General features: G+C 38.4%; 16 protein-coding genes and 1 long non-coding RNA gene across 90 annotated transcripts; 8 read left to right on the plus strand and 9 right to left on the minus strand.

Annotated features, from left to right (window-relative positions):
* The first annotated feature begins 9,520 nt into the window (after window positions 1–9,520).
* NFKB1 (nuclear factor kappa B subunit 1) lies at window positions 9,521–63,475 on the plus strand. Of its 2 annotated transcripts, none has more exons than XM_015862092.2 (24): window positions 9,521–9,869; window positions 20,561–20,613; window positions 21,650–21,734; window positions 28,457–28,497; window positions 30,808–30,906; window positions 38,666–38,814; window positions 39,980–40,143; window positions 40,885–41,043; window positions 42,624–42,728; window positions 44,501–44,592; window positions 45,160–45,298; window positions 47,687–47,809; window positions 48,668–48,757; window positions 49,652–49,846; window positions 52,128–52,269; window positions 54,260–54,374; window positions 56,387–56,588; window positions 57,583–57,752; window positions 58,582–58,684; window positions 59,549–59,670; window positions 60,500–60,569; window positions 60,896–61,068; window positions 61,201–61,378; window positions 62,594–63,475. In XM_015862092.2, exons 2-24 carry the CDS (start codon window positions 20,569–20,571, stop codon window positions 62,779–62,781), a joined length of 2,949 nt encoding a protein of 982 aa, XP_015717578.1. In that variant the 5' UTR covers window positions 9,521–9,869; window positions 20,561–20,568; the 3' UTR covers window positions 62,782–63,475. The 2 variants fall into 2 exon arrangements, with proteins under 2 accessions (XP_015717578.1, XP_015717579.1); XM_015862093.2 differs by having other exon boundaries at window positions 28,460–28,497.
* On the minus strand, window positions 62,961–113,339 carry MANBA (mannosidase beta). Of its 5 annotated transcripts, XR_001555116.2 has the most exons (21): window positions 112,966–113,217; window positions 106,461–106,555; window positions 105,864–105,969; window positions 104,010–104,180; window positions 100,337–100,460; window positions 97,768–97,943; window positions 94,737–94,847; window positions 89,220–89,371; window positions 88,868–88,985; window positions 85,957–86,043; window positions 84,728–84,895; window positions 82,105–82,323; window positions 80,298–80,462; window positions 78,781–78,925; window positions 73,413–73,555; window positions 72,123–72,380; window positions 69,058–69,916; window positions 68,365–68,511; window positions 64,953–67,495; window positions 63,848–63,939; window positions 62,961–63,272 (listed from the first exon to the last, which is right to left on the minus strand). XR_001555116.2 is itself a non-coding variant. In XM_015862094.2 (17 exons), exons 1-17 carry the CDS (start codon window positions 113,143–113,145, stop codon window positions 69,692–69,694), a joined length of 2,643 nt encoding a protein of 880 aa, XP_015717580.1. In that variant the 5' UTR covers window positions 113,146–113,339; the 3' UTR covers window positions 69,504–69,691. The 5 variants fall into 5 exon arrangements, 2 of the variants coding, with proteins under 2 accessions (XP_015717580.1, XP_015717582.1); XR_004307055.1 differs by having other exon boundaries at window positions 62,961–63,939; window positions 69,628–69,916; XR_004307056.1 differs by lacking the exon at window positions 68,365–68,511 and having other exon boundaries at window positions 62,961–63,939; window positions 69,628–69,916.
* A 10,449-nt stretch (window positions 113,340–123,788) lies between these two features.
* Window positions 123,789–145,441, minus strand: UBE2D3 (ubiquitin conjugating enzyme E2 D3). Its single transcript, XM_015862118.2, is given in 9 exon segments — window positions 123,789–125,288; window positions 126,894–126,987; window positions 128,341–128,446; window positions 129,231–129,308; window positions 131,546–131,577; window positions 131,665–131,728; window positions 144,947–145,110; window positions 145,113–145,219; window positions 145,221–145,441. Coding segments are annotated over 9 exon segments (897 nt in total). The 5' UTR covers window positions 145,427–145,441; the 3' UTR covers window positions 123,789–125,242.
* Window positions 145,442–156,284: 10,843 nt separating this feature from the next.
* CISD2 (CDGSH iron sulfur domain 2) lies at window positions 156,285–161,387 on the plus strand. The gene is made up of 3 exons (XM_015862114.2): window positions 156,285–156,462; window positions 160,367–160,578; window positions 161,026–161,387. Exons 1-3 carry the CDS (start codon window positions 156,360–156,362, stop codon window positions 161,113–161,115), a joined length of 405 nt encoding a protein of 134 aa, XP_015717600.1. The 5' UTR covers window positions 156,285–156,359; the 3' UTR covers window positions 161,116–161,387.
* Window positions 160,820–182,379, minus strand: SLC9B2 (solute carrier family 9 member B2). 4 transcript variants are annotated; one of them, XR_001555127.2, is made up of 15 exons: window positions 181,475–182,379; window positions 179,938–180,031; window positions 178,279–178,462; window positions 177,083–177,253; window positions 174,895–175,037; window positions 173,126–173,253; window positions 172,104–172,279; window positions 171,475–171,581; window positions 170,275–170,424; window positions 168,007–168,115; window positions 167,674–167,810; window positions 165,663–166,700; window positions 165,511–165,570; window positions 164,158–164,307; window positions 160,820–163,303 (listed from the first exon to the last, which is right to left on the minus strand). XR_001555127.2 is itself a non-coding variant. In XM_015862111.2 (12 exons), exons 2-12 carry the CDS (start codon window positions 180,019–180,021, stop codon window positions 166,461–166,463), a joined length of 1,629 nt encoding a protein of 542 aa, XP_015717597.1. In that variant the 5' UTR covers window positions 180,022–180,031; window positions 181,475–182,379; the 3' UTR covers window positions 163,964–166,460. The 4 variants fall into 4 exon arrangements, 1 of the variants encoding a protein (XP_015717597.1); XR_001555125.2 differs by having other exon boundaries at window positions 165,511–166,700; XR_001555128.2 differs by lacking the exons at window positions 165,511–165,570; window positions 165,663–166,700.
* Window positions 182,380–182,763: 384 nt separating this feature from the next.
* Window positions 182,764–192,998, minus strand: BDH2 (3-hydroxybutyrate dehydrogenase 2). Of its 2 annotated transcripts, none has more exons than XM_015862112.2 (10): window positions 192,876–192,998; window positions 191,012–191,117; window positions 190,546–190,624; window positions 188,264–188,360; window positions 187,633–187,741; window positions 187,390–187,450; window positions 186,276–186,389; window positions 186,028–186,086; window positions 184,876–184,968; window positions 182,764–183,939 (listed from the first exon to the last, which is right to left on the minus strand). In XM_015862112.2, the coding sequence occupies exons 2-10, from the start codon at window positions 191,081–191,083 to the stop codon at window positions 183,886–183,888; spliced, it is 738 nt and encodes a 245-aa protein (XP_015717598.1). In that variant the 5' UTR covers window positions 191,084–191,117; window positions 192,876–192,998; the 3' UTR covers window positions 182,764–183,885. The 2 variants fall into 2 exon arrangements, with proteins under 2 accessions (XP_015717598.1, XP_015717599.1); XM_015862113.2 differs by having other exon boundaries at window positions 191,012–191,092; window positions 192,876–192,979.
* Window positions 192,999–195,361: 2,363 nt separating this feature from the next.
* Window positions 195,362–232,554, minus strand: CENPE (centromere protein E). 2 transcript variants are annotated; one of them, XM_015862022.2, is made up of 44 exons: window positions 232,350–232,554; window positions 232,089–232,180; window positions 231,046–231,135; window positions 230,847–230,965; window positions 229,267–229,386; window positions 228,245–228,326; window positions 228,036–228,103; window positions 227,889–227,960; window positions 226,918–226,969; window positions 226,035–226,122; window positions 225,718–225,844; window positions 225,086–225,205; window positions 223,717–223,875; window positions 223,146–223,290; window positions 221,968–222,065; window positions 221,040–221,096; window positions 220,790–220,957; window positions 219,056–219,130; window positions 218,694–218,816; window positions 218,194–218,328; window positions 217,457–217,634; window positions 216,903–217,057; window positions 215,555–215,869; window positions 214,473–214,784; window positions 213,205–213,363; window positions 212,148–212,348; window positions 210,902–211,183; window positions 210,635–210,790; window positions 209,607–209,828; window positions 208,725–208,883; window positions 208,312–208,533; window positions 207,205–207,342; window positions 206,195–206,395; window positions 205,966–206,112; window positions 205,131–205,343; window positions 204,139–204,345; window positions 203,448–203,657; window positions 201,193–201,414; window positions 200,372–200,575; window positions 199,740–199,852; window positions 198,739–198,836; window positions 197,682–197,847; window positions 196,926–197,185; window positions 195,362–196,048 (listed from the first exon to the last, which is right to left on the minus strand). In XM_015862022.2, the coding sequence occupies exons 1-44, from the start codon at window positions 232,403–232,405 to the stop codon at window positions 195,951–195,953; spliced, it is 6,684 nt and encodes a 2,227-aa protein (XP_015717508.1). In that variant the 5' UTR covers window positions 232,406–232,554; the 3' UTR covers window positions 195,362–195,950. The 2 variants fall into 2 exon arrangements, with proteins under 2 accessions (XP_015717508.1, XP_015717507.1); XM_015862021.2 differs by having other exon boundaries at window positions 197,682–197,850; window positions 232,350–232,553.
* A 155-nt stretch (window positions 232,555–232,709) lies between these two features.
* On the minus strand, window positions 232,710–239,117 carry LOC107313639 (radial spoke head protein 6 homolog A-like). 3 transcript variants are annotated; one of them, XM_015862072.2, is made up of 7 exons: window positions 238,943–239,117; window positions 238,453–238,784; window positions 237,760–237,988; window positions 235,976–236,725; window positions 235,084–235,228; window positions 234,176–234,293; window positions 232,710–233,044 (listed from the first exon to the last, which is right to left on the minus strand). In XM_015862072.2, the coding sequence occupies exons 2-7, from the start codon at window positions 238,686–238,688 to the stop codon at window positions 232,801–232,803; spliced, it is 1,722 nt and encodes a 573-aa protein (XP_015717558.1). In that variant the 5' UTR covers window positions 238,689–238,784; window positions 238,943–239,117; the 3' UTR covers window positions 232,710–232,800. The 3 variants fall into 3 exon arrangements, with proteins under 3 accessions (XP_015717558.1, XP_032300378.1, XP_015717559.1); XM_032444487.1 differs by having other exon boundaries at window positions 238,453–238,802; XM_015862073.1 differs by lacking the exon at window positions 238,943–239,117 and having other exon boundaries at window positions 238,453–238,936.
* Window positions 239,118–239,179: 62 nt separating this feature from the next.
* On the plus strand, window positions 239,180–250,008 carry C4H4orf47 (chromosome 4 C4orf47 homolog). 7 transcript variants are annotated; one of them, XM_015862078.2, is made up of 9 exons: window positions 239,185–239,283; window positions 240,379–240,510; window positions 242,370–242,548; window positions 243,595–243,814; window positions 244,168–244,305; window positions 244,392–244,467; window positions 245,487–245,666; window positions 248,351–248,523; window positions 249,662–250,008. In XM_015862078.2, exons 3-9 carry the CDS (start codon window positions 242,452–242,454, stop codon window positions 249,708–249,710), a joined length of 933 nt encoding a protein of 310 aa, XP_015717564.1. In that variant the 5' UTR covers window positions 239,185–239,283; window positions 240,379–240,510; window positions 242,370–242,451; the 3' UTR covers window positions 249,711–250,008. The 7 variants fall into 7 exon arrangements, with proteins under 7 accessions (XP_015717567.1, XP_015717564.1, XP_015717565.1 ...); XM_015862081.2 differs by lacking the exon at window positions 240,379–240,510 and having other exon boundaries at window positions 239,180–239,318; XM_015862079.2 differs by lacking the exon at window positions 240,379–240,510 and having other exon boundaries at window positions 239,187–239,283.
* A 934-nt stretch (window positions 250,009–250,942) lies between these two features.
* On the minus strand, window positions 250,943–257,649 carry CCDC110 (coiled-coil domain containing 110). Its single transcript, XM_015862070.2, has 7 exons — window positions 257,459–257,649; window positions 257,162–257,214; window positions 256,064–256,129; window positions 255,465–255,587; window positions 254,485–254,763; window positions 252,762–253,989; window positions 250,943–251,182 (listed from the first exon to the last, which is right to left on the minus strand). The coding sequence occupies exons 1-7, from the start codon at window positions 257,523–257,525 to the stop codon at window positions 251,043–251,045; spliced, it is 1,956 nt and encodes a 651-aa protein (XP_015717556.1). The 5' UTR covers window positions 257,526–257,649; the 3' UTR covers window positions 250,943–251,042.
* A 70-nt stretch (window positions 257,650–257,719) lies between these two features.
* LOC107313643 lies at window positions 257,720–323,155 on the plus strand. Of its 4 annotated transcripts, XR_004307082.1 has the most exons (5): window positions 257,720–257,810; window positions 275,556–275,745; window positions 306,160–309,516; window positions 318,491–318,732; window positions 319,475–323,155. It is a non-coding gene; the product is annotated as an uncharacterized LOC107313643 (long non-coding RNA). The 4 variants fall into 4 exon arrangements; XR_004307085.1 differs by lacking the exon at window positions 275,556–275,745 and having other exon boundaries at window positions 257,727–257,810; XR_004307084.1 differs by lacking the exons at window positions 257,720–257,810; window positions 275,556–275,745 and adding an exon at window positions 294,790–294,874.
* Window positions 263,780–285,093, minus strand: PDLIM3 (PDZ and LIM domain 3). 3 transcript variants are annotated; one of them, XM_015862074.2, is made up of 8 exons: window positions 284,853–285,093; window positions 280,486–280,637; window positions 278,754–278,838; window positions 273,080–273,147; window positions 269,492–269,755; window positions 267,220–267,347; window positions 266,001–266,112; window positions 263,780–265,651 (listed from the first exon to the last, which is right to left on the minus strand). In XM_015862074.2, exons 1-8 carry the CDS (start codon window positions 284,943–284,945, stop codon window positions 265,462–265,464), a joined length of 1,092 nt encoding a protein of 363 aa, XP_015717560.1. In that variant the 5' UTR covers window positions 284,946–285,093; the 3' UTR covers window positions 263,780–265,461. The 3 variants fall into 3 exon arrangements, with proteins under 3 accessions (XP_015717560.1, XP_015717562.1, XP_015717561.1); XM_015862076.2 differs by lacking the exon at window positions 269,492–269,755 and having other exon boundaries at window positions 284,853–285,091; XM_015862075.2 differs by lacking the exons at window positions 269,492–269,755; window positions 273,080–273,147 and adding an exon at window positions 273,552–273,739 and having other exon boundaries at window positions 284,853–285,091.
* On the minus strand, window positions 298,088–433,560 carry SORBS2 (sorbin and SH3 domain containing 2). Of its 50 annotated transcripts, none has more exons than XM_032444452.1 (31): window positions 433,327–433,558; window positions 410,667–410,790; window positions 393,899–393,967; window positions 378,942–379,105; window positions 369,983–370,101; window positions 368,724–368,773; window positions 362,548–362,640; window positions 360,322–360,348; window positions 359,250–359,371; window positions 357,646–358,263; window positions 349,853–350,326; window positions 346,857–347,001; window positions 344,733–344,908; window positions 341,339–341,405; window positions 340,450–340,494; window positions 339,046–339,232; window positions 337,092–337,206; window positions 331,502–331,585; window positions 330,513–330,569; window positions 327,053–327,105; window positions 326,477–326,664; window positions 322,825–324,399; window positions 320,740–320,828; window positions 318,952–318,998; window positions 317,525–317,639; window positions 317,301–317,429; window positions 315,495–315,698; window positions 311,257–312,048; window positions 303,518–303,567; window positions 300,909–301,015; window positions 298,088–300,144 (listed from the first exon to the last, which is right to left on the minus strand). In XM_032444452.1, exons 6-31 carry the CDS (start codon window positions 368,731–368,733, stop codon window positions 300,083–300,085), a joined length of 5,631 nt encoding a protein of 1,876 aa, XP_032300343.1. In that variant the 5' UTR covers window positions 368,734–368,773; window positions 369,983–370,101; window positions 378,942–379,105; window positions 393,899–393,967; window positions 410,667–410,790; window positions 433,327–433,558; the 3' UTR covers window positions 298,088–300,082. The 50 variants fall into 50 exon arrangements, with proteins under 50 accessions (XP_032300343.1, XP_032300346.1, XP_032300344.1 ...); XM_032444455.1 differs by lacking the exon at window positions 369,983–370,101 and adding an exon at window positions 401,779–401,905; XM_032444453.1 differs by lacking the exon at window positions 378,942–379,105.
* Window positions 433,561–490,972: 57,412 nt separating this feature from the next.
* Window positions 490,973–499,408, plus strand: TLR3 (toll like receptor 3). The gene is made up of 5 exons (XM_015862120.1): window positions 490,973–491,135; window positions 493,914–494,362; window positions 495,170–495,361; window positions 496,648–498,476; window positions 499,137–499,408. The coding sequence occupies exons 1-5, from the start codon at window positions 490,988–490,990 to the stop codon at window positions 499,363–499,365; spliced, it is 2,847 nt and encodes a 948-aa protein (XP_015717606.1). The 5' UTR covers window positions 490,973–490,987; the 3' UTR covers window positions 499,366–499,408.
* A 3,167-nt stretch (window positions 499,409–502,575) lies between these two features.
* On the plus strand, window positions 502,576–528,126 carry FAM149A (family with sequence similarity 149 member A). 2 transcript variants are annotated; one of them, XM_015862121.2, is made up of 14 exons: window positions 502,576–502,922; window positions 515,785–515,895; window positions 516,814–516,946; window positions 518,323–518,465; window positions 519,972–520,097; window positions 520,231–520,407; window positions 521,995–522,185; window positions 522,892–523,046; window positions 524,075–524,181; window positions 524,416–524,643; window positions 524,965–525,085; window positions 525,708–525,845; window positions 526,262–526,340; window positions 526,836–528,126. In XM_015862121.2, exons 1-14 carry the CDS (start codon window positions 502,645–502,647, stop codon window positions 526,907–526,909), a joined length of 2,061 nt encoding a protein of 686 aa, XP_015717607.1. In that variant the 5' UTR covers window positions 502,576–502,644; the 3' UTR covers window positions 526,910–528,126. The 2 variants fall into 2 exon arrangements, with proteins under 2 accessions (XP_015717607.1, XP_015717608.1); XM_015862122.2 differs by lacking the exon at window positions 502,576–502,922 and adding an exon at window positions 512,961–513,117.
* A 3,909-nt stretch (window positions 528,127–532,035) lies between these two features.
* On the plus strand, window positions 532,036–543,834 carry LOC107313678 (cytochrome P450 4V2). Its single transcript, XM_015862135.2, has 11 exons — window positions 532,036–532,389; window positions 535,035–535,147; window positions 536,434–536,519; window positions 538,151–538,341; window positions 538,585–538,654; window positions 538,993–539,119; window positions 540,035–540,229; window positions 541,262–541,364; window positions 541,725–541,859; window positions 542,065–542,244; window positions 542,930–543,834. The coding sequence occupies exons 1-11, from the start codon at window positions 532,173–532,175 to the stop codon at window positions 543,103–543,105; spliced, it is 1,593 nt and encodes a 530-aa protein (XP_015717621.1). The 5' UTR covers window positions 532,036–532,172; the 3' UTR covers window positions 543,106–543,834.
* A 3,880-nt stretch (window positions 543,835–547,714) lies between these two features.
* On the plus strand, window positions 547,715–564,037 carry LOC107313680 (coagulation factor XI-like). Its single transcript, XM_015862137.1, has 15 exons — window positions 547,715–547,863; window positions 548,623–548,681; window positions 549,914–550,076; window positions 550,685–550,791; window positions 551,899–552,058; window positions 552,611–552,720; window positions 555,685–555,844; window positions 556,723–556,832; window positions 556,921–557,080; window positions 557,164–557,279; window positions 557,638–557,812; window positions 558,705–558,880; window positions 559,179–559,274; window positions 561,581–561,720; window positions 563,251–564,037. Exons 1-15 carry the CDS (start codon window positions 547,856–547,858, stop codon window positions 563,404–563,406), a joined length of 1,896 nt encoding a protein of 631 aa, XP_015717623.1. The 5' UTR covers window positions 547,715–547,855; the 3' UTR covers window positions 563,407–564,037.
* Window positions 564,038–576,716: the final 12,679 nt, after the last annotated feature.

The raw sequence follows: 576,716 nt of genomic DNA on the forward strand, positions 1-576,716 counted from the left end.
TACAGCCAGACTGTAGGTGGCAGTAGTTCGACAGTTATTTGCTGTCGTGGTTTGTGAAATCAGTTTGTGGGAGGACAGAATCAAAAGGATTCAGAAGGAAGCCTTCTCTCTCTGGCTGTCAAAATACTGAGATGCTGACTGTTCTCTTTTCTTAAGGTGTTTCTGTTGTTTTTTTGTTTGTTTGTTTTTGTGGATTTTTAAATTATTGTTTTTTACTTTTTATTTTTATTTATTTACTTTTTCTCCATTATATATATTATATACTATATACTATATATATTATATATATTATATATTATATATTATATATATTATATTATATATTATGTATTATATATTAATTATATATTATATATATTATATCATGTTCTGTGCCTAAGAAAGTATTTCTCTTTGGAAATGCTGCAATATTTATTATTCACAGGGGAAGAAGATGTACTATAATGTTTTCAGAACATAATTTACAGTTACATGGGCCTATTTTGATATCTAGAAGCAATACTGTAACATTTTCTTCAGAAGCATATTGTTCTGCATGCTGTATTAAGAACACTTCAGAAAATTGTGTATGAAGGTTCTACAAATTGATTTTCTACATCACAGCCTACATTTGTCTGCAGAATCTCCCTGTGTCACTGTTAGCATTCCACCACAGTCAGTCCCTCTCTACCATTTCTCAAAGGCTTGCCCAGATTGCTGAGGAGTACCTGCCTTCATACCATGCAGATAATTGATAAGTCTTTTTCAGATTATCAAAACCTTTTATCCATTTAATCTGACAGGCAGATCGTCTATAACAGTCTGCAGCTGAACTCCTGCCATTAACATTGTTCTACTAACCTTCCACGTTGGGTCTTTCCTTGGATGCCACCTTGCAGAATTCACCATCAATGCTACAGTTCTATTACTTCCTGTGAGTCCCATAAAGGCGTGACTTAAAAACACAGACCGACTCTTTTAGAAAAAAAGGCTCATGGTTAAATTATCTAATTTAATTAGAGAGTTCTAATTCCCGCAGGAACTTCAATATATTCCTTCCCACACAATCACAAAGTACACGAGTTCTTTGGAAAAAGAAATCTTTTCCAAAACATATCTCATCAGTCAACACTTCTATTCAGAACAAAAACATTCACAGATTAAGAAAGACAGGAAAAAATAATACAGCACAGCATCTTCCTTGGAAATGATATGCTATGATAGTTCGAGAGAACAAAATTTTCTGCTCCTGTTGAGGCTCCTCAGGCTGTCACATGATTTCTTAATTAGCCCCTTAGCAGGGGATGGGATCTTCATCAGGTGACTCTAGTGCCAATATGTCTTTGCTGGTATCTCCAAACTCACAACTTCTTCTCTGTGGTAATCTACTCTTTAGAAATCTCTTCAATTAACGGTCATTTCCTTAGTTCTCTGACCTTTTGTGCTGCAGCTCTTTGGTACTTGGTTCTGTTGTGGAAACCCTTCAAGTTGTGGCAAGTTGTACCATCCCCAATTGTCTGTGTGGGATAGTATTTAATGCGATGGATTACGCGGAAATCCACTGGGGCTTTTTTTGTTTGTTCTGTGTCAAGCTTCTCTCCTTTCTTGCCTAGCCAAGACAGACACTGACAAATATTGATGCCATTTACTCAGAATTTCCTCTGTGTTTTTTTTTTCCCTCTGGTCCTCATTAAACAAGTTGAGATTGATGAAGGAAGTCTGACACACTGCCTAGGTTTTTTTAAGATGCATTTTAGCAAATCTGGAGATTCCAGAGCTGCTGTTCATAGCTTGGGAGAAGTACTTGACTAACAAATGTCTGACACGTGGGCATTACTAAATCTGGAAATGTTGGAAATGGTTCAAAGTGTCATATGCTTTCTAAACCAGAAGTTAAAAACAGAATACATCAGTTTTCTCTGGATTTTGAGACAGGACTAATTTTTGAGGGATCTCTAGTAGGCCTGTCTTTTCTGTATGAACCACTGCCTTACACATTTTATTTCTGTCACATCTGCTCATTAACACATATGTTTCCATACAAGCCAAAATGGAAAAGATTTAGCAATCAAAACCAATGGGAGTTTTTCTTTGTAAAAATGACCAACAAGAATTTGGCAAAGTAATCTATTGATTGCATGTGCTCTAAGCAGAGCCCAGAGGAGGCTCTAACAACAGCCTTGGCACCAAAGCACATGCAGGAGTTAAAAGGAGTCAGAACTGAGTTGTTGGGTTTTTTTTCCACGAGATACGGCTTTGAAATATGCATTGAAGAAGGGTACTTTGCATAGCTATTAAGGCAACTTAATAACAAACATAACAAATCTAAATAGCTGGTATTTTGTTTTGTTGTTTTTGTTTGGAGTTTTTTGGATGGGTTTTTTTTTTTTTTTTGGTAATTTTTTGTTTTGTTTTGTCTTTTTTGCTGAGGGTCGAGATGACAGAAGAGAAAGATTCGTGGTTGGCTTTGGCCATTGGGTAAAGAACTGTAACAGATTTGGGCATGAACTTCAGGTTATCAGGCCTCTCTGCTGAAATCTCTGACCTACTCTGTGACAGACATGGATCACAGTTGGACTTAGGAACACTGCTGCAATCTGCAGATAGTCACTAAGCTGCTGATAGTTTGAGATGACAATGTCCAAATTTGTGTTACAACTTGATCATTCCATGACTTGACAGTATTTTATCACAAATAAGGAATTATGTGCATACTTTGGAAGAGGAATGGTGGGAGAAGAAAAAACTACCAATAACTTCAGAAACATTTGTCCACTAAAAAAAAAGCTGAGGATAAGAATTCTTCAATTTCAGTAACATCGAGAACTAATTAGTGTCTTAGATGTGATAGTGATTGATGGCTTCAGGTAACATTGGATTAAAGTTAATAGAGGTGGAGTTTTTTTATGTAGGTCACAGCAAGAAAAGACATCAGGGTTTTATGGCGCAGTAATCCAACTTCCAGACCTACCTTCCTGCTCAGTACTTGTGTTTCAATTTGTACAGTTCATGAGCAGAGCATCTTCTAGAGAGGGAATCACTAGTTCTAGTTTCGGAACATTATTTCAATCAAGAACTGTATGAACAGTACTTTGCTACTGATGACACTACTTCCTCACATAAAATATTGATAAAGTAGATGAATCATATGTATTTTGATCAAATCTGGCCTTTTCCAGTTTCAGGTTTATTCAATATTCTTTCAAGGTTTTAAAGCCATGCTCCTAAAAGACGTGGCTCAATTAAACAACTGGTAGTTCAAGAGAATGACGTGCTGACATTCAGTTTTAATGCTTCATTGCATTGGTGTTTTATGCCACCAGGAAAAATAAAATAAATCACACTACTGCATGACAGTGGAGAATCAAACCAAGAGTAAGCGTTTTGCTATCTCAGTCAGCAAAACCACAATTTGGAGACATGTTTACTTGACATCTTGCTTGTTTGTTTGTGAAATGGGTAAGCATTTAAGGATTACATGCAGTGCTGAATGGGAATCAATCACTTTTACTTTTCCCACTTTTTTCAGGCCCTGACATAAATGGGTTTGTTCTGGAAAGTTACACTGGAAACCTATAGAGAAAAACAAAGATTCTTAGACTTTTTCCTCTCACCACAAGTTTGTTTTTTTAAATGTACTCAGCCCCATTCATAATATTAGTATTATGAGTCTATTGATGAGTACTTCTTATTGATAGGCAATCATTTTCAGCTCATAACTTAACCAAAACTCCTTTGTTTTTATGGAAGTTACCACTGCAGTGGTACACTATATCAGTGTATTAATATTTCTAGTTGTGCAGGTCCTATAGCATTGTCTAGTGGCAGATGAATCTTTCCTAGTGGCAGAGCCACTTCCATCAAACATTGTCATGGGATGGGGAGAGACACGGGGAGCTCCAGGGCCATATGGTCTGCCCAAGTGTGATGCACACAGATAGATCATAAGTTATAACATGGCCACATGCATTTATCTAGTGATAAGAACTGTGAGGAAAAAAGTGAGATTTTTCATGCTACAAATTCCTCCTAACATTCATATTTTTTATCATTTCCCTGGACTTTTGTTTGGTCTCTTTAGAATACAAACTGCATCTGTGTCACATGAAGAACAACTTTCTAACTTGGCTAGACCACCATCAGAACTCCAGTACGACCAACCCAGAAGCATTCATGATGTCACCATGACTCCCACTTTGCCTTCTTGCAGAACAATACAGTGCTTGTAAAACAAAGTCTGTTTGAAGAAAATACTTGAGCAGTCTCACAAATGCTGCTCAGCTTTACAGTCACATGAATACAATGTTAGGATGATTTCCAATTCTGCAGAAAAGGCAGAATTCCTTTCTGAGCTACCAACCATACACCATACACAACCCAGGCAGGTCAACAAATTTGACACCGATCTCAATCAAGCAGCAGAGTTTTTACTCTGCTACCTAAGGAGTGTCTTTGGACACAGCTGACTGTTGGCAGCACTATGCTAAAAGTTGGGCAGAGTTGCTGTAAGTAGACCCAAGGGCTTAAACAGTAGTCTCATAATTTTTAAATGGATGACTGGGTAAATAGCAACATTTGAAGACAATGAAAATCCACTTCCCTACCCTCAGGTCCGAAAACTCACGTGCACATACAGGTGAAGTCAGCAGCACAGGGACCCTGAGCCTGCTCAAGTACACACTCCTAATGTGTCAGAGCACTACACAGGGTTACTTAGTCTTTCAAGTAGGGCAGGCTATAAAAGCATGACAGCATCCAAGCCAGTGTGCTTGGAAACAGTAACACAATTACAGGGTCATACCAGTGCTGGCTTTGGTGCCAGGCTGTTTATTTATAGCTTAGAATCCACATTCTTAAACAGTGAAAGAGAAGAATAAAGAACTCCACTGGTACAGTTTCTGTTGTTGCAGCTTTAACTATAGAATACTTTCCTCAAAAATGATACTAGGCTGCACAGCTTCAGAAGAAAGGTTATAAGTAAGAGGTTTTATGGAATCAAATCCATGCGTTAACCTTCCTTTCCCACTGCCCTTCAAGTCTTTTTATTAGGAGGCCTGATCATCATACTAGTGACTTGTCTTAGTGCGAGTTTTCCATGTGGAGGAACTCATTTCCACACCTTTATTTCATATGTATTTCCATATCACATACAGAGTTGTCAGACTGCCTCCCTGCTGCCATTTGTCACACAGTAACAAAAAGCGATGGAATATTGGTGGGAAGGTTCAGCCTCTATTGTCGTACCATAAACATACATCCCTGATGCTGCAGGCCAACGTTATCATATAGGAGGAATTGCTTTCAGAACAGCCCTCACATATAAATGGTGAAAGCTTTATAGCAGAGGAAATGTATTCCCTGAATATTTCTATGAAGCTCAGATGTCTGGAATACCTTTCCCCAACTTGGGCATTAAAGAGAACAAAATAGAAGTAATAAAGAGTCAAATTAGCTGAATTCTGCATCCTCTAGGGAGCTCACATCAACCCTATTCAGTACACCTGACCCAAAAAGATCTCATGAACTGAGATCAACATATATTTACTAAAAGTTTAACAAAAAGCAACGAAGTAGTGAATGAAGTTCTTGCTTGCATTAGTTAGTTGTGTGAGACATTGCTGGGTCCCTTAAATCTGCAGCCATGTAATGGGAAGAACTCATGTTTCTTGGGAAATTGGTTGGACCCCTCAACTGTGTTCTGATGGGTGTAAACATAAAGATTAGAAGTGTAAATGATTCAGATATGCAAAAGACTATGAAGTGAAACCAAACCCACTCATGCAGGAAGTACTGAGCATAGTGCAAAATGAATCATAACATGGCAAGAGTAGGTGGAAAGAGAGAGGACTGGGTGCAGTGGGTTGGTAAGAATATGCTGTCACAGAAATCAAATGGGAAAAGAAAACTACAAACAAAACAAGAACAAAACCATCCCTCTGCCTTCAACAGCTGGCCAAGGTACTAGATAGCCAAGCGACAAAAGAGCAGACTAATCACAGTCTGCACTGTGCAAGGCCACACATTCTATAAGCGATGTATGCTCTCTCTGTTTGATTCTTCCTAGGTCTTTACGTAAGTGACATCCTATACCATATTACAGCTATAAGGTTAAAGATTGGGCAGGTGTACACTAATCCTATTCAAGCTTTCATGATTTTTCACTGTACCTTTTTGGTTTTATTTATTTTTACACTTTTTCTGCTTTACCAGTAGCTCTCTCCAGAAGTCTCCATTTGTCCACAAATCACACTTGTCATCTGCCATGCCTAAAGCCACGTGGTAACAGAATAAAGTCCACCAAATCTTCCCCTTCCGTATTCTCAATAGCTTCCCACTATTTAAATCTTTTGCTACAACTCTAACACTTTCACCACTTTCACCTACTTCATACTGGAACTTCAGCTATAGATCTGAAACACTTAAATGCCAACATGAGATCTTACATCTGATTCTGAGTTCCACATGAAAAGTGAAAAGCCTGTTTGGGATGCAGCCCATGTACTAGAAGGGGACACCGCGCCATTTTGAGTTTTACAGGCTATCGCTATATTCAACTATATGCTGATTAAATGCACTTTAAATTGAGGTCAAATCACCATCCAGCAGATCAAGACATCACAGTTAACATAAAATATTTCTCATAGATACCATGATGTGCAGATTCAATAATGTCATTGAACTCCAGAAACTGCTGTTGCCTTTCCATGCGTACTTTGTCTATTTAAGTATTCTGTACTATTTCTATTGCCTACTTCATTACAGCTCAATATATATTTTGCCTTAAAAGAATAAACATTATGTAAATGGACGTGACTTTTTAATATACACTCTCCTTTTTTTGCTCCTGGGGGATTCAAACTACAGGTGATAATGGCGGATCCAACAGTGAACGTTAACCAAACCCTGATAACTCTCTCTGAGGATTGGAGCACCTGCTAAACAATCGTTGGATACCATCCAAGGCAAATCTGCTTCAGAGCTGGAACTTCTGGGTCAAAAATAAATAATAGATTAACCAGGAAGGGATTTGGATATCATAGCCCAGCAGACCAATAAAGGCAACTGGAAGTTTTAAAAGGAAGCATCTCTCAAGAGCTATTTTAGATTTCCCCTCATTTCTTCCTGTTTAAGTATCACAGATACTGAAAGAGGGAACAAAAAGATCCTGCCTCAGTTCCAGTAAATACTTCAGACAGAGAAAACAAAGCAGGAAACTTGGATTTTATTTTATTTTATTATTTTTTCTAATTTGGGTATATCCAATTAAGTGAAAAGAAATAATATCAAAGGCCTCTGCTTGTCCTTAAATACATCCATTTTCAGATATCACTGTAGGAAAAAAAAAACCAAAACACTAAAAATCTCATTTCTCAGAGATGAAGCCTTGTTCCTCGGTGATATTAATTACACAATTGATAAAAAAAACAAAAACCATCAAAGCCAAAGACTTCTAACCTCAGAAGTTGTGCTCACAGAGCAAACACAGCAACGCAAAAACAGAGGGCAACTCCTCAATTATTTACACATTTTTAAAATACGTCATAAAACTTCAATATACTCAGTCTTCATGCTAAGATAGTCCACTAAGGCAATTGTAAAACAAGAATGCCTTACCTCTTGATTTACCTCTACCACTACTAGAGAATCTACTACAACTCTAACTATTTCCTCCCCCTTCAGGCTCAGCTTTAAACACACTTCATCTGTGAACTGACTGTGATTGTGAACTCTCCAGGTGCAGAAGCATCCTGATGGTAGCAGTGCAGCCCCATGTTCTCCAGGAAAGAGGTGGCATTGTTAATGATTACAGAGTGCTCACACCTGAGTCTTGAATAGCTTCCTTGGTGGAAATGGGATTAGAGAAGTAATTGCTTATTTGGATTTTCAGGCGCTGTAGAGGAATCGCATACTTTTGAGCAGTGAACTTACAGTCTGATGCTACTGCGGGTTCCTAATGAGTTAATGTTCCCATTACAGTATTGAGTTAGGAGAATGACAATTATATTCTAAATATCGTTTAAAAAGCATTTTTCTTTAAAAACCTAGATGGTTGGGGAAGCTGCTTAGGATTTCACCAGGAAAGCTGAGTGTGAATATTTGATTATGTATCCTTTTAAAACAAATCCACTGGTATGTCTCCTTAAGTTTTGGAACTTCTTTGTCTTGTCTGGTTTCCTGGTACTTGTTCCTGCAGGTCTTGCTATGTGAGCATGCCTGTGACTAGCTGTGACATGGCATCTATTCTTTCAAATTAATCTTATTTTAAAACACTTCTCTTATTTAAAATCTATCTAGACTTCCTTCTTTCAGGGCTTTAGTACCTAGTTCTCTTCTCATTTGCTTCTGTGGAACAGATTAATACCAGGTCTTGGAAGTACAGGAATTACCCCTAAGGAAAAACATTTTATTCAGAATTGCTGAGTAGTGAAAACTTGGATTAAGAAGACAACGGGTGAACGCACCTTTAGATTTGCATCACAGAGTGGCAATCCAAATAAAGGAAATGACTGTTGTCTTGTACGCTCTTATGAGTAACCTGTATGAGATTTCAGTTCCTATATTGAGATAGAGAAAATCTTGTGCATTTCTAAGCACCTTTTGGAGCATAATTACCAATTGCAAATAAGCACATCTTAGTTCTAAGCCAGAGTTTGTAGACAAACTGTTTGTAGACAGACTGGGAGTGTTCAGCAGCAGAATCTCCCTTTATGGTGTGACTGAGTTGTATATACAGGTACATAACTACTTTCTGGTATTTCACACACACACACCCCTTTTTTTCCCCCTCCTTACCTAATCAACAGGTTTCTTATGATTTGACCGCATTTCTTCTTTTTTGTTCAGGACAGGAGTCTCTTGCTTCAACACAAGAAGCAAAAATCACATCATTCCATTCACACTGCTGTTGGTTTGAGTTTTTAACCTTTCTCAACATTTATGATTTTTCAGCTCTGAGTTAAACAAGTGAGGTGCCATCTTAGGTGGCTCTGGCACCATGAAATCGTGTCCCCTGCAGGTATACCAATGAGTTTCTGGCTGATGTAACTCAGATGAGCCACACTGGCTGTGCTCGGAGGTGCCCCTCACCCTCAGCAAACGGGCTTAAGGCTCAGCAGTAATTCAAGAAACACGATATGTGGCTCACGCTGCCTTTCTTCAGCTGTGGTGAGTGACTTGGTTACCGCTCTGCAGCACTGGCCTTCAGCACTGAGAAATCAGGTTGGTGCCGAGAGTTGTAGCTATTTTTCAGCAGTTAACTGGCCTGGACATCTACTCTGCCAGAGGCAGAACCCAGAGGATGCTGCACAGCCTACGCTCCCTGCTCGGTGCTGCTTTCAGGTGGCAGACAATGAGTAAACCTCCTTTTACGAATGGCAAGGTACTACGTCAGCAGGCTTACGTTCCTCCGCGCGTATTTCCCCCTTTGGGGCTTTCTTAGTGTCCGTCGGAGCGCTCCGACACCCGCCGCCCCGCACCTGCCCCGCGCAGCGCTGAGGCCGCGGGCCCGCGGCACGATCCGCCCCCCAGCGGCCGCTCGCTGCCTCCCCTTCCCGCCCCGCCCCGGCTGTCCCGCGCGGCCGTCACAGCGTCAGCGGGAATTTCCAGTCAGGAAGTGCGGCGGGCCGGGGGCAGGGGCGGAGCGGAGCGGAGGGAAGGGAAGGCAGGCGGCGGCCGCGCGGGCCGGGGTGCCGCTCGGCTGCCCTCGCCAGCGGGCCGGCGGCGGGGCCGCAGGAGGGAAGAACGGGGGAAAGTCCGCGCGGAGCCGGGGCTCGGGCGGCGTCACGCCGCTGATATGGCGCGGCGCTGAGGGGTGCGCGGCCGGGACACGGAGGCGACCACGGCGACGACGACGGCGCGGCTGCCCCAGCCCCAGCCCCGCGCTGAGCCAGGTGAGCCCGCCGCTCTGCTCCTGCCCAGCCGTCCCGCGGCGCCCCTTTGCCCCCGCTGGCCGCGCTCCCCGCGTCGGGCCGGGGCCGGGAGCTGGACGGGAACTCTCGGGCCGGGCCCTGGAGTTGCGGGGAGCGGCTGCCGGAGCCGTTCGGGCGGCCGAGGGGGAAAGCGGACCCCGGCGGCGGGCCGGGCCGGGCCGGGGCGCTCCCCGCTTCCTGGTGTCGAGTGTGCGCCAAGGGCGGCCGCCGCCCCGCCGGCATTTCTGTTCTCGTTGTTTATATTTCTAGTGCGGGTTTGAAAGGTCGCGCTGCGAGCGTGCGCCTCGCGGCTGTTCGGCGAGTTTCCCGGCGCGGTGCGGGAGGCTCGTGGCTGTTTGTGACGGTGCGCGGCTGAGAAGGCTGCGGAGCCGAGGAGGAGCCCCACGCGGCGCTGCGTGGCGGTGCCGGCCGTGGGGACGCGCAGCCCTGGGGCTGTCGGTGCGAGGGGCCGCTCCCTGCCCGGCTGCGGCACGTCTGGGCGCGCTGTGTGCCCAGCGGCGGAGGGGTCCGGAGCGTCGTACGGTGTGGAAAGGACGGCGACAGGACGCTTTGGAAGGGAGCGGGAGTGTTCGTCTGCTCCTCGGCACCGATATTGGGACCCGCTGATGCTCTGCGCTCCCATGGTAACTTGGGGTAGAGCAGCGCTGGTGGCTGGTTTTGCTCTCACCCAAACGAGCGCTGTTTGTGACCCGTAGCTCAGGTGAGCTGATGTTATGTGGCCATTATCGTAATGCGGCGCACGGCGGTAATTTCATTCAAATCAGTGCATTAGCGGTGCCTGTAAGCGCTTTCTGAACGAGGCTGGGAGGCAGAGACTTTGGTACTGTGCTTCACCTTCCTGCTTAAAAACGTTCTGAGTCTTTGCTAAAGGGTAGTGCTTTATAAAGTAGTACAGACTCGAAACAACTGCTTTAAAGCACCTACAGTCTTTGCCACGTGTAGTTCCCTTCTTCAGATGTCCTCTTCTAATTTATTCTTTTAACTCACAGTACTTAGTGGAACTTCCCCTCACTCGGTGCTTTGCCTTTCGAGGCTGGATGTGCCGTGCAGTGCCACCACTGTTGGGCTGACAGAACAGGTTGCAAATACGACTCTTAGTTCCTATTTACATCTAGAGTTTGTGCTGCGAAGTATTGGCTTTTGCAATAATGTTTTGGTTAAAGCAGCTTTGTTATTTCCTGGCTGTCTGTTCTAGGAAAGCATTAACCAAGATGTCATTTGGAGACGTCATCCTGTCTGCAGTGTTTTGTAACCTGCAGAAATGACTGCAGTTTAATTGAGAAAATGAAAGAGGGAGAAAGCAGCCTGTAACTATCCGGAGGTTCTCTGTTCTGTAAACTTTTGTGGCTCGATAATTTGACCAACGTGATCCCCTCAAGTGTTACTGTCAGGGTTGACTGTAGTGTTTTCAGGAGATTGCAGCAGAGATTTCGAAGAAGCTTAGTGCTGCAAAACATGAAAGACCTGTTAAAATGATTTAATCAGGAATATTAAGGAGGAGGACACTGCCTTCTTTCTGTTCTTTGCCCCCATCTTCCCTCTTTTTTTATTCCAATGGAGAAATATTGATTGACAGCAGTCACCACGAAATGAAATTGTCTTGTGAGTAATGAAAATAATTTGAAGAGAGTTAAGGGTTTAAAAATGAGAATGGCTTTGTTTCATTTCATGTCATGGTGTGTATTGTGTGTCGTTTAAAAATTGCGATGTAGTGAACTTCATTCTCATGGACACTTAGCTCAGTCAGTGTCTTTGTGATGGCTTTGAAAAGTTTGCTGATGAAGAAAATGTGCTGGGAGAGGAAAAAGGCGTCTTTGGACAGGGTAGGAGTGTGAAAGGTGGAGCAGTGCTTCGTTGAGATGCACATTGTAACATTTTCTGCTTCATTCATTGCAAAGCAGCAGTATTTGGGCACTTGCACATAAATAAAGCTGACTCAAACTTGTTTATTAATAGATATATTTTTTAATTTTCATGACAATTTCCTTCTCTTTGTCATTCCCTTTCCCCCAAACCTTCCTATCCCTTCCTTGATGAATATGTGCGGGGCCCAAAGCCAAGAGCAGTTTGGAATTCATTTTATCATGCTTCTCATCACACATGGCTCTGGAAGGACAGGAACCAAGTTGGAAGGCCCAGAAGTCTTTACCATCAAGGATCCCCTGTGCTGCCCCGAAAGCTCAAGATTCCCTTAGTAGTTATGTGTGTGCATAGTGAATGTCTTGAAGCTGCAAACATATGGTGAAAAGCAGTATTATCATTTTTACTAACGTAGAATGAGACTTAAGGTGCAGCTGTTAGTCAGAAAGTCCTGCAGTCTTGTTTAAGATACTCTGTTCAATTATTCTGTGTTTACATCGATCATGTGAGAACTCACCCACTGAAATCTTCCAGCTTTGAGTGCTGTAAATGTGTGCCAGCTTTTTCGTAAGACAAACACATCTGAATTCAGAAAATTGTTACTATTTCCTTAAGTAAACAGAAGTCTAAAGTCAGTTTAATTTTTATTTATTTCCTAACGTATTGATTGCTTCTTGTTGGGTCTCAGACACGTAATAACAGATAAGAGAAAGTTTCAGGCTAAATGATGGAAAAGAAACTCTGGTCTTGGTCACTTTCAGCTGACACAGGGTTTTTAGAAATGGAAGCTGTAATTTGATGTCCAGTAAATGAACTGTGAACTTTGCATGAAGCTCTGCATCAGTAATGTCATAATTACAGTCATCATTAATTGTGCCCTTAGGTCAGCTAGACCCAGTGTTTGCATCCAGTTTTGAGCATAGGAAGAATTCGGTGAATTCTGCTGGCAGACTGGGCAATAAGGTTTCACAGAATCACAGAATGACTCGGGTTGGAAGGGACCTCAAGGATCATGTAGTTCCAACCCCCCTGCCTGGCAGGGCCACCAAACATACACATTTACTAGATCAGGTTGCCCAGGGCCACGTCCAACCTGGTCTTGAACACCTCCAAGGACGGGGCATCCACAACCTCCCTGGGCAGCCTGTTCAGGGCCTAACCACTCTCATAGTGAAGAAGAGAAGGTTTGAAGAGATGTTCCAGATGGTTCTGGAGATGGAAGCCTTTGCTGGGGATTTTGATGGAGCTGGCAGACAGTGTGTGAAGAGGAAGTTGCTGTTGCTACTGTGTGCATTTCTTTTTTTCCCCTTTCAGCTCTGGTGTTCTTAAAAGCAGTGTCACAGTTATGTTTTTCTTCATTTAAAACACAAAACTAGCTAAGCTAGAATTCAGTCCATAGAGCAGACTGCACTTGTATCAGACATCAAAAGCTAAGTAGGTCTGAGCTGTGTGTGTTTGTGTTGTTTTGTTTTGAAACTGTGCATACTTGTGGATGGATTGTAACACACATGAAATCATCAAAGCGAGTGGTTTTTGTTTTAAGTTGCATTCGTTTAGTCTAAATGCTCTTTGTTACGTTAGAGTCTACTGGAGAAAAATTAATTCTGAAGGAGTTTTATTATTTCTTTGTAAAACACGGAGAGGAAAATAAAAGCCGTAGTAACCACTGTGCAGCTGTAGCTTTAAGCTGTGGGATGAGGAAGATTGGGACAGCTCTGTGTTAGGGCTCTTGGCATAACTGCATTGATGCTGTTCTCAGTTCGACCTGCGTTGTTCTGCCGACCATGTCACTTCTTTAGCCAGCCATTTCTGCCAAGGTGTATTTTCAGAGGCTGTTGATAATCCAAGGGATACCGAGGATTCATTGGCTCTCTGCTGTACTTGCAGTGGTCACTGCCCTTGCTGCTCTCTGAGCCCACCTTTGCAGCTGTGCTCTTTAAATGTAGGCAGTCCTTCAGTAGTTTAGAACCTGTGTGAAAGCAGCTGCTGCTATGGCAAGTCTTACATGAACTGGACCTCTGAGTTTCTTTGTTGTTTAGCTTCTCAGCAGCACTGTTCTTTCTCTCCTCAAAAAAGGAAAAGGTTTGTTCTTTAGTGCTGATGATTCATTTCACTTAAGGCTTCTGAAGTCTGTGCTCTTTGAGTTAGTGTTTGACTTTGAACAATTTTATACGAACTAGGGCTATCCCTAAAGAACATTCAGTGATTCTTCTTAATCTTCAGCAAAAAGTAACAGCATTTTAACACAATTTTTAGGTTGTTTCAAGTAAAGTTACCACCTTGTGGCTAAAATACAGTGCAGTTGCTGGAGTTGTTTTGCTGTGTTAAACCTCAGTATTTTTACATACACTTAGCATTAAGTGTATGTGATAAGCACACTGATACATTTGAATACCATTTATTACTTTGATTTAAATTGCTTTGAATGTGTTTTAATAAAAACATTTTAATTTTATTCTACTGTTGTCCAGGAAAAACAGTTTGTGATTAGGGCATTTCATTTCCTCTTGTCGTGTTGGTTTGCTGCTTTGACATCAGGTAAAGGATTAAAACAGGCAAAGAACTTGGTCGTAACGATACTTAGTAACTGGACTACATGAACAGCTGTTTTATTATCTGCCAAATAAGTTTCCTTATGCTGTAATTTTTCCTTTTAACGTGATGATTATGTGGGTTAATAATTCTGACTCCATTTCCTCCAGGTAATTCTACACTAAAAATTTCAGATTCAAAGCATCGCCCTCTTCTGAAATCTTTAATCTTTTTGATCACTTTCATTTCCCAAGTGGTTTGTAGTTTTAATGCTGTTGCCCAATGGTACATCTTTAAAATTGTAAAATATTTTCTATGTCAGCATTTTTTTTTAATTAAAAAAAAAAAAATAAACAGCACCAACTCCCTGCCCCATCCAACAGGAAATAATAAGCAAACCCTGTTAATAACAAGAGGAGGTGATTTGTGTTGGTGTGCTAGAAAAACAAACAGACAAGTTGTGTCATCCTGGGTTATGTAGCGTTACTGCAGCTTCAGAAGCCTCCACACAACTCTTTTCTTACTGCTGAGTGCTTCTACTGAAAACTTTTTTTATAGGTAATCATGCTGTGTGTTACCTTAAGGAAATAGAAGCACAGTTTACTCACAGTTTTACTGCAGAAGTTGAACATTGAGGTTTAGATTGAGAGTACGGTTTACTTGTCGACTTAAGCAAGCTAGCAATCGCTTTCATGCTTTTTAACATACTTTTCTGTTTGTGTTTGATGTCTGTATCATAATGTGAGTAAAAATGTACATGACATTCTCAATTTTTTTTGTTTCTGTTTACTTTGTATGTTTCAGAATGCTAAAGCTGTTAATCAGCTCCTATTTTGAATAACCCCAGGGACTGCTTTCTGTAGCACATTTTTAATCTCTTTGGAAAGCCTTTATGTATGTCTATAGCTCACATTTATTCTGGTTTTCCTCATTGGGCCTCAGGACAATATTAATCTAAATGATAAATATTTTGTCCACTCTAAACCTTTGTTCAGGGACTTCAGAAACAGTGTTACTTATTAAAATGATTGCAAACAAAATGAATAATTGAGAGCAATGGAAATAAAATAACCATTGGTAAAACCTTTTCTGTGTTAAGATTTTGCTTTCCTAGTACTTGGGAGGGAGGTATCTCCTTTCTTTTCTCTCCCTTTCCCTGCTCCCTCCTGCTCTTCCCCTGGAACAGTTTCTGCAGCAGCTCCATTTATGCACAGGTTTGGATGCTGGTAGTTAGCAGCTGTTGGAGCCTAGTTGTATAGACCTGCTTTAAGCAGGTTTGGACAATGTGTTCCAAATGCCAGCAAATGCTTGGAGCCCTGCCTGTACAGTAGTCCATGTTATATTGCTTTTAACAAAAATTGGGTTCATTTTTATTAAGAAAAACATCTTTTATTAAGCTCTAAAAAAGTGGTTAGATGGGCTTAAAAGAAACAAAGCTTGTCCATTTAGTATCTATTTAACTGTTGTAGGTTCATGACTCAATTTGCATCTTGAAGCTTCAGAAGATATAAACCTGCTGTTCTATGAAGAGGTAGATAACAGCAGTTCTCTAACTTCCTTCCCCTTCCCCCCATGCTTTTCTAAGAATATATTTTGCCCCGAATGCTTTTGCCTTTGAGCTGTGCAAATTGTATTATGGGGAAAAAAGCTGGGTTTCATTTCTGGAATTGCTGGTCTAAAAGAGTTTTCCATATACGGATTGTTAGAAAAATGAGCAAGGATGAATAGTTGCTCCTAAAAGAGGTAAATAGAGAAGTAAACAATACAAGGTGAAACACTGTAAGGACTGAACAGTAAAACAGTTATTGTTTCTAACTCAGTGTATCATGGCTGCTAGAGAATTTCAGAGATGCCTCTAGTAAAGATTTCTCTGCAGAGTCTGCTGTGTTGCATAGCTCAAATGCAGGGCCCATAGGGTTAGATGTATATACAAAATAAAATACAGAATGAGTCTTTGTCTCTGTTTCATCCTTAATCCTATTTTTAATAAGCAAAATAGGCCGGCTTAGGAGCATAACCACAGCAAATTGCCATTGTGTCTGATTGAAGAAACTTATTTTTAACAGTTAAATTACAATGATAGACAAATTAAAGAGAAGACCCTGGCAGACAAAAAAATGCAGGAAGACGTGTGCTTTCAGTATGTCAGGTCACTTGTAGTGTAGTAGTTGTGTTTCTCTTGTCTTGAGGCCACCTTTGCTTTTTGAATCCCAGCCCTAAAAGGTTAGAAGGGGTGTTTTTCAAAATGAAAACTTTAAACTGTCAGGCTAACTCCACTTCAAGATTGTAATGATCTTTGAGTAATAAAGATCATCACCCACTGACATACATGCCTCCATTTTGCCTTTACAGGATGTCTTTATTTCTATCCCGTTAAGCTGATCTGTGCTATAAACAAACCATTTTCCAAAAAATATTAACCTATCTGGAGCTCAGTCTTTACAGTGAACTCATAAAAAGTAATGGATGTGTTTTAGGAAGGTGAGTTGATGCTTTATATTTTAAAACAGCAGCAGGCAGACACCCTATCATTTCTATTCATTTTCAGAGGACATAATGGAAGTTATGTCACAATAACTTTAAGAGATTTAAGAAATTTAAGGGATGAGTGGCTATTGAGTCTCTGCTGTGCGTCACTCTCATTTATGATGAGGAAAGTCTTTGTGGGATGGGGAAGTTGGTAAAACACTCGATCACTTGTCACTGCAGACCAATAAAACAAAAAACCAGAACAGCAAATCCTCAACATATTCACAGATGAGAAGTAGAGACATGCTCACTATGACTCTTTGAAGGTCTGGGAGAGGAAGCGTATACAGTGTTTTTTATCTGGTCCTGTGTGAGAAGTTATCATCATCTGTTAGTTTACCAGTGCACTTCAAATCTTAACTATTCAGATTTGGGGGATTGAAGCTCACGTTTCTTTTGGGGCTTAGGGGGATGTTGCAACTGCATAGATTGCTCTGAAAGTAATGCCTCCTGTTTATTTCCATGGAAACTACAACAGATACAAAGAGCACAATAACGTTAGTTGATATAGCAAATTCTTAGCTACAAATAACTATTTTTCATCATCATTATTACCATTATCTATTCATTTTTGCAGCAATGAACAAGAGCCTTCATGCTGTGCTCATAAAATCTGTGCCAGCCCAGGTGACCCACTGTCACCACTGCTGAACCACTCTACCTATCAAGTCCCTGTACTCACATCCACTGTTTCATCTCCATATCCTTGCAACCAGCGTCGAGTGTCATTGGGTGCAATTTTTTCTGCATAGTGGAATTTATTTCCACTTTGCTTCATACTGCCGTCTTGTGGAACTGCCCCTCTGTTGCCATCTGTTTCATGATAGTGAAATGCAATGGAATCTTGGTGGGAAGGTTCAGCCTCTGCTGCCATATCACCAACACCTGCCTCTGACATCCCAGGGCAACATAGTGACATAGGAGGCATTACTTTTGGAGCAGACCTCTTATTTAGGGTAGTATGCAAATGATTTTGTTTCCTGTTTGCAGGAATAAGAAGCCATTCTAATCTGTTAGTACTGGTACTATTCAGGTTTTTACCTGAGCCAGTGTTAGGAGAACAAAGATGGATGGAGTCTGAAGGCTTGATTTATGTATTTTTTTAATAGCATGCATCTGCTGTGTGAGGAGTATTCTTAAATAACTGGGTGTTAGTGTCAGGATTAAAGTTTGGTTTCTAGTAGTTCCATTGGGTTATGATTGTCTCTGCAGCTGTCTTCCTGAATGATAATCTTCCTAAATAAATATATGGAGCTTTTATATAAACACAATAAATGAATTCTGCTCTCTTCCATCAGTGGTTGCTTGTACCAGGTGTTATTCGGGTATTAATGAGGAGGAGACAGGCAAACTATCTGCTATTATATTCTGTTGGTTGGTAAGGCTGGTGCAATTCAGTCAGGTTCCATATATGTGTATGAATCCATGAGGGTAAACAAAGCTACTCGTGGTAGGTGCTCATCTTTTTATGCATGCTGGGAAAGTGCATAGAGATTCATGCAGTGTGGAAGAAGGGCATTTAAAAGATAAACAACTAAGTGTTAGGATCTGTCTTTAATGGTAGAGTCTCATTTTGTGCATACGTTTGTGGGTTATTCTCTGTCATGTAATTAATGTTTCCTGGATTTGCCATGGTCTTCTTAGAAGAAGAGGAAGCTTTGAGATTTGATAACAAGAAAAAAATGCCAAGCAAAAATGCTATTCTGGAGGCTGTACTCCTGGAACAGTTTTGTCCTTTGTTTGCCTTTGAACAAGGACAAAGCTTATAATAAAACACAGAGTGTTCTCAGCCATTTAGAGGGTTCATTTTAAATTGCTGGGTTAATTTTTGTCCAGGCCCTGAAAGGGCACTCGAGTGTCAATTTGTATACACAAAGCCGAATGTTTGTACATCTAAGTCATCCTGTATTTATAATAAACTGGCTTAGCACTCACACTACAGAGAATGTCTTTAACCTTTCCCCCAAGCACTGCAGCTTAAGTAAGAGGTACCTGTGCTGTTGGTGCTTGAAAGGTTGTTCTTAGTGTCTGGTTGCAAACATTTTAATACAGACCTGCAGTGTCTGAGCAGTGTGTAGGTAGTAACTTTGCTTCTGAATGGATTGTTCATCATTAGTGACTTCTCTTTTGCTCTGGGGATGTTGTTGTTCCTTGGATCTGCCAAAAAAAAACCCCAAACAAAACAAAAACCCAACCAGAAATAGCAGTTCTGGTAAGGTGGATTTGAAGTATTGATGCTAGTAGGCATTTATTTCTGAGTTAACTTTGGTCCCAGAGGTTGTTCAGTTAATAGTTTTCAGAAGTACTGCTTCTCTAATATTTTTCAACTACAAAATCACTGGTTTGCAAACCATTTCCCACAGAGTTCTGCTGGAGTGAGAGCGATGCAGTCAAAGAAAGCAGAGTATGGCAAAGGTGGTGGAAAATTGTGTTAAGTTTATCCTGATGGGCTTACGGATAAAGGTGTGAGATGTTCTGTTTGAAAAGGTTGTGGAAAAGTCTGCAGTTAGCAAACCGGACAGTTGGGATTGATTGTAGTTCCTCAGAATCTTTGTTACCGTTATTTGGGGATTTTAGGTCTTTCTAAACATAACTTTGCTTATGTGACGCACAAAATAGGAACTAATTAAATATGAGAGATGACACGGATGGCTGTGTGTTGTCACTGGAGCTCGTTAATGATCTGAGTCTGTCACAGTGAAACATGCAAAAATTCCAGCCATCTATTGGATATTTGCCTGATTTTTTCAGAGTGCATATAATGACTCAGATTTTCTTTACTTGTATACTAGTTCACTTCAAAACGTGATTCATGTTCACTGTGGTGGAAAACGAGTACCAGCAACACGTTCGTAACTATTTTTAGTTATTACCCGTATTCAGAATGTCTGTGTGTATGCAGACATGAGTCTTGAAATTGTCACTATTGTTATTTTCAGGTGTCCCCTTGGAGAGCCTCTTTTATTTAGCAGCCTCAACACAAATGGAATTGTAATTCTTTCAGTAATGTCTACATGAGAAGAAATAGCAGCTGCATTTTTAAAGCAGACCTAGAAAGTTCCAGGTTCCACTACTGGCTTGCCATTCCATGTCCTGGAAAGATAAGGCAGGCTAAACCAGCTTTGACATCAAGACCTCTGCAGAGGGTTATGTTTTTTGTGTAGCCAGAATTGTCACTGTCAGCACCATTGGTGTCTGGATGTCAAACATTTGTGGACCTTGGGAAATAAAGGTGCTTCAAAGGAGTCGATGTTTCACTCTTTTGTTTATTTTATTTAGAGAGAAAACATGGAATGTTCCTTCTTGGAGATTCTTATCTTTCATTTAGTAGTCCTTCACGAGAAAGATGTTAGGATTCATTCATTAACGATCTTGAAGACTTTAATTGTATAAAAATGCAGAGTGCTTCCTTTGCTGTACTATGATAATGATTTTGCTTACTCAAGCAGAATAGTCAGGCTAAAGACAGGTACAAATTAAGTCCTAATTTTAATGAATTTGTGATAAATTTTGACTTCAGGACTTTGACTGGAGTCTTGAGGTGCTTGGGAGCAAGCAATGGAAGATCCTAGCTGTAACTGATCCTGTCCTTAGCCCATGCAGTGCAAATACTGGGGAATTTGGGGAGTGTTTTAGAAGTTATTAATGTGCTGTAAGTAAATTAAGCTTTTTAGCTTTCAGTATTAATCTGTATTTCAAAAAAAAAAAAAAGTTCTTATTCTTTATTTCAGGACTTAAAATGGCAGGAGAGGATCCATATATCATGGGAGTGTCAGATCCCCAAGTGAGTGGCTTTGTGTATTTTCACTCTTTTCTTTACTAGGTATTTGTGTTGGTTACCTCTTATACTGTCCTGCCATTTCCTAGCCTTAAGAACATGGAAATGTAAAAGCAATACAGCTATTTTCTAAGCCAGTCTTTACATGACCAGTAAAGTACCTTACCACTGGTGGAATGGCTAAAGTATAAAGGAGGAACAGTATAAAGTATAAAGGCCTGTTTGAAGAAACAGTTGATAACCATCTCGTTTTTATGGCCTGTTTGCCTGTGATATTTGCTCTGAAGTTCCTCCTGTGGCAGGCATTAGACTTGACCTGAAAATAATGCCACCTATGCACTGAAGCATTGTATCATTTCAGTTGAAATTTGTCTTGATATTGATGACTAGAATGTTCTTTAACTCACAGATCAGTAGATCTTGGCTTTTCCACAGCTCTTCCACATCTCATCATTTCATGCTTCATTTTAACTGTGAGAATAATGCTTGAGTGAAAGGTTGGAGTGAAGAACAGGCCATTTCTACTCACCTTCATTTCCACTTTAGAAGATTTATACTTGACAATAATTACAGTGGGTTAAGACATGTCGATATTCAAAACAAAAACTGTAATTTCACCTAGGCATTATGTTTCCTTGCTTTAGAATTTGTAGATTTATTTGAATAAGGAATGTAGTCTGGTGGGGTTTAATTGCAGAATTCGAAATTAAAACTTAAGTGGATCTCAGCGGGTCTTTGAGCAAGTCATGTAGGGTCAGATATCCAGAATTTGGCATCTCGTCTCTTTTGAGCAAACAACTGACAACTGTTAGTCTGTAAACAAAATGCAGGCTTAGGAACTGTGCTGAGCTCAGTGCAGACATGTCACACTGGTAAAAGTTTCACTGCTATCAGCTTTGCTGGCATTGCTGTTAACAGCAAAAATAAACCAAGATATAAAATGTCAACCTATTGAAATCTGAACGTAGAGAAATTTGTTTCTAAAAGTTGCTTTAGGAAACTGTATGTGTAGTAATGAAGAATGTGCTCTCTTTCAATGTAGATGTTTGCAATGGACCAGCTCATGGGAATGAATACAATATTTAATAATACAGGTTACATCACCTCAGACTTACCACTACGAACAGGTAGGAACTGTTGCTGTTTGATTGTATTATTTTCATGCTGTTTCTCCTGGCTTCTTTTGTTTGTTGTTGTAATTTATTTTTGTTTCTCTGTATGTGTGAAGTTCTTTTCAGAGGCTGCTTTGTTTACATTATTCTTAAGATGTACATTGGTTTGACTTCATATTACGCTTTCAAGCATCACGTACCTTTATGAAAGTTTCATCTAATTTTCATTTGACTTGTACAGAAACAAAACTTTCAGTCAGTTAATTGCTTTGACCAAAGAGCTTTGAGTGACCTGTTTTTATAATTATTATTCTAAATTTGCATAATTGGTGACCTCTAATGTTTGTATTGCCAGTTTGCGGGGTACAGCATGTATGTTTTTTTCTCCTTCATCTTAAATAGTTATAATAATTCTTAAGGTGCTTGTTTTTCACTAACAAAATGTAGAGTATATGCAACTTCCTGTATCATTCAATTGTGTTTTTCCTTCTTGGTGACTTCTGTGTTTCCTGTAATGAAGCAGTTTGGTATTAAAAGTACCTGATGACTTCCTGAATTTTTACACTGCTTTGAAATCTCAGTGTCAGATTTTGCAACCAAATACTGAAAATAAACGAACAGTGTACTACAAAAGTCTAACAAGTGTTTCTTGCAGAATAGTTCCAGTTCAGCCAGTATCAGCTGCTTGGTCAATCTTGGTCTAGTTTTGGTATTGGATTTCTTTATAATTTTTAATTTAGAAAATAGCATTTCTCCAGCTTAATTTATTAAAATAGCTGATTTAAAAGGAGGAGGAGAATAAAAATCTGTTTAACCGTATGAGGTTTCTCTTGATTTGCTATCTTTAATATAGTTGCTAATGTCTTTTAACATAGCAACTTTGTCTTCTTAATTTGGTTTGATCAACTCTGTTGTATAAATACACAGGTAGCATCCTCTGATTGCTTTATTTTGTTGAAAAGGCAAACACATATTGTATGTTGTGTTTTATGTATATTTGAGAAACTTGATAGCAGTGAAGGTATAAAGGATAAAATGAAATAAGCAACTGGCCCTTTATTTTGTAGTTAAAATTCTACCTTAACATAATAATAAATGCAGAATTAAAAATAGACACTTACTCTTTCAGTGCTTTTTATGATTCAAACCATAGCTCAGTTTTCTTGACCGAGTAGTGGTGAGGTGGGATCAAGAAAAACACATGAAACAGATAATTTGTTTCAAGATAAATTGCACTGATGAGTAAAGCTCTTGACAAATGTGGATAAACGTCCAACAAATGAATGTTGCCATCATTTATTTGCTGTGCATTTTCAATAAGGCAGATAAAATTGTACAGTAAGATTCATTAGTGTAAGATTAATGGGCCTTCGCTGCTCTCCCAGAGGTTTTATGAGACAATTGACCTTATTGGAATTTTGATTTCCCTGTAATGGTATCCAATCTAAACCTTACCTCTTTGAGCTTAAAACCATTGCCCCTTGTCCTATCACAATCTACTTGAGTTAAAAGGAAGTGTCCTTTTTATAATCCCCTTTTAAGGTTATCACAAACATGAATTTCAGACTAGATTATTACTTAAGTGCCATCTAATCATGCATTTGTAAGTGAACAATGTCAGATATTATGTTGGCAGGCAGGTATTATGTATATATGGATTGCCATGTCATGCCAGTGTAGGTTAATCAACAAATAGCCGGGGAATCTGGGGACTTTCTGATGATGAATGTTCTGTCATCTATGTACAATAATAGAAAAATCTTTGAGATGTGAGGCAAGGATTTTCTCCATGCAGTTGTCAGTGTTCAGATCTTTCTACCCACTTTTTTCTCTGTCTCACATCAGTTTTAAATAAAAATTGTGGTTAGTGCTTGGTAATTTTGGCTCTAAAGCTGTAGTAGCTGGTTACATGGGTCAAGTTCTACATTTACAGTTAAATCTAGAAGGAGAAGTAGTTTGTGTGTGCCTTCTGTGAAAACAGTTATATTTACAACACCACCTGTAACAGTGCAAGCTGCAGGACTGAGCTGTATGTTTTAAAATACCTTCAACAGCAGGAGCAGCATGGCATGAAGTCAGCAGGTTCTTCTATCCTGGTGATTTTGGCTGACATACTTTTCTGTTTTTTAGTAGCTGGTATAATGTTGTGTTTTGGGTTTAGGTTGAAAATTTGCTGATAGTGCATCAATATTTTAGTTGTTGCTGAGCAGTGCTTACAGAGGTAAGGACTCTTTGGTTTCTCATGCTGCCCTGCCAGTGAGGAGGTTGGGGATACCCAGGGAGCTGGAAGGGAACAGAGCCAGGACGGCTGCCCCCAGCTAGATGTAAGGCCCCGTGCTGAAAAATAAAACTGAATGGCATTGGGTGGGCAGCCGCTGCTTGTGGACTGCCTGGGCATGGGTCAGCCAGTGGTGAGTTAATTGCATTGTGCTTTACTTGGGATTTTTATTCTTGATTTAGTTTTTGCCTTTTTTTTCCCCCCCCTTTCTTATTCAACTGACCTTATCTCAACCCATGAGGTTTTTTTTTGTTTTGTTTTGTTTTCTAATGCTCTCTCTCTTGTCACAAAGTTGGATTGAGCAATCATCTGTGTGGTGCTTAGCTGCCTGCTGGGTTAAGCCACAACATGAGGCATCCATAGCTTCTCTAGGTAGCCTATTGCAGTGCCTCACCACCCTCGTAGTGAAGGATTCCTTCCTAATATTTAATCTGAATCTAGTCTTTTTTACTTTAAAACTGTTAAACTCCCCAACGGAATTTCTCTCCTCATCTTTCCTGTAGTTCTCTAAGTTCTGGAAGGCTGCTAGAAGGTTTCCCTTCTATTCTCCAAGCTGAACAACCCCAACTCTCTCAGCCTATCTCCATAGGAGAGGTACTCCAGCCCATCTGCTCATCCCGGTGGCCCTCCTCTGGACTCAGTCCAGCTTGATCCAGAGTTTGAGCTTGTAGCAGCAATTTACCACTTCCAGAATTGACTCAGGAGCATTGGTATTAGGCTTAATAGCCAAGACCATGAGGCTGTGAATGGTTTCATCCATATCCACAGAGTTAAACAGCACAGTTACAGGGCATGCAGAGATATCATACCAGCATTGCAAGCCCACTGTTATTTGGATTGGCTTTGACGGGAAGAATGTAGCTAAGATGGGTGCTCCTTTGCAAAGCGCGTGTGCAGGATGAGGCCTGTCAAGAGGAAGAAGGAAGAAGTAGTGGGAGTATCAAGATGCAGGAGGGCCTCTGACTCAGAAGAAGAATGAAGAAATTTAGCAATTGAAGGAGATGTGGGGAAGTGCAACTGTGAGTCAGGCTGGAGGGGAGGTAGTGGGATGTAGGTTGGCCTGTGGCGAGTGAGGGGAGAAGACAGAAAAGGAAGCACTGAAGTATCAGAATGTGGCAGTGCACCAAACCCTCTCCTGGTTAGCGGAATGTGTGATGTCCATGGTCCTCCTGGTTGTGCAGCAGTGCCAGGCAAGTCATGAGGAGACTCTTGGCAATGCTTGGCAGCTGTGGGAGTTATTCCTATGTGGAGATGATCTCCATTACTTCATCCTGCTTCAGCCTTCCTGTGTTTAGTAACATTCCTTTTCCTGGCTGTGTGATGCCTAAAAAGGAGTTGGTTGTTATAAAAGAACTTGAAGAACACAACTTTAATTGGGCTGTTTCCAGCCTAGAACAAAGGTGCAAATGTTTGTCACAAATCTTATAGTTATTCATTCTGTTTGCAAGGTGTACACCTTCAGCTTTCATTTGTTTAGACCAGACATGCCTACTTAATAGAAATGAACTATTAGAAACATTCCTTTGCAAAACACTTTTGTATTTTTCTCTTCCTTAGGAAAGATTTGAGAGAAAGAGAGGAAGAGATGGAGGAGAGACCACATAACAAATGTTAGGCTGTCTGTCTAATGTGCTTCTGGAAAGTGTCTAGGGAATATTGGCTGTATGAGATGTGTTGCAAAGAATAATTCTTTTCATAGTTGATATATTAGCTATACTTGAAAGTTACCTTGAATATTGCTATTTTTATTTTTAAATAGAATTTTTGTTATAATTAAATGCCTTAGTATGCCTTCTCTGTCCACTTGCTCAGGTGTGCTCCATATGCTATACCAGAGTATTAACTTAGTGATAGGAAAAGAGGGAATATTTATTCATACAACTCAAAAACTAAAATGAGATCTTGCAAACCTTTGCTATACATGAATTGATATATGTTTGATTAATCTGTCTGCTGTCACTTATTAATGTCAGCAGATATAATTTGCTTTTAGACATTTACACTGCAACCTATTGTGTTCCTAGTATTGATATTTAATTTTATTTTTCTTGTGTTTGTGTGATTTTTATAAGTTTTTGTGTTTGGTTTTTTTCTGTCCCAAGAGGACACGAGTGCTGCTGTCCTAAACTTTTCATTCTCCTGCATGCAAGGTGAAACTATGCCAGTAGTACAAAGAATTCCCCTTAAGCTTTCCATTAGGCCAGTATTAGTGTAAATCCCCCTAGTAGGTGTATGAACTCCCTCGTGCTGACCTCTTGAACCTGGATCTGCTGTTTTCTAGTGGACTTATGTAACCACTCAGCTTTTGTATAAAAGACAACTATGTTTTTCTGGCTTAATGGTTGAGAGAGAGCAGTGGGATTTTGTGCAGGTTCCAACCCCAAGTATATGCTTTGAAAGTGAATTCGTAAGGGGAAAACAGTCGAAGAACTGCTTGGCAGGTCGTGACCTGGGTAGAGGCTTGGTTGAGAAATGAGTTACATTGTATTTAATGTGAATTATTTCTGCCAGTGCTCAGAAGATGCAAGGCCTCTGGATTGCTAAAGTATTACATGAAGTATAACATTTTAGATGCCTAAATAATGGGGAGGGTTGCAGGTCTATTCACAGATAAAAGTGCCAGTTAAATGTAAGTGCAGTATCGTACTTAAACCTAACTTTATTCAACTTGACTCCATGTTACACGCAAAAAAACAAAGCGAAAAATCACACTAAAACTAAATATTAATTAAAATTTCTAAAGTCTAAAATATTTTTTCATGCTTTCCAGTGTAAAATGATGTATATTTGTTCTGGAGGCACATGCTTTATATGACTTCTAAGATTTTGGCTGTAGCACTGTTTACTTTTTCACAGGAAGAGTGTTGGACTTGGGAAATAAATAACCTTTATATGTGAAATTGTTGTGACTGGCATTTGCAATGTAACTTTGATATGAAATAAATTCATTTGCTGGCTTTGACAGCAAAATAAAAATTATACCTATTAGCTTACTTAACAGATTTTTTCATTTAGAGAGAAAACTGTTCAGTTAAGAACATATCTTCAAACATGAAGGTGTGTTTTATTAAGGAAAAGCTGTAGCGAGGAACAAAGAAGGACACATGAAGTTGTGCTGCAAAACTATAAATAAGCATATTCTCCGCCATTTTTAGTTGTCAGTGAACGTGAGGCCTATTGTTAGATGGGAGCCAATACAGGTACATAGTTCTGTGCTTAAGCCAAGCGTTACCTGGTTGTATGGTACTTGCAGATGATGCAGATGTTCAGAGGCTGATCATACCTTCTTCTGGATGTTGACAAGGTGTGATATGCCCTATGTGTGCTTGCAGGCCCTGCCATGTAACTGCGTATTGTCTGTTCTGAATGTTCCATGTGTACCAGTGAACTTGCTGGATTCTTCAATATTAGTAACTTTAATGGGGTATAAGCAATGAATGATGCATAAATGTAACAGGACTATAGCTGGTGGTAAATTATGCGGGTGTTCACAGCAAGTGAAGTTGTTGTTTGGAGTCTGCTTTGATAACAACTGAATTCTTAGCATTGAAATCCTCTTCTTTGTTGGTAAAGAAACAGAAAAGAAATTCTGCCTTTGAGGTGATTCATTCTCAACTCTGGTAGATGTTTATGCTGGTGAATTTTGAATGAGGCTTATGGTTTTAAATTAGCGAGCATTTAGGGAATGATGCAAGGCTTAAGCTTGGTAAAGCTAATAGGTCTTGTCTGAAAAACAAGCAGAATTTATTAACTTAACTCCATGTATTGACAACATGGACAAATATGGATTTCATTATAGTCTGTATTTGTACTCAAACATGGTGTGTTCCATGTTTTAGAGATGCAGCAGAACAATATATTTTAAAAGTATATCTGAAATTATTAAAAGAATGAAAGTTGTTTAGGCTCCTCAGTTCCATTTTCTAAAGCAGATCTGACTGTTGAGACATGTTGAGACAGCTTGAATTCCTCCAATATTCCCACACCTCAGAGCTTCCCATTAGCTGTCTGAAAACTTTCAGGAGCACTTAGGCACTAGGAAGCCCTGGGGCCAAGGCTTGGTGAATACAGTCTTTAGAGCCCAAAGGGTTTAAACGCAACATTTAACCTTCACTTGGGAAGGCCAGCGTACTCATCAGTGGTAAGGAGAGAATCCTTTTCTTACTCACTTCTGAGTGTCTTAACTGGCTGATCTGAGTTGCCCCTTCATGCCCTTTGAGGTAAAATTAAGCTTTTGTAAATTACTAATTCCCTTCTTACTCCACTGATCTTAGTAAAGATTAGCAGTGGTTGACTTTCAGCTGATTAAATTATTCATTAAAATTTTATTTATGTTCTGAAGATGCCTAGCTGCTTTCAAAAATGTCAAGACATTGGAAGATATCGGTTTTTTCCCTGTAACTCGTGTTTCATAGCAATAGAAATATAATGTTGTGCTAACACTTTTCTCTTATGTTAGCAGATGGACCGTATCTTCAAATCATTGAACAGCCAAAACAGGTAACATTTGGAAAATCTTTGCAATACGTACGTCACTGTGTTCAGCTATAAATAAAACTGTGACTTAAGATGAGAAAAGAAGTGTTGAAGAGGTTAAAGTTAATAACAAATATTGCACTTAACCATAAGCATTTTTTCCTCTTGCTTTCGTAGTCGAATTGTTTCCTGTTTTGTTTCTTCTTCATCTCTGTGTCTCTTTGGAAATGTCTAAGAGAAGGAAAAAAAAACAAACTGAGGGTTTAAAAAAATATCTTGTTAGATATAAGCTTTTCATCTGAGAAACAACTCTTCAGTGCCCCAGTATTTGGAAATACAAATTAATAGGCATGGCAGATTTTTAGAATTTGTTTTGTGTTTCTTGAAAGGTGTGAAACAAAAGGAAAAAAGCAAAAATTCTGTCCCCAGAAGTTACAGGAAATTTTGACTTGTGTTTTGCCATCATGAAGAAGTGTTGTTGTCCTTGGAGATTCCTGTTGTCACAGTTGGCTGTTCTGAGTAATTCAAGAAAAATGAAGATTAATTATTGAAAGTAACTGTTTTTGTGACTTGGAAGCAGACTCTCACTTAAGCTGCCCTTGTGGTGTCAATTTCATTGCAATGTACTGGTTAGTTTTCCTGCAACAGAAGTTCAAAGTTGCATAAAATCCTAGACTGAGGCTGTTAAGTAGACAAGGGAGTCTAGAAGCCATTCTGCTCTGTGCTTGGTCTTCTGCAAAAGCATGTCAGGCTCCAGTCTTTTTTTCTAGGAGACTGCAGAGGATGTTTGTTTCAGGGTCACACTGAGTCCTTTTTTTACTTCAGCCTCCCTTATTGGGAATGGGGGGCAGTGTACTGTGAACTCTTGGAAGAATATGCTGCTTCCTCCTTGTTGTTTTAGTTCATTCTCAATCAGGTCGTTTCTTTGTATGGCAGAACCTGTAGTGTGCAGTGTCTGAAAGGAAGCCACTCTTTCCATACAAGACATTTCTGCAAGCAGCTCTGTAGTGGAGTACCCACGAAGCAAGCTGAGCATAGGTTTATATGGTATAATAAGAGTGATCCATAGACAGAGCACTTTGCTTGTGATCATTTTGGGAATAAGAGACAGCGGGGAAGTATAGGATTGTATGTGTGATAACACAGCTGGCACTGGAAGGATGATAGACTGGGGAAGGCCAGTCAGATGTCTGCTAGACCTTTAGGCCCTAAGGCATGGCAAATGAAGAGAGCCTGAGTCATTCCACACGTCATGACTCCGGAAACTTTTGCCTGCTGGATACCTGGAGCTCAGGCTCATAGTTGAGCACTTCACTTTGTTGCTCAATACTCTGTGGGAAAGCAAATATGTTATTTAGGTTTGATTACATTGTCCAGTCGGAATCTAAACAAAAGACAGATCTTTCCATTTGCTTGAGAGGCTTGTTCATAAACTGAAAAGGCTTCAGTGAGATAGATGCTAGAGATTACAGAGTAATTTTTTGAGCCAGTTCGCTGTCAGCTAGTAGAGACATCAACTTCAGGGATGCCTTCTATTAGGCAGAGGCTAAAGATCTTTCATGAAGAAAGCAACACTTAATGGATGGCCTTGAATCCATCAGGGGGGCTGTGTATAATGGGCTGTGTCAGAATTTGCAGGACTGGAGAGTAGGTCTGAAAGTTCAGGGGTGGGAGGGGGCAGATAAAATAGCATAGTTAAGTAGAGTTAAGCATTACCAGGTACTTTTGCTTAAAATTTGCATTTTCTGTACCATATGGAGGACTTAGTAAAGCAAAGGGAATATTAGTTCCATCAAAATGGAATACATGTACTGCTGTGAGTGATTGCTAGTGGGTCATACAAAGTGCTCTGAAACATTTGTGAGGCCTCTGGACTTCACTCTGGTCAGAGATATGACTTCCACATGCTCTTCCCACAAGGAGAAAGGATTTCAGTTTCATCCACATTCTTTTCCCTGTGGTTGTTTGCAACCCTCTCTACTTAACATCTGTTGTGACAGAAATAGCATCTGTTGCTGTATTCTCTTGTCATTTATTTATTATCTTGTTTTGAGAGTATAAATAGATCTCTGCTTCAGAATGTCTTCACTTACTGAAAGGAGAATTTCTGCCCGTTGCTAATGTGTAAGAGTAGGAATAGATCACTTTACCTGGAGCTGGCTCAGTGGTGCTTTGTCAACAGTATTCAGTCGGTATTTCAGGGATGATCAGTTGTAACTTTACCGTTTGCGGGCTGTTTGGGCAAGTTTTGTGTGTGTGTGCGCAAGCGCACACGTGCTGTCTTTTTTCAGTTTCATTTTCAAACACTTTACAAGTTTCTTTTTATTTCCACAGAGGGGTTTTCGATTCCGATATGTATGCGAAGGGCCTTCACATGGTGGACTTCCTGGTGCTTCCAGTGAAAAGAACAAAAAGTCATACCCCCAAGTGAAGGTAAGGACCTAAAACGTTAATAATTTGTTAACTCACTGTAAGCATATATAGGACCCTACTGCAATTCAGCATACAGTATTATGAAATTACTCACTTTATATGAAATTGACTGCAGTTCATTTCCCACTTTAAAAGTGTAATTGGTTTAAAAAGAAAATAGTTTTCAGATTCATGGAGTTATTTTGGCATCGTATTTATCTATTAGCTGCTGAGCAGTAATCCTTCCTGCGCCTGCCACCTCACTGCACTGCCCCTGCTCTTGCCACTGGAGTTCTTCCCTAAGGTGTGGTTTTAGTATAATGCTGCTCTGAGCTGGTCAGTTACTCTGCTGTCAGTGTAATGCATAGCTTGAGTCCGCTCAGTTATTCCAATCCAGTCTGAAATGCTGTTTACCTGCCTTTCTTTGCTTGTCTGTTCACGTTACTCCTTACTCAATGGCTCTGGGATATTAAGTCCTTAGGTTCTTTAGGATTTAATCCAGATAACTTTAAAATCAACAAAAAACATGCCATTTTAACAAGAGTAGTATTAAATTTAGGAGTTCTGAACCTTTTTTTTTTTTTCAAGAAAAGATTGAGTATGTTAATTAAAGAAACATTCAGAGCTAGCACAATATGAGGACTATAACAGTGATGGTTAACCGGTCTAGGATTAGAATCATAGAATCACCAAGGTTGGAAAAGACCCACAGGATCACCCAGTCCAACCATCACCAATAGTTCTCACTAAACCATGTCCCTCAGCACAATGTCCAGATGTTCCTTGAACACCTCCAGGGTGTTCACCACCTCAGGGTTGGTGACTCCACCACCTCCCTGGGCAGCCCATAGGGGGTGAACTTTTGTTGCCTAAGGTTCTTGCAGAGTATTCTTTCTGCGTAGACATGAGGAAAAGAGAAACTGTGTTTTCTTTCTTTTTTTTTTTTTAAGTTAATGAAAGCCTCAGTCTTGTTACTTTACATCTTTGATGAGCTTTTGCAATAGAGATTGTATCATGAGGAGCAGGATTAAAAGTTTTTAATTCTGGTGTTGTCTTCTTTACAAGAAGAGAAGGGAATGGAAAGGGTGGCAAGCAGTCAGCCTCTGTACCAGGCCTTGCTGTGTGCTGCTTGTCAGCTTTCCCTTGTACATGTGTGTAGTTCTTCTGCAGTTCTTGAGAAAGGCTAGAGTTTGGAACAGCTGCATCTCCAGAATGAATCAGTACATGCATGACTCAATGGAAAATAATCAGCATTGGTTGAGATAGCCTAGGGTGTTTTAGTCTGGCAAATTGAGAGGAGGGTGAGAAATTTAGCCTTGCAAAACTGTTAGGAAAAATTACTAGCCCAGGCAAAGGTTCTACTTGCATTTTCCTTTTCCTATGGTATGGTGATAGCGATGATGAACCAGTGAGTACAATTTACTGGTACGTTCATATGTAAATTATGTGCCTCAATGATGCCAGGTCTTTGGATTCCAATTCCATCTACATTGATAATTAATAAAAATATCAAGTGTTGTTGATAATAATTGTTGTGCTATTGTGTTTCCTAAAGGTCTGATGGGACTTACAGTAGCATGACAAGCGTACACACAATGAGAAGTTCTGTAGGGAATGGAATTTTTCCATGGAAAAACTAGAAAGCAAAATGTTCTTTGGCTTTCCATCAAACCTCCTGTTTTCATTGATCATCAGATTTTAATTTCATCTAAAGCTCTCCCAACACACGTGTCCCGTCCCCTCCCTCCCTCTCGTCCTTCTGTGTGCATCTGGGTTTTTTCTACTACAAATCCCCACATGGCAACACCTGCTGGGAGAGGCTGGCAAAGGAACATAACAAGTAGATTCCTCAAGGCCATTACTTGTTAGTGCTTGTTCTTGATTCAAGTGGTGCCAGCAAATACAGAAGCATTTCACACCTTTTCCTGTAAGTCTTTCTGGTGTTTTGTCAAAGGGTGCTCACCTTGTCGTAAATGAGGTGAGCACACTTGAAGGTTACTGCATTTTCTTTAATTTTTTACAGTTACACCAAGACTTTCATGATAAAACTTCCATTTGCTGATCACAGTCATGTGAAGGGATGGTGCTGTGGTTTGGCTTTAATGGAAAAAAGACTGATATTTGTGATGGATCTTTAAACCTTGGCTATGAGGAGACCTGTACAGCTCACACCAGGATCTTTCTTCTGCTTGGCCAACTCTGCACAAAAAGCTGATGTAATTTACCAGTAGGCACCATGGAGTGCTCTTAGAGTAGACATTTTCAGTGCATGAAAAAGCATTGTAGTTTCCCTGCACCCTTTTCATAGGATTATGCATATATATATGCATATATATAGACCTGCAGAAAACACAATTATCTGAAATGACCTCTTGAATAATGTGGCCTACTGAATCTCAATCAGTTGTTTTCTTGCACGTACCCCCTAACTTGTAGCAGAGCTGGAACATATGAAGATGTGTCTTCCATTTAAAGGCTAAAGCGCTGAAGACTGCCATGTCTCTAAGCAAGATATTTTGGTAGTTAATTACAGGTTTAACCACGCCCTGTCGAGCTTATTAGAAGATGGTATATGTCAGGAGTTAGTATAGCAGTTCTGCTTTGCATTTGAGACAAAACTGCACCACCTGGAAACTTGGAATTGACTTTAAATTCTCGTTTTTGCAGCATGTATAGCCTGGTTAGCAGTAGTATTTTTACTGTAGTGCCGAGGACAAAATTCATTTAACTTTATGGAACTGTATTCCTTTGTTTACAGCTGTCTTTGCTATCAGTAAACCTACTAGTATGTACAAAAACTGTTACATACTTATAAGATTACATGAGTTTTATATATCCTTACAGGGAAGCTGTAGATATTGAACAAACTATAATGAAAACCTGTCTCTTGAGATATTTAAGACCTGTCTGGGTGTCTACCTGTGTGATCTACTGTAGAGAACGCTCTTTAGCCGGTGGGTTGGACTTAAAAACTCTAAGGGTCCCTTCCAACCCCAACAGTTGTGTGACTCTGTGAAGCTTTAATGATAAGCTATCTAAAATTATTCGTTTAATTTCATTTTTGTCCGCTTAATGGAAGCAGTGCAACAGTGGGAAACTGTAACATCTAGAACAGCTGAAATTATGGCTCTTGAGCTCTTTGCTCATCATTAGCTTGTTCAAGCAAAGAACAATTGGGAGTTCTATATAGTTGTTCTATATCCAAATAACAACAGATACGCTCCCTTTAAAATCTTCTGAAGAGTTTAGGGGAAAAAAAAACCACCACCACCAAAAGAGCAAAACTGGGTAGTTTTGATATCACCAGCTCACTGAACTATCTTACATTCTTATTCATATTTGGAAAACTGCCTGAAAACTTCCATAGAAGATTTCCACTTGCCTTTTTTACATGTTAATGTGTCCTGATCTTGCATACTGATGTTGGCGTATTCAAGCTTGACAATGAAGTGCTTGATACAGTTTTGGGTGTGAAAAGAATTTACTGAAAACAGCGGTGTGACGGAAATGTCCTGAGTTTTCATTTCCCTTGGGGCAAATCTACATGGGTGGCTGCACAACATTTCAGGTTGTCTATTCTGTGAGCTGGATGTAAATGAGTTTCAGCCTAGAGGCTGCAGTAACCACATTGCTCAGAGATGTGCCCAAGCTAATGAGTACCGTCTCTGTACCCGTGAGTTTGGTTGTAGTGCAGTTCAGCTTGAGGATCAAAGCTGAGTCCCATTTAGGCAGCCCTGAACTCAGGCACCCAAATAGGAGCACTGCCCATACAGACGTGTCCTCAGGCTATCCTAAATTATACTTCAATTTGGAGATAAGCGTTCTCATTGAAATCAGGGGGATTTCAGCACCTAATTCAAGTTCAGGAGGAACGTTTGCAGAAAATGAGGCAAGTAGTTTGGTTGTTGAACTTTCTTGTTAAAGAAAGCTTTCTCCACCCCATAGGAATTTAGTTGTAGAGTGTTAGTTTGCTGATTACAGGTTAAAGATTAATTCATTCAAGAGCAGAATTAAGAGATAATCACTAGTGGAGAACAAACAGATTTTTTTCTTATAAATCTGTAACGTCCATTGAAAAGCTGTACTGAAGCAATTCAGCCAAAGGTTAATTCAGTGAGAGATGTGTTTTTTGCTGCTATAGTTGGCTACGATGAGTCTGGAGTGCTGAGTCCATTTACTTGGGCTTCTAAAGCAATGCATCCAAGTCTGTGACTTCATGTTTGGAGAGGATCAGAAGATTTAAAACTCCCATTGCTTCTAGTTACTGTACATTGCTTTATTCTTAGGCCTCTAAGGAAGTACTGACAGTTCCTACCAAGTTTGATGTGTCGTATCTTAAACTGGCAACCAGAAAACATTCGTATTTGGCATTTATAAAGAATGAGTGATGCCTCATCTGTGGGACTTTTATGTGTGTGCTTATGACAGCACTGCTGGTCATACTCAAAAGGTCAGACAAGATTGGGGATGTAGCTTCTGTAACAAAACAATTAGAAAGAGAAATGCTTATTTTTATCATTACTGGCCTTCTATGTTTGACATGGTCTTTTTCCATCATTTGCTTTCTTTAGTTAAGTAGTTGGTTTCACTTCTTGCTTCTGTGAGCAACTGGAAAAAACATCTTTCAAGTAGAAAAATGTTTTTTATGAAGTTTTTGTAAAGTTTTAGGAAGTATTAAAAAAAAAAATTGGGCCTGGATCTCAAGAAAATGTGAAATAACTGAAAAAAAAAATCAGCTTTTGTTTTGAAATTGAGTAAACTTCAAGTTCACAGGGTCCTTTTAATCTCTCAGGCAAATCTCCCAAACAGGAACAGCCAATAAATGTGAGCCTGCAGCATTTTGACTTTATCAGATTAGATCAATTGAATGCTGCTTCAGTGCGGGACGTAATCAAGTGTTACAGCTGTGCTCCTTCCTGGGAACTCCTGATTTTCTTTTTTCTCCCCTATCTTCAATGTGTTGTTCAGTGGCTACTTTTCTGTAGGTCACAGCTCTGCTTTGGAGCAGCGCAGCACCCAAATACTCGTATTGCAGATAGTTTTTTCTGTTGACACCATAGTCTTTGGATCCCTGTACAGATACCCAGCACTGCAATATGCCGTCTACCTTCTAGCACCTCTGACTGCCTTTTCTACATGAAGTAAAAGGTGGCAGTTATTTATGTATATTAGTACCAGAATAAATTTGAGGTTATTCAGCAATTGCGATAGTGTCGATAATTCAAGGATACCCCAAAATGGTTTCAGACTTGTTTTAGGTTACATAAGGATGGTTAACCACTGGGGCTGTTTTTCTGGCTACAGATTAGTTGGATGTCACAAAATCGCTTAGAAAGGTCCATCTTTAGAGCAAACATGTAGGAAACATCCTATAGCCTTAGCAGCATAGGATGTCAGCCTCGAAAATAGTCTTTTCTTGCCAAATGATCTGTACAATGTATTACATTTTAAGAAACATATATATATATATATGGATGGATTTTTTATTCACTAAGAGAGACTACAAAGCTGAGCTGAGTAACAGGGGAAGATTGCAATCTGGTTACCGCTGCAGTTATGTGTTCTGCTTTCAGAGGCTGGAAAGTCCTTGACGTGCACCAGTCCTACCTACAGTTTCACTGTGGTTTCTACAGCTGATGAAGGGTTGTCTTGAACTTTTCTGATGTGACACAAGAACATGCATGTTAGTCATAGTGAATGTAACGCTGTAGATGTGCTGGGAACTTCCTAGCAGGGAAAGCCTTTCTTAGTGAGGGATGACAAGAAAATAGTTTTAAAAGCTTAGTTGTAGTACAACATATAATGATTTTCTTCTCAGTTCATTTTATGAATGTTACACAGAGATTCCTTCTACCATCCTGCTGAGAATGGTAGAAAAGACAAAGCAGTGATTATTCTGTATTGTTTCAGTCCGGGAGTGATGACGGTGTGGGAACCGACGGAAGCACGAGTACCCCCATGTTTCATGTTTTAGAAAGTGCCACTTGTAACATGTAAAACGCCGAAGTTTTATAGTTATCTCTCAGGCAGTGAGTAGTGAGAAGACTTTTGCACACCTGTTTCTTCTGGAACAGCTTTTTCATACTCTGGGGCTTTTTATTGTTAGCAGCAAATTGGAAGACACTGAAGACACATGTTATATATATGCAGAGTGTTTCAGCTGTGATGAAATGGATTCAGGAGAGGGGTTAAATGGAGTGAAGGAGGGCAGCAGAACTTACAATGTGGTGAAGTCCTGGCAATCCCCGGTTATCAGCGTTTTATCAACAATATAACCTTAAGTGTTCAGTTCATCACTGATTCATCACTTTAATGTTCATCGTGATCCTTTAATACCTTGGTTGATTAGATCTATAAGCTGCTGTAATACAAAGGACTTTCCCTCAGGCAAATCAGAAGAAACCTTAGAGGAGGAGGGAAAAAAACAACATTGATAAGAGGGTTAATTAAGTGAATTGGAAGGGAAGGGAATGTTCGCTTTTTTTTTTTTTTCCTTAAATCAAGATAATTTTATATTTGTTATAATTTGAAAATGATGCATAAAGATAACTGAGTTAAGTGTATTATTTGCTAGGAGAGAAAATAACATTTTAAATGATGTGTAAAGCAAATAGCTGGTGTTACTAAATGGTACTTTGTTGGTCATTATGTTTGTATTACATACATACATTATGTATGTTTTTGGTTGTGTTTTTTAAGCATTACTTGACATCACAATTTTAAAAGCTATTGAGAACGTGTGGTCATCGGAAACTCTGATGGGTGGGAAGCTTTGTTGTCCTCCAGAATGCCTGCAGAGGCACCCAGATCATCCTAAATGCAGGCCTGCAAAACCCTCGATGGGGTTTTAGTGTGTATCCTCACCTACACTTGCAGGCAGTATTTACTGGGCAGGTTTGTGTGTTGATGTAACACTGTGATCTGACAGAATACCTGTGAGTGCAGAATTCTTTCACTTCAGAATCTCTACCTGAGTGATCACTGTAATGAGACCAAAATGTTTGAAATCACAGAATCACAGAATGACCCGGGTTGGAAGGGACCTCAAGGATCATGTAGTTCCAACCCCCCTGCCTGGCAGGGCCACCAAACATACACCTTTACTAGATCAGGTTGCCCAGGGCCCCATCCAACCTGGTCTTGAACACCTCCAAGGACGGGGCATCCACAACCTCCTTGGTCAGCCTGTTCTAGGGCCTAACCACTCTCCTAGTGAAGAACTTCCCCCTAACATCCAACCTAAATCTTCCCTCTTTTAACTTAAAACCATTTCCCCGTGTCCTGCTATTGTCAGCCCTTTGAAAGAGATCATAATCTTTACCATTATTTGAAAACATCTTTGAGTTGGGAAAATAAATAATAAATAAAATAAAAAAGCAGGTATTTTGTTAAAAATATGCATTTTTAATGGGGTTCTTAAGGTGTAGCAATGCCTAATGTGAATTTAACATACTAAGTTAAGTGTATAGAGAGCAACGTGGTACAACTGGCCAGAATCTAAAGCTAATGACAGTGACATGGGAAACAGAAGGTTGCTTTTCATAACGTTAGCTTTATTTCTTGACTTCTTTGTCACAATTTCTGCCATTCGTGTATCAATTTTAATTACAAATGAATTGTTGACTTTTTTTTAGTGATGACCTGGTACAGTTAGTTTGTTTTATGAGAAAATACACATTTCTTCTAAGGAAGCTTGATTGTACTCAGCTGACAGAAAATATCCCACTGGAATTATTGTTTGTTGCATTTTTTAAGGCATCGGTTTTACATTTGTTTGCAGATTTGCAACTATGTCGGACCTGCCAAAGTGATCGTCCAGTTAGTTACTAATGGGAAATACGTCCATTTACACGCCCACAGCTTGGTGGGTAAATTTTGTGAAGATGGAGTGTGCACAGTCAATGCAGGACCGAAAGACATGGTCGTTGGGTGAGTCCGTCAGATGCAGTTGTAAAGCTGAGCTAAGAGGGAGAGAGTCAATTTTGTCGCAGTTTTGATCAATATTTTACCTTCGCTGAAATCTGCCAATAGGAATACAGTGAAGGGAAATGCTTTAAGAAAGTGAGGATAGTAAATCTGAGATTAAGGTAAGACAGGTATAAACATGAAAATACTAAACGAGTCAAACTTTTTAAGTTTAAAGCAATAAGATTATACTGAAATTGTAGTTGGTCTGTTCATGTTTAATTTAAAGGAGTAATTGTTTATATCAGTAAATGGAACTCAGGCTCCTGTCTACGTTTTCAGTCTTAGATCAGGTTTCATGCTGGCTGTGAGTTTTAGTTCTGTGATCTCAAGAATGTCTTTGTTGGTAAAGAAGTAGTTTAAAAAGCTGAGAAGGTTGGGAAAGAGATTCTTTTAAACTGTAACTTTTGATGTCCAAGCCCAGCGTACTGACTTTACCAAGCACAGCAATTTAAATAACTTTATTTGAAATGTTCCTTTTCATCTTGAAAAGTTTGGCTCATTTCCTAACCTGTGTTGTTTTTCATCAGATGTTTAGAAACAGCTTTCCTATCCTCAATTGACCCAAATGAAAATTGAGTTATTGTCTTGATTTCATATTTCCAGTTGTAATTGATTTTCGAATGTGCCAGGGGACTTTTACGAGAGCACACCTTGTATTACAGATATTGTCATTCAGAGAGATGCCCCAGGTGTCTTGTTGAATGTCCAGAACCGAACTTCAGCCATTTTCTTTGAAAAACATGCTCTGCTTTTAGCTGTTTAGCTTGTTCTCCAAATCAATCTGATCTGGACAAACCTTTTCTGATCGATCACTTTCACAGTAGCTGTAGAATTACGTATTAAATGGCAGTGCAAACAAAGTGTGACAACTAAATTCTCAGATGTTTTACAAGTTGTTTCCACACTGTAAGCCTGAAAACTTAAAGGTTACTTCTTAAGCCATGGGAAAATCCAGTGCACCCATATGATCACTGCCATATGGTGGTATGCATTTGATTTGCTTTTTAAGCTTGGCTGAAATTGTCACGCTGGAGTTCACTGGAACTGCTTCCTCTGATAAGGGAATGAGTGCCTGCTGCAGGCTTGGCCTAAGGCATCACTAAAATAATGAACCAACATTCGGCAGGTTTGCAAACCTTGGAATACTTCACGTCACGAAGAAGAAAGTGTTTGAAACTCTGGAAACACGCATGATCGATGCTTGCAAAAAAGGATACAACCCAGGACTCTTGGTGCATCCTGAACTCGGCTATCTGCAGGCAGAAGGATGTGGAGACAGGCAGCTAACTGGTATGTGGAAACGATGATCTGATTTTAATAGGTTTTTAGGAGGAATTAAAAAATCAAAAATAAAAATGATTTAGTTTCTAAAAATGCAGATTTTTATCCAGGAAAAGGCCCTGGGTCTGAATAAGGCTTATAGGTCTGCTGTTAGAGGTTGCACGTTACTGCTGTGTTTTAGAGAGTAAGAAAGTCTTTGCTGCCCATGTGTGAATGAGAATGGAGCAACTTCTTCCAGTAGCTGCCTGTACCCACCTCTGCACTTCTATTTTACTGTTCTTATCCTATTTAGTGAAGCGATAAATAGTTGTTTTGTGTTACTGCTGTGAGACATGATATCTGTAAGTAACTGTGTGGACCTTGTTTGGGAATACCTGTTTCATTCAGCATCCCCCTTGAACCTCAGGTCTGTATTGCTCTCAGGAGCTGTATCGAGGGACTGGCCTGTTCTTTATCACTGGTGCTAGACATTCAGATGTCCTTAGAGGCAGCCTTTATGAACAAAGAGCAGAAAGGAGTCACTTTGTGTCTCTTAATTGTGTACCTTACCTTAAATAACACATAGCTCACAAACTGCAAATTGAATGGAGTACATTGTGAATAGCTCCTCCTCTATGAATAGAAAGATAGAAACTGATGGATACTAAGTGAAAACAAAGTTGCTGATGGTGCCTACTGATAATAATGGTTGGAAAATGCTCATTCTCCCCAACTTCTGCTGATTCATCTGTGCTAATTTATTGGTTCCAGAACGAGAGAGAGAAATTATTCGCCAGGCAGCGGTACAGCAGACAAAAGAAATGGATCTCAGCGTGGTGCGTCTTATGTTTACAGCCTTTCTTCCTGACAGTAATGGTGGTTTCACACGGAGGCTTGATCCTGTTATATCGGATGCAATATATGACAGCAGTAAGTATATCTGAGATTAATTACTGTTTCAATACAGGGCACATCTCCAGCATTACCAGAAGTTTACAGCCATTTACTCTGGACCTGTTAGTATTTTTATACTTGTATCATGTCTCTCTATTTGTGGCTGTTCTAAGCGAACATTTTCACTTTGTGATTGTGCTTTTGGATTATACTTAGTGGTTTTACCTGAAACCTTTTTGCTGCTCGAGATTTCTTCCTTGTAGCTGTGTGTCGTCATGTTCCTGATAATTATACTGTAATGAGTCAGAAAAAAGTACCTTTTTTTTCTTGGTGCAAAAGTCAGATGTACGTCATCACTTTCTAAGGACAAAGTTTAAATGAGAAGGTGTTAAATGTAGCTGTTCTAATGCTACTGTTACAAGTCAGTTGCTTGCTGTCAATTGGAAAATGTAGTGCCCATGTCTACTATTACAGCATGCATGTCCCTTATTTTCTGAATGAGAAAAATGGTCTTTCATCTGCAAGCTGAAGTGGTTTAACTGATAGTGGTTAAGGAATTTAAGTTAAGGAATTTTAGGAATTTAAGGAATATTGATCTTTGTCAATAACTATTACAGGTTCCGTTTGTTTTTTAAAGTGTGTAATGATAAAGAGTATTGCTAAAGCAAAGAGGAAGAGAAGGGCAAAGAAACAACAGAGGCAGAATAATGAAAGATGGAGGGTGACTTTACATGATCTGATAGTGCTGAGACATGGTGGAATGGTTTTGAACTGAAAGCGGGATCTCTGTTGGTTGCAAGGAGAAAATTCTTTACTCAGAGTGTGGTGAGGCACTTGTAATAGTTACAAGTTGGCCAGCGAACTGGTGGATGCCTCATCCCTGGAGGTTTTCAAGGCCAGGTTGGTTGGGGCACTGGGCAACTTGGTGTAGTGGGTGAATTCATGTTGGTTGATTCCAAAATATTTTTATAGGGGCTGTTGTTTTTTCCTTATGTCCTTTGTTGCACCATTCAAGTTCCTTCCATAGAGTAGACACAGCTTGTAGCACAATTGTCTGTGACAGTTGCTTTTAATTATCAGCTGATAGTTGTATCTCAAGGACCAATAGTTAATCCAGCAATGCCTCTGCTAAATCTTTAGAGGTGAGCTTTTTGATGACAGTCTGACGTGTTGGTCCAAAACTGAGGTTGCTTTCAAGTCAGCTAGAGAGCAGACTAAGCTTTGCATGTTACATTAAACTAATGATGTAAAGGTAACCGCTTTCAGCAGTGCCCTGTCACCAAGAAAATGGGAAAGAAAAAATGTTCTCTTATAATGCACTCCTCCTATAAAGTTAGTGTTAATGCAGGATGCAGTTCACCACTCTGTTATTTTAATGAAGTAATTTGCTGGAATGGCCAGAGCCTCATTTTATAGTTCGCAGGTTATTCAAAGCCTGGAGGATACAAGATTACACCCTTAAGTGAAAAACTATTGATTCATTCTTTTTAAGAACACAAACTCATGTAGGCTGCACTGGGACCTTGTCTTTCCATTGCATTTGTGTATTTCTATTTTCTTGTCATCTAAAATGGTTATGAAAGCAATTGTTTTTTAAAACATTTTCCTTTTAATAGAAGCACCCAATGCCTCCAACTTGAAAATTGTAAGAATGGACAGAACAGCAGGGTGTGTAACAGGAGGGGAAGAGATTTACCTTCTCTGCGACAAGGTTCAGAAAGGTGAGTGTCCTGAGTATTGTAAGGCACACCAGGATGTTCGACTGGAATACACATGAAGCCAGCTTTGTTGTCTTGCTGTTCTCCTGCTCTGATAAGCGCAGCAGGATTTATACATGCTCTATATTTCAAGAAACAAGGCCAGCAGGAAATAGTTCTGCAAACTAAATTGAACTTGTGCTGCCTCCTCAGAGACCAACTTTGTCCTTCTCAGATTTCTGCCCTTGCCTGTGCTCTGTTTTTCATGGGTAATGGGTTCTGGGTGATCTTTGACTCCATTAACAGCTGCTCTGAATTATTCTGAAGTTTCTGATTTATTATTAAGTTTCTGACTGTAAAGGGTAAGTATGTATCTTCTGTGTCAACCAGCAGTGGGAACTGAGTGTATTCAGTGCTGCTGCTAATAACTTCATTTTTACGTATATGCTAACAGTAGAGATCACTTGGCTTCAACTGATTCTCTCTGCTCATGGTATGAATGTGTTAGGATAGGACTCTGGAGTATGGATTTGGTTGTTCTGTTTTTGGGTGAGAAAATAATGGTTTGTAGCATTGGGTTGATCTAAAAAGGAAAAAAAAAAACAAACAGGAGTGGGGAAAATCCTTTGTATATTTCAGCTGCAGATAATACCTGGGACTCCCTGGTGTAGACTGGATGACAGAGGAGTATCTAGTTCTCACCTGTCTGGAATGAGTCTCTGCCCTTGTTGTTAAAAGGCTGCCCTTTGCCACCTCTTTTCCTTGCCATGTTCTTCTACCACTTGCACAGGAAACAGGGAGTGCTCTGGGGGCTTTGAAGAAACTGTTTTTCCTCAGTAACATGTGTACCCTCTGCTTTCAGGGGGACCTACATGAAATTAACTCGTGTGCACAGAATAAATAAATAAAAGTTTGACTCAGTGGAAGCCCCAAGCTGGGGATTCCCCTCAGCCTGAGTGGGGTTTCCCCTGACCTCATGGCTCTCAGAAACTTCCTCTCTGGAGGAACTTGAGCATGCAGGACAGCAGGAGTGGAAGTGGTGGTTCACCATCTTGAGACTAGCAGCTGGTGGGTCAGAGCAAGCAGTCCTCCATCGCCCTAAGAGAAAACAGACTTTTCTGTAATTCCTTCTCATCAGAAGTGCTGGGGGAGGAATATGCTACTGTGGTATTTCCCAGCCTCTCCTGGAATGTATATAAGTAAATAAACAAAAAGAGAAGGCTGGAAAGGTTGTTCAGAGGAGCAGAAGCTGCGTTTGTGGTGTGGCTGTGCTGCATCTGGGGGCTGAGGGATCACTGCGACGTGCTGCTCACTCCAACTGCTGCCATCTCACTGAGCTCTAAGTGGCTCCCTGCCAGCAGCCAGCGGAACTTCAACTGTGGCACTTCAGGTTTTGCAACAGTTTTTTTGAACTGAAACTGCTGGAGGAGAGAGGGTGGTTCTACATTCACACTTCACATTCTCCCGTCCCTACTCACTTGTTCCAAATAAAGCTCCTCTGCAATGTGTTCTTGCTCTGGAATAGGAGGAGGTAGTGAACCAAACTCTCTTTTTACTGTGCAGTGAACAGCAGCTTCAATGAAGCTATTAGAATCAGGCTGATCTAAAATTGATGTAAGAAATGGCTTATCTGTGATGTTTTCTTAACATGTAATACATGAATCATCATTATCCTTATGTACAGTTATCACTCAGCTAAAAAGTAACCATGATAGTTTATTTCAGATAATAAAAATTAACCAAAGGTTAAATAAATGCACAAACACCCTAAAGTTATTATTTCTTTGACTGTACAGATGATATTCAGATCCGTTTCTATGAAGAGGATGAGAATGGCGGTATGTGGGAGGGCTTTGGAGACTTTTCTCCTACGGATGTACATAGACAAGTAAGTAATGGAGCATTTGCCATTGGTTAATGGTTTTCTGATCTCAGGAAAATAGGGTTATATTACAGCTAGAAAATTGGGTGAAAACCTCCATACTCCATACTAACCTCTTCAGTCACTGTTATTTGTTGGTAATTTCCTGATAATATCACAATCCTAACCATTCCTTTAAGACCTATGTTAAGAATACAGCATCAGGGAATCAGGAGAGAGATCCCTTGCTTTAAAGATACACCATAAATTTGGATAGGATATATACGGAACTCTCTAGGCTTCCTGTGCAGGCACCGAGAAAGCCCCAGAGCAGATGCTTATTGACAGAGAGAGAACTAATGCAATAGTAACATATGTGGCATGGTGATGTGTGGCTGTTTTGCCTTTCACAGAAGGCTTTAGGACTCTTAACTCAAAAGTACAGCTGAAAGTTAAAGTTGAAGTCTATTGTTGTAGCAGCCTTTTGCTCCCTGGTAAAGAAGCAGCTCCTACAAAAATACCACAGGTATAAATACAGAGTTACTAAAAAGCATGGTCTGTGACAGATGTGCTCTATCGTTGCTTCCTTCACAGTTTGCTATTGTGTTCAAAACACCCAAGTATCGAGATGTCAATATCACAAAGCCAGCATCTGTATTTGTGCAGCTACGTCGGAAATCTGATCTAGAAACGAGTGAACCAAAGCCTTTTCTCTACTATCCAGAAATCAAAGGTAATTTATTAAACCCACTTTATATGCCAGAAACTGCAGGGTCCCTAGGAGTACTTGTAATAAGATGGGGCAGGTCAAGGACTTTTTGTAGTTGTTATTGTTAGAAAACAGGATGTTTGCCTTCTTGTTTTGTGCAGAGCTGACATGAAAACTGGTGGGTCCGTAATAGGTTTGTTGTTGCTTTGTTTGGTGGGTTGATAAGCAGTAGATGTGTTCTCCTACTGAGGTATCCTGTATGCACACGTGCCTCTGCATGCAGTAGGTGGCAGCCTCTTCCACTGAGTTTCTGCAGAATCAGGAGGACATTTTACAGTCAGCACGTTCAAATAAAACTTGAACTGACGACTGGCACCTGGTGAAAAAAGGACTTCTTCTGCAGTTCTCCCTCATCATTACACCTATAGCAATTTCACTGATGGTTTTCAATTTTCTTTCCAACTGCTCATACTAGTTAAATAAGGCAAAGCTCTTGGTGTGAGAGTAGGTGAAGTACTGCTTCAACCTCTTATGGTGAAGTGTTAGTTAAGTGGCTGAAATAGAATAGTTGGCATCAGACCCACTTTCCTGAGCTGTCAGTGAACAGTGAAGTTAGTGCTAGTGAAGTCTAACTAGCAAGGCTGTGCCATTTAAAGCCATCTGTGTCCCACGTGAGTTTGATGTGAATGTCAGCAACAATCGTATTTTAAATACTAACGTTAAAGACGATGATGTACCTTGGGCTCCAAGTTGGAACCAGTGTTTTCTTGCACCGAGGCAGCGGTCTTTTTGCTGAACAGTTAACCTGCTGCCTTCAGTTCATGCTGTGAAGCCCTAATCTTGCAAGTATGCAGCGCCTAACATGGAGCTGGGGTGAAATAAATAACCTAAAACATGAGTGCGTCAGTGCTAATGGACTAAGGACAACTGAGGAGACAGAGGGGAGGGAGGTTATGGTACGAGTGAATCTGTTTTACACTTACCATAATAAAAGAACAGAAAACATTCTTTCAGAAACTTGCAGAGTTGCTGGAGGATTTTGTGTCAGAGATGGTTAAAGAATCTCTTACCCAAGTCTTACAGAAAGTAAAGTATACAACTACAGAGCAGAACTGCCAGATGTGAAGCAAACTTCTTTGAGACTCTCAAAGGAGTGGAGTTTAATTCAACATTGTGTGCGTTTTTGAATGCCCCACATAACCTAACCATAAAATTACCTTTTAGGGACTGTATTATTCCCTCTTACAAGTGTTGATGTGAGCTTAGACATGTATGTGGACTGTTTGTTTGTTTTTCTGACTAGATTGCTATCTGGCATTTTCTCTCTTCATCGGTGTGAGTGTGCCTGGGACATGCATACATACATACTTCTAGGTCATGTATGCATGGAAATAATGCATTTTGCTTTCCAGTATCCTATTCCATGCATTCAGCTGTCCAGTTTGATGCACTGACTGATGTGACTGTGCATGGAATTCCGTTTTGTCCTACATCTGCAGAAAGCTACTTGCTCATTCACTGAAGATTGTATCATTTGTTCTTTTCTCAACATTGTTTTATTGGATTGCAACCTTTGTAATGTTTGTATTGTTCTTCTGGCAGTTCTTCTTGTCATGATTCTTTACTTTCCCCAGTCCCTGGGATATTTCTTCTGAAAAGTCCTTTACAGTGAGGGTGGTGAAGCACTGGAACAGGTTGCCCAGTGATGTGGTGGAAGCCCTGCCCTGAAGACATTCAAGGCTGGGCTGGACCAGGCTCTGAGCAACGTGATCTAGCTGTGGATGTCCCTGTTCATTGCAGGGGAGCTGGACTACATGACCTTTAAGGGTCCTTTCCAACTTGAAGGATTTTATGATTCTAAATCTTTGTGTTTTGCTGTCCTGGGCAGGATATGGATATTTTTTATGTAGCTGATAAAATGCTTAGTCTTTCTGTCAGCTGCTCTTCCATGTGGTCTGACAATATTATGTCCCACCTGAAAATAAGCTCCTTATTCCACTGTCCTTCCTGTTAATTTAAACAAATGGTTTCAAGCAGTGTTGTTTTCAACATGTCTCACCATTCTTACCCCTTGACAGAAGTTTAAGGGGCTCTGCTGATGCTCTGTGCTGTAGGGGATCAGTGTGCCTTGTGATTTTGCTGACGCTTTGAGGAGGGTCTTTTTCCAAAGTAGATTCGCTTAGAAGAGAAATCTGTGCTTATATTCCTCCAAAGGAGGATATTCTTGAACAAGCATTTAGTTCAAGGCACTTATTCTGATTTATGACTCAGATTAAGCGTTGAAGAATGTTACATGAGCTGCTTTTGAAGGGAGCTCTGAGCCTCTTTCAGCCTTTCTGCTTCTTTTTCTGGGTGTGGACTCCAGTAGGGGTGACTCCTTATTCTGTCTGTCCCTTCTCACCTGACATGCAGATAAAGAAGAAGTGCAGAGGAAGAGGCAGAAGCTCATGCCAAACTTCTCCGATGGTTACGGTGGAGGCAGCGGCGCAGGAGGCGGTGGCATGTTTGGAGGAGGAGGTGGCGGTGCTGGCTCTGGTAAGACAGCAGCTCTGGGGAAAGAGAGAATGGGGTTCTGCTCTCAGTGCCTGTTTGACAACTGTTCTCATGATGAAATGAGGAATTCCACTCATTCCACCCTGTCCTTGTACTGCTGTTCTTCATTTCAGTCAAGCTGCTCCTTGTTTTCTAAGTATCTCATCAGCTCCATTTCAGTTCTGCTTGGTTATGCTGCTCCTGGTGACTTTTTTCTTCTTCTTTGAAGCTTTAAGTCACAGAAAACACCTTTCTAGCTGGAGTCTGAGTTAAAATTAAACAAGTTCATGGTTATTACTAGAACCATGGGTGGAGTTTAGCTAATTAACCCTGGTAACATGAAGAATTATTAAAATGATTGAGATATTAATTACTAAATTGCATGCTGTGCTCTGTCTGTTGAACTCAGAGCATATCTGAGATGCAGGATCATAAGAGCAGTGCTTCGATTTCTTGCAGCACAGCATTAATGATGTAGATAAGCAAATGTCATCTGAGCCGCAGTACCTTTGTAGCCCTTCTTTAAAGGAGGGGGAGAAGCAGCAGTTGTCAAATTGTTACGTGCACTGCTGCCAGCACATCGACAATGCAACAACTGAACACAAATCTGTGGTAACCACAATGACTTGAATCATAACGCAGCATACTTGTGATGTTACATGTGTATGTGTGTCCTGGCCTGCAGTTGGACTCAGTGGTCCTTATCGGGTCCCTTCAACTCAAAGTACTCTATGATTCTGTGAAATGCAAAGTATGTAGGAAATAACATTTCAGTTCTTTAGTCTTGGTGTTCTTCAAGATGTTGTTTTCATTGCTTTGGGATATAATTCTATTAATTCTTCATCTTCTTCCTACCTGCAGGGTTCAGTTATCCTTCCTATGGTTACCCTGCTTTTGGAGGAATGCATTTCCACCCTGGCACAACGAAGTCCAATGCCGGAATGAAACATGGTAACCCTGAAGATGTAATTCTTTCAGCAGTTGAATTGAGTTTGCCTGTCTTTTTCTTCTACAGTATGAGCAGATGTTATGCAGGTTGAACTAAATGTGCTGTGGGGAATGAGCTTTTCCCCTAGAACCAGTCCCTTTCCTAGAACCTCCAGTGACTGAGAGGTTCACGTATGTTACACTGCTCTGCTTCTTTTCAGTAATGTCAAAGTCCACCTTACGTATGTGTGTGTCTTCTTTTTAATCACTAACTTCTGTGAAGCAATCAGCGGTTTACCTCTGTGTGCTTTATACATTCACTCTATGTTTTGAGCAACAGCCCTTTTGCTGCTGCAAGAGATGGCCCAAGACTTGACCAGAGAAAAAGCATCTTCTTTTGTTGCTGCAGTCTGGTACTACACTGTAGTAAAAAAAAAAGTAACGTTACAGTGTATGGAAAGATTGGAGCAATGATAAGGACAGTCCCGTCTTCCTAAAACAGAGAAATAATTTCAGTGAATATTCTGTAGTTATTTCCAAAGTCTCAGGGATGAATTTGCTGTCAGGGAAAACAAATGTGATTAATTCCAGTAGATTGGCAGTACTTCAGACTTGGATCGATGTTCTTTTGAAGGGTTGTGTGTCTGTTTTAGATATGTGAAAGGTTATCTTTAAAACAAAGACTGATGAAAACAGAACAGAAAATAATCACTGCAGTGAGTTATGTTGCTCCGTCTGTCCCTGTGAGTTGGTATCCGTAGTATTGTGGTTTATGAGTGTTTAAAGATAACCTCGATGTCTAAGGAAATTTTTATCTTGAGTTCTTTTAGGGTTTAGCTTTTACTTGTTGAGCTTTGTTGCTTGAACAATAGAAAAGTGGGAGTATTGAACACTAATGGTATTTATTTCTGTTTGAAGAGCTGTCAAGTAGCACAGTTGAAAAACATGAAGAGAGCTCTGATAAACAAAGTGACAAATGGGACACAAAGCATGATGTGAAAGTGGAAACTATGGAGAAGAATGAGTGCAGAACCTCTGGTCATAATGAGGAGAAAGAGGATACTTCTTTGTGCTGTAAAGATGAAGGAAACAAAGCAAAGTGTGGTTGCCAGGGTAAGTGAACAATAGGCAGATGATATTTGTGGTAGAGGGCAAAGCTGGTGTTAAGTCTTGCAAACTCCATGAATGTCTGCTCCCTGTTTTGAAATCATGATAATTTTTCTTTGAGGAGGGAAGAGCAGTTCAGCTCTCTAGAATCTGAGATCCTTCCTTGTACATAGGCTGGTAGATCATCCTACACCTTCATACTGCCACTGGGTATTCCCCGGTCCATCAAGGAGGTGAGATAGCTGAGCTATAATAAACCTGTATGACATTGACTGAAAGCAGTGACCACACGCAGAATGCAATTCAACGTACACAGTTCAGTGCCTTTTCATTTTTGGTAGGCTTTAATGAATAAGGAAGGTCTGTGTGATCGTTGTGCTGGCCTTCCCTGCAGTTCTGCTTTAAAATTGTATGCAAAGTAGCCTTAAAGGTTTGAGTATAAAATGTAAACCTATCCTCTGTTTCCATACAGCAAATACATAGGAAAATGACGTGTTTTGGGTAACAAAGCCTTTTATGCAACCAACCAGTGAACAAAAAGGGGAGGAAGACAGGAATAGTCAGTAGGAGTGGTTCAGCAGTAGGGTTATAAAGTCCACAAAACAAATCACCCTTTCTCAGGCAGCAACATTTTCTTTGCCTGGGAGACTACAGCATGTAGTGCTATAGTTGGTGTAGCTGTGGGTTTTTTAACATGAATAATTACTGTTTTAAAGGATTTGAGTAACCGTGCTTCTCATCACATTAAAAAGTCAGCAATTGGGGTAGAGGGATGTGGTGTTTTTTTCTGCGTGCTTGAAACCAGAGAGGCCCAGCATTTTATGTTGGATGTATATCCTGAATACAGCATCTATTGAATCCTATTACTTAGTGTTAAGGAGTAAATAACAAGTAAAAATGTATCAGCCTATGCATACAGTCTGGGAGCCACAGTGATCTCGAAGATGTAAAAATAAACTTCATGGGTAGCTGGGTTAGCCTTTGGCATATAGAAATTCTGTGTTCATGTCAGTAGGGGTACACATCTAGGTAAGACTGAAACGTTAGTCTTGTGTAGCTGGAAATCCCGATGTGTTCCCTCCCTATGTGAGCCCTATGTAAATGATATCGTCTATTTCACCCGTTTGCTGTTAGCGATTCCTAACCTTGCTTTCATAGAAACTTGAGTTTGCTCAGAATATAGGCTGGTTTCAGATGATACCACTTCTCAGAATAAGGACTGTGGTTTCAAAGTTTATCTGTTTCATTCTCACTAGTCTCTGCCAATACAGAACCACAAAGTACTGGCAGAGCAGCCAGTGGCATCCCTCAGTTACGAGTGCCCCTGTACAGTAGGACAGAGTGCCTCATTCAGGCTGGGGGGATGACACAAAGCTCTGCATTTATGCCGTATTTTCTCTGTGAGTTTCTGTACAACATTTGATAGAATCATAGAACCACAGAATGGCCTGGGTTGAAAAGGACCACAATGACCATCCAGTTTCAAGGCCCCTGCTGTGTGCAGGGCCACCAACCATCAGACCAGGCTGCCCAGAGCCATATCCAGCCTGGCCTTTAATGCCTGCAGGGATGGGGCATCCACAACCTCCTTGGACAACCTGTTCTAGTGCATCAGCACCCTCTGGGTGAAAAACTTCCTCCTAATCTCTAAAATAAACCTCCCCTGTCTCAGTTTAAACCATTCCCCCTTGTTCTATCACTATCCACCCTTGTAAACAGCTGTTCCCCCTCCTGTTTATATGCTCCCTTCAAGTATTGGAAGGCCACAATGAGGTCTCCCCAGAGCCTTCTCTAAGCTAAACAAGCCCAGTTCCCTCAGCCTTTCTTTCCCATAGGTCTCTTAGGCTTCTTGTGCCTCAGTTTGCTCCAGTTGAAATCAGTCAGAGCTATGTGGGATGTTCTTGTAAGTGCTTTATGGACAAGAGTCTTTGCCTGTCACTTGTATCTGAGCAGTTCCAAGTTTCTGCTCCTTTTGTTCTCTGCACACAAATGCACGTTAATGGAATTATCAGTGCCACTCAAACCACAGGTAGCTTCCAGAGCTGGGCTGTTCTCAGGATTCCTGCTGCCCGAGTGCTCAGCGTGTGCCCCATTTCCTTCCAAGAGACTCATTCCCTCTGTCCTTTCCTCTCAGGTGTAATTAACAACCCATCTCAGCCAATCGGTAAATAATGAATGTGTGGTGATTTGCACTTCGTATTTCTGTGGCAGCACAAACCTGTGCCAAAAGAAGGTGCTGCCACAGGGAAGACAACCAAGCTAATGAAGACAAACATTTGTGTTGCAGATGGTCTGTTCCTGGAGAAGGCAATGCAGCTTGCCAAGCGTCACTGCAACGCTCTCTTTGATTATGCTATAACTGGAGATGTGAGGATGCTGCTCGCTGTTCAGCGCCATCTCACTGCTGTCCAGGATGACAATGGAGACAAGTAAGTCAGTGCTGGCAAGGACTTAGCGACAGGAGAGTTCAGTCTTTGGCAGCAGAGTGTGTCAGCATTCCATCTGCTGTGGGCGCTGATCAGGGACTGCAGCACCGCTAATCAAATGAGCATCGTTCTCCTTCGTGCTGTCTGGGAGATCAGTGCTGAGCATGGATTGCTGCGTTTGTGCCATGGGACACAGCTGATGGAGATGACCAGCTTTGTGCTGCAGAGTGTGCCCTGCTTTTTGTTCTGTGCAAGTCCTTCATTCTTCATAGGGAATTTTAAGTTCTGGATGCACTGGGCGAAGTAGAAATAATAGCTAAGAGTCCTTGTTGCTTTTCTCCTACTGATACCAAAGGGTGCTGTGCAGATTGCGTGGGACTCAGACTGAAATACAGTGAGACACAGATTATTAGTGGTTATTTAAAACCAAGCTTGGTGGAAGTGATTCTGAGCACATGCAGGGATGATCTCTCTTGAATAAACAAGTGATATTATCCCATTGTCACTTTTTAGCTGGCGGGTTGTGGACAGACCCTGTGCAATCATTCTTGTTTCCTTATTTGCAGTCTTTTGTGCAGTAGAAGCCATGTAAAACTTAAGGTCTCTAAACAGATGGAAAATCACAAGAGACTGAAGCAGGCCTCAGAGTGCTGATGCACTAAGTACTCAGAATCACTGAGAACTGATTCCTTGGCTCTCCAGCTGGCAATCTGATGAAGCTTTGAGGTTAAATGGTGTATGGATGAGGTAGGGGCTAGCAGTAAAATCTGCTGGCACTTTGGACAATACAGCTTCTAAGTGTATTTGTTGGTTTTGTTTGTTTTTAATGCAAAAAATTCCCCAGAAGATGATGAGAGTATTAATCTGTGTCCCAGTAAGAGTGACCTGCATTTAACCGTCACTGTGGTGTTCCCCAGATTTGGACTTGAAGGACATTTCAACAAAGTCAGAGTAGTTTAATCACTATGACAGTTATTTTTCCTGGATCAAGAAGTACCTGCAAGTGTGTGAGTCTCGAGTTTGTGTTGCTTTTCTCCTGGGAAGGAGTTAGACTGTGAGCGTGCAGTGCATACAAATCGCTCTGCAGCTATGGAGCAAACCAAAGTTCTGGCAGCCATCTGCCAGCTGTGTCACAGGAGCTGTTTAAGAGAAAACCAAAATTCCAAGATTTATGAATCAGTTCCCTGTAACTTTCATTGTAATCCTTACAAACATATGACAAAGACTGCGCGTTTTTTGCTGAAGCTGTTAAAAAACATTATTGACAACAGTTTTGCGCATCTTTCATGGGGACAGTCTGCAGGGAATGAAAATACCTTTGTAGAGATCCTGTGTGTTGTGTGAAGGCTTTGATACCTATGTTAATGTTAATCTGTGATCAGAGTATTCTTACAGCAGTGCTGGCTGTTACTGCATTCAGAGTACTGATCTCATGGAGTCAGAGAGTATTAAAACACAGAGTCGCTCATGTCCCTCAGCACGTTTTTCCTTTAGCAAGTGAGACACCTTTGGTCACTGTTGCAGATCCTGGGTCAGTTGGTCACTGGTCTTGAGCCCTGAGTCATTTTGCTTGAAAACTGAAACAAGAAAAACCTACAGCCTGGGGAGAGGGGAACCTCCGAGGGAAAATCTGCCTGGGTAGCAGATGAGGCCGTGGAAATTCTGGAGGAAGGCTTTGACAGGAAGAGATGCCAGTGTGCTGAGTAATTCCAAACAGGAAAAGAAACAGTGAAGGATCTGGGTATTTTGAACAGGTTCTGAGACATTTCTTTGTGATACAAAGCTTTTATTTGTTGGACTAGTAGCAAGGTCATAGTTAGGACCAGCAGAAACCATCCTGCATCTCCTTCTGTGACTGAAGGGTTACACACAGCTCACTTCTCACTCGATTTGAGGTGTCGGCCATGACTTCTAATAGTCAAATGTACAGCCCCATCTTTGTATCATACCTTTGAGAATACAGTGACAATGCTGATCTGTTATTTTGTTTCAGCGTCCTGCATTTGTCAATTATCCACCTTCATAGAGAACTGGTTAAAAACCTCTTGGAAGTGATGCCAGATATGAATTATAACAACATTATCAACATGAGAAACGACCTTTATCAGGTATGATGTTGTGGTGGTGTAACTGATGGGGATCATTCAGCCAGCAAACACTGTACTCCTTACTGTCCTATTGTCCTTCTATTCATCAGAATGAGCCCAGATCAGATAGTGAGGCAAACAGGTTTAGAACTGCACAGACAGAAGAACGCGGTGACATGCTGTAAGGAGGTGGAAGAACAAGGGTGTGCTTTTTCCTCTGTTAATTCCTAACTGCCTTGGTGTTAAGAGAAATGTCTCCATTTGTTTATCATAGAACAGCCCCAAATCCTACTGAATTCTTCAGTTTGTATTTTCATTATGTGGCTCCTCTATTATTAAACCAGAGATGTGGCGACTTTGGGATCTTTCAAACTTTGTAATGCAGGACAACTCAGGGTCATGATTGAGTTGCTGAAGAAGCTTGTAGCAGCTGTGTCTTTCTGTAGCCTAGAAGGTCCTTGTGCCCGCTGTATGAGCACCAAGGTTTCTCTTTTGTTTCTTGGCTCACAGTGTAACATTTAAAGCACACAAAAAAGCACGTCTTTTACCCAGCAGGGAAGTAACTGTCAGCAGCCCAGCACAATTATCTCCTTATCTGTAACACAGACTGAGCTTCTTCTGCTGCAACTTAGATGGGCTTTAAAAAGAGCTGTGAAAACTTGCCAGTACAAGGAGCTCTTTTCAGCCATGCGCACCATTCCGTTGTCCTAAAGGCACCCAGCTGGATGGCACACAGAGCACTTGTGAGATTGGTGCCATTTCTTTCTGTTCAGCACCAAGCTGTAAACGGTAAAGCCAAGGCTTCATTCTGTGCAGATAATCTCAGAGGCTTTATTGCGACTTCTTTCTTCTCTTTCATGTTTCGTTTTTGTGTTCGCATAAAGGAAGTTCGAAATGTGGAAGGTGATGAAAGCAAGAAGATTCTGAATTGAATTTCTGTGCCCTCTGTTTAACAGAAACAGGAAGTAAAACTGTGCCCCATACAAGAAATAAATCTCAAACTACCAGACTTCTCCAGCTGTTCTACCTTCCACTTTAACCTTAAGCCAGTGATGGGAGGAAATGCAGGTTGAGTCTAAGGTTTTCTTCTGCACAGATACTCTGAAAGATGAATCATGCTTTGTTGTATAAATTCAAGTAATTAATTGCAAATACATTGGCGTTTCCACTGACAAACACAAGCTTATTGTATAGAGCTGAAATTAGTTCCTTTTTTACAGTCATCTGTAAATATAAAAATAATGATATGGAGATAGAATCTTCTGTGTTTTTCAGATTGTTTTATTGTGAGGAATAGGATTTCCCAAAGCACTGCAGTGCCTCACTGTTCAGTGTATACTTTGTGATTGGTGAAGCTTCTTACTGACGAGGATGCAGAATACAGTTAACCTTTGGAAAAGCCTGAAATCTCAGCCTGAGAGCCTCAGTGCTGCGGGTGTCTGTGCAGAGATGGGAACCAGGCAAACAGTATCAGCTCGATGACGTTGTGCACTCTGAGCTTTGACAAACAGAACTGCGAGTTTTTTCTGCTTTTTGTATGTAGCTGTTTTGAAGGATAAGGAGATCCTAAACCTGTGGCTGGGAACTTTTAGGAGCAAAATTAGAGTATGGTTCAGTTGCGGAGGCGGAGCTGAACAGGCTCTATAAAGTGTGTGCGCTCCTTCTGTGGCAGGAGCTTGGCAGGGGGCAGCTGTAAACAGGGTTATTACTGCCTCTGGGAGTACAGGGATTCTCATTTCCCAAGTCCCTTGCATGACAAACAGCCAGGTTAGTCCCCCAGTGCACAGAGCAGGCAATGTCTGCCTTCCTCCTCAGGTCTGACTGCTGACACCAGTGAGGTGGCTTTTATTTCCACTAAGTAGAAACCCTATCTGTATTATACAGCAGAAGAAAATGTACAGAAGTTTTTCACCTGCGCCAGCATTAAAAGTGGAGCAGCACCCCACAGGAGGTGCTTTTATTGGCTCAGCCGATTTCTGTAAAGGCGTGTAGTTGCCGCTCATCTTCTCATGGCTCACTTCTGTCCCTTGCAGACCCCCTTGCACCTGGCAGTAATCACAAAGCAGGCAGAGGTGGTAGAAGACTTGCTGAAGGCTGGAGCAAATGTCAACCTTTTGGATCGCCACGGTAACTCTGTCTTACATTTAGCTGCTGCTGAAGGAGATGACAAGATTCTGGGTCTGCTCCTCAAGCATAAGAAGGCATCTTCAATGATCGACCTTTCCAATGGTGAAGGTATGGAACAATAGTGCCTGTACTTCACATTTACTTACTGCCTAGACAAGCACCGCACCATTTCTGACAGCCCAGCCTTTCTACATAGATACAGACTTTGGAAGTCGCATCTTTCCATGGTTTGCGCATTATATCCTTGGCTTTTACACACCTGCAGTCAGCTAAGAGAACAAAGACGCGCAGGCTTTGTGGTTAGACAGAACACAGAGGTTGACAATGTCCGTATTGCAGTGTGAATTGGAACTTTTTCTTCTTCAATATCACAGAATTTCAAGAGCTACGTTCCTCTTGAGCTGCCCTACAGAACCACTGTTAAAGAAATTCCACCTGAAAATATTTCCTCCTCTCTAGTGAATGAAATCCCCTCAAAAGGCATTTCTGGACCTGTGTCAAGTATCACCTCTGGAACTTTGGGACCACAGAGTCTTAAAGCTTATAAAATACCCATGGAGACCCAACTCTCCCACTATTTAATGGCACGGGTCATTTGAATATAGTACTCTTGCACTAGGTGTAGATAGTAAAATACCTGACCTAAAAATGTCATTATGTGAATTAAAAACCTGTGTTAAGTTCCTCAGAGAGGGTCTATTCTTCTTCTTATTTATAAATAGAAAGCTTTATGATTCTCTTTTTGAGCCGCTGCAGTTAATGTTGAGGTGCCAGGGCTGTCTGACCTTAACGAGCATTAGTCACTCTCCAGGATGTTTCAACAACATTCTAAGGTGAGCTCTTCCTTCTTCCCTTCTGTTCCAGCCCTGCTATTAGCTGATTGTTTTTTTTATGCATGGTTTCTAGTCCCCATCAGTAACACAAATAATTCCAACTTTGTGCACAAAGAACATTTTAATTAACACCATTTTTGGTGCTTAGACAGGCAAAGGTGCTCAGATAAATACAGTAACACTCAGTCATTTTGTAGCTGCTTAAGAAGTCATCACTGTGACATTTCTGTGTTGTTCAAGTGTTAATGTACACAAATGGTTCTGTGCAGGTCTCAGTGCAATTCACATGGTGGTGATCGCCAATAGCTTGTCCTGTCTGAAACTGCTGCTTGCTGCTGGAGTTAACGTCAATGCTCAGGAACAAAAATCTGGACGAACTGCATTGCATTTAGCTGTTGAACAGGAGAACATCCCCTTGGCAGGCTGCCTTTTGCTCGAGGTGAGGGCAGAAGTTCTTTTCCCCTGGTCTTCCCAGAAACATATTTTCAAGGCTTTTTCAATATGTCAGCCTTCAGTGGAACCGAAGTCATGTTTCTCTTTATAGACTCGATTACTTTAACCAGCATAATGGCGAAGTTATCGCTAATGTTATTTATTTGCTATTAGTCATTCAGCACCGCTGATGAACCTTTTGTAAGCTGAGAAATATAGTTGGTGACCCTGACCTGACTGCCTGCGCCGTGCTTAATTTGCACTGAGTAACCCCAGCAGCCAATGAAACGACTCCCGAACAAGTTGCTGATCGGGTGCGGTGGAATGTGTGTGCAGATGTGCAGAGAGATAGCTGTGTGTATCTGTAAATATTTGTCTCATCTCTCACACCTTGATCTCAGCACACTTAATTGGGCACACCCACAGCTACCTGCAGTAGCTCCCCTGGGTATGGAGTACAGCTGTGCTACCGGCCCGTCTGCTCTGCTGAAGGGCAGCAGGAAGGCAGCTCTCAGTGCACGGCAAATGCTGCGGGTAATCTGATAATAGAACTATTATCTGATTAGTATTATGGGATGCAAAGTGGCTTTTGAGCTGTATCTACCTGGTTCACTCAGCTGCCTCCTGCTGTGGCACTGCAGAGCACAACCACTGTCTGTTACTGGTGCCAACAGTTGTAGTCACTTTCCGATTCATTCTTTTCAGACAATTGGAATTCTTGTGCAAACAGGCACGGAATGGTGCTGCTTGCAGAGCAGTGAGGTTCATGCAGACACAAGTCTCTATGCAACAGTACTGTATAGATAATAGCATTTTTCTTCTCTTTCAATACTTAGGGTGATGCAGATGTGGACAGCACTACATACGACGGCACAACGCCTCTTCACATAGCAGCTGGAAGGGGCTTTACGAAGCTGGCAGCAGTTCTCAAAGCAGCAGGTATTGGGTCAAGTGTTTGTTGCAGGGTTCTCTTTAACTGTGCCAGTTCAGGTGAAGGCGTTGCACACAGTCAGTGAACTTCATAATGAGCAAAAGATACCAGATGTTAAAAGCATAAAGGTTTGTTTCTCCTCTGGGAAGTCCTAGTTTCAGAGGCTCTGCTACTCTTTAGCACCATCTAATGGCTACAAAAAGCAAAGCAAAACTGTGTTAGTAAAAATACTTCCAAGCAATCTTGGAGGTTTGGGGTACTTGCAGATAGTTTTTAATATGAAGCAGACAAAAGACCCAGTTTTATAGTTGGGATAAGGCTGGACTGCTTTACAGGCATAGAAACTGGGACCACTTCTCTGCAGTTTTGAATCATGACAGTAAATTTGGTTTTGATTGTGCATTTCAATGCTTTTTTCAGTTGTGTTTCATCCCTTAATACCTGGATTTTCTCCATTGAGACAGAAATCCAAGCCTCCCCCTGCTCTGGCTGTGTGTTTGGTCTTTTAATAGCACTCCTGCTTTCTGACACTACAAAAGGGAAGCCCTGCACCAGTGCTTCGTCACATACATGCTGTGTGAGCCAAGAATGGAACTGGAAGTCAGTTTATATCATCAGATGCTTTCTTTGGGCCTAACCACACGGCTTGTCTTTTCTTCCCCATCTGTATAATGGATGATACATGGGGATGTTGTGACATTTCACTTCAGTTTATTTAGGAAAAAAACACCATTTTCGGAGTTAAAATATGTATTCTCAGTCTTGAATTGTAAACCTTCTAACGTAGCTGTTTAAACCGTGCTTTTCAACAACGTGATGTAAAACAGCTTAAAAGCCTTTCCTTAGAAATGCCTTGCACGCTTGTTCTCCAGGTGCAGATCCTCACATTGAGAACTTTGAGCCGCTCTTTGATGTTGAAGAAGATGTGAAAGATGATGATGATGAAGGGATTGTACCTGGAACAACACCACTGGACATGGCAGCCAACTGGGAGGTACGTGGGCTGCTGTCTTTTAGTACTGACAATTCGTTTAATTTCATCCAGTTATTTAAATGGTGACAAATTTCTACAGCACCCAAACTGGCATCACAAACAAACTTACTGAGCCACAAGAAACAGTGAAGTAGTATTGGAAAAAAGCTCCTCAGAGTAGCTGACTTCTGTTGAGCAGGATTGAACAGGCATTTCTTCTAAGTAGTTGCATTGGGGTTGTCAATATGGAAGAGGACAGCAGACAGAGCAGCATGTGCCTGAAGGTGCTTGTTCAGGGTCTACAAGGTCAGGGTGAGACACTGTAATAAGTTTCTCTGCTGCATGGTCTTTAGAACTGCAGACTGGATGATATGTAGTGAAAGTAGACTTTTGTGTCTTACCCAAACATTGGTTAGATTACATGGTTCGAGCTTCAGTATCCAAGTACACACAGCTGGCATGATGTGAGCATGTAAGGAGCTGGCATCTCTGATCAAATGGAGCTCGGCTGGGGAGTGCTACTGAAAAGGTGAAAATCTAGCCCAGGCTTTGCTTGAAATTACTGGCTGTAGACAGCTGCTAACTCCCCACTTAACTTCTGCTACAGCCCCTCGCTTATTGCACAGGCTGCTTCTGTGTCCTGGCAGTAACTGCCAGATGACAGAGCTTAAGGGAGATGAACTGAGGTTTATCCCTCATGGTATGCACAGGTTTTCTGTAATTTTTTTTTTTTTTTAAATGCCCATTTAGAGATTTAGTGCTGTACAACAAACAATACCACCAAAACTTGTCAAAATAATGGACAAATAACCAGGTTTTGCGAAATACTAAATTGAATATATTCTCTTAGGTGTATGACATATTAAATGGCAAACCCTACATAGCAGCAGCAGCAGTTTCGGAGGACTTACTGACACAAGGTAAAGTCTGTAAAGATGAGCTGGCAACATCCCCTTGGGAACAAACAGCAGAGCACCAAAGTATGTTTGCAGAAGAACGTGACTGCAGCAGCTTGTGAGGGAGGTGGGGAGGGAGAAGGGGCACTCACTACCACTGCGGTCTTAGAATGAGTCTGTTCAGAAGCATGGCACGAGGGCCCAAGTTTGTACATTTCCAATATTACAGCAATATATTAGTAAGTACCAGAGATGCTAAAATAGATACTTTTAAATTTGTCTGTGCTTCTGCTTAGAAATGAACTGGTGTGTGATTGAGTAAATAACAGATGTATTTTTCTGTTCCCCAGGCCCTCTGAGGGAGCTGAATGAAAGCTCCAAGCAGCAGCTTTACAAGCTATTGGAAACACCTGATCCAAGCAAGAACTGGGCTACTCTAGCAGAAAAGCTGGGGCTTGGCATTCTTAATAATGCCTTCGGATTGAGCCCTTCACCCTCAAAAACTCTGCTAGATAACTATAAGGTAATGTGGCTGTAACAAGTTATTAAGAACATGCAGCTGTGCAGTGAATGCTGTCCTGCCCAGTGATACAGCACAGCCCTTTGGTTTTAGCGAGCCAGGATGAAGCTGAGCATCTGCTGTCTTCTCTCTTAGATTTCTGGAGGTACAGTTCAGGAGCTGATTGCTGCTTTGAGACAGATGGATCACACAGAGGCTATTGAAGTAATTCAGAAAGCACTATCCAGCTCTCAGAGGCAGTCTCACCAGGAGGACAATGCAATAGAAGCTTTTCCTTCATCATCGCTTGCCAATTTTGCGAAGGGAGAGACAGGTAAAACTAACAACACAAGCATCAAGCACCTTTAAAACATTTTTTAGTTCTCCTTCCTCACTTTGGACTGCTAATAGCAGATAGATATAGCAGATATAGATAGCAGAGTTCCTCAGACGTTGTGTCTGAGCTGCTTACCTACCACGTAGGGCTTTCTCAGTTGACATTTACTAGGTGCAGAAGAGGAAAAATAGATGATTTTAAACTGTAGCCCTGAACTACAGCACTGAGTACTGGCTCCTTTATCCTTAAGTTGGCATCTGACATTTGCCGACATAAACTCCTTAGATGTTTTAAGAATCAAAAGATAAACTAAGGAATTTATTCACAGTTTTATACACGTTCCCATTGTATTTTCACTTGCCCTTTCCTTCCACCCAGTCTATACAAACACAGATGGTTGGGGTTCATAAACTTCTCATAAAGAATCAACCGTAGCAACTCCATGCTGGTCTAACTGTGCCGGCTTACACCTCTCAGTACATTGTTCAGTCATGTAACAAATATTTGCACCTTTCAGAAGTGGGTGTACATGGCATCTCTTCAGGCTGTTCTTAAAGGGGAAGGGAGTTCCTGCTGCTTTGCACCAGAAACGTTATTTTTTGAAAACAGCTGTTCAGAACAATAGCACTGGGCTCTGTAATGCGCCGGCTGCTGTTCTATTCACTTCAACTCTGATCCAGTTCTCTTGCAACCAAATCAGGTGCTTATTTCGTGAAGCTTACACAGATGACAGCTTTGTATTTCAGTCTCACTTTAGTAAATGGATGAAAATTGCTCAAGACAAATGCCTCAAATCAGCAAGTGAAATAACTATGATTCTATGATAACAGGAGACTTTTAGGAGCCTGATCCTGGAGCTGCACACTTGTGCAGTCCATGCATCTGAGATGCAGAGCACTTTTTTGCTACCACACTGGGGCAGAGTCCTGACTCCAATGCAGTGACAGAGTTAACGTCAGCAGCACCAGGCTTCACATCTTGCCCAAACACTGCCTGCAGTTGATCTCTGCCAGCAGTGCATCAGCTCAGGTGCTCTGCTCAACTGCAAACATTCATCCTGTGCTGACAGCACAGCCTCTGCCAATAGCAGTACCTAGAGCTGCAGTTATTTTCTCATACAAGAGTTGTCACCTATTGGTTTGCGTTCTTCTGGCCTTTCAGGACATCGCTGAAGTAAAACAAACTAATTGATTTCCCTTCTCTCTCTCTCAGGTGAACTTTATAATCACAAATTCCAAGACACTGAAAGCACATGTGACAGTGGTGTAGAGACCTCCTTCCGCAAACTGAGCTTTACTTACTCAGACTCTCTGAACAGCAAATCATCCGTAACACTTAGCAAAATGACCCTGGGCTATGGCCAGGAAAGCTCGGTGCAAGGCAATTATATACCCGACTAGGAACTTCACTTAGCAATATATGCAGTTACAGGAACAACCCTGACATTTAGAATTACGTTGGTGTTGTCACAGCTGGAGGGAAGTAACTTCACAACCAGAAACGCACTGGAGGAACCACACACAAACCTGAACCAGCAGCGACTCCTCACCCTTGCTTCTTTCCTCAAGTACTGCTCATATATAAGCCATGTCTGAGAACCAGGGCTCCACCGCCACGTTAACACAAAGGACTGACTGGATGCTGATGGACTGACGGAGCTCACCTGGTTTGTGAGGATTTTCTTTTAGAGATGAAAGTCGCTCCTTATTAGTGCGTAATATGGGCTCACTTAATTCGAAGAGGTAAAGCACACAGCAATCAAAGAAGGATGGCTTCTGGCTGTTCCCGTCACAAGTTTTGCAGCACAGTTGGGAAAAGCTCCTAAGATCATTGGCAAAGAGAAACAGTGACTTTGATGGCAACAGTGACAACTCTGGAAGACAAAAGAACCCTTAAAAAAAAAAAAGAGAGAATCTTGTATATTTCCAATAATGTATTTAAACATATCTTTGGTGCCTCTTATTAAATAATCAAGGTTTGCATTTCCTACTTGTAAATAGTTTTTTATATCAGTTCCTTTAAAAAAAAAACCAAAACAAATGTGTGCTTTTTAAAAGCTTATTTTTATTTTACTTTTATAATAAAAACTCAAAATGAAATCTCGTCTATGGCCGCTGTAATTTTTACATAACTTCCACATGCAGAAGATTAAGGACTGAGTTGTGACCATTTCCAACTACTAAAATAAATGAAGGGTTGTAAGACCCTTGTCCTTAGGCTGAAGTTCCCTGTACATAGCGAGACCACGAGCTGCAGCTGGGAATCTGTGCTGTGGAATTAAAGCCTCCAATTCATTGTCCTTGATAGTTCTCATAGTTCTGGCAGCACAGAGACATCAAAACTATTCTGCACGTCAGCAAAACTAATGAATGGTCCTTACTTGGGTTGCGTGAAACAACTCTATAGCCGTGTTTTTGTAAATCTTATCAGATTCAATGATAAAAACGCAAAGTGCTGTTATGTCACCCATAGCCAGCTTTCTTGGCACAGAGGTGGGAGCTTTTGACACACTGATGATTCCTGGCTCACCTCAGTCTTCAGTAATGCAGATATTGTTCCTGAGAAAGGATATAATGTAAATAAAATAATATAAGATGCTTCCATTCATTACAGCAAACACTGCTCTAAAGTCACAATGAGTGAATAATCTTTTGAAGTTACTTCACATCTAGCTGAATTAATTCCAGAGTAACGGGACACAGAACAGTAACAGTACAGTGCTTTCTTTCAACTGCCACATGCGCAGCCTATGAATGCAGCAGTGTGTGGGTTTTTGCTTGATGAGTGTAGTTGTCCAGTGCTCCTCCTGCATTGCTGCAACTATTTGTTAAAGCAGAAACAGGCAAAGGTTCTGGTATTCTGTCCCTACCGGAGCCACTGAGTCACACCTCCCTTCTGGCACAGAACTTTCTGCACAGCCTGGAGGGGATGACAGACTTTTATCAAGGTTTCTGCAGCCCTGCAGGTTACCAAGGCAGGCTGCCTCTTGATGAGCACCTTTAGGATTCCTCCTGGCCCTCAGCTGCTTTTAAACGACCAGAAGACACTTGTGTCTGTATTTTCAAGCACTTCATGGCCAAATGCTGCCTAACAGCCAATCATCAGATTAACAACCGTGCAGCAGCACAGGAGAGAGCTCTGAGGCCCCTTATAGTCAAGTGTCTTAAGTGGAAGGCTGGCATCTTTTCTTGCAGTTTCTTTGCAACAACAGAAACTTCAGACCTTGTTTTCTTTTTTAGTTTAGCAATAAAAAAATACTGATGTCTTACAAACTCCAACAGGAGAGTTACATTTCTAGGGTCAGGTCACAACTTCTCCCACCTGCATTAACCCTCAGCATCTTAAGCATGTGTTATAGGCACAGCCCACAGTTTGGCAGAAGTCTGGGGTAGGAGAACCCAGCAGCTGGCAGTGCAGCACTACAGGTGTCAGTCTGCCTGATGGAAGGGGCATTTGTTTCTTCTTTTATAGTTCTAAACCGGCAGAGTGAATTTAGTGGAGAGCTCCATGTTTATCTTGGCTCAGTTCAAAGGAAATGCTCAAGCACACAGCTTTGCTCTTCCTGCTTTACCTTTATTCTTATCAGCAGGAGGTCATGGTCTGCAGGGCACGCAGCCTTGTTCTTCTGGCACCTGGAAGGAGGCAGGCAGCACACTGAAGGGGCAGTGCCCAAGCACTGCTGCCTCCATGCAGGCAGGAGGAAGAAGCAAGCACAGAGGAAGCGTGGTCTGCAAGAGAAAAGTGTAAGCAGCACGTGCAAGTCTCAACAGAAACATGTAGAATAGCTGTATTCTTCTTAACAGGTAACCACTAATAGAGATTTATACATCCCATTAGCTCACCTTATACACAGATTTATTCTTATGTCACCTTATGCAAGAAAGGAGTGCTATTCCTGTTCCCCAGGTGTGACAGGTCAAACAAATGAGAGAACCCAGAAGTTCAGTGCTTGAGAGCTCCTGTGCATAACTGGGTTATGGGGAAACTGTGTCCCACCCAGCACTGAGAAGACCACACCAACACAGGGTAGTAACAAGGACTAATCATTGCTCGTGTTTTCCTTCAGTACGGTTACAGGCTTGTAGCACAAGGGATTGTCCCTATTCTACCCCATGTCACCCCTGGAGAAACAAAAATCCAGACCCTGTTATTAACTAAAGTTCTGAAACACTAAGTGTGTGTTTGTTCTAAACGTGTACAGGAACAGCCAAAACAGCATTTCTGGAGTTACTTTTAACTTTCCCCCAACGGGACCTTTAGGAAAACTGCTCCAGCAATCTGCCGAGCTCCTATTTACTCCAAGCACTACTGCATTACTGTGCAGGAAGCCTAGAGTGCATTGCTGTTAGCAAATAGAACAGTAAGGCTGGAGGAAGGGCCAAACCGCATATACTAACAACTTTAAGCATCCCCTCTGAGCTGCTAGTCACATGTCCTGTGCCTTTGGCAGAGATTCATCTAGAAATACCTACAAAGGTATTTAATTAAACACTTTCCCCCAGAATAAAGACAGGTGCAACCTTTAGACACTTTAGACACTGAATTATAAATCACAGCAAGAACCTAAATCTGAAATGCAGCTGATCTGCACCTGCAGTAATCGGGATCTGCTGCATTATTTTGCTACTGTACCACAGCAACAGATACCAGAAATAGGGAAGAGAGCAAAAATACAATGTGACAACAGAACACTACAGATCTTCTCTATGTTTGACATTAAAAAGACTCTTTAGAAAGTTCAACTGACCTTGTCTGCCACGGCTGTGAATTTCCAGTGACTTTTTTGTACCAGCCTATAGTGATGTATGAAATGCCTGCTCTCCCTTTCTTGGGCTGGTGAAGTGCTGTTTTCCTACGCTTAAGGAAAAAAACAATCCTCTCCCTTGATGTGACAAGGAACAGTGGTGACTGTTCATTAGTTCAAGGCACAAAGGGCCAATGCTCACTTACAGCTTCCAGCTCTTCTAGGACGCACAATTCTCTTAAAGCAGAACAGTCCTGCAGTGACTGCTGCAAGTTTCATCCAAACTTTTGCTGGATTCAAAAGATTCCTACAGCTACAAGCAAAAGACAGCACAAGTTAATTCCAGGAGATGCTTTTCTGTATCCAGCGTTATGAAGTAACGTGATGCCCTGCTCAGAGCAAGGCTGCAGTATGTGCACTATCCAAAGCCCATAGAACTCTTAAATGACTCAGTGGCTCATAAGCTACAAGCCCTGTATCTTTCTGAGACCAAGAAACTCACCTACCTGTTTCCTTACAACTGATGGTGCTGTAAGTCACTGAAGCTACTCTGCTACACATTTCCAAAGACAGAAATAGAAGTGCAGAAGAAAGATGTGCCTCTTAAGCAGACAAATTGTTCAGACCCTGAGCTATGCAAGCAACAGGTAACACAGGCTGACAAACCCACATATTTAGAGAGCAATTATAGGTACACACCTCTTGAAAACCAGGGATGTAAAACCCAGAAGTTTCCAGAAATGGCCAGTAGTAAACATAAGAGAGGGGAAAAAAAAAGAAGATAAAAGCCTTCCTCGAGTGGCAGAAAGCATCAACAATGAGGCGTCTTCTGCAACTCCCTCACTATCAGACAGACCATCTCTGCGGCTCCTCAGGGCAAAGTTGGTGTCAGAGACCAGTTTTAGTTTTAGGGCATTGCCTTAGTTGACACCATAGAGCTTTCTACCGAAAGCTGCTCTCCAGTTCTGTTCTGGTCATGGCTTCTGCTGAAGGGAACTCTGACAGCTGCTTTTGTCATTGGCGGAGAACAGCCCAGCAGGAGCCTGGCAGGGAAGCAGTCTCCATCCATTAGAAAAAAACATGAGCATGAGCAAACCCAGCAATCCCTGAAAGTACTGCAAGGCTACATGCTGAAAGAAAAGATAGAAGACAGGGCCACCAGTAATTAAATGACACTGCAGACATGCACCATGACACTCACCAATTGCTTCCTGATCCAACCACTGCCAGTCCCCAACCCATCAGATACACCTGGCAATACAAGTGCAGCTGAGCCTCTGCAGCAGCACTCAGATGACTAGGGATGGTGTGTAGATAGGATGGATACTCCAAACATCTCTTCACTGTTGTGCTCTTGTCCTTGCCCTGATCTGAGACAGAAGCAGAACAATGTAAGTAAGTATATCACAGCAAAAGCACCAAGGGATAATAGTCAACCAAGGTAGATGTTACAGTCACTGCTGCAGTGGGGAGCGAGGAAAACAGCACCTATAAATACAAATCTGCTGAAACACACTTAAACCAAAAGAACATACTAAGGATATTAAGACCATAATGGAAGGGAACCTCCTCCATTAAATTCTGCTTTGAGACGAAGTACTTGGGTTAAGCAATTATAAATATTCTGTGGCAGCACACAGTGCTCAGTAACAGCTTTCCAGTGAGAAAGAATGGACACAGAATTAGGGCACTTCTGACCTTCAGAAATCTGGTAACTGCAAAACACAACAGCAATAAAAACCACATTTATAAGAAGAATAAAAACCACATTTATACACTTTTCTGTATAACACTGCAGATGGGCACTGGTTGCACTGCCATTCCCATTATCGATGAACCACATCATAGCTTTTACGATGTTGCCTGAAATTCATGGCAGGCCAAACAAGTCCACAGCTGTCCAAGTTCATTGTTTATAGCTTCTAGAAATCCAAAAGCTCTCTTCTATGACTCTGAAATGTCATTTATATTCCAAGATGCACTTAGAACAAATATCATTGGTCTTAAGATAGTCCTCTCAATATTCTTTGAAGTAATTCTGTCTGTTTTATTTATTGAATGCTATTAAGTGCCATTTTGAAATTCTAGCAAGATGCTCCTGGAAGAGACATTTCTATATCCAAGCAAGATGGGAAGGTATCGATACCAACCTCTTCTTTTCCTAATATGCTGCAGTGGTATTTAATAATAATATTCATCCCATGCTTTCTGCACAGCGGTTACATTTTTCCACCCTTACCTTATATAGGGCTCTATTGCTGTTAAAATTCCATGATGCTCAGACAAGTCCTCTGAGAGGAGAGAAGGCCCAGAGTGGTGCACAGGCTGCTCACAAGGAGTGCCAGGAGGTAGCAGCAATGCACAGGTGAGAACATCAGTCTTTGCACTATGCATTTAGCAGAGAAAAAAGAGGAAATTCAAACTCTGTGGTCCTCTCAATAACCATTTATTTTCCCTGCTGCTTTCTTTCTCTTTGCACCTTTGACAACTTTTCTCTCATTCCTTTTCTCACAGCCAGGCACATCTCGTACCATGGTACACTAAGCAGGAACCCACATGAGCAAACAAAGTTTGTGACTGCAGCTGTCTGGGAATCATATAATTAAAGTTGGAATAGATTTCTAAGATCCAACCATCAACCCCTGACCACCATGTCCACTAAACCACGTCCCTGTGCACCACATCTACGTGCTTCGTGAACACCTCCAGGCCTCCTGTTGCCACTGCAATGAGGAGCACACAGAGGGACTATATGAGGCAGTGGTACGTAGAGACCAGCAACCGTGTGTGATGGTGTGTTTCCTCCTTTCTTTCTTTCTCCCAACTTCCTTCCTCAGCCTGGCCTCACAAATAAGGCCCTGCACAAGCAACCAGATTAATGACCACAAATCTGTCTAAAACTAGGGGGGCTGAAAGAATTTACAGTAAATACCTGGTTCAACAGCCAAGTGCCAGTTGAGAATACACCTAAAAATAAAATATGACTCGAGTCAATCATCTTACCCCATAAATAGTGAGCAGATGGAAAGCCCCTTGACCTCTCCTGAGTGACAATACTCTGTACAGCAAGATTTGCCCTCAAGGACTCCTCACAAGGTTGCACCATGAGGGTGGCATGCTTGAAGCAAGGAAGCTTCCAGAGAACACCACCATCCTTCACTTGGTGCTGGCCAGCTGCTTTCTTGTGCTCCTGCTCCTTTACAGTAAGATGCCAGAGCCCCCTGGAGTGGCTGGAGCTGACAACTGCTTCATCTATGCTCACATTGCAGCCAGCCACAGCTTGTATTACCATGGCATTGAGATGGCCAGTGAGAAGAGAAGAAAACTAAGCCCTCCCATTTTGTGTGGGTTGTAATTCTCCAATCACCTGAGAAAGCCTTACTTTCAATGCATCAGACATATTAAAAGCAAGCTGTGTTGTTGGTATCTTTTACATTGAACCAGCAGTTAAAATTCACACATCACAGAACAAAACATTCAGTCATCTCATCTCGCAGGTCACCTCAACTACAGTCAAATTCTTCTGAGATTTTCCTCTCCCTGTCTTGTCATCTGGAACAAAATCATCAGGCAACGTCCATCAAAGAAGTCAAGGTGAACGACTTTTCTAGTTCTTCAACACTGGTAGGCTCCCAAGGATAAAAAATAACCACTTTCTTCTTTTCCATCATGAGGAAACCGTTATCACTAAACCTGCCCTTTATGCTCCCTACATCCAGAGTAACAAATGGAGCAATTGCAGTAGTCTGCAAATCAAATATATAGACATCATCTTGTTGGGATACAGTGGCCTGGAAGAAAAAAAAAGAAAGAAAAATGAAAAACATACTTACTAAGAACAGCCAGTTACACTCAAACTGTGAAGAAGTTGTGATTAAAACAGACTGAAAAAACGCATTTGATTAAAGTTATTTTCCTGTTCTACTAATGAAATGCATTCTGGAACTAAAAGGTCAAATACATAACAACCATGCAAAAACTGCAAATGCCGATTATAGCTTTTCTTCAGAATAACACAGACTGTGACAAATGCTAAGGAGTGTTTTCAATTTACTATCTTCTTTTGAAAATTACCAAATAAACAGTAATATGATCGATACTCAGAACCCGTATCCTAATCTTACTGTGATGATTTTCTGTGGAGTTCCCCCTTTTCCTACGTACTTTGCATATAACCACAAATTTATGCTCTAAAGTAGCTGGTTTTTCTGATTACATCAGTATTAGAAACACATAGATGCAAAAGATGGTAAAGCAACACAAAAGGTCACCTCTTCTATAGGAATAGGGCAGTGAAGCCCTTATGCTACATTGCAAAGGCAGCTATGTTGTGAAATATCAGAACAAGGCCTAATATGAAGTTCTATCAGTAGTTAATCTCTTAGGCTTAAAAGCACAACCAGGATGTATTTTCATGGAGCGGTCTCCACTCCCTGTCAAGAAACGTTGTGCTACATCGCTTTTAAATACCAAGATGTAGAGAGCAAACAATGCAAAAAATACATCCTGCTTAAAAGAAAACAACTCAATTTTTGAGAAAAAGTACATGTGGTTTGTATTTTGTGCCTACGGAAGAAACAGTAAACAACACTATGAAGGGTAGCACTTGGATTAGCAATATATTTGAAAGTCCAGTTGGATTATTAGTAACTATGTATAGAAGCACCACCTTATGAAACAGAAATACTTTTTAAATCACAGCTGCATATGTTCTTAAAATAACTACTCCGCATTTATCCGTGCTAGCTATCCCGACTGGCTGCTCCTGCAGAGACAACACAACCATGGGAAAAAGGCATGAAATTTCCCCAGCAGTGCTCCAGTTGCAGAGCTTTTATTATTGGTGATGTCATCCTCAAAACAAACAAAAAAAAAAAAAACAAAAAACAAAGAAACAAACAAACCCCAAACCAACAGAAAACCCAGCATGACTCAAACTGCAGATAGTGCCACCAGCTGAAAAAAATAAATAAATAACAGGCTGGTTTCTTTCCTTTGTATACTCAGAATGCAGGCCCTGCTGCCATCAAAGAGATAAGAGGGGAAAACCTATCCTATTTTCTCTTTGTAAAGCAATTATGCTGGTCTAGATTTAAAGAGATTAAAGACCTCTATTCTCCCCTTGTTTAGTTTAGCACTAAAGAGAAAGGCTGCAGCCTGGAAGCCACATGTGAGAACACACGGGTCCCCTTTCAGCCACTCTGCTGACTAAGAATTTTGCAGTACGATTTACATACTAAAAAGTGAAGCTTATCCAAATGTGTGTGTGTGCAAGAGTACGTACACACAGAGAGAGCAAGCCTGCATATACTTTCATAGAAGTAAGTTTGCAAGGAACAGGAGAAATGCAGGGAAAAGCAGTAAATGGAGTAAGCAAACATCATGGAAAATTTCAATGCTTTTTTGTCTGTTCAGAAGACTGCCACACCTTACAGATATTATGAAACAACCACTGTTAGGCAAATCTTATCCCCATGTCAGGAGGGCAGGGATTTGCAGAACAAGGAAATGAGTATGCAATATTGCATATTAGCAATGTTACACTGACGTAAAAAAGCTCGAGCACTGCAAGAAGAAATACTGTTGACACTAATGTACTCCACACTCAACCTTGACCTAGTACCAACCTACATTGATGTTTTCAAGCCAAAAAACACTTTGCCACAATGCTATGTGCTGTCTGGAGACAAGAAGAATGAAGGGAGCAATGCTACAGCAGTAATGTGAAAGACAGACAAAACAAATGAAATGGGGACTTCATTATTTAAAAAACAAAACAAAAAGAACCAACAACAAACACACACACAGAGAAACAGTGTTACTCAGATACAGATAGTGGTGACAGAAAAAAAACACGTGATTTTAACTCCTCTGCATAGAAGCTAAATTACTGCAGCTAAGGAGACAGAGCACTGAGTGGAAGCAGAAACTAAAAGAGGTAAACAACTCAAAATACTTGGATCAGCAAAACCAAAACAGGAATTTAACATGGCTTACACTAAGTTGTGTCTTTTCCAATCCTACAGCGTCCTTCAGGGATGAAAGGAAATGATGATTTATTGGACTCTGGATTCCATCTTCTCCCACAAGGTAAAAAGAAACAACACAGCTTTTCCTGGTACAATTTCTGCATCTTTCCAGCAAGGCATTTATGGGCTCCTTGTAGATGGAAAAAGCACTTTGTGCTTTAACAGTCACACCATCTTTGGCAAGTGTGCATACTGGCTCCAGAGAACTCCAGGAATTCACAATGACCTGTTCAAACACCACAAAGCTTAGCACAAGAAAAGTTACATCTGCAAAAACAACCCATCATCCTAGATTTCCTGGTACTCATTGGAAGAGATATTCTTCTGACAGTATCAGATGATTTCCACCTCTAATAGGAAGAAACTCTACAAGAAAAGATTTAAACAATCAATATTGAATAATAATACCATTACATAACCTAACAGACATGTATGTTGCAGTCAGTCTGTCTGGATCTGTTACTCTTCTCACCTTAAAAGTTTGTTATGTTGGTGTTTTAAACCTCTAGGCTCCCTGAGAGGAAAAGGTTGCTAGTTTCTGTCAGGGGTGTGCTGGAAAATGGAGTTATTAAGTGACTAATTTGTTGGCTTCTTTCTTTCATTCAAGTTCCTCTACCTGATTTGAAAAGGCAAATAAATGGATTTCCTAAAGTTGCTCAGAGTTATCTGACATAACTCATCTTCGGCTCTAACTGAGCTCTGGCCACACAAATGTTCTCCCAGCAAACAGCATCCCTATAGTCTTCCCATGTTGCCCGATCTTGGTTCCAGCAGCCATACACCTTCTATTTCTAGAACTTTTCTAAGTTATAGAAGATCCTTGTTCAGCCAAGCCAGGCTTCTGCCCCACCTGCTTGATGTCAAGCAGTTTGGAATTGCCTGTTCCTGTGCTCACAGAAGGTGATACTTAAAAAGTGACCAGCACTGACGGAGTCCAATGGCTTCAAAAGTCATCTCCCAGGATACTATTAGGCAGCCTGAAATCAGTTCTCCCCATATCCAGGGTGGAGGTTTTAGAAGTAGTTCTCCTAAAGCCAAAGATTTTAAATTCAGTTACTTCACACTCACTATTAATTCATGGCCACCAATTGCCACTTCAACTATGAGACCTTCTTTGTTCACAAGTAAATTGCATCCTGTTGAGTAAGGGAATGGACTTATAGAAGTTCATCTATATGAAGGTGCGTTCGTTCCTGTATTCAGTAGCTGACATTCTCTAGCAAGAGACATTGAGAGTAAGTGAAGGGGTGTCACTTACCTTTAAAGTCAGCTTGTGGTCTGTGTGAAAGTCTGAGACACCATAGATGTGCAACACACCGTTATCTTCATAGGCCACAGGCAGCAGTGGGGCAAAGAAGTTTTGGGCAAAATAATGGAGCAGTTTCCACTTTCCACCATACTCTGGGAAAGGGTTAATAGGGAGAAAGATTCAGAAAAAAAACAACTTCACCCTGGCACACAATACCTTCTTTTGCTATCTGGTGCTGCTGTAGCAGCATAACGTCCCCTCCAGTTTTCACCCTATCAGGTAAAGAGGACAACAAAAGTTAATCTGGTTTCCTTCCAGGCATGGCTCTCCTCTGGAATGAATTTGATGCTCTTTAAACATTTTTCCTGAGCTTTTCCAAAAAGTCAAAATTTTTTAAAAAAGTTTTAGTCCTACCATTGATTCTCTGTCATTCAATTAAGGAAAGCTCAAACACGAGAGACCTTAACAGAACTGACATAGCATAGTACATGTTAAGCAAGTAGCTACACCTTCTGTGTTGTTGAGAATACATGCAAAGACACAGGCATTAGTGGCATTGCCACCAACACCCAACATAGTAAGGAGACAGACACAGCAGTCTGCCTAATCTCCCTCTCCCCTTTCTCTCAGTTCTCCTTTCAGTTCTTCCTTAGAAGGCCAGAAGCAATGAAGCCCAAGAACTCAAACTAAGGACAGCTCCAAGTTTGGCAAAATGAATTTGACAAGGTCTAGAAATAAAGCTCAGTGTATGGGATTTACTGAAGACATGCTGGAGATAAGTCAGTTTGCTTCACCTGTTTAGAGGAAAACTATAACTCATTACTTCTAATATTTTGACAGTCTGTCATTAACAGAGAAAAAATGATAAACTCTGTCTCCTCTCCAAAGAGAGTAACTTTGCCAGATGAAACACTGCCACACAAACATTTTGAAACATTTCTTTCTCTGTTTATTTTCTACCTTGCATCTTCTGTCAGCATTCTCATTCTCTTTGCTCAACTGTTTTTGAAATAGCACTAAAAACAGCAAGTCAGATGCATTTTTTCATTCAAAAAAAAACTTAGAAATCTTTTTTTTTTTTTCCTGGTTGTTTTATATGGTAGATTTGAAGCTCAGGGATGCTGAAAAATTATTCCCAGTAACACCCCAGTGTTTTTTGCTTGTGAACACCTCATAATTAAGAACTTCATATCCAGAGCAATGTAGGTCCAGAAAGGGTGTGTCTGGTGTGTCTGTGGCTTTCATAGGCAGACCTGAACATGTTCAGCCTGCACTCCACACACACATGAATGAGCTCCTTGGAGAACAAAGTGCATTAGCTCCAGCTCAGTACCCTGCATATCACCTTGTTTTAAACAAGCTCACAATCAGCTTAGATGGGTGAACAGACAAGAAAACTTGAATCTGCCTGGAAAAGTCATATAAAATTGTTATAAGATCAGACTGTTGCCAACAAAACAACAATGGCATTCATGTTAATTGTATTCAGGCAAACTGAAGAGACAAAGCCTGAAAAATTATATTAGGAGAGGCTGTACAGTTTCTTCAAAACAGGCAGTTTACTGCACCGATGAACATAGTGAGCATATTGATGCCACTCAGCACATGAACAAAGCCATGTTGTTTCACTCCCAGAACAGCTCCTGGTAGAAAGCATTGCTGGTCTGAAGTGCAATTCCTCCAAATCAAATTATTTCTGTGGGCCATAAAGCATGGACAGATTAGAGGTTTGGTCTGGGAATGGCTTACCTAAAACACACCAAAATAGGCCAGTATCTTATTTGAAAAATAATAGCAGCCACCCTTGTATGAAAAACGAACAATGTACCCTAGCCCAGGCTCTGGGAGGGTCTGAAATCTTGGAAGCCTTCAGGACTGCCACAAGACTTTAAGGAATTTCAAATGTTGTGCAACAGATGCTTTTCTCTGTAGGCCTCAGACAGAGCCCTCCATGAGCACAGACAATATGCCCAAAATGGGCTGAGGTTTCCAGTGCCAGCTGACTTGAGCTTTTTCCTTCAGTTTAATTTACATGATGAAAATCTAGACTTCTGCTGTCTTAAGTACAACAACAAACAACGTAATTGAAGTAAAGCAGTTTCTGTAAGTTAGCATATTATAAATTCCTATTTATCCTCTATTGGGCCTGACCCTCCATTTCCCCTGTGCCTTCATTCCTGACTGATTTTCTTTATGCAACCACACTACAAAAGCTACTGAAAGGAAAAACAGGTTTTCTACCTAGTCAGTAAATACAGAGATCCTCAGATAACTGGTACTGTGGAGAAAACAATACAGAGTAAACTTGGCATTATGCCTTTGCAGGGAGAAAACAACCAAGCAAACAAGAAAAAATAAAAAGAAATCTACAATCAGCAAACAGCAGCAAATAAGCCAAACACTTAAAAAAATTTACCGTATCAAAACTCATTCTAGGGCTCAACTACTATAGCTATTGTTTTAATGTGTTTGCAAACCTGAGATTAGCTTTTTAAGGTTGATATATGCTTTCCCAAAAAAGCCTACAGCCACTTGATGAACAAAGCTACACTGCTGGAGCATGTTCACACAGAAAGAGACTTTCAAAGGTAACTTTTCCAGCAGTAGAATCTTGGTAATACTATCGTCAAAGTAACTTCACACAGTACAGAAACTCACTGATAGAAAAGTGCATTTTTCAGCTCATCACAGAGTCACATTTATTGATTTAAAAATTAGGCAAGCTGCATATGAAATACTCCTCCTGCTCCAAAAATAAATGGCAGAAATCTGGACATCAAATAGCTATCCTGAGATATTTCTGGGTCTAAACCTTCCTGTTACAGGTATGCCTAACAAAGGCAACAACCCAAAGTTAGCTAAATCAGCCCTGGAGTGGCTTTCCTTCTCCTTCTCCCCCAACAATTAAATGGGTTCTAGAAGAAAACCAAGTTTCCCATTTTTTTTCCAGATAATAACACAGGTCTGCACTTTTTGTCAAACTGAACTCCAGTAAAGGAAACCAAAATTAGGTTTGCAAAGAGATGTCACCAACCTTTCTGGCTGTTCCCAGAAATTTTTTACACTCATTGCAGGACTGAGAACAAGGTGCAAACAAACAAAACCCAGCTGTAGTATAACCTCTTAAATTCTGAACAGTTGACAGAAATACTGCACTGTTTGCATTTTATTCCTACTAAACATTAAGAAGGTGATGTGAAAGGCGATATCTGCTCCCCGTTTCATGAGGAAACATTTCCGCTTGGTACAGGAAATTATACAACCACTTCCATGGGACTCTGTGAAGTAGCAGATTTAAATAAGAGGAATTCGGTGACACCACTGTGCCAAGATGCAGAAACATGTTTTTGAAGTGCAAATAAAACTAATTTATCTGAAGTTTTGCATAATTTCAGCTATTAGCATTTCAAAAAATCCCTCTACTACACTGCTTAATTAAATGAATATTAAACCTTTCCTCATTCCACTGAGGAAACAGAACAAAACAAAGGGACAGCTGCTTCTCTGCTAAGCTTCTTTTCTGTAAGCTAACTTCAACAACACATGAATAATTCAAGTATTTGATGTATTTTCTACAATGACATCAGCTCCTACTTGAGAATACATATTTATGGTCTTCACAATCACTTCATCTATCAAAACACCTCTGTCTTTACAAAAATACATTTTTTCAAGCATCTTTCTTTATTCTGAGCCACTGAAAGTCTAATTAGTCATTGCTAGAGTCACAAAAATGAGCATTATGATATTCTTTCCTCATATAAGTCCAGAAAGAAGACTTCTATAGTCGGACCCCTGTAAATAAAATAGTTTTCTTCTTCTACTGCTTTGTTTTTCACTGTTGGTGGCTGTTCCGTACTAGATGAATATATAAAAAGTGAGAGGTACAAACAACTCCCAGAGGACTAAAAGTAAGACAGGGGAGGTGGGGTAAGCCAAGTTTCTGAAACAAGGCCAAATGGCATTATTTTTTTTTTCTAAGGACAGATCAAGAACATCACATTACCTCCTGGCTTTTTCTAGTCCATTCATATTTCACCACACACAAAATTCTTAAGGAAATATTTTCAGAAACAGAGTATTTGACAAATAACTAAGACTAGAATAAAAAATAAAATAAAATTGAAGTCCTGTTTTACTGTCATTGAACAGCATCTCCATTTCAAAATAATTTCCAGACAAAACATTCAGAATATGAAACACAGCCACTTCTCTCCTACCACACATTCCTTCCCTATTTCTTACTGCCTAATTGAGTTACCTTTTCATATGCCTCCTTACTCCACTCCTATGTTCTAAAAAGAATATGTATATCATATCATGTGTAGTCCAGCTAAATAGCATATTAACTGAATGATTAAGTCGCAAAGTGTGATTCAACTCACCTGACATTAAGTTAGAAACCAAACCACAACTAGTGGTTTGGGTCTTTTCCTACGAAGAACTTCCACAGAGCTATGCGCTGGGTGAGAGATGTCATATGAAGTACTATGAAAAGCAAAATAATTCATTCCACTTATGGGACAGCGGAGGACACAATAACCATCTCTTCCAACTGACTACAGAAGAAATCTAGATGCCTAACTGCTAGATAGTATGTCCAGTCTTTCTAAGGACAGGATCATGGTTCCATAGGTTTTTGACAATGCACTAGTGCCTACTGAAGGGACCTGTTCTCATTGTTTTACCACAGGAGGAAGGGAGAATAAAATCACCAAATTACAACTGTACAAAGCATAATTTTATATATAGGTGTTCCTTCTTACTCTTCCCTATTCTGCTCAGTCTATTCTCACACAAGGTGAGTGGGTGCACCTTTGTACAGCTGAGTCAACCAGAATAATCAGGGATTTCCAGGCCCTTCTGGAAACAGAACTTCTCATAAATTTCCAAGAGGAAAAAAAAAACCAACAAAAACAAAAAAACTCATACATTTGTTTGGAAAGTGAGGTTGTACCCCTAGTGTTAACTATCACTGTTTCCTAGTAGACAGCTTTATCAGTCTTCAATGATTTCCTTATTTCTTTAGGAGAAGTGTGAAAAGCATGTTTTAAGAATTAGGAGTTGCATATGATTTTAAATTCTCTAAACCAAACCTTTCCAGAACATGGCTATAAGTTGGTGGCTACTAAATCTGAACGTCCGCAGCAAAACTTCCATAATAAAGAATTGCTTCTTTCCTTATCCTCTCTGGTAGACTTGCAGGATGATTCTATAAAATACTCTTCTAGAAAGCACTTCTAAAGGATGGACGGAAACAAAGTGTGCAAAGTCAGCCAAGAGAGACCGCAGAACCTTACTTCTTATTCTGATATTTCCTTGGTTGAGGAAATCAAGGACTGGTTCGTATGTTTTATCAGATTGTTGCAAAACTTACCCAAGGAAGACCATGAAGGGGCCTGCCAGATGTCATTGAGTTGCCAATACAGAGCTCCCATTGTGTGCCCTTCTCCCTTGATTATTTCACTTCGACTAGAACGATAAAATTCAGTTTCTGTCTTTACGCATTGAGCCTGCATCACCTTGTGTCAAATACATTAAAAAAAAGTTATTCTATTGTACTTTACTTTCAAAATATGTATAACACAGACTTCACAGCAAGAGCACATACCTTCAGACACAAATACCCTTTATACATTCAACACTGTGCACCCAAAGAGCAATCTTTTCTCACCTGCATTCACATTTTTCCCAACTTTTCCATCTGATCTTTAAAGAACACTTTCCATAACCATGCATTAGCCAGGTTCTCAATAGAAGTTAAATAACCAGTTATTTTCATCACAAAGAGTATTAGCTAGGATGGGGATTTATTAAAGAAGTCACAAAATGAAGGAAAAAGTTACCTTTGAGCTGTCCTAAAGAATAAAGATTATCCTTCTAGTTAACTATGAGAGCCAGCTTTATTCTCATCGTTGTTTTTTGCAATTCTGGTGTTCTAAAATTGCTTAACTTGTTCATAAAGCCTCTATAGACTTCACCCTGCAGAAACTCATATGGCTTTCTGAGTCAGGACCTCACTGTGAAAGTTTTACCCCTGCTTTCACTTTCACAGCATCATCTATCCTTGTTCTCTTGTCATCGGTGCTTAAAGTTCACCAGCTGTTTCGGTTTTATATAAAACTTGCTGACAGCAGCTCTCAAACATCAAAAACTTTGTCAAATCTGGTTATTCCCATCAAGAGCATTTCTGAAATTCTTGGAACACAACAAAAAAGTAACAGCACCTCAGACTTGCTTAATATTATCATCTATAAGTCACATAGAAATTGCAAGGAAAAAAAGCAAGTGTGAGGCAAAAACTACTTCAGAGGAAAAGCAAAACACAACCTATTAATTTGAACAACAACAAAATAATAAAAATAGTTCAGACCACAACAAAATAAAAGCTACTGATGATCTCACAGACAACTACAGCCTCTACAAATAATTTTGTTTCAAAAGCTAATGTATTCCTTATGGCAAAAATAGAAGCAATATGCCTCCATGGGCCACATGAAAAGCAAAATGTACTTTATCTAAAACAGGGACTAGCACAGCAGTCCCAGGAAGTCTACCATGTAAGACCAGTATGTCTGCATCCCAGCCAGCACTGTAAGTGTGCAATGCAGGGGACAGAGATCAAGATAGCACACACAGCTAACTTTCTCCTGACTAAGCCAGCTTCTGCAAAATTCTCCAAGTATACCAGTTCTTCTTTGTTGAAACTGCATTCTCTACAGCAATTGATAGACAAGCCTGTTCCAATTCATACAGGACTCTCCAGTACTCCAGTACAGAAATTGTTTCTGTATGATTGAACATTAACTAACAGATTAGGTCCAGTTTCAACTACTAATAGTAACTATTTGAATGAATACGAACAGCTACTCATACTGAAGATATCACTGTTACCTGAGTGAGGTAAATCATATCTTTGAACTTTTTTATGGGATCTGTAGTCTGGGGAAGCTTGAAATGATACCCAATCTGTTGAAGCATCTGATCATTGCCATTTTCATGGTGCTGTCGATGGAGAGAGAAATTGCTTGTGTATGACCAGTCCTCCCTGGAGGAAACCTGTTAAAAACATAAGTTAAATGTCTGAATGATGATTGACAGGTTATTCAGGAAAAGGTATTTATGACAGTCCTCTGGCACCACTCAAAACCATTAAAGTAGGCAACATATTTTTACAGCACCTCATGCAGTCAAGCAAGATGTTTTAGTCAGTACCTCTGTTTGCTTGTACTCTTTGTACGAACACCTGAAAATAGAAAGTGCTTTTGAACCTGCTCAAAAGGCTCAGTAGCATTACAGTTATTTGTCCTATGACTGAGTGTGACCACATGACCTCAACGGTTAATTTGGGCTCACGGTAAATGAGAAACACTTTATGGAGATGAAAGAACATACTCTAGTCAAATAGACATAGGCATAAAGATGTGCATTTTGTATGTTCGAAAGTAAGAAGCCATATTCCTTCCAGGCTAATAAATATCAAAAGCTAACAGGGCTATAAATTCTAGTAACATACATTCAAAACCTGCTACAATAATCTGCCTCTGGAAACAAATTAACATGAAACAGTTGTTTGTTCTTTTTTTCGACTTAGGACAACAATACATTATAGCTCACACAGCTACTTCTGTTAAGCTTTCATCATAATTACAATCTCTGTAACGTTTTATTTAAATTTGTTCTACTGTAGGTCAGATTGAAAATTTTTCCTTTTTGTTAATTTGGATGATGATACTGATTATGTCTCAGATAATATACTTAACCCAGCAAACTGAAAGGAACATTTTGGACTCCTTTCAGATGCATGCATATCAACATGATATTCATCTCTGAACAAATGGACAGACAAACAGGATGATGCATCTCTTCTTGAACTAGAAAAATCAACCAGTACATAGTATCTTGACTTGATAGGAGACCAAAATCAAACCTTCTCCAGTATTTTTTTTCTTTATGCATTGAATATAAGCAAACAAATAGGTAAAAGCAATTAGAACTAATAAATGTTAGAATTCAGCACAAATCAGCACTGGTTGTGGGTTTTGTATTCCTAAATAAACCTCCGACACAGCCACAGAAACACACTAGGTAATCGTTACTGAGCTAAACATTAAAAAGAACTAATATTAAAATTAGAAGTCACTTAACATTCTCCCATCAATCAAGCACAGCCACCTGATGTTTCACTATAACGTGTGATAATATTGCTTATCTTTTATAGATCACATGCAAGGGAAGAAGGTCCTGTAAGACAAGTCCACTTGGAATTAAGCTAGCAGCCAGGGTTGGGCAGCAACCTAACATTTAAATCTATACAAGATTCTTGAGCTGTTTAAATGGAGGAAAGTACCAGTTAATGGTTTCAAATAGAAAATAATTTTTACAACTCAGTTAATTAGAAAAATATTCAAGACCATTCCCGAGTGTTTCTATTATGGCAGTCCTAATAAACATCCCTAATTGCACTAAACTTGGTTTCTCTTGCAACAAGAAAGCCAATTTTTCAACCACTGAGGAAGGATACAGTCCAGTTTCCTCCCCTCCCTCCACAACACTACACACTTCCATCCCACCTGTCACATACCACACCTCACACTATCCTAGCTTCAGTCTCGATGCTCTGGTTTGTTTTTGAAAGAGATTCACTACCCTCACTAAATGAGAGCAGAGAGAACAATAAGGTTCAGAAGATCAGCCTTACCTTTTCCAGCGTACTGAAAGATGGCCAGGATTGAAATCCATATTCTGAAGCAAAACGAGTTCTAGGATACATTAACCAGTTCCAGCAGTCACTGCTGTAGTCATAAAAGTGAGTGTCACCATAATGTGTGTCATAAGGATTCTTAGAGAGCCAGCCCTCTTTAATGGACTCCAAACCATTGGTAGGACTGGATACAACAAAAGGACGACTTCTATCTTCCTGTGATTAGGAAAAAAAACAAAAAACCACAAAACATCAGCACTACTCCTCATAAAATGATTGGCTTTGATATATGAATATCTGGAATGTATTTTGAAAAGGAAGACGGCAAAGAAGAACATGCTTTTTTCCAAATTTCTGAGTCACCATTTAGGAAACAGTCCTCTTTGCGACAGTCATCATGTTTACTAGCTTAATTAGCTTCTTATTCCTTTTCCTGGAAGACAGTTAGGCATGATATTGCTTGCTCTGCTGTTCTAAGGGATTCTTTTCCTCACATCAAGAGATTTGCTATCTTCATATACTTCTAAATACTTAATGAAAGCTATTTAAAAGTGTGTCTCATGAAAAATAAACCTAAAGTACATTAATATTTGAGTACTGTGACCTCTTTATGTAAAATCATTGCTTTTCTCATGCTTTTGGAGCAATACCATGATGATTTTTTCCACTTTGTTATTAAGAAATAAACTAAATTTAGCCTCAACAAAACCAAGGTATTCTGCTACCAATGACTGCACAGTAGCATTGCAGGTTAGTCGCTGTGGCTGACTCAGCACATCAAAGTAGATGAGACTATACCAGGGGTTACACTTAAGACTGTTCAGAGCAGCATTTATTTATAATCTCGGCAGATTTAGTGCACAACATCTTTTATCAGTACTCTACAAAGTACTGAAGGAATTGTTCTGCAGGTATAATTTGTCACTCTACTTGTAAGACAGAGGGCTGAATTACCACAGTCACAAGTTACAGCAATTGTCTCCAATACAGACACTTTGATATGTGTTTCGTTTTAAGAAAGAATAGATCCATCCCTCTCCAATATTTTGGACATGAGTAATTAACAATCAACTGAAGTACAATTTGTTACGGGATACCCTAAATTCCCCAACGGCTTTAGCTCATACTTAGAAGTCTTTCAAGTGATAGAGTCCTGTTCTGTCAGCAGTTGCAGATTTCCTCAGCTGGTTTATATTACCATAGAATTGTTTGAGTTGGAAGGAACTCTTTAAGATCATCTAGTCCAGCTCCTCTGCAATGAACAGGTTCATTGCTCAGAACCTGGTCCAGCCTGGCCTTGAATATCTCCAGGGACAGGGTTTCTGCCACATCTCTGCGTAACCTGTTTCAGTGCCTCACCACCTTTACTTTTTCCTTTCATCCAACCTAAACCTTTAAGTTAGAAACCATTTTTTCTTGTCCTGTCACTACAGGTCCTGCTCAAGAGTCTGTCGCCTTCTTTCTTGTAGCTCCCCTCTAAATACCAAAAGGCCATGACCAGGTCTCCCTGGAGACTTTTCCAGGCTGATCAGCCCCAGCTCTTGTAGATCATTTTCATAGTGGAGGCGTATTGTACAGAATCTGAAATCATTTAACTAGTACAGTTCCTTCTGACACTCAAAATATTTAATCTATGGGTTCAAAATAAAGGAGTGCCCTGGCTTGACAGAAATAACACACAAGTAAACTGTAACAAAAAACATTACCAAGCCAGAATACCTCACTTTGTGGTACACACTCTGGCCATCCAAGCCATGCAGCCAATGATAGAAGCACCACAGCACTGCTGCACTGACCCCTAAGCTCAAAAAAAATAAGAAATACAGACACCCATATTTCTGCTTAACATGTTGATTGTAAGACACCATTAACATTTAGAATATGTAACATCTCAAGAACAGATCCTTTTTTGCAAGTTCTTTCACTCCTATGCCCCATTTTCACTATTTCCCTTTTTCTCCACCTTTCAAGTAGAAAGATACTATGAATCAGAGTACAACTACTTTGACAACGTCAGTGGCCTCTAGTAACAAGCAATAACATCACTGTCACGTACATACTGATTGCCTAGCTTAGTGCAAGGAAAAATTTAGATCAAGAAGCCTCATAACATCAAATATACTTCATCCTGGAAACAAAAGAGGTTAGACTAGTATTATTCTACCTTGAAGTCAGTAACATCATGCTGGAAAGGAAATTGATCATCTTGGTTAATTAATGGGCAAGTTGATTTTTCTCCACTGCAAGTGAAGGCATTTGTGGAGTGCACTGAATGACAAAGAAAAAGGAGGCAGGACTGTCTACATTTTCAGGTCATCCTTACATATCACAGGGCATTAAAGACAAAAGCAATTTCTTGGCTCGTTTTGAGGAAGCATTGAGTTTAAAGAGTAACTTACACAAGCTTGGAAAGTGCAGTTCCTCACCAGCTTGCTAATTTTCATTTTCAAATATTATTTAAAAAACAAGAACAAAAACAGAAACAAACAAACAAACAAAAAAAAAAAACACCAAAAAAAAGACCACAGAAATCCCAAGTTGCTCAAATTGCAAACATTAAAACATCTCGCCAAGCCATATCACCCCACTTTTTTTTTTTTTTTTTTTTTAAATCACTTACAGCAAGAACTATTTCTCTGATGTTCTTCACATAAAGCATCACATAATCTTTGATATAGACTTCTCTGTCAGCATGTGGTATGGAGAACCAGTTGCTTGCAATTGCTGCTTCATTTTCATTGTTACCACTCCACAGGACAACTGATGGATGGGATTTTAACCGCCTTATCTGAAAGAGAATTCATTTTCAGAAGTCAAACAAAATTATTTATCTTAAAAATAACAGTATTAGTAATCTATTTGTTACTATTTTAATTACAAGTTCACATGCATATTACATATGCTGTGTCTACAAGTCCCATGTTTTTATCCAGTCTGTCCACTTTTCCGCCAGCTCCAGATCAGGCCCAAACTTCTATATACTTAATATCCTGGCACACATCTACTATACACACACATAGCTCTATCCCCATCCATTCAGCCACATACAAAGGGTAAATTCTGTACTATGACAAGTCAATATCACTAGAGCTCACTCTAAACATCCTCGAGAGCAGTTTGGACATGAGGAAGGCCAATACCTCTGCCTCGCTACTATAAGCAAGTTAAAGAGCATGGTTACATTTCATGTCTGCTACTTAAACGTACACTAACAAATACTTTCAAATAATTTCTGGGAAGATACATAGGTCCCTCTGAAAGTAATGCCTCCTGTTTACTTTCACTGAAAATAAAACAGATATAAAGAACTCATACCATTTAATAGAGCAAATTCTCAGCCGCAAAACACTTTTTCAACAGAACCACTACCAGTTGCTATGCATTTTCCCTAGTAATGAATAAGAACTTGTGTGCTGCATTTGTAAAAACCTGCAAGGCCACCTGGAACATGACTTGTCTTTCACACTGCTGTCACCACTGCTGAAACACACCACCCACCACCTCACTGTACTCTCATCCACTGCTTGGCCTCCATAAATATTCAACAAGAATCAGTCAACGTTACCAAGTATAATTTTTTCTACATGGAGGAATTCAATGACACACCTTTGCTTTATACACACTTCCGTGTCAGGTGCCATACTGCCCCTCTGCTGCCATCTGTTACTCAGCAACAATGAGTAACAGAGTATGGGCAGGAAGGCTGCATCTCTACTACCATTCCACTAACATCCACTTCTGATGACATGGGCCAATATAATAAGAAGGCATTACCTTTGGAGCAGCCCTCATAAATTGTTCTCTCAGTCAATACTAGACTATGAGAAACAGATCACATGGACAAAATACCTGATGAGAAACTTCTGCTCTCACTGATTCCAGGTAATCCTGGTCTGTTGGATACAGTGCACAAGCAAACATAAAATCCTGCCAAATCTATGAGAAATAGGAAAAAAAAATACAAAAATAAAAAAAGTTAGTAAATGATTTTCCATGTTTGAAAAACAGACGCTTACTGGGATGCACAATACTTTACCAAGACAGAAGTTATTTATCTCAAAGAGAATTAAACTGAAACATTGTATCTGTTGTTCTTGGAAAGCATCACCAAAACAATCACAACTCCATCATACTCAAATGTGGTTTTCTTCAATATAATGAGTAATAAAACATTCACCCTTAGAAAGTAGATCCTGACAGCCTTCACTGATAAGTACAGTATTTCTCAATAAGATGGATTTCAATAGGTTTCAGTGGAATAATTAGAATCCATGCACTGTTCAGCTATGAATATGAGGGAGTTTCCAGCTGAACAGAGCAATTTTAAACTCAGTGCTTTGCATGTGTAACACCAAATCCCCATCCCTTATGAAAAGAAGAAAGTAATTCTTCTGATGCAGTATCAAGTACATTTAACAGGTCTTCAAGTACATTTCTTAACAAAATGCTTCCACAGACTGATCTTAAAAAGTGCAAATTATGCTCAGTGAGGCAGAAACAAAAGATCTAGTTTAAGAGCATGGTGATCTTTCCCTTTAAAGATCAAGCAGATATCACTAAAGAATGAAATCCTTCATTTGTAACTTAGAGAAGAATTACAAAAAAAAATTGAAAGGAAGAAACGCAGTGAGATGGGTAGGATTTCTTGTTCTACCTGTCCTGTATTTTTTTTTTTAAGTGCCATAAATTAGACTCCTGATAATCTATCTCAAATGGAAAGCTCGAAGGAGCATCTTAGTACAGTGAGTCCTTTCCAACAGGCTATACTTTTCTGAACACCATTCTACATAAATAATGGGGAGAACCAGCTCAACTTCTCACTAAATTGTTTTCCTTGCAATGACATATTTTCACATTACTTTTCCCTTATTTTCCACAAAAAAATATGTGTGTGATAGATCTATAAATAACTGTTCCAGTCTAACACTCTAAGAAAAAGCAAGGCTATTGCTGAAGAACTACTTGGAATATTTCAGTGATTGTGGAGCCAAAGTTCTCTGTACCAAATTTACTCCCTCTTGCTGTTTCCTTCAGTGAGCTATCACTGTTTCTCCTTAAACACAGTTTGACTCTAATGCTCTTTTAAGCCTCTGCAAGACCAATAGAAGGAATAAAACTAAAGCTCCCCAGCATCACCCTGCACCAGAACAAGGGTCTGATTTTCTGTACCTATTTTCTGTTCTCAGTGCTAAATAAGATCTACAGCTTGCATTGAGCATTACCCAGGCACAAATCTATATGGCCTACTTAGATTTTTAGCATCAAAAAGGAAAGAACTGCAAGTGCTCAGATGCCTTGAAAATCAGGACATGCATTCAGAAATCTAAAATAGTTTTTTTTTTTTCTTTTTTTGCCAATCACATAAAGCAGAAGGCAGTAAGGTATCAGTTCTCTGCTCTTTTATGCTGCAAAGACCAAACACACTTCTTGGGATTTTAATACCTGATACAACTCAGTCTTCACTCATCTAGTCCCTATTTCGTCAAAGCTTATTAACACGTGTCTCCAAACTCATATAATCAAAAGATACTCATCTAAAATTATCAGTGTTTACAGCAGGTGTTCCCTTACAGCTATATTTATACTCAATTATACTTTGTTCAAAAGGGCCCCCTGGATAAAGTCTACCATTCAGGCCAAATGAAACTTAAAAAAGAAAATGGAATAAAAGAAGAAAAAAAAAAAAAGAAAGAAAGAAAGAAAACACACAAAAAAAAACCCAAAAACAAATCTTCATTCATTTCCCCAGCAGGGAAAAACATGACAACTTTCTTTGATGTTTTGATTTTGAATACTCAGAAGTAATAAGCACAGAAGTCAAACAGATTAGGCCTTACATCCTCACAATGATCAGACTCCAAGGCCTCTGCTCTCAATCCTAGTGCATATATTTTTCAGCAGAGCTATTCTCACATGAGTTAGTCCCTAATCACAGCTACAGGGGCTCACAGCACAGCAGTGGCAGAAAAACTACTACTTGACTTTGTGAATAACCCCCCTGTCATGCAGTACTTGTTTCACAACTATTTGACCAACTGTTGCAAGTCCCTGTTGATGCCCACTCCAGAACTATAACCCACAGTAGTTTTTATACAGTGCGTATCAACACAGCATAAATATCTACTTTCCACATTAAGTATCACTAACACTAGCTTCTCAGATGCTCATTTCTTCCTCCCATTCCTTTCCAAGAGAACAGAAAATGCAGAACAGGAAGAAGTTGGAGAGCCGGGGTCTGAATAGAAGACAGAGAGTTCAAGGCACAAACCTCTAGCTCAGATTCTGGGGAACATAAGAGCAGAAAAAAATAGACAGCAAGGAGAAAAGGAAGACCAAAGTGAGACTCTGGGCAGAGAAGGGTGGAGTGAAAAATGAAGACCTCAGATTTGTAGCCTTAATTGGAAGAGAAAATACAAGCCAATGTAATCACTCCAAAATATCACTTCCAGTTTCAACAGACAGCCCCAGTAATGAGCAACAATTAAAGTTAAAAAGATATATATTTACAAAAATATATTATATATATATATATATATATATATATATATATATATATATATATATATGTAAGTTGCATATATCCATATATACGCATAGAAGGTTGAGACAACTTCTCATATTGGTACTCCACCATGTATCCTTTGGAAAGATGGTTAGAACTTATGTATTAAATTCTCTTATTTGGCTCATTTACAGTAGACTTTTATTTATAAGTTCTTGTTTCCAAGTACACAGTCTGTATTATTATTATTTTTTTTACCATTATTCCCAGTTCATCGCAAATATCGTAGAAATCATCCTGCTCATATATTCCTCCTCCCCAGATCCTAAGTGCATTCATGTTAGCATCTGCTGCAGACTTCAAGAGTTGCCATAATCTGTCAAATGCAATAAGAAGATGTACACAACTTCCACTGATATTTCTAAGGTTAAGTTGCAAAAAGTCTCAAACATTCATCTCTAGAAAGCAACATAGTAATTCAGATAGAATCCAGTATATATAGAATCCAGACTCCTTGAAAGGAGTCTACCAACACCAGTGCCAATATTTGATGGTGAAACATGAGGTAAAGGTGATCCTTTCTCCTAAGAAAATATCAAATGTGGCTTACGTGTCATAGGTCACTCTATCCTGGAAAGAATCTGCTGGAATCCAGTTCGAGCCCTTCATGAAAATGGGTTGGCCGTTGATTCTGAAGTAAAAACTCAGACCTGGAGACCCAGGAATAGGCTCCTGAACAAGTTCAACTGTCCGAAAATAGGCCTGTGAAGACATAAAACATAGGTATAAAGCAGACAAAAACTAAAATAAATCAAAACTATAAGGCAAATGATTCAACTGAACATTAACTGAAAAGTTACCAAGAAGTCAGAAGACCCATCCTCATCTCTTATGGTACTTTTCAAGCAGAAATCAAAAGTGTTTTAAAAAAATGTTTTTGAAGTGTTTGCACATGTATGCATAAGACAGATGCATGTTTGCCTGATGCAAAATTCAGTTAAAATTCTATTTAGGAATCACTGAGGGGAATGCAGTGACTGCATTAGATTAGACACACTAATCTGAAATTCTCTCTTTATGGGAGAAGATTGCAGAAGCTCTGCTGCATGTCCCTAAACATTTAGCTTCAGGTTCATCCAGTAAAAGCAAAACCATATTCTGTTGTTGCCTTGAAATGATATCTCCTAAAAGATACACATTCAAATAAAAATGCTGGTTTGTTAGTGAAGATCTCTCTGGCCTTAAGAGCTGTATTTGAACAGTATGCTCACTAATCAGGTTTCACAGAGATCAATTCAGCAAAACAGTCACCAATTCTGTGTCAAGTATTGAAGTCCATTCCAGATACAAGCACATATTCAAGCAGATGTCAAACTACCTTCCACAGCTGCTCTTCCAGCCTAGTATCTGGTATCATGCACTGCAAACAAGGGGGGGGGGGGGGGGGGGGGAGAAAAAATCCCCCCCTAACTGCAGGTAGAAGAAAACTTCCCAACAAACCATTCTGGGTGTTTGATGGGACTTCATTTCAGTTAAAGTGACAGTGCTGTTCTGGAGAGGTATCTCAATCACCACAACACACAGATAATACCATGAAGCAGTACCAGGTGGAGCACAGTAACATCTTGTACTGAACCCTTATTTTGCAGAAGTGTCTTCCCCACCAATTGCACTTGGGTCCTGCACAGCTAGAAATGTTACAGAACACACTTCTTTCAGAAAGACTTTCTACTGCTTTTTCCCCTCACTACCTTCTTCCACTTTAACTTATCTGGATCAGAAAGAAACTTCTTTTTCCTTCTGGAACCTGTTGCTCATTATCACTGGGAGAAAGTTGGGAAACTGAATAAAGTGAATGAAAACAAACAGAAAATTTCAGCCAACGCACACTAAGCAAAAGTTTTTGAACCAGAGGGCAGGAAAGAGTTTTTGTCTGGGCTACCTCTAAGCTAGCAACCACTTCTTCCTCAAACGACTATTTACAAGCTGACCTTTTGAAAACATATAGCAGAGTACAAACTGTTCTCTCTCTGCTTTAAGATACAGTTGGGACTGTATCTGTCTGTCAACCTTGGCTAAATTTAACCTAATTAAGAGTAACTGATATATCTATCTTTAAAATGCAATGTAATGCTTTATTTCACACACCAAACATTTCCATATTCAACTGGGATATAATTAATCCCACTGTTTGACTGTGATTATCAAATTTTCAACTTACCATTGATTGTGAAGAGAGACAGAGAAAATTATTTCCAGTGGCAGAAAAGACAAGTAAAAAAAAAAAAAAAAAAAGAAAAAAAAAACCATGCTTTTTTTCCTTCCTCCTTAATGCTTGTTAGTCAACTGAACAATGATTAATTAAATCCCTGGGCAGATGCAATGCAAACTATGTGCATTAGTGGGCACCACAGATCATTCACCTCAAACTCAATCCCTCTGAACTGTAACAATGAACAAAACATACAAATTAAGGGAGGAAAAAATAAAACAGAACGTACCTCAGTTCCTATAGCATTGTACAGTGTTGCCCTAGGGGTGACAGTAGTTAAAAGCAAAAGGACCTCAGCAGTGAGACTACTGTAAAGGATCAACACTGAAGGAATTCCCAGTGACAGAAAAAAAACTTAGAAAAATAATACAACTGAGAAGACGCTTCTGATTCTGAGGCCAATATTTCTGTGCTCACAGAAATGCTCAGGCAGTGTCCAACGTCTTTCTACTGCAATTTTGTTGTACATTAGGCCAGATGAAAATAGACCAGTGGGATGAACTTTGCTTTAGGACAGGAATCTTGCACCCATTCATACAACTTTGCATAGATATTCTATGATGAGAAGTTGAGTTTAAAAAGAAATAGTAATCATACAATTCTCACCATCTAACTGCTGAAGGCTACAAAAAATGAAAAAAAAAAATCAACCCACAACCCACATCATGAGTACTACACTAACTAAAGAGTTCTGACCTTCCTTTAGTGAACTAAATTACTTTGAGAAAAACTCGTTAGTCTCCAGTGCAATTCTTTTTTTGTGGCATAAAATGGAGTAAGATTTATAGACGTGTATTTGGGAGGTCCTCTTAATGGTTGTCATCAGGCAGGTTGGGGCTGTCTCAGAGTGCAGTTGTAGTGGAGTATTTATATTCCTAACAGAAGTAATGTGATGCTGCTTTATTTGTCCTCAAGTGGAACTCATGCAACCGGCCAAATCAGAGGCGACTTGTGAGACTCAAACACCCACTCAGGACCTCCCACACAGCATGAGCACAGAGAAAAGCTCCTCAGCCCCATCTCACATTTCCGAGATCCCAGGGTTTGATGACTTTGTGCTCCCAAACCATTGCTCTCCAGAGAACCATCTGGTAACACAGCACCTATTTCCATTCCTACTGCAGCTTTCTTCTGCCAAGCAAAGTAAAAGAAAGGCAGAGGGGAACTGCCAGGATCTGGCATTCTTGATTATAAATCTCCATGGCTCTGACCATGGCAACTTTGCAATGTACATGACACAACATATCTTGCTCTCCAAGGACCAATATTTCTCCCAGACTTGGAGCACGGAGAAGGGGCTTTCTAGCCAGCAAGAAACAAATACTCAACAATTAAGAAGCAGATATGTGTATCTTTGAGTCATATACAAAGGCTCTGTACCCAATGGCTGTGGAAACCGTTCGGCATTCTTTGATTTAGCACTAAAAAAAGCAACATGGACAAAGATGTCCAGAGCTGAAATAAGATCACAGAATGCCCTAGTGATCTAACTAACTAGCATGCAGCATGAAACGTGTGTGTCAGATGGAGAAGTTTTGGAAGTCATGTTAAAAGGCCTGGGGGAGAACAGGGTGTAGAGGAAAGGAAGGACCAGTGGTTGGAGGAGAAGATCCAAATACTAGAATAGTATTGTGAAAAAATAAAATGTATTGTTGAAGAAATAAGCATACAGAAAGATGGGGAAACTGATTCCAAAATCAAATAAATGCCTCAAAAGACGGTGAAAGAGATACTAAGTCACTTTTCTTCTTGCCGTGCCTACATCAGGGAATTTATCAATAGCAAATGAAACTCGACCTCTCAAGAAAATCCATGTCATTCTAGGGTAATTTCTGCCTATGACTTTGCTTTATATTATCCTGAGAAACAAGCTCCAACACAGAGTATTTAAACAGAAAACCAAAACCTAAACAGAAACCCACCTCATCCTGGATGTTGGCTCTATTCTATTTTGTTTTTTTTCTGCTCTCAATGGCAGCATATGGATACTTCCTCAAGTCAAAGAGGCTCCCAGCAGAACGGGCTAGAGCTCCAAAGCTCTCTGCAAGCACAAACTGGGAGGCTACCCAGAGGATTTCCCAAAGGATTAGCTAATGATTTGGAGACTACTCTAGTATGTATTAAAAAAAAAACAGAGAGGAACCCCTGCTAAAGACAGCTGGATCTGACATAAGATTCAAAGGTATGGAGATACTCTGAACTCATGCAGAGACATAGTGTTTGAAAAATGTTTCACATCTATTAGTTGCTTTTGTGTTTGTTAATATATATATATATATATATATATATATATATATACACACATACACACACACACACACACAGCTCACCAGAACACACCACTGGGTTCACAGCAAAATCCTTGTGGGAACTCTCAGAAATGCTTGTTGCTGAGCTACCCAGAGTTCTTAGTAAGCCATACAAGCATTGCTATTCAGTTCTGCTGACACGAGGGCAAATTGTGCTGCATATGGAGCCTTCATCCACGTGTACAGCTGAGGGCAGGGACGTGTCAAAATCCAAGACAGAGACTCAGAGAATGCATGAAGGACAACAACACTTTGCACTATGAATCTATAAAGTCTTCATACGTGGTTAATTTATAACATCAGCAATGTGGTGCATTTGCTCTTTTCTGACTTTCCTTTTGAGGGGAAAAAAAATTAAAAAAAAAGGCTTCCAAGTGTCTTCTGTAGACCATGAAACCCCTGTGACTGTATGCCACAGGGCTCTATGAAATATCCTGATGGAATTACCCAAACTGAAACAATTAATTTCCCTGTGAGGAAACATGTACAGCTTTTACACAGTAATAATGCGTTTGTTTTTAAATACAGGCTTTTAGACCTATTTCCTACTTATTTTCCCAAGCACAATATACACTGTGGTTATTTAGTATGGTTTTTCTCAATTTTTTTTCAAGATTTATCACCAATAATAGCAAAGAACTATTCCTAGGACTTCACAATCAAACTTGCTACTAGCCCTATAAAGACTGCAACTCCAGAAGCTCCTGCTTTTCATAAGGTTTCCTATGTGAACAAACATTACAGCAAATAACAGTTCTGGATGCCTGGTGACCAGATTCGATTTTAGTGAAGCAATATACCTCAGAATCACCTCATGCATGTGCTTATGTGCTGTTTCCACATTTTTGTTTTTCTAAAGGATAGTGGGAAATTACCTCTTTTGGGCTTATTAGTAACGACAATCAGATAATTATACAGCCAGTACATTGCAGAAACCCTTAAGCAAATATCTTACATCTGAATATTACTTTTGTGGTCAGCTTTAAGATGTTACCTCTTCTAGAACCTGAAGCACTTCTATCACATTCTAACAAATGAAAGTATGTTAGCATTTTAAGAACACACTAATCCCACAATAAAGATAATAATAAGCAAGAAAAAATCCTGTAATAAATAAACCTTCCCCAACATTTTGTTTATAGAAATGTAAATAGACTTTTTAGCACACGATACAAAAACATCACAACTGATCAAATTTAAAAGGTAGAATAGGAAAATATCACAGAATCGTAGGGGTTGGAAGGGACCTCCAGAGGTCATCAAGTCCAACCCCCGTGCCAAAGCAGGTTAAATATCTTTTCCTTTCTGGTTTTTCCAACTAGCTGTGAGCCATCTTCCAGTCTTGAATAAAAGACATTTATGAAGGCTAAAGCTACCACAAAACAGGCAAACGTACATTGTAACATTAAAAGACTCTTGTTTCTCATCAGTGCTTTCATACACATACTATAATCCAGCAAAACACCTCAGAGTTTTTGATACATTATATGTAGAACAGACGTTCTAACAGTGTAATGTCAGTTATAAAGCAAACTGAAGGTCTCACCTTTGAAATTTTCTCAATCTGGTATCCTCCTTCCATGATGAAAGTCGTTGTCACATTGTATCCAATTTGTTTTCCGTGTCCATTTGGCCACCAAGCTTCTACTGTAGAGTTCTTGAACGTGCAAGAGAAAAAAACCAGAATATGAATATCAGCTATGAATAAAGACATAACATGCACCTGAGGGCTCAGCTGCCTTTATGAGACCAGATGAGTATATGTGCCTCAGCTGAGCCAAGGTAAGTGGGATTCCTCCAGCTGGAGCACAGAAGTAAAAAGTCTTCAAAGTGTGATCTCTTTCATTTGTGTCTCAGCTACTACTTCACTTTGAGTCCACAGCTGGCCATCAGCATGTATATGCATGCATGTTTGTGTCTAGACAGGGAGTTAGGCTGATAGAACATTCCTCCAAAATTCAGATCTCTAGTCTCAGGAGCAGACACTGCTCATTAGCCTCTGTCATACCCCTCATCAGACTGACACCTAATAGTTTACCTATCATACACATAATCAGATTTACAGAGGTGACGTTTTTCAGTTGTGACCTTGATAGCGCGTGGGCAGGCTGTTTCAAGTGAGGGGTTTCATTCACTCATTTCACTGCTTTCTGCTTTTTTTTCTGTGCTTCCTAATAATTTCAATAGTACTCCAAGATTTTCACGAACAGAAAAGAACTGCCTTTAAGATTTAATTTTCTCATTTTTCTAGCCACAGAGAGTAATATTTACATAAATATTTTCCTACACTTACATGCCTTTTCATTTCAGTAGCCTACTTCTGCTGCTCAGTCCTATTGCCAATATTTGCCAGCAAATGTTTCCACAACACGAAAATTGTGGCAAGAAAGCAATAACGCAAGCAATCAAACAATGCAGGGATCAGCACTGAACAGAGCCATGAAAGGAGTGCCTCAATCTTTCCATACAAAAGGAGACCAGAGAGCAGCCCAACAATATGTTTTGCTGTAGCAACACTTGGACGTAGTAATTAATGTATTTAGAAATATTTGAGCTTCCCTGGTCTGGAGTTATCATAACTGCGTGTGCTGAAGAACTAATCTCTGAACGGCATGGATACAGATGGCAGCACAAAATCATTGTGTGCCCCAACAGTAAGGGAGCATTTGCAGCTGGAGTGTTTCATTGGCCACTAATGATGTCATCCCCACATTCACCATTAGCTGATAAGCAAAATGCTGTCATGCTAGCAACACAGCACTTTGTGTGCTGATTTCTGGATAAGCATCTCAGCTTATATGTACCGCTCAAGCATCTACTGACTTTGCAACATAATCTGCAATAAACTCTCAACTAGAAATGAATTTCTGGTGAGCTCTCACTATTCAACATGCACCTCACAAGGCTGTTGTATAGAGCAAGTGCTCCTTTATGCTCGTCAATATGTTAGAACACACTGCAGGGTTTCTTGCAAAATCAGCTGCTATGAGTTCATACAGCAAAGCCCTCTGTGTACCAAGAATAATAACACACTGTTGCCTCTGCTCTGAAGGAAGTACTTCCTCACGAGCTCACAGTTACACCCCACTAACAGATTTCTTCTGAAGTTGGGGGTGGGGTGATTAAATAAATCATTTTTGAAGCTTCACATTGTTGTACCTGCTCAATGCAAACCCTGGAAAGGTTAAGGAGAGACTAATGACTGCTTAAAATTAATCTATGTACTTGAAATTAGTCACACAACTTGCCTTTCTGATGACAAAAGTAACAAAAAGCATATGTTTACTGTTTCTGCTTTCACGTCAAAATAAAGAAAAGCACGTTATCAGGCAAATTGCTGAACACGCATACTGAAGCACAAATGTCCTGCTCATCCTTAACATGCTTTTTCTCCACTGAAACAACTGACAAATAACTTAGGAACATGCACAAAACATATTCCAGCTGGGGAAACAAATGCAGTTACACAGCAAAAGAGAAAAATGTTGGTAAAGGCCAGTATAACACCCAAAGGTTATCACAGACATTAGGATGTTACTAACTGCCAGGGCCATCTGAAGCCCCATCCTGCTTGCCCACAAACTTGGCTGTGCCCTATGGCAGCAAAGCAGACAACAGCTCTCACTTGTCTCCAAGGGACAGCACAGTCAAAGGCAGGTGGTACTGTGCCTGTCAGGCTCCCAACCTGCCTGCTGCCCTGAGCCTGCCACAGTCAGCTTGACCAGGCCCCCCTGCTGTCCAAGCAGGAAGCCAAGATCAACTTCATACTTCTTTTTACCATGCCAGGCTCATTGCCTACTTCGAAACACCTATTTTTCAGCAGGAACAGGTAACACTGATTTTCTTCACCAGCGTTCAAGCCTAGACATCTCTTCTTATTTACATCCACTGACAAAACTTGGTGCAGTTTCTAAAAACCACAAGAACTCAAGAAAGGAAATAATGCTGGTGATCTAAGCCTGCCACTAGATTGTTTCCCAGCGCTCTCTGAAGGTGAACCCATTCTTTCATCTTCTGTCTCTGGGGTGTATAACAAACAGATGAGTTCTCTCCTCATTAGAGCTTACTTTAACCTCCAAAATTCCTCCTAGGCCTTGCCTACCCAGAGGACTAAAAGCCAATATAAGGAATTACTACACAAAACTTTCACCAACACTACTGTCAGTCAAGTTCTTCACATGGTTCTCTTGCTTTTATTTAAATGAAAGGCTATTTACTGAGAGGTTTGAGGAATTTTTCCTCCCTTTCCTTTGTGTTATATTCCAGTCCCAATGAACCAGATAAACAATGGCATGAAAGACAAGATACCTACAGCCAGAAGAGTGAAATATGGTATACACCATCTCTTTTGACATTGTGCTACACAGATTTGAAAAAAGAAAAGAAACAAAACCAACAACAACTTTTAGCTAGGGAAAGAACTTTTTCATATCCTGCAGGGGCTACAGAACTTGTCAAAGTCAGGAGCAAAGAAAGAAGAGGGAGAAACCGACATGGAAGCAGAAAGACCCATTGAAAACCAAGTGAAGCAGTACAGTTTGCATTGGGCTAGAGCTCCCATGCACACAGCTCCTTACCTTGCTGATGTTTACAAGCAGCACAATACTGCCTTCACCAGGTTGCAGCTTCACACTGTATGTCTGCTGTGTTTGCAGCTTGGGAATGTTCACAGTTGCAAGACCTGCAATTGGCTTGGTGTCGGCTACATTAAAGATGGACTCAATTTCAAGACTCCACTGCTGAGCTCTCCTCTCTTAGTAAAGGCAAAGAAGAAATGGGAATACAGGAATTGAGTTTATGTACCTATTAGTTAACATGATCTCTCATCAAAGAAACAATTTAAATAGCTTGGATTAAATTTAACAATTTCAGGCTGTGTTTGAACCAGACCTATGAGGTTAATCTTACTTAGTGCATTTGATATCAGATTAGATTTTCTGACTTTGAATAGAACTACGTAATGTGATTTATATTTCATAACGCATTTCATCCCAAAGCTATCCAGGGCTTTTTCAGAATTTTGTACAGAAGTCAGAGAATATTACACCAACCACTTTATCATTGGGAAAATGTTTATTTTTTCTACCAACTCCCACAGACATTATATTTTCTTTTAGTCAGCATTCATATGAGCATGGTACTCTTTGGGAAAGACTGTAATCACAAGGGAGTACAATCACTTTTGTCTGTGAAACAAAACCAGTATTAACAGAAAATGAGCCCAATTCATCCCAGAGTCACTAAACAAAACAAATGGAGTTATGCTGAGAACAAATTGGGCCCATTGTGTCTAGACTTGACAGGTTCTATCATTACACCCCTTCTGCTCTTAAAGTATGGTGGAGGAAATAAATCAATGACTTGCCCAAGACCTCTCCCCACTGCTACCTGAGGGAGCCATCTCCATTACAGAACAACTTATCAAACAAGGCAAGCCAGGGTCAAGGTTACTCAAGTCTAATGTTTGAATCTCTTGCTTATCTCAGCAATTATATTATCTATGTACAGCTACATCCTGGCTACTCCTATGTTCAAACATAACAGATGAATGTCTATAAAGCAGAAATCAAGGAAAACTAAAACTGAGACACATTTTGTATACATATGCTGCTCATCACCTACTTACTCTTTTCACATATGTATTCTATCTCTCCTTCCAGGAAAACAAGAGAGCTCCCTCCAAAACCAAACAATTACATTCAGCCTTTCTGTGACTTTCACTTCATTTTTTAGAACTATGAGCAGTAAATGGGTTTACATTGCACTCAGCATTACGCAGGGAAGATGAGTTTTCAGAAATGTTGAAGGATTTAAAAGATAAACCCAAACAATCAGAAGGGTCAGTAGCTATAGAGCATTTGCCCTTCCATCCAAGAGAATAAAGAAATTCCAGCCTACCCATTTACTGCCTGAAATTCGGAATCTAGGCACAGAAATAAAGAACAATGAATCTTAATCTTTTACAGACTCAGTGGTCAAAAGGCAAGGACACCAGATCTGTTGAGCAATGTAAGCACATAGCCAGTTTAAATTCAAGTTGTTCATTTATTCTTTATTTTTCAAATGTTATTATGTATGAATACTAACACGCTGTGGCTCTCGTTCCAAATTACTCCCTGTTGAATGAAAGAGGTTTGCTCTCCCTATGCTATTCAGAGATTAACACTGCCTACCAGAAGGTGGAGTTGTGGGAATGTGGGAGGGACCAGGAAAGATTTTTACTGTAACTAAGTTCTAGAGAGCACAGAGTCTGTGCTGGGGCTTTCCATGGAAATTCCAGTCACGTTAATTCTAAGATCTGCAGCTATTTCAGGAAGCTTTACAAGCATTCAGGGAGTGACGTCTTCCTCTTTTATTCCTACACAAAAACCCTGTTCCCAAGGGCTGAAATTCAACCCAGTGCAGAGGACTCATGAAATAGCATTTACTCCACTGAAGACCGGGCTCAACAGGCAGTGAAAACTTGCAGGTGGTCTACAATGGGCTACGTTACCTTTTACAGAAAGTTTTGACAGAAAATTAACTACTTTGTTCAGCTGCAACAATCTTCAAGACAAAGGAGCATGTCCAGGGAAGAAACTGGTTGGGCAAGTTAGATAGCAGGAATGCAGAAGGCTGTCCTCTCAAATTGCAGCCTTAACAAATTACCAAGGCATAACAACGCTGCTCTTCTGTCTCAAGCTTCACATTGTGTCCTGAAAATTCAGTGTTCCTGAAACTCTGCTTGCTTTGCATTTGCCTTCCCAAAACTGAACTAAATTCCCATAACAGCTTTGTCTTCGTTTAAAATGGAGGCGTGACAGAAGTGAGACTCATATACTGGGAGTCCCAGTAAAAATACATGCCAACAAAAAAGAACTTTTCTGAAACAGGTGAACAGGGGCTAACCTCAGTTAGTTACACTATATAGTATTTCTCAAGTCATTCTGTGATCTTCAAGCATAAAAAGACTCTGAATTCTAACATTTTAACCACTATTGTTTATACTAAGTACTGGTTCAAGACCTAAGAGTGTGTGCTGTGGTAAGCACTACGAAGTGACAAACCATAGAACCTTTTTCTAAATGGACAGTTACTTTAGTTTAACAATAAAATGGTTTGTATTCCAGAGGTGAAAAAATAATATAAGGTAGTAATGTGACTTACCAAAGAAAGGAGTTAAAGAAAAGTAAATCAAGTGATAATGGTTATAGGCCTCAATCCTCACATCTTTCCAGATTCCTTGAGTGGGAAAAGAAGGGCCCCAGTCCCAACTAAACGAACACTGCTCCTGGGATACAAAATGATTACATTATAATTGCCTATTTTTCACACAGAAACCAATGCAGAAACAGAAATAAAAGGTATTTGCTATCTAGAAATAAAATTCTATCATGAAGTGAAAGAATTTTTCCAATTTCCTTCAATTCAGAATAACCTACAGTATCTTTCCTCTGACTCCCTGAACAGAAGTCTGTTGCTACTACCCATATTATATAAAAATGCCACCTGGTATTAAATTTCCACATATATTAAAATTTAGTATTTGTAAAAGAGTAAATCACTTATCCAAACATCTATAAATAAAATAAAATGTTAAGATAGAAAAAAAGGAAGCCATGAAGTTACTCTCAGTTCTACTCTGAATTACCTTCGTTTGTAAGGTCAGTATTTAATTTCATAACTAAACTAAAAGACAAATTAAACAGAAAATGAATCACTACCAAGAGAATCTCAGGAAAAGAATGATTAAACATTATGAGCATATCTAAAATATTTTAACCTCTAACTTTTCATGCTAACACCATAGATTAGTACAAGGCAAGAGATGTGCATGTCTGATGTAATTGTGCAGTTCAGTTCTGTTCACTGTTTCCCCCCTTTTTATGGTTCTTTCATACAAAAACAAAGGGAACAAAAATATGGTTGAGGAATACCTTAGTTTTGATTCTAAGAGAATAACCATCTAAACTATAGAATGCTTGTCAGGCACAGAAGTGCTGCTTTCCATTTAGCTGTTTTCAAATGCAGTGAGATCTCTACTTATCAGACCCCTTAAAGACACCTATTCTGCTGTCCTCCAAGCTTCACACAACCCCAGCCCTCAAAGCAAATACAATAGATCTCCTGAAAGTCTTGTAGAGTGACCCATAGTTCTAAATTTAGAGACTAATAACTTACAGCCAAGGCATGCTAATTTTGGCAAACCACATTGCACAAGTCTGGCCTATCCCCTGCATCGCTGCAATCAGTCTGCCTGCCTATCAAGTTGCAAAACAGCCTTCCAGGAAGCAAGCACTGCACCAGTTTCAAGTGTGAAAACAGGGACAATGCATTCTTAGAAAACAAATCAGATTGAAAGCAATTTTCCCTTTATAAAAGATAAGCAAATGAATTGCTGATGAACGATCAGGTTTCACTAATAATAATGCAGAGGCTATCAGAAATAATGTCCTAAGAATAATATGCTCACATCATAAAGCACGTTTACTAGAGAAAGACTTGTGTTTCACCACAAACTGCTGTTAAGATTTAGGTACATTTACTGCACTTAATGCTGAACTTCGATCGTGCATTCAGCTCTTTATTACTACAAGATGATAAGCAACCAGTTTCATTTAGCTATGTTCTAGTGTGTTTACTTTTAAATGTGACATCATTACTGTTTTTATCACATACTTGGAACTAAAAATGTTTCTGGAAATGTCTGGAGCATCTTCCAGGTACAGTCAAGCATCTCCTCTGAGAAAACAAATGCAGGTACTTTCGTACAAATTTTGAAGTATAGTTCAGTAAAGTACAAAATCATTCCTGGCCATTTTTGTTCTATAAATAAGACTACAGCTGCTCAAGTGCCTTCTTCCTTTCAAGCTCCTCCCTGAATTGATTTCTAAGAAACACAGCACAGACAGCATGGATCAACTTTCTAAGTGAATCAACTTTCTAAAATGCAATCAAAATAAAAGCAGCAACAAGTAGTGATACAGACAACATCTTAATACTGATGTATGTTCCAAAGAAAACATGAAATTCACCTTTCTATTACTAAATGTAAAGCAAATTACACCCATGTTTAGATTAACAGGATTCCCTTGCTTTTTGAGAGGCTTCTAAGAGAGAACTGTTAAAAAAGTTTAAAATTCCTTAAAAAGGAAGGCATTTAAGAGGAGACAAATATGCAATAAATAAATAAAAGCAATTCCAAAGGGCTCCTCCAAAAGTAATGCCTCTTATGTTATGACATTTGCCCTTGATGTCAGGAGGGGATGTTGGTGGTATGGTAGTAGTGGTTGAACCTTTCCATTGATATTCTGTTACATTTTGTTGCTGTCTGACAGATGGCAGCTGAGGGGTAGTCTGACAACATGGCATTTGACATGGAGGTGCATATGAAGCAAAAATATGCAACTGAATTCCTCCACGACAAAAAAAAATGGTACCCACTGACATTCACGAGGAGATGCCAAGGAAGCTGGGGGTGTTTAGTCTGGGGAAAAGGAGGCTGAGGCCCTCTTCCAGTACCTGAAAGGTGCTTACAGTGAGAGTGGGGCAAGTCTCTTCTCACTGGTGACAAGTGACAGGATGAGGGGAAATGGCCTCAAGTTGTGGCAGGGCAAGTTTAGGTTGGATATTAGGAAACACTTCTTTACAGAAAGGGTAGTTAAACACTGGAATAGGCTCCCCAGGGAGGTGGTTGAATCGCAATCCCTGGATGTGTTTAAGGGCCATTTGGATGTAGTGCTCAGGGATATGACTTAACAGAGGGTTTTTAGAGTTAGGGTACTATGGTTAGGCTACAGTTGGACTTGATGATCTTTAAGGTCTTTTCCAACCTGGGTAATTCTATGATTCTATGATTCACTGATATTTACTGAACATTTATGGAGACCAACCAGTGGATGTGAGCATAGTGAGGCAGTGGATAATGCCTTTCAGTAAAGTGAAGTGAAAGACAAGCTACGGTCTAGATGGTCATGCAGATTCTTATGGGCATGGCATGCAGGCTTTTGATCATCGCTGGCAAAAATGCATAGCTTATGGTGGTTGAAAAAGAGTATTTGTAGCTGAGAGTTTGCTCTATTGAATAGCTATTTTTGCGCTCTTTGTATTTGTTGTAGTTTCCACTGAAATAAATAGGTGGCATTATTTTTGGAGTGACCTATTTAAGTTCACCTAGCCACCATCTCTCCCTGGCTTCTGCAAAGCTGTCACAAATAAATGAGATGCTACACAAATTATAGTTTACTCAGGGAATAGCAATGAAGTCAGAGTTTCTGAGTTTCATTCTTTGTATATTATTGTTAGTTTCACTGAATACCTACCTAAAAGTCACACGGTAATAAGATGCAGACAGGTCCTCTGTTAGATAATACTTATCAGGACAGAGCTGCCCAGTGTAAATAGTACAGAACATGAGCAAACAGCAAACACTCATAAAGCTGCTTGGCTGCAATTTTTACAGCCTTGGCCATATAAACTGCTGTTTGTAACAGGGAATAGTGTCAGTATACCTTGCTAAACCCACCCAGTGGATCGAAATGTAACGATTGTACATTTTTCAGTGCTACTCACTCTCTCAGCAGCCAGCTTCCTTTCTGACTCCTTGATTAAAAAAAAGCCTTTTAAAAATTGTTACCAAATAGGTGTTGTTAGCCTGGCCTTCATACATCTCCTGTATTACCTACATGCTTGGTTACAGGTTTCTTGGGGATGCAGCAGAAAGGAATCACAATGAGAAATACATCCTACTAATAAAATGACATTGAAAGATTGTAAAAACAGCACATAGCTCATTCCTCTCCTTATGCCTGAAGCCAAAGACAGACAGTTCTTTACCTACCTTTCTGATGAAATTAGCATGGCACTCGCCTTTCTGCACAGGTGGAGGGCACGCTGGGGGGACGCTGTATGCTTTGTGACATCTGCTCTGCTCTGCAGCGTATGAAATGGCTGACATGAAATGGACTTGAATAAAATTGACCTCCTTGATCATGCTGGTAATATCAAAGCTCTAGGTTAAGAGAACAAAGCAAAATCATTATAGTGCTGACATTATTTATGAGACTCATAATCACTGTCACAATGTGGTTTTAATACTATACATTTATTATTCAAAACCATTTGAACTACAGCTTCAACAGGCTTTAGTTTTGATGAAAAGAAAGGTTATTCTTTATTGAAAAAACAAAATGTATAGTAGAATTCTAGATATATCTTTCTGGACAAGCCACTTTGCCCATGCTGAGTCCTCACTACAGGCTGCAGCAGTATGGTTGCATACTGAACTGCTTGAAGAATCTTTCCCCTCCTGCCTCACTCAGAACTCATCTACATTTTTTCAGAAAGGCACTTCGTTCCAAATCAGAAAGCTGCTCTATACAGGATTCCCTTCTCACACTGTGCTGCCAGATACTTTATCACAAACCAGAGAGATGATTTTTGCATGAATGCTGCAAACATCTATTACATACCGCCTTCCCTCCCATCCATAAAACTTACAGACACTCATCCCACGTTAGCACCTCACAATGAATCTGGGAGCTGGATAGAAGGGCAAACATTCAGTTTCATACTTGTTCTGTGCACTCAAGACAATATGCTTCTAACAACTAACCCTCATTTCTTCTAAATATTGTTTGTGTCAAACCAAATCCTAGTTGTTTCTTCCTTCACTTGTGAACAGCCCAGCTAGCATTGCTCACTTCACTTACATAGCATACAGCACTATACCCACACAGAGCCTTCACAGAGACCTTCCTGCAGACACAGTTATCATGTGCAACAAGGTGAACAAAGCAGAAATCTGGGTCACAGCCATCCTAGACTCAATCTGATACAGTTAATTCTGGCTATTACACTGAAGGCCTTTTCATGAACTGTAACAATCTGATACAGAATGAAGTTGCAGAAATAAGAGCAAACTAATATCATATCCCAATTCTACAGAGCCTGTTACTGGTAGTTCTTTAAATACTCTCCAAATATTACACGATTTCTTCAGAATCCTATGAAAACTCTCATTTCACAGATGGCAACACCAAGTCACAGAAAAGCTGAGTGATTTGTCCCAGGTCACACAGACTCAGGTGGCAGAATCTAGCTCTCATGTCTCAGTTCAGTACCCGCAATAAAACCTGCCAGAATGGTAAATGCAGACATATGAAGACACCAGATTTCCATTTTAAGTAAATGACTCCACTAACAATTATTTATCTATCTATCTATTTTTTTATTTAATTAATTCCTTCAAGAGAAAGACTCTATATAATGGAAAGTAATGGAAACACAAGTTTCGTACCACGTGTATTTTTATTTCAGTATTCAAACGTGATCCATTCTAATAGCAATTAGTAAGCAGATTTACAGCTAATAAAACAGATTTAAGCTTAATTTTCTCAGAGCTGTAACAGAATCCAAGAAACAAGATTTGCATTATTAGCTACACTGATCCTCTTGTGTGGCTCCACTTGTTTTGAACAAGACATAGTTGCCTCTAGATCTGATCATGCTGCTACTGCAAAGGCAAGCACGCTTCTCTTTCCAAGTTATCTGATTATATGTGTTGCCCTCAGGTCAACACTATATGGCTCCAAGCACCTATTTTCATGCATACTTAAAAGCATTGAAGGTGTTTCAGCGCACAACGACCATAAATGAAAAATGAGGCCCTTTCAGAACTAAACACATTACTTACGTATCTGTTGAACATGTTGTTTGTTCTCCCAAGAGTGACATTGTTGAGCAGGATGTGGGCTACTGTATCTACTCCCTCAAAAACCAAATTCACTTTCTGCCATTTTCTACAGAAGTCAACATACACATAGAACACTGTTAGAATGCCTACAGTTAACAACAGTCAGAAAAAAAGATAATGTAAAAATGTAAGTTATTATTAGCAACAGCTTTACCGACAACATCCAAAAATGTTTGACTTAGTGTGGCTACATTATATCTGTAAATAATCAAACAAAGATGACAGCTGAAGTGGCTTGGAAGTCTGCAACCCTGCAAGTTCACATAGACATGAAATACCAGATGGGCCAGCTTCCAATTAGCGTAAGAATTATTCTTCCACAATTGGCAGCTCATAAGTAATTTTTAACAATGAAGATAAAAATGGAAAAAAACAATCCCTGCAGCGTCCTTTTGCAACAGCCTTGTAGCTGTACATATTTCATAATTTGTTTCATTAGATACAAAAGTATTAAGCAGATTTTGAGCAGATGGATTAACCAGCAATTCTGCAGGAAAGATGTCACAAAACTATTTTAGGCACATCCTTATTGCATACCTGACATCAAAAGGAGTTTTGAATGTCCTGCTGTAAGTCCAGTTATCCAGTGAGATCCACCTGTACATCACATCATTAAATCTATTGTATGGATCCTAGAAACAGATCAACAAAAAGAAAAGTACAAGATTTATTTAGTGAAAGCTTTACTACATGAAATGCATCATACCATCTATTAGAAGAGTACCTCTTAGGCAGTCTGCAAATGCAAAATCCACCTATTTTACCAAGTCAGCTTGTGACTTAATGAGAGGAAAAGACACGTAGTTATCCCTATGATAACATAAAAAAAAAAATAAGACTAATAGGATTTTAAGGTAGTAAGGAAACAGCACCTTAGGCATCTAGAGACAGCTGTGAACAAATCTCTACAGTTTAAAATAATAGTGAATACTATTGCTGTTTTGTGTCAACGACCAGTCTGAAGTCTAAATTAAATTGTTCTGTTAGAAAGGAGGGAGAAAAGGAATAAATAAATAAATAGGGGGAAAAAAAGAAAAAAAAGAAAAAGAAAAAGAAAAAAAACACACATACAGGAAAAACAGAGTTGGGTTTGATGTATAAAATTCAATTGCTACTTTTTCTTTTTAGAATAATGCTGCATATATACCATAGGTGTACTTTACCCTTCAGTCACACTCAGTAGGAATAAAGGCACAGCTGGTGTAAGCTATGTGCTTGCCCTCTTTGGCTTCATGCTGCGTTATTACCTTGTGGTGGGTCACAGCGTTCCTCACCTAAGCTGAAGGAATCAATTACACAGAGCTGACAACCCACACCTCGCACCTCATACAGAGCAGCAGAAAGGCAATGTGTTACATCCACGTCAGGCTGCTCTCAGCACAGGTATCTACGTCACTGACAGCTCAGCTCAATCCTCTTCTGCAGCCACACAACCCAACTGCTTTTCCAAAACAGCCACCAACCTCCTCTGGATTCCATGATTGAAACCCAGCTATGAAAAGAGAACCTTCTGCATTTTAATCCTTCTGATAAATGTTGCTGTATATCCCACATACATTTTGTATTTTATAGGGTCGTGCTCTGTAATTCAGACACAAACCTATTTAAATAATGGAGAAAACTTAGGCATGTATGTGACTCTCCTCAGCAGCATAATCTCTTCTCCAGTCCCACAGCAATACAAACATCACTCCTTGAGCCCATACAGAGGAAAAGTGGTAGCTTTGCCTCCCTGCTGTGTCCCATCAACCAAATTTCTTACCACAAAGGGAAAAGGAGTCACAAAGGGAAGGTATTGTCACCTCAATAAAACTTCGACCTTTGTTCAGATAATACCTTGTATTCTCCAAAACCTACGTCATGATGAGCTTAGCAGAGTAAATAAGAATTTTAAGATATCCATACCATCATTTTGATATGTAAAATGTTTAGCAAATACATCTCGGGCTTTAATATTGGCTGCATGTTACAATGCAAAGTTCAGACTAATAAAAGAAACTCTGGTAAGGTTACTACATTCAGAGAACTAAAGGCAAGCTGCAAATGTAACAGACTATAAAAATAAATGTGCTGTCCTTAAAAAAACTGATTTTTAACATTTGTCTTGCTTTAACATTATATATACTTTATCTTGCGCTAAGTTTTGGAAAATGCAGGAGTTAAATTTCAATCACTGCCATTTGTATATGTGAAATATTTAACAAAAGACCCGAAGGACCTGACATCTGGAGAACAAAACTGTCTAACAGCTGAGAGAAACGTAGGGATGTTTCAATGGTGGCAGAAAAGACATCATCAGGTGGGCTCCTAGAGGAGTGTACAAACAGAGCTGATTGTTCAAATCCACTCCGAGTTCTACAGGTTCTTTTCTGGAAGGAGATTCTGTATCAGTCTGAAGTCTTCAGACTTCATGTGTTGACTGCCAAAATGAATGTCATACAAGTTTACCTAAAACTTACTGATACTGCTGCTTCAAATCTAGAAAAACAGCCAACATATCACACAGAAAAGCCACTTAATGCTAATACTAGCATTAGTCATTTTATAGTAAAACAAATGTTGCTTGTAGATTCAGCCATGTGGTGGTGTTCAAGTAGTGTTTTCCAGGCAATTCTAAAGCTTCAGAGAAAATGCATGACCACAACAAAGCCCTGTAAGAAAGTAAAATGAATTCTCCATTGACTCATGAGATTACTGACAGTTTTATTACTAAATGCAACAGGTTTCAAGTGCTGCAAGATGTATCTACAGAAGTCAGACTGTTGGGATTTATGTGAAATCCAACATTCAGTCAGCTCACAACAAAATTAAAGGTTTCTTTAAAAAAATGATTTAAAAAAACAACACAAATGTAAGACTTACTGGAAGAACCTGAAGGATGCTACAAAACAGACAGCACACGAATGTAACGTACGTCACATTCATTCATTAGCTCGACATGTTTTTGGAAGCACGCCATAATGGGGTGGAGTCAACTACAGCTATTTCTAGCACCATTGTAACGTGACAGCCTTTCATTTTCCTGCTCCCTGCAATTTTGGGGAAAAATCTGACCTACCCAAGCTCCCTGCCTGTTGCTCTCTGCTCCAAGTTTCAGTGCTGTAAGCAAGAAGCAAATGGCCTGCCAGGATGAAGCCCTGCTAAAAGGAGGCTGAGGGGAGACCTTATTGCTCTCTTCCAGTATCTGAAAGGTGCTTACAGTGAGAGCGGGGCAGGTCTCTTCTCACTGCTGACAGGTGACAAGATGAGGGGAAATGGACTCAAGTTGCGGCAAGGTAAGTTTAGGTTGGACGTTAGGAAACACTTCTTTACAGAAAGGGTAGTTAAGCACTGGAACAGGCTCCCCAGGGAGGTGGTTGAGTCATGGTCCCTGGATGTGTTTAGGAGCAGTTTGGATGTGGTGCTCAGAGATATGATTTAGCAGAGGGTTGTTAGAGTTAGGGTACTATGGTTAGGCTGTGGTTGGACTTGATGATCTTCGAGGTCTTTTCCAACCTGAGTGGTTCTATGATTCTGTGATTCTAAAGAGCATTAAACGGAAGCCTTCTCCAGTTTAGGTAGTGGGACATTAAAGGGATCAGCGGTACAAAACTGCCAAGCGTTTTGTGTCAGCTCCACCCTGCAATGATTTTAAGAGGATAGTTGAAAGCTACACTCATAGGAACTAAGCACCTCTCTTGTTTAGCAGGAGGTGGATAAGACATGAACACACGTTAAGTGAGGCTCAGAGCCCAAGCAAGCAGTGTCAGGCATGTAGTGGCCCCACAGACTCCAGGCTGCAGGGCCCTGTGCAGCCAGGGATTGAGGGGAGCACGGCAAAACACCTGAAAGCCATATCCATCAGCTGCATCCAGGCAGATCAGCTTGTAAGAAAGGGAAATGTAATAAAGAGAACAAAGCCCAGATTCTTCTCCTTTTGCCTGCTTTTGTTATCTAATTTGAAACCAACTTGCATGCTCCTCTGCTGACATTTTAGAATGTACGTCATTGAGAAAATCCAGCCGAAGTCACAGATTATCAAAATGAAACCTTCAAGAAATGCTTCACTATTTACTGTTTAATGTGTTGCTGTTGCCAACTTCAAAGTGAAACTGTTACAACGTTTACCTCTATCTGTGCACTCTTCCACATCTCAAGCTATAGAGATTGCGGCAAGCCCAGATCCACTTCTATACACTTTGAAGTGAAGAATGAAGAGATGAACGGATCAGATTCCTGGAATGTGGGTTTTGGAAACTCATTCAAAAGTGATCCATTTTCAATGCTTGCTCCACAAAAGCAGTTAACTAAATGTCATCTTGTGGTCATGGTGTTTTAGAGCTGAACACTGAGCCAAATATTGTGGCAGAGTACATCTGGAAGACTAATATTAGGATAATTAAAAAGATGCTAATACTCATTGCTTTATATTCACTGAATGCTCTGCTGTATTTAAAAGGCTGCTATAACTTTTATCTACTCCAACTTTATAACTGTCCAAAAGAAAACAGCTATTGAAACTTGACTGTCCTTTAATACTCACCCTAAGCTCCACCAAGGCTTTTGGATGCTTTCACATATGTTCACAAAGTCAACAGAACACAGATGTTTCAACAGAAAATGATCTATTTATATTAATGAACTACTTCATTAATGGTCGCCATTTAATTTGCAATGACTTTATTCAAGAGACTGTTACCCTTGTTTGTGTGCCTTTGTCCCATCCATGTTTTTTAAATGTTACACATAAACTGTAATAGTGCCTACTGATTTGTAATGAAATCTAATTATAAACCTAACAGCCAAACAAATATCCTGATGCCATCTCCTCTCCTTAGAGCTTTCACTGCAGTTAATTCAGCACTTGGAGTGTGCTGCTTGAATACAGGAGAAACAATACTTTAGTAGGAACGCAGGAGCATCTTCCCCATGAGCACGTTTCTAAGATGTATATTTGGTGCATTCAGGAAGATGGGTTCATCCGATGTATATTTTATAAGTCAAAGAGTAACAGCATTTCTAGAGGGAATTCTAAGAGGATCCAGAGAGAAAAGTAACAAGCCTTCAGTGTCAGAGAATTTCTACTATTCTAACATATACCCTGCATGGCAGATTAAAGTACATGAAAGCAGCTAGAGCAGGACTGCAAAAAACGCTTTGTATGAACCGCACAGCGACAAATAAGTTGCTTGCAGCCTATTCTTGTCATCTAAGCCACATTTGTAGGCTTAGAATTCAGCAGCTTATTCTTGCTGCTCCCCTTCCCCTCATTTTGGGGGTACTCACTCAGTTATGTTGCTGAACAGACCCTCTCAAGACTCACTGAATTCAGATTTCCAGCGTGAGTGCTAACCCATGAAAAATTCACAAGGATGAAGATGCAAGGACACGGAGCTATTTGCCATTTGCAAATCACACAGGAAAACAGCAAAAAGGTTTCGCTGGGTCCCTGAACATATGGGTCTTGCTATCCGGAGCAACTCAATTCCCACCAGCTCTGCTCTGTTTGCTGGTGCAGCTTTTCAGACTGATCTTCACTTTGATTACACACTGGTGAGCTATGTGGGCCCATTCCTCTCCTGGGCAGAATGCGCTTATTCTACTTGCCACAGCTTCCACAGTGGGTTCCCCAGCCAGGCATATCAGCACGTGCCCTAGGCAAGTTCATACTTGTACGTGCATAAACATGTTGTGAGTAGCAACAAGCAACAGTCACTGATTTAATGAGCCTGGTGCCCAGCCACCTATTAGCGAGACACATCCCACAGCTGACTGGGCCAGCAGGCTGACTAAGCTCATATCTGCATGCAGGCCTGGGATTCCACACAGGCACATGAAAGTTTGTGATCACAAACTCATTTCCAAATGCCATACTGCTGCTTAAAACAGCCAACATTACCAGTCAGCTCACAGCAATGCAGCTGAATTAGCAAACACATTTTCTAACTTTGTAAGAGTACTTAATGAGTAAGTAGATAAATGCCAGTCTTTCATTACAGCAGTAACTTGAGAGTTCAACTCAGTGCGTTGGTCACAGTTTCTCCTGAACGATTACTCATACTTATCAACACAGTGTCTCACAGCACAGCAAAACAGCTGAGACATTCAGTCTATTATAGGAACTTTGTATGGGAGAAGCTGGTACAACCCTCGTTGCCGATCCTATTGCTGTTCCTAGTACGTTTTCTAGCATAGCCAAATATTTCTCAGTTTTACAGATCTTGTTAACCTCACAATGTTCTGTCTCTTCAGTTTCACTCACATTCTACGTATTTCCTTTTAATAAGGCATCATAAGAGTGACCCAGCCTTGCTCAGTGCCACGTTCCTTGTGCTGAGTCACAAGCAAGTGATGCTGTAATCAGTATAAACTTTGCCTCCAATCTACGTCTGCAGTTTTGATCACTTGTCCCAGGAAACAGTCACTATGTTTTTGTACATCTGACAACTGAAAGAAGCAGTAAGAAGCAGATAAAGCCAAGCTTTGAGAAGTGTGATGGCAGGAATTTGGTGTTTCAGTGAGATCAACTTAGTCATGGTTTGGAATATGCTTTCCTAAGGCAGCATGGGAGCAAGCAATCTCAGCTGTTTTGATGTACTCTGCATGTGTTAAAAGAGACGTTTAAAGGACGGTAATGTCTGAGATCCCTGAACTTCTTGCATCAGCAAGCCCAATTTCAGCAGGGCAGGCTGAGGATTCCTTACTTCGTTTCCAAGTAACACGGCCATGAGCCATGACCTACACCCTGTGATGCTCACGTACCTACCCGGTGTCTGCAGCTGGGTTCCGTGTCAAACCTATTGAACCTCATGCACGTAAGGCACGAGTTTCCTTATGTGCATCCCATGTCCCGTTTCAAACTGCTCTGTGGCGGTGACCCTGTGGCTCTGTGCGCTGCACACACCGAGGCCTTGGCCACTAGGGGAGCACTGCTGTACAAGCAGGACCTGCAGCACCATATGCAGCTCCGAGGTTGGGTGGTGGGCGCCGTGTTCCACCACGGCCGGCACCCGCGCGGCGGGGCCACACCCCGCCGCCCTCTGCCCGCCGCCCGCGGCCGTACCTGGATGAGGCCCCGGCGGTGCAGGGCGGTATGCACGCAGCCCGGCACCTCCCCTCGGAGCGACAGCGAGCCGTTCCCGTTGCCCAGCCGCCAGACACCCCGCAGGCTGTGCACCTCGGGGCCGCCCGCGGCCACCCCCCCCGCCGCTACCAGCAGTAAGAGCACGGCGGCGCGGCCCATGGCCTCTGCGGGAGGCAAGAGCGCAACGCAACGCGCCGCCCGCCCCACGGCCCACGAGCGCTGAGGCGGCGCTGCGGGACGACAACGAACGTTGGGGGCGGGCGGGGCGGCCGCGCGCCTCCTGTACCCGACCGTTAATGGCGGCTCGGGGCCAACATGGCGGAGACAGCGAGGCGGGTGCGGGGCAGAGCGGCTTTAATCCCTCTTTGGGCTATGAAATGACAGAGGGATATAACATCAGAACGGACGCCGCCCTCCTAAAAGGGTACTCTGCTTCCACATAAAGCTTAGCACAGCTGCTGCAAGTTTCGATTGTAAGAGCTGGTTGTGGAGCAGAAGTGAGAAGTCCAAAGAAGCAACTCCAGTATCCTCTGCTAAACCTCGTGCAGGACTTTCTGCAGTACTTCACGAGCCGAGTCCCTTCGGTCACAGCTTAAAACAGGAATTAAAGGATGAGCAGAAGGAACTGAAAGCACACACTGCCACGGCTGCTTTCTGGGAACCAGCTCTGCTGCAGGGGGGCCTGATCAGCTTTTAATTAAGCCCCACAAACTTACTTACGTGAGTAAGCCCAACATAGGACACACACTCTGATTTGAAAAGTTTTTACTCAACTTATCAGCCTCTTCAGAATCAGGCAGGAAGGCAATTTGCCGTCTAACACTCAAGTGAGAACGTGAAATATGGTTAAAAACAGAAAACCACACAAATTGCTGTAAAGCAGCAATGCTACCACTAGCACCACATCTCACTGTTACTATATCATTTTTTCCTCTTTAAAACAGAAGTCACTGCACATCCAAATAAAGCAAAATTATACATGGAGGTGCCTACGTGTGATTCTGCATAGAAATGCAACCAACCATTCCAAGAAACCTCAACTAACTGCAGGCATTTTCTTCCTATTCTGTTTTCCCACTTCCGTCCTCGTGTTTCCTTAATGCCTATAATCATAGACTGTAAAATTAGAGGAATAAACACGTAAAGCATTTTGGGATGCTAAAAGGTTAATCATTTCAACAACATACATACGTAGACCAAGTCGAATAAGACTGTAGTATGGCTGACACATGAGAGCAGGCTGCTGCTTCTGGCACGTAGCAGAGACTAAGAGTGATTGCAGACAAGAATAGGAATAACCAGAGTTTTGTTGGCTTGTTCATTTGGTTTATCTTCTGGCTTTCACACAAGTCTTTAGGAGGTTTAGAAGAACATCTTTCTGTGTCAACAGCCCTTCATTTCAAGAGAAAAACATCAGCCCTCCCATACATCTATGTATATGACAAAATCACAGGTGATTTTTTTCGGAGCAGAAGGGCACAGTTCTAAGAAATACTGGTCTGAAAAACAGCCGATGCTTGTTTTTTCACTCTGAAAAACTCTGCTGCCACCCTCAAAAAGGAATGGTTGGGGCTGCTCTATTTGACAACAGAGTCTGTGCAGGAATCTAAACATGAAAGTGGTTACCGTGGTGGTGCTGCTTAAGAGACCACCCAGGATATTACTTCTCAAGAAGCAGATTTACAAAGAATTAAGTTTAAATGCTACCAAAGTGCAACTGTAAGATGGCTTTTTTTTTCCTCTTTTTTTTTTTTTTTTTTTTTAAATGAGCTTTTTCCAGTAAGTCATGTGGTAGCTTCTCAGTAAGAAGGAAACTGTGTTTCAAGATGTTTACTGTACTTCCGTGTTTTCTTAGCCTTTTATTTTTCTCAAGACTCACTGAAGCAACTCACAAAAAAAATAATCCTAAAAACAATGCTGTAATCAAGCGTTCTGAGAACACGTTGTTTCCTTGTTCAAGGCTTATAATTAAGTTAAATCACGTCTCATTTTCATCTCAGTTTTAGGGTGTTTTTTTTTTCTTTGCTGTTGTTTCTTTGAGGGTGTTTTTAAACAAATAACATTTTTGCTGTTTAATGATATCACAGTCTGAAAGGTTGTGTTAAATGTTTAAGACATAGTAAAGTCTTGCGAGTGGTTTTCTTTCATTGTGTACAATATTCCAGCTTTCTGAAAGAAATTTAGAAGGTTACTACAGTTCTTACTCTTGAAGGCTGCAAGCAGATATTCTTTTATCAACTAAAATGAAATGCTAAGAGCAAAAGCCTATCTTTGACAGTATTAGAATAAACTCAGAGCAGTTCAATTGAAGCTGCCCAAATTCTGTTGCATTAACTCCACGGTCTTTTGTTTCCAATTGCTATGCAGTCTCTATCATCATGACAGGCTGTGGATGCTTTCTCTTTCGAATTCAAGTTCAGACAAAGGTTTCAAGCAGGTTCTCACAGATTTGGCTGCAGTACTTCAAGATATTACTGCCCCCACCTGTCCACCTTGTATCATTCTTCCACTACAGGTTGCCACAAAGCAATACAGGCCTTGTGTTCACACCAAACCATGCTGGAGCTCGCTGGCTTTAGATAACTATACACCACCACAGACAATTTGTCAAAGCAGCAAAACAACTGAAGGGTTGTCTACTTTGGGGAGTTCTGCATTGATGCAGCAACATTGATACAGACGTGTTGGTTAAATACTGGTGTAAAACAGGACTGGTGTTAAGATCACTGCATATCCTTCCCAATAGTACAGCACATGTATGAAAGCTTTAACCTCTGTGTATTTTCTGTTCCCTGACAGCCTCTACAAACACAGAACTGTTATGCAAAACAGTTACTTTCCAGGCTGGCATAAAAGCAATACAGAGCAGGGAGCTTTCCAGCTATGAGTTTACAAAGGATGGACAGAAATAACAGATTTCAGGCATTATTCTTTGTTTATATTGAATCTATCAAAAAAGGGAAGCTAAAAATAAAATGAGGAAATAAATTAGCGTTGTTTTTGGATGAGGATACCATCAATACATTGTACTGAGAACATTGTACTGGGTTATTACCAGCAAAATACAAAATGAGGATCTAAGTTGGCAGGCCTGAAGTTTCTTTTATAATTATTTTTAAGTCTGTAGGTCACTGCAAGGGTATTTTGTCAGCAGACAAAATTGCTCAGCCCTAATAATCATGTGCAAACCAAGGTAAGTATGTGGAAACTACTGCTCTAGGCAAATGTAGTATAGAGGGAAAAAAAATAGGCAATAGGAATTTCAAAACTGCATATGCAGAAAGACAGCTGGTACCTTGACTATGCCCTTAAACCCAGCCAGGTATGCTAGTGTAGAAAGGCTGTATTTGTACCTCAGCGTAACATTTTGTTTTGAGATGGGCTCAAATCACAGGACTCTGGTTACAAAGTGCAAACCATCCATGGTATAGACACAAAAGGCGTAGGGATCTCTAAGGCCAACACGATCAGATTCCTCAAGACAGGTTCTTTAGAAGATGCAGTTTTCAAAGCTATTATTCTCTTTGGTTTACAAACACCTTTGAAACAATGAGTCTATTTATAAGATTACATAACACTGACCACTGTCATTTACCCTTTGTCTCACAAGCAGACAGATACTGTCTGAAGTCTACATGGCACTGTCTGAGCTACTGTTAACTAGAACTTAAAACATAGCTAGAATCAAAACTGATTCTCTGGCATTTACAGGAATACAGTAGTATGTATGAGGGCAGTAGTACAAAACAACTTGCTTCACCTTTCTCAAAGGTCTGAAACTAGACAGCTGTAACCACAACATATGATTTGTCTACGAACACCCAAAATTAAATCCCTCAGAATGTGACTATCAGAGGTAATAAACCATTTCCTGGATGACAGAAGATTGACAGGCTTCTGTTTTACTAAGGCAGTGTGCTTCACTTGGCACTGTGTCAGCTGAACGCAGGACATACCAAACATGCTACACTAAGTACAAAACGCATCTCTATCCTACAGTTTTAATGAATGTTTTCCTTGCAGGTGAACAGTGTGAGAAAGTCAACAAAAAATTATAGCTGATAAACTACACGAGTAAACTTCAATGGATTTAATGTTGTAGAAGCACCTGGGAACAGTATTTCTTTTCTAGTTCAGTCACTTAAGACAAATCACTGGGACAGGTCAGGACTCCTGTTTCTCAGTGCTTAACTAGAAATAATGTACCTGCCATGGGCCTCACTAGGACACCACTCCTCCCACCCATTTCCACAAGCTTCCAGGAACAGACAAAATAATAAACACTTGGTACTTGTCACCTGAAATTACAATTATTTTAACACCTACAAGAAATGCTAAATTCTTAACCAATGGAGTCCACGCGGACCTAACTCAAGTTCCATTTAACACAAAGACAGGAACAAAGAGCCTGACTATACATAAAAAAACCTTCTCTTGTCTAAATGATCCCAGTGCAAGATGTTGAAGTAAAGAAACTGCATCCTCATGCAGCTCAGGATGCTACTACCTACCACATCACTCACTACACTGGCACAAATGTTTCAGGCATGTGATACAGAAACTGACTCATGCATGTTAATCAAGTGGACATATTTTACTACGGACTGTTATTTCAAAGTGTCTTAGTACATAAACAGCCCTAAAAATAGAACGTTATGCATGTTCACCTACAGAGAACTACTGTGCATTTGTTTTGATTCTTATGGTAACAAAAAGGAAGCAAGACTTAGAACTGTCTTTGACTATGAATTTCTTGTTTTGGTACTAGTTACAAGTTCAGGCTATTTTGATACTTGTACTGAAAGTAGAGGGGCAGGCAGTAATCCTAAGGCTGTAAACACAATAAAGAGGAACATCAGAAGAACCTTAATCTCAGTCCCTTTTGAAAGGACCCTCACCTCTTCTGGAAGCAGAGTTAAGATAGTATTCACACACACCTTGTTCCAGCCACCTTCCCAGCCTTGTGGAACCAAGTATCCGCTGCTCAAATTATTGCCTATGTCTCTGATAACTGCTACAAGAGCCACAGCTGCATGGTAAAGTTGTTTTCTGAACACTAAGACTATAGGTAAGTGCAGAGGTAACTGTAGCTAGTGGGAACTGGCATGATCTACTGAAATAAGAAAAGCTACACTGTAACTTCAATATAACCTCCGAATGTAAACACTCAGTGTGCGTTTTGAGGTCTTACTGTACAGAAGTGCCATTATATCCTGAAGATAGTTTCAAGTTTCATTACTGAGTTAGAGGGACCAGACACCTCAGGTTTTGGCACTTTTTAACATACTAGCAAAATAAGCAGCATTTAGCTTCCTTCTGCCATAACCCACTTTGACATCTCACAGTGGGCAAACTAACAGACAAGGAGAACCCACTGCATTGCTGAAAAGAGTCACTGATTGTTTTGTAAACATCCTGGTAGCAATCTGAACTTGGAGATTTTTCAAGACCTCTTCTGTTTGTTTTGTTGTGTTCCCTTAATACCAGAGATGCTGAACCACTGTTTATCCTTCCAGCTTCCTGGCAATGATCCATAATCTTGTAACCACAAACTATAATTGCTGCTATTTCCTCCTAGCAGAACTCCTCAAGAATAGCTTATCAGTTAGCTGCAGCTGGCTCACAAGGTACAGCTGGCTGCCCTCTCCACTGTCCACACCCTCGAGTATTCATGATGTATGTGTCAGCATATGCTACGTGATAACTTCTCTTCAAACATTCCGTGACACTGACATCTTCCCTCTTACACTTTGCCCCAGCACATCTGCTCTTCAGATACAGAACATTAATACAGTTTCTACACCTTTACTTATCTAAGAGCTCAGAAAGCTTAACACATTTTCATTACTTTTGAAAACATTCCTCCCAACCAGAACCACTGCAGCAAGCTTAATAATTCCAGAAGATTGCTAGTAATATTCTAACCATTACCCTGTATCCTTTCTTCATGTTTTTGCACCTCACAAAGCATAATGTGCTCCAGCAACTGCCTAAAATCCTTGTTCAGAAGCTGGAAGCACTTAGAGACCACAGATGTTGCCTAACTTAACTATATGGCAGAGACTTCCCCATTGGAAGAAATTACTTCAGGAAAATTTATCAAAGAAACTCAATTTCCTTGATACAATTTGGTATCCAGAAGTTTGAAAGCACCCAGTCAATGGCTTTCCAGAAGCATGTCTTCTCATCAGCTTTTTCTTCTGAAATCCTGTGTATTCTTCTATGTCAGCTGTGACAGTGTCTCATTTAATATTACATGGAGAAACACGTCAGGGTTACTTGTATTACATCAAAGCACAACCTTTTCTCACATAATCTACAACTAATCCAAACAGAACACACTTCTCCATTTATAACCAAAAAGGTGAGAAAATTAAAAATCCACATCCTTAGCACTGAAATGGTAATTCTGAGTTTAAGAGGTACCAGGAAGTAGGAGTGGAGAAAAACTGAGCTAAGTAACAGGCATCTACCTCCCACCTAACTCAAGTGCTTGCAATGGGGTAACCTTACCTTGAAGTGTAGCTTTCAGTGAATTTAGAATGGCTTCTCAGGAAACATAAATCACTACACAAACAAGACCTAGGGATATCTTCTTGAAATACAACTCAAACTGCAAAAAACACATTAATGAGAGCAGTTAATACAACTAGCAATAGAAAGCGGTCAGACTCAATTGACTCAAGTTCTACCCTTTATACCGGCGAAGTCCTGTATCTGCATTTGTCCCATAGCAGCTCGCTGCTGAGCTTAGAGCTCACTCTCAAGCAAACTATCAGCCCAAAAATGAAACTATTTTTATGCTAAAAAAACTGAAGGCAAAGGAGGCTTATGCTAGTAAAAATTGTATGTATTTAAGTAGACATACTGGTTTATGCGTGTTACACTTTGCAGATAAACCATGGAGAACTTTGTTCTTCTTTTTATAACACTGGCACCTACCAATGCAAAACTTTACTTTTGTGAGTGTATGGAAACCCCCTATTTATGCAAAGCTAAGCACCTACAACTGTACAAAAGTAACTGTATACTGAAGAATTTATAACACTCAAAGTGAATGCAATATTTACTACTATGCTGAAATATACCATAAACATAACGCAAAAGAATCATCTACAAAGCCACACTCACCCTCTACCTTTCAGGGGGGCTACGTTTATTTCTACTGTGCACAATAAGAAACTTGCAGAATCACACAATGGCTTAATATATAAAAATACATGCAACACAGGTAGTCTGATTCTATAAGCTTACGTGTTAAAGTTTTCTATTCAGACTGCAGTACAACTGAACCAATAAAGACTTCTCTAAATGTCCTGTATTTCACTCGACATCTTGTTTTCTACTGAACCGGTTAATGCATTTGTATATGGTTTGTCCTCTGGCCTTTAAAACCAAACAACAATCTCTTAAGCAGTGAGCACTTTGTGTTCTAAAAGATGTCTCTTGATATGAAATCCTTATGGGCTACAAAGGAGAAAAATAGAACGGCAAGGAACAGAGGTACAAAAAGCTGAACAAAATTTGTACCTGAAAATTCTCAAGGCACACGTCATTAGACCAGACAGATGCTGAAGAGAAGCAAGACTTCAAGACATCAAGATTTTAATAACATTCAGTTCCAAATACTCAATTCTCCAGCCAGAACTCTCCCATTCTATATCAGTACCACGCTCTGGAAGCTTCCCTGATGTCCACTAAGGTTGTCAATGGAGACCTTCTGCAACACCTAACAGAGATACTTTCCTCAATGCTCTTTTAAGTAGAAATACCAAGAGACCTGACAAAGAGATCTGAACCCCTTATTCCAATTAAAGCAGCCCAATCTTTGTAATAGAGGAAAGAACGGTTATACTTATCAGACTTTTACATTTCTAAGCTATCTATAAATCAGTTAATCTTACTGCATTCATTATCAGAGGAGGATTAACAACATAGCAGAGATTCTGTAGATGTTATTTCAGCAAAAGAGCATCCTTCCCCAGAGAAATGTCAGCTTTGTACTAAACACCAAAGCTATGACACATCTTTACCACTTACCTTCACAAGTCAGTCAGTGAGGAAGGAGTTAATAAATTCATGCCATGTGCAGTACACATGGCTGCATCTTACAGTTCCTCGTTTAGATGGCAAGATCTGGGGTGCCTTCAAAGACACTTGCATATGAAAAACTCCGTACACACCTGCAAAAGCTCTATTATCTACACCCTGAGTTAATTCTTCATAAAGTCAAGTTTGAGGTTATACTCAACAGGCTAACCTGGATGCTTAAAATTACAACTGATGAGCTATCCTACTGCAGGTTACTTCCATTTGACTTTGCACTAGAGATTATTTGACAATACATTTGCACTTCACAATGACACAGGCAGCACATCTTCACCTTTCATACCTTCCCTGTACATTTGTAGTTTTGTTTCCTGCTTTACCCTGCTTTCAATGCATTGCTCCCGCACTGTTCCCACGATGTAAGCCCTACGCTTTATAAACACCTTAAAAAGTAGTTGGAATTAGGGCTAAACATGCAATTGCCTATCAAGGTCAAAATACAACATCTCATCAATTGATGCTATTTTTACATTGAAGGCACTATGGTAAAATAGCATCCATTCAACAACACAAAGAATTGCAGCAAACAGCAAGTGGGCTTTCTTTTCTTTTTTCTCCAATTTTTTGGGGAAATGGAGGGGGCACGGGGGTTATATTTAGGGGGTTTAAGAGTGGCCCATATTCCAATGAAATAACCTTTGTACCTTAAGAAACTTTTATTGATCATGGATTACTTCCCTCCTTCCCCTGTTCCTATGCCAATTTGTTTCACACAACTCACTAAAGCAAATAGTTGTCTTAGTGTAGTCTTCATACATTAGCACTACAAAGCTTTCCCTCCTCCCCCTTTTTTTAATCTATAAACACAGCAAGTGATCTTCAACTGAATTCCAACCTCTACCACATCTTAAGTGCTATTAAAGACTTGCTGATAGTAATTCAGAATAAACTTTCAGTCCACAACTGATGAGTCTATTGGATCTGCTTCAGATTACGATGCAGATAAGAAATATTCTTATAATAGTGAAGTATCTGAACTAATTTTTAAAGAACAATTGGTAGAGGTTGCAGAAAAGACTAAAAAATTATTTAGCACATTTCTGGCTGCAAACGTTTAAATCATCAAGTCCTTTTAATTCATTTAACTCATTTTTGCCTAAGCAGTCATCAAATCGAACAGGACTGGTACAGTTCACACATTGACATTAACTAGACTTTTAATCAATTGCCAGACTGCAGTTCTATCCCTCCACAGTAACCAGATTGTATTCTTGTGGTCTGCTTAAAAACACTTGTTTCAGAAATACTTTGCTTATAACATCTTTGTTTTCTACAAACACTGTCAAAGCCATTTACACAACGAGACTTTGTTCAATTCAGTACTTTTAGGATGGAGTTGACTAGTGAGCTGAAGTTATTATCATACTTGTCACCCTGAACTAAGTCTTTTAAATAGAGCTGGGCAGGACAACTCAACTTCAGGGCTTTCAAAAACCCTCAGTTTTCACAAATCCAAATAGTTTTTGTTCCTCCATATGTTTCACTACAGCTGCAACCTTCTAGACTTGTGGTAGATAGACTTATTGAGGTAATCACAAATTAACTTCTTTTGTTTTGGCAGAAGTTCTTGAATTCTTTCATTTCCTTCTGAGCTCATGCTAGACAGTTTCTTTCCTCAGCATCCCCTGCCTTTAAGACCGAGCCCATTAAACCTTCAGGGGAAGCTGGCACACCACCCAAGACTGCTTTGAGGACAGAACACTTACTATTTCCTGTCTCGTAAATACAGCAGCATAATCTCTGGCACACATGTGTAACACCTGCAACATCTACAATTCACCAATCACTCTTTCATCAGAATACATGCTTTCCACTTACTGAAAAGATCACGAAGTACCTACCATCAGGAAGTACATGAGAAATACATAGCAGTCCAGGCAAGATTTCCATCTTCCATGCAACATTTTACTATCTTCTTTCCTGACCCCCCTCATCCACACCTCAAGTTTTACAAAGTTTGGTGCCTTACATCTCACATCTTTCTAGTTGATCACAATGGCTACGGCTCCATGACAAAGTAATAAGCATTATATTAACACAATTACCACAAAGGTAAGAGCGACATATTTGCCAGTTTACAGATACATGCTTTTACCTCGATTGCAATGCTATTTGGCAGCTGCATTTCAAGTATATTCAATTCCAGAGAAATGGCACAAAAGTAAAAACCCTTTGGTTAGCAAGGCAAAAAAACTACACAAACTGCAGCTTCACAAACAAACCTGTATACGTCATTTCAGTGATGCATGCACTGTTAAAGACAGCCCGGCTTTCTTAATTTCAAGCCAACTATTTCTTTAAAGTTCACTTTCATATTTTAAAACCGGAACAAATCATGTCCAAACTACATATTCAATTTTTTTTTATATATATAAAAATTAAGGTTTAACATTTATTTTACATCTAGCTTTCCACATCCATGTGGGGACAAGGAATCAGAATGTACATAACTATAAGCTGTGCAGAAGTGGTGCCGTGCGAAGTCACAGATGCACAATAAACTGATAATACAAGACTAGAGAAAATGAAGCCATGGATGTTAAAAATGGAGAGAGACAAAAACAAACAAAAATCAAACAAGGAAATATATGAAGGAAGAAGGCAGGAAACAGGAGAGCCAGATGCTTAATAATGCCCTTGTTGCTGCAAAGATTAACTAATGGCACAAGACAATGCTTCTTGTAGAACAAAAATCCAATAGCAATGAGTCTTTATTCACGTTTAGTCACCTGACATGAGGAAAGTGTCTGTTGCATTAAAATAGTCATTAATGTAAAATGGCAGCATGGCTGAACAAGTCCTTTTCAATGGTAACGAACATCCCACATAGTAAATTCACTTCAACACAGCCTCATGACAATTCCCACATCAAAACAGTACTTTATTTTATATTTTTGCCTCATGATTACTCCCATATTAAGATCTTTCAGCTGTCAAGCGTACAAGGTGAAGAAAAAGGTTCTCAGTCAGCAAACACAGGTGCATCAGGAAGCATCTCCACAATACACCACTTCAGATCTGCTGGGTCCCAAGTCCATCCTTGAACGCTGGAATCCCAGCACCACGTGTAGCACGCTACTAAGGCTACACTACTATGTTAGCTTATTAATTCTGCATACATCAGGCCGAACAATGTGTCAACCTGCAAAAGACTGAGCATTATAACTGAAAATGGCAAAAGATTCACTCTATTGAACTTCACATCATTATTTGATGTTAAACAATGAGGCAAATCCCAACAGTATATACAAAAACCAGCTTTGCTTTTACAAAAGATTTTGTTTCCCATATTGATTAATCCAGGCAGCTAACTCATTGGTTTATGCAACTTTATTGAAGAAAATAAATCAATTACTAGTAGAGCTATTAGTTGATCACTCATCCATTTACAACTTGCATCATTTATTCAGTGCTATATTAAACAGTGTTTTGGAAGACAGATTAACTAATAGCTCCAAGCCTCCTAACAAAATTTAAATGAATTACAAAAATGTTCTTAGACCCTATTTTGGAATACAAGGGATGTTTGACTTCCAATTTCCATTCTCTGTAAAACAAGAACTGGTCATTCCTTTATTGACATGCATAAGATACATCACATTTTCTGTTCTGCTGATGCTATAGATTCAGTACCAATTCTCCAGACGTATCAGTTATGAGCAAATGTATATAATAAAACCTCAGTTCTCTAACACTAGAAGGTTTGTAACAAGATGGATGTTGCTACAGCAATGTTACTTCTTTGATGGGAGAAAATTGAACATCCATCTCCTCTCACCCCTTTCAGGTGGTATCTTCAGTATCTGTTAGAGCAATGAGGAATGTATTTTTTTTTAATCTCATAACCAAGTTAGAATGAAGACATTGGCCACATAATACACATGCTCCATTAAAAAAAAAATAAATCTGAATCTTGGGCAATTGTTCTTGTGTAACTACTTTACAGATTCTAAAAGCAGTTATTGTCCAAAGCTGGAAGAACTAAAGTCTTCTCAGATGAGCATGTGCATGAATGGAAGGAGGTAAACAAAAAAATAAAAAAGATGAGGTCTGATAGGGGAGCAGCCGGATAAGAAAATCAAAAAAGGAACAGTAATTTAAAGTTTATTCCAGCTATAATGCAGGTTATTCTGACTTTAAGGTAGCATCACATGGCATACTTCTGAGTCCATTCCCGAGATATTCTGTTGTACCTGCAAAGAACAACAAGAACTGAGTTACTGCCAGCATGGAAATAACAATCCCCTAAACTGTTAATTATTAAGTATTACTTTCACCCCATCTCCCGATTCTCTTCACGTAAAGGAAAGTCCCTGTTTTTAATAACATAAAGGGAAAAAACTCAAATCCCTGCTAGACTAACCAGGATGTTGTTTACGTTTATATGAAACGGTTCAAACTTAAGTCAAGCATATTTGCTGGAGGTCTGCTGTGAATAACTGCTCAAGGAAGGTGTGAACAACTACTCTGGTGAGAGCAATATAGACCACTTGGAGGAGGAGGGGCAAAGGGAACATTCTGTTTAAATATTGTTCTTAGATAAAGATTACAGGGGATCACATGCCATAAGTAAAGATTACTTGGTTAATAATATCATCTCGTTTAGAATCTGTCAAATTTCTTGTTTAACAGTAAAATAGTAAATTTTCTTCATACTTTGTACTTTCTTTCCACATTAATATATTGCTTAAATAATTTTTAAAAAGGATATTATCTTCAATTAATACTTCCTCCACAGGAACTGAGCTGACAATTAGTTTATACGTAACTCCATGCTTGTCAGTAAGAAGTTAATTTTGAACTATACAAGCAGAACATAATCCCCATACATTTTCCTAGTCTGCAATATACAAAAGACAGACACTGGTGAAAAACAGAAGTTGAAATTTGGATTGCCCAAATTTTTTGCATACCTATGCATGAGGACTGATTACATTGTATTGCTTCCAGGGCATCACTTTTAATGAAATTCTGGCAAAATCTGGGTAAATACTTGACAGAACAAGTTGACAAGCTGGCTCAAACTCAGTAATAATTTCATACTTTTTTGTTGTTGTTGCCATGCAAGAGCAGTATCTGTGAGAAATAGTGACTGGCCAATACATTTCACACTAACCACAGATCAAGCTGTTAAATATTCAAGTTCAGAAACTGATCCATTCATTATCTGTTAGTTAATCCAGTGCCTTAAAGCATGCAGCACTCAAGTGCTGACAAGTTTCCATTTTGTTAAATGCACCATAATGTGCAGATATTCTTACCCTACAGCATAGCGTATTTCTCTGTCCACTCTCTTGCTAACCTATTGTACCTAATTGGACAAGTATATTTAGCATTAATATATTTATATAAAACAAACAAAGGCTACTTTATGTCATTCTATCTGTGGAAAGTTAAAAAAACATGTAAGAGATAAAAACAATCATTTCAACACAGATAGGAAAAACTTACGAAGCTTTTTTCAAGGGGAAATTTTCAAATTAAAGACCAAGTTGCTACTAAAAAGAGCACCAAAACAACAAAGCTGTCTTTTCCTCCATCTGCGTATCTGTCCTACTTACGCATAGTAAGTCAATAAATGGGGCAACATGTACTTTCAAATACTGCCATACTTGTGAGAAAAAGATCCCTTAACTTCAAAGATACTAAGCCCCACTGTTTAAATTACTATCAAGAATAGACACACAGCTCTCTCCACTTCAGATTTCCCACTAAAAGTCTCGCTCAGTACAACTGCTGTTTGAAAAAGCACTCTTCAAGTTTGTTAGAATACTACTCTTATGCAACTCTTTACTTACTTGTCTCTGTCTGTTTTATAGATACGTGCAATCTCTGGCACTAGAGGGTCATCTGGATTTGGATCACATAACAGTGAACAAATGGATAAGAGAACTGTAAAAAAATACAGACATCAATTGCAAAATATGAGCAATCATCTTCAAGTATAGTTCTTGCATTAGCACAACATCAGGATGCTAGAGAACCCAAATAACTTTTCCCTTGACATATGGCCAAAGTAAATTTGCAACCCACTTTAAATAAATAAATACACACAAGATATGAATCACTTAAAAGTCCATAATTTTGGGGGGCTTTTTTTGTTTTGTTTTCTTTTTCACCAATTCCCCTAACTTTCAGTTAGCATGCATAAGAACAGCACTTTTTTATTCCCTGCACTGTGATAAAAGGCAGCAGTCAATTTAAAGCATGTTATTATGTATTCTGATGACAAGAATTCTCCATGTTTTAATTACTAAAACTAAGTCTCATTCACTTACTTCTGATCAGGTTGACTTTTTTCTCTGTACTAAGACAATATACTCCGTTCTGCACCAATAAAGCTACATGGTGGTTGTAAAGAAGAGTAACACTGATGTAGTCTGCATCCCCTACTCTCACAGCAATTTTGAAAGAAAAACAATAGTGACAACATTAAAAAGTAGGATACCCACATCCAGATCACAAAGCTACACCTTGCACAGACAGGAATTACGAGTTCTACAAACAAAGGAGCACTTTGATGGATCTTTTGAAGCTACAAGTACCAGTATCTTTGAAGCAAAAAAGAATCTGATCATCACAGAAACATTTGAGCATCCAATATTATTTAGTACATTAAAATGGGAAAAAAAAAATAGACAAAGCTTTTACTGCAGCATAACATCAACGTATCCTGAAGTGTAACCACAAAGTTTAGTTCATGAAGTTCATGCAATGCCAGTGCACAGCAGCTGAAAGCAGCACTTATGAACAACCACTTTTGTTAACTGCAGAGATGCAAACACATAGCACAGCATGCAATCCTAGACAGACTCACAAAAAAAACCCAACAAAAACCAAACTATGAAGACTTTATTACTAAAAATGAAAGCCATCTTTAAATTGATATGCAGTACATATTTCTACATGGAGAGTGGGAAACAAGCACTGCCTCCACTTTAGGACAACCACAGTCTTTTTTCAATCCAAATGCCAGTAGTTTACAATGGGGCTAAGCTAGTACATGTTCTGCTAAGAACAGTGCAGCAAGTAAGCAGCCAGATAAGGCTTTCAAATGGCGAGAAGAAGGTATTTGAAAAAACAAACCTTCATTTACAAATACTTTAAGACATAGTTATCAAATTGGCAGAGACATAGAATGGATTTAAAGGAAAACTCAGGAGATGGGCAGGAACTCTAGAGAATTAAAGCTAGAAGCACAGTATCCAACACCAAACAGAAACATCTCTCCCTCACAAAAGTTACCTTTAGAAATAGTTAAAGCAGGAGACCACTGTGATCTTAGAATATCAAGACAAATGCTGCCATTACTGTTAATATTTGGATGATAGATTCTTGTTGTAAATGCAACCTGTAACAAAAAGAAAAGATACAAAGAGTTTGTTTTGATTTATGACATCATCTTCTGTTCTCAGTCAAGCTGTCAGCTCCACTTCCTGCTAAAAAAAACAATTAAGCAGTTAAGCCCTATCAGAGATTCACAGAAAGTACCCTCAATATCCAACTATCATTCTACTTCAGAGACAGGGCAGGTGGTAGGCCGTGCTTTAATCACAGCTGACTGCATGATGATGAGGATGCTCAACCGAAATGTCTGAACCATAGCAACAGTGCCACCACAAAGCTAAAGAATTCCAAATGTAGTGGTTGCTTCCAGCATGCACTTCCATGCTGTAAGAAAACTGGTAGACAAGCATTTTGGTAGTTTTATCAGATATTACTACTTTATAACTACTGCCAAATTCTAAGAGATACAATCATCGACTTCAAGCACTCACCAAGAGTCATGTTTTTATGGAATAACCCAAACAGCTTTACTGTAAGACTTGACAGCACCCCCAGCAAGAATTCTGTTGTAACACAAACCTAGTAAGTTTTCTGAACAATCGAGAAAAACAAAAATAAAACCAAACACTAACCTGCAACATTTAGAATTCATGAATTTTCTCCTAAAAATGCATGCCAACACACCTATTTTGTATTTTATAGAGAGGGACCTGGGCATTTAAGATACTGTAAGAGTGCAGAAAAAAAGCACATCCTTGACAACATCAGAACACAGTTGTTGGCATTTTCTAGCCTCTAGTTGGTTCCTTAAAGACAGCTAACACCACAAATGCAAAAGCAACACTTACCTTAGGTGGTTTGAAAGGGTAGTCTGTAGGAAAGTGAATTGTCAAGAAGAATACACCACCCTGATATGGACTGTCATTCTGCCAAAGTAAACAAATAATTCTCCTATTATCATCCTTAGGACAAATTCCAAGATGATGTTGTTTTAAATACATAAAGAAACTTGTTTCAATGGCTGAACTGTCTATTACATGAATTTTAACTATGCCTGTTGCACTGAATTACTACTTCCTTAGGTATGTGATATTAACAGACATTTTTCTTTCCAGACTGACCTCTCTAAGCTGATGCTTCAAAGAAAACTTCTCTGCCAATTCACTCAGAACAATCTGGCAAAAGCACCTCAGTCTCCCTGAAATGGCCCAATTGAAGGGTAAGAGAGTGAGTGAAAGGACTGTCTAACAAGTTCAAAAGCCAATAGTGTATGGAGTGTATCTGTTATAACCACCCAATTTTACTACAGCCAAGGACCTCCCATAAGTTCTACCTTTAATTTAGGTGTTGCTTAGCACTGCAAAAAGCTAACAATACAGAGCTAACTTCTTGTTCCAGGGGGTGTGAGAACAGGGGGAAGTCAAAACAAAACACGTTGAGATTAAAGAGAATTCTTCCTCTTTTACAGAAACAAAGTCCAGCACTATCAGGTATAGGAGTATTGCACATTAGCCCTGTAACAAGGCAATGACCATAGGAATAATTAATTCAGGTCTTAACTATTAAAATATCAATTTTTTTTGAAAAAGCATATAAAAAGCAGAGGATAAATGGAGCAACTAAATATTGATTGCGTAAGTTACTAGTTACAAGAATATGTTGCAATAATTTTTTCTTTGAAACTACAACTGAACTTCCTAAGCGAAGACAATAATTTTGCTGTTTAAAGTGAAAACTACAACAAAATCCAGGAACATGGCTATCAAAAATGAACATGGGACACAGAGCACACTTCTGAATTCCCCATTAACTGAATCTTTACATTCACTGTAAGAACATTTCATATCAGTGTAAGAAGACACTACGTCTTTCTTAGCTACATAGCAGCAAATGAAATCCTTCAACACAACACAAGGGACTAAAACCCGAAAACAAACAGATTGCATCTGTTACACAATACCCTACCAAAAACCCAGCAATAGATGCAACCTCTTGCATATGGTCAAGGGTACCATACGAGGACTGAAGAAACAACCCTTTAACTTCACATTTTAGCAAGTGTGTGAGCAAACTGCTCCCAGAGTATATTAAAAATTAAGTTGACGAACTAATAAAGCACTCTCACATCTCATTAAGAAAATCACAGCCTGTGTAATACCCTACAACAGAGAAGGAATGCCCGATGTTTGGTACTACCCTTGAAGGCACTAAGCAGCACCAGAGCTAACCCCACACTGTCAGGCCAATTTTGAAGCAAGAATGCAGATCTTTTTGATAGACAGCATAGAAACCATGTAGGGAAAGAAAGGAGCTGTACACTGTTAAGCTAGAAGCTAAAAATAATGCCATTTTAAAATTCAACTGATGTTTATTACCTTATAACCATGCAGACACCAGGTACATATAATCAAACTCAGTACAGCACAGAACATGTCTTGTATTTCAAATGATTTTCTTTTTGAGGCGCTTCGTTACAATCAATGAAGACCAGGGACTCAGGAATGAAGCCATTTTTCCAATGAAGCCAACCTCTGACATGCAAACTTTTAGTAGGGATCTAAGTAAAGCATGCCTGTAGCTATACAGAATTAGGGCAATTCAACATCATTGATACTTAATTCCTACTCTGAGCCTCACCAGAAGAATAACTCTGGGGCTCCGGACCTACTGGCATCTGATATTGGTTTCAAGTTATAAAAAGTTTTCTAAATATAGCTAATTAGCCCTGAGAACTGCAGATGTCAAGTGCTTCTGTGTTATGCTGCTAGTCAGGACAAGTATTTGCCTTCTTAAACAAGGAAATACGAATACTCAGGTTTCAGCTGTCTACTGTACATTTAACACACAGGATTCTCAGTCATAACTCAAAGTGTAGAAACAGTTAAATGCGAACAAATTTTCCAGAAAGAAGGTGATATCAGCTTACATACTTCTAGAATTTATTTCAGCCCCAGTACGAGTCTCAGTACAAATATCCCAGCAGCAAAACTGTGTTCAGACTGTTTTGTTGTTCTTTCATTTCCTGTTACTATAAGGAATACCTCTAGAGCTATTGCCTGATAATGGGAGTTAGAAAAAAACAACAAAACAACAACAAAAAACAGGTTCTTCCTGAATAGGAACTACTGGTTTAATATTACATCACAAGAATTAGAATACTTACAGGTCCCATAATTGTGGCTTGCCAATGAAACACTACAAAAGAAAAACTCCGCATTATTATCTAGGCATGGTATGCTTTGTGTTAGTAGAGCAAAACTAAAAAAACCTAAGATTACTTACTGTCATCTCCAACGGGACCTGCTGAACACTGTGCTGGAGGGTCGCGAGCTAAGTCACTAAGTTCCTTAGGAAGAAACAAAAAAACAAAGATCTGTTCAGAGAAGGAACTCTAATGAATTCAACAGCCATTTGCAATTCATGTCCAAAAAAACACCTCTAAAAGTTTCTCCATGTATGAATACAAGATAATGTGAAGCAACAACTATTAAATCAACAGATCAGTATCAGAAGCGTCTTTGTAAAAGACAACTGGCTAAACTGAACACAAAGGTCAACAATTAAGATAAAGGCAACGATACTTGGAAAATACTGTTTATTCCTCTTAAGACACTACTACTGGAAAAGGGGAAAAGAGAACAGACATCACTGAGCCTGAAGCGGGCTAAGTCTGACCAGTTTCTGATCATGATTTTCAAGGATTAAGTCTCAGCCAGAGAAGCCCTAAGCTGGAAATGAGAAAGCTATGGTTAGTTTTCACGACACAGAAAGCACTGTGTCTATAACACTCAATACTAACATTCAGAACAACCAGAAACTCAGTTACCTTTTTCCCCACTGCCTCCAGCAGGAATATATTTTCCATAAGATAAAGCAGACAAGTAGACTGAAGATGCGGACAAATATCAGAACCAGGCAAAGCATCTGCACTTTTTATTTTAAACTTTACACTTTTGACTATCGTGCCTTCAAAATTCTGAATAACTAAGATGCAGAAACCAGATCCCCCTCCTCTTTTGTTTCATAGGGAACAAAAACAGAAACTCAGAATGGAGGACTCCTTGTTTAATGTCAAGATCACGGTGACGAATCTCAGAAACTCTGGATTCATTTGAACACTCTGTAGATTACTTACTTGACTGGATGGTGTGTTTTCTAACAGAATGTTGGCTTTCAGTTAGAGAACATAGCAAATACCTTCCCTCCTTCCTGCTGGTATTTGAAGCTAAAAATGGCTTCAAGAACTTACCTAAAAGTGCACTTGTCAAGGCATTTGGAGTCACAAGAATGGGGAAAACCTTCAGCCCTTCTCCTAGATATTAGCAGTCGCACCCAAGTTATTTACTACAGGCCCACACAAGCCATTAATACAAGAACTTTCCATTACATTCTCAGACTTCTAAGGAACCCAGGCAGACCTATTATGTTGGAAACAGGCACATTTGGACCAGACAGCAACCAGCTCTGCCTGGGAAAATTCTGATGTCTATCTTTTAGATTTGACAAATTCTACACCAGATGAAAATTTAGTAAATGTAAGCCAAAACAAAATGAGAAGAAAAGTACGTTCCTTCCAATGTGAATGTCTTGTACTCACAAACACAGGGAGAGAGAAAAAACACTACTCCAGCATGTAGAAACCCACAGGTTCTAACAACACCAGAGACCATCATCCCCCCTCCTTACACATGTTGATTCTCATCACACTCATTCAGAGTGGACAACAGCTCTCTCTGGAGCACAGAGAACCCCTCCACAGCGCACTCTTCTATCATACAGCACTCCCCTGTTATTGCTGGGGGGTCCCTGGGACATACTTATTCCTGCCATGAAATCTCTGCCCAGGCCCACGTGTTGTTCCACAGACCTGCTAGACTACATTTAGATAATCTACATTAAGACAAAGAAGAAATGTAAAATCTGTCATATTGAAAGCTTTTTTAAATTTATTTTTTATTTTCAGGTTTCCCTTCAGCATACACTTAGCAAATAAAGGAAGTCCTGTTGAGCAGGCTGGCTTCTCATCCAAATGCCTTTCCAATTAAACAATGATCAGTTGATTGTTTATGATATCCGGGAAAAAAATTCCTCTGGCTGTTTTGTCCCTTAAAATAAACTGTAGCAAAGGAAGATGCAGAAAGACTATTATATTTTAAAGTACTTATGCGGTTATTACTGCATTATTTGATTGAATCTGGGAAGAAGATCCTATTTCTGGAAAACTATTACTGGAACTAAGAACTATGAAATGGCTCTTCACAAAGTTTATAGAAATTATGAAGACAAAAAGGGCAAGAAAAGACCAGCCTGCAACTGGAATGCCAGAGGTATGAACAATAACCTAGAGAGCTCTTCCAAAAGTACTACTATCTCCAGAGAAACAAGAAAACAGCACCAGGTTAAACTGCAGCTGACAAACACATTTAAAGACAGTAGAGAAATTTGAGTATATCAATAATTCTAGTAGGAAAAGTAAGTAAAGGGCTGCAAATGTAAGAAAAGTATTTAAGAAGTCAGTGAAAATTTCATGAAAGAAAAAAAAAACATTTGAGTAATTTTAAGAATAATTTACAAACTGAAACACCTGAGTTTGCACGCTCCAGTAGTCCAAGACTCAAAATACCGGTCCATAGAGAGTTTGCCCTTTTATCTATGGAACAGGCAAGCAGTGATTTTCATAAACTAAAGGTCTCAAGTTTTGTCTGTCCCAAAACACTGAAGTACAAAAGAACGTAACTGTGCTAAACAAAGCAATTCAAAGAAGAGATAAGGGTAGGAACATGATACATTACTCAGTATTTCCACCACAGAACAAGTGGATTTACTGACTAAAGTCAGAAATACACGAGAGGTAATACTCATTCTTGTATTCTCTTCATGATCCCTTAGGTACCTCAGTCATAAGAACAAAACTGGGAAGGGAGCTGTGTGTCTCAGCAGTGTAAGTGCTGGGGAAGAACTGAGGCAGACACAAGCAACAGCAGCCAGTTCTTCCTGCTCCCAGAAACGCTGTGCTGCTATTTACCCTGTTGGTAGTGTGTGACGCCTCATAGCTACACAAAAGGAGGGAGAGCTTGTTCTAAAAACAGGGCACAAAGTTCTCTCCATAACCTTCAGAGGCGCCTGTTTCTGAAAGCTACAGCTCTACTGAATGCAAGGGGCGAACTGGAAGAACTAGAAACTGGGCAGGCACAGACATACAGCTGTGACACAGTGCATTTGTTCAGGAAAGGGAGGAGCCTCCTCTCAAGCAACACAGCGGCAGACCCAACACTGACCTTCCTCCTTAGCTCAGCCGCCGATACCAGCCATTCCACAATAGGCATATACTTTGTCTGACAGTATTTCTTAAAGCAGAACTAAGATTGGTAACTGCCAGGGGCTGACAGAAGCTCCAAGTTGTTCCCCAGCTTTCACCCATTTCTCACTAATAAGGTACGACCACATCAAGTTTCACTCTATAAAGTGGTGTTTAATATTTAAGAATATAAAATGCTAAAAATGTTCCCCAGTGCTGCTCTAAGCATAAGGGCTTTATGATGTTCACATTCCTTCTGCTACACTGCCTATCTACAGCTTTGCAGCTTTCTGCTTGCACCCAGTTTCAGTGGCTCTTCCCTTTGTTAAGGTACACACCAAGTTACACCTCCAACTGTTTTAAAAATACCCGAAGCAGAACCCACACTTTCCTGGAGCCAGCTGCTCTATTTTTCATTTTCCAGGTGGCTTAGGAAAAAATAGGTATTTTCCCATGAAGCCAATTCCCAAGGCTCTACGTGGAAACATTTGCACAGAGGCTGGTTCAGGGGTGCACTGCACACCCACTTGGAAAGGATGAGTCTTGAATTACAGCCATGACTAGGAGTCTCTGGCTCTGCCGCAGGTTTCCGGTGTAGCTCCAGCGTATCACCACTGCTGCCCCAGTTTCCAAATATAAGTTGCGATAGCTCCTGCTCCTCCCCAGGGAAGATTAGTCACACAGCATTTTGCAGGTTTAAGCACTATTTAAGGAGTGAGCACCCATGCCAGAGAATGGCGGTAGCATGTACAGGATGACATACAGGTACAGTTTTGCACCAGTTTTGGAAAAGTGGTGGAAAAGTGTAAGTATAACAACAGACAGCCCCGCTTCCACACCACATGGCACGGTTTACTGCCAGCTTCACATTAAGGCTGTAGTAAACACAGTTTTATTGGAAAATTCCCACACACCTTTCTCTATATAAGATCAGTCACATTAGCCAAAAAAATAAACCAAGTACTTAAAGCAATAACTAGCTGCTTGTTTTGCATAAAAATATGGCATACACTTCTACTGGAGATCTAAAACCCTGTCACGTGACTGAATGCAGGACTAAGATCCCAGGTGATACTGTAAGTGACAGGAAGGCCGCTTTTCAAAAACAAATTGTCAGAAAAGCTCTGCCGAAGCCTCACACAATTCCTCTCCACCAGCTGCTTACAAGAAGATGACAGCAGTCATTTTAAGTGGTGAAGGAAATTCAAGGAATGTTCAAAGAATGGCCCAGGATGCCTCACCCAAATACACAAGCAAGACCGTGAAAGTAAATACTGACGGCAACAAGCTGCTCTTCTCACAATAGTGTCCAAGCCTCAGCAAATCCAGTAGCAAATGATGGCTTGCTGCATAGGAAACTGCCTTCCCACATGCAACCAAGCTGAGCAGTCAGTGCCAGCTCCTTTGCTTCCCGCTTCTCAGAACTCACTCTCCTTGTGGCTCCACTGCTGCATTTTTCTAGTTTAAGATGGAAACAGCCAAAGCTTTATTTTCAACGATGGTAGCAACTGACTTAAATACAGAGTGGCAAAACACCAGTCATCTTTACAGACATAAACACACACTTAAATTTAATGCTGGTCTGCAACACAATTACTTGCTGAAATCATAAACTAAAAGCTTTCTGGACTTGTCAAGTAAGAACAAGGATGATTTGCTTTAGGTTTTCAGATGTTAGCTTGTATTGGAGAGGGAAGGAAAGGTAACAATCAGTTACACATGAAGTTTAAAAAAACACACAGCAAACCAAGAAGCAAACAGAAACACCACTTACAGCCAATGAAAAGGCAGCACTTACTAATCGGGGTGTTTGTCTGATACAGTCTGTGTCATGAACAGTTCAAACACTAAGCATCCAAAAATTCATCACTTCATTAGTCTTTAGTCATTAACTCACTGCTGAAAACAGCTTAAAAAAGAAAGGATTGGAAGCAGCTATAAACAGAGGGGAAGAACATTTAAGCCTGTTTGAAGATTAAGAAGAGTCAGCCAGCAAAGAACTGCTGCTTTATCCCACACACCTGCATTCACAGTATTTCTTTTAGCATGAAAATTAACTTTTCTTGGAAGCAGAAAATAACAGTTTGAAAAAATGTGGATTTTTAAGGCGAACAGGAACATACTGGTACAATACACATGACAAGCGTAACCAGCAGAAAATCGTTAGTTTTAAACAAGCTGGCCTTCTGTCTAGCGCTTAAAACTAAGAAAAAGATATGTACAGTGATAACTCATAATAAAGATGCAGGCTGAAATGTACAGAGAACAGCAAGGGCCAAAGAGCAGAGTACTTCTTAAGAAATGCAAGGCACCACAACCAGGAACATAGCATTGATAACCCCCACCATCACTTTGCATGTTCTAATTTTCGGGCCTATCCTTTCAGTAGTCTTTAAAACTGAGGCTTTCAGCTTACCCACTGCATGCTGATCGCACAATATCTGGCAACAATATCATAACAGTGTATTAAAAAATAGACACTGAAATACCCAATTTTTAAACCTAGGAATCAAAGTAGGAAATGCCAGATTGCTGTGTAAGTTTAATAAAGTCACTTTGTGCGCTTGGCCTATGATACCAACTACTCCATCGTCTACAAGCTATCCTTTTCAAGAACCTCCCTTCCACTACCCCAGACCCGGGTGAATGAGGCTATTGTCCACAGCTCTTCTCACCCACTCACAAGTTTGGAAGGTGTACAATGCAGGTAATGGTTGCAGCAAATCTCACTGTGACTGCAGCTGAAGTGGCGCTATTCAACTCCAAACTTTCCCAGAGTTCACTCTGCAAACTGGCAGATGAGACAGGATAAAAAGGTCACTCACTAAAAAGGTGTTCAGAACAAACTTCAAAAAGGAGGCAGCAACTCACCTACAGCTGGACTTTGGACTTGAAAGTACAGGTGTTGTTTTTTTGACTCCAAAGTAACCAAAATCCTCACAGCTATCTTACCAAAGATGAAGAAAATCTGACCTCTTTACGCACTTGAATTCTAATATGTAACATAAGAGCTACCATTCTCTGAACATAACAGCACTACTAAAACACAAGCTTCCAGCACAGGACACAGTGCACACTGACTAAAATGTTCTGAAGGAGAAGTGCAAAGCACCTGTTAACTATCTTCATTCACTGACAACTGGGTGTTTTACCTCTGCCTCTCCCAAGCTCTCTGTACCAGAGCCCTGGAACTTGTCATGCAGTTTATTCACAGATTTCTCCTCTGAGAACCATACCTACCATCTGTTCTGTGACCCAGCACTACAGGGCAGCACTCCCAGACAAAGGTCAGCAGTGAAAGCCAGCCACAAGGGGAAAAGCGTGCTATACCCAGCTAACTGAAACTGGATGACTGGGGAAGGAAGGGGCACATTCAGTTCAGCAGATAAACTCAAAACGATGCTCTTGGAAAAAGCTTAGATTCAAAGTGTGGCACTGTGGTTGGATCACCACTGCTCAGGACTGAGATTTTGGCATGGCAACAGACAATTTCACAAGATAGGAGCTGGATGCTGGGCTTTGAGGTGCGGGCCTCCCGCCATCTTGTTGCCCAGCATTCGAAGCCCCCACCAGAAGCAGCAGGTATCTGGGATCCAGTGGTACGCCAGAATTCAGCAGGCTTCATCAAATAACAACCTTAGGAATGGCAGTGAATGGGGAAGGTTTTGACAGAAATAACAAGAGGCCTTAATTGTCTGCATAACCTCTAAGTCTCCTCTTCATTAAAATGCAAGAATTCTCCTTGTTCTCAAAAAGGCATGGAAAAGAGGACTGCAGAAAGTCATCAAATTAATACTGTGATGAACAATGCCGTATCTGTAATGACGTGGAATGTGGTTGATCTGTTGTTTAGATGTAGTCTGGAAGACCATTCTAACATTTAAATATTTAAACTAAATGAAAATCAACTCTCCTTTAACAAAGTTCATTTGACTTTGACTGTTCCTCGTTTTGCATTAGTTCCCAGATGCACACAAAAGCAAATGACAGATACATTCCATTACAGGGATATTTCATGAACATGACAGCATGTCATCACGGAGGTAATTCTTTCACTATCTGATTTACAGCTGCACAATTCTGCTACCATCTTACGCTGCTGTGTACAACCACAGTGGGTCTCTATTCAGAGCAGCAAGTGGCAGAGGCAGAACTATGAGGACTGTCCAGGCAATTAAGTACATCTACTCATAGCGAGCCAATGATGTAAACACATTCCTAGGTAATTTCTGAGGTAAACTTCAGATGCCCTGACACTTGTCTCAGCTACCTGGAGAACACGGGTGTCCAGAAGGGTCTTTACAAGACAGAAACAAAAAACAAACAAACAAGTGTATTTATGAAGAGATTGCAGCTGTCACCCTGAGCTGCTGCAACAGAATTCAGGAGGTTCTCCTATGCTGTTCAGTGAAAGAACACAGCAAGCCCAAGACTAAGAGGTGAAAAAAGCTTGCAGTCATCTGACTTACAGTACTGGCTGGCATTATTGCTTGGATAAGCAAGCAAAAGCTGGGAAGTATTACCTTAGAGCAGACTGTTTACCAGGAACCTGAAGCTGCTGCTGGCATAGGACAAAGTGCTGAGCACCTGGCCAGCCCAGCTGCAGGGCCCAGAGGAAGCTCCCCATAAAAGCAGCTGAGCACAGCACACAGCACAGCCTTCATGCCCCTTCCACCCAGCTGACCTACAGTGTGCCAGTACCCACCCCCAGTTCTGCTGCAGCTCTGGTGTCCAGATGCTCGGGAAAGGATTAAATTTCTGTTTCATCACTCTTCCAATGGGTCAGAGCACTTGAAAAGCAGACTGAAATCCCCCCCTTGCTTAAAACTATAACAAAAAAATAGCCAACTGCATTGGAAAAAACTGGAGGAAACCTTGAAGAAGTCTAATGTACCATGTCTCTCAAAGGGATGAAGGTCAGAACCAAGGTTTCCTTTACACAGAATTTTAATATGAAAGCTTACAATTGATGAGAAGGCTCTCAGTAATGCTTAAAACAGTACAACTAATAAAAAACATCTCCTTTCCCTTCAGCTTTTCAGCTGGAATCCTGCAATGCTCCGTGTGGCTCACTTTCCAGTAACAAACTTTGTCCTGAAGTGTTTCACACAGGGCTGAGAAAGACATGGATGCCGACTTCAACTTGTGAACATAATTTCAAGTAGCTTTTTGAATGGCTTGCTCAGCACAACCTGCCACATCTCACGTCACGAAACAGCAGCTCGTGAAAAACCCACAGAAGATTTTCTGGGAAAAATAAACCAACAGAAAATAAAACCCACCGCCAATAATTCCCATTTAGAGCTTGAGGTATTAAATGGAGGCTCAAGAAGTTCACAAACTATCCGACTCATGACATTTAATATAGCTGAATACTCTCTACTTCTGTCAAGTTGGCTTTTACAGCAACTATATTTAAGAACACACTGCTGTCCACAAACATATGCACATTATCACAGCAGCTCTCTTCTTACTGCAGCTAGTTTAGTTTTTTCTACATATTACACAGGGAAATGACTACGTCACCTCTATCACAGGACAAAATGCACACCCATAACTCAGATGTTTCAATGTAAGGTGCAGCACGTTAGGCTGAACCATCAACAAAAATCAGCTTATGCTGAGATAGAACTAACAGCGGAGTGCACACCACATGCTCCCATCTGCCAGCTCTGACGCACAGGGACTACAGCAAAACACAGGGCAGCCAGTTAAAGTAGTGAAACCTTAACACTGGCAACAGAAAGATTTATCTGAGATGGCGCATCAAGACACTAATCTGAACCGCACACAGGCTCTGCCCTTTTCACTCCCCTTTAGCAGCTGTCATCATGGCTTTGCAGGGTGTAGAACCTCCGTCCCCTCCTTCCCTCCTCAGCTCAGCACAGCCCAGCCCAGCCGGGCACAGGGGCTGCTAAGGTGCTCAGGGCAGGAGGGGAAGATAGATGCCTTGGGCAGGAGGCAAGTCACTGCTGTACATTCTGCAGCTGCTGCTACAGCTGTTTGCAGCCTTCCCTTCCCCTCCCCCACCGCTGGTTACCCACTCTTGTAACAGAGCAAAGAAGGGCACTGATGCTGCGGCTCTGCTCACTGACTGCAGGCAGCTGAAGGGAGCTCATGTCACAAAATTCTACAGCAGCTCTCCTGCGGAAGAGATATTCGCATAGGGAATAATATCAAAAGCACTGGCTTGCTTTCAAAAAACAAATCTTTAAAAGCTGGAATGATCATAAAGAAAACACTGGCCAGACAACCTTTTACCCAGCGCATTATCCCACCCAAACCCTTCAGCACAGCAGAGTCAGTTTGTAAGGTACGGTACCTATCTAATGGCATATTGATCTCCAAAGTTCTGTAAATTACTTAAGTGCGATTACAGCCCCTTTCTCCGCCCATCCCAACACACAGATTTAAAGATCTGTGCTGACTGGGAATCCATTTCACAAGCACAATGCCCAGTTAGTGGGGAGAAATCTTTACATCCCTGCAGCTTAAACAGCCTAGTTAAGGAATCCTTAATTTTCCACTCTCATCACGAATGACCAGCTCCTGAAGTAGGACCTTCGCAGTAAGCACTGGACTTGAACACAGGTATCAAACCTACCCACTTCAGGAGTATTATTTGCATTTCAGGATTCATTTTGTAACACAAATGTAATTTCTGACTATCTAATCCTAAACAGAATTTAACCGATGGCAGCTTTCAGCTGATGCTTAATCATTTTAATCTGGTTTAAAACAATCAAGCAAACAAAAAACCAAAGTTGTTCCACACTAGTTCTTCCCAAACGCTACACATTAGAACCTCGTGATTTGAAAACTCCCAATCCAAGATGACCTTTCCAACCACAGAGTGGTGAAGCCACATGGCGTTATCTGCTTGAGACAGAACTTGGCCTACCCATGCATACCCAAAAACAGCTACAGTGAAATAAGTGTCAAAAGGTAATGCAACACATTCAATGCATTCACAAAGCATTTCACCATGTTTCACTGGCTAGTTAACCTTAATTTTCTGAGCTCTAACCATATAAACTTAGACTTATTTCTAGATACGAATTCAAAGCATAAGATAAATCAAGTTATTAAACAACTTTGAATGAGGCAAACTAAGCCTAAAACTACCTCCCAAAATAAAGTAATGCACCTTTAAATCAGAGAAAACCTCACTCCCAAGAGCTTTACTAGTTGAGCTCTTACATTTTTGTCCCTAGTTAAAACCAAAGTGGTTACAAAGAAACACACTAAGTAGGTTTTATAACCTTTTACCTGGATCACCTGTACAAAAGCTACAGCTTTGGTTAAAGTGACACCGATTTGTCATGCTCCCTTCATCCCTGCACGCTGCATTCCATCCCTTAAAAATGTTACTGTCTCCAGGGCTAACAGCATCCCTTACTCTGAGCATTCAGAGGAGGGGGGAGAAATAAAGCTGCAATTAAATACACCTCTAGGAACAGAGCCGGAGGCTGTAACCTTGAGGAAAATCATTTTTCAGCCTCCAGTCTGCTACTGCCAGTGGAAGCCGCCTATCTGTGCTTGAGCACAGATAAATGGTTTTGCCACCTTCAGCCTTCAGCTTCCAGGATGCCAACTCCTCAAGTTTTTCCAATAAATGGCCCCCAGCACAAAGATGATGGCTTGTAGTGTGTAACCAAATGGACACAGAACACAGCTGGCACACGCTTTGTCATGGATTTCACAGAAAGGGCATTTCATATGTACAACTTCCACCTCCTGTGTTTGCTGTATTTAGGCCTTCTACACCATGAATGTTTGCAATGCTGAAAGAATGGATATGTACCAATATGTACCTCCACAACTTTTACCTGTTTTATATATTCCCAACTTCACACTCCAGTGTAATGAAAGTTTCTCTGCTCCAGAGATGTAACACATCAGGGCCAAAGTGTCAATGCTGCAGCAATGATGGGCTGCACGTTTATAAATCAAATGAGTATGAATCAAGCTTCATTTGTTCAATTTATTTCATTGCCATTATGCTTATTTAAAGGAAAAAAAGAAATTCATTCTCATGAAAGGAAGCCGTTAAAATTAAGATCCAGTTTCCCATTATTCCACAGCAAAAGCACTTGAGCGGTATAATAAGACAGCTGCCATTCTTCTGTAAAACACACCGTGTCAATAAAGCAGAGCTCTGCCAGTTGAATGCAGGCCACGCTCAGGGCAGATGGCAAAGACTCGAGAATGAGATTGAGCATAACGTCATCTTCCTGGGACCGGCTGTGTACCTGGCGATTCCTGCTGGGAGAGCTCTAACAGCACGTTCCAGAAGCAGGGACCCAACACAGCAATTCTTGGGTGCTTCCGTGTCTGAGCCAGAAAGCTCAGAGTCTGTGAGTTACATGAGAAGGAGGGGGTGGCTGTATTGTGAACGCGTAGCATGCTTCAGGTTGCATTCACATGCTCCAACACAATCTGAGAGTCTGATTTATGAAGTGCAATAAAGGATTTTACCTAAGTCCATAAAGATGGAATCAAAGAGCCTGAAAGTACCTTCCCAAGTGAGTCTGGGACGTCACCTGCTGCAATGACAAGTTCTTGCCCTGACAGGTAATGCCACGAGTCAGACCCAATCAGCCATGTGTGATTACAATGTTCTGAGGTCCTGGTCTCTCTTTAGCCTGTTCTGACTTGGTGCCAGCTGCCTACTATAAGGAAGCACAGTTTCAAGGTCTGATCTGTGACCTTACGGGGAATCCCAGATTACCAGTAACAGAGTGCCATTCCCTGGCTTTACAGGGTGGTAATATTAAAATCTAAATTCAAAACAGCTTCATTACAAAATTATTTCTCCTATTTTTTGGATGCCAGCCTCAATCCCAGTAAATGTTCTTATTAAAAACCCAGCTTTGAAAGATAGCAGCTTGCAAGCAATGCTTTCGGTCTGCTACACAGCACCATTTTGATGTTCCGCATCGGGAAAAACAAAATTGAAACCGTAAACCCCACGTGAATTTGGAAGCCTATCCTGTAGCACCCTGTGATGAAATGGACTAAAAATAACACCTTCAAAACAAACTGCCAGCCCACACCAAAAGCCCTGTACCAACCCTCTGACCCTACACCCCAGCACAAGGGGAAGCACAACCAGCGAGGGCCTGGGAAGCACACGCAGCAGGCCCAGAGCACACAGCCAGGGAGGGCTTCCTCATTGACAAGTTATGCTGAAGAGTTTTAAGGTTTCGAGCACCACGTTATGATGCCGAGGGAGGCAAACGGCTCCTCTAGGTAACCATCACCCCTTCCCTTTAGCAGAAAACTCTTACCTGCAGCGCGCGAGTGTTTCATAAGCACGAGCTGATGACAAAGCACCCAGGGAGGCTCCTGGCTGTGCACAACTCGGGTGATATCACCGCTAATACGGGCAACAACTTCTGACAGCAGATTCTAAAGAAGCTGTTTTGAAATCCTCTGGGGAGCGCGTCAACTCGCAGACATCCATGAAAGTAAAACTAACCGGGAGCCGCCGTACAATGCCCGGGGGCATCCTCCCACCAAAGAGCCGCGCTCCAGCCCGCTGTAACAGCCCGGCTGCAGGCGGCACACCCCGCGGAACGGGCCGCAGCCATGCTGCCATCTTGGCGACAACGGCACACACGGCGCTGCCGGCTCCGGCGAGGAGAGCCGGGCGGCGGCCCGGGAGCAGAGCCTGCCCCGCCAGCCGCCCGCGAGCTCGGAGCCGGCGGGCTCCTTCCTTCGCTGGAAACGGCTCACGCCATCATCACCGCGGCATTTTTTCCGACTTAGCTGTGAACTTGCTCCACCCGGTCCCGATTGTGCAAGGCGCGGGCTCGGCGCGGCGCTTCCGCCGCCGGTGGGGCCGAACCCGGCTCCGGGCAGCGCGCAGTGCGCGCACCGCGGGATCCCGGAAAGGGCCCGGACCCGCCGAGCCGCCGCCATCTTACAATGCGGGAAAGGCGCCGCACGCCGCGGGGAGGCCGGGAGGACCCGCTCCGACATAGAGGGGGGGGGGGGGCAGGGCCCGGAGCGGCCGTGGGGCTCCATCCGCCGCGGGCGGGGGCTCGGCGAGGTCTGAGCGCGAGCGGCGGGGCCGCCTCCCGCCGGCGGGCTGCGGCGGAGCTCCGGGCCCGGCGGGGCGAGGGGAGCGCGGCCGGGTGCCGTCGGCGGGCGGCGTGGCGCAGCGCGGCGCCTCCATGATGAAACGACAAAAAACAACGCGAAAATAAAGAGGCCGAACCCGAAAGGACGGCGAGGAGCGAGGGGAGGCCGCGGGCCGCTCACCTTGTTGATGCGTTTCAGCGCCATTGTGTGCGAGTGCCGCCGCCGCCGGGGCCGTCTGTGCGCCGCGGTGACTCCGCGCTCCGCTCGCGCTGCGGGGGGGCCGGGAGGAGGGCGCGAGGAGGAGGAGGAGGAGGAGAAGGAAGGCGGGCAGGGGGAGGGGGAACCGCGCCGCTCCTTCCTGCGGAAGCCGCCGGGGGGGGCGCCCGAGCGGAGCGGAGCGCGGCGGGCAACGGAGCGATGCGGGCGGCGGGACGAGCGGCTGGGAACGAGTCACGTCACCGCCGGGAGGAGCGGCTGAAGGAACGGGGAGCCGCGGGGCAACGCCCGACAAAGAGCGGAGCGGAGCAGGCCGCTACGGCACCGCGTTGTACCGCCAGCCGGGAACGAACGGGGGAGGAGCGGGCGGAGCGTGCCGAGCACAGCCACACAGCCACACCTCCGGCTGCCAACGGGGGGGGCGGGAGCCAAGGCAGCGGGCATGGCGGCTCCGCCCCCACAGCGGAGTGCGGGGTGATGGGGGTGTCTCGCGAGAGGTGGGAGAGAGCTTTGCGGACGGAGACTGGGAGGGGACAGGAGGGCCGGGCGGTGGCTGTGCCGTGCTGTGCTGTGTCCTGCTCCACAGCACGGCAATGCTCCGCTCTGCGCTGCGCCGCCCCCCCCCCGTACTGCCTGCTGACCGCCGCCCTGCGCGGCGCAGCTCTACGCGCACAAAATGGCCGCGGCTGGGCGTACAGCGCCGCTATGACGCGGCGGTATCCTTCCGCGGGGGAGCACTAAGCGCCGCCTCAGAACGGTGTCCTTGCGCTGCTGCAGAAATAAGCGCTGCCCCTCCTGTACAGAAACATGAAATAAGGCGGACCTGTCCCGGGCTCGTGGTGCTTGTTCAGCCTGGAGAAGGTTGCGGGGTGACCTTATTGCAGCCTTTCAATACCTGAAGGGAACCTACACCCAGGAGGGGAGTAAACTCTTCGAAAGGGCTGACAATGGCAGGACACGGGGAAATGGTTTTAAGTTAAAAGAGGGAAGATTTAGGTTGGATGTTAGGGGGAAGTTCTTCACTAGGAGAGTGGTTAGGCCCTGGAACAGGCTGCCCAGGGAGGTTGTGGATGCCCCGTCCTTGGAGGTGTTCAAGACCAGGTTGGACGGGGCCCTGGGCAACCTGATCTAGTAAATGTGTATGTTTGGTGGCCCTGCCAGGCAGGGGGGTTGGAACTACATGATCCTTGAGGTCCCTTCCAACCCGGGTCATTCTGTGATTCTGTGTGCTGCGAGCGGCACCGCAGGGCCCTGCAGGGGAAGGAGGGTCCCGTGGAGGAGCCGCGGCCCTGGAACAAAGGGCCGGGTTGAGGGACGATGACCCGACAACGAATTGGTTATAATGGCCTGATAACGCTGCTGTCGGTTATTTGCTGCCTTGTGTGTTAGTTACGACTAGCCCGGAGGAGGCGGCACGTTATAAAGCTCCTTCACTTTCTGCACATTTCATGGTACTATCTTAATCCTTATGAAATGCAGCCCCGAACTGTTCTATTAATGTTCTTACCACCGTAATCAGGAATAGCGCTGTGAAACACAGTTCTTTACCCGGTGTAGGTTATACAGTGCTGGGATGCTCATCCAAGCACCAGTACAGCTGTATTTCTGACACAGACGCTGTCTCTGCCATTTAAATTGTTTACAGTTTCTTTATTCTTTCTCATTCGCTTCAGGTATTCAGTAACATTTCAGCACTATGTTTCTAACTATTATTTGAGGCTAACGACCTCCAACGTGACTCCATATATAATAAAGACATTTGATTTGTGATCGGTGCCTTGCTGTCTAAAAAAGGAATAAAGAACTGCACAGGCATCCTACTGAAAGTGTGTACTTTGCCCTTCTCATTTAATACAACATTAATTTGGTAAATCAAGTTGTGTTTGCATGGATCTCAGCAGTTATGTGTTAAAATCCACCAGTGTTTTGTACCGTCCTTCTTTACAGTCACTACTGTAAGTGCTCAGAAGCAGATCTGCATATATTGCTTTAGAATACCTCTTTAGATGCATATTTTATCACGCTCAGTGATGTCAGTTACAAATATATCAATTTAAATATTTACCTTTAAATACAACTGAGAAAATGAACTACAAATAATGACTGTTAAGGTGTGAAAAAGAGTCCTATGGCCATTTCTGCAAGTCACAGCACACAGTCCTGCTGGGAGAACATTACACTTCTCACCTTCACCTCCTGTTTTTCAAACTTTAAGGTGAGGATCATGTCGTTTCCCCTCAGCTTTGGAAATGAATAAAATAAGTAGAATTTTTACTTAAGTAGGAATACTTATGTAAACTAAGGCCTTGCAACCTTACTGTATTTATGTGCCATATATAATGAGTTTCTCATTCAGTACTGTACTGTAATGCTACTTGCAGAGATGCCTCACATTAGTAATGTAAAATACAAGAGGCACAGATGATGGATGCTGAATATGAATGGGTGTGGCAACTTAGTGTGGGACTACCCGGCCTATTTGGGTTTGTTTCATTTTAATGTGATTTTTGAAGCTGATCCTCAGAAGTGGTTGAGTAGCGCCATGTCTGCCATGTCTGATGCTTATACACTGGTGAAGCCGAGTTAAATGTTCAGAGGTTTATTATGCAAAATCGGCCAGTAGGTGCGGTAGGTAATGAGCAGTTTGCAGAAAATACCCACAATATGGAAGCTGACTTGAATTTGATTGCTTTTTTAGCACAGCATTGCAGGGTCCTGTGCAGCCACGTGGACAACAACCTCTGAAGGCAGTTTTGCTTTCAGCTGCTTTGTGATGGTCCAGCAGTGCAAGCACGAATGGAGGTTGCCTTGATACAGCACTTCTCTCAGGACAGAGAGGACTCGAGGGAAAAGCATTCCAGTCTTTGTTTATAGCTCAGTGTATCTTACTTGCACATCAATGTCAGATTTTTCACTTCTACTGTAAAATGACCTGTCGTTTTTACAGTTCCAGCATACTTTTCTACCTGTCTTAGAAACAGGAGGAGCTGCCAAGCCCCCCCCACACACACACCAAGCAGCATTCCACTTCCAGCCCTTCATTATATGCAAGAGGAAAAGGGTCTTCTTTTTCAGGAAACAAAAAATGCTTCAACAAAAGCAAAACACCCTTCATATTAGTCCATACGGTAGGTCATTATTAGTTCCTGTTTTGAGGAAGCAAAACACAACAGCTTCTATTGCTGAAAAACAAAACAATGAGAAGACGAAAAACAACAACAGCTCTCCCTGCTTGCTGGTATTACCAGGCCTCAATTTTCTCTTCAGCATCCCGTCCAACTTGTTTTTCCCCTAATTATCATAAACTACGCTTGCAGACAAATCTCTTTTTAGTCTGAGCAAAACTCACCTTATTGAGGTCCTGTGATTCAGTGGAGACCATGAGGAATAAGATCACAGGGGGAAAAAAAGTTGATAAAATAAGATAGCTTGATTGCTTATTTTTAATGCAACAAGTAAAAAAAAAAAAAAAAAAAAAACCAAAAAAACCCGAGCCTGCCAACTCAAATGCCTGGTAGTGGGGAAATAGCAGCTTTGGGATATCAGTGGGTTCCATCTAACCTGTGTGTTAAGTACCAAAGACCAGCAGCTCTTCCTGTATAGCTGGGGGCTTCTCCTCTTCACAGAAGATGGCAAGGTCATAGCTACTGCCTTCATGTGCTCAGCTCTCTGGCTACCTCTGTGCCCACCACTTCTCTTTACATTGGGAAGAAGACATAGCAAAACCCTTTCATATCTGGAATCCAGCCCAAGGCCAATGCGTTAGGCAGCGGTTACCTTTCTAAGGAATATAGAAAGCTATTTTGTACGCCAGCTTAGTAACTTCATCAGCCATTCTTTCTCAACAGCTTCTCTGATATCCTCACTGAAACTATTTCCAAACCATTGCACTATTCTGTTGTATAGCAGTGCTTTTTATCTCACTGCTATGCGGTGGGGAAAAACATTATTTTAAGCTTTTGCTGCTATTTGCAAGGAGTTGTAAGTTCTAACCATTAAGTCCACACAGTCTCAGTGAAAAACTCGAGTGCTTTGTTGAATAACGGTGTGCTAAAGTTTCATGACTTGCATCTTTTGGCCTTTAGGATTTTGCTTAACACTTCATTGCTTAGAACTTCCTTAGTCTTGCAGTGACAATATAGTCTGAAGATTTTCCTGTTCCTTGAAATCCTTGGGAAAAAACAAGAGCTAATTTACAAGAAGAAAGTTTTGGCAACATAAAGTTCATGATGTTACTTGCGGAGAACTAAGCAGTGGTATGTCTTAAAACTGCTGAAGAATATTTATCACTATTCATACACAGTATCAAAGGACTGTCTGTAGCCCTGCCAAAATATGGCTATTTTTGATCACTTTGAGGTGATTGCTAGTCAGATTCAAACCACCTTAACTCAGTTGCTCCTCTGATGCTTCTTTTAGGATGCAAACATACATAGCAAACCACAGTCCTTAAGGAGTGCTTGAATTTGTCAAATGGTTTGAACAATTTACCTAATATGAAGTAAATGTTCAGTAAGATGTACAGGATTAATGTTTATTATTCAGAGAGGCTAGGTGACATATTTAATGACTCCTTAGTATAGGTAAGGCTGGTCAGACTTCAGAACGTGCTGGGTTGGCTGATTTGAAGTGCAGGCTTCAGTTCATCTGGCTTGCTGCATTCTAAGTTCAAATGTCATTGTTTGATTAGGTACAGGAAATTATTTAACCTGTGCTAATCAGGACATTGATAGTGCGCTTTACACTGAAGCATAAATAATTACACCTTCCTCTTAGCCAAGACAGGGTGCTTTCCAGAGACCACCAGCAGTTCCAGAAGTCCAGGGGTTGGGATCCTGCTTGAGCCCACCCATCAAACTTCAGCAGACTACCTGCCTTAGCCATCCACTCTGCTTTAAAGGCAGTCCTTCTGATCAATGCTTTGTGTATTTCTAGCTAAACAGATGTTATGCTTCAGACAAGGTAGCAGATTGACTTTATATTTTCAGATAGAGACTTTTTTTCTTTATTTCATACAAAATAGGGCTATGTTTCCCTGGCAAAATTACATAACTTGGTACGTTGCAGAGCTTTAATTGTTTGATGCCCTATTGACAAAACGTGTAATAGTGATTTAAATAAACAAGAAACTCCACAGAAGTACTTCAGTGGTTTTTATTCTGTCTTTGAACTGACAGGAGTATGCGCTGCATATTCAGACAATGGATTTAACCAGCCAAGTATTGTGCTGCTGTGACTTACTTCCCCTCCTCCCCCCCCCCTTTTTTTGTCCTTTTGAGCAATCTCATTTTTAAAGATCTGGCTGATCTTCTCAGTTTCTGGTATGTCCCAATTAAAGCATCCAAGAGCTTGCTTAGACCTCAAATATCCAGGTAATTACAGGCAACCTCGGCTCTTGGAAGGAAGGAATATTATTCTAGTTTGCTGTCATTTTGTCATTTGGGAAATATTGCTGGTGACTGTAAATCACCAGTACTGAAATTAGCCAGCTGTTACACTATTCATCATCATGGTTACAGGGATGGATCACAGCAGTATTTCTGAGTGAGTGGGCTGTGACACACACAGTAGCCATGAAGCACAGTCGGATGATGGCACCTCAGTGAAAATTTTGCATAATATAAAGCAAAGGGAACCTGGCTTCCCCGCTCCTGAGAACTTCTTTTTCAAGGTCAAGCATGCTCTTCAGCCTCTCAGGAAATACAACATGATTTGTCACTTTTACAGCCAATAAATGTCAGTTCCTTTTTATGAAGACAATGAGGGTTGCAATTCCTTTTTTTTTCTCTCCACATCCAGTAATGGTTCATCTGATTAAAAAAAAAACCCTGTGAAAAATACTGGTTTAAATATTTGGTAGCGGAATCTAGAGATGCCCATTTGTCCAGCCATACTAATTTAAATGGGAGATAATCTGTTGGTCCTTCCTGAATGTTCGGAAGCCCTGTTACATCATTTTACAATCTCTGCTCAGTTCCCATATTAGAAAAACAAACACTGCTCTAATTAGGCAGAGAGGCTTTTGGAGACTAAATGATAAGTTCCTCCTTACATCCTTTAGGATATTTGACAGTAACAAATCAGACAGGCAATATGAAGGACAATGCATAGATGTATGGGGAGCGCTCTCCTAGCATGCTGATCAAGATGAAAGCCTCTTAATTACTGTGGATTTCTTTTTCATTCTCCATTTAACTTCTACCTTTTATATTCATTAGGCCTGCATTTCCCGTGAAATAGCTAAACCTTGTAAGCTTTGAGGTGGCATGGCTATCGCCTGCTTTTTGTGGCAGCTGCTTTCACTGCTGATTAGAAGAGAATGTAAACTGGTTTTTAAAAAATGCATGTACTTTACCAGCTTCATAGCTCCCTGTACTGGGGTCAAGTGCAGGACTCATAGAGAATTCCAACAGTATGATAAAGGGTAAGTGAGGAAGTCATTTAAAATCTTCAAGGCAGTAGCCAGCTACATAGATGTGGAGGTGCACTGAGCCACAGCTGACCTGCAGGAGCTTAGCTGGAGCTAGCCCTGAAGAAGGGAGGCAGACTGAGGAATCTCCAGCTGCAGGTACACAGCAGCCTGAGGAGGAATGATAAGCTGCTGTTTTACTGTGGTGTCAGTGACACAGGAAGAAGTCAGAGCGGAGCGCAGTCGTGCTGCAGAGAGCATGTACTCTGTCCTCAGCAGGGGAGAACCCAGTAGTTTTCCTGTGCTATAATTAGTCACTGCCAATGAATGCACGTTGCGTCACAGGAATTAGTCTGTGCCACGCTCACCTTTGCCTTCCAAAATGAAGGAAACATCCATCAGTGTCAGCTATTACACCAAGGGAGTAAAGTACTCAGGGAGCAAATACACTCTTAGCTGTCCAGTCAGCTGTCTAACAGTCCTCACTGATAGCAAAGAACAACACAGTTTACAAGAGAACAGCGCCACCAAGAACGAATTGATGCACAGTGCTTCTTTGCCCTCAGATTCCAATGATAAGACAGTAAGTTGTGTTTTGTGATAGCAGCGTTACTTCACATCTGCTCGTTGAGCAGCCTGAGCTTCACAGATTACGCCAGCTTTGTCCTCCATAGGTCCTTCAGTGCACAGGAGGATGCGTCTGTTTCTCATCACTGCAGCTTCCTCCCAGGGGACAGTCTGGGGATTTTGTAGCCTGGTTTATTGCAACAAGGAAGGCAGAACCTGCCACAGATTGGTGAGGTATCTGGTCTGGTGGGAGCATATTAGTGAATCCTAAGGACTCTTGTTCTGATTTGGATAAAATTTGTGAATTAGCAGCTCTCTGGAAGCCGACAAAGTACCAAACCTGCAGAAGTGCTGGAGGTGCTGGAGCAGCTCCAAAGAAGAGCAACAAGGCTTGTGAAGGGCCTGGAGAATATGAGGAGAGGCTGAGGGAAATGGGGCTGTTTAGTCTGGCATAAAGGAGGCTGAGGGGAGACCTCATTGCCCTCCCTCAACATCTGAAAGGTGCTTCCAGTGAGAGCGGGGTTGGTCTCTTCTCACTGGTGCCAGGATGAGGGGAAATGGCCTCAAATTGCACCAGGGCAAGTTTAGGTTGGATACCAGGAAAACTTCTTTACCAAAAGGATTGTTAAGCACTGGAATAGGCTCCCCATATCCTTGGATATGTTTAAAAACCATTTGGACGTGGTGTTCAGGGACATGATTTAGCGGAGGGTTGTTAGTTAGGGTAGTATGGTTAGGTCATGGTTGGACTTGATGATCTTTAAGGTCTTTTCCAAACAGAGCGATTCTAAGATTCAATGATTCTATGAAGAACCAGAGATCAGTCTGAATCATGTGAGCAGTTACGTGTCCAATCAACTAAATAACGAGGGTGGAAAGACTGGATCCAAGCTGAGAACTCACTGCAAAATTATATTTACTGTGCACTTTCTTGTGCATCATCAGTGCTACTTGATTGATGCTCCCTACAACAGCATCACATTGTGCAGCATCTGAAAGCATGTGCATTTGAAAGCAGCTGCTTTCAAAACAGAATCATTACACTGTAAAATTCTCAGACATTAAATAGATGATAAAATTATTTAGCAATAATTTCACAATGTGGTAGTTATGCTATCATAAAATTACCCTGCCGATTTCTTGCTAAATGTGATTTCTTTTCCTAACCCATTTTCTCTCAAACTCAGTGCACACCACACACTAGTGGGTATTTGCAATAAATGCCACTTATTGCAGCCACTTTTAGTGCCAGTTCTGAGCGTCAAGTGAAAGTGTGACATTGTCGGCTTTCTTCTAACAGCAATGAAGCTCTGGATGTAAAAATAAGGAAGGAAAACCTGAATGAAAACATTGCCTGGTTGCAATTACAACTTGCTTGCAATGTTCATCAACATGAAGTGCAAAAGTAATCTTCTATAGGTGCTCTTACAGATAATGAGGTTTTTTAAGTTTCCTTACTTTTCGAGACTCGATTATGTAACATTTTGGTGTCGATAATGCTGTATATTGATGGAGACCACATGAAATGAATCAGTTCCTAGGGCCCTCCTGGACTGTGCTGATATTGCTACTTTGCAGGAAGCAGAAGAGTAAGAGATCTTCACATTCATCAGGAACAGCAACCAGACAAACCCCACTGTGAAATAATTCAAACACAAAGGGAGGGTTCTAGCTTCCTCTTAGAGGAGGATTTGCATGACACCCAACTCGATGGTGACAGAATACCTTTAGTTGACAACATAGTTCTGCCTGCTGCACAGGTTATTCTGGGCATTCGGTATTGATAATGGCAATGCCAATTCCAAGAAAAATAAAACATATTACATATCATCTATAAATGTTCTTTTCATTTGCAAATCCTAATGTGTTCTAGGCAGAGCAGTATTAATTCATTTTACACCCATGTTCAGTAGATTGACCCAACTTTTGGATGCTGAAGGTAACTGTTACTTCTGCTGTGAGCTGAACCAACGCAGCTTTTAGTAACATTATACTTAGTAGAATAAACTCTACCAAACGTAATTCACATTCCGATCATTGTAAGTTGAAAGAGGGAAGATTTAGGTTGGATGTTAAGGGGAAGTTCTTCACTAGGAGAGTGGTTAGGTCCTGGAACAGGCTGCCCAGGGAGGTTGTGGATGCCCCGTCCTTGGAGGTGTTCAAGGCCAGGTTGGACAGGGCCCTGGGCAACCTGATCTAGTAAATGTGTATGTTTGGCAGCCCTGCCAGGCAGGGGGGTTGGAACTACATGATCCTTGAGGTCCCTTCCAACCCGGGTCAAAGAAAAGAAAGAAATCATTAACTTTTCTACTATTCTCATCAAAGCACGCCCAGCAGCAAGATAATTGGGCTGGTTCTCTTCTGAGCTGCATTTTGGGAGTTCCTTGTGAAAGACCTGAGCTGGCATTAATGATGTAGATCTCTCCATGTGAGCTTCATGCTGCTTCCTATCTGCAATGTACGAACTGGCTGAAAAATGCTGGTGGGGAGGATTCCTAGTGCTGAAAGCAATAATCAGATTCCAGTACTGGTGACTGGTCAAGTATCCATGCTGGGCTTTTTGTGCTGCTATTTTTATTACAGCTGCTCCTTTATGTCCTATCCAATAATGGAGTTTCAGAGGCCAACTTCAGTACAAAATGTATAGGAAGAGGCAATCTCTGCTTTTAGAAGTTCACAAAGCATAGCTACACGTGCAAGTGAGATCTTCCAGATACTCAGCAGCACTGAGACCTGAGGCATAAAGAAAGGTGGACTTGCCAATGTGAGTTGAAAAAGATATTGTAACATCCTAAAGAAGTTGTGGAGCACCAGTGTCCCTGTAGGGAATTCTGTGTCTGTAGCAGAAAGAAGATGTATGATGTCACACCTGCCTGGTGAACTCATGTTAACTCATCTCAAGTTCTCACCCTGTCATGTGGTCCCTGAAGATGGGCAACTGTGTAAAACATTGCTCTTTTCTGCAGGACAGGGCAAACCTCAGCTTCCATTTTCCAGTCTAAGCAAAGAAAGAAGGCTATGGCCAAGCTGGAGAGTGAACACAGACCTCCTGAGCCACAGTTCAAACTGCATGTCCAAAGGTCATATTTTGCTTCCCCTTTACATAGTAGTCTCATTCAGCCTTCACTTTCTTAGTTAATTTCTTAATTCTTCTCTTAAAATCTTAATTTCTTAATTCTTTTGTCATTTGTAATCTTCGCAGAATAATCATTTTGCTCTTTCTAATGAAAGATTATCTGATTATCTTGTCTAACAGCAAGCATCTGCCTACCTAAGAAGGAATCATCTTAGGGTATCAGTCATTACAAGGCCAAATGTAGGTGAGGCAGGGAACGGAGATACTCTGAGATCAGAGACTATTCTTGCTAGCTAGAGAAGGTGATTCATCAGGAAATGTTTGCGTAGGCTCACAGATAAGAAAGACATTTAGGTCAGAAACACAAACAATTTGGATTTGTTTGTCTTAAACTTGATTTCCAGGCGAATGGGCCTCTCTTTGTAACATTGTAACATTGTAACATTGTAACATTGTAGTGAGCTGGGGGTTGGCCTCTTCTGTCGGTGACAGAACTAGAGGGAATGGTTTTAAGCTGTGGAGGGGGAGATTCAGGCTGGACATTAGGAAGTATTTCTTCTCGGAAAGGGTGGTCAGGCATTGGAATGCACTGCCCAGGGAGGTGGTGGAGTCACCGACCATGGGAGTGTTCAAGAAACGTTTGGATGTTGTGTTGATGAATATGATTTAGCTGGGAAGTATTGGTAACGGTTGGACTAGATGATCTTCTAGGTCTTTTCCAACCTTGATAATTCTGTGATTCTGTGATTAGCACCCTCAGCACTCACACTGTACCACCTCAGAGGGGTTATGGTACCATATGAGAAACACTCACCGTACGATGAAAAGTTTTTAGTCTTTTACTTCGTTATTCCAGGAGCGTCGACGTGACACGCAGCCGTAATGAAGCAGGGTAACAGCCACATACAACCCACACATCACAAGGCAGACATTATTAATGCCGAATTCCTTCTCCTTCCTATCACAGTCTCACAGTCTCATGCGGGTTGGAAGGGACCTTAGAGATCATCGAGTCCAACCCCCGGGATTCGAGCCCCTGTGTATCAGAGCGGCACTTCTACCCCTTGCCCCACAGGGGATTCACGTACCTGAGGTCTCGCCCCGTTCCCCTCAGCCCCGTCTCCCTGAGGCAGCTCAGCCGCTCCCGCCGCCCCCGTCACAACGGCCGCAGCGCCCCCCAGCGGCGGTCCCGGCCCCAGCGGTCGGGGCGGGCCGTGCAGGCGCCGTGCCCCCCTTGGCGCATGCGCGGGGCGGGCTGAGGAAGCGGGCGGAGCTGCGGGCGGTCGCGCCTCTTCTCGTCCCGCTCGTTGCCGGCGGTGTCCGCCATGGTGCTGGAGAGCCTGGCGCGCATCGTCAAGGTCCAGCTGCCCGCCTACCTCAAGCGCCTGCCTTTACCCGAGAGCGTCGGCGGCTTCCTCCGACTCACAGGTAGGCGGAGGCCCGGCCCCTGCCCGCCGTCCTCCCTGTGCCGCGGCCGGGGGCCGTTCCGAGGGGTGGGAGCTGCGGCCGGGCCGGGGCTGCCGCTGCCCTGCGGGGTGCGGGGATGGTCCGCGGACATTGCGCTGCCGTTACGTGGTTACAGAGGGAAAGGTGCCCGGCAGGGGTTGGGATGCGCTGTGGGGTGATGGGAGCAGCCAGAGGAGGCTGAACTGTCCGCACAACATGGCATGCGGGCCCCAAACCTGCTTCTCCCTTTGCTTAAAAGGGTAAAGATAGCGTCTGCACGCATCTAACAAGCGCAACTGGAGAGAGCCCCTGCTGGGAGCCTGTTAGGGAGCGTGGAGTGGTAATGCAGGCAGAGCCTCTGGTTAAGGGGTTGGTTTGGTGATAAGGAGCGAGGGGAGTGCTCCAGCCAAATGTGGGAATAGAAAAGATCCACCAAGTGTGTGGAATCGACCCCACGTGTTCTTCCTGCAGCGCTGAGCTGTGTGACTTCAGCAGTGCTGCAAAATGGTTTCACTGAAAACCAGGTTTGTGTACTTGTTGGAGCATGTTCGTGCTACTTGGAAATGTGAAAATTGTGCTGCCTTCCTCAGGACAAGGAAACCTGCTCCTAATGAACTGCTGCTCCATCTGCGCGGCTGCTCTCTCATTTGGAAATGAGACCAGAACCCAAACTGGAATCAGCACGGTGCTTTGGTTCTTCTTAGTGCTTTTATTGATTCATTCTATAAACCTCTGTTAGCTTTCAGGCTGATGCAGCTTTGGTTCCTGTAATGCATCAGTATTGGAAACAACTGACAAGAAAGTGCAGGGATGAACCTCTCCTGTAGAGTATTACTGTTAGCACAGTGACTACAAGCTTCGAGACACCTGTTGTGTGTCATGAGCTCACCAGACTACAGTGGAAAACTGCTTGCTCAGAGAGGGGGAGACTTAATATCCTGTGCAAAACTTCTGAAGGTAAAAGCAGTGAGGGAGAAGGGAAAGAATCTGTGTGACCTTGGGCTTGAAAGCGGATATCTGAATTATCACGCTGCTGCATAGATGCCTCTGACAGTTTCTTGTCGTAGCTGCTTTGCCTTTCCCTTCTCAAGTTCTGAGAAGTGAATTGAGTTGTCTCATGCTGGCCTTGCCTTTTATCCTGGTATGTTTCATGAGACTGGAATACTCAGTAACTGCAGAATAACATGTGCTAGCAGTGAGAAAAGAGAAGGTTAAGGTCTGTGAGAACCTGTGTGCTAGTCTCCTTTCCATGATGCAGCCCTGAGAGGGGTGTCTCAGACTTGGTGTACATCTTGAGTTCCAGTTTGCAGGAGGCAAAGGGACAAGGCCAGTCTCTTTTCAGCAGTGTGTGGCGACAGGACAAGGGGAAACAGCCATAACCTGAAGCATAGCAAGTTCTGCACAAATGTGCATAAGAACTTCTTCACAGTAAGGGTGATGGAGCACTGGAACAGGCTGCCCAGTGTGGTTGTGGGGTCTCCTCTGGAGATGCTCAGGACCTGCCTGTGTGCCCACCTGTGCAACCTGGTCAAGGGATCCTGCTTTGCAGGGGGGTTGGACTACCTGATCTCTAGATTATGAGTATCCACATAAGTCACTGACTAGTGAGGACAAAGCTCTGTATCAGTTCTTACAAATGCTAAATAATAACTGTGATAAGTAATACCCTCATACTTCCTATTCCCACTTGTTTCTAGTTTCCTTTCTAAAACACTACAGCTGTCATCTTCCTCTTTCACTTGGATGAACCCAAGTGGTTAAGAGTCTCCCACAGAAGTGACGAGTGGCCTAGTGAGCTGTCCTGTTAGTAGCCTGAAACTCCCTGAGATGGATTGTGTGTCTGGTTGTTAACATTTACTTAGTCTCAAAGGCCTAACACAGCACACAGATGTTTTTGAGATGCTAAGTCTCTTCAGATACTGGCACTTCAGTGAACCAGCAGATCACAAATGGGGGTTGTGTTTGGTTAGGTACGGTACAGGGTGAGAGCCTGGCCAGCTGTCTTTGCAGATTTCTTTTCTCAAAACAGTCTGTGAGAAGTTTGCCTTAATGACTCCTGTCGTTATTCTGTGCTTTCAGACAGTGGGCAGGGAAAGAACTAAATAAGCAGCAGTTGGTGGGACTGTGCTGTCTGTCTCAGTCCAGAACTGAATGTTTTTCTCTATTCAGGTGATTTTGATTTTCTTTTTTTAATGAGCTTATTCACCATTTTGTTCCAGGAGGGTGGAACTGCTTAAATTTTTGTCTTTTATTTACAGTAATGACAGAAAAACAGGTTCTGCTGTTCAGGAAGAGCGGTAATTTATATAGCATTGAGATACTTCTATATGTTTCTAGTTAGGTTTTTTTTTGTTTGTTTGTTTTGATTTTTTAAGGGACCAGTGATGAATCTTCATCAGTGACACAGATGACTGAAAGTTTTTACGGTGCCATGATCATTTATACAGCTGTGGTGTGTTCTCAGATAAGAGCCAGTAAGCATGGATTTCACTTGAAAGCCTGTAGGGAGCCCAAAGAGCACAGAACTGTTCCCACAAAGTATTTTCATTACATGGTGAACTTCCAGAACATTCAAACTGTTAAGAGAGAGCCACTGTGTTATAACTGGAAAGGTGCTAGCATAAGTGTTTGCTGTTCTAATGTTATTCCTAATATGATTTGAGAGCTCACAGTCTACCCAGCACCTTCAGCTTTGTTCTATTGCATTTCCTTTCTTGTGCGCCTTAATCTTGAAAAACAAAATGTAGAACAAATTTTCTGTTACTACTGATTCTAAATTGTTTAAAAGAGGATCTTGATTACAGTGTCTTCTCTTACAGAGTGCTCATGCAGCTGTTTGTGCTCCAGCTCATTTGAGTTCTTTGTTTTCTGAACATTTGTTTCCTAATGTAAAATATTTTAACATCCTTACAAGTTTCTGAAGAGTGAAAAAAAATAGAAGGATGTTCTCTCTAATGTTGCACGCATACGTATTGTCACAGCTTGCTTTGTTGGAAAAGCTTATCCACCTTTAAAATAGATCTTCTGGCAGGTGCTGATGTTTTCTTTCCAAGTTCAGTAAATCTTTTTCAAACTTGTATGTCTAGATTTCTAATGGCGGAGCAAGGCTGCCATGTCTGCAGGGGATACTTGAATCTCTTATGTGTCTTTAGAAGTTCCTCAGCATGGTAACAAGCATTCTCTGTGGCTTGACTTACCTAAAGGTACTTAGCCCATCTCTGGACTTTTTCTTTCTGTATGTGCATTGTATGAACTGGTGCAGACCCCTGAGCAAACAGAGCTCTGAAAAATAAAGCACCAAAAAACTGGTGAAGGCTTGTTAGTGCTTATTTCATAGTCTGTATCATATCTGCCACATTTCTAAACAAAACTTGGAACAAATCAAGCAAGGGAAACTTCTAAGAAGGTAAAAATCTGACATAAGCAATATGAATCATAAAACATATGGGTAGCTCTTCATATATAGAATGTAAGATAGTGGCATTGATTTTTTTAGTAGCTTCACATGGGTAGCCATGCCCAGACTGCCAGTCTGTGCTGGTTGTGCCTTCAGGTGAGCAGAACTGCAGACATTTTGGAGTTCCTTATTTCGATGCATCTTTTACTTGTTTTGAATTTATTTTCTACCCCTGAGCTATTCTGTAGAGCATTAAAACTGAACTTGAGATGAGATTCCGTGTGTCCAGTTTGTACCTCAGCTATGATAAAACCCAGATTTTTACCTGGAGCTGCTTTTGTTTTCTGATTTACCTGTGGAGTCTCACCTGCCTACAGCCCTGCTGACTCTGCAGTCCTGTTCTCTGCCTGAAGTCTAAACCAGAGAATAGCTGATGCTGCACTGGACTGAAGTAGTGCCAAGAGCCAGTCTAAATGCACTTGTCTTTAGTTTCAGAATGGCTGCGGTTATTGCCTTTCCTGGGTGTGCTGGCCTTGCTTGGGTACCTTGCTGTTCGTCCGTTCCTTCCCAAGAAGAAACAGCAAAAAGACAGCTTGATTAACCTCAAGATCCAGAAGGAAAATCCAAAAGTAGTGAATGAAATCAACATCGAAGATCTGTGTCTCACTAAAGCTTACTGCAGGTGTTGGCGTTCTAAGACGGTAAGACAGATTGTTGCTCCTTCAGGATGAGAGGCTGGAATGTGCAGTGTTTTATCAGTTCTGTGGGGGTGGATGGCAGCAAGTTGGCCTGTTGCTTGGGGTGGGATAGGCTTCTGGCTTGAGAACTGCACAGTTCTTTCTTTTCTCTACTGTAAATTTATCTATGTGCAGAGAGAAACTGTTGAGTCTTGTAAGATAACACAGTATGGTTTTCCTAGAGATATTTAGAATTCTTTTCATATTAGGAATTGGGGGGGGGGGGGAGGCTTCTTTTTTCTTTTAGGCTAGTAATGTCACAGGTCTGATGGGGAAGGGAGTTTGTTGGAATGGGGCATAGTGGGAGGAGCTATCAGCTTTGATAATTATTCTCAGCAAAGGAAGAACTGAAAATCACTGTGGAATTGCTGTACAGAGGTGTACTAATCTCTCACATTTGTTTTCTTCTAGTTCCCTGTCTGCGATGGCTCTCATAACAAGCACAATGAATTAACGGGAGATAACGTAGGACCACTAATACTCAAGAAGAAAGAAGTATAGCAAATACTTAATCCACTTGATCATGATGGATGAGTCTTTTATATCATGGTAGTTGCAAGGAGCAGCGTTTTATTATTCTATGATTGGTATGATTTAGTCCAATGATTGCTGTAGATTTTTATTTTTTGGATAAACTCCATTTAGACAGTGCTAGATCTGTCACTGTTTTGATACTTTATAAGAATTATTATGACTGCTTTGTAAAACTGTAAAGTAACTATTTCTGTAAATAAGTCATTTATTTCAACAATAAAATGACTTCCTACAGTGAAGCCCTTTTTGTGAGCATGCAGTAACAGAAATGTCACTATTTCTAGGTAAGCAGGTCAACAAGGAATGTTGGCCATTTATTCTGGGCCCCCGTTCATCATTCATGTGTGTGTAAGGAAACAAATTTGCTTTTGAAAGTTCACTTGCACTGCAGATGTTATTTCTTTTAGCAGGGACATTCATAAGAGGGGTTGGCTAAATGACACAACCTAAAAAGTGAAGTAGAACTGTGTTCTTGGCTTGTTACTGACTCAGAATGATTATGAGGGCAAGTCAGAACTTTGCTGTGGTACGGCTTAACTTCAGGTATAGGTAAGTAATTGCTACTTATTCAGCTGTTAGACTCCACATTAATTCCTCTAAAGTGCTTTATTCTTTAATGAAAGACTGTTTGTTTAAAAGTAGAACTTTAGATCCATGCCCCAATTTTAGACAATTGTCTGAAGGGAAGATGTTGACTATTCTTTAACAAGCATTTCATTTGAGCTGTTCTTAAGGAGGGGGAAGCCCCAGAGCAGCACACTGTTTTCCACAATTTATCATCCCAGTGCTGAAACAGAAAGTGAGTCAGGAAGCAGTTCTCACATAATGGATGTCAAAGCAGCAGTGGAACTAATAGACAGTACCTGTTTTTAACAGGTGTGGTTGTAGGTGCTTAAAGCTCTTAACACAACAAACAGTGGCAGATTAGGATGTGACTGTGGGTTAAATTACTGCTTTTACAAAGTGTACTGAAAGCACAGTACAGTCTATCTTTATTTAAATGTTTCATGGGAACCCTATCCTAATGAATGAAAGCAGCCTGTAAACACTATTGTATTAGGATCTAACACTTACAAAGAAAGAACAGTAATGCAAATGTCTTGTACTGTGCTCTGTTTTCACTCTTAGATGCAATACACTGAATGTTAAGTTTAATTCTGGGGTTCCATGGAAAAAGTGCTAGGTGAAATAAAACCAAATTCATGGCCCATTACAGTAGTCAATTATTATATACAAATCTTTATGTACTTCCAGCTTCTATCAGGACATTCTCACATTCAAATAATTTCATTTCTTTCTGTGTACATCAATCATCTTTTCTCTTGTTCCACTTTGACAAATGCTGTTAAGGTAAGTGGTACAGCAGAAGTGATTTTTCTCCCACAAATCTCCTTTAAAAAGAATGGCAATGTAATGTTTAGCTTCTTGACTCCACCTTTTACACAATCTGACTATGTAATTATTTCCCCCCCTGCTTTCTGTTTGATGAAACTACTGCTAAACTGCCTGCAATTGTGGCTACAAAAACGCATGGTTTTTGGTTTGGTTTTGCTTATGTCTCAATGGAATTGGAATGTATCTAAAGTATAGTGTGGGAACAATAGGGCTCACAGTTCCTTTTAGAAGGGACATCTCAGTAATTTCTACAGGACTGTAAGCAAGATAGATGTCTGTCTTCTTTTTACTATTTCCTTGCATTTCAAAGCAAATCTGTGAAGGGAAAACTGCCTCACGTGGGCTCAGTTAAAGTCAAGGTGAATCCCCATCTTCGTGGTGGTTTTGGAGCAGCAAAGAGCCCTAACAAGGGGATTGTGCATTATTGTAAGGTAGTTTTCATACTCTTGGCATTAAAAAATCCCTTCATTTTCTTCAAGTGCTGCTTGCAGAAGTACAGCTGCAAAACTGAAGTAAGCAAAAGCTTAACACCGGCTGTAGTGTTTTGGATGTAGAAATTTCAAACAAAGAACTGTTCTGCTTTTCTTATCAAAGTAAGTGTTCGGTTTCACCTACCTGCCAGGTAGAAATAGCTGTGTAATGGATTCACGTCACATCAGTCTGAGAAGGGCAGCAAAATGCATCCCAAATTGAAGGAGGATACTGGAGCCTCTATCATCCTCTCTGATTTCAGGAGTCCACGGAAGCCAGGTGTCTGTACCTGCACTCACCAAGTAAACAAAACTTTCTTGGACTGTTAAGTTCACAGCACTGAATAGGATCGGCTTACTCTACTAGAGCAATAGTAATGACCTTTCTTTTCATTCTGGATTTGAACCATCATTGTAATGAACTACAAATAAGCCTGCAAAACAGATATATTTAGAGAAAGTTGTCTGACTTCTTGTGTCAACTATTAGCCAAAGCAAATGTGACTGAAGCACCATCTGGCACAAAGTTTTTGTATTTATATTATCATTTCCCATTTTGTAGCCATGCTACAGCCCGAGCGTGTCACAATTAATTCTAGACATCATCTAAATTCTCTAGAACGTTCAATTTGGCTGCAAAAGGAAGAGAATACAGTGATTATATTATTATTTCATCCCTGGCTCATGCTACTCCCTGCTTCCAGATGGCCCCTTTCTGTCTTTTCCTGTATGCTGCCTGCTCTAACTGCCCGCTGTGTGCCACCAGGACCGTGCTGTGCTGTCAGACTGTTCTGCTGCTGAAGCTCTTCTGAACCTCTGAACTGCACATGCATGCAGTGCCCAGTACTTTGCACTTGTACTTATGTCTGCATGCCAGTGGGACTCCCCCAGTTACAGTTTACTGCATGTTGCACACTAATTTTAGTTCCTCCAAAAGAAAGAGAGACTGGTGTGGCATAAAGATTTTATGGACTTGAATTTATGCATTATTCATGAATGATTTCATGGCATTCAAAGGGAGGTGGCCTTAGTTGTCATGACTTCACCTGTGCAAACTCTTTCAATTAACTGCTATTTAAAAGCAGCTGAAATTGTCAGTACTTATTTAAAATGTCTCAACCCCGATATAACATATGAGCGGTACCTCAATAAGCCATGCCCAGTAGGCAGCAGGGACACAGAAGTCCAACAGTAACCATTTCTGCAGCACTGGAACTGTTCACCAGTCTGTACGGTTTGAGAGCACCTTCTTCTCTTGTCAGGGAACAAGCACTGACTGAAGACTGTGTGTTCCCTGAAAGCAGAGAGAACAGCAGCGTGTATGGTCAGGAAGCCTGGAGAAAATGAAATACTAGTTGTGCTTGACAGCTGTTAGGGGAAAACTTACCCAAGAATTTCCTGGTGTTTATCACTGTGCTGGAACTGCAGGCCACAAACCTTAAATATTTTTAGGAACTTTGCTTTTTGGCTAGAACTAGTCATATGAAAAGGCACGCGTACTGATTACTATGCATATACAGAGACATAACACACGCACTCCAAATAATACAGGTACATGCAGTCTTCCTTTAAAGGTATTTTCATGTTGTGTAATAAAATACAGGAGCTAAAATAGCATTGTATAATGCTTACAGAAACCAACATATCTGGACATATCAAATGCATTCTGAGTAGTACTCTGTAAAACAATCTCAATGAACTGTGCTGTAGAACTCTGCGGGCAGCCACTGTCCTCCTAGATCTCAGGTCTGTGTATCTAAAAATAACTAAATGAAACTCAGTTTCTGAAGGATGCTGCACTGATTCCATGATTCAGAGAGCAGGGATGACCTACTTACACCCAAAATGTAACAGAGCAAGAAAGATTAAACAGCATCCATAACAGGCAATGATAACCCATAACTGGTACCAAAGCTAAAGGCAAGAGCAGGGTTTTCTTCAACAAAGGTTTGTTCCCAGCTTTTGGAAAGTCAAGGAGAAAGGTAACAAGTTATATGAGAAAATCAAATATGTACTGTATTGTACTGACTGTGCAGAAGGCACCAATATTACAACAAAGAAAAAAAAACACACAAAAAAAACGTTTGAACTTATTGCTCCTGCAGTAAAATACTTTGCAAGAGATTCCAGGTGAGTGTTGCCAGTCATTACTGTGACCCACAGGCACACACAACTTGTGCTTCTGGAAGGACCCACACAAGAGGTGGGTCCATGCTCACATCATGCGGCTCCTTTCCCTCTGTAACATGCCTCTCACTGATGCTTTCCCCCAGCTCTTCATTTAAATTCTATTTCTCTATTGATCAGAGTAAAAACACCTCACCAACTCTTAAGAGGTCTCTGATCTCCAAAACAAGCGCAGCCATTTACCTCTTGGAAAAATCAGCATTAACTTGACAGGTTTTAGCAAACACCTGTTTTATTTTGCTACAGATGTGTGAAAGACCAGACCATAGCATTTTCATAGACATGAGTATAAACTTAGAACAAGAGATACCTGTTGACCCATAAATCCTGATTTGAGGTCTGTCACTACTGTCAGGTTTCCCAAAAGGAGCTGAGGAAGAAAGGAACAACTGGTTGCTACCTTGGCATTGCCACACCAGCAAGTCCCATCAGAGGGGAGCTCCCCTGTCCTAGAGCACACACCCCCAGCAGCTGACAAGCTGGCTTTCCCTTGCTTGACATTGAGTTGCATGAAGGCCAAAGTACACATGCCAAGAAGCAGCCATCCCAATCCTATATAACGTTCTCTCAGTCCTTACAGGCTCCTTCATCCTTTTTTCAAACCTGGTCCTTTTTATTGGGTACTCCTTTGTTACCACAGCCCAGATGGGTCCATCTCTTTCAGCACGTAAGTACTGCTTGCTGCTTCTTGCCATGACCAGAGCTGACAGTCCCTTGAAGGTACAAAGTATGTGTGAGATCTGAAAGAACAGCAGTGGAAAAAGGCAGGTTTTCAAAGCCGAGTGAGGAAGGGAACCATCAGACTGTGGCAGGATTTGTTTGCTGTACGCCAATAGTCCTAATTCAGTAGTTGCATTCTTTGAGCTGTTGAACTTGTCATTTTACAGCCCAGTTTTAACCATCAAGAAGCATCACATCAGTCTCCATTTTCTTCTGTAAGTCCACCTCATCACCCACTGGATGCCTGAACAATTCTGATCCTCTCCCTGGCCTCACACCCACGTGCTCTTAGTAACTGATGACTGCTAACTTCAGAGTGACTCACTGCCCAGTCAGCCTATTTGCTGCATGTTTACCTAGTTCATCTCTTAAGGCACCATCAACACATAAAAATATTTTGTAAAACTCCACCGGATCTGCTTTTAAAATAGCAGTATATCCAATACTAGTTTTGGCTTTGTCCAGAAAGATTACAGACACAAAATGTTTACTTAACAGAAGTTTAAGGGCTGAAGGACCACATTCCTGTATGTGCCTGTCTTACGAAGGCTCACAGTCCTCTGGCTCTTCTCCAGCCTCAGCTCCTTCCTCATTTTCCTCGTGTTTTGTCTGAGCCTTCTGCAAAAGTCTGGGCCCTGCCAAGCCAATAACCAAGGCTCCAATGGGAGCAGTGATCAAGATAGCCAAGAAAGCTACTGTTAGTACATCCATTCCATACTTTTCCAGCTGCTGGTTCTGATGACTTCTTGCTGTATCCAAGGCAAGGGAACCTATTGCAGCCTATAGGAAAGAAAGGATCACTGAAACGGGGGAAGTAATCTTTCTTAGTGAAACAGGAAAAAAAAAAAGGGACTAATCATCAGTCTATGCTTAACATAAGTTCAAGATTTGTAATATATTAAATTCCTTAGTTTCTAGGCAGTACATAAAAAGTAAGGGTTCTATCAGCCCTATATGAATGATTTCCACTTGGCTAGGCTGAATTTCCTAGGCTACTGAGTTAATCTCAGTAGCTCCTTTCTGCAAGGAGCATGGCTTAGCTGACACATTATCCATTTCTGCAGAACGTGTAATTAATGCAATAGGCCAGCACCCTGCACACTGAAGCTGTTAAAATCCCATACCTTGAGACTGTGTCCTGACAGCAGTCGATGAATGGTAGCTTCACAAAGGTTAGTTGCAATACTCCTTGCCTGTGCCGATTATTAACTTCTGCGTGCAAATAATCACGCTTTTGAGGCCAAGTCCAAGTGATGTAACAATCACTGAGCAAGAATGCAACCAGCCTGAGGCTTCTCTAGCAATAAGCCCATCAGGTCAGCCATTATTAAAACAACCATGAAACAAAAACCCATCCTGAGCCTCAAGTGCAACTGTGCTGGTGAACACTTTATTTGGTATTAGAAACACTTTTCAACTTTGAGAGTCCTCAAAATCTGTATGTAAAGGCACAATAATCTGCTGTAACTGATAAACAACTATTCTGTGGCAAAGCACTTACACGTACATTCACCATTATTATTGAGAGTACGACCCAGGATGCAAGCAAAGAACCCTCACATGGCAGGTCCCCTGTGCCCTTTTCAAGCAGACTTAAGGCAGGGCAATTCAGAATATGAACTGCCCACATACTGCACTCTGCTGGTAACAGGGACCCAGCCTCTCTCCCTGTTCAAGGCTGTGCTATGGAAGAAGAGCTTTGCTAAAGACTATTCATCTAGCTTGGAATGAAAACGATGATGGGCTGTTTTACCTGGACAGTGGCTTTGGGAATCCACGCCAATGAGACAAATACTTTCTCCTTGAAATTAAAGCCAGCAAAACACACCATCAGGAAGGTTGCAATGATTCGCACAACTAGGGCAATACCTAGTGTAGCAACACAGAGCCCTGCAATAAAGACAAACATTTCTCACTATTTTTGTGCATAGGTGCCTGAGGGGAACAAGTCTTCTAAAATCACAGCTTTACAGTCATTTCAGTACGTTGTTCATTTGTCAGCCATATACGGCTCTACTTCAGGTTTCTTTCTGGAGATTCTTTGGAAGCTAGAAATAAAATTGGATAACTAAGTGACAAATCTTACCAACAGTTTCAGGCCTGAGAGATGTAACAGATACTTCTGCTCCAATCAAACCAAAAAGAAAAGGCTGAAAGATATTCCAAGCAACAGCAACAATTTTTTCTACTTCCCTCTGCAATAGTAACAATTAAAGAAAAATAAAATCCATCAATTCACATGCACACAAAACAACCCAGACACATTTAATTAATCAAAGGACAACATGGGAACTTATCATAAATATGTTCCACAATTGTTTTTCAGACTCCTCGTATAGGTGAACTTTGATCTGAAACTAAAGCAATCTGTAGCCTAGAGAAGGAAAATAAGGCATGGTTGATTATCACTGTTTAGGAAGACATCATTTCAAAGGTTTTGCAATGAAACTGCTTAGCTTTTGGGAGCCGCATGTTCAGGCTTCTTCCTCCATTTGTACTTGAGCAGAATCAGACCCTGAAAGGTTCCAATATTGTCTACTCACACCACACTCAGGTAGAAACCTCTGCATGAGCAGGAGTGAAGTCAGACTGAGTAAGCCTGAAATCCCTTACTAATAAAAAAACCAAAATGCTGAATGTCTCTTTGTGATTACTCATATGATTGCAAAGCTATCTTCTCTCCTTGTGCTTGAACTTTACACCTAGTACTTTTCCTAAAACAACCTGCTGCCAAAGTAAACAGGAATCTTCCAATTAGTTGAAGAGGGACATGGAGCATCTCTAACAGTGCTTTTTAAATGTGTCCTGCAATAGCAGCTGAATGTGCAGGCTGCAGTGAGTGAGGATGTGTGGCCCAGATGTGTCCCGTCCCTCGCGTTCTCTCTGGGACTGACTATTCAACATGGTAGCATCTCTGGCTCTTCCATCAATGGAACAGTGGAGATAACTGCAATACAAAACCTTATGTAACCTCAGAGAGAATGAAGGGGAAACACAAAGACCTGTAAACTCACTTCTTTATTTGCTTCACTTCTCCCTGCTAACCTACTCCGCTTTTCTTGAAGAAAAAAAAAAAAAAGCAATTCTTTTCATAGATATTAGCATTATTTCAGCCTGCTTACTGCCCATTTAACTACTTCATCAACATGTACAGTGTTCCCTGTTCTCTGCTGATGCTATTTGTTCACCTCCACCAGAGACAGCTTCAGTGGCCTTTGTGAGGCTCAGCAGGAAAATCTTGGTAAAACAGAGCATTCAATAAGCAGATCTCTCTGGCTGCCTCTGATAAAAAGAGCTAAGGCATTTGAAATCATCATCAAGCAGCCTCACCTACTGATCAAAAGAATTTAAACTAAGTAGTTACAGACCGCATATGCTTTTGTAAGGACTCTCCTTCAGAAGTGGCTTAAAAGCCTTCAACAGTGAGTTTTATGAGCTGTAAAGTTCTTAACTACTTCAAGTCTCAAGCTTCCCTTCCTTTAAAACTGGACAACAATGTAGTATTTTAAATAGAAATCATGGTTTCTTATTTGTTATTTTAAGAAATCTTGAGATCCTACTGAGGTCAGGTTCTAGATGGGGATAATAATATATCTGTTCCCCTTTCCTTTCTCTTCTCCCCTTCTCCTACTGCACATTGCAAGGCTACAGCTATGGAAAGATAAATCACCCTCAAACATTAAGTGCAGATGGTATCAAAAGGGGCAGTGAGACATACCCAGATACAGAAAATCAGCAGTGCAAAAATATAAGAATAGAAGAACAGACTTCATAGCTAAAAGAAAGTGGCTTAGAGACAACCTTCTGTATGGTTTCGGCATGGCTTTATATCACCACTTAGCGTTGGCACCCTGCTCTCTAGTTATGCAGAATATACTTGCTAGGGTTTGGGAAAGACAATAAAATGGTAGATTACTGCTTTCCATTTCACTCCCTAAAACCACAGGGAATGAAAGCTCAGAACATTGAGGCACAACTATATTTGGACATCTATTATTAAAACTTATCTTTAAAAGACTGTGTAAGGTTACAGAGACTCACAGAGCTGGGACAAACCTTTAGATTCCTCATCAAGTGTCATGACAATTAACTGTCCTCAACAGGGCTTAAAAGGTATTGCACTGATGTCTGAGAGAAGCTTGTGAGCACCTTACTGTCAGTATAACCTCATACTGGTAACCTTCAGTTAAGATGACTAAAGATGAAGGAAAGTGGCTCCCAAAAGTTCTACATTTATATTTGTAATCTGTACTTTCCATGAATCTACATAAACGGCCACTGCCTCTCCTGATGGTAATCCAAACTTCTGCTAAACATTCAAAGGAGTTTTGGTACAGTGTGTGTAAACATTCACCTTTTCATCAGACCATCCCACGCCAGCAATAAAAGCTAAGACTAATGTGCAGAGCCCTCCTGATCCAGGGAAGCCGAAGTAGACGCTGCCAAAAACAGCAAACATGGACAGCCCAAGTACAAAATACGATCTCTTCCATGGAAGAGATGCCTGCAAACAAGCAAAGAAACAAACAAACAAGTGACATTATTTTTGGAAATGGAGGAGAATGTTTACATCTACAGATCTGAAGGTAACAGAGGGTACCATTGTGGAGGGATCTTTTGTTTGAGACTTGAACTACACAGTTGAGTTAAAACTATAATTCTGAAACTTCAACATTAGTTTTCCTCTGCCCATCCAAAATCTCACTGCCGAAACGTTTCTTGCATTACAAGGAACATGATGCTCTATTCTATCCTTCCTGCTTCTACTCTGTGATAACGGGACCTGTACTGTGAAGCCCTAGAGCTTATCCAAGGAGGTGTTAAATCATTACCACTAAGTGTTTTTAAGGACAAATCCAGTTTCACAGCAGTTCTATCCCTTTAATCGTTCCCCATGCCTTGTTATCATGTGATTTCTGTGCCACACTGTTCATGTTATTTAGTAAGAAAATTTGGTGCCACTGATGGCAATAGCTGTTGTCTAAATTAATTTCAGTATACAGAATATATCTGTTTTCTTCTACAGTTTTGTTTGTGTAGTTACTCTTGATAGTAAATTCATATACAACTTTATATAAGCTTAATTACTAGTGAAAGCAACATCCTAATTAGTGTTGATAATATGACCAAGCTCGTGATCTGCAAATCTCTAATATGTTTCTAGTAGGCTTAAGATTAAAAACGAGTAGAGATAAATACATTGTGCATCAATTTAATTGATTATTATTCTACTGCTTGAAATAGGCATCAGATCCTTGTTCCTCTCCATGCGAGCATTTCCAACACCCTCCAGGGTGCAGGACTGTGAACTGGGTTCCTGGCTCTCCCTCAGGAAAGACTGTGTGATAGTACACTGTTATTATGCAGTACACAAGCAATCATCTTTAAAATCCTTCCTTGCTTTGTAGGCTTAGCAATCTAGAAGCTGTTAGAGCTGTATACTGCTTTCTCACAAAAGGTGCCATAGGAAGTTTGAAAATGAATAATACAAAAACAGCTTTCATAAGCAAAGAGTATCTTATATAACACAAATTTTTTGTTGTTTTTCTTTTACCTGATCGTGGCTTGGGAAATACCGAACAAACATCCCCAGAATCCCACCAGCTGCTATGCCAACAGCAACCTCCAGCACTCCTTGGAGCACATTGTACAGAGTGGAACCTACTCGGTCAAAAGAGAAGTGTGTTCAGTTAACCCTAAAGCAGAAGGTTACGGTTTGCTCACAAACCATGCTGTACACCTATCAGAATGATTCCAGTACGGTGTCCGCTCTAAATTACACAGGAGAAGGGGATAGGAGAGAACCTACGAGCCTGAAAGAACTGGATACTGCAATTTTCTCTCGTTGCTTATGCCAAGTAAGTGTGCCAAAGTAGCCAGAGAAAACACCACTGCTAAAGCACTGTCAGACCCAGGGATATTTGAGACCACTTATTCTGGGCACGTGGGCAGTCACGGGAAAAATAAAACTGTTCTCTGAAAGCTGTGACCCACACCTCAGAGTAGATGAAGTTACACCAACACTTTTGATCATGGGTAATTTCTCTATCCATACTCAACTCCATATATAAAGTTCAAGAGGAGCTGTCATTGAGGTACAAACCAGTCAATCATAACAAGGCATATTCCTCAAAATATCACAGTTTGTGCTGGTTGTCACCACCTACAGATTAACTATCATACCAGAAGAGAAAGCCATCCCAAGGCAAGTGTTGAAGCCTGTAATAGCCAGAATGTCGTCAATGCTTCCAGCTGCCATCAGCAAAGTTGGGACACCTTTCTCTACACCATATCCCCCAGCTTGTAAGATCAGCATGGAGGGAACCACAACAGCAGGAGATACTGCACCTAGAACAAAACTGAAAACATAGGGTTTCAGCCTCTCTTAAAAAGCAAGTACTAAATGAAAAAGCTTCAAAACAATATGATCGCTCTTCTTCTAAATTTTAAGGACACAGACCTTCACATAAAATATCGTCCTTATCTCTCCTTGCTAATTACAAGCAGGGATATTCCCATGCAGATTCACAATTACCTCATACTTCCTGTTTGCCTCAATAATATTCAATATCAAGGACTCCATGGACTAAGACGTGACTCTACACCGCAGGCCAGTTCTCCCTGATGTGCCTTGATTATCTGCTTTAGGAACCTGGTCTAGATGCTCACGACTTGTGAGTTCCTTCTCAAAATTCAGCATGTGGCAGGAGAGAAGCTCATTTATCTCCTTCCTAGTATACAGCGTGGACTGAATCCACCAGTTTAGACAGAACCCAGATGGAAACAGTTTCCTCTTCAAGGATATTACTCCACAGTGTAACAAACCATGTCCTTATCTTCAACTTGAGGCAGGAAGACTGCTCTATATCAATTTATCAAAGGCAAAATTCTGCATTCCAGCACAAACCAGTGGTATCATTTTCTGTCCCCAAAAGCCTCCTGCCTTGTGGATAAAGACCCAGGGATTGCACCATCTTTCTTCCTTCTGTAAGTGCCCAGATCACAACCAGAGAAGAGTAATGATGCAAGTACTTCTCTATGTCTGGAAATGTGACCTTTAAATTAGCCACAGAGCCAGACAAGAAGCAAAGTAAGCAAACAACCACAGGGGCTAAGAACAGCTTCCTAACTGACAAAACTAAGGTGCATTTGGATCATCTAGCTGTTGCAAACAAAGTCATATAGGAGAAAAGACAGCACATTACCCTAATATAAATCCCCACTGCCATGGCAAACGCATGAGCAAAACGGCAAAAACAGCAGCTGTGCATGTTTCTGAGAGGCATGGTCCAAAAGAAAGCCGTAAGCAGACTGCTTTGAGCTTCTTAAGAGCCTACAACATAAAAGCAAATTCAGTCATCAATATCTGTACCTCTGGCTTCACAGAGAGCAATAACTTTTACAACCTGACATCATTTATTAAAATAATTCCCCCTAAGTTGCAGTACAGGATATGACAGTTTTACATGGCTTATGCCAGAAATAGGCCCAAGCAGAAGTGGATTTGGATATAAAATTGCATGTGTGGCAGCGAAACCCAACGAATCTGTGTTTAATGAGGTTCCCACACACTGGAGGAAGGAGGGGCAGAGGGGCTCTCTTTGGCTTCTTGTGCAGAGCAAACGGCTCTGGAGTGGCTGGAGCCACTACAGTTCGTTTGGAAAGTGCACTCTTACCACAGCTATCTCACCCACAGTTGCCTGAGGTAATTTTCACTGTCCGCAGAAGTTTTTTGCTACCATCCCACAAGCTGCATGAGCAACTCAGAAGTGATTTCAAAGTCTCAACAAATCAGGAGAATTTGTAAAGCTACATAGAACTGGAGAAAGAAGCCATGCATTACTTTGAGCTGTCTCTCACTTGATACCCGGAGTAGATTAAACTCTACCTCGCACTGCAACTTCTATCCAGAAAATTCACTAAAAGAGAGTATTTGCTTGTAAAAGCAGCTTTCAGTGGTTCATCACAAACACGACTCTGCTAGGACTAGTACCTCATTTTGATATGGATAAAACAGCAAGTTGCAATTTTTAACAAGCGCGGTTTATCCCAGCATAGTTAGGGCTGAGAATCACTTAGAGAAACTGGCATCTGTCTTCACAGCTTCAGCAACACAAGGAACAGTTGTAAGCACATCAAAGCATTGCTACATATGGAGTCCAAATGACAGTTTGGATTGCCACATGGGAGACAAATGAGACAAAGATGAAGTTCCTTTGGCCAAAAAAGGATGTGGAATAGAAAGAAAACTGTGCACAACGCACAGGCTGTGCTAATACAAGCACCAATATCTTCATAAAAAGGACAAACAGGAAAAATCAGTTTTTCAAGAATCACAAAACCCATTTTCCTACTTATCTGAAAATTAGAAAATCTCATTTTCATCTTGGGTAAAAAAATCAGATTTGTTGACCTGAGCTGGCTAAATTTTATACAAGGTTTAAACAGTTGCTTAGACAGGAGTCAGTATGATACAGCGTTATTTCAGACAGCTGGTTTTGATCAAGCAAACATTAGAGTAATTACTTCAGGGAATATGAAGTTTCACGGTGAGTTGAAGAAAACTATTCTGTTCACAGAAGCATTTTGGGCTTCATAGTGATGTGAAGTGCTGCCTCTGTAGTGCAGCCAGAATCACACATTAACACATTTACATAAAACCTAAAATGATTAAAAAAAAGAAAATAAGAAAATAAAATTGCAAAAAAAGATGAAGAGTATTTTTGTTTGCTTGTATGATTTGTGCCAGCATAAACAGCACTCTCCTTCTGGGATAGGGATTCCCCTCCTTACTTGTTTTAGTATGCCACAGTAAACTGACAGGGATTTTGCTATGTAGTATAAACTTTTCCTAATAGACTACATGTCCTCATGCATCCCGCTCGCAAAATTCAGTAAATTTCTTTAAGATAAGGAGGATCTTTTAGCAGAATTGATGTTATACTTTGCCTTAGAGCAGTAGCTGGTGCCATACCTTTGGGTCCAGACCAAGTCCTGCCCGGGTCAGGATAATTGAAAGAGCAATATTCCTCAGTGCTGCAGACCAGCGTGGATTTATCTGGATGATGTCACTAACAAATGGGGTATTTCGGATGAGAAAACCAGCAAGTAGCATCCCTTAAATGAAAGCAAACAAACTGCAGTCAAACGATGTATTTGACTGTGGTAAAAGTTTACCCTGAATTTTAAAAACCGACACAATAAGATGTATGTCTAAGAGACAACAAAACAGTTCCTGATCTGTATCATTAGCCTTGTTTTAAAGATGGGAATGTGAGAAGATGTTCAAAGCAATGGAAGAGGTCTACAACACACCAGGTCACTGATGAGCACCGATGATGCTGAAACACAACTCAAGCAAGAGATGACAGAATTCTCCTTCATTCACCATGTGCAGGTCATGCTTACCATGAACAAAACCATCTCTGGACCTTTAAGGATAAATTCCTTGCTAACTTTTCTTTTTTTCTTTTTTTTTTTTTAAACACGGAAAAGAAGAGTGTAAGCTAACATGTATTCCTCTCATAAGCTGGAAATTGTTTAAAACAAAATCCTGTCTGAAATGCAGGTATCACAGGAACCATAATGCTGAGTTCACTGGAACATCTAATCTAGATCAGCCAGTCATGGCCGAACTTGGAGATCTTAGAATGCACAGGCAATTCAACTTCTGTGCAAAGGAGAAAACAGGAGAAAGCAACAGAAACCTGCTCTTATCCTCTATGTGAGCTACTTCTAAGATCCAACCTTTTGCAAATATTAACAAAGCAGCTTAATTGAAGACTTCCTGCAAAGCTGTCAGAACTGGATCTCTGGAAAGATATGGAGAAGTATGGAAACGGTAAATATAGTTCTGCAAAGACTCGCTGTAGGCCCCTGTGATTCAAATACACTTTTTTTTTTGTGGTGTAGTTTCATATTAACCATGTCAATAAACCAGAAACCAAAAAAGATGAAAAGCAACTATACTGCAGTTGCTCACAGCTTGCTGTGTTTGCCTGTAAGCCTTGGCTGCAGAGTTGGTTCATCCTGTAACACACTGAACTTTTGGATGCTGTTCTTCCCACCCTTTCCCGGAAAAAAAAAAAAGGAAAAAAAAGAAAAGAAGGGGCATAATTAGTCTGCAGCACCTCGTGACATTTCTAACAGGCCAGCATAATGATCATGTGCCTCTTTGCACGTCTTTTTTTGTGCATGACATCCACTGACTGAATCAGCCCAGATGTAGAAGACAACTTAACTGAGAAAAAAATGCACCATCTTAAAAGATACCCTCATCATTCTGCTCCACGTTGCCTGCAGAACCTCCTTGCAAAGTGTACCTAAAATATAATATGTGACCGTTTTTGTAGCTGTGTCCTTAGAGCCACAGAATCACAAGGTTGGAAAGGACCTACAAGATCATCTAGTCCAACTGTCCACTACCACAAGCCACTCAACCATATCTCGTACCTCCTCATCCAGATGCCTCTTGAACTCTGCCAGGGATGGCAGTTGAGGTCCCTTCCAACTCAAGCCATTATATGATTCTACTAATTTATTTTTTTTTAAGGTGCTTACTTAGTAAGGACCCTGCTTATAAAGCCTGTGTTACCGTGGGCAGCCATGCTATATGCAGAACTTCCCTTCCTCTTGTTTGAATCTGTTCTCAGCTGTGGAACTAAGCAGTACATGAACATGCACCGAACAGTGCTGCAAACAAAGCCACCTGACCCTTCTGTCAGAGCACCCACTGTGAGCCACCTCAGTAAGCAGGTTACTTATCACTTCAAGGCACCGCAGGAGGCATTTGCAGCTTGTTCTGCCATGAAGTTTTAATCTGTATCAACAGCTCTACTCATGTACAGACTCAGCATAACAAAGGCACCACCTTTTTCAGCTTTGTTGGCATCACAGTACATCACAATATCATACTGATGATAGCCAAAAGGAACTAAGGGGAAGAGGAGCCTTAGTTACATATAGGTTAGTTTCACCTGCGCTATTCTGGGGGAGTTTTCTACCTTCTCCACAAGGACTGCAAACAAAGCACATGAAAAAGTGACAGATTTGGGCATCATGAAGTGGGCACATTCCTAATCCAAACACACCTAACCTGCAGGTATCCCCTACTGTTAAAACACCACAACCACGCAGGAAGAAAAGAAGGAAGGGCATCTTACCCAGAAGAGCAGGGAGGGGCGGCAGTGTTCCTATTTTAATCAGTCCAAAAATTTTACCTCCAATGACAGCAAAAAAATAAAGACATAAAATTCCAAACAGGTTTCCACCTGGGAGACATTCAGGCCCAGTGATGGACCAAACCACAGCCCATATCAGGACCACAGCTGCAACTGGAACAAGACAAGAAATATTAATATTTAATTATTTCTTATCAATAGTGAACTGATTTCAGTATTAAGTCACATTTCCTAAAGACACTAAGACACTTTAGAGAATGGTAAGAGGAAAATCATTAGGGACCAAAAAAGACCGAGTAAACCTTAGAGCACTGTGGAAAGCATTTAACAGGTCCCAGACTTAACGCAAAGATTTTCACCAACACTCACTGTGCATTTGTGCTGTCTTCCTTCAGCTAAGTAAAACCTGCAGCAGAACCTGCTGTTGTACAGCCTGGTATGTCTTTGAGCTAATGACTGCAGTTTTGTTCTTGCTTCTAAAGGAATTAATGTATCAGTTTTTTGGCTAGATACGTTTGTGTAATGCATTGTCATCCCTGAGAAACAAAAATCTGAAGGTCATGTCTCTGGGCAGCCTAAGGCAGTATCAATTAAGATGGTAAACAAAGAGGGATAATACAGAGGGAAAGGTCCTGTAAAGTATTGCAAAAATATTATATGAAAATATTATAAAATAGGTGAAAACAGTATACTCTTCCCAGTTTCCCAAATCTGTTCCTACTGTAACACAGCAAGAACAGGCACAAATAGACATAAAGGCAGAACTTGTTGGATAAATTCTTGCAATCATATTAAAATATATTGCACTTTCAGAGAGAATAGAGGCTGTGGAAGCAAAGCCACAAAAATATCTTCTGTTTGGGAAAGCCTGAAATAACCAGTTAGCTGGGCATTCTGTTCTGGGTGCTTAAAGTGCAGGGCAAATATTAAACAGAATGAGTCAGTTTGCCTTGGATTTATGATTCTTGGCTTTGCAAACCTAGGATATCAAGTACAGAAGAAGGTATTTCTGCAAAGTCTCACTTTTGTTGCCTTAATTCACCAGAAAGCCATCTAGTTTATGGAAAATGCAGTCTCTATAACCATCCCAAAATATTCACATCAAAACCATGAGAATTAGGAAGTCTTCCTTCTACTGAGTTTAACTAAACATTTTGCATTGTCCTTTTCTTACTTACCATTTGTTACTATTTGAGACAGTAAACCCTGAGGAGGACAAGCAAATATTTGCCTCCGTGTTCCTGCAGGTGTTGAAGACTCTGATATCGGCTCTGGAGGCTGCTGAGCTGAGTGATTCAAGAGAGCAGTTTCTTCTGTTTGTATATTCCCATCAGTACCTTTGGCATCTACTGTCGACCCCTCCTAAATGAAAACAATGAAACTGTCTCAGAAGCGGCTCTGTATGCATTTGCAGAGGCATGCAACATATCTGCAATCAGTTCTGATATGCTGGATGCACCCTGCCTACTGACGGACAACATTAACTATACAATCACTGTCTACAGGAGAGATCAGAGCTCTGTATTGGATTTGGCATTTTCAGTTACCTGTCTGTTTTCATATGGCAGAAAGATGTGCATATGAAAGGCTATAGGTCATTCACTTATTTATTTGCTTTTAAATCCACGTCTGACAAAGCTCCTGTGCCTGTGTGCACAGCACTTGTTCAGCAGTGTCAGGGTATTTGATGAAAAAACATCGTTAATGAACTGCATCCAGTTTGTCTTGTGTATGCACCAAACATTTATCAAAGTTTTGCACAGTTGGATAGGTTTCTGCTTCCACACTGGATTCTACAATAAGGTTAACAATTAGCATCACCCAAGTGAGGCAGTATCTTTAATATAACTTGTAATTAACTTCTGTTACAAAGCCTTGAACCAACATAATGAAACCCACTTGTGATTACACAAAAATGAAAGACACAACACAGACGGCAGTGCAAACATTACTCACGCGATCCATAGCTGGAAGGCTCAAGCTGGTAAGTCAAGGTAGAGAAGAAGAAATGCTACCCTGGCAGATTCTTCCTTGAATAAATGTTTCTCGAGGCACAGAGTTTGTTAAAGCTGCTCTTTTATATTGATTCATCTACACACCCATATTCATAACCAATACGCTTTTTGACCATTTTTGGATATGCATCTTATTTCATTTGAGGGTCCTTATTTCTGAGGAATTAATCATCTTCCTTTATAATTATTCATCTTTGTGCCAGCCTGTTCTCACAGTGTGGACATGGAATTCTCGCCCATGCTGTGGTTTGGCCCTCATCCAGCAGCAGTTCCACATTTCCCATTATTTTTCTGTCTTATATTTATATGTGTATATATATCCCTTACTCATAGTCACAGTTGGAACATGAAATCCTGTGAGCATTCAAGCATGGGATTACTTGGTTTCCTATCCTGTGATTACCAGCTTCCCATATATATATAGATAGATACCACAAAATACTTACCTTTGCAGTCAGTATCATATGCTTAACTTTAGACTAAGAACAATTTTATTGTAGCATTTGCCGCAAATCTTTTTTAAAGCTTTGAAAGTCAACATCACAAGCATGCATGTGGAATTTAAAACTGTGCCTTAAAAATACTTATTAGATGAAAAAAGGGTAGAGGTGCATGAATTACTTCCAGCAAGCAGTCTGACAGGCACAATGCGAAAGCAGAGAAGTATTTAATTCAACATTTAATACAACAAACACTCGCAGAGGAAATATCTCTCTGCATTCTGTTCAGCATTCTGACTGACACAGCAAGAGAAGGGAAAAAGGAGGATTCTTCTACATAAAGTTTGACTTCTACATAAAATTTGAAGTGCTAATTAATTACCTCACTTTTCTCACGCATGGGAATCATGCCATTTCTCTCACATACTGATGGTTCAGAATCTTCATTCGCTGGAACTTCCTTCATTGTGGCAAAGCTAATTGAACACAACAGAGGTAGAAAAGTTAGAGAAACAGGTGATGGCACTTTCCAGAGGCAACACTTTCCTGCAATATTATATTAATATTAATGTGAATAAGGCCTCAGAGCCCTATCTGGAATTTAACATCCTTCACATGCCCGTGCATGCTATATATCAGACAAAACACAGCAACTAAGAGTTGCATGCACGTTACAAAAGACGAGAGTTGCTTGCATTCTTTGTCACAGTAACTCCAGCAGCCACACTTCAGCGCTAACAGTATTTTTCTTAAGTCCATTTCTCAGGCCCCATAAGCCACTCAAGTTGTGCCAAAACGTTTGAGCCAAAAAATTCCCTTCTTGTTGAATTGCTGGAAGCAAGTCAGAGCCCTGATTCTCACAATTATCAAGCCTTCAGTTTATAATATCTTTAAGATCTGTTAAAGATTGATGCCTTGAACAAAGGCAGGGGCTGTTAGAACACCTGGTTGATTTTGTTTGAGCTGTTCTGGAATGAAACTGGCTTGAGACACAGCTAAGGCATATGGAAAGAATATAGGACAGTTTCAACATGTTCAGGTATAATGGTTCGTTATCTCTCCCCACAGTATTTGTACATCACTCTAATTCTGAAAGATGCATGTGTTGGATGGGTAAAGGATAAGAGACATTGTTCCCATCCACATGTGCATAGGAGATTATCCCAATTCCTGGGGTCAGATATCTGTTGACCTGAAGTAAACCACTATGTATGAAGAAGGGAAGCCCACCTCACAACTTCAGGGCCAGCACGCACTGCTTACAGCAGGGTAAAGGAAAGGAAAGACTGAGCAAGGAGATCTGCTTAGCAGGGATTTCCCAAGGTAGGAATTAATGTCTTGGGCAGCGTGAGCTTGCCCTTGTTTGTCGTGTGACAGACCTTCGGCCTTGGTTTTTGTTTTGTATTATGAATTTCCTCCAGACAGCTGCCTTTGCAAACTCAATCGGGTGGACTGAAGGAAGGTGGAGCAGCATTCACACTCCGTTGTGAAGGCCCACACTGTGGAAACCAGCCAATATCGTGCTTCCCTCTGAAATATAGTTCCCTCAGCATGCAAGAAGAAAGGCTTTTTATTACAGCTGCTATTAGATCCTCTCACCTTGCTTGTTTCGAATAGGAAAGCATTAGAAATAGAGGGAAAGCAGCGCTCCGAAGGTGACTGACGGGCGGCATGTGCTGGCCGCTATTTTTAGCTGTATCGCCCTGGTGACTGTCAGCACTATTCTGTGCACGCACCGCACTGAAGGCAACGCAAACGAAGCGCCGCCAGAGCCGCTAACGGCCAGCGTTAAAGCGCAGCCACAGCCGCTACCAGCCGTCACACAGAAAGCGGCAGCCCGCCCTGATGCAACCTCCCTCCCCGCCTCCCACACCCGCTTCCTCCCCCGTGGTGCTGCAGCCGGGACAGCGGGGATTTACCTGTGGAACAGCAGGAATCAGAGCGAGCCCATGTGCCCGCACAGCCCCTCCAACACGCCGAGACGGCGATGTGCTCAACCACGCCCGGCACAGCAGCAGCCCGGTGCCGGCTCTGGCTCCTCCTCCGCTGCCGTAACCACACGATCCGTCCTGTATCCACAGCCGCACCACGAAATCCTCTCGCTGCAACCGGGCTCCCGAAAGGCCCCACGGGTGCCATCTTCTCCCCCCAGCGCCGGGACCTCCCAGAGAGAAATCCTGACATTCCTCCTTATCAGGCCAATAAGGCTGCTTGAAAACACTGGAGATGCTGAGGTACATTTCAGACTTGTGGCTGCTAGCACAGCCATACAGCACACAAGAGACAGCAGTCTGTGTCTTTGTTGGTGTTGTTACAGTTGTTCTCGTTTATGACCACCAGCTTCACTGAACAATTCCTATATCTGTGCTTTCAGTGCAGTGTAGAAAGTGGATGGTATCTCCTTTTCTTGCAGGAGAGTTTTGTCTAAACATTTTTCAGTGTATTACAGTCACCAGTGAGCTTAGAAATATTAAATATTAAAGTTGTACATGCAGCAGGTAAATTATAATGATGAATTTGAGACAATTTTCATTTTCAAAATAGCACGAGTTTCCTGTGTTGCTATGGTGTGGAGATCCCCTTCCCAAGGTAAGCCCTCTATCCCAGCTACAGAAGGAGGACTTTGGCCTTCCCCTTCACCTCTGCAAACAGTGAAACAGGATCCTGTTGGCCTGAACTTTCAGTATTTGACTTTACATCAGTGAGTATTGGTGGAGCTGTTTTGGATAACTTTGGATAATTTTTGCTCCAACTTCACCCTGCTTGGCTGCTGAGGTCACTTGAATCAAATGCCAGAGAACATAACATAACTCAAAATCCTACAAACAAATTACACAGGAATGGAACGTTCCCACCACAATTAAAGGTAAGAGCTAAGTCCATAACCAGGCTCCACAATACTTCTCGTTTAAAATCTGTAAGCAAACACACAGAGATTGTACAAACAAGAAGCCTCTCTCAAAGCAGGTATATTATTTTCCTTTGAAATAACATTAATAGAAATTATTTCTTACCAAATACTGAAGAACTCCAATCATTTAAAAATGTGTCACAGTTACAGAAACATACCACTTATTAATGGCCAGTAATACTCAGTAGCATTCATCTCTTGATTCTTCCCCTATATATGCGTGTTTTCATACATATTTTTCATAGATATGAAAAAAAGAAATGCCATATAGCTTCACTCACAAACTAAAAGCCACACTTATGCGAATTCAGCCCATGTAATTCATGTCCATTTTAACACTGTGTTAGCATAACAAATAGTTCTGTAATTCAGATTATGCATTGCCTTAGGGGTCACAAGTTTTTTTTTCTCCTCTTCACAGTATGACTCTTTACCATGGCACGTTTCTGATTCATAAGTCAAAGCTTCAGTGTATTAAAATGATAAAAATATCAATACAAACTCTTATACAAACAGTCATTTTGAGAGAAAAGTGGTTTTTGGCAGGAACTGTACTTGTGTCTGAGAGTGAACCCATGGAATATCTAAGCACAGAACCTAAACTGTAGAACTGATAATATTTGTCCTGTATTGGTACATTCACTAGTAAATCAATTGTGCTGCTTTTTGGGCTATGATTTACTGTTGTTCAAAATTCCAACAGTCCAACTTGTCCAGTATATGGGAAAATGGATATTGTAGGTGCGGAAAACAGCTGTGCACATACAGTGACTCCTTACTGTATGTGCAGGAATTTCTTCTGCACACACTCTGTATATCCACAGTGTCTCTGACAAGTTTGCAGCTTCTGCTCTGGATGTCAGTCTCAGGACAGATTCTTTTCAACAGTTCAACACAAACTTTTTCTACAGTCAGTACTGTTTTCAAAAACCATTTTGCTAATGATAGAAGTGAGCAGAAATGAAAGTCTGGAAAGCAGGATAGATTTTCAGGTATAATTTGCAACATCTAGTGGGTTATCTTAAAGTAAATGTCTATCATGAGTAACAAAATCATTTCAACCTTCATATATACCAGTTCTGCTTTCTTCTGTTCTTTAAAACAAACATTAAATTTGAGAAGATATTGGCTGCTTTAAAAGTAGTCTGTTTTCTCTGGATGGTCTGTTAATGCTGGTAGGAACTGTGAATGTTTAAATTCTAAATATTTTCTAGGCTGAGAATAATGATGGTGTTTAATTCCTTTCATTTAGATTTGCTTAAAACATGACTGAGTATAGAATAAGATCACATAACCATAAAAAGGTACCAAATTTGTTCTAGGTTACATCCTATAGGTGATTGAAAACTCTTAACTGAGAAACATGATCCTCACTTTTGGCCTTTCATTGTATGAATTTCCATCTGAAGGTAGAGTTGATCACAGGCTCCATCCTCCATCAATGACCACTTCATTGCCGGTCATGTAGGCAGACTGAAATTACATAGAATATAGTGTTTTTATTTTTAAATGCCATTTTTTTGACTAAAAGACACCCTGAATGTGCTAATTCACATAAGCTAGTCTTCACAGATGTCACCTGCAGGAATAATGTTCTACACTATTATGTTATTAACACCATTCAGCTGAGAAAAATATGACTTAGGTCAACCAACAAGGAGACCTAAATGAAAATTTAAATTATTTAGAATAATGAGGTAAAGAACTGAGCTGGAGACATTCTTTGCTGTATCCATTGTGAAGCATATTGCAAAACTGGAATCCTGTTTACACAAGTTTGAAAACAACATGACCAGACTGGAAAATCAGTAGCTTCACAGAAACACTGTTTGAGAACACTAGAAAGAAGATAAAAAGATTATGATAGATGGAAACATCAAGACTGAAGTAATTGCATTAAATTATTCTGTTATGCTCAGCAGGACTGCTGGGCAAGATCACTGGAACCCAGTTCAGTATTAGATCCACTGTAAATGTATAATATCTGAAATAAGCTGGATACATGTCCATTAGTATTAATGGTATTTGCAGTGAACATTTAGAGTTTGGTCTATGAAAACCTCAATGGTTCTGTTGCTTTCCTTAAGCCAAAATGGTAGGCTTAACCTTAGCATTAGACCTTTTAGCTCAGATCTCTCTCTCATGGGTCTATGCAGGTACTTTCTTTTGCTTACTGCAAGCAGGTAATGATGGTACTAGTTCTACTTCCTTAGAAAAATACTTTGCTGCAGTGCAAACAACTTGCAAGAGCAGACAAGCCCATTTCTTCTATGATTCAGAATGATCTGAGGTCAGTCAGTTTTCTCAAGCTCATAGAGAATACAAGCCCTCCCAGAACAAGTTCTCTCTATTGAGAAGAAGCAAAATAAATCGGGATTGTGACAGGAAATGTTTCTGTTCCATACTTACTTCCTCAGAGGCCAAGTACACAAAGAGATGGGCCACTTCTTCAGCAGTAGCCATCCTGCCAATCCTCTGTCTGGCTAGGAAATCTTTCAGTGCCTAGATATATAAAAGCATTTGGTATATTGAAAATATAAAATAATTATTTTAACCCAGTTAGCATGTGATGCATACAAAGCAATACTGGGAGCAAGCCATATGTTATAATTTTTAGCTAGTATACACTAGGAAAAGAAGTGAGAACGGTCGCTGTTGTGCAGATTTCATGTTGAAAATCATTCACCAGGTCCTAAATTTCTGATTGCAGAGTAGAGGCACTGAAGCCCTTCCTCTTTGGCGGGTGATATTCCTAGGCCCTTCAAATGAGTCCTCACAGTTACTGAGTTAGTACGATTAACAATCCCAATTAATTTTTAAACACATAGGCCACAATGCCCTTTCTGTTGTTTTGCACTGCTCTGTATTTACTAAGCAATGGTGTCCTCCCAAGGCATTTTAAGCCTCCCATTCTCAGCAGAAACTCACCAAACTACCAAAGACAATACTACTGGTTGATTTAGCAATAAGGATCAGTATATTCATTTAAGGACTGATACATTAGTTTAGTAAAAGGAATCAGTCAATGCTAGTTCTGTAACTTCCCATTTCATCTTTGCTTGGTGTGTGAACAGCACTGGAGGCATAATAGGCTACTTCTATCTTTGCACCCACCAGGTGCAAGGGCTTATTCCTCAGATTTTTCTCATATTGTTTTGGATTAGAGCGCACTAAGTTAGAAAGGTGCTCATTATGGACTAACAAGAAATGTAAGTTTGGCAAATTGGGGAAAAACTGCTAAGTTCAGCCAAAAGTCTCTGTGATGGAGCTGATGATGGAAAAACTGGGAGAAAGTAAGTGGTCAAAGTCCATGGGAGGCTGTTACTGTGTATGCCTAAAAGGACACTAGCATATATTAATGAGTTCTTGGGAAAAAAAGAATAGGTATGGAAATGTATTGCGTATGTATGTCTTGACTGTTTGAACATAGAACTTGAACTCTGAGCGTGCACTTGTTTTGTCAAGTCTCCTGGTATACATTGTGAAGAATAAAGGAATGCCGCTTTCTAACACCATATTTGAGTTCAAGAGTTTTCTTCCCAAAGTTCGGATAACACTCACCTGGTCCGGGTTAGGCTGGGCTTTGATTCTTTCCCTTAAAGATGGTGTGTCAACAGTTCCTAAACAAAAATTTTAACTTCAAATTTAAAGCTCAACTTCACCAGCAATCATGTCCTTTCTCCCCCCTCACCCCTTTATTTCTTGTAACAATAGTTGCTGCTTGCGAATGTATTTTTTGTTAATAATGTCAAACTATATTAGGCTATTATCATCCACTTGTATTAACAAAATACTCTAAGAATACTTACCAGGACATACACAGTTGCATCTGATCCCTTGTTCAATGAAATCAGCAGCCACAGACTTTGTTAGACCAATGACTGCTGCCTTGGAGGTACTGTATACGCATCTGTTCACAACTCCTAACAGAAGGTCAGTATGAAGGCAGCACAGAAACAAAACAAAGTCAGAAAAGAACAGAGGGATATTTATTCAATATGCAACTGCTTCTGGACTCCAGTGTTTCCTTTAGCTTTCCCTTACGGAGAAGCTGTGCTAACTAGAATACTAACTGCTACTCAGGCATACACCAGAATAAAGCACAGGATTCTTCAGTAACAGGAATTTGGGCAGTAGTCCAGAAAAAGTAACACTGCAAGCATACAAAGGTTCATCAAGAGCAGCGTCTCCTCTTTTAGCCACCATTAGTTTTACTTGGTAGGTGTGATTGTAGTGCTTATTGGTTCATTGTTTCTCTGAAGAACATACACAGCAAGATATCACTGAACAGAACTCTTTCGCAGTTATTACATACTGATAAAAAACACGCTGCAAAACTTGCACAGCAGATTCAAAAGCTCATAGGGCAGGATGTGACTGTTTGTGAAACGGTCTGTGCCCATGTGTCAACAGAGTTATCTTTTTCCTCCCTGCACCCCTCCCACATTTGCCAGTGTCCTCTAAATTAAAAGCTTTTTTTCTTAAGTTTTTATATATCGCTGCAAATTCTTATTACTGTTCTTAAGAAGACCAAAGAGTTTATTTTCCTAGTACCATTGTGCACTTGCAGTATCACTTCACTGCCCTCACATGTGAATAGGAGGTCAGATTTGCTCACTTTAGCTGCCCTACAGAGTACTACATACTGGGAAAAAAAACAAGCATGAAGGTCTGTATTGTAGATCATTAGAAAGCAAAAACCAAAGCAAATACCTAGGCAACCCAAATAGAAGCAACTTGCATTGAACGGAGATAACAAACATCAGGTCCAACAGTGTAGCAAACCTTCCTTTATCAGGAGGCCTCTGTTGTTATAAACCCTTGTTTTGATTGCAAAACCTCATCTACAACAAATGAACCAGTATCTAATTATCTAATTTAAGACTGTGATTTATATATGAGTCAATCTAGAAAGCTACTCACCTTTAATGCTGGATGCCACAGAAGACATATTTATAATATTTCCAGATTTCTGTTTAATCATCTGCAAAAAAAAATAAATCAGAGGCATCCAGTAATGGTCACAGCTACCTCTTCTGGCCTTTGTATTTACAGAAGAAGTTGCAAAGCTGTATGTTGATCTCAAATTGCAGTCCGTGACAAGCAGCAGTGACTTAAAACTGTCGTATTTAAATGCAGTGCAGCAGAAAAGCAACAAAGCCTTACCTTAGGAAGGAATGTCTTGATCATTAGATACATGCTGCGAACGTTGAGGTTCATAGCAAAGTTCCAGTCTCGTTCCTCACAATCCAGAATGGTCCCATGATGAACAAACCTGGAATAAGTGTATGATTACTGTGTAAGATCTACATTTCTATGGCATTTTATGCACATTCTGCCACTAGCATTTTGTAGTATCCTTCCAGTCCTAAAAATCAGGGACAAGAGCCCTTTGGAAGGAAGCAACAGTGTTTTTCACCTGATGATTATCAAGGACTCAATACAGACTCAATGTACAATGAAACATTTGCTAATATGGAAATTAAAACATAGATACATGCTTAAAAAAAGTGTTGTTCATCCACTGAATTTGCTCACTGTTGCAGGAGGAAGGCTAAATCCAACAGTGCAGGGCATTCACAGTGTAGGGAAAACAAGTTCCAGAGCCATTGTATCTTGGTTTGGGTAACATGGCTGTACACAAAAAGTTCAGTTTTGATGAAAATGTATGAAAACGTATATTAAAGATATCAAATGCATTACAACAACAACAAAAAATGGATTTAGGTAAAAGAAAGTAGTTCTAAAGGTTAGAAAAAGCTGAAAAATGAAGTGGAATGAAATAGAAGATGGTTACCCTGCAATATTACAGAGGACATCTATCCTTTCAATCTCCTTTGCCAGCTCTTCTATTTGATCCCTTTTGGTGACATCCAGAACCCGTATTTGAATGCCTAGAAAAACATGGGTTTAGTTTAACTGGTTTTGGCTAAGAATCAGCACTTATTTTTCTCAAGTGCTGAGGACACTGTACCTCCCATTCAAGTCAGCAGCCTGCCAGGAACAGATCCCTCTCAGTGGTAAGCCAACACATGGAGACTCACTGACAGCTACACTTAATTTGTGCAATACTTAAAACAGCAATGGACAGCAGGGCATGGTATTCAGCATTTCAGAAAGGAATTAAAACTACATCAACTGACTTAACAGCCATGTAGTATCACACAGACAAATAAGCTAATGTAATTTGCTGTAAAAATCACTTCCTCTTATAGCTCCGAATTCCATTCCACTATATTCTCAAGCTACCAATTGCTTTTCACTAAAAACTTTGGCTTATCTCAGCCTCTCAAATACACAAGCTTCTCATCCAGCAGAACTCAGAGTGGGTATGAAAAGAGGAATACTGCAGTACAGTGCTGCAGTGGGTACAGTCAGGCTCCCAGGGCACTACAACTTGCTGCCGATCCCGCTATTGCCACAGCATGGCCATGGCATGCCCTGCATCTAGGACTAACATCTAGTGCAGAACACTTGTGTTCCAAAAGATTTTTAAAAACAAATGGAAAAGTCCAACAACCACAATTTATTCATGTGCAGGCAATGGCAACGTACAGTGTAGACTACTATAAGTCTACAGTTATGTATTGTGAGGATATAAAACGGAGACAGTTTTCAGAAGTCCACAGAACGGTGAATGGCAAAATAAAGAATTTGGGAAGTCTGACTGAATGCAAAGGGTGGTGTGGAGTTCATTTTTTTATGTGCTTCTTATGGATTATTAGTTTAAAAACATGATGTCAGTCATGCTGGAACAGAGCCCTACAGATGTTATGGAATTTCCAGCTGAGTGGCCCTGAGTGGCCTGCTCCAATCAGACTTGCTTTGTGTAAGAAGTAGGTCTTGATAGCCTCTGGGGGTCTCATCCAGCCTACACCTGTGTCTTTTGAAGCAAACTGACAAGTCCATAAACATGCTTGACTTGCCCTGCTTAAATGGGACAGACATTTCTGAAGAGATTTGTCTATGATGATGTAATTAGTAAGACTGCAGGCTAGTGATTAACATAAGCAGTAGAATTACCTCTTCTACACACGATTCAAAGTCCATAAAGTGCCAAGTCTTGAAGAAGGAGTTTAACTAATCACATGTCAAATGGATGGAAATGGCTGCCAGTATACCGAAAATCACTTATTTTCTTCTGAGTGCACTAGCAGAGGAAAAGCAAAGTGCAGCTCAAACCATAACACTTTTCTAAATATGCTGAGAATTAACCTGCAGAGTCCCAGATTTGTTGAAGAATTACAGGCCTGCCTGCAGTGAACTCCAGTCAGAGGAGGCCAACAGTCACACTAAAAGCTGTACCAGAGAAGTATTTTTGTTTATTTTGCTGTCACACTGCAATAGGAATTCATGAAGCTGTTGACACCCAGTGATCACTGTTCTCCATCACCTTAAGTCAGAGCACTTCCAGTTGTGACATACAATTTTCTTACCTTTTTTCTGTCAAGAAAGTATAACTTTTTAATAGTGTCCCACATTTGTGTGTCTCTTGTAATTAAAAACCATAGCTGTTGAAAATTTTTGAGGTGGGTGTTTGTGATATGAGCTGGAAAGCAACTTTCAAGCCTGTGCATTTGTACAATTAAAATAAGCTCACTGATTGGTGTAATTAGTTTCTAAACATGTGCCAATTCTTATTAGACAGTTATCTTTTACATGCTCTCCTTGCTGAGTATGGACCAGGGAAATGCAAGGCACTAAATCTATTTGTATAGCTGGATATTAGTTCTTATAATCAGGGAAAAGCATTCTCTGTTTTTTCACATGATGGTTTTGACAGTAACTCCAGTAATCTTAAAAATAAATGAACAAATAAATAGAAGTAACAAAGCATTCTGGGAAGAGGAAATATCTGCTCCTTTGACACAAGAAACACACAGTTATTCCACACTCCTAGAATATTCTGTCTGAAACACTGATATTGAAGCATTTTACGTGTAATCTCGGCCATTTTACACCACAGACTAAAGTAATGACGATATCTAAATGATTACTCTCCATGTTTTCCATGCTTTTCTGTCCAGCCTACAACAATATTTGCAGTATTTGAACTAATACCTACAGTAGACGGTTTACCTGGATACTTCTCCAGTTCTTGCAGCTTAGTCTTATTGATATCTGTAGCAATGACTTTGGCTCCTTCTTTTGCAAAAGCCTGAAGAATACAATAAGAGACATAGCTCATATTTAGATATTATGCAGGTACTGAGATAACCCTGCTAGTTTCTCTGTCTACTGCAGAAGAAAGAAGTGGCAGGGGCTGAGCTTGTCAAAAGCGATTGTCAACAAGCAAATAAATAAATAGTTTGAATTTTATTTTAACAGTAAATAAAAGGATTTCTCTCTCTTTCATAAATTTAAACAGCAGTAAGCATACATAATACAGTACACTGACTATATTGTTCCCTGAATTTTCCAGTAAGTAGTTCTGGCTCCATCTATAGTTTATTAATTTAAGAACTTGTTTGGTGCAGACGTTGTTGTGCATGGTAACATCAAACATCTAGCTTAGGTACAAGACAACCAATTTTATCTAACTCACGATAGCAGTGGCTTTTCCAATCCCTTGTGCTGCAGCAGACAGAAGTATGACTTTCCCATCCAGCCGCCCCATGCTTCTGGCTTGCACAAACAGAAAATGTGACGGCCTAATAAAAAGTGAGTCAACATCACCCCATGGGAATCAGGTGCAAACGCATTCCATAAACCAAAACACAATTCAAAGCATCTATACTATCAAGTCATAAAGCACTCTTTTGGGCTGCTGAGTCAGCCAAGGTCCTGAGGGGGCACTGCCTCGATCTTGCATTTATATGGACCAAAATGCATTTGAGATCAAAAGCCAAACTCTATTTTTATCAGAAACGAACTTCATTTAAACAGGAAAAGGAAGAATAAATAAATGATGAGACAGAAGTAAAATAGCTTGTAATCTGGCATCTCCATTGTACATTTATTCTTAGAACGCAGGTTTCTTCTATTTCAAACTACGTATTCAACTTACTATGGCAACACAATTTGCACAGTACCCTCTAGGGCTCTGTGAAATGCATTATTTTCCATCATGTCTGAGACTGGCATTTGTCTGCTCTGAATTTTCTTGAGAATCTCTCAGTGTAGATGATTCTCTGCCCCACAAGATAAGAGAATGAAGAGAAATGAAAATGCCCCCTCACTTTTACCACATCGTTTGACCTGAGAGAACTACTGAACATGCTTGGGGCAAAAGGTGGGAAAGACTTTTTTTTAAACTATTTTTGAGTGCTGTATGATGCAAATAAGTGTCTAGGAGGTTTCACCTTACTCAAGCAGTGGCGGCCAAAAGGCAAAGTGCTGTCCTCTGCCTAGATAGATGCTTTCAAAGGAGTTGTTATGGCTGAAGAAATATAGAATGTAAAGGTGTAAACAAACAAGCAAATGGCCAACCTGACTCCCATGGATTCCAAAGAAAAAGTCTTTAGTAGGTTTTCTTTCTTATTAAAGACTAAATTACTGAATACATATATATATTTTTGTAAAAGCCACCTAAAAAGTAAGGTCATTGTATTTCAGAGTGTTTGTTAACTGAGTTCGCAATAAGCAAACGTTTTTGAGCTTTAAAATCCATACAGCAAAATTTCTCTAAATAGCTATGAGTGTAGGAATGTGTCCTCAAAGCCTTAAGTTTTTTAAATATGAGTCCAACATGCCAAATGCTTCACTGAGTTGTGTACAAACACTGTTATTTCCCCTACGCTAGCAGCCAACAATATCACCTGGAGACAGTCAAATCTTTTCTGTGACGTGTCAGTCCAGTTTAGGGTTTTATGTCAGATCACTCATTCAATTATGACTAGAAATCTTGCTTTCTCAGAAGCTTTGCCTCCCTCTCCCCCACTCAAAATTGGAGCAAATATGGTATATTTCTCCAGAGGTTACTGACTCAACACAGTGGACTTCTTTCTAAACAATTTGACTAAAAAGTTCTTTCTACTATAGTACAAAAACATTATCCCACATGACTCAAGATCAAATTGACTTACAGACTGTGTTTGAAGACACTGAAACACCTCACTTTAGGGTTAAACTGAGTAAAATGAGACCATGCGCATTGCTACGTAGCACTAACTCTGCAATGTATCACTTTTAGCAGAAGTCCTAAGTATCTCATAAGTTTGCTCAAAGCACTCAGTCAAGGCTGAGGAAATTCATTCTTTGCTGTTACACGCACATTTTCAGTACAACCCCCTACCCCTCAGAAAAACAACCAACAACGATCAGCTGAAGTACTTCCTCAAATCACACTGCCATTTTAGATGCAAAATGCTCTATAAACATGTTTTTGATCTGACAGTGAGTTTCCACAAACATTTCACATACAAATGCTACGAAGCATTTATAAAATAAAGATTAAAATAGTCACTCACCAGAAGTTCTCAGCCAGCTCGGTGCACACAATAAATGACCTTTGTAAAAAAGGAAGTCATATGATTTTTTTGCTGTGTTTGCTGGGAGTTGAAGTCCAACTGCTAAGTTTCTCTGTATGAGGGTTAATTTTCTGTTGAAACACGAAGATGCTGCCATCTAGTGAAACTCAAGGCTTTAAGTATAATTTTCTCCTGCACAGCACAGGGACAAAAAAGGATCATAAACTTCAGCTATTCATTTTTTCTTAAAGAATGCAAGAGATCAACAAAATATTCACCAAAAACAACAATGACAACAACAAAACTCACAAGCATGGTTTTCGCAAGCAGTTCTTCTTTAACATTATCTGTCATCAAATTTAAACTAGGACAATTCCTTGCCTGATAAATTTAGCTTAAAAAAACCACAAACATAACAACAACAGAAAACACCAAAGTATTTGTTCTCAAATCTCTATGTAGTCATCAGCTCTGTACCTGGGAACACCATGGAACAGATTCTTCTGGAAAAAAAACTTAAACTTGCAGCCTGGACCTCTGCAAGGACTTTGACGTGGTCCCATACCACATCCTTATCTCTAATTTAGAGATATTTTTTGAAGGGTGGACTATTTGAATAAGGAATTGTTTGGGTGAGTGCAGCCAGAGAGCTGTTGTCAATGGCTCTACATCCAGGTGGAGGCTGGTCACAGGTGGTATCCCTTAGGGGGTCCATCTTGGGACTGGTTCTCTTTAACATCTTTATCAATGACACAGATGATGGAATCAAGTGCAACCTTTGCAAGTTTGCTGGTGACAGCAAGCTTTTTGATGTGGTTGATATAACAGAAGGAAGGGTTGCCATTCAAAAGGACCATGACAAACTCAAAAGGTGGGCCAATATAAAGTTGATGAGGTTCAATAAAACCAAGAACAAGAATTGCACTTGGATCAGGGCAATCCCAGATACATGTACAGACTGGGAAAAGAACTCATTGAGAGCAGCCCTGCAGAGAAGGACTCAGAGATGCTGGTAGATGGAAGACTTAACATGAGCCAGCAACATGCACCTGAATCCCAGAAGGCTTGAGCTGCATCAGAAGGGTGGCTAGCGGGAGAAGGTAGGTGACTGATTATTCCTTGCTATGCTGCCTCCGTGAGGCCCCATTTAGAGTAATGTGTTCAGGTCTAGGACCCTGAACTCAGAAATATGTAGCTTTTGGAGCAGCAACATAGGAGGGCCCCTAGAGTAACCAGGGGGCTGGAGAACCTCTCCTGTGAAGATGAACTGAAGGAGCTGGGCTTTTTCAGTTTGGAGAAGGCTGAAGGAAGATCCTATTGTAGCCTTCCAATATTTGAAGGGAGATCGTAAACAGGGAAATCAACTTTTTACACTTGTAGATAGCAACAGGTCAAGGTGAAATAGTTTTAAACTAAAGGAAGGAAGATTTACATTAAGCAAAAAACTTTTATTTGACATCTAGAGGGCAGTGCCCAGAAAGACTGTAGATGCCCTTTCCCTGGAGGTATTCAAAGCCAGAGCAGATGGAGCCCTAGGGAGCCTGATAAGAGTGCTTAATCTAGGGTTAGCAACCCTGCCTGGAGGAGGGGGGGGTGGAAGTAAATGTTCTTTGAGGGTCCTTCCAAACCAAGCCCTTCTATGATTTATTATATGTTACTTAAAGCAGTTAATATCATCAGACTGAAAAATGCTAGGACAAGTTTAGTTATAATTAGCTACCCTAAAGGATTTTGAACACTACTTGAACATTATCCGGTTACGTTTCTTAAAGTAAAGTAGGACACACGCACATCAGCAAATGCAGAAACGTCTTTCTAGAGAACTATAATAGATTTTCTAAGGCTTTGTAACTCATCTGCCCCATTAAAAAAACACTTAATCATTAAGTTTTTCAAAAGCATTTCTCCTCCTCTCCCACCCTTTTGTCTACCGAACTGAGACAGACCTGGTACAGTGAATTCCTGTTTTTCAGCTCAAGCACAAAAAAAAAATCTCCAAATCTTTTAGTATTCGAGCAAGCAATTAATAATATATCTTGAAACAGTAAAAGACAGACACAACAAACCCCCACAACAACGAAAGAAAAAATAAAACAGAAACAAAACAAAAAAGAAACGTAAGGATAGAAGTGCTCTGATTACTAGGAAAGACTGTCCTTAGACAATGAATATTGCAATCAGCATCCTCAGATCATAGCATTGTGTCTCCACAAAACTGAAGTGTTGGATACTTAACACATCTAAAGTTCTTCAAAACAAACCTTTTCATACAGAACATTAAAATAGGTTTCAAAATTCAGATGAGAAGGATAGTAAAACATAGCCCATATTACTACCCCTATTGTCCAGTTTTATTTTCAGCTCATAAGACAACAGGATAGTGCCAATTAGAGCGATTGCTTACTGCTTGAAAATAATAAATAAAAATCCAGAACCCAACTTCAAGCAGGAAATAAAGTATATTCAGAGATGATGAGAAAAACAAGTTATTTTTGCACCATAGTTTATTGATCTGCAGAAATATTTTCAAGAATTTAAGAGAAACCCTACAAGCAGACAACTAATAAATTTAGTTGCACTATCCAAATAAAGAGGTTAAAATTGCAGTGGAAATGTGGTCTTAGGGAAAAAAAAAACAAAACCAAAACCAACTCATAGTATAAAAACCATCTGTCAATAAACAGAATTAACTAATGAGTAGATACAAAGCACCCAGAAGAGGGCTGTTACAGGAATGCCACAGAAGTTTAAGATCAAGAAGTTTCACAGTAGATCAGTCTGTGACCCATTCTTGTGTCCGTTTCTCTTCAGTACATTAGTTTTACTTTGCAACACAAAACAAAAGCAACCAAGGGAGAACGTCATCAACAGGTTGCAGGTAACATGTCTACTTTTCCATTTTTGTTCTTGTATTAAAGCTTTTCCGCTTCTGGAAAGTAGTAGTTCCAACACAAGGGACTGGCATGCCACCAGAGCTCTTCTCACAATAGATGGCTTTCAGCCTGGAGCAACCATTTTCCGTGTCGCTAGTTTCTGTCTGTAGCCACTGTAATGACAGCTTACAACAGAACACCTCTATTGGGTATTACAATCAGGGGCTTTATCTTTCTCTGAAGTTTCAAACCACTTCTTAAGATGGCCTTCCGTGGTCTCTATTCCTGCAGGTTGTGTATCTATACAGAAAATAAGAAGATTAAAGTGACATTTTCCCAATTAGACAAGCAGTAGGAACACAGTGATTTATTCTTGACTAGTTTTAAATGTCAGCTAGCAAAGCTTGCCTCTGAGAAGCATGGTACTGTGAAGAAGGATATACTATTACCAGGATGGACTTCACAAGAAATAGCAATGAGTCATTCTTTCTGGAAATCTGTCAGTCTAATTAAAGTCTTCAGCACGCCTGCTGAGGCCTCACAAAGACTTTCAGAAGCAGGTTGATGAGGGCAGTGGTACTAATGTGTTAAGATCACTAGACTTCCCAGAAATCACCAGTGCAGCAGTAAGAAATATCAGAAAATATCAAAACAGCTATTACAGCAGCTAGAGACTGCCATGATGGCGAATTCAAAATCCAAGATCAAAAAATCGATAATCTCAATAAATAAATATTAGAAAGAAGTCAACCAGCAGTTAACTCTGAATAGAGATAGCGCAGTCTGTGAAAATCAGTTTTGTCAGAAGTGTATGCTTAACTGTTGTAAAGTTAAAAAGCAAAAGATTCTACAGCATCATTTGAGGTGATATTCTGCCTCTTCACTTTATAAAGTGATTGGTCATCAGCACTTTCACTGAAGCAAAAGAAATACTAAGTTTGCCTAATCTTCGGGAGGTCTGTGTACCAAGTATTTAGGTTCTGTAGAGCGTGGATAATCTTGGCACCTGTTGGCCAGCCCTTTAACGATCTGCTGAATAGGCATTCAAGAAAACTGCTTCTATATGCGTTTCAGGTCTGATCAGGGAAAGTACAGGACATCTACTCACACTTAAAGACCACCCCATATATTTTGTCTCCCCTAAATAACTTTAATAGGACACCACCATGTTACATACCTATTAGTGTACCTAAGTTGGAATTATCAAAGAAGTTTGTTGGACACATCAGTGGCAGAGGCTTTGGTGTGTACTGAGTCGCAGTTTCCTGAGATACAGATTGCTTGGCGGGTGAAGCTGGCTCCTTAAGGGAACTTGACACTGTCTTCCTTGGAGACCTTGGTACTGCCTCTTGAGTAGAATCTCTTGAGAATCGTTCTCTCAGTTTTAGTGCTCTTTCTTTCCATTTTCTGAGTTCCTCTTTCAGTTGATGCTCATTACTGAATAGAAAAAAAAAAAAATTATAGCATTTAATTAAGAAAAACCTTCAGAAGTTCTTTGAAGGAGAAAGAGAAACAATCCTGACAAGACAGTTCCTACATCTTCAGATGACATATCACAGACAGGGCAATAAAGCCTCCTACCAAATCCAAATGTCCACATCAGTTCTGAAGGTACAATGTTTTGTGAGTTTTTTTTTTTCTTTCCTTTTTAAGCAAAGATCCCTTCCAACAATTTTACCATTTACGTTTTCAACTAAGTTCATCTTCCAGTTACTGATAAACGTTTAGAACAAATTCTTATGGAAGAAACTAATTTAAAGCTCAAAAGCCATAAAAAGGTACACAGACACAAATACATCACTAGCTTTTCATAAACGTTTAGACTTGCTACATTCTTCTGCATCTTAAGATGAGCAGTTACTCAGTTCTACAGGTTTCCTAGAAAGAAATTGTGATAATTACTTGACACGATGCTTACCATTCTTGTGCTTACCTTAGTAGAATATCATTTTGTTTCTTCAGGTGCAAGTTTTCTTTTTGCAGCTTAACTTGTTCAGATTTTAAAACAAGTATTTGTGTGCTCTGCACAATACCACTGCCACCACCACAAGTAATGGGCATGGACATTTGGGATTGCTGAGGAGCTTCTTTTTCACACACTACTGGAAAAAAAATTATACAAATATACGTATGATCATTACAGTGCTTAAAAATCACATCAATAAATATTCTAGCTATGCCTATACAAGATTCCTTCCTGTAGTCTTACACATAAAACCTCAGTAGCTAGATGCCCCATCCCTGGAGACATTTTGAAGATCAGGCTGGACAGAGCTCTGAGCAACCTTGCCTATCTATTGATGCCCCTGTTCGAGGCAGGGGAGTTGTGCCATCTGACCTCTAAAGGTCCATTCCAATTCATACAATTCTATATTTCTAGTTCTAATCATAGAATTAGAAACATAAGTCACTACAGCTGCTTATGCCATTATGATTGCTAGTACAACTGGAGGAATATACAAAAAAAGAATACAAGACCTGCTGTAATTCTAATACATTCCACATTCAGTTAACGTATTCTAACCTTCCATCTCTTCCAAAGCACCTAAACCTACTTTTATTCTTTTGAGGTAAAAGGCCTGCACCCAATCTGGAATTTAAACTACATAACATTATATGGGAACTGCTGAGCCATGGCCTGAACCACTGGTTGATCCCCTGAAGAAAGCATTGAGCCAGCCTTGGGAGCACAGGTGTGTGTGACCAGAAGGGGTGAAGCCTGGCTCCACCTCTCCTAGACCCCATTTAAGGGCTGACTACCACTAAGGAAGGATCTCTTTCTGGAGATCCCTCCTTTTGGAGTTTTCTACTGCAAGCCTAGGACACGGGTGAGCATTTCATTTATTTTTGATTGTCTCTTTCCACCACAATAATCTTTATAAAGCCTTTAAAATACTACGCTTCCTGCTAACTGTACATTTGTTAATTGTATAAATGTTAAAAGTGAATGCTTAATATGAAACAGTCCCTTATTTAGGTCTTGAATTTACCAGTAACATCTTGCTCCTGTTGCGCTCTTCTAAGTTCTTCTTTTAGCTTTCTTAACTGTTCTTCTTGGTGTTCTGCAAGAGCTTTATAATTCGCAAGTCTGTGTTGGTAGGGAGGCAGAGGGGATGGAAAAAAAGAGTTTTAAGCTTAGTAATCTAAGTTGCAGGAGACCTATTTGATTTTCAGTTGCGCTAACAAACAAAAATGCACAGAAAGTTTAAAATCAATATATATATAATATAGTCCAATATATATATATTGGACTAACTCTACATCTGGTTGTTAGCTAGGTTTTAGTTAAAGTGCAGGAAAACAGAAGTTTGAACTCAATTCTCTGTCCAGTGAGCTGTAGAGTGTTCTCAGCTGCTGTTTCTCCATCACATCAGAAAAGTTATTTATGGCTGAACATAGGTTGTTTGAGACACGAAGAAATATTGAGAGCACTGGTTTTCTTCAGCTTAAAGAAGGCAGAGAAGGGAAGGCTCTGGACCTCATTTCAGCCTTCTAGTACTTAAAGGAAACTTATTAAACAGGAGAGGGAGTGACTTTTTACACAGTCTGTTGTGATAGGACTAGGGGGAATGGCTTTCAACTAAAACAGAGGAAATCTAGGTTAGAATTCAGGAAGAAATTCTTTAGAGAGTAGTGAAATGCTGAAACAGGTTGCTCAAAGAAGTTGTTGATGCCCCATCCATCCAAAGCCAGCTTGGATAGAGCCCTTGGGAGCCTGATCTGGTGAGTGACAACCCCGCATGCTGCAGGGGGTTGGAACTAGATTATCTTAAAGTCCTCTTCCAATCTAAACCAACGATGGTATGATTTTGGTGGGTGTATAGGGAAGGAGTCTGATAACCAGCTTGAAATATATATGACTTTTACTTTCTTTGGAATACAGAAAGAATAAAAACCTAAGATATGTGAAGCTGAATGTTTACTACTTATTTGTCAGGTCAGGGTTGGGAATAGGTAGTTAAGAACTATGAAAAGGTAAATTTGAACTTACTTCATATCGAAAGAGTTTGATTGCTTCATTCTTTCCATATCACATTTTACTAGTTGTGTTTTGAGCTGATCAATTTCTTCTTTGTATAACTCAGCACCTTTATCTAATTTTGCCTAAAAACAGAATATCTAGTATGAGTGAAGGAATCTTACAGAGTAATGAAGCTGGGGACTGCTTTGTTTACTTGTGTGCCACACCTTGCAGGACAAAGTTGGAAGCACAGTTATTCTAGGATAAGAATGTCCACGTTATCAACTAACACCATAGTAGTTGCTGTTGTAGCTTTGTTATAATGCACACACTCAAACTTTTAGTAAGCATTGCGACCTGAGTGAAAATATATTATGGGAATTTTGAACTAGCATGTAAATATATTGCATGAGGGGAAAAAACCTTATACTTGTTTAAAAATTTGAAGCTTAAGAACATTTCAGAAGTACATAGGTAGTAAGTTTAGCTTCTAGTAACATAACATGTTTTATCTTCAAAAGATGCATTGGTTGCAAATGAAGCTGCATAGTAAACAGGAAAATAGAGTGTTCTGATATCAAGAGTATCACGCAGAATAAATTGTCTTTAAAGCACCCTCTCTTCATGTTAGAGAAAAAATGAGAAAAGAATTTGGCTTATACCTGAAGAATCTGATTCTCTGTTAGGGAAGTTCTGAGGCACTTTTCTGTCTCATTCAGTTTCGCTTGCAGCTGGGTAAGCTCACTTGAAGCTGTTGTTGTCCTTATCTGTGCTTGTAACTTGTTTATCTTGTCATCTTTCTCTCTGAGATTTTGTCCTGCTTCATTTACTGAATTTTCCAACTTTTGGAGTTTTACTTCCATTGCCTATTGAGATAAGCAGTTAAGAGTAGTTACAGCACAACTTATGAGTATGATCACATGCTGTTATATTGTTAAGACAAGACCCCATACTCCCTGAGAAAATAAAAAAGAAAAAAATATAACAGAACAACAAAGAAGGAAGAGTCCCTATACATTCCATAACACTGTTCACCTGCTATGTGTCATCTGATGGCATTCTGGAACACTCAAGTCTAAAAAAGATTGTTTGAGTGTGAGTAACTGAAATGTTAAGTATGACAGGGGGAAAGAGACTTCAGTTCTCATGAATAAAGACAGAATTCTTCTGCAGCTTCCAGTTGTAAGGAATACTATATATCTAACAAAGCTTCAAGAACACCACGTTATTAGAATCTATACTTCAGAAAAATTTGGGTGCATTCTGTGTACATCTGTAAACTGGCATTTATTTGGATATAGAAAACAGACAAAATAAATCACATTACAGGCAAGAATTCTAACTTTCTTTCACTTTAGGAATGAAAATAAGTATACAAAAACAAAGTGTGTTCTGGGGCAGTGTGGCAGAGATTTACAGTCACCAAACTTTCCAGTTTATGGTACTCCCACCTAGAAAATAAGCACTGAGTACGTTTTTGCACCTTTATATCTTGTTTTGCAGCCTTCAGTTCAGTGTGAAGTTTGCAATTTTCTTCTTCTAACAGAAGATGAGCAGAGCCACCAGGGCCCAGCTGTTCTTTCAGAGTCTTCAGATCCCGAAGCAACTCCTCAGATTTCTCTTTTTGCTGTTTACATTCAACATCAGCATTCTTACAGTATGTCAAAGTTCGGTCATCCAACTCTGAAGAAAGTTGAAAGAGTATCTGAAAAATAATACAGACAAAATTTTTTGAACAAGCTAGAAGTAAAAAAGTAGGAAGTTTGCTGGTGTTAATTGTACATTCTTGATTCAGTGTCCCTTTTGAAATTTGCAGGTACTTGCTACCAGAAATGAAATTACTGGCACTCAGAAGTGCTTGGTAGGGCTGGAGCACTCCCATGGATCTGGAAGAGTTGGAGAAGTTTAGCCTCAAAGGAATGCTCTGGGGAGACTTTATCATGTCTGTTCAGTACTTAAAGGGGAGATTTAGATTTACAAAAGAGATTTAGCAAGATTCCAAGGCTAAGAGCTTTACATTAAAAGAGGGTAGATTTATATTGGATAGAAGGAATGGACTCCTTTACACTGAGCATAGTGAGACAGTTCAGCAGTTGCTTCACCAACTCCTAAGCAGCAGGGTCTTTGAGCAACTTGATCTAATTAAAGACATCTCCGCCCAGGGCCAGGAGGTTAGACTTGATGATTTTTTAAGATCTCTCATCATGAGTTGTGTTCCCTACCCAAACCATTATGTTGCTATGGAGAAGAACACAATTATTTGGATACATTTTTGCTGGAATCCATTCACTGACAACTATTCAAGAGAAAACATGCCCAGTGGACTATTCTAGAAACCAATGTTTAACACACCAGGTAAAGATGAACTTCATACTTATCAGGTGATAAGTGTATCAGTTTTTAAGTGACAGTTTTGGTCCACAGAGTGTGTCTATCAAGGAATTCTTCCTATCAGCATTGGAAAACCCTGGAGAACTAAAGGCTGACAATTCTACAAAAGATATTTAAGTCTTTTTTCAGTAAGCTAAACTTAGTGGGACAGAACTGAGTCACAGCACGTACAGAAGGAGGGTGATGGTTCATACTCCAGACCAATACCAGTAGAACAAATATCAGTACCTCAGGAACAAATGTTTGCTGGAAGTTATGAAGACCGTTCCTAAGAACTAATCATAAGGTAGAGGATACCTTCCCGTAACCTGTTTTCTAAGAGCTGTTTGATGTTCTTATCCAGAGATAAATTCTCATTAAATTTAGTTTAAAAACATTTCATACTGCAGAACGTAACTTTTTTTTTTCCACATTGTGTGGAATGGGTAATTCTAAATTATGGAGGTATAAAAGGTACAAGAATATCAATTACAATCAAGTTTTATAGAAAACACTTTAGCCTTGTTAAAGGTTGTTGGAAAAGAACAGGAAATCCTGTGAGTATTAAGCCTTGAGAATGTAAATTCATCAGGCTTCCAAGTTCTGCAAGGAACAGTTAAACACAACTATAAACCTTGTTTCCAAGATTCAGGCTGTTAAAAAGCAAACTGTCATGGTTTCCTACAGGTATTCCATGTCATAACATCATGCAAAACCAACAAGAGCTGGGACAGCTGCCATGAAGCTGCAGTTCCTGTTGCTGGGTAGGAAGTGCATAACTGCAATTCCCAGCAACCCCAGTCATTACCATGTGTTTTCCGGGAGGAAGAGAGGTGACATAACCATGGCTCTACTTCCTTCTGTAACACCACCCACAGCACAGTTAGAAAGATAGCTCTCTCCTGTTTATTTGATTGGTTACCCTTCATTCTTTTAATATTATCTCATATTTCTTTACCATTTACTATAAATTAATTTCTCTTATGTCAATCTAGCTGTACTCCCTTCCTTTTGTACTCTCATCCTCCTGCAGGGTTGGGGGAGGGAGGCTCCCTGAACCAGAGACAAGATGACACTAACCCATGACACAAACATCCCAGAAAACCCACCTCATACACACACAATTATCTCCTGGGAACTCTTTTTAAGCACAAGTTTCCAACTTAATTGGATAAGGAAAAAAGTCCTAAAAATCTTCTGATTTTTCTTAAAAATGTTTTACAGTTTATTTAACTGTAAAACATAAGTGCTGATAGTAATTAATAAAATAACTTCAAAAGTAGTTTTTTTGTTTGTTTTCAACTAGATTACAGAGGTATTTACACAGTACACACAATAAACACATTTAAGAATTAAGTTTTTATTTACCTTTCCTTTTGGGGTCCAGAAATTAACGACTTGTAAAAGCCTTTCATTATCCTTCTTTAACTCTTCTTTAAGTTCTTCTGTATCACAGTGGTGTACTGAACAATTTTCCCAGAATTGTGAGGTTTCCTTTCTATTACTTGCTTCTTGCTGCAACTCTGCCTCTATGCTGAGAAGTTCACTCTCCATTTCTGATATATCTTTGAGGATGTTCTTCTCAGAGAAGGGATCAAGTTAAAATATTATTTTGTTAGGTACATGTATGTATTTTTGCCCCCTTAACTATCTATATGTAGAGGAAATACATTTTAGCATCTAACTATTCCCCATTTGTTAGGCTAAAAGGAATTTTGCTATCCCCTACTGGAAAAAAATAGACAATCCATGCTCCTGGTTGCAGGTGGGAGGATGAAGGTGGGAAATTCATCTAATTGCTAACAGAAATCATCTTAGTATCACATAGAAATGTATTCTACAGGACAAATTAGTAAATAATAGTCCCACAATTTTTCAACTTAATTTTTAGCCACTTTATCAAACAGAATTCACTTTATATAAGTAGTAGCCTTAAAAAAGAATTGTTTTCCCCTCCCCAAGTATAGTTTAAATAGCTAAAACAATGCCCATTAGACTAGTACAACCATGTTATATCATGTCTTGAAATACTCAAGTCTTTGAAAATTTAAAACCATACCTGTGTGTTCAAATGCAAAGTCTGCCACACTTCTACATTTAACTCTTGAGAGGATATTTCGTTCTGATTTAAATGAAACTTTTTCAGACACTGAATTTGAACTTGTAGCTGATGTTGATTTCTCTTTTCCTCATATAGTTCCATTACATACTTATTAACAGTAGCATGATAATCCTTCTTCTTTGAGCAAATACGAGTGAACAAAAACTGTTGAACAACAATTAAAAAAAAGAAAATGAACATTAGATAGCTTATGTGAAAATAGGATATCAGGTTCTTTAAAAGTACTAATTAAACCTTTCTTGTTAAATGTTTTAGGTAACGGTATGTATAAAGGTAACTGATACTTTTATTACCAGAACTTTCATTCTACCATCATTTTGCCTCCATGCCTTCCACCTCCCTCCCTTACATGGTAAATAAGTAAATAGGAAAAACAAAAAACAAAAAACCACACACAGAAAAAAAAACAACAAAAACACAAAAACTATAGTGTGTACTATATTTCTGTTCATTATGACAGTAATTCTTTCCTAAATTCTTTTAATTTTTTCCTAATATTTGGAATATGTTTCTCTATAGAGCTATGGATTGAGGGAAGTCTGACCACAGAAATCATTAAACCTTCTGGTAATTTTACAAAACAAAAGTAAATCTCCAAGGCCTCTTGCATATCTTTCCTCTCTAAGGAAATATGTACCCAGATGACTATAATTTGATTTGATTTATAAAGCGCAGAACACTACCCATCAATGTAAATGGATTAATACTGATGAAATACTACAGTATTTTTATATTATTATATATTATTACAGTAAAAAAAAAAAATAGCAGTTCATTTATCTAAATATTCCAGTTTTTCAGATATGTAAGGGGTCTATTTTCTCTAAGACAAGCATTCATGAAATATCAAAGCTAGATCATACAGAATCCTAGCTGTTAATAGTGAGACTATATATATTCATATATATATTCAGCATTTTAGTTGGCACCTTCAGTTTGTTCAATAAACTCTGGAGATGACTGTTAATGCTCTCATTTTCCATTCGCAGTCGATTGACTTCTTTACTCTGTTCCGATGAAAGCTGAGTCAGTATTCCAGCTATCACTGCTTTCTGACTATCCAGTTCAGCTTTTAGATTGAGAGACATTGTAGAGAAACAGTCATACCTCTTCCTTATATCTGGGAATATTTCAAGAAGCTCCTAAATATAAATTAAGCAAATTAAGTCACAGTAAGGAATGAGTCTTTAGGTGAGCATCAGATTACAGGTTAACCCCCGCAGCATACATAAGGTTTTACAAAGGTAGAAAAGTAACACAAGACCTGAAGTCTGTCCTATTGTCATAGGTGAAGATTAAAACAGTAAGCTGGTCCTGAAATACAATTTGTTGTCTGTTTGTGAGCTTGCCACCAGACTGCTTTCTGAATGGGGCTGATCTCTTTGATCCTTGTGTGAAAAGAAAGATCACGAAGTTGCTCTTAGTGCTTTGCCTTTTGTTTTCCTTTGTGAAACAGCCATACCTGCTTTCTTTCCAAGGAAAGCTTTGGCCATAAATTTAAAGCAGTTAGTAGGCCATGAAATGCCAATATGCTTCAAGGAATTATTAGTTAACTAAAGCTCACAAATCACATACAGAAGCTAGATTACACTTTAAGGAAAATATAAGGTAGCCTAAATTTACAAGCCAGTACCATTTTCAATTTTTAATTAAAAAAAACCTAAATAAAGACTTGCCAATTCTTTATAAATCATACACAGAAGTACACCTGAACAAAAGTTATTAAAGTTTGACACGTATCCTTTAAAAAATACAGAAACTCACCTTAATTTTCATGCTTTTTGCCACCAAACTCTCATCATCCACCTTCTCTGCATTATCCAGTAAGTTCACTTGAACAGACGTATCATTCAGGTCTCTCTGCTTCAGTTTGTTCAGAGCACATTCCAGTTTTCCATTTGTTTCAGTACACTACAATAAATGCATGCATAATTAAGTACCATTCAAGAAGATAAGTTATTACTAACGTAGGTATGCAGCTTGCAACACCAACCATCTCAGAACGTTTTTGCAGTTCCATCTTGAGTTGGTTGCGCTCAGAACTGATCTCCTGGAGAAGTTTGTGTAGCTCATCTTTTTCTTGATTAATTGATGAGATTTGTTCTTTAAGTTGGAAAGAATGATTATCTCTTTCAGCCAATAACAGGTCTTTTTCACTTGATATCCTATTTAGTGTCTCAGTTAACTGTTGAATCTGTAATATTGGAGAAAAAAAAGTTAAAAAAAATGAGCTGGTCTTAGTCTACGGACTCCACTATTAAAGACTAAAATGAGTTGGCTGTATTCAACACAAGATAATTTCCAGTAACTCTAAAATTCACATTAAAAGCACATAAAGAATAAAAACGATTTCAATGTTCTAATTTCTCAGAAGATTAAGAATGGCATTACATCCACTTTACAAAAAAAACAGAAATGGAATATTAACAGAAGATAAATGCAATCAGATTGTTCATCTATCTGCTCTATCCACTTGAATACTAACCCTAACTGTTTACCTAAAGCAATCCTTACTTACACTGTTAGATTTACAGACAAAATAAGAGTTTGACAGATGAAAAGCAAAGTAAAACTTGCAAAAGAGATTAAGTTGGGAAGATCTAAGCAGCAACACTTGCTGAATACCAGATACAGTTTGAAACTGTGCAAAGCACCAAAGATTCCAAACTCACTTGGGATCATACTGTCTACACAATGATTTTTAAAGCCCGAATGAATACATAAGCAACATATTAAAGCTGGACATGGATTTATGCAATATGTACACTGTAGTGGAGCAGCCAGCTCAGCTGAGATGAGCTGAACGTGCTGATTCTAAATTTCACTTAAATCATTACAGAATCCTTTGTTCATGTCATGTTTGTGCTTGTTATAGAACACAGGCTGATGTGCTGGCAGTTTAAAATTAAATAGGATTTGTCTTGAACAGTAATTTAGCTCAGTGATTAAAACATCAGAAAACATCACTATGGAATAACTAGATAAAAACTAAAGACTCCCCACCTTATTTGTTAGGCTGTCCTGCAAAATCTCCGACTTCCTCTGAACCTTTAACAGATGTTCTTCCTGTTCTTCAGCTTTCATTTTCTCATTGCTGAGGAGTTCTTGATGACATTTCAACTCCTTTTCAGTTTCAAGAATCTGAGTTAAAATTAGACCAACAAATATTTTAAAAGTTATGAGACATTATATGAATCTACTTCTAACACACCAGACTTTTCTGTTTCATAAGAGTCAGATGCCTAGGAAAAATCACAAATTGCTTCCGTCTGAGAATAGAAAGTTACATATTTTGTATTTGAAAAGTTTATTCTAAATAAAGGCTGCCAATTAGAATATTCACAAGTAATTAGCATTTAGTGTAAAGAATTGCACAAAATATGCTATGAAACATTGAATATACTTTCTACAATTCTTGTTTCAAAGAAGAGGAACACAAAGCAGAGATGTGAACCTCATTCATATTATTTTAACAACTGTTAGAAATAATGGAACTAGAAATAATGACTTCACGAGACAATTTTAACAGTGTGACAATTATCAAGTAATTTTAAATTATTTTTTATTATTATGGGAGTAGTATTCCTTACACTGAATCTCTAAATTTCAAGTTTCATAGCAGTATGACTCAAAAAATACCTAAATTCAAATGAATCAGTGGTACCATAGATTTGAATCATCTACAAGTTACCGAATCTGAATAAGGATCGCAGCTCAGCACTGAACCAAACTACCACCTTCACTGTTGTGAAGATAATTCCTTATCCAGAAGCAAAATAAAAGTATCTGAATTTGTCACTTTCAGTGATAACTTCAGAACTTGACAACAAGATATACTATAACATTCAAAAAATACCACTGAAGTCTTTCGGTAATTCAACATATGCATGTGCTCCCTCTTTTCTAAATGAAGTAGCCTCAGATAAGATTTTTGAAAGATCTTGTATATATCTTAAAATACAATTCCACAAGACAGAAATTAATGCTCACCAGTATTTTTCAATTTGGATATATAATATCCATAAGAAATTTTTCCAAAACAGTTTCATGAAAAAGCCAATCTGCTTTTCAACATTTGTAATTCTTATACTTAAATCAAAGACAAAGCACCTTATTAATACTCTCTTGTAAGTTAACTTCCAGTTTGTTCTTCTCTGCTTGAATACATTCCAGCATTTCTTGGAACTGATCTCTCTCCTGTGCTAAAAAATCACATTGTTTCCCCAGCTCTTGAAGTTTACTGTTTTCATTCTCTGTCTTTTCTTTTAGTTCTTCCAGAATCTGTTGCCTTTCTTTAGTTACCAAATTTAAGTCCTCGTTCAACTTGTCGATCTACAAAGATTCAAAATTACAAAATCAAATATAGTTTAGAAACAGGAATTTTTGCCAATAACTATTACCATGAGATCATCTATCAAAGCAGTAAAATGGCACAAGTTACTATAAGTACCTTTTCCCTCTCATCAGCCCTTGAGGAGACATTCTCTAAACTAGTTTTAAGAGGAGTTTATTATTGTACTTGCCTTTTCTTTCAGTTTGTTTATTTCCTCAGTTAACTTTTCTTCAGTGCTTTGTAGTTTCTCTTCTCCTTCCGCTAGCATATTTTTCTGAATATCAGCTTGCTCTTTCTGATGCTTTAGTTCTTCCTGCAGACTCTCCATTTCTGTCAGAACTTCTACCAACTGCAGAACGAAGTGTTACAGAGCTGAATAGCCAGTATGACTTTCTTAAACACTGCTTATACAGAGTTAAGAATGGTAAGACAAGGCATTTGAATTTCTAGGAGAGAACTATTTGAAACTGCAAATTCTTTTCAGAAATAATTATTTGCCACACTTCCATTTAATTTCAGAACATAGCAGCTTAATTGTTCTTAAATGCCACTCAGGCCAAGTTTGTCTGAAGTGAACCATCAAAATAAACATATCTTATAGGAAAATGATTGGGATATTGAATAAGCACTATCCTGCTTTCAAAACAAAGCATCAAGGCAGAGAAATGCAATAGCAAATCAATTTCATTTCTGGATTTAGCTTTCTATTTCTCAGCTCATTCTTCATTGAAATAGTAGAAAATGGTAAACTCTTAAGCTTGGATTACTTCTAATGTTCAGTGCTAAATGCAAAGCTACTGTAGGTCGGAAATGTAACAGGAACTTGTGGAACATTTATCCAGCAGGTGGACAACTGTGGTTAATCCAGAGTGGGACCACAACAGCTGCAAAGGAAAATTAACAGAGAAATTCCCAAATCCAGATTGGACTAGTAGACTCAATTTTTACTTTACTTCTGCTGAGAACAAATGAAGAAAGGGAGGGACATTGAACAGCTGATAGTTCCAGGACTGAAGCAATTGAATGATATAAAGTGACTTTAAAACAATTATTGAAGAGATTTGATACATACTTTCTCTTTGCTTTCCTTGCAATCAGCCTTCAACTGGTCTTTTTCTGTTTTAGAGACCTCTAGCATTTGCTGTAGCTCATCTTTCTCCACATTAAGTAAAGCTATTTTCTCAAGCTGCTGAGAAATGTCCTCCTTCATTATTCTTTCTGTTTGTTCTTTTTCTGCCAGTAGTTTGCCATACTCAGAAGAGACATGAGTCAGGTTTTCAGTTACTTCAGTGAGCTGAAAGAACAAGTAGCTTATTAAGATTGCTGATATTTCTATGCATGCTTGGAAAAAAAACCAGTAACTTTAATTTATGTTGCTTTTTTTGTCTCGGTAATTAGGTTGATGTAGGAAAAGTGTCACTGGATTGCATTTCAAAAGCACCACCTACACATGTGGGTTGTTACAAGAAATATCCATCAGTTTACTAACGATGCAAACAAGTGACATCACAATTTTACTTATGTGTTAATTATATTTCAGTGTTTCTATCCCATTAGAAAGTATGTGTAAAAACCTACAGTTCACAGTTATTCCAGAAAAACATCTCCACAGCAGATCTGTATCCACAGCAAATAATGCTTGATAGAATCAAGCCTATTTTTTTTCTTAAAGCACCAGTAGCTTCATACATAAAAATAAGAAGGAAAAATAAAATTATAATGAGCACAGCAAGCAAAAGAATGGGCTAAATGCCCTTTACTTGTTTAGATATCTTCAGAGTTACATAGCTGAAAGATAGCATGTTAACTATAATAACTTAAAGAAGTGTAAGACTTGGAAAATAAACTGGGGTAAAGTAGCAACATTGGCGTTTAATACTTGATCCTTCAGCACCAATACACATTTTGTTATAAAGGCTGTAGCTTACACGTCAAGTTGCAATTTGGTTACCTTTCCACTGCCTCTATTGTTATGGCTTTCTTTTACGAAGTAGTTAAAAAAGGGGAAAAGCCTTAAGTCTGTTAATACATTTATTGAACCTTTAAAAATTGTAGTTTGTAGATGATAGAACTTATTTACTTCACAAAACTAAATCTGACCTTCTTCTCCAGTTCGGTTGCTTCCTTCAGTGCCTCTTGCGCTTTCAAGAGTTGACTTTCTTTCTCTGAAATACTTTCTTTCAGTTCCACAATGGTCTCTTGATGTTGTCTGATGGAGTTTTGAGCACATCTCAGTTCTTCCTGCACCTCTGAATTCTTTGGGCACAAAACAGTTCAAATAAATTAAAGCTTGAATATCATTTCCAAAAATTATGACAGAAGTTTACTAAAGACTTTGCCTTAAAGGAATGGAACAGTTTTTCTTACCATGCTAATTGCTTCCTGTAGAGTGTTTCTCAAATGGTCTCTCTCATTTTGGAGATTCTCCAGTTGCATTTTGAAATCATCATCTCTTTCTGTCATAGAGCTCATTTCTTGACAGTCATTCAATTTTGCAATAAGATCTGTCTGTTCCACTTCTTCAGATTCCCTGTTAAATTCACTTGCCTTTCTTTCCTCCATTTCATGCAGTTTCTTTTTTGTCTGGCTCAGCTCCTCTCTTAGATGAAGTAATTCCTGCTCAACAGATTTTTCTCCAATCACTGATTCCTATTTTACACAGGAATAGAAGTCAACAGGTTTAGGGAAGCAGTCATAAGAAACAAGCTGTTTTATGTAAAATAAACAGAATCTATATTTTAAAGGAATTTGTATATGGAAATAAATAGGATTTGACTGAATTCAGTATTTCAAATTTCTTGAGAAAATACATATATAAGTAAAATTTGAAAAGATGTCTTCTGAAACAGGTTGCCAGAAGCAGAACTTCGCGGCTGCGGTTTAAGCCTGAGGAAAAACAAATATGCTACATAGGTCTTGTCCATATATCTACTCTTAACGTTAGGTGAGATGATGAGGCTCTGGGCAGCCTGGTCTTGGTATCAGATCTGGAGGTTGGTGGCTCTGCCTATGGCAGGGGGGTTGGAATTTGATGATGCTTAGGGTCCCTTCCAACCTAAGCCATTCTATGATAAGATGTCAAGACATTATCTCTTCCAAGTCTGTCCACCTCCCCATAAATATTACTTTACACATATGCTTTATAAATTTATATTTTCCAAGTGCATCTATGCATAAAACCACACACATACTATCATCATGCTCAGTTAAGGAAAATGTTGGATGTAAAGGCCATTAACACACCTTGCCTAGAAAAAAAAGCCAAAAAGGTTTCTGTGCTTTGAAAAAGCCATCACCTTTGCTTCCAGAAAAGCAGTTCTTAGGTTCAAATACTTAATTACAGTACCTCATCTCTGTACAGATCAACTCATAACACCCCCATCCTGTGTCAAGATAAAATTCTATTTAGAGGAAACGTTTGTCATAGCCTGCTATTAGTTGCCCAGATACAACTGATAGTATTGGTTGAATTGCCTTTAAGGTAAACAATACAGCTGGTGGTGTCTGATGGCCTGCAGTAGCATCCTTCTGTGGTTTATTTAGGAAGCTATTATCACTCAAATTAAAGATTAAATATGCAAGCTTTGTATTACAAACTTAGTATAATACTTACCAGAGTTCCTTCTCCATGCTCTTCTTTTTTTAGATGTAAACTGTCCAGCTTTTCCTGTAATGAATTCTTCTCTTGTGTAAGGGAAAATATTTCTTCCTTCAGCACCTGAAGCTGGTCACTTTCTCCATGGCTTTTATTTTCTGCAGCAAGCCAGTCTCTTTCTGATGTGATGCTTTTAATTTCTTCTGTCATCTGTGATAACTACAAAGTATGCAAAGATAGTATCTCCAACAACTGAAAATGAAAACTAAAACGCAAAAACTTTCATTTATTCTGCTCTAGTATTTTTAAACAAATATTTAACAAATTCTAACAAATCTGGGGAAAAATCCAACAGTCATTGGCCTTTCTGTCACCTGTTTTAAATGCTAATATTTTAGTAGCTTTTTTCCTCTAATACTGGCTATGTTTTATTTAGAAAATATCTGATAGGACAAAGCCAAATAAGAAACACTTCTCCATCTAATTCTATGCTTTAGCTTTTTTAAGAACCAGCAAATACTAAGTTAACATTGATTGATGTATTGGCTCTTGTAGTGTTTATTGTGGTGTTTATTCTGGTGTCATCTATTACAGATTGGCCTGCCAAAGAAACTGTTACTGAAGCTACTGCATGGGGTCAGTACACTTAGCACTCTTTTTGTCATTTGTACACAAGCTTGAAAAACATATTATCAGCTTCCTGCTACATGTAATAAACTCAGTTTCATTTACAGCCTCCTGCTAGACTTATCATTGAGAGCAAAGCTTGCAAACCATAAGCTTTGTTACCATACTTATCTCTATTTGCCATCTAACTTCACCAGTCAATTTGGTAGCTATAGGACACATTAGTTAGGAAAAATTTTATAGTACATTATCAGTTGTTGATATCTGTAGAAATTCAAGCTATAAACACCATTTTTAATTTTTTTTTTTTAAACTATTTTCTACTGAAGGTCTAGAAAATTGAAGGGCAAGCAGAAGAGACTGTAATCAGACAGACAAGATTTGCTTTCACAGTATTGGGAAAAACACTAGAAACATTTTAGTTTTGAATGATTACAAAACATCTTACCTGTATTTTAAGTTCATTAATAGTTTTCTCGTGTGTCTCCTCAACACTCAGAATCTGAGTCTCTTTTTCAGAAATAATTTTCTCCAGCTTCTTAACAGTTTCCTGGGATTTCTGGAGAGAACTCTGTGCATTTCTCAGTTCTTCATGTGCTAAAATGTTCTTTAGAGTAAAGAAAATCCATAAGACAGCAATGCTATTATTATTATTATTATTTTTTGCCACATTGGTAGGTACTCCTCAAAACACAAACAAAAAAACCCAACACCCAAAAGACCAAAAAAATACCAAAGAAAATTCACTCCCCTTGTCCCCCATATATTTCAATATACAAGACTTGCTCTGAAAGTAATGCCTCCTATTTTATTATGTTGACCTGCCCCAGAAGTGGAAGTTGGTGGAGTGGTAATAGAGGCAGAACCTTCCCACCTATAAGCCATTACATTTTGTTACTGTGTGATATATGGCAACAGAAGAATAGTTTGACAAATTGGTGTCAGATATGGAAGTGCATATGAAACAAAAAAAAAACCAAACCAACCAGACAGACATTAGGCCCAGGAGTAGATAAGATAAGCAGATTATCAGTACCTTAGCACCACCAAGTCCCCATCCCAGCACTGTTCTTCTTACAGCAGTACATCAGGTTCACCTGATATTGTTGTCACCTACGGTTGCCTAGGGGACTACTATAGGTCACAGAACCTGGCCACAGTCTCCACTATGCTCAACACTCTGTACTATTTAATGGCATACTAATTGCACTCTGCTCTCATATCCCTGTAAACAATCTGTACCTTCATTTCCCACTGAGTAATGTTATACTTTAATTCTCATGTCACCTGTAGCAATTATTCCACATGCACTTACCTAGGTCCAGAAGCTGAACCTGCCAGAAAACTTCACTGTCCCTTGCTTAACATTTATGGAGACTAAACAGTGGATGTGAGCACAGTTAGGTGGTGGGTAGTACATTTTAGCAGACACAACAGTAGATCACCTCCACCGGTGCAGATTTTTACAAGTGTGACATGAAGCCTCTAGTTCATTGCTGGCAAAAATAGCTAATAGTGGTGATTACATGGAAAAACAGAGTTTTGTAGTTGAAAATTTGCTCTATCAAATAGTGTTGCTGTGCTCTTTGTATCTGTTGAGGTTTCCATTAAATAAATAGGAGGTATTACTTTCAGAGCAACCTACATAGTTCAAGTTCTTTTATAGTCTTTCTACTTAATATATACAGTCCATTTGAATAAAGCCAGAATCCCTACCATTGAAACAGTGTCCTTTATGTCTTCTTTGAGCTGGTCTGTCTCAGCTTGGAGAGATTCCTCTTTTTGTTTCAGTTGATCTCTTTCCTGAGTGAGAGTTTTTATTTCTTCCCTGCATCCACTAAGCTGCTGAAGAACTGCCTGGATCTCTGAATCCTTAGTCTCCAATCTTGCTTCCATAACCTTTTCTTGCTCTTTTAATTGTTCCATTTCATTTAGCTTGTGGTGAGCCTGAGCAAGCTCTTCTTTTATTTGAAGATGATGTTTGTGCTCTGCTGTCTTTTCTTCCAATTCTTTCATTTTATTAGAGAGCTTTAATTTATAAAGGAAAAGGAATAAACACTTTCACGCTCATATAAAACACTATTATACATAATCTCAAAGTTTCCTTTGCTTAGACAAGCTAGACAATCCTTTCACTCTTCATAAGAGTAGGAATTTCATCATTTCACTAACTCTGCATTTATATTCTTGTCTACATTAATTATTTGTCTCCAGAACCTTCTTAGCAGGAAGTCTTGCTAAAACACAAACACACATGAAGCAGTAGCCTATCAAATCCATAGCTGAATATGGCAGCCACATAATTGCCAAAAGGCCTGTCAGAAATGCATGAAGGTTAATTTTCCTTCTCCTTCTATATGACTGTTTTTTCCCCTTTTTATTTGCCAAGTAATGCAGTGATTCTATGTGGTCTGAAAGATATCCCATTTCATCTCTTTTAAATAAAGTCCTCTACTGATCAGAAAGCTTTGTTCCTATGAACTCAGAAAGAATAGGCAATAGCTACCTATTTAAAATATATCTGCATAATAAAGAGTATAAGAATAAGAAGAATTTAAAATGTACAGGAGAATGCATATCCTTGAGTAGCTTGTTTATTTGCCTATGAAGAAAGAGGCCATTGAGGTGCATAAGCCTGTGCATCTCAAATCTATCCATCTGGCACAGAACAATAGATATCCACTACAACTAGAATTCCTTTTACAGCACTATACCTTCAAAACCACTACTTTATATTTTAAAAAGAAGTCATTTGGAGAATTCTTAGCATATGTCAAAAAGAGGAATATGACACCAACCTCTAATTTCACATGATCCAAAGCTGTTTTAGAATCTTCTGCATCTTTAGACAAACGTTCTATTTGGAACTTCATTTGTTCACAGTTTTCTGACACAGCAAGGTACTTTTGTTCTAGTTCTTCATGGAGCTGTTTAAGAGCTACATATTCCTGATTAGAGTTTACATATTTAAGCTGTGCATCTGTTAGCTCTTTTTTTGATTTTTCTATTTCCTCAGTCACAGAGTTAAGTTTAACTTCATTATCAGCTGCTGCAGAGAGCAGTTTTTCTCTTTCCATTTTTAGTAAGTTTAACTCCTCATTTTTTTCAAGAATCTGATGGAAAAAAAAATTAACAACATTTAAAAATCAGTATTTGTTATAGCTGTATAGTAAAAGACATACTCATGCAGGCTTAAGAAACTAATAAAAGCAAACAGAGTGCAGTACATCGCTAGACTGCCACACTTAATCCCAGTAAAACAAAACCTAAACAATACTTTGGAGAGAATGGGGGAAGATGAATCCTACTGAATTCAAAATCCATTAAAACTCTTCCCTTCTAACACTTAAGATGTTTTTTAATTATTTCCTTTCACTGTTTTGAGGTAGGACTGAACTAACATCGCAAGCTATGGCTTTTAAACTGATTAAGTACTTTGACGTATTGACACTGCTTGCAATACAGATTTTATACAGTTAACATCTACTTAATATATTTTTTTAGAAGTAGGCCAATGGAAGGTTTTGGAACATTCTGCAAAATATTCACAATTGGGTTTGTACAAAATTACTTGTCCTAGACCATAAGTGCATAAAATCCTCTTGTATCTGCTACCGAGTATAACAAATTTGCGAAGTCTTAGGAAGAATCTGTTGGAAAAAAAGTATACTAAACTGTGCCCTACCAAGAAGCAAGAAAGTCTGTGTGCAAATTCTGGAAAGTTTAAATTAAACCTTTTACTCCCCAGCCAATGTTTCTACTCAGAAGTGTTAATATTTACTCTTTACTCATCCAGACAAAAATTCGGTTTCAGGATGGGTGAAATGGTGCAGTGAATAAGAACAAAACACATGTAGCTATCAAATGATGACCATGGTAAATATGCAGGCTTTGTACTAGAAATACTTCAGTTAGTTTTAGTGGACTATAACGGAGCATTCAACTCTTGATTTATTCTCGAGCGTAAATATCAAATACCTGAGAAACAACAGCATAAAGAACTTTGTAAAATCTTGTTATTTGATTCAAGACAACTTTTTTACTGAGAACTATCAGATAGACCTCCATTTATGTGTTATTAGTCAAGCACAATATAAAAATACACGAACAAAAGACAAGCTCCAGCATAGTTAGACTTTTGTTTACCTCTCTCTGCTGTATCTCAACAGTATTTGGTAGAGCCTGAAGTTCCGATAGCTCATTTACTTTTTTCTGTAGGAGTACATTCTCCTCCAATGCTTTTTCTAGTTCTGCTTTTAAGTCAGATGCCTTTTTTTCCAGGTCCAGAAGAGAAACCAAGTCTAGACAATCAGCAAGTTTAAATTAATAAGAGTGTGAGAGAAGAAAAACAGGTTTTAATTTAAGCAGTTTTATATCATGCTCTGGATGTCAAGTCTCCAAAGACTACTTTGTAATTTGTCAGCAATCAAAATGGAACTACTGTTTTGAATTTGGTCATAACTTAGACTTGCACTCAGTTTATTTCCACTTTCTCCCTGATATCCTTCATTGACTTGACTGCCTTTGGTGACATACAAAGCATTATGGAAACTAGTTTTACAAATCAGTGTCAAAGATTCCTGAAAAACACTTCAGTGAGAAAAGAGCAAAAACTTTCCCTACATCCCCCACCTCAAATGGAGAAAAGGAAGAAAGAGAAGGGGAAGGGAGAAAAATCACCAACTTAAACAGAATAGTACCTTTTGGAACTTTACCCTCCATCAGTGAATGTAGCCTCGTGTTTTCTTGAAATACAGACTGCAACTCTTTCTGCAAGTCAGCTTGCATTTTTTTGTAGCTGGCCTTTCCTGCTTCTATTTGTCTTTGATAAAGTTCCACATCGTTTTGCATTTGTTTATGATTATTTAAGAGTTCATTCTTCAGGAAAACAAAACAACATGCTGTTCATACACAAAATACAAGTCTACTTGCTTAACAGTTAATAATTAAATCTGATACATTTCCTGTTGTTGATCTGAACAATTTTGGCCTGGTCTAATACAAATTGCCACCGTTAAACAACTTATTTTAGAGTAATGTAATAAAATGTATCTTACATTCAAAGTCAGAACTATAGCCATTTTCCCTATTTCATCTTCCCTCCTTCAAAACTTAGAAGTCCCATCCCAGTTTTCTGACTTGAGAACTTACTAATATGTTCCCTATTAAAATCAGACTTGGAGTCTTCTGTCCTAGGAACTCTTCAAAGGCTGGTCATTTACTCTCTTCTCTCATGTCAGACAAAACTCCAGCATAACAAGTCTGATTTATTTTTATCTTCTCCTTGAAGATCTGTTTTCCACAAGTTCTGTACTGAAAACATTACTTCGAGTGTCAAGTCACTTGTCTTACAGATATACTTCTTCCCTAGTCTGGGAGCAAACATTGCCCAAACAGTATTTTGTACTACTACAAAAGCAGTTTAAAAAGTAATTACCATCCTCTCCCTCAATTCCAAATTTTCTGTTCTGAGAAAAGCAGATTCCTTCTTGGCATCCAAGGCTACGGTTTCACTGTCTAAGAGGGATTTATTCAGCTGTTGAATTTCCTCAATTAGTTTATCAGAATCTCCCTGAAAGAGGCAAAAACTCAAAAAAATAAGACGACCATAATAAAGCAAATGTGATTGTTCGAATTTGGTTAAAATGTAGAAGTGACTCAGAAAGCGGTACATTACTCCGTCTAAAATGAACAGTAGCACAACACTGAGAGCTGGGATAAAGTACAGAATTTCCCACAGCTTTACTTTAGAGCACCGCTATAAATTAAGCTTCTTGCAGAACTAATACTGAAGTAATTGGCATTTCAAGCTTCATAAAGTAATTAAAATCTGTTGTCCATCAGATTTTCGTCATATCAAGGCTATGCTTCAGTTTAACTCACTTTTAGAAAATCAAAACTTAACCTAAGCAACCCCAGCAGAAAACTCATGTTTACCACTGAAAGTGATGTGTCCTTTTTTTCCACTTCCACTTTCTGTAGTTCTTCCACGCGATTTTGTAACACCTTTATTTTGTTCTCTTCCTCTTTTAGTTGTTCCAGTTTGGACTTTATTTCTGCCTAAAAGTTACATGAAAAGAAGAAAGTGAGAAAAAAAAATGATCTCAGTGTGTTTTCCTGATAGGAATCTGTAAGAGTTCTTCTTACATAATAAGCATTATTAAGATTAGACATATCTTCCTCATAACTGGTAAGATTAACCGGAGCCCAGTCAAGTCTGGGTCATCCATACCAGACAGAAAAACCAAACCATATTCCGTACCAATCTTACTGCCTGCAAGTTTATGTAACAGGCTCACCTCAAGTTCTTCATTGTAAGCTTCAGCTTTTGAAACCAGGTTCTTTAGGTTGGTAATTTCATGCATTAGTTGCATCTGTGGAGCAAATTGAAGCAGAATTGCAAAGGATGTTAGAAAGCACCCACACCAACAGTTTTAGTTGCCATCACTGTGCAAATAAGCAAGCTCTGTATCTTATTCTCTTTTCTATTAGTAAGCAAATCACAGTTGCAACATTCTTTCAAATTAATAAATGAAAAGCTCTATTTCAACTTCACAGTAGTTAGAAATTATTCAAGTCCAATTTAATCTGCAACAGCTCAAGAAGTGAGAACAATGTGATCAAAGCAGTTCATGCAGAAATCATACAGATATGGAACTTCCAACTCTTGTCATGTTAAGCAGTCTTTTTTGGACAATGCAGATATTAATGATAATTTAATCACTGACATGAAAGAGGTATCCAAATTGAGTTTAAGTAAGCAAGCCATGAATGCATTCAAGTTGCATCCTGTGAAATGAAGCACAAGTGGAAGACTAGATATAAAAGTGCTTTTAAAGTGGAAGAGCTCTTCCCTTCGTCTTTGTTAGAAAAGCTTTACAATTAGTACTCTTCTGTGAGTAATTCTGTGTTGTTACAAGTACAGTAAGAAGAAAATCTAATCTGTAGTTTTCAGGTCAGAGGATAGCTGTAGAAGATACAGTACTATGCTATCTTCCAGGTGTAACTTAATATCATTATTCAGTATTGAGTTTACCTCTATGTGCCTCGACTGACTGAAACTGGTTATTTCAGTTAAGTATGTTTAGTCAAGTGCGAAGTACGTGACCAGTCAATTTTGCTGTAATTACTCTGCTGTACAAGTATTGACATTTTCTATTTTACATATTACGTTTTATGGATTGTCTTCACACACTGGTCTGCAGATGTGATTTGCTCAAAAAAGTAGTTCTTGCAATAGAAGCTAGTTTAGAACATTGTTTTTCCTCATTAGATACACAAAAGTTTTTCAGGGGACAAATATAACAAAAATCTGTTAAAACACTGGTTTCAGAGTAGACCTGATAAGGAAGCTAGCACAAATGGTCTATTAAAATTGCCCTCTCAATGTAACCTTAAATACAAGCTAAATCGTAATAGATTATGCATCTGTTTTAAGACACTAAATCTCTGCAGGGAGTGCCAGAATTAATAGGTGATCTCATTAAATTGTAATCTAAAACAAGTGTGAAAGGATGCAGCTTCAGCTTCAACCTTAGCCTTATGGTAAGCCTAATGTGTACAAGCAGTCTTCAGCCAATGCAGTTCCTTCTAGAGAAGGTATTGGAAAAGAAATGGAATAAAGTACATCTGTGTGTCATTATCTCAAGTGTCTTTTTTTCTTCTGTACCTTATTTCACCATCTCGCCCTTGGGCATCTAGAACATTAGACCTTAGCATGTATCTATGCATCAAAAAAATCTTGTTGATTTCTACAAGAGCCTTTTCATACAGATACTAGATATATACACTCAAAAATAGTATGGACGCATACAGACATACATTTAACCATATCTCAGCATGCAACTCTAAAAATTTAAGTCTGATTTTTACGCTCTCAATCCACTTTAAACCCTAGGCTCATTCTTTCTGTTGCTCAGTGCTGCTTATATCACCAATTGTTTTGAAGCAACATCCAAGTAGCATTCTGTAGACTAAACTCTAAAAAACATTTGAGTACAGAGAATACAAATCTATACTTCAGTGCACCTTACCTCATGATCTCTTTGTGCTTGTTTTTCCAGTGCTTCAAATTCATCCACTTCTACCTTTTCCTTCAGTTTCTCCTTCATTTCATTTATTTCTGATTTCAACTGTTCATTTTCTAATACTAACTTATTGAAGTTATCTTGCAAAACATTGATCTCATTTACAGCAATATCCTGAAGAAAGAAACATGACAAGCTTTAGAAAAGGCTATTGGAATTTCCATCTTATTTCAAGGCGAATACAAGACAGGCTTACCTTTTCTATGGCTAAAACTTCACAGAGTTGCACAGATTCTTCAAAGTCTCTCTGAGTCTAGAAAAAGAATTGCTTTCAGTTAACTGATCGACAAGATCAAGCAAATTTATTATAATCCTTTTTGCTTTTCGCTGCCAGCCCTATTTAAATATCCAAGCTTACTGGCTCATTCACTACTAAAAAATACCACAGCTTCACAGAGCTGACCAAGATACTTCCTTACTAACAAGGTATAATTACTAAAGACATATAACAGAATATAGATGCTCTACAGATGAGTAAGGCTGTCTTACTGAGAACCACACAATGTATATACACTGCGTTAAGTGCTGTAGTTTAAACTAGTAGTCAGCTATAAGCACAATGAAGTTGTTCACTCACTTTCCCCTCCCAGTGGGATAGAGGAGAGAATCAAACAAAAACAACAAAGTGGAACTTGTGAGCTGAGATAAAGATTATTTACTGAGACATAAAAGGAAGAAAAAAGAAGAACAGTAATAATAATAGTGATAGTAATACATTCACTAAATAAGCAATGTGGAAGCAACTGATAACCACCCAGCAACTGATATCCAGCCAATAAGCAGTGGGAAGTCAATAAGCCCACTCAACTCCCATGCTTTTAAAGTTTCTTCACATGATATCAAATGGTTTGGAATATCTCATTGGCTGACTGTAGGTCAGCCTTCCTGGTTCTGCCTCTTCCAAGCTCACCACATCTCTTAGCCCCCCTTGTAGTAGGACAGCACAAGAAGATATGTCTTTGGCTCTTTGCAGCCACTGTTCAACAACTAAAACATTCCTGTGTTATCAACACTGTTTTTCTCCCAAAGCCAAAACACAGCATCACTCCAGACACTATGAAGAAACAACTTTGTCCAAGCTGAAACCATGACAGTAAGACAAACTGAAGACGTTATGATGTTACCCAATTCATGTTAGGTCCGTCAATCCATTCTGTTTCTTGAATTTGATCAGTACCATTAAAATATTGGCTGTCACGTTCAGAACCCTCCACTAACATAGCTGAAAAGGAAGATGCATCAATAAATAATGAACAGAAGTAAGTTTTTAATTGGGAATCAAGAATTTTATCAAAGGTCTCATCACATTGGAAACAATGATTCAGCGACAAAGATGTAAAATGCAGTAGGACTTCTAAGTCTCGTGATTTTCTTTTATGAAAGTGAACAGCACTTCAGTTCAGTTTCTGTGCTTACACTGAGCAGCCTATCACAGGTTAATGAAGATTTAAAAAATCCAGAATATATACCTATATATAGATTAGGAAAAGTGTTTAAGGGTCAAGAAAAAGTCAAAGCAACAGTATTCTGCAATATTTGAAGACAAGATATATTTTTCCCATAAGAAAAATTTGAAGCAACTTGACAGATGAATGGGTAATAAGACTGTACAGAGATGCAATTCAGCATCAATACTGCCAAGTTATTTTCTTATCTTCATTCCAGTTCTCTTTATTCCATGGTCTAGGTCCTCTAGTAAGTCCTCCAACTAAAGTTTGATATTTGAGTAATGATTTTTCCGTGTCTGCTAACGTGTTGAGTTTTACTCCTTATCTTCCTCCCCAGCTCCTATTTTTTTCCAGGAAAACATTAGCATTTTTTAAAATTTCCGTACAAGCCAAGTGCATTTGCTTACCAAAACAAACAAGAGAACCTCCCTTACGCTCTTAGAGGTGACCTTCTTACTTTCTTTGAGAAGCTAACCAACGCCTGTGAAGTTACCTGACATATCCTACATATTATTTCACCTAGGATGGCAAGACTCAAGCTTCCAAAGCTTCCATTTTTAAAAATCAAACACTTTTATTTCCATCACAGTAGCTATCTGTATTATTGCAGCTGAACCCACTCCACTTCCAGGCAGTATTCTTTGTTCACAGACAAACGTAATTCCCTTTGAAAGCAAAGTTAATGTTTTTTGGGTTCACAGAACAGCTTGAATAGCATAGTGGTAACTAAATGTATTATTAGCAAGTGAAATGGATTTTTAATTTAGATTTACAAAATAAAGATTGTTCTTCATATTTAGGTCTCCATTTCAGTGCTGCTTTACAGAATTTTCTGCACAAGAAAGGATACTTACAATCCTCCGCCTCTGGTAGCGATGACAGAGATATTTTCATTTTTTTTGTTGTGGTTAACATTGTTTTTTCAAAATTTTCAAAATAGTCCGCATTTTCCTGGTTTATTTTACCAGGAGCCCATGTAACTCTCCTTTTTCTCTTGGCCTTTAGAGGGGAGAAAAACAAAACAAATCTAGAATTTACAGAAAGTAAAATTGAAGCACCAACTGGAGAATGGATGTTGCGTTAGTCTGGTGTTCCAACAGTCCTGTATCCTAACCAGCTGCTTATTTTGTTTTGCAGTTTCTTTAAAACTGAACTACAGTCTAACAGTTTGAAAGCAAAGCTCTTTGCTGTCTGTTCTCTGCAAAGCAGCATTGAATACTCAGAAGTTATTTAAAAATTTACTCCTTCAAAACGCTTGAGAAAATTGCCTTGACTATCATTTACACTTATAATCACATTAAAACCAATGGCTAAGGACTGCTTAACTCAAGTTTTTTTCATTTTTGCTATAATCCTGTGCATTTGTATCAGTTTTTGACAAGTATTTCAGAGTGAACAAAAAAGGTTTAGGAAATCTGCTCTTACTTTAGCATTCTGTTTTGACGAGAATGAGGCAGAAGTCACCAGCATCTCAGTTAAGTTTCGTATTCTGTCCTCCTGCATTTTTTGAAGTGAATTCTTCTCTTCCAACAGGTGGGCCAGCTGATCTTTTTCCATTGCATGAATCTGAGTCTTCATAGACACCTTCCATAAAATCATTAATAAATCATAATGATATTAAGCGTATCACACGAAACAGTACTTTATAAAGAACTACCAGGCTTGAGAAGTAACAGCGTGTACATACACTCCTTTAAGTCTAAAAGAGTTATCTCTAATCTTTGACAAAAACTAACAACAGTCTACAGTTTCCCAGGAAATGTAATATTTAAGAGGTTAAAATCACAAAACAAATCAACTACAGACTTTTCTAGAGTCTTAAAAATTCTCTAGTAAAAAAAAAATTATCTCAAACATAACAGTTTTAGGATGACCTTTCCACAGTGGTAGAAGCCCAAAACTCACCCAGAGCTACAACTGTTAAATAACATGCTTCTCTAATGTATGTTATCTCTTAAAACTTTAGGTATTGATAATTCATTCTGTAGTAAAGAGACTGTGTTACAGTAACTAGCTTTTTGGCAACTTAGCCATAAGCTTGTGATATGTACATATTTGGTAATATTCATGTGATTTTCCAACATTTCTATATTTAATGTAAGTACTTTCCTGACTACTTATTATCTCAAAATATAACAAGCAAATCCTTAGGTGACAGTTTTTACTGCAAACTAATTTTTTAGGGAAAAACACTGACTTTTCTTTTTTTTTTTTTCCTGACTTCCCTCAGTCCCAAAAAATAAAGCATCTTCAGATGAGTTATGTAATCTAAACAGTATGTGCCAAAATGTGATTTTTTTTCTCCATGCTCTATATTTTATCATCTTATCTCTTACAACACTTGCAAGATTCTAATCAACAAGTACTATTTTTTTGGACAAAGTTGAACTTGAGAGACTACACTGTTTGGTGGGATGCACCCACCTGCTGCTGCTGCTGCCAGCTCTCTCCCCTTCCAAAACAGATGCTCAGCCTATATGCGATATAGATGTTGCCAGTGATCTTACACAGTTGCAGCTTATTGCAGCTTTGGCTGAACATCAGTTTTGAGGGGAGAAACAACACTTCATTTGGGAATTTTAATTGTAATACATTGGGTTCTGATTCTACCCAGAGGTACATACACATACATTTTACAGATACTATATGCTACAAACTCTGTATACACTACACTTTATATATACACACTGTAAAAAGAAACACAAGTGTGTATATATACACACACACATATTTACATAATAAATGCATAATTTACATAATAAATTAATAAATAATTTATATAATAAATTCTTACTTCCTCCAGTTGCTTCTTCAAATCTAGAATTTCTTTGCGATATCTCTTCAGCAAGGCATCATCGTCAAGCACTTCGTTGACTTTTGGAGTGTTCTTCATTCTTTTAGCTGTGTTGGCAAACTGGAAGAGCAACCATATTCTCTCACTTACAATAGTTAAATAAATCAAAAGTGCAGTTATCTCATTTTTCCCCAACAGAGTTAAAAGAGTAGTTGACTGATGAAAAAAACACATTTAAACAAAATTACACCTAACCATTTTTAATTACTATAAAGCTCATCACTAGGTTGTTACTCTCCCTTCTTGTAGAAGCTGCCTAAAATGTTATTAGAGACTTGTAGTTCTGCTTGCAAAAGGAAAATAAGAAAAAAAAGGATTTATCTACTGCCACTGAGGCAGGAGAGAAAGCTTTGTTTCAGCTGCTTAAAAGGCTTCAAGCTAGCCAACCTAGCATAACAAAGTGAATGGGAAGAAACACAGAGTATGAACTGGATGTACTTCATGTCCAAAGTGAACAGAGGGCATTTAGAAGATTCAAGCAACTGAATGCCCCCACCCACTACATTTTTCCCCCACGCCATCATTATTAATTCTAGTCAGGATAATGCTTAAAAACAGGCAAGAACTTTTACCTGGAGGGTGCTGAGTGTCTCATCAAAAGAAACAGGAGTTATTGTGCAAATGATAACCGTCTTTGCATTTCCTCCTAGGGAGTTCTGCAAAATTCGAGTCAGCTTGCAGTCTCTGTAATTTATGAAACTAGTGGGAAATGAGAAGAAAGAAAAGGAAAAAATGTATTACTGCATGGAAAAGCAAATACATTTTCTAAAGGTGACAGATCATTTGAAAGAGTAATCAATACAAAATATAATCTTAATAAATTAAAGTGCTTTATGTATGATTTATTAATGACTGATCTCAAAACAGGTATGTCAACAGAACAGCTTACCCAGATGGGTCATCACAGAGTTTTTTGATAACTTGACCCAGAATGAACAAGCTCCGGTTTATATTGCAGCCCTCCTTCAGTCGGACACCTATGTATTACACAGTGTTATAGTTGAAAAACAACAACACATTTTCAGTAAGTTTTTTCTGCAGCATTATTCTCAGAGGGACTGTCCCAGAGTTAAATGACAAGTACCACACTGTTACCAGCATTAAATCCTCTAGGACTGTCTAGATTAATCAAATTAGTCATCTATGAGAAATTAGCACTAATAATCTTTAATTTGTGGGCAGTCAGGGCCATAGAAATATGAACTGTTTGCAAAGTTCCTATCATATCTAGACATAATCAAATTTTGATAATATTGGCATATACAAAAAGATCTAGTAGAATCTAAGTATAACAAACCAGGTTTTGATACAGCTTCCTGGTTAGTTATTCTTTATTAAGAGATAATTTTAACTTATGTTATTCTCATAATACTTTTTTTTTTTCCCATTAAAAAAAGTTACAGGCATTTTTGTGCTTCATGCTGTCATTTAAATTAAGCTTGATTGTTAACAGAGCCACTTAGTTTACTCTACAGCTCTAAATTTAACAGTCCCTATAAAATTCTAAGGATTTCTTTACTGCAAACTATAAATCTTCATGCTTTTAGTTCAATATGGCACTTCTGCTGGATCTGCTACTGTAGAAAAGCCATATTAGTACTGAATTGTTCACCCTGTATAGTATTTCCAATATTTCCCTGGGCAGATCCTGCCTGCCAAGTAGAATAGATACTATGTATAAATAATATCACATCATTTCCTTTCCACCATGGGCTCTAATTAGATGTTAAATAACAGAAATGATCATCAGAAGAACATCATCTAACACTCACCCTCAGATCCTGTTTGACTTGCTCTTTCACTACCTGCCAGATCTACCAAATTCTGCAAATTAAATGTATCACAGGTTAGTTCTCAGTGCAATTTATTTTAAAGATTGTCCTACTTCTATGAAATTCTTAGCACAGACTTAAACTAAAATTATTCTTCAGAAAAAACAAACACGCTCTGCTCTTATTATTGGAAATAACCTGAAGCCCCATAAAACATCAGCCACCACTTTCAATGCATTAAGGATATGAAACGAGATCATATGAATTCTATTAATGCTATGAACGAATGGTATTTCAACCTTGCAGTGCAGCTTCCCCTACCCTCAGTAAAAGGCAAAGATCATTTCTCAGTACAGAAGTACTAACTACAAATTCAAGCCTTAAGAAGCTGAATCAGCTGTCTCTTTCCTTGACTGCCATTCTGAGGATAGTAAAAACAGAAATTAGAGGTCAGATGAAAAAACTTCACTCTGAATATGGTTCAAAATTGACTGCAACTTCACAGCATCCCATAAAGACTCCTCTGAGCAAGGAGCCATTGCTTTTAGTAGCTGCTGTTTCAGAACTGTAAAGTCCTATACAAACTTCACCAAGCAGTAGTAGAACAAAAAGGCCAAAAAAAGTCTCCTCCCACCCTGTTTATAGAGGTTATTACATAATCACAAGGAACAGCAATACAGGAGATGGAGTGTTGGAAGTGTAGGGTTCACTAGCAATGAATAGATGGGAAAAAAGTGGGCAATAGCTCAGATTCTGCACATCAGAATTGCCTTTGGTGGGAAGATTACCCTCTGGATAACACCCAAGGAATCTCCCTCTATACAGATGATGAGAAACATGACACATATGTAAGAAATGTTTGATTGAAATCAACAAGACATGCTAATAATGTCATTATAAAATAACATTCTTCTTACATACAATCTGCAACGGTAAGCTCTCTACTTAAATACCAGTTAATAACATCTTACCAAATGGGACACCATCACTGCTCCATCGCAGTTTGCATTTGCAGGGTCACTCCGTTCTCTGCTTTCAATTATCTAGAAAAAGGAAACAGTAAGTTACTGTCATTTAAAAGAATAAAAAACCCAGCAATCTCATAGTGAAATTCTTACCATTCTGAAGATGGTATGAGAACGGCTGCTACGTTCATTCATTTTTGTTTCTCCATAGTGGCGATTTTCTGTCAAAAAAGCAATATTGAAATATTTCTGTTTATATTCCAAAACTCTGATTTATGATTAAGATTTTGAAGAGACATCCATGATTCTATACAATTTAACACTGCTCCAGAACATCAGCTGGCACTGGCTAAACAACTTACTTTCTCCTTTTCTGATCCACTCCATAACTTGCTCTGGAGAAACAACCACTTCTTCAATCAGGTCTTCAACATATGTATTTCTCTTAAAATAAACAAGCAATGATAACAACAACAAAATAGTAATAAATATTTTACCAAACTCTAAAACACATGAACACACGAAGTTAACATAACTACGACTTATTATTGCACAACTAAAAGTTAACTGGTTTCTGTGAATGCAGATAATAAAAATTTAGACTTACATCAGAACTATCACTTGAAAAGGGGGAAGAAAAAATAATAATGATAAAAAAAGATCTAGAAAGTGTCTTAAAAATAAAACTAGTAAGGGAAATTCCCTCAGAAAAGGTACAGAAAAATATTACCTTAATGTTACAAGGTCATAATCATACAGTTAATAAAACTGAACTCTCCCCAGGCTCCAATAACATTGGTCAATTTAGGTAATCAAAATAAATAAATGAATAAATATCCAGTTTGTTTGCTACAAAGCTTAGCATTGAGAAAGAAAGGATGGCATTGCAATTTATTTTTCCCTATGGTCTATCTCACTAAATAGTTCTATGATTTTACCCAGTGATTACAAGTAGAAGAAAAGAATATCAATTTTGTTGATTACATAACAATGCTATTAAAGCAATTCTGTGTATGTTTTTGAAGAATTCTATAACACTCTGCCAGGGGATCAATATCATTTCTGTGGTTTCATTAATGGGACAATTCTCAAGTATTCACTATTTTTATTAAATAAAAATATATTTTCTTGGAAAGCTTAAAGATAAAAGTGTACATTTATAAACATGTATTCAGCTAAGCCAGCAACAACAAGCCCAGCTTCACTGTTGTTATTCTATTACATCAACTGTCCTTCTGCTCACTTTGAAGATAATTACACAGTTTGATAAGGAAACATTTTTTTTACTAGATGCCTCTGAAAGCTTTTTCCCCCCCCATCAATACCAAGTAAATACTAGTGCTATTCTACATAACAATCCTTACATTACATAACATCAACTTACATTAAAATCCTCACGAATTCCTAGAGGCTTTTTTTTCCTTATGTTGCAAAGCAAATCTGTGATGGTTTCATTGTAGATTTCCATGTAAGAAACTCTTAATAAAAATTCTCTATCTGGAATCTAATGAACATTGGAAGAAAAAAATAAAAATAAAATAAATCAGCCTATGGAATGAACAGCTTTTAATGCAGGTATTCTGAACTCAAAGTTATATATTTGGATATCATTTCACAAATTTCTTTTCACTGTCTCCCTTCCACACAAGCATCTACAAATACAGACCAACTTATTTCTATTCAATCTCTTCCAAGCTGCATTAATAATGTATCATCTTCAGCAAGCTAAAAAAATCAAGTATTTACACAGCTCTACAGAAGCGTAGCAAGAGATCTCTCTCACTTGGCTGTCCTTTCCATATTAAATCCACTCCTGTTTATGCTTTCATCTCTCTGTATACCTTGACTTAACTTTCTTTTTTACTGCTGCTGCTTCTTTCTCTACCTCCACAGTAAAGAACACTGGGATGAAGGCTGCACAGTGGATTGCAGCACCATGGAAAGTTTTCTTGGCTTAGAGTCTGTTTTGTAGATCCTAAAATACTCTGCACCCCTTGGAACATTTGAAATATCACAACTGATATCAATAACCTTCAGCCCTCAAGGCAGAAGTATTCTGTAAATTATATTCTAATTTATACCTTCTCCTTATACCTAATTACATTGCAGGATTTAGGCTCTTGAATTGCTGCATTTGTTGCACAGGATTCTTCCCAGCAAAGAAAGGACGACATAATATACATTCATTAATCTGAAAATATGCGGTATAATATATCAGTCCAGCTGGGTTTCACGCATGTCTGTACAGATAACTACAGCAGAGCTGGACAAAAGCCAGATATATCAAAGCCACTGCTTTTTCTCAGACAGACCAACAGAGCTCAATGTTTGAATTTGAGGGTTCGGGCCATCTCTAGTGGGCTCAGATTATCGAGAAAACTTAAGCAACAGTTTCATAATATGAAGTCAGTTTCTTGCATGCTGTTTCTCACATTCTCTTATCAGTCTGCTGTTCCATTCCCCGGCACAGAGGGCTTCAGCACTGTATGTTTATATGGCACAGTCCTAGGGAATCTCTTCTAGTATGGTTCCAGCCCATGTTATACCAAAATTCATAGACTTTAGGAACTGTTAGAATTGGCCAATCTGCCTATGATTCTTTTGAACACCTGAAATAAGTAAACTCTTTTTCATATTCCCATACTTCAAACAAATAAAAAGTCTCTCATATTGCTGACTTTTGGAGCAAGTTTTAAAATAGCAGAATAAATAATGAAGTTCCAAATAACCTTGTCTATGCTGGTAATTCAAGTTTCATGAGAACTGTTTTGTTATTGACTTGATTCCAACTATGTTATTTTTTAATTAATCACATCTCTGCAAGCTTAGCAAAGTAACTGCAACACAGAGCCCAAATACAGTTTGTTTCCTTTGCAAGTTCCTTAATACTAAAACTCATTTCTCTATAATATTCAGATATATCGTTAGCCCTTTCAGTTACTTCAGTTTCATAGAGACACCCACCTCGCAAATAATTTTGAAGACGTGTTGAACTGCCTTAGGAATAATGCCCAGGGAATCGTCGTTTCCCATCATTGTGTACGTCTTCCCTGAGGCAGTTTGTCCATAGGCAAAGATTGTCCCTAGGAAGATGGTTACATTTTGTTGATTATTTAGAAGTTACATTATACAAACAGGAGTTAAGTACAGTTTTAATACTTACCATTGTAACCTTGAATGGCTGATTGTATAATTGGCACAGCTACGGCTTCATATACTTGCTGAGTGTTGTCACAAGAGTGAAAGACGCGATCTTAATTAAAAAAAAGAGAAAGAAAATAAAGCATGTTAGTGCATTGCACTGTGAGTCAAAAACAAGATGTCATCTTACTTGGGAATGCTGACTTCAAATCCAGTGTCACAAATATCACAGCTTTTCATAGGTAACTCAGACATCAAATGTAATTGTTATACTTCTATGACAGACTTTTAAAGAAGAAAAAAATATGAAGCTCAGAACCAAGATCCATCAGGAATTTGGCTTTAAAGGCACCATTCCTGGACCAGCTTACAACAAAGTCCTGTGTGCCTCAGTGGAACACTTTCATATCTGTGAGGCTGGGAGTTGGGGGAGAACTACAGTGCTGCAAAAGCTGAGGTGACTGCTGTTAGCATACTTTCCAGTCAGATTAATGAGGGTCTGTGCAAGCAATGAAGTTAACTGACATAGGCTAGTTTAGCAATAGGGATCAGTACATTATTTAGCAAAAGAAATCAATGTGTACTAGTTCTAAAGCTTTCCATTTCAGCTTTGCTTGGTTGTTTCCCTTAATGATTCTGCTTCATGAGAAGCCCTGGAGACATAATAGACTACTTTTATCTTCCTGCTCACAAGGTGCAAGGACTTTTCCCTCATATTTCTCATATGTTGTTTTGGGTTATAGTATACTAAGAGAGTTGCTCATTACGACATACAAGCAGTGGAAATTTACCAAATTGGGGAAAAACAACAAGAGGGCAGCAAAAAGTCACCACGATGAAGATGGAAAAATGAGGAGGAAGTAATTGGTCTAAGACCACCATAGGCCCCTACCATGCACACCCAGAAGGACATTAGCATATATTAATGAGTTCTTGGAAAAGAATACATAGGTATACCAGTGTTACAGAGTGTTCTGAGATAGAGTGTTCCTGATTTGTCAAGTCGCCAGGTACACACCGTGAGGATAAGGGAATGCTGGGTGCCAGTCGCTTTCTCATTCTTACCATAGTTGAAGACTTTTGTACCATTCACTTCCGAAACAGTATTGCCCTCACTCTTCCAGTAAAGCGATGCTTTGTCTTCTAGAGCGCTTTCCCTAAAGAGAAGGACTCCCCGTTAACCACACAATTACACTTCGGCTTTGCCCACTCGCTGTGGCCCCCATTCCCATCACGGCCCGCCAGCCCGGCCCACCCCCGAGGCCGCGCACAGCGCTGACACCAGCCCTCCTCCCTCAGACCCGCTCCCCCCGGACAAGCTCTCACCTGGCGATGAGCGGCCGTACTCGCACGCAGACCGTCACGGCCCCCTCGTCCGCCATCCCCACGGTCGCAGTGCAAGAGGCCGTTCTCGTGGGTACGCGCCGCTCGGACGGAGACCCGCAGCCCCCCGCGCTGCGCCCCGCACACTGAGGAGGCAGCGCCACAACCGCTGCCCGGATTTGAACTGCTCCCGGGGCCGCTTCCTATTGGCCCGTGCTGCGCAGGCGCATTGGCTGAGCGGCCACTAGGCAACAACTGGGGGGGGAAGGAAGGGAAGGAAGAGAAGGAAGAGAAGGAAGGGAAGGAAGAGAGAGCGAGGGGCGTTGAGGAGCCAGCAGAGATCAGAAAAGAAAGCACATGCCATTCACGTTCAACAGCAAGTGCCTTACAGTTGCTTTATTAAATGAATAAACTAATGTTTAAACTTTTAAAACATTTTTCTTTTCTCTGTATTTTAATCATCATCCCCTTCCTCCTCCTCAGCTTCCTCCTCCTCTTCCTCCTCTTCTTCCATGCCTTCTCGATCTTTTTCTTCCTGCGCAGCCTTGAAAGCCTGCTCCTCTTCCACTGTGGGGTCTGTGGCCTCCTTGATCTCTGGCCCATCAGGGTACTCGGGCTGCACAGGCGGAGGCAGTGCAGGTGTGAGGTTTCCCAGGCTGTATTTGTGCCCCCAGCCAAAGTAGATATTGCCGAATTTCCTGAGAAAGATAAGTGAAAGATCACACCATCACTCCAGAGCAGAATATCAGTGGGGATAACTCACTCCCAGGGTTCCTTATTGTGCTGTGCACGTAATTGCTGTGGTGCAGGTTCCCTAGAAGAGGTATGGCCTTACAAAAAGCCATATCGGTAATGTGACTGATGGTGAATTCACTGATCCAGCTCTGTTAGAGCAGGTCCAGAGGAAAGCCATGAAAGTGATGAGAGGGCTGGAACACATCTGCAAAGAAGGGCTGAGGGTGCTGAGATGGTTCATCCTGGAGAAGGCTCCAGGGAGACCTTACTGTGGCCTTTCAATACACAAAGGGGGCTTATAAGAAAGATGGATAGGGACTTTTGACAAGGGCATCTAACAATACAATCAGGAATAATAGTTTTTAACTGAGAGGGTAGATTTAGATTTTATATAAATAAGAAATTCTTCACTATGAGGGCAGTAAGGCTGCCCAGGGGGGCTGTGGCTGCTCTATTGCCTGGAGGTGTTCATAGGCAGGCTGGATAGATGGGGCTTTGGGCACCTGGTCTAGCAGGAGGTGTCCCTGCCCATTGCAGGTTGGTTGGAAATAAGTGATCTTTAGAGGCCCCTTCCAACCCAAATCATTATGTGATTCAACAGCCTTCCACTTAAAAATCTCCCAGTGCTAAAACAATGCATGCTATACTCTGTCACCTCTATTTTGCATTGTGACTTCAACTTCACTTTAGTAACATAGATCCATTTCTGACACCAGCTCCAGTGCCAATTTAAAAGCTCCCACTCTTAGTTAACTGTGCTGTATATAGTGGAAACCAATGAAACTAAGAACCACAGATTTAAGATTTCATTTTTGTAAAAACCACTGCAGTCTCAGGAACACAGGTTTTAAATTGAGGACTGCAGCCAAATCTCAACTGGACAATTTACACTCATTAGCTTTATGCTAGCATTTCCAGTGATTCTTCATTTTTGCTCTTGAACACACACTGTTGCTGTTAAACTTTCTTTCCCAGTCTCAGAATTAGTTACAGTTCAGTCGGTAAATTAAAGATAAACCAGATTTGACTTCAACAGATATGCATGAATTCAGTGTGTAGAATTTGTGTTGTAACTATGTCGACTCAGTACTCACGTGCCACATGCAAAAGCATATGCTCCAGGCCATCGGTTCGACCGAAGGATTGCAATAGCATATTGAGGGGTCAGCTTTGCAGAAACTGAAGCTGTCCAAGCAGGGACGTTTTGAATTCCTGGAGACAGTCAAATACACACTCTATGAATAAATTGGCTTAAGAGCCACTACATTTAAGACTGAGCGACAAGGCTGTCACAGAATTCAAGCAATGATTATATTAAGATGTGCATTAGACAATCTAAGTCTCTAGCAATATAGACACTGTATTCAGACAGGTTGTTTGCAGGGAGAGTTATCAGACAGATGGTGGCAGCCACATTCAGAAAATACCATGCTCCTGAAATGCAGTGCTACTCACTGCTATTTCTTTCATCAATAATTGTTTAATGCTGATGGATAAACTGAATATGTATTTCACCCTGATAAAAAAAAATGGAGATATAATTTATATTATCCTATGCTATAATCTAGTATTCAGGTTTGCATAGTGCTGTGATTTGCTGCAGTTAATGTGCTACAGAATATAAATTCTCACTAATATATCTGTATATGGGTACACATTTATTTACATGTGCACACACTATTTTGTCTATAAAGATGATGGAAAGATAGCTGAATATATTTCATATGTAAACTGTCCTGAACTTGGAGTAGCCTGACACATCTGAGGAATTTTTTCCTCTTTATTCTCAGCAAGACTGTTAGCTAGAAAACCCAGAGATTACAGTTCTAATGTCAGTAGTTTTAACATCAGTACTGGTAACCATTTTGTATTTGATTCATTTTGTAAAAGAACAATGGCAAACTACATCATTCCACGAAGCACCAGAGGCCTATCGCTTCAAATGGTTACTGCCTAAATTTCCAGGGACTTGCTATCAAAAACTTTGTACTCTGAAGAATACCTTCATCTTCAGAGACTGGAGTAAGAAGAGGAGGTCCTATTTCTTGCTGTAGCTCTTCTGGCTCCTCCTTCTCCTCCTCCTCCTCCTCTTCAGCTTCTTCTTCTTCCTCTGATTTTTGTAAAGGGTTAAACCAAACACAGCGACCCTATCAACGACAAGGAAGAATCACAAATACATGCAACAATCAGTGAAAGAATGTAAGCCAGCTTAAATAATTGGTTCAGACACACGCACACGCAAGAGTAGGGAGATAAGAAAGAATATACACGTTCCACAACTGGGATATCATAGGCAGGCTGTTGTCTCTTTACCCATTATTCATTCCTTACCCCTGCTTACTGTTTCAGAATAATCTCATGCATCTGTCATGAGCTTTCTGTTATTTTGGTGTATTTGATTCTTTTAACAATCCATGCTGATGGCAGATGCTGGACTTCAGCAAAAAGACAAAAATCCTATTCTTACTGAGATTGTACCTTAAAGCACTCATTTGTTTCAATATTCATTTTGCAAGGGGATAATAACTTGTTGCTGGCCTTATTGATTACAGCCATGCAGATATTATCCATCTCTTCCTTGTCAGGCACAGAGCGTGAAGATGCACAGAAGATGCACAAAACATCCTTTCCCTCTACGCCTGAGCTCAAGTCCAAAAAGGCTCCTGAAACATGTGTGCAAATTCATACCCATCTCCATCCTTGTGCAGACCTGTATGCTGTTTTTCAGTTCAACCCTTAAAAACACAGAAGGCACAAGAAATGCCACTATGTGACATGAGCTTTTATACCAAATTGACCTTATGTTAAGAGTGAACAGCAGCTCAAGAAGACAAGAAGCTTGTACTACAGAGAAAAAGGTATGCAAGGTCAGTGTTACCTTTGCAAGCTCATACCTGTTTCAAAATACTCGGTACATGGTGTACCCATGTAGACAGAGACTCCACCATTTCAAGTGCAGGAAGAGGTTCAAAATCAGGGTTTTCTTCAAAGTCTCCTCCTCCCCCTTCCTCATCTTCATCTCCTTCTTCCTCTGCAAACCGGTAATATCCAAGGGGACTGACGTGGGTTCCTGCTGAGATTCGAGCTATCTGTGCACGCAGGTAATTGGCTTCATTTCCAGGGAATGGAGGGAAGCTTACAATAGGAGCATCGAGCCTTCCAGTGAAAAACTTCTTGATTTTCCTGGCACAGACAATCTGTGCTGGTGTCACTGGAGGCAACTTCACCCAGGGATCACCTGGCTCATTACAAACAAAGTAAATGTATTTATTAGTCCCAGTTCCATTTTCTTCTTTTGGAATGACAGGTGGGGGCTTATAGGTGGACTTTGGTGGTTCATTTTTTTCTTTTTCCTCATCTTCATCTTCAACCTCATCCGTTTCTTTATCTCCTTCATCAATAACATCTTCCTCTTCTTTTTCCTCCTCTTCCTCTTCCCCCTCACGGTACTGAACTTCAGCTATAATATAATTCTTCTCCCGTCCCAGAATTCTGCCCCAGAAGCGACAGGTCTGGATTGGCTGAACAGTAACGAGTTTTTTAAGGGCAAGAAATATGAGATATGTTTCGTCTCTGCTCAAGCCAATTCCACCCTGTTCAAAATAGAAGGCGGTTTCCATCATGTTAGGTAGAGGATTCTCTCCCTAGTAAACAAAATCATGAGTTAGAGCTGAAGAATAATAAAAGTATCTATTTGAAAGACTGAACAAGATATCCACTGAAAGTTATACTTCACTCTCTCAAAGTACTTTGCAGGAATTCATTTATTACATCTTTCACTATTGTTTAGAAAAATTAAAAATGCCGCAATAAGGATAAAGAAGAAAACAGATAAACTCCAGCTTTTAGAATTCAAGATCTCAAATCTCAAACTCACTATTAACTATTGCAAAATAAGGAAAGTCAGAATTCTCATAAAGGATCTTCAAAAGACTTCACTGCTTTTGCATGTTTACTATAAGAGGCCAGAAACAAAACTGTGTTTACTTGAGTTTGTGAAAGAGGAATTTGGGAAAAACATAAAATGTATTTTATACATTTAGATACCAGGTCAACACTATTTATCTGAAATTCACACGATTCTATGTAATAACCTGTCATAAAGCTCCCTGAATTATTTAAGAGGGAATTTCTTAAGGCTAGTATGAAATATTGTCCCCTGCTCTTACTGGGATCAGTAATGCTCCGGCTGGCTTGTGGGATGCAGAACTAGGCCAATAATGAGGATTTCATTAAGAATTTACATTCAGTTTATCATCAGTCTTTCATTTCACAGGAGTAGGTGGATAAAGATTCTAAATTATACCCAGCAGGGTAGGGAATTTAGAAGAAGTAGTGCTGACTTCACATGGAATTTGTCTCACTTTTGCTTTATTTATTTATTTATTAAAGGTCAAAGGAAAATAGACAAAAGTATGAAAAATTCAAAATTCCTTTCTGGAACATTACACTTCCCTCCATTTTTTCTTTTACCACTGCATATCATATATCGTTGCTGTAAAATGAGTAATAGGCTATGGAAAAGATGCAAAACCATATACTCAATTGTTAGGATGTGTATTCTGTGTCATGAGAGGCAATACTGTGAGAGAGACCATAACATCCCCCCCTTTTCCTTTCCTGCCATCCATCTCTCCAGTATATTTGGTGGCTATATGTTTTGCTAATGATAACTCACTGTCTCTTCTTCTTGTTCTTCATCTCCTGCATCTGATTTGAGGAACAGGTTTTTGCGCAGTTCTGCAGGTTCAAACGATGGAAGAATCTCAGGTTCATCTCGAAGAGTATCCATTTTTTTCTGAAACTGATCTGCCTTCACATCCTTGCTAATGTTCTCAAATATATCTACTGGATTTGTGGGCCGTTCATCCAGGATTTTTATTAGCACATTAACAAGATGATCGTATCTGTCATATAAGTAGAAACGTAATTAATGTACTATATAAAAGACTTGGAATTTTTTATATTAAAAGTAGAAAATCACTCGGGGCTTAAGAGAAATAAGAATAGTTAGAAGAAAAGAGGACATGGAGGACTGCAGGAAATCAGACCTGAAACTAGCCTGTTTGTAACGTCCAGTCTTCCATTTTTTGTTTATCTCACACTTTACTCAGGAGTTACAGGAGAATTTAAACCTAATTAACTTCCCTTTGTTCTCTATAATTCCCCTTGTGAATTTTGTTTCTGAAAGATGGTGGACACACAAGTATAACGTAGTGATAAGATACTTCATTTGTAATGTATTCTCCCGTTCTATAACCTCTGCTACCCCTTGCCTTCTTAACATATCCCTTTGCCCTCTCATCAACACTTCTTTCATTTCCACTCCCACTTCTTTCCCCTTTCAATTTTGTTCCTTTTTCAGACTTACAAGTTCAGGCCAGATGTTACACTGCTCTGCAGCATATAGGCTTTTGCATTCTGAAATGCCAGCATTCGGTGTTCAGGATCTGGTGTTTGATCATCTGTCTGATCTAGTCCATAGCCTGGTTCATGTGGTAAATAAGGTCCATGCTCCCGTTCATAGTCTTGGTAGTGATCACGTCCTTCGTATCCCTGATAGGCATCTCTTGGTTCCTGACCTCCTGCTGGGTATGACTGATACATGCTTACTTCTTCTGCCTGATGAGAGTCTTGTCCTGGTGTGTATATCTGACAGAAGTTTATTTCTGGCACACGTTACTTGTAAGAGGCTTCTGTTCCCTGGGAGCGACAGAAATACTGAATTGGGGTCAGTGAATGATGTGCTTGTACCAGTGCATGAGCCTGGCCAGCAATCCCAGGGCAGGGCTCCTAGTAAGGTGCCTGTGACTGACCGCCACGCCTTCCCAGCCCTCCAGCTGATCAGACCTAGGCCATACCTCCCGGTTCTAACTGCGGAGGCCGGTAAGTCTCTCCTCCGGGTTCAAAGCCCTCAGAAGGCAGCCGCCCAGGCCCCCCGGTGTATCCAGGGGCTCTGCTCGGGCTCCCCGGCAGGCTCGGTCACGGCCAGACTCCTCAGCAGCCGCTCAGCGCCGCTCGCCACCGAGGTGAAGCGGCAGCCGTTGCCAGGGCAGCCGTTGCCGGAAGGGGTGGGCCGGCTGTTCGCCTCCGCTCCCGGCAGGGGGGACGTTTGTCCCCGCCGCCCGGCTGCATGGAGCGGCGGTCCTGAGGGAGAGCTGATGAAACCGCCCAGAGAAAAGCAGATAAAGCAAGAACGAAGGTGTACGACGCATCGTATCCCAATGAGTCCAGAAAGTAAAACAATGTCCTTAAAAATACTAATTGTACCGGGTGTCAACATACAGAGGTTTTGCTGTTGACCTGGTCTTTACAAGGAACGAGCCCATGCTCTTTGCGTTGCAGGTGCACCTGCAGAGCTTGCCCAACAGCTGCAGAGGGTGCTAAAGCACCACGAATTACTCGTGCGTTACTTGCCATGTCCTGATCCCCTTAATTCTTATCTGCAGGAAAAGCCTGATCTGTTGTTTAGCGTTACAGCTGGAAAGATTATCGTGGTGGAGTGGAAAAAGAGACACACAGAGAAGGAACGTATAAGAAGTTGTAGGCTCATGAGGAATAACTCCATGAAGGAGGGATCTCCAGAAAAAGATCCTTCCCCAGTAGCAGTCAGCCCTTAAATGGGGTCTAAGAGAAGTGAAGCCAAGCTCCAACCCTTTTGGTCACAGAGCTGAATTGCCTTCATCTGTGCTCCCATAGCTGACTCAGTCTTTTCCTCAGGTGCTCAATCAGTGGTTCAAGCCATACTCAAACAGCTCCCATATACTTTGTAATTCACTTTTATGATCTGTATAAAATTGGCTGTATATATGTGATGTTCTGTGAAGCACCTGCCCATGAGAGGACTTCATCTTTTCAATCTTCTCTAGCAAAGGAAAGAGAATACTAGGGCTACCTGCACTGTTTCATTAATGTTACTCTTTGCTTTTGTGTTGCTATCAGTTATAAAGTACACTGCAGAATCAGGGCACCTCACTTCATCCACCTGCTGTTTTATCATCCTCTCACTGATGTGGAAAAGCAGCAACTGAATGCATGTACCATTACTGCAGAATCTCACTCTGATGAACACAATTGATAGCACGTGTTAATTAGCTGAAATGTAAATTAAGTACCTATGAATATTCTCAGTTTTCTAAAGATAGACACTAATGGTTTGTATTCCATCTGCTGTGGTCAGGTATCAGTGGTCTCTCCTGTGCTACAAATTGAAGCCATTTTTTTCAATAAAGTTTTTGTTGTTTTATTTATTATTAATCTGAAATCCTGTTGGTTGCTTTGTTGCACTTCTATGCAGTTTCATTGTTGAGTTATGAAGCTGCTCACACTGGCAAGGGAACTGGAATGAAATTTCCTGCTTCACACAGGAATCCTGTGCTCTGTTAATTTCTAAGCACACTACAGATAAGCAGCACCTGTAACTACTGAGGTGGGTCCTATGTAGTGGGTAAGGCAGGTTTAACTGAGCTCCACTCCATACAAAGGACCCAGTGCTGCTGCTTTCAGTGCAGCTTGTTCCTATGAGCTGCTGCTGGGGGAGGTGTTGGGCCATCCTGAGCAAGCTGGTAAATTGATTTTCAGGTTGCAAATCATGTTCAAGGCTGAAGTGCCCCTGAAGATGTGTAGATGAAGTCTGGCTTTTTGTTTACCTTGTGTTCATGAATTAAATACCACATTCCATTTCTAGTAGAGATCTGTTCTTTAAAATATTAAACGAGCTACAATTGAGCTACAGACACTCTCCTTCAACTAGAAGTCCTTCTGTACTGCTCCCTGTGACAAGTGGCTCAATGGCCATAGCCTAATGTAGGCCTTCTTACATGAATACCACTTTGTTTTAAAATTGTGGGACTAAGGGAGCTTCTCAATGCTGTCTTGTCCGGTCCCTTGTTATGAAGTGCAACTGCAGTAGCAAATCCCAGCTAAATTCAGTAAAGTAGGCCTCCTGGTGCATTATTATCGGCATTAACACGACTTTGTTATTAGAAAGGAGGAGGGGGCAGCGGTCGCGGTGGGCGGAGGCAGACGGAAGGCTGCCCGCCGCTCCCAGGCAACCGCTACCAACAGAGGCTGGGCGGACAGCGCTGACAGCTCGGAGCAGCTCGTTGCGCCGAGGCGCTGGTTGCAGCGAGTAGGTGCCGCTCGGTACCCAGAGGACCCGGCGGTACGGGGGTGCTCACCGCTGCAGTGCGGGGTGTGCTTTGGGCTGGGCTTGCTTAGTGTAGCACCTTGAGCTTTGCGTAGCGTTGAGGTTCGCGTGGTGGCGGTATCGAGCCTTTCCGCTGGTCCTCCGGCTGATGATCTGCGTCTTATTCTGCTGTGTTTCACTTTGGGAACCACCCTCCTGCACATCCTGCTCTCTGTTTGGGTCCTTACGTTCCTTCTTGACCAGGTGTTTCCCTTCTGTCAGTCTTCAGTGAGGGTGACAATGAGGAAAAAGAACATTCACTGATTTGCACTGAAATCAAGAAGAAATTGGAAACAACAACCAGGTGTTGGGCTGCTGTTAGAGGGTGTATAGTGACAATAATGAAAAGATGATAGTGGCAATTATCTAAAAGGTTACTTACAGGAAAAACTCACCCATATGGAAGCCTTCGGTCTGCTAGGAACCACTAAGGCAATCTCCACCAAGGAGCAGTCTCCAAGAGATGCTGCCTTAGTGGTGGTCAGCCCTTAAATGAGGTCTAGAGGAGATGGAGTCAAGCTCCACCCCTTCCAGGAGCACAGCTAAATTACTCTCACCTGTGCTCCTACAGCTGACCCAACACTTGCCTCAGCTGATTAATCAGAGGTTCAGGCTGTGATTACCAATTTCCCATACAGAGGGCTTCCAAAATTTCACTCCTGTATTTTATCCCTGACTTGTCCATGCAGTTACCTTCTATACCATTCATTGAAAGTGGCTGAAATTCACTGCTGGAGGTAGCCGTAAACTGAGGAAGGAGGCTGCTGGCATCTTTATTGCTAGCTGTTAATGCTACCCAAATCTCTAATCCCAGAACTTGAAGATAACTGTTAGAAAATGTTGTCCCAACCCACATAAATTCAGTGAGTTGCACCAGTTCTACTAAAAATGCCTTTTTTCCTCCCTCCATCCATGATATGAATTTGTTTTAGAAATAAAGTAAAATGGTGTCCAAATTCCACAGTCCATTTGTCCCCTAAGCACCAAAACTGTTAATCATGTTGTAGATGAGTTTCCTCAGATTACATTAATGCCAGTATTTTTAATCAAAACGTCTTGAATTTTACCTAAATAAACTTTGTTCATTTCTTTGTTTATAGGGGTCGGCTGTTTACAGAGTTACAGTAAAACATATAAATAGAGATACTTCTACCTTTTAGAGCAGTGCACTGACACCCAACCATGCCTGCAGAAGGAAAAACTGATATGGAGAGGATTGGCCTCTTCAGTGAAATGAGCTATGTTAGCATTGGAGATAACTATGTACCACGGTACATGCGTAAGTATATTTAACTTAAATCACCAGGTAAAAATAGGGACTTTTTTAGTATCCACCTTTTTTTTGGAATCATTATTTTCTGTTATTTCTTTTTATCAGAGACGACTGTTTTTTCATACATGTCCTTTGCTTAGATATGAAGGCTTGGTATGATGGTGCATATATCAAAGAAACAAAAAGCTCAATAAAATAGGTATGCATAATAGATTCATTACAAAATTAATGTATAACTTTCTTTTTAATATAGTTTACCTGTAAGTTGTGAGTATTTTCCTGTGCTTGCGTAAAACAGTAGTGTTATTTATGTCCTTATTTTTGGAAAAACATCCTCCTTTTCTGTTCCTACTGGGGAATCTCACACACGGGAGTGAGACCAGAATAGAAAAAAGAAAAACACCAAAAGAACCCTGAACACTAAACTACAACAATGTAATTCTCAGAAAGAGAAAGCCTGCTGAAAGAACACATAAGTAAACTGCTGTAGTCAGTAAGATGGCAAAGCTGACTCTCAGTAGTTACTTGGAAGTAAAAAATGCAAACGAATTCTCTCAGTACGAGTGTGTTTGCTGTGATGTCCTGTCAGTGGCAAGTGTGTCTGCCAGAGCCCTGACTGAGTCACTAGCTCATTGCTTCCACCACAATAAGCTGCTGGGCACTCAAAACCCAGCGGGGGACATTGAAGCTGGTTGACCTGGTCTGTAATTGGAGGGTGAAACAGATGCTCCCCTGGTGCATTACTTGTAGTATATAAATAGGCATCAGCACTAGCTCTGAATTGTAGTCTGGATTAACCATCACTCTCTATTGCCTCTAAAGCAAATGTAGGGATTGGAAAATGAAAACTCTGTGCTGTGAACACCTTCTCATAGTATTGTCTTTTACACAAAATGTCTATTGTATATATAAATCATATAGTATACATGTTTGATATACAAGTGAAATGCTCTGCAGGACATTCTTTGTCCCACCCAGACATTTGGATCCAAAACTTAGTTTTTATAATGCAGTCTAAAAGAGGCACTGAATCCTTTTTTATTTTTTTAAAGGCCCTTTTAATGAAGCTGCAGGCAAGAACAAACAGATGCTATCTGAGGGGAGCAAAACAAAGTCAGGTCTTCAGGATGGTTATTTTGAGCCTGAGTTTAAGAGGATCTTCAGTGGTGAAGCCTACTTAGACCCCGTTCAACTAAGGAGACGTTATAGATTGGCAGAATCAAAGAAAAATCTGGGCAAAGCTTTCATTCCCAGTAATGGAGATAAACTGCCGTAAGTGTTGTGTTTGGCCCGTTTCTCTGTGTATATGTTCGTGAATCAGTCTGTACTAATATTACTTCATCTTGCTGGTGCAAAATTGAAACAACCTCTGTTAAGCCTATTTATAATAAGATTCCTCAGGCCTTCATCTCCAATTCCACCTTGTTTCTTTTGTGTCCGTAACACTGTATACAGAATTCCCATAATTGTAGTTTCATGTACAATGGATCTGGTATGGATTGATTTTTACATCTTGAGATGATACTCATTTGGATTTTCTACATACTAACATTTTAGCACAGTAAATATGGAAAGCCTGAAATATTTATGAAGATCCAACTGATGTATTAATTTGCTCTTTTTAGATGTGGACTAGGCAGTTATTATGGAACCATAGGAGGTCCAATTAAATACTTCAGTGCACAACTGAAAGCCAGAGAAAGATACATTCCTCCTGGAAAGAATTTTTATACTAATCCAGGAAAAAAAGGAACTGGATATGGGTAACTTCACAACATTACTTCTTGCAGTCTTTTACTAAATGCTTTTTGAGTTTTGAGCATCTAACTATTTCATTCTCTTTTTGCAGTTATCCAAATCTTACCATAGGTGAACAATATGTCCATGAAGCAGATGGTTATGAAGTAGAAAAAATACTTGCAAAGGTAAAAAGAAGATAAAATCTTTATTATGTATTATTCACGATTATTTATTAGAATTTACATGAATGTTTTGTTCACTATGGTGTTTCCTTCAGCTCAGAAGCACAATATTCATTTATAAGATGGAGGGAGGAAGTCAAATTAATCACTATATTGCAAAATCAAAGATTTGTTTATATTATTTCATTATTTTTTTAAGACAACCAAAAGTATCCCATACAAATTCAAGCAATCAAGACTTTATTTTTTTTAATGTGGAGCACTTAAGCAACAATTGCAATAATTACCAAACAACATGAATAGCCAGAACAATAATAATTATTCTGTGTTGTTGCCAGAAATGATTATCCAAAAAAAAAAAACCCAACAAAATATAAAAAAAATATATCATTTTTTCATATAAGCTCATAAATCAAGGAAAGCCCCAATCTTTCCTTGCACCAAATTTCTGAATTTAGTTTTCTATTGTATTTTTATTATATGTAGTGAGAAATTACTAAATTGGTCTATGGTAGGAATAAGATTAGAAAACTCAGAGTCAAACCTGTATTATTTTAAAACAAAATCTAGGAAGAATAGTGAACATCTCCCATGGTACAAAGAGCCAGTTCATAGAGAAATTCAACATAGTAAAGTACACAGCATATGGGAAATGAAAGTGTTCTGAACCATGAGTTTGTACACTGCTGGGATGCATGCCAGCAGAATTTTCAAGTATGAAGGTACACATGTATGCCCATTGTATACAGGCATACAATATAGTTAGACACATCTTAAATGCACAGTGCTTCTCCTGACATTTTCCTACCATACTTCTGTAGCAATTGTTGTGCTTTCTGGTCAGTGTCTCTGTATGTTCCATTATACTTGGTGGCTATTTGAATACCTTGATCAAACAAACAAAGAAGACAGAAGGAACATGTTTTCAAGAATAAATTTAAATCTTTTCAATCTTTTGGTTAGGAGAATGAAATAAAATTGAAAAGCTCAAGATTTTTCCTTTGAATTTATTTGTTTTACAGAAAGCACTAGAGGAACACAGGCGTTTGCTTAAAGGAGGACCTTTCCTGACTAATATATACCCCCTGGAGTATTTTGACATAAATCCCTATTTTAATGACAAACCTTTGCCACCAGTGAAGAGACCACCTCTGGAGAAGAAAATTGCTGTACCTTTCATACCAAGTTCTCCTGCTAAAAAGGTTAGTTTATCTTAAAGCTACTGGAAACAATGGATAAAAAATATGCAGATGTTTTGGGTTAAAACTTTGCTTATAGTACATAAGGTAGAAACCAATGTTTCTTATCGTTAAAAGTAGAAAAGTTATTGTGCAATTTACTTTGTTTGAGCCGGTGCTCCCTGATAAACAGTTTCAAGTAACCTGAAAAGTCTTTAAAATCTGCGTAGTGCTTTTAACATACAGTTAGTTGGCTGGATAGGCCGTGAAAAATGCACAAATTAGAGTGAATGTTTTACAATAAGTGACGATAAGAAAGGATTACAGGAGCAAAACAAAATATTGTTTTATTTTGAACTCTGTCAGTCTCTTATAGCATTTTTGAATCTGTATAGATATCTAAAACAAAATGCTTAGTGGTGTCATGGGAACAGAGAGCTGGAAGGAGCAGAAAATGTCAGGTTAGATCTCTGTCTCACTCCTATTTATAGGAGTGAGAAGAGGTTCTTTGCTATGTGTATACCTGGTATGAGATTAAGAAACAGTGGTTCAAATATTGGTCCAACCAATTTATTACAAGTCTCAATCATGGAGATGGGGGAGGATGACCGATTTAGGGTGACGGGGAAGAAAATGCAGGCAATAGAAAAGATAGAAAGAGGCAAGAATTGCATAAAGAGGGGATAGTCACAACCAGGATCCAGCAATGGTCCTATTGCAAGATATTCTGAGGCAAAAGCATGGGGAGGATGGAGGGGGGAGAGCAGCAGCAGCTGCCGGCCTTGGGCAGCAAGCGGGTAGCAGGAATAAGCTGCAGGGTAAGTCCAGGAGCAGGCAGCAGGATTCAGGTAGCACGCCCAGGAGAGTCTATCGGAGAGTAGGACTTCCATAGTGAGGGATCTGATGGCAAACCATGACACACCTTCTTCAACATGCAGGTCTCAGGTCGTGAAGAATCTTTTGTCAGAAACTTTTCTTGTTCTTCTTCAGCAACCAGGTATCATGTTGTGAGCAATCTGATGCCAGAAACCTCTCTTGTTCATATTGTGAGGAATCTGATGTTTGAACACCTAACTTCATGGTTGCTGATCCCTCTTTTATCTTCCCTTTTTCCTGCCTACCTTACATGCCTGGGTCCACCCTCTGAGACAGCCCTCTTCCTCAAGATAAGCCCACACAAAAGACTGCTTCCCAGCCATTAAGCTGCAGCTTCTCTCTCTCTCCTTGCCCCTGGCCTAGTCCATCTGTATCCCTCAAATGATTTCTGAACCCTTGACCAGGACTCACTTGGACTTCTTCATCTGCGTCCTTTAGCAAGCTTTGAGTCAATGGTGTAACAGAATAATCGCTTACAGGCGCCCATTCAGCTAAAGGCTGTAGGAGTTATCTTGGGAGTTAGCAGACACAACTCTGGAGTCAGCTTTAGAGTTTTCTAATTCTTCAGTATTTAGGAAAAAAGGAGGAGGTGGATGGGAATAAATACATGGGGAAGCACTCAGGGAACCTAGGAAATGAAGCTTGGTGTTAATGTCAAGGAACACAGTTCACTTTTTTCAGTTGCTTTATGTTACTTCTTAAAATCTAAATGGACATTTTTGCATTCCATAAAGCATTCCTTTTTAATATATATATTTTTTCTGAGATTAAATGGTAAGTTTATGCCATTTGCCTTAGGCTAAATCTCAATTTTAGATTGAAACACTCTTAAAATATTGATGCATAAATCTCTCTCTCAGATGACTCCAAATCTGTAGTACAGTAATACCCCTTAAATTGTCACTTTCCCTCATTTTGGTGTTCCACTGTCAGCCACTTAATATGATATTCTGCTATTTTTATGACTATTCTGCCCTTCACCATTCATTTATTTGACCAATACTAACTCATCTGAGGAATAAGATGATATCAGTGAAAATGTAATTGCTCAGAAGAGGACTGCAACAATACTTACGCATGAAGAATTATGCTAGGTGTTCAGCCTCACAGATGAAGCAGCTGAGATCCTTTAGAATGGCAATGTGTTTTGAGAAGTCAGCTGCTGAAAAGCTAGCACATCTCACTGATGATGCTGGTGACCCTGTTTCTGGCTTTCAATGCTGTACATGCTGCCATTAGATATATAAATGTAGTACTTCTTCTTTGCTGTACAAATCCTTATTGGAAAATTTGCTTTATTGCTTATTGAATTGCTTACTGTTGCATTTTAAGGAACGCAGCCTCAACAGACTGTGGAGATTAGCTGTTGAAAAGACTGCAAAGAATTAATATGGTTTCTGCATGCTTTCTGCATTGCCATTGTTATAGTTCTGGTGGACTTACTGTTACAGGAAAAGCCTGTGTTGTATTCCTACACCTGCACTGGATATGGAGGTTTACTAGTGAACTGATAGTGACATAGGAATTTGCTTTCTTTTTTTAACCACATCATAAGTCACTTCAGTGAGTTATGGTTTTACTTTTTCTATCATATTTTAAAATCCTTCATTCAAACTTGCATAGAATATTTTAAACCATCTAATTAATCACTAAAATTTTCCTTAAGGTTTCCAATGTAAGTTTAACTAACATCGCTTTGTTTTGTTTTTAATAGAATATAATGCAGTCTGCTATTCAGTATTTGCTTTTGCATGAAAAATATCTTAATAAAATCCAGTTATTCTGTAGATTGGCACTTTAAAAGGTTATTTTTATTTTTTTTTTTTTTTCAGCCAGGAGGCATGAAAGGAGGCACATTTGATCCTTATCCAAGCCATTCTGCAGAACCTTATGTAGCCAAAAAAAAAACAGTTATCTTACCCAGTACAGAACAAAAGATTTTTCAACCTCCTCCCGGACCAAAAAGCAGACCTGTTACAAGTATAATAACTCAAAATGTCTTAAGGTAAGCCACTTTAACTTCATATTTCATGTGTCTACCAACCTTCCTTAGCATAGCTGCTTACTTTTTAAATTAACAATTGAAGGAATTGTTAACAAAAGGATAAGAAATACATAAGGAAGCTTGCTGTCAAAATTTATTCCTATGCTTCTGTAAATTTGGGTGAAGCTTTTCAAAGTTATTTTAAAATAACTTTCTGTTTGGCCTTATTGTAGTTCAAGCAGGTGACTTGAGTAGGAATTGTTTGAAGTTTCAGAGTGCTCCTACGAGGCCAAACTAGAAGCTACTTATTACTCCACGTTGATTTAATTGATTGAATTGAAAGTAACTTTGAACAAAGAAACTTTGTTTTTGTACATCAGAAAGCCTGCTAACTACCAGCACTGGTGTAAGAAAGTACAGCTTCCCATGTACCTACTGGTGTTTTTAAACTACTGAAGTGGATAAAGAATAGCATCCTGGTCTGGGTAGTCTACATATCACAGTACTGTTTGTAGTATTGTTTCATCAGATGAGTAAAAAAACTGTGTTCCCCAAAGAAATGCTTTTTGGGAAAAAAAATTAATTGCATATGAAGTAAGTTTTAAAATTGAAAAGGAATGGCTGACTGTGAAGTATCACCATGTGCTCACAGAAATGGTTATGATGGACTCATTACAATATCTGTAAAGAGAAAATTCCACAGACAGAAATTCAAACCACTTCAAATTGTCTGCTACCATTTCTCTCCTAACAACTTTAAAGGATGTATTAATTTTTGCTTCATTACTCCTAGGGTTAGTGGAATGAGAACTGTGAACAGCATTTATTAGAAGTATGAATGTTATAGCTCATAGAATTTAGGAAGTATGGTGAGATACTTTTCAAATTGTCAGCTTTCCCACTGATTACAATTTTTATGTACTTTTCAGTAGGAATCCTATCTTCTGGTATTTTGATTCTAATCCTAAATTGGATTAGTGAACGCAAATTCTCGCTCTCACACAGAGTTCTGTATAAATCAATTAGATGCCTCATGAATTAAAGGCATTAAATTACAGAAATGGGCGTAACAGTTTTTCATTTTTACAAAAACTATCCAATTCTGAAGAGTGATATTCTAAAACAAAATCTAATAACTTTCTCATCATTTACATTTCAGATCATTAAATACAAAGAACTACAAGACTGCATGTGCTACATCTTTTTAGGTAAAAATGGTGAAATGAAGGGAATGCTTTTAAGACTTTTAACAACATGGATGATAATCAGCATTCAGAGCAAATAAAAACATGAAAAGTGGAATTCCAGTACATAAGGCAATCCAGTTTGTTTAATTATTGAGAATGCAATATCTGTTGGTTGTTTTTTACTTTGTTTTACACATACACACACACACACATACACACACATATATACATGCATACATACTTGGTTGTAAAGCTACAGTAAGTAATAAAATGTATTCAGTAAGTCCAAGGGTGAATAAATTTTCATCTTATTGCTTCACTTGAGTCTTGAAATGTACTTTCACGGAACATACTTCCTATTGAGTAATTTAGGTTCAAATTCACAAAGCACTGCAGTGGAAAAATGCACATCTTTTGAAGACTACCAGTGTATATATTGGCCAAATAAGTCTGCTCATGGTGAAACTAAGGTATCCAGTTCCCTTTAGTAGTATTACAATGTATAGTTTATTTCAGCAGTACTTTGTGTAAGAACTGTCTTAAAGACTTTCAATTATGACAACATTCTCAAGATGACCACTGTCAGCTGGTTATAAAGGCAGTTGTCTCTATTTACCATCATCTGTTTAACACTCATCCTCCGTTTCCTGAAAACTCTAACTGCTGCTACGTTCTCCCAGAGTAGCTCTGTTACCCTTTGTGCAAATGCAAGCATCTTAACAAATGTAACCTTTCAAAATAGCTTCTTCTAGGATGGAACTACGATCCTAACTTTTATAAGGTATTTTTATTTTTTTTTTTTGTTTTTTTTTGTTTTTTTTTTTTTACATCTGGTCCAATAAACTTGTTCATGTAAATACCCCTCAGCATTTATATTTCTATATTATTTATTGAAGATGTGTGCATGTTTGTTCTTTAAAGATCATTACTGCTGTTCTCAAGGTAAGCTTTTTTGTTGTTTTTTTCCCTTATTAATAAATTCTAGCCTAAATCTCACATTTCCTAACATCAAAGAAAATAAAAATAAACAGTTGTTGGCCAGGTCTTCCAGACTTTATTAAGGCATAAAACCTCATGCTTTTAGATCAAGAGGATACAACAGTATTTTAAAATACTTATTTGTACAATAATTTTGATGTTTTCTCTGTCCAAAGACCTGTAATAGAATTCCTTTTTTTTTTTTTTCTTTTTTTTCTTTTTTTTTTTTTTTTTTAAACACACTGCTGTATTAGATAATAGTATTGGTGCTGGCTTTAGGTGTCTTTGTGCAGGTTATCGGGACAATATGCCGTGTTGTTCACTTACGAACTCTGCAGATCCAGCCTTCCTAGATAGATTGGACTACACAGTACATCATTCTAACTGCTGTTCTGATGTAGTACAGCTGATTAAGACTGCTCTGAAGTTTTCATTTTCCTTTCCTTGCTTTTCCTTCCACCTCTTCAGTTCTTCCTGTTGTATTTTCTTCCGTATTTTAGTTATCTTTTCATTCCCTAACAAAACGGTGAAATGAGATTAAAATTCACGGCACTTTACTAAAACAAAACAAAAACAGCAAAACAACAACAAAAAAACCCCAATACAAAACAAAAATAACCCACAACAACCTGGCTTGTTTAAGAATTTTTTAGTGAATGTAGACTAACTTTATGACGTTGTTGCTTCCCTTGATAAGTTTCCATTAGAAACTGTGTGCTCTGAGAAAGCTGATGCCCATTTCAGGGTAAGGCCTCAGCATACTGTATAATACAACTAATAAAAGTGTCCCCTGGCTTCTTGTTAGAGCATTTTAACATGATGATGGAGTTTAGAACTTTCTTAAATTTCAAACAGGGAGGACATCAGACATTCTGTTATTTTCATATACTGAATGTTGTGTTGAGGGACATGGTTTAGTGGGAGCTATTAGTAATAGGTGAATGGTTGGACTGGATGATCTTTTAGGTCTTTTCCAACCTTGGTGATTCTGTGATTCTATAGCAACTTCCCTTAAACAATATATATAGCCAGTCACATTTATAATAGATTCTGAGCACAATTTAATACTTAAAATCGCACACAACTTTCTGTGTCAAATGCAATTAGATGTCTGACCATCCATCTACTCAGCAGCCCAATTATTTCCCATTGTTGTTAATCAGTCTGAGTGTGCAGTGCAAAGTTATAGTATGTAAGTTTTGCCTATCTCCAGTAAAAACCAAAAAACAGCAAAATATTTTGTACTTTAAAATGTTTTTAAAGAAAAGCCATTAAGAGGTAGACTAAGATCTTTAACGTTCCTTTTAGTTGTTCTAACGCTGTATCTGTACTGGCACAAAAATACACTCTACATTTAGAGTGCAGTATTAAAACCAGACAAATAACTTTCTTTGTTACAATCTGTCTTCATGAATTATTGAAGAAATAGGATGAAACAGATTAGTTTTATGTAGTAACAGTCTCTGAAAGTATTGTGCCTTTTACTGGCTAAGGACCAGCAGCTGTATTAGGACGAAAGAGAAGATAAATAATTACCTCTAAGTCTGTTCTGGAAACACCAATAACTACTTGCATGGCTTTACTTTAACAGATTCATTTATTGAGTAGTGCACTGACTAATTAGCAGAGGTTAATTCTTGTGCTTTTTATAACTCTGACTGTGTTTTCAGAACACATTTACACTGAAGCTGTTGAAATACGTGTTTCAATTAATAAGCTTTCTAAGACAGAGAAATAAAAGTAGCTTGTATTAACTAAACATAGATCAGAATTAGAAGTCATCTAGAGCATTCTTAAAAGTGGGTTAAATTTTATTTAGGACTTCTTGTAAAATAATAATGTGAAATGTGGCATGTACTAAACTGCTAAGATTCCCTTCTGAGTCTGAAATCTCCTGTCAGCTGTAATAGTTTCACTGCATTTCTATATACTACTTATGTTGTGAAAGGATTTGTTTTTGTTAATCTGTAAAACACAGTGAGGTATCGATAAGAGCAGATATTTTGAGTACATTACAAAAAATACTGCAAAGACTGTCAATGATTTAACAAACAAAACAAAAGATAGTAAGCTACTCTGAATTGAAATTCATACCTTGTGAAAGGCAATCCAAAGGAATTTCTTTACAAGTTCTAGTGGAATGTTCAGAATAACAGTTATTTTGCATGGTTCCAGAACTGGAATCAGGATTCTTCTGTGCCCATGCTAAAGCTGTAGCTTTGCCTCGGAGATAAACATAATCCTTATGCAAACGGTGGAATTCAAGCTGTGCTACATCTCTCTCATGTTCAATAGTCCGCAGTTGATTTTCTAATAGTAAGCATTCTTTAGACAGTTTTCTAATGTCATTTTCACATTTGGAAGCATATTCTCTATATTCATTCAGTTTGTTCTTAAGTAGCTGATTTTCCTCTGTGATGTCTGCTATTACTGTTGATAACCTCTTGCATTCTGTGTTTGCAGTGGTCAAGTTATATTTTAAAAGATCAATATCTGCTTTTGCATTTCTGGGTTCAGTCATGAGTTTCTTTTCCATATACAATTTATTTGACTGGACTTTCTCAATGTCCTTCAGCAGCATCTGTTTAGTATTATAGCATTCCTGCAGAGTCATTTCAAGGTTAAGTTTTTTCTCTGCAAGTGTTTGCATTAATTGAGGATGAGTCTCCAGTTCAGATTTTGTTGCAATTCTTTTTTCTTTCATTTGTTCTATTATACTCTGCTTTCCTTCAAGCTCTTGCTTTAGGGAGCTCTTTTCTTCTGTAAGCTGGCCAAGTTTTTTATTTGTTTCTTGTGAATTGGAGCATTTGTGTTTAAAGGACTCCAGCATTGCATTCAACCTCCCTTTTTCACAAATACCAGCAGTCATCTTTCCTTCTAATTTCTTGTTCCTAATTTGAAAATCATGTAGTGCCTGTATTGTGTCCTTGTTTCCATTGTGGTGTCGATTCTTTTTCTCATCAAGGTTTATTTTCTGGTTCTGGAGTTCTTTACATTTTCTTAACAGGCTCTTTACTTCTTTAATACATTCCTCATTGCCTTCTGGTGATTTAACTAACTGAATATGCGTTCTCCTCTGTTCTTTAGCGAAGTCCTTCATTTTCACATCATATTCTGATATTTTTTCTTTCAAAGACTGTACAGTCTCAGCAAGAGGTTTTACGTTGTTCATGAAAGGTAGATTTTCAGTCTGAAGATAGCGTACTCTTTTTTGCCAACACTCAGAATTTTTCAGAGTCTTATGCAATGCTTCAGTTTCTCCATCATATTCAGGGGCTGCTTGGTTTTCACTGAACTTCTGATCTCCTAACCTCAGCAGCATCTGGTTAAAAACAGACAGTTGTTCTTTTTCTAGTTGCTGTTTGTGATCAAGCATTAGTAGCTTATTTTTCACTGTTTTGGAAAATGAATTTACATGGTATCTGTTACTGCTTTTAAATTCTTCAAGTACATTTTTGCTTTCAGATTCTGCTTTTTCATTGTGTGCTGTTGTAGGAGGGGCCCATACACTGCCATACTCAGAATCTCTATAAAATTCTTTATCAAAATGTAAGCAATTTTCATTAAGTGGAACCTATGCAATATGTGATTCATCCAAAGAGGTCACAATTTCTGCAATGTCTCTTAGGTTACTTAATTTTTCTTAGTATAAAAAGGCAGTTTTTTCTGTATTTTGGGCTAACAAATCTGAATTAGTACTGGTTGACTTCCAAAACACTTGTTTCAGCAACTTGGTAGGATAATGATCATCTATTTTACAAATTTCTTTCCTGTATTCAGGTAAATGCATAGGAAGTTTAGATTTACTAAAAATTACCTTCTCCTGGGCAGCATCCAACCTTTCTCTCTGTGAATCAGCGCCGGATACCAAATGTCCACATGCAAACTCATTGTTTATTTTAATTATCCTTTTGTTTCCAATTAGATGTTCTGAATTTTCAACCTTTTCAGTTTTCAGTGAAATCCTATGTGAAATTTGCATATCACTAACCACATTTGTACCACCGCAGTGTACTTCCACATTGTCTTCAGAACACGATTGTTGGTCACAGTGAACTTCTCTTTTAGAAGATGACAGTTCAGGATATTCCATAAGCTACCTCACAAAATTAAAAACAAATGTAAAAAATAAATAAATAAAAACCACACTGTAAGAATTATGAAATGTTGCAGTAATGGAAGTATAAATCTGAGCTGTTAAAAAAGCCACTTCTCAATCAAGACTTGGACAAATTTTGTCTCTGCCAATGCCATTTAGCCATTAAAATGTTAACAATGTTAACCAGCCTCATTTAATTCAGTATTGGGGTTTGAAGCAAGCACAACATATTGAGTGTCTTAAATTGATTATATTTCAAGCAAAGGAGAGATGACCTCAGGAGATTATAGTTTGTCTTTGGTTTTTAGCCAGCATGAATAAGGGCAAACTGGATTTACACTAAATGCAGAAAAAGTAGGTTTTATTCCCTTTCTTAATTTCTGTCACCTCCCTGGCTAGTGAGACAGGACACTGTCTCACTATATGCTTTGTATTGCATTCCATATCCAGTGAAAATAATCCAAATGAATTTGGGGGAGAGATCAAATTACTATTTTGTCTGTGCAAAAAATAAATGGAAATGGTATACATATCGATGGCTTTTCAGGAAGACACTTGTTATTTTTTATACCCAGAATACCCATTGGGTTATTAAAAAATAAAAATAAAAAAATAAATAAAAAAAAAGGATCAAAAAAGAAAATGATTAAAGCCAAAATCCATCTAAAATCCAACGTAGCTACAAATTGTTAACATACCAGAGATGCATTATTTGCTGTAAAAGTGATGTGTGCAGTCATCATAATCTTGGCCGAACTATGTACTGGGGTTTTCATTTCAAGGATGTTTTTATTTAGTATGTTACTGATTTCAGACTGTACCTGAAAAAGATTATTTATAGAAAACTTACATGTATTTCACTTTCCATAATACACTGTTAATCTGGATGTTATGCCCTGCAAAGGACAGACTGAATGGAAATGCAATGTAGGAACAGAGAACTGTGTATAACCAGCAAAGCATCACACTAAACGTCCTTTCTGCATCAGGTCTTTAGCTTTTACATAATTAATCAGGCAAAATGATGGCAGAAAATGCTCCTCAAAGGGTGGCCTATCATTTTGTGAGAAATGGCAGTTTGCAGCACTGCAGCAGGTTCTGATGACTAACGACCAACATCATGTGGAATTGAAACTACTTTGAAAACAACAATTTCCTTGAGGTTATAGTAGTGCAAATTAGATCTAGTATTTCAACTGTTTTAATGTATATTTAACATACATAATAACCTAAAAGACTTATGTAAAAAATGCAGGGGTTGGCATTTCCACTTAAGAGTATTTGTGTTGTTTTTTACCATATTAGCTTTCTCCAGAGTCTGTTTCTGAAATGCCTGAAATGATTCCAGCTGTTGTTGAAGAATCTAAAATGTAGAAACAAAATATCAGAAAACTGATATTCATTTTTTTTAATGAAACAAGATATTTTTGGTGTAACTTATGTTTATTTACTAACATCATTTTCATCCAGACTCTCTTACCACTCAATAGTCATTTAGAAACTTATTTGCAGTACTAGAAGGATTTCAGTATTGTTCTTCATGGATAATTGCTCAGGACACTGAAGGCTCTGTCACATCTGGTGTTACTTTTGTCCATAGCTTTTACCATGAGGCCAAAAATGCTTATGTTTGAATTTTACTCCAATACTCCAATTCCAAAGGTCATCCTTTTGGTTTAAGTTGAGGTGTGCTGGTTGGACAACATAAGAAAGTTGGACTGTCTCTGGGAACTAGTAAAGGGAAACCCTAGTATATTCCGCATTAGAGCTTAGCTAAGATTAGTGCTGTTAATGATTTGAAAGTGCTTTACAATAAATACCCAGGCGATGGTTGGCAATACTGTATAGAGATATTATGTATAGGTGGATGTAAAGTAAATATTAGGTATAGAGTACTGCAAATCCTATTCCTAAGTTATTAAGATATCTTGTATTAAAAGTAGAACTAACATACTTTGCTAATTAGTATCCAAGTGTAAATTGTAGTTTGAAAGTAAGCTGTTCATGTCAAAATAGCAAATTTCTCACTGAAAAATATCAGGACAGCCTGAGTTTTAAATATACTGAAACAATCATTCACTTATGTTCATGAACATCTCAACCAGACTCACACACAAAGGAGACTAGCTATATATTAAATAACCCAGCGAGCATGAGGAATTAACACTTCTGCACAGCAGCTCCTGTGAATGTGAAGTAAGGCCCCTTAGCTCAGTAGCTCCTACTGCTCTGGCTTTCAGCCTGGGATGAGCCAGCCTGCCCACAGTGGTTTGGCCATGCCAACATGTGCATGCACGTGCTTAACTAGATGTGCCATGCAGAACTCCTGCAGGCTGAGGCTGTCTTTATGCCCCACCACCCTACTCCTGTCTGCAGACGGAATCACTCAGCTTACTTCCAGCGCTCTTTGCAGGTGAATCAGATCTTCTGCTTCTATTGTGTGATTACCTGCCAACACAAATGACATTTCTACAGTTAGTGCCTGAAGTTGTCAGGCAGAGCTGTTTCATGTCTAATTGGACATCAACAGGAGGAAATGGAGAAAGCTCAAGCGTTGTGGAGGCTGAGGAAGGATCTAACTTGGTGATCTGAGCCCCGGGACAGGTCAGGATAATACAGTCAAGTGTCTGGAGAGCTCCAGCTGAAAAGTTCCCCTTTGAAAGTGTCGAAGCGCCCGTGTAAGAGCACGTACCCCCAGGGGGCTGCATCCCTGCCCCGTGGGACGGCCGGCCCGCCCCGCTCCGCGGCCAGCCCTGCATGGCAGCGCTCGGTGGTGGCCGCGCAGGTTTCCCTCTCGGGGGAGGCTACGCCGGCCCGCACCATCCACCGCAAGAGGAGGAGGGCTGGGGCTGCTGCCGGTCCCCTCGAGGCGCTGAGGCGGTGCGGGTGTGTGGCTGTACGTCACCGCGAGTGTGACGACACTGCTCCCAGCTGTTCGGTCCCACCGCGGTAACCAGGCTGCAGTCGGGCTCCTCTGTGCGGGAGCAGCAGCAGCTACATCTCCCCAGCTACATCTCCCCAGCCGCGGTCGGCCACTGTCGCAGGTGAGCCCTTTCCTCAGGTGCTTGGCCTCCTTGCCCAGTGTACTGGTATAGAAAATGTTCACCGTGCATCACCTGTACTCATCTGAGCAGTCGAGGAAGGACAAGGTGCACGAAGCATGCAAGGTTGGGCACAAGTTGTTAGGCATGGTTGCTCATAAAGCACCTGTAAGGCCGTGTATGCAGGGAAACCTTGGTTTGCGAAAGCACCTGCAGGCAGATGTAGTTGATATTCGTTCAGAAAAAAGTACCACCTGAAGTAATTTTGTTTCTTAAACGTTTCATTGGAACTTTGGCTGTCAGTCCTTAAGCATGGCATGGCTGTACTATTCAGGGATTTCAGGCTCTCTAAATAATTTTGATATATTTGTGCAGAAGTACAAAATTGATGAACCTGTTCTATGCTTGTTGAAGCTCAGCTAAAAGAGTTTAATGGCTGGAATTTGTCCAGTATTGCATAATATCAGGTTATTCTGTTTAGAAATAAACAACACTGCATAGTTCATTTAATAGAAACAAATATCTGGATATTGAACCATGAAAACTCCTTGCTGTATTCAGCAAGAACAGTGGAAAATAACAGAATGAACACTGTTCTTTTTGGTTTTCCTACACAGCATACAAGAAGATTTTTCAGTGCAGAAAGAGGTTTAAGGAAATTAAACACTGTGAAATCACTAAAACCAGACGTGGGCCATTAAGGAAGAAATGGTTTAGCTTAAGTTTGTCTGTTCTGTGTTTGCTCTCAGTGGAGAGGTGAGAAGCTGTCCATCCTTCTGTCATGAGGTCTATAGTATTATAGAAACCTGTTTTTTAAGATAAACATTCCCCTACACTGCAAGCTCTAACCACCGCCAAAAGATCTTCATAAGAAACATGGAGAAGAAAGAAAGCAAAAAACAGAGCAAAATGGGAACAGCAGGTACCAATGCAGTGAATCAGGAACACAGAATAAGTGAATGAAATTCAGGAAGCACTGAAAAATAAAAGGAGAAAAGGATCAGTCAGGATGCTGAGAAATGAGATTTGCTTAACAGCATGCAGTTACTGGGGTAAATGCAAGCCAATTAATTATGAGGCTGCTTTACTGAATTTGAGGAGTGATGGGATCTTTGAGGAATAAAAACCCCACAGACTTTCAAAAAATAACTTGTATGCAACATTTAAAGTACAAATAAGTGTATGAAATAGTTGAGTTACCTTGAAAGAACTAAGAGAATTCATAATTCAGCATAAAATTTTAATGGTGATTAGAGAGTTTAAAAAAACAAAAACAAAGTTCTGGTAGAAGAAGCCTCGAGTTGGCTTTAAAGAGGATATTTTGGGATTTTCCAGGCTTCAGAAGTGAATTACAATTTGGGGAAAGAAAACAGAAAAAAATCAACTGAAATATATGCAGGGGTAAAGCTAAGTAAAAATTGTAAGGGGGAAATGATGCAATTCAAACAGTTGCATTGTAGAGAAGGGCTAGGAATGCAGTTACTGGAAGTAGATAAATAAATGCAGTACCCTGTCAGTATGTGCAAAAGCAAAAAAAACTCCAATGAAACAGAACCCCAAAACTTCAGAAAGCCAGCAGAAAGGAACAACACAAGCCTATGAGGAAATGCAGCACTTCATGCTGTATTTCAAATGTAGCTTCATAATGCCAGTGTTTTTCTGAAGCTTAAAACACAGAGACTCCTCCAAGAGCTTGTCAGACCCAGACTTCTGTAGATCTCCAATGCAGGAGCAGGGGAGAAATATCTCAGCTGAGCTTTAGTTGAGTTGTCCCAGTCTTCGTATGCACATGTTGCAGAGTGCTACAGAAGATGTTTCTGGCATTGGATTCTGAATTAGGCTTAGTGGTTGCCTTTACATGTGTGGTATGCTTGTGTAGCTCATTAGTTTATCCCCCACTGCTTGCCCTAAGAGCTGGGGGGCTGCTGACCCTTTTAATCTGGGAGTTGCTATAGCAGGTGAATGTGATACCTGATGTCACATGGAAGGGTTTGATTTAAAAAATGTGTTGTATGAAAAAAGTGTATAGCATTGTGATTGTCTGACATTGATTACTCCCTCCTTAAGGAAAGCTTTTGTGGGAAGTCAGTAACATTCACTTACTGTTTTCATGAAACAAACAAAAAACAGAAAGAGAGTTAGAAACAGACTGCTGTCCTCCTAACTTGCAGTATCATATACCAGACTGTCTTAAGACTGTATGACTCAGGTCTTTACAGGCCCAGGAATCTTAGGAAAATCTAGTTTAAACGTGAACAGCTGGTTTCATTTGTCTATCCCCCTAAGTATAGCAGAAATGTTAAATCAGATACAGGGGCAGCTGTTACCTCTTGATTATTGTGAGACTGCGAGTAGATAGCTTGCATGAACCTTTGAACAGGTGCAACCTGATTGTGTTTATTAAAGCATTATAGCAGTAGCAAAGTATGTGAAGCATTAAGATCTGATGAGGTGATCATAGAGATAGAATGTATTAAATACTTAGAGATATCAGTTTGGCTCTCTAACTTGGCCTTTGAACTAGGTGAATAGGAGAACATCCTCATTTTGTCTTACCGTATTATGTTTTGTATTGTGGTGATAATGTGAATTAGAGCCCTTTCAGCATTTAGGATAAAGACTGTTTTGGAAAATTGAATTGCTATGAAAATTTTTCTGGCAAACAGCATTGAGATCCCATGCAGCACTGCTGTATGAGTGCCTCAGAGGTTTTGCGTTTTTTCTTTACATGCCACAGAAGAATTAAGATTGATTTCACTGCTTGTTATCTGTCCAGATGCTAAAACACATTTTACTCAATCCTTACTTTTATTTAGAGGTGGGTAATAGCTGATACTACTTTACAGCAATAGTCTTCAAAAGCCACGTTTGCATTCAGGTGTGACTTTAAACGAACAACTTTTTTGTTGTGGGGTTATTAAGACTCCACTCTGCAGAAGGGAACTTATCTCACTAGCTTTTGTGGATCTGAAATGAAAGGCAGCACCTGTATCTCAGTAATCATTTCTGAAATGTTATTCTTTTATTGACTGTGAAAGATGAGAGCAGCTCTTCATTCAGAAAGGGCAGTTACTAATAGGTAGTGAATAGGAAGTAAATGGGAAAGACAATTAACAGAGCTCTGTGGTACATGTATGCTTGGAGAAGAATCTCATAAATCGTAACGAGAATGGAAGAGGCTGGATAAATTATGAGTCAGAGAAGAAATATGTGAATGTTCTTAGAATTATAATCCTGCCTTGGGATCAAAAAAAGCTTGTGATTGTGCTGTCATTAATTAGTGTACACTCCCATAGAAGTGTGAACAACTAGTCTTGTGAGCAGCGCAGGATCCTCACTTGGTCTCACATTTTTTACAATTCATTTGAATTTAGGGAAGGGAGAAATTTTTATGACCTACCCAGCAGCTGGATCAGTTAATAAAAGGTTTTGTTTCCGTCTTGATGTATAACTAATTTTTACACATTTTACCTGCATATTTTTATTTTATACTGAATCATTGCTTGTGCATTTTTTTCTCTCGCTTTTTAATTCTTACAGGTTTATCATGTTACTTATCCTTCACAGTATCTTTTCCATACTGTATGTGGCTGGTCTGCTTAGTGTGGATTTTTAGCTGTGGGGTAGCTATTGTTATTCTCTGCACAGTGCCTGTGGTAGCTGGATCATCTTTGTATCTGAGTGTCCTTGCATTATGCGCTTCTCTTGTAAATAATAAAAGGAAAGAATCTCACTGTAAAAGAATCATACATCATCTCATACATTCTTCTTAGATAGAGTTTTGAATTGGCTCACTCAAAGAGGTGTAAGATGTAGAGCATTGAACAGCAGTGCTTTCATTAAAAGTGAGTATATTTCTGAAGCTGGAGGTATTGCAGTGAAAATGAAATGGAGTGAATTTGCAAGAATGAAACATCAGAAAGTCATGTAGTTCTGCTGCTGGAATTTATTAATTTCAAAAAGAAACTGTATAACTTCCTTGGATGAGGAAAGGAAGGAAAAGGAAGGAGGGAAGGGGGGAGAAAAAAGAAACACAAAGGGGCAAATCTGCAGAATGTGGTCGCATTTAGAAAGTTTGCTGGATATACACTGATAAATGTGCTTTGTTTCCCATTGTTTTATTTACGAGGTAAATAATTTTATCCTTGTGAAAAAGCCCCACGATAACAGTTTAATTCAAAGGCCTATATTTTACATTCAAATCAGGTCTATATCTAATAGTACAGTCATTTCCTACTGCATTGTTATGGAAATTTGAACCAAAATTCCTGATCAAATCATCTTAAGTGAAATTCTTGAGCAAACAGGTCAAAATTATACACAGTGAATCTACCTTTAGGTTTTAACAGTATCAGTTATTTGGTTTCTGTGAAGAAACTTTTTACCAAAGAAAGTTGCAATAAATGCTTCAGGCTATGTCTACAGTAGCAGGCAGCATGGTGCAGTACAAACAAATCAGTTGGTTCTGAGGATGTGGCATCCACTAAATGTGTATGTCAGGGGGAACATATTTAACTCTAATTTGATTCTGCTGAATGACTCCCCATCAGAGGATGGTGTGTGTTAGCAGTGCTGCCAGAGATTGTCTTCTAGTTGAATTTGATTGTAAAGGCAATCATTTTATGAACTTTCAAACTGTTGTGTGATGTGAAGCAAGATGTAGTAAGTGGAATGATGAGGCATTTCAAAAGCACATTTCGGATCTGAAAAAAATTGTTAATATATTTTTGAAGTGTTGGAATGCAGTTGGAAACCTAAGAAGGCTGTTGAGTTAGTGGAAACAGAGTTTATTTCAACTGCATTAAAATGGTTTTAAAGCTTCAGGTTGTTGGTAGCACTTTGACATTATGTAAGAGAATGAAAGCATTTGCTTTGGAACAATTGATACAGAAGCACTCTGTAAACTAACCTTGTGTATGTTTAGGTGCAATGTTTGTCTTGCTCACTTGAAAAGTTAAAGTTTCATGTGCTTTCAGCTCATCCTAGAATAGCCCTGTTTATGCAGTAGTAACATAGCTGAGGAAAGCTTTTCACACCTGTTGATCGACATCTGAAGAGTCCAGATAACAAGCATATGAAGTCACACTTACTGTCTTTCTCTCCATCTAAAAATAAATGCCACAGCTCTCCCTAACTTGCAATATATATATATAAGTCTGGACACAGCTGAGCAGCATAGTAGTGTTACACTGTCTTGATTTAGTGGGTATGCCATTCTTAAGCTGGCAGATAAAGTGGATCGTTCTTTAGCTGAACACTTTGTATGTAAGGGATTTGTGCCAATAAGCCCTGACACACGCCAGAGGTAAAGAATGTGGCCTTGAGCATGCTACAGAGAGAACTGCTGCATCTTTCTCTCATATTTAAATTTCTAATATCTTCAGCCTGAGGAGAAGGTAGGATGTGATTTCCAGTTCTTCTCTATCAAGATCAAAGATTTTTGAATCGGAATGAATTCAACATTGATGTTTCTTTCATATTACAGTGGTGTAAAGGTTTTCACATAGGTTGGTACTTGCAATTAGATAGGCTTTCAAGTTCTATTAAAATCATCTCTGACTTCAAACCTCTCAAAATAGCACCATGTCATGATGCAATGCCACTGAACTTAACTCAGGGATCTGTCATCAGGTCAGTGTTCTCTGGCTTTCTTTTCACCTAATAGTTCTTGTGGCTACATTTCCAGGAATTTCATCATGTTTTCTATTGATATGTTTGGCTTGTTAAAGAGAGGGTAGTTTCAAGCATTCAGTTTTGAAAGCACATCATTGTATTCACTTTCAGAAAGCTGAGTTTTCCTGGATTGTTTGTCCAAATGTCTAATATAAAACTTGTTTTGTTCTGGGCAGCTGTTTGATAAAATCCAAAACATACTTTTCTGTGTGGCTGAAAATGCCTAACTTCTATTACTGTTAAGTCACTTGGCGTTCATACATTTTTGTTTTTCATACCAGTTGAAAAGAAATACGGAATCCTGATCATATATAGTACATTTATTTTTACCTTCAATTGCTCCACAAATAAATGAACATAAGCAATTATTTAAAAACACCAATGACACATTGAAGGTCTGTAAAAATAGACACGTGCGCTCTCACTTTCGAAATGATTTTCAGGTCTACTTTATAGTCTTTATCAGTGGAAAAATATAAATACTACATATAGCCTTCATGATACATAAGGAACAGAATTATGTTTTGTGCCAGAAAATAATCCACTAGCTAAACTTTAAGGGGATGTGTCTCTATATGGTTTTGATACGGAGATTTAAATTCTGAATACAGTGACACATTTAAAAAAGATTTTAATTCTGAAATAATACCAAAACTGCTTTTAAAGTCTTTGAATATGCAAACATTGCATTGCAGGCTTTGGGACTCATCTGAGGTTTTAAAGTAACTGTAGTAACTATATGCAGCTTCTTATTTTGATTCCTTATTCTTCTTTTTAAGTTTTTTATATTTTAGAGTGAGGAAAGTAAGATTCTTTGTCACTGAGCTGTTCATTTCTGCTATGACTTTAAGTATTGTGTTAAGGATTTCTGGAAGGTGCTGAGGTGAAGTTTGTCACGTGCGTGTGTGTATGCAGCTGGCATAGCTACCTGAAAGCAATGGAGCCCTTAAGAAACATTCAGAAATGGATTTAAAAACTGTGTTCTTGTGAGTTCACCACGCTTTTAATAAAATATCCTGCTTTTGCATATATTAATTATCAGTCATTTTTAAAGTTGTCCAAGTTTTAATTACCAGCAATTAAGATACTACGGTGATATTTTCCCCATTGTTCCTATTAAGGAAATTGAATAATCTAGACTAAGAACAAACAAAGTTGATGAAAAACATTTTCTGTAGAAAGACTTTTAAATTTATTTTCATTCTTAATTTGCAGTGAGTTCCTAATAGAAGAAATTCTTTTTCCCAAAAGCCAATGTATCGGTGTGCCTGCCTCAAAATAATTTTCTGCTAAATGATGTGAAAGTTGAAAGCTGATTTCATTGCAAATCATTAAACAGCAAAGAATTATTTTGCTTCTTACTAATGATCAGTATGATACTAGCCATTTTATTGTATGAAATGGCATTTGTTTCTTAGCACAGAAAATTAAGAAAATATAACCACAAATTGAAAGCAAAGTAAGCAGAATCTATTTTTGGCACACATTAGCGATACCTGAATAATAGATGGTTGAAACAGGCACGAACATCCTATTGTTTTGTACTATCCATGTAAAATAGCTTCTTTTCTAACAGCTGGTCAGGTTTGTTCCTTTGGTAGGGCCCAGCCTGTAGCACAATGAGGCTTTTGATTGGTCTGCTATTTGTACAGATATCAGATACTTAACATGTGTTACAAATAATGTCTTAATTACAGCACTTGGGCGCATACACTTCAGTAACTGTGTAATACCCCTGATATTTCAATTGCTTTTTTTTTTTGTTTGTTTTGTTTCTTTTAAATTCCTTTACAGCTGTCTTACTTCATACTTAGTACATTACTGCTGATTAATAGGGACTTCCACCTCACTTGGAAAACCACAAGAGAAGGTTTAAAAGCTGCTACTTTTAATTCAGATAGAAGTCCTGACAGTTGTACTGCAGTTCTAAGCTGTTAATGGCTTCTTGTGTGCATGCATGTATTTGTGTGCTAATGTAAGACTAGCATTTTGGGTAAACAGTAACTGCTTCGTATCCCTCTGGTGGCCTCATGCGAGCTCGTGCATGAGCTTCACAGTATAGCTGGCCCTCCACAAAGAAGTAGCCTTTCTGTTTCAGGTTGAGATTGCAGTCAGAACACACAAAACATTCTGGGTGTCTGTATTTATCACGCGCCTTCACCACTGTCCCTCTGTGAAAACAAGAAAAGACAATGCATATGAATTTAGAGTGCAAAGAAACTGAAGTATAACACAAAGTAAGTTTGGGTATTTTTCTTAATGTCTTTAAGTTGCTTCTCTGGTGTTTTTGCCAATTAGAGAATTTAAAGTTGTAAGTTGAGTTTGAATGAGTACAATATAAAATACATTAGAGGTGATGACATAACCTTTCTAATTGTTCACTGGAAAACCGGAGTTTGAACATTTTATTTTGGTGAGGAGAATGCTTTACACTACTGAACAACCTGTAGTTTTTGTGGACTTAAACTGGGGACTTGCACTTAAGCTAGAGATTTCTAAAACTGAGAAGAAGCAACTTACAGTATTCCACTCCCACATTTGTCACACTGTGGTACTTTCTGGGCTCCGGGCAGGCCAGTAGGTATCTTTGTTACAGGTGCTTTCACACTTCTTGTACCTACTGGACGTCCATCTAGGATCCAAAATATTTCTGTTAAGTACAGGCTGGTACAAAAAAGTCTGCTACAGTTAAATCTTTTTCTGCAAGTATGCACTCCTGTATGTGTTTACAAGCTTTCATTTATGCAAACTAATAACTTTTTTGATATAAGTTTTGTGGGCTTGATCCCATGTCTTTAGAATTGGGAACAATATTGTGTACTGTAGCCAAAAAGCAGATACAGCTGATTAAAAATATATTGCTGTCTATCTGATAGACACAGAAATTCTGTGATTGCAGGTCCTGGGTATTAAACAGGAGAGGAAGGAGGATTTGGCTTTAACATAGAGCCTTAACAAAGTTAAAACCTCTCTGAAAGCTTCTTATTTATACAATTAACAATATAATGAGTTCAAAAAGATTGGTAATATGATATAAATCTAAATAAAATAAAAACAATATAAAAATTTAAGATAAATATACTATAAATATAAAATTACAGAGGATGCCAAATAAAATCCCACAATAATAAGTGTACAGAAAAAAATAGATGCGTTCATTTCTTCTCTGGTAAATATTTAGATATAAAAGGAAAAGTTATGAATATTTATAAATATTCACCCTTTAGCTTAAATTTGGTTTTATCTTATTCTTTATGTTTACTGTATTAGAAACTTGTAGCCTTTAATAATGTTTATTATTATTGTCAAAACCTCTTTATTTGAAGGAAAATATGACTGTGAATGGTATTGTCTTCTTTAGTTTTCATTTAGAATGGAGAGGGATTGAGGGAGACTTCTCTTAGAAACTGGCTTAAAATTCTCCTTTTGGATATGGAAGAGATTATTTTCTTTCATGGTGTCCCAAAAGTCTTTTCACATAAAAGTTATCATTCAGTTAAAAACTTTTTTGTACATTAGCAGTCTTAAACTAACATCACAGTTTTATTAACACAAGGCATTGCTAGCCATAAAAGCAAGGGGAGGAATGTTACTAAGCTTGTATACTATTTGTCAGACTTGGGCTGTCAGAAATTTGTGTAGTTCTGATCTCTCTTATTCTCTGATTCCCCTTTCCCACAAATATTAAAAAAATAAAAATAAAAATGTTGAACAGGTAGAATATGTTATTATTAACCACCTTCCTCGGAGACTAAATTCTGGAGCACCTTAAAGGAGCCAGACTGGCGGGGTTGGCTGGGCTCCTCCTGGTTGGAGTGCAGCATCCTGTACACGTCGGACTGAGGCACTGCCGTGGGAGCTGGGTCACTGCATCACAGGGAGGAAGAGCAGAGAATGCAGTTAAGTGACATAACTTCAAATGAATAGCTCTGCCAGGCATAGAACGTGATTCAGGAAACAGCCAAAGAGACATGTGAGTTTCTCCAGCCGCTGGAAAACTGTTTGTTCCAGTAGCACTGCTTTATATAGGCTTCTTTGGAGCCTAGTGAAAAAGATATCCATGGAATTCTTACAAAAATAAGTCTACAAACTCATGACGCTGTTTCCATAATTACTGCTCTGGCTCTAAGGGCATTTGGAAATAGGCCAGTACTTGTGTTTAACTTCAAAGCAGTTGCATTCTTATGATCAACTGCTGTATTACCAGATGCTCTCTGGTCCAGTATCCAGAAATTCCATTTTCACAGCAGCTGGCTTCAGGAATGCTGATAAAATCACAGGCCATATCTTTACATAGGGCCAGCCAAAACCTAAGCAAACGCTTTGAGAGAGTGCCATGAAGTCAAAGTATTCATACTTTTCTAAGTTGGCTCATTCACAGTAATGATTATGTGTCAAAGCAAATTGTTACTTGATTTATGAAGGTGTCAGAAAGAGACTGAAGTAGGTACTGCATTTGCAGATAAACACAAGTGAATGGAAAATCCACCTTTAAAATTAAATTAGAGTGGGACCATGACTTTTATAATGGCAATTTCGTGACAAAAATCTAAGGTAAGTTCTTGTCCAGATAAGTTTCATGGTTGAATTTCTTATGACCTGCAAACAAAAGATTTTACCAAAAATGTTTGTGATATTATAAATCATGCTGAATTTTAAAAATTGTTCAAGCTAACTAAAATTTTCAGTGCCTGAGAGAAAGGGCAGATGACTACACACACTGGGGAAATTAGGCTGAATGCGTGACATCCATACATTTCAAATTGCTATTGGAATCAATTAGGTAAAAATGACTTATGAAGTCTGTTATCTCACTGACACTTGTGTAAATGTCCAGTTTAAATTTCCTATTACAACTGGCCTTCTACTGCCTTTTGCACCTTAGATAAGTTGCCACTGGGAAAAAGAGCAACTAATTTCATAGAGAATTAGGCTGTTTTTGACTTCGATGGTTTTGTTTCCTTCCCAGAATAATATCTGGACTGTCACATAGCACAGAAAGTGGAATAGCAGGTGGGCAGATACATCATAACTATTGATTATGTTAATTCTTTGTATCTTCTGTGATCAACCACATTGCTCAGTGCAATAAAGTTGGTGTAGAAACTACCGTTCTGTTCTTTCATCATAAGCTCTTAATCTATAAAGTAAGCTCACTTCTAAAGGTTTTCACTATTCAAAATTAGACGCTCAATCTCTCTTCTTGACTAAAATATTCCTAAAATCCAAACAAGTGATAATAAAATTACATACAAAAAGCAAAAAACAGGGATGAATCTATGAGACAACATTCCTAAATTCATACAGAGTACAAATGAATCCCACAACAGAAAAGACATTTCAAACCTGTGTAGAGAGTCAGATCTCAAACTGAGAACAGTACAGATATTTCTGAAATCTGATTACTTGGGGCTTAATCTATTATTACAGAATAAAGAAAAAGCTATTTGGCTTTTTTCTTTTTCTTTATTCTTTTTGTTGATGTTGTTGTTGAGGATAAACATTAATGCAATAGATTAACATCACTCAGATGAAGTACAGTTTTGTGATCATCCAATTAGCATGATCATAAATATTTCTTTATAAATTTGATTTTTATGGTTAGTTACAACCCAGTTCTTCAAGAGCTGAAGAAGGCTTATTGGTGCCAGTGATTACTGCTTATTTAAGATATTAGTAATTAGCTTTAGTTTACACCATACATATTATAAATTATTATTATTAAGTACTTGGTATAACAGAAAAGTAAGTACTATTATGCAAATATAAAGACAAACCAAAATGAAAGATGAACTGTACCTTGTAATGATGAGTAGTTTTAAAACTTTTTATTATTCATCACTGCTGTCCAAATTGATGAGGTTCCTACCTGACTTTTAGTTACTGTAGCAGGTAAAATTCACAAATCATGTTTTGATCTTTATAGAGATCCATTCTTAGGTTTAGAAAATCAATTCTGGTACATTCTAAATTCATATATTCATAAATATCAAGCGTACGGCTCTAATTACCTCATTACGGGTGTTTCCCCCAGAGCTGTAGAAACTTGGCCTTGCAGTGTTTCCATGATATTGTCATCTGAGTACAGCTGCATGGGTGTGTTAAACTGAGCATGTACAATCTTGACACCAGGAAGCTCCATTTCCAGTGGAACGTTAGGGGCCATCTTAGACACTGCTTTCAGCTCAGTGGGACAGATGGAGCTAACCGTGCTAATTGAAGAGGGGGTACTACGTCCACTGCCACAGTCAATCCCCGAAGGAGTGCTGCATCCACTGTGTTAATTACAGATTACAGCCAGAGTGCAGAAAGGTGTGAAGTGTGCATCGGATTATAGAGAATAAAGACAAAAGTACAGGAATACGGTGATGTTAGCAAGCGTATGTGTGTAACATATACAGGAAAGTAGAAGTAGAGAAAGTAAAGAAAAGCAAAAGTATGTGTACTCATTGAAAAGCATTTTCCTGTAAAAGTGCCAGTTACAAAGCATTCCTTAAAATTCTGGCGTTTTCTTTAGATGGTATAAAAGAAAATAATATTTCAGAACATAACATTAATTTGCATTTTGAATGCTAGATTTTGTGTGAGGACAAGTTAAGCCTCCATAAAACTTCTTATAGGTTTCTTAATTCTTAAGATCTCAAAAGAGTAGCATACAAAGATTATGTGAGTTGTACATGCCAGTGACTGAATGAACACCTGCTGTACTGGAATCCTAAATGCACCATTCCAGCCCTGCACTTCATAATCCATCCTAGTCCATGGCTGAAGAAATTACTGTAAAGTAGTGTAGATTTCCATAAATTCTGTGAGTTTTTTTAAAATTCGTCTTTTAAAATTATTTTATCAATATATTTCTTTTTTATGTGAAATATTTGTCGAAAGTTTCATAGAACAAAAATGCTTTAACAGCCAGTCATACTTTTGCTTTTCTAAATGGCAGTGTTTCCAATAAAATACAAAATGGTCCTTCACAAGAATAGAGAACTCATTTTATGGCTTTTGAAACAGATTTTGCATATAATTTATATAAAGTAAAGAAGATGTACAGTTTTGGAGAAATATCCATGCTGCTCTGTATTACTGAAGTTACTGCACACAATTATCTCTGAAAAAGGCCTGGTAAAATAATGGCAACATTAAGCTCAATGTCTTTTTCAGCATCGCTAATGTGAAGACTTCAGTATTTTCTTCAGAGCAACTTCCTTAATTCCAGTGGTATATTTCTTCCTGTTGTGTAATTGATTACCATTTATATGATATTCAGAACCAAGAGATGATAAATACTTAACCTTTTCCCTCAGTATTAGGGTTGTAATTAGTTCTTTCCAAGCTGAATGATTTTGTCTAAACCTATAAAATAACGTTATATTACACAGTTTGACCATACAGTGGTCAAACTCTACCCAGGAGATGATTCTCTTGTATGGAGAAGTCAAATTCTCCCCTTGATTTAATGCAGAATTTGTGTAGGACCACTTTCTTAAAAATTTAAAGGGAAACACATTTTCTACAATTAAAGACACATCAACAGAAAGCTAATTTCAGAAACGACAGGCAAGTCTTGAACCAAAAGCACAAATTCTGTATCATCACCCAGCAAGAGTCATCTGAAAATATTAATTCATATGGCTATTTATAAATGCACAGTCTTAAAAAAAAAAAAAAAAAAAAAGAAGAAGAAAACAACACCCTTACATTCTGCAGTATCTTTGTCAGTGCTGATACTGTTAGTAAATGGAAAACAAATAGGAAAAGGGAAGAAAGGGCATAAATCTTGCTATTAGCAGCTGAAGTGGTGTTAAAGCAGAATGAAGTATAGATAGAAGGCAAACATATATAACATAAAATTTCCAGTTAGTTTTGTGCAAAGTTGTGGCTAATGTTGAATGTTAGTTCAATCCCACAGCCCAGAATCAGCTCTTCTTGTCATCGAAGTGCTGTTTACCTTCAGCTGTCTGTTCTAAAGGGATATTTATGGTCCAGCAGGAGGTGGGGTTATTTTGTTTATTTGTTTTGCTGTGTTTAACAAAGAATACATTTTCAACTTGTCATAGTTTTATGATTTTTGGTCACTGGTATTCCACATCATAACGTCATGTAGTGCACTGGGAGTTAAAGTGTTAATGACCCAGTTCCAGGTACCTGCCCAGAGAAGAACTACATTCTCCAGGGGACTTTGTGGTCAGAGAGAAGATATATCTCCTGGCTCCTAACCATTGACATAGCTAAAGTAATGAAAAGTAGTAGAAAACCTGTGTGACAGTCAAGGTTTTGTAGAATTAAGATTATCCATGAAAGAGTGTGGTTTTTAAATATGGACTTCTGCAATGCTAGAACACCATACAGACCTTACCCAACTGAAGCTCTGAAAATTCTTACATTTCTGGTAGGTTGGCGTTCTTATCTGACAAGCTGGAAAACTGCTTGGAATTCAGCATTATCTCTGAAAGTATTGGGTAATTGAGAGTGGACTCCCAGTGCACTCATTTGAACTTCTGTAAATCTGATTACATACCTGCAAATGGTACCTCACAGTCCCAAAGGCAATTCTAGATACATACAAATGCTGCCTGTAGTTAGAGGCTATGTATTTCCTAAAGACTGTTATCATTTATCCTGTATTGTCATTAGGCTCTGAGTAGAGATGGGCATATTTTCTCCATTGTGCATTCTTGTTCACAGAAGGATGGGGATCTATTTGTCTGTTAGTTTCCTCTTTGTTACTCAGATAGTGAAAAAAAATACACCTTAGAAAACTGATAGTCCATATGAAAATGTCCTCTGTATGCAGGAATCAACTATTCTGCTTTTTCAGTCTAGTCTGTCAGACTTGAAGTAGTATAACGTAGCATACAGGCATTTTTTGACCCTCAGAATGAAATACAGAACACTAAATCCACTGATAAAATCTGTTACTGCTTGAAATCATAAAAGTATATTGCATTGCTTGAGCACTTTAGAGCTTCTTTGAGTCTTCTCAGCCAAAGAATTTGCATTGTTTCCCTCTCCCTTCTGCGTTTAATACTGCAAATAAGAGTAAATTAGACATTCTACCTCCAGTTATGATTGAGAAATATTACACTGAAACAATGCTAATAAAATTGTGCTATATTTTACATATATACAAGTCTGTAATATTAGGTAGTTATTTTAGCTCTGCACTAGTCATTAGGATATCCTCTGAACAGCTATCTGCTGATATTTTAACTTAAAATTGCTGCACAGCCTAAACTTTTTAACTTGAAGAAGTATCTATCTTTTATTTAGCAAGTGAAGAAATCTCTCTGTATATTTGTAAGTGTACAGTACTTGGTGCCACGCTATAAACTGGATCAGGTTTGTGGTTGCAGTTACTTCAGAATCATATGTGTATAACTGAGAGTAGGTCCTGGACCTGCTTGCTTTTGGAAATTTTGAATTTTGAGCCTGATATCTGCAGGTCAAGCACTTCAGGTTATTAAACTTCTGCCACACACTATATACTACCATAAGTTAATTTCAAATGCCTCCATATGCTAAATTAATGCAAACTGTGAGTATCCATTAAAAAATAACACCATGCATTCAAACTCATCACAGCACTCAGAGTTTATAACCTGCTTCGGCCTGGGAGTATGAAAGGTTTGGGCCGAATATTGTGCTTGTGTTCAAAGTAGTTCATATCCTGTAAAGAAAAAAGGGTTAAAATAGCTTTGGCTTATGAATGTTTACTTCTAGTTGAAAGGTAGATGATAACCTTTTAAAATCATAACTGTGAAGTAACCTTATTTATTTTGTACATTTCTGGTACTTGAAAAGCTGCAAAGTAAAGGCGTTAGAAAAGGATGATAGCAGTGTTGCAGATCAGTAGAAGGGGAGAACTGTAGCTACCTGCAGTGTACAGAGTTGAATGTAGAACTTTCTGTGTTGGAAAAAAATTGCTTCATTTATCATTCATTTTTTTTGGATAACCAATAAACTCCTGAGTATCGGAAAAAAACAGCAAGAGCTGGACTTTTAAACTGAAAACAGAAGAGATAGTGATATAACACAAAAGTCTGTGTATCATAAATAAATACCAATACTCACTTTTGCGATGCGTTAGGAATGAGACTCCTCAGCTGTCCATGGAGCGCGTCTTGTATATTGCCAGATGAGTACAGCCCAATTGGAGAATTATAGGAGGAGCTCACTACCTGTCTTTTGTCATCAATATTTGCTGCTGCAACAAAAGGCTGGGCCCTTCTGTTGTGAGCTGTACCAATAGGCTTGAATTCCTGTACATGATAGGCAGACAAAATACACAGAGCTACAATGCACACCAAAGCTAGTAATGAGTAAAACTGACATCAGTATTGTTAATCTCTGCATTTTTTACTTTTGCAACTTGGTTATTTTTTAATTGATGCAGGCACACTATATTATTCCATGAATTTTCTGTTTTCCTCTTAAGCCATACACATTCAGAGATTATTTTTTCTGCCTCAGAGCAACTAGAAGGCATTCTTCATTTGTGAGTAGCGTGAAAGTTTAAGAAGAAATGAGTGAGATGACCTGTTTTATTCTCTAGATTTTACACTGTTTGAGTTCATCTTGTAGAAACATCCAGTGAATGAAGTGTGTTTGATATATCATCCTTTCTTGCTGTCGTGCAGTGCTTTTTGGAAACAGCACTAGATGAGCAGTTGATCCATGTAGAATAAAAAGGTCTCATTTGTAGCAGAAGTTTCTACAGTTTGAATGAATTTCTTCTATTGAGACTGGATGTTTCAATGGTAAGATAGCACAGACTGTTGGTACTTCTGTGGGTTAGTTCTACCAATTTGCTGTTTTGACTTTGGATGTAGGATGTATTTTGCCTTGTGTTTGGTTTTCCTAAGGTTTAGGCCACTTGACTGCAAATCTCCAGAGGATAAAATCTGAAGTGAGCACAGAACTTTTGTACATGCTGAGTTTTTTCTTATTCCTGAAAGCTGAATTTTCTCCTTGAAAGCGTGGTTGAAGTAATACTACAATACTACAGGTGATTTATGTGATCACCTTGGTAACACACAGTGTCGTATGACCTATAAAGTGTTTGTTCTGATATTCCCATATCAATTTTATTCAAGATTGTAGGAACTCAAGTCATAGTTACTGGAGCTTTTGGTTTAATGATTATGTACAATTTATGCTGTCACCTGTATAATATAATAATAATATAATTTGAATACTTAAATCCCTGGGGTAATTCAAGGTAGTAAGAGCAGATTAGGTGAGTATGGATGCATTTTTTACATCTGTAGGTTTTTATTTTTGAAATTATGAAAACCTGAATGTGAACTGGCTCTGTCATTTTTATTTAAAACAACAGTTGCAGGTTTATATTTAGGAACAGATGGAAAGAAAAGTCATGGTTATATAGAATGTGCAGCCAGGAAATGCAAACAGTAAAAGCACTTGTATTAAATGGGAGTGTTTAGCAGCATTACATTGTAAGAGACTACTGAAAGAAGCAATCAGATAGATGTACACAAAGGTTTTGCTTGCAGTCTTTGTTTCTTTCTGTCAGAACTGCATTGCAATTGAGAAAATGCATTAGTAAATGGAAGTAAGCTACTACTGTTTAGATACATGTCTACTTTATGAAATATATTAATATCAAAATATTTAAAATTGATTTAAATCCATGTATGATACAAAGCAAACAAAAACAACAAGGAACATTGTCATTTCACCCCAATTAATTCTTGTTGACAAATGACCAGCACAAAAGACATGGTATCATGGTAGCATATTTACAATATAACAGTTGTGAAAAAAGTACTTGAAGTTAATTAGACGTAAATTCCTTTTTACTTTAAAATCATCTCTTCATATAAAATATCAATGACAGAACATACAGCAGCAAAAATAGTCCAGCTCTTGTGTTTATTGGATCTTACTGAGTCTGTAAAAAATCCTCTTTTAGTTCAAAAGCAAAATGAGAACTGGAGGTTGTTGAAATTCCTAATCAGGAATGTGTGATGACCGTGGTCTTTCATTTTTCAATTCTTTTTTTTACTGGACTGATGTCCTTTCTGCATGACTAACTACATTTGCATTTTGGTACAGGTATCAGGAACAGAATTAACACAGCCCAAGAAGTCTGTAGAAAATGCATGCAGCAAGGATTGTATGATGGCATTCTTTGGCAATAATTGCCATAAGTACATAAAGACATAAAGGTTTACATGTTGGAGATACCCTGTGACTAAAATCTCTGAATGCTGTTGCAGAAGATGGGCTAGGTCCTCTAAATAATGTAAGTGCATTGTTTCAGTACTTGACTAGAAGTGGTAATTGACTACAAATTCTGTAGAGTAGTTCTGTTTTGTTTAGATTTTTAGACTTATCAATGTATATAGTATATTTATATCTCCAAGGGAATGAATAATGTCTTTCATGGCCAGAGGTCTAGTAACAGGGAGCAAAATGTTCAAAAGCAATGATAGAAGCAATAAGAAAACAAACAAAAACAGTTCAAGAAATTGTGATGATGGAAGCAATTTTATGTGAGGTTAGAAGAGTTGTAAATGACAAAAAAAAAAATGTACAGGTCATTGTGTGGTTTTACATTAACAATACAGTAGAAAGGTATATATGAAGTTTTTTGTTTGTTTTTGTTTTTTAAATTGATAATAAGATTTACTTTCTCATTTACTTTGATTGTCTTCTCCTAATTACTTTTATACTGAATGTGAAGGATTTGAACTAATAGTACTTCAAATAGTTAATTATTTCCTATTAGTCATTGTGCTATAGGTTGCCCCAGATTAACAAAATGAAGTGGTTAGTTCTGACATGGGAATGCGGAGCTTTCAGGAGTGACTCCTGGTCAGCAATTACTGCTGGAAGTTGTTTGCTGGGATTGTTGTCTTTGTATCCTCTTCCCAGTAGAAAAACTAGTGGGAATTCTTGTCATGCTTTCACAATTGCCTCTGTCAGTTTCCAAATGTCTGGGACTGCTCAGCCTAATGCAAAAGCTTTCCACTGTGTGAAGGTTTCTTGTTCCATTGGTGCAACTAGGCATGGTGTTAATTGTTTATCACTTTTCACACAACCATCTCCAAGCACCTATAGAACACTTTCTATCTGTTGAAATTAAAGTAATCATTTTTTGGCCTTGTGTTGATAGGTTGAACTATTTAAAGTATGTTTTTCTTTTATCTATAAGTATCTTTTATTGGCTTTCAAATTAAGAAGATTGTTTAAGTCTTCAATTATTCTTATGTAGTTATCTGTGAAAGGATTTTAAATTATTGACTTCCTCCCTTGTGAAACTTCCTTAGTGTACTTTAAATCACATAACTGGCAAATGTGAAAAGTTCTATCTATCTATATAATATCTATAGCCTTTCAAGTATTTTTAATTGTTATGCAGTTGGTGGAAATGCTTTTTATACAACTCAGTGATTTTCCATTTTTGTAGACCAACCAGTATGTGCAATACCTTTGGATAAATGAGATTTACATTTGAAGTAGTACTATACTGCTTTCGGATTTTGTTTCACTTGCCCGGGCTTCAATGCTTCTATTCATTGTTAGACAGCAGCACACACTACCATGATTTACGCAGAACAGATTGTAGCTGTGCTGTAAATGGTCATCTGATCAAATTTTCATTCTACTCTGTTTGCACAGTTGTTATACACACTGCAGGGTCTCGTGCTGTGACCAACTAAGTCATAAAATTAAGTTTAAATTTCAGCACTTACAGAAAAAAAATGCTATATTTTTTCACACAGGTAAATCAAATTGATAAATGTTCTTCAGTGGAAGAGTTTAACTAAAATGCAAATCATCTTGAGGATGGTTTAGCATATTTACTAACATTGCTGCTTTTCTGATACCTAATATTTATTGAAATTAATTAGAACTGATTTTCTGATAAAGAAAAGTAGACATACCTCTGTCTTACCACTTATATGGTACATTTAGAAAGGTTGGCTATTTAAATCTGGGACAGATATTTTTTTCTGGCTGTCCAATGGAGCCTGATTTTTCAATAGCCTGCCAAATTGCACTTAGAGAAATCTTACTATTTATTTTTAACTAACAGTTCCTCTTAGGGATGCAGCATACATATAATGGGATTACGGTCCTGTAATACATACCTGCCTAATTTTACTGATTGTAGTGACTTTGTTCTACTGCTATATATTCTGTGTATATCCTAGCTATTCCACAGAAATATGCATTTAAAATAGCTATTTGGTTTCTTCATTATACTATCTCTTACTGCTAAAGAAGGTGGATTGTTTTTGCTGAAGTTTGCTGTATCGTCTAATACAAAGGCTTTAGAGCAGAACAGAGAGAGAACTGGAACACCAGAATTCATGTTTCAGAGTGCAAATGTGAGAACAGAATGGGTGGAAGCATTCACTGCATAGAATGTGTTCAAATTGAATCTGCTCTTATTTTATTTTTTTTTCCCCCTGGGATAGCAGAAAATAAACACTTTGACATACTTGCTTTGATCCTGGCCTGCAATTAGAATGCTCTTTTCCCTTTCTCTCTTGAGATTACAGCAAATGTTTATGTATGTTAAAGGAGAAATGGCAAAGGAAGTAAAGCACTAGTTTTAGACATGGCTAGACAATTAACAGATAACAACATGGAAACTTCTGTTCAAAGCTTTGCAAAGGGGCTTGTTATGAGCCTGGGGAGAGAGGAGGATTTGAATTGAGTGGATTTACTTTGCTTGTGTACAAGAAACAGGACTGGGCTGTTCAGAAGTGGTGGGTGATTTGCTTATTGATCAGTGCATGGGTGTTAACAGTTTTGTAACTTTAAGTTCTGTGGTATAGTGTAAAAGTGTATGGAAATAGAGAGATCCAACATTAATGAATTTCCCTGTTGTGTTACCTGGTACATCAAAAAGACTTCTGAGATGTGATGGGTGCATTGCACTGGTGTTTGACATCTATTCCTGACTTCATTAGAAATTCTCTAAAGGAGTTAAAGCAGCTTAAACAGTATCAGAATAAAAGGTGTTTTTATCCATAGTAGCACTATGGTGATAGGTACAGTTTTAAAGAAAAACAGGAATTTGTTGTAACTTGTTAAAATTTTGTTTCATTTGTAGCTGAAAACCTTAAACATCCATCAGATAAGATGATGCTCATATATCTAAAAACTGTGATGATTCATATTTGCTTAAATTGGTAGATAATGGAGTGGTATTCAAAGAATTTTAATGATCAGAAGGGAGATCATCTGAAGTGTAAACAGATGAATGAAAATGCTTAGGTAAATTTAAGGAATTCATACCTGTGGTTCAGCTTCCAAGTTTATCTTGAAGGGATTTGCTTTGCCATCTTCTGAAACTTGTGGGGACCATAATTTAGTTTGTGCCCTACAAAGAGAATAAGGCAGAAATTAAAGAACTTGAAATCCTGTATAGTTATATATCTCCGTGGCATAGTAGTAGTTTGGTTGTGTACTTTGAAAGTTTAGTTTGCTTTATGCTTTGTTGCTCTTTTAACATGAAAGTGCTTTAGCAGTATTTGTGTACTGTATGTGAACTGTTTTTAAAAGTATATATATAAATATATATTCAATTACTTATATTATGAAGAATTGGAGATAATTTGTTAACAGTTAATAGAATGCAAAGGAAAACCAGTCCCTTTCTAGAGGGACTTACTATTCTAGTTAAGCTTTTTACAGCTTTGTTTTTTAAATGTTTGATAACTTTTTGGATATCTTTAATATATTGCACAAATAGATGCATATATTAGGAATTTTCTTAAACCTTGGTGTCAGTTTATTTTTTCATGACCACAATATCTGTGGAAGTGCTGCTTTTCAATGGAGGAAGGGTGCAATTTAGGTACACGAGGTGTATATCCACTTGTAAATAGATGTTGCACAGATAATTCTTTCAGTTGCTTCAGTGGAGATAGGAAAAGTAAATATCATTTACAATTCTGACTTCACAGGCACAGGAAAATTTGGCAGCTGATTTTAGAATTATACAATACTAACATTAAACATTAATATATAGTGTAGACAATAATGCTGTTTGCTATATAAATCAAAATGTTTAGTATTTTTAAATTTGCAGAAACTTCACACAGAAAATTACACTTACCATATTTTTAAATAATTCTTAAGAGAGTTGTTAAATAGTATGTAGCAGCCTGTAACAGACTCATAGACTGCAATTAAGTGTAGGAATTTTTGATCTAAAGTCTAGGCTGTAGTAACTAGACGATCCTTTTTCCAAGAAAAATATTCCTTTATTTGGAAAGAAATATTGTGGTCAGCTGGAATAAAGTGCTGTGTCTTCCCAAGGGTGTCAGGTTGGTCAGAGTTGTCTGATTCCTGGAGACAGCTGGGAAAGTGATTTTGATTAAAGGCTGAACAAATGCATTTAGGGGATGTGAAGATGTTTGTTGTTCCTTATGGTAGCTTTAGTGGAGAGAAATTGCTGCAAGAAATTTCTGGGCTTGTGCTTTTCAGGTAAGAGAGCTTTCTGGTTTTATTGGTTACTTTTTGTTAAATTCTACTGTGATGTTCCTTTCCTTAACTAGAAAGACAGGCTAGAAGCTTTCCCTATGTTTGAGAGCAGGAGGTGGTGATAAGTGCTTGGAGCTGAGAGGGGTAGAACAGTGACGTATCTGACCAAGTGACAGCTAGCTAAAGGCTCTACTTGGCCCTTTCCAGCTTTTTGTTTCCCAAGAATGTTAAGAACTATTTATTTCCCTGTGGCAAATATATAAGGCCTGTGAAGTCAGCAGAGATACTGAGGGATAGGGTTTGTAGCTCGGTGATTCTTCAGGAGAGTTCCCTGATGGAAGTTAATCCTGTTCCTGAGGATGTCTTCTGGGACTACTGTGAATGTGGAGTTGGTGAGGTAGGCTTGCATGTGTGCAATTGGAAAGGTTTTGTGAAATTCTCAAAACTGTTTTACGTAGTTAACCTATGTAATGGTTGCAGTGCATTAGTTGGTTGATTGTACAGTATGTTTTCTCATAAGTAAGCAGACATGTTCACATACCTCTCTATTCTCAAGGAAAGCTGATGTGCAGCTGCTTTGATTCTTTCCTGCGCATCATTGTGTGTCATGTTCTCTGTGCTTAGGCCATTGATAGCCACAATAACATCACCAGGGCACAAGTTGGCAGTAGAAGCCTTGCTTCCAGGTGTAATCTGAAAAACAAATTCTGAATGAAGTTGTATCCATACCTAAAAAACTGATAGAATGATTTTCACTATGCTTCATCGTAACTTCAAAGTAGATGAAAATTGTTTTCATGCTTTCTGAATTAAATAGGTTCCACTTTAATTTCTGTAATTTCCCTAACTTGTATTTGAGCCTTTTGTCTCAACTGCCATTGTGTATCTTGCTTGAAAAAAGTAGTGATGTTCTCCTTCAAAACCTCAGGCAGTAGCAAAATAGTTTGCTGCTTGACAGTCATTGTGCTTAATGTTCACTGTGATTTTCATTTGTGTTCTCACTGTGCTTACAGACAACATACAGCAGTTAGTGTAGTTCCTGCAAGCTTGCCTCCTTACATTGTCTATGTAAGTAATCATAAATATGCCAATAATACAGAAATAATATTTTTTCTTTATTTATGTCTAACCTGGATCCTGAACTCCTTAGAGTTCTTCAGTCCTACTGCTTCAGTCACATTGATTCTTCTGTGAAATACCAAACAATGCATACAAAAAAAAGTATTGATGTTAAACAGTAGCAAATGTCAGACAGTCCTTCTTTACTCTTTCCAGCTGTCCACCCCTGTTCAATGAACTTGAATGCTTGAGAAACTTACAGTTTGTTTTGCAGGCTTTCATATTTTTTTTCTTCTACTTCCCACCTTGTAAACTTAATTGTTATTTGTCTGTAACAAGCTGTAGTCTGTATATTGTTATCACATGAGTTAAATAAGCGCTTTCAAAACTTGTGCTTGTGACCAGCTGTAGTCCATTAGCCCCACAAACCTGCAAAAGAATGGGCTTGCCTATTGTGTACTGAACATAGTGTTAAGGTACCTGAATAATCAGTTTGAATATGGATTAAGAAAGCTTCTTGCAGATTCTGAAGTCTCCAAAATTATCTATTTGTCAAATTTCAACAGCTGCTAGTTTAAATAAACCACACTGAGACCACTTACATTACTGCAGCAAGAAATGGGTGGGGGAGAACATGCTTCTTCCTGTAGCTTGGGATGGCTCCTGGCTCTGTCTAGCATGTTGAGGACACGCATGGAATGACAACTGCAGGAGAGGCCACTGGCATTAGAATGTCTGCTAAATTCTCTAATGCTCTAAATATAATGGGGAAAACCAGCCATTCTCTCACTGCTTCTCAAGTGAAGAAAAGGACAATGCTATGCATTGCAAGATCACACAGTATTACATACATGATACTGATACCTGAATAAGTGAATAGGTACCTCAGTAACTGATGCTGTATCTTAAGGAACTAGTTAGTGACTCATGAAATGCATATTGTGATTTCCTACAAAATGTTATAGCACAGTGTTTGTTGGCCGTCTCTGCTTCATGAGACAGATCCTGCTGGTGCTTTCAGAAAACTTTTTCCTTGCTCTTTCAGACATGTCTTTATGGCATATCTATTGTCCCTGCATTCTCAGGATTTGGATAAATACAGATATCTGTTGAGCATTCAGATGTTGATGGAGATAACTCTTAAATCATGTGAGATAATGTCTGTTATGATGCTTTGAAGAAAAACACTCTGCACCTGTTTAACAGACTTATGAAACTTGTCATGATACACTTTCATAAATATTTGAAGCTTTTATTTTATGAAAATTTTGAATGTTTGCAGGGAGAGAGGGTAAACATAAAGTTAATATAAAGACTTGCATTGTGATCTGTAGCCATTTGTAGTAAAACAGAATTGAAATCTAGAGTTAATAATGTTTTACCATTTACTCCAACCTCCACAAGTTTTATTTTTGTTTAATGCTTTATTTAACATGACTTCTAGTCTTGCATTCCTCTAAATACATGACCCAAACTGTGATCTTTTGCTCAGCATAGACAGAAATTATTCTGTTTCATGAAGGCTGAGCTTTTTGATCAGTTTGCTTGGATAATTCCTTTCATCTATGTAGAGTTCCAAGGATTTAAAAAAATATCTTCCTTATTTGCGGTTAGCTGGTCTTTTTTTACCTTAATAGAGTCTAACTTTTAATAATAGTGTCTACTTTTAATCCCCTTCCTATTCTTCCATCCTCTCAGTGACCAGAATCTGTGGTCTTTGCATTTGCTTGAAACAGTCAGGAGAACTGTCTTGCTTGGAAAAACTGCAAATGGATTTTTGAGATGGCATCTGTTCATTAGACAGGTGTATGATGATCTCTTCTGTCGTGGGCCCTCTGACTTGTCCTAGTAAAAGCTGTTTCTTGTTGAACAAGAGGCTATTATAGCCACCTTAATGTACACCTGTCCAATTGTTTTATTCAAAGTGTTTGAAAATAATTTCTATCCACCTCTTTATAGCAAATAGTATTTCTTGTCAGGACATTTGAGCCAAATGTGAATGAACTGCTGTTTCTTTTATGAAATGAACACCTAGGCCCAAAAAAGCAGGATATATGAATCCTGCAAATTATTCACTAGTTGTTAAGACCTACAGCATAAATACTTATTGAAAGATTCTTCAAAATGTATACTGTGGCAAAAAAACCCCCACAAACAAACAAACAAACCCAAAACAAACAAACAAAACCCCCTAAGATTAAACAAATCTACCATTAAAACTACTAAATTTGATCTAAGTAAATTTAACATGTTTTTTTCTCGTACATATGTATTATTTCATGGTTCTACTTGCAATGTGATTTTTGAGTATTGCCATAGTTTGCTAAAAGCCCGTGACTTAAATCTTGTGAGGCATTCGGTAGGTATGAGTCAATTGTAAAATCATTTACTCTTTAGAAAGCTACATTTATAGTAACATCCTTTGTTACTGCAGTTTTAAACTTCATTGCACTTAATCTAAACACAAAGGAAATACAAACCAGACACCGCTAAAATATCTTTCATTAGAGATAATGGAAACTATTTTTCTTTTGGAAGCCCATAAAAGGCAATGAAGGCCCCAAAACATGCAGAGATTTTTTTTCTTTATTCATTGTTTTTTTGTCTACTGTTTGTTCAGAGGTTTTTGTTATATCCTATGAATGTTAGTTATGAAGTTATGTGAACTCAAATAGCACTCTCTTTTACTTACACTTAAAATAAATAAATTGTTTTTATGCTAGTGTGAATCTAGAGTAAATGATTGAGAGAAATCAGTTCTTACTGGTGTAATATAAAAAGGGTTTGTCCTTCAGCTTTCTATCAACTCCTGTTTAGAAGCATATTGACTACAAGGCATCACGAGTGGCATCTGTCCTTCAAGGCTTTTGATGTTTATTTAATACCAGACATAGTGTATATACTGAGTCATAGTGTGAGGCTTTGGAGGGGGGGGAAGGTGCTGGGGTTTAGTGGCTCATGCGTCGGTGTGTTTGAGGTGTGTTAAAAAGCAGCAAAAACATAAGAAGAACTAGTTCTGATCATTAATGTGTTTAACACAGTTTTCAAAATAAAAACAAAATATTGAAATACTGATCTAATTAATGGCAGGATATGTGTAGCTGCCTGTTTTATATGCTCCTTTTGTCGGGCAACTTATTTCTTAAACTATTTGCAATTAGTACAAAATCCACAGGAAAATGAAGGCTTGAGTTCTTTCTGCCGTTTACTAGGGGGTTAATGTGAATTGTCTGTTACTAAATATGGCAGAAAACACAGGCAGATTCTCTCTTGCATTTTTAGCATAGATAACTTTTGATAATTCCTTAATTTAACATTCATGAAAGTGAAAACTTTCAGATGTAAAAGCAGGTGCTGTTGCCTTTGCTGGCAACATGCGGACTTTAGTTTAATTAAAGTTAGATTCATCTCAGGAAGTTGGCATGGAGTTTGCAGAACACAAACTTGCAGGCACGAGGAGCTGCTGCCAGGCGATGTCTCCCTGGTGCGCACTCAGGCAGGCAGTGAAAGTGGGAGCAGTGGGGCTCTGGCCTTCAGAGCCTCAGATCTAATTTTCTCATCTGAATGCCTAGGGAAATAATGACGGAGTTTTCCTGCTGCCAAAGCACTTGAATTTAATTTTTGGGGCATAATTAGAAGTACTCCTTTAGACCAATAAAACAGTTGTAGAAATGTTACACAAAACTTTCAAAGCAGTTAGCTTTCGGCTAGCTCTGATCAGAGCCAGCAGCTGCTTGCTGATCTGCACGCAGCTTCATCTGTGTCTCTGAACTTAAGAAAAGTAAAGGGCTGAAGTCTGCAACAGGTGTCAAATACAATACATAGAAAGGAAATGAACAAAGCACATACCCTGGTTATGATCAAAGGTTGGTTAAAATCTATTCCTCCTGAGAGCCTGAATCCCCAGGGTGCCGGTCCTGGAAGAATAACGTTCTGTGGCATCGTGGCTGGGTGCTGCTGGGTTCCTGCTTGTTTTCCTTTGGTGTGTGTGAGGGGCTGAGCTGCAGGATGATGTGTGCTGAGCACCTGCAGGACAGGGCAGCTGATGCCTGGGATGTTGTGGTCACCCCAAGCACTGTGCTTTATTCCTGCTCTGGGTGACGTCAGCCAGTCCCTAGCTTCCCCACCCACCGAGGGGAGTACCAAACCAGACAAATAAAGCCTGAGCTGGAAAGTTTACATCAGCTTTATCTGCTGCTTCAGCATCCCCCTCAGCCTTACTATCAGTCAAATCCAGGATGCAATGTCTTTCTGGCTTTGCAAAGCCGCACTGTTGCCTGCTTTATATATTGCTGGTGTTTTAACTGTACAGTGCACTGCTCTGACTGCTCACGGTACGGTTCTGTTTCGTATAAACAAATATAAGTAGATTTCCCTCTCAGGCTGTCATTTCACATCTTGTCTTACTTGTAACGTAATAGTTTGCTGCCATACGAAGTCTGTCCAGCCCTTCAGCTGAGTATTTCAGCCACAGTCACTCGAGAGCATGGCATGCATCAACTCCAATGGCTTAAAGAGCCTGGGCTGACATCATGCATATTTCTCATACTGAAGAAGAGAAATGCAGAATTATTTTATGATACCTGAGCTTTTTGTAAAAATCTGCAATTGCAAGACAATTCCGAATGCCTTCTTTTGGTTGCTAGTGTTATTCAGTAACATTCTCCACCCTTTTTGATTTTCTTGCATCAGCCTGTTCAGCTTCATTCTGACTTTATCCCCTTTATACTGCTCAGAAAGAGGAGGGATCATGCAGTGATGATGCCTGTGTTCACTCACTCTTATCATGCTGCTATAGATTTTTGCTTAGAAGTTAATTGTGCATGGGAAATGTATTTCAAGCTTCACTTTTCCCCAAGTTTGTCCTCTTTTATAACATTATCTACAGCTCTAATGAAAACTGTTGAGAATATGTATTTTGTAGTGATAACAGTCCACATAATGTTTTCTGACTTTGGGTGAAAGTGGTTTTTTTGTTTGTTTTTTTTTGCTATTCTTCCCTGTTGTTTCTTATGTCAGAGGCCTTACTTGCCTTTGTTCCCTCTGTGCATTTACCTTTCTTATTATCTTTCTTATACATTCTGCTTAGAGGGGACTCTGGACAAAAAAGAATAATAAGTAAGATGCAAGAATGAAATGCAGGTTCATGCCATTTGTATAATTTCTGGTGTGGGTAAATGTGGGTTTTTTTTTTGTTTTTTTTTTTGTAAATTTCATTATAAAATTGGCTTCTGCCTCTTACTCTTATTTGTTGAATGTCTTTATCTGTGTCTACTCATAATATCTGTATATTAATACAATAATAATATATAATAATAATAATATAGCAAAAGTCCTTCTCAGTAAGATATACTGAGAACTTTTTTCCTGAGGGCTATGACAGTCAGCCTCAGTATTTCTGAGGTATTTATCCTTCATTTGTGGCTTGCTAGTAGACTGTAGTGTTTGCTGTGATTGTTTTTAGTAGTCTTGTCCAGAATATACTCTAACAATATAAAAGGTCTCTGAAATATTTAACACCCTAATATGAATGATAATATGAATAAAACAGAGGTTAGTACCTCTCTCAAAGAAAACTGTGAGAAAGTAGACCCCATCAGTTTGATTTGACAGGAGCTTGGGAGCGAGGTCAGCTTACATTAGGGAAGATAAACACACTGATATAAAGCAAGACATGTATTTAGTTCCAGGCATATAGCAAGTGTGTTAGCTTAAATATTTCATATGATTTAAAGTTTAAAAGACTTCATTGCTTTTGAGCAGTGTATATACTTCAATATGACAGTTTTTGAGGTCGATTCAACATACACCTTCAATATAATGATGCTCTGATTATGTGGTTCCATATCCTACCAGGTTTTATGATACAAAGTCAGAGTGTATCTCTAACAGTTTCATTTCTTTTTCCATCATCCTTTATACTTGTTCTGAGTAAAAACATTCTTGTGTTTGGTATCTCTTCCCCACACACACTCTTTTCCTAATGAATCCTGTATTGTCTTCCAGTTTCTAGGCGGGCATGTGTAGCATATTAGGTGTACTCATCTAAAGAGTGAAGTTTGCCTTTCTGCTTTCATTGAACACTGGCAATATCAAATAGTAAATCCTGCAGTAGCGAAGGATGCAGAATCATAAGAATGTCTGTATCAGGTCAAACCTGTGATCAGACTCTTAGTTTCCAGTGTCAAAAATTAGGCAGAGGGCAGGCTTAAACTCCAACTGTGCAGGTAATTGTAATTAGTTGCAGTGGAAGACATGCTCATATCAAACTGAACATTGGATCAAAGATATTTTTTTCTCCCTTATTGAAATGGAAGGTGGACTTACTCTCCAAAGTGCTGTTGTTGCAGACAGCAACTGTTGGATCCTGTTTTATTGGTGTGTCATTAGTTGAGCTGTAACTCTGTGCACTCTTAAACTTCACCAAAAAAAGGGGGGGGGGGAAAAAGGCAATATTATATCACAGGTTGCCCAGAGATGTGGTTGATGCCCCATCCCTGGAGACTTTGAATGTGAGGCTGGATCAGCACCTGAGCAACGTGATCTAGCTGTAGATGTCCCTGTTCATTGTAGGGGAGTTGGACTAGATGGCCGTTAAATGTCCCTTCCAACTCCAAGGATTCTATGATTCTAAGGAAATATTTTCCAAATAAATCAATACAGTGGATTAAAAAACAAACAAACAAACAAACAAACAAAAAGGTATAAAAATAGAATTCTATTTCATTATTAAAATAATACCAAATGTTTAACACTGATGCATCCTTCTGTAAATTCCTGGAATGCTTTGTTGCAGGCTGTAGAACCAGAATAAACCTTGTCAGAAACAGAAACCAAAAACAACTTCCTCAAAGCATGCATTTGGGGTCAGAACTGTGATAAACCTAACCTATTCTGGAGCTTGTTGTCATGAAGTGTACTGAGCCACTCTGAGAATTTTGGGCAGTAAAGCCTAGGATACTAAGTGGAGCTTGAAAATCACTTACACATATGGAACAGCATGTACTTAAACTGGCTCTCCAGAGGTGAAAGGCCAGAATATTCCCTGCTGCATGGCCTGACTTCTATTTCAAAACAAATGGGTATATGGGAAATCTACTTATAATAAATGATTGCAATTTTTAAATGATTTCCTAAAGCAGCAAGATATGACTGTTCAAGTACACTTTGAAGTCATTTCTAATTGAACTGCCAAGGTACAGGAATAGTTAATAACTTGGATCCTGATGAATATTTCATCTCAACTTTTTTTGGTGGATGTCTGATAAACCACCTTTATATTTTCCTGGCAAAGGACAATATTTTTTCCTGTTATTAATCAGTATGACAGGCAACTCTAGTGTTCTTGTCATGCATCTAGCAAAGAGGAGGAGTGGGTTTCTGGTGCTGTACAGAATGCTTTGCCAGGCATTAGCTGGGAAATGTGTGAGGTGGAAAAGGGTTTCCTACAACTCCTCACCATGCTCCACCCTTGCAGCTGTTTTGAAACAATGATTTGGTTCAACTGCACTCTCACTTCAGATTTTTGACCGTCATTTCTGCATGGCTCTTGTACGTCTCTCTGCTGGACAGTAATGAGTACAGGATAAATGTTTTGTCTGCAGGCTTATTAAGCTTGGTATATGCTCTCATTTCTACAAGAAGCTTCTTACTTAAAAAGTGGAGAGTATGTGCCTCAGAGCCTTTTGAAGTCTCTGTTAAGGATGTGGTCTAAACAAGCAAATAAATGGAAAGTAAATTTTTGCTATTGTAATATATTTCAGAGCTCTATTTCACGAACACCTAAACAAGTTGAAAGAAGAAAGTGAAATCTATGTTAAAAGACTTGTTTTAACATCAGATGTGCTTGTTTTGAGTTTTCACCTTGCCTGAAATTTTTGCGCTGGCTTTCTTGTTTGACTTTTTAATTAATTAATTTATTTTTTATTTAAATAAAAGGCAAAGGAGGAGTTGGAGGCTTGTATGAAATAATGTGATTGGTGTGATTCTGTTTTTCAAAGAATGTCTGAAGGGCATTTAGAGTTGAATGAGATACTTACATCGCATTAAAGCACTGAAGTCCTACTTGTCTTCATTTTGCAAACTTCTCTGCAAATGAATGGATGGGCATTGAATTTCCATCTGTGTTTTTATAATTCCCACCAGCACACTGGTTACCTGAAGTGTTACTTCCATTGCAGCATTTCTACTGCCTTTTTCTGTATTATCAGAGTTAGATATTGTTGTGACTTGAGAAGAAATTTCTTGTCCTTTATTGGTTCATCTGTGAACCTGATATAATGACAGCATGTACTATAGTATGATTTTTAGCCAAAAAGTAAGTTGCAAAAGTCTTCTCAATTTTCATGCCTAATTATTGTGCTTCTACAGCTTCATGCTTCATTATTTTTATGAGAACTGAGTGTTTTCTGCAAGGACTTCATATAAGAAAAGGGCCTTGTCCTTCTGTGCTAAATGCCAGAAGAAGGTATGATGGAAAATCCTAAAAACTAGATCAGCAACACAACTCTAAGTTGTTTTTTCTATTCAGCTCATTCAGTTGTTGGTGGTTCTGCTCCCTTTAATAGCTAGGATCAAACGTCACCTCCAAATTTGGCAAGCTGATCCCTTATTAGGTTTAAAGTTAAAGCCCATTTTGGCACTGGGAATTGAAAGAGCTAATTCCGGAAGACTGAAGTTGGAATGAAGTTAGCAAGGCTGTGTGCCAGCATAGCAGATCAGTCCAGTATGCTTCATAAATTAACATGCTGACTCTTAGATATATAATCTTTTACACAGCATAAAGTAGCTGTTAAACAGCTATCTGATGTGCTTGCCATTAAGCATTTCTTGAACAAATAATGCATAAAAATTGTTAAACTCTTTCATTACATGTATTATAAAGTTGCATTCAGGAAAAGAGTTAAAATTCTTCATTAGTTGTGTAATGACACGTATCTACAAGAACTGTAACATAATTCTCCAGACACCCAGTACTGCCTCTAATAAAAGCAAAATCTCATTTTGTGTTTCTAAATAGGCCTGTTTCTTGATTTCTATGACTGTATGTGTTTAGTTGCTTTTATTTTTTTTAACTACGTAATAACACTGACCTCACTTTTTCCAGAGGAAATCTTATCATATTTATTAAAGGGACAGCAAAGAGATCTAGTGGGATCAAGAGACTTATCTCCTGTTCTTCTGAAACCATGGGGTAAAAACGTGAGTTACTGCTAGCTTGTTCATAGTAGCTGCTGGCTGTTCTTACAACTGAGTTAGAGCACTACCAGAGAAGCTATGTGCACATGGACCTGTCATCTGTTCTGTAGACTGCTGATGACCAGATGTAGCTTTTGCTTGCGGACACTGGTAGAAGTGGAAGGGGTTGCTTTTTGGAGGCCTTATTACTGTTTGTCTAAGACCTTTTGCAGCAACTGGGGTAGAAACTAAGCATCTTGAGAGGGCAAAGGCTGCAGAGCAATAACAATCACTGTGATATTCATGGGTATGTGGGCTGGAACCTTCTGGGTGGGGAGGGGGTGCACTGGGGTAACTGCATGTAGGGCAGTTTGTAGTGTAGGGCAAAAATCAATTTACTGGGTCTTTAAGGATATTTAATAGTAGTTAAGTGTATGTGTTTTCTTGTGCTGTGTTACACAACATATATCAATCACTGACAATGCACTGAAACTTGCAAGCTGTGTGGTTCTTTCTGTAGCAAGTGAAGTGATAAAGAGCAGGGAGACAATAGAGGCAATGGAAGGAACATTAATTCTTCTATGGGAGTATGTTAATTTGAAATTTATTACATTGTAATTAGCAGTAGTTGTAGATCCTTAGAGGCTGCTGGGTGCTTATGTTTTACATTTTCCTAGTCACCTCCTCCTGGGTAGATTGTTATCCTAGGATCCATCCCTTCTGGTCACACAGCTGAATTGCCTTCACCTGCGCTCAATCAGTGGTTCAGGCCATGACTCAACAGTTCCCATACATACAGGAAAAAGAATATTTGTTTATGTGGAGGTTACTTGTGCTGCTACTGGAGAAGGAACTGATCTTGTTTTGCAGTACATGATGAGACCAAAGTGCCAGAGAACTTTGAAAGGTTCAGGACTCTAGAAACAGTTATAGAGTATAATTTGTCTTGACCAGGGAAATCTCTCAGGCAGGAGGTGGTAGCAGTTTTTCTCTAAGGCAGAATGTCTTTTGAAGAGGTTAGTGTAGTTAATAAAAAGAGATTTCCTTTAGTTGATACTGGATGAAATCTTGCTATTCTTGGACTGGTGAAGTTTCTGCCAACTGCCATAAACATCAAAATCATGAGTACATGTGTATGTGTGCGTACATGCATCTCTCCCTGTGGGAATTTATTTTTTCCCCCTCTAAACTATTTTTGTCAGTAAAAGTTTATATCTTTAAGAAGATAGGAGGTATCAGAGGAAGAAGTCACTTCCTGGTAAAGAAGAAAATGCCTTTGCTGGTATGATAGTGATTTGCACTTTGTGCCTGGTCTTAACTTTAGTCTTAAGGAGATTATCTTTAAATGAGTCTTTTTTCTTTTTTTCTTTATAATTTAAGTGTTATCTCACTTCTCACATTAAGAATGCCCTCTATTGTGAATAATGGATTAATTAAACAAACAAAACAAAAAAACCCCACCTAATTCTGAAGTATCTTTATGGAAGAGAAGCAAGGTAGGAGGCAAAGCTACCCATCCTGTCTAGGACTCCTCATTTCTTTGGAAGTTTTTCTACGTTTTGATCTGTCTATATTCTCCCATGAGATGAGACTTCATATACAAACAAATTATGAGATCACAGGTACAGACAACAACACAGTTTTTTGTGGCCCAAGTACCAAAACTTCTGAATGTTTTTCTCTAAGAAGCAGGCATCAAAAATATATAATTACAATTGTTATCTGATGTTCCATAAACCACTGTATTCCTTATCTATTTTTCTTTCGCTGTGTGGCTTGAGTTTAGCATTGTAAAAGTAGTTGCTATGGGAGAGTTGGCTGTATTTGCTGGATCATGACAAACAGCAACAGCTGAAAGACAAATATGGTATTCTGTTTTAAGTATAAGGTGGGATGAGAGCCAGAGATCAGCAGCTTCAGATTGTAGCAGGCTACAAAGCTGGATCCTAGAATCTTGATGTGCACTGTAGTTGCTCAGGCTTAATACTTAAATTTAGCATATACTTAAGTATTTTCCCAGTTATAATTTTGATTTCTGTCCTCTGATTAAAAAGGACATAATCAGCTTTTCAACAACCATAAATTAGTTGCTTAACAGCAAAATCAAATGCTGAGTAAAAGTAATTAAGCATATCACACTTTGCTCTGATTGAACTTTTTCTTTGCTTTTATTCAGTGAATGTAGATCTAAATAAGCTGTCAATACTGTGAAAGAATATAAGTGCAATGTAGGTAAAAACCAGCAGAAGTGTAGCTATGATGAAATCTTGTCTTTATTGACGAGTAATTACTGCATCTGAACTAGTTAATGTAGAAACTGTCAGATATGAGTAGACACAAATACAGTCTTAAAACAATATTTGCACATTCACTTTTGCTTGACTCCAGTATGTGGGGAATTAATACTCAACTGTAGCTGGAAGTTTAGCTCCTGAAGTTGTCTGGTAGTATAGAAATTCAGGCCAGAAATGGAGGGTAATCTCTCCATAGGGAAGACTCTCAAGGGAAATTCCCTCCCCACAGACAGGTAAATCAGTTTATAGAGGAAGTCATTTCAAATAGGAGTAAATCTTCATTATGATCTTTTCCCTTCTCCACCTTCCATCCCTAATAAAAAATATCAAAGTTCAAAACAAAAAGTAATTCAGAAATACACAGAGAATAGTGCCCCTAAAGATTAGATTTTCCTCTTGTCTGTCTGTCACAGTTCAACAATTCCTGTTTTGCACTGTCAAAATCTCAAAAACAACTTACTGAAATATTCTCACATGAGAGTGTCAAGAGTTTAGCTTGGGACCTTCAAACCAGTACTAATGGTGCTCTGTGTAAGCTGCTGGGCAGCATGGATTTCTGGTGTGATGCAGGAGGCATCTTCCATTTGTGAATTTTCTGGGTTTGAGGTGATGATGACCAGGAGTGCCATGGTGATAATCAGAGGGCTGGAGCACCTCCCCTATGAGGACAGGCTGAGAGGGCCGGGGCTCTTCAGCCAGGAGAAGAGAAGGCTCTGAGGAAACCTCATAGCGGCCTTCCAGTGCCAAAAAGGGGCCTACAGGATAGTTGGGGAGTTACTTTTCATAAGGGTATGCAATGACAGGACAAGGGGAAATGGCTTTAAACTGAAAGAGGATAGATGTAGAATAGGTATTAAGAAGAAATTCTTTACTGTGAGGGTGAGATGCTGGAACAGGTTGCCCAGCAAAGTTGCGTCTTCCTTGGAGACATTCAAAACCAAGCTGGATAGTCCTTTGAGCATCCTGGCCTAGTGGCTGGTGTCTCTGTGTATAGCAGGGGGGATTGGAACTAGATGATCTTAAAGGTCCCTTCCAACCCAAACCATTCTATAATTCAGTGAATGTGCTTGGTCAAGTTGACAGTTTGACCTGATGATCTTGAAGGTCTTCCTCATGCTCAGTAAGTATATAGTGCAGGTAGTGCTTTTGGGAGATCTCTAGATAAGGTAGTGCATTAAATGGAGGGTAAAACCTTGAATGGGGTAAAACAGATTCTTAGTATTTTTCAGTTGTAGAATGTCACCTTCCATGCTTTGCGGTTTTTCCTTTGGTCAGCCTCTTGGGCTTAACAGGAAGAGAATGAGTGGTGGAACAGGAGGGAGAAGTAAGAGCCCCATAGAGCACATGAAAAGGATCTATAAATAGTGCACAGAGCTCTCCATTGGCATGCAAGCATTGCCTTCTACTACCTCAGACATTTTGACGCATTAATTTATTCTCTTCCTTGGTTTAAGAGGGGGAAGGGCTGATTCTCACCTGTTCGAGTATTTCCAGTTATATGTAGAAAACACCTATCTATAACAGATGAATCAGTAGTAGTGTAAGAAAAGCCTTTCGCAGCTCCTGCGCCAGCCAGTGTTTGTACATGTTTCACATTACAGCTGCCAGCATTAACCCTCACCCCAGAGTGGGAAGCACTAGCTGGGCCCTTGTGTGCCCTAACTTTATCTGGCTAATGGCAGCAGCAGTGCAATGACCCACTGAGAACAACATGTTTGGGCTACTCATGCTGCCGTCTATGGCACTGGTTTCACTGTGTGCTTACCTGTCTTGGTGGCAGGGGAAAATCTTGATGCAGGTTTGATTACTCTTTCAGTAGTTATGATGCTTGAAGAAAGTTTTGAAACGGACTAAAATGGAGTAGAGGCCGAAGAAGTGTTAAAGGGCCTGGTAGTTAAACAGGAAGCTACTATTCTAATTGGCTGGAGCTAGAGTGAGGCACCTGGAACGGGCCCAAGGGAGTACAGGACCCTCTCATAAAGTGAGATAGGAGCTTGTGACAGAAGTTTCTTCTCCTTTCTGCAGGAGAAATGTCAAGAGTCACTGTGTGCAACTGTCTGGTAACTCTTCACTGGAAACAGAATTATGTTATTCTTGGGGTATTTTAAAAATTGTTATATATATTTTCTTGATGGATGGAAAATGTAGAAGGATTACTGTGCTATGTGTGTATGTGGGTGCGAAATAAGGGCCTCAGAGTTTGTTTGTGTTGGCAGCAAGAAATGTAGATGGTTGAAGCTGGAGTATCTGTTCTGAGGATGAACCTAGCAACGCATGGCTGGTTGTCAGGCAACACGTGTTTTTTCTCTATGGAGTCGCTTGTGATGTAATGCCACTGTGCAGCGGAACCCTCTGCACCAGATCTGCAATTAGACGTGACATCACTGCTGCAGCTGCTCGGTTAGGACAGCTCTTTCCGTATGAAGGCTTTCTACTTTCTGGTAGATTAAGTAGTGTGTTAGCACGTTGCTCCTCTATGACTCCTGAAGAAGTTAAACATAATACCAGAGGGCAAAAGTCTGTAATGATTTATATATGGGACTCACACTGAAGCAAATGAAACAGAAGTTAGGAATTATAGATTCAGAGCTGCTAAGGAATGAAGGTGTGCAGTATTACCAACCAGCAGGATGAAAACAGTAACTGTGCCTGCAGTATTGTTCAAGCTCTTTGCTGGTTTTGTCACTGCACATTAACCTAAAAACTTCTGTTAGCCTTTCTCTGTTTCAAAGTGGCAAGAATATATAAAAGCCTGTATGCTACCAAAAACACTTTCTTTGACCTAAGCAGCATCTGAGTCAGGGATATGCAAGCAGAAATTCATTCTTCTCTTTCCCTTTTAGTGAATTGTATCATATTCTTGGTAGATAAATAGAATAATAATTGTAATTTTCAAAGACTGTATTAATGAAAATAATAGATCCTATGGAGCAATTTTGGCTAGGAGTTTAACACTTAACTCACATAGTAGTTGGGATGGATAAAACAAAAAGGCACTTCTTGCATCCAGTCAAATATTTTGTGGTATTGGTTACCTGAGGAGCTGCAGAAAAAACCCTGAAGCATCCCCTGCTTACTTAGAGCAGACAAGGTGACTGTCTGTGCATGTTGGTTTGGGTACTTGCAGGCTAGGTGAAATGGGTGGATTCAGGTTTGTCTCATTGGTCCTTACTGGGTGTAACAAGGGATTATGCTGTGTAAAAATTGAACCACTGGCCCTTCCAATTATGTTTAATGTGCTGTTGCAACTGTGGTGGTGTGTAGAATTTGACTTCAAGTGGATGTGCAGCTTAACCCTAGAGAAGGGTACTGACTATCAGCTGTGCTGTGCAGTGGGGGCAGCTAAAGAAGTATTTTATGGGCTTTGCCCACACTCATACTTCTTGATGTGATTACAAACCAGCCCAAACCAGACATTCAGTTGCTTCAGTGTTTCTCTCTTGCACAGTCTTCTTTTCACGTTAATGCAGAACATGTTAACGATATGATCTTTGAAGCACGTTCAGGATCTATTTACTTCAGTGGAGTTTGCTGTTAACCGAGGCAAAGGCAGGCTTTCCCTTACAGCTTTTATGGTTATGTGGTGAATGTACTTATTGCAATGACCTGAGGTCTTTCTAGAGCTGCTTACTTCATAATTCTAGCTTCCCATTAGCTCGTGCATTGCTTTTGGAATCTACAGGAAGCACCCTGTGTTCCTGCCGCAGTTGTGTACAGCAGCAGCTAAAAAGCAGCTGGTAAATACCAGGCATTGCAGAACGACAACGTACTTGGCTTTGGCACGGGCAACAGAATGTTAAAACTGCTGGGGTGACCCTTAGCTTTGGGATATAGTGTTACCTTGAAAAGCTCATGCCTCAGTGTCCCTGCTTGGTTGGTGTTTTGTGAGGTTGCTTGGTTTTGTTTTGTAGCGGCCTTTGCCTCCCATGCAGGTGATGAACAGCAGGCACACAGCTTGCCAGAAGGTAGGCAGCGGAATCTGCTGCTGTTTGGGGAAGCTCTGGTTGTGTGACTTTTGGATCTGTGATGCAGTGCAGCTGTGCAATGAATTTAGTTTCAGTAACACTCTAACAGACTTTTCTCTGCCTGCCAGTGTAGCTATCATGTGATAGCATTAAAAGAAAATCCTAATAGAAATCAAGAGCCATGCTACACATCTCAGTAAAATAAAGGGAAATTGGTTTGCTATACCATCTTGTAGAAAAATCTTAGATGTTAAACTGGCTGGCATCAAATTCTGCGTGTTTCTCTTCTCAATTTATCTTTAGTTCTGGTTAAAGATACAGCACCTTCCAGTCCAGTACATTCCACTCCATGACTTCATGAGGGAGTATATAAAAATTTTGTAAGCAAACTCAAAAAGTCCTTTGGTTTGTTACTTCAGTAGTGTAGGAGGAATTTCAACAGACCTTGCCTATTTCCGTATAATTTGTTTACTTGAACAGAACTTGTACCTTTGTGTTGTCCTTTAATTTTACATTTCTGGTCACCTTGCAACACTTTTTGAGTAAACCACTGACACTACAGTTTTTCCTGGTGTCAGTGACTTGTAATTCTTATTATGATCTATCCTTATCCTTTTCCTTCCCTCTCGCAATTGGCAAAGAGAATTCAGACCCCCAGAATCACTCAGCCAGCAGAAAGAAGGGCAGGCCACACGTGTGCTTGTATACTCAGCCATTAGTTTATAGAGCAAGAGACATGTGTGGTTGGTTTAAGCTAACTTAGTGCTGTAAGGGTATGTTTACCTCAGAGACAGCACTGCTGGCTAAATTAGGTCTTGTCCAAATTGAAGTCACTCCCAGCAGAATCTGTTTATGCTGACAAAGGAGCTCACTTGCTGGCATTTTAACTGCCCAGCTATTGTAAAGACAAAGCTGTGCAAGTCAGAAATAGATTACTTGTGCCAGAATGCTGCACTCTTCAGCAGTAAGGGTGCAGCACAGCTCATCTGGGAGATGTCATCCTGGCAGTAGAGGCCAGCAAGGGCTGGAGGAGCAGGACCAGGGAGCCCAGAAGTACCAGGAGTAACCACATAGGGAAAGAAGGCTGCTGCGTGCATGCTCTGCTTCCTGTGGGTTTGGGTTTTGATTGAACAGCAAGTTGCTCTTTGCCAGGCAGAAACGTTTACAGGGGGTAACTCAGAGCTTCAGGCAGAGTCCCAAGCATAAGATGCTCACTCCCAAGCCTGCATTATCCTTAAATCTTTCTTCTCTGCTGTCACTCTCTTGTTTTCCTTTTGTTTAAGGAAAGAATTAGGGTGTGGAACTTTTGTGACATACAAAGGGCTTCAGTAATGTACTTTATCACTGTGCTTCAGGATCAAAGGCCAGCTCTGTAACAGAAAAACTAATTTGCATTAGCACTTTCAGTGAAGAAAGCCTAGGATGTTGCTTTTGGATTCTGGAGTTTTAGGGATGATGCTGAAGTGGACAAAGCAGCAACTGTGTTGACAGTGCTGGTTGTCCATATTGCAACTCGTGTATGCTCGGGGGTAGAAGAAAATCTTTGTAGAGACAAAACCGCTTGTACTTGCATATAGAAGCATAAGGAGCTTTGTAGCACTTAAGTAGTATGTTGCATGTATTTGAGAAATGACAGGGAAGACACTTGTGTACTCCAAGCAAAATTTATTAGAAGTCTATTCAAGAAAAAAACCACAGAGACCTTTTGCTTGTAGGAATTCAAAGTCAGTTACCTGAAAGCCAGGTATGAAAAACCTGTATTTTTCTAAAATCAGATACAGAGTAGAAACAGTACTTTTTAAATATCACAGGCAACAGATATTTAAGTCTTCAATCATAAATGGCATCAAAGATAGGAATTAATCTCACAGCAAAGCTGCATGCAGATCTAGTTTAAAATTGAAAGCCTTTGAAATATAAAGCTTTTGCCATTAAATCTGCAATAATAAAGGTATGCTGCACAAAGATGTTTCTTTACCTTTGTCTTAATGACATTTCTCAGTAATAAAGACATATGTACATTTAGATTTGGCTGGTAAACCATATTTTAATTAATAAAATTTTGCATAAAATGCTATCTTACAGAATTGCACTATTCAGATGTGCTTATGGTAAATAGAGCAAGTAAAGCAAAATGCATTGAAATGTTCTGTATGTAAAGAGGGCAAAGATCAAATAAGAAACTTCTTTTTTCTTTTTTTTTTTTTCAAAATCAACAACCAAATGGCTCTGTACAAAAAAGCAAACATATGTACAAAATGCTACAGAGACTAAATACACGTGGATAATTTCAGTCCTTTACCCATGAGAAATGCAGTAGAAGCTTTTGCCATCTATAAGGTGCCAAAGAAAACAAATCTGACTTGGGGAAAAAAAAAATCTATTTTTTTTTTCATGAAGTCATAGTCCTTGTCATCCTGTGCCTTACTTTCATAATGCTCTTTATGCTTACGGTTGCATATGGAGAATGTCTGCTTTCAAATACTTGATTCAATCAGGAAAAAGAAACATCCAAACCCTCTAAAATGTATTGATTTTAATACTTGTGATTTTTTTTCTTTTTTAAATGTACTAAATTCCTAAAAAAGAATGCATAACTCAGGTTTTGTTAACAGACATATATATATGTGTGTATATATATATGTATATATAGTGAAATAAATCAGTACATGATACTTGTGAACGTTTTCAGGTGGCTATGTTAGAGGAAAACAAATCCTTTGCACTAACACTGTTTACTTGCTGCTTCTTAAAATGCCTGTGGTACATAAAAACTCCAACCTCTCAGATTTCATGCTGCTGACTATTACAACATTTTTATTACAGCCATTTAATGTCATATGATCACAGCTTGTTAATGTCTATGCTTATATTATTGTCCATCTCTTCTTTAAATCCTGCTTCCCGAGATTTTATCCCTCTAGCACTTCTTACCTTTGAACAGAAAACGCTGTAGCTTTAATAGGGCAAAAAGGTTTGAGCAAATACCATTGCACCATCAGAAAACTTGCAGTTCTCCCATTTTTCACTACGCTTGCTTGAGATTTTACAGTCACTGTGCATAAGTTACAACATACAAGTGCAGGCAAAACCTATATTATAATTTGTCATTGTAAACCGGTACAATAGGCAAACCTGTGATACAGCAAAGTGAAAATAACAAATGCTGCCAAGCTAATAAGAATGTGGAAACTCAAAAAACTTCTTTTTTCTTAAATAGTAAGCAGCAACTTTCCCTCTGTTGTACATGCATGCTGAAAAGTTATATTTTCCCATCGCACTTCATGGTAGTACCACTAATGTCCCAAACAGGAAGAGTTTCTCCCTCTACTCACAACCTCCCTCCCCCCCCATAGCAATTCTTCTGGGTACCTCTCCTCTGGCTTTTCCTACTGTGTTTCGAATAAAAAGAGTTAAAAGCAGGGAGGATTCCTCTTGTTTCAGAAAAGCTTAGTTATTCACACGGTAGTCGTTGCTGTAATACTGCTGGAACAGTTTGGCGGATGGGATGGGATGAGGATGAACTGGATGGCCTCTATTTGAGACTGCAAGCAAGAAAACTGAAGGCCAGCGTAGCATGTTTTCTAGCAGCTTTATGCAGATATGTTGCAGAGATGCAGCATAAATAAGAATGAAAAAAAATTCACAGCCTCTTGACATAGTTTCCAGGGAAAGTACCAAATAATTTGGTTCTTCTTGAAGTTCCTGAAATTAGAAGCAATAGATGAAAGATGGCAATCAGAACAGGAAAATCACCTATGTAAGAATGTCCTTTAACTCATGTTTTTTTTTAAACATTTCACAAATTTTTCTACTGCTCTCCACATTCAATCAGGTCATTTTCAGTTTCGGTTGTGAGTTGTGAATTGCAACAAATTATAACTGCAGGAAGGGAAAAGCCAATAGAGGAGTATTTGATTGAATTGTGTAGCTCAATTTGAAACCTCTGCTAAGTCTGACGTGCTGAAATTTGGACTTGGTTTATAGAAATCGTTTCATTTAAATAGCATTGTTTGTTTGTAGTTAAACTAATTTAGATTTTTGAAATGCTAGGGTTGAGTGAGATGATAAAGAATTTAGCCACTGTGTGCATGAGGGTTTATGCAATGATTTAGCTGCCTTGGTTAGACCCAAGCATCTGTTTGTTCAGCAATACTTGTTTTTCACAAATAGTCGTTTTTGTAGCAGTACTCATGTTATGAGGAGTAATATACAGTCTGCTCTATGTCAGCATGAGAATGACAATAGTGCTGTACAACAAATTAGAAGCACGTGTCAATTCCCAAGTGCAGAAGTGAATGATCACCCATTTACTTCAGAGGATTTTGGTGGGGATTTTTCCTGGTAAAGCCAGGTTCAGGTTTATTATAACGAGTGCCAAAGATTAATTGTTTGTAAGACACCAAACAAACAGAGAAGCAGAGGTCAGGAATAAAGAATATATGAAAAAGAAACCAGTTAAAACATACCCACAAACCATCCATCATCACATTTTTCCATCACATCAATGACATCTCCCTCTCTGAGCTCCAATTCATCTTCGTTCCTAGGAGTATAGTTATATAGAGCCTGAAACCTTAAATAGGACAAATGTTGCATTTTAAAAAGAAGAAAGAGTTCTTTGCACTTTTGTTAAAAAAGCTGTTTTAAACATGAATTCATAAGTAATGCTCCCTTCAAGCATAGCGGAAAAGGATTTGTTTTGCATGGTGGAAGATATCAAGGCTAGTACCCAGCTGTATCCAAAAGAATGGGGCAGTGAAGACTGGGGCTACAAGGCAAGCCTGGTGCCATAATTGTGGTTGAAACATGATTCTGATTAAATATTATTTTATACTTGAGTCACCAAAGCGGAGAATGTAATTTCTTAGAGAGGGAGGATATAGCCTGCTCTAGTCTCTTAACCCCCATGAGCAGCACTGAAGACTGTGCTTTTGCTGTGCGGATCCTGCTGTCCTCACATTCTGCCAAGGCAGAGGCAGTGCATGCCATACAAACACGGCCCCTGCTGAGTGGTGTGGGTGCTGAGGAGGGCAGCTCACACATGCTACCTGTGAAAGTGGGGACTGCCCTGGGCTGCTTGTTAGCACCTACTAGATGAGAGCTGGCACCTGGGACCTGTGCATGTAAAAAGGTGCCTACCTCTGTGAGAAGGAGGACAGTAACTGCTATGTGAAAATATCTATAAACCTTTCCATTGTTAAAACTGCCCCTGCTACATCAGTCCCTTGTCATTCACAAGTTGTCCCTTGGTTTTTAAAGTTGTCCTTTTATGCATTAGCTAAGTAGAAAGCAACTCCAAGAAGCAAGGGTGACCATAACTGAAACCTGAGGCAGTGGCCTGCACCTTGAGTGCTAAGCAGGAGCAGCTGCTGTGTTCAGGCCTCACCTCAGACAGCTGCCCCCCAGCTGTCCATTGCTGGTAGGACAGCATGTGCTAGCCTGGGCTTTTCCTCTGTTGTGTAACTGTAGGAACAGGATAATATGCAACCCAGCTACCTACAGGGATGAAATAAGTGGTTTTACAAATAGGTGTTTTCTGTCCTAAAGGAAGAGGAGATAGGCTGGCAAAAATGTGTGAAAGGGAGAAAATATAGTGAAGAGAGCCTGAGAGAAAGATTTACAGAGGGAATGAAGGGGAAAAGAGACAAATTGAGCTGATAAAATGAGAAGGAATAAGTTCCAAAGTGGACATCTCATAAGAGGTAGGACACAAGTTAGTATATGCATTTGTACTTCTTCCTTGAGTGTACCTGCCTGTTACAGCAGCCTCAGAGATGGACAGGGAATAAACATTAAATTGAGAGAAGCGGTAGAGAAAAAGCAGGCACAAAAAACAGTGACTCCCTTCAGAAGAAGGTATTTAAAAGGAAGGAGTAGAGTAGGGCAGTGACATGTGAAAGAGGGTGAAGTATTCCAGCTCTGTCATCTTGGTCATTTCTAGCTAATCCATTTTCATAACTTTTTGTAGTCATTACATTCCCTTTTTGCTGATTTTGCTTTGAATTCCTTTTGTTAGGAATTTCTTAAATAGGAAAGACTACTAAAACTTATAACACTGACAAAATGCATATTCAAGGCAATATATGATTGACAATTTAAGTATATTTGGTTTCTTAGGATTGAGTAACTTTAGTCATGCACTACTAAAACTACACTGAAGAACGTTATTTAGACAACTATTGCTTACAAAACAGGTAGGTGCTTCAGTATGCTTAGCCATCCCACCAAGAGCAAGAGGAAAAAACGGTTCAATTGAAATTGAAAGCAAAATGTCCAATTTTTATTATATGTTATTTGTGGTCCTGTTATTATTTGATAACCACTCCTCTCTTTTCTTTTGCTGTTTCTTCGGCTAAGCTGTTAAACTTTTTTAGATGCTAAGCCTTAATTGCATGGAGGGGAATTCATCTAGCTCCAAAGCTCTCTGATGCTAGAGGAAAAAAATAAGAAATTGAAACAATCTTGCACCGAATTTGCATTTTAATTGCACCAAAACAACCTTACAAGTTTCATCCTGATTGCTTATGTTGTAAAAATACAACCTGCATTGTAGATTCTTGTCCAGTTCTTCAAAAAGCTTTTTTTTTTGCCTCTAATTTTTAAACTGTGTATGTAAATTACATAGAAGTGTGTTTCTGTGTTCCCACGATTAACGTTATCAAGTTATTTTCTCTCTCAATTCACATTCAGATTGGTTTCTGACTAATTTGCATTGTCTGTAGAGCAGATGAGTTGAATTAGTGTGAAGTCCTTAACTGATATTCTTATAAGATGGAACAATGGAGACAAAAAAAATTAAAAAAAAAAAAAGTAACTCAAACCTTACAAACTTATTGTCCCTTTTTATTATAAATGATGGAGAACTTTAAGTTAGCAAGTCTGAGTTTGGTGTAAATCATATGGCTAGAACTTTGTCCTTTGGGACTGTGTTGGTTATCTTCCTGCATCATGTGGTTATCTGTAAATTTATGAAATCTCTTCTTAGTTGTACTTGGCAGGTCAACAAAGTATTTGAGGATGTGCTGGCTGTTGCTTAAATGTTAGGTTTGCTTTAGTAGACAAGAAGTATACTTACGGTTCCCCCCCACTGTGTATGTTTTCATGAGCAAGCACAGGGCGCTGTGGCTGAAATGAAATGATTTGAAATGTAATAAGGATTTATCGTCTAAGATCCAAGTAGTCGGACAGGCATATGATGCATAGTTGCTTGAGCTTACATATTCTACTTCACTTAAAACAATCCCCCCTTCTCCCCCCCCCCACAGGCTCAACCTCGCAATAAATTCCTATGAGACGTGGCAAGCAATAGAGTCTTGGCAGGTTTAGAAATATGATTTTTTGGGGAGGACAATATAAAAACTAAAACAAAACTGTTAACTTCATCAACAGTCTGTTTGTGGCACAGTAGAATGTTGGAATAGAACTTTGCTGCATCATTACAGTGAAACAGAAATAGCACTAGAAAAATTAGATGCAAGTGATGAACATTATACATTGCTTGAAGTATATTTTTAGTTAAGTGAAACAAAACCTCATACACTTAATTGCAGAATTCAGACCATCCATAGACAAAAGAACAACCCAATTTACATTACACACAGTACTGACTTGGCAGGCATAACATGCTATGCTTTAATACTGTTCCAGCTCAGGGGGCAGCACAAAGCCATGCAGGCTGTTGGGAGGCCAAGAACATTAAGAATTTTTGAATTGAATGTAATTGTTTGAAAATAACAACACTTCTACTTTAAGATGAAAAAAAGAAAGTATGTATTTCCAGTGCAAATCTTTAAAAGAATTACTTTCGGTCTTAAATCACACACTACTAATATCCAATGAAGCTGCAAATGATGGAAATGAAAGATATTAACCTCCCCAGTGGAAACCTGCTCAGGGAGATACTGACTTAACACATTAGAGCCTAGCCTTGGCTGGAAAGCGCAGGAGCAGCTGCTTTTAAGAGTGTTGATGTGAACAGTGTTGATGGAGGATGCCCTACAGTGTTGAGGAGACTGACAGCTTGATACAAGTGTAGGAACCGCCGCTATTTTGGGAATGTGGGTGTCAAACACAGCTTACACCACTTTCTTTTATGAATTGAGTAGACTGCAACCTGATCCTGAAGCCGTGGGGTTTTTGTTAGTTGTTTAGGCTTCTCTCATTCCCATGTTTGACTATTTCAGTTCATCCTGCTTCCATTTTCTTTAAGATGATGCAGCCTTCCATGAGAGAAGGGTTTGGTAAGTGACCCACAGCCTACTAGCATAAATTGAGAAACTAGTGCATTTCAATATTCCCATTTTTTTTTTATTTTTATTTTTTCTCTTCCCAGCATCTCCAGATGTAATCCAAGGAGTTAGTTTATTTTCATCGTGACTGTGTATTTACTTGTGGAAAATATCATGAATACTTTCTGCTTCATCTTTACAGTCTGTTGAGTGTAATTTTTAGAAGGTACCTAAAGATGCACGCAGGTAGATAACCAAACTTATTCATAAAGATAAGAACTAGGGAGGAAAGGTTTTGAAGGGCCAGAAAGGTCTGTTTATACTCTTCAATCCTCTGTTCTCCATCACATTCCTCTCTTCTATCTGTGTATAAGAAAGTTATTACTGCAGAATCCAAAAACAATTGCAAATCAGACATTCCAGTTCTTGGTAAATCTCCTTCAACTGCTGAATTATTGAAAAAAAAAAGAACATAGCACTGGGCAGGTTGCTTGATGTCTGCATTGCAATCTGAAGTTTATTTTAGTTACAAACTGGATTTAAGCTGAATGGCAAAAGGCTGTCGGAGATGCAAGAGAATTCAACCAAAGTTATGGATTTTTCTTGCAAGCAATAAAAAAAAAAGTAATAAATGATACTATGAATGATTTTAATGCTTTGAATATATGCCATGCCAAGAAGAAAAGCTTTGGCAGAGTTAAGATGTGGGGAAATGAGGTGCTATATCTGAACAGGGGACCTTCAAATGTGATTTTCTATATTACCTGAGCTGACTTTAAGAAGCTTTTCACCCATTTTATTTCCTCTAAGTTTTGATTTCTTTATACAATGGCATTAGCCAGAATTGCAACAGTTATAGTCTGGCCAATGGTGTTGAGGACATACCATGAATTCTACCACCCTAAATGCTAAGTTAGTTTTCACGCTAAGGATGTAGGCTTCCAGCTATGGCTCGGTTTGCTACAGTATTTTGTTTACTTAGTAAAAAATAGTAAGGCCTGATCTAAAAAATGTCAGGAAATGTGTAGTCAAGTAGTCAAGTGAGGAGTTCCAGTGGTATACTTGACTGTCACGCATGACTAATGTATCCTTGCCTGTAGCAGTTCTGTACAGTTCTGAATGTGTAAATTTGTGTTCATGTGGTTTTGGAATTAAATTCATAAATGCACAAAATATCGACCAGTACAGTGCCTTTAACATACTGGCTGCTTGCCATTTATTTGGATTAACGAGCAAAATTAAAATAGGTCTTGATCACCTTTTTTTTTTCTTGTTTGTGGATAAAATTATTCTCTTTGTTATGGACTTTCTCTGAGATGGTGCTGGTCCAGTACTAAAAGATTCTTAGTCTTCCTATGATTGAATTCTCTCTGTTCAAAGATGGACAAAGTACTGCCTCCTTGTACCTCTCAGCAAACAAAGCCCTTCCAAAAAAGCTGACTTTGAAAATTTAAATAACCCATGTATTTTAAATTTACATTTTGAACAGAAAATACCTGGAAAGAAGATTATCTAAATGAGGAGTGACTACATGGAAAGCAATTAATCCCATAAGAAGTTTTAAGTGTCTACTGTTGAGAAATTGATGCAGAAAATAATTCAGCCTTCAAGGAAAAGTACAGGTAAAATACAGCCCATTTGGTTGTCAGTCCTAGGTAATTTTGGTATTTTTCATAATTGAAAACACATTTTGATCCAAATGTGTGCAAACTAGATATTCTGGAAAGGTAAAACTGTTACAGCTATGTTGCTGCTATATTATAGTTAGGAAGGGAAAGGCTAAAAAGTGTGAGTCTGGGATGGCTGTGCTTGGACAAAGAGTTTCAAGGGGATCCAATACAGCAGTGATGAAATATTTTGTAAAGGACATTGATTAAAAAAAATGTAAGTTCAGCATCACCAAAGCCTGTGTAACATGATTTTTAACTTCTGGAAACTATAACCTTAATAAACTAGAAGTACTTTTAATCAAGAGAAGTTGTTTAGGACAAAAAACAGGCTATATTTGCAGACCTTTGATCTCTTACATCTTGTAGCACTGGAAATACTGTGCAGTACTGCTGAGATACAATACACTAATGGATTTATAACAAGTTTGGCACATGGAGACCTGTTGGCTTTATTCAGACATAGCACAGAAGCACAACAGGAAGAAAACACAACATATTGATAGTATTCAGACACTTGGGCAAAAACAAAATACTGAAGACTAGACACTGAGCTCCTTTAATATGGAAATGCTGTTACTGCACACTGGGCATCTGGTACCATACCCTGTGTGAATAGCTGTGACCTCTGACAGAGGAGCTGCAGGATCTCTTAGTCATCACAGGGCTACGAGGAGGTTTACCCATAACAAATATCTCTCTCTTTAAATTAGCCTAGAAAAACCACAAAAAATGCATCAATTAAGTGTTTATGAATGAAGCACCGTGGGATTTTTGCCGCTTCATTCACACATGCAGGTTGAACATGCTTTCCTTGGTAACAAAAGGCAAGTATGCTACAGGTGCATGTAGTGGTATTGGTAGTAGATAGTATTTTCATTTTTTGCACCAATCATTTTCTGAAGGTCTTGCTGCTCTGGCACGCGCACTTATGCATTAGAGTTAAGTGATCATTCAAGCAAAACACATGCATTTGGAGTAAGAACAGTTGTTGGAAGTCTGTCTACTGAAGTAGCTCATTCAGTACAGGAAAAGTTCAACAGCAGACAGCAGAAACGCTACCTTGGAAATAGAAATGACAAATGTTGTTATCTGTTGCTGTTAAACAGACACCAGACCTTGAATTTGCATTTATAAAGCAAATACGTACTTGATGGAAAGTACTCCAATGAAAAATTCTAGTTTGGTTAACATCACCAGTAATTAGCTAAATACTTGACATGAATCAGTACTTAAAAGGATGGGAGGCAAATGTGCATTCCATGAGACTGCAGGTGGATAGAGAGGCACGTGACGCTAGTGGAGTCCTGATATGGTGGAAATCTCTTCCTTGTATTATTTGTTTGTTTGTTTGTTAGCCAGTAGAAAATGGTAAGACATAAGAGCAGTACCATTTTGGGAGCTGGTAGGGTGAGTGGCCAAAAAAGGGAAATCAGTAGAGGTCAAGGAGGCAGGAACACATCAGCAGTTCTCCTCTGGAAGTGTCTTTACAACTATTCCTTTGGAGGATACATTCTTCCCACCATCATGGAGGGAAGTGATGCTTCTCTTCCATCCAGCTACTCTACTGTCCAGAATCCCAGGTGATACTTTAGAGTTGAGCCTCATTCCAAATACTTACATGCATATGGATTTATTTTCAATACTTCCTCAACAAATTCACTGGTAGTGCTTGAGTCCTGGAAATGTCTCCTGTTTTTTTTTTTTCTTTTCCTTTTTTTTTCTACTTTAACAGCTACAGTAAGACTTCAGTTATGGACAACACATACAAACAGAAGAGTACTGTCTGCCCTTCTTTCTAAAGCTTAAGGTAAAGGTTAAGTAGAAAGAAATAATGATGGGGCCCCAATTTATTTAATTTTTTAACTGCAGCTGTCCTGGCAATGTTGTCAATGTTGACTTCTGAAACAAATCTACCTACTGCTGGAATGAAATTAAATCTTTATCTCACTTCAGAAATGTTGCAGAAAAGAATCTGTTAACGTCAACAATTTTCAAAAAGAATTAAGAGCTGGAATTCCTTAACATCACTCCTTCAGTTTTGTTCCACCTTGTTCTTTATATTGTGGCTCGCTATCTGCAAAGATGGGGCCATAGCCTTTACTTGTGTTCTGTGCTTCCCGTGGTGCCCAGTAGAGCGCAGCGTGCTGTCTAAGAGGTTGCCAGGAGCAGAGAAAACCTTTTTTTTTAATAGAAAAGACATTTCCACCATCTTCAGCAGGGATTAACCTGCCTCGCTTAAAGAAGGACAAGACATATCAGGGTCACCTAAAAATGCCTTTCTACTGCTTTTATTCAAAGTGGCAGAAACAAATGTTCCACTGCGTTTCACAGCTTCCTTGAAGTGAAAGGCACTGAAGCCCATGATAGATTCATACCCTAGCAAGAGCTCCTAGAGAGTAACTTCCCTTCTTCAGGAAAAAAAACCCACAAAGAAACAACAGTGCAGCTTAAGAAGACCTTAAGAAGTTCATTATGCTTAAGTTTCCCATTAACACAGAATCTAAGATGCAGGTTTTTCAATGATTTTTTTTCTTTCCCATGGAGCTAATGATCACTTTTCCCAGGACAGTTTCTCAAACTTTTAATGTGATTCTTTTTCCTTGTCACAAGGAGACTCTGGAAATTGATTTTAGGTCAAAACTGCACTGGGAATTTATCTATTTAGAGCCGTAGACTCTTTCCAGAACTCATTTTTTCTGCCACAGAATTGCAATGCTGACAGAAAGTGTAGTTTTGAAGAGGGAATAATCTGTGTTTAGTCCTTGACTAATTGATTTAGAACGTTACTCTGTACAGTAGTGCTTTACTGTGAAACTTAGAGCTGTTCTCCTTAGCTTTGGATTGAAGGTAAAAAGTGTTTTCAAATATAAATATTACTTTGTTTCTGTTTACTTGGATATTGTTCAGTATTCTTATTCAAATGAAAGAAATCCTGGCATGAACTTTTGAAAGCGAGCTGAAGGCCTTTTGCTGTACGAGTATCTGGGAGAGCTACTTCAAAAGTAATGTCTCATATTGTGTTGGCCTCTGATATCAGAGGTGGATGTTGGTGGTATGGAAGTAGACGTTAACCTTCCCACCTATATTCCATTGCAGTTTGTTGCCGTGTGATGGGTAGCAGCAGAGGGGCAGTCTGACAACATGGCGTCTGGCATGAAACCGAGTAGGAGCGAAAGGTGTGTCTCTGAATTCCTCCACATGGAAAAAATGACACCCACTGATATTCATTGATATTTGCTGAATGTTTATGGAGACCGAACAGTGGGTGTGAGCACACTGAGGTGGTGGGTGGTGCATTTCAGCAGTGGTGACAACGACGGTTGATCCACCTTGGCTGGTACAGATTTTCACTAGTGCAGCATGCAGGTTCTTGTTCTTCACTGGCAAAAAATGCATAGCTAATAGTGGTGACTGTGTTTTGTAGCTGAAAATCTGCTCTATCAAATAGCATTGTTGTGTGCCTTGTATCTGTTGTAGTTTCCATGGAAATAAACAGGAGGCATTACTTTCGGAGATACCTATGTATTACATTGTATTGTAGCAATTATAGCTTTTTCTCACTTGTCATTTGAAGAAGGCCTATTTTAATCTTCTGCATGCTATGTTACTTAATGTTAGTAAGGGAAACAATAGATGCTTAGTATTAGCCTTGCAGTTATTTCATATTAGAAGATTTTCAACAACCCGTGCTTGAGAAGTGCAGTTACCTTTACCTTCAGTGAATCTTTCTCCTGCTCATGTAAGGGTTTAGAAAGGAGAGGTGAGAGGGAAGCAGCAGAGTGGGATGTTGTAAGAACAGAGTGAGAAGCTGGTGTGTTGGCAGAGTGAAATGGTAGATTTGAATGAAGTTGGAAAGGAGTATCAGGCTCTTCTGATGTTTTCGTGGAAAGCAGAGCTGTCTTAAACAGTTGAAAAAGATGACAAGTAATTATGCTATACAACCAGTTGTTATGGATATAAAATAGCCAATAAGGAGTCATGTAACAAACATGGGCAGTCAGACACAGGATGCTAATTTTGATGATCAGTCAGTCTACTACTATGGGAGACAATTCTTCCCTCAAAAATTAAAACAAATTACTATTTGTGGCAGTGGATTTCACCTTTATTTTTACTGTTTTCTCCTGTGTTGTTCAGGTCAAGTAAGGCCAAAAGAAGTCTGAAAAATCTTTCTAATTGATTAATTTTACTTTTGGCCTAAAACATTTCAAGAGTGAGACTGTTCAGGCAGTTGCATTGACTGGCTCATGCAAGCATGTAAAACAAATGCTTTAGAAAATAAGTGCTGGACAGGGAAATGTTGTTCTAAAACTGCCTGGAAACCACACAAACTGTGTAGCAATATCATGGCATTTAATAGCTAGCACACACTGGAGATAGTTCATTGTTGTACTGCTCCAGAGAGGAACCAGGGCAGGCTGTATGGGGAAGGATATGTTTCACTGCCAAACATAATTTGATCTGTTTCTAGTCACATTCCAGTAACAGTCTCCTATAAATATATCAGCTGGTGAAGTGACACATGTGAGGTACAAACGCCTGAGTCTCCACAGGAGACGCATCCTTCCCACTGAATAAAGCTGATAGCATTTCTGGGGCCTTGTGCTCAGGAGGGTGGTACACTGTGGGACAGAGAGGAGAATGATTCCCTGGCTTTTTTTATAAGATGACAGAAGTTGACAATGACAGAAGGGAGAGGAGAAGCAGGACTGAGACACCATAGAACTTAACTTAGTGTTGTCATCACCTGCTTCTGAGAAGGGACTATGCCTTAACCCACAATTTTTATTCAACACCATGGAATAAAACTGTGCCTGCACACAGTGCAAAAGCACAAATACAGGAAAAGGCAGAGAAAAATTATACTGAGTTACCTATCTGAACACAGAAGCCATGATTTTTGGAAATTAAAATACCTTATTGATACTTGGTGAGGTGTATCCTTCACAACAAACTATGGAATCTCCTTTGCTTCCTATAGGAAATTCTAAATTGTCTTGTATCAGATCCTCATCTATGTAGAGTTTTATCAGTTCTTCTGTTGTGTCTTCTGGTTCTCTGTAGAAACCTGATTCTTGAGGCTCCAACTGATCTCCTAGGTCAATTGACAGATCTGCTGTGCTGATTTCCTCTTCGTTTTCAGCACTTGCATCTAGCTTGGCGGAGATGGAGCTACATTTATGTAGCAAAGGGATGTTGCAGGTAGAGCAGACAACTTCATCTTCTGTGGTAGTATCTGACAAGTCTCTGGGTGTCTTCAGAGATGTACTTGACTCTTCAGTTCTCAGGTCTGTATCTTTTCTAAATTCAGTGTTGTTGCTTTCATGCTTATGTGTTATGTCATGAGATGAACTGGCTGAAGGTGAGATGGAGGCAGATACGAGAAAAGACTGAGGAAGAGCTGTAGTGGAGCCGAGAGAGATCTCTGTATTTGGAATAAAATCATTTCCCTTAACTTGGTGAATACTACTATTTGGGGACATTGCTAAAGACTGGGATGTTGTTAATGCCAAAGAACTGAGTTCTTCTAAGTCACAAAGAAAACTGTCTGGAGACTGTGGAGGTGGTAAGATACATAAGCTTGAAGGTGAAAAACCATCCGTTCTGGAAAACAAATCACTAGTGGCATCCTGGAGTATCTTTTGATCACTGGGTGACCAAGAGGAGAAATGGTATCTGGGAGGTGGTGATAGTGCTTGGAAAGGCAACTTCAAAAAATAAGAAAAACATGGGAATTTAAGTAAATAAGCATGACAGAGAGCTGGGATATGAGTAGACTGAAAGCCAAATGTCTGTGCCATCAGATGGATTAGAGGATATCATTTCAGTGAGCACGGGTGTCTGAAATCATTAGTACATGAATCAGAACAGCAGAAAAGACATTTGAAAAATGAAACTGTATCAGGTTCTGGCCTCGGCTTAAATGTCAAACATCAAGACAAATCTGGATCATTACATTCATGAGGGTGACCTGCATTTGATCTGCTGAAGTTATGTTATTTATGGCTTTCTGTTAGTGATCCTGTCATAGGTTATTAAATCATACAATTAAAATTAATGTGTTTCACTCCCCCCCTCCCCCCCAGCAAACCATTACTCTTATTTTGAGCATAGGATTGTCAAAAAGTACACTTCTGGTGCCATTAAGTTAAGCTCTAACATCTGAGGTGATTTCTGATTAACCCAATGTAAATATTTGTACTCCTCAGTACATGTTTAAGAAACATCTTAAATACATAGCATACTTTTATTAAGGCATAAGTATTTTTTGTTGAAAGTAACCCTATCAGTTTAAACATCAACATTTGTGAAAGGTACACTCAATTCTAACTGAACGTAGGCAGCCAACAACAAAGCTTTAAAATAGTGACAGCGCAGCATACAGCAGTATATTTTGAGTACCATTACATAATATTGATTGAAGTATCCTTCTGGTAAAAGAAACGTCCTTTTGTAAGAATGAGACTGGTGAGTCATACGTACACAGCATCAGTAGATATCCATTGCTTCAGTAAATACTGGAAATGCATTTTTATTACTATTAATCCTCAAAATTAATTAAAATCAAATGAAAAATGGTTTGACATCATTGTTAGAATTACCCACAATAACTAGGTGCACCTCTCTTTAGGTTATCTGTACAACTTTAGACTTTAAGTATTACTTTAGAATATGAAAATAATTTCATAAGGCCAAATTAATATCACAGAACAGAAATGTTAGTTTACTTACCTTCTACTGGAATTTTCTTGAGGCAAATAGATTTAATTTAAAGTTAGATAAACCTTTGTTAAAGAATCTTCTGTACCAAAGTATAGAGTCTCCAAACTAAAGCATAGCTGGACCATTACTAACAGCACTCCATCTCTTTCCCTCATCTTTTCTCTTGGAAAAAGGCTTCTGATATGTGGTTTAGAAGTCACATGGCCCAGGAGGCGCTGTACGTTGCTACACGCTGCACTAAAACTAAAGATATAAATGCTCTAGGCCAAATTAATGTAAATTAAAAGCAAGCTTTATTCTCCTTATTTTTATTGACATCAGGCCAGAGAAGTTTAGAACAATTTCTCTAGCAACAGGATTCGTAAAATGAGTTGCATGCTAAAACTCCCCAGAGGAATAGGAAGATTTGCATCAGTCCTTGCTGCAAACTCAAGAACACCTTCAGGCCTGCTAAGGTCCTCCTGGGTAGTCAGGAACAAGACAGCTGCATGTTTGGAATGGTCATTTCTGAATACAGTTAGAAAAAAATGTGTCTGTTTAATAATGTCAGTGGTGTGATACCTTTTTGTTTTGTTTTGTTTTTGTTTTTTACTTAGAGTAGAACCAGATGATTACAAAAGTTTACTAAGACTAATGCCCCTCCCCTTCACTCGAGAACTAATATGTTACATGATATTAGTGGCAGGACAGATTTGTAATCCAATGTGTCTGCAATACTTTCACCATTTAAGAACATACACAATGGTGAAGATGCACACCTGCTGTGATGCTGGTGACACTAGTAAGAAAGATTTGAATTCATCTCATCCTTGCTTGCAAAGAAGAGGCAAATCTGGACAATATTCAGTATAACTTTGAATAGGAGTGAGTGAATGAATATAAGAAGAACGTGAAGGCTCCCAAAGTTTAGGCTTTTCAATTTTCACAGAAGAATCTAAATAATTTTTAAAGATAAGAAATTACAGACTTATTTTTAACAAGCGTGTATTTATTTATTTATTTTTACCTGAATAGGAATACTCCTAAGCATTTCTTGTGCTCAGGAAGGGATCACTGATAAGATAATAGGGGTTAGACAAAAAACAGCTTTAGCTGCAGGAAATGCATAGAAAATGGGGAGAGGTGTCTCCAGATATGGAGCATGCTATATTTGCTTTTGAGCATGCAGCACCTAAATTGCCTCATGCTCTTAAATGACCTTCTGGTTATGGTAATGAGAAAAGGCTGCTGTTCATGAATACCTTATGTGGAGATACAGAACTTGATACTATTTCAGTTCAAAAAATTTCTTGGAATGGAAGAGAAAGGAGCTGCTACTTCTCTGTGAACAAATACCATAAAGCAGCTAATATTGCTTACCCATAAGCAGTATTGTCAGAGACCATTGTTACCTATAACTGACTGTTCCAAAAGCTGTAAATAAATTTGAAACTTATCCCAAAGCCGAAGCATCTAAATAAGTACTAGTATGCAAGTACATGAAAGTAGAAAATGGTAAAACCATCTGAAACAAATAGATAAATGGCAGGATAGGAGCTTTATAAATTTCATACAAAACATATTGCCCCATGGTGAAGAGATCGACAGTGATAAAGAGGAAGATTTGGAAAGGAATCCATCTTTAGCATTCAAAATCACTGATTGGTAATACATTAATGCTAATCGCAATTTGCATACGGATGCTTTCTTGATTTCATCTCTGAAGTGGATACTGTGAAATATTGAAAGTGAAAGATAAACTGGAACACAGGAATCTTTTTGTAATGATTTGTGGTAGTTATGAACTAGAAGGAAAATGATTCAGGAACTATGACATGTTTGGTGTGAAAAATCACAGCTGTGGAGGTCTGAATTCAAACTCTGACAGTGTGATGACATTTGACTCACTATCAAATGATACAGTGCTGTCACTGTTGTCATACCACTATAAAGAACTGCTCTCCAACCAACAGCCTCCTTGTAGAGTGTCAGTGGTAAAAGGAGGAAGGTTACAGTATGGAATTACTAGCTGTTTTCTTTTACACTGAAAGGCATAGCTTTGCTCTTGTCAAGCTGTGTCCCCTTGCAAACTACCCTCTTATGCCCTTTGCATGCTTATGGGATTGCAGGCTTTTACGATGACAGATATATCTTTACATTGCATTATGAATTTGCTAAACATATCTTTGATGCTCCAATTCTGTCCTAGACTCCACAGTAAGTTTTTATTATTATTATTATTATTTTCTTCTGAGCAACTATTCTGGCAGAATGTAAAGCTTTCATTAAAATACTTCAATGGCAAGTTAGTAATGCACTTCTACATATGCAATACATCTGCAAGAAAGGAGTGAACTGAATGCATAAATTATGTGTTTATCACATTAATGAAAAAATTAAAAGTCCTTCTAAACCCACTCTGGGGGTGATATCAAAGAAGAAAAGTCCTTACCTTAGTTGAACTTAAATTGTGTATTCTGTCACTAGAATAGCTTTGGGGTATAGGAGGATCAGGGTAGTCATCAGCACTTTTTGATGCATTCTTTTTGACAACTTCTACATAGGAAACAGGGAAGATGCCTTGTCTGTTGGTTCCTGGTATTTTACCTTCATACCAGTTCTGATCAACTCGCTTAAGAAGAACGACTCTGTCTCCCTGGAATGCATTTTAAAAATGAGTTGTCAGCAGATGAGTAGTAAGGATTTTTTTGAATTGCTGATATCATTTTAATGCATAGAATTATTTTCTCTGCAGTACTGTTTCTGCCTTCACCTTTCTCCTGCCATTTATACAAACCATGTAAACAAATACCATTCTACCAAAAGGAAGATCATTACAGACTGCACTTGCTGTTCAGCAGAATCTCTTGGTTGGAGGACTAACACAGACTTTTCATAGGAGCGCAACCTGTTTAAATTGTTGGCTAGCCTACTAGCTAAAACCCCAGCTGTAACATGGAATAATCATAGAATCACAGAATGGCTTGGGTCAGAAGGGACCCCAAGGATCACCAAGTTCCAGCCCCCCAGCCACATGCAGGACTACCAACCTGCAGATCTGGTACCCATCTTGACCCCATCCAACCTGGTCTTGAACAGTTCCAGGGATGGAGTGTCCACAACCCCTGACTGCATTAATTTAAATGCCCCATTTCCCCTAAAGTAATAGAAGTTAATTAAATCCACACACGTGCTTTGTTATCAAGTAAAAGATAACAAGTGGGAATGAAAAGTTCAAATTTTTTTTCATGGGGAAAATGTGATAAATGCTTTTCCCACTGAGCATGCTGCACAAGCAGGTATCTATGTAAGAAGACAGATGGGCAGTGGCTCACTTACTGTTTTTACACAGCCTAGAAATTAAAATGGAAAATAGCAACTTTTTTATTCAAGTATTTCTCTGTTTTGAAACTTAATGAGCTCCTTCTTTTGTCTGATGTGCTGTGCTTCTTACCCCGTCTTTTTAGAACAAATCTTTCCGTATTCATTTTTTTTGTTCTTAGGTTTCTGTTATAGACTTGTGGAGTGCCCTAAAATTATCATCATTAGGATGGAACTGTAACTTTTAAAAGCAAACCAAAACAGGGCTGACAAGATGGTGACCACCGCAAACAGCATGAAAGGGAATTTAAAGAAAAGAACTCAAACTGCCCCCCACCTGCAGTTCTCTCTGTTCCTATTCCTGAGATTTTTTTTACAGTGAAGTTCCTACAGCAAGAGTATCTCAGTCAGACAAACCCAGCAATTAAGCATTTGTTTTGATCATGTATAATAAAGGATCATCACCAACATTTATGTTTATAGACATGACGCGAGTATGTTAGAAAGAGCAGATTATTAAGATGAAATATTTGCAAGAGCCAGTACTTTCACAAACACATCTGAGCTTTTCTGCTGAATTTTGCTGTTTTCTGTTTTCTGCATTTTTATTTCTTCTGTAGTAAAAACCTCACCATGATAAAGACAGCAAAAATTCTTAAAAAGGTCAATGGATAATTGAAATGAAAAGTTGAAAATTGGGTTGCCAGTTAGGAGGTGTTTGCATTTGGCAATTACATTTATGTACACATAATATTTAAGCTATTTGCAGGCAGCTGGGAAAGGATGCAAGCTAATGAGTTTGTCAGCAGCTTTCTACCATTATATTGCTTTGTGCATAGCGAATTTAGTACCAAAGCACTGTATTTATGAATATATTAATTCTGTTTAGCAGTAGACATCATAACGTTATTTTGATAAAGACAGTTCTAAACTGTACCTTTCTAAGCGATAACTCCACATTTGTGTCTGCATTGAAATTATATTTGGCAATAGCTTCTCCAATCTCTCCAATCTGTGCAGGAGGAGGCGGCCTGGCAGGCTGTGCTTTTTCTGGAGGAGAAAGCTTCTAGGGAGAAAAATACCGACAGATTTTAATCCTTTGCACATAGCTTTTGGATCTGTTACCCGAAATAATTCAAGGAATTAAAACAAAGAACAAACCTCAACATAAGAAATTGGGAATATTCCAACTCTTCCGTGGTGCTCACCTTCATACCAGTTTTGATCAATTTTCCTGAGGATATACACAGTATCTCCTTTCTTAAAGGACAGCTCTCTGTAACAGATTCATTTAAATCAGGTGTTTATAGCTTTCTTTACATTTGAACTCCTCTACCTACATAACTCCCTCAGTTTCTAAGTTCAAAACTGAAACAACATGTAGCAACTAAACATTTGGAGAAAAGATGTCATAGCTGTGGCATGTTTACCAGTTGATTATACCCTATTAAACAACACGATTCACATTTATGAATACTGGATACTATCAGTGAGGCACGTAGGCCTAATTTTCACTCCAAGAAAGTGTTTGTAGTTATTATCAGAGTGGACAGTATAGTGTCTGCAGGCAAGGATGATGACTTTGGGTTCCCCTGTTTAGATGCTGGTGTTACGACAGGTATCGGAGTCATATTTGGTGTTCTTGACAAATTGGTAGGGAAAGCTACTGAACACATTGCATGCTTCTGTGACCAATTACTACCTTGTTGCAGCAGCATAGCTTGGAGTGCTTCTGTGCCACCTGGTTTTCTTTTGAAACCAAGCTGATCAGAAGCATGATTATGTTCTCACCATTTCTGAGAATTAAGGCCTGTAATATGCTTAATGTTGGACACTGAAAAAGGGAATTATCCACATCATTAGGAACATTATTAGTACCCGGACTGGGTGGTATTTGCTGTACTGTCAGGTTGTGGTTTTTTTTTCAGGACCTAATCTATTCTGATCATTCAAGTTGCCAGTTTACACAGCTAATGCAATATTAATGATGATGTTATACCCCATCTAAAGAATGCTTGAACATCCTGGATGGCCAGAGTGACAGCGGTAATGAAATACAGTGTTCTCCTCTGACTCCCTCATATCCTAGAACAGTATTTCTGATTTTTTTTCTTTTTTCCCTGACAGACCACTTTAGTTTATCTTGGTGTGGATGTTTTACATCCTGCAGAAAATCTGTGGTAAGACAAGATGTATGGAAGATCCTGAAGCACTGTACAGAAGCTTCAGAAAATAATCTATCCACAACAGCGCACTAAGCATGCTACTTTGTGTAACCTAAATTTGATTTACAAGAAAGGTCAATTCAGTGGGCAACCCTGAGGAATCATTACAGAAAGGTGAAGATGCACATCTGCTCACATGTTCAAGTAAGTACAATGGAAAATAGAAGAATTTATAACTTTTTAATTACAGAACTTCTTATATGCAGCATGCTAATGCAGAAGCTGTTGTGAAGGCAAGAGGGTTCCTCTGATTTCATGGCATTTAGCTGTAGAAACTGGCTTTAACAGCAGGTAGCTGTGTCAAGTGCTAGAAAGATTCTCCATGACTATAAATACTTAAAGGAACAAAAGTTAAGTACTTACTTAGAAGTTTGAGCTTTAAAGTCATATACAGCTCTAGCTGGCAGTTTCTGAAAAGTAGGCAAAATGATTAACACATTCAGGTAGCATTACTACATGGCAAACAACTTTTAGCTTTTAAAAAGGTGACCAAGATCTAAAAAACAAGAAGTGCACGTAATTTACAGCAGTTGTCACAGTAAGACACTATTTAGGTAATTAAATATACGACTTACTTTCTGAAGGTTGTTAGGTATTGGGGACAGTGTTTTAAAAATAGAACCGGCACCTACCCAGAGCATTGTCTTTAATAAAGAAGTCCCCAGAGTTATTGAAGGGATCTGTCAAATTATGTTTTTGGATACTGATGCAATACTCCATTACAGCTCTCTTTCCAGTAGGATGGCCTAAATATAAAGCATTTTTCTCTGCTGTTATTAAAATTGTTTTTTGGATGAGAGCGGTTATCCTTTTCATTAAGCGTTTTTTTTTGGTTTTTTTTTTTTTTTTAGTCTTTATTGATTTGGCATGTTTGTTTGTTTTATAGTACTGTAACTGATAAAGCAAAGAATGAAAGGATGGAGATGGCATTAAAAGAACAGTGGGACTGACTAGATGCAAAATCTACAAAATAGAATTAAAATGTAGGTCTTCTGTCCTCTCATTGTTTTTTAAATCATTGCAGTCTTATACCACAAACCATTCTTATCTACCTAACATCTTTTCATATGGAAACTCAGAATTCTTTAAATACTCCATCCACATCATGAAACTTTTTTTAACCATCATTTTCTAATGAGCAGTCTTCCTTGGACTTAAGACTCTTAATTGAATTGCGGTGATGTAACCATGTCCCTGGGGTGGAAGTGGAACTAGATTCTGAAGTTGTACCACCATTTAACAAGCTAGGCAGCCTAGAGAAAACACTTAAATTAGTTTATATATTATTAAGTGCGAAGAGTGTCTGCTGTTCAGAGTATTTACTTGCTTGTTCTCCACTCCTAAATTACAAAAACAATTAAGATAAAACTATGGCACAAAACTGTGGTAACTCAAGAGTGTACTGTATTCAAATCAATTGAAAAGTTAACAATCTGTAGTCAACAGATGCTAGTTAATATAAATATAGTTACTTTATGACTGAGTAAAATCCCCAAAGCCTGTTTGTGAAGTGCTTCAAGTTCTAGGACTTAAAAGTACACACACAAAAATTGAATACATCACTCTCTTAAGCATATTTCAAGTGATAATTTGTTACTTTCTTTAGAGCTTGTACACCTGCTTCCATTTCTTCTGCCAAAGCATTAAAATAAGCAATTGGTATATAATCACAATCACCAAAGCTATTACATAAAGTTTTAGAGTTTGCTGTTAGGATAATGCTCTTTCTATAACACACCAACAGCAGTGATTTGGTTTTTGTTCTTCTTTTAAAACACAAGTAATGACAGAACACAGATGTCAGGATTGAAACAGTTGAGGCAGTTTCTTGTGTAATTCTGTGATTTTTCAAATGAGCCTTTCCCCCACTCACACCTGCTATCCACCAGACATTCACTCCAGTCAACTACTGTCCACGTCCATTTAAATAAAATCAGAAGATGCAGCTTGTCTTGCATTTGATATTCTTTAAGTACCTGTCTCTTTAGTGAAAAAGAAGGATTTTGTCTCATCTAAATACTGTGTTGATAAGTGGCGCTTCCTTTTGTCTGTATCATTACGTTGTCTTATGACCAACAAAAATCTTGTCTCAGAAATGTTACTGATTTTTCTGCATGGATATTGCTGCATTATTTATTTTTGGTTTGCTACCTCTTTATCTGTAGTTCCTCTTCTGTCCCTTGGAGTACATCGTTCCACATCAGTGAAAGCAGAATAGTTTCCAGGAGTTTCCTGGTCTACTGAAAACAGAACATCATTATGTGAAACTGTGGTAAAAGAAACATATTAAAATCTGGCATACTGCTTGGAATCTTTTAAAGGAATGAAGAGATACTGTTTCTATAATTTCACATGTAATCAGAAGAGAAGCATGTTATGTTATGGTTAAAGTGGACCTTTAAAGAAACAAAGATACCATCTCTCAAGTCAAGGCTTGCTTCTGATCCACAGCTGAAGAATGTGTAATAGAGAATGGGAAGAGCAAAATTATGCCTTACTGTATGAGGTGATGCATCCCTGCTGGACCAAATGGAAGACACAACAACAATACTGAGACTTTATCAAGCCGTTAGAATCTTTTCTGAATGCCAACAATATAATCACAATTACATGCACAAAACATGACTAAAGCATGCCTCAATGAGATAATAAGAGGAAACAATTTCTCTTTAATAGGCCAACTTGTTAGTTGTTTTATTTCGTAAAAAGATGAAATTATAAATCATTACTCACCAATCTCTGTGGCAAATTCTCTCTAAAGCATAGCTTCCCAATGTTTACTAGAAGATGATACACTACAGGATGGCAGATGCCTCTTTTTGTATTTCAATAAAAGAAAAAAGAAAAAAATCTTGCACAGTTTCCAGTGTGAATTAAAATGCAATGGAATTATTTCAGAACAGAGAATGAAATAAGCTGTCCCTTGACTTCTGAGATTTACTAGCAATTGTAGTCTCCCAATGTGGGCTGCTGGAGGCTTCTGATTGATACTTGCCTCTTTGACTTCATTCACATGATCTGTTTTTACCAACCTTATGGAAAAATAGAATTAAAAACATCTACTGCATTATGTTGCAGTTTTACAGAACAGAGACCTCAATGGGCTGTTGGCTAAGCTACGAGGACTTCAAACTATTGATAAATACAGTGGGGGGCAAAAATTACTTAACTGCATCACTTAGGTTGTTGGGTGCAAGCATGGCATCCCCAGCAAATTTACCATAGTTCCAATTGTGGGCAGCTTTCTTTATGTGGCTGCCTTGTTGTCACAGGAGCTATTAGGAATCTACATTTACTCTGCACTATGGATTTCCCTACTTCCTAGATGGTTTAGTTTAATGTCTTTTGAAAGTCTGTCATGTATTCTTTAAATGACAGCATTTCTATTTTAAATAATTCCGCTTCCACACATCCAGAGCTCTATGAATGAGCATCTTTGAGAAGTTAGTGACTTCAAAAGGCTATTAGTGAAATCACAAATGGATGAAAGAATGTCTTTGTGATATTGGTTATGTGTTATTTGACCAAACCCATCTTTACAGTTTTGATTATTGAGAATTTCTCTTCTGTGATATTTCTGAAAATTCCATAGTCACATTAAAATTTGCTGAGAAGAATTAGGTTTGCTGCCACAGAGATTGGAAAACCTTTGAACAGCAATAATGAAAACTTCCTAAAATAACTGTCAGGTCTATTCACAAAAAGTAGCATGAAGCAATTGAATGGGTGTATTCTCATGAAAAAAACAGAAACAACTCACTATTTCACTGGCAGATTTTTGTCAATTACACATTTTACTACATAGGTTTTTTTGCTTTTTTTTTTTTTTTTAATATGTTTTTGATGCTGATTTTGGTTTAAAAATATTCAAGTAAAAGACTCCCTGCATATTGTTTTGTATTTGACCGTCATCTTAATGATGAATCTGTTTACTTTCTGAAAGGTTTTTGGTTTTGTTTTAGGAAAAAAATCACTCAGGTTAAAAACACCATTATTATTTGTAGCACTAATTATCTAATGGTTGAAGTACACCATTCCTCCAATTGTCCAGATTTCTTCATTTTGTGAATAGACAAAAAATTTCTCTAGGTTTGCAATGATGTAAAAATAAGTCTTCCTGCGTTATGAGTTTTGTGGGATGGACCGTTCTTATATACTACATGGATAAAAATGGAATGAGAAAGGGTGGAAATAAAGGGAATAAATCACAAGGATAGAGGAAGAAAGTGAATCCACCTTGGAAACACAGTGCACTATCATTTTCTTGGTTATTGTTGTTAGTTGTGTCCATGTCTTGAAGAGAGGCACTAAGAGGTAATCTTCCACAATCATTCTGGTAAAGTGGGCAATGGGTAGCACCATCTTGAGGCAGTGGATGAAAAGGCTGGTGCATGGGACTCTTTTTCAGAGCTGTAAGAGATGAATTCCTTTCTGGAATGTCTGGAAGCAGCTCAGTAATAAGTCTGTGCAATATACTGTTGTCAGGCAAGCTTCCCCTTCTTTTTTCAGCTTTAATTTGGTCACAGATGTCTTTAAGTGCAGAATCTAGTGCTTCAAATACAGATGACTTGCGTTTTGTCTTTTCAGTTTGTTTCTTAGGGGCTGCACTTTTTTTCCTTCGGAAAGGCACTGGGCTGACTAGGAATGCTATCTTGGAGAGGCCAGATTCTGCCTCCTGTCTCCTTGGATCTTCAGCAGGTTCTTGTTTAGCCCTTTCGTGTTTCAACATGGTGGTGAAGCGGGTGTAGGATGCTGGGCATCTCCCTTTGCAGGAGCTGATGAGATGCCTGTGGTGGTGGTGGTGATGGTGGTGGTGATGACCCGATCCATAAAAGCTTTCAGATGATGTGAAGGAATAGTGATCAAAGTCACTTTCACTACAAAAGGATGACCCCTCTATCTGTATAAAGTCACTGAGGTCAGAAACCACTCCATCTTGATCACTGTCTGAGAAATCCATATGTGACCGTTGTGGCTCATCACTGGTCACTTCAATATGAATTGGCACCAGGGTTTTAGACTTGTAGCTCCGTTGTACCTGAGAGGGATGTCTGACTTCATTTTCTTCCTCCAGCAGGGACTCGATAGAAAATCGCCGCTGTGAACATAAGCCATTTTTAGAAGGCTCTAGTGTAATGTTTGACAACATTTCATCACCCAGATTTGGCATGGATTTTGACTTCTGAATTAGTTTTTCAAATTCTGATATTCTAGTTGGCACCATGTCTCTGGGCACCTCTTCAGTAGAAGACTCTCTCCAGCCCTGAAGAATACCTTTATGCTGTTCTTTTTCATACTGCAGTATTCTGGACTTCACAGAACAGATCACCTCAGAGTTCATCAAGTCCTTGCGATTGATACGATGCATCTTCTTGTACATTTTAAGAAAACCTGGGGCATCGTGTGCAGATCTGTGACGAACCCTTGCCCTACCACCACCACGGCCCTCAGGCGCATATGGGGATGCCCAGTTCATTGAGGAAACCTCTTTGGCATCCTCCTCACACAGAAGAGAGCCCATGCTTTCGGACTTGGCCTGTGCATCGGGAAAGTTATCCCGATCATCTGTTAAAAGATCATCACAGCTACGAGATTTTCTCTTTGGAGAAGTTGTTTCTTCTGTGCTGCTCCAGACTTCTGCATTTTGTCGAGTCATTTGCCAGCCATTCTTGTAGTTGATTGCCCTTCTTGAATCATTAGGAACAGCTAAATGTTGTCTGTAAGTGCTACAGTAATCTAATTCATTTGAGGTGTTGTGGTTGTGCACTGAATAACTGAGGAGGGATGGATATACTTTGCTAATATCCCCACCTTTATAATCCATAGAGCAGCATGATAAAAGAGAGACATTGCCAGAAATTAAAAGATTCAGAAAGTTGGAATTAATATCAGTAAGTATCAGAAAGACACAGTAAGTATCAGAAAAGAGACAGCCATGAGTGCATCTATTCTGTCAGCTCTAGTCAGTACATGTCTCTACAGAACAGGACTTCAGAGCTAATAAGCCATTTTCCAGCTTTAATAATGCACTTATGCTAATTTGAACATATAAATAAATAAATAAATAGAAATCCAAAATCCTCAAGAATTGTGGTGATGTCCTCCTCCCAAATGGAAACACAACAGTGTAAGAAAACAGCTATCAATATTGATGATGAAGCAGCTAAAAAAGCCAATACAAGCTGAAAAAAAATTAAAGATGAAGACAAACCACAAATCTAGAGCCCAGAATGATAACTGAGATAAACTGAATTTGGAGAGAGACTGAAGTGTTTCATCCCTGCAACTAAGACCACCATTTTTTATGTTTAAATAGATCTCTTTTTTTTCCCTTTTTCTGTGGAACTTCAATTGAATGATGATTACAGAAAACGTAAAAATTGGGCAACATTTATATCTCTTAGTTAACTTAAATTTCTTATTAATATGTTTTTAGTATATACCGAGTATTAAGAAATTACTCTATTATACATTCTGAACTATATTTCAAATATCTGTGTATTCTGAAAGCTGCTCGGAGCTTTTGATCTGATTAACATTCACAGAAGTCACTATGAGACAAATTTGGAACTCTGGTCTCTCATATTGGAGCTGAACTTTCGGAAGTGGTTTAAAGCATCAGCGTTCAGTTGAGAACACACACGTCAATCAACACACATCAATCAGTTCAGTCTGCTTTCTAGAAGAACAGCTTGAATCTGTGTCAGAAACTTACAGTGTGCTGCTCCTTTAACAAAAAAATTGGTTCCCAGAAAAGTTAATATTCTGCTGTATCTCATAATGGGAGAGAATGAATTGGTTCATTTAGATTAACTCCCAAATGTTAAGTAGTTGTGTGGAACTACTGTTCCCATGTTTTGTAACGTGGGAACATTTAAGTCATGGTGGGTACTTCTTGTCAGTGGTGTAGTAAAGAGTAAATGCAGATAAGCGGAGTTTACCAGCTTTTCACTGTCTACTCTGGTGCACCAAATGGATGAGATTACTTCTTAAATTACTAATCTTAACAGTGGTTTGGAAATAAATCTGTTTTTCTGTCACTTCATTCTTAATATTCCTCAGTGTTTTTCTTTGATACATTCTGATGCAACCTAGATGCTGTGATCTTTTCAGTAGGAATAATCTTTTTCAAAGGTTTACACAATCTTTTTTACAGCTAAGACTGTTTGGATAGCATGGGTACAAAATACAGCAAATAGAAGACTAATAAAAACTTGAAAAGAAGGATGTGTATTGTAATAGATAGTACTCTGTATATTACATCCATCATATATTTTACTGGAAACCTTTTGTCTTGCTAAGGAAAACACCTAAAACACCCAAACTAAACCACCTAATTCAGGTTTCTCTTGAGAGACATGGGGAACAGCAGTGGGACCATGAGTTACTTGGAAACAAAACAAAACCCCAAAAAACTAGATTGTATATTCTGTACTGAGTACTTCAAAGATTCTGGATGTGGCTTTGGGCAGCCTGGTCTGGTGGCTGGCGATGCTGCACATAGCAGGGGGTTGAAACTGGATGATCATTGTGGTTCTTTTCAACCCAGACCATTCTATGATTTATGAAATTAAAAATCTGACTGTGGATATTTGCTTGACTAAAGTAGAATAAAATGTTAATAAACGTTTTATTAATAAACCAATTTTCTGTGTCCTAGAAGGGGAAGATAAAACTGAAAAACTCTTTCTACAAGTCCAGCTTTTTATCAGCTTGGCATCACACATTTAAAGATTAACAAGTTAGTCTATAAGGAATAGTCCAAAGCCTCCCATACAGTAAATCTCCCTACACTCAGCAACAGTGGACAACAGTTGCATTTACTACCAAGAGATTTTACAACACATCATCATCAGTTTTCCTCCTAACAAATATGATGTCCTCTTACCTTTTGCTCGTGATGGAGAAGAAGGAGACGAGCTTGTTAAAGGCTTTCTAAGGGTGTTGTATGGGCCTTGCATATCTGTACGGCCCGGGCTGGGCCTGTTTGCATTCTGGTCACTGTGTGCTCTCTGATGACTTACAGCAGGTTCTGACTTCCTCCTTTTCCTGTAGTCACTCGCAGTACTTGCAGAACTATAAAAATAACCAGTATTAGTAGCAGTCTCATCTCTGTAATCACAACTCAGGAATTAAAAAGCAAACTCATAATTGCATTATTTGCTTATGGATTGAACAATGCCAGAAGAAATACATCTGAATTACGCACAGGGAGAAGCACTGGGCTTAGCTCTTTTACAGCATGTTTGACAGAGAAAAGCTGATTTTTTTCGTCACTTGATTGTATCAAAGTTTCATACAAAATTGTTATATTGCTTTCATAGTGAGGACTTTAGGAGTCCTCAAACTGACACTTAAATTTTGACTCTTTTCAACATCTGCTGGCTTCATATCACAAAAAAAACAAACCCATAGGCTGTATAATCTGTACTAAAGTCACACACACACATAGTGTATTTCTTACCTGGAAGGCCTGTCCAGGCCTCTGTCTGTTGAAGCGTGATGATATAAGGAAGTCTGTGAAAACAAAAATATAAATGTATTGTATGCCTGTATATGAAACAAGGTGACAATATCTGCTTATAGTGTTTGATTATTATATTTGCTACTCTGTGACGTCCTATAAAAGCAAACTACAGTAGTTAACATACTCTGCGCTCCAGCACACAGATATTGCAATATTCTGTCAGGCAGCTTCTAAAGAGCATCACTAGATTTCCTTTTGTGTTCTATTTCAGCTATAATTTTCCTTTTAAAGTACTACAGAACAATGTCTCAGACCCATGCTTCTCTATACTATTTTCAGAAATACACGACACCTGAAATCAACTTTGACTATGAAATATAAAAATCTGAAAATGATTCCTCCTGGTGCAAAGCAACATCTGCAAAGCTTCTCCTCCAGCTCAATTACTCACCAGAATTTCACAATCAGTTACAGGGAGAAACGAAAGCGGCTGAAAGACCCAGGATTTTTCTGGCCAATTCTTGGCCACCTTACATTCGTGGTCAACTATTTTTCCTCTCTGTAGAAGCCTTCTAGACTTATTCTCTAAATAGGAAACATCTTTACAGATTTTTCTCCATACCAAAGGATTGCAGAAGTAACACTCATCACTGTGTAAGCATTCCAGCTGTTTCTCAAGCAGCAATATTTAATCTCACTCGTAGAACTCTGTGGCAGAACTAGTTATATCACTGTTTTCCACAAAAGCTGCAAATAAAAGCTTCAGAATTTAAGTGTTAGGCTAAAAGAGCTAATCGTTATCCAGCACATCCTTCAGGCACAGTATTCTGTAAGAGACATGTTCTCCTCTATTCATCTGCATCTCATTTACAGCAGAGGATGACCTGCATATATTCCAGAGTGTCTGCACAACAGTTGGAAGGAGAAAGTGTCATTTAAAAGTTCCAGTGACAGTTTCTCTATCTGCTATAATTTACTTTTGTGTTTATTCTTTAACATATCCACAAATTAATATGACATCTCGCAACACCTACATGCAGTTTTCAGCCTAAGAGAGATCTTCCCAGCAGCTGGGCATTAAGCTGCTGCCAAGGGGAGCAAGCTGAATCAGTGGGACATGTAGGACCTGTGTAGGCAAGGAATGGGAAGTGTGTGGCTGCCTCAGCAGGGCAGGTCTTTTATAGCAGTGGCCAGTTGGGAGAAGACTAACAGTGCTGCTGACATGAACCCAGCTCTTCTCAGTGTTAGATACTGCCATCAGAGAAGGCTTGCCCCACTGATACAGTGACATCCCTCTTTCCCAGTTGGCTTTATGGGCAGTGGTGCTTGACGCTTGTTTTACTCCATGATTATGGAATCTATATATATAGAATCTATTCTATGATTCTATGATCATGGAGTAAAACAAGCATCAAGCACCAAATGATGAGTGAGCACACAGGACTGTGGAATACAGTCAAGCTCTACCACAGCATAATATTTTTTAATTTGCTAAAACCAACCTATTTTTCTGTAAATGAATGAAAAGGTACTTCTAACAAGTTTCATTTCCCCAGTAAAACATAGATTTGAAGATTTATTTTTATGTTTATTTTTAAAGCATTTGTCATTAGGTGATAACCTATAGATGACTTTACTAATACCATCCGCTAATTAGTTTTTTTTGTTTTAATGTGAAGAAGAGGAATGGGTAATTGTTCACCAAAGCATTTTATGTACCGTAACCTCACAAGTAAGTCAGTGGACCTGTAAGTTACGGAGAAAGGGTCCTCTGACACAAAACCATACTGTCTGCTCTAGGATCAAGTGAAGAGTTAATGCACCTTCCCATCAGCAGGGTAAGTAGGAGCCTGTGCTTTGGAGCTGCTTCTGTTACGGAGGTGTGCTGATCATCATCAGATAGTCTCAAACAGGCAATAAACCTGCTGGTAGCGCTTATGAAATGATCCCTATTTTATATTTGGAAGACATGTGGGGATAATGAGTTCATTCCTTTTAATTCAGCCCACCTGAAGAAAATATGATATTTGTTTTTAGAATATATTTAGAAGGAGGCCCTGCATCTTTACTCTTCAGTTCGCATTTTCAAGTTTTTCTTTAGATCTTCTGAAAGCTGGAAACTGCTTTATGCCAATTTTTCAAGTCTCCAGAGTCAAAGCTTTAAGAAAACACACTGACATACAAGATCTGTCTGCAGCAAAACTACAAAAGCCAGAGATGGTACAGCTGCACACATCAACGGAGTAACCCCAGTTCTCCACATACCACCACACAGCAGAGCGAAGCAGATGTGCATTGCCACACAGAAGGAACATCTACAAAACACCTGTGGAGCATTTTCTGTTAAATACAAATATTACTTCAAAGGTGCCCATCACTATCAGCCTCACCACTGCTGACCAGTCCCTGGCATGCTTCAATACCAGTAGAAGCCCCTCAGGCTCACAGCCACCTGGAACTGCCTGTGAGGCAGTGCAAGCACTGCATTTTCACTGCAGGCCTTCTGTGCACATGCCATTCCAGGCAGAAGCAGACCAAGGCTACGTGTCACAGGTTACAGGCCAAACAGCTGAGGCAGGGAGAGCTCTCATCACTTTTGATGGCTTCAGGGTCATACAGACCATGACACAAATCCCATGGGCAGCATAGCTCCCATTAGCTCCTATGGAAGGCAAGAGATAAGCCACACAACTGAAGCAAAACCGCAAAGCATTTCTTTATCCACAGCACTCCCCAGGCTGTATGTTAGCATGTTGGCAATCAGCCTGAGACAGCAAAGAATGTGTGTCATCCCAAAACAGACTGCTGAGCTGCTGCACAGCTTTTCCTTTCCTTCCTTTAAGATATCACCTTGGATGTAATGTACTCTTTTTCCCCTTCTTTGATGCAGTCTGTTGAAGATTTTGAAAGACACTTATGGGGACATGTATGTGTTACCATACCATACCAATCGTTAACACACACATATATTGTTTTGGCAATTTTACAACAGGATTATCAATTTTCAGTTTTCAGATTATCTACCTTAGTCATAAGTACTTAATTGGAGAAGTGATAGCTCAGTCACTAAGGCTTTGACTTGATGTATAGAATTTGCAGTCGGATATTTTAATAAAGAATACTATTATTCTGATGCATTGATTGTGTGTGAAAGCAACACCAACTCTGAAGAAGTGGGAATTGGTCAAGATTTAGAGACACATGAGCTGTAGTGTAATTCTAAGTGTTAATCTCTGAGCAGTTTTGGGGATAAGAACTCACAGTTCCTAGGATAATAAGATCAACATCCAAATGCATTAGTGATCTGGAAAAATATGAAGACAAAGACACAGTGACTCTGAATTAGAAACGTCTCATAGCTATCAGCAGGAACCCCCAAAATATTAACAGACACATACAGCAAACATGCCAATCCTGCTTCCCAGGAGAATCAGCTGAACAAGAATCATTCATTTACCTCATTGGAAACATCAGAAGAACTGTCTCGAACATAGTCCAAAAGCTTTTTAGGTGGCTGCATCATATAAGCAGAAGTGTAGAGATGGAATGGAGGAGAATCAATGGCAGCAAGGAATGAAACGTGGAGAAGGTGACACAGTTAGAAACTAAGTGTTGACAACATCAGGTACAAGAGTGACACATATGGGTAGAATGGGAGGAAGAATGTGTTACAGTATTTTGTACATTTTTAAGCATCTAAATAATGTGTTAGTAAATTCAGGTGGTGAAATTTACAACTGGAATGACTGGATCAGTACTAGCTGTATTAAACACTGGTGAGACAGCATAAAGTGTCACATTTTTGCTGGAGAAGCCTCAATGTTCTTCATCTCAGAGGAGGCACTCACTATTCTCAAGTGATAATTATGAGTAAAGCACTGTTAACATAGTGTTTTCAGAAGGAGGATCTGGACTGTTTCTGCCTACCTATGCAAAGGAATGACAAAACAGCTTCAATGACTAGATAAAAGGAGATAAAAGGTAATCTAATAAATCTGACACACTGGATGACAACTTTTAAAGGAAAGTATGTAGTTTGCTTTCTCTTCTTCTCTCACTGAAATAGCTGAGAGTTCTGCACTTGGTGTTTGATAAGGTACCAGAAGGTAGCTGCTTCCCAGGGCATCCTCCAGGAACCTGTGCCAAATGATCAGGTTCCTTATGTAGCCTGGCACATCAGTAAATATTTCATGCTCTTAGAGGTTGTTTGAACCAAATCCAGCCCAAATATATAGCCCATGTTTAAGTTATTAAAATCACAACCCTGGAAAGTTAGGGCTCCACTTAAAAAAACAATAGTTATATACATTAGATTATTTTATCGACCTTTCTCAAAAAAGGTCACATTAACTTTACTGGGAAATGTTTGCTGAAGTTGGTAGTTGGTAAATTTATATAGAAATATCTTCCCTAACATTTAAACATTAATATTCTGTCCTCACTTACCGGACGTCCAAACTCCAGTTCTGAAAAGAACTTATACCAGGGTTCATTTTCTAAATCTATGTCATCTGGGTTTATGCGATCAGGCTGGTGCAGTTGTGAAGGAAAAGGGAAGGAAAAGGCACACACTGAGCAAAGGGCTGGAAATGCCGTGTCACTTCAACAGTTCACATGCAAACACAAAACAAATACAGGGGAAGTGATGGAATAAAATAAAAAAATGGAGGTGGTATTTAAGACAGAATATTCTTGTTCAAGAGCTGTCACTGAAGGTTCAATACTTCCCTTTTTGTTGCTATTCTTCTAATGATTTAAAGACTTCAAGGATTTCAAGATTACTCTTTTTAAGCTAAGACTGATCTTTGACCACTTCTGTTAACATGGCTGCAAAAACCTTTAATAGTACTGAAGATTCTTTGTTAAGAAAATGCTTTAAATGATCTTCAGCTTGGCAACGAAGTGCCCATGTGATCGGCAACAAAGACATAATTCTATCATTATTTCTTTCAGTCATTTCCTTCTCAGAAAGCAAGTTAATTCTGGATCTTGCTGTCCTGAAGCAAGTACTGAGCAGAGATGAGCAATATGCATCATGCAAGCACAACTGTATTAAAAAGCCACTTCAGAGCATCGAACAGAACTTAACTACAAATTTAAAGTCCTGCGGTCAAAAACAGGGAACAAAAGTTATGCATTCCATAATTTTAGCTTTAGCAGCATTTTGTTGTGCTTTATCTCCCACACGTTTGTTGACACAAAGCACTTTTTTTTTTCCACAGCAAAATATATTGTTTTCGTCTGAAAATTCTCACAGCAAAGGGATAAAGTAGGAATTGAAGTCAGCACTGAGAAAGCTTTTCAGTGAACTGAATAATAATTGACAGTTATTCAAGCAGCATGAAAACATGACAGTGCAAAACAGTAGAGCTCCCAATGGGATGCTTAATCCACTGCAAACTTGGCTGCCTTAATTATTTTCTAAACAGCTTCAGTTACTTTGTAGGATCTGATGTATGCTGACCTGCACTGCAGAATTATAGGGAATCACTGTCTTAAGGATCTGCAAATAAGAAAAAAAAATCTTCTTATAGAAGATACTTCTGAATTTAAAATTTTGGCTGCAATTATGAGAACTTAGATACTAAGTATGGTGTGACCCAGAGAGCATTCCTCAAAGAAGGCAATGGGGTCCTGTAAGAATAGCGTTTCTGGTGATTAAGTATTTAGCACTCTTTCTGCATGAGTCAAGCTGTCACCAGCATAGCAGAGCAACCACATGCAGCTATTTCTGCTTTCTGCAAGAGATAATGCTGTGTACTTGACCATTTCAGGTAATTAAACATCTTACAGTGCCCTTCTGTTGTTTTGCCCTTGCACTTCCACCATGCACAGCCATTATTGAGCACTCCTATTGACAACTAACTGTTTAAAGTCAACCATAAATGAACAAGCCTCTAGTAGAAAAACACCACTGAAATAAGTTTCATGAACTTAGCAGTTAAGACTTATCACCTTGTTAGCAACTATAATTGATTCCTGAAGCACAAGAATCTCTTCTATAGAGAGATGAAGACATAAATACAAACACAATAGATTCAGAACTACAGAAGGTATTTCATCTGAGAGATGGAGGAACTGAGAGAGTTTAGCCTGGAAGAGAGGTGGCTGAGGTGAGGCCTTGTTACTGTGCAGCTATCTGAAAGGAGGCTACAGTGAGGATGGTGTTGATCTCTTTTCTCAGATGGTAAGGAATAGGACACTTGACAGCAGCATAGAGTTGAGACAGGGGGGTCTAGAGGGGATAGCAGGAAGGATTTATTCATAGAAAGAGCGCGCTAATGTGCTCTAGCCACTAATGGGTGCTCACCTTGTGGGACTAGATTTGACTTACTCAGATACAATTCCCATTCACATATCAGTGAATGGTGTGGCTACCACAGAGCTGTTAGTACTACAAATCTTGGGCTACTGACATTACTTACAGGGGCAGCCCACCTCAGTTTTATGAGCCTCCATTTCCAGTGTGGAATTAAATGCTTTAAAATGGAGAGAGTAACTGGCTCCTCTTTTATCATCAAATACTCTTGTTATTAGTTGAAAGCTTAAGCAGAAAAATTCTGCTCGCAAGGAAATAGCGTGTTTGAATGCAGTTTCTGTGTTTCCAAGTTCTCACTCTGTAGCAGCGTGCCAACGCCGAGAGCATAAGGGAGTGTGTGAAGTTAACTCCATGCACACAGCTCCTAACTTTATTTACAGACTGAACCGCAGAGGGCAGCAAACGTAAGAGAAGAGCTTTAGAGTTTGCAACTCCACTACTGCTTGCCAGCTGCGGGAGGAGGCTGCATTCCCTGGGCTGCCGCGATCAATACTCAGGCAATTGATTTCACTTGGCTTCAAGTCAGTTTTGCTGAAGGACTGCTTTCTATTATCTATCCTCCTGACAGACTTAAAATGAGCAAATGATTTTAACTTACACTGATTTTGGCTGGGGCTTAGAAAGTATCTCCCAGTCTGCTGGATCAGAGGGCAAAAGCAGCAAGAATTCATTTTATATGACTTGTCAGTCAAATGAAGTCATGCTTCAATACTCTAACCTAGAACCAGTAGACAATTCTGTGTACTGAACATGCATATAAAAATAATCTAGAATTGAAATGGAACTAGCAAAATATACTTCTATGCTTTGAGCGGACACTGATGAAAGCAAATCTACTGCCAATTTTAAAGCCTTTATAGCCTTTCTTTCTTACTCACTTCACTGAAGAAATAGAGAAATGTACAGACTGTTGTGTGAAAGTGGTATTTGATAAGTACAAGGCTGAAACTAGTAAAGAATAAATATTTAACTTCATGTGAGTAAGATTAAATTATTATGCTACAATTTACTCATTTACTGGAAGAAATACACATTTTAGGAAACAAATCCATGTTTTGGATGGTGTTAATGGAAAAAAGGAACATTTTATTGAATCACAGACGTTAGAGATGGAAACATACATCAGAACTTATGTACCACATTGGAGGAAATGGAATGTTTTATGGGAGAAAAAGGAACTGAATGCAAATTCAACAGACTCAGGTAATCTTTTTATTTTCAAAGAGTTATTGATTTTGGTATTATTTTTTTTTAGCTAATAGGGTTGAAATTACCAATGTCCAACTTTGCAACTATATCTATCTCTTCTCTATTTTGTGTAATATTTCAATACAATATGAAACATTTCTTAGACATTAAAAATCAAAATGCTTTGAGATGATGAAAAGGAAAGTTCTAACTCATGCAATATTAACACGGATGAGGATTTGGAATGTTCATCTGAATCTGGAACTAATACAATGTTTTCAGATGTCAGCTTTTCCTAGACGCACAGAAAAATCTTTTGGCCTACTTTGCTGATCATATTTTTGCGAGTCAGGAGTTTTATTTCCAATATCTGATTTAATGAACATGAGAAAAGCAAATACTTCAATGAAATCACTTCCAGAGCTGTAATAGCTTGCTCTACTTCAAGTGTTTTTAAATCAGTTAATAGCTACACTGCAGTCAGCATTACTTTCATGTCTTGTATTCTGCACTAACTCCCATTTTCCAGTCTTTTACAACTCTGAATCACACATAAAGAATCTCTCAGTTCTATCCATGAATATTATTCCATCAATTTTTTAGCTTTATTCTACAAAGAGACGTTTCCTTAAATTCACATAAGCTACTAAGCTTCCAATGGCAGAAGCCTGATTTTTCTCTTGACTGAAGCAACTAAACAGGGCTTTTCTGCATGAAAATATTATAAGCTTTAAGTGATATAAGGCTCAATTGAGAGCACCAAAAATGCCTAAGTTACAAACAAATGAACAAATAAACAAACAAAGCACCAGAAAGAATTAGGAAAGCTGGGACTTTTTGTCAATACATTAGTTCTTCTTAACTGAAAACTTGTATCTATGATTGCATTAATTATAAATGTAAAATCATTCTTGAACCATTCTGAAACACTCTTATTTTAAACTTTAATTTGCTAATATTCTTTGGCATTGGAAAAGTTGGCAGGTGACCTCAGTGTACAGTGCAACTTGAGTGGAACTTGACAATAAATTCTAAATCCCATGTATTTAGTTTGATTAATTAGCAGCCCACATAGAAATGCCAGCTCCTACAAAAAATGCATTGGTTCTGAAAGAGCTGAATTTCACAGAAACACACCTATTTTCTAGCTAAAAACATTATATTCCCACAAAGACCACAAAAACACAAAGGTTCTTAGTACAGGCTGTGTTTCATGATGTTGAAGTATTATATTTTCTGGAATTAAATTGTTTGAATACAATATATTAGAGAAACAAATTCTGTGAAGAAGCTTGTAATGCAACCATGTACAAGCAAATAATAACCCAGTATCAATTACTCAAAACCTTCTGAAAAATGGAGATCCTCAACTGTTTCAACCTCAAGGTAAAAGCCCAAGAAAAGAAAATGCTGCCATTGTTACGCGTCTATTTTCCTAAAGTAATGAAGTATTGAAATAGCACAAAAGGAAAAGGCTGGGAGAATGCATCTTTCAGCAAACAAAAGATTCTGCTAATGGTCATTTTGCATGCATTGATCTTAGTTTTATCAGACATGCTTATAAGAAATTCCACGACTGCAATAATTATTCAGAAAGCAGGAATAAGGACTTCAAATTACATGTTCATTACAGTTACATGAGTAATTGAGACTGGAAAGAACCTCCAGAGGTTACCCAGTCCAACCTCCTACTGAAAGCAGGTATAACCAGATCAGGTTGCTCAGAACTGTGTCCAGGTGATTCTTGAAAAACTCCAGAAACTGAGGTTTCATGGCCCATCTGGGCTACATTTACCAGTATTTGACCAGAACTTGCTTAAGCGTAACATTAGCCATATCTTCAAAATACAAATAATTTATTTTTATGCATTAGTTAACTAAAAAACACATAGAACTGCAGAACCATAGAATTGTTTGAGTTTGAAGACACCTCTAAAGGTCATCTAGTCCAACTCTCATGCAATGACTAGGGACACCTACAGCTAGATCAGAATGCTAGGAGCCCTGTCCAGCCTGACCTTGAATATCTCCAGGGATGTGGCATCCACCACCTCTCTGGGCAACCTGTTCCAGTGCCTCACCATCCTTATTATAAACAACTTTTTTCTTACATCCAATATAAATCTCCCCTCTTTTAGTTTAAACCATTTCCTCTTGCCCTATCACAGGCCCCACAGAAGAGTCTGTCCCCATGTGTGTTGTTATTACTTCTGAAAATGAGAGCTGGATACATATGCCAATTAGAAAAAGCAGCTTCCATTAATTCACAGTTCTACTCATCGTCCATTACATCTGCACAGTATCTATAAAATACCAGATTTTATGTTTAGCAAATAGAGCAAACTTGTATTTTCAGAAAAGGCAACCATCAGGGACAGCAATGAGAAATTGCTGCAAAATGGTATTTGAAAAAGACTTTTGATGTTAATCTGAGCAGATATAATCAGTCATTAATGATAGAAAGATGACATTTCACCATACCTCTTTCTATATATCACTATTTATCACTGTTTCATTTATGCCTCTTACCGGCCTTTCGTGTTCAAGGATTGATGACTTTCCCGGCTCATACTCAAAAATGCTTCTTGGTTCTGAACGGAACTTGCGAGTGTCTACTTTCCTGTCAGGAGGATCCCAGTCATTTCTAAATAACAAGTAAGAGCAGTTGAGTTAATTGACCATCGACCCCTTCTGCTTTATAGCTCCAGACATGGGAGATGCACACAAAACCAAATGAATTTCACTTTCCAACTTTCAGCTCAGAAATATCTGGACTAAGAACACATCTTCACTTGCTCACAGCAGGTATATACAGTACAGTAGGAAAAGTGCTAGTTATGTCCAGCCTATGGGACTGCTCATTCTTTTGTTTTAAGTGGTAGAACAACTTGAAAACTTTCTTGAAATAATATGACAAAATATGATGGTATGCCTCCTCAAATTGCAAATATACCGTATGCTTATGCAAAACTCAATATTTACTACACTAGTGTATATAATGGTATATATTTTTATCATTGCACAATATGACAGCCCAAACTAAAAAGTAACAGAATTTTCTGAGAGAAAAATAAAAGTAACCCTTACTATTCTGTTGGGTTTTTGTTTTTCCAGTCATTTACCATGTAGTTTTAATCACTACTTGCACATTTTGGGGAGATATTTAGGTAGTTCCTAATTTTTATGGCATTTTTGTGTAGTCGGTACCCATATTGCATTTGGAATAACTTTAGCTCTGGGGCAAATGATCCATTTGTAACTCTCAGAATGGAGGAAAGAGAAAGGAAATCCCATATATACGTCTGCATTTACATTAAGAAATCGCATGCTCTGATTAAATTCTGTTAGACTTTCTGTTGTGACTTGGCTTGATGTGACCTGACCCAATAAAGCACATTACATGCCTTAAAAATATGCCTGGGGTAGCTTTTGTTTACAGTGCAATTTATGGAAAACAGATAATTTTTTCATAAAACGCCCTACCTTTTAAGGGTAGTGGTTCCAAACATGGCTTTTTACTGTGCATGTTCACTGAGGAAAAATTACAGTTCCAGAGCAGAAAACATTGTCTTTTTTGAGAATAGGAAAATGGAAATCAATTTGCAATGTATTTCAAGTCACTTTGAAGAAAAAAGAATGCCACTGAAATTCTGGTTCACACTCAATTCACTTTCATTTACCACGTTTAGCCTTTAATCCCTTATGGACTGTATTTTTGAGCCCAACTGTTACTGGGAGCCACATCTTGTCTCCCAGCTATAAAAGTGTGATACGTTTAGACCTAAGCCTCTTATATGAGATTTTAAATGCTCATACTTTATAGGCAATTAAAGAAACTCCCAATGGCAGGAGAAGATTGGCAAGCTATATCTGCCAGCAGCAGGCAAAGCATAACTGACGTGTTTGGCATCCCTTGGCCTGGAGACCTTAGATTTCCAATGTCTGTCTTATAATGTAGGAGATTTAAAAAGGAGCTGAACATCCAAATTAAGTGCTGAAGCAGTTAATTTCAAGCTTGACAAAAGCAACTGTAACAGGCCTCAGCTTCTGCGACCAAAGCATTTGGTCTAGACCAGGTTGATGCCTCACAGAACCTCAGAGATCGAGGCTAAGCAGATGTACGTTTTAGTGTCTTGCTAACAAAACCTATGCTTCTGTATGACTTGCTAACAAGATTCAAATCTCTTGGCCTCTGGGAGGCAGTCCATCACTGACCCATATCCTCTGCTCTTGAAAACCTGTCTTCAACAACAGGAGGAGTCAAAATCAAGAAGATCATTCAGCAATATGATCTTCATCTGTTGGATTACCTTTTGTATTGCCACTACATGCAAATTTTACAAAAAGCTGTAACCATAGCCTTAATTTTTAGCCCTTATTGTCACATTGGTCTATATCTGCTATTTTTTCCTTTACCATTATCTTAAAATTGGATTAATGCACGTACATACCAAGAAGAGCTTTTGAAAACACAATGACTTACTTTTCTGGTATAGATCTTTCTCGCAGACGATGTGGTGGTACTGGGGGTGGCACATGTGGGGGTGGCAAAGGAGATGAGACCTTAAAGGCATCAGAGCTGCTGTCAGAAGCACTTTTAGACAACGGTCTGTATGTTTGTGTCTTTGCAGCTGGGTGTGCCTGAGCAGAAAAGGATGGACTGTAGCCACCTAATATAAAGCAAAAAGAGAAATAGTCGCAATGTGAGAAAGAATTTGAATAAAATAAGGCATGGAATGCTACACTAATCTGCAGTTAATAAAGCTGCAAGGTTGCAAATATGTGTAAATGTATTTTTCAAAAACATCTATCTGTATTTGTTTTTATAAAGTATATTGCTAAATACTATGAAATCCATGGTAATGCTTTTCAAATATTTGTATGTAAAACTATAAACACACAGGAGAACTGGAGTAAAGTTGAAATTAATTAATTATTATTTGTTTTTGAAGGGGAGGGAGAAGTTAATGGCTGTATGTATCTATCAGGGCTGTTAATGGCAACCTGTTATTAACCCCAGGGCTCATCCTCGCTCTGTCTTCATACATCCAGATTGAGGAGGAAAGGCAGGAAATGGACAACTATTACATAGTCTGAATAATTACAGTTAGTTTGGGACAATCATGCAGCCATGTATCTTGAATAGGATCATAAGTGTATGAACAGATCTTGAACAGCTTACACACACAAATACTCTCCATATTACACAAACAGGCTGTGTGAGAGTACACTGAATGCAACGCAGACATTGAAATGAAAGCGTTTATTCACAAGGCACTATGGTTTTCTGCAGATAGTATATTCACACTTCCTCTTTTGGTTCTATTAAGTAATTTTACCACATAGTTATCATCTTCTGAAAGACACAGCAATTACATATCTATTAGATGCATATGTCTTTATATGTCTTTCTTGCAGTTAAGCACCACCACCATCAGTGCCTATAGTAAAAACGAACGTGGTCAGAAAAGAGAAGTATCTTTATCAGGCACTCAGTGCATATTTTAAGTCTTCCTGTATATGTAATTAGTATTTGTACTTTCACACAGGAGGTCTCTCCTCATTTTGATTAGGAAAGGCTGTGTTGCTTACACTCACAAGCGAAAATAAATGCAGTGTAATCAGAAACTACGGTATTACAATGTATCCCATCTGCAGTAATACAGGCCCACAGCTGTAATACATTAACAAGAATGAAACCAAAATTAAACTTAGTTTCATTTGGGAAAAAAGGCATAAAAAAAAAACCATCAACCAAGATCAAGCATGATGATAAAAAGACAATAAAAAGTGTTTATTAAAAAAAGCAAGCACAAATAGTTAATTATTCCTGTTACTTGCTGACATTGACAACAGAGCTGTTTTGAAGTGAGGGAATAATTCCTACCAGTACTGTATGAATATGCAGTATTATACATGTCTGTGTCGTCATCTACAAAGAGAAATATACATGTTACAGTAATGCAGTATGTGCTTGTTTATCACAGCAACACAGCTTTCTTTTTGGAAACACAAACAGAAGATTAGCAGGCAATCAAGGACTGTATTTCTTTTTCTTATGTAGGTGTTTTCTGTTTTCATGTGACTGACATTCAGGACAGATTTAAAAAGCCATAATTGTCTTGCTTACATTTCTTATTCTCCCACTAACAATCTGTTTTACTATGCTAAATACAGGCCCCACCTCAGGAGAATAAGGTCTCTTCCTTCATGAGGGTCTGTGTGACTCTGGTTTATGCTGTTCCTTGGTGATAATTGTGATAAAAGAAGTCAACTCTAAAGCTATAAATATCACCAAAGCTCTGTTTCAGTAAAGCAAATAACACATTATATGGGAAAAAAAAAAAAGTAACTCAAAGAGAAAATGTATCCTCAAAACAGCCTGCATTGTTCTAACACACAAGCTCTCCAAAAATAAGCTGGTATGGCAATGGAATTCCAGTAGCCAATCTCTCATCCCTCACTCCAGAGATGAAGATTGCTTCACTGAGTTCCATGGTGACAACAATCACATTGGCTCCATGATTTCTTTAATCACTTTTATTTTTATTTTATTTTCAGTAAAAAAAGATAAACCCAATATAAGTAGACATCCTCTAGCAGAGGGAAATATCTCCCTGCATCAAAATCTGCCATTCAGTTGAGACATTTAATTTGATTCATTGTCTCACACTTGGTGAACATTTGCATTTTCATATGGCAGCTAATCAAAATGCAGAAAAGTGTATTTTTTGATACTACTGACAAGTACACAGCCAAGACAACAGCATACTTACCAGGCTTATGTACCATATGGATTTGCTTGAACATTGTCTTGTACCAATCCTTTGGCCTGTCAACTGTCTAAATAAAATACAGTTTTTAACAATTAACAAGGAATTAAAAATAACAAAGAAATAAAAATATCTACGTGGACAGATCAGACATTTAATGTTACTCTGGACACTGATTTAGGTTTATCATTCTTCGTTCCCAAAGATGTGCCTGTATCTCTTTGCAAGGCTCTCCTAATTTGTCAGTTGTTCCACACATTCACTGGAGGTTCCACACAGGGAGCAGGTGTGGAAAAGCTGCCATGCAGACACAGAAGCATCTCTCCCAATACCTTTTATGATGTTTGATCTTTTCAATCCCATCACCCCCACCCCAGATTCTGGGGTTCACAGCATCAGCCAGTGATTTGGCTTTATGTTATAAACCAGATGGGATTAGCTGAGGAATAGAATAAATTATTTTTAAATCACACATGCTTAATTCATATTCTCTAACCCTACATGCCAACCTTTGTTTGAGGAATTAGCAGTATTCACAGGCTACCAAGTAATTCAGATGCTGTCCTGCTTTGCATATATTACAGCTGTTGCAATTAAAGGTTGAAAACACGTTATCACCACATGTGAATGAACAATCAGCCAAATAGCATGAAGAGGACCTAATAGGTATCTGCAATTGGTACCCAGGAGACTCCACAATCACTTCAGTATTCAAATAATTCATCAGAAAGTAGTGATTAAAGGAGGCATTTATGACTTTCGGTAGACCTTCTGAGTGGGGTACTTTCTTTTCCTAGCTGAAGTGCTACATCACTAACTACAGACAAAATATATGACTGGACTTCATTTATTTTTCATTCTGTCTTTTCAGAGTATGGACTAATTTTGGTAGAAATTAGCAAAGCAATTCTTTTTGGATAGTCACTCACTTTCTGAGATATTATTTTCTCTTTCCTAGGATCCTGTCAGCGGTGAAGTCTAATCCTGCCATTTAACTGAATGTTTTTCTAAGTATTTTGCTCTCTTTTCCAAAGACTTCATTTTTAATGCCTTGGAATGCCATCACCTTTGGGGCAGGGCTTGGCACAGTGGCAGAACTTAAGAATCTGAGTTTTCAGGTTTCTTGCACTTGCTGGAGCTGACAGGAGCTAGAGTAGTGCAGAGGTAACATGCTGCCACGGGATGGGAGAGCTGTACAGCAGCCCTTCCCTTTTCAGAACCTTTGGACCAAGTGTTTGTAGGAATATAAAGTGAAGAAAACATCTCTGCTTTCCTTGGCTAAGCAGCTGTCACTAACTATATTCCAAGAGGAAAGACAGACTTGCAGGAGAACAGCACATTGAAATCGGGAGTCAAGATACTCCAAGATTCTTATTTACAAGCTTCTTTTTTGCTTCTAACTATAGCATCATATTTGGGAGCATAATATATATGTTATCTATAACCTCTGAATTTCCATTTACTGCTTTTTACATACAGTATTGCTGTTTTCATACAGGAGGAAAAAGAGAAACTTTTTAACACAGTGTGCAACCATAAGCTCAATGAATTAGAAAGTTTTTTCCCTTCTGATGTTGTAAGTCTGAATCTTCTAGGAGAAGATTCCTGTTTGGATTGACCACTGACACTGGAGAGAAAGCAGGAGCTACACCCTACCTTCTGTTCCCAGGAAGTGCAGTTACAGCGCTTTTGCATGTTTCTGCATAGTACTGCACTTCTGCAGCATGTCAAGGTGCAGCATATCTGAGCCTTTTGCTGACAAGTCTATCACCTTTGTTCTCACATGACTGGAGTACATTGGGTTCAAATACAGCTGTATACATTTAAAAGGTAATCTCAAATCAATATGTTGAAACTGCCTCACTTCCAGCCAAGTCTTAAAGAGGCAGAGTAAGGACACAAAGTGACATACGAGACAGACACACTCACTCACACAAGCTGGCATAATCTTTTAACTCATGTCTCATCATCAGAACCAGCTTTATAATTCAAAGCTTAAAAAGACTCAAGACAATTTTAAATTGAAACAATCAGAAATGAAGAGCAAATCAAGCTGAGAAATACCATAATTCAAATCACATTATATTTTCAGGAGAGTATCTCAGAGAAGCAGACCAATCTGAAAGTTAAATATAGGATGGCAGATTGCCAACACTGTTAAGCATACTTGAGGGGGATTTCTGTTATACCCTTATATAACTAATATGCACACTATTAGACCGATCTGCTATTAAAAAATAAAGGACAAAAATAAAAACTTTCTCCTGTGTGCAACAAAGGGACACTTGTACTTAAAGAAGGGGTAGGAAGCTAGAACACTGATGCAAAGAAATTGATTCATTTTTAAAAGCTTGACTGTATTCCTTTCTAAGTCAAAAATAAAGAAATGCCAGAGTTTCCCCCCATTCTTAACAAAATTGTCCCCATCTTACCACTCATTCTGAATTTCTCCTATTGCTTTTTTCCATCAGTTCCTGCTCTTCCCCCTAATTTTTCAATCCACTGAAGCAATTCCTGGCAATTACAACACAGCCCCATAAGTCAGCAGTGGCAGAGAGGATACATCCAACAGCTGCTACATCCTTGCACCTCAAAAGACTTCACCTGCAAGGGCTCTGCTGCTTTCATCCTGGCTCCCACTCTTCTTACACTCCGTCTTGCACAGCACGGCTTCCAGCAGGGAAGGCCAGTAAGCACTTCCTCTACAGACCCAGCACAGCTGCCACTGTGCTCTCTGGACCAGCCAGAAGAGGCTGCCCTGACAGCAGAGTGGAAAGAATGCTTCAGCGGAGGGAAAACAAACCTTTTCAGTCTGACATCCCAGGCCACTCAAGCCAGGGACTGGTGGCAGATGATCGGAACTGGGCTAGTCTCAATAAAGGGGTTTCCACACTATTCGTCTCCACGTCATCTAGGGACACAGCAATCATATATTGCACATCTACAGAAATACTACTCACTTAGATTACTGACCAAATTAAACTACACTACACTGATCAAGTGTGAACCACTGCTCCCCAGAATGAAGGAGTGTGAGATTTATATGTGTATACATACACAGATACACATGTATACTTGTACACATGCATAAATACATATACATTTATTTTAAGAGAAACAAAGCAACTACAATTATTTCACATCTCCAAAAGGGAGGAATACAAGAGAAGAGAGACAAAATTTTGATTAGTTCTAATTAAACCAGAAACACCAAGTTGCCCAATTATGTTCCCATCAGCATTTTCCTTTTCTGTCAACACACAATATTATATTCATGAGCTGCCTGATTGCGCACACAGTATTCCACATTATATAAGAGTAGAAGAATGTGAAAAACCCATTACCAACAATCAATTCATTGTATGAGTTCATACGCAGATTCCCCAGAATTTCCTACCGTTCTAATTGCTGTAGGGATTCCAGATTCATCCACTGGGCCAATCCCTGCATAATGTGGAGCTTTAATGACTGTAATTTTTTTTTCTTCCTCTAAGGATTTACAGATTGGTATTGTACTGGTGGTGCTGCTGCTGCCAATGGTCTGAACATGTTGCGAGTATGTCTCTGTGGACTCTGAAAGGATAACATGAGAGAATATTGTATAACGACACAATAATTGTACTTGGCAGTTATAACACGCCGCCCAGTTTCACTGTGGTTTGCAAAGATGGACAATAATTTTGAGAAACATATTCATATGTAACACCTTGTAAAGCGATCACCTGAGCCGGGGCTGAATCATAACCTTATTTATGCATTAGGCTATCTAGCTCTGATCTTAGTAGATTAGATTGCACTCAGAGCGACCTGATGATGCACTCATTTTCAGTGAATCTTCAGACTTTTGTGGTTCACAGACATTGGCAATATTCCTACCTCTCTCCCCTAAATCTTCCTTTAAAATTAAATAAACTAGTATGCCACTATTACAATCTCTCTTTAAAATACAGAGAGAGTAATTCATTTAACAAAAACAAACAAAAAAGACCCCCAAGCCCAAAAAGCCACCCATCTCACTGCTGGGATGCATCACATGACAATTGTTGTGTGTAGGAAGAAGAGCCTTGCTCCTTCAGGCAGCATGTTTCAGTAAATCAGTGAGCTGCTATGACAAAGCGAGTTTTCCTGTACTGCGCAAGCACAGGTACAGTGCCTGCAAGACATGTCTACCGCAGGAAAAATGAATGGAAGGAGTAAAAATAAACATTCTGACACTACTGGTGAAGGTTTTGATTTAACATCTTTTGATTATTCTCAAGCAAAATATTTGAATGGTAATATATAAATCAGTGAAAGGAGCTCTGGTGACTGAAAATGCTAGTTTTAATTTGGATGTTTTGCCCATAGCTACTGTGGAGATTTGGCATGACTGTTTCAGCTGTTTACTTAAACCTGAAGTCCTGCAAATACTCCAGTGCTACACATATATGGTGAGGGGCAACTCCACATGGCACATGTCTGAATATTTGGGCCTTTTTCCCAAAATGCATGATGTTAAATTTAGAAAACATTTGGGATTTGATCCATCCTTCTTTGTATACGGCCTCAAACTGAGGCCATCAGTGGGATTTTTACATGAGCACAGAGAATGAAATCAGACTGTTACTGTGGAACACAGAACTTGAGCATCATACAAGAGTAAAAATCATGGGAAAACATGGTCCTGGTATATCCAAGACAATATTGATACACCTTACAGCTCAACAAACTGGAAGCAATCAAAGAATGTAGCACTTGAGCATGTGGAAAAACCCATGTGGGCAATTTTTTGCATCTATCACTAAGACCTAGATAGCAGCATTTCTCTAAGCTGTAAATCTCAGTGCCAGAACTGCCACCTAATTTCCCTACATGCACAACAAAAAAGCAAACTCCTGGATCATAATCAGATGGTTTTATGTGTATACTCTTATCTGAATCTGCAAACTCTGACAGAAAAAGAAGCATTTAAATGACTGTACTGGCAAAACTAGATTATACTGGCAAAGCTCCTTTATGAGGTTAATCATGCAAGTGTGTAAGGAAAAAATAACAACAACAGAACAATGACCTACAAAATTACCTAAGTAAATTATAAATTGAGATGGCTTGAGGTGTTTAAAAGCTCAGAGCCCCCCCTTTGATGGCAGTATTTCAACTGAAACTTACAGAGGTTGTGGGGAGAAGCAATGTGCAAAGCTGGTCTTTGGTTTCTTAAAGAGAGCAAAAGGAAACAGGCTCTGCAGGTTGAGCTGTTTCTATATCTGCTCCCCTTTCCTCAGGAAAGCAAGTGGAAAAGTGGTAAGAGGTCACTCTCATAAACATAAGGAGGATGAGTAATAAAACTTAAAAGTAACTCGAGTTCAGGAACCATTACACCTAACAGTAAGTTCTATTATCTTTTGCATTTACTTCCTAAGGAGATGAATAGACAATGCTTGCATTATAGATGCAAAGCCCTTTGCCACTGTTTGCAATTTTGGCCAAATAAATTGGAATATGTTGCATAATATATAAAGCAAACATTCTGTGCAAGGCTTACCCATCATCCTGCCATGCTGCATGATAACAAGGTTGGAATTGAGAGAAGCTGGTGGAGAGTAAGCTGAAGAAGGGGAAAAAGGCCTTTGAAAGTGACTCACTGGGCTGGCAGCAGTGCCAGAGTTCCCATTCACTGTGATCTGAGCCTGAGAGAAACAAAACAATATCCCATTAAATGACACACAAAGCCCTCTGAATGCCATCCCAAACAAAAAGTAATGTAAGACTGTCATCCACGCAACAATTACCACTTGTCAGGTACCATTATGGCATCTGCATTCTCTGAAATACAAAACTCATCACCTGCAGAGCAGAATGCGTTCCATTTATACAACTTGAATATATACACACCTTGTACCTCCTCCCTTCACTCCTTGTATATGCAGCCTGTGAAGCATGCTAATGATGGGAGGTGGCAGATGGGGCAGAGTCTAGGCAATAAAACTGAACTGCACAAACAAGGTCTGACATCAGTATAAAATGGATATGGCAATAAAAATTACTCTCATCACGTGACAAAGGCTGCCTGCCAGAGATTGCTCAGTCCAGCAGACGTGTTCCCATGATCCACACGTACCACCCCTGTTGATATTAATGATACTTCTGAGAAGACTGAATGGAAAAGTCTCATTACAAGTAGCTAAACTGAGTGAACCAAAGCTTTAAAAAATAGTTTGGAATCCCTGCACCTGGGCTGTAGTACTTGCAGGGGGAACTTTGAAGGAATCAGAACAGAGATACCAAGAAAGCACATGGAGTGAAATTAGAGAGCAGAGAAAAGAGAGGAAAGCTTTCTATCACATCTCTTCATGGAGATCTTTGTTTTAAATCTGAACAAAATCAGGAGAGCTATAACCTGCTCAGTTTAATTTAACTAAAGAGAAGAACTAAAACGTAAGTATTCATAGTGGGGCCCTTTGAATGCTGTAAATGTAAAAGAGGAACAGCAACGCGTAAGTAAATCCCATATTATAAGGCATATTATTATTGCATTTAAAAATGAAATGGTTCATGACCTCTTGTACTGATGCATGCTTTGGATATGAGTGATTTGAATTTTTTAAACATCTCAGTTCCCAGTAGCTATGCAAGTGAAACCAATTCTGGCCCCTATGCATGCATCATACGAACTCCTAAGGTGCATACCGATGATGTTTCTTTTTGGAGAATCAGCTATAAAATCATTATGCCTGAGCCCTCACTAAGGGTCTCAGGAACAAACAAATCTCCTCAAACTGGATGTGTTTCTGAAAGCATGATTCCAGCTTATGTGGGCACATTAATAGATGGCATACCCCTATGTTGCTTTTATTCTCTCAGTGGTTTCCATCTATGCAATGAATCAGTGTCTTCTTTGAGAACGAAGATCGTACAAGTATCATTACACGAGCAGAGCCACTAGCAGCATGTGTGCATGTGCCACCAGCTTGTCCCTCATCTTCTCATTTCATAGATAAATGTACAGCCATCTAGCCTTCAGAGGTCTGCTTTGCCAGTAGTTTAATCCCTCTACAGGGCCCTTTGGGTTGTTTAGGGATCATTATCCTTTGGTGGGAGACTCATCCATTCTATCTGTAAATTTAATAGTGAAACATTTTCACCTGCCTAGACATATCTCAGATAGAAAGTGGTGGCCAAAGCCATAATAGATGTCTCTACAGGGAAACTATTCATAAAAAGAAAAAGACAGTTCACTTCGGCTTACAGGCAAAACAAACATAGGGATTGTTTTTGATGCAGGTTAGAAGAAAATACAGATGTTCCAGGCTTTCCATAACTAATCCTATGGTGACCATGCCTTGTTTACATACACCCCTCTATAGTGATCATAGTACCTATGATTACAACAACTGCACAGCATGCACTTTAACATCACTGACTCCACTTAAAATTTTTAAGTTTTAATGCTATGTTAACAATCATGGCATTTACATGCCTGATGCTATTTTTTAAACAGCATTCACTGAACTGACTGCTGCTCATGGACTCTATCTGCATGTTTGGGCTCAACGGCATTTTAGAAAACATGAAATATAAAAAATGTATACACTGTTCTTTTTCAGAATTTTAAGTGCTACATTTGGACTGCAAAATGACAGCATGCTGAAGTGTTTGTACAAAGTTGAAATGCTGTTGTTACACCATAAAACTTTGGTCTCAGAACATTTCTCAGGTCTGTAATTCAGTAACAAATAGCTCACTCTAAATGAAAGCCGTATTCTGACTCATTTTGGTCATGCAAATAATCTCAAAACAAATGAAAAGTGATCTGGATTTGATCAAAATTCCATACATCCTCTCTACCCCTATCTGAGTGTACTAAGGTACAGAATAGTGGAAATACATATAAACAGTAATTGCATGCTGCTGTTCTCCTTGAGTTAGCTAAGAGAAAAGAAACAGGACACTTGAATACTAGGAACTTGTTTCTGAAGTTTGCTCCTGTACGAAACAGTGCTTAAGAGAAGGAAAGGTCAGTTAGAGGAGGGAAAAACAGCTTCATGCAGTCAGTGGTCATGTCTGGGAGAAAAAAAAATGTGTTAAGCATTGCCAATATTTACTACAAATGTAAGGTTATACTAATGGAACGTCTATCCTGCTATAAGCCAAAAAATGGTGGCAGCCAAGATGCTGCAAACCTGTAAAATGCTAATGGTACTTTAAATGTTTATCCAAAATTTGCAGATCACTTGCTTCTAGTGCATTTGGAATGGATATTTATTGAATTTACTCTCATTTCCTGTAAGTAAAATGTTTGATGCACCTTGGACAATAACATATATGTGCAACAATTTCATACAATTTTCCTGTCTATTACCAAAATTGCTATGCAAATTATTTGTTTAAACAACTGTTACAAAGCATACTTCAGACTGTGAACACAGGAAACTTAAGAGAATACTTGTTTATGTAATGGGGTAACAGACAAGTTTGAATTCTTTTCCCCTTTGACAACCTGTGAACAAAATGGAGCAGGAAAAAAGGAAGGATAATTACATTGGAAGTGGCAGCAGTGTTGGTTAAGGTGGTGCCATCTGACACAGCAGACATCTGGCTCAAGGTTGGGGAAGGTGTTTCAGAGCAGTCAGTAGTATCATAGCTACAAGTCTGCAGCTCATCTAGAATGGCTGTGGAGGACTCACTCATTGTGCGGGAGGAGCACTCACTCATGGCAGAATCTGTGCTTACAGAGGCTGTTTCGTTCTTGTGGATAGTATTTTCAGAAGCTAGGAATGGGCATTTATATGAAAACTGTGAAAGGGCTGGGGTTTTATAAAAGCGTGAAAAATCATCAAGCGTTGGCAAAGAATATGGTACTAGATGGGTGCCACTGTCTGGTGAGAAAGAGGCTCTGTTAACTGGTACCACAGGAGGAGGAAGAGGCAGTGGAGAAGCTTCTGTTGCTGTTTGTCTGTGTGTCTGTGAAGCATTTACCTCCATCACAGGGGCAGTTACTTTCTGGTTTCCAAGCTGAGATTTGAGGGAAAAAAAATAAGAAAAAAACAGATTACCAAATGAATAAAAACTTTCCCCTTTGCCTCTTGTTGCGTGTAGGAGAATTACAAAAGCGTAAGTTTTTCCAGCAACCCTAGGAAGTTCACATTCACATGGATTAGGAAATAGATCAACCACGCTCTACATTAAAGTACAAAAACATTAAAGAAATTAATATATCAAATACTACTGGAAGCAATGCCAGAAACTGTAGTGTGTTCGGGCTGAATAGTCTGTATATTCCATAATGTATCCCATAATTAATAATAGTATTAAAAAATATGAGACTAAAGAACATCATTTTCCTTTTGTTTATAAAACGAAGAAGGCATATGCAAGTCTGATCTTAATCTATTAATCCATTAACCTTAATCCATTAATGTTGCTCCTTTTTATTTTTATTTTTATTTTTTATTTTTATTTTTATTTTTATTTTTATTTTTATTTTTATTTTTATTTTTATTTTTATTTTTATTTTTATTTTTATTTTTATTTTTTTGTCAAAAGACAGGTATCATTTTGAAATTAATATTAAGGTATAAATGGGCAGGACCACAAGCTAAAAAGAAGTGCTAATATTGAATGTTCGTGTGACCTGTAAGATTGTCTTTGTATTTATTTTTGCCTCTTTTGATTGAATACATCTTCTCCACTGCCTCACTGATAAAAATGTTTGGATGACCTCAGAATTTCCAAGCACTCTGGAAGCACCCTGTCAGCCTACTGGATAAGGTGTAAGCATAGCTGCCTTTTCAACGTTAGAGAACTACAGGATTGTTAGGGTATTTGATATAAATATGAGGAAGAACAAGGGTTGGGAACACAAATACAGGACAGGGATGATTTAACAGTTAAACAAAACACACTACCTAGCTGGCTTCAGCATTGTTCCTTAAAAGAATTTGGGAATATCCTCATGAGGGTGCTTCTGAGAATTACCACATTATGAAATTTATATTCTGATATTTCATATCAGTCACAAGACACTGTGATAAAAACTTCCCCAAACTTGGCTTTTTGGATCTGTAACTTGTTTTTGAATTTAAATTCCAAGAAAAGCATATTGTTACCCGACCTCTCATAGCTGTACAATGTTTTCTATACTACGTATCAGCCACAAACTTTCTATCAGTTTCTGAAATATATCAAAATGCTGCATACTTCAGCACAGAGCTGACAGGTTCTGGAATAGTTGCAGTGAAAGAATGTTTTGGATTTTTATTTATTTAAAACAGAGGGCACTGAGATGCCATATACAGCAATTACTACTTTAAAAAGCAACATTTACTCACCAATATTGTTACTGATAACATGTTGGTGGTTGTTGGTTTTTTTCTTTTCTGTGCTTGACATATGCAGATGTCTTTAGTCATTTGAAAATGTTTTAAGTCATCAGATTAAAATGCCATTTTGACATTTTAATCCAAAATCTGAAACTATATTTTAAAACCCTTATAGGAGACTTGGAATGTAATTCAGATTATGCTACTTATAAGGGATAAGTTGGGATCCAGTTCCATAATTTTTGCTGAGATCAATTAAAAATTACAGAAATAATCTTACTGAGGTCAGTAGGGCTATTCCTATGGTCCTACTATGAGTGTTTCAGAAATGAATTTGAAGCATATTTAAGAGACACCCATCACTTCTTTCAAAAGGTTTGGTGTTACTGGATCTACAAGATGGCCAGAACTTGCTGGCCAGATTTGTAGTTAAAACAGTAAGAAACAAAAGCCTGTAGTTGAACAGTCTAAAATTTAAATCTTATTCACAGCAATTACTGAAATCTACAGAATTAAAAATATATATATATATAAATAGTAAAAAAGATAATCCATACGTTAAGTCTGAATATTATCTTATTCAGAAAAATCAATTATTGAGTGGATGACTGTAAAAGGAAATACTATTATTAGAAAAACTAATTTGCCACTGGAAACTTCAAAAGAACAACAGAACACTATTAAATTATCACCAAAACCAATCATATACACATGCAAAACAGCTGCGTATACAGCAAAATTATCAGGAGCTTAAGTTCTCTGCATTTACGTACTCATATAACCAACAGTAATTTCACCAAACCATTGAACACATAAAGGGTAAACAAAACTATGCTTCATTATGGATTTCATCATCCAAGTCACAGTTCAGTATCTCCAGCAAAAGACATGAACTAGGAGACAATGAGCCAGCATGAAACTGAAGTTCTTGACATAATGTCCTCTCAGCATCCCCAGAGAAAAAAATGCATATCACTGAGCTAAAATATCTAAGTTGCTCACTGACCTCCTAAAACAAAAAGTGACAGTGCATACTCAAAAAACCTAGTAAGCTTTCTGGCTTCAAACAGATGATTTCCTGCATGCTTGAGAGAAGTAGGGATGGACAACACGAGGAAAGATATTCAGGGTGCATCCAGAGAGCAAGTGAAACTGAACTGTTAAAAATTGTTCTTGGCAAATTATAGCTGATTTCATTGAGACTCATTCTTAAAAAGAATATAGCATAGGTGGAAGGAATACAGTAATTCCAGATATTGGTTCCCAGAATGAAGATTGTCAGCTTGTAGAGTAACTTGAATATTCTGACTGATTCCAGAGTTCTGTCATAGATATAATCATCATTCTGGGGCAGAGCGGATGAAATGGTGACTGAAAACAACAGTATAAAAAAAACACCCCACAAAACAAATAACAAAACAATAAAAAACTTAATCTCTCTCAACATGGAGTGTTGGTAAACACTAAATAACAGATACCTTTAGCTACTACTAAATCCATATTCCTCATCACTGTGAAGAACATGAGAAAGACAAGGCTGAATGCATTTGAAAAAAATAATCTTTTATTACCAGTTCAATCCAGTTTAGGTTTGTTATTTTCATAGCCCAAGAAATGGTAGAAGAAGTCAGGTGGTTTAATGGCCAAAGAATTCATTTGATCAATTAGAACAATGAAAAATTAGACTACTTAATTCACTTGGGCTATGGAGCAACACTTGAGAAATAAATATTAACACAGTCTTGAAGTGAATTGAAGGCCTCAAGCAGAGCTTTCAGTGGTCCTCAGGAACATTTACCTTCCATCAATTACTAGAATGTCAGGCCTGAAGCTTTCAGTTTCCAACCAATTCACATAAAGTAGACAGATGGCCCTACTATAAACTTCATAACCAATCATCTGTCATTTAAATTTGAGATTTGCGGACTAGTGCAAGGTTACTAATGACACCAAAGCACTGGCCTTGCTTCAACAATCAAGACATAGATAAGGAGGATGAGTGAATAAATTCATTTTGTTAATGTATAGCAGAGTTTAGTAATCAACGTTCAAATTACACCCATACACTTGCACAAATGGGTAAAAATACCTCTATTTCTTATAGGCAAAAGATGATGTCAAAAATCTCAATACTGATGCTGCAAGTTACGTTCCTGTGTCCACTTTTACTAACTAATTATCTTATTCTAAACTCAGTGTATGGAGGTGATTCAGCCCTTGTGCAAAACAGTTTTGCAGAAGTGAAAAGGAAAATTAAAGGCTTGTTTTTCTTTGCTTGCCATCTGTCTCTAAAACATTGAAACCTGTCTCCTCATCCTCAACAATACTCATCATACATCAACAACTAGCAAACAGTATCTGTATTAGATAAAGCTTTTCATTAAAAATAGGCTTATCTTCATAGATTCATTATCTACAGCTATGGGGCTGGCCAAATAAACACTTCCATAAGCATTTAGCCTTTACTCATCCCTGACAGTGGTGCAAAACTAAGACTCTGATCATCTGTAGAACTCAAAAATTCAGGACAAATGTTTTGCATCCTCAGTTTTAGAGAGCAGTATCTAGAGCAAAATAGCACTCATGAACACGGGCACAAAATAAAGATTAAAAATACAAGGTGTTTACATCAGAAGCAGCAGCTCAAAGTACTTCATCAGTTAAAAATCTTTGCTTATTAGAAATCTGGATAATGAAACTTACATTGTTTAATATTAACAAGCACTAATTTATCTGTTGAAAGAGATCAGGATATTTCTCTCACATTTGCAATAAAGCACAGAGTGGCAGGATCTCATGAAGTTTTAAGCAATGTTAAGTGATGACAACAAAAAAACAACCCACAACTATACAGAGTAATTTGAATACTTCTCTTTTCACATATGCTTTTAAGGGGTTTAACCCCTCTCTAAGTAGGAGTGTTTGTAAAATGTCACTTGGTGAGTCATACCACACTTCTGCTTGCTCCTGAAGTTCCAGTAGATGAAAGGAAACGCAAACAGAAGAACAGACATAACAAGCAAAATTAAAGCTTAATGAAAAATTGTTGTCAGTGAACTTATTGAACTGTATAGGCTCTCTCACTTTTACAGTTGGCTGAGGCTTTGTGTACTTTGGTGCGACCATATAGATTTACATGTGCCATACACACATTGCTACCCACATACTTTCATTACAAGAATCCACTGGCTTCATGTTTTGATCCTATATGGTAAATAAATTCTAAACATTGGTATGTATATTTCAGTGTTGAACATCATGGATAATGTCAGCTGAATTTTGCAGGCAAGAGAACAATAAATGGATGCAGCATGAAAGGCTATGTCCCTTGATGATCTCTGTGATCAGATCAAGTGTTTGTTATTTTATTCAAAGAACCCCAGATAACAAACTTCTGATCATTCTTCCCACACACTGAAAATGCAGGGAAATAAGTGTAGAATTGTTAAACAAGTCACAACTACTTTTGACTTTTGTCAGCCCATTGTGGAACAAAAATAAATTCTAAAATAAAAAGAATTGCAAATTGCATTTTGGCTTCAAAATTCTAATACAAATGCTATGAGATAACTTATTTATGATCATTCAGATCATTACAGTTTGAGTATTACTTTGGATGTTAAAAAAGATGTTTCTTCTAACAAGCGTTAGCTGTTGCAATACCACTTTTGCATGAGAGAAGCTGATTTATTTGAGAATATATGAAGGACCTGATTGCTAACGGGATAAACGACTATTTTTAAGAGAAAACATACAAATGCTCAGGTTACACTGGCCATACCAACATCTGTTCCACTGTCTGATGGTTTCTCTCAATGCCTGTATTTTCAAAGGCTTGAAAGCTTGAGTCCTATAATTTTTGGGCCTATACCAACTACCACAAAAAGATCGTGCTCAACCTTTCTGTTTCTGACATGATTTCTTTATCGTGAGTCTTGAATAGACTCAGTCTCCTTCACAGAAAACACTAAGTAGTGAATTGGCTCTTTTCAAGGGTGAAGCAACGTGCTTTTCCTTAAGTACTCTAAATAATGCATATTTCAAAACTGTTCTATTAACAATAGTTTTAACTCTACTCTCAAGAAGGACCAATTTCACTACAGGTCTTGTGTGCTCCCATGGGATAGTTAATTCAAAAACAGCATTGCAAATTGTTGACAAATATTTTCACAGAACTTTGCTTGAACTTTTGACTTGAAGAAGAAAATTGATACATTACAAATTGTTCAACTATTCTACAACTAACGCAGAAACTTCTGGCTTCCACAGTGAAGACCTCGTTGAGCGTGATGCTCTGAAAGAACCAGATGTAATTACTGAGTTTACACTTACAGGAGTGTCAATAGACTTTGAGTTTGCATGACTATGCCACGTTACTTCAAAGTAGACAGACTGATTTTGGTAAAACGTGACAAACACAAATATGCTGTGATGGGATCCTGGCTCAGACAAATCCATGAAGCAGATATGCTTAGACCTACAGCAATCCCTACCACTATCTGAAGGGTTTTCAAACTCATATAATCTAGTACACTGGTAATAAACTTTTAAAAAAATCTTAACATGTTAGGTAATGCAGAGAAGAAATGGATGTTTATCCATCGATTTTTCTTTTTCTTTGTTTCTTTTTTTTCAACAAGTATGTACTTCTGTATTATTGCTTCCAGGCCTATTTTACCTGATTTATTAACTATCAGAATGGAAATAAATCCTGCTAACTCTTCTAGTCCCTAGGAAGCTTTTGCCATCCTTTCTAAGACCTACCTATCTGGCCCCTTGGACCACATGGCAATCTATCAGTATAGGTCGTAGTTCCTCGGTAGCCAAGAATGACTCTTATCCACTGCAACCACCAATCACGGGAACTTATTTTTTAATACTCTTACACTTTTTATAACTGTTCATCAAAAAATGCTACTAATCCTTCCCTCCCTAGTACTGCACCTGATCTAGCTACTCTAAGAGGAGTGTAACCAAGAAATAAAGATAAGTGCTGTCCGTCAACTGCTGCAGATGTGATTAAAATTTTTGAATATATATATTTTTTCCTCAGTATATACCAGTATTACTAGAGATATTTTAAAAACTTGAGTCTCTTAGGTAACAAACAATAACAGACAAGAACCATACAAGCTGCTTGCCATAATTTGTATCACTGGTGCATAGCAGAATACATTCACAAGAGAAACCTGGGCTCTCTCCCACAGGTGATTAAAAACAACAACTAAAAAAAAGATTATTTCACATGTACATGAAAGCAATCTTTCTATTATCACTTACTACAATGCCTGATAGCATCTCCTTATACACAAGGTAGAATTGCTTCTGTGAGATTGCTCGCTTGTTCTTCCTATACTACATTCTCAATATCCACATTTCTCTTGGATGAGATGAGTATAGAATTTTCATCTCAGTAGGCAAAGGGTTCGCAGGAAACAGGACTTAGAAATGCCTTGCCTTGTAGTGTAGCGGTGGTTGACTTAAGAGACTTAATCAATCAATTTTCTTTAAGAAGAGCTATTGCACAGGACACTTAGACGACAGCGAGGACTACCCTGCTGAAAACACTTCAAAAATTATTCTGTGGTGGGCATAAGAAACTGCCAGAGCTGCATTTGCAGAAAAAAACAACAGCCATCATTTCCTACCCATATGTTATCTTTCTACAGCACCTATGACAACACAGCACTTTAATACAACCTCTCAACCTACAATTCACTAACTTTCTATTGTGCATTTGCACTCCATAAAGTGCTCACAGAGGAACAAGGAAGTCTACTTTCCAGCTTAGTTGCATTTAGTTTTGTTTTTTCTTTTTTTAATTGTTATTATTATTATTTTTCTTGGTACAATATCCTTCCAAAAACTGCAAGTTCAGTTCTAGTTTGACACATGTGACAGGTAGTTTTACCCAGAAAACAGAAGGTCTAACTTCGATAACGTAAGTACAACTAAAGAGAGTTAAGTGATTCATGAATGATCTAAAATAAAAGATGGAAAAATTAAATATACCACATGGCATTCTGCAGCCTGTGAAGAAGGAAGAACTGTAGACTTTTGTCCCACATCCTTTGAAGACATCTTTGAAGTGTCTGGAGAAATACTAGGTGGATGTTCTTGGGTTTCAGGCTCTGCATTGTTGTCAGGGATGGGAGCTATCTGAATGGAAAGAGATGCTGCGTGTATCTCAGACATGGGGTTACAGGCAGGTGAGACAGGCCTTTGTGAAAATATTGGCACTTCATCAGGCTTGAGCTGTTGCTGGATATTACATTGAACACTAGTTGCTGTGTCATGTGTCCGGGTTAATTTAAGGGTAGATACCCTCCGCTTTTGAGACTGCTGTATTTGGCCTTGATGGAGAGTAGCACTAATTCCAGCTATTGTGCTTGTGCCTACACTGGAGATAGTGGTCAGTGGGCTAGTGATTGTTTGTACATAGGACACATTTGTGTTAGATGTCTGAGAAGACATCATCTTCTGGGCAGACTTCTCGTTAGCAAAATAGCCAGTATCTGTAGGAAGGTGTTTAGCTGGCTCAGTTGTTACTGTCTGGAGATTAATTCCATTCTTGTGATTAGTTACTCTTGCTTTCTGAAAGCTTTCTTTTCTAGGGGGTGGCAGAGGTGCCTTATTTGCCAAAATCATCCACACACAGCAAAATAACATTGAAGAAAAAACAGAAAGAAAGTAAATGTTAGCAGGAGATACACTGTAGTTTGAATTCTATCATTAAATAAAGAAACTAAGACCTATGGCTTTTACTCAAGATTGTTCAATACAATGGAAAACAGAACAACTCAGGTTCCCACCATTTTTTTCTGTAGAGGGCTTAACAGTTTGTATTTAGAAAATTAGATGTTCCATTTGCTCAGAATAAACTGGAATCAGACTCCAGAAAAGAGCCTTTATTTTCTTTAAAAATCACAATTATTACACTGAATAAAAATTAAAACTGTGGAACTCTTCATGATACTTTCCAAAATGTACTACACAATTTTAGATGACAACCTATTATTCACAGGTAATGCACAAAAATACAACACACAGAGCCTCTTAAAGCTCTGAGTTAAAATAGTAACAAAAACAGAACTGACATTGGTTTGTTGGCTCTTTTTTGAACAGATTAATGTGTTTGCATATTAAGTGCCTTCTAACCATGTTGTTCTTCAAAAGAAGCAGAAATATTATCTTATAATTAATAAAATCTTTATCCTCCATTATCTTGATAACCAGTGCATTATACATACATATTTTTATTTTTTTTTTTAGTGTAAAAATGTTATTGGTGCTATTGTATTACTTGAAGTATGGGAATACTCCTAGGAAGATTTTATTTGTGTACGACATATATATATATACATACAAATATATATGTATATATATTATATTGCAAACAAACATGTATATATATTTAGCTGTCTTGTTCATTCAAAGCAATTGCTGGTAATAAATGCATCCTGTGGAGAGTATACCTTATTTACACAGTAAAATGTTTGCAACGACCACAGGTGATTCACACTATCTGGAAGATGATCCCATCTATATACGGTGTCCAGCCCAGAATAACAAACACACAAATGCTAAAGAATGAAAACTGGTATGTTCAGTTTTACCTGAGTTGGTGATTTTTTGTCCTGTAGGTTTGGCCGCACACTTCTAAAACCTTTTGCTGTAAGAGATGAACTGCTAATGTCTCCATTCAGTGTCTCTCTGCTTCCATCGTAAGATCTCCAAGCTTTTGTAAGGAAAAAATAATCACTTTTTTTTTTTTTTTTTTTTTTAAATGATGACTAGGTCTACATACTGCAATCATCACAACAACAATCCAACTTTTAAGCAAACAGGGAAATATTTCTTATTTACACAACTGACACTGCTGCTACTATCTCCATGGATATTTTAAGAATAGGGCTAAAGCTGTAACTTTGCAAATTTGTATATCTTGTTTATATTAATACTGTTCGTAGTAGTTTGTTAGCTCCCTATGATGTTCTTATATACTGTAGATCTTCAGCTTAGGAGTCCCTTTGAGATCCTGGTTGTTTACCTTTTGTATAAAGCAGACTGAAATACTCGTTCAAGTTAGGTTCTTGATCTTCTCAGCTAGATTTCAAAAAACATCCCAGCTCAAAAAAGTCACTACCTGATCATTTGCTCCAATCTTCTTTTCAAATCTGAACAACACCTCAATTTTCTAAAGCATATTTTGTCTTTATTATCAGAGCTAAACATCCCTCAGGACTCTGTCCAAATACAGTGGAAGATACTACACTGTCTCTACAAGTAACAGATCTGAAGACAAAATATTGAAGAAAGAGGCTGGGAAAAGTAACACCTTGTGTGAGCAGGCTGCTAAGTGGGGTGGGTGGAACTTGTTATTTCATTTTTAGTCTCTTACTTAGGATTACAAGTGCCACTGAAGCTGAAGGTGACAAATTAGCAGTATGTTTGCTCCCACGTAACTCATTTTCTGACAACATATACTGTTATAGGAAATACTGCTTCCCAAGCAAGACCTTAATTTGAGGTCTCAACCAACTGTAATTATTATCACAAATGTAATGGTACTTTCCTTAAAAATACTACATGTACGAAGTGGTGAAATAATCAAAGGAAGGAAGATTGTTGTATCTAATCCTGCTACATGATATTACAATGATTCATAAAAAATATTGTTTTATTTACCTGAATCTGGAGACTGAGAATCAGATCCTAAAATCAAGAAACAACAAATGTTAGTTTCTGTTGTAAATGCTTGGAGAGTCTTAAAGTGCAGCTAAACTCACAGTTCATTTTTTAAGTTATGTGTGACTCAGTATTCAATGATGCTAAGAGAGATATATATGCTTTCATCATGGTCAGTTGCCATGACTCTGCAGATAAAATTATTGAATTAAATAGCATCATAATATACTGATCTAGTGAACAAGTTGAGATCAGACATGAAAAACAGAAAAACTTCTAATCCATACTGCTACACCATGTTTAATTAAATAATTAAGCTGCTGATCCAATCAGTAACCAATCATTATGAATACAAGGTTTTATTTTAAGGAACTTATTGAGAATGATGCATCTATATATTAATTTTTACTGTCTGTAACAGATGCAGTCAGCAAAAGAAACTGCCTATAATAATAAATAGCATCTGCGAGTCTTCCTAATGCTGCCTATGGGAAAAAAAAACAGCTATGGTCCACCCGTCCCTCACAGCTTCAGCTATCTAAATGGATGAATTCTTATAAACAGATCATCACCTCATTTCCTTTCTATTAAGGCCAAGTGTCTTTATGGGAGTATTTGCAATTGTATAAACAAATCTTGCTTAACAAATAGTACTTGTAAGTCTCTAAACAGATAGTTTTGAAAATTAGGAATAAACCTCTCTAGTAAATGTTTTTTTTTGTCCTCATGACACAGTTTAGAAACACTGTAAAATACATTGGTGTTCTTTTGCCCAGTTACGTGAATTCCTTTACTAATTATGCCTCAAAATAGTACACTATTTATAACTAATGTTTACTGTAGAAGTTCTACAGTCTGCTAAAAGTTATTAACCACTGCTATTTAAGACAGCAAATAATACATATTTGCTGCCTTTATTTTTTCTTTCAGTAAATACTGTGATCTACTACCATCTGAAATCTTGATAGCAGAAGAAATAGCATTCCTTAAAGATTAGCTGAAAAGTTTTATTTCAAAGCCAAGAAAGACATCTACAGGTTGTCAGGATTTCTTTTTACCCCCAGCAGGATGTGTGAAGCTTTCTTCACAACTTCAAAACAAGTCACAGAAGTGGACACATCCATACTGCCAGCACAGGGTAGATCAGAAATTCTGATGTTTTCATGGATTACTTAGAGATATTAAAGTTTTTTTTTTCCCCTCTAAAGAAACTAACATTTTTACCTCTACAAGCAAACTGAAAATAATTTTAACATACAACAAGCAAACCCAGTAGGACTACAGAACTAAGAGCACTCATCACTAGTTTTACATGTAATAGCACAACACATTACAAGGCTTGTACATGCTGAAATAAAACATTCTTAGAAAGACTGCTAAGAGATAGAAATGTAATGTTTTCTTGAATTATTATAAGTGCAGTAATCCCCATGACTGATCTGCTACCCTTACTTACACAGAGCAGTATCCAAATTTTTATTTTTTTTTAGAAATTCAAACAGAATTCTTATTCCTGGAGATTAGCCTTACATTACAAAAAACATACAAAACAAAGACATTACGTGGCAACTATTTTCTGTCTCTCTGAACTTTATGCATTATATTCAGTGAGAACAATTAATGTTTATATTGATTTAAATTAGCCTACAACAGTTGATATTCTTTACAGTATACTTGCAACTACTTAATTCACCTTTGAACCTGGACAGATGACACCCATTAAGATTTCATCTTGTGAAATCAGACAGAAGAATGCTAAGCAGCAGCTCTCCCTACTGAGTGCTCTCTATGGTTTTATTATTCCACACATTTTTAGGAAAACATTTTATAAATGATTTAAATTATTCTGTCTTCTGATGATCATTGTGCCATTGCATACAGACTCTTTTAGGAACAGTTCTAGAGCCAATTGTAATAAACATCCACTTTTCATACTGTATTATTTTATAAAACAATGGGAGATGTGAGACCTGCCTGCTCTCCCTCCCCCCTAAAAGAAAAAAGCTTCCACCTAAGTCTTTCCATCTTTTTCCATAAATGACAACTGAATACAGGCAGAGAGAAATAAAAATTACTTTATAAACAGCATTGTAGAACTAAGGAAAATACCTATCAGTGTAATAGAAAATACGGTTACCTTTCCCCGCCTTGCAGAGTGATACCATAGACAAACGTAATGCTACAGAAAGCCATTCATGAGCAGTATCTTACTGTTAGTTGTTATACCTGAAGCCAGTAGGTTTGGAGAGCTCTGAACCCTCTTCACAGCTGTTAATGTGACAGACATTGCAGCACGTTTGCGAGCACACCCACCGCTATCTGGAAGCACAAAACAATACAGACACCAGCCCCAGACAAAGGAAGCAAGCACATGCAATGCATCACAGTGTGAGATAGCCAAACATACAGGAAAATAGACATGCAATTAGAAAAATGTTGCAGGTACACATAAACTCGTGAGTTCCACAGATTAGCAGAATACATAAAATTTCACAAGCTTTAAGAAACAATAAACCTCACAAAATAAGAAAGCAAACACCTAATACTTAATTCACTGTGGACATACATACATTCCCTTGACTAAAAGACTGCTTAATTATAACCAATAATTGAAAAAAAAAGCAAGTAATCAAGATAAAGGAATAAGCATTCTAAAGTAATATTAATCAATAATATGCACAAAAAAATAATGTCACTGTATGCATTAGAAAGGCAGCATTCATCAAACCAAGCCTACGTTGATTAGCTGACAAAGTACTTCTGTACAGCTCTCAGACACTCCAAACACAAGAAACAAACTCATTAAAGGTGGTATGCATTACTTTGATTCAGTGGAACATCCCTGTTTTATTTCCTTCTTTTTTTCCTTTTTGTTTGTTTTGTGGTTGGGTTTTTTTGTTCGTTTTAAATTTAATGGAAGAGAAGCACATGCATGCCTGGAACAAAACTACTTCAAGGGAAAGACCTGAAATCTAAAATACGTCTGAACAACTAGCAGAGTGAAAAACCTTGCTTCTAGAGCTGGCTCTCCTCTTTTTTCTTTCCTCCCTCACTCGGGGCTGTCATTCCCTCATTAGGGACACTTTGTTTTTATAAGCTGGTGGCTTTCCTACAGTGTGCTCTTTTAGCAATTCCATCATAATTATAAAAGTTAATAAACATCCTTCCTGACTATATTTAATCAGAATATTTTTCTGCTCTTCAACATAATTATTATTTCTTGTATTTGGTAATACTGAAGTTTCATCTTGGCCATCACTTCTGATGTACTACAGCTTTGATATAGGCCCTATGTTTTTGCATGTGTCCTGTGACAGGGAGTTATATAAAATTATATTTAAGGCAGGCCTGCAACCTATTAGTGGAAAGGATTTCCTATAACAGTAATTTGACTCATCTTAAACCCATCTCCCAGAGAAGTGAGCTGCAGGTACTCCTTTGCTCATTCTAGCATTCCCCCAAAATAGCAAGGATACACATTAAGCAGTTGTTAATGCAGACAAACATCTGAGTCACTGCCACAGGTGTAAGCAGTTTTAAAGAACCACTGCCAGCTCCAAATCCAGAGGCAAAAGGTCAGATGATTTCAGTCTGCAATAGCCTAATGCATTACATTAACTGTTACTAATTATTGGTACTAGACTTGGGAAACAAAAACTTATTGTTAAATTTGTTTTAATTTGCTTACATAAACATAGCATGGCAATAGTGACAAAAACCACATTTTCCATTCTTATATTATTCTTCTCACTGACATAAAATGGAAATAATTCCAGGGAGATCTGATGATCTGCTGATACTGACTTTTTGTTCTTACCTGAATATTGGCAGACTTCAACAACATATTTATATCGTTAATACAAGCTGCCACATTTATTTATTTTTTTACTTTAAAGTAATGCTTTATTTGTATTTTTCAAGAGCTACATTTTTATTTTCAGCGTAGAAAAGCTAAGGTGGCAGAAAAGGAGGAGGATACCAACTAGAAACATTTAATCAGTATAACTTCTACAAATTCTGCTTCAAATCCATTTCTAATGTAGCTGAACAGAATCAGTTTTGTATTAGTAGACACATTATATAGCAAAAGTTTTGACAGCTTCCCACAGGATAGATAAACAGGCTTTGCAATAGACTATATGCATATGCATACATGATTTACCTCTCTATACAGAAGTCACTCCCATAAATCTGTACCTGCTATAACATTCTCAGTATACGTACACAATAGTGGCAGAGGTTTGCTTTGCACTCAGGTGAGATACAACCACACAGACACACTGCCTTCCGTTGTGTAACATGTCCATAATCATTCGTGTTTGATCAGATAAGTACATATTTATGTCTCTCAGATTTCATTTTCCCATTTTTGGCCAGTCCAAGCTCCCATAAATCAAGGGCATCTGAATGTGGATCAGAAAAATCTGTGTGTTACCACAGAAGATCCAGATTTCAAACTACTTCATTTATCTGCATGGTGTTAAACTTTGAGAAGCTTATTTCAGCCCATACTCCTTTTTCATAACTCCACCAAATTTCCAGCAAATGCTAACTGTATTCACACTGATTCCTGAAGTCTGAATCACACCAAAAAGCTCTAAGTCTAGAGAACAGAGAATTCCAGAACAGCACAAGAGACTGAATTAACAATAACTGTCTCACTTCACTTGCAGTCTATAAGTAATTAATACTGCACACCTGCTATTCAGTGAATAAATGTGGAAGTAATCTATAAAAAATGTTTCCATGCATTAAAAAAAAAAAAGCGTGCACATATGTATATAGTCTAGTTCTGACATTAGAAATCCTTCCGGTTTGAGAGCCATAGCCTCCTATGGATTGTTTTAATGTTTAACCATAACCAACCTGAATCAGTTCTGCAAACAGAAAAAGACTTGAAGTTGGACAACAGTTTGCATTCAAAAACACTGCCCAAAATGTCCAGCTCAAATTAGGCCCAACAGTGCTTGATGTCTAGATATTCGTTTGCAAGCCCTCCACACTAATATCAAATAGACAAACCAGCATCTTTAGTGGGTACTGCAGAAAAGGAGGAGAAAACAGAGATAGGAAGTATCTGCTGAGGGACATCTCTTCTAGCAACTTTTAAAGCAAAAAACACATAGCTATAAACTCCTGAAAATTATGACCAGTGTTGCATGTTTATCTCTAAAGAGAGAAAAAGAAAGGGCGCCACGATGACAGGAAGCAACGAACAGCTTGCCCTACAGCTAGAAGTAGGTGCATATTTGCATATGTAGCATAACACTCCGCAGTTTTGCTCTGCATGCTCTCTTTAATTAGTTCACCACCCAGTTCCTTTTGCTTTGACAAATCCTTTCTCCTCTTCCTTTCCACTTTTCTCCATTATTCCCCTTTCCTCCCATCTGTTTTCTTTCCACAAATAACTGGATTTTAAGTCCTGGATTTTAAGTCCTCATCTGCCTCTTCCTCTGCACCTTATGATACCCTATGCAGCAAACCCTCCTTACTTCAGAAGCTGACCTGGAGTGCTGCTCCCGATGGTTTATGTTGATGTGCTCCAAGCCTGGACCCCAGGGCTGAGGCTGTCCTGGCAGAGCCTTAAGAGGGACCCAGACATTGTGCTTGTTCCTCGAGAGTTCTTGTTTTGGGGTACTGCCTGTTTACTTGTCTAGGCTTGTGGAGATATATATTACTGACAGCTCCTGTTAAGTGGCTGGGAGTAGCCTGGTAAGTAATCAGTTGGATTTATCCTGCTGTCATCTGCCTGCACTCCTCTGTTGGTGCTAAGCTGAGCTATTACTACAGAACCTAACACTAACTACTCAGGGGCATCTACTATTATGTAGTTCTTTCATTCTGCTAAACCACAGCAGAAAAAGATTTAAAAAATTAAAATTGTTGCAGGAGAACATTTGAACAAACAAGCTGTATATTTGTTTTAGTGGTCCCAAAACATCTTCACAGTCTATTCAGGAACTCTCTGGGGACCCAGGAATTTCTATTCTCATCTCTCAGAGAATATCAGATGTTAGTCTATTTGATGACTTGCATTAATAATTTTAACAATCACAAAATACTTGAGGGCTTCCAGGACTGCAGACTTTTTCACTCTCGATTGCTCTTCATGTGCCTCATTTATTTTAAACAGACAACTTTAAAATTAGATGTATTTATTGAGCATTATCTGTGTGAAACACAGCCAAAACATTTTTGGATAGACACTAAGAATCTGTTTTAACGTATTAGCTTCTGTTCATTCATAATTTCTTAGTGAAATTTCCTCTCCCTCAACAACTTCACACTCACACACCTGATATAAGCAACAAGCATTTTTATCCTGTAATGTAATCTGAAATGAACTTCATTGGTGGCTCACATTTTCCATGTCTTAGTATCTCAAAATACCTCTCCAAGATAATGACGGTCACCAAATCTGCAATACTTGAAGACTTGTTGATGAAAACATTTCTATACAGTTTAACACATCATTCAGTTGATGACTGCTTAGGCTGGGCTTAAAAAGATAATACAAAAGCAAGCATTCTACTAGACTACATTTTTTTTATTAAATTACTTCAAAATTAGAACAACAAAATCAACTACAAATTAAAGTGCTCTCAGTACTTCTAAGACCTTCTCTATATCCAATGTCTACGCCCTTGCGTTTGCAAATACATTTCACTGCCTTTAGCTGTTGAGTATTTCTTCCTAACATGTGGTACAGAATCAACATCAAGCACTGAAAAATCCCTCCCATATATGGTAGAGTAATGAAAACCAAAGCTCTTCAAAACATTTTCTCTGTGGACAAAAATATCTTCTACAGGGTTCACTGAGACAGACTGCCAAGCCTGCAGCCACAGGGAACGCTGGGTTAGAGCAGCCCGGTCCAAACAGTACATCGGCTTTTTAAAGCTGCACATAGACCTGTCTCTTTTTGCTTTGTCATTTGAACAACTACTTGCACTAAGCTGAAAGCTGAAATGAATATCGGCTGAAGTAATTAATAGCAATCTGACTTTAAAACAAAAGAATGACAAATTCACAGTAACCAAAACCCTCCAACTTTGTCATATTTCTATTATAAAGCAGTGAAATAGCAAAAATTAGAAGAACCGCTGCATTCCTTCTTTTTTGCCCAAAGACAGGTGACATCCTCAGTCTCAGCCACTCTCTTCCTTAGTAAACCAATGCTTCACCAGCAGATGTGTAAGATGTTCACTTCCATGTCCTACTCATGGAGTCACAGTCAAGAAGTGACATAAATCAATAGAACTAAATATGAAATGCTTTATTTTTTTTGGCCAATACCTCCTTTTAGTACAGCTTGTAATTTGCACATCCACAAGACGAAAAATGTTTTCACAACTTAAGAGCACAGAGACTGCAGTTCAGCTTAGAGGTGTGCTATCTTCAAGAAACTATGCAAGACTTCAAGTATGCCTGGGTCTTATGTGGGTTTTCAAGTATCCTATGTGATCAGAAGACTCAATCCACAAAAGATGTCATTCAGACATATAGATGATTAAAATCTTTATGTCTTTTCCTCTTCAGAGTTTTAGACTAACTTGAGAAATTTTAGTACAGCGCAGAACAAAACCACCTTTCAGAGCTGCAGTAACACAAACTGGTAATTTTCATCTCTGACACAAGCCACAGTTTTCAAAAGTAGAAGCTATAAAATAACACCTATTATGTTTTAACCCATATGATTACAGTGCACAGTGTAATCACACTCAAACATCTGATGCTTAGCTGACTTACTTCTGAAATTACAGTTCTGTGTAGTGAGCAGTACTTCAGTACTACATTCTTTATACAGACTGACATGTTTAGGAAAGAAGTCATAAAAAAATGCAAAATGGTAAGACAAATTTCCATAAATGAAATCCTTATCAAGACTTCGTGCTACTCTCTCTCCACTACCTGCAAGTCTGCAGAACAGTTCAGAACAACCAAAAAATACCCCACCTCAACTGAGAGTCATTGGCTTAAACATTTTTAAGGCATGTGCTTTCTGTCAGGAAAACGTGATACTTTAGCATCAATTTTCCACAGCCTTTATGTCCCAATATTACATACTTTTGCAAACAAAAGAAAACAAAACAAAAACCAACAACAAAAAATCCCAACATATGTATACAAAACTAAAACAAGTAACATAAGCACAGAAAGCTAAACATGCATGTATGTTTTATATATCCATATATATCCACGCATACAAAACCAAGTATGTAGATTTCATATATGGAATAGAAATGCATATAAGCAAATGCACTACTAAAATACTTTGTTTTGTTTAGATTCATCACCAACTAAGACATAATCTGCTCATGAACTTTTAAATAAATGTTGGACCTTCTCATCCTTCTAAACAACACATACAAGTAAAGAAAAATCTCACAGAAGCAGCGTACCTGTGTTCATTTTGACACTGGTGGATTTGTTATAAAAGCCTTCGGGTTTCCTGTGAAGAATAGAGTGATCTATTAATTTCCACAAGACATGAATACGTGGCACAAAATGGCAGCACGACTTCTCAGGGAAGTAGAGAATCAATGTGATATAAACAACAGTCCTATTTTAATGTGGCTTTAATTAAATTGGCACTGTGTGTTCTTCCAAAGTTAAAGATGAGCTGTTGCTTCCATTACAAGCTACTCTATTTGTAAGTGTTTAGTATCTCTCTGGTAAACATTTGCTCAGGGGTAAAAAAGCAGCGATTGATATTTGGTCTTGAAACTATAAACCAAAGAAGACCAGTGCAAGAATATGTTTAAAGGCTGCTAATAAGCTTATTCGCTCTTCCATATGAGGAAGGATAGAGAGCAAAGACCTTGTCAGATATTCTTGAAGCAATGAAAGCTATTAGATCTTTCCTCAAAAGTTTCCAAGAAGGAGATACGTCTGTTTTCATCTGGTGTTTTAACACTTTTCTACAGACACACAGTTTCTCACAGAGTGAGAAACACATATTTAAGATTATTTAACAGTGACAAAACACCAAAATAGAGTTTAAGCTTGGCTCAATGGGTGGACGGAATTACCTGTATCTCTGAACTGACAATTAAACTACCATATTCTCTTGTATTCCTAATGAAGCCAGATTCCACGATGCTTGAAAAACTTACTGGTAAGCAATACTTCATGCTTAAGTATTTGAAGAAACTCTGAACTCTGATGCAATTGTCCAAAGTCAGTTTTTGATAAAAGAATGTATGATAAAAAACAAAGGACAAACTAACAAACGAAAAACCCAGCCTACTTTAATAATATGGAAACAGTTATCTGGCAATGAATGAAGTTTAAATCACACTCTATCTATTCTGCAGCTACCAGGAAATGATCTGAAAATTTCTAGAAGAGCTGACTGACAACAATGACTGACATGTTGGACTTACATAACAGAAACAGAATATTTTTAAAGCCCCAACTTCTTACACCATTTTCGGACTGCTAGAAAAGACACCATTTTCAAGCCTCCTTTTAGCCCGTAACTGAATCACCAATGGTACTGAGACGAAGCAGTGAAATGCAACATGATATTTATTTTCAGACCCAACAAGTACAGTACACTTGGAACACTGATGCCAAAACAATTTTTAGCAGGTGGCTTTGATATATTTACAATGAAGATTGCTTAACTCTTACTGAAGTTCAAACACACTATACTCACTTTTAGCACTTAACCCTTGTCCTCTTAAGACTTTTTCTATCCTGATTATACTGTGTGGCTGATTCACAGTGAAGGATTCCAATACAAATGATTCACATTTTCACATTAATCTCATTTTCCTATAGAAAAAAAAAACACAACAACCTTGTATACCTGAAATGTATGCATGCAAAGAAGGCTGTATAAATTGAACTGACACAAACAGCAGGCCTTGCAGTTTAACTAGCTGCCACTGCTCACTTACAATTATTTGGAATTTTCTGTTCGTAAAGAGCTAAAGTAGTGTCCAAATACATAATGGTACTGGCAGTAGGATTCAAATGAATGTAGAGAAATTAACAGCCGTATGTACAAAAGCAATGTACTTAAATATAAACTTTACCTGAAAGAACATTAAGATTCTTACTTCAAGAAATTAGTGGAGGAGGAGAAGCAAAGGGATTTGTTTTTCATTATTGTGCCTACTACTTTGCCCCATGAAAATTGTTCTGGGTATATGGGCTTGCAGAAAGCTCTAATCTGAGTGAGGTAATGAAGATGTTAATGCTCTTGGATGTTAAAACAGAAGAAATGTCCATAAGTATAGTGCAGACACAAAGTGCTACTGGAACATACCAGTTTGCAAATTCGACAGCTGTTGAATTAGCCACCAAGCTCAGGTAGGTCTTCTGACAAATTCATACCTAATCTTAGATGATAAGATAAAGGAACCCCAAGTTAGCCAGAGTGGCAAGGGAAATTTTTCCACTGAGAGAAGTTGTGCATGCCCCACCTATGGAGGTGTTCAAGTTTGAAAGGGGCACTGTGAATCCTGATCCAGTATCTTATTTAGTATTTGGCAACCTTGCCTGCAGCAGGTGGATTGAAACCAGATGATCTTGGAGGTCCCGTCCAACCCAAGCCATTCTATGACAGTTCCAATGCAGAGAAATGGGTCAGTTACCTTAAATACAGATGAAGTTACCGCTGTTTTAGTTTCACTAAATACATGACACATCGCTGTATTATTTCTTGATAACAACTTATTTCTCGATAACACCACAAAGATTATTTAAGATCAGCAATATTGTGAGAGGTTACTGAGAACACTCATGGGAATCTCACTGACACCAGCTCTGTTCTCCCCAAGAGACCTTGCAGCTAGTTGTGATTGCTTCTGTTCCTGATAAGTTATGAAGTGTGGGGTGCTGCAGGGAGCCATTCTGTCACACCCCTTCTGTTCCACATTTCTGTGCAGCTATAAAAAGAGTTAGTGAGAAGCCAAGAAAAGTTTCTCCACCTTCAAGAACACAAAATACATCTCTACTGTTTGAGGTTTAATTCCATTATTGACCAGATGTTAGAGCACCTACAGGTGTAAGGCTGGAGCCCTATCATCCAACCAAGCATCAGCTAAACAAATGTGAGCATAGTCTTTCTGAATCAAAGCCTAAGTGAGCAGTAACATGCTATTGTCTGCTTGTACCTCATCCAAAGAATTAAGATCATCTTTGTTAGTACCCATAATCTGTAACTAGGTAAAGATAGAGAACATTAAAATTCAGAATATCCTTTGATAAAAAAAGGAGAAGGTTTTATTTTGGAAATATGTAGAAACTCTGAAAAATATCATTACAGCTAAATTCTTAGCTTAATGATTTGGAAATTCTTAAATGCCCCATGTAAGTATCAGCTCAAACTCATCCAGCTTAAAGGTATATTTCATGATCTCTCTCTGGCTCTGTGGCCTGGAGTGCAGACAACTTTGAAATGCCAGGTTTGTTATCTGTGTGGATAACCAGCAAGCAAACTCCAAAAAAATGATTTGTTTTTTTCCTTACACAGTTTTTGAAATACTGGTGAAGAGCAAGGTGGTAATATGCCTTGTTAGGTATATTTTGAATCAAAGCATTCAGACTATTGCTATTTCACTTCCAAAAGAAACTGGCAACGTCCAAATAAACTGCGTCTGAAAAAAACTGCTGATGAATTCTACATAATTGTCTGAAAGAGGCTCAAAGAGAAAATATTACTATACACACAACTTCACATCACAACACATCAAGGAAGTGGACATAACTGGAGGAAGCAGAGGAACAATATTGGCACAAGAACTGATATGAACTATTTGTCTTAAACCCAAGTTTAAGAAAAAAATCAGAAGGTGGTTTCTACTTATGGAATCCATTAAGGTCTGAAGCATGTGTCAAGACTACTGTGGTCAAAACCAAGAGCCTGAATTTGACAAGTGTATGAAGAAAAGGTGACTTTCTGAAGAAAAGAGAATAAACTTGATAGCACAGCATTTTCCAGGCTTTTGTTTTTTTTTTTCTCAATGTAATTTTTTTTTCTCTGAGTATGTTGTAAATGCATGATAAGGAAGAATTGGTATGGTGTTTCTCTTATTCCATGTTTTTTCATAAAAGAGGAAGAAAATTAAGTAAATAATTGATGACAGAGAAAAAATAATGAAACTATAGAGAAAATCTACATGTTTCTAATCTGAAAGTTTCTTACAGCAATTTTTGTAGTTGCATAAATCAAAGGGAAAAAATCACAATTGTTATCAACTTAGAAGTAATTACAATATAAGCATGCACATTTTCTATTACATTTTTCTAACAATATACAAGCTTTCTAGATCACTTTTTGGAAATATGGAAAGTTCTGACAGAAGAGGGTCTGATTCTGACATGTCAATCATTTCACCATGATCAAGTAACTTATTTTACTAAATATACTACTTAACACACATAGTCAAAATTCCATTAATTCAAATCTTTATTTCCCAGAAGATCCAAATAAAACAGGCCTTATTCAACTAATTCTCCATCTTTCTCAACACACAAATTCCAAGAATCGTTAAAACTATGTTCCTATTTAAAATCCATCATGTGATAGTTAAATATGGATTCATTAGCCTTCAGGAACTAACAAATACATGACAAACATTTGCAGAATCTTGAAAAGGAATGATGAAAGTAAAACTTGCTAATTAAGGCCACTTGAATGCTTAAAGTGTTATTAATCAAAATTTCCATGTTTATACAGCATTTACACAATGCATTTTTACATGCACAAATCCCCACTTAAATAGCATTCCTTCCAATAAGAATTTTTTTTATGTCAACACCCCTCCCATTGGAATCAGTGGAAATAGCGTTCATTCATGAGAGCAAGAATCCTTTTTTTTTCCTTTTTAATTTTAGAAAAATGCTTCCCTGAAATAGGTACAGTTTTAGATCTATTTAACAGAGTTAGACCAATTTATGGAGTGCTGTAAGATTCTGTAATGTATTCTTAACAATTATGCTGTAGCAACAGAATTCAGTTCCGGACTTATTAACATGCTCATAAATACAAGAAACCAAAATCTATACAACTGATGAAACTAACTAAAGTGAAATTCATTGGAATGTCTTCATCCTTCATATTTACTAAGATATGTAAGTTCATTGGGATCACAAAGGCAAATGCCTTACCCCTAAGTACTTAAAACTTTCAGCCAATTTTGTCTGTTTGGCAGACAGCCAGAGGCCTAAACAAAATTGACAGTTTACTGTTCTGTGAGCAGTTCTCACAAAGAATATAGATGTTATCGAAGCCAAATTGGTGATCTATCCTAGATCATACCAGGAAGAAAAATTACAAGCTGTATATGGATAGTTGCACATACCTTATAACCTTTGCTACAAATCAAACAAGGAAAAGTACAACTTGTTAGATGTCAGTGCTCAAAAACTACAAAGGAGGAGAACATACTGATGTGAGCCGAAGAGCCATAAAATGTGAAATTATAATCAGAATACCTTAGTTTAGAAGCAAAACGGGAACAGGTTTATTCACTGTTTATCTGAAAAGACACCAGATTTCACCATTTCTGCTGCTCAGTGAACTACTGGTAGCCTTTCAATCTGCATAAAGACATACATCAAACTAATTGCAGAAAGATCAGGCAACAGTTAAGTGGCAGTGAGCTTAAACACAAACAAGTAAGACTCATCCAGAGTCACAGCTGCCTTTTGGGATAGTAACTCCTTTCAGCTTCTGTTAATATTCACACTAAATGACTCAGCATTAAATGCTTCAAAGTAACTCAAATGCTGTAAACTTTGATCTTCCCTATGTGCTATAACAAGTGCCTTACATCTGGCTCTTTGTCTCGTTAACTCTCACATATTTGGCTGTTTCTGAAGAATCTTAGCACTCATTATAACTGTGGTTGCATCAGAGACTTAACTGGTTTCACAAAAGATACTTAGTAGAAGCAAGACTGTGCTCACAAAACACAGTAAGGTTGCATGTGAGACATGAAGAATAGATAAGCTTTGGAACCTTTTGTTTGCATGTTTTCCTGATACTATATTTTGCGCTTTTCCAGGATACACAATCATCATTTTTCATTTCAAATGGCTTCACCCTCCTACTCTGTACAATACACATAAAACAATGCACCTTCTATTGTTTCGGCATCACTGACAGTCAAGGGAAATGATCAAATGGTGGTGTGACTTCATCTCGAGCTCTGTGTGCAATTTGGGTGCCACAATACAGGAAGGACATAAAATTATTAGAAAACATCCTACAGAGGACTGTGAAGATGATGAAGGGTCTGCAGGGCAAGATGTATGAGGAGCAGCTGAGGTCCCTTGGTTTGTTCAGCCCAGAGAAGAGGAGACTGAGGGGAGGTCTCATGGCAGCCTACAGCTTCTCATAGTGAGTGGAGGGGCAGTGCTGAGCTTTGTTCTCTGCGACACTGACAGGGCCTGAGAGAATAGCATGGGGGTTAGGGGAGGGCCAGGTTGGATATTAGGGAAAGGTTCTTCACCAGAGGGTGGTGGGTGTGGAACAGGCTGCCCAGAGCAGTGGTCACAACATTAAGCTGCTGGAATTCAACAAGTATTTGGGAAATGCCCTCAGACATAGAATTTGGTCCTGTGAGGAACCAGGAGTTGGACTTCAGTGATCATTGTGGGTCTCCTCCAGTTTGTGATAGTCTGTGATTCTGTGGTTTACAACACTAGTATACTTGTTGCACTTTGTCTGTTTTAATACCTAATGAAGCCCAACATGCTCCAATAAAACAAAAAGCCACATTTTTTTTTTCCTAGGATAAATAATCAGAGAAAGAACTACCGACAGTTATAATTAGTAGCACAGTTTAACTCACATCATTATGAACTGCTAATACTAGCTGCCTGTACTCGCTAACTGAATTTCAGAAGTTACGGAGACTTGGTTCACATTTAAAGATTAGTTGCTTATCTTTCTCTCTCCCTCTCAATTTTTTACAGTTTACCAGCACACTTGATGTCCCTGCTGTTTAACTCATCCTCTGCTGATCCTGTAGCTAGCCAGAAATAGCATAACATTAAAACTCATGGGTTTAGAGAAGAGAGCATACAAAATGCTCGATCTTTACAGAGACTAGGAATGAAAAGAAGTATTTTTTAGAGAAAAAACTGCAGTATTTGACAAAAATGGCCAAGAAAGGGAACAAGTATGCACAAAAGGAACCTGACAGATGTTGTCTGATCCCCGAGGAGCTGACAAGACTGAAATGCAAGTGTGAGTCTGCTAAGTAACATGAAATACATTTAAGAACATAAAGAAATTACATAGTTTGTCTTCTCCACATGCCTCTCATGTAATTTCACCATAAATTTGTATTAGATTGCCAATCCAATTCATTCAAATATATTAGTGAGAGATTTCCACTACTGAGTCAGTTGACTGGCAATTTTAATTCCAGAAGTAGATTACTTTGGCATTCTAGAAGAATTCTGGGGTAACAGCAGGTTTAGACCACAAAGAAGGAGTCAGTGAAGTAACTTGTAAAACCTGAGTACCCTGGAAAAAAAAGACAAATCAAGCTTTGAAGGGGAAATGGAATCTGCCCGTACAGTGGGAGAGCGTCTAGCAGCCACTTGACTGATGGTTATCAAAAGCTGTTGCTGAAAACCACTCATGGGAAAAGGTCCCATCATCAGAGAACTGTCCAGACCCACTAAACAAAAAGACCAAGAAAACAAAGGATGTTTATGTTCCCATTTACTGTAAATTAAGATCTGTTTATGGAAGGGGATTTATGTAATGGCTGAATTATTAAACTTACAGTCTTTCTCAAATAGACATGGTTTCACATACCAATTAAAACTACTTGTATACCTAAGAAGAAAAGTCAGTAGTGGACATGTTTATTTTCATTTCTATAAATTGCAATCATTTTTTCTGTCAATTTTTCAGTGACATTTCAAGGACAGAACTGAACCATTTTGTCAAGCAGTCTTACATGGTCCTTTAGGGCAGGAGCCATATGGCATAGCAGGCTATCTTCTATAATAGAGCACTAGCATTTGGTTTCTATACCTGGTTCTGCTATTGACTTTCAAAATGACATTTTACCTTTATGAGCATAGCTTTCTCTTCCCCTTGTTTGTAACTTCAGGGACTGATTCCACAGGCACACCAGGATGAGATCCTAGTCTCTGCTAATATGCAGCCTTTCCCCAATGGGTAGATGTACAAATCAACACTAATTCCCTCAACTTTTTTTTTTTTTTTTTTAATTTCTTTTCTTTCTTTCTTTCTTTCTTTCTTTCTTTCTTTCTTTCTTTCTTTCTTTCTTTCTTTCTTTCTTTCTTTCTTTCTTTCTTTCTTTTCCTTTCTTCTTTATTTTCTTTCTTTTCTTTCTTTTTCTTTTTCTCTTTTCTCGCTTTTCTCCTCTTTTCTCTTTCTTTCTTTCTTTCTTTCTTTCTTTCTTTCTTTCTTTCTTTCTTTCTTTCTTTCTTTCTTTCTTTCTTTCTTTCTTTCTTTCTTTCTTTCTTCCTTTCTTCCTTTCTTCCTTTCTTCCTTTCTTCCTTTCTTCCTTTCTTCCTTTCTTCCTTTCTTTCTTTCCTTTCTTTTTTTTTAAAGATATTTTCCTAGATGTTCAGTCAAACTCAAAGGAAAAATCAAAATTTTTGTTTACCATACCTGCCCATCCCTCTGATCACTGGGCAAATAGTAGCTGCTAAGAGCAACCACTTGCTAAGAGAAGGCATTAAAGGATTGATAATGAAATCAATTCAAAAAATCTACAACCACAAAACTGTTCTGACATTACCAGAATAAAACCATAGCATAAACAGAATTTTGATTTTTTTTTCCCCAAGATTATTACTGTTATGATTTTCCAGATGAGAATTTATCTAAGCATAACTATACAGTATATGGTTCCTACCTACTTTACAAACTGTTATCCATAAAAACAAACGATTGTTACCTATTCTACTTTATAGATACTATATTTACTTTCTGCAAGTAACATTAATTTCTATAAGAGTTGAATTTACATTTATCAAGTTTAACTTTATTAATTAAATAAACTTCCCTCTAATTTCCCCACAAGAATTACAGATAATATATTTTTACCAACATGGTAAGATACTAAATTATTTGGTGAAATATTTTGATATTAATAATACTATTTTGCTACCCATTGCTCAGTTCATGTTTTTATATATATATGAATATACTACTTGATATTTGATATTCCAGTGTGGGGATAAAACATTATTGTGTGACGCTCACTCTTGCTATTCTTACAGATCATAAATGAGAAAAAACTGCTCAGTGTTTTGGTTCAGCATTCCAGACAGTGAAGGTCAGAGACAAGATGATTCCTTATCAGCACAAGATTGCCTCTTCTCAGTTCTGTCTGTATAACAACAATAGGTTGAATAATAAATGATCCTATGAGTCATGTCATACAGATGTTAACTCAAGAACATTTAAATGGAATCCTGGGAGTCTCAAAGAAGACTAAATACACTGACCACACACATTCTGTGAAATGAATATACTTGTCTCTAACCTGGCATAATCCTCTATTTTTTTTCCAATGAGAGGAGAACATGTGTATGCATACACACATACACCCACACGCCTCTATTTTTGCATGCAGTCTACAAATATAATGATTAAAAAGCTGTTTAAGAACTATAATGATGTAACATACAATTTTGATTGCTTTAAACATAATTAATTTGCCTGTGTATAGAAATAATTATGTTCTTCCTGCAAAGAGCTATGCAATAGTGAGCCTAATGGTAAGCCCAGCACGTAGCCCTGAACCTCATTTATAACTTAATTTTCTTCAAAGCTTATATTAAACATCGATCACTGGAACAGCTATGCATTTCACCACATTACTTTTAGCTCAGAAAGCTATCATAATCTTAATGAAATAATAGGCTGGAAATAAATTTAGTGACTTTCGGTGTCTGAATTAAAGGTAATTTGGGTCCATTTTATCAGAATACTTTCAATATGAATAGTGCTAATCAAACCGCCCCAGATCCAGCCTGACACTGGTGTGAGGCATGCAGTAACTGAGAAACAAAGTTTGGAATCACTGGGGAGGAGGACTGAGTGCCTGCACAACACTGTAGAGCATGGCCACACAGCATAGTAACTGCTGTCACCTGTACACAGCTCTGGGAGCTTCCTGTAGTAATGCACAATACCAATACCTCAGGAACTGTGTGGGCAAGGACACAAACTAGAACTTGTATTTTGTCTCATTCATCTCTGCTATCACACATACTGGTCAGCAAGTGAGAGAAGGATCATAGGGCTCTACAACAGGGTACTTTCATTCCTTCCTATTACTGTATCCCATGAGAAGATCCAGCTTGTGCTCTGGATGAGGTGACAGCTTTGCAGAAACAATATGATATGAAACCACTGAAGTAACAGCATCCATACAGAGAGGTAGCATTAATTCCAGCATCTCCTACTCTCAGCCTTCATAACAGCAGCATAAGTGTTTCTCATGCCATCATTTAGATTTTTTTTCCTCCTAAAAAATGGAGAAGGTGGCCCTGCATAGACACCTGAACCTCTTTTCTATAAACACTAATTGCTAATTAAGTTAGGCAACTGCAGTAAGCTTTCAGTTTAAATTCTCAGTCCCAGATTCCTTTCTAGACAGTCTTACCTTTGTCTGCTGGACTTGCTTAAATGCCAGTGTTCCTGTAACTGCCCTCCAAACACAACTCCCGCTTCCCCTGCCACAGGCTATTTGTCACAGTCCAGTGCTCTTATTCCCTCCGTTTTCAAGCCAAGCAGCCTTTTCCCCTTCACAACCAATCTATAGGGGGTCTGAAAGAATAGCAAACACTGTCACCGTAGTTCCAAGCTAGATCTAGTGTTCTCTGCAATAGCAATTACATGAATTACGCACAGAAGCATTCAGTATTCAAGTCCAATTTTCTGTTCATGTGCAATGAGGACGGGTCTCCAGATATTCTGACTTTGCTAAATCTCTACTCAGCATCTGCAAGCAGATTTTTCAAACGCACACAATTTTTGAAAAAGCAGGTAGAGGTCACATTCCTAATGAAGGAAGGTTAGAGTTTACATCTGTGTTCTGGCCACTGAGATCTCAACCTTGCTAAAATGTAGGTCATCAGAATTCTTAAAGCGAATAAAATAATTACATTGTAGGACCATATCTCTTACCTCTTGCCAAACAACTCAAACCAGGACATGCTGAATGAGTTCATTAATAATTGGTGCCATCAATCCATGCCAATCAGTTTATACAGTTTAATAATGCAATTTCAAACAAATTGAATAATTTTAAGTCTTAAGACAAGGTTTCTTTCAGCAGTATCATGACAATGTAGCTTGTTTTGCTTTCCAAACAAACTAGTGAAACTCTGCCAGAGGTACATCCCCAGGAGTACTGAAGCTAACAGGAATCTTCCATTGACTCTTAGTAGGTTTAGTACTTGCCTTCAATGTAATGTGACTTCAAGGTTATCAGATGTACCTGCAGTAGTAGCAGTTACTCTAACCCTGCCACAAGTGCTATTCAGGGCTTCATTGTTCTGCACTGTAAGCATCACTCAACTAATTCATGGAGTGCTAGCACATGGGATTGTATCTGTTACAGAAAATCTCATAGATCAGTTACATGCCTTACTATAATACCAGCTATTCAACCTAATCGAGTGCAGTGTGAATAACAGAGGATAGATAATGCAAGGGAGCATCACAGAATATTTTCCTTTATGAACTACTCTTTGGTTTACTTAATTATTAAAATTAAATCCACATATTAATCTGTTGTTTGCAACTTTTTCATACTATTTTTACAGGTTTTTGGGGTTTTTTTTTTGGTTTTTTTTTTTTTGTTTAAGTTGGCAACAATAAGTGCCATTCCTGTAGCAGATGTTCTCAGTTCCCACACACTTAATTACAGTTTTATAACTACAATCACCAACCCTACAGCACATTGTAATGTGTTGTTTCAAAGGCCTCTGATACTTGCTCATAACATTCTGCTACTGATTTGAGCTGTACACCAACTCACACCCACGTCACAAGGAGGTAGGCTTCAGCTTTATCAGGTACTTCATGTGAGCCTGCATATACATCCATAATGGCACACTTTGTTTAAAAATGTTCAGATAAAGTAATTATCATTATGGCAGATAACATTACACAATTTTTTGTTAATACACCAATCTACAACTTAGAGCAATTTTTCTTCTGAAGAGCTGTTTCAAATAGCTTGAAAAACGGAAATTTAACTGGAAACAAATCAAACTTTCAGCAAATTGGGCTCAGAAAGATAAGTTTACTTTGTACTTTTTCCAGATTAAAAATGATTACAAGTCGTGCATGAATTTTAGTTGCTTTTAACCAGTTGTCCAAACTGAGCTGTAACTCTTCACATGAAAAAAGATAAATGAAACAAAACCCAACAAAATAATAGCCTGAATTTTAGAGTTGCACAGCACAGACAGTCAACATATAATGGAGTCATAACTGCCAACTGCACAACACATCTGTAGGCTGGACCCATAGCCTTTTCAGTTCCTTTCATTCTGTAATGTATGAAAATCAGTTTTTTCAAACAAGCCTCTGTAGTCTTTTTCAGCTCACCTATGAGGAAACTTGTGCATTTTGACAGCAAGGCACACAGGGTGCTCTAGGAGCTCCAGCTCACTGAGATGCTCCCCAGTACTCCAGTGCCAGGGTGCACTGCAGGAGTAATGTGGAGATCTGCAGAGATGACCATATGAGTGAGATTATCACAGGAGTTGTAAGTGCAAAAACAAACTTTAAGTTCAAGTGTACTTTAAATTCAAGACATTAAATTCAAGACATTAAATTCAAGTGAAAAGAAGATGACTAGAAAAGAGAAGACATGAGGAAAGAGACAGTGGCAAGGAAAGTTTTTTGTAATCTACTGAAAAAATTTCCCAGCAGTGGTCCTAAATGGAAAATAAATCATTGAGTGTCTTAAAAACCTATGGGCTATGCCTATGAAAATACAGTAAATGTAGATCTCATAAGTTGTACACCTACTTTTTATGATTATGTACTTAGTAGCAACAATATTTAAAATCTGTTATTTCTCAATCATTCAATTCTATGCATGCATTTTTGAACTTTACTTGCTCTTATAAATACGTAAGTGTTCACATGAAGCAGTCAGACAGATCTGCACAGCTATTGCACAGCAGATGGACTGGGAAGTAAGCTCCTGATCCCAGGTGAAATACAACTGCAGAACAGACCCCTCACATAGCTTCAGTGAAAGGATCATGCCTATGGAACATACACATTGCCCTTGAAAAGACAGCAGAGAATCTGAAGAACTTATGGTTCTCTCCTTTCTAATAAGTCAGTGAAGGTAACAACAGCTAAGGCTACCAAGAGCATAAAATAGCTAAAAGGAGGCACTCAAGAATGATAGATTTGTACAATGCTCTTATGATAAGGTCAGAGAATTTACTGTATATCCTGAATTTGCAGAAAGCAAACTAGTCACAATTAATTTAAAAAAATTTAGGTTGAAAAATGAAGTTTTACATAAATTGTTTTAGTGAAAAACAATCTTTATGTAAACAAATACTGCCCTTTCCTTATGCCAGTATTTATTTAGTGCCAGTTCAAGATGTTTTGATTTACAGAATCTCGGAATGGCCTGGGTTGGAAGGGACCTCAAGGATCATGAATCTCTAACCCCCTGCCAGGCAGGGCCACAATAACACAATCATTCTTGCAATAATAAAGTCCACAATTTTCAAATGCTGCATTTAAGATGCAGTAGTAGATATGGCTAAGCTCTCTGTGGATATCTAAAGCAAGCTCCAAGCTTGGACCTATGTTCTAATGCTAGATTGCTTCATACTGACTTCAGCTGAGTGACATCAGCATGAACAATAAGAAGAACGGAAGATAAGGCTCTATCAATTTATCAGCAATGAATTATTAACCAAAGCTGTGGCATCCAAAAATCACTGAATTTGCTATAAATGAATCAGCAAATGCTTCTGAAACTTGAACCAGAACTACAGCTTTTAAAGAATGGGTATCTGCTCCTGTCCTTGGCATTCTAATTTTAAACTGAGCATCCTGCTGTCACTCACAATCTCAGTGCTGGCTGACAAATACAGAGTAAGAAGCAAGAAAGACAAAAAATATGTACCTTGGTCATATCCTCCATCACAATTCAGTAGCTGTAGAAGTAAGGCAGCTATTACTTACCCTATTTCTAGTGATTATTAGGAAAATCTCTCCTAAATATTTGTACTTAGACAAAAGCTGGCCGGTCATGTGTAACAACTCTTCACTTCCATGAGCATAGAGAACTATGTGCTGCATGCTAAATTACTCCAAGGAGAAACTCTGCACCTACTGTAGGTACGTAATACCTAAGGCCTCTATTTTCTGCTAAAAATAAAAGGAAATAATGCTTAAACTTGATGTCCTCAGAAGTTTTGCAGAAAATCAACTTCATTTATGTGGTACTCAATCGATACTTAAATGAGCTGAGTGAAAAGGGTGTCCTTAGTATTAACAAAAGCCTATTAGTATTAACAAAAAGCCTATTAGTATTAACAAAAAGCCTATTTGAATAATATTAGTAATAAGAAAGTCTTACAAATGAACTATTTTCTTTCAGCTTACCATAATTTTGTCTGTTTGTCCACTAACTTCCATTCTCAGAAACAGTGAAGAATGCAAATACTTCCTGCTATTTCCTCAGTTGTTATAAGCCAGTGCAGTTCAACTGAGGTCAGTGGTACCCTTTCACACTTTAGCTTCAGATCCAACCCCTTATACACATTTACTCCTAAAACGTTTCAGATGAAAAAGCCTTGTGTGTAAACAGAAATGGCATGTTACAGAACTTCTCTCACTACTTATGACACCAAACATAGATGGGTTTTCTCATTCTTTATATATTGTTGTTAGAGCAGCTCCATGTGAATGTTAGTGATGCTCTTAGTAAGATGTTGTGACAGATGTAAACCTGTGAGTGTTTGTCCATTGTGCCTGTCTACATTAAGTGGAAGACAACATACGTTGTTATATTGCCATAGTAAAGAAGATGACAGAATAACAATTACAAAAGTTCTAATGCTGTCTGCAGAAAGCAGATGCAGGACATGTCTGAATGCCACATTTGCCTGCGGAAGCACTGAAGCAGATGCAGAGGCTGTTCAGTGGCTCTATAAATATTTTCGGATATTTTACAATTTTTGTTTGTCAAAATAAATTTAGAAAAGGAACTTTACGTGCATTGTTTAGACTAGCTCAATCTTCTCCATTACAGTAGTGCTATTTCCATAATGGCAAGTATGTGTAAACAACTTCCTGACTTTTGCTACATGAACACAGCCTGCTTCAAAGATGACGCATTTTTTTTTGTGCTATCTCAAAACAATGTGATATATCCCTCCTTTTCCCCCACCAAAAATAGGAATTATAAAAGAGTAAATGAATTCAATTTGAACTGAATGCATTGAATGCAGTTGTAAAAGTAGGCATTGAAACAAGCAAGACTCTTGCATTTCTTCTCTCAGTGAACTTCTGTGGTCTGAAAACTGGATTGTTGCCACTTGTTTAAAGAACTTCTTCACCTCTAAGTTTTAGCACAAAGATTCACTCTTTTTAGAGCTAGGTATTACCAGAATAACTAGAAACCTGTTTCTGGTGTAGAGGATTTCATTCATAAAGATATTGTTTTAGAGATGTAACCAGGGACTATATGCAAGCAAACAGCAACTTTTCTCAAGATGTGCTCCAAGGCATGGGAAAATGAAAATTCTCCTGTCCAACCGATCTCAATTTCTTATCTGAGAAAACTTACATACTACATGAGCTGATAAGCTACTTAAGAACACTGTTTCTCTGTTTTTTTCCAGAAACACATGAATCTTTTATGAAGCTAGAGGACGCTAAGAAACAGGAAACAAAGTCATTTAAAAGCAGTCCTACCTTCTTGTAAAAAGTCAAGCATCACAGACTGAGTTTGTAATACATCCCCACCATGGCAAGTTTTATTGAACCATTTGATTTGTTTGCCAAAACATGAGTGTAGGTGAATAAAAGGCCAAATTGTAGTGAACAGCCACCTTCAAACACCTCTTGGCTGACTGTTTAGCAACTATTTTGTTTCACATGGTTTTACTTGTATGACTTATCCAGAGAGAGGGTGGGCATTAACGCTGATAACTGAGCTGTTTTCAGACACTACAGTTGTCACTGTTCAAGCAGCAGGTTTCCTTGAAGTATGACAGCAGGAAACAAATATGGGTGTAGCTGGACAGGCATGCATTGTTTTGAACTTCCACTGGATGCAGAGTTACCGTGTCGTGTAGAGGTCAGCACAGTCACAGAGCGTCTCTTGCTGAGCAGTGCTACCCCAAATGCTTATTTGGTTCATCTTCACAGCTCCTGTCTCTGTTTTCAGGCAGATGCGGGAAGTATTAACACCAGAGGGCAGTTGCAGTAGCTTTATGAGAGACATTTTCTCTGTTTTTGCTTTTGAAGAGACTTTTAAATAGGTGTACAAGAGGAGGCTGAAAAATTCTTCCCAGAGGAAAAAAAGAGTAATTCTGTAACAAGAGCTAACTTTCAGTAGTCACAAGGGACAATGTGGTGCGTACACTAACAAAATCCTCTCTGTATTACTTTAGACTGCTAAGGCTTCTGCTAAGCAAACTATCACAAAGGATCTCAAAGAAAATTATCCGCATTATTGTAGTGTACCTGGACTCCTTTATCAAAGTCAGAACAAGGAATTGCTGTGACCTTTGACAGAACCTGTCATTTTATCGTATATATGAAACAAAATATTCTACAGAAGAGGAGGAGAAAATGCTTGCCAGAAACTGTATTGAACTTTCAGAAATTTTATATACTTTTTCTTCCAAAAGCCAGGTCACTACTGTAAGTTTTTCTCTTTACTTTCGTGAGAGGACGAAGGAACATTAAATGATCTTTATGATCTTGCCAAGAAAATGGCAGTCAGTAATAAACAAGCTTGGGAACATAAATGGATTTTAGACACCCCTTTGATTGCATCTAAAACTACTGCATTGCATGTAATCAGGTGACTGAAAGTGAATGTTTTAGACACGAGGGGGAACTGCATTTTCTGTAGCTAAGCTTTAGAATACTACTGCAAGATCCATTTACAAGAAGCTGTACCAGCATCTGTTTATTAGAATATTCTTAGCATGTGCAAGCTCATTTTGGCACAAACTTAAGTCTACTGTAAGGTGGTGATTTTTTACAGCTGTTTTTGAAGCAGCAAACAGAAGTTACTAGAGTGATGGCATGAAAATCATGACTGAAAATAGATCAAAATATATAAACCTACCTGGCCAACTGTCGTAGGATTTTCAGCATTCCAAATTTTCTGACAGAGGCCACACAAACATTAAACTAAAGCAACCTCAGGCAGATTTCTATTCCCTTCCATAAGGTACTTAAATACATTAGCCATGCTCACACATCGACTAATAGCTTTTGAGACTCATGTTCAACAGCCATAGCTAATTTATTAGCTGTCAAAACTACCACATCACATTAACAGCTCACAGCAACAAATAACAATACAAAGGCAAATGGCCAGGGCTATAGCAGCTGTTACAGCCAGCTTTTCACTGGACACTTGTAATTAAAAGAATCTTGGTTCACTTTTGATGGTGACTATTTATTTATTTCTTTTCAATTTAAGTAGCAAAAAACCCTCAAGCTACGGCACAAAACCCACCAACACTCCAGCCCCTTCCTCCTACCAGCTGTCAATGCAAGGATCAGGACCTCAGTAACCAAGCATTAAAAGGCAGCCCCTGGGGAACAGCACTGTGACTGCACCTTGCCATTCTAATATAGGCCAGAGAGAGCAGAACCAAGCATTTTCGTTAGGATCTTCCAACAAAAACTACCTGACTCAGAATTTATCAAACCTGCTTTCATGTGGCTTTTCTTTTTCTTTCATTATATATATTTATATATATACTTTTTTGCATTTTATTTTTTTCTTTTCCCCCTTTTTCCTATTTCCCTTTTTTTTTGTATTATCCTTATTCTTTCTTTCTTTCTCTCTCTTTCTCTCCTTTCTTCTTTCTCTTCTACCTCTACCTTCCCTCTTTCTCTCTCAGTTTCCTTCTTTCTTTTTTTCTTTCTCTCTTTCTTTCTCTCTCTCTCTCTCTATATATATATTTAAATTTTTTATTATTCTTTGCTAAGGCCTAGAGAAGCAAGGCTAGTTTCCTTCCTACAATTCTGCTGAATATCCTTTGATGGACATTACTGTTTCTCAGTCTGGAGGTGTTTTCCCCATCAAATAATCAAAGCCACTAATTCAATATGTGTGTCATCCACACCACAGTAAGCCACTTATGATGTGGGGCTGGCTCAGTGTCTCTTCCCCTATACAGAACAACCACAAAGTGTCCTAAAGCAAGGACTTTATTCTGAGTCAACTTGAGTTGGAACTAAGTGTCTCAGAGCTCACTAGGATTGACTACTAAACAAGCCTGTTCCTCACGATAGAATATAATCTATGCTTGTTAAGCAGTGGTCTAGAATCATCTGAGCTGTTGTCTAATTTGCACTTCAAATGAACATAGTCTCAGGGAGAATGCTTCAGACTTCACATTATTCTTTCCAACTTCTCTTCTTTGTATTACCACATGCTGCCATTACCTTCTGCCTTCTCACAGTTGTGTAAGGCTTTTGACTGTGAACATAACCACCCTTGTGCCTAATCTCTCAGCCTCTCCATAACTGAAGTCCTTACACTCTTTCTTCACAATGCTTACAGAACAACAGATCATTTCAACAGAGCCAAATTTCTCATAAGGAGCCTCTATTCTCTATACAGAGGCCATCTCTCTAGATTCCATGAAGTACAGTAAACTTCTTCTAGGTCCTATGTAAAGTTCATGGTAAAACAGTACACTCACAATTACCCAGGTGGTTGCTTTTCAGTTCTGCTTGAAGTGTAGACTTCTCTTCATTCAGTATTATTAAATCATGCTGATGTTGTTGCCAGTCACACTGAGGTAACCAGTGATGGCAACTCTTAAATCCATGTAACAATCCCTTTCACAATCACTGATGTTTTGTCGTTGCTTTTATATTTATTATCTTCATAAAAGGAGCACACTTGCCCCATCTAATACAAAAATAGATGTGTTTTCTGATGAAATCAACTTCATGGGCATATCATAGTATATTGTGCTGATGTTTCATTGCATTTTTACACACAGCTGAGTCCAACAGTGTGCTGGCAGAGTAATAAGATTACCAGAAACCCAATCTTAAGAAAAGCATTTTGAGCTTCCTAGTACTGATAACACACTACTAGAAAATATAATTAGTAACTAGCCAGATAAGATCTGTCAGATGGCAATACAGAGTTCCAAATAAATCCAAATAAATCTACTATATATACAGTTCTACCAGGATCACCAGAACATAGAAAAAAAATCAAAGTTATAAGCAAAGCAACCCTGCTCTGATGTTTTCACAACTTCATATATACTGTGTGCTTAGTTATTCTGCTCGTGAAAGAAAACTTTCTTTTTCTTCCTATTTTCAGCATTTATAGATATGGATCTCAGTGTCTAATAAAAAACAAACAAAAAGAAAACACCAAGAAAACTGTCAGCTGGCTTTTTATAAAGACCTTGTGCTATGCAATTATATTTTTAATGGAAATTTTTCATTTTGGTTCTCTAGTCCTTGGACAAGTCCTGTGAATATTGCAAGCACCTACTAATAACATGTGTGTCTAATTAAATCATCCCCAATCTGCAAATCACTTTTTGTAAATAGACAACTGTTTCATGAGATTCATTAATCCCTTTCATTTAAATCTTTCCATCCTGCTTGTACTAAGAGGAAGTAAGTATTCAGATCATATTTGAGAAAGGTGTGTCAGATAGTCCTACTCCCACACAGTTTTAGAAGCACAGAACATAAGGAAAAAGAAGAGGGAGTGCATTTTGAGTTTTCACTTTCTCATAAAAAAGCAAGAAACTAACTAATGCAGAGCAAGGCCACAAGGCACCAGATGCAATTTCTGTAGTTGTACTGAGATATACATCCTTATTTTCTAATTAGCTCTCCTCTGAGTAAACACTGAATCACAGAAAACGCAGCAGGATTCTGCTGCTACCTTGCCTGCACTGAGTATGGCTGAGGCAGTGTAGCATCTATGCAGATCACATCCCTCAAAGGAGCTTCAGTTAACCTTAGTGCTGTGACTACAGGCATCTTCACTGAAAATTCACCTTCTCCTTACTGGGCAGGTAGGCAAACAGGGTACTTCAGAGCTGGATGGTAGAAAAGAGACTGAAAAGAGTTTCATTTCCTTGGACAGGTGAGGCTGCTGCACACCCTACAAGCCTTACCTGGAGGAAGCAAAAATCACCAAAAAACCTTTGATTTCCACATTCTCACAAACATGTCATTGTAGCTTCAAGGCGTTGTACCAATTCTGTGTTCAGGTGCTGTGTTACACTACAACTTCATGGTAACACTGCAGTGCAAATGCTACGTTTGCTTAACAGAGCACACTCCTGGGATTTAGGCACACTCCATCAGGAATCGCGCTGCTCCTCTGCTGATTGTTTGGCTGCTTGGCACAGCACATGCCATGTGTACGCATGAACAGGAGGCCAAGGGGGAGCTTGGCTCCCCAAGTCATAATGAGAACTGGCAGTCAAGGAACTGACTATTTATCAACTCTAGACTTCAAGTGAAATAATAAATCTTTTTCCATATGGCACAAGTGTTCTAACATGAGACAATCTGCAAAGCGAAGATAATCTACTGCCCTCTGATATTTTCAATTAACAATTGAATTCAGGCATTTCCTGTCACAGCCCTTAATACAGTGTGTTGAGCAGACAGATGCAGCACATACCATGAAACAATGGAGTTTTCTGATTCATCTACCTGAAGTTATAAGATTGTATAACACTAGAACTGCAACAGATTTCCACTTATAACTTCCTAATTTAAAAACATCAGGACTCTGATTCAAAGTCCTCAGTACACACTCATAAATTCTGTGGTTTTCTGTAGCATATAAAAATGTGCTTTTCTGTACAGGGATGGGACTATTTCCAAGCTAAGAGTAATCATACACTGTAGGAATCTGTCAGATTTAGGCCTAGAAAAACTCCTGTTCAACAGACTTCCAGGACTGGATGGATATATAAGGAAGCAGACATTTTTTTCTTATAGTTAGCTGAGCTCAGTTCGTTTACCTTAAAAGAACTCCAAATATGTTTTTGGCAAACATAGGAACTGGAAAAGCAGCTTTAACCCTGCATTTTTGTACCAGTGCGAGTTCAGGGATATTTTTATACTTTCTGCTTTGTCAAGCATTTTGTACACACTTTTTCTTTTCTTTAATTCCTTCCAAGAAGGTCTACTCCAAATATTTTTTCCATATCTAGCCACAATATGTTGTTTCTTTTCTAAGAATAAACAGTAATTCAGTTTACAAAAATGTCAAACTCTTTGATGTGAACATATCTTTATATAGTAAAAACATCCAAAGCTGTCTAGTCTGGTATGTTGTTATGAAGGGGCAGCCCTGTTAGACAGGAACATATAAAGTCTCACCTCTGTGCCTGGGAAGATCATGGAGCAGATCCTCCTAGAAGCTATGCTAAGGCACATATGAGACAAAGAAGTGATTCACGACAGCCAGCATGGCTTCACTTAGGGCAAATCTTGCCTGACCAATCTGATGGCCTTCTATGATGGAGTGACAGCCGCTAAGGTGATCAGAGGGCTGGAGCACCTCTCCTATGAGGAAAGGTTGAGAGAAGAGAAAGCTCCAGGGAGACCTCATTGCAGTCTTCCAGTACTTGAAGGGAGCGTTTAAAGAGGAGAGGGAACAGCTGTTTATGAGGGTGGATAGTGATGGGATAAGGGGGAATGATTTTAAACTGAGACAGGGGAAGTTTAGGTCAGAGATTAGGAGAAAGTTTTTCATACAGAGGGAAGTAGCACACTGGAACAGGTTGCCCAGGGAAGTTGTGGATGCCCCATCCCTGGAGGCATTCAAGGCCAGGCTGGATGTAACTCTGAGCAGCATGGTCTAGTGGTAGTTGGCCCTGCATATTGCAGAGGGTTGAAACTAGATGATCATTATGATCCTTTTTAACCCAGACCATACTATGAGTCTATGATTCTATGATAAGTCTAACTCCCCTACATACCTGATCGGTCATACAGAAATTCCCAATAGGAACCGCAAGATTACCTATTCTTTGCTTCTTTTATTTATTTTTAGCTTTATTAAATGAGAATTCATATCTTTGATTCTCAAATTGCTCATTATGTATTTAAGTGTTTACAGAGAATGGTATTTAGCCATATTCTATTTCAAGTTAAAAAATAAAATAAAATAAAATGTTAGCGGCATGCTTTCCTGAAGTGAACAGCCATTACTGATGGCTTCAAGAAGAGACCCCTGACCCCAAAACACATTTACCTTCAGCAATTAAATAAGTAACAACTTAAAAAATATAGATGATGGAAACCTCCCAAGACACTTGGAGAACAAGATGGCATCATGTGCAATATCAAACTATTTGCAGGAACACTGCACATAAACAATTCATATTGTATACTTAGTAGTTTATCACATACAAGTGATAGCAGCACTAGCTGCTCCAATAAGACAGAAATCAAAAGAAAAACAAATACTTGTCTATAATTCTAAGAACTGGAAAACTCCCTGTGAGTCATCCTGTGAGTGGTGTGGCCCAAGGTTTTATGCATCTTCTTTTGGTACTGCTTTCTATAACTGACAAATATTGCAGTATCAGATAGACTATGCTTATTAGAGAAAGCAATGAGAATGGATAAGTTGCTAAAAATGTTTTGCTAAAAGCCAACAAATTCAGAACTAAACAGCCAGCAAGAACAGACAAATAAGTCAAAACCTTCATGATTATTTAGAGAGACACAGTACAGTCCTTGAAGAGAGATTGCACAAGCAATTTCTTAATAAATGAGAGATGTACATGAAGATGCCAAAGCCTGCTGTCCCATTTTTTACTTAATGTCTAAAGACACAACCAGATAGGTACAGAAAATTATCCTAAACATTAGATTGGGTTTTGATTACCTGAAGAACCTAGACATGTAATAAACTGAGTTTAGCATGTACAGCTTTCAGAGGGTATGTAACATACAATTGCTTATGGCTCAGAAACCCCAAGTTGGCCTAACTCCTAGCTTACAAGTTGCTAAAGCAAACTAAAGCAGAAAAGATTATTTCTAATCCTAAAAAAGCATAGCTCTAGCATTTTACCTAAGCACAGCTTACTAGTGCAGGTATGGCTCACTTTCCTTCCCTAGAAGTACCACACCTTCTTGTTTGCACATATACATGTCCCTACGGACTTGAAAGGAATTTCAGAAATTTCAAGCTCACTCTCTCATCTGGGAAAATATAGAAGAGGCTGTATTTCTGCACTGAAGTCACTAAATTCTGGCAGCAGAGACATGGGCTCTGACTCTATAACATTTTTGAAGCAGTTTGGTCTATGTGATAAATGGAAGTGTGCCACTTTACCCTACCAGTCAGAGAAGCCTAAAAAGAAAAAGTGTGTAATTGCATCACATTTAAGTCATAGAGCTCTCTTCCTCTTTATTTATTTATTTATTTATTTCTGTTGAGGCTAAATATGCATGTGCTTAACATCTGACCAAATTCTTTGTTAAGATTCTAGAATCAAAGGCAAAGCAAGGAGTTTGGACAAGTGTTTTTAAATAAACAATCTGCACACATCCAACTTCTTGCACTGCATGACTTTTTGAAGCCAGGAAAAATTATGCATTCCTCTGCACAGAACACGAACACCACAACATGTGGGAATATAAACAAATTCTACTGCATGATTCCATGAATGTGCAGGAACAAGATTCCATTTCATTTTTTGAATATGGACTCCATAAAATGTATAAATGTATATATATGTTTATTTATAAATAGTATATGTTTAACAACTCAATGAAATATTGAGCACACGTAACTATATGGCTATAATTATGTGCCTCCATCCTGCAACTGCATGCACATAAAATATATAAACAGAAGAAAACCTGCATACAGACATAATAGAAACCTATACACAGCATACCAATATCAAACATCTGAAAGACTATGATTCAGGGCCATGAATTGCTTGTTAGAGTGCACTTGATATTTTTAATTAGAGAACAATTATATGTAGCATAATAATGAAGAAAAGAAACTAAAACTTTCTAAATGTCTTAGGAAAATCTCTGGATAAAATTACAAACTTTGAGATTATAACACTTCTGCAGCTCAAGAGTTAGCACAATGTCTTCCGGCCCAGAGACAACATTTGTTTTTTCCTGTTCAGGTGACAGCAGTTAAATCTCATGGGATGGTTTAACTCATGAGAACCTCTTGAGCCAACTTCTGCTAAGAAAAATCCCAGACCTAATGCTTCTGTAGAAGGCAGTGAGAAGCAACATTTGAAATAGTTGAAAAGCCTACAGACATGTTTATGGAACAAATTACAAAATGCCATCTAGCAGCCCAGCTAAGGTCAAAATACACAATAAATTTCTGAAGATGGTGACAATCAGGGTATGGAAAAAAAATCATTTCTGTTTTTGTTTGTATGACTGATATAATAGTTCGAAAAGCAAATTAAAAATCAGAATTGCTGATGTCATCTGAAGGGAGGCATGTAAGATAGGAATGAATTAAAAACAAAAAAAGTACATTGTCTATACTTTCTTGAATATTTCTATAAGCCATAACTTTTTTTGAGTGCAGAAAATTTAAATATAATTCAGCTATAAAAGGTGGCATAGTGTCAGGAACTTCATTTATTTCAGATCACTTATTTCTACCATGATATATAGTTCTTTCATTCTGAGAGGCATACTGAACAAATTCAATATACTTTATTTTAAAACTATATGTATGATTTGTATCTCAAAATTGGGTTTAAAAAAAAAAACCAAAAAAAAAAACCTTTTAAAAATAGTTTTAAAATATTTCATGCCAGCCATTTCACATGGAAAACAGAAATGAAATCTTAATCCACTGCTCCAAAATTCACATTATTTGCGTTATGCAAAAAACATCTGTTAAGGACTCCAATTCTTAACACAAACTCTTCTTGCAAAATTGAAGCAAACCCCTTTGAGATGATCAGAAAGTTACACCACGAAAGTAAAAAGCCCTTCAACTGAACTTGCCAGAATCACACGTCACTAAAAGATCTGATGCATCATTGCATCTGCTCCTTTAACCACTTGAAAGCATTGGCTGATCATATAAACTAATGTAATCTTACCAATAAAGCGAATTCAGAATGGAATGGAAACACAGTTTATTTGAACATTCTAATAGTGAAAAATCACTTTACTCTTCAGCTTCTACTTCTTTCTGTTTGGAAAATAATGTCCCTGTGACTATACAGGATTACATTGTGTAGTGATTTCCTATTGACCAGTTAACTGTGTGGCTCAGAACATGTCAAGGTCATATATTTTTATGCCAAGCCACAGCTATATCCATGAAGTGCTCCATCAGCTACATAAAATAGGACAGAATATCACTGATACCTTGTTAATGAAGAATTTGCTTCAAATCAATGCAGTCCTCTGATAGGCTCTCACTGGAATACACAGGAACTGGGGAAAAAAGAAAAAAAAATGTTGAAACTTTATGGTTCAAAAAACCTTAGTGTTTTTTGCAATAGTTTAATTCATAATCAAAATATATCCTTCCAAGGTTCATAGAATCATAGAATTGCTCAGGTTGGAAAAGACCCTAAAGATCACTGAGTCCAACAACAATCCAACCATACTACCCTACCTCTAACAACCCTCTGCTAAATCATTTCCCCGAGCACCAAATCCAAACAGTTCTTAAACACATTCAGGGATGGTGACTCAACTACCTCCCTGGGGAGCCTATTCTTGCTCTAAACAACCTTTGCTGTAAAGAATTTTATCCTGGTATCCAACCTAAACTTCCCCTGGTTGTAATAGCTGAGTATAGTTTGGGACAGCCTTGACTCAGCCCATAGATGAGTACACCCAAGTGCATACAACAACATGTACTTACTGCTTTTCCAGTGAAAATTAGCAATGTTATTTGCACATACCCAAAAAAAAATCAGATGTAAATGGAGTATTTGGATAAGCAAATTGGCCAGCATATCAGAAGTGATGTACACAATTAGTATAATATATATGAAATGACCTGTATAATTACAGGTCATGTTTGAAAACAGATCCTGTGTCTTTACAAATGTTCTGTATGCCTCTGTGCATGCTACTACTCAACATGACCTGAAGTGTAGGTCTCTGCAGATCTTACGCATGAGTGTCTTTACTTTCACTAGTCCAGCTGTCATGAATTTTGCCTTCTAGCTACTGTTCTTAGATGCTCATCAGACATGCTTATTTGTATTTAGATATGGAGTGCTACTAGTTCAGCTGCTGTACTCAGTGAGAAGTTTTTAACAGCAGTTGTTGGACTGTAATGATATTAAGCTCATATATCTAAAGGAAAGAACATTTTTGATGAAAAAAATGAGATATGGTTTTTTCTTGTCCTAAAGGTGAGATTTTAGAAACTCTAATATAGACTCTAGAAAAAAAGACTCTGCAGTTCCTCTTTTTTTTTTTTCTCTCTCTTTTAAATGAAAGAAAGTTTATTACAATGTACTGAAGAACTTGGCCTTTTTGAACCTCATCCCATTCACCTCAGCCCAGCAATCCAGCCTACCCAGATCCCTCTGAAGGGCTTTTCTACCCTCAGGCAGATCAACACTACCTCCCAACTTGGTGTCATCTGCAAACTTACTGAGGGTACACTCAATCCCCTCATCTAGATCATCAGTGAAGATATTAAACAAGATGGGCCCCAGTACTGACCCCTGGGGGACACCACTTGTAACTTGGTAGAATTGACGAACTTCTCAGTAATTGTTGATTTGTATTCAAATCAACATTGGATTCAAAAATTTCCATACACAAATACCTATGCCCATGACAAGCAGTCATGCAGCTTCTGCATTTTTTGAATGTGCCTCCTATAAAAACATCAGAAGTCTATTCTGTACATCATCAATATTAAGTTCCAAAACATATTCCTGCTATACCTCAGATAAAGTTGGTCAAGTAGAATAATGTCTGTACAAAACTTAATAAAACTTAATAAGACATCCCCATTCTGAAATGAAACACTTTTTGGAAAGTCTTTGTTTTCAAGGGCCACAAAATTCCCCACTCCCTTATTTTCCTTTAACAATTACCTTATCTGATCTGGTTTCATTCTGAGGTCCTCACGTCACTAACTTAGACCGTTAATACAGTTAATTATAAAGCACTGCATTTAGTCTCCTGGGAATCTGGAACCAACCTTTTTTTTTTTTTTTTTTTTTTTTTTTTTTTACCATGAAGAGCCCTTAGTGACAACACTGCCACACTGCCGAGCACTTTTATTTTATTCTGGCTTGCTTACAATTGCCTCATTCTAAGACTATGTCTGTCCTTGTGCTAAAATAGTTACCAGATTACATGCATTTGGGAGATATGAGTGCAGACAGCTAGACTGCTGTCACTAACAGACCACACAAAACATTTAACCAGTGAGAGAAGACCTAAGGGTCTGCATGCATTTGTTCCATCCAAAGATAGTGCTTGTATTACAGCACCCTTATTAAACCTGAAAACATGCAATCTCTTCTCAGTTGTTACATGCTGAACAATGTGGGCCATTGACAAAGACAAACATAGAAGTTACTCAGAGAAGATTTTAACAGCTAGCACATCAGGATCTCATGCACAGATGCTCTAATTTTTTAACTTGTCACTTTACTACCAGGGAAGAAATTACTAAGAGATTGAAACTCATGTCATTAACATACTGCATGCACAGCCATCAGGCCACTCACAAACAATTTTTTCACCTTCTTTTTTTGTCCTCAATTTCAGAGGGACAAAACAATTGCTTTCCATAACTTCAGTGGTATTCCATGCAGCATTTTAAATCTCACTGGCAAATAGCTGACCCATTTCCAACACTTCCATTTACATTTAAAAATTTGAAGGGATGCTACAGACTTCAATGCTTAATTTTATCTTCATTAGTTTGCAAAGATAATTTCTTTGAGGTTTGGGGACAGTCACAGAATTTAATTTCCTTTGAGCACTGCTTCACGGGTTTTAGTGAATGCTTGCCCTAATTTTGACATTTATCATTAAAAAGAAGCCACAATGCCCTTTGATCACTGTTTTGAATCTGGAGACACTGTTCTGGAATTGACTTCCCCCTCTCCCCCCCCAAAAAATATGATTGCAGTTCCTCTCTCTGAATCTTGAAATGAAGCCTCAGAATGTATCTAGAGAATGTTACACAAGCAATGAGCATCTCCAGACCACTGCTGGCTGATAAATCTTTTCATTCACCTTAACTGTATCATTCTTGTTTGGTTTGTTATCATGGACTACTACACCAGAACACTAGAGATGTAGTGCACAAGATCTTCACATGTAAAATACATCATCTCACTTACAAGCTTTCTAATACTTGTATTCATTAGATGTGTCAAGTAACACTTTAGAACATATCGGGAGACATAATATTCCCAGGCAATTTAAGTTATCACTTTAAAAGAGTACTCTTTAAAATACATTTTGATTTGTATGCATAAGGACAGTGGAAAAATGACACAGTAAGTAAATAAAATTTTTGTTTAGAAGAAAAACATTCCACAGGGAAAAAATCTCTGTGCAGGTTTGTTCAGCCATGCATGCCTCGTGTTTCTACCACAGCACATTACCCACAAACAATTTCTCCATCACTGATTGCACTCAGTTCTTAATGCTTAATAAATATTTGAGCCTAATTGAACTTAATGACTTTGTCAGCCTTTGAGATGGCACTGCAGACCAGCAAAAGGCTTTTTTTCCTCCCACTGACTTTTTTAGTGCAACACTTGATTTAAAAGCAAAGTTCTGAGAACCTGTTCAAAGATAAGTGAACATGGAAAAACTCTGCTTTTGTTATCAAGAAATACCAAAAGGGGCAAGTTAGTTATGCAAAACATGTTGCTTTCAAGAAGACTGCATTACATACATCCCAGCTACCAAAAAATTCTAACTGACAATCAAAATCTGCTACTTGAAATGAAATCCAAGTATTCATCCATAAAATCTCCCAACATATTCTATGATTGATTATGCATTTGCAATTGAAGAGACAGCTTATTTTTGTTAGTTGTTTTGCCAGATATATTTCTACAGCATGCACTCAGGTTTAACTGTTCATTTTGAACAGTTACGGATATATTTCCCGCTTTAAGAAAAGAAATAGCCACTTTTTCAAATGCTGGATTGGATTTGTCTGACCACAGCTCATTTCCAAGCTACCACCCCCCCCCCCAAAAAAAAGAAGAAAAAAGACTGGCATCTTAATTGGCAGCCCCAGAACAGAGGGGTTTTGCATGCTTGCCTTGGTTCAGTTTCCCCTCACACCCACTCCACAGAGGTGTCATATTAAGAGAAACATGTATCACATGCACTCCAACTTCTGGAGCTGGTCGAGAGAACTTTTATCTTAGGGATTTGGTTCCATACCACTAAAAACTGGTACAACATTTGGCACATTTTCTTCCAGTAAATCATACCTTTGTGGTATAACTTTTGATGCATTTCTGGTACCATTTGATGATATCATCTCCATTTAATTTGAAACATCTATTCAAAGCTTGAAAATATATTCCAATAGTCCCATTCTCAGAAATGAGGCTAGTTCCAGAGACACAGGTTTAATATTACATTTCAAATTCATTTTTAAGGATTTTACTTTGAAGTACTTAATTGCCTTCTGTTAAATGGCTGATACTGGCAATACTGCTGAAATGGGCTGTTTCTGGAATTGCTACATGCATGCAATAAAATAAATTAAAACCACTGTAGATGCCTGATGAAACAACTTAAAACGCTTAGATTAAATTTGTTTTAAGCACTTTTTTTAATTATTATTTTTTTTAATATAAATGATTTAGACTAATTTTCATCTATCAACAACTCAGCTTGAGGGAAGAATGTTGTATCTGATTGGTTTATATTTTTTTCTGTCATTGCTCACATTCTCTTTTGCCTACTGCATAACCTCTAAGATTTCCTACCTGTTGCATGAGAAATTTCTAAACCTGACAGGACTGAAGTCTACAGTAAAAAAAAAACATTACTGTGTCTGATATGAATAAGCAAGTTCATTATGTACAGTATGGGTCTAAAAATATTTGATTTTTTGGTATCTGACACTATTTTAAATATGATTTGTGGAGTCTATATACGAAGCTACTTTTATGTTTATGGGTAAGCTGCAATATGGAAATTATTCATGTACCTGACTTGCATAAGGGATTGCAGAAAGTCCATAAAGCTATATGTATATTCTAAGAGGACTATTAATTTGTTTGTTTGTTTGTTTTAACTTCAGTGCAAAATCATCAGAACAGTAACTTGAATCCATTTATTGTCCAGTTTTTCCTAGAGAGCAAATCTTAACTGGGGATTGAAGTGTACTTCTATCACTGTTTTTTTCTGGTACAATTGTACTTTGAATTTCGTATTTCACCCTTTTTCATTTTTTTCTTTCTTTTTTTTTCTCCTCCTCCTCTCTGGATGGTAGGAGGCCTGGTTGTGATTTATTTTAGAAAATCGGTGATTAACTGTGAGCTGCGTATCAAGTAACTATGTAGCCAAAGATCCCTTTTGTATAGCTCTATTTTATGATTTGATACAGAAGTCCTCTAAAATCATGTTGTTACAGAAGCAGCACAAGAATGACTGTACTTATGACTTAATAGCAACCTTGTAACCACCTTACCTACTATCTGGGGTAGTACCCAATTGCCTTGACAAAAGAATAAATGGATACTTAACTCTGCTCGGGAGGCTGGGAAAGCTGACAATCATCCCAGTTTTATACTGTGTTGAATATCTACTGGCTTGCCATCTATCTACCAGTTTTTATTGTACAGTGATGTAAAATGGCTATTGTCTAAACTAGACATTTTTTCTTCATGAGGTCACTTAGTTCACCTGACTAGCTTGTAGAAAGTGCTTTATATTATACAAAGTCATTATTTTAATCACCTATCTCACAATTGAGCAGATTTTAGGACTCTAATAATATGGGAAGATGTTGTTTATTTCAGGGGGTTCTTCCACTACTTTGGTATGCTCGGTAATACTGTACCTCATGACTAATTTATTTGTGTACTGCTCTTGTGCTGCCTGTGATGTAGCAAAGAAAGAAGTGATGCTAGCAATTTTATTTGTGTAGGTCAAGATGTAGAAGTCATCATCATCCAAAAAGATTTTACTTGAAGAGAACAAAAGAATAAATGCACTGTGTGAAAAACAAACTTGCCTCATTTTTCCTGAAATACAGTCCTTCAGTACTGACTTTGAGTCTGACAAACTCCAGGAAAAGTCAAGACCCTAGCCTTTAAATTACTGTCAGTAGGTATGTTCTCCATTACCTTGTAGTAAGGACAGATAATTTCTCCAAGTTTCTGCCAAAGCAAATATCAGAATCTGGCCAGCCCTTTGACAACACTGACTGTTCACATGTTCAATTAGCCACCCTGGGAGAACAGTCCAAGGAGGTAAGTGTTAGCATTTTCCAATACCATCCTTAACTTCTGCTGTAAAAGTTAATGATAAGGAGAATGTAATAGAAGTGTTAATGGAATTTAAGCTTTTTTCCTGTTAAATTGTACACCTAAGGATTTTTAGAATGAGTACCCCATGGAATATAGACGTAGTTAAGACTACTGATCTGAAACAAATAAGAAGGAAGAGAACAAAGTCATGTTTCTGTTTCCTATAAAGTGTACTGAGAACGCTATCCAGTTTTAAATATGGTCCAACCCCGTATAGGATGCATTTTCTCTTTTGTTTTCAATTCCCTTTCATCAGGCCTACTGATCACTTGAGGTGGGGTGAGTTGGACTCATCTACTGTTCCAAATGAGAATCAATCCAGAAAGCTAAAGCCTACCTTAAAGTCACTCCTAGGTTTAGCTGCCTACTTTGGTATGACATAGTAATAAGACTGAAAAGATAGCCTATTATAATTTCAATCACTCTTCTCTTAGGTTCATACATTTCCCACTAAATCAGTGGGATTCTTTTGAAATAAAAGTATTATCAATAGAAAAATAGGAGAACTGGACAATGTTTGCTTTGACAGGGTATAAGGTAAATATTTAATATACTCCAGGCAGGATAATAAGTAGATCAAGTTCATTAACATTCACATATGAGCTCTTTCTACCAGTATTTCCTTCAGCCTGTATGTTGTCCAGAGGAACCAGTGGCTACCTAGGGAACTGATCTCTTCTCACCTATGCTGAGCAGTGTACAGGCTCATAGCATTTACCAAGACCCAGCTCTGGAGACCCATTTTGAAGGTTCAGAACTCACAGGCACAACATCAGCACAGAAAAACAAATTACTGTACAGAAGGTCTCCACAAAAGAATCAAAGTCCTCTGCTCATTCAGGCAATGTGATTGTATCCTAGTGGTGAATGAGCAAAATATTTAACAGTCACATAACACTGTAGGTCAGTAGTTCTCAGGGCAGGCTTTAATTACCAAAATGCTAAATTATGTCACAATTAAAGAATATTCAGTTCAAAACCTCATACAGTCTAGGATACCATAACCTTCTTGGCCACAAGAGCAGTCAAAGTTTCTGCCAGTCCTGACCAACACACTAATTCCACTTCATAATCCCAGCAGTACCAGTCAAGCGTATAAAATCTCACTCACCTACAGAACACTGACTTCAAGATTGTCTCAATTTTTAACAAACACTTAACAGTATTTATAGGCCCCCTGGTGCAAACATGCTTATTTCAAAGTATACTGAACCCACCTTCATTTTGATAGCAGGTGCATGCAATTTTTGAAACATTTAAGCAATAAGCAAACTGCATATTTTCCGTCAAAGATGGAATGAAATTAATGCATCAAATGAACAAAGATATTGAACATGCAGTTTCTAAAAGTAATCTGCTAAAAAGCAGTCTCATTGTCAGCTCTGTTCACTAGCCTGTTCAAGCAGTTCAACTTGACCCATGCCAGGTTATGTACATTGACATTCCTACCATCTCTTTCAAGTGATAATTCAATTGTTAGAAATGAACTACTTTGCTGAATGGAAGATTTGGAATCCAAACTTATATACATGGTTTTGAAGCATTTCACTACATCTAAACATAAAGCAGCAAAAACTAACATTTCCAGTAAAATCCTTTACTAGGACAATATTTATCTCAGTTATAGGATAACTATTTTTAACTAGACCTTAATAAGGAGGCATAGTAGATACAAAAGTAAAGGGAACACTTTAAATGATAAAAGCAATACTAAACGTACATTCTCAATGGGAGATGAATTACATTACCAACCTAGAATCGGCTGCTTGCATCTGTAAGCCAGGAAGAGAAACTATCACTGAACACGGACCCACAACAGCAGCAGTGAGAGAAGATGATGCAGTCAGTGCAAAAATTCAGGCCTTGACTTGACTCTAAACTGAAAAACCAAGAGACTCAGCTTTGACTTCTCACAGTCCTAATCATGAGCACAAAGAAGATCAAAGTAAAAATATTGCAATATACCCCAGAATAATCAATGAAAAAGTATCGTTAGAGTAATAATATTTTCATGGTGGAAGCATTCATTAAGTACATTACTAATTAAAAAAAAATAGGAAATATTTTTAATTTTACATTTCATCCTCATTACTGATCTTGTTTTTAGTTTTTGTTTTTTTTGTTTTTTTTTTAAATTGTCTCTAGTTGTCTAGCTATCATATCCATGGAATGATAAACACAGCCCAAGCAGCTGAGCCTTTACCACATGATCTCAAATATTTCTGTCTTATTATGGCTCCAGCTTGTCAAAAGATATTTTCAGCAAAGGTTATCAAGTTCTGTATTCCATTAGATAGCATTACATTGAAAAAAAATAATAAAAAAATCCTTGTAATCTGAATGTCACTTTTATATCTATTGCAGCAGTCAAGGCAAAATTATTCTGAAGAATATTTGATGAGTAATCTGCAGTGTCCAGATAAGCCCATTTTTCATGTAGAAATTGATTTTTTCTTGTGTTAGCTTGTTGTCTTTTCTATTCCCTTACCTCCCTACCCATATTTCAGTTTAGGACCTAATTCTGAAATCAGATAATTGTCGTGAGGGTCATTATATTCATGAATAAACCTCATTTACAAAGACCCAAAGACATCTACCTCAGAAGGAGATCTTTATGTTGAAGATCTTAATATATGAGACATTAGTTTAATCCTCCATATTCTGTCTGTAGCTTCATCCTTTAGAACCATGTGCAAATCCAGTGCAATTACAACTAGCCCACTCTGTCTTGTAAATGAGGAATTGGATTTTGAAATGTAATTAAGCTCCATATATTGCCTAGAAAGAATGTGCTGGATTTCTGTCACAAAACATGTTTGGAATAAATAGTAAAATCAAAAACATCCCAGAGATGAGATATAGCAGTTTAAATTCCTTGCTTATTCCAGACACAAAAGAGGGTATGACTGGACTGTAATTCCATGCAGTCCCAACACAGTGTTGACTGCCTTGCCTACATAGAAGCACTGGTGTCAAATAGACTAAAGCCTTTAATTTACTTAATTCAGAACCAATACATATGTTCTGGTAACAGTTTATGATCATGACTTGCCTGAATTAAACTCAAAATAGCAACCTAGGTATGTGCACACTGTTATCTATTTTTGGTTTGATCATTTCCCCACGCTTTGTTTACAGCCAAAACTATACATTAGTAAAGAGATGTAATCTATGCCTAGTAATTCTTAGTGTCTAGTTCAAAATAACCTGCTCTCATCATTCCTTGCTTCTACACAGAATAGAACACTTTACTGTAATTGAAGTATGCACACAGAAATGAACTTATACACAGAAAATAATCACATAGTGAGTTTTATCTGGGTCAGCATGAAAAGCAATGACACTAGGCCAGTAACAGCAGAAATATTTAAGAAATTCAGAACTGACTGAATCTGGCCTATGACTGGCATGCCATAGTTTGTAATAATACCACAGCTACACATGAAGAGCCAAGCCTGCTATCAAGATCTAACCTGAGTAGCCTTACACTGAATTTTGAGTTTATTTGTCCACTTGCCCAAAGCAGAGCGCTGATCTGGAGGGTCACTAAAAATCTATGATTGTCTACAAGCACCAGTAGTTCTCAGTGCCAGGGCTTCCATCACCACTTGCTTGGTACAGATTAAGCAATGCATAACAATTTTCTTTGTTCCTCACTTTCATAGCAGTGAGGGATATTTGTATATTACTATATATTTGCAGTAATAATTTCTGTTTTATATAGGTGAAACGAAAATTTCTGTATTATTTGAACGGCTATGTCAGAATCAATACATTTCCATCAACTCAGTGTATGTAGTAGATATAATCATTACTGCTCGTTATGCAACTTAATGAAGTTTTAATCCATGTAATTATTTTTTTCCTCGCTTGAGAAAGACAGCTACTGCTGTGACTTTTCAGAAAGGAATTAGAAAGCAAATTACAGCTGTTAAGCATTACAATGTGTAACATGCAATGGAACATGAAAAGTATTCAATAGTTGTGAAAATAATTGTGAAACTACAGAGATAGAAATAAAAAGCTATATATTAAAGATGTCTGCCAGAGATACTGTAGTTCACAAGAGAAATGAAAAGGGGAAGATGAACAGAAAGATTGTCCAAAAAGTCATAGAATAGATAAGGTGCATACACTTTATGCAGGGTGCTGCGTTGTTGTTCTGTTAAGATTTCTTTTTCTGTTCATTGTGGAACACAGCGTATCACTACTGTGCACAATAACTCACTTGGACATAACAGCTTCTATGTAATTTGAATGGATGCATAAGAGGAAGTGTCAAACTGAAAGGGGGAGGAAATTAAAAACTGAGTAAAAACAAAAATATCTTTCAGCGCCTACAGTGTCGGAATCAGAGATATTATTTATGGGGAATTCAGCTTTATATTTTTCCAATATTACTGCTGCCATATAAAGATGCAGTCTGTGCAGAAGATGATGCTCATTTTAAAGCCTACCTCCTTTCTCTTTGGAGAGGAGCATGTGATCAAGGGAAGCACACCTCTGACTACAGAAACAGAACAAATAAATCCAGAAACCTCTAAAGAAAAACAAATTTAGACTTCTCCAATCAGTCTGGCAATTTATGCAAAAGCAGAAAGATAACTTTGAGTTCATACAAGACAGGGAAGTAACATTTAAATTAACTGACCAGAAAGGTAGAAGTTTCTAACAATGAATACTCAAGACTATTCTATAATTTCATAGTAGCAGGTGTTAGAGACAATAGGTCCATTCTGGTTTTTCAGATTAATTACCAGATAGGTATTATTTTATGAATAAATATTTTAGAATAAGCTATTCAAGCAGCTGACTCATATGCCTTTCCAACTTACACTGTTGCTTGTTCACCTGAAAAGACTTTACTCAAAGGAGCCAAGATTTCCACTAGAAATGGTGGAACTCCAATAAACTTCTTGGCTGAACATATACAATTGCTAAGAATAAACTTTAAAAATTAAAACTGTATTTTGGTTCAGGATTTATTCAGATTCTGGTTAGAAGTCTGTTCTTGGTTCATTTCAGCTGCTCTAGACATTCCTTACTACTACTACATGCAATTAAATACATATCTGCACCGACAAAAATGTTTCTTGATCAATCATTTGGTTTTATAAGCAAATATTTGGCACATCTCACGACAGAAACTTATGCACTGTAGATCATTTGGATGAGACTTCCAAAATCACAGGATGACAGATCAACACCATGCTGACCAGCCGCCTGTCACTTAACTGTTTTGTTATAAAACCACCATGCAGTCAGCTGTTACAAAGCAACAAGCCACATAATTATTCCCAAGTCAGGGGATTTGTGTTTATTCAATTTACATAAAGAAGGGAAGTTCATTTTGAACTAAGAGGGAAGTGCATGGCAACCTTTGTCACTAGCATACACAAGCCTCATGGAGCATCAAGTTCTAGGCTTGAAAACAGCTCAGCACTGCACATTTGCAGCACATTTATACACTCTTGAAGAGTTTAGATATGTTAATCTAGTTACATTTTTGAGATTTTCAATTCCAAGTTTGTTTTTTTTTCTGACCTCCTCTTCTCTCAAATGGCACTTTATGGTGTGTTTTTGGAAGCATCATCCTTGAGATGCTAAATCTGAATTTCAATTCAAACAGTAGATCAAAAGCAACACTTCTTCAATTTCAGTAAGATATTCATTTCATGCAAAGCCATTACAGTACAATATTCTGCGTGAATGTAACACTGTTAGTTACTCCAGGAAATACCAATATGAAGTGACAATCTATCTTTAAATGTTTAATTCCTACACTGCAAGTGGTTTTCTAGACTATGGCTATTTTTATTTTTAATATTTTAAGAGAGGTTTTTCAAATACATTCAGTATTTGCTTAATTTTGCTTCCAGAATGCTAAGGCCAGTTTTATCCACTGCTTTTCACTTTTCATTTTTTTTCAAGTCAGAAGAAGTCTCTGAATATGCTAGAATGTTCCCAAACTCTAAACCATAGTAATCTCCTCATTTTCAACAAAGTTTAAAGTTTCATTCTCTGTTTTAAATTATTACTTTGGAGTAGAGCTGTAATTTTTCAAAAATGGGATGTAGAAACCAAAAGATAACTTTACACCATTTGGAGGTCCATTGGCCTGTAACAGCAAGTTTCTACTGCCTTTATTTGGTTAACAAACATTGAAGAAAATTTCTAAATATGGAACTCTGTTTCTTGAAGGCAATAACAACCACAGAAAGAAATGTCTACTGATAGGAACTCAACAGCACTGAAAGTCTTGGAGTTATGAACACAGTAAAACTAGGCCTCTAAATTTACTGCTCTTCAGGTAAGTCCTTCCACATGGGCAACAGAGCTTGTCTTCCTTTTCTTGTCTCCTCTTTTTTTCCCAGGGAGGTAAATAAGCTCGGAACCCTACTATCTCTGCTGTCCTCTCTTCAATGTTTAACTTTCCAGCCTGCAGAGGAAAGATCTGCTGCTTTCTGCAAGATCCAAGAACTGAGAGATTTTGGGTCACATGTAATGAATCCAGCTGCACAAGGATAGAGCCACTAACACATTTGTTGCCTATCTAGGTGTTTTTTTTTGTTTGTTTGTTTGTTTTTGTGATTTTTGGGTGCAGATTAGGGAAGAGATATACACGTTAAGAGTTTTCTTTAAAAGCAAAACAGACAGCCTATCCAGTTGTGCTTTTAAATGAAACAATTCTAAATGATTTTCAATAGGAGAGGAAAAAAACCTTTCTGTTTAACAAGTGATTAGCAGTCTCAAGAGTCAAGGAAGCCTAAGTTCTCAAGTTGCCTCCGGTAATAAAGAAGGCGTAGCCTTCTAAACAGCATTAAACATTTAGGAATGTAAGCCACTAATGAAACATACTAATTCTTAAGCCACTAATATACAGAGACAAATGAAGTCCTACACACAAACATAAGCAGGCAATGTCTTATGTGAGATTAAAGCATACTTATTAGATGTATGGTTAAGTGCCTACTTAGAAAGAGAGAGAGTATAAGCACATTTATCTTTGTAGTGCAAGCACACAGGTAGCTAAACAATGATGTTCCCTACTATGTACCATACTACTTCTTTATTACCAATTAATACTGTTCAAATACAAAGTCAAATAGAATTGAAAGCTCAAAGCAGAACTGAAAATTAAATCACTTCTGCTTGGTTTATACGCAAAGAATAAATCTGCTTCTCATTGGCAACTTTTAGGGGTTTTTTTGGGTTTTTTTTGTGTGTTTTTTTTTTTTAATGACAAAAAGTGAATAGTATTGAGGTTGAATCTGAAAAATGCTCATCTCAAAAGAGAACTTTTTTTAGGGAGGTTAAGCAACAAAATGCTTTGATATCGTGGTTAAAAATTAGTAACCCTGACACAAGATGCTTACTGTTATACTTAATTATTTGTGATTAATTTTATCCTCTTCCTCAAACCACAGATTAGTGATGATAAGCACAGATTATTCTAAGAAACTGGGAATCCTGATGGATCCTAGCTCACTTGGATCTATCAAAAGATCAGAGTAATTGAAACTGTTATTCTGTTAGCTTTTTTTTTTTTCTTCTTCTTTTTTCCCTGCAGATAGGAGACAACCAATGTGCCAGGAAGCCATCGAAATCACACTCCTCTATAGCAGCTAGCAAGGTACAGAGTGACACATAAGTCCAGTGCAGAAACAAGTGCTGGGTCTCACATAAGCACACATACTTTCTCAGGTGTTTCCAAATTTATATATCCCCAATCCAAGACAAATATAAGGAAGTGGCATTTGCAAGGTGGCCTATCATTCAGATTAATTTTCCTTATCATCAGATTTTGCTCTCCAGTTTTCAAAAACACTTTTAATCTTCTCCAGTATAGTCACATATGAAATCCATGCAATTTGAACTTGCACCCCTTCGAAATCCCGCTCTCAGATCAGAAACTGGGCAGATTGGATACCATAAAATCCAGTTGCCACTAATAAAGGAACTGAACTTAGACCACTCCATGAAAGCAACACTGACACTTTGTGAATAAGCACAATATTAATCTAAGATCTTTATCAGCACCATTTCTTGGAATAACAGCTCAAGTAAAACTGTATAATGGTTGGGAAACTTTTTTACTGACAAGAAGGAAACACTTTCTGAGATTCTCTTTGATCAAACAGGTCTATCATATAAAGCTTATAAACACACTTGCCTCCCACCCCTCTATTTAAAATTACAAAAACAGTGAGGACAGAGCATATTTATTTATGTAATCTAAATTATTGAAAGTGAGCCTTTATTCTTCATACACAAAGAACTACCAGTAACAGTGCTAGGCAGTTCCAGACCTAAAATGTTCATTTGGACCATATAATTAAATAAATTCTTGTATTTGCATTTTTCATTTTATTTTTTTTCCCAATGTATTTGACACCACCTTTGGGAAGTGAACAAAGACACACTGTCAAAAGCAGAAACCTGCACAAAATGTTACTGTTTGTTCCCCATGAAAGCAGAGGTACACTTAAGCAAAGAAAGAAATTCCATTGCTCTCTTGAGATTTACTCTCCCCTTAGTTGAATTTAGTGCCAAGTTCACTCATCTAAAATTTGGGTTATGTCAATATGCTAAATAAAAGTTTCTGTATGTCAGTTCTGTTACTCAGTCAAAAATTAAATGCCAAACAAAAACAAGGTCTTGTATTGCAACTTTAAGGTAATATGAAGTCAAAAGTGACCATTCAGAACACATCCTGCACCCTTACTTTACACAATTCAAGTGCGGGCTTTGATTGAAAGTATTTGTTAAATATTTTGTCTATTATACAGCCTGATTTCTTTTCCAACTACATATTTTGGTCTCAAAATTTTACACTCAATTGATATCTACATTATGGCCTCCAAAAGGTCTTAAGTTCTTCTAGGAGCTTCAGATTCTTCTGAATGTCACAGACTAAAAACTATTTTATTTTATTTTTTTTTTTTCAGGAAAAGCAAAAATGAAAGTAAAGTATTTATTAGAATACTTGGATGGTAAAAAGAAATAAAAGGATAGGGTGATAGACTTGAAGGACTACAGAAGCAACTTTATGTATGACAGTAAGACAGGACCAGAGAAAATCTTAAAGCAAAAGGAATATGTGTCAATAGAAAATGAGAAAGAAAAGGAGAAAGAGTGTCTCATTTGAAGTAGAAAATGAGACTGGTATCAAAAGTCCTACAGTTTCAGATGGATACACCAATATCTGCTACTCTAAGGAAGACAAAGCAGAATTTAATCCAGGATTCTCATATGAGAATAAAACTTTCCTTCAATGAACTCAACCAGATTTGTTTTTACTATTTTTGAAGAGCTCTCAAAGAAAATTCTTACTTCACACAAATCTCTGTATTTCCAAATATATATACATACACGTATGTATGTACGTCACATTAAATGTATATGTAAACTTCATAATTTCTCTTTTTGTCCAGAATCATGTATGCTATTAAAATATAAATAAAGTGGAAAATCCTCAAACAAATTTTATGTAAGAACTCTGATCTATTTTTTTTTCCTTTTCCTATGAAAATAAAATGCAGAATTGGTGGTTTGCATTAAATGTAGAACTACTTTTAAATATGACTTGGCTTTTAGGATGTTTTTGAAATTAACTTCAGATCAATGGCAAAGCCTGAAAAATGAACTATGCAGAACTAGAATATGCGGTATGCAAGAACATAGTAATTGTGGTAAGCCAAAAGGCCAGTATTTGTGATCAGATGGAAAGGGTATTTCTGAACAATATGACTGATCAGATTGCACAGGCTGCCATTTATGCTAGGCAACTTCTTAAAGCCATAGCATTGAGAAAAAAACAACAAACAAACCACTTTTGCTCTTCAGAAATATTCTTTGTTTGAATCACTAAGTACAGTGAAAATAGAAGATAAATGACAAAACCAACTTTGTTTTGTTTAGATTATGCTCTATTAACACTCCATAATCCAAGAGAAAAAGATTTCAAGCAGTAGAGTTAAAAACTGAAGAAATCCTGTAACCCCTCCCTCCCCTCCCCCCCCCCAAAAAAAAACCCAACACAGAATGGAACAGTTACAGAACTATATTAACCAATTAATGACTGACAAGTATGTTTACTAACCTATGACATAGGTGCATGCTACCAAGAAAAATACATTGTTGCATCAATAATATGAACCTATTTTATCTACACAAAATTTAACCTGCAAGCAATGAGTCATGAATGAATTGCTGGCAAAGTTATTTCTGAACTCTGACTTAACACAGAGCAATATGCTTTGTAATAAAAAATCCTCAAGTTCATTCTCTAAGTATCCAAACATCCAAACAGGTAAAGAATTTCAAGAAAGAAAAATAACTAATTCTGCTTTAAAATACTACACTATTTTATTATAACAAATTGAGAATGAACTACCAGCTCAACAAAAATTACAAATTCAGTTATCCCAAAGCATCATATCGACTCATAAGATAGTATTTTCAGGTTTGCAAAAGCAGCACAGAAATGCCTTCATAGAGGTCCTCACACTTCTGTACATACTGAATGCATAACTATTAACAAACAGAAGCTGATTTTCTCTGAACACTAATCAGAAACTGAAGAATGCAAGTCATAAGGACAGGAGGAAGGACAAATCCTTTAGGAAAATATGACTTACCAGACAGACAAGTTTAGTTGTGTCTCAAGTGCAGAGGAAGTAAGGACTTTCTGTATATGTAGATCTTGTTTATTTAGCCCTTTATGAAGGTTTCTCTCAAGAAATTAAACTCATATGCAAGAGTCTGCAAGGGAAAGAGAAAAAGAAGCTGAGCTGCTGGCTGTTTCTCTTCAAAGAACATTTGAGCTATTTTCAGCAGCAATGGGCTTGCCTACAATCAAAATGAAAATGCAGTACAGAAGAACCAGACTACCAACCCAAGCTAAAAAAATTAAGAAATTCATGGCAAAAACCTTTGTTCGTTGTCCAGATTTTATTTAAAGAAACAGAAAGGGTAGAGAAGAAGCACTGTGGATGATTAAGAAAAATACTGTTAAAAACAAGAGTTGGAGCCTTGAAGACTGTCACCTCAGGAAACAAATCACTGTGCTTTTTTTTTTTTTTTTTTTTTTTTAAATTTTAATTTTCTATCTTGAGTTTAGTTAGCCCTAAAGTTTCTTTGCCTTCTTTATACAGAGGTTCATCTGAGAAGAATGTACTTCTATTTGCATTTAAGTGCAAATTACATCTGTCTGGCATTTAAACAATCTTGCAGGGAGAAGAGTTTCTACTAAGATTGAAGCCAGAAGTTTGTTTCTAGTTTTCAGCTTAAATTTCCAGTTTCAGCACCAGTGCTATTCTGAAAGCTTAGTGACCTGAAGCTGCTGGCACTCCATGGGCCATTCGGTGACATAACAAAGATCTCCCTGCCCGCTTCTGCTGCACCCCCAAACAACCAGCTGAAATTCCCATCATACAAAAATACTGGAAATTAATATAAAAGACCACAAAGAGATTAAAAGTCAGAGAATATACAGGGAAGAGACCCACAAGGATCACCGAGTCCAACTCCTGGCTTCACACAGGACTTGACTTAGCCATAGCAAGACCACAGGGTTGGTAAATCTTGTGCCAGCCACCGCGGTCACACAAGAGTGTTGTCCAGATGCTTCCTGAACTCCAGCAGCTTGGGGCTGTGACCATTGTCCTTGGGAGCCTGTTCTGCTGCCTGACCACACTCTGCTGAAGAATCTTTTCCTGACACCCAAACTAACCTTCCCCTCAGCCTCCTTTTCTCTGGCCTAAAAAAGTCAAGGGACCTCAGTTGCAGCTCATCATACAAACATATTTTGCTCTCTCCCTTCACCATTTTTCCAGCCCTCCTTCGGAGACTCTAACAGTTTTATGTCCTTCATGCATTGTGGTGCCCCAAACCAAACATAATGTTCAAAGCAAGCCTGAGTAGTGCAGAGCAGAGTGGAACAGTCCCTTCCCTTGTTCTGCTAGCAATGCTAGGTGCGATGCATCCCAGGATACAGTTGGCCCTTTTGACTGCTGACTCAGATTCAACTTGTCATTCAGAACCACCAGACCCCTTTCTTTGTGATTTAACTTCTTTGATTTATTTCTAAAGAGTAACTATTTGAAAGTTAAACAGATGCCTTAAGTAGGATGCCAGACACAGGCTATTCAAACTACTTAAGCAATAAAGCAATGCTTATTGCTAAAAAGAAGCAGAAATAAGCATATTTGTTCCTAAAGACTTGTAAAAAAGATAACAATAGTGAAACAAGCAGTCAAGTGTGAAAAAAAAAGCATAAATTAGCTTTTTTATTAGCTCAGGAAAATCCCTTCCATTTGATCCCAACCATTTTTTAGTACTGTTGTAGTTAAGAGCAACTACAACAACAGAAAAAAATGCACCCGTCTAATACTAAATACCAGCCTGACATATTAATCATTATTGTTGTTTTATTCCAAATGGCTAGTTTAGGACTGTTATTTTACCACAAATCTAATTCACAGAAGTTAAAAAGCTCAGTTTATATTTAACTTGAGATTGATGAATAAAGACTTAAGGGCTCCAGCAGCTTAAGTTTTAGACAACATATGATTGCATGAGTTACAGCCAGCTTTAGAGTTGTAATGATCAGGTAGAAAATACAGTACAGTTTAAGTTAACTACATGATTTATACATAACAAAACATTAGAGCCAGAAACTACTTAGCCTTACTGTTCTTGTTGCTTTAATATGTTAGTTACAAGCAAAGCCAACAAATACTTGTTCGGTTAATTCTATTACTATGCAAATGTGAAAATAGAAGAATGTGTTCAAATCATTATTAGAAATATCAATTTAGTACCAAATAAATGCAATACACAATGTCTTACAGTGCAATACTTCTCTTCTGAAGCATCTTCTCAGGATGGTGATTTACCGCTAGTATTTAACTCATTTTAGTACCTTGCTTACTCATACACTCTCTGCAACTTGTTTTGCTTAAATGATTTGTTATTAGTGTTTATAGCACCTAATAAACATGGCAAAATAATACCGTCTAGTTCTCAAGTAAATCTAATTATCTACAAGTTTATTTCTAAAAAAGCTTGTCACCATTACCAAGATTATCACCTTAAACTTTTTAAAAGGTAACAACAATCATATTTCCCATTTTACAGCCATCAGTAATACCAAATTCAACGTTTAACATTTCTTTAGTGTCATACTGCCACAATTTAATTGATGCTTGGCATTAAACAATCAAATATGAGCAAGGAGTGTTTAGCACACACTGCTAATGTGGATACTTTGTTCAGATCCCTACAAACTTCACGGCTAGGCTTCACTGGTCAGAGTTCTGTTAAACTGGAAGATGAGAGATGGAAAATTGTTGAACATGCAGAGGGGACTAGATGATCTCTAGAGGTCCCTTCCAGCACCTACAATTCTGTGATTCTCTTTTCACAGATTCATACATAAGAAATCCTGATTTTCACTGGGTTCCTAGATCTACCTTCAACACAACTGAGTCACTGAAACTAAATTCTTTTGGGGAGTCAACCACAAACAACATTCCCAGATTCATTATTTATTTAACAGAAGTGTTTTACTGGTAACTCATACATTTGAGAGACGTGGATCAAGAAATCAAGCATGGAAAATCATGCTCTCACACTTGATTAATACTATCTGAAGTTTGTGCAAAATGGCAGATGTTTCATGAAGAGTTGTCTCAGCTGTTTTCTCCAGAATAGATCTACAATCTCTCTAGAAAGATACCATATGTCTTCAGTGATATTCAGTTCTCATTTTTATCTTTGCAATTTAAGCCCACTGTCCTCTCTTACACTCATGATTTTAATAAAATACTGACTGATGATTGAAAAGATGATATAAGACCAAAGCCCCTAGCTACATTTCTGTGGAAGGTGTTTTGTAAGTAAGCAGTTTCACTATTATAGTAAGCTGAGTTTGCTACACACCCCGCATATAGTTTTTTATATCCAAGAACCCTAAAAAGCATTGCGTTTGAAATGTTTGCAGTTTTTCAGTGTTTAATATTGTACAATAGAATATTGAATTCTTTAAAAATTAAAATAACTTTAACTGCAAACCAATATAGTATAATACAAGGAGACTCAAGCAAAATGAAATCATACTCATTTCAAATAAATGATTAAAAGCACATTACCCAAAGACATGGAGCCTCTTCTTGGTCATATGTTGTAATTCTTGTGTCAGCTTCATACCATATTACTGCTTTCCTAATGAGGTAACAAGTACTACTTTGACTACAGCTACTGCTGTTAAATTAGACCTAAGGAACAACATGCCTGCTAAGAGCATTATTTCATTAGTAAAACCAACTTCCCCTGTTCCATGAGTAAACAGCTAAAAACACATTGGGAAATCAATATGAGAAGGCCTTTTTCAGGAAATAGAGAACAGAAGCCTATTGTTTATCTTGCTCTCAGTATATGCTGCTAGTACATTGTTTCAAGAACCTTATACAAGGTCATTTGTCTTTCAGAATCATTTTCCACTGAAACATGTTCAGCTACTGTATAAATTTGTGGAGACTTTTTAAGAGGAAGCTGGTATTTTAGCTATAAAGCCAAGAATTCATATATATATATATATATATATATAAGCAAGGAGTTTACACATGAAAAGTTCATTACAACTTATAAACTCAAATGACTGGGTTTGTTCTACCAAATGCTCATGTTAATTTTTTGAGCTCAAATCCAATGTTACAAAATAACAACAACCAGTTTAGCTATATCAAATGCAAGAAACAGACTATTTAGCTTAAAGATAGTCAGGGAGAAAGCAAAGTTTGAATGACAGACTCTCCTCCAGTTATGCTGAAACATTAACACCCATAGACAAGAACATGTCCCTCTCTTAGTGTAGCAATGCCACCACTATGAAGTTCTGCCTGCTCCTGTGCATGACTGCCTCTCTCAGGCTTAAGTTAGCCGGTCCACAAAATCAGAAGAAATTCATGTAAGATAGGCAAGATCAAATTCCCTCCTTTTCTTTCACAAAGCTTTATGATACAGAACATCACGAGGCCTAATGACATTTAGTTCTTTCTTAAACAGCCAGATAATAGCCAGGCCAGCTTTACACATCCACATTCTGAATTAAGTTTCTGTTTCAATTACCGTGACTAAACTCACCAAGGAATTTAAGCTTCTCAATAATTAACACAGTGGTGTTCAGAAAATTTGCAAAGCTGTCAATTTTGTTAAGAAAAAAAGAGACCTACATTATAAATGGTCCAAGTTTTACCAAGCAAGCAAACTTAACATTTTCTGCTACTCATAGCATAGAAAGTAGAGGAAAGCAGACCTACTACAATCAGAGTTTTTAGGGTCTGAATGCCAGGGGGAAGAGAATTATAGTTAAACAAAAAACCTCACACTAGAAGACAATAAAACAGTTTTGAAAAGCAGTGGTGAGAGCCATCTTCCCTTAACTGTTCCATTAGTCAGTTTATCCACTGTGCTACTACAATCCACTTAATTGCAAACACAAATGCATGTGTGCAAAGACCTAAAGACATAAGCACTTGTGAAAAGCTTTAAAGGCTTCCGGCTACAGGTAGATTACACTTCAGTGTTTTAGAACACAAACTAATACTGGCAGAAGCTTGATAATTTTTCTCATGTGGTACTTAATTTCACGAGTCTGTGTTCAAAAGCAATATCTGGTTTTCAGCAAGACCCAACATTTACATTTAGGTTTCTTACTTCTGATTTAAACATACTGATATCATAAAAATGACTGAAGTCAGCCAAATCTCACTGACATACGATTGCTTCAGATCCAACTCTGTTCTGCTCAGTTTTTGCAGAGCTGTGACAGTTATTGATCCCAAAGGCTGCAAAGCCAACAGTTATTCCAGAAGCCCAGGTGTATGCCACCTTTAGACTGAAGCTACTTGGACCTACCCTATCTCTACCTTTGCTTATTTTCAGGTTGTTTAAAGCTGAGAAAAGATGCTGCCAAATTGCCTGAGCTCATCAAGCGATCTTCTGCTCCCAAGAACTCCAGGAATGTTGTTATCAAAACCTCAAATAAGAACTACAAGTAATTTAAGCAGATGAAACAATTATTGCACCCAACAGTACAATGGGCTGAAGCAGATCTATCCCAGTACTGGTTCTTTATAAAGACCACTGATATCATGACCTCCTTCAGCAGCAACATTACTGAATGGACCATGGGAAATGGTAGCAAGCACAGATAGGCTTGTCCACACTTTTTTGGAGGTGGGCTCCACTGCACACCAGAAGCTGAACAGGAGCTGCCTAGATATGCCATACCCAAGAACACCAAGGCCAGAGGACAAATGCTGACTGCAGTTTCTAGTGGTGTGCTTTTCCTCAGTCTGTTCCACAGTCTGGCAGATCTTGAAGTGAACTTGAACTCACCTTGTGACAACATGCTTTTTACTCAGACTACATACTTTTATGCCTTTGCCTGAGTTGTTCCTGTAGATTGATTCTGAAGTGACTTTTGCAGTGACAGGCTGCTCACAGAGAGTCTGAAAACAGATCTGGCTTATACAGAGCAGGCAATATCAGCTTGTGAGAAGTTACAAACCATTTCAACTTTGGGCAGTATCCAAAGCAGCAGACAAAATTTAAGTCAATGCTCCTATAATCCCTTATGCCATGAAAGACTTAAAGAGGGATCTTTAGGTCATTTTGTCCATCTGCTTCACAACAGCAAAATTAACAGAATGCATATAATTACTGACAAACACAATTCAACTTTTTCAGAAGGCATCCAACAGAAAAGATACCTCAGCTTTTATAGACACTCCACCAAGTGGTGTCCTTTACTATAATTTAAGCTTGAAATACTGCTGAAATACATCTGAAATGATCTGCAGTTCAGGTGATGTAATAGAATCAAGTTCAAATTCCGAACATGCTCATTAAGAAGAAGCATGCCCAGCTCCATCCAGTGTCAGCATCTTAACATTTCATAGTCTACTGGATTCAGAACAAATTTGAGGGCTTTAAGGGTAACCATAGCTATCAGAGAGGTTTAACCAATACAAGATGATAAAGAGGACTTAAAGAAAATACAGTCAGACTGAGACTCAGTTCAAAATCTCTTATATCATCAGAAATCACCTTATTCGAGAGTACAGTTGAATCCCTGCTTTCTTGAAAGGTGCCATGGCTCCCCAACCCATGACTACAAAGCTGGTTTTGTTGTGAGACTAAAGTGTTTATATGTTTTTCTGTTGATCTCTGATCTCTGATCAAGCTATATGTCACCCTTAAACTTCTAGTAAATTAGGAATGGTCTGCTCATCTTAGCTAGCAACACCATGCCCTCAAGGCACTATGAAACTAAAAACAACCCTAAGAATAGGCTTTAGCATATACGAAATTATTGGTACCACAGATATGCAGACAGTAGCTTCCTTGTATTTTCCTTCCCACCCACACATCAGAAGGTAAATGAAAACATTCAACATGTAAGTACACCTGAATTGGTTACACCAATATCATCAAAGGGCATGTAGAGCTGGATGTTACTACACAGCTGCATGCTCATACTGTCTTGAAAGACCAAAGCTACAGCATTTTATTGACTACATACAGGTGACAGGGCTTGGAATTGTACTAGAAAACACCATCTCATGTCCTAGAGAACTTTAAACCAATTTTTTTAGTTAAAAAAAGTTTGTAGCCCAAATACATTCTTTAAACTGATGCTTTCCACATGGTCTAAATAATTAGAGACTTGTAACTTTCTTGAGAGATAGGTTTTGCAAGTGTGTTAGAGAAGAGGAATGACATAACAGCAGAACTCTGCTTAATGATCACAGAATCACAGAATCACAGAATTACCCGGGTTGGAAGGGACCTCAAGGATCATGTAGTTCCAACCCTCCTGCCTAGCAGGGCCACCAAACATATGCCTTTACTAGATCAGGTTGCCCAGGGCCCCGTCCAACCTGGTCTTGGTGGTGAGTGCCTTGATTAATCTCCTCTTCTGTATGATGTATAATGGTTAACAGGAAGTCTCTACCCAGAAAATTGTTCAATTCCTGTTTAAGTCTTCATTTGAAAATAATTATTTCCCTAGAGATGTGGCAGTTCCTCATACTGGCAGCTTGGAGCGAAAGGAAAACTTTGCTTCTAGGAAGTTATTCAGCTTCCAAAGCTGAAGTTCTAGCAAAATGCCAACAATCCCCAGTAGATACTCTACAACCAAGTTAGCCCTTGCCCACCAAGAGGATGACTCAGAAAATTAGTGCTGAGCTTCTGTTTGTTTTGCCTTCTTGTTAACAGAAGCACATTAAGTATGCAGTCATTTATCACGTACTGCTTCAGCTCCTACTAAATAACAATGAGGGCACTTTTACAGTTTTTATTTGCTATTTATGTTCCCTATAGTACCTTTAATTGTTAAACACACAATTCATTTGAAACATTTATTTGAGCTATATCCATGATTCTCCTAGCTGGGCAAAGACAAGCTCATGCTTGATGTGTATGAGGTGATGCAAGACACTACAGCTGCAGTGCTAGTTGCTCAATGCTGACTTATCTGCAGGCCTTTACTCATTTTTCACTAGCAGAGCTAAACCCTTGTTTAAGAAGCAACTAAAGCAATGACAAGACAGTATTCAAGGATGATATGCAAATGATTTTTTTGAAGCAATTTCCTAATTTTCCTTCCTCAGCACACTTTCATTACTGATCAGTAATGAATGCTAGTAATTAATAAAGAATTCAGAACTGCAACTATGTTTTTCACCACAGGTATCCTCCCTGTGAAGAAAATTTCTTCAATGAAGTAGCTGCTGAACAGACAAAATCTAAAGTAACACTTTCTTGCTATCTCAGATTTTGGTAGCCAGTACTAACAAAGTACATGGGCTACATATGCTTTTCAAGTGAAGCTGTGCACACACCTTCTGAAAACCAGACCTTATGAGATCCAAACTGACAGAACAAAGGCCAGCACCAAAAAGGAAAACAGAGAAAAACTCTTGAGAACACTCTCAATGAGTAACAAACTGACAGTTAAAATTATATGACTATGCTTACTTTGCACTTCTGTATCATATGAACCTAAACCCATGGCAATTGAAGTTACAAGGAAGAAAGCTTGAAGAGCAGAAATGAAAGTATTGATCACACTCAGGCAGATCTTAAGGTATATGAGAACTGGAAATAATAGTTAACAATCTAACATAGTTATTCCACAAAGTTGTGCATTTATTAAGTAATTTCCTCTTCGAACAAAAAACATACGGAAGCGTGGATTTCCCTTCCTAGAAGCTGTTTACTTCCTGACAACTTTAACATCCTCTGTTTTTTAAAGTCATGCAATTATTAATAATAAAAACCTCAGCTGATTTGTTTTTATCTCACAGTCTTCTGATTTTTCATTGGCTTGGTCCTGGTCAAAGCAAATTCCCAATTTTAGTCCTTGGAAAATGATAAGACAAGTTTGTAAAAGTTTGCACTTGAAACTGAAGGATGAAGTCAGTGACTTCAGCTATTTTCTGTTTCTAAAATGGCTTGAAAACCTTACACACAGAGAAGAAATTCAAAACAATGAAAGGTAAGTTTTCTCTACTGAATTTACATCAGATAGTTACGCTTTTCTAGATGTTTGTCATACCTCTTAAAAGAGAATGTAGAGATAATGATGTTAAATTGGTGCTGCATATTAAAACATTAAAGGACATTTGAACATCTCAGCAGCAGTATACTTTAATACAAATTTAGTATTCAGAACACACTTAGTTCCTTATATTGCTTTGCATTCTGCTCTGGACCATCTGACATGCAGTTTAAACTTATTTGATTCCTCTGACAATTAAATAAATTTCTCACAAGGAAAATATTAGGAAAGCATTTAATTTATTTTTATAATGGTCAGATAAACTGAGCACAGCAGCATCCCTCAAGCTGTGATTCACTCACATCCAAATTACCTGCTACCTGACCTCTATCCATATAATAATTACATTATTCCATTGCCTGTAGAAGACAGTCAGTGACAACCTCATTTTGATATCAATATACAAAGTAAGTATCTATCTGGAACATCTAATACTTTGTTCTAAAGTGTGAGCAGCCAAGACTTCACTATTTGTGTCCAAGTTTAAATGCAACACAAAGGACTCAGCTGCAGAAGGGGATTATTTTGCTTTTAAATCTGTAAAATAATTAAAATACTTGTGTACGTACAGAGACTAAAATACAAGAAAAATCCATGGTATGTGCTGGCATACTGTGTGTAAGTCAGAAACCTTACTAGAACACAAATAATAACATTAAGTACACAAGGAACCAGGTCATTTCTCCTCACACCTGCTTCCCTTCAATCTCAGGAACAATATGGTTGTTTTTGTTTGCCCCTTATCAGGAATGCTGTTGTTCAGGCTTCTGTCATAACACAATTTAACTACAGTACTCAGGCCCCTGGTTTTAAATAATAGTGCTTTATGACCAACGTAAAATGTGCCCCAAGAGATTACTCTGGCTTTTTGCTTTGAGGATATTACACTTGTCTACTACTGAGCAGTAGACACACATTGTCCATTAGCAGGCACACAGCTGCCTCCTTGCCTTTCCACCACAGCAGTTTTACTTCCATCTCTTCCATTCTAGAGCTTTCTCAGTTCTTTGTTTCCTCCTGCAACTCACAAAGCTTTCATTTTAAGTTTGTACAACTTCTGCACAGATTTTCCCACATATACATTCATTTGTAACAGATAGTATCCTTTTAACACAAGAATACTTCTCAAGTTTATCTATAAAGATACTATTTACTTGTTCTTCAGATCACTTCTAAATTTTTCATCTCTGCTAAACTTCCTCTAAGAAATTAGGAAACAAATGGTATTACAGTTAAGTGGTCAGAACCATTGGTTAATACATCTGTTTTTCAGTTTACTTTTGCAATCATGTGTGTTCCATCGAGTATGTTAAGCATCCACTACAAAGAGAACTTAACGCCAACCCCTTCTTTACACAGTGATGAGCTAATATTGATAGAAACAATTACTAAGATGTAGTTTCCTTTCAGATAACAACTGAGACAACGGTCTTTTTATCCATTCATTGGGAAATAACTCATCTGCGCTTTCTCCTCTGGTACAGTGATTGCATGTCAGAATTTGAAGCGGAACATGTCTATAGAGAGACAATGTAACAGATTTGCTGTTGTACAGCTCAAAGCTTTTACTTAGTCCTACTGATGTGTTTATTTTCTCTTGAGGTTTTAGATAAACGATGACTAATCTATGCTTTAAATAGCACATATTTAAGATAATTACACCACTAAATACTACAGGAAGTAAACAAATTCACACCTAGATAAATTCACAACATTTTTATCTGCTTATAAGAAAACAATTTCCCTGGGCTGAAAGGCATCTCCCTAATACTTTACTATATTATGCAGGTGTAGACTTGAAAATAATTTTTCTAGAGTTTGCAAGAGTTCTGACAATAAACTGTGCCCTGAACCTGGCCTGTACCCAAGACAATAAATCAGCGAATCAAATGCCACTGTCAAAAGTATGTGAATGTATAAACTTACAGCTATACATATAATAAATTTAAAACTTGTATGTCAAAACAAAGCCTTTGGTTTGGTCTTCATTCTACTGCCAAACCTATCAACACCTCACTTACCGTAATCTCTTACAATCACTTCCTTTTATTAACCTCTTTTATGTTTTGGTTATTCAAAGTAACCCATCTGATTGCATTGGTCACATTGTAATTATTTCTTTCAGATTCCTAAGAATTATAGATTTACCCGGAAGAAAAACAATCAAATTTATGGTAATTGCACTGTCCAGGAGAGTTTCACTGCTCAGAGTTTCCAGTTAATTAGAAATAAATTTTAATAAATGTAATGCTAGCAAATGCTAGCTTCTGTCAGAAGTTGCTCATTAAAATGTCCAAGATACATAACTGGCTAGAAGGAGCAGTGTGAATTACAGGATCAATATATGACTTAATTGACATGTATTGAATATTTTTCACTGGCACCCCTTTGGGATGCTACTGTTTACTTATCTCCAAAATCCTCACTATATCTTTAACAGTAAAGAAAATACAGTGTTGTTACATAAAACAGACAATAGCTGCTTAAGATTTGAAGAAGGGTAAAACACAAAATGCACAGAAATCAGTAGTGAGAGCACCATGTTAGAAGGGAAGCACTAACTATACTTTATACGTTTAGGTGAATCTCTCTAGCTTTGGGTTGCCTGCATAGCTACATTATTTATTTATTTTTTAAATTCAAAAGTCACATACATGTCTCATGGTGCTTAAAGACAGTATACTGTGTTAAACATGGGGACTTCTGATCCAGCAACTCATCTGCTTTGCTGGAGAACACAAAGCAATCCGCACTGAGGATTTACTGACCAGCCTTCCAATAACATGATTTCTTTGGTATTCTCACCAATTAATAATCACCTCTCATCAATTAATTTGTCCTCCTTATTTATCACAGTTTAACTATAAAAGTTCTCATTATCTGCATAACAGAGAAAGTGAGGCTCTCAAACTGAAATAAAATTCACTCAGAAACAAGCATTTAGTATTTTACAAATCTCATTTCACACCTGTTTCAAAATTTGGTGCCAATAATATCTCAATTTCAGGTTAGATTTATGCTTAGAAAAAAGGAAGTAATTATGATTTTACAGTTATTGTGTATCATTTTTAATATCAAGATACAATTAGAAAAACCAGTGTTTAAAAATACTGTTTACTTATGTCCACCCTGCACTTAGTTATATCAAAGTTGATTGCTACATTCCTTCTGTGGTCACCTCTAGTAGTGAAAATACTGTTCATATTCACAAACACAGACCTCTGCAGAATGCGTGTAATCTCAAATTCATTAATTTTTCATACATCAGAATTGTTCGAGAGACCTGAATCATGGACAGGCTCCTTCTTTCCCTTTCCTAAAGCTTTGGTGAAACACTGGCTTTCAGGAAGTCAGTCCTACTGGGTACCCTTGCTATAGTCAGAGTCAAAACAGTTTATGAAATCACCTACCAACAGCCATTAAGAATTTTACATGTATTCATATCTTATTCTGATCAGGAGACCAGAAGTGGTCCAGACACTTGCATGAACTGAAATTTATTCTCTAATGGATTTTGTGGCAGTCTTCCTTGGTTTTGTATTTAATCTCAGTAGTCTGAGTAAAAAACATAAATCTTACCTCCCTATTTTCTTAACTGATTTCCTTGTATATGGTAAGCTGAAGTGCTAATCTCTCTTCTACAATTTACATTTCAGAAATATCTATTTCGGTTATTTTATTGGTATTCCTTACAGCTAAATCTAAAGATGAGTCACCATATTTTATGAAGAACATCCATGAGATCCCTGTCATTAGGAACTTATTAATCCTTTATGGTCTTACATCAGGCATAAACATTTAGTACTAGGTTGTCAAAGGAAAATCTGTTGCATCTTCCGCACCACGTACATGTTTGAGTAGTATCTGCACTTTTTTTGCAAGGTGGCATTGTGTGTTTTTTGTGGCTTCACACATTTGTGTTTATCTGCACTTTCCCCCCCTGAGGGGCTTTATGCAACCTAACATTCAGTGCTATCTGTGGTGACAAAACTTCTCATTCAGGCTAGAGTGCTCAGACCAGATGGCAACATACTGAAAAGGACATGCTATGGCTATCTTGCTCTTGATGTAGTTCCCACTAGTTCCCATAATGGGCTACATCATGTAACCTAAGCCTCTTAGGAGTATTAAAACTGCTTTTCAGTATTACTAGGAACTCACTTATTGTCTCCACTAAAGGAAAAAAGAATCATTAAGGAACTGTGTTTTGTTTTTGTTTGTTTGTTTGTTTTTGCTGCTGTTGTTTCTAAACTCTGAAAAAGAAACATGGACCCTTCCAGCTATTTTAACCTTCAGTCATAACTACCAGTTTCCTATTAGCAGAACTGTTTATGTTACAAACAAACGCAGTCATGTCTTGATGTTACGAACAGACACAATCAATGCTTCTTAACGCTCTTGTAAGCCTGCAAAATGGTGCTTTTTCACCTATGAAAAGTGCCATTATTGATTGCCTTGAGTTTCCTTCAAGCACTCTTCCCTTTCCTTCTGAGTCCTGTGGTAGTAAAACTCACTATTTGAGGGAAAATCTTGCTAGTCAGCAACTAAGGCTAAACTTACACATCAAAAAATTCAGTCACGCTTCACTTCAATACTTGTATGTTTAATGTAGGACAAATACACTACAAATAAGTAAAGCTTTTGTTCTTTCCATGTTACAACATTATTCAAGTTATCTGTTGAAAAGGTACAAGGAAAAGCTTATTGTAGAACTTGATTGTAGTAAGGACTGGGAGGGAAAAGCATTGCTTTTCTTACTATCTTATTCTCTTCCCCCCCACCTCGACCACTATCCTTTGAGGCCTGGGATCCTCAGCATCAACTGTTAACATATTACGTTATTCAGGTTACTTAAGAACACAGAACTGCATCTGTCCTCTTCAAACCCTTAATGGTAGCTGATGAGATTTTCAAGGGTGGATGAATCAGAACACTATCATTGTTCAACAGAGAAGGATGTAAAGTAAGTCTATTTAGGGACAGAAGCTAGAAATAATAGGAGAAAAGGCTCAGTCTTTGGAATTTCCTGCTTTACAGCAGCATTAGATGTGCTGTTATGGAACAATAGATTTGAACAGAAAAATACATTTAATGCATAAAAAAAAACCACAAAGCAGGAGTAGATCTAAAATGCTGTCATTCAGCATGCCTTAGCTCAGAGATACATTCTACCCTTGAAGTATGTACTTCTGTCCATTATCACACCACAATCCTTCCCGTCCATGAAGTTTTCCATTACATCAGTGCCTTTGAGAGTCTTTTCAGCTTTTCTTTTCAGGCTGGGTTCAAGACAGTTAAGGTACTTCACAATAACAGAAATATCAACAACTCATTGTGGCTTTTTTTTTTTTTTTTTTGTATGGTACTACACTTTTGGTAAAATGTTTGTGTGTGAAGAAGCCACACTATTTGAAGAAAAATGAACCAAGTCTGAGTATGTATGGTATAATCATTTCCCTAACAGAACGTTCTACACTACATCCAACAGAATGTGAAGAAAATACATTCTGTCAGTGAGTAACAAGAATGCAATACTGAAATAGTGATATAGGAAAGGGTCGGTATCAGTGTGGTACAACACCATCAAACTACATATATATAAAATTCACATTTACAAACATCCAAGAATTGTCCACATTACATGGACAGACTCACAGGAGCAGAACTTTTTTCCCAGGTCACATGTGATGTAATTTACCTGCTCCGGATGAACCCTCATTGTTGGTGTATCACATGCAATACCTGATCCTTCCAATACAGAAGCAGTGTTCAGCTGTTCCACAGTGCAACCTTATACAGTGCACACTAATTTGATATCTGAGTGGTTTCTAGGCATGTGACATCTGTACGGTTGGTCATATATGTAAGCCTATGGCTTTCCAGGGATGAGCCCATAGATGGAGGGCAGATTACATTCCCACATTAACACTCTTAAAAGGTTATTGTGCTCCACAGACCACATGGTTGGTCAATGCTTATCAGTGTTTGTTCAAATCTAATGATTTTGAACAAACATACCAAACTGTTACAGCATTTGATTTTGCTTTCTTTGGTCCCCCTCTTCATTTTTATTCTTATTTGCACCTGCTGCTGTAATATTACGTTTTAGGATTGATCTCCCTGCTTTTGCTTCACTGGTGATGTGTTTATGATCACAACACATGGACACAGAGTCACCTTCAAGAGTCATCTCTCTCAAAAACATTTGAAGTGACTCATGTTAAAGCATGACAGCTGGTGTTATTTACCTCACTGCAGACCAAAACAGTCTGACTTTGCATAACCTGCAGACTTTCAAATCACGTACAGTAACTTCCCAGATTGAAATAATGACTCTACTTAATTAAATAAATAAATAAATAAATAACTTCCACACTTTAACTGAAACTTAACGTCAACCTTTCCACTCCTGAAATATCCAACTTGTCTCATGTTATTCTTAAGATCTTCTTAGTAATCTTCTGTTGAAAAATATAGCTGATTATGAGCTGAAAAATATTCTTCCTCTTCATTGCCTGTTTGATTTCATCATTTGTGACTGGACTCTACCTCTTAATTCTTTATATCACATACCGTTAGTCCATACTGGGCATGCTTTTTCCCCTCTAAATCATTAACATTCTTCCTCCTAACCATATTCCTTTCCGGCACCTCCATGGCCATTACTGACAGTCACCGATTTGATTTACAAATACCTCAGAGGGGATCAGATGTTGCCAAAGAGACAGTAAGGCAACAGAGGGAAGCCAGGAACTGATATGAGAAAGAAGACAAAGGAAGAACAACAGAATGGAAAGAATGCAGAATATTGTTCTCAATAATAATAGAGACTAATAAGATGCATCTACCAGCACCTAACTAGCTGTACACTGATTTAACATGGTTAGTCCTCATATGCTTTCTTACACCATAAATTCTTCACAATAGGATATATGCAGCTTGAGCTGTAAGGTCCTTGACTTTTTGCATACTACTGTGTCAATAATTCCTACTGTAATAAAAGAGGCTCTCTTTGTTAGAGATTTACAAGCACCTTAAAGGAAAAGCTAGATCATAATTAAAGGCTCAGTTACGAATATTCATGTAGAACTGCATTGTAAATATTCATTCCACTTAAAAGAACACAGAAAAAAAGTGGATCTCTAAACAATTTATTATTTGACCTCCACACATAAGAAGCTGGGGTACGCATTCACCTATTAGTGAAATCCTGAAACAATTTGAGGAAGATGGAGCTTTTCTAACAGGGAAAATACATGGTTGCAATCTGTTTATAAACTGCTATTTCTAAATGCAAAGTTTCATTTGGGGAATAGCTGCTGACCATGCTTGTCCAAATACCTTTACAGCACATATACACAGAAATAACACATTGGAATTTGGCTCCTAATTACAGAACACTGGTTACTAATTTAACTATAGAGATCCCAGACCTCAAATTCCTGATCTCATGCCCACTCAACTGTCCAAACAAATGGTTCATCTCAGTGTAACTGAAAACCACGTAATTAAGAGTTAATACCAATCATTTCTTTCCTCTAGTTGCAAAGCAAATCATAGTATTCAGTTGCCAGATTAATCAAATGCATTTCAGCATTAGGTAATTAAGAATTATGTTAGTAAAAATACATTTGTTAGTGCAACATTACATTTATTATAGAAGTATATTGAGGGACTGTAGTTTTATTGACCTCTCTAAAACAGTCATGTTGTGATTAATATCTATAAAGAGCAATTCATTTTGCCTTGAAAACCTACAATATGAACATACAGCTCCAATCAGATGACTTACTGTGTTTCAACGACTGCCTTACGTTTGCATTCATGGTTTTATTTATTTTTCGTTAAGCAGAAAGCCTGCCGCTGGGATCGTTCAATAAAAGTTTAACCGCCCTGTGCTGTTAATTGTGCTTGTGCTCAGTGTGGAGTGCTGGTTTCCTTCCTTGTATCGAGCACTGAGCGGAGGGACACAATGGGCGTGTTGTGCTCTGTGCAGCACGGTATGTGCCATATCTGAACGGGAGGTGTGAGCTGGCTGTGTCACTGCTGCTCTTACCAGTGCCAGTACCACAAAGCAATCAACCACAGCACTGGGGCATGCAGACCATGGAAGGCTGGTGAAAAAGCTACTCCTTATTATGACCTACATATTGCATAGCAGCAGTCAGACAATTTAAAGCTAGTTACGCTGAGGCTGAGCACAATGCATCAATCCCAGTCACAAATGGTTGAGTGACTGGAGGCTTTTCAAATACATTTGCAAGTTTGATAACGCATTATATCCCATGCTATCCTGACACAAAGCACAATGGAAAACGAAAACCCCTTTTAGTAGGAAACGCAAGCATATGATTACGTCTGCTATCACAAGCAATCTTTTGACTCGACAGCTATACAGAACACGACACTAAAACAAGATGCAGTCAGACCAACGCACTCAGCCATCACTCCACACAAGTCTCTGATCAAACCATCCCTTAAACACAAAGGTACCTGCCGAAGCTTATTTCCCGCGAGCGGTTTCGCTCGGAACACAGTCTCACACGGCAGAATCAGTCCCCGCAGAGCCGTACCTCTCCCGGAGCCGGGATGCTCGGCAGGCTCCCTTTGTGCGGATCGCAGCGGCACACCCTCGGCTCGCAGCCCGCGGGGTCGGAAGGCCGGGCGGGGCCGGACCGGCACCTGCCCGCTGCGAACCGCGGGGCCGCCAGCCCCGGCTCAGCCCTCGCGGCGGGCACCGAGATAACGCCGTAGGGCCGCCTCGCCTTTACGAGACAAAAACCCGCTCGGCCGCCTGACAGCAGATATGCGGCGTTATCGCTCCGCATTCCGCCTCCGATCAGCCAGCGGCAGCAGCAGTCACCGGCTTGTCAAAATGGCAGCTCCAACGCGCTAACCCGCTGTCATTACTCACTCGCGCTCCAGTTTCTTCTGTGTCCTCTGAGGAGACGCGTGTTTATTGCACGGCAGAGCCCGGCACACCATGTCACATTGTTTTCCACCAGCAAAATGGCTGGTCCCTTCAACACCGCCGCCGCCGCCGGCCCGCGGGGCTGCCCCGGCTTGCGGGAGCCATGGCAACAGCCCGCCGCCGGCCCGCCCAGATAGCGCCGCCCGGCCCGCCCCCGACCCCGCTGCGAGGGGGATGCGATGGATCGGGGTCGGTGCGATGCGGTGTCCGCTGCGTTGTGTGAACGCGTGTCGACCAGCGCTCTCTAGTCCCTCTGAATTTGGGCACTGGAGCTGTTTGACAGGGCGAAGTATCTGCGGTAAATCTCTATTTAGTATGGGGGAAGAAGCATTACACTGCAACGCAAAGGTGATGAAACCCCGCTCATTTACCATAGAAGCAATCAGAGTTACCCTGACTTCGTTAGCCTTAGTGTGTTAAAGGTTGCTGCTTAGTAGGCAAATTTCGGAAGGTTGCACGCTGTAATCACCTAATGAAACAATTTTACCCTACTTGGAGTAGTAACACATGTCTCAGTGCAGGGAGGAGAGGAGGCAATCCTGAACCAGGTGGAACTGCTGGTAGAAGTTCCTACCCTGTCTGGTCGTTGTCTCTGATCTCAACCACCCAACACAAATAAAAGCTGGTAAAGCACACTCAGTCCCGTACCCCTCAGTGTGCTTTACATTTTTCATTACATTTAAAAATATTGGAAGTATTTAAGCATGCTGCATTTGATACACAAAAACTGAGTACTGGCTGAGGATGGCGTATTTCAGCCCCTTCCTAGCCACTGATATGGATTTGTGTAAACTGCAGCCTTTCCTTGTCCAGTCTCACATGTTGTAGTTCTAGAAAAGGCTTACCAGCCCCAAACACAGTGTGCAGTCTGAGCTGTACTGCCCCTCCACTCATCTGAGACCCATTTCCGATACTGGGCACCCATCTTTCAGTATAGTCACAAGCAGAGATTTAAGACCTCCTAGGTTAGATTTACACATTTCTTTCCACGGCACCTTTATCCTGGTGCTCTTGTTTTAGTTCCTCTTGAGGTCCTTAATACTAATAAAAACTAATAAGTAGAATAAGATGAAAATTGTTTATGGGATGCATACTTTGTGCCGTGGTTACAGTCCAACAATACTTTCTGATCAGAAGTCTGCTGATTTGGCAACCTGTTTCTGAAGCTTTTGGCTGGGAAACATTAAACTACTGAAGTAATTATTTACACAGAAACTAAGTATTAAAGCAAAACCACTCTGCAAGAATAGCATTTCACCATGTTCAGTTCACTGACTTTTTTGTTAATAATCAACATGAAGAAGACAGTAGATCCAGTCCCTTGTTTCTCAGTGCACTGACACAGACACTGACTCTACCAAAACATTCTTCAGTAAGTGAAAATGAGGTCTCCATCATCTAAGGTGCTAACATGCTGTAGTTTCCATTACAGCATTCTCCATGGGCAGGCTAAAAATCTGACTTCTTTAAAAACTCACTGCCTCTACTTTTCACCAATAGGTTTGAGCTTGGAAAGGTTTCAAGATGCTTGTCTATATCTATTTAACTCTACATAGTGTTAATTTAACATACAGTGAAAGCGCAGTATTTTGGGGGAAAAGGGTTCTTGAAGGTATTTTAAAAGAACTATCTGAAGAAGACAACGTACTAACTCGATCTTCAGGGCTCCAGCTCCTTCCAGATAAAAGCAAGAGCTTTAGTCTTTGGTATACATGCAGGACCTTCAGTACTTTTCCTTCTTTTTGCTAACATAGACCATTAGGGGGAAGTTAGAAGAGACTTAATTGAAGGGCAGACTATGGCTCCAGTTCAGCAAACTGTTAAATCGTGTGTGAGAACCTAACTCGTTTGGCATTACTGAGAAGCTCCATAGATATCTGAGAAAGTTTTGTTGCATGCTCTGCTCATCTAGTCTTCTCTGCTGCCATCAGACTGGATAAACTGGACAAGTCCCATTGCTCATGTATAGTGATGTGTCTGGGAAAAGCACATGACACAAAAATGATGGCTGCCTGTCTACTGCCATCACATAAAAATTCTAGTTCAAAGTATATAGTTGTATTGCCCCTGCAATGAGTATTTAAGCACTTAAAGGTAACCACTTGCTTGCTGTGGTCTAAACATGACCAGAAATAGAACACTGGCTGGTATCTTAGCTTATCTCATTCAAGTGGGAATTTAAATAAGTTTCCTGATCTTACCTGTAGCATCTAGGAGATGGATGCTTTCTTCAAAAAACAGCTGAAAAAGCTCACTAGTCCTTCACTAGCCCAGGGTCAACAGCCTTCATTTTGAGACAGAATAATAAGCAGCATTATTCTTAGCCTTATTTAGAGATACTGTATCAGTGTATCCTTCACCACTCTGATTTAGCCCTTCCTGCCATTTTTCTTCATAAAGTAGTTTCTGGATGTCTCCAATAAGCTTCACAGAACAGAAAACTATACCTTCCATGAAGCAACAATGCAATCTTGTGACCTTCAATCGTCAATTGCTTACATTTTATTAAAATTCTGTTATGAAAAATAAGTTTAACTTCAGCAACTTTGTTGCATTCCCGAATAGTTTTAAAAGCATGATCTGTAACAAATAAAGGGTATTGACATCCATTGACAAGAAACAGCAAAAGAACAGATCCTAGTAAACAACAAATTACTATATTAAGGCTAGTATTTTATATTCTGCTTTACTGTAATTGTTCCTAGATATATTTCACTAATAGGAAAACATCTGCTATACAGTCCTGAATGTCATTGGAAATTACAGGTATTTCAGAAACTCTTTCAATTTCTGTAAAATTTTGATATTATATTTAAATTGAAGGTTCTTTCATAAAAGCAAAATTGGACTGCTGTCATCATGACAAAAATAAAGGCATGATTTATTAATAAAAGAAATGAACTTCTCAAATGATTGATTCTTATTTATTTTTTAAAATTTTAATTGTTTGGTCATTTTGCCTAAACACAAAGTAAGTAAGCTGAAACAAGCTAATTAACATAATTTGTCCAAGGATACAGGTGACCACAGGCCCAGAATAAACATGATGTCCAGTTCCTAGGTCATCAGTACCAGTAACCACTTGAGGCACAGTCATCAGAAGAGCATACTGGAGTTCAGACATATCAGGCACTAATTCTGGGTAAGTCATATAGAGTATTGAGTTGATATGAGTTGAAAATGTGGGACATATTTAAATAAAAGTATCAAAAATCCATTTTAAAAGTGTTTTCTAGAGAGTTTTGGGAAAAGTTTTATCACAAGTATTTCCTTTTTACATAGCTGTCCTTTGAAACAGGTTACTTACAGGAAGTAGTAGAGGCACATAATGATATAGGAGAGATGAAGAAAGTAACTGATTTTCCTAAGAATCAAATATTTAAAAGTTTTAAAGGAAACCCTGGAGCCCTTTTGCAATTAAAGATGAAAGTGCTTTAGCCTAATAAGGCTAGATCCCTGCAGTATTGTTACATCTTACTGCAGTGCTAAATTTTATTGAAATCCTCAAGCAATTTCCACACTATTTTCTCTCCCATTATCAATATTTTACTTTCTGATATAATTTCATTCAAGAGTAGCACTGAGGGTATGACTATCTATTCTCAAATATAGAATCTGACTAAAATCATCATAAGCAGTTTTTTGTGTTTGTTCTTTTTTTTTTTTTTTTTTTTTTTTTAAGTTGATTGCAGATATAGTTTTCAGTTACTTAAAATACAGCTAAAAGTAAAGATGAAATAGATTGAAAAAGAGGTTCATTATTTTCCTTTTCTTGTTGTTTGGTTATCAATTAGATTGATCAACATATCATTCATAACAATACCTATCATTACTCATCAGTTTAAGTGACTTTAAGATACTTGTTCCAACAAAATATCTCACATTTTACAGTAACTTGGGTAGATACCAGTTCATGGGATCCACAGTATTAAGGAATGTCCTGTTTCCAGTTCTGTAGGACAGCATTTCAGAGAAAACAAATGTGAATCTAAGTTCATGAAGAACCACACTCTCCCAAAAATTAATACTTCATCACAGATTATAACAGAAAATAACACATTTTGAACAACTTCCATTATGAGTTGTAAACACTGTAAACATTGTAAAGTTTATCTTTCCATTTCTTGAAATACTGCAGATACATCAACTATAATCTAAAGTGAAACAAAAAATTCACTTTTTTTTGTGAATCAGCTACTGAAATACATTGCACTTAAAGAATGTGCTAAGTATATTGCCAAGGCAGTTAATAGTTTATAGTTTTAGACAGTTTATAGTAAAAGTCTGGTCAATTTATACTTAAAAGTCTTCCAGGTCTGATTGCACTGATAAGAGACAGTTGTGTTAAATAATTATGTTAATTCATAGACTTAAACTGGAATGCAGATCAAGTCAATTTAAATTTTGAATAACATTTCTTGTCATCTAGTTTCCAGCACTACCCAAAGTGAAGTTTGCTCTCCATCCCAAACTGCAGACACCTACAAGAATAAGTGAGCTCCTCTCAAACTCTGAGCAGTAATGCTATCCAAACCAAAACTGGACCAATCTCACACTGAAAGGGTTGAAACTTTAAGAGATTACAAGAAAAAAATCGTACATGAGTATTTCTCAAATACCACTGTAAGTTATTTGACACTTTTCACTCCAAGCCTTTTCTCTATCCTCTATTCATAATACAGGGATCCAAAACACTTACCGGTTCCATTTTTATATCACCTATGACCTAAAAGCCTTATTCCTGAGACTTTAGACACAGTCCTTCCAAACAACAGCCTCCCCCTGTCCCAGGCAGCTCTTACTCTTCCTTAAAATGTTGTTGAAGATGTGCAGCTACTTCTTGGGAGAAAGGTTCTCTAGCTTCTGCTAGAATGGTTCAGGCACACATATACACATTTGGCAGTCCGTTACTGTCTTTCCTCTGTCCCTTCGTTATCATTTTTTTTTTGCACCTTATTATCTCTACATTTATAGAATACTATTTCATACTCCAGTAATTAGAGCATGCATTCCTTTTCTATTTGAGAAAGGACACTGTAACCTTTAATCAAGTAATGAGCATCAATTGTGAGAAAATAATTGCATAGGAATGAGAGTTTACTGGTAAAAAAGCAGAATGGGATCATGGATTTTCAAGAGATGCCCAGAACTGCTGGCAAAAAACATTTTGCAAAAGACTTTTCCAGCATGTCTGGTGATCCTCCCTGATCTCACTTCAGGCTTGTTTGAAACAAAGTCACCCTTCCCCCTCCCTCTCTGCCCCCCAAAAAAGAATCAATTCAAACATTTCTTTACTGCACAACTTAAAATGTACAGAGACAGCTAAATCATGTCTAATTTTATATATGTGTTACATTATACATTATATATTATACATTATATATTACTTCGACATATCTACACATATGAGATGAAATTATCACTATCTACTCATTTTTCCCCCCTGTAGCCTCAACCTCTTTTGACACACCTAGATATTTTCATATTTTTCTACTCCATGCACTACTGCCCAGAACACCAATCTGTTTCTTAATATATCCCTGCCCAAACTATTTTTTTAAAATCTGACATATGAAAAAAGGGAAAAAATTAGGACTGTCAGCCCCCAACTGATCTTTCTTGCTCCTGCCCCCTCAGCTCTGGGCCTCATACTTTCCACCTTTCATTATGTTCAGGACCAGATGATAACCAACTGACTAAAAATAAAGAACACTTTCCAAGATACACAGTCATACTCATGGCTGGCTCTTAACTAGGAGAACAAAAAAAAAAAAAAAAGTTCTTGCCTGATTAGATTGGCTTATTAAGTGATAGAAAACTTGTTGGGTTAGTTCTATCCACCTTTCACACTTCTCAGTGCTAACTAAAGTACATTTTAAAGTTTGTTCTTCCTTACAGATTAGAATCAATACACCTTGCATGCTGGACTTTGATCTCCCACACAGTGCTTCTAGAAAAATAGCTATTTGAAACCTAAGCTCAAAAGAATCTTAAAGAAATGCCATCAGCTATGGTCCTTCAGACTTCAGAAGCACAGAAAAGCATCAGTAGCAAATAGGTACAAAGCTATCAAGCAGACTATTTTCTAAAGTCCTTGAAGGCCAGGAAGTTTGAAATAAGCTAATTTTAAAGTGGGCTTACATTTTATCAATTCTGAGAACTTTGCAGCCTCTCTGTATGCCAGATGAGGTCACAAATGATTTCCAAAACACCTCTGACAAGGTATAAATACCAAAGAACGTCTATGTCACACTAACATGTCTGGCTGGCATAACTACAATAGCAAAGTTGATAAGGTACATATCAGCTTATCCACAGCATTCTTTTCATGAAGAGGTCATTTCTTCTTTTGTTCTACAAAGTAAAGCAATGCCAAAACATTCCAGAACTGATTAAACAAATAATAGCACCATCTACCTCTGCTAAGAAATTAACAGTCTGTACTTTTTTGCTAACTTAATTATTTTCTTTAGAGTAACACATTAGGAACTTCTGCACATCACTTACATAACATGGCTTTTTTCCTAGAAGTGAATCTACATACTGTGATAAGACTTTCAGTTTCCTACTACCTGTGGCTATGATTAGGCTTCTCAAAATATACTTAATATTCATTTCCTAACTTTTGTTCAGTAGTTTTCAAATTCATTTAAACTTTGGGTCTTGAAGAATGCTATGTGCAACGCAGTAGATATCAAATAATGACATAAGATTATTTAAAATGTGCTGTCAGTTTACCAAGCACCTCACATTTAAGCAAATAATTTGTCATGGAATCTTAAAACTAGACTTGGCACTAAGTGGGAAGCTTGAAACATTACAAGAGAAACAACTCAACAGAAACATTAATCTTCATCTGTATTAGCCAGCAGTGTGGCCCTACATCAAATAGGATTAACAGCATTCTGGGTTGTGTTAGGATGAATATTTCCAAGAAGTCTAGGCAAGTTATCCTTCATCTACATTCAGGGATGGGAAGGCCACACCTGGGGTGCTGCACCAGTTCTAGTCTATCCAGCACAGACATCAACAATTCTGTGAATAAAATAACTTCTCAAGTTTTGGCTTTTAAATGAAGATTGCAATTTGTTTCTCTCTGGCAGAAACCCACAAAAGTTTGATTTTTCCACAGAGGATTCAACTTAGATCATCAGAAACCTGAAAGGCAGAATCAGAAACCACAGTGTAGAAGTGTTTGAATACTGAATTATGCTAGCACTGAGTTTTAAAGAGGCAGCAGTTTTGAGTTTGTTCAGCACCACTTTCTGAAGGAAGATGCAAATGAAGTGTAGTGTGGGAGGGAAAGGACTACTGTATTCACGCACAAGAGGAAAGAAAAGACATCTCAAATGTATTCATGATTTAGAAGCTCCTATCACAGATGTTGTTTCCATAGCAACTAAAATACTTCAAAGCTTGACAAGGATTTTAAAGGACATACATTAAATACTAAAAGCAATTACTCTCTATCAAATGATTATCTGAGATTTGGAACTTTATTGGTCCAAGTTCATTCTTGCACAGTTCATTACCGTTACCCTTTTACCCTTAAGAAGGTAAAATTCATGGAGTGATCTATTAAAAATAGGTTGGAAATAGTGAAAGAATCACAATAGAACACCCTGATACCTGACATTCCGTCTTACAGCTCTTCAGCAGGTTAAATCCAAGATGAATAGTGCACTACCAGTTGATGCAGTTTTGCATGAGAACATAGGGCATATGCGATCTCAAAAAAGATGGGATAGAGAAGGCAAGAAGCAGTATGCATGGAACTAAGCTCAGGATGATCCAACCAATTTGTAATATCAATTTTTTATCACTTTCTTGTTTACGTAGCTGAGAGATTTGATAAAAGCCAGCCTTTTCTAGATAAAGCAACAAACACAACAAACAAACAAAAAGCTCAGAATAACACACTACCAAAAAACCCACCCATCCTATTAAGAATACTTAGCACTAGACAAATGCTACAGAGAACATGGACATTCAGTTTTGCTGGGTCAAGACCTTTATCAGTCTATTCAATAGCAGATCATTGTTGTTGCTGTTGAACTTTTGACTGGCATGTAATATATAATATATAATAATTAATTGAATACCTCCTCCTGAAAGCCCTCATGTGGATATTTCACCCATTTATTTCCATTTTTGAGAAATAGAACATCATAAGCATGTCATCTATTTTCCAAACTCAATAAAAGGCTTCTTCAACAAAGGCAGAAAAATATTATGAACTGTGTATTTTCTACACTGCACCACACTACATCTGATACATTATACAAATTCAAAATTTAACAGTATAAAAATACCTTTGAAAGCAAAATTATATTTCAAGTTGTTTATCCACTTAATAAGGCTGTATTTGTTGTGTCCCATTTTCACACAATAGAAGGGATATGGTCAAAGGAATACAAAATGACAAGTGTCAGATTTCTACTCATCTCAGCTCACTTATTCAAGAACTGGATTGTAAGGACTTCCATGCGGATCTTGCAAAGGAAACCTCATGGAACATCAGTCTGAAGCTATGTTTCAAAATGTTGTTAAAAATCCTCTTGGGCTCTTCATAGCTGCCCTATTAGTATCTAAGGAGAGAAACATATTCAGTGTACTATTTTCAAATATCTATTTTGGTATAATGGTATTTTTAAATGCTGTGCTGATATTGACAGGGAAAGTCAACATTTACACCTGAACCATATCAACTGGTTCTTTCCTCAGCTGTATTTTTTTCTGGTACCTTATCATTTTAGAAGTTAGTACTATAGCATTTATGCAAGAGGTACAATACCTTTAGGAAAAATCTATAGTAGTCCAACATTGTAGTCATGAATAAGATTCCTGCCCTGTATTACTAGTTTTAATCAGCCACAAGAACAAAATAAGGAAAAGTATGACTTTTTTATCTTCCCCCCCCCCCCCCCCCCCCTTCCTCCCGGTGAAGAAAAGGATGTAGGTGTGGCACCTAATTAAGTCGAATTATTTGTTAAACGTCAGGGTTAGCTCTTACCAACTACATGAGGAAGCTAAATATCTATCAGATCTCTGGAGCACAGTCATGAAACTGCCAGTGACGAAAGCACAAATAAACCTTGGCTAGGAATCAAACTTGGCTACATTTAACAACACAATGCAACAGTATCTTTTTAAAATAGGTAAATTGTAAGACAGTAGATAAAGTTACACGAGATATCTTCAGTGCTGAAAAAACTTCAATGAAGACTACTGTTTGGCAGTCACTATGTGCTTTGGAAGGACGATTGCTACCTTTGAGGAGGGTTTTGTTGTTGTTGTTGTTTTTTAAAGCCTCTGAATCACAGAAATCTGACTCAGTTTTGAACTCATTTGGAAAATTTCCAGACATGCATTTTAAGGTTCTGATACTAGAAACCTCAGTTTAAACACAAACTGCATTCTGAATATAAAGGGCAGATGGTCTATGTCAAAAAATAAAAATAATTTAAAAGAAAATCTTTAATTTTTTTTTTCCCATCAGTCTTTGCAGTGGGATATTTTACAGCTTGCACTATTATTTCTTTCAGTCAGCATACCTCATCATTCTGGCCCATCCTTACAACAGACTGAAAAAGTCATATTATGTCTTAATCTAGAGGATGAATCCAAGTGTAATTGTTCTTTTTAATTACTTATTGAGGTATCAGAAAACCTGATGTCTTCTTTATTCTTCCTCCTTCTGGCAATGTATTATTATTATTATTTTGTACAAGTGAAAGATGGAGTTCCTCTGTTTAAGGGACTGAGTTTATAATGCACTGGCAAAGGTCAAAACTGAAAAAAAAAAAAGTCCAAACTTCTAAATAAAAGCATTTGCAGTTTTCAGTGTGTTCACAGAGACAGTAATATTTTAATTCAAACTGAAACAGAACTGAGATTCTCACATTTAGGAGCATACAGCCAATTTGGATTTAAACAGTTATCTGTAGGCTGCATTACCAGTTCCCATTCTGATGTGCAGATCCTCAACTGCAAGAGTCTGACTTTAAATTCAAGGATACAAGTAGAAAACATAGCACCTATTATGTCTTTTCTTCTCTAAACTGTATAAGATTCCTTTCAGTGTATGGAAATTCAAAGAGAATGAAAATTTTCTTGCCTGTGGAATCATTCATGAGCTTTGAATAAGGACAAATCCTAGACATCTCTTTGCATATTGCTCCTTGTTAGGCAATTTGATTTTTAGGAGATGTGATATCGGGAAAATAAGTGCGAGTGATTCAGCCTCAAGGAAATGAAGAACTGGTGTATTTTCATAGTTTGGAGTCAAAGACATATTCCACACCAGCTATCTTTCATGATTCTGCATAGAAATTCACTTATATTGGATATTGGTAGAGCTTATTTGTGATGTATAAAAGGCCAAGATTTTAGAATTTTTCTCAATTGAAAAAGATTGAAAAAAAACTTCCAATTTTTTTTTGAAAGTGATAGAGGCAGAAATTACATCAGTAATATCTGCTGCAGGCATTAAAAGAAACATCAAGACTGTACATTATAGACATTTTCATAAGCCATCAGGATTAGTGTTTGAGGATTATTCCACATGTGGTGTCTGCTCAACTAGAAAAACTTTGAGAACTTTCATATCTCAGGATAAAAGCTTTTTAGCTGGTAATTAGCATCTACCATCAAATTACTGATAAATTTTTGAAGGGAATGGTTACTTAGAGAGTGATTCCAAATAGTTGCCCCTTTCAAGGTAATGAACTTGTTTCCAGCCTCCAAGTAAACCTTGGTCTAGAGTTCCGTGCTGATGTTAGATTCTTTTCAAAAATGCTGAGAAGTTGCACTTATCTCTTCTTGTGGTGTAACTGGAAACCTAAATTTACAAGAGAGAGGACTATCTCTGAGGCCATTGCAAGCATTTTGCCAAAGGATCCTCCACACAATTGCTCTACTGTTATCAGGGCTCTTTCGCTTCAATCCTGAAGCACAAAAATAGCACCACATCAAAATAGTTTTCTGACTATGGATTAACGGTATCAAAAACCAAAAAACCAGTTCAAGTTGCAGATAAATTCTGTTGGAAAGAGCTGTAGTCTTTTCATCTGAGATGCACTCTCAGGAAAGCCAAGGAAATCACTGTATTTCCTAATATGACATCTTTGTCCCTTATTTCTTAACATCTAGCATCAGACCTTGTACAAAGAGTATGGAGTATGGAGCATGAGTTGAGCCACTTAATGTCTCCTCCAATAACACCCCCTAGGTTCCAGCAGAGACTAGTGACCAAGCCAGCTATTCAGTATTTGTGTTGAGAAACTGAAGACATGCATGGTATTTATATATACACTTTAAAAGCATTGCATAGTTAGAAACTAACAGAAATGTGGCAACTGCAGCCACTCAGCTGTCCTTCTATCACTTCCAGTGAGAACTGGAAAACATTTAAAACTAGGTTATTGGCTTATGGACTGCTACAGTTATGAGAGATCTGAAGTCAGAAGTGGGCATACCATAAGTCTTCTGAAATAAGTACAAAGTATTACCGACACCCCAGATCTCGAAGTAGACAAATTCCCAGCTTACTAGGGTTTTATCCTTAATAATTAATAGTCATTAAAGTAATAAAATATCTTAAATTAGTCAGGCAGCATGTAATAGATTTGTTTATTTTTTTAAACTACAAACATCTCAATCTACAAAAGTATGAGTGTTCTGGTTAGCTGGTTAGTCTTCCTGTGCTGCCAACACCGACATTCATAACACAGCAGAAGATGAAAACATCATACTTTGAAACTAGCAAAGGTACCATACATGTAATGCATTGTGATTTTATGCAACAAATTCTAGTTTGAAAGGTTAAGTAGCACGAACATGATCTCACAGCAATAAATAAGGAATATTCAAGGAAGCCAACATCTGTCAAACAATTTCAAGCCTTTGAAGTGCTAGATTATATTGCTATTTATTTTCTAATCAACTACTATAGCTTGCTCCAAACTTGTGACCTTTTAGAGCACTAGTTGCTTATGAAAAGTATCCATTCATTATTAGCCACATACTGAGGAGCACAAATCTATTTATATCAGCTACCTTCCAATGGACTCTAGTGAGTATCTACTTATCGGGCACAATTTCCCAAACTTTTCCTCTTGAATTGCTCCTGCAGTCAGAACTAAGTTTCAAAACTTTTTTTCTGGGTCTGGTAGACATAGTGCTATGTTTAAAAGCATCAGGTTAGTTTGTGCTCATAATACCCTAAAAACATTAAGCCACATATACAGTCTCATTTTTTATATTTGGAACACCACAAATAGAAATTATAGACCGAATTTTAGGATTTGCTTGGCTATCAGTGATGTCATCAATTCAGCACATTATATAACCACACACTGTAAATTCCAAACGAATGAGCAGGTTGTGATTTTTTTAGAAGAAACTTGAATTTCACACTGTCAGTGATTTAGCATTCTCTGAAGTTCTGCAGACAAAGCAATATGGACCTTCATGAGACTCATCAGTTCAATTTATATATAGTCTGTTGAAAGACTGGCTTGCAAAGAGCATGTTTCAGAAGAGAACAGAAAAACAACTCCATTTCTTCCAAGTGCTAAGGTTCCCACCTACAAAAGATGCTAGAATTAGCACTAACATTTGGTTAAGTGATAGGTAGGAGTCCTAACTTGGTAGCTAGCTAGCTCAGTGTACAGAAAAGTGTATGAAGAGAGGTCAGTGTTGGGCTTGCTATAAGTCAGAAGAGCCCATTCTGAATATCTGCAAAAGCACTGCACTAGTTCTAGCACCTTCAGATTTCACAGTTGCTTCATCAAAAGAATCTCTTGAAAAATCCTCTCAGCACCACTTCAACAAGAGAAATTAGTATCACATTTTACATTGAAACAAACTCTTACACTACCTGGAAGACTATCACAAATTAATTTCAGAATTTCATGCTGACTTAAATATCATTGTAAAGATGCTCACAATCTACAGTCTAATAGCTGCTGATATAGGTAATAACTTTTCTGCCAGCTCTTAGAAGCTACTGAAGAGTGACTGACTCTCTGGTCTCCTTAATGGGCCATTTTTGTAGTTAATTGGTGGTCAAAAATGAAATTCAAGTGCAGAAAAATTATTAAAAAAAAAGATGTATGGTGGAGGTCTTTAGAAAGAAGAGCAGTCAACCTGAAGAGCAACTAACGGCATGCTAACTTTTCCTCATCTATGTCAACTCAAACACAACTAGCAGCAGTTAAGCCATTTAACAATTATCCTGATGCCAGTAATTCCTTTTAAAAATGAATTTGACCAGCATTTTCCATTTCAGGGCAGCTCTGCTATCCCTCAAAGCAGTAATATTTCTCTTGTCTATGCTAGGCGTAGTCTGTGGAAACCCCCCTGAATAACAGTGGTATTTTTAGTCACATTGTCTTTATTTATTTGCCACATTTTTTCATTACATTTTATTAAAAAAAAACACAAGTGTTTTCTTCAATAGAACTTGAATGCAGTCTTATTCTAATACTTTTCAATTATTTTTTTCAAAGCCAGATAATCATCCTTCTGTTTGCTTTGGTTTGTTTTTTTAGACATAAGACAAAGCACAGGGTAAGAAAATTCTTACACTGCTGTTAATTTTAACCACAATATCATACAAGCTGCCATTCAAGTTAATCAAGGAATTCCATTATTATTATCATTAGGTTAAGAGAGTGAAATCATTGGTACTGGTCAAGATATGAGATATAAATAGCTGTGGCATAGCTGAAAGCTGACACAATCCTAAAACATACATGCAAATGTTTGTCTTTTTTCCAATCAGATTACCTAGTTCTCCTAAGTATCCTTAGATATGTACTTTAAACAACTGCAGTCCTGTAATGAAATTTAAATTATTAATACACCAGAAAACATTAATTAGTTATTTTACATTAACAATCATAATATTCCATAGGTGGGAGTTATAAGAAATACTTGTCAAGTAGCATTCTGAATTTCCATTTTTGTTCTGAATAACTTTCAATACTTCTTGGTAGTACAGTTATTTTCTAAACTGATAGGGCTAATGAAGTAACAAGATATGGATCTAGAGTAACAGGAAAACATATGTACACCTGGAAAAAAGCATCCTCCATGACAACTGTTATCTCTACTTCTTATCTGTGCAGAAGAACTTTTCTTTCACCTTACACACGGCAATATTTTACCTTAACTTAATGAGATACAATTTTAAGAACTGAGTTGTCCAAGGTATTATTGCAGTTAATTACATTAATTATTGAACTAAGAGGCAGAAGAAAGAAATCCACTCTCAAGGCACTTTAGCTCAACAGTATTTGCAAATGGGGAGAGTATTTAATCTGAGTAACAGCTGTATCTGAGTCTTAGTTTTACAAGGGATGCTGCTGCAGTCTGTACTACTATATGAATGCATTAACTCTCTGAAAGAACTCAATTTGAACATATTACTGAGGTGAACATTACACAGACTGAAACATCACAAAACAGATTAAATTTATCACAACATCAGTGACAGAAGTGGGATTTACTTTTTTCATCGCACGCTGTATAGAGAACCACTGCACTCCTCGAGAGGAAGCTACCCTCAATAAACAGAAAAGGAACATTAAATTTCAGGTCTGCATTTAATTTTTCCTTTAAAAGCAACTTTCATTCTTGTGCCCATGTCCCTTTCATAGGTAGGATCTTTACAGGAGATAAATCATTTTAGCCATAAGAGTTCAAAGAAAATTTGAACTATAATACTTACTTCCCCAGATTCTATTGGTCAAATTGAAAAAGCCTGAAAATCCTGAGACACCACAAAGCTTTTACTGCTTTTCTGAGCGTCTGGCAAATTAAATGTTTTTGCCAAATATTACCAGTAAATGATTGCTTTTTTCATACTTTGCCATACTCTCATGTGCTTCAAGGAACAGGATATATTTGGGAAAGTCTAGAAAAAGGTCTTCAAATAATTATCAGAGTAGCTCACCTGCTCAAACTAGCCAATCTTGAATCTGAGTTAAAATATCTTAATATGAAAGGTTAAGCAAATAAACATATAAAACAACACTAACAACTCTGATTTGTAGCAAACTTGATTCTTGCTTTTCAGGAACTCTCCTCAGGTTTTGCATTATCAATGAAAAACAATAAAGCAACAGTATGGCCCTACCCACAAGAAGGATCTATATTCTACAGACTTGAGGTAAAACAGCTTTCAGTATTATTGATGCAGCCAGACTAGTGCAGTCTATCTCAAATGTGCCTATATAAAATTTCTCATTAACACATTTTATTGGCACAAAACATTGCTGTGGCCAGGGACTTATCTCCACTCATGTAATTAGAACACTGAGGTCACAGTTTGTGCAGGCAGTTCTAACTAGTGATTGTGATAATCTGTGGTCAAGATTCCTTTGTACGTGAATTAGCATGGTGAATCAGAACACTGACACAGAAGGCCTTTAGTATCTCCCCTAGTCAAGATGGATCATTGTGGCTCCCCTCCAGCCACACTAATATTCAAGAACATTATTATAAAGCATTTTATAGTAAACTATAGCTGCTATTTTAAAGTTCATCTTGTCACTGAAGGTCATGTACAAACAAGCCTCAGCTCAGTTTCTGGTTCTTAAAGGTACACATGGAAATGAAGCAATCCCAAAAGCTTTCACAGAATCACAGAATCACAGAATTACCCGGGTTGGAAGGGACCTCAAGGATCATGTAGTTCCAACCCCCCTGCCTAGCAGGGCCACCAAACATACTTTCAATAAAGAATATATGATAGCAATGTGCCCTTCTAATCATGTCTAAATGAAACAATACATACACTTCTCAACACTGAAATACAAGTATTAAGTGCACTAAAATTTGTATTCATGTTGAAGTGATGACTCGTGAACTCAGCAGCTATTTTGCTATAAGAAACATCACATTAATTGGATATTTTATGCAAGACCAAAATACTTGATAAATTGTTAAGCTAATACAAATCGAGGGAAAACAACATACACAGATAAATATTCAGAAACTTTGTGGGACAGAAGCGTAGCTGTGTAGATCTAAGAGGGGGCACAATCACAACATCTTTTGAGACACCAATTTACTTTGTCTTGATATTTGTTTTCTATTGGCTGTACAGAATTTTTACGTGATAAATGTGCTTAAGTAAGCAGCCTCATTTTGTACAACCGGTATTTATGGTTTACAACATTTCCTCAAAATGTTTTAATCTTAATGTCTTAAACACAAAGGCAGCATTTCCAGGGAGAATATCACTGTGCTGGGGAAATGAGCACCTGCTGGCTGAGCAGAATGCGGTACTTTCCTGCTGTTCTCAGAAGCACAGCTTTAGCATAACAACAGTTCCAAGAATTAAAGCAAATGCATGCCAGGTTTCATAGCAGGTAGCTACTGACAGCAACAACTTCAGTTCTCTGCTCCTGATCCTGAAGTCATCATCCAAATCGGAAAATCTGAGCCTTTGTGTGCGATCACTTGAATGCATGAGAGAATTCATACCAAGTTAGCCTGAATAACATAAAAGGATAGCACTTCTCAAAAGGTATTTCACAGTTTCCACTTTCATGCATATGACCTTTGATTTCTCTTTACTTATTAGATACTACTCTAACACTCTCTGCATTAAACCAGAGAAGTTAGATTTCAGACACAAAATTAGTAGATCAGCACAATCATTTTACTATCCACCAGGTTCATCCCAGGTTTCCTGCAGTGATGAGAGTTTTATGTTTGCTTCTTAGTCTTAGCTGTTTTCCTAAAGTGCACAATCTGAAAAAGTACAACACTAAATTTACTGTCTGTCTTGAAACTGATCTGAAAATAATGTACTGCAACTGCCTACCCGCTCTGCTGCAACCAAATGTATTTAATATACTTGCTAAAAGAATTTGAGATCAGTTCACTAAGTACAAGTTTTGCATTATAGCAGAAACATTAATAGCATACTGTATTCCACTTATACTTTTGATTAAGGACATCTCTGATGCACTGGTAAGAACTGAACTGTTGTTATCCCATCAAAAGTCTATTAAGGTAAGCAAGACAGCAGTCCCTGCCTGACAAAAAAAAAAAGCAGCTAAATGTGTTGACAGTAAAAACAATTCATTATTTCCAGTTAGAGGCAATCAACCAAGCAAGCCCAGCTCATCAAAAATAAAGCTGATGTCCTATGTTTGATCCAGAAAAGAAAATAAACAAACAAGACCTACTGAACACCCAGGAAGCACTTTGAGTTTTCCAATACATGAATACTGCTGTTCTGTTATTTAGTGCCAAAGTATTTTGACATAACTGCTTTGAGATGCAGGGGGTGGGGTGGGGAATAAGAAATGCCCTAGTCTTTAAAGAGGCAGATAGTTTAATTAAACTGATAATTTAAAAATGTAAAAATGGAACTTACTCCATCTGCTGGAAAATGTTTGTGATCTACAGGTGGTTTTCTTAGTTGCCAGAGCAAGCATACATTCTGCAGAATTAAGGATATGTAAGGCTGTCTTTAATATTCCATAGCAGTTCTACTTGGAGTTCCTCTTTCTGTAGCTAGTTAATACTCTAAGTAGTAAAAATCATTCCTGAGATGCTAATGTTATTTGCACTTCCTTTTATGAGACAGAAAACTAAAGATAGAGCCCTTCAATTAATGAAGTATTTTTCAAGATTAACTATAGATCAGGTTCCATGAAAGTGACAGAAACCTATTCTCTCTGCTTTCTATTAGGCATAAAAGAAGACCAAACAATATTATTAGTTGCAATTCTAAATTTTCTGTACCACAAAGTTAAACTTAAACACTTTTCCTGCACAGAATTTACACAAGTATGGTAAAAATCTTTTAAAAATATATTGAAGTTCCTTGTATAGCAAATCAGATGAGGAAAAAAGCTGTAAGAGGACATCCAGTGTTGAAGCACTGTTTTTACCATGCTTATCCTCAATAATTTTGAACCTGAAGTGCTAGAAAATTAAAGGCTTGTACTTAAAATATATTGCAGAAAGCTTAGAATTCAAACAAGTATTTTGCCCTTCACAGTTTTTTAGAAGATGCATTAGCTAATTTCACATGAAATAGTATGATATTTCATGACACAACATAATCAGTATAATCCCGTACCACTTCCTTGCTAAGGAGGAAGGCATTCCAGGTAGTTAAGAATGAAAAAAAAGATTTGTGCTATATGTTCAGAGATCAGCTTCTTACTCAGCCTTTCCTGGAATCATCAAATGGATCAGTAATAAGTTGCTCCTGAGTTGTGATAATGCACAGCACAAATCAGAAACAGCTATACCAGAAATCGATCTCTGTATGTCATATGGGAAGACAAGTGAAGTTGCAGTGACCAAGTTTTAGGTTTAAATGAAGGAAAAGATGTTCAGTGTATTCGAGTAGCCACAATTACAGTCATCTTTCAGTTTAGTGAATACACAGTGCAATCACAGAGGACAAGTATTTTCTTAGTAGAATTGTTTTTCAATGCAGATATATAACTCCAGATCACAGTTAAACAGTTCATAATGTCTTGTTACTCCTTTGACTCAAAAATTAAGAGTGCAATACTTTAAAAGCTGACACTCTTCCTGCAAGTATTTTTTCCTTTATCTGCATATGGTACCTCAAAAGTTACTGAAAGTTGGTAAAACACCAGTTACTAGTTCCCAGGAGCTGTCATTAGGTCCTCATGGGAAGGGAGTATGGTAATAAAGTGCACAGAGCATCTTTTCCATTTATCCCCCCCTTCCTGGACTGTCATGACAGTGGTAAGCTCAGTCTGCCAAGATTTGACCTGACTATTTTGACTCAATTTAGGAAAGGAAAAATGCCTAATTGTAGAATGTAGGAACTCTCCAAAGGGAGTTTGAACTGTTTCTTCTCACTATGTTGAGACTTTACAAAACTTTAGAATATAACTGAAGGGCAGAAGCTTTTTAATTTAGTTTTGTTATAACTTCATAGTTTTTATTTTTCCTTAACTTTTTAACCTCATAGATCCTAAAAAATACTTGAAGTTTCAGAACTGAGTGTCCTAAATTTCACACAACTTATAAGACATGTAAGGCCAGATAATGTGCCTTATCTGGATCAGAAGTACAGGCTCCTCAGGAAGTATATGCACTTTTTGCAACTACTAATTGCCACTTGTCCATAGGATAGAAAATTTACTATGTATGGTAAACCAGCAGATACTTATTATGTATTCTTCTCAAGTTTCAAGCTGTGGAAAAGAGCTCTAAGCACACTGACATAGTCTGAACCTAAGTTAATCACGTTCATTTAAAATACATTTTGCGTGCTTTGGCTAGTGATAATTACACTGATACTCTAAGACATTCTTCAGATTGTAATATGTCTGTCATTTCTTAAAAGCACAACTTTGGATTCAATACCAGTTTGTGACAAATGCTATATTGAACTGACACCAGATAACCAGATGATTTCACTCAACAATCTAATATAAAATCACCAAAACCTGGTTCGTATGGTAAGTGCACAGCAGGGTAAAAGTCAGTCTGGAAACAGGTATTCTCTAAGAAAACTCAAGCAGAAATAGCACAACATCACTCTTAATTTCATCTGTGCATCAGAGGAAATCCTATGGGTCGGCTTAACACCAAACAGATCTGGCATCTAGTTTCAATTCTCTATAGACATACAGAAGCCTTTGAGATTCTATAATTCTTAATAATTCTATCCAGTACCTTGAGCTATCCAGTACCCTCTAAATAACAATAAAATAAGAATTAAAAAACAAATAAATAATAAAAATACCCCAAAACTCACACAACAGTAAAAAAGAACAAAAAAGTATGACTTTGGAACTAGTTACACAGTCAACGCTTCTAGCTGTAGTGCTCAAAATTCAGATTAATAACATAACTGCAATTTTTAGTCTTTTGTATTTTCTATGTATAAACTGAGGTTTCATCTTGAATATAGATGCTTAAAATACTAAAAAACAAACAACAACAAAAACACAAAAAAACAACTTGAGAAAAAGACCAAAACTGTAGAATGTAAAATTTGTCTTTTTATTTTTGTCCAGGTTGCACTCATAGCTAGAGTTTCAGAGCATGCTAAATAAAAAATTCCCGTTTTGAGCTTTCAAATGGTGATGCATGCACTTGATCATTCCTAAAGAAAGCTAATGTGAAACATGCACAATTATGATTAGTGCACTTACACACAATTGAACATTTCCACCTGCCTCTGCTCGGTACATGGAACATTTACAAGCTGTTCCAGTGTTCAGCTGCTCAATCTTACAGAGTTTACTGAGCTTCAAGTGATGACTGTTATTATGAACTACATATTTTGTTCAAAGAGCTGACAGTTTTCAGGTTTCGTGATTGAAGGCACTGTTACCCATAAAGGTTTACTAATTATTGTAAACAATTTTTATTCAGAACATGGATTGCTGTAAATATTGAGGATGCATTTTCAGAAAAAAATATTACTACAGAAGCTTCAGGGATTTTGAGTTCATAACTAATTATGTCCCTCTCCATTTCATGCATAGAAATTTATCTCTTAATTGCTGCAGACACCTCAGAATCCACACAAGAGCAGTAGGCAGGAGGTACTGCTTGTGTGTAGGCAGCAACACTTCATCTTCTGGAAACTGAGAAAAGATTATCCCTTTAAGCACAACTTGGGAGAAAGTTTGCATAATTACACAGTGGCAAGAATGGGAAACCCAGACTTAGAAAATATGTGGGAAGTCAAGTTCCTAAGAGCTCAACTTTAGTGGAGAAGGAACTTAACTGGGTAAAGACAAGCTGTAATCAATAGACAAAAATAATTAGTACTTTTTGTAAAACTCTAGACTGGACCCATCATTAAGCATTACAGTTCCAGAGTCCTATTTACACAAGTGTGTCACAAGGAGGTGAGTACCAGTACTTTCTAAGCTGAAAATCCATAGAAGCCTCTGATTTTATGAATGACAGCGTACATGCTGGTTACAACTTACTGTAAGTACATGGTGACAGAGAAATACTGGTTAGGGACCTATTAACATGATACATCAAATAGCTTTTCAAAAAAGCTTGGCATTGTCAGAAAATAGATTGTGGCATGTAAATAAATTACATGATTGCCTATAGAAACTGATTAGAGGCAACACAACAAGATTGTCTGAAATTTGTATGTAACAAAAAAGATGAAAAAAGTAAGATAACATGATATTCTTCCTTCTCAAGATTCCAAAGAGCTCTTCATAAAAGTCCCTAGGTTAACAGTCCTAAAGTGAAGTAACTGCTTTCTCAACATATTTTTGTTTAGGAGTTACTTTCATTATCCAAATCACTGCCCTTAAGTGAGCAGAATTGCCTTTTTCATTCATTAAGAAAAACAACTCTTCAAGTATACTGAAAATAAAAATCAGTTACCATATGCTTCACAGCAGGCTATCTGCTCAGAACAAAAATCCAACCAATTAGTAATGGTAGTCATAGGAGACATCTATGCCCTTCAGCACAAGCTTCTCTTTAAAAGGCCTATTCCTACTACCCACACTGATAGCTGTGATTCACCCTATAATAAAGCATGCATTTGCGATTCAGCCATCTTGCTTTAATGGAAATGCTTCTTTAACCTGTGTGTAAAAAGAGATTCCGTACAAATTTGAAGGAAGAAAACAGTAATGCAACATACAGGGCTGTTGCATCAACATATTCAAGAACATATTTGACTCACTGATCAAAAATAGCTCCAAGGTTCAGCACCCCTAAATAAGAATTTAACTGAAGATGCAAACCGCTATTTCAACTGTATACTTCATATTACTAGTTCCATACTTGATTACAATTCTGCAGTAACAGAACTACAAAACTTATTACTGTCAAAGATTTCTAACTGAAAATGCAAGGTCTCAATAAAGCAAATAAAAATATTCTATTATAGATAAAAAGCATTTTAACTGTAAGTTCTACAAGCTCTTTTGCTTTCCAAAGCAAGTGATTTAGTTGGGCAACTTACACAATTGCTTACGCCTTGACACATAATGGCCACTGGGAAAAGAAAGATACAAATAAATAAATCTGCCGTAACAACTGTTACATTGTAGACTACCAGCTGTGAATTCTGAATAGTTAGGGAGCAGTTGTTCAGTATGAAATCCTTTTCACTTATTTTATTTTATAGTATAAATATATTGTTATTTTATAGTATGTATCCATAAGATAACACAGACAGTAACACCTTCTATTCTAACAGACTTTGTTTCACACAAAACCATCAAGCCATTATAATCAACCCCTTGTACAAGACAGGTAAACAAAAAAAATATGTTTTTTTTTTTTCCTCAGAAAGCAACAAAGGTTTCATTTCAGACACATCCTGCAGTACTGAAATTAGCCTCATTTTAATATGTAATCAAAACTACAGTAGAAAGTCAGAATCTGATCATTTTCAAAGAAGTAAATGGACTTAGAGTAAGAAATTGACATGATTATCAACATGGAACTAAGTCTTGGAAAACTGTTAAAAAGAGATAACAGCTATTACAGGTCAGTTTTTCTAATTCCCCACAGAATTAAGAACAGTGATTTTCCCTTTACAAATACTACAGTTACATGTGTTATGCCCAGAAACTCTTTACACTGTTAAATAATCTCTCACTTCCAAAGAACACCTCAAAGCACTTGGGGCTAAAACACAAGAACAGCTACAGTGTAATGTTCAGGATACTTTCCATTTAAAAGCAGAGTAAACTTTCCCCAGCAGATCCTTATGCCTCTTGAACTGATTCACCCAACAAACAGGTTCTATCGTTGTGAAAGCCAAACTCAGCAGCATGCCTGTGCAGTACTGTACTGAACTGATAGCATTTCCTGGTGTGTCACATTTCTCAGGTAATACTCATTTTCTGATAATTTTCTGATAACATTTCCTGTAGAGTAAATAGTCTCTCTGTCCATGAAAAATGTATCGCTACACAAGCATAAGAGTACTTGTTTTGTATTTACTGTAATGCTAAAGGCAACATGATTTGCACAGAGGAGCAACTACCAATTATTCAAAAACAATCCAACTCAGCATTAAGTTTTTCAGCATTTTCAGAACAAGAAGTAACACATAAGGCACACAATTCACAGGAATGCAAATATCAGTCAGTACATGCAGTGTCATGACAAGATTTCCTCAATTATCTGTTTATAAGCAAGTCATATGAAACTAGATTCACTGGAAGATTTCTAAAAGATTTCTAAGACAATTTTTTTTCTTACTCAAAAAAGAAAGCATGTAAGTATTTGATGGTAATAGCTTGGTTTAGAGAAACCAGCCAAATCAGAATAGAGTGTCTGTAGAAATCTGTTCAGTTTCCGCTAGGACAGAAAAATCTCCTTTTCACAAGAGGCAGGCAACACAGAAGGAAGGACTGACTTATCTCCTTATACACTCTCTGTGGCTGAAGAGGCTACAGATGAGATAGCAAAAAAATCTATTAAGGTTTCTTTACAAGGGTCACATGAAAAATACAGCAGAGAAATCTTCCAGACAAGATTAAAATGAGGTCAAAGACTTGCAAACAATAGATACACTCACCATTTTATAAAATAGAGTCAAGCAATAAGCCTATCCAAGGTCACAGAAAACAGATAGAAAAGACAGAACAGACTAATTAAAGCAGTAAAACTAACAGAGAACATCATGATGCTGGTAAATATGAATCTTCAAAGAAAAGTTATCTGTTTGGAGCTATTTATTAACTAGCTATCCCTGAAATAGTGTAGTACTTACATCTTCTTACATTTATTAGTGTATCCCAGTTTACTTTGTGCCACACGTTTGTTGAAAAATTACACAAAAAAGAGCTTTTTCCTCACTTCCATAATGTTACCATGTTAGTGTTTTACATTTACGTCTCTCTCTTCTTTTGTCTCCTGGGACTTGTCCACTCCAAGAAAAAAAGGGCTGGGGGCAAATTCTGATAAAATAGGTAACACACTGAGTAGTGGAACAGCCTTCCAACTCAGCTTTCCAGCAGACAATGACAAGCTGCCCAAATTTCACTAGGGATCTACCTTATACTGAAATCACCAAATGAACTGAGAGAGAAAAAGGTCCTACAGTTGGCTACCATAGTCTCTGGTTTTCACAAATTTTGCTGTTTTCATTGTCATCTGTAGTAGTCGCCACCATAACTGCTTTTACTATACCAGGCAAAACACAGTCCTGATATAGAATTAAGTTATAAATGACTTTATAAGTTACTCTGTCCTTAATAGATGTGTTCTCTAACTGTTGTACATGAAAGTTCACCTTTATTATGAAGTACCACTTCTGGAGAGAGCACCCAAGGGAAAATAGCTTTCATGACACCATTGATCCCAGTTTCTTTTAAAACACATCCTTAATTAGTGTTGTAGAATTCTTCATTTGATTTTTGCTGTATTCATGTTTTTATGCACGCTATTAAGAAGACATACATACCCCTGAGGTAAGAAGGAGAAGTAACAAGTATTTGTGCACAGATATTAGACACTTAAAGAAAAAAATAAAGGGTGATTAATGCATACTGCACTTTGATTTATATTTAGAGCAGCTCTTAAGAAAACAAGCAGTTCTGAAAAGCAGATCTAACATGTCATCAAGCTTTATTCCCTACTCCCTCTGATGTTGAAATTCTGTAACGATTTAAAGCATTCTAACATATCAACATACACTGCTCCTTCATGTTCTGGAGCATACTCAACTTGTAGATTGCGCTTCCCTTTGGGCACTGACATTGGCATAACATTTCACTGTGGGAGGAATTGAGGTGTAGTGTACCTTGACACAGGGCTTTGGCAATGTGCTCCACTCAGTACAGTGATGTTATTCAGAAGCTGGTGAACACATGGGTGCTGCAATGTGTGACTGATTATTATTGCTGGAACTAAGTTAAGAAAAAAGGTACAGAACAGCCATACCAGGTGCACTTCTGGCACGCGACCCATACCAATAAATCTCATGGTAAATACAGATTTCCTGCAATAATATTCTAGTCCCAGCCTTTCCTAACATAAGCACCATTATTGCTAGACTAAAAATCCTGATTAGCCACATATATACAGTGAGAACACGATGCATTGCTCCTTAATGTTTCTCTAAATGTACTTTTGAAGATGCCACTCTTCCAAAGGATTTTGACTCACTGCAACTGAAACAAAATTATCATATGTAAATACAGATATATGATTAATACAACAGACTCATATAAGCACAGTATAGCTACCTCTGATTTTATGTATGTGCAGTTTCTTATTTGTTTAAAACAACTTCAGTGAATTCACACAAGCATACTGTGAAAGTGAAATATCGTTTATACTGACTTCTGCAACACAAAATGGATCACTTGCTAAAGTATTTGTAACTTATTCATGTTCCATACTAATAGACAATATTAGTCAGCTACAACTACTTACAAGTCAGCAAGTAAGACCCCCAATTTTTTCTTACCTTAAATAAGAGGAAATTAGTTGTTTTGAACTTGATATACATCAGATTCTAAGGACAACATCCAAATAACTGAATATGAATATCTCCATATTACTCCGTTCACATATTCACCTATTTCCTGGAGATGCTCATATTTAGGAAAGAGATACATGATATATCTATTCCTTGATACACATCTGAGCCATCACATTGAAACAACTTAAGCCTTCACATTAAACCAACTTGAGGTCTGAAACGCCTCTGGAAGAGGTGAGCATACCTACCACCTTCACCAGTTTCCTCATGTTCTTTTCAATTCTGCCGTGTGAGTAGTCATTTTTAAGTTTGTATTCAATATCACATATCAGCTGACAGATCAGAGCAAATATCAGTTACAATTTAGGAAAAAGATCAAGTATTTTTACAATATCAGAGATTTTTCAGAAAGAAAAGTTGCTATTTCTTTAACTCTGTCAAAGATTGATAGAGACACTAATTTGTTCCTATAACTGCACGGAGAGACAGCATCTGCAAAGGTTACTATGAAACCAAATCCAGAATCTGGGGCTTCTAGTAGGCAATTCTTTGCATGAAATACATGTTAGCACATCGTCCAGCTGAAACAAACCTTCAAATCCTTCTTGCTATTCAATCAGATCTCCATCTCATTTGGATTCTTGACACCAGATTTAGAATGTCAGATTATATACACCATTTTTAAAAAAGCAGAGTGTTTTTGTGTTAGTAATATGATAATAAAAAGAAAGTAATATTCAAATGACCGTTTCTGCAGAGCTTCCAATTTCATTTGATCATGAAGTGGAATATAAAACTTCAGACTCATCAGTCTGGATGCTTATAATGAGTACTGAAGTTATTGCATATAACTATCCCTGCTGCCGTGGAATCATAAAGTGGATTGGGTTGAAAGGCACCATAAAATTGTCCAGTTCCAACCCCCTACCATGGACAAGGTGGCAACTTCAGCACACTAGGATTAGACTCTAGATACTTATACATCATTATAAACTACAGATCTACTACATACCAGCTCTTACATTGTAACTTGAAGTCTGAAAAGCAGTTGTTTCCATGGACTAAAAGTGACTTGTTCATCCAGCCCCATGAACAGAGTAGAAGTTAGGTTAACTGTTTGATTTAGCTACATGCATGAATTAGCATTTAATAAGATTTACACACGTAACTGATACACTCTTCCTATCAAACTCTCTTCACAAAGGCTGCACTTAAAGTTATATTATTGCTTTATAACTTTTCAGCTATGGGACATTTTTTCAGATATATCCTGTGGGCTCCAATAACAACTTTATAATCACAAGTAGAATCAGAGTATAATCAGAATCCAGTATCCTTAAAGATCCCTTTCAGAATACCTATTCTGAACAATTACTTTTCAACTTTTATTTTGTTTCCTTTGTGAAAGAATATATTTCCCAAGAGGAAGGTAAAAATGCAGAGCATAGTCAGTATGTTAAAGTTAAATCTTAGAAATATCTGACAAGTGCTGTTTCCCTGCTCCAGTTTCAAGGTTGACTTCCACTAATGTCTGCATGACCACTCAGGGTTATGCACCTGCTTGGATGCCAGCTCTACTGAATCAGAATGTGGTCTTACCTGTGTTCTACCAATGCCATGTCAGAATGCAGATGCCTTCTTGGCCTCATTCTAGAGAACGCTGTTGCAAATGAAAAAATTACTTTCAAGTTAAGTAAATTTAGGTGACACATCCTCCCCCTTTTGCAGAGGATGTTTAATACCTTATGCTCATTATCTACAGTGGTATATAATATTTATTAAAAAAAACCCAAAACTGAAACAGTGGTTCATGCAAACAAAAAATAATTTAAAACAAAAACAAAAACCATTTCATATAGCATTTAATTTCATGTTCTATCAGTTACTCCAGCATTACAAATTAGATAAGCTGAATATTTCAATTTAATATGTCTATTCTCTCTTTAGTGAGTGTCAGATAAAAGACGAATTTTTCTGCTGCCTTTTTCACCTCCAGCATTGGAGGAATCCAGGAATTATCCCATCCCACGCATAGTTTCCCCCTTGACAAGCTGACATATCAAATAGCTAACAGATGTAACTAAATTGTAGCAGTTTTAGTTTGTCACCCAGGCAAAAGCTAAGCACTTATTTGAAATGAACTCAGACACTCAGCATGGTTAAGGGATAGTCTCATTTTCTACAGCTTTCAGTAGCACTCAGACCAACTGGTGGTGAGAGATTCTGTGACAGACAGGAACTGAAATGACTGTACACTGAATTTTTGATTAAAATTTCAGTTGTTCTACCTATCTAGAAAAATAATAACAATAGTTCCATTACTGTGAGTGATTCCTTTTCACTATTAAGATAATTTCATGGCCTGTCTTAAGAATGAGGAAATAAAAAGTCCGTGCTGAAAACAAATGTTCCCAGAAACAACCCAGAGGAAAATAAACCAGTTCTCAGGGGTCACACATTCAGGGTCAGGATGCAGCAGAACTGTGTGAAGAAAGCAAATTCATCTAGCAACAGCATAGCATAAATGCTTTTGAACTACTTCTCATCCTGGGTTAGCTTTTATGAAGCTAGGTCAGTTCTCTGAATATACCCAAATGCAAGGCTAGAAGACACTTATTGCTGTCAGTCTCAAAAGTGCGTGTTTTCAGTCATCTCAATTCAATAAATCTTTATTCATGTTTTTATACCTTCTGAGTAAATCACTACATTTCATATAAAAGTTTCTCTCAGTCCATCCCTTTTCACAAAATATGAATAGACCAGACTAAAACTCTGAAAGCAAGCCAGTTCCCACAATTTTTGATGTTGTCTCAGGTCTTTTCAGGGGAAAAGGTTTAGTAGAGACAAGAGAATATCAGTTTACTTCAGCACACAGCATCTTCTGTCCTGGAATTTGTATTCACTAGTAATACACCTTTGCAACATTACATAGCTACTTAAGGTAATCTGAATCCAACAATTCACAACCCACTGAAAAAAGCAAATTCAGATTTTTTGTCTGTTTTTAGCTGAAAACTGAACTAAAGAGAGTTCTTTAAAACACTGATTGCTACAATCTGATATGGACATATTAACAAACATTGTGACACTTAAGTTTCATCTTTTTCTGTATATCTACATTTGTGGTCATAAACCTTGTTCAGTCCTAGACACGCTGGTAGCATGCAGCAAAGATACTTGTTTTGTATTGAAACCATTTCTATCAGACCTTCACAAAAGGGTTGTTTGTTTTTTTTCCCCTAGCCTCATGACTATAACTTGCAACGACTGGTCAAGATAACCAACCTTTATCTTATAAATGGTACTATTAGTACCAGATGATGGCTCAATGCGTTGTTTAATTTTAGACCTACTACCAAGGCTCCAAATCTCCCTTATGGACTGGAAGGCAGACTGAGTACTGAGCACTGAGTACAATGGCATTATAGCAAGTATGAGAGTATTCAGTTTTAAGTAACAAAGCTCTTTGTATTTTTAAGTCCAAAATTCTGTTGCCTAGGTAGAAATGAGCTCTAAATTCTTTTACAGCAATCCAATCAAATCTGTCACCTCACCTGATTTTACAGGATTGTAGAACAAACAGTTTAGAGTGGTTGATTAACATCCAATTCTTTACAAAATAAATAAATACATAAAAGGATTTCACACTCATGCACCTGTTCATGGTTATCTATATTTTATTTCTTTAAAAACTTCTAGAAAAAAGTTTGCATAAAGTTCAGGTGTAAAAATCAGTGCACACATACATAGCATATCGTGTTGCCTATATATTCTGGTTTAGCTTCTTGGCCAAATTCATCACTTAATACTTGGAACTACATAAAATGTTCATGTACATGAATAATGTAAATCCATATGTGGTTGAATGCACTGAATCATTTTGATGTTGGCATATCTAACAACATGGCTGAAGAGACAGGACATTAGTACTTCATTTGTCTGCCTACACTTCACAGCGACTGGCAAAAGGCCCTTGTCAGAGTAGGATTTGTATATTTTTGCAGGCAGCATAAAGAAAAATACCTTCTTGAGAAACACAGAATAAACAAGCAGTCATTAGTTAGATGTCTGGATAATAAGAAGATGCAGTAAAGCATTTACTATTAATTTTATAAGATGTGGTTATATTCACAGACAGCAAAGAGCAAATGAATTACAGAATGTACTGTAATTACATGGTATGGATTCAGTCTATTTTAGCTTTTCTCAGCAGTGCTACAAAGATTGTGACTATCTGTAAAATACTCATTACAGTTATTCCAGGAGTCTGAGCTAACGAAGTAGGATAACTCAGGCAATAACTCATTTCAATGGAGATTGCTTAGAATTTTTTGCTGCAGCAAACTGAGGTGCATTTTGAACTAATCCCACATTTTCCTTGCACATCACACTACTTTCTCAGTCCAGCCCTTGATATCTAGTATGAGCTGAACCTTTTCTTTTTCACCGAGTTACTGTAACACATCATATCTGTACATTTTAATTTTTCCCTATGTCATTTATGACTCAAGACAAACTCACCAATTTTCACATGGGAAACCTGAAAGAACTGCTGAACGATTCACCAAGAACACCATCATTCACTACTTGTCCCGAATATACTTTTACCTTGACAGTGCAACTGAGAAAAATTGATCCAACAACTGAGAAATATTTCAAGAATCCCTAGACACAGATCATTTTCTGAACAATACTGCAACCTTCCTCGTAATTTTAACTCCAGTAGGACAGCACTCACATGGACTGCTAGAGCCCATTTGTTCTTCTACATTCTAGACTCATAAACATAAGTCTGCATGACACACCCATTTTCCTGTGTATGGGTAGTGATACTAATACTTACTAATACAGTATTCCCACAGTTATTCTATAATCCATTATTGAGCATTATATCTAAGTACCTTGATATCTAAGTGCCTTTTTGAGTTTCACCACTGTGGGACTGTTAGCACCAAATGCAAACAGGAATTTATGAAGAGACTTTCTGAAGCACTAGAATTCAAGGTCTACATAAAGATTAATCACTCACTTTTGCAAACTATTTAGTATGTTTCCAATTTTTTGGCAAGGGCTACAAACCTCTGCTTCCCCATGTCTGTCACCATGAAACACAGGGCCTAGTTTTTAAACTAACATAGCACAACTATATTCATTACATTCATACAGAAATACAGCTTTGCACAGTATGTCATAACATTTGGAATTGAAAGTAGTTATTTTTACAGAAAATGAACTCAATATCCAAATATTTTTACATGAAATTTGTATAAAACCACATTCTGTTTTTAAGTCTAATAATAAGCACATTAAAATTAAAGTAATCACATAAAAATTTGGCTTCATCTTAACTGAGCTCATGTGTTTACATTATAGACTTGAGAGACATTTATAATATCAATTGATCCTTCAGTGCTCCATCTACAGATTAATTCTCCCTTCCTGACATCAACCTTCCTACAGTTTCACCCAAATAGTAAAAGGATAGTTTATGGAGAACGTATTGTTCAAATCAAGGCATTTAACAGAATTATTGTATCTGCTAGCTGGTTACTCAAACATCTAAAAGCTAGTAAATATGAAGAGCTATAAAGTAGCTATTTTACACTTTAGCTTATTTTAAAACACCTTCTAGTAGTGTTTTCCCTGAAGTTTAGCTATCATAAGTCAACAACTGAGATCTTCAGCAAAGTATGTATTTTTAATTTGTCTATGCAAAGACTTGTCAATGTCTTTTCAGCTACTTTTATAAGTTTATTAATTTTAAGTTACTTAAAATTAAGTACTTAACATTACAAACTGACTCTAATGAACAACTCAAAAGGACAAACACCACGACTGGGAATTTAAATAAGTTTAAAATACAAGTCCAGGTATTGATTTGAGCATATATAATATTGGTATTATTTACCAGCTTGGTGATGGAATCAAAAATCCCAAATCAGTATTACTTTCAATGTGTGGAGCTGAATGACCACTGAAGAATCATCTGATTTCTCAAGGATGAAAATTTGCACCAAAAACTACAGTACTCCAAGTCAATCACTTCTTCTATATGCAGATTTAATCATACCATGTAAGTGAACATTGGAAACACATTACAGCTTAACTCATATTTCTGCGGAAGCTGGATGAGTAAGATCTAGCACCTCAATGCAGAATTTTCATGCCCATCCTCCAGGGATTAAGCTTCAGTAATGAAGCCAAGGAACTCATTCAAGGAATTTATAATCCTATGAAGCACAAAAGACTTTCAAAAAACACGAGTGTGTTGAGATGGATGCTGCATGGAAGTGGCCAACTGTTAGGAGAGTTGCAGCTTATGCATAGAAAAGGATGAATTTTTCCCATCTAGTAACAGAAGTAAAATGTTATCCATCTTTTAACAGAAGGAGAAAGTTGATTTATCCACCACTGAACTGAATAGAGGTGCCTCAGTATAAAGAATTTCTGCAGCAGATTTTTTTGTATCATGTATTCATTATCAACATATATATAACACCATAATAAGAATACCATGGCACTATATTTAAAGGAAGCAGAATTTCAAAATCTAGAGAGGCATAAAGCTTTGCTATGCCAGACATCTAAAGAAAACCCAACACAGTAAAATTTAGATCTGATCAGCTGCTTCTATCTATGTGCGAAACTAGCATTTCTGCAGACAGCTAGTTTACAGGGCTAGTTACCTTGCAGCATCTATCATGGGAAATGACTGAAAGCTAAACATATTAAGCTGTCCTAACAAAGAAATTCTTGAAAATCACTGAACAGGAACAGAAGTAAAAATACGTTTTGCTGTTTTCTTTACAGGCCCAGAATCAAGCACCTGAAGCAATAAAGCCAAGAAAGATAGTTTAGTAAAAAGAAAGAAGAAAAAATTGTCTGATAAAAAAGCTGCATTCTCACTCTGATGAACAAGTTTAAAAAATTTTGGTCATGACTATCAGGAAAGTAATTTGTGAGAACTCCAGCCATACGGGAACAGTCCATGAATTGAAGAGGGTGGAACTGGAAACATACATTCCTAAAAAGCCTATGACACTATCACCAGATGTATGGCATCTCTTTCACTAGCAAGGAGAAAGATCTGTCAAATTCCTGGCCTAAGCTCATTTACAGTACATAGATCTTCCGAACTTTCCTGGAAGTTAATGAAAGAATTCAATATGCTAATACCTGCTTGTATATTGTAACCCTTAACAAGAATTCTAAGACAATCTTTGTGCCCATATTCAACACTTCTATGCATATTCAAAGCAGTCAGTTTGCACAGAACTTTAAACTACGTAGCTACAATACACTGTAGGACAACATGCCGCAGCCCAGCTGTTAGTCATCAGTTGTTCCTTCACTCTGCTTAAATACACTTATGAAGATCAGCAATAAGATACACTATTTAGTATCAGCAACAGTTTCTTATATAAAATATAACTAAGAAGAAGCGTCACATCTCAGTAATAAATGAAGTCAGGATCTAGGAAAAACAGGAATGAGAGAATCCTGTGATTAACCAGATCTTCCATATTTAAGTGTCTCAAGAGATGAGATAGTAAATGGTGAGGAGTTAACAGTTCCTTTAATTTAGCCCTTCAAAAACCTGTATTTTGCACAACAGAAATATTTCTTAGAAACATGCTGTCTAACCCAGCCCAGCAATACTATGACAGTCTTTGCATCTCTTCTGTTTTGAGTGAAGCATTCAAATATAATAAAAATAAATAAATCCTGAAAATTAAAATAGTCCAGCACATCAGTGCTGTAGCAGGCCTGTCAGATACTGACAAGATAAAAAAGCAGCCTGTTCTTATCTCCATCAGTGCTGCCCCTTCCTATCTAATCTGCATGGCAGCCTTCACTAGCCCATCAGGTATTCACAAAATGTACAATAAGGTATAAATCAAATCTGTCTCTCGCTGTGAAGCACCAGACCTTTAGCTCCTTGCAAGTCTGACCAGCCAGCTGCTGAGCTTACTGTTCCTGCCTTACCCTTCAGCTGGACTCTCATTGTGCAGGGCACACACATTCAGAAAATCGACACCTACAGGAACAGTGGCAGGCTAGCAAGAACTGATGTGGGGGAGGGGAGGTTCCTAACAAAGGAAAGCTTCTCAAAAAGGCTAACCGCTTTCCAAGCTCACATGTAGACTAAACAAGGACAAGCTCAGTAAAATCAACTAGCTTCACAATAGCAAGCTTTGTGTTTATATACTCAAAACGCTATAAGCTCTATCTGCTTAAAACAATGTTGAATGGTCAGGTGGTTTCCAGTTTTAAGGCATGTTAGCATAATCAGCCTTAAATTAAAGCAGATGGGAATGACAGATATGTTAAGGTTATTAAAGACCTCGAGAGGATAGAGTTAAATAAGGTTACCTAATCCATCTTAGAAGGGTATTATGAATTGCATCACTTAAACAAGAATAGCATTCTTGCATCTATTTTAGACAGGACTGAATAAATGAAATTACCAAAACAATATAATTTAAGGTGTACATGTAACATGTCTCTGTCTCTACTAGCCTCTTTTTGGCTGAGTAACCACCTGTATGTTTCCCGATATCAACAGACGTTCATATGGACCTATTAACAATAAAGATGATAAACCTCCTTCTAATACTGCAGTACATAGCTCAGCAATGATTGTGGTTTATAAGCCAGCATACTATATTTAATTAGAACAAGGAATCTGCCTCTATAAACTTGATTCTTGATTCTCTAAAGACTTGATTCTTGCCACAGTGGCTAAGTTTTTCTATCCACTGATAGTCATTAGCTGAGATACATAAATGTTGGAGTGACAGCCTGGACTGCTGTGAACTGATGCCCTGCTTCCTGTCTGTGAAATAGCTCAGTTAGGTGATCTCAGTAAGCAACCAGAACAGCTTATGGCCTACTGGAGTATGGAATCACAAAGTGAGAAACACAGTTAAGATCCAATGCAAATTGAGGAAGACAACAAACTACATGCACTAAACTGTTAGCCCATAGCAACCTCTCAAAAGCATCCTTGTATGCATTTCCATACCAAAGGTGACAAAATGTTTAAGAACCTCAACCTGTGGGTGGCATTAAACATGCTTTCAAAGCAAAGGTGGCAGAACTAGTTTTCAGGCAGAGAAAATTTGGGTTATGTTTGTGTTATGGTCTGAACTGGTACTAATGTGCTTAACCTTGCCAAAGCTGCAATTCTTTCTCAGTATGTGCAAAAACAACATGATAACCTTTTTTAACCCTTCCTTCCTCTATAATCCCCAGACTAACAAATCCTTGTTCCCAAGGTGAACTGAAGATCAAGTAACAGCTCAGCTCTGGCTCCCAGTGTCACTTTTCTGAATTTAGATGCCTATATTCAGAATTTGTTTTGCAACCAGTTTGGAAATGTCTTTCAAGGATTCCCAGCATCATGGGAAAAGGTAAATGGACAAGTTAAGCCAGTGTGAACACTCAGTATCTAAAGGGTCCAGATCTTACACATCAGTTTTGAAAACAAGACAGGATCTTTGAAATTCCCCAACATCTCCATTTATGTAAATAAGTGGCCCAACACTCATTTTCAGGGTACAATTTACAAATAATATTGGCATATTTACTTCATTTGATGTATTGGAAAAGAAAGTCACTAGGGATCAGTTTGTTTTCTCACTTGCCTTTTTAAGAGTAAATAAAGTTCAGCTACAAGTTAGATTCAGCTACTTAAAGAAATGTACATATTTGAAGTTTTCCTAGTGAATTTATATATAACAAAGTTTAATTATGTCATTTAACCAATTTAAAACTTCAGCTACCTTGTCCTACCTGTAGGGTATTGACAACAGCATCCAGCAGGGTTAAAAGAAACCAAAATGAAATTTAACAGCAGTACAATTCACTAATCAGACTAAATTAAATCAGCACACAGGGAAGGGGGATTAGAATTAGCACACTAAATCTGTTTTGTTAGATTCATGTACTTTCTATTCAGTAGAGAAAGTTGCAGTGCAGAATATGAATTGGGATCTTTCCGCAGCAATAAAGCACTATACCAAAGCAAGGCCATAATGTGAAATTAAAATGTACACCTCAGGTAGATCCAGAATCGATAGAATGGGAAGAAAACATCAGACTCAGTTGTACTAGATAAATCAAAGATATTTTAAACATCAAAACAAAATCTTTATCTACAAAAACATGTTTATCTATCAAAACAAATCTTTATAAAAGCTAGAAAACATAGAACATAGAATAAAAACATAGAAAGTTTTAGTATGTCCATCTCTGTAGACTGCTAATTTTCACTACTCTAGTTGAAGACTTTTATTTTTTCCAAGCAGTTTCTCAGGTGCTAGAAGCTTTGGCCACAAGTATTTTCTAGGAAAGGTAGATACTAATCAATTTAAGTTATTAGCACACTTGTATAACTGAGCTCTGACAAGCTACAGCAGCCTTCCTTGTGAAGTTCCTTTAAACAATAACAGTATCTTAAACCTGCTTTGTACAAAAGGAATTTATTGAGTTCCACAAAAATCTATTTAATCTTCGTACATGCATGGTGCTACCACTGTTTCTGTATTCTATTTTGTGTTAGAGCAATAGCTTTGAGAACAGCAAAATATGAAGAGGTCTATGAACATAACACATTCTGGAAACACAGAGAAAATATGTCTCAAGTCATAGGAAATGCACAGCGGAAATAAGGAAGACTAGATACTTAAGTTACTATGAACTGTAAAATCAAAATCTCAACTTCATAGGAAACTATCAGCTGTTTTCCTTCTTCAAACAAATCAACAGTTGGGAGGCAATAAATCTGAAATGCTGTGCCCCACCTTTACAGTGCATTTTGGTTTATGTTCTCAATTTAACTGTATAACTAGAAATCCTTTTTAAGATTGAGACTGTCAAGTGATACATGTTTTTAGCAGCTTTTGCTCTTAAAAACAAATTGCGTCCAAATAAAGCAAGATTGATAATTCAACGAGTTGCTGAGTTGAAACAAGCAATGATTAAGTAAATATTACAGCTGCTTAACATTAATGAATTCATTTCCCCATTCCACTCTGTTTGTCTGCCCTGTGAGGTTTCTACTCTTTTCCTTTGGAAACATCATACATTATTTGAAGGAGACTTGAGAAATATATCTGATGTGCTAACAGGTGAAAAGCTAATGGCAGTAATTGGCTACTTGTACCTGGAGCTTCAGTCTCGTATCAGAATCTAGCCCTGTTTGTTCTAGAGACCTATCAGAGTATAGTGGGAAAGAAGCAGATGGCTTCAAGAAAGCATCACCTAATTCACCTGTGCTGCATTTGTAGTAGAGATTTAGTTGCCTCCTTTTTACTTTGTATCCTACTCTTGTAAACTCAGTTCCCCCAAAAAGTTTGTTCTCCCATACCTTTAGGCTTCTAAAGACCGAGCTGTGTAGTTCTTGAAAAAGAAGTTCTTTTGTAATAATCCTCACTTATTCTCTATCATTAAAAAATTAATTAGTTATTGGGACTAGCGCTCTACTATTAAAATCAGTGTTTATGTAAATTTTTCATAGGACTCAGCCTCAAAATAAATCTGCTATGGAGCACCCAGCTTTCAACAGTACTGGAATGCAAAGCTCTCAGCAGAGGTCTGTAGGAGCATCCTCATGTCAAAATGAAAAGCTTCAGGAAAAAAAAAACAAACAAAACCCAAGAACAGTGGCTAATTTATGAAGGAAGATAAAGCACAAGTTTGAGAATGAAAAGGAGAAACAGCTGTGGAAGCATTCATACGTTCGGGGGTTGTCAGTCTTTCTAGCCTGAGAGATTCAAGAGCAATATGGGAGACTGTAGAAGGGTATGCTATAGAAAGCAAAGTTGATAAAGTTTTTAAACTCCATTTTAAAAGGCTTACAATCACAACATCTATTTATTTAATCTAAGATGTCAGGCTTTTTGCAAGCACAATAAAGAGGGCTTTCAGAGTCTACCAGCCAATCTGGAACGTTGCTAGGGAAATACGATAGCATTAAATACATTTGAGTTTCTATTGGCAAAAACACACTCGTTTGAATAATGCTACTGTGCAAACTCCCAGTTGTTCACAATATTTCACCACTTACTATTAGTCACAGCTGAGAACCGTGAGGCATAAAGCAAGTAATTGTCTAAGGCAGAAAAAGCACCTACGTCTTCACTGCATACTTCCAACATGACAGAGCCTTGAAAGGACTTACAGGCTGCTGTCAACCCTGAAGGGATAAGACAGATTTCTGGGAGAGTTGCACTCAGAAAAACCTGCACCATGCCCTAGAAGCATCTTCACCTCTCAATCCACCTGACAGAAACACCAGATCTGACACTTATCCTCCTCTCAGCTTTGCTTCTGCTACATCAGTTTTACCTTCTAAGAAGCTTTGAGGTTACTCTAGATATATTCCTGGTTAACCCCTGGACATAAACTGTACAGTCTGTAGGCACAGAACAGCATATATGCTACTTGCAGTATTTTATTCCAGTCTGGGAGCAAGTCAAGTGAAGCTGGCTGCCAGTTGTGTCAAAATTCTCTTTTATACTACAAAAGATGACTGGCATTTCTTTCCCAAAGCAATGCACTTCCTAACATAACAGGAGTAATATTGTTTCATCTCTTCTTTCTCTTTCAACATGGCAAATGGGAAGTTCCTGCAGCACTGCTGAAGTGCAAGAAATTAAGGAAGAAATAGAAATAGAAACAGAAATAATAGAAATAGAAATAGAAATAGAAATAGAAATAGAAATAGAAATAGAAATAGAAATAGAAATAGAAATAGAAATAGAAATAGAAATAGAAATTTTTATAACATTGAGTTGTATTCTCAAAGGAATTTATCAGAGGCTACCTGGACTGCAAAATTTGTTGTCTCCATCTCTACCTTTAAGTATTTTCTGCTGAAGATCCAAAGGCTTAGCAATAACTTCTTATTGTATGACAAATAACTCGGCATTATACATCCTAGTTTTAATCCTGTCTCCAAAACTCAGTGTAGATTATCCTAAGAAAATCTTAATTCCAAGTCCAAAACTCCAAAAAGTGCAAATTGGGCAACTAATTTTTGTCCCAGAAGTACAATGAAATCAGCAGATCCATTGAGGAGTCAGGGAAATTTGTGAAGACACAGCCTCTCAGAAATATCTAAAAATAACTATTTTAATTGCTGCTACAAAGGCTTTTCACTTATCAGATGGCTTTTGAAAGGTCACTTTTATATTTCATGGAGTATATGCAGTTTTATTTGTAGGTGAGCTTGGTATTTGGTTGGCCTGTGTGTTGTTTTTTTTTTGTTTGGTTGGGTTTTTTTGTACATACACTACACTTCAAAACCTGCCTTGAAAGAGACACTTATTTCATAAGAAAAGGAAAACATTAAAGATGCAAGACTTTCTGCAGAAATTCAATAATGGGTCTGTACCTCTACCAAAATGAATACAGTCTTCTTGAAAAGCAAACACCCCTCCAGCCTGTGCAAATACCTCCAGCCCATTCTCTGCTCCACTAGGGTTTAGCAACTTCATTGTAAATGGGCTGGGCTCTATCTCATGTGCCCTGCCGAGCAGCATTAGGCAGAGGAATTATGCTGAAATCTATCTGGGTGGCCAATTTCTATTTTGATTTATGAGCCAAGCATAGCTCAGATGCTCACTGACTTGCCAGGATAAAGTAGTTAGTATTCCATTTGTTTCCTCCCACTTTTGCTATAAGCAAGTATATAAAGCGTTCACTCAGTCATCCCATAGCCATGGGCACTAAGTGCACCTTACTAGCAATCATCAGCACGTTTTTAAAAAATGTTTGCCACAGAACTGCCAGTGCAAACAGCAGCAAACTGAAACACTGTACGCTGATTCTTTCTCCAGCATCAAGCCTACCACAGATCTTATTACAACTTTTACTATTGCATTTATTTTTTTCCACAGAGTAGAGTGGTTTTCTCAATACTAAGCACTTAATAGTGTGAAGCCTAATAATCTTGCTCTGTGTGATATTTTCTGTTCAGTATTTGGATAACTCTGTTTTGGTAAGGATCCAATTAGTGTTATTTAATTGACTACAACCCAGTATTAAGAAAGCAATAAAATATTTGGAAAAAGACAAGAAAAGACAGTGAAGCACTTCTTGTCCTTAGTAGTATGCACACAAACTATACTTGCATTCAATAATGAAATCTTAGCTACATTAGAAATGAATCAAATGAAAACATCTATTACTAATTAGGCATTGAAATGAAAACTCAGATAGAAATTTCTCAGTGATCAATCTGAACAGAATGTTTGATAATTAAGAAGTTAATAGATTACCAGAGTAGGTAAGGTGAAAACAACATTATGTACTTCTAACTTCTAATTTCTAAAGGTCTTTCTTCTCCTAAGGAAAAATAGGACTCTATTTAAGTTCATCAGCAGCGTAATTAGGAAGATGCAGTAATAATAACAAGATGTAGTCTTAAAATATATTATCAGGCATGAGGAACATAAAAAAAATCAGGAAATAGTTACCTCAGAAACAAAGCAGAAACGGGTTTGATTCATGCACATCACAGAATTTGTTTTTTAGCAACAGCAAAATGAACATTTTTAATCATACCTACCATTCTATCACAAAGTCCTGAGTCTTTATGAATTCAGAATAAGCTCTTATGGCTATCAGCACCCTGCAACTTGCACACTGATTGATGGGTACTGCAGTGAAGATATGAACTAGTTTCCACAAGGAAGACATATTGCCAAGATAAATGCTCTGCCTTACGTGAGAGCAGAACAAGGTCTCTATTTTAATACTGTAATAACACCCACTAACTCCCCATTGAGATATTTTTCCAGGGGCTCTTTCACCTTTCCTTTAAGACAGCAAATTTATCTCATTTAATGGACATTAGTGGTCACAATTAGCTTATGGAAATTGGTTTGGCCCCTTTTCTCAAACAATAGCTGTAATTATAACACTGACTTTCTCCATATTTTTCTCATAGGCTCAGCCCCCACCCATCACTATGGGATTCAAACCTGTACAAGAGGTAGGAGACTAGGAACTGAATGTTTTTTTTAACATAAGGTGCCTCTATGTAATAGGTTTGCAGCCCTGAAACTGGATATTGAGGTGGCTGAGGGAGAGGTGGGAGGACTGCCTCCTCCAAGCTTTCCTAAGAAGAGGCGGTCAGCTCCACGCTTAAAGACTGCCCTCCTCCAGTAAAGAAAGGAGGGTGATAGTCATAGGTGACTCCTTACTAAGAGGAACTGAGGGCCCAAGAAAAAAAGAAAAAGGCTTTACATACGCAAAAATACACACAAATTCAAACAGCTCCTCAATTTCTGCAGCAACCTGTCTTTAAAGGGCAGAAAAAAATCACTTGAAAGGTGTAGAAAATAACTATTCCATTGTATACTGTGTTGTGTGTGGAACTTTCTTACAGATTATCACATACTTGTGTGGGCATTTTTTTTTCTCATAAGGGAAAGGACCGGTTTTCTGGGCAGACTTCTGTGTCAGTGGACCACTGAAGGGAGTGCTATGTTGCCCAAGAATAGCATATGCCTATGAGCAGTTGCAAATTGCTGTGGAGTCAGCAGGAATAGTGCTGCAGTAGTGCTCAGGGGATGCATATCTCACGTTTGAACAGACCTGAGGGTTTGTGGAGCAGGTGCTTCAAAGAAGGTGGTGAGGAAGCTTTACACAGGAAAGATGTACAGTGGTGCGCACCTTCCACCGGGGGTAGGCATGGAGCAGAAGGTGAGAGGCTCTTTCCAAGTAAAGTTCCTCAAGTCTGAGTGGTGGTTGGAGGGGCTTAGCCTCCTGAGATAGGGACTACTTGGAGGGAGGAGAAAGCCTTACTCAGGAGTAGCAGACAGCTGTGTGAACTCCTTTTGCAGTTGTGAAGGCAGCAGAAGCATGCAGTTGTTTGCCATCTGAATGCCTCAAGTTTAATTGGGCTTATGGCAGCAAAAAGCCCTTCTTGTGGGGAATGGATTCCCGCTGGGGTTGGAGGGGTCAGGGGTCTAGCTTGGATGCTACCTTCATTTGTGAAGGTAGTGGGAATGTGTGTGGCCGCAGTGATAGTCGTGAGATTATTAGTGTTTGTATTGACTTGTCTTGGAAAAATGTTCCCTGCCAGAAAAGGTTAGCCACAGTGAGGACGAGCAGATGCTTGTATGAGCTTATATGGTCTGTGAAGGCAGTGGAGCCGACAGGAATGTGCAAAGTGCTTTGTGTATGAGAGGCATTTAAATGAGACTGCATCTCTGGAGAAGAGATCTATAGCAGAGTATGAAGGAGAAGATGCCTTTTAGGATGGCATGGTAGAATGAGTGCTGCAGCAGCACAGTTTCTTGATCAGAGGTATTCAGGCAAGCTTGCTAGCTTGTGAGAAACACGTGGAGAGAGCAGCCTACTCTAGGACTGACACATGCATGTGTGCAGCTTCCATATGTTGTGAGGGTGGTGGGGGTGGCAGGAGAGTGCTGTGATGATATTCATGAGCATGAGTGCCTAATGTTTCAGTGGATTTTTCTTGCAGGAGGACCTGTTATGGGGGTAGGGTAAAGCATTGCCCTTGAGAAGATGTCAGTGCTTCCATGTGTACTGAGGATTTTGTGGGTTTGGCAGTTACATGATTGCCTTTGATGGGTGTTGGTGAAAAGGTATCCACTAGAGGATGGTGGGAAAGCCTGGCATGGAAGAGGCAAACACTAGTGCATGTCCTTCTATTCTAAATTTTGGAGACTAGAGGGTATTATGGTGTTTTCATGCTAGATTCCTCATGTTTGGGAGAAATTTGTTAGGCTTCCAGTGTTGTAGGATGGAAAGGGCCCAGAAGAGTGAAAAGAGCTATGCCATGATGTGGGAGATGTCTTTGAGGGTAAATGAAGAGAGTGCCGGTGGTTATGGTGTTCTCCTGATTCATGCCCAGATAGACCTTTAGTCATGTGAAAAGGGAGTCTTTGGCCTGGGGGACCCTTATCCACAAGCAAGTGCCTCATGTTTGAACAGGCTTGTTACCTTGAGAAAAAGTGTCTCTGTGGGGAGTTAACTTGTCCCAGGAGGGGTGGATGCCTCTACGTAATGTCTGTATGCTTTGAAAGTGACATAAGTAGCAGTAGCAGAAATGTTTGGCAGAACTGGTGTGGGGAAGAAAAAGGAGTGATGATAGAGCTAATAATCTCAGTAAGAGACCCTCTGTCAGGAGCTAAATCTTTCCCCGGGAATAGTAGATCCTTTTGAGAGGAGAAAATTTAGATCATGTAGTGACAATGGTGCTAAGTGTCTAATGTTCAATAGTGTCTGAATTTTCCTTGTCAGAAAGGAAAGAGCCTTGCTAAGGTATGATTGCCAGTACACAGCTTCCTTTTGGAAGAGCTAGGTGTGTCTTGGGAGGGCAAGACAAAGAGAACACTCTTTGTCTAGGAGGGGGAGAGGCTTCTGGGGAGAGATACAGCAGGCAAGATCTTGGTGTGGTGAAATAATGAGAAAGAAGCCTGTCTGAGCAGACTTATACTCAGGCAAAAATGCAGTGGTCTTTGGGGTGAAGAAAGCCTCTTCCTGGAGCTGTCACCTCTTGATTTCTGTAGGTGTTTGATATGTGTGGGTGTAGTGGAGTTCATGAACTCAGTGATTTATATTTAGGGGTTCATCTAGAATAAGATCCCAACAAGTGTGAGTGGATGGTAACGAGTAAACCATTGTCGAAGAATGACAAAGGCCTATTACGATGGCATAAGCTACAGGAGAGGTGACATAAATTTCCATGCTTGAGCTTCTTGCTAAGGAGTTATCAACCCACTATTATTTCCCACATTTTAAGCATAATTACAGGAAAAAGTAAATTGATCAACAACCCAAGTGAAAGTTAAAATACCCTATAATCCTCCCCTTCTGCAGGCTTTCACAGTGCCATTTTCTTCAACTGCCTCTTAGACAAAGGAGGCCTCTCTGAAGCCTTCCACCCACTCCATTCCCCACTCAAACAAGTTCACAGCCAACCCACCTCAGGCTTTAGCTTATACTTTCCTCTGCTCCTCTCACTCCCTTATTCAGAACACCTGTGTATAGGATTCTCACACTTCATCTTTTCTTTCCTATCTATCTCTTCCTTATGCCTGGCACAGTTGCAAGCTCCATATTGCCCAACCACATCGCAGCCTGTCAAAGTACCCACCTGTTTCCCATTTCTTTAACTCATCAGGAATTTCTGTTGGCTGTTGTCTTTAAGCCACATTCAGATGGAACTGGGAGTATGGACTTGATCAGTTAGACTTTTTGCATGTTGGTCTTCTGAATCTGCAAATCCTTGTGCTGCCTAGAAGGTGCTATTAGTGCATTGAGGCCACAATTCCGAGCATAGAAATCCTTTAGTTCATGCTTTCAAAAGCTGATGGTCCTTCTAGAATTTGGACTGAAGTTAGTTTGGGTTATAGTTTAACTTGATTGGAATGAGTTTACTTACATTCCAAATATTGCCCACCGTGCCAAGCATACTATTATTCCAGGGATATTCAGTCAGGGCAAAGGTGACTGATTAATGTTTGTTTGCTGTAGAGGGAAGAGGTGCTGAGCAGAAGTTGAAATAGAAAGGGGAAAAATAAAGAAAATTAGCGTGGTATTTTAACATCAAATTCATCCTATGAGATATGGGCTTAATCTTTCAGAAAACCTAGCGTAATATGTCAGGAGGAACTGTTTGTTGCAAAGCTGTCATTCTTAAACTGTCTGGGTTTATTTTGAAAATATCCTGTCTATGCTGTTATGATTGCCTTAAATATGCAGTATTCTAGTTCATTTAGCAGTTTTTTTCATGTCATTATAGGAACATCTTAGAAATAGTGAGAACTTCTTTTACAGTAGTATGACCTAGAGACAGATACAGTTGTGAACTGTCTACTGTTACAATCATTGATGATAAGACATGCTTCAGTGTTCTTCTAGGCCTAGAGCATTATTTTGAAGGCTTCTCTCAGCCTGAAAATCCTTCAGATAAGCTGGGCTTAGCGATCTAGACTGTAAATTACATATTATAATTCTATATCTCAGATTACCATGATATCGAACTCTGTCCTGTAAGCTGCTGACCTTGATTCTGCATAGTGTTGTGCTGTTTCTGGACTGCTGTGTTGTTGTCATGCACATCTAAATTTGTATCCCATCAAAATCAGATTTGTCTTTAAGTGTCTGAAGGTTTATTATTACTAGACTACTAGCCTAAGACAATTACTTGAGTTTAGTACTTCTGTGAGCTGTAATTAGCATGGTAATTTTACTTGTATAGTAGGCCTGAAAGTACACCTACACTCACATCTGCTCAGGGAAGTTCAGTTGCTGCAGAAATATCTAACAATACAGTAACTAGGAGAAAGATATGCAGTGATACTACAACAACAATAAAAATCAAATAGGAGCAGATTACATCCCTTATCCAGTGGAGTGGAATGAATGAAATAATCTGCCCTCTTTGTTGTACTCTTCATAAAGGTTTTATTTAGACAGATACAAAGCTGTGAGCCTTTAAGACAGACAGTTGAGGGTCCACTCACACCTGCTAGGAGGGCAGCAGTCTATGAACAACAGCAAGGAAGTTTAGAAAAGGTGATATTGTTGCCATCAACATTCCTTTCTCAGCAAGGAACTCAGATCCAGATCAGAACTGTAGAAACCTTTTCTTTTTTTACTGCGGCTGTGATGAAATACAATTTAGAGAATGTACCTTTAAGATAGTTTTGAGATTTATAGAACTGAATGAAGTTTAAGTATCTATGTTATCTTTTATATGCCTATTGCCTTCTCAAGGAGGTAGTTTCTTATTTTTTCTCATGCTGATTCTTGCTTTGTACTAACATGGTCCGTTTTGTCTTTCTCTGAAGTTATTTTACTTTGTTGATACCAAATGAGATTAAAATAATCCTTACTGACTTGAATAATGTAGACTTCGAGATTCTTTATATATACAGTAATAGAGCTACTATGGAATACTGCATTTGGATGTCTTACATTTCAACTGAAAATTCTCCTATGTTTGGTCCTCCTTAATCTCCCTGCAGCAGTTGAATGAAAAGGATGATTGCCCTCGAATGTGTCAGGACAACTTGACCTTTTCATGCTGCAATTAGTGACCCACCTGAAGAGAGACTATTGATTGTATTGTACTATGGGAGTGTTTTTACTTGCTTGACTTTTCAGTTGCTACAGTGCCTCGAACACACAAGATTATGATGGAGCCAATAGAATGAACAAGTGAGACTGAATTGGTTGTTTGTGCTTGATTAAAGATCTTTGCTTTGCAATTTTTTTTTTTTTTGTATGAGTTTAATAACAGAAAGGAAGTGATGTGCTATAATTACAGATATAATTTGGACTTTATTCAGCTACAGGTTTTGAAGGAAATTGGCTGTTTGCTTAGAATCCCAGATAGATCTTCTTGCCTTTTTTCGTTTGCTATTGTGGGCAGCAATAGGAACGATGCCAAAGGTACACAAGAAGAGAAAAAGAAGGTAAAGCAAACCTTTGTTTCAGACCCTTATTACCTGTGTTCCTTTAGCTGTCTGTATCCTTTGAAAAACAGTATAAACTATAAAATAGGCACAATGTTTGCTCAACATCTGGAGTTACTTATTTTGTCTGGGTGTATCTAAAAAATGTGATCTTCAGCATTATGTTTAAAGATATTTAGACTAATATGGTCAGAAGTTGGTTGTTATGCATCTGAAGACAAACTGAACTACTCACCAGGGGAGATGAAAGTGTTTTTTACTGTGATCAATTTTCTATTTCAATAATGCAGAACAAAGCTTGATTAAATATTTGTAGTGTGTTGCTTCTTAACAATTTTCATTGACTTTTTCCACTGTTTTATCTTTTTTCTTCCCAGTTAGAACTGAGATCCATTTAAGACTTACTACTGAATGCATCTGAATACTTGCCTGACGCAAGCGTAAAGTCCTTTTAGGACAAGATACCCCAAATTAGTATGTTTGTGCATGAGCAATCTGCTTCCCTGAAACTTGAGCATGATTTGATTTGACATCAAACATTGAGAAATGTTATAAAGATAGAAGTAGCAGGTGAAATATGGTGACTCAATTAGGTAATTTTATCTTTATTTTTAAAATAGGAAAGTTATACTAGATTTTTTTTTTTTTATTTTTTTTGCATAATATTTTTAAATTGGTAGATGCTACTTCAGAAGGAAAGAATCATGTGCCTTCAGAGTAATAAAAAGCAAACTTCTCATAAGCTTTAATACTAAAATCTGATATACTGTAAGCAATGGACAAATACAAAAGTTAAGTACAGTGAGAAGTGAAAGATTTTGTTAACTTTTACCAAGATTGAGCTATGCATGGATGTTTGTTTGTGTCCTGGCAATACTATATGGCAATACAGCAGGCTGTGGTCCATAGCCTGCGCTACCAGAACAATTCATTTGTCTTGGTTTTGGCTCTTGACCACCCAAAAATCCCTTTCTGGGAAGTGAATGGGCCATGGATGTGATCAATATTCTGATGATAGCTGCCATATTCAGTTGCCACTTTCAACTGCTATTTTGAGGGAGTTTTGGTCTTCACTCCCTGCCCAAAACCAAATGGAAATCAGGGATAGTTTTGTGATCTGTTAAGTTAACGTATTGCCTTTGACAGGTATTATGTGTGTTGTACCTACCTAATCGTTTGTCACAGTGGAACTGAAACTATGACTTTGGCCTTCCTAAAAAGTAAATTTAGTGGGAAGGTATGAGCTCAGCCTTTTTGTAGTGTGTAAGCAGGGGAAGGATGCTCACACTAGACAGTGAAATAACTAACATTAAACATTTCCTGCTTAGATTAGAGTATTATCTTGAGCCAGACTCTTAATCTGTTTCTAACCCGGTAGAAGTCTATTTGAGTATTGGTATCTGAACTGCAACATAGACTAGAAGCATTACTTTTAATCAGGATTATAGAGAGACAGATGCCAGGAAGGACTGTTGCCCTAATAAAGGTGAGGAAGCTCTAAGGCCAAGGAAGCTGTGACTGCCTTTCACCTAATTCTGTGAACATCTTCTGTTGCTGGGCATCTCTAGCTGAATCCTAGAACAATGGACTACTAAACCATGGGATTGGAAGTGAAATTCAGTCTTTGTGACACATTAATTAGTGACTGGAGAAACATTGAATTTTAAAGCAAGTTTCACCTTGTACCTTATAACATTGTTATTTCTTACTATGTGGAAAGCCTATCTAAAATTTTGAACAGGTTGGATTTTATCAATCAGATACTTATTATTATTATTATTATTGTTATTGTTATTATTATTATTATTATTATTATTAATGTAATGAGTATTTTCTATAGATGTTCTTCTGAGAGTATTTGACAGAAGAGTCTGACAGCTGAGATAGAGTTGCAGTCAGAAATAAATAATACACAAAAGAAACAAAAGGCTGATGAGGATACTCATCTGATTCCACGGTGTATCCAGGCTTCTGAGAGGTTCAGGTTGAAAGCCTTTCTGATGAGAACATCCAGGAGAAGATACAAGGAGAACACTAAGCCAAGATAACAAATTGGGGTGCATGACATTGTCCTCTGATGCAGAATGTACAGGCTGCTGCCCACAGCAATGCAAAAACCAGAGGAAGGTTTTAGAATATGATTTGTCTTTAAAAGGTGAGATACATAAAATGTTTGTGACAATGTCTCCAGTTATTGTGAAGAGTAGTTTAAAAAATTCACTCCTCCTGAAAACTCTGCAGTATTGTTTGTTGAGCAAAATTTTGTCAATTTTCCAAATATTCTTTCCATACCCACCCATACTTGATAATGCATACTGTAGTGCATTAGTAGTGTAGTCCAACTTACTAAGATCTTTACAGTGAGTTTAAACTAGTAAAATTGACTTTCTATGAATTTTCTTGCGTATAGAAAATAAATTATGTAATACTTGCGCCTTTAAAACTATAGCTGGTTCTTTTCCTTCTGTGCCTGGAAGTTCGTGCATTACTTGAACACGCTGTAAGTCATTGCTGTTCTATACTGGTATTTTTTCCTTAAAGTCAAGCAAGCGTGATTGTTTTTTTGTTTGTTTTTTTTTTTCTTTTTATCAAAATCTGAAAGACTAATTTTTCTGAAGACTAACAGAGGCTACAAGTTGAGAAGTGATGAATCAAGTAAATTGGATAATGTCCAGAAAGTGAGATTAAGAAGAAAGGAAAGAATCTTACTCAGGAAGCATCTCATTCAGAAGTTTTCTAGGACTTAACAAGTAGCATGAGCATTTTAGTCCTCAGTCCACAACTCCGTATGTTAAGTTCAGTTTGCTTTTGTTTTAATGCTGTCCCCTAGTCACCTCTCTCAAGCAGAGGAGAGAACATGGAGGAGAGCAAGAGATTGTTCTATGTTTCAGAACAATGCAAGTTTTTATACCTAAACTCAACCGTTTTCAAAGTTGGGAGAATACAAATCTAAAAGGTTCTTTGAAAAATTTTAAACTACTTTTGCTCATTAAATAGTTGAAGAATAACCTCCACTGACTTCAGTAAAACTGTGTAGAGAAGATGGCATTGTTAGTATGTACTCCTGGATTCTTGCCTTGACTCTGATGAAATCAATTCAAGCAATGGGATTAGGGAAATGATCTTTGACTACTTCTTTTGAACCCATGTGATGGACTTTTGGCTTACATAAAGGTCATGTTAATCTAAACACAAGGCTTAAAATGCCCAAGAAAACAAAAGTCCTTTTGCAACAGAAACAAATTTTAGATATCCAAAAAAGGACATCTAAAGGGTGTTTGCTTCCAAACTGACAAAGCTTTGCAATACTAGAACAGCTCTGATTGTACACGCCCTAAGAAATCCTTCCTGTTATGTCTGTGGAGGATAGCTGTGTGTGTCATGAAGTTATGTAATTTTATATATTGGTTAAAATGTTCTTCAAACTTCTGTATAATCATGTTTTCTTTCTAAGCTGCTGGTGGAATGTTGTATTTGGACATCTTTCCATAGCTGCTTGTTCTTAATGCAGCTGTTGGTCACGAGGTTAGGTTATTGCCTCTGCATGGAATTACAAGCTGCTGTGTTGCCCTTTTCCCAACTTTTCTTTCCATAATTGTACTTGGTCCTGCCAAAAATTCTTGTGTGTATGCATCTGCAGAGTTTTTTTTCTTCTCTTTTATTAGTGCTCTTCACAGGGCGACACTTCATTTGGCTATTGTCAGAAAAGGAAATGTTGTTTTATAATTGTTAATGAAAGCATTTTTTGCTATATATCATTGCAAAAGCATCTGTGATATCAAACTGAGTTAAGAGTTCAAAAGCTAGCTAGTTAAAACAAGTCAAATTTCATGCAAATTTGTTTGCAATAACTGTACACAGCAGTTTTGAGTAGATGGAAGAGACCAAGCCTGTGTGGCTATTAAAATATTAATTTGGTTCCTGTGAAAAGAATAGCCCTCTCAATGCATAACCTATTGAAAAATGTGGCAGATTTGATTAAGTAATTGGTAAGTAGTTAACAGTTAATAATATAAATATTTATATTATGTATTACTGTGATGACCAATAAAAACATAGTTCAGTGCCATGTACAACTGCCTGAAACACCAAGAAACTGTATAGATAGCTTTGAAGTTAGTTCTGTTATGTGGCTCTCATTTGCAGGCAGAGACGGTCATAACCTCCAAAAAAGCACCTGTTCAAGATGAATATAAAGTAAAAAACACTGATGGTACAAAGAAAAGTGAAAATATTGAGATTTCTAACAAGCTAATGAGCAGATCTAGTTATGATATCATTTACAGAGTAAGACGTACTGTGATTATTTTCCATAGGGGACTAATTTAAATATGNAGAATTAAAATGTTCACATTTCTAACAAGCTAATGAGCAGATCTAGTTATGATATCATTTACAGAGTAAGACGTACTGTGATTATTTTCCATAGGGGACTAATTTAAATATGTTGTGTTTTGAATTTTAGAATGTGTAGTTTCATCCCTCTTGACAGCCTAGGGCTATAGAACTTCGTTACAGCATAAAGTGTTGACTGTGGGTAGTGGTGATGGTGGAGGTCTCTCTTCAGCAAGTGCTGAAGGTGACTGTATTTTGCATTATCCTACCAGGTACTTGAGGGGATCACTGCTCCTGGTGTTTGGCAGGCCAGTGTGATGAGGCAGCACAGAGTGTCTGTGTGGACTTTTTAATGCAGCTATACACCCTGCAGTGTCCTGAATTTTTCTTCCCCTAGGTATGCTCTGTTGCCCATTAGTGAAGGAGCATGTCTTCCTCTCTTCTTTCAAAAGACTCTTCTTTGGTCTGTATAAGGGATGTAGACATAATTGCTCACACAGCTGTGAAACAAGAAACAAATTCCGTCAGAAGCCAAAAAGTCCCCACATATATAATGTCAGACTCTGGAATAAGTTGCACCTGGTTGCACATACTGTTCTAAAAAAACTGGTGGCTGTTGTATCCAACCCAGTCTTCTCTAGTGCTTGTTTGCTCTTTTTTTTGGTACTGACTCTCAATAGCCACTACATTTGCATTGGCTTCCTCACTGAATATCATTTGACTTGATCCAAGTAAACACGTCTGCTATAATTTATGTGCATTGCTTAAACTAGTGTTTAAAAGTAATTTCATATGGATGAGTGATGTAAGCTGATAGCTTAATGACTTCCAATGGTTAAGTTAATGAATTTATTATGCAATAAAGGGATATGTTAGGAATGGCAAAGTGTCACATTGTTTCTGGTTAAAAGAGCAGGACATGTACTTGAGTACTAAACATATGCATGCAGGGGAAATGCCCTGGGCTGCCCTGCATTCTGCACGCTGTCATCACTACTGCTTCTTATTTCACAGATACAAAGCTTGCCTTTTATCTTGGCAAATAAGCATCTCTGTGGCTGGATTTCGTTACTTATGTTTATCAGAGCCCCTATACTTCTGCATAAATCATTAGGATTAATTTTTAATGTAACCTAGATAAGTAGCATCTCATTGTACATTGTAAGAGATTTCAAGTTAGCTTCCTGCTCCATGAATACCTGTATTCATAAGCTATGTGAATCTAAAGCTGCTTGTCACACTCTTTGCTTTCATGTTTTTGAAGACAAGTTTGGAAAGGTATGCATGAGAAACCTATTGCTGAGACCTGGGGTAGCAAGTTTCCCATAGCATTCCTAGAATACCAGAGGAAGAAATATGCAAATCACTTCAAACCCAGACACTTTGGACACAGCTTACAAATTAGTCTTTTCGGCATAAATCCTAGCTCAATAGCTTAATTATTCAACTGTAGTTTTGCACTCCTGCAACAAAAGGAAGGAATTTCAAGCACATTGTTTGTGAGCCGCTTACAAGCCCTCCTCTATGAACCTTGGACTTTTTTCTGAACTGCTGCAAAGCAGGCTGAGAACATACCACAGATTGGTATGCTGGAATAGTTTTTAAATGTTAATGAATAATATGATCACTTTATTAGAGAACTCTCCCTTGATGTGTTTCCAGGCACTGTACAGGAATGTATTTGCGCACAGTGTTCTATTTGCTTAAGAGAACAAATGAGTTTTTTTGATATCCTTTAACCTTCTTCTTCCTCTTTTTCAAATTTTAAAGCTGTTTATGTAATACTTATGTGAAAAGGACAGGATATCTGGCAGAAAACAGCATTGTAATGACTGGTGTAAGCATTTTTAAAGAGCTGTGGTATATTCTGTACCCAAAATGATTAAGGAGATCTTTCTGTGCAGCAGCACTAATGATTCCTTCAATCATTTCCTTGAACTGCTTTAAGAGCTCTGATGCCTCATGTTTCTTCATCTCATGTTACATGACCAGAATGAAATGTGGCTGTAATTAGGAAGCAGTGCCAACTTTACATATTTTAGTTCATGGGATGTAAGTAAGCATGATCATATTGAAATACAGTGTTAAAGCTACGTAATAGTCTCACTTACATGGAAGATACAGTAGAATTGGGATTGGAATTTTCCAGGTGATTTCCCTAAGTTGGCAACTTTGAAAAATGTGCTGTAAATTAAAACTGCCCATCCAAGCAACTGCAAATTTTGTGACCAGCACTTAACTCAGCAAATAATTTTATGTGTACCTCACTGACCTTGTCAGCATTGCAAGGAGCATTACTTCCAATGGGGAGAAACTGCTGTTGAATTATTGCTCTGAGGATGTGAAGGCATCTCTGTAACAGAGAGCATGAGAGAATTTAAAAACATGAGAAATTAGACATAAGAAAAACATATTTTTTTTTCCTGTATTTTTGTTGCATTCCTGATCCATTGCTTACTTACCTCTATTTTGTATTTAAGGTTATGACTCCACAAGTCAGAATTTCTTTTTCCAGAAACAATTTCAGTTTGCTTGGAGGGCAAGATCTGGGCTGCCATATGTACATAAATGCCATCTGCTTGATAACTTCACTGGATTAACATCCTAACAATAGCATTTTATCTCCAAGTTTTATTTCTGATATAAGATCAATTTAAAACTAAGCTCAAGTTTTCTAGGAATCCAAGTAATGTTTAAGTAATACTTGCCATTGACATTACTTGTGAAATGCGCTGATCCACACTGCTCTGAAACAGATTTTGTGTACTTACAGTAAAAAAATATCTATTGAGAAGGTCTAATTTTTAAAGATATTTAGTGTTGAATCTCTAGATTCCATAAAATGCTTTTGCTTTTTTGCTAATAACTATTTATACTGGTGTAAATTACCAAGGTGACTTAATAGACAAAAGAGGTTTGAAACCTCTATTTTTGAAGTTTGTGTACATAGTTTGCTTTCCCCATTTTTTTTTATTGTTGCAATTCTCTCTCATCTGTTCTACAAAGTGAATCACACTGCTTCTTGATAGAAGTAATTTCATCTGCAATTTAAAGGATTTATTCTTTATCTTCTCCATTAGGAAGAATAAATATTTTGTGTTCCATAATTGTCTTATTAACAGCAATTATGAGGAGATTAAACAGCACAATTTGAAGAAGATCTATTTGTTTCTGATTGTTTTTCATGTGCTTATGTGAAGTCATTCTGAGGCAAACAAGTGCAGTGCTCCTGCACACTCTGAAGTATTCTTACACTGAGGGACAGCAGAGCTTGCCTTCTCATTCCTTTGCAGGTTTTCTTTAAATTTCAAATTCACATAGCAGGGGGGTTGAAACTAGATGATAACTGTGGTCTTTTCTAACCCTGGTTGTTCTATGAATCTATGAAATCATTAAGGCTACATATTTCCTGGTCATTTCTAATACAGGTGGAAAAAGACCCATAGGAAGAACTGAAAACCTCAGAGAGTGGAACTGTATATTCTTGATTGTATGCACAATGAAGTAAATAATAATGCAGTATATCATCTGCAGATGCCCTAGTCTTCCATAAAAATGGAAAATAAGCTTTAGCAACTTGGTAACAATAAAGAAAAAAAGTCTTGTATAATGGCCTGTTCAGGTTTAAAATATATAGGAATGTCAAATGATAGAATACTTTCTGACTTGAGTTCTGCTTGCCATGTACAACTAACTTGCCTTTATCTCCATCTTCAGCTAAACACAAATCTCTCCTACTGACATTGTTTGGGACTTAAGTATTAATCCCAAATTATCCATTGCTCCCACAGTCTGTATTCTTAAGAACAGAAATCTGTCTTGAAGTCTAAGCCAAAAGGGTTCTGCTAACTTTATTTCAAAAGAAATTACAATGTGTGAATCAAAATTTCCCAATTAAATGTTCTGGACAAGCTTTAAGAAGCAATGTAGAAGTCCAGATTCAAACTGTCTTCCAACACCAGGGGCTTTTCTATTTGCTGTCTAGTTCCTCCTGCTTCTGCCAGTGAGCACAAGAATTCAGAAAGGACCAAGAGGTGATAGGCATTTGTCTTCGTGTTAGTATGCAATGTATGCAGATACAGACTGAACTGAATCAGGAGGAGAGAAATGCTTAGCTACTTTGTCAGGTGCAAGAAGAAAAAAAAGTCTCAAGAGCTTGCAGCTTCATTTTTGCATCATTTTAATGACTTGCCTCCTAGAAAACTGTTATCATAAATTGTTTGTAGGCAGGCTTGTGGGAGATTAAGGCTTGCATGTTAGCAGTAGAAAGGGATATTTGTCAGGCATCTCACTACTTTCATAGTGAATCAAGTTTGAATTTTAAGGAATTACTGTTGTGAAGCTGTAGAAATACAGTTAGGTCCATATGTTACGCCTTATGTTGTTTAGATAAAATCTGGTAAACCCAGCGACAGCAGGCCTATGAGAATGTTTGATGGCACTAAACAACCCAGAATCTTTAAAGCTGCAGAACTGACTTTTTCTCTAGCTGCAGCTGAATAAAATGATTCATTTTATGTACATTATACATTCAGTTATTAGGAATACGAATGTGGAATTTCTTAAACTCTACCAAATGTACTACAGTCACTGGGGCTGTGATACATTTCGCAGTGTAGATAGCCCTAACGCTCAAGCACTTTCAAGTTCAACCCTAAAAGGAGAAACGTTTTTCTTAAGGATCTTTGGATGTCACGGTCTACCCCGAGTACATGTCCCTACCCGTGAACAGAAATCAAACCTCTCGTTTCTATTTTGGAGAAAGTTAACACTGACATCTAGTGGTATCCCTGTGCTAGAAATCTGGGCTGCTGAAAAAATGGCAGCTATCCCGACGCTTTCATATTGCTGTTTCAAAATAGTCTGCTAAAACGTAAGACTGTTAGAAATGGTCTTTTCTTGTGGAATAACGTCAGTACTCGTAACAGTACTGTGCTTCTCAAATAGTTCTACTGTCTTGCAAAGAAAAGTCTGTAATGTATTTCCTTAAATTAATTTATTTCCTTAAATTAATTAATTAACTTAAAGTGCCTAAAGTATATTTCCCACAGCTCTCTTATTACCTTCTTTTGCCAAATAATGCAATGCAGAAATACACTGCAAATATTCTGGATAAATTATTTTCAAGCTACATTTGAACTTTTACCCACAATAAAGAAGAGATAAATAATATTAACAATAATTTATATATCTTTATTTTCTGCCTTAGTAATTATTTTTTATTTTTTATTTTTATTTTTTTTAATCTCAACCTACAAGTTCTATTTTGTTATTCATTTTATCCTATTTTCTCTCCCTCCTGGGGGCGGGGGGGTGGGGGGATTAAGAAGGTGGTGAACGAATGGCTATACGGCTTTGAGCTGGCTGCTCAGTTGAGACACAAGGCCAGATGTGATAAAATCTGCTGCATCTGCCGCCTTCTTTAGTTTCTGCAAAGAAAACTTTTGTTTTTGTTTCAGTGCTTCCAATTTGATTCATTTATTTATTGTGTTAACACAGAGGACGCCAATCAGAAGAGATGCATGGTAATTAACTCTTTACAATGTTAAGAAGGAAGATGATTTCCAAAGCAGATATTTTGGTTATACAGTTTTGTGGTGCAAATGAGTGCTTTGAGTTACTTTGGTTGATTCTGAATACATAGGCATGTCTTCATTTAACTACAAATATTAGGTATATTACAGGCTGATTGCATTGTAGATGAACTATAATTGAAAAGGAATGAATGCATATCTTATGCTCACTTTTTCTGACCACAGTCATGACCCTCATTTTTCAGAGGGCCTGACACTGGAACAGCCTGGCACAAAACATCTAACTTGTTTTTGGTTTGTTTCTTTTTGTCTTAAATGAACCCTAGGAGCTGTAACTTGGTCACTCCGGCCTTCAGACAGGATGGACAGCTTGCATGATATTAAGCTCTCAGGTGTCAGATCAGGGTATACAACTCACATGATTATAAGAGCTAAGCTGTGGGATGAGATGGCTGTTTTTCTGATATTCACTGTATGTGTTATAGAAAGCACTGTCAAAAGTTTTCCTGTTGCCAAAAGTGGTCACTGGCTGTGTTCTCACTCTTGCATAACAGGATTTTCTACCTACACTACAAGTTTTGAGTGTTAGCGTGAATAGTGGTCTGTGGTAATGGCATGGGCTGATCCTTCTGATCCAGACTATTTTTTATCAATTTATAAAAGCAGGGAACAGACGTCAGTATCACACACTACCTCTTCTAGTTTAATTTTGTTGTGTTTCCTTATCAGGATTGTCTGCAGAATGTAAAATTGTCTATTACAGAACCTCTTTTATTCTCAGTAACGTCTCAAATTAATAATGATCAGCAGGTGGTGACACAAGACACAGTTTCAAACAGACATTAGCAACTCATTGGGCACATTTAAATCCCTGTGATGTCCCTCATGGTCAAGCTGTTCGCATCTTTTTCATGCTCCTGTCAGCTGCTGTGGGGCAAGGTAGCTTTCTGAGATAGGATTCCCCAGTCTGCTCCCAGTTCTTACCACTCACATGTAAAGAGTAGCCCCATTACCACAGCTAGGAACATATTCTTTAAGTGTATAACTTCCCGTACTTCATTTTTCCTTATTTGCATAGATACAAGCAAACAAACAAAAACCCTAGGATTTCACTTTGTCTTCTCTGTGAATTTATATTCTTCTCAAGTACCAGCTGATACTTCAGCAGATCAGTCTGAATGTCATACTGTTTTTCCTTTAAATTCCTCAAAATTATAGCCAAGTGACCAGGGCAAAAGGTAATTAAACCAACTATTAGCATGGTTAATGGAGAACAGTATAGTGATTAGCATGGGTGGGAGTATATGATTTGTGCACAAATGTCCATTTGTATTTGCAAACAAATGCTTCCAGATATATTTCTGTATGCTCAAAACACTAAGGAGTAGGGAAAAAAAATCTCCCTTTTTATTGAGTCAGGTCCAGTTCTTTTTTTGCAGAATTCCAGTTTCCTGTCTCAAATAGTAATATTTCCAACACTTGAGTAAGAACTGCTTTGCAAGGTAAATGAAATTTAAATGTGCATCAATTGTTAAATATGTGGTTTTGTTACCTAGTTATAATAAGATATACTTCTCTATTTTTTATGACTTTGTTCTGGCTAGAAGGAATTGAAAGATATTGTTCCGCACTGTATTTATAGATAAAAGATTTCACAATCTTAATCTATGAATTTTATCTATTTTATCATACTTAATCTATGATTTTAAGTGCCACAAATGAATTTAATAAAGATGTGCTGCTACTGATATTCAGTTCTCAGATTTAAACCTAATGAGTATAAAGTCTGATAATTTTAATAGTGGTTATGATTGATCTTCACTTTTCTTCCCATAAATGTGTTTTTTTGTTCCATTTTGGCCTCTTTAAAGAGTTCAGGCTACACAATGGCACTGCTGGAGAAAAGCCTGGAAGGTAGTTGATTAGACTAAAATGGCCATAATTCCAGTTCAGAATGAAGAACTGAGATGTAAATAACTTTTGTTGAACTGAAACTTCTGTTCTACGATGTCAGTTCATCCTTCACTATTATTCTTTTTCGTTTCTGTGTTACATTTGTTATATATAATTTGTATGAGACATTTTTACCATAAAAAAAAAAAATAAAGTATTCCAAGTGTATTAAAACAAAATGGGCATGTTCAAACAATTTGGTATCTTTTTCTCAAAAGTCTTGTCCAATTAGTTGTTCCCCTGAAACACTTGTTGCAATTTCTCAAGCAAACTAAAAGCTATAGCTATCAAAGGAAATACAATACAATTTTAGGTAGCCTCAAACAAGTTAAAAAATTCCTTTTGGGAGCAACATACAAACTGTCTTGAATCCTTCACAATAAAATGGAGTATTGTTATCAGTCTGTCAGCTGTAGGCAGAATATACAGAAGCAGGATCATTTTTTTGATCCCTGGAACCACATGAGCACTGATACTTCTTGGAATACTTGCAAAGAACATGAACTGCATTTAAAATAATGCTTGTGATTTGTCTGGCACCTTGTAAGTGAAATGCAGCTTGTTGATTGCGTGGTTGCTAAGATATACCTTAGAAACTTTAAATACCTGTTGAATGGCAGCAAATCACTTTGTAACACTGAGATCTGAGGCAGTTGAAAATGCATTTATTTTGAGACAAAAAGGGAACCCGAAGAATAGTTTTTCTACTGCTGCCATAATTTAATGACAGAAACAACGCTGAATTGGTGTGGGTGACAGATGTTCCTGGGGTCATTTTAAAGGAGTGGTTTTGCAGATGAAGTTAACTGTCAGCACAGCCAAATGTTTCTTAGATGTAAGGAGAAGATGGGTGGGACATGTCAGTGTCTTTATCTTCATTCACAGAATCATAAAATGGCCTGGGTTGGAAGGGACCTCAAGGATCGTGAATTCCCACCTCCCCCACCACAGGCAGGGCCACCAACCTCCACATTTCATAGTAGACCAGTCTGCCCAAGGCCCCATCCAGCCTGGCCTTGAGCACCTCCAGGGATAGGGCAACTACAACAACTTCAAGAAGCCTGTTCCAGCACCTCACCGCTCTCATAATAAAGAACTTCTCCCTGACATCCAACCTCAATCTTCCCTCCTTCCCTCTGTCTGTAGCCTTTCAACCAGTTTCTTATCAATTGGGTGGTCCACCCATCAAATCCACATCTCTCCAATTTGGAGATATGGATGTTACAAGGGACCATGTCGAAGGCTTTCACTCATTTTTGTGTTCCTATCTTGCAAATCTTACTTCTTTGAGCTCTAAGGAAATCTGGGCTTCTAAGACTGTACTGGACACTGAATATTGAGGAAAAGGTGTAATGCAGAAAGTTTTAGGTATCTATGAATACAAAAATTGTTGAAGGGAAACATCAACTTCATCTGTGATTCCTAAGTTTAGAAGCCAGAAGTCATGTTCCCTTTAAAGGCATAATCTTTATTGGGTGAAATATTTCTAAGAGTGTTAAATTTATTCTAATCTTTGCTTACCATGAAGTGTAAAGCAAAAACTTGCACTTTTTTACACTTTAAGATTTGCTGTGGTCAGTGAAACCAATTTGTGTGGGGACAGTGGTATCTGGTCAGAATTGGGATACAAGTTATTTTTGCTACAAATACACTGTGAACACACAGAGAGGAAGAGGGAACAGCAAAATAGGAAGGGATTCTGAAACCAGAAAATTAAATGCTATAAGGAGATCCTGGGAAGCAGAAACTATTGCAAATGAAAATTATCGAATTTGCATGCATAATTGGCAGAGCTGGATAAGAACAAGATTTTAGGAATGTTGTCAAATTCAGGGGAGTGTTTTTGAGACAGAAAGTGCCAAATGTTTTCCTACGACATGAGAATGCATGGCACTTTAAAACCCCAATCTTTTTAATACTTTGGTATATAAAAAGCTAAAACGTTTCATTGCAAAGTATATTTGAAAAAAAAAATAAAATGTGGTGCATACATGAAACACTGATACTTGAAAAGTGAAATTACTGAATTGATGCCTTTTTACCTTTTCTAACCCAGACTAAAATGTTCATCTTAAAGTGCCCCAGGCTTCTCTGGAATTAGGATTCCATGGGTAGAAAGTGAAGTGCAGCTTGTCCTGTGGTAAATGTGAATAACTCTGCAGTTGCTGTTGATCTTCAGTCATTGCAATGCATCAGGAAGTTATACACCACTGTCAGAGATGGTGAGTGGATGCTGCAGAATTTCCATGTCCGTTGTTACTTGAATTTTGAGGCAGTAAATAGTTCAGCCACAGCTACTGCTTACTGCTGGCTACTGGTTTGCTTAAGTCCCAGACAGTGGCAGAATTCTCAGCCACCTACCATGTTAGTGTAGTCAACTGGGAAAAAGAAATGCATGGAAATATTCTCATGTCTTCAAATAGCACCCAGAAATTAGGATATATAGTCTACCTTTTCAAGGATCTGCATCTTAGGCCTCAGATCTGCTCTTTTACTCTTCTGCAGCAACAAAAATTTAATGCAGTAATTCAGATATTACAAACTTGCACTGCCAAATAAGCAGTGATAAATGACCAGCCTTACCAGAACCTAAAGCACCTGACCTGCTAGGTTCCTCAGCAGCTCAACTGAACAAAGCTGAATTTGTCTTATAGCAGTGCCAGAAAAACATCTATTCTTCTATCCTTAGTGGTAGAAGATTTGATTTGTGTTGCGGAATGTCACTTGTCAAACTTTGCCTAAGATCTTAACTATACACCTCCCTGCTCTTCTGCTTTCTTTCTCCAGGTAGATCTCTAAATTCTGTCTAAGCCCTACTACAGCATGTAGAGTTTTTACCATGCAGCTAATAGGCACAGGTAGTGACTATGTATGTTTTGTTGTCTTGGCTCTTCCCCCTCAATGCCTGCGGTCTCATCTGCAGGTTACGAAAATGCTGAAGTACAACTGTAATCATGTGCTACTGTACTAGCACTTGTGTTTGAAGGTCAGGTTAAGATCAGAAGAATTCCTTTCTGCTTTGTTCTAGGCCAAGCTGTGTAGCTCCTGCATTTGAGGAATGTTCTGCCAGAGGCTAGCGATCTACCCTCACTAGGGCCATTGCAATACAGAAATCAACATAAGAATGCAGCAAATAGCATTTATTACAGCGTAACAGCTCCTTAAGTATACTTCTTGCTTTGTCTACGCCCCTTAAGCGTGCATCATATTTCCATCACAGAGCAGGGGAGGTCCTACTGCGTCACAACCCGAGTCCTCGTTAACGCCTACTACAACAAAGCTGTGGTAGCATGTTTGTCCTGGGAGTGCCATGTGAGCACACACATCCCCACCCTTCAATGCTTAGAGCCTAGAGAAGCAGATAAACCAGGTCTTTGCAACAACTGGTTGCTCCCTGCTGCTAGGTATGTGTGAAATGGCCACCTCTTCAGGACTGTGCCTGGCTGAGTTATGTCATCATTCGGAACTGACTGACTTGAGCTGTCATCCTCAAACAATGCATGAAGGCATTGCTTAATTTTGCACAGCTTTTTCTCTATATTCTCTGGACAAGCGGTGTGCTTGGCTTTATGCTCTATTATGAATTTGTCATGTCCTTTCCAGCTCTTGAAAACCTAAGTATCATTTAATTTACAGTGGAGTTATGGAAGCCTGAGAACTTGATGTGTTTTCATGACACTTAAATGAGCATAGGTATGTCCTCTGCCTCAGAAATCCTGTGCTTACTGAATGTGCACAATTGTGTGCACCCTAGAGTCTGCTTTGCACAGTATATCTACTAGTTCTAGTCAATTATACAATAAAGGGAAAAGAAGATTGAGCAGGAATCAGTAGAGAGATAAAAACATAGGTTTTTGTGTTGACAGAGGGTATGGTGCAGAGATAGAAAAGATGCAGAATAATTGATAGTACTGCTTTGTTGGAATAATATTCTCCATAAGCTGTTAATTATTGTGCTTCCTTACCCTCAATGCAGTCTCTTCCAGAGATTACAGAGCAGCGGAGTAGTAAAACACAGGGGGAAATTCTCCTCAGATTATTTTAGTGCAACTTCAAGCATCTGCACTGAGGGTTAACTTATCAGTGCTGAAGCACATGGTACAGCATAGAACTAATTTGCTCTTCCCACAGCTGTGAAATGGGAATAAAAGGAGCATGGTTCTGCTTTCCATTTTTGCATCTGAACACCAAGAATGAGGAGCAACTTCTGTCAGGCTGTTGCTGGATTTGAGCTGAACTTAGTGCTGTGTCTATGTGCTGAGTGTCTGGCTGGGTGAGCCCTGCAGAGGGCTCTTGAGGGAGAGGCTTCTGTGTTTTTGTGATGATGTTAAAAGGATATTCGGAACTCTTATTTGGACTTTTAAAAACATTTTTTTTTGTTTTAATATAATATAAAAGGTCTTATTATTCTTTAATAAAATTAATATACTCTACCGTCTCATAAACTCCCTTTTTAAAAAGGAATACTTAATGTGGTTCCTTATTGAGTCCTTACTGAGCACCGTTTTCACAATAAACGCAATAAATAAAGAAACGTTCCCACAGTAGTAACATCCCATCTGCTTCTGGGATATTGCCCCACATCTTTCCAGAGCCTTGGGTATCAGGCAGGGCCATAATAGTCTCCTGATGCAACACACAGCGCTGCCAGCTGCAGCTCCGCGCCGATCCCCGCTTTCACTTTCGCTTCTCCTTCCTGCCCCGGGCGGCCGCACTTCGCGGTTTTCGTGCATCAGCACCCTGAGGACCCACGCTGGAAGAGGTGAAGCCCGCCGAGGTAAGTTCGTGTCTTTCTTCTCTTATAGGTAATAAACGAGGGTGTCAGAGGGTGAAGCTAAAGCTCTGCTCTAGAGTTTGGCGATTTCATGGCTTTTGGCTCTCTCTTACATTTGCAAAAAGCAAGTTAGCAATTGCCATTACTGTTTGCTTCATGAGAACACGCCTTGGTGCTTGTGCCCAGCGGTGGGGTCCCAGCTGGCTGAGGGTGTTCTGCTGAAAAACAATCAATAGTGGGGGAGCAGAAATGTCCCACCCTGCAAGATGCTGGGGGCTCCCTGCTGCAGTTCTGCATTGCTTGTAATTGTTGCTTTTATCACTGAGAACTCCGGTTCTGTCTGTTTTCTCTTAAGTACTATTCTATAACCTTGCCTTTTAAGTCTGATAATATTTGCTTTGCCAGATTCCCAATGAAAGCATAAAACAGTTCAAGCTGTCTCCTGACTTCCTTCAATGAAAATATCTAAGCACAAGAAGGCAGCCTGTTGGTCTGGTTGGAGGTCAACCAAAGAGCAGGTTTGCATAGTGTCTTTCTTGCTTCTTTCAAACTTATTGATGAAATGAGAACAATTAGAATTAGGGAGCAATCTCATCTTCCTCAGCTGGAGGGATGGGCTGCTGTGTTCAGTACATATCTGCAAGACTGCCAGGTTGGGTTGTTTGCTGTCACCTCCCCTCTCCTGTTTGCTCACAAGTGAGAGGTGAGTCAGACTGATCTGCAAGAGGCAGGGCAGGTCCACGTGCAGTGCCTAGCAAGGAAATTAACTTTTATTAAGACTTATTTTAAACAGTATTTTGCAGTCCTTTGAACACTGCTTTGTAATGCTTTAAGTCTTTTCCCTTGTTTGTCTCCTTGCTCCCACTCAGTTCTACTAAGGTCTTTTGCTATGGGGTCTCACTGCTCCCAAGAAAACACTCACAAGATTCTCCTCTGGCCATTGTAATGTGGTTTTGAGCTGCTGGAGCCGTTCTAATGTGCTTCCCCTGAACAGGCAGGTCCCTGTGAGGCCAAATGCTCTTCTGCCTGACCTGAAGCCTCACTGGGCTGCCGTTTGCAGCATCAGTTCATTGCAGTATTTTGTGCTGAAAACCCTTCTCTTTAAAACATCAGTTCAGAAAGCTTTTTCTTTATCACTTCAGAAAGCCTTTCTTTACAAATGTGCTGATTTAGTTTCGTTTCATTGTCCACAATTTACCATGGAGTTTGAGCTCAAGGCTAGATTGTGTTAATGAGTGGCAACCTTCAAGAATAGATAAAAGTGACTTGCAGAACTAAAGAATTATCCTCAGAGTTTGTCTTTGGAGAGGCTGTTGTGGATTCCCCAAATCCTAATGAGATTAAAATCCTCTTTTGTAATCTGCCCTGTAGCTGGCACAGTTTTTCTCCACCTAGGAGACCATCAAGCTGAGAGTTGAACTGAGGATGGTGGGCAGGTTCTCCAATCCAATGGCAGACAGCTGTAGGAATATGGATACAGAGAGTGCGAAGATACTCATCGCTTTAGAGGGAATAATAGAAGTAGGCACTAGAATGGACTGCCCTGGGAGGTGGTGGAGTCACCAACCCCGGGGGTGTTTAAGGAAAGACTGGATGTTGTGTTGAGGGACATGGTTTAGTGGGAGCTATTAGTAATAGGTGAATGGTTGGACTGGATGATCTTTTAGGTCTTTTCCAACCCTGGTGATTCTATGATTCTAAGTAATTTTTACTTTAAAGAAAAAATGCAGCAGAACCTAAGCTTACTGTTGTCCGTGAAAGCAAGGAAAAACATGCTGGGAAGCACACCTGAATTATTTCTTCTTCCTTTGTTGGATATAATTCAAGTGAAAATGATACAGAAGTCACAACGAACTTTTTTCTCTATTAGCAGAAATGTCGTTTAATTGGACAAGCTCTGACTGAGCAGGATAGTCACACCATTCTGAGTTCTTACATCTCTGTTCAGGACAGAATTTGTGTGGAATTAGTTTTCACTTCCAGTAGAGCTGTATTACAAAATAGACAGATGAATTTAGGTCTTAAACTGAAATTGAATTAGGCCTAAATTGAAACTGAATAAAATATGAAGAAGTCTGTGATTCATCAGAGATGTAATGTAATACCTAAAGAGGCAGTGCCGTTGATCTGAAGATCAGAGCACTGGTGGATAGATTTTGATATCCTAATGGAAGTACTTGAGATCTAGAGGTCGAATATGTTAATTCTTAAAGTTTCCTGGGGGAAAAAAAAAGTGATTCCATGAAAAAGAGTATGTTTTTATGAAAGCATCTGAGAGGTGGAGAGATGGTTAGAATTGTGTATGGCTGGCTTGTGAAAAAAGAACAGGCAAGAATTGTAAAGTAAAGAAGGGGTATTTATATTAGGCATTCTTACTGCATATATCTTCAAATATTTAGCACAGTTAAAGTTCAGGGCATAGGTGATTAACACTGAGGGGACTGTGTATAATTTGTCATATTTATTTGTCATATACTGTTATTTATTTATATGCATACTAAAGCAATGCAAATTTAATTAGAAAAGGGAGAATTGTTGGGAATTTGTGTTAGTTATAGACAAACTGTTAGTAGCTCTTTAAGCATAATTATTTTCAGTGAAGAGAGGTTATTACATGTACCTTTTCCACTGAAATGGATAGTACCACATGGGTGAAAAATGGTGTTTGCTCAAACTGCATAATTTTTTTTTGTGCCTGACTTGCTTAAGCCTTTGGTATAAGGGATGAGTTGTGTCAAAATGATTGTGATTAGTTAACGTGTGTTCCTTTTGCCTTTGCAGATAAAATTATGGGATGTTCTATTCTTTGCTGGAACAGCTTATCTTTCAGACTGGTGTCTGTTTGCTTACTGTGTGCATCAGCTGGAAAGCCATGTCAGATCAGAAATACAATGGCAGATTGTAGTCACCTAAAGCTGACACAAATTCCTTCTGATCTTCCAAACAACATAACAGGTTTGGACATTTCCCATAATCAGCTAAAAAAGCTTGTTCCTGAAAATCTGACCCAGTACAGCAACCTGACTTACTTAAATGCGGGCTACAACATCATCTCTAAACTGCAACCAGGATTGTGCAAAAAGTTGCCCCTGTTGCAAATTTTGAAGCTAGAACACAATCAGTTACATGAACTCCCTGATGGAGTGTTTGCTTCCTGCAGCAGCCTGACTGAGCTCAATCTAGGATACAACATCATTGAAGTAAAAAATGAACCTTTCAAAACCCTGGAGGTAAGCTTTAGAAATGCACCTTCTCTGATAAATAATGTACGGGGAATTTATTGCATGTGCATGCAAAGCGTGTGCCTATTTGCATTTGAAAATACCCAGCATATGATCTTTGTTGATTTTCTAAAGAAAAGGCCTAGTGGCTTATTGTGTCAGAATACATTGCAGTTTCAGATGTCCTGGGAGTCAATGCTCTCCATCCCTTTTTCTCTGCTGCATCTTGTCAAAGCAACTCTCCGTACAGTATTTATGCTGATGAAGTATGGCATGGTAAGGAATCTGATTTGCATGAGGTCTAATGGCAGTTGCTAGCCTAAATCCTCAAGGTCGGGGCGTAAACACTCAGGCTGTAAAGATCAGTGCTTAGGCTAAAGTCTCCCAGGGCTTTGGGGATTGGGAAAATGAAAAAGCTTTTAGTTGCCTTTGTTTTTCCTGGTAGGTTAGATGTGGTTAAATGTTATCTGTAGTGTATTTCTGGTCAGGAGTCATGTAAAAGGAAGGGTCTGAGAGTAAAAGAAAATGAGTACACATGTTTTGGATAGGTCCAAACATTTCTTTTACACTCAGTATTCCAATTAAGTTGCATAAAATGTGCTTGCTAACTCTTGACTATATACAAAGCAGTGCAGGGAGCAGAACTGAAGTTGTGGACCTTGCTTTTCCACTGCCCTGTTGGTTGTGCTAGGAGAACACAGAAAGCCTGTTCCTACAGAAGCTTTCCAATTTCCAGTACAACATTTCAGAATGTTCTTTTAATTACTTAAAAGGGTTTGTTTTTTTAAAATACTTTTATTTACATCTTCTCTGCAGAACTTGAATATTTTGGATCTATCTCATAATCATTTGGAGTCAGCAAATTTAGGATTGCAGCAACAGCTGAAGAACCTTCGTGAGCTTGTGTTGTACAGCAACCGAATCACTGAGTTAAAAAAGGAAGACTTAAAATTTCTTAGCAACACTTCATTGAATAGTCTTGATTTATCATCAAATCCCCTGAAAGAGGTAGGAAGCATTTCAGTAGGAATTCAGCCAGTGTAAGTATAAAATGGAACTATCCTGATTTAACCTACGTGATTGTGTGGCTTCTGTTTTATGATTATATTGAGTCTATCAAGTTAAATCCTGCAACTATTTTATTGCATATAGGATTACTCCCTATCTTCAGAGGTAATATGAAATTATTTTTCTGCCACTGAGTAAGAGCTGGTCCCATGTAGACCAGAGACCTCAAGCAAGAGCTAGATCAAGTACCTCTGTGAACCTTCATCAAGTGTATTTTATACAATGCTTTATTAATGGACCGAATGAAGAATGATGCAAAGTGTTGCATTTCTAAACTCGAATGTATAGTGAAATTCCTCTTTTTTTTTTTTTTTTCCCCAGTTGATTCATCTGTATAATCTTTTACATTGTAATTGCGAGAATATTTTCAATTGGCATAAGTTTGTACCATAGTTGAGAGAGGCAATCCCTCTCTCTCTGTTGCCATTGCTGCTCCACTCCTCCTTCTTACTGGTACAAACTTCAGTGAGGAGATGGACTAGATCACCTGAGGAAACTACAGTTTTGTTGGCACAGTTAGCTTATGACCAGTTCCCTCTCTGGTTCACTGTGTGACTATATGTATGGCCATACTGGCACAAGGGTACGGCATGTGACTAAGTAGATGTAATTGCTAAGGTTATTCTATGTCAGTTTAACTTGCTCTGATTTTACAAGTCTAATATCTGGGAAGCAGCATTTGAATCACACTGATAAATGGAGTATTTAATCACTCAGCTGATATCTGATGAAGAAAGATGAAGGGCCAGCACTCTAATGGTGGCTTCTGATTTATGTCATGGAAGCTACTGTGCAGAATCACATTTTGTGAATACAGATTGTGCTCATGCAGAAAAACTGTTTCTTGGTTAACTTTTTTGCAGTATATCCCTATCAGATACCAATTAAAGGAAGTTATATGGAAAGATTACCTTGATGACTAAGATACAGTGAAAATATTTTCACTAGTTGAATACAAAATTGTAACAAACACTCATCTCACTAAGAAAACTTGCATCTTATTCGAAAGGAGTACCATTCAAAATTACAATGACCGTATTGCAAATTTTAGAACATGAGACAGTACTTCAAGAAGTTTGTCTAAACTCAGATGTGGAAAAAGTGTGTAGGAGTTCCAGTCTGCCTGATGCTCTCATTTGAATAACCTTCCCAAGTTTAGGCTTTAATGTTCAACTTTTTAATGTAACTCTTGTTTAGGTAAAAACTCTTTTTTCCTTTCCTTTTAGTTTCACATAGGATGTTTACATGTGATTGGAAATCTGTTTGGCCTTATACTGAACAATGTTGAACTTGGTGAAAATCACACAAGGAAACTTTGTACGGAATTATCAAACACAGCAATTCAGAACCTCTCACTAAGCCATGTGAAGCTTTCACACATTAACAGGTTAACTCTCCAGGGACTGCAAGGAACAAACCTCACAGTTCTGAACCTTTCAAAAAATTCTCTCTCTGTGATAGAGGATGACTCATTTCAGTGGCTGTCAAATTTGGAGTACTTAAACTTGGAGGATAATAACATCATTAAAGTGTCTTCGCATTTATTTTATGGATTGTCCAGCATTAAATATCTGAATCTGAAAAAGTCACTTACTGGGAAAATTGAAGATTTTTCCTTCCAATCGTTATATCACCTGGAGTACCTTATAATGGATAATAACAATTTCCCACAAATTACTACTAACACATTTACAGGTCTGAAAAACCTGAAATATCTAAGTCTTTATAATTGCAACATAAACTTACAAAGAATAACTAATAAAACATTTGTATCACTTGCTAATTCCAGCTTGCAGGTTCTCAATCTCACAAAAACAAGAATCTCTAGAATAGAAAGTGGGGCATTTTCCTCCTTGGGGCAACTGAAAATTCTTGATCTTGGTCTCAATGAAATTAATCAAGAGCTCACAGGTCATGAGTTTGAAGGTCTCAATAATATAGAATATATTTACCTTTCTTACAACAAAAATGTGACTTTGCGAAGTGAATCATTTATTTTTGTTCCAAGTCTTAAACAACTGATGTTAAGGAAGGTAGGTTGCAATAATCTGGCAATTTCTCCTTCACCTTTTCATCCCCTACGGAATCTGACGGTCCTGGACATCAGCAATAACAACATAGCAAACATAAAGGAAGACTTGCTTGATGGACTTTACAAACTCAGTATTCTGGATCTGCAGCACAATAATTTAGCACGACTTTGGAAACATGCAAATCCAGGAGGCCCTGTTCTTTTTTTAAAAGACCTTCCTAACTTGCATATTCTTAATTTAAAATCAAATGGCTTTGATGAGATTCCAGTTCATGTTTTCAAGGGTCTGCATCAGTTAAAAAACTTGGATCTAGGATCAAATAATTTGAATTTGCTGCCAGCAACTTTATTTGATAACCAAAACTCTCTAAATACATTGAACCTTCAGAAAAATCTAATAACCTCAGTTGAAGAAGATGTGTTTGGTCCAGCTTTCAAGAGTCTGAGAAGACTAGAGATGGATTCCAACCCATTTGATTGCACCTGTGAAAGCATTGCTTGGTTTGCCAGTTGGCTAAATGTCACTCAAGCATATATACCTGGATTGCAGACTCAGTACATTTGCAACACCCCGCCTAAATATCACAGTACTCTGGTGTTGCATTTTGATACCTCAGCCTGCAAGGACAGCGCTCCATTCAAGCTTCTGTTTGTGATCACTACCACTGTTGTGATGCAATTCATTTTCTTTGTTCTTCTCATACATTTTGAAGGGTGGAGAATAGCATTCTATTGGAATATTTCTATAAATCGAATACTTGGCTTTAAAGAGCTTGACAGACTACAGGAAGAGTTTGATTATGATGCCTATGTTATTCATGCAAGAAAGGACACAAATTGGGTGCTCAAGAACTTCACCTCTCTGGAAGAAAATGAGCAATTTCAAGTAAAGTTTTGTCTAGAAGAACGAGATTTTGAAGCAGGAATATCTGAATTTGAAGCTATAATTAACTGCATAAGAAAGAGCAGGAAGATTATTTTTATTGTGACTGAACATCTCTTACAGGATCCGTGGTGCAGGAAGTGAGTAGAATATAAAATACTGAATGTAAGGGGAAAATTTATTAGCAGATTTTAAACAAGATAATCTTTTCTTGCAATTTAAATCGATTAAAATGCAATGCAAATTCTCCTTTAATATATCCTACTTTTGGAACAGTTACAAATTTAATAATCTTAATTGCTCTACATGTACATTAGTAGATATTTGAATCTATCTGTATATATGTCTTCTTTTTCTTTCCAAAAAGTCAAACTGTTACCTTTGCAGATAGCTTTCTTTAAAACTATGTGTTTGAAACAGAACAGTCATTGGTGTGATCACTAGCATCCATTTTTATACAACTTTAAGAAACTTTTTTCACTGCTCTTCAGCAGTGATCTTGAATTTGAAGGAACCTTGCTAATTATGGCTATGTCAAGACAGTAGATTTAGAGGATGCTTTATCCTTTATTTAAAAGGTAACTGATTTAATGTAAGAATGAGAATTTTATATCATAAATAACGAGATATTTATTTATGAGAATAATAAATGAGAATTTAATATCATAAAACATGCATTAATACTTCACTTTGAATTTAGACCCTGATTTTACAGCATGCTATTATGTGCACTATTGAAAGATCTATTTGTCTTTTGTCTCCAAGCCTGAACTTAAAATTTTGTCTTATTTTTCCTTCAGGTTTAAGGTGCATCATGCTTTACAGCAAGCTATTGAACAAAGTCGAGACTCCATCATACTCATTTTTCTTCATAATATACAGGATTACAAGTTGAATCATGCACTTTGCTTGAGAAGAGGAATGTTCAGATCTCGCTGCATCTTGAACTGGCCAGTCCAGAAGGAAAGAATCAATGCATTTCATCAGCAGTTAATGATGGCACTTAAATCTAATAGTAAAGTGCATTGAATTCAGTTTTCTGATGTTAGAAAACTAGCAGGTCTTCAGTAAAGACTGGGAAAAAAAAAGTTTGATATATTGGAATAAGTCCCTGAATGTTGATAATTTATATTTACTTGTATGTACTTGCTGATACTGTAGCTCACCTGCACTGAAGTAATCACAGTTGATAGTCATCTGTTTGTGCATCAAGAAGGTGAGAAATCTGAAAAGTTGTGAGAATGACTGAAGACCTAGAGAAAATATCCATCTGATGTAATGCAGAAAAGCCACGGACTCTCTGCTTTAACGGGGTACATAGAAAAGGATGCAATGATAAAATATCAAATCCTGTCAAGAAAGCAGAATAGAAACTACCACCTGTTTTTAAATCTCTAAGGAAAATAGATAGAAAACAAACTTGAAAATTTTTCTATATTAAGTACAGTAACATGGAAATTATTTCTATAACTAAAGCCTTTGAAAAGGGATAAATCTGGTGGAATTCTTTAGTGTAATTTATTATATATTCATTTCGTATTTTCTTCCTTGAAATACTTTACAGAGACTTGGGGTAGTTAGCAATTGCATAATATTAAGGTTCAGTCTTACAAGCTAGTACCTTGATCTGGAGAGAGCAGAGAACCAGGAAAGCATGATCCAAAATTTTGTTTATCATGTTTGATGTTCATTGCGATTCTATGGAACATTGAGTCCAATTTACTGTAAAGTAGACTTTAGACTGTCATTTGAATATTCCTATTAATGTTTAATTGCTCCTTTGATGGTTTTTTGGTTGTTTTTTTTTTGTTGTTTTGTTTTGTTTTGTTTTTTTGTCTTTTGTTGTTGTTGTTTGGTCCTCCTTTAGCTCAGGAATATTTTTGCATTTACATTTTTTCCCCCCTAGCATTTCCCTCGTCAATTTCATTACTACCGTTATGACAAGAACTCTATTCTATGGCTTTAGAAAATAGATTTCTAAGAGTTCCATGCTTAAAGTTTTAAGCAGTTTTTGTTTTTTTTGTTTTTTTTTATCTGTTATACATGCAGATAAAAAAAGAATCAGTAGGCTTCTGTGTCCCATGATAATAAAATACGAAGAATAATAATGAAATATAAATTTAATGAAGTGGATTTTGCATGCACTAGTTGAGTTGAAAGCAAAGTAGGCTACTTTCACTGGCTCAGAAAGTCCTGAAGTGAAAACAAAAGGCTTTGTTTACAGGTGAAGTGATAGATGATGATTCCCTAATTACACTAATAGGATTATCCCATTGTGATGCTTTCATCTCATCTTTCCATCCTTTTCAGGGTAAGCGACAAATTCTCTCTTCACACATAGACCATGAAAGCTGAGGAGGCAAGGCAGTAAAGATGGGGTGCCAGGGATTCACCTTGTCAATTGTTCTTTCTCTTATTTAAAGACCAACACATGAAAGGGTGCCTATGTTTCCTAACCCTGCAAAGACAAAATATAGCAGGATTTCTCATTTTACCTCAATGTGAATTGTTTAGAATATCTTCTCATTTCACATGCACATTAAGCTGGAGAGAATCTGCTAAGAAACACTGAGGTGAAACGTGATACTAGAAGTCAAATCAAATGATCAAATGGTCTTTTCTGGCCCTTTAACTGATAAATGACAGCTCTTCTAAATTCTATAAAGATACCCTTGCAACTACAACTTCCTACAAAACTGGTCTCTCAACAGTGGACAGTTGTGTTATGGATACTTTTGCAACAAAGCTAACACAGACTAAGTGCAATTGCTTGTAAATGATATTTTTTATTTTATTTTAAATGACAGTATGTTAAATATTTTAGTTTTGACAGTTTAAAATAATTTGCAAGAGAAAAAAATATTGTAAATGGTCACGATAAGAATTAGGGTAATGTTCAACAAAAAAAAGCATGAAAGCATTAAGCACAGGGCCAATAGTAAAACATGAATATACTCGGCACAGCATTTTTGTACAACACTTCCCTGTTTGCCTGGTCCTCCTTGTTTTACTCCTACACATTTGTTTGACAGTATTATTGAGGGTAAATAAATGGTGAACAGTTAAATCATTTTAGGATTAGCACTCCATTTCTGAACTGCCCAAATTCTATATAGTGGGTGGCATCAGACCACACCATAATGCTAAGAAGACAGAGATCAACTGGTTGAAAAGCAATACAGCAGTAGTAGCATGAAAGATACTATCTCAGACTAAAGAGGAATGATAAGAATATCTAAAGAGGTAGAATGCTTGAGTAAGATAGAATGTTCAGGTGTGCAGAGCTGAGTTAGAATCTCTCTATTCCTGTGGTTCTTGGATTATGGGGAGTACTGAGTGAGTTCATGACATTCATAATCAATTCTGTTCCAGAGTAAATGAATGAATCTTCATGAATCTCTTTTACTGAAGAAGTCCATTAGCACTCCAAGATTCCAAATAAGGGATATTCAGCTAGGACAAATAAATGATGCACACCAAAAGTGCTTTGGTGAATTTCATTGTGACAGGGTGAGGAATCGATGCAAATTTGGATGCTTTTATGGACCTTTTCCTGCTAAAGAGTCCCTTCCTCTCTTTCTTATAGTCCCCCTCTAGATAGTGAAGGTTTTTTTGACGTGTTGTCCTGGAATTATATATATATATGAGGAAGTGTGAAACCCTTCAGCCTGTGCTGCTCTTCTGGTTGCTGACAGAGGCTGTGTTAGCTACCACAGTCTAAGCTGGCACATTGTTTCCCTCTACCATAGAACTGGCCATCAGCGTGCCCAATTTGATGCTGCTACAACCACACTTCTCCCTATCCAGACAGACAGCTCTACAGTGCTAGTGCAGTGTTTGCCCCAACCCACACTGGCTGTTCCTGACCCTGCTGCTCTCCCAGTCACAGAGGCTGGGCTGGTGCCATCTTTGCACATGGGTATTTCCTGCTGCAGCTGCCTGGCACGCTGTGAAAGGCTGCTGGAGGAGTCACTCACCCTGCTTGCCTCTTAGTCTTTCCTAGTGCAGATAGGAGTGCAGTGGATGAAGAAAGGGCTTGAAGTGGGACACTGACACGCTGTCAGCTGATTTCTATCCTTCAGGGTGAGGTGGACTTATTAATTAATGGGAAAATGTCATCTTTTATTTCCTTTGCTCAGAGGCAGTATTTCACACCTGACCCTACCACAAGGCGTAGGCTGATGGTTCTGCTAGGCGGTGCATGCCCGCTGGGTTTGTTTAGCCTAGCAACGCCCGAGGGGAGGGGAGGAGAGGACAAGGCCGGGCAGGGCTCGCAGGTTGGGGGGAAGGGGCTCCCGCCCTGCTGCCATGAAGCTGGCGGCGCTGGAGCTGGGCTCCCTCCTGGTCTGGCTGCGCCGCTCCGCTGCGGGTCCCAACCCGGCCGCCCCCAGTCCTCGCCCGCCCTCCGGAGGCGGCTGCATCCCGGCTGCTGGCGGGCGTCCCCCGCGCCCGCTGCCCGCCGTCACGGAGGAGGCCGGGAGCTGTGCGGGCAGCAAGGCGCTGCTCATCACACTGCCCGACATCGGGGAGGAGGCGGTGGCGGAGTGCGATGCCGAGGAGACAACGCGCAGCTCGCGAAGCCCGAGGTGAGAGCGCCCGGCGGAGTCGGGAAGGGGCAGTGGGGGTCTGTGGATCCCCGTTCTCCTCCGCAGGTACCTCCTATACCGAACCGTGGGATGAGCCGTGCAGCTCTGCTTGGGGGGACGCTGCTCAGTCCCGTAGGGAGCAGAGAGGGGAGCGGGGAGCAGTCTGAGCCCGAGGGAGCGCAGGGAGTACCGAGCTCGGGAGGAGGATTCGCCGGGAAGGTACGGCGAGAGTTGCTGGAGGCACTGGGAGAAACCCAATGAGTCACTAAGGTGTGGAAAATCATGCTGGAGTGCTTGTGTACTGAATTTTCAAGCTTAATGCTAGCAATGTTAGGTTTTTCTGCCGTACACAAACTAGCTGGGTATGCAGGTAGGACTCAGTTGTCAAGCAGAAAGGTTTCTTAGCAAGCTTGTTTGACTGTTAGAAGTGCATAGCAACAATGTGTCGAAAGTCACTGCTCTGCTTTGAGGAGAAGAGGCTGGTTGGTTTGTTTTTCTTCGTGTTTGTTCGAACTGATCTGCTGATATCAAGGAGTCACTTTAATGGCTGTGTTGCAAGGTACGGTTAATGAGGTGATCATCTTCCAAACTTCTGCCTCCTCTGTGGCTTGTCAAATCGGAGCATGCCATCTCTTAACCTTCTTCCCCTAAGTATCCTGAGCCTGTCTGGCTTTCCTTCTGAGGGCACCTCTGTACCCCAATCCTGTTTGTGGCCTTTTCCTGATTCCGATGACACCTGGAGATGTAGGACCAGAACTATGCATAGTGTTCTCTGTGCAGGTGCCGTGAGGTTTTGCATCGTGACAAGATGATGCCTTTGAGTTCTGTTTAGGTGTCTGTACAAGTGTGGGCCAGAGTTTTGTTGGTGGCTTTGGTTGTTACTATGTACTGAGCCCATGACAAGGCCAGGACTGCTTTCTGAACTGCAGCTAGAGTCCCAGTGCCACCATCACGTAAAGGTGCTTTAGCTTGTCAGTTGTTACTCAGGAAAAAAAATGAGGAGGTATTTGTAAATACATTTATCTGGGCATTAATGAATTTATTGATTCTATGATTCTATTTTATCAAACCACACACACACACAAAATTAAAAAACATAACCCACAAATGAATAGAAATATAATTGACTGATAGCTAAGCTATGTAATGCTGTGAGAGTGATACAGGTAGAAACTGTCCTTATTACTTCCTTTGCCCCCCATTTAATGTAGTTGGTTTAGTCTCAGAATGAGCTGTAAGCTCCTCTAGGCTTCTCCCATCCCCCATTTGTATAGTATAGTAGCCTTTCTAGAACAGTGAGATTAACCCGCTTTGAGTTGTATTGGTAAAGTTCTGTGCAGAACTTCTCTGATCTTTTGTACAAACAATATCCAAACCAAGTTATTGTTTCTTGTCTGTAATTTCCCCTTTATTTATTTACTATGAAAAATATAGCTGAGCACAATGCTGTTTGAGCTGCCATTCCTTTTAAATGCTGCTTTTAAAAAATACATAATAATTTAAAAAATTAAGGGATAAAATTAACTCTTCACCAAATTGCTTTTACTGGGATGAAGAATAAACCTTTTATTTCAAGCTGGCTCTGTGCAGCAAAATGCTTATTTCAGGTTGCTGCTGAAATGCTTCAAACTGATATCTCATTATTCCTTAACTGTTACACCTTTGTATGCATGGTGGCATTCCAAATATTTTATTCATAGCAGTCAAGCTTATTCTAATAAGGTATTGTTTGTCTTCAGAAAGAACAAAACCAGACCAGAAAGATGTAGAAGAAGGAATAAGATACATCACTTTGACAAGGAAAGCCTATACCTCCACATTAGCATTTTTTAATTAGGTGGCTTCACTTAAGCTTTTAGAAGAAGCATCTTAATTAAATATTGAACGCTTTAGAATTCCTTGCCTACAGTTCAGATTTGAATTTGTGAGCTACAGAATATGGTATTATGTTCTTGGTAGCTAGGCTTATAGAGTTTTTGATTATCCAAATGGAATTCCTCTGTAACAAGCATTAATGGCATTAAAAACATTCTAGAAGACACTGAAAGTATAGTGGACATTTGTGTTGATAACAGTTTAACTAGGAGTCATTGGTTAATAAACAAAAGCTTTAATATTATATATTATCTTTTTTTTTTTTTTCTTTAGATGCTGACAGACTAATAGCAATCAAAATACACTGGGAAAGCAAAATAGTGAACATTTGGCACTGATTTCTTCCTCTTTCCCAAATACTCTGAGTATTTTGTGAGATCTATGATGACTCACATTTAATCCTAGTGTGGTGTTGGGCTATACTATAGTGATTTCATATTCTTCTAATTCCACTGAATGAGCAGCAATTTAAAAATTATAGTTATTTATTTTTGAGGAAAAAATCTGACTGCATGTTCAAAAAATGCTGTTTGGGAAAAACGTTGCTGTATAAGGTCACAAAACTGCTTTGGAAAATCACAAGATGCCTTATGTTATGCTTACCATGACATAGGAGTAAAACCAAGATGCACAGATTTCTTTTTAAAGAAACATTATTGGTAACCTAGAGATAAAATGGGCAAGGGTTAAGTCATGCAGCTTAGAAATGGGTAACATTTTGTTGGAAATGGTTGTACTGCTTCCCATGTTTTAGGATGATTCTGGCACATGGGAAACCTGCTTGTGAACCAGATAGAACAACAGCAGCTTTACCTGATTTTTCTCATGATGCTGTATGGTATGGAATAAATGTTTGGCCAACTTAGGCCAGCTGTCCTGTTTCTGTCCCTTCCCATCTTCTTGTGCTCCCTTGGCCTCCCCTTGCTAGTAGGAGTGCACAAGAAGTTGAAGCATCTTTGGCTCTGTGCAGTGCTGCTCAGCAACAACTAAAACATCCCTATGTTATCAACATTGGTTTTCTCCTGAAGCTACAACAGAGCATCATACCAGACACTATGAAGGAGAAAAGTCCAACTCTGTCCCAGATGAAACCAGGACACCCTTGCTGTCACCTCCCTCAGTATTCTGGTGGGAGTGATCGGTGCTGTGAAATTGCCAGCTTCATCCTTGGTGCACTGGGTCATGAACATTTAGATACTATGCAGTAAATAAAGGACAAGGCTTCTTAACAAAGACATTTATTTCTTTATTTATAGGATAAATCATTCTGCCTTTTAGGACACCCAGCTTTCTTTGTCCACTGAATAAAGCAGAGGAGCTGTAGAGGAAAAAAGCGATATATGATGATATTCAACACTCATGCTCTCAAAGATTCCAGTATGGGAATTCATGTGGCAGTCAACTGGCAGCCAGCTTGGACAGAGTCAGAGCTCATCTAATGTTATACTGTGAAATTGAATCTGTGGGCTAACAGTACAGACTATCTGTAACAAATACATTTGTTAAAAGTTGAAAGTAATTATTTTGTTTCACATTGGAATTATTACTTTTAAAGTTGGTAAGAAATGCAAATTTAGATGTAGAATATGCATGCTGTAATTTACTGCATTTCATGTAAATATTTATGACTTCATTCTTCCATGGGGTTTTATCTGAAAAATCTGACGTAATGAGATTTTCTGAGTTTTTAGGAGAGAAGATAATAACAGACTTTCTTGTTCTGCAGTGAACCTATTTCTTTAATATTACTGACAAAGAAGCAGCCTCTGGCTGCAGGCTGACCTCTTTCTGCAGTTTACCCCCGCTGACAGACTTTGATCTTCAGAGCATTAGGCCAGTGTAGGTTTGGCAATTTACTTTGCTTGATGTTTGTAGCTGACTTGTGGTCAAAATACTCACAGAAAATGGCTGTGCACATGAGGGATTTCTCACAGATGGACAGCAGGAGATGATCCTTCGTCTGTAGGTAATCCCTCTGCTCTGGCTGACAGACCTCTCTTCCAACTTATTGACTAGACTGAGCACCTGTGTCTCAGAACATACGAGATCTGCTTTTTAATGCTTCCTGCTAAGGAAATAGAATGCTCTGGAATAAGGATGTGCTGCTCTGGGAATTTGCTGAGGGACTGATTAGTGCCTGAGCTAAGAAGTGGAGGAGATGGATACATAGTGCTTGGGGCATTTCAATGTATCTTAATTTTTGATACCAAAGGCTACAGTGTTGTAGCACTTCTTGGTGTTCGATACTGAAAGCTATTTGGTAACCTAGCTGACTAAACAGTGTTTTGAACATTCACTGTTACTACAAGTGAGTAAAGGTGAAAATACATTTTCATTGTGTGAACTGCAGATTAGGTGCAAGCTGGGTGCAATGGACATTGAATTCATCTGTTGTTGGCCATATGACCTGGGCCTGCCCTGCCTTCTATCTGTCCAGTGTTTTCTTCTCACAACTCAAAGAGGTGATTTCCCTACTATATTTAGCTTGGTTCAGCCTCTTCTTGTGGAACTTTAAGCACCACAATATTAGAAGGATGTTAAGGTAATATGAAGTGACCTAAAGAGGGCATGGAGGGCATGTGGGGAGGGGCTGAGGTGAGGGATGGGTTGACCAGCCTGGAGAAGAGGAGGCTGTGAGGTGACCTGAGTGGGGAAGCAGAGAGAGGTGCTTGCTCTGCTCCTGGGAACCTATGGCAGGGTAGAAGTGACACAGAACTAGCCCTAATAGAGGTTCAGATTGAAAGTAAGGAAATATTTATTTACCATGAGGGTGATCAAACACTGGAACAGGCTTCCTAGTGAGGTGGATGATGTCTCATACCTGTTACTGTTCAAGAGACTTTTGGACAGTGCCCTTAATAATGTCCTTGAACTTACACTTAGCCCTGAAGTGCTCAGACTGTTTGTCTTAATTATGTTTGTACGTTCCTTCCACTGCACTGCATTCTGTTCCATTCTTTTCCTTAGCACTTAATTAGACTCTAAGATCTTCCCACACTTGTGTCACTTGTGTACTGCTGTGTACTGCAGACCTGTTTCTGCACAAGCTTTTTGAAGACTTTCTTTGGAAAACTCAGTGCTTGGAACAAGAGAACTGCTTGTTCTGAGTGATTTATTGTATGCCTGATTTTCTTCAGAGATTAGTGAACAGAAATGAAAAAAAAATCTGACATTCTGATGAACTAAATCTGTTATAAAAAAGAATAAGATAGTCATAGAATTGGCAAATTTACATCAGTAATAAGAAGATGCAGGGAATTTCTCATGGATCACTTCCAGGTGTTTTGTTGGGTTGCTGCTCTCTCCTTGTCTCTGCTGGCAGACACTTGATACTGCAGCAATAAATGCCACCTATCAGATCTAAAGAAATAAAACACTTTCCCTAAGAGAGTAATTAGCATTCTTTACTATCACAGTTAATCAAGATGATAGGCTTTTTTTTTTTGAATGTTAATTCATAATATATATTAAAAAGCCAGATTTATTTCCGTAAATAGGAGAAATACTTAATATGCAGATTTTGCCCTCGAAAATTATTTTTCCAGAACCAAGTATTGTATTTCTGTTTTCATTTTCTTAGTTAATCAAGATTATATATGTACGTAAGTATGAAGTATTAACCAAGTTCATGCCTCTTTAAGGGCTTTATAATTTTGAAACCACGACCTTCCTGTCAACATAAAGAAAATAACAGCCTTGTGAGAATGATAGTGTGGCTACACATTTGGCCTTCATTTTCAAAGCCATTGTTTTCACTGCTGGATAGAATTTAAGTTTACTGGGTTCACTGTAAAAATATTTTTCTCTATAATAAGATAACATTTAGAGGGTACCTTCTTACAATAATACACATAAAGAAAATAAGACCTCATATTTTCTAATGAGACTCTAAGTTAAGGAATTATTTAACACTTCCGTGTACTCAGTAATGTAATCTTTGCAGGTATACAAGATTTGCATCATTTTCTCAGACTAGACCATGTAGCTGTAAACTAGAGGGCAGTGTTGTGTTTTTTAAAGCCACATCCTTAAGCTGAAGAACTTCAAGATAATTAAAACTGTTCCTTTCCTTTTATGAGCACATATATATATATATATATTTTAAAATACTTTCTAAGCAGGTTGTTACTAAACTGTAACAATCCTTTTCAATAAGGAAATAGTTATTATGACACCTGTTCATGGCAACACTATTTTATGTGCTTTATATTTGTTTCACGCTTTATTTCTACCAGGGTAGTTGTTAAATCCTATATGATGGGTAGCCTTATTAACCTGAGCCATGTGGTGTGTTGTTGTTGGTTATGGATAACCTTTAAAAAACAAACAAAAAGAAATGTAAGACATAAGCAGCCAGCGCAGCTGTGCCAAGTTTTCCAGTGAAGTAAAGGAGTAATGAAAGACTGTGTGTTAAAAGCTGCAAGTACAGAGCTGTTTGTGTTTTGGTTCTGATGTCCGGAGATCTGCTGATGTTTGGATCTGGAGGCAGTGGCTGAATTCTAAAACCCTGCTGTTAATACTCCTGAGCAATGGCTCATAAGGATTAACCTCAGTGATTCTAATGATGGGTGGTGTGGCTGCTTCTGCAATACAAATGTTTTCTGTGAGAAGGTAACAGCCCTGACTTGCACAAAGTATGAGCATTCCCCAAACAGTCTTATCATCAAGGTATCACTAATCCACACATAGGTTCAAAGGTAGCAAGTGGAATTTCTACAAAATTGGGTGGTATGTTAAAAAGCAAACAGTAGGGAAAACTGGTCAGAATCCTTAATTCCTAGTTTTAGATAAAGTCAGTACTTCCTTAAACAACCAGCAAGATATCTGAAACCACTGAAATGTTTTTGAAGTTGCTCATTAACACTTCAGAGCAAAAAGAAAATCACCAGTGGGTCCAGAGTGGCACTCATCAGCCATCAGCCAAGACTTACTGTTATTTTCTGTGCTGAGCCTTGTTAACTGTCAAGTCTGCTTCACAGTCCACACCATTTTCAGTAATGATAAAGATAATGTCTTGCTGGAAGTGAGAAGGCAAATATTTGCTACGCTTTCTTCCAAGGTAATTTTTTTTTTTTTTTTTTTTTTTTTTTTTTCCCACTCCATAATTAAGCCATGTCATTTTTGAGCAAACAGACTGGACAGATACTACAGCTGTCTTTAAATAATTTTCTGTGAATGTCTACATGAAATTTCTATTAAATTTCCCATGATTCTACTTTCTTTGTGCATCAGCTGGAGCAACCTCAACTAACCTATTCTGGGAATGACTTCTTGAGGATTACCACAATTTTCTTAGCTTTGAGAAAGCTGAGGAATAGAGAGCATGAACAGGAACAGACATTGTCATCTGCCTTTGTTTCCTTTAACAAGTAACAAAAGCCAAACTGAGCCAAACCGAGAGGTTTCAGTAATTCCTGTGGTCACTGGGTTTGTCTCATTGGCAGTCTGAACTGCTAAAGGAAGGACTGGGTGCTGTCGTGTTGACCACATGTAACAGTCCTCAGCTCCGCATGCTGCTGCTACAACAGTCTTCAGGTACAGCTCCTATAAGGTCGCTCCTATAAGATGTCACTAATGACATTCAATACTGTGTGTTACATGTAGCACTTTGTGGTCACTGAAGTTGTTAAGAGGGTAAAAATGCTCTTCTCTTCTACAGAGCCCTCTAAGTTTGTTTGAAAACAAAAAAACACGCAGATCCTCACCAGTTAAATCTGTCTCATCAAGTAGTACAGGGAGTTTGTGCTGTGGCCAAGCACAACCACGTTAAGTTGATGTCTGCCTCACCTAGTGGGAATAGGGGATGTGCAGCTTTGCACTGCATGTGGTATAAATGTTCAGGTAAGCCACTGCACTCCTTGCCCAGAATACTGTTCATCACTCAGAAAGAGGCCACGTTCAGTTTTTTCCTTCCTTACATCACATGGAGCAACATTAGCTGGGGGGATGTGCAGGATGGCCCATTTGTGTAATGATGGTAAAACAGCATGCCATTTGTAATGGACTTTCTATGGTCTTTGAACAAGACAGTGACTCTGAGTGGTCTATTCACTGCCAGGAAAGTGTTTCTTGGAGTGGCTGTGAGGGCAGTGACCTTCACAGAGGAGTATCTAAGCATGCTGGGCTTGAGAAGGAACAAGTATATATATGTATATATACTTGTATGTATATATACTTGTATGTATTATTTCAGTACAAAGAAGAATGAGAAACAGGTTCCAGTGGTAACTGACTCAAATTAACATAAGAAAGGATGCTGTGATTCCCAAATCAGTTACTTCCATTAGATATATATTATTTGTTAGAGTTATATTTTTATTTTTATAGTCTCATATCAAAGATTTTCATAAATCTGACATACAAATAATTGCTGTCTCTTGGCTATACAAACTATGTGTGGGATGGAACAGCCAGCAAAAAGTGAAAATATGAAGGAAATGATTCATGTTGGATAATAGGAAACGTCATGTCATGGGAGTGTGATGGATTTACTATACTTACATTTAGTTACAAATCACATTTCCAAAATAGAAAAGAGTATGCAGAGAAGATGGGAGATCTGAGAAATTGAGTTTTTTAAGACACCAAGGCAGCACCTTTTACAAGAGATACATTGTACGCTGTCCACGAAATGGTTGTATATGATAAATTCTTTTGTCAGAGGCTATAGCTACAGAACTGACTTTTACCCATTTGTTAGAGGGGTGAGATTAACATTCATGAAAATGAAGTTAGTATTTTTCCCTTCCCACTGACATCTTTAAGCTCCAGATGAATGCCTTTTGGCATCTCCTTTTATAACACTCTGCTTCCAAATAGGGTAATAATAATATACTCCTTCTCAATGAGTTATTCTTGTGCTTGTCATTGTCTTGGTGATAAAGGAAGAAGCTATGGTTTCATTTTGAGAAATGCGATTGATATTGTGTTTCTTTCCTAATAACTTTGATATAAATTTATTGTAGGTTACAAAGGGGTGACCAGTGCTGCTTCTTGCCATTACAGAGACAAACAATCCTTGCCAGGAGCAAAACGGTTATGCAAAATCTAACACTTGGTCTCAGTCATTACAGTGAGTGAATGTAGGAAAAGGGGGTGGGGGAGCTGAAGAGGGGATAAACAAAAATAATCACAGAATTGTAGGGACTGCAAGGGACCTCTAGAGATCATATAGTCCAGCTCCCATGCAAAACAGGCTCCCTAGACCAGGTCGCACAGGTAGGTGTCCAGGTGGGTCTTGAACATCTCCAGAGAAGGAGACTCCAAAACCTTTCTGGGCAGCCTGTTCCAGTGCTCCATCACCCTCGCTGTGAAGAAGACCTCAGGCCTGAGAGTGAGGTGAGCTCACCATCTGTGTGAGGAGACGCTCTTGATGGCATTACTACAGGCAGTGATGCTCAACATGCCTGAGTGTAGTGTTCTGGGTAAGCAGGGCAAGAGCCAGCTACTTGTCATTTGCTGCAACAGAACTGAAGAGTGCATGTGACCACCTAGGGAATTAGTTCAAACAGCATGGGGAAAAAAATATTTTTGCAGAGTAACTTTTCCAGAACTTGTTGCAATGAGAGACTGTAGCGGTAAATAGTATCAATGAGTTCAGAAAGTTTCCAAGAAAGCAGTGGACAGGAACTCCTAAGAGAACCTGGTAAGACTGGTCAGAGACTCACTCTTCTAACATCTCCTGAGACTGTGGATACTGCTGGGGAAGGAGGAAATCTACTGCAGATTATAACCAGATTTTTCCCTACGTATCATGTCTGGTTGCCACCACCACATGATGAGCTAGAGTAGTGGACTGTTTGATGCGCTGCAGTAGGTGGACTGTCACTTTGATCTCGCTGGACATTCTCAGGTTCTAGTCAGCAGAAGCAAGCAGCACTCAGTGCCACCTGCAGTGTTTTGTGCTGTTGGAGGTAATGTAAGACTGGAGTTTTGCCACTGTGGAAATGCATTTTGTATGTTTTGAAGAGTGACTTGCAAGACACACTGAAGAAGGAGGAAGCCGAGACAACCGCATCTATCAGCCGCGACACAAATAATTGCGGCGGCTTTGATTTCCTCGTGGCAGTGATTCTGTAGGAGAACGAGCTGTGCGACAGCCTACACTGTTACCCGCTTAGGACACGGCTCATCGGGGGGAGGCGAAGCACGGCGGGGCGGGCCCGGAGGCGGTGCGAGGGGCTGCCGGGGGCTCTCGCGAAACTGGGCCGTGCCAAGCCGGGCTGTGCCGAACCGGGCCGCCTCGCGCTCCCATGCGCAGGGCGAGGGGTCCCAGACCGCCGGGCAACACCTGGGGCCGCCGGGGGCTCATGGTAGTAGGGTGAGTGTGGAGCCGCTCGGGGCTGGCCTCTGCCTGGCTGCGGGGGAAGCTGTCGGGGGCCGGATGGGTTGAGGGCAGCGCTGGAGGCTTGCCATTCGGTGCCTGCCATTGTAGGGCTTCCGAGCAGGCTGTAGCAGTTCCCAGCACTGGGGAAGTGTGCTGTGGATGTACTGGGAGGGTATTCTTTTCTTTTTCTTTTTTTTTTTTTTCTTTCTGAGGCCGATTCCTGGCTTATCTTCCAACGTCATGTGGTCCAGGGAGTCAGGAGGCACAGTACCCGTGCATGCAGTAAAATGATGCGTTAGAAACCCCTCCCAGCCACGTCTTGGGCCATGCTCTGTGCCATCTATGTGCTTTGTTTTGCAGAGAAAGTCAGGGGCGTTTTAGTGGTGCTATTTATTCACGTGTGTAAGTCTAGGTTGCTTTTGAAGCCTCTGGAAATGTACTGGGGAATTCTCTGAGGAATCATAAAGCCTTATAGGGCCAGGAGATCTAATCAGCATGGACAGTGTAGGCTACTAAAAGACTTTCAATGGAATGGAAGAGCCAGGATGAAGGGGAAAATGTTCCTTGCTCAGAGAAATTACAGCAGAGGGAAGCAGGAGAGGAGCACAAGGCTTTCTCCTCTGGTGGGTTTTCAGAGAATTGCTGTGGGGCCAGTAACAGCTCAGGTTTGCTTTTGGCTGGATGAAGAGATTAGCAGTGTCGTGGAAGACTGGTGGCGGCACTGAGCTGTGGAAAGCAAAGGTCACCTATGAAAAAGTTGAGAAAGTACTTAGAAAATGACCCAGGCAACAATACAAGTAATGTCATGGTGGAGATGTGTAAAGATAGGCTGTGAGCCCATGGCTATTGCTTGGGATATAGGTTCTGGTATGATGAACAGGGGATAGGGCAGGAATATCAGAGCAAGCATGTAGAGATACTTCCTAATACTGCTGTCCCAGCCTCCAATAATCTGCAAGTTTAAGTGTATGGTAGCTTTTTGGTGGTTATTAGCCTGGGCATGGGTTGCCTCTTTGAATGGGCAGTTAAGTTTTTATGTTCATGTCTTTGCAATCTGTGCAGAGCCCAGAATAATACAGGAAATGATAGGAACATGGTTGAGGAATCCTAATAGTTGTGTGGCCAATATGCATTTTCTGGCTGAAGGAATTAAGCAAGCTTATAACTAAGGGCAATTTCCCTGCAGTTACTCATTCACAAATGTTCTTTGATGTAATCATATTGCTATTCACAGTTATGACCTGAGGGTTTCACTGGGATGAAAATAAGAACTTCAGCAGGTGAAGTAATCTGTTACTCTAAAAATGCTTCTGAGGAACATTTTGACACATCCTTATGTATTCTGAACTGATGGTTGTGAGAGGTAGATTGCATTTTTTTGCGGTAGAAAATTCCAGTATTTCTGTATGCAGCTCAGGATAAGTTGTTTTTCACAATGAAGTCTGCTGAGCAAAGTTGAGGATGTGATGTTCCAGCCTGGGTAATATTGGCACAGACACTAGATAAGGTAATTAAGTACAGTAGGGGAGAGCCTAGCACAGGGCAAGACAAAAGTAGTAATTTTTGGAAACACTGTCCTCCTATTGCCGTAGAAAAGTACAGAACATACCTAAAACCAGTAGGTTGGTAACAGACATTGTATGGAAATGTAATGTAGCAGCAGCACTGGGAAGGTTGTGAGCTGAGATGCTCAGTGGTCATTACCTGCATCGGACCCAGAGTATACAATAGAATGGACTTCAGTGACCAAGTGTGCAATTTCTCCTTTTCAGTAGGGGATGTGCACCCATTATTGCAATAATGAATAAACTGTTTTTCATGAAGATCTTTGACTGATTGGAAGTTTTTTATTTTGAGCATGTTTCTTACAGTGGGTTTAGCATATTAATAGCAAGACTTAGTGGGATTACCTAAATTTCTATTAGATGAATTTTCTGCTATTGAGGAGTATTCTATTAAGACCAGCAATAATATTGGAGGCACTCGTATGTCTTACTACATTTTACTGTTCGTCTGTTTGGTTTGAAAGGGATGGTTTCAAAAACTGAGCATGCATGCAAGTGTTTGGAGAACTAAAAAAATCATTTTCTCAAAATAATTGTTCTGGAAATGTATAGTAATAGAAAGCTTGTTGCTTGGTTTTTAATATAGTTTTAGGGAATTTTTAATACTGGAAGAATTGATGTGTTGTGACCGATAAATGTATTGAGAATATGCATGTGTTTGCTCTACTAAACATCTCAGTTTAGTTAAACAGAACAGCCAGGTACAGTTCTTATTATAGTTCCTCACAGTCTTATTAGTAAGGAGCATTGTTTGGTTGTCACCATATCTGTAACCTCTTTTTATGCAGACACATTTGAGAAAACTGCCTTTGAGTTAATGATCACATAGAAATGTCTAGTTAACTAATTATTGCATGAGCAGCTGCTGTTTAGTGACTTTCTTTCAGATGTAGAGAGGTGCTGCTGCAGTTGTTTGTGCTTCATTTCAAACTTTAAAGTGCAAAAATGAATAGAATGCTTGTGGAATCAACATGCCCCTGCCAATCTCAACCGTTCAGTGATGGGAAAATTGGTCAGACTTGCTGTCGTCTTTCTCCAGTAGAGGTATAAATGTACCCTATTTAATTTTATGAATTTCTTTTTTTTGTGCATTTAGGAAGGGACTCTCCAGAGGTTCTACAAATTGGTATAATTCAGGAAAAAGTGGAGAATCTCTTCCAGCAGTTTTTAAGAGAAATGTACAAGAAGCCATCAATAACTACAGTTGGTATGCAAGAACTTCCAAATAAGTATTTCACTAATGGATTCTTGACTTATGGTTCCTTCAAGAGTGGTATTAATTAGTAGTTGAACTTTATTCCTGGTTTGTGCTACAGGCTTATGTGTTGTTAGAGCACAACAAGGAGTACAAATTAAACCGGGAAGAGAAATCAGTCTTGGCAGTTAAATGCAGATGATAGTAACTAACTTTTCAGGACAGTTAACTGCCAGGGCATTTCATTCCTGTTGGCATCGGCTAGGATTTGCTAGGCCTGTGTGTCTGGTTTCATCCTAGGGGTGGTGGTGGTGGCTGGTAGGAACCTGCTTGAGCTTTCTGGGAAGCTGTAATCCCAGAGCTCACATTTTAAAGTGTACCAGGTCTAACAGAAGGAAAGCCTTTGGGTACAGATCCGTAACCTGATGCTAACTGAAACATTTGCAAAGGCTTTATGTTCAGTTGCACAGAATCTCCTTGTGAAAGCTTCTAATAGAGCTAAAGAATGTTTATGTTATCCTTAAAGCATAGTTTTTGATGTACCCATTAATTGCACTGGAGCACAGAGAAAATAATTATTAGAGGTGGAAATGTAAGTATGTGTGTGTGTACTTACATATATGTGTTGGAAAATCTATTCATGTTCTGGAGTGCCGTTACAGTTACAACAGTATGCATCAAACAAATAAATACAGTGGAAAGAATCGTCTCTGAGGCAGTAAATGGTACCAATAGGACCATGTACCCACTGCACTCTACTTAAAACATGCACTTAAAACTCCTCACAGTGTCTCTAATTACATGTCCTGAAAATCATGCATCCAACAGGCACATGTATTGCTGTCCATTTAAGTGATCAGTTGAATTACTTTTAAAGTGTTTTTATAGAAAACCATCATATTCTCCATTTTAATTGTCTTCTTTTTGCAGTGAAACCCTTTCTTCAGTTTCATCTAGTGGACATGCAACAACCACAGGCCTGAATAATTCTTGGTCTGGAATAAAAAGCTGTACAACTGGTTTGTCTACTGAAAGAAGTTCCGTTTACTCCTGGAGGGATGATGTATGTCACAAAAGCTTTTACAGTATGATTTATTCAAGTATTCTAGAAAAGATTAATTTTTACAGAAGATAGATGTCTTATAGGAGAAGAGTTAATGGCTTTTGTCAGTAATAGCCTATTGATTAAGGATATTAATTGAATATTTAAGAAGTCGTTTTGTTTGCAAGTTGATATTCAGCTGGTATGTTGTTGGTTTTTTGTTTCTTTGTTTTGTTTTTTAAAGAAAAGAATAAATAATGAAATTGAGATGTAGGTAGGCTTAAGTTTTTGAGTCCAAGAGAGTGATAAAATGTGTTTTCAAGTACTGGATAATGTGGGCGATATCTAAATTTGACTATTTTCAATTCTTTGAGTCACTAAGTACATTCATGTGTATGTGTGCAGATGTTCCTACCTTCATAAATATTTAGCTAAACTCATTGGGGTTGTAGGCGGTGCAGGGATAAGTAAAGCCCATTAGTGAGCCTGACTGAGGTGGCAGCCATGGTGGCAGTGTTTTGAACAAACCTAAAAACGCAGCAGTCACCACCATTTTCATTTTAAAAAGCTACTCATGATGGCGTTTCTTACCTTCTACATCACATCCTCACCTTTAAGGTATTGCCCCCATCTTTCACTTCCAGCCCTACTGGAGGAAGCCTAACATGACATTACCTGGCCAAGAGTTATTTTCCCATCTCTTTTTGGTGTGATCCCTGAACTTGTTGGGGAACTCTGGTGGAAGTGAACAGTTGTCCTTTGGACCCTGATTATTTTCATTGCAGTATATCAGAGTATATAATGAACACAGCATGTACTAGCATGGTAGGGTTCCAGGATCCCTTAGCAATGTGCTTGTGCCCACCTTGCTGACCAGAGTCAGGCCCTCTTCTTTTTTTTGCATGCTTCTGAACTCATCCAATTCTGGTTTACTGAGTTCAGTGAAGAGGTGTGTAAGGCTGTTTATTACACATAAAGCTGTTTCCCAACCACAGGTTGTCTCCTCTGCTGTCTTACCCAGAAAGGAATAGCTCCTGCTTGAAGAAGCAGGATGCTTTGGTGCCTTGTGTCCCAGAGGTGCATGCTGTATTAAAAAGGGAGTCAGGAGTTGTGACACCTTGTAAATTGAGTTCTTCTGTTGGCTGCTCATGGGCAGCTCTGTTACCCACTGACTTCAGAAGAAATGTAGGTTTCTAGCTCACTGCTCCAGCACCTTGATCAAGCCAGCTGCTTCTCTTTTTGCACTGCAGCATATGAATTTTGTCCAGAGTAGGTAGTCTGGAGATCATTCTGAGATGCTCAGCCAAGCATCAGTTGTCCCATTCTTAAAAATGTTGTTTTAAATATAAATGTATTTTTAAATGTTTACCAACAGCTATTAATTTTATTATATGTAGGAATTTGATAAAGCCAACACTCAGAGAGTGCATCAACTATTCTGGGATATTGATGAAATGCTGTTTGAAGGAAAAGTGACCTCTCAAACTCAGAGCTTGCAGGCAGAATGCGCAGACTGGGTTGAGCGATCTCTTCATCTAAGGTAAGGAATTTTCTTGCTGGTGCCTGTTTTGACTGGTTATCACTCTGAGTTTTTGGGCTGTGCTGCTATGAACTGTTCCTGATGTATTATATCAGCAGTACTTCTGCAGTCCAGTGTGGACTTGAGCTGTGTTGTGTGGTAAGTCTGGGTGGTAGTGCACTAAGCAGCTCATGCTCTTTATTCTGATTGATACAGTGATGGCAGGCCAAGATATTTTAGCAGGATGTAATGAGAAAATAATAATCCACTTTTTTTCATAATGTCGTTTTCTAACTAAGAATACATCTTGCAGTAAAAACAGGTGTTTCTTTACAAGTAAAGGCATGCTGTCAAATCCCAAGAAATTCAGTGCTAGTTCTGCTAGTTATTTATTTTTAGAAAAATGAAAGCAACCACATGCTTCAGTTGCACTGCACAGCCATTTCCCTAGGGCATGTAAATCAGTGTAAGCGTTATTTGTAATTAACCCAGCAATGCCTAGTTGAACAGATTTGAGAGTGTATGTGTGATTGTTGAGAGTTACTTTGCAAAGGTGTGGGAAAAATATCTACGTGGCATAATGACTGCTTCCTATAGTACAGAGGGCGGAAATCAGAGTTGTACTGCTTTGAACTGTCCCTGCCTTCATAAATAAAGGCAATTCATTCTTAGAGAGATTCAGTGTTTCTTGGCTGTTTTAGACATTGACCTGCATGTGCTTGTATTCTAGTTAATCATTTGTTAACAGCGTTGGAAAAAACACTGTTGATAAAGATGATATGTTTTCAATGCTTTTATATATATCTAATAGTGATATGTCTCTGCAAATTAAACTAAAATTACTTAATGAAGTTTATCATGCCTTCTCAGGATTCAGAGAGACTTCTTAAGTAAATCTGTGGCAGTTTTCACATGTTTTACCTTTTATGATGGCTGTAAAAATGTATAAAACATTTATAAAATGGAGATGGACTTTGTACTGGGTAGTTGTTTGAAAACACTGTCATTTCACAATTTTTAGAATGTTTTAACAGGATGAACTGTTGAACAAGATGACATTCTGTATGTATGATTTCATGTTTTAAATCTGATGCTGGTGGTATTAAGAGTTTGAAAGTAAACTGAATTAATCTGGGAACCCTGTGTTGTTTTGACCACAAGGCTGTAGTATATCCTGTACTATTAATAGATGTTATTTGTCCTCTGCATTCATTTAAAAACATTTCTGATGTATTTTGTTTAATGTTTATGCATTTATAGTGATCTAACAAGTTTGACTTAATTTGATCTTAAAAATTGTATACTAGAAACTCCGCTTGCAACATAAGTCAGTTTAACTTCAATGACTTAAATACTAGACAGTACTCATGTATTACAAAAGACTCTGCATTCTTTATGAAGTGTTCACAGCAATTCTAACCAAGGTGTGCTGTTGCCTTGGCTACTGTTTGTAGGTACTTGCATTTTTGATATTTTCACTTCAAATGGATTTCCATCTAAGGTCTCTCTCACACAATTTTTCTTCAGGGTTCTGGGAAAGCAGCTCCTGCCACCAAAGGATGAAGGTTTTCAGCACTTTGAAAGCAGAAGCGATAGCTCCGTGGATACCAAGTGTTTACCTGGTCTTCGGGAATGTACCGGTAATGTAAAAGAGTATGTCAATGCTTTTAAGTTTTCTATCTTTTCAGAAATCTGAAATATTATTTTTACTAAAATTTTTCAGTGTAATTAAATATATGCTTCTTTCTTTGAGTGTTTAATTCTCATTTTATTGGTAATTTTTCAGGCTCTGCATTTCTGGCTCTAAGTTAATTCCTAAAGTGTCTCCAGCACAGAAATCACCAAGTTCAGGTTCCACTATGACGCATGGATCTGAGTCATCCTCATATTCATTCCTGGAAGAAGAAATCTATGATGCTGATGGAAAAATAGAAGAATATCTTGCCTTTGACATCAAGGAGCTGTAAATAAGAGATAAATATGTATATTTTTGAAGAATATAATGAAAAATTCTCATTGAGCCCATTCAGGGTTCATAAACTGGGTTTCTCTTCTTAAAAATACAGTTCCTTCTGTCACTGTATTCAGTAGCACAGTGGTCAGAGCACTCAGAGGCATGTGGAGGACTAGGTACGTTGCCATTCTAGTGGTTCCAAACTCACATATTTCATGTCAGAGAAATGTCTCATAACCACTAATTGCTTTGAGGCATTTTTATTTTTTTTCTTCATGGTGACCCAATAACATATCTATTTAATTTTGAGACAGGCTGTTGAATGAAGGAATCTGCTTTCTTCATGTGAATGCCTTGACAGCCAGATTGCTTGTGTCACCACATTAAATGTGCTTTCAGTGTCTGGCCTAATGAATCTTAAATCCTTGTTGTGCAGTGTAGAACAGCTTTGCAAGAGGTACAAGATATAGCCTGCATTTAGAACATTCTCTTGGGTAATGGTTGGTACAAGTGTCTTCTTGAATATGCAAGTCAGTTTTCCTGTGGACTGGTTGAATGGTCCAAGAACTAGGCTGCTGGGAAGAAGAAAGATCATAACATGCTATTTTCTAAAAAGAACTCTGAGAAGAGCAGACTTCAGTAGGACCAGGAGGGCAAAAAGCTCATCTTTTATGTTCAAGCTTTTCTGCAAGTCCTTCTGAAAAGTTGAGGAACCAGTGAGAGCAGGTAGACCATTTAGTCCTGTTTTTGAAAAAGGACATGGGTACCTGCTTTTTGGAAAGGTTTTGGGATGAAATGTCCTCCTAGAAATTAAGAATCACTTTTTTTTTTTTCTTTTTTTTTTTTTTTTAACTGCATAAGCATGTTTGGAAGAGGGATTTAAGTGAAGGCATGTTTCCCTTCTTTGTGACTTCTGTTATCTTGTTTCTTGTCTCTCTTGTGATTCAATTCTGAAATACAAGGGCTGTGTGGAAAGTAATGCCTCCCATATCATTATGTTGGCTCACAGTAGCAGAGGTGGATGTTGGTGATATGGCAGTAGAGGTTGCACCTCCCCACCAGTATTCCATTACATTTTACTGCTGTGTGATGAATGGCAGCAAAGGGGCAGTTTGACAGAATGATGCCTGACATGAAAGTGCATATGAAACAAAGTTGTGTCACTGATTTCCTCTGTGTGGAAACAGTTGCACCCATTTACATTTATCAGTGCTGCTGAATGTTGATGGAGACCAAAGGGTGGATGTGAGCACTGAGTGGTGCATTGCAGTAGTGACAATGCTTCTGGTGCAGATTTTTATATGCATGGCATACAGGATCTTGTTCATCTCTGGTAAAAACACATAGTTAATGATGGTGACCATATTGAAAAATATCCTTTTGTAGCTGTGAATTTGCTCTATCAAATAATATAATTGTGCTTTTTGTATCTGCTGTAGTTTTCTTGGAGGCATTACTTTCAGAGTGACCTGTGTATCTTTATGCTTTTTAGCTTAAACACTGGGCATAAAGTTGTTTCTTTGATCACTAGTGGATTGTTGCAAATGTATGCGGGTACACAGGACTTGATGAAAAAGACATGTTATTTTTTATTAGTGATGATGAGTATTTGGAGCAAAAGAAAATACATCTTGCTGAGAAGAGGAGTAAGCATGGCATTCCTCCTGTTTCTCCCATGGCTTGTATCAGAGATGCTGTGGCTTCTGAAATATTTGATGATATATGGAGTAATGTAATTGGAATATTGGAGGAACTGATTAAAAAACATTTGGAAACGAATGTCCCAGGTATTTGATATTTCTTAGATATGAAGTTCATAACATCTACCTTGGATAATTATTTTTTCCCCTATGAGTAAAACTTGAGAAATATGTATTTTTAGCACAGTATTGTAATATATATAATGCTTTACCAGAAGCCACCATACAAATGCACCTCAAATGATTTCCTATTGATTTGTAGCAAGTTTTGCTTTAGAAGTGTGAAAAAAGTCATAGTATTTACCATAAACTCTGTTGCTGGAAGCTGTGTATTTTTGTTTTTAAGACACTGCCACAAACTGGTGCTGTTAGCGAGGGATTGCTGGCAACATGGTGTGAATCTGGGAATTTCAGTTTCTAAGGAAGTAAGGTGGTGACTTATACTCAAATCAAAAAGAAGTAGGTAGCTTCTGTTAGAAAATGATAGGTTCAAGACTTCTGCTATAATGTACTCTTTTCTCCATAAAAAGATAATCTTTGGGAATTTTACAATAATATTCCAAGAATGTTTTCTTAAACAAGCAAACAACAAAAAAAAAAAAAAAATAAAAAAAAAAGCATAAAGAATAGGAAATGCACTCAGAAAAGAACATTTAATCATTTTCAGTAGATTTTTAAATACTGTGGAAACTTAAAACTGTATCAAAGTATTTACTGTGAATTTTGATATTGCTAGAATCTCAGCAAATACTGTTAAACTACAGAATGCTTTTGTTTTTTCTCTGTTGTGCAGAGAGTAGCAAGCAGGCAGAGAAGCTGAAAGCTGTTACAGGTAAACTGCCACACTTGCCAGCTGTTCATATTACAGCAGATGTTGGGAGTGTCCTCATTTCCAGAGGCTCTGAAGCACGAAGTGTGTCTTTTGGATCTCATTTAGCTTCATCACAGGTAAAGATAACCTCAAGCAATCTTTGTTTTTAAAAAAATTAAACAAAACAAAAAAAAAAAAATCCAACATAATTTGATAAAATAAATGCTGTCATTTAAAATGGTGGTTAAATGTCCCCACTCCCCCAATTCTTATTTGGTGGTTCCTAAGGGCAGCATTATCACTAAAGTATTGATGAAGCTGATTTAAATATAAAAAAATAACTCAACAGCACACTTGTTTTTTAGAAATAGAATTGTATGAAGGTCTGTATTCCTTCCCTAGCAAAAAACATAAAAATAAAAAAAATAAAATTATATTTTTAAAAAAATAAATAAATAAATAATAAAAATATATATATATATATATAATGTCGAATTTAGATCATCAAAGCAGCCTCTTTCCTGGACTGCAGGGATGTGAAGCTGCAACTAACTTTGAGTGCTTTACTCAAAATACTTTGACTTTCAGACTCATTTCTTTTCACTGCTGCTGCCTTTGTGACACAGGGGCTTTGCAGTATGCTGCAGTGCTGGCAGTAGGGCTTGTCTGTCTTTCCAGAAGCTGGTGCTTGGATTAATAAAATACATAGCAAGATAGGAAACACAGAAGAGGTAGCACAGCAGTCTCTGTTCTCCCCATTTGCATCCTTGGCTCTGAAGAGGTCCCAGCAGTGAAAAGAAGTATTGTGCTCAGATGAGTGATGTTCAGGCTTTGCACTTCTGGGCTGGACTGTGCTGAGGGAAAGTTAAGAGAGTTTAATTCCTGTTAAAACTGAATCTTATATTGCAAATAAAAATTCAGCTCAGTAACACCTCAATTTTCTGATAACTTTCTGAAATAAGGAAAGTAATGTATTTACTCCACTTGCTGCTTCTGTTGAACTGGCTAGATAGAAGCCTCTCTTTAGAATATCTTTTAACCAGGTGCTTCTGGAGGTTCTCTCTCTTTCTCTCTCTCTCTCTCTCAAAAATAAATAAATAAATAATGTATATATATATGTATAGAATAGAAATAAAGGTTAACGTGTAGCTGTTGCTGTTACTAGGTTCACCATTTCTCCAGCAGCTTCTGTAGTGACTTGAACGGAGTGATGACAATTCAAGCAAAACCACTCCAACAGAGGCACTTTGCTACTGCAGTGCAAAAAATACAGTAAGTATTGATGGGATATTTTCTAAAATTCTATAATTTGAATAACAGTGCTAATGATGTTTTACAGCTATGCAAAGGCAAACATCTTTGTGTCACCAGTGTGACAGAATCTTCAGATTTGCAGAAAGTGATAATATGATGATAATGATAACCTGTTTACAAATCTTTTTCTTTCCCCTTGTTTTGTACTCCCCTTCCCCCACCCCAATCTTATTCTTCTTTCTTTTTCCCTAGGAATGAACATGATGACAAATCACATAGCATTAGAACCAGTGCTCCAAATTCAGTGCACGTTGGTCTGGGGAGAACTGCTGATAACCATGTTCTCTCATCATCTCGGGTACTGCTGGCATCTGCTAAGAAGCTACCAAGCCATCGTAGGTTACCTTCTCTCACTTCTGACCAACTCTCCTCAAAAGCTCCTAATAAGTACAATGATGAAATCCTTAGGGGGACTAAATTGTGAGTTTTTTCATTTTATTTTCTGCTTTCCTCAGAACCTTACTGAACTTTCACCAGTGAAGGATTTTGGAAAATACTTGAGAACTAATAAAAGATTTTATTATTTTATCTAAAATTTGGAGATAAAAGTACAGCAAGAAGAGTAGTGTTTTTTTGAGGAGGGGCATTTCTTTGATTTTGTTGTTGTTGTTACACTAAGTGCTGTTACTTTCTATGGCTGAGCTCGATTAAGAAATGTACTGCTTAATAATTTCACATTATTTCAGTGAAGAAGTCTTGAATATGAATTTCTCTGAAAGACAATCTCTTAAAATTCTGTAGAGGTGCAAGCTTGGATCGTGTATCTTCTGGTTGTGTGCATACAGCACGAAACAAGTTACCACCAATAAACTCAGAGGCTGTTAAACAGTATCCTTCAGTCCCTCGACTGCAACAGAGCTCTGTAAGTTTTTTTATTTAATTATTTATTTTTTGCTGGTAAAGAACCTCTACCTGTTTGATAATAAGTAAATTACTTGTCATCTCTGGCTGCGGGAAGAGGGATACAGAAGCAGCCAACTGACCAGATTTGTAGTTCTATGAATACCGATTTAAATAACTCTTTTCAGTGTCTTGACGTGTGTATGTAAGAAGTAGAAAATGATTTTGACAGGAATTAACATTTATCAGGTTGATTCTGGCCTACTTTTGAACAATAGGAAAAGTGATAAGCAACAAGAATGGAAGTAAGTTGCACTTACTAGTATTATTACGAATACTACGTTGTAGTATTCTTTCTCTTCAGAATACAGTTTTGAATTTAGACACAGGTAGCCTTTTTTTTTTTTTTTTTTTTTTTTATAATACAGGCCTCTTAAGAATTATGAAGTAATATAGATGAGTACAGGTTGAAATCTATTTGAAAAGCACGAGTAGGTTTAAATGACCTTAATTCAGTGCTTGCAGTTAGTGAGAAAATATTTTCCTTTTCTTCATCTTTTGTGCCTTCTCTAATGGCATTGTACACATTACATTAACCAATTCATTTGCTGTGTTCTCCCAATGCTCTTTTTGATTTTTCTCAGCATCGAGGACCATATGGTCATAGCAGAGTGTCAAGTGCAGTACCTGGCAGTACAGAACAACGACCACTCAGAGAACGAACCATTACTGATCGGTTTTCAAGACCCAGTACAACTCATACATTCAGGTTATGTCATGCTGTAAGTACCCATTCATGCCTGTTGTTGGTGTATAGAAGGTCTTATTTACTAGATTTCTCCTGGTTTCTTATGAGCAGGATGCTCAAAGTCTTTTTGAGGACGTGGATGTTTGCAATGTATGACTAATGTATGAGGAAGGAATTTCATCAAGTCTAATGCAGCAGATTTATATATATATATGTGTGTGTATATATATATATGTGTGTGTATATATATATGTGTGTGTATATATATATATGTGTGTATATATATATATATATATATATATTAGGAAATCTGCATGAAAGAGTGCAGGTTTTAGTACTTTTTATAGCTTTGTAGATTGTTACTACTGACTGGTGCATTAGAGCATAATAAGCAGATCATCAGCAAGTAAGAATATTGTGTTATCAAATAGTATCTTTTTGTTTTTGCAGACAGACACACCTCAGAAAAGATCAGTATCTCCCATGGATTTTTCTAACCACAGAGGGACAAGTCAAGGATTCTTAATAGGTAAGCAAAGTATGAATTGCCTGAAAGGTAGAAGGCCAGCAAAACACACTAACCCATTCAACAATGGAGAAATGAAGTGCTCAAGGAGAAAGAGTAGGTGTGCTTGGCAGTGTCTGTTGGGCCTCATTTTGAAGTTTATTCATGCTAGTTGCTCAGAGATGGTCCTAATTGACCGCAAAAAATCCCCCAAAGCATCTTCTGGTTGTTAGACTTTGAAAGAAAAATATTTCCCACTCCTCCAATACTTTAGTTGAGATTTCAGTGTATTTACAGTTATGGCAATATTATGTGGTGTACTGGCTAATTATTTGATTATAATTATCTGATTATAATAGTTATCTGATTGTAGTAAAAATTTATATAAAAGATGCTGTGAGAATAGAGACAGATTAGCAAGTATTGATCTGAGCACGCTGGTGGCAGTAATTCATATATAATACACAAATGTCTTGCTGTTTCAACCACAATTAATGAACAACATTTCATATTTTCTAGGTTCACAGCAGTACTACAAATCCTTTCATAGAAATCCTCTAACTTCACGGAGGAGATTTCAGATTACCTCTTAATGAAGTCTAGAAAAAAGAGAAGTCCTCTGCACTGAACAGAAGACTAAAGAGCTCTATTTTCCAGCTAGTGTCTTGTTTGACAAAGAACATATACAGTATGCTGACTTCTGCTGAACCCTGTGATCCTCCAGAGTACCTGTATTACCTTGTTCTAAAATTGCCTAAACCAGAGGTTAGATTAAAAGTTAAAGCAATATAGAATGAATCGTTGAGATCCCAGAATTTCAGATGTCTGCACTCTTTGCAGAGTTGAGATGCTGGTATACTTTCTTCTCAGGCATTCTTCCTCTTTCTGTCTTTTCTCATGGGGTTGTTATTCTATCTGTATAAGTAAATAAGTTATGTTTATGCTTTGAACTCCTGTTCCAATTTTTTCATTTTTTCTCACTGTTAAAAATGTTCTGGTCATCCCCAACATCAGTTCTATGTAGAACTTATAAGCAGGAGTTATCTGCATCTCCTGTTCAACTCCTGTTCCAATGCTTCTGAATTTTTATTCTGTCTGCTTATTGCAGTTGCTCTCCTGTAAATATTTTCTGTCCTTAATTATTCTTCCTTTAATTCTTTTGATATGAAATTGTTTCACTTTTTCTTAAGCTGTTCTATGCATCATTAGGTGTAGAACTGCTGGGACAAACTGTGGTTATAGGAAGCAGTGTTCTGTCAGGCCAAACATATTTGTAGATCCTGATTAATTGAGCCTGATTGCTGACATGTGAGTTTACCCCTTCTTGAGATTTCTTATAAAATATTTGCTGCTACTGTACAAATTAGACCTGTTTGTTTATATGCTACCAAAATGGGAAGGGGAGACTGGTATTATTTTCTGCCCAAAGGTCACAGTACTTTCCATGTCTCTGGGTATACATACTGTGTGCGTGCAGTCAGTGATTCCTCCATCCATCATAGCCAGAAATGTAAGTAGATGTGGTAGAAGAGCTGTTGAAAACAAGGAAGAGAAGAACTTATTTATTTGTCCAAATAGTAATTATAATAGAATCACATTCTTGTACTTGGAAACTAATGCCAGTTTTCATCGCTTCTTCTTTCTTTTTTTTTTCTTTTTTTTTTTTTAATGAATGTTTGAGGCTTGGTAATCCAAGGCAAAGTGTTTGTAATATGTACATATTTTGTATCTGTACTGTAAATGAGATTTTTGGCTTGTATAAATGGTTAGCAAATGCTGCATTCGAGTAAATGAGCATTTTTAAGTTACATTCCTGGTGTCATGTTTTCTCCTTTGGTTATGATATTTATTCACTGCTGGTATTTTGGTATAGCATCTTACAAAGCAGCAGGCTTTTTCTTTGGTGTTGCATGTCTGTTTAATTCAGATTGTTCCAAAATCTCAAGTCATGATTCCATGCACACGCAAAATTCAGACTTAAGTATTCTACAAAATTGCACCCCCTCATGTTATTCTTGTGAGTTTTCTCTCTTGTACTATATAAATGTGCACAAGACTGTACAGAAAAGATGGTAAAATGTATCTCTTACCATCATGTCGTGGTCCATGGTAACCCTGACATTAGGTTGTGGAATAAGTGAAAAAAAAGAAGTTATGTGCTCGTTTAGTTCTATAATGACAGAAATGGAAACTACCTCAGTGGAGAGACATGGCATTTTGTAAAAGAGAGAAGGTTGCTGTCACCTGTGGACCTCTGGAATTAGGCACTGGAGAGAAGAGCAGCAAAGCATCTTCTTCAGAAGGTTAATATTAAAGAAAAGATCCTGTGAATTATTGGAGGCGCAATAGAGAATATTCATGTGGTGCAGGAGAGGGAACAGGGAATGCATGACTGTCAGTTGTCAGAATTATAGTGCTTTCTGTTAGGTCAGATTTTGGGCTTCTCACAGAATCATGGATTGTCCTACTCTGGTAGTCAGTGCAATTGACAGTTTTCCATACTTCTTTTCTATTTAGTTTTTATTTTGGAGGGGGTTGGGAAGCAGAAATTGTTGGAGTAATGAGTTTTGCTTCTCCTACTTTGCAGTACACCTAAGAATTTATTTAGCACACCTCTGCACCAAGCTTTAGGCTTTGAAGCCCAGGTAGCATGAAGTTGATTATTAAGTCATTCTGAGGACTGACATCTGACATGGAAGTGCAATGATGTGAATCTGAATTTCTCCATGTGGAAAAAAATGGCACCCACTGACATTCACTGTTGCTTGCTAAATGTTTATGGAGACTCACCAGTGGGTGTAAGCACAGTGAGATGGTGGTTGGTGCACTTCAGCTGTAGTGGCAGCTATACTAAGTCACCTCTGCTGGTTCAGATTTTTATGAGCACAGCATGCAGGCTCTTGTTCACTGCTGGTGAAAATGCTTAGCTAATGGTGGTGACTGTTGGAAAACATTGTTTTGTAGATGAGAATTTGTTCTATCAAGTACTGGTATTGTGCTCTTTGTGTCTGTAGCAGTTTCCATAGAAGTAAATAGCCAGTATTTCTTTAGGAGAGACCTATGTACAAAATTACCTGTTTTCTCTATGCCTTTCTATGCATTTTCTGCTTTAATCCTATTGTAACCGTGCATGTGGAGAAAGAGAGAAGATCAGCTTCAAATGAATTGTGGTGACTCCCAAGTCAGCAACTAGTTTATCTTTCTTACCATGAATGCTGCATTTTTTATAATGGATGGCAGAAATGCCCTGTATGCCTTTGCTATACTAAAGAACTAACATAAAGACTGTATCACACAGTTTGTTTTTCAGAATATGTTGTGCACTTCTCTTTTGACATTCTCTTGTAATGGATCTGTTTCACCCTTGCTCTGCTTTCGGAGTTATTTCTCTTTTGTTAACGATAATTTCATTGATTTCTTCATCTGCTTACTGACAGGCAAAAGCCTGTTACTTTAGTTACCTTAACCTGTGTGGACTGACGCAACTGCTTAGTATTGTGGCAACTGAGGCACATGGCTTTCGCTTAAATGAGTGGCTGGGTAAAAGAATATTCTTTGTCCTTCTATCTGCATTTATGAAGGCAAAACTTTGAGAACTGGTAGTGTCTGCTGAAGCACAACACTGAGCAAATGGCTCCCTGGGCAGAAAAGGTATAGCCGCACAGGCTAACCACAACCTGATAAGAACTATTAAAAGATACAAGTTTCTCTTGCATAATATTCCCCTTTGGAGCTTAATGAGCAAAGGTTCATAGTGATTGTCAGCCTCAGAGATGTAGTTAGGCCTCAGGGATGCCAGACTTCTCATTTCTTCCATTTAGGTGTATCTTCTTGTGTTTGTATCAGCATCACCACTGCCAACTGCTGGCAAGTACCTGTAGTATTAGCTCTGCTGTATTTCTCTGTTTTGTTTGTTTGTTTTTTAACTATTTTTCCTCTGGAAGGAATAATCAGCAATCAGGAACACAGATTTTTGGCTCAGAATCATGATTAACTATTACTTCTAATTATCAGCTTCATGATAATAAGCAAAGAATTTAAAGAAGAGTGTGTGATTACCTAGATGATCTCCTTGCTACACTGCAGAAGGAGTGCCTTTTAGTCCAGCCCACTTCCCTCCTTCCCTTCTTTTTTCCTTTCTTTTTCCCTCCCAACCACCTGAAGAAAAGAGGGAGTTGATGGCAGTACAACTTACTGCGTTTATAAGACAAGGTATGTTAGATATCTGCTTCTTGCTGTTATTTGTAATGATTAATAATAGAATTAGTAGCAAAGTTCATTGCCAGCTGTTTACTGTGCAGAAAAAAAATGCAACGGTCAGCTCTTATGATAACATGTTGCCTGGGAGACTGCAGGAATGAAATGCTAAAATTTATTCCAATCTGCTTTCAAGAGTAATCAGTTGTTCCTTCCTTAGCTTCTGATATTCTTTCTCTGTCTGTATTTCTTCCCATAGTTGTCGGTATACTCCTGAGGCTGTAAAAGCAGCAGAGCTTATGATCACAGTCACAATATCACAAAATGATTTGGGTTTAAATGGCCATTAAAGCCCACCCAGTTCCAACTCCCTACCATGGTCAGGGCTACCAAACAACAGGTAAGGCTGTCCAGAGCCCCATCAAACCTGGCCTTGAATGCCTCCGGGGATGGGGCATCCACAACTTCTCTGGTCAGCCTGTGCCAGTGCCTCAGCACCCTAAGACTGAATAATGGTTTAAAGTCATTTTCCCTCATGCATCCTTACGCTTCCTGATACTGAGTCTTCATCTTCATCTTTCCTGTAGGCCCCCTTTGGAAGGCCTCTATAAGGTCTGTCTGGAGGCTTTTCCAAGTCTGAGCAGCCCTGGTTCCTTTACCTTGTCTCCTGTCGTAGGAGAGCTGCTTCAACCCTCTGATAATCCCTGTAACCTCCTCTAGATTTGCTCCAACAGGTCCATGTCCTTCTTGTGCTGGGGGCCCCAGAGCTGAATGCAGTTATTCAGAAGGGGCCTCATCAGAGGAGTAGAGGGGGACAGTCACCTCCCTTACCACTTCTGATAAAGTGTATTTTACTTCTACCCAAGTACCGTGCAAGTTGCTTGCTGGCCTTAACCACCTCCTCCTTAGAATCTCAGATCTCTGAGAGAAGCTGTGGAGAAAGAGTCTGTGCGTGTATTGGGTTCCTGTGCTGCCAACAGGTCAGTATATCTGTGATACTGGTGCTGGTTGCTGTCGGTCATGTCACACGACTTTAGCCAATGGCTGAGATTTCAACAGTGAGGCGAGCAAAAGCTGAATGGAGAAGCATGTAAGGCTTCAGTTTGTCATGCCTCCCTGGACCCCCAGCCAAGCTAAATGGGAGATAGACCCTCATCTCAAGAACTTCTGGCACTGTGTAGCAGAACACTGTGTGGCAAAACTCTGCCCTAAGCGTTCAAATGTGCATGAAGAGCAAAAAAGCAAGCAAACAAACAACAACAACAACAAAAAACACCAAACCAAACAACAAAAAAATAGTGTTAAAAGCACTCATCCTCCTCAAAACACCTCAAAGATTTTCTCTTGAAGTGATTTGAGGGATGTTTTTGCCTGTGAAGGCTCCTGTTCATTGAGCTGGAGCATGGAAATAGTTCCTTGACTCCTGCCTGTTCTGCTGTCCCAAACTGCATGCAGGCAGCTTCTCTGCATTCTTGCTTACATCATTGTTTATTTTTGTGGTCTGGAGCTAACTGTGCTAGCTCCGCCTCCCGCTCAGGGACAGATCCAGGCTCTCTGCTCATGACCAAGTGGCAGCAGTGGGAGTAGGCAGTGCCTACTGGGCCTGGCACAGAGGCCAGAGCTACTGGCAGGGAATAAGTCTTGGACCGGAGCAGGGAGATGGCGATGGAGATCGTGCTAGGAACCATGGAGGGAACGCAGCTGCTGCCCTGGGTGGCTGGAGCAATCATCCTGCTGCTGACGGTGGTGACTGTATGCTCCCTACCTTCCTTGCTGAACTACTGGTGGTGGTGGTGGGTGATGAAGCCCGTCCCAGGGATCAGCCCATGCTACCCTTTTGTGGGAAATGCTCTCCTGTTGGAGCGGACTGGGGAAGGTAAGGACAGCTTACCTGCCACTTGTGGGGTCCTGGCACTGCATGGGGTTTGATGCAGGAGCAGCTCTGTGGAAGTGTGTGGGTGGTCAAGTCATAGGTGGCAGAATGCACTATCACCTACAGGTATCTCTGGGGCTGTGGATTCCAGCAGAGGAAAATTGAGAAACAAGCAGTGGAGAAGAGAGAAACTGTGTAAATGTGACATTACTACTAGTCAAAGCTTAGTCCGAGGTTGAATCTGATAGTGATTTCCAGGTACTAGTACTGGACTTGGAACTCTAAAGTAAGAAAGAGATGGGGAGTAAAAGTGTTGTGGAATATATTTTGGCAGGAAGTGTGCTGGGCTGCCTTCACAGGAAGTACTGTTTCCTAACACAGACTGCTGTATCCATAGCACAGCCCTTAGCTGTAATCCAAACAAGGCTTTTTAGTTCAGGAAGCAGAAGTACTTCAACAACATTGTTTTTCTCGGTGAGAAAGTGCAAGGGAATTCCAGTGTGCTAAATCACCAGATCATTTTGAGATTTAGCTCTCTATTAGGTTTCTGCACTGGATTCTAAATAACTTATTATTTGCAAGATGTCTTTCAAAAGCAAATTTTATTGTGCCTGTGTTGATCAGTAGTGCCTTCTTTCAGCCAAATTCCTGAGTGAACACTGAGTGCACATTCCCTTTCCATTAGCTACCCTGTCTTGCACAGGAGCACAGTTCTTTCCCGAGGAATCCCTCAGATGTGGAAACTTCTCCAGCGGTGCTGTCAGTGCAGCAATAGTCTCTTCTGGGTGTGTCTGTGGGTGTCAACCTGCTCTGTGCACTCATGGTCCTGGCTATGCACCTGCTCTCTTAGATATGATGCCAAAGGAGTCACAGGGAATGCATGGAAGTAATGAGGGCAAACATAGCATTGCTCCATACATTGCTCAGCGCTGACACACAGAGATGAAACGTTCCCTCTGCCTGTTCACAACACGTGCCCTTGCATCCTGTGTGAACATATTTCCTCTACATACAAAACTTGCTTCTCCTACATACAGATGAGAGATCTTTGCTGGAAGTGAGCAGGATCAGAATGTAGTGAATAGTCTGAACAGGAGGTGCTTTTTAAAAAATATTTTTTTATTTATTTTCAAGAACTGCTCTCTCTAAAAACAAATTTGATTGAGAATTTTATGTTCTGTGGAGTCTATGATCTCCTTCATTAGTAGGAGTCACATAGTCTTTGCGCTTTATTAAGCCCATGGCTGTCTATCTCTGTTCTTTTTTATCCTATAAATGTGAATGAAGTGTGTAGTTTACATTTTTACAGAAAAGTGTAGCAATTCAGTAAAATAATGTTTTATGGAAGAAAAGGATGAGGTTTTACTGCAGAAAGCAACAAAGAATCACTTTCAGATGGTGGTGATCTTTCTGGTATCAGGAGGCAAACACTGAAAACTTGTTATACTTAAATTGTATCAATGCCAGGAAAAGAAAAATCATAGGAGTAAAATATTCTGGACACCTTCTGGATAAGGTGCTGTTAGAGCTTTGCATAAGACTAGGGAATGCTGTAATTGGGTATCTATCAGGAAACCAATCATCATTCTTTTCCTTCCATTTTGGGACCTTTGACTTTTGAACTCTGCGTAGGCACTGGGAGGAGATTATTCGTTGTTTAATCTGGTTTGTAAAAGGGCAAAGGCAGATTTAATCTATAGACTTCTCGATAGCAGCCACCTCCTCTAGAACTCCAGAGCCAGCCTGATTATCTTCTGTGATGAGATAATGGGACCTGTGGGCAAGGGAAGAACATAGACACTGTTTAATTGGATTCAGCAAGGTCTTTGATACCATTTCCCATGATTATGTATAGCTGAACTAGAAAGATCTGGCTGAATGGATAACAAGATGGGTGGAGTACTGACTGTCTCAGTACTATGAAATCCAACTGGCATCTGTGTAGTGACGCAATCTCTAATGTGCTTTATGGCATAGATGATCCTACGAGCATTAGAGATAAGGGCATCTGAATTGATAAGTCCACAGCATCTTTGTAAATAGTCATTTATCCTTTAGTAATTTTTCTAAAACAATGAGAGTTGTTTAATCCTTTGACAGCCTGCTTTTAAAGGCCTCTGCCATTATCAGCTAGTAGGCGTTTTGAGTGACACTGGTTCCTGCACAGTGCTCTGCCATTACTGTGTGCTGTGTCACTTGTGTGCGTATCACAAATGTACCATCTGTGAAAGAAGTATCAGATGGGAAAATGTTTGGTTCAATACTTGGAAAGTAAAGAAGTGTCTTGATGCAGCATTTTGGCTCGTTCCCAGCAAATCAAAATGTAAATTTTGATGAAATTAATTTGTTTCAAGTTATAACAAAAGCATTGTAGTGCAGCAAGCCTATTCTACAGTGCTCTGAAATACCCTGTCAAACCGTCTTGTCTACTTCTTCATGGGGTTTTTCTAGAATATGGAGCCTTTGAGAGTCTGGCCATGAAGAAGTGCTCCTGTATGGACAGGATAAATATGCGTTGTTGGTCATTGTAGTGAGATAAAACTACAGCAAAAACATAATTATAGAGTGTAAGAAGAGAGACTTCATCACAGGATTCTTTCATCTCCAGCAAAAGGACACTTTTACTTAATCTGTTTTTTCAATTCTAGGTTTTTTTAAACAGCTCCAACAGTATGCTGAAGAGTTCAGGAAAATGCCAATGTTCAAACTCTGGTTAGGTCCACTGCCTGTCACAGTACTATACCATCCTGATAGTGTGGAGGTGAGTGCGCTTCTCCTTTTATCAGTTTTACTGTCATGCAAATCAAGCTCAAGCTCTTAGTTTCTATTCTGTAAATGTAATTTGTGCAAAAATAAAGGGCTTGAACTGATTTAACTTGAGGCTATCCTCTGATACCATGCAAAAGAAAAGCTAAAAACATAAGAGTAAAATGACTAATCTTGGAAGAAATCAGTGCAGAAGATGGATCTCATTAATATGAATCTAATTAATATGTTTTCTACAAAGAAACACCCCCTTTAGACTTGTTTTCATGTGTGGAAGCTTCTGCTCCAAAGATCAGAACTGGTAAGTCCATAGCAGGAAAGTGTAGGCCACTGAAGTAGAGGTAAAACATTATGAAATGCTACTGGTAATGTTTATGTCTATTTGAGTTTTGTATGAGAACTGATGAGTCTGTTTTAATGTCATACAAATGTAGTTGTTAGTTCAGCTATGGATAATGATTGCACTTGAGCTGGAATGGTGGAGTTGTTTCCTTTCTGTGATCCTTGCTTTCTATTGAAACTAGGTGCTGATGTCACACTGACAGCAGTAGGTAGAAGTGTAAGGCAAGTTGGAGAACTAAGATTTGAGCAGAAGATGACTTAGGGGAAAAAAATGCAGAATATACCACTTGTATCAGCTGAAATAGTAGACGTTTTATGAGCAAGTAAATGTTGTTTCACCCTATCATCTGATGACATAATTCAGTGCTCTTTTGGTTATTTATGAAAGTAATAAAAAGATTATGCCTGTTTAGGGAGTTGTTAGTTGTTATGCTGATTGCTCAATGATTACAGTGCGATATTATCAGAGAAGAAGGGGTAGCATTCTTTTCTTGCTGAAAAAACTCTTGCAGGTGTCTTTTTTTTTTTTCTTTTTTTCTTTTTCTTTTTTTTTTTTTTGCAAAGAAATGTTACTTCCTCTAACTTCCTGTTACTTCCTGTTTACTTCCTGTGAATTTGGCTGAGGTGGAAAACCACTGGGTTTCACTGAGCTCTGCTGGTGATTTTAGGGATTTTTCTTTTTGAGGATGATAAGGGGAGCGGAGGTAGTAGGCTTTGAGTATCTTACAATTTCTTGGGATTGAGATATTTATGGAAAGACTTAAGGGTGTAAATTGTGCGTTTCCTCTGTGTACCAGCTGGTGTATTTGCATTTCCCTGAGGCTCAAGGTATTTTCATGGATGAACTGAGGCCATGTGATGTAATCTTTGCTAACAATATCTCTCCATCTAACAAGTGATGTTGGCTTTTTTTTTGCCCTCCTCTCATTTTTCTGACAGGTTATTCTGAGCAGTTCGAAGCACATACAAAAATCATTCCTGTACAAATTTCTGCACCCATGGCTGGGGACTGGACTTCTGACAAGGTATAGTAAAATACAAGTTCATTATTGTCATCTTAAAATTTGCGGGCTCTATGGTAGGAAGAGTGCTTAGTGGTAGGAATGTTGTGAGTATCTCTGGGCAGGTATAGGTAGTATCTCTAGAAATCTCATTAGTTGTGACCATCTTGGCTACTTTTAAGCTGCTAATGCCTAATAAAAATAATTTGGTGTCACCTATTTCTTGGTAAATCTGACCACTGGTACTTTTTTGCCCAGAGTCTTCAAAAGTTGTGTCCTGTGGAAAGTGGTGTCTTCTGGTTAGCTGTGCTACATGCTAAGTGTATTGACTGTTGAGTTGAGTAGGATTACTGCAGCAGTACTGCCTGTGCACTGCTTACTTCAGCTGGTGAAATTGCAGCCTTTCTTGAGCAGACTTTCTTGAGATTGGTGATGCTTTGGGGTCAGATGGGAGAGTATCTGTACCCAGTACTTTATTTCCTTCATGCAGTGTAGTCTTATAAGAAGTGAGCTTGGCTCAGAGTACAGGCAAGGACTGGAAAGAGAAAAGAGCAATGGTGTAAGACTTTTGTGTCTGTCAGTCTTTGATAGGGCTGAGGAAAGTTTTTTATCTGGATAATGCAGACACTCAAGTGTCAGAGCAATGCCTTTGTGTCTCTTCTTTGCACATCAAATTCCTCCTGTTAGCAGTGGAGCTTTGTTGCCTATTTGGAGCTCTTAGTGAACTTCTGCTTCTTGATGGGACTGTGGTATTTTAAAAGCCAGCTCTGACTGTGTGCTGTAGAAGGTGCAGATGTATGTGGGAGGATGAGAAGTGACACCTCACCTGTGTTTTGTTTGTGTACCTTACACAACAGAGGTAGTAATCAAAAGCAAAATGCAGAGTTGAGGTTCCTGGGTGTATGTGTGGCATACGCCCCCCAAAACATGTTGTTTTGTTTCCAGGTAAACTTTGAGAGATATTTTTACTTGCTTGAGCTTGCAAAACATAAAAATATTCTACTATCTTTGTTGGTTAAGAACAGTTCAGGAGAACAGCAAGCTAAGCTGGCCCAATGGCAGGTTAATTGGAGAACTGTTGTGATCATTTACCCTGTAAGAAGAGCATCCAGTTGTGTGTCGATGGGGCATCTGATTCAGAAAAATGAAGAACCTCTGAAAGCAAGTACCACCTCCTGTGCCTCTTACATAGACTTAGTGAATACTTCATAGCCATAGATCTTGAGGCAGTTGTTCATTGGCATGATATCCTCTGCCCTCATTTCCAAGATAGTAAATGGGCAAGCACAGGTAGTGACTCACAGAAGTGATTGAGTTAGGCCTTAAAGTTGAATAGCTGGTTTGTCCTATAGATAGATTCTGCTCACTCTGAAACTGTGCGCTAAGTGACTGTGGGGCTGCATTGCTTGAAGAATTATTGGTAACTTCTTTTGTTCTCAGCAGATACAGAAATGGCAGCTTGTGCTTCACAGAGAGCTGAAGCAAGAAATGTTTCCCAGTTGCTCCTTCTGGTGAGCATAATAGGAATGTTGGAGAATCAGACACAGCATGCCTATTTGTGAAGGTGTTCCAGGAGGCAGTTTTTTACTATGTGCTTTCTGTAGTAGTGAGGAGCTGGAGTTTCAGCCTTTTCCTCTCCCCTGTCACTTTTGCAGCACTGGAGACAAGTGGCGGTCACGGAGGAAGATGATAACTCCCACATTCCACTTTGCAATCTTAAATGACTTTCTAGAGGTTATGAATGAACAAGGGGGTATTTTGTTGGAGAAACTTGAGAAGCATGTTGACAAGGAACCATTTAATATCTTTGTAGACATCACTTTGTGTGCCCTTGATATTATCTGTGGTAAGTCCTCTTCAGTTCTTGTGGTGGGGCTGTGAATGATGCAGATGCTCATGAACATAGTGGTGTTGTGTTGTGTTGTTGTTTCTGTGCATGGAAACATAGATCAAGATTTTATCTGGAAAGGATTTTGTGTATTTACTTGTCAGATTGACAGTGTGGTGACAAAAGCTGGGAGCAATATTAACACAGGGACTCTCCATTCCACTTTGAACTTGTGAAACAGTGATAATTTCCTCCTTCTAGAAACTGCAATGGGCAGGAATGTGGGTGCTCAGGACAATAAGGATTCTGAGTATGTTCATGCTGTCTACAGGTAAGCAGAGATTCTTCTTCACTACTTCGTAATTAGTTTGGAACTGTTGCTGCCAGTGTTGCTTAACTTGCTCTGTGAAGCAGGTGTGACAGTGAGGGTGATACAAGTGGAGAAAGCAAAGAAGGCTAGGAAAACTCAGAAGTTCTATTATGAGCAATGGGAGGGTGAGGCTGCAAAGAAGTGTCAGCTGCCATTCAGTCAATCTTTGGTACTGGAGGTAGTAATTCCTCCTCTGAGGCTCTGTGTGCAAAGCTACATGCATTTCTTATTCTTGAAAATGTGCTGTGAATGTAATTTTTGTTGACAAATGTTACATGATGTATTTTCTGTGACCCTAGGATGAGTGATCTAATCCAACAGCGACAGAAAAGCCCTTGGCTTTGGCATGATCTTTTGTACCTTCTGTTCAAGGAAGGAAGAGAGCATGAGAGGAGTCTTAAGATTCTGCATGGTTTTACAGATACGGTATAGCCTCTTTTTTTAGTATTACATTTTAGCTGATGGAGGGGTTTTGCACTCAGTAGATAGTTTCCAAATGGGAGATGAGATTCAACACTCGTGATATACATTTATTAGGAGAACTATTGTTCTGTTGTGATGCTGAGGAACACTTTGGCAAGAAGTCAGTACCTGGCTTTTCTGTCAGGTGGTCTCAGTTTTGTGCAAGGAAGTGCACTACTCCAGAGGAATAGTAGGCTCTGCCCTTTCGAGTAGAACTGCTGAAATAATATATCCAGGTTCCCACTTCAACAGTAAGGCGCTTTGATATGGAAATCACTGAGCAAACATTACTAACTTTGTATAAGAAGCAGTCTTATTTCACTGATTTAGGCTGTGAAAATAACACTTATTTCTCTCACTGAGTAGCATTTGTGATGTTTTAAGCAAACCCTGCCCTCCTAAACCTACTGTTAAGATGTTACCAGGAGGCTATTTTTATGGAAATGAATGCAGAGTAAGATCAACCTTTACTCTGATACCAAAGAAAAGCTGTGAGTCTTCAGTATAGTTGTTCCAGTCATGTTATGTGTAACTCTGGTGTAGGCTTGTGAAGTGCCCTGGGTTCTCTTCCATCTTCTGGGTTTCCCGGAGGCTGGAAAAACGTCCCTTTCCTGTGTGATTTCTTCTTGGTGGTTGATTTGTTCTTGGTGGTTGTTCTGTTCATTTTTCATAGTCTTCTATGACTGGAACAAGAGGGACATATTTCATCTACTAAAATGGTCAATTAAGGTTTCAAAGCTGAAACTAACAGCTATTCTAATTAAGCATACCTCATGTGGACTTCTACAGATGTTTTAACATGTTGAGACAATTCTATATGGGGTATACTGTGCATATACACTGTATGCATCATATCCAATATAAGGGTTTTAATTTCAGGTCATTGCAGAAAAAGTTGCAGAACTTGAAAACACCAAGCTAACAAAACACAATGCTGCCGTGAACAGTGAAGAAAAAAGTGGATCGAAAAAGAGAGAAGCTTTCTTGGACATGCTGCTGAATGCCACAGATGAGGAAGGGAAAAAACTCAGCTACAAGGACATTCGTGAAGAGGTGGACACTTTCATGTTTGAGGTACCGAAGGAAACTATTGTGTTTTGTTTTTCTTTTTTTCCAGAATGCAAGATTCACCTCTTACAGGTAATGACTCTTCCTTTCCTTAGTTTGGAAAGCTGCTTTTAGTACCAAGTTATTTTATCCCTAGAAGCTTAAGAGGAAATGCCTGGAGGAGATAAATTATTGATTTAGAATTTTGTGCCTGGACAGAATGTGGAGCAGTACATGTGGCAGGTCCTGTCTACATGGACAGGCCCTGTTCATACAAACAGACACGTAATAAGACAAAATAAGAACTTGATGACTGAAATGGAGCTTCAGCTCCTGCTACAAGTGTCATCCATGTTAATGAGAACTCTAAATGTTTTCAGCATTATACCTCACATATTTGTCAGTTCTTTCAGACTGTCTCTTGCCATGTTGGCTGTAACCTCCTGGTTCTGTCATAATCATGCATTGATAGTGTCTTCTGGGCACTGTCTTCTCATGTCTGGTTCCTCATTTGGTGAAATACATATGTAAGACTTTTTTTCCTCATACTTCCATTTGGTGGACCTGAATTCCTTCTCAGAGAAGCTTAATTAAGAATTATTTTAGTGCCACCTTAATTTATGTTCTGATATACCTCACTGAGCAGCTTATCAAACACTTAGTAGGAAGGGGGAAAATTACAATAATTAATGGCCTGTGTAGAGCCATAGGAGCTGATTACTGGGCTCCTGAAAAGGAGGAAGCAGGAGGCATCATCATTTGAGATAATATACAAGGGAAAGACCCTGGTAATTAGTGCAAATTTCAAGAGGCAGAGTAGAAAAAAGAAGGATTTTAGCTGGGTTATTTCAACACTTTTTCACTTTTAGTCAGCCTTTTAGAACACAGCATGAATCCTGAATCATCACGTGTGTGTAAAATAGAGTTCATTACTCTTATTATTTTTTTCTTAAGGTTGCTGGAGTAAGAGCTTACTTACACTGCTAGCTGTATTTATTTAGCAGACTTGTGCCCAAGTATAGAGTTGAAGTGAATGTCTTTGTAAATCTTGATTTTTAGGGTCATGATACAACAGCAGCTGCTATGAACTGGGTCCTATATTTGCTTGGTCATCATCCTGAAGCACAGAAGAAGGTTCACCAAGAACTGGACGAGGTGTTCGGTATATTTTCATTACTCTTTCGTTGGGGTTATGGTGGTTTTTGCATTTGTGGGTGGGGCTTTGATGGAATAATTGTTAGCCTAGAAGTAAAAGTGCATGTAGGAACAGGTCTTGTGGTCATTCTGGTGATTTCAGTAGCTAGGTGTGATGGGGAAAGGTACTGGATGGTCTGTAGGAGACTACAGCCCAACATACATTGGTGGGCTAAGGCATAGGTTAAGTGTCTGTATCACCACTTTTTCCTTTCTGATGCTGGTACATTATAGTCTCAACTCTTGGAGGGAGATGGGATGTGCTTGTTTAATCAGAGCAGAGTGAACCCGTCTTGTTCCTTTCCCATCCCTATTTTCTTCTGGCTAGGCAACACAGAGAGTCCTGTTACAGTGGATGATTTGAAGAAACTTCGATACCTTGAGTGTGTTGTGAAAGAAGCCCTGAGGCTCTTCCCTTCAGTTCCCATGTTTGCCCGTTCCTTGAAAGAGGACTGCTATATTAGTAAGTAATATCCAGTTTTGCTGACATTTGCTACTTCCATTCCAACAGTCTTAGTGGAAGTGCTTCCCAAGTAAAGGAGAGGTATTTTGTTTGTTTATCTGTTTAGCTCTGTGGTTGCATATAGGAGATCACCTTTTCCCCCCGCTGTTGTTTAACTTTTTTTTTTTTTTTTAATTTAATTCCTTCTCTCCTTGTTTTCTTTTAGATGGATATAAACTACCAAAAGGCACAAATGTCCTTATCTTAACTTATGTGCTGCACAGAGATCCTGAGATCTTCCCTGAGCCAGATGAATTCAGGCCTGAGCGCTTTTTCCCTGAAAATAGTAAAGGAAGGCACCCATATGCTTATGTGCCCTTCTCTGCTGGCCCCAGGAACTGCATTGGTATGTAGCTGAAGAGGAAGTTCTCATAATGTACCAGTCCTGCTAGTAGTGTGGTGACCATGGCAGCAGAAATTTGAGACTTGATGTGCCCATTGGTGGCCCCCCAGGCTTCTGAGTGCTGTCTCCCCTGTCAGGCTTGTGCTTGAGCAGCAACACTTTTTTTCTCCCCAAAGGTTTCCTTTCTTCCCAAAGCCCAGTGCACGTCAGTATGGTTATCCTCTTTACTGCCTGTCTGTCATGGCTGCATGTGGATGGGCTCCTGTGTCAGGACAAGATTGCTTCCATACTTATGTTCCTTGCTTTGGGATGGCAAAGCAGTTCACTGTGGAACAAGAGAAGACTCTTGCTGCTGTCCTTGTGCTGCATCGTCTCATGCTCTGGTCATTCTTCTCTTTCCTGGTCCAAAGAGAACTGATGGAGTTGTGTTTAGTTTTAGGTCCATGGAAAGTTTGATAGTCTCCTGTTCGGTATTTGAGCAGTATGGACTATAGGAAGAAAAACATGCCATAAGTTGGACAAGAAATGACAGAGATGTCATGCTGCGAATAGTACTAAGTTCAATAGCATCTGTATGACCTTGATTTTGTCCTTTATGTCCTGTGACCCTGGGGGTTTCACTGTGAACAGGCAAGTATTGCTGCAACTTGATAATAACACCTTTTTTTTGCTGCACTATAATCCACAGGCCAGCGCTTTGCACAGATGGAAGAGAAAACTCTTCTTGCCCTCATCCTGCGGCGCTTTTGGGTGGACTGTTCTCAAAAGCCAGAAGAGCTTGGTCTGTCAGGAGAACTAATTCTTCGTCCAAATAATGGCATCTGGGTTCAGCTGAAGAGGAGACCAAAACCCATGACAGAATAAAAGGAAATTCAAGATTCTGTTTTTCCATAAACTTCCGAGCTATTTGGACTGAGATGTGTTTTAAATCAGATGTTTTGATAGCAGTCCTGCAATTTGTTGGAGTTAAATGTTGCTGCTGATTGTTTAATCAAATGCAATGCTCTAACAGACATAAGTTACTCTGCTTTTCTTGCACATGAGAACTTCATGTTCATCTTTGAATTGCAAATCTTCAAACATCAAATCTTGGTGCCTTATCTCCTCAGATGAAACTATTTTGTTGCAACAATGCAAAAACCCTGAAACGAAGGTGCTAATAACTGTAATGTTTTTGATGGAGGGAGCTGATTATTTTTCATAGCACCTGTGAAATAACCAGTAGTCTCAAAGCTTTCTGTATTTTTCAGGGATTTTTTTTGTTTGTTTTTGCTATAAGAGTAGAAGTGAACAATTCTTCTACTTACCACATGGTTTTTGTGTTGGTTTTTTTTTTTTCTCTGCTAGTGATGACTACATCTATGAAAATGAAGCAAAAATCTCTGATATATGTACTCCTCCTTTGTAAGCATTTACAGTAGTTCTTAAGCAGCAACTGCTCTGAAGTATTTTTAGCACAATCTGCAATAAATAGCAATCCATATAATCATACCAGGAATGAGATGGTGTACAAACTGTACAATTTCATGTTAGCAGATACAATGTATTATTACAAGTTTGGAGAATAAACTTCTATCGTACTTCAGAATTGAATGTTTTATTTGTAAAAAATATATAACTGGTAAATCACCGGTTAGTTATTAGTGCTTATCATCAGTTCCTGTGTGGTGATGAATTATCTGGATTTTACTGTGTTAGTCAAAGCTCATTGACTCAGTCTGCTCTTGCCTTCTGGATTCCTGAATTCAGTGCAGAGTATTTCATGCTTATTGGTGCTGAAGAGGATTCACAGCAGTGGAATGAAGTGTCTGCAGAAATTTGACTGTTCCTTCTTTAAGGAATTTCAGGTAGAATAAAGAAACACTCAAGCAGCTCTCAGTGGTGATACAGTGACAGAAGAGCATAGGACCTTTTTGGTGAGCAGGGAAACAAATATACTGTTATGTAGCTAAAAAGATAATTCTCAAGCATTTTTGTTAACAATGATCTTGGTTAGAAGTTTATAAAAAAATCTAGTTTTTCTTTTTTTTTTATTTTTTATTTTTCTACTTTGTATGCATAAATACATTTGAGGAACTAAGAGAGAAGTGCCTAGCCAGCCCGAGGGCATCCATTTGATCTTTCTTTTCTTTCAAAATGCAATAGCGTCTTAGCTCCGAAGAGTCTGCTCCATTTGTTTCACACCATATGAAATCAAGGGAGATGTATGCTTTGTGGACTTATTCAATGGTATTAAAGTTGCATAAACAATCTCAACTTTGAATTCATATGTGTATCCAGAGGTGTCCCTAAGAGGTTAATTGAACTTACATCATTTCTTCCTTCTTCCAAATTTTGTCAGTAGGAGGCTTTGCCTTTTGAAGGAATAGGCAACTGTAAAATAGACAGAAGCATACTTCTCTTAAGGATTACTTATTCCTGATTATTCCTCTAGTCATTCTGGTATTCTAATCCACTTGACTTAATGTGAAAACATGTGATAGGTAAATACTAAAGCCACCTACAGACTTTTCTTCTATGAGATCTATTTTGTGGAAACAGTTTTCAAAATCTACCACTCTGTAACAATCCTGTCAATAAGGGAAATAATCTGTCTACACAAACACCATTTTCTGCTTTCTTTGCCAGGACTGATGTAGTTCCCTGTCTTCTCCAAAAAGATGGTGACCTCTCATCTTTTGCTGTGAAATCTGCTCTGAAGAAAAATGTGGTTGCTAAGGAAATAAATCTTAAGGAAATAAATCTTGAGGAAATCAGTGCTGAAAGAACAGGAACTCTCTGCTGCCAGGGTAGATGTTAAATCCTGTGTGTTATGCGCTGCATGTGCTCTTATTAACCTGAGTCATGTGGTGTGCTGTTGTTGGTTATGGATAGTCTTATAAAAACAAATTCAACAGAACAGATAAAAAGAATTGTGAGACTTAAGTAATCAGTGCAGCCATGCCAGAAGAATTTTACAAAGCAAACTCAGAAGTGATTTGTTATTTATTGTGGTATTTTGTTTGTTTGTTTTGTTTTGTCTTGTTTTTTTCTGTGATCCTGAATTTGGTCCACATTTTTGATGTCTACTCTGCAGATATTTTTGAGCTGAATATCTACTATATGTAATTTCAGTAAATGAGTTCCCACACTGCTTTTATTTCAACATAATCTGCAATTCAGCACTTTCCACAACTGGAAGGTTGTTATTATAGCCAGTATTCTAGCCGTTTAAGTGGAATCCAATCAAACGTGAGAAATCTTTGACATAGGTTTTTTAATCAAGTAATACATGGATATGGATGCAATTTTTCATCAAAAGAAGAAGGAGAATTTGAATTTTAATTGTTAGAGCTTGTTTTAGCAGCATTTGCTTTTACATTTTAGTGTTTTTAATTTATAAAATGCTTACTACACAGAATTAAAGATGCAGAGGGAATATTTTAGAATACTCTATTGCTTTTTTCTGCTACAGCATTCAGAACCATATTTGTTATACTATTATAGTACCCTAATTCAGGTAGGAGCATGTGCACAAAGGCATGTGGAAATGTGACTTTGTGCTGTTTCTGTTTTGCTGGTGCCTTCCCTCATTCCCTTTGAGATTCTCTTCATCTTGTTCCAGACCACGACTACAGGGAGTCCCATCACAGAGGCTAGATAAACATCTCTGGGTTGTATCCTCTCTGATCTTGAAGATGCTTTTTGAGTTATAAGATTGGTATAAAAAAATGTATGAGTGAATGGATGCTATCCAGAAGGTCCTGGAAAGACTTGAGAGGTGAGCTCATGCCAATCTCATAAAATTCAACATGGCTAAGCACAGTGTTCTTCACCTGGGTCGGGACAATCCCAAGCACAGGTGCCGGCTGAGCAGAGAATGGCTTGAGAGTAGCCCTGAGGAGAAAGATTTGAGGATGTTGGTTAATGGAAGAGTCAACATGAGCTGGCCATGTATGCTTGCAACCCAGAAGGCCGACTATGTCCTGGGACACATCAAGAGAAGTGTGACCTGCAGGTCGAGGGATGTGATTTTGCCCTTCTACTCTGCTCTTGTAAGACTCCACATAGAGTACTGCACCCAGTTCTGGGGTCCCCAGCAGAAAAAGGACATTGAGTTGTTGGCCCTATTCTGGACCTTCTCCATGATGATGGTCAGTGGTCTGGAGCACCTCTCCCATGAGGACAGGCTGAGAGAGCTGGGACTCTTCAGTCTCAAGGAAAAAAGGCCCCATGGGGACCTTATAGTGGCCTTTCAGTTCCTGAAGGGGGTCTACAAGAAAGCTGGAGAGGGACTTTTCATAACAGCATGTAGCCACAGGACAAGGGGAAATGTCTTTAAACAGAAAGAGAGTAGATTAAGACTAGATATTAGGAAGAAATTCTTGACAGTGAATTAATTGAGACACTGGAACATGTTGCCCAGCAAAGTTGTGATCTGATCTGAGCTGAAGAAGATCAGAGTTCTATAGGCACTATAGACTCATCATGTTACAGAATTAAGTTATCACCATGTTTTGCAGTAAAGCCTTCCATTTCTCTCCCTTGTCATTGTGGCACACAAACCAGAAGAGAGCAATTAAAATACAAGTGCAGTTATGCTGGAAGTGTTTGAGCCCTCTTCTACAGGTGTGTGACGATGAAGTAAGCTGATGCACGGGAAGGTATGAGGAGTCCTCAGGATGGCTCTTCTTTTGTAAGGAGGACCTGGAGACCTTACTAACAGACCAGTCACAGGGAAGTCAATTCAGTCACCCTAGAGGTGTTCAAGACCAGGTTGGATGGGGATTTGAGCAACTTGATCTAGTGGAATGTGTTCTTGCCCATGGCAAGGGAGTTATAACAGGATAAAATCTAAGTCCCTTTCAACCCAAACCCAAATCATCCCATGATTCTATGATCAGTTTGCTTAAAAGGATCACAGCTGTTGTGATTGTGGCAGATTATGTGCAGAGCACATCTGTATTGCTAACATATTCAGACTAAAAGAAGAGGAAAAAGAGGAAGAAAGGGGAAAAGTTCTTCCTTTGGCAATTTCACTTAGAAATGAATTTTTTTTTTTTTAGGTTTGGAGGAGAATTTTTTTATTGAAATATATTTTCTTTTTTGTTTCACAAATTGAAAATAATTCTGGAAATCTAAATAAGTGAATTAGATCCGCTATAATCTACATTTGACTTCTTGTTGTTGCACTTACATTTCTTAGCTGTGAAACATGCAAAAGTTGTGGTGTTGTTTTCTGGTTTCTGGCAAACTGAAGAAGCTATGCACAGCACCTAAAAATGAAAAACAGTGTAGAAAGGGCTGCAATAAAACTGTAGGTTCTAATGCTAATAGCAAAGGCTGTATGTTCTGCACCAGAGAGTCACCTTTTTATTGTACAAGGCTTTCAAAAGGGAAATGTTCACATAGTGTAAAACCTGCGCTTTGATTTCAGTGAAGTTATATACACTCTGAAAATGCTGCCCAAGGTCAGTAACAGTGTTGACAGAATGAGCACCCATTCAAAGTAAACATCAAAGACAAGTTAACATTGCAGGCGCAGTAATATTTAGCACAAACAGTTAACAATATTATTATTTGTGGTTTTTTTTAAGAGAAACTTAAACGTTATCCACTCATACAGAACTGCTGTATGTTCAGGTATGTAATGACTGAGAGGGGACCTGATTCAGGTCAGTAAATATCTGAGGTGTGGGGGGCAAAGTGGGGAGGCTGGGCTATTTTCAGCGGTGTGTGGAGACAGGACAAGGGGAAACGGACAGAAAGTGGAGCATAGGAAGTTCCACATGAATATGCACAAAAACTTCTTTATGGTGAGGGTGACGGAGCACTGGAACAGGCTGCTCAGGGGGGTTGTGGAGTCTCCTTCTCTGGAGATATTCAAGACCCACCTGGACGCCTACCTGTACGACATGGTGTAGGGAACCTGCTTTGGCAGGGGGGTTGGACTTGATGATCTCTGGAGGTCCCTTCCAACCCCTACAATTCTGTGATTCTGTAACTATTGCAACTGATATTTTGAGGAATGTTTTCATAGACACAACGCAGTATATGTTGATCTCTGTGGATTCTGGGTGTAGTTGATTTATTTGATTATTTCTCAGCTTAAATTTAGCTTGTAAAAATGGAAACAAACAAACAAAAATATAAATTTAAAATTTGTATAGTGTGCACCAAAAGTAGTGAGTGTGAGTTATTTATTTGCTGTGTTGGCGGTAGTATTCAATCAACTACCAGGACAGAGTCGAGATTGGTGATATTCTAAAGGAATATGGGAGTACTGTTCCCCATCTATGCAAAAATAATCACACTGCTGTGAAAAAAGTAGAAATTCCCCAAATGTTAAAAAACTTTGTTTTTTGTTTTGTTGTTGTTGCTGTTTGTTTGTTTGTTTTTTAGGATGATTTGGATTGATCAGACTTTTTTTTTAATTTTCTTTCCTGCTTCAGTTTACAGCGGTAAGTCGATATGTAATTCCTAAGACTGGTACAGAGTAACACAGGTCTTCTAGGAAGGAGAGGTTAAAAAAACAGTAATATTCAAAATTACCTGAATATGTATTTGTATGTAGAATGAAGTGAGTAGAGCTACAGAGCAGAGAGATTTTGGACTGGGGACACATATTGTTCCATGCAACCTGGTCCCAAGAGAGTGGGGTTGCTCTCTGTTAAATCTGGGTAACTCAGAGGGGAGTGGAAGTTCCTAATTAATTTTTTTGATTCCTATTATTGGGGATGGAAATTTTTAATAGGCTTTGCTGACAGTGATTAGTATCAGTGCTGAAGCCTGCACTGACTGTGTTTTTCAGTGTCAGTATGTGTTAATGATTTACTTTGGTTAGCAGAAGTCAACTACAAAAACTCACATTGCATTTCCCTGAAACTCCCTGTGCCAAAAGATTATAACCAATGCCCAAGAGAGTTTATGTTTAGTAATGTATTAATCATTTTCTCAGTGGACAATGAGATAATTACCTATATTTTTTTAAGCAAAATCTGTTTGACAATTGTAGTATTATTTCAGAAATATTTTACCTGGTTTGAAATTCAAGTAGACTAAAATCTTGGAAAATTTCTGAGAACCCCGATATTTTTAATGTTCAGATTTCCTATTAGTAAAATATTAACTTAAAAATATATATATTAGCAAATTTTGCAAACGTTGCCAGTAATTCCTTACTGTGTCAATTTTTTGTTGATATATTTTACCCTTTGCAGGAGACACTGAATTTTTTAGTACGGATTATAAACATATTTACCAATAAATTTTGCTTGCAATATTTTAAAATTGTAAAATCCAATACGTTCTTTGCATTTGTTTTAATCTTAAATAGCTTTTGATACAGTATGGTATCTTTATAACGACAGATAAAGAAGTTATATGAAATTTTTTCAGTTGGTTTTCTTCTGAGTCTGTAAAAATCAAGTATTTCCTCTTCATCTTTTAGCTCAGAAAGAGAAGTTCTGTAGATACAATAACAAAAATTAGTGTTTTTTCTACCAACTGGGAGGGGCAAATACAAGGAGTGCGTGTGCTCCTCTGTGAGGCCAGTCCACTTGTGCTTTAACATGGAGATCAGATCTTCTCCTGCCAAGGCGTGGTAAATAAGGGGCAATGTCTTCACCCTCTCCTGGTGAGTTGTCCACACCCACATCTCTGATAATTTACTCATTTTGTTATTTCATGTCAGCATGTGTGACGCAGATCTATGAAAATACATACTTGCAAGGAGGAGACCTCACTATGGTTTTCACACCAAGTGCCAATTACTGTCAAATAGTTTGTACTTACCATCCTACCTGCTTGCTCTTCACATATTTGCCAGTGACATGGACTAAAGATCCTGCACAGAGGTAAGTGCTCATATTCTTGTGGCTTCTTGCTGTGATCATTTTAGGAACTTGGTAGAATTCTGACAGAACACAGGCATGCAGTGAAGGTTACAAGGTTGCTTTGGAAGACTAAGTCATGTAAAACTGATGACATAAAAGGGTATTTGCTGAAGTCTGAAAGATTGAATTTGGCAACATCAAATATTTCATGCTTGCTTACCAGTCCCTCAAAGAAAATAGCACCAACTGTGCATTCTTTCCTCCATGCCACTTGTTTACTGTTGAGGGACAATGAGGCCAATTTCATGTTTCCAGTTGTCACTTCTGTTACTCATCACCCCATCCACTCTCTTTAGCATATTTTTCTTTCAACTAAGAGATTAGGAATTTCAATAGCCTGAGGCAAGGCTGCCTTCCTTCTCTGTGCCTGCTGTGTTTCTGTCCCCAAACCCTGTTGGTCCCACACACCACGTGCACTCATCTATCATCAAACATGATTGTCTTTTTTAAAACTGAATTGTTTTCATTTTCATGTTGAGGAATAATATACAGCCTGTGTTTTACTTGAGAAACAATGAGGAAGTACTGTGTTACACTCCAAAACTGTGAGTTGCTCCCTTTTAAAACAGGTTCTCCTGCTACTTAAAAGACAGTGATACTGAAATGCTACCGAAAGTGAAGATGGAAGGAGCTATTTCTGGACATTCTTTAAAACAATGCGACATCAAAATTAGTGGTAAGATACAGTTATCCATAAGTATGAATTCTGTGTTCTACATCACATTGGAGATGTATTAGAGAATCAGCATTTTGAAAATATGAACTGAATCAGGAGGTGGCCAAGCAGTGACTTGTATGTCTTTTGCCCTATCTCTTTCAAACATAACATAAAATCCATTGCTGGTTTCATCCTCCAACCCCAGCTATCCTCCAGTGAGAATTCCCAGTCAAGGCAAACTCCTGTTCTCAGGGATTCATTTACTAGAGACAAAGGTGGGAGACATTTAACTGATACCTCCAGTTCCAAAGATTAATTTAAAGAGTTAAGTGGGTCTTACTTTATATGAGTTTTCCACTGCAGTTATTGACAGATTGGTTGTGTTTGCTTCTGATTGGTATGTGTGTTCCAAAGCACTCAAGTCTTTTAGAATCCTTTTTCGGTCAGCTTTCTGTCACATTTATATTTCTGCATAGATTTATACCAGAATAGTAAGTTTTAATGGGATGTTATTTTTCCTATTCTTTAGATAATTTATGTCACAGGAGTTACTTCAGAATCATGCCAATGTCACTAAAATAAAATATCTTCATATGTGTTTAAAAGCCCCTCTAGTGGTTGGCTGACTCGTGTTCCGTGAAGAGATCATACTGGCCAAGATGTAAAACCTCCATCCTTTGTGGAGAAAGTATTTCAAACTCCATGTTCAGAGTCCTCCCTCTGTGGAGTATAAATTGAACCTCTGGCTCAAACGGGAGACAGCAATTGCTTAGATGGACAGATTTGGTATTTTGAACTGCTGTATAGATTTGGAAATAGAATAGTATACATTTTAGTGATGGTCCTGAGTTTTTTCATGATTAACCACACTGTGGTCTTGGTGTGGATGAAGACAGTGCCAAAGTCTGTTAGTTTTTACTCTGACATGTTATGCCTGTACTTCTGATTTATCTTTGGGTTTGTTTGTTTGTTTGTTTGTTTTGTAAAAAAATACATGCAAAATACAACTTAACAGAAGTGATCACAGGAAGTGACATCAGGATAATGGNCTATATTTTTTGGGGAAAAAAGAGTATGAGAATGTTTCTGGAACTCTATCTATTCCTTTTTTTTTTTTTTTTACAGCTTGCAGTCCAGATGTCTACGTAGGATTGGATATGCAAGGGGTAAATTATGACATTAGTACGGCTCACAGCTATCAACAGTGCCAAAAAAGATGCACCAATGACAAGCACTGTCATTTTTTTACATATACCCCAGGAACATTTCACAATGCAAGCTTTCGGTAAATACACATTTGATCCCTGTACTTAGAGGGTGCTGTTGTTTGGTACAGTAAATCTCAGGACAGTCAGAGGTGAGAGAATTTATTCTAAGAAATGAGTTGTTCCTTGATTACTTGTAATGTTTATTCAAGCTTACAGTTAGGAAAATATCTTCAGTAAGTTAGTCCATTGATAAGAAAGGCAAGCTAGATTATCATAGAACTGAAAACAATTTAAATGTTCTAGAGATATTGAAATGCAAATTATGTTGGCAACTCTGCAGTGGTATTGCTCTGTCAAATCTTACTCTGCTTATTGCCCTGAAAATGGCATCATTAATGCAGCTAGGGAAATTCTTTCATTTGTACTTGAACTATTTTTGAAGTGTCAGCTTGCTTGATTTTAGCAAATGTTATTCAGCTGCATCTATTCCCTGTTTGAACATTTTTCTGGAGACTGGATGATGCTCAGGTCCATGAGCAAAGTGGGCAGTATGGTAGGACTCGTGGAATGATGTGGACTAAAGAATATGACCTGTTGCCTTACTACTTTCTTTATTCTTTATCACTCAGTGAAAAATGCTTCTTGAAACATACCAGTTTAGGAACTCCAACCAGCATAAGGGTGCTTGATGAGGTTGTGTCTGGATTCTCCTTAAAGCCATGTCAGCTTTCTGAATTAGGTAACTGCTTACAATATCTGTTGATTCAGTTTAGGTTCAAGTGTTAATAGACAATGAGGTGCAGTCTCTCTAACATGCATAAATGTTTTGTGACTTAAAATAATTATAATATGAACTTATTCTTTGAAGCATAGTTAGTACTCTTAGGCACAAAGCAGGTTGTTTTTTTTTTTCTGTTGTACTATTCTCTTACAAAAGGTTTGATTTACTTTGATGATGTGAAGAGTTGTTTCATAAGTTAAGCCTGATGACTCATAGCATCTTATATTTGCACCACAGATACAAAACAATAAAAATAAAAATATGACAGATAGAATCCCATCTAAGTCAAAGAACAAGAGAAATATAAATCTTCCTAAATTCTGTTAGTATACCATACATGCTTCATGAGGTTTTTAATGAGGATATGCAGCTTTGCATGAAGGCACGAATTATGTTTGTTAGTGTTTTGGATAAAAGTAATGTTATTCAGGTAAAACTCTCCAGAGTGTAAGATCAAAGCGTGTGCATTATATCTTACTTTTAATTGACTGTATACAGTTTTATTCAGACTCTTCTAGTCTCACAAGGTGAATAATAATTGCAAAATATTGAAAAAGTAGTTGATTCAGATCCTAGCAATAAAGATATTTAAAGAAAAAGGAATAGTGGAGAATAAAAAAGGAAGAAAAATTTCTAAAGAGAAGAAAATTTGTTTATACTCTCTTTCTCCTTCTCCCTTGCTCTCTGAGAAAGAACAGAGAGAGGACTTTCTTCCAAACTGCTCCATTAAGATAAGCTAGTAAGACATGTATTTACTGTTAGAAGAAAAATCACAGTAGCCAGAAGCATCCTGTTGACAGACTTTGAGAAGGATCAGGGGACTGCAGCATTAGAAGTAACAATATGATATTCAGGTTTTATAAAGTGAAAAAAATCAAAGACCATTGGAGGATTTATCAAGGGCATGTGGTAATATGAAATAAGTGATCCATGAAAAATCTGAATGCATGTGAAGTTGAGTCTTGTTCCTATCTGGTTTTGTTTGTTTGTTTGTTTGTTTTGTGTGTGTCTGTTCTGTTGCAAGAAAGGCAAGGATTTAGAGAGAGAGAGAGGAAGAGAGAGAGGGAAAGAGAGAAAGAAAGAATAAATCATGAGACTATAAAAGCCTAGACAATACTATTGGATAATGAGGTCATTTGTTCAGACAGAAGTACGTCTAACAAACTAGTAAAATCTCAGTGTCATCTGCCTTGTTGTTTTCCAAAGGCCTGAAATGAGTTTACTTGAATATTTGTTCTAGTTTATTTCTGACTATTTAGACTGACCAATCCTACATTGTTCGTGGTCCAGCTTCATCATTTAAAAATCAGATTCTAGCCTTCCCTTTTCAAAGCCTTTGGAATCATATAAATCCTCTGTATATATCATAAACAAAATCACCAAGAAACTGAGATTCCTTCAGTCTAAGAACACTAAATTTGTCCGTATTACGAGATTTCAATTTCCTGTTCCTTGTTCTCTTCCCTCCAGAGGCTCAGGAATGTTGACCATCTAATTTCAGTTTGTTTTCATGACAGTGTGAGGTTAAAAAGGCAGCTCTCTAAACTTTCTTGTATTCTTTGTCGCTAACCTCACCCCTGAGAAATACCCAAACTCCTTTCCTAATCCCAATTCTTTGACACTAAATACATACTTTCCTTCTGAGAATTCTGAGAATGTTTCTTGCTACTTGCCCTTTCATTTTCTGTCTTTGTCTCTCTGATGTTGTTCTTACGCCCTCATGTTCTTACTTGTCCATAGCAATTTGTCTTACACTTTGCCTTTTGCAAAGTTCCTTCCTTGAGGTCACTGAATACTGAACTGGTGATCACTGAAATCGTGATTAGTATCCATATACTTCCAAATTCACATTTCTACTTTAAATATCATTTCCTTAAAATGGTATTTGTTTTCCTGAACTCTGTTTAGCCCTTAACATGGGATCTTGCCTACTAATGGTCAGAACTGATTGACCTTTATTTTCTAGTCTTCAGATTCTTTTTACTTTGCTCTTCCTGCTGTGTAATGAATGACCCCTACTGTGGTCTTTTCAAGTTTGTAGTTTTATTTTTTAATTTTTAAATCACATCATACTAGCAGAAGTCACGTTAAGAAATGCCTCTCCATTTTACTGTTTTTATTCCCTCTTTTGTAATAAGATGCTCCCAGTATGGTTCTATAACTAACTGGGTGGTGTCAGCTCAGCAGCTGTCCATTCTCAGCAGTGGAGTTTTCTGCTGCCATCAAATCCAGATCTATGGTTTCATAGTTCTACGAATGGTGCTGCATTTTTCCCCATTTTTTTTTGCTGCATAAGGATTTTAAGTAGAAATTCAAGTGTATCATCAGAGAAGGCAAATCATTCATTTCTTTTAAACATGTTGGTATTTCCTGTGACTTCTGTATCTGTAGTCTGCTTATGGGAACTTCCCTGCCAACCTTCTGTTATTTTGATCCTGCTATAGGGAAGACTGCACATTACTCATACTTACTCTGCCTACTTTTTGAAATAACATTCTGATTAAAAAAATAAGAGAATCACCTCATTATTTTTCACCTGGTCTTCCCGTTATCCTCTTAGGTATACAAGTTTTAATTATTTTAGGTCTTGACAAGATTAATAAGTTTTATTTCTAACTATGGATGTGTATGTAGATTTCTGTTCCAAATTTAGAGCTCTCCGTATTATATTAGCAAATTTTATTCTAGCATGTAATTTGAAGCTCCCCCCACTCTAGTTCTCTCTATTAAGTTTACATACTTAAAAATGTTTTCAAGAAATAGTTTTCTGGTTTAAATGAGATGATATCTTTCCAGTTTATGAGGCAAAAATGAGGGAAAATGTAAATAAATATGGGAATGCATAATCTGTAAACATTAACTTTCTGATATAACATAGAAGCTTTGGAATTTTGATATTCTTTTCTTGTATTTTTTTTACAGATTGTCAAATGGACATTTTTGAACATGAAGAATTTTCAGGAAGGAATGTTACAAGTTTTTTCACTCCCGACATTTTAGTCTGCCAAACTATTTGTACTTATTTTCCAAACTGCTTGTTCTTTACATTCTTCACCAAGGAATGGCAAATAGAATCCCAAAGGTGAATTTAACAACTTTTAAGTCTCTGAAAGATATTAAAACAAACAAACAAGAAAACCAAAGGAAAGCAAACGAAAACAACAACAACAACCAAAAACGAATTCCACAATCTTAGCCTTTTTAATTACTGTTTTATTACATTCTTGGAAATTATTGTTCAAGATTTATTTTCTGTAAAGCAGTTTTGTTTTGGTTTGGTTTGGTTTGGTTTGTTTTTTGTTTGTTTTTTTTTAAAAAGTGTTGCATCTGTTCATTTATAATCTCCTGTGGACAGTTCACTTGTCCTATGGTATGAGCAGGGATCTTCTACTTCAGCTGCATATCTGGTGTTCATCTGAAAAGGCATATATTCAGCAAAGAGACAGCCCTCAGGTTGTTTTGATGTCTTAAAGCTGAATTTTATGAAACTGTCTGGTTTCCTAGTAGGATTAAGTTATTTATTTGAGAAGGTTTTGAACTAAGTTTACAGGTTGGAAAGTGTTTCTTTTTAAAGACTGAAATTCTTTTGCTCATTTTTGTCAGTGAAGAGTCAAAAAGTTACAGTCCATAGAAAACAGAGGTGGAAAGAAGAATAATGTTTAATGAAACATGAAACTGAAGCAAGACTGAGATAGCATATATAAAGTTACCTTTTCTCAGTGTGTATAAATACCATACAATCTTCAGTAGTACATCCATATGACATTTCACATAACTAAAAAATCCTCCTCTATTAACTTATTGAATTAATTTTCGTATGAAATACTTTTACAGATACAAACTTTGGAAGAAAAAGTACATTTAAGAAAGAGCTTTCCCTTATCAGCACCTGAAACATAAATGCTAGAACTTAAGAAAAAAAATCAATTACTTTTTAATTACTATTTTTTTTAATTATAGAAATCTTTGCCTCCTGAAAACATCAACAAGTGGAATACCAGAGGCACTTACACTAAGAGAAAATGCTATTTCAGGTTTTGGTCTCCTAAATTGCAGAAGATATTTTCCTGGTAAACAGTAAGTTACAATAAAAATACGACACTTGAATTAATGAAATGAATAGACCTACTGATGCTTGGAATACGCTCATTCTTACAGCCTGCAATTCTCGCACTTATGTGCATATGAATTTTCTGGGAGATGAACTCAATGTCACTTACACTAAAGGACACAGAGCCTGTCAGCAGGTTTGCACAGACACGATCCGCTGCCAGTTTTTCACCTACTTTCCCCTCCAAGAGTCATGCAATGAGGAAAGGTGAGATTTCTTTGGGAAGGCATCTAATGTATGTGTTCTGTATAAGAAGTACAAACTGGATCTTTGTATTTATTTATTGTCAGAAAGTGTGAGTGTCATTTAAGAATGTCCTCAAATGGTTCTCCTGTGAAAATACAACATGGGCCAGGAAGGATCTCTGGATACTCGCTAAGAATGTGTAAAAAAAAGGCCAGTACTGGTAAGTAAAACTTTCCTTTTAAAGAGAGTTTTAAACTGATTTTAATACAGGAAACCTAAGCCCTCCCATTTGTTTTTCTTTTCTGAATATTGCACAGAAATGATCATGAGGCAGACCATGAAGATAAAGAGTATTCCATCAAAATGAAGTCTGCACTGCCTTTCATACTGCAAACACAGACAGTACCTTGTAAACTTCTTTAAACTGGATTTTATGTTAAAAAAAATAGTAAAGGGATTAGAATATCTGTTGTTCTTTGCTTAAGATTGGTACCTATTTGCAGGTTAGCAGTAGTCACTTTTTTTTTTTCTTGGTCAAATGAAAATTATCTTTGAGCAGTTTTCAATTATTTCTGTAGTGTGTATGCAGCATTCTTCAAGAAATATTAGGATAATTGGAGGGACAGACTCTTCCCCTGGTGAATGGCCATGGCAAGTAAGCTTACATGTGAAACTATCTCGTCGGAGACACCTCTGTGGGGGTTCTATCATCAGTAACCAGTGGATCCTTACAGCTGCCCACTGTTTTATGAGGTGAGTACTCAATGTAAATTTACACGTAAAAATTTCATCCAGTATCTGCAATTAGTTGAGGTTCATGTTTCAGAAAGATAAATCTGTTTGATTAAAATAACTAGAACGGAGTCAACTACTTTGATATATCCAGAAGATAAATTTTAAGGTAGTCAGTTTATACTCTTAATATAATTGGCACTCCACACTTTGCCCTTTGTAGCATAGTATTGTGCTACTAATTGTGTTAATGCATCTAAAGCAGATGATAACTACAAGAGCAGAAACTTTCTCATGCAACATGAACTTTCTATTACTGTGATATCATATTATCAAGGAAAATCTGTTGTTAAGTTAGTCATTCAAAGTGTATGACATGGAATATATCAGAGATTTCTTAATATTAAGTGAAACATTTTATATTGGTCTGTAGAATTATATTTTCTATTTTCTTTTATTTTGGTGTCTGAATAGACTATACTTGAATTTGTATTTCCACCCCTATTTTGGTTACTACACATATTGTACTGGAATGAATGGAAGAATCTCTTTTACTTCCTCAAGGTTTGTGTTAGGGTCTTCATGATAAAAATAGTAAAAGCAGAGTAAAATAGAAAATGAAAGAAAGCAGATAGGGAAACTGGGTTAAAAAGGATCAGAACAAGAGTCTGACTGCAAGGGAGTGGAAAGAGAGGTATGGGGCTGAAAATATGGATAGGAAGAACAAAATAAACAAAAAGTGGAAGGAATAGATAAGAGATATCTGTTTTTAGATTTGAGAGTGTGAAAATAGAACTGGCAAGAGTGACCTCAGTGATGTTCACTGTACACTCAGAGGATGCTGGCACCTTCACAAAATTAAAACAGTACAAATCTCTGAGCCACAGGCTGACTGAGTGTCTTTTTCCCTCAGTGTTCAGAACCCCAACATTTGGCGTGTTTATGCTGGTGTTTTAAAACAATCAGAAATAAATGAGGATACACCTTTCTTCAGAGTGGAAGAGATTATTATTCATCCTCAGTATAATTCTGCACAGACTGGATATGACATTGCTTTACTGAAACTTGACAAGGCTATGAATTTTACTGGTATGTATTCTATCTATCTCAGAAGGAAATGTGCAGGATGATAAAGGTTATTTTTAGTGTGACAGTTCACAAAACCTGAGTTGTCATCTCTTAATATGTAATCACTTGGTTTTAAGGAGAATCTCATTCTGTTGGCTTTGTAAAGAAAATGTGAGGCTTCCATTATGTGACTTATATCAGTATCTAGTAAAATGTACAAAGAGTAACATGGAGACTATCAACAGGTATTACGTATGTGCCAAAAAATCTTTTTTAGTTGTTTCTACTGGCCAAACTAATATTTGTAATCATATTTTAGATCTTCAACTTCCTATTTGCCTGCCATCAAAAGAAGAGGCTAGCATGCTCTATACTGACTGCTGGGTAATTGGATGGGGTTACAGGAAGGAAAGAGGTACAGATAAATATTAAAACAGTGAGTTCTTGTATTTGCGAAATGCATTGTGTTAAAAGAAAATTTCAAAAAATATCCTCTTAATACTTAACCCGGAATGTGTTCAAAGGCTATGCAAAGAATGTGAATTTGCTCATAGCTTTATTTATGTGAATTCAAAGCAGTAATAGAATCTTAGAATCAACAGTGTTAGAAAAGATATCTGGGATCATCCAATCTGACCTCCCACCTATCACCAATAATTACCAGTAAACTATGTCCCTCAATACAACATCAAAACCCAGGATCGGTGACTCCACCACCTCCCTGGACAGCCTTTTCAGTGCCTGATCACTCTCTTGGAGGAAAAGTTCAATATCTTTAAACCTAACATCCAACCTGAACCTCCCCTGGCACAGCTTGAGGTCATTCCCTCCAGTCCTATTACTAGTTACATGGGAGAAGAGGCTGATCCCCACCTCACCACAATTTCCCTTCAGAGAGCAATAAGGTCACCCCTGAGCCTCCTCTTTTCTAGTCTAAATAATCTCAGTTTCCTCAGCTGCTCCCCATAAGATTTGTTCTCCTGAACCTTCACCAGCTTTGTTGCCATTCTCTGAACAAGTTTCAGGGTGTTGATGTCTTTCTTGTAGTGAGGGGCCCAAAACTGAACACAGTACTCATGGTGTGGCCTCACCAGTCCCTCTGGGTCCAGAGGAACAAAAAATTCCCTGCTCCTGCTGGCAATACTATTTCTGATACAAGCCAGAATGCCATTAGCTTTCTTGGCGACTTGAGCAAGCTGCTGGCTGATGTTCAGCCAAGCATTGACTAATACCACCAGGGCTGCTTCTTTCACGCCCTCTTTTAGCTACTCTGCACCAAGCCTATAGCGTGGTCTGGGGTTTTTGTGGCCAAAGCACAGGACCCAGCACTTGATCTTGACCTTCAACTGACTGGCTTCAGCCCAGATATCCAGACTGCCCAGTTTGCTTTGTAGGGCCTTCTTTACCCTGAAACACAATGAAACTTCCTCTCAACTTGATTTCTTTTGCAGACTTACTGTGGGTGCAGTCATTCCCCTCATCCCAGTCATCAGTAAAGATAATATAACAGGAAAGGTCCCAGTACTGACCCCTGGGGAACACCAGTTATGACCAGATGCCAGCTGGATTTAACTCCATTCACCACCACTGTCTGGGCCTGGTCAGCCAGCCAGTTTTTTACCCAGCAAAGAGCTTTTTTGCCCAAGCCACAGGCTGCCAGCTTCTCTAGAAGAATACTGTGGGAGACAGTGTTAAGCCATCAGAGTCAGTGGGCATGAGTATAATTATTCCTGTAGATGGATTCTCTACATTCTGTTTTCAAGCTTTCCTGTTCCAGGTAGATGAATGTTGCAAGTTGCTTAGTTAAACATCACCATGTACACTCCCAAATATACTTTCAGTTATGCAATAATATGTTACAGATACAGATAATAGACTAATTGCTGTACAGTGGGATCTTGAATTACAGTCTGCACATAATTCATGGTTTTTTAAACATGGGATTTTATTCATATGACTTCAGAAATCAGAGATCAATGCATATCACTTTTATGATTATAAAGGTCCTTTATAAAAGTATCGATGACCTTTGTGTTTTAATAATAAGTGCGATTTGAACTCCTCTAATCTTACCTGGAGGCTGTCCAAGTAGCTGTTAATTATTAAACTCTTATTACATTACATATACATATATATATATGTATATTTAAAGAGAGTTCCCTCCTCTGTACACCTCCCCATTGAAGAGTTAGAGTTTAATGTAGAATCTAAAAGAATTCTATTTTCTTCTGTTAATTTGTCATAAAAGGCTGCTCTCAAATGCTTTTCTTTACATGAAATGTTCACCATCCTGTAGATAGCTAGGGTGTGGGGCAGCATACATCTGGAAACTGGGAGGCTTCAATTGTATTGCAACACATTACTAAGAAATAATTATCAATAACACAAAGCAGTGCTCTTCATGGGAACACAGGCTCCAAGACTCAATGTTCTTGAAAACAATACACATACACAGCTTCACAGCAAATCACTAGGGAGTTTTGAAACATTCCTGGTCATAAGTCAAACTGTGGCAAACAACTGTTTACAAAACATTCCAAAAAACCCAGACAACCAACACTGTTTAAAAGTTGAAAACCAATGTCATGGCTGTCTAACTGCCCACTAAAAGCAATGAACCCTGACTTTTTAATATGACCGAGTGGAGACTTTTAGAGTGTAGTTTTAACTTCTACTTTGCTAAAGCTGAACATCCGTCTGATTGTAACATCTATTACATAGGTCGTGTAGAAGATATTCTTCAGAAAGTTACTGTTCCCCTAATGTCAAAAGAGGAATGTCAGGCAAGATACCGAAAGCGCAGAATAGATGACAAAGAGATCTGTGCTGGCTATGACGAAGGTGGAAAGGATGCCTGTAAGGTAACAGAAATATGTCTTATACTGCCATATAGTTCAATAATTTGTTCAAATATATAATTGAATAACATAATAAAATGCTTAATTTTCACAAGAAACATATATTTATAAATAGATAAATAGAACTGTTTTTTAATGTGTCACTTTTACTTGCTGAAAGCATTGACAGTCAACATATATGTATAACATTTATTATATAACATTGAAATCCTTAAGGATAGACTTTGTGTGCCTATAAGTAAATAAAGTCCAAGTGTATAGAGGAGGAGAGAGACCCACATACACTTTACTTCCCCTATTAAGGGAACAAAGTTAACATCCCACTGTGTGTCTCAAATTAAGAGGCAAAATTCACAGAATCACAGAATGAACTGGGTTGGAAAGGACCGCAAGGATCATGAAGTTCCAACCCCCCTGCCTGGCAGGGCTGTGAACAGCAAGTAAAGAGATCACAAAGTACAAGTTCTAACTCTCATATATTTAGGGAGCAAACCAGTATTCCTCTGCAATAGTGGAAAACTAAAGAGAGCAACTATAATATCTCAGATATTACAGACATTTCTCTAGGAACACAGATTTCCTCTGTCCTGTTTTTAATTCTTGACATGAAATCCACAAACATCCAGAAGGGAGAGTGTTAGAAATGGAAAATGGAAAGCTATAGACAACATGAGCAGACTGGTCTCTTCATTGTTAGAATTGAAAATATCGCAACAGCATGAGGTCAGTGAGCCAAGTTCTCTGCTTAAGTGTAAACTCATGCACTTATTGTTAACTTAAACATTTTAAGTCAATTATTATAGACAAAAATATAGTCAAATTAGTAAGATTAAATTCTCTGCCAAATATAGCATATATTTTAAGCATTTAAGATATGTTCTCTGTTAATGTACTTTAACCACAAATAAAAATTCTTGGAGCTGGGAAGTAATTTTTTCCTCAATACTAGTTAAGTTTTCTTTGTATGAAACAGTGCACCAGAACGTGATGATATTATATAACAACAACACACTTGCTATTGTCTCAGCAGCTCAGAACAGCTATATTAAAGAACTCAATGCTCAGAAAGATCAATTAGGAACAGGAAGAGAAAACAGAGATGTGTTTTATCCCAGGGAGGACAGTCCATCAAACAAGATAATGCATGTACAGAACTGAGGTTTGCACACCCAAACAAACAAACAAAAATGCTGGCAAAGTTACTATTTTTCTTACCTGTACATGTTCTAGTACTTGGGTGTTAAGCTGGCAAATACAGATAAATAAAAATAGCCAAGCAAACAAACAAACAAAAAACCCCGTAACACTGAACTGCAATGGAACTTACTTGCAATGTCTGGGAAGTATTTAGACACCATTCTACCAGAGAAAAAGAACAACTTATTTTGACACTGTGTAAAGCAACTTTGAGTGAGAGTAATTGAACTCTATGCAGTTATTCTGTTGTTAACACTGGATGATGCTGAGTGTATCATGGCTTTATTTGAGAGAGAAATATTGTTCTTTGTGAACTCTTTCTGTCCTGTGATGCAGGGAGATTCTGGAGGACCATTGTCGTGCAGGCATGAGGAAGTGTGGTATCTGGTGGGCATCACCAGTTGGGGTGAAGGCTGTGCTCGGCCCCGGCAGCCAGGAGTCTACACAAACGTTGCTGAATTTTCAGACTGGATTTTGGAAAAAACTACATAACATGAACAAAACTTACTGACTCAAAATGATGTAGAACAATAACCCTGGGAGAAATGGGATGATGTTTAATATAAAAAAAAAAGATGTATTAAAGTTTTTTAAATGGCGTCTCCTGCTAGCTTGAAGAATAAAATACCTGATTACAAAAGTAGAAAAGCAAAAATGAATTAACTTTACAATGAGTGAATTAAAATCAGTCGCAAAAGTAGACACTCTGATAACTGATTTGTCAGAAAATATAGTACATCTGAGCCATTGACATCTTTCATCTCTAGCATAAAATATTCTATGAGACTTGTTCTGAGAGATCAGGGATTTTTGGTTTACTGATGACCTCCTACTCTTGTGTAAATATAACTGAAATTAAAAATGATTAAGTGAAAGTATTAAAAGTCCAGGAAAATCTGGTCTTTAGTCCAAAAGTTCATTGATGACAGACTGCAACTGACATTATTATCTTCCTAATTAAATAAACTATTTCAGCTACAGAATAATACTCTTGGTTTTACCTTGATAATATCTTTCCCCTTTCTGTTTTTCTCCTTTTATTTCTTTTGTTCTTTCTACTTGTTTTTAGTCAGGTAACAAAAATATTTTGTAGCCAAAATAAACACTTATGTGAGAAGCAGAAGTCAGAATATTTTTTCCGTAGTAATAAACCTTATTTCTGGATCAGAAGGGAACACACATTTTTATTTCACTTTTATCTTTGCTAGACTTGTTTCCTAACACTCTACGTTGCCTTAATTGCTGAAAATATGTTCCAGAATTCTGTTTATGATTGCCTCACAGCCACACTGGGTGCATTGTGGAGGTCTACACTGGCATTGTCTTTAGGAGTAAATGAAGTAATTAAATAAAATTTGTCAAATTTATGGAAAAATACTCATCAAGTTGCCATAAATGAGCTCAGAATTTACATTTTTAAAGCGTTATTTGCAACTATCATCAAGGAAAAATGAATTTCCACATCTACAAGTTTACAAACCACTGTACCTATTCTTAACCCTATAGAGAGACCCTGTCATGGGTGAGCTCTCTTCCCCAAAGTGGGCTCCCAGTGCTCTAGATCCCTGCTTTGAGAACCTCTGTGCTGGCTGCAGCTGTTCAGTGGGCTGAAAGGCAAAGGTGGGAGAAACACACCAAGACAGTAAGATACAGGTGCAGAATGGGAGATAAAAGTGAGGGCTGGAGTTATCTTCATGCTCTGATTAATCCAAACCTGGTTTAAAATATCAGCAATCCTCAGATGTGCTGTCAAAAACTCACAGACTTAAAAAAGAGACTGGGAGTGAACAGGAAAAAATAGAAAGCACAAATACAACACAAGAAGGAGAGATATTTCTGACATTCAAGTGTGGTTCTATTCTCAAGGGGATCGAATGAAGACTCTGAAAAAGAGCTGCTGAAGAAACAAAGGAAATATATCACAGTGAAAACAGAGACTAAAGTTCTCAAATAAAGAGCCACCACAAGACCATTTGCAATAGTCATCTGCCAATTCTTGTGCTAATTCATATTTACTAAAGAACATATGCAGTGCCAAACTGAGAACCTTTAATGCTTTCTTATAATAATAATGTCATCAGAATCTGTGTTAATAAGTGTGATCCCACTTAATCTTTCTGTTATCAGTGGGTACCATACAGTAAATGAGAGGCAGTTTATGACCTTCTTTTCTCCTTCTTTTTCCTCTCCCTTGTTTGGGAAAAATAACTAGGAAGAAAAACAACACTGTAAAACCTCTTTTAGTCTCATTAAAGAAAAATCTGGCCTTATACTTTAAATCTTCCTCTCTTTATGTTATCACAGAACATAAACTTCAATGCTTTTGTTGTTATTTTGATTAATGGTAAGTGTCTCTGGTGGTGTTTTATATTCTGCTCTTTATTTCTACTGAAAATCAATGAAGCACATCCTCTCACTTACAACAAATCAGCAGAAATCTTTCAGGGAGCAAGTGCCACAATGCCACTAAAGGTGCATTTAATGTCGGCATTAGTCTGCCCCGAGACTTTGTACAAATAAGGTCCCTGATCCCAGAAATTTACAGTCTTGTTCAGGCACAGAGGAAATACTTCATACACACAGTGATAGTCTGGAGGGCAGTTTGTTCATCATAAAATAAAGCAAGCTGTGGAGTTGCTCAAGTGGAATCTTCAGATGGTAGTCATTTTAATAAGACTGTAAGCTAAAAAAAACTGGTTTTCCATTAAATTGGTGTTGCACTGTATTTTATTTCACAGCTGATGCTCTGCCTTATGACTGAGTCTGAAGTACATTGTCTTTTTCCTTGAAGGTATTCAAGAAACATTTAAATGTGGTACTAAGGGGCATGGTTTAGTGGGGAAATATTGGTGGTAGGTGGGTGGTTGGGCTGGGTGATCTTGGAGGTCTTTTCCATCCTTGGTGAGACTATGATTCTTGAAAATTACCCAACCTGGGAATGGGAAGACATGAAGCCTCTCATTGCTTCCACCCAGAGGAATCGAAAATTCTTGTGGTGAACATGTACAGAATCCATGCTTCTGGAGAGGAAAGGAAGGGTATCATTTGTTATAAGATTTTTAGTATAAGATTTATTTATTTTGTGAAAAAGGATTATTCTGACATGATGAAAGCTGCATTTCAGACTCTGAAAAGCAAGGAAGGATGTGGATAGAATGTTACATACATGTTATAGTTACCAAGGTTAATTGAATGTTATGAGGTTTGTTTTTTTTTTCCAGTGAGGTTGTGCAGTGGAGATATTTTGCATAATTTGGATAGGAAGCGAGGGGAGCAGTGGAATCCTATGAGGGGGCTGAGAAGGAGCAGAAGAAGAAAGGCAAAGATGTGTCAACTTTAGAGCTCCTTCTCTCTTCTGGACTTTCTGGGACCTGACTGCTTTGACATGTGCCTTGGAGCCATAAATCTGTGGGCAGTCACTGAATACAACTACTTTTCTGAACTATCTTGTCCTTAGAACTCTGGTGAACAGTTGATAAATTCTGCACACAGGGCATATTGTATGAGCCCACATATGCCAAAACTTCATATTTCAGAGAATCCAAAACTGTAAGATGGGCAAAGTGAGGCAAGGGCAGCAACTGACATAGCTATAAACATGAAAAGGAAACTGAATAACGAAAGAGGATGTATACTCTCTACAGCGAAGCTATTCTATATGTCTACAGAAATATTAGGATGGCTTTCAACAAGCCTCTGATTTCTTTAACGCCTACAACATGACCAGCTAATATTTCAGGGAAAAGGAGAAAAGCTTTCACGAATACTAAAATACATTTTAAGAGACCAGTCACTAGGTGGCACTTTTGCTCTGATTTGTCCTGCAATCAATAGGCATGGTGAGAAAGGAACTTGTTTTAGTATTGCTTTTGTAGCTTTTAACAGGGAAAGTTCCCAGCCCGTGGGTATGTTTAGCTGCACAGAACCACTGAACATCCGAGTAAATGCCCTGAGCACTTTGGCTTGTTCTTGGGGGTGAGATTTAAAGGCATCTTCGGTACAGCATTGTTGTCTGGTGCCTAATTAAGGAGCTGGAGGAAAACTCAGCTTGAGGAGAACATGGCCCTTCAACATTACTGCATGTGACATATACATGATATAGCCAGCTTAGTCTATATTTTAATGATGTATGACTGTTTCCTTCCATCATGAATTGCTCAGGATTGGACAGGGGTGAAATTCTGAGTTGTTTCTCTCCAACGTTTGCTCAGGGTGCAACCGAAATGGACAGGGTGCATAATGATGTCCCAGCTACTACAGTCTCTTGTGGAGCAGAGAATAAGTAATATCTTATTATCCTACTACAGCTCCACAATCTCCACATGGGCATTGGTCTTTAAAAAACTTGCAGCAGTGAAGTAGGAGGAGAGAGAGGTGCACCAATGATTTAGAGAAAGTTATGGACTGAAAAATGTTCTCCAGTTACAGCAAGAGACTGAAGCAGTGGGTAGGATACAGTCAAGGAACTTCTGTCACTTGTTACTGCTAGGTTCATGATATAGGTAGTCCTGTCTTGTACATACAAGATAGTCTGGACAGTCTTCTATCAGCTGGCTCTGATCAACATCAGCAATGCAAAATCAGGGTTTATAGTATGATTTTTCAAACCTGAAATATCATCAACAGATTTTTTGTTTGTTTATTCTTACTCATTCTTTGGCTGGTTCATACATTCCATACCTCTGCAAGTACCAGAAATTTATACTGGGAACATTTTTTACTTTACTGCAGTTGTTTTTGTTTAGAAATCTCAAATCCAATCAAAATCATAATAAAGCTGAAATAATGAAGAAAAACTATAATAAGGTAAAATAGACATAAAAATGACTAACAGAAAAGTGTGAATTACTTGTGCCAGCTCAGTTAGTATGACCTTTGCCATTACTAGGGGAAGGCTCTGCCCTGATCCTGGCAGTTCACTTGGTAGTGCCTCCCCCCAGCCTGGCTGCAGCTTGGGTTAACAGCAGGGCAGAGGACAATGGCTAAGCTGTAAGTAGTGAGATACCACTGTGTAATGAATATTTTATTCCAATAGTATTAGTATTTTCCATTAATTAGACAATTTGGATTATTACATATTAAAATGTTAGCTATGCTAGCAATAAATTTTGAATGGGTGTTTGTGATGCGTTCCCTTTTGCCCTTAACAAGGTTTTCATTGTGACATTAAGTAAGTGGAAAGTCACCTTAGGTTACAGAGGCATGCAAGGAAATTAAGGAACTATCCCAAGGTTACCACCTTTCTGTTCAGAAAATTGTCAGTCATTGATTGAAGGCAAAAAACATAGTCCTTTTGCAACTCTCTGCTGTTTCTGGGCTCTTATATTGTATTTCTCTGCATAATACAATAGAAAGTCATCTCAGTTTGCTTCCAGGCATTACCTAGTGAAAAAAATATCGATAAAATAAATAACTCATAGCATCTTCAAAAATACAGTTGATATTGACATACAGATTTCATACTTGGTTCATACTGATTATCTTTTAGTTTTACACAGAATTTTATGTATTTGATATTGCTTTTATAGCTGCATCTGCTACATTCATAGGACTGGATGGGAAGGTCACCTTTATACATAAATAGTGCATATCTGTCTCTTGTGGTTGCAGGAAAAAAAGCTGAAAAACATGACCCATGGCCATCCTGCAGGGTACGGGCTACCATTAGTATTTGTAAGCAGTTTTTCTGAACAAAAATCCTCTTGATATTAAAGCTTTTTTCATTATTTCCAGCAGTCTGACTCACAGCTGTCACGTGTGGCACCGACTGTACTATGTAAACCTTCACACAAGATGAAGGGTAAATCTACTGAACTAAAAAGTATCCGCCAAATGTTCCAGCAGAACTTAAATCATTTTTTAAAGTCTGGTTTATAGATGAAAGGGAATGCAAGAAGTTCAGGTCAGATTTTTCTGAATCTAAGTCATTGACACTGGTAAATGTGCACCAATGAAATATTCCAAAACCAAGAGCAGTCTCAATAGACAGGCCTCTTGCTGTTTCTTTTCCATTCCATAAGAGATCTTTCTGTATCAGTGTAATCCTGACCATCTGATATCCCAGGAGAAACACTTGGAAAAGAGATGGGTAGAGTAATCTTACAATAAATACTGGGACTTGAAATAGCTGCTTATTTGGAACACATAATTTTCTTTCTTTGTTTCAAGACTATCACTTGTGATGATCCTCTGCACTTTGCTCTGGTGTGACTATGGGGAAGTCTCCAAAGTAAACAATAATAATACTGCTATATCATTAGGAAATTATAGCAATATTTTCAGTTGCTATTTCTATGCTTTGACTGATGGAGAGAACCCCAGTTGCAGTATTTCAGAGGCACACTTACAACACTATGATGACCATCTACAATGCTTTAGGGCAAACAAGATTGTAGACAGAGAGCTCATGCTTCCTAATGCATTGTCTGAGCATTAGGGACACCCATGGTGGAATGACTCATGCCTGTCTGGTCAGTGAGACACATATTTTTTCAATAAATTTCTTTAACAGCTTTACTACTTGCAGTTGTTTATGTCATCACAGCACCCTATTAATTGGTGTATGCTTTTATGCAAGTGTTTGCTTTATTAAGCATCTAACAAGTGGCATTGGATTTAACTGACCAAAAATCTAGATTATGCCCTGTGAATTTAATGAAAAGGATTTAGTATGCTTTTAAGAATGTAATCTCTTGGTAATACTACAGAATAAACTGCCTTTATGAATGGACTAAGCTTAATTCTTGGACCAGACATTCTCCTCTTTCTGATAAACTTAAAAATGTAGATACATGCCTGACTTGGATACTGTATAAGCAGAGACCCTTTTACTAGCTATAACACTTTGATTCTTGAAGTTTTAGTCTCTACTTGTAGCACTGTAAAACATTTTAAATGTGTGATGCTGGTAAGGTAAGAATGATGTTTCAGATAGAGATACAACCATATTTCTTTCTTTAAGCTGGATTGCAGGAGCAAAAGAAACAAGTATAATTTCTACATCATATAATAAGTGATTCTACACTAAAATGTATTATTTATTTGTAGATGAAAGAGAAGTGACAGATGAATATAAAGGTTAAATGAATAGGTTTTACATATGAGTGTATTGGTTTCCTTCACAAAAAAAATTCTAGTCTGTACATTCTTTTTTTGCAAATTAGATAAGAATGTACAGTATCTATCTAGACATATGTCTAGATAATCAAATTAAATAACAATTCAATCATCTATGGTTTTATTTATCCTACCATTGACAGCACTGAAATCCTTTCCTCAATGAGCACTTTTTGTACCATCAGAAATGTTTTTATAGCAGAAAGATAAAGAAGATTTTTCCCTATTATATGATTATACAAGTAAATAGTGCAACAAAAATCTTTAGGTAAGATTTGATACATATAGAGCATGTCCAGAGGAGGGCCATGATGATGATCAGAGGGCTGGAGCACCTCCCCTATGAGGACAGGCTGAGAGAGATGGGACTCTTCAGCCTGGAGAAGGCACTGGGGAGACCTTATAGTGGCCTTTCAGTACCTGAAAGGGGCCTACAGGAAAGCTGGGGAGTGACTTTTCATAAAGGAATGTACCCACAGGACAAGGTGAAGTATCTTTAAACAGAAAAAAAGGTATATTTAGACTAGATATTAGGAAGAAATTCTTTACTGTGAGGGTGATGAGACACAGGAACAGGTTGCCAAGGGTATACTTCCTGGAGGCATTCAGAGCCAGGCTGCATGGAACTTTCAGAAACCTGGTCTAGTGGGTGACATTCCAGCCTATAGCAGGGTGGTTGGAACTAGATTGTCTTGAAGGTCCCTTCCAACCCAAACCATTCTCTTATATATCTGTGGAAATGATTATCTGAAATAAAATGGGAGTTTGGAAGACCTCTGACATCAGGGAAGGAGTTAAAGGAAACAAAAGGTTATACTTTTGCTAAGCAGTACACGAAGAACTGGTCTTCCCACTGTGATTTTAAACCACAGACAGATTAAAATTTGTGGCTCAAGGGAAGACTGATGAAGGAGCTTACACAAAAAAATGATGAGAAAGGGAAAGGGGATAGACTGAGAAAGCTTAATATTCTTAGACAGTTGAAGCATGTAAATGTCTAATAAGTCAAGCAAGTGAAGAAAATGAACGATTGATGACTTTTGGACTTTCAACTATTACATAAATATGAGAAAGAGCAATACTTTAAAAAGAGCAGAAACACAAAACCCCAGTTCTGTCTATCAGCAATGTATGGCAATATATATAATTATGTAATAGAGGGAAAATAGAAAAAAGAGTAGCAATACAATTTATACATGGTTGATGGACGGTCAGAGTTCAAGGAAGCACCATAAGGAGCAGTGCCCAACTCTGATTCTTTCTCAAAGTATACCATATGCAGCTTGAACCATCCCAGCTACTTTTCAACTAGGGCAATGTTTATATTCTCTTCTAAAGAATGCTTTTTCTTGCCTCTCAGAAAACAAGTCTTGAAATATTGCAGAAATGAATGCTGCCTTTTGACCCTGAGGGTTGGAGTGTTTCAGATGCAGGTAAAGGGACCCACTCACTTAAAGGAAAGAAAAAAAATTCAGCCAGAGGTAAAGTCTTATGAGTGTAAAAGCAGATGATGCTGACATGACTGTTCAGGTTTCACTACAGTGAGAGAGACCCTGTCTATTCTCCAGTTGACAGTTAGTCCAGTTTTCTCTATAGGGAAAGGCCAGAATTTCTCCCTGTGGGATATGGTCCTGTATCGTCTGTATGCTATATCTTCCGGTCTGTAATGTGGCATCAACAGACTGATTTACTGAATCTCTGCTGTATCAGAGGAGAGACAGTGGTTTGCCTCCTGGAAGCCACATGAGGTCTGTGTAAGCTGGCCTGTCTGAAGGGTGCCAGGGGCTGCACAGTGTGCTGCCAGGGTCCACCCTGGGACCCAGAGCTTTCCCAGGGCAAATTATCTATGCTGAATGGCAAGAGTAATTAGCCTGGATTCAGCACAGTCCTAATGCAAGTATTTACTTCTTTTGTTTGCTTCTTTGTTTTGCTTTTGAGCTTGTTCAGAGATTTGGTGCTTTGTGGCACTAAATTGCACTTCATGATCATGCATACAAAGCACAAGATTTACCTAGTTGTCATTCTCTGCATATGAGCTTGCATAATTTCTTATTCAGGCTGTTTGTTCTTACAGTTGTGTTGGCTGAGGGTGCTGGGTGTTCTTTTAGCTGAGAGAGCTTTCATTAGCCATTAAAGTGCATTTAAATGCAAGAACCATTTTGATGAATTCAGAGAAATGCGAATGAAAGTCATTCCATAAGAATTTATTGTATCTTCTGTTCTTAATAGGCTTTTATATCAGTGGCCTACTATCTGACTGCAGAAGGTGAGCTCTGTTTTACAAGGGGGTAGGTTTACAGAACTCTAAAGTAAAGTTTTGGAATTCTGTGGTAAACATTGAACTACCATCCCATCTCCATTGTTGTAATTAATTGTCAGTAATATAAATCAATATGGTTCCAAAAAATATGTTTGGTTTAACTTTAAATATACTTCCAAGTACAAAATATACGTAAAATTTATGCAGGGTTTTTCAGAACAAGCAATGTCTTCTAAGTGTGCTAGCTGCTGTATCCTTTCTGTCACATGAGACTTATGAGTGAGCAGCAGCAGTAAGAACAATTGAAAAAAAGGTTCTGTATGAGTACAGATTTTTGGTTTTAGTTTGCCCATTTAAGTGTTTTATTTTTATATGAATTCAGTGGGTTTACATCTACCAACATGAGTCAGCAGCCTGCTTGTTTTATCACGTGGCACAGGAGCCCAGATGACAGTTCTTAGCGAGATAACTGAATTCTCACTACTTAGTTATCTGTTTCTCTTACAAATCAGTGGAAACTGTAGATTGTGCAATTAGCCTATTTAAATCTTCCCCAGCCACACAGTATAGAAAACTGTCTTCCACTCTTGAATTCACTTTTTATTTGCCAAGTGGGAGATCATATCTAAAGTACGCATGTTTATCTGGAAAGGAGTAATGTTCTTCCAACTATCTACATATACACACAGGGAAAGACAGACTGCATTTCTACTTCTATGTATGTTTCTCCTTGGGTTACTAGGTTTTCTTGTTTGCTAGTGGAAGAAACAGACAGTAACACACTTGAAGCAAATATTTTAATCTAATCTTAATTGACAGTAGTAGAAATCAAATATAAGGAGAACTGCTTCCCCCCCATCTGTCTTGTTTCTTTGATGTTTTTGGAGTCTATTTTAGCTTGAAAGCGCCTCATCTCCCAAACACATTCTTGGGGGTATAGGAAGTCCTTGATTATAAGAACAAGGTTAGAAAAATTACAATTGGATAAGCATGACTTTCAAGGCTTACACTTAACATGGTGTTTTTTTGTAATCCTGCAGAATGACAGATTAGGGCAGGCTAAAAATAGGGCAAAAGATTTTTGTATTTCTCATTTCAAAGCAGGAAATAGCACAGAAATAATGAGTTTAGTTGTAAAAGAAACTACTCTTTTCCTCATTTGCAATTTAATCAATTTTTATGTTCATACTCACATGTTTTCTGGGTAACTCTAAATAATGGGCTGTGAAAATGGAAAACAGCAGATTATGGTTGTGGTGGGATGCATCCTGTATTCTAAACAGACAGCTTTTTGATTGTAATTAAGATAACATTTATACAATTGATCCTGACAGTTCAGACTTCAGTTCTACAGTCTCAAATTCAGTCAGATTCTATTTCTTTGGATGACACTGAGTATTTCAGCTCAGTTTTACTAATCTAAATACCTCAGTCAGTCCCTTTTGGTTGCCCTAATAGAGAAACAGCATCTTGGAGATATGACAGGAATAACTGTGCAGTCCTTCGCTGAGAGGAAATCCCTTCCAACCTCAGTGATTCTGTGATTCTATGAAACAATGCTGTGATCAGAGCACTCTTCTGGAAACAGGAAACAGAATCCATTTATTGCTAGAGATTAATTGTTCAAAATAGTGTGTACTATTTCTGTCAGGAAAATCTTAAGCATGACATGGGAGAAATGTTCTTTTTCTTTTTGTAACTTGTCCATACAAAGCATTCAGAGGAAGGGAGATGAGACCAGAAGTTTCTTTGTTCTAGTATGAGAAACAAAGGAAATTTTAGTTTCTGTCCCCACCTTCTCTTCATGCGTTGTATACAGGGTCTGGAGACTGTGAAAGAGTCAAGATCTGTAAGATCATCTAACAGCCATTGTTAGAAAGACAGACATACTTGGAAACTTCAGGCTGTTCAGATACGGTTCTTTGTCAAATCTAAAGCAGAGACACCGAATATTGAATCAAGTAGGACCAATTGTCCTGGTTATAACCAACCTATGTTAAACTTATGCACAGTTTAGGGGATGCTGAGGAGGAATACAGGATTGGGAGAGAGGATGGTTAGTAGAAGTGGAAGAAACTGCAATGGACATAAGACATGATTTTTCTTCCAGCTGGTGCCATTTAGTTAGATTTTTTTTCTCCTATACTTGTCATAAAAGTGTCAGTAAATGCTTTTGGGTGTCCAGCTGTGAGGCTCTGGCTTGAGGTCCTGCTTTAGCAGTGCAGACCCACTTCCATGCTACCCCCAGGACTGTGCTGTTGCAACTGGGACTGTGTAGTGATCAGTGTCAGAGGATACTGCTGAAATGGAAACAAAAAGACAAAAAAGTGGTAATGAGGGAGGGGGACTGAGGGCATTTTGAGTCATTTAAGAGCAGAATTGGGATCTGAGAGGTCAACAATGGTGTGACTGCTGTTTGAAGATTGTTCTGGTAGGTGTTTGTTACTCCAGTTGCTCCAGCAGGCTGAAACTCTTCATTGTTTATATTACTTAGTCAGAAAAAGATGTATTTTATTTTCTTGAGAGATGCTGGAAACCACTTCGGAATCAAAGTATGTGTTTCTCATGAAATGTTGGGGTTAAGTCAGGTCCTTGGAACTGAGGGAAGAATGCATGTTTTCTATTTTTGAGAAGTTAGTCATGCATTATTGTGACAACAGAACTGTGAATAACTGGTTTTATCCCTTGGCAGATGATCCAAACCTAAAATAATAATATTCAGGTCAATATCAAGTGAAAATTCAACAAGTCTATTTGGTAATTAATTATGTTACATTCTTATGCTGGTCACATTTATAAAACATGAAAAAAGAAAGTTGGAAACAAAAGGGTAAAATCCTGGGGTTTTGTTCAGGATCAGGGAGGAGCAGATACTAGAACATCTTGGAAGTGCTCCCAGGTCATTAAACAGCGTTGGAGAAGGGCTGCCTCACTTTGTCATCTCAAGCATATGCTACCTGACAAAAATAAGTATTTCAGGCAGGAGGTGGGAAACCTCATTGAGGCTCTTGCCTGTGGCCTTACCTGCTGCACTTTTATATTCTAGTCACAGAGTCTGAATGGACGATAATACCATTCTTGGAGCCTCTGTTAAATTTATTCCTAGTGGCTTGTTTACAGGTTTCTAGTCCTAATGAATGAAGTTCACAGGAGTACTGAACAAAAAGAGAGGAGAAATTTAGGAGAATATTTTTTAATTTTTATTTTTTATTTTTAAATTCCTTGACACACGAAAATGGAGTACTTCTGGAAATGTCAAAATGAGGAAAAAAACCTAAAAACTCTCACACCTTACAGATTTCTCCCATAAACAGTAGACTTAGTTGGAAAGTATCTTGGAGTAAACCAGGACAATAACTATGCCAGGGACGTGTGCATTTGTGAAGTGGCAGCTGCTTGAACCAGCTGGGCTGGGACTTAGCAAGTGAGAAATTTTCTCCAGCAGCCACTGTAGTTTAAGTAATGAACTTTTCATTGTCTCTCCAAGTCTCTGGGTTCAGCAGCTTTCTACTCCTTTCTATTCACTGATAGCTCCCTATCTTCTTTGTAGTAGAAATGAGAGAGTTCCAGCCTTCAAGGAGATTTTTGTGCTTCTATATGGTAACAATAAACTGTGTGCTTCATATGTAATTAGGTATGTGGTTGACTCTTTCTGTCACTAGATACGGAGACACTCTGACTTCCAGCTAGATAGAGACAGGCAAGGATCACTGAAAACAGGGTTTTCAGCAGTGATGGACAGAGCATAGCAGATAACTTGACACAAAGCAAGGATCAAAAGGAACCTTAGGCTTGAGGTTTTGAATTTCTAGCTATCCAGGGTGTAAAACCAGCTTTAGTTGACTCTCCCAGAAAAAAAAAAAAGAAGCTTCATGGTTTGTTCTCTAGATGGCCAGAGTGCTACTTGCTACATATTATGGAGGAAAGCAAGAAAACATTTTGAAGTCAGTGTGTTCAATAAGTAATCCAGCTCTGACAAGAGCTGGCAAAATACATCTCATTCTAGCAGGGCTTTTTCTGTCCCTACAGAAGAGGTAAAAATTGGAGACAATTTTATGGTACTCTCTTTGCTATATAAGATTTGTATGAAACCTTCTCCATGAAGAACCCTTATGCTGTTTTTACAGTTGTAGGTACAGTACGTAAAGGGATTGACAATGAATTTTAGCACTCTAGATCAGTTTTAAGTATGAATGCTTTAAAATGTAAAAAGAAAAAAAGCTGGGAAATATATTGGCTTAGTCCTAACATACTATCAGAAGATGAAATCTTCAAAATACATTCAGCTTTTAACATGTAAGTTGTCAACTTGAATGATTAAAAAACCTGTAGGAACTCTAATTAAACTTTAATAATTAATAGGCAGTAAGATAAAATGACATGTTTATTTTGTAATTTTCCATTAAACTGTGATAAGAAATGTTTG

The sequence above is a fragment of the Coturnix japonica genome, chromosome 4, assembly GCF_001577835.2.
Source record: "Coturnix japonica isolate 7356 chromosome 4, Coturnix japonica 2.1, whole genome shotgun sequence".
Classification (NCBI taxonomy): Eukaryota; Metazoa; Chordata; class Aves; order Galliformes; family Phasianidae; genus Coturnix; species Coturnix japonica.

Excerpts from the sequence above, each read along its gene's own strand:
- CCDC110 (XM_015862070.2), bottom strand. The coding sequence starts at position 257,525 with ATGCAGGGCTGGCCGCGGAGCGGGGCGGGCCGGCCGTCCCACGGGGCA. Across the intron at positions 257,215-257,458 it reads AGGGATGCAGCCCCCTGGGG|GTAATCACACAATAGAAGCA; the intron begins GTACGTGCTCTT and ends TTGTGTTGGCAG. Across the intron at positions 254,764-255,464 it reads CAGCAAATAATGCATCTCTG|CTTATGGAATATCCTGAACT; the intron begins GTATGTTAACAA and ends TTTGTGAGGTAG.
- SLC9B2 (XM_015862111.2), bottom strand. The coding sequence starts at position 180,021 with ATGAAGGAAGTTCCAGCGAATGAAGATTCTGAACCATCAGTATGTGAG. Across the intron at positions 178,463-179,937 it reads CCATGCGTGAGAAAAGTGAG|GAGGGGTCGACAGTAGATGC; the intron begins GTAATTAATTAG and ends GTTTTCATTTAG. Across the intron at positions 173,254-174,894 it reads GACTTGGTCTGGACCCAAAG|GCTCTTAAGAAGCTCAAAGC; the intron begins GTATGGCACCAG and ends TTTATGTTGTAG.
- MANBA (XM_015862094.2), bottom strand. The coding sequence starts at position 113,145 with ATGGGCCGCGCCGCCGTGCTCTTACTGCTGGTAGCGGCGGGGGGGGTG. Across the intron at positions 106,556-112,965 it reads ACCGCCGGGGCCTCATCCAG|GATCCATACAATAGATTTAA; the intron begins GTACGGCCGCGG and ends ATCTGTTTCTAG. Across the intron at positions 82,324-84,727 it reads TCAGAGAAATAGTTCTTGCT|GAAGATAGAAGTCGTCCTTT; the intron begins GTAAGTGATTTA and ends TCCTAATCACAG.
- FAM149A (XM_015862121.2), top strand. The coding sequence starts at position 502,645 with ATGAAGCTGGCGGCGCTGGAGCTGGGCTCCCTCCTGGTCTGGCTGCGC. Across the intron at positions 515,896-516,813 it reads GCCATCAATAACTACAGTTG|TGAAACCCTTTCTTCAGTTT; the intron begins GTATGCAAGAAC and ends TTCTTTTTGCAG. Across the intron at positions 524,644-524,964 it reads ATCCTTAGGGGGACTAAATT|AGGTGCAAGCTTGGATCGTG; the intron begins GTGAGTTTTTTC and ends AAAATTCTGTAG.
- C4H4orf47 (XM_015862081.2), top strand. The coding sequence starts at position 242,452 with ATGCCTGCAGAAGGAAAAACTGATATGGAGAGGATTGGCCTCTTCAGT. Across the intron at positions 243,815-244,167 it reads AGTAATGGAGATAAACTGCC|ATGTGGACTAGGCAGTTATT; the intron begins GTAAGTGTTGTG and ends TGCTCTTTTTAG. Across the intron at positions 244,468-245,486 it reads TAGAAAAAATACTTGCAAAG|AAAGCACTAGAGGAACACAG; the intron begins GTAAAAAGAAGA and ends TTTGTTTTACAG.
- TLR3 (XM_015862120.1), top strand. The coding sequence starts at position 490,988 with ATGCAACACACAGCGCTGCCAGCTGCAGCTCCGCGCCGATCCCCGCTT. Across the intron at positions 491,136-493,913 it reads AAGAGGTGAAGCCCGCCGAG|ATAAAATTATGGGATGTTCT; the intron begins GTAAGTTCGTGT and ends TTGCCTTTGCAG. Across the intron at positions 494,363-495,169 it reads AACCTTTCAAAACCCTGGAG|AACTTGAATATTTTGGATCT; the intron begins GTAAGCTTTAGA and ends TCTTCTCTGCAG.
- CENPE (XM_015862021.2), bottom strand. The coding sequence starts at position 232,405 with ATGGCGGACGAGGGGGCCGTGACGGTCTGCGTGCGAGTACGGCCGCTC. Across the intron at positions 218,329-218,693 it reads AGGACACATCACTTTCAGTG|GGAGATTCTGATAAACTAAT; the intron begins GTAAACATGAGT and ends TGCCTCTTTCAG. Across the intron at positions 199,853-200,371 it reads CAGAGAATCAGATTCTTCAG|GCAAAATTAGATAAAGGTGC; the intron begins GTATAAGCCAAA and ends TTCTGTTTTTAG.
- PDLIM3 (XM_015862074.2), bottom strand. The coding sequence starts at position 284,945 with ATGCCACAGAACGTTATTCTTCCAGGACCGGCACCCTGGGGATTCAGG. Across the intron at positions 278,839-280,485 it reads CTTTCCTTGAGAATAGAGAG|GGCACAAACTAAATTATGGT; the intron begins GTATGTGAACAT and ends TTCTCTTTGTAG. Across the intron at positions 265,652-266,000 it reads AAATGTGGGAGTGGAATACT|AGGGACAGTGGTGAAGGCGC; the intron begins GTAAGTTGCTTC and ends TTGTTTTCACAG.
- LOC107313678 (XM_015862135.2), top strand. The coding sequence starts at position 532,173 with ATGGCGATGGAGATCGTGCTAGGAACCATGGAGGGAACGCAGCTGCTG. Across the intron at positions 538,655-538,992 it reads TATGTTCATGCTGTCTACAG|GATGAGTGATCTAATCCAAC; the intron begins GTAAGCAGAGAT and ends CTGTGACCCTAG. Across the intron at positions 540,230-541,261 it reads TGGACACTTTCATGTTTGAG|GGTCATGATACAACAGCAGC; the intron begins GTACCGAAGGAA and ends CTTGATTTTTAG.
- LOC107313680 (XM_015862137.1), top strand. Across the intron at positions 548,682-549,913 it reads TCCTGCTTCAGTTTACAGCG|CATGTGTGACGCAGATCTAT; the intron begins GTAAGTCGATAT and ends ATTTCATGTCAG. Across the intron at positions 555,845-556,722 it reads TGGCAAATAGAATCCCAAAG|AAATCTTTGCCTCCTGAAAA; the intron begins GTGAATTTAACA and ends TTTTAATTATAG.
- LOC107313639 (XM_015862072.2), bottom strand. The coding sequence starts at position 238,688 with ATGTATCAGTCATACCCAGCAGGAGGTCAGGAACCAAGAGATGCCTAT. Across the intron at positions 237,989-238,452 it reads GTAACATCTGGCCTGAACTT|ATACGATCATCTTGTTAATG; the intron begins GTAAGTCTGAAA and ends CTTATATGACAG. Across the intron at positions 235,229-235,975 it reads TACCGAGTATTTTGAAACAG|GGTCGCTGTGTTTGGTTTAA; the intron begins GTATGAGCTTGC and ends TGTCGTTGATAG.
- SORBS2 (XM_032444444.1), bottom strand. Across the intron at positions 340,495-341,338 it reads CCATATGGTACATAAGCCTG|ATGACGACACAGACATGTAT; the intron begins GTAAGTATGCTG and ends TTCTCTTTGTAG. Across the intron at positions 324,400-326,476 it reads TTCTCCATCACGAGCAAAAG|GTGGGGATATTAGCAAAGTA; the intron begins GTAAGAGGACAT and ends TGGATTATAAAG.
- CISD2 (XM_015862114.2), top strand. The coding sequence starts at position 156,360 with ATGGTGCTGGAGAGCCTGGCGCGCATCGTCAAGGTCCAGCTGCCCGCC. Across the intron at positions 156,463-160,366 it reads CGGCTTCCTCCGACTCACAG|TTTCAGAATGGCTGCGGTTA; the intron begins GTAGGCGGAGGC and ends ACTTGTCTTTAG. Across the intron at positions 160,579-161,025 it reads GGTGTTGGCGTTCTAAGACG|TTCCCTGTCTGCGATGGCTC; the intron begins GTAAGACAGATT and ends GTTTTCTTCTAG.
- BDH2 (XM_015862112.2), bottom strand. The coding sequence starts at position 191,083 with ATGGGGCGGCTGGATGGGAAAGTCATACTTCTGTCTGCTGCAGCACAA. Across the intron at positions 190,625-191,011 it reads TTGGAAAAGCCACTGCTATC|GCTTTTGCAAAAGAAGGAGC; the intron begins GTGAGTTAGATA and ends TGTATTCTTCAG. Across the intron at positions 186,087-186,275 it reads ATGCAACTGTGTATGTCCTG|GAACTGTTGACACACCATCT; the intron begins GTAAGTATTCTT and ends ATTTTTGTTTAG.
- NFKB1 (XM_015862092.2), top strand. The coding sequence starts at position 20,569 with ATGGCAGGAGAGGATCCATATATCATGGGAGTGTCAGATCCCCAA. Across the intron at positions 49,847-52,127 it reads AGCAAAGTGTGGTTGCCAGG|ATGGTCTGTTCCTGGAGAAG; the intron begins GTAAGTGAACAA and ends TTTGTGTTGCAG. Across the intron at positions 58,685-59,548 it reads AGCAGTTCTCAAAGCAGCAG|GTGCAGATCCTCACATTGAG; the intron begins GTATTGGGTCAA and ends CTTGTTCTCCAG.